At 42.7% G+C, this 557,352-nt stretch overlaps 4 protein-coding genes across 23 annotated transcripts in view; 1 reads left to right on the plus strand and 3 right to left on the minus strand.

Moving 5' to 3' along the window:
* Positions 1–68,876: 68,876 nt before the first annotated feature.
* On the minus strand, positions 68,877–410,479 carry LOC110531730 (adhesion G protein-coupled receptor L3). Of its 13 annotated transcripts, XM_036987556.1 has the most exons (26): positions 409,871–410,475; positions 365,809–365,889; positions 358,848–358,955; positions 295,745–295,943; positions 268,592–268,805; positions 228,697–228,806; positions 214,936–214,950; positions 211,337–212,137; positions 182,864–183,214; positions 177,266–177,369; positions 153,722–153,907; positions 150,097–150,135; positions 140,771–140,954; positions 127,616–127,735; positions 119,446–119,651; positions 116,678–116,854; positions 105,688–105,897; positions 98,616–98,836; positions 92,326–92,392; positions 91,205–91,296; positions 82,209–82,377; positions 81,673–81,798; positions 80,414–80,510; positions 74,549–74,677; positions 73,120–73,137; positions 68,877–71,325 (listed from the first exon to the last, which is right to left on the minus strand). In XM_036987556.1, exons 4-26 carry the CDS (start codon positions 295,797–295,799, stop codon positions 70,301–70,303), a joined length of 4,716 nt encoding a protein of 1,571 aa, XP_036843451.1. In that variant the 5' UTR covers positions 295,800–295,943; positions 358,848–358,955; positions 365,809–365,889; positions 409,871–410,475; the 3' UTR covers positions 68,877–70,300. The 13 variants fall into 13 exon arrangements, with proteins under 13 accessions (XP_036843451.1, XP_021470750.2, XP_021470752.2 ...); XM_021615075.2 differs by lacking the exon at positions 358,848–358,955; XM_021615083.2 differs by lacking the exon at positions 358,848–358,955 and having other exon boundaries at positions 71,121–71,325; positions 73,086–73,137; positions 409,871–410,479.
* Positions 410,480–430,533: 20,054 nt separating this feature from the next.
* LOC110531733 (multiple PDZ domain protein) lies at positions 430,534–493,564 on the plus strand. Of its 8 annotated transcripts, none has more exons than XM_036987557.1 (50): positions 430,534–430,668; positions 433,733–433,818; positions 438,259–438,425; positions 442,773–442,934; positions 443,329–443,468; positions 444,341–444,554; positions 445,087–445,215; positions 445,584–445,667; positions 445,871–445,975; positions 446,560–446,662; positions 446,976–447,064; positions 449,514–449,730; positions 452,164–452,244; positions 454,151–454,230; positions 454,561–454,707; positions 454,979–455,149; positions 458,389–458,565; positions 458,939–459,148; positions 461,111–461,272; positions 462,115–462,465; positions 463,033–463,141; positions 463,489–463,687; positions 467,947–467,988; positions 469,729–469,824; positions 470,041–470,136; positions 471,065–471,242; positions 471,448–471,558; positions 472,741–472,848; positions 473,680–473,742; positions 474,280–474,351; positions 475,075–475,231; positions 476,514–476,710; positions 476,985–477,076; positions 477,742–477,817; positions 478,031–478,111; positions 479,772–479,864; positions 480,199–480,273; positions 481,114–481,270; positions 481,820–481,968; positions 482,798–482,881; positions 484,149–484,342; positions 486,630–486,777; positions 487,049–487,135; positions 487,428–487,521; positions 487,664–487,704; positions 488,608–488,730; positions 490,943–491,047; positions 491,507–491,616; positions 491,694–491,817; positions 491,974–493,564. In XM_036987557.1, the coding sequence occupies exons 2-50, from the start codon at positions 433,803–433,805 to the stop codon at positions 492,118–492,120; spliced, it is 6,213 nt and encodes a 2,070-aa protein (XP_036843452.1). In that variant the 5' UTR covers positions 430,534–430,668; positions 433,733–433,802; the 3' UTR covers positions 492,121–493,564. The 8 variants fall into 8 exon arrangements, with proteins under 8 accessions (XP_036843452.1, XP_036843453.1, XP_036843455.1 ...); XM_036987558.1 differs by having other exon boundaries at positions 454,154–454,230; XM_036987560.1 differs by lacking the exon at positions 474,280–474,351.
* Positions 493,565–543,761: 50,197 nt separating this feature from the next.
* On the minus strand, positions 543,762–552,275 carry LOC110531734 (leucine rich adaptor protein 1-like). Its single transcript, XM_021615089.2, has 2 exons — positions 551,552–552,275; positions 543,762–547,402 (listed from the first exon to the last, which is right to left on the minus strand). The coding sequence occupies exons 1-2, from the start codon at positions 551,759–551,761 to the stop codon at positions 547,004–547,006; spliced, it is 609 nt and encodes a 202-aa protein (XP_021470764.1). The 5' UTR covers positions 551,762–552,275; the 3' UTR covers positions 543,762–547,003.
* Positions 552,276–553,039: 764 nt separating this feature from the next.
* LOC110531735 (5,6-dihydroxyindole-2-carboxylic acid oxidase) overlaps positions 553,040–557,352 on the minus strand; it is a 13,489-nt gene continuing 9,176 nt past the window's right edge. Inside the window, exon 7 of the mRNA XM_021615090.2 lies at positions 553,040–553,829. Within this exon, the coding sequence (XP_021470765.2) occupies positions 553,639–553,829 (191 nt within the window). The 3' untranslated portion in view covers positions 553,040–553,638. The remainder of the gene's footprint in view (positions 553,830–557,352) is intronic.

Consider the following 557,352-nt stretch of genomic DNA (forward strand, 5'->3'; position numbering starts at 1 on the left):
TATTCACACCTATACCGCCCAGGTGAGACCTCCGCTGCCCAAAGTAATTGCTTCAATTAATTAAGTGTTGGGGCTCACAGGCAACCAGCAGACACTGGGGCCCAGCCGATCCCAAGCCAGTTAACCCAGCCTTAAACTGGACATGCGTCCCAAATGAAACCCTATTTTCTTTATAGTGCACAACTATTGGGCCAAAAGTAGAAAAAAAAGAAGGGAAAGGGGGCCATTTGGGACACAACCTGGGTAATAGGTAAAATTCTAATGCATCAAATTCACATTGGCCAGATTACAGATAATTTGGAAAAACTAGATGATTACTTCTTCTAGGATTACTTTTAAATTCAGAAATAATGTTTGCTAACGGTTTTTGACACCTTTCTGCTTTCTCAATGACATTCAAATCAGCATTGATAAAAGGTGCAAGTTTAAGTTTGTTCCACCTGAGTGATTCTGACCGCAAGTCAGAGACCACTATGATGACACACTAAATGTGTTTGATGGATTGCTAGACAAGAGCAGGAATAGGCTTTTGTTGGCTACAGTCCAAGCTATGTCTTCCAATGGTGCGACTGCTGTCGGCATCCAAAGATTATCCAACTTGAATAAACGCTTGGAGGTAAGCACCACATCATTGATGTAGCCTACTGGCGTTACGGATATCTGTACTTTTTTTTACATTTCCACTTAAATGATTGATTTATACATAGCGCATTAACGTGAATTCCTCCCTTCTAAGCTCCTCCGTGGTATTTGTGCTCCATACCGTCAAAAACATATGTAATTTAAAAAGACCACAAGTGAATTATTGCTCAATATAATTCATGCTGATTCCCACAAAAAAATCCATAGGCCTAACGGACACATGCTCAAACTCATGCACCTAATATGAATACACCAAAGCTGAAACCACACAGAGAGATGCCGTCATCAACGGCATCAAAATGTGCGTGCGAGACTAGAGAGTGTCAATTCAGACACAGCGTAGCACGTGCCAACTTAGTTGTCATGAGAATCCATAATAAACAATTGTATTTGTTATGTTCACCATGTTCCCCATTGTGAATTATTGATGCGTGTTCCTTTTGACTCCTACTGGACAGATGCAGTTTATTAAGAATTTAGCTAGTAGTCTCTTTCTGTCTACATAACAGTATTCTCTCTTGAACAGAGTTCCTCAAGTTTCCCACCCGTAGCCTGCCTAGGCTACATGCCTGTGCTGGAAATCAACAAAGCTAGGCATAAATGTTTTGTTTTCTCAAATATGTATTATTGGTTCTGGCATTTAAACTTATCAACACTAAATAGACACATTTGAACCTCTATGGGATTTGGAGTCCCTATACCGGGACGGTTGAGCTAACTTGCGCAAATGTGATTAGTATGATGTAACAGCAAACTTTCCAGGACATATACGTTTCTTATATGGGCAGAAAGCTTAAATTCGTGTTAATCTAACTGCACTGTCCAATTTACAGTAGCTACTACAGTGAAAAATACCATGCTATTGTTTGAGGATAGTGCACAACATCAAAAAAATTATCACGGCAACTGGTTTGATACATTCACGTCTGAAGGTAAATAATGTACTTACATTCAGTAACCTTGCTCTGATTTGTCATCCTGATGGTCCCAGAGATAAAATGTAGCATAGTATTGTTTGATAAAATCTATGTTTATATTCAAATGTTGGAACTGGGTTCTACAGTTTGACTCCACTGCTGTCTCTGGCTCCACACCCACCCCGTCCGGCCATCTAGATGAGTGAAAGTTAGTGTACAAGCTAATGATCCATTATGTATGACATTCCTGGGAGATTGTAAACTAAAATGTTGTATCTCCATATCATTTTTGTATGTTTTCTGTAGTTATATACTTGAAAATGTATCAATTGACCAATTTGGCACATTTGGGCGGACTTGATACAAAATATTGTCCAGTATTGCAACGCTTCACTGGATCAATCTGAAACTTTGCACACACAGTGCTACCATCTAAATGGCCAAAATGTTAATTGCTTCTCAACTGCAATATTATATTGTGGCCTTTCACTTGCATTTTAAAAAAATGATGAAAAAAAGAAATAAATGAAAACGCATGTTTTTTTGTTTGTATCATCTTTTACCAGATCTAATGTGTTATATTCTCCAACAGTAACTTCACATTTCCACAAACTTCAAAGTGTTTCCTTTCAAATGGTGTCAAGAATATGCATATCCTTGCTGCAGGTCCTGAGCTACAGGCAGATTTGGGTATGTCATTTTAGTTGAATTTTATTTTTTAAAGGGTCTGCACTTTGACCTCCCCATACCTCTTTAATGGAGATGGGAGGTGGGTGGGGAGAGCAGTGCTGGATGAAACTGATGCAGCATCAAAATATAGCTAAGATGCCTCAGGATTTACTTTCCTATTAATGAGCAAGCAGCAATCAAGAAGTCAAGCATCAAGTATGAACGCTCTCGTCACCCAGTTGGTTAGTTCTAGTCATTAGCACTACCATTGTTAACTTTTCTCAGGATACTGGCACAGGATGATTGACACTTGTTCTCTCGTCCTTTATGGAATAGGAGAGTGCACAATAGATTCTCAACAGAGTCCTCAAAACCAACCGGCTAACTAGGTAATGAAGTCCCACCTGCCGCTATACCTGTAGGACACCCAATTAACCAGAGATCAAGACAGCGCCTATACGTGGTTCACTCTACCTCAATCACAGAAAGGTATACTAAATGAGTCATGCAAGCTGGAATTTTGCGACAGAATTGGTAATGTAACGTCTAATATTGTTTATCTTATTTAATAGATTGGAATCGTTGGTTAGAATTCATCCTCACATCTGCCACATCGGCCACCATTACACTAATAACACTACAGTGGTTAAACAGTGCAGTCTAAGGCCTGAGTTATACCTTCTGCTTCAATCGAGTTTAGGACAAACTTCATTCTAGAAACATACAGATTATACACAATATTCTCTGTATGTTCCAAGAGCGCATTCCCCCTCACCCTCAAAGATCCAACTGTCAGTGCACACACCTAGCAAAACTCATGTCTAATAACCAGTAGGGAACAACTCCTTCCTCCAGGCAGGTCCACCTGCAGTATATGCGATGTGAGAGAGAAGCCTGGAATTAACCAACACGCAGGAGTGAAGAGTGAGGAGTGTCAAAATGTCAGAAGCCATAGCCGCCAATCAGGATAAGGAGAGCTAGGATGGAAAGCCTGAGGGGCCTGACCTTGAGAGTCAAAGCAAGGCTGTCCGTTTCCTTCTCTTTCTGTGTTGATGGAGTGAGGAGCCTTTCACACAGGTGCTTGTTAGCCGCACTCAACCACAAGAGGAGTGTGGACAGTTGATGGACACTCTGCAGGACATAAATTGAGACTGCAGTAGGCTTTGGGTTACGCCTCACCTTTCAGTACCTGTTCTGTCTTTCTCCCGGGATGGGAAACAAAGACAGAACACAAAAGTTGAAGACAACTTACAAAAGCTTGCCAATGGTTGCAGTGCTTTTCTTGACTGCTGAACAGCGGTACAATGTTATTTGTCTGACCTTTGGAAGATGTTCTCTGCCACAGCAGTGGTGAACCTGATGTGTGTGGGGAGAGAGCAGCCTTTTTCTTATTGGATCATATTGTGATACGTTTCTCTGCAGCACGGTTGCACACTATGGGAGTAGATGGGTATTGTATTCATAATAAAAGGTAAGAAAGCTAAAAAAAAAAAAAAGCCACTGAAGTCTCCAAGAGTTATCCCATTGAATCACCAAGGAGTGATCTATACATTATATGAATGTCTGTAGATAGTCTGTAGAAACAAACTATACCTCTACCAGAAATGCACATGCAAGTCCATTCAACAAACCAACAATTATGATCACACTCTGAAACGCATTTGCACAGACCCACGCACACGCCATATTGTCCAGGTGGATAACTGTACACAAGGGCATGAGCCAGGAGTGACAGCTGCTGATGGACTGGCAGTGGGCAACACCCGGAACATGAAAGCCAAATCCAGCCATTGTCCAGGATATCGACAGGGCCAACATCACTGTAGCACTTGTACCATCTGTAGCGGGTGGAGCAGCTCCAGGAGCCTGGCTGATCAGAAAATAACCTCTTTGATATGAGAGGGTCCATGTTTGAAAGGTGGTGGGGGGGGGGGGGGGGGGGAGTTAACAAGTCTCCTAGGATATTAAATGCTATAGAGTGGGAAAATCTGGGAGAATTATTGAGAGCAGTATTGGTTGAAGATAAATCAGGAATAACATGCCAGGCAGACCTTATTCATATGCTGTCTTTATTCAAACCCCTACTCTGTACTGAGGACCTCTATGAAGTTCAATGAGATAGGTCTATTCATTATTTAATGGGTGCATTTTTCTCTAGATCATTTTGACTTCGACATACTGTAAATACATTGCTATTTCTACAAAACACAGCTACTCCGTGAAGCTAGTCAGAAAACAGCGCAAAGACTTTACTTCCCACAAAGAGACGTGCTTTTGTCCTAAAAGAAATGGAAGGGAAAAATGTATTTTAAAAGCCTTAACAAGAGCAGTGTACTTTGTTTAATTTCTACAAAATACAGCTGCTCCGTTAAGCCTGTCAAACTGTGGAAAAACTTTACTTCCACAAAGAAACATGCCATTGTCCCAAAACATTATAGTAACAAAAAAGGAATTCTAAAATCTTTAACAAGAGCAATGTATTTTGTTTAATTTCTACACACAGCTACTCCGTGAAGTCGGGATATATTTTTTTTATATATATTTTTGACTCCTACTGAGAATAAAAGCTGTGGGGCATAGCCAGTGGTTGACTACTAGGGCAGAGGCATATGCATGCATGCTCCTGATAACAGAAAGACTACAATCAAGAAAATAGACTAACCTATACAATCAGTCCAAGACACAGATTCAAAGTATCTACTCCAAAGTGCGGTATCACGCAGCTTGCAATCCTCCCTTTCAAAGCACAATGTCGTCCTCCATCTGTTTCCTTGATAACAGGCCCAAAGATGAAAACTTTAGATGCCTTCACTTTCATGTAAATAGCTAACCAATTTACTGAAATGTAGTTGCGTGACTACAAGAGCCTAGCCACTGTACGATACAGTGGCATGATATTTAAACTGCCTTGCTTACTCAAGAGAAAAAGAAACCCTTGATGAGCTGTGTGATTACGGCGCTAAGTAGTATACAGTGCCTTCGGAAAGAATTCAGACCCCTTGACTTTTTCCACATTTTATTAGGTTCCATCCTTATTCTAAAATGGATTAAATCACCCCCCCCCCTCATCAGTCTACACACAATACCCGATAAATACAAAGCAAAAACAATTTTTTGCTAATTTATAAAAAATATCACATTTACAAAAGTATTCAGACCCTTTACTCAGTACTTTGTTGAAGCACCTTTGAGGGCGATTAAAACCTGGAGTCTTATTGGGTATGACGCTTCAAGCTTGGTACACCTGTGTTTGGGGAGTATCTCTCATTCTTCTCTGCAGATCTTCTCAAGCTTTCTCAGGTTGGATTGGGAGCATTGCTGCACAGCTATTTTCAGGACTCTCCAGAGATGTTAGATCGGGATCAAGTCCGGTCTCTATCTGGGCTACTCAATGAGATTCAGAGACTTGTCCCGAAGCCACTCCTGCATTGTCTTAGCTGTGTGCTTCGAGTTGCTGTCCTGTTGGAAGGTGAACCTTCACTCCAGTCTGATGTCTTGAGCACTCTGGAGCAGGTTTTCATTAAAGATCTCTCGGTTTCCTCCAGACGTGACACTTGGAATTCAGGCCAAAGAGTTGATCTTTGTTTAATCAGACCAGAGGTGCCTTTTTGCAAATCAGTCCCAGAACAACAGCAAAGGACTTGTGAAGATGCTGGAGGAAACAGGTACAAAAGTATCTATACCCACAGTAAAACAAGTCCTATATCGACATAACCTGAAAGGCCACTCAGCAAAGAAGAAGCCACTGCTCCAAAACCGCCATAAAAAAGCCAGACTACGGTTTGCAACTGCACATGGGGACAAGATAGTACTTTTTGTCCTCTGGTCTGATGAAACAAAAATAGAACTGTTTGGCCATAATGACCATCATCATGTTTGGAGGAAAAAAGGGGAGGCTTGCAAGCTGAAGAACACCATCCCAACCATGAAGCACGGGAGTCGCAGCATCATGTTGTGGGGTGCTTTGCTGCAGGAGGGACTGGTGCACTTCACAAAATAGATGGCTCATGAGGTTGGAAAATTATGTGGATATACTGAAGCAACATCTCAAGACATCAGTCAGGAAGTTAAAGCTTGGTCGCAAATGGGTCTTCCAAATTAACAATGACCCCAAGCATTCTTCCAAAGTTGTGGCAAAATGGCTTAAGGACAACAAAGTCAATGTATTGGAGTGACCATCACAAAGCCCTGACTTCAATCCTATAGAAAATCTGTGGGCAGAACTGAAAAAGCGTGTGCGAGCAAGGAGGCCTACAAACCTGACTCAGTTACACCAGCTCTGTCAGGAAGAATGGGCTGATATTCACCCAACTTATTGTGGGAAGCTTGTTGAATTCTACCCGAAACATTTTACCCAAGTTTAACAATTTAAAGGCAGCGCTACCAAACACTAATTGAGTGTATATAAACTTCTGACCCATTTGGAATGTGATGAAAGAAATGAAAGCTGACATAAATCACTCTACTATTATTCTGACATTTCACATTCTTAAAATCAAGTGGTGATTCTAACTGACGTAAGACATGGAATTTTATTTGGATTAAATGTCAGGAAATGTGAAAAACTGAGTTTAAATGTGTTTGGCTAATGTATTTGACCAAGAAGTAGAGTGATGGAGTGCTGCATCAGAGGACCTGGCCTCCACAATCACCCGACCTCAACCCAATTGAAATGGTTTGGAACGCAGAGGGAAGCAAAAGAAGCCAACAAGTGCTCAGCATATGTGGGAACTCCTTCAAGACTATTGGAAAAGCATTCAAGGTGAAGTTGGTTGAGAGATTACCAAGCGTGCAAAGCTTTCGTCAAGGCAAAGGGTGGCTACTTTAAAAAATCTCAAATATAAAATATTTTTATTTGTTTAACACTTTTTTGGTGACAACATGATTCAATGTGTGTTATTTCTTAGTTGTGACTCTATTATTTTACCATGTAGGAAATAGTAGAAATAAAGAAAAACCCTTGAGTGAGTAGGTGTATTCAAACTGTTGACTGTACTGTATTTTTAATACTTTTGCAAACATTTCTAAAATCCTGTTTTTGCTTTTTTGTTATGGAGTATTTGGTGTAGATTGCTGAGGATAATTTTTTTTAATCCATTTTATAATACGGCTGTAACATAACAAAGTTAATCGGTCTGAATACTTTCCAAAGACACTGTATATAACAAGGTACATCACTGTCTTGGTGGAGCTGAGATTCAAACCTGCGAACTCAACAACACAATGCATTCTTGAAGCTATTGGCTTAACCAATAGCCCAACAAAACCAACGCACTGCACGACTCACAAATGCGACCATCACTGTGCAATGGTAAATTAGCCATTTCGCTACATCTAGATTATTTGAAGAAAAAAAAACTACAAAAACATCAGCATTCAATTAGGATAGTCTAATGTCAGCATGACTGACATACCCAGAGATACTGTATACAACATACGTCACGACTACAGAACAGACAGATCAGAGGCCGTATGTATCAAGTGTCTCTGAGTAGAAGGGCTGAGGATTCATTTGAGCTTTTAGATCACAATGAATAGGATTCCATGAGGACCTCATCCTTGACCAGCACCCCTACTCTGAGATGATTGATACATACGACACCTTGTAATTGTGAACTCAGAGATTACACAAGCCATTCATCTAACAGCGGAACATAAACTAACCTGTCAGACTACATGTCATTGTAATTATACATCGTAATATTTATGCAATTGACTATGCTTGTGAGGGTTACAATACAATGACAAGAACTGTCATGACACAAAACCAACAGGTCCTTATCATTATATTTGAAAGCAGATTGTCTACCTGTCCATCAACCTTAGTACCATTTGAATGCAAACGTCGACCCTGTGTTTATGGTGTCCATATTAGGACAGCCACCATCTCCTGCAGAGACAAAGTATGTCTTTATATGGACACCGTATGTTTAACAAATGACCAGTACATCATATGCCCTTGTGCAAATACTGTACACCAACTGGCCTACACAGCAGCTCAATGTACTTTCTGTTCATGCTCTTAACACAATGTCTTGGAGGCCCTGTCCAAGGTTCTGAATTTTCTTGGCAAATCATATCCAGTCTTCCCCCAGTGAGCTGTCTACTCACAGCAGGTAAAATCTAATAGGCCCATAGTAGACGACAAAGAGAGATGGTGCTAGACATATCTGGATCTGCTTAAAAGAATCATGATGACACATTGTCCATGCAGTTTTAAAGATATAATTTAACAACCCCCTGGTTGTCATGCAACCTAACTCACTTAAATTGAGTTGCCTAATTACCTCAAATTCACTACCCCCGCTGCTTGTTTTCCAATTGGTGCCCATCAAACTGTGATCAACACTTGACGGAACCCAACAGACTTTAAGTTGAGATTGATTCATTTATAATGTGTTTACAAGTATAATACATGTTTATGTTTTTATCAGTGAGTGCTTTTGCTGTCACATCTTCATCCTCTTGGAAGCTGTGTGTGTGTGTGTGTGTGTGTGTGTGTGTGTGTGTGTGTGTGTGTGTGTGTGTGTGTGTGTGTGTGTGTGTGTGTGTGTGTGTGTGTGTGTGTGTGTGGTGTGCGTGTGTGTGTGTGTGTGTGCGTGTTTAATAGATAAATTATAGAAATATATTTTGGAAATACAACTCAAAACATTAGAACCATCATACTGAGCTAGCGCTTATTTGTATAATTATGGACGCAATCCAACACATTGATATTATAAACCTAAAAGCGGTAGACTATGGCTAACATTTGCAACAACTCCTGGCCACAAAACTGCACCCGGGGAGGGGAGTAATAATTTGTCACTAATAGACCCATATATTTGAGCCTCACTGAAAGAAAGCCTTGAATAATAACCAGACCAGGTGTCTCACTCTGATCAACGAGCACATCTCCCAAATAAATCCCATGGACCATCAAGAGGAAACTGGCCAATGGGAAACACATCATCATGGGTCACCAAAGGTGAGTTGGGAGAGATGGATGCTGACTAAAGGAGCAAAATGTCACCTTCGAAATTACAAATCTATATCTAGTGTTCACATTAGGAGACGGAATCAGATAATGGAATCTCACTCTTCTGTTGGTGAAGGACACGCCACAAATCGAGTCGTTCAGGTGTTTTCTCTCTTTCAATTCTTTATCTTATTTTCACCCTTCTATTTTGTTGTGAGTGCCATGGCTCAATATCTAATTATGCTACCTACACTGATAAAAGAGGGGAGTGAACTTGGCATTGAAGACTTGAGAGAAAAAAAGAGGTATGATTGTCATGATTGACGTTTCGAAACAAAATAATTGTACTTTCTCATCCCATATCATATCAAATATTTAAGGAATTGTATTTCCACATCTCTATACCCTTTCCGAATTAATGCAAATGATTCTGTTTGCAATTGCAGACCTTGTACAAGGGAATCTTCAAATGGATTCCACCCCAAAATTAAACATGCAACAAAATGTGATTCATCCAGCAATGTTCCTTGCAAACGCTACTTTGACGTCAAGTGGCTTCACGTACTATATGCATTCTCCCAATATACAGTACTACACATGGATTTATCGTACAGTAAAGCTATCAGGCTGAGTTGGTGATTTAATTTGGTGAGTACAGTACTGTGTCCTTTGTTTATGGTACACATCAAAGGAAATGGCAGCGTGTTAATGGAGGGTCTGTGTTCTCAACGTCGGCACTCGGCGAACTCAGACACAAATGGAAGCGGATTAATGTCAATTAGAATAATTGCTTAATCAATTGTTAGCCCACGTCTTCACGCGTTTCCAAGGCGAGTGCTTATTAGATGGTGATTAGATGGTGCCCTTGATTAATTCAATTGTGCTTTATTTAAAGGAGAACTGTTCACGTTTCAGAGAAATGGTTGACCGTCATCCCGAGTGAACGTGTCTGAAAAGGAGAAATTCAGAACTTGAGGCGAGATCAAAGCAGATGCGGTGCGTGTCATTTCCTCTGCAAAACCTAAAACCACAATGCATGTTCAAAGCTAAGGAACATGACTATTGTCAAAGAACATGACAATAATTTGAATGTAACACCCTGTATTTTTCCAAAACAACCACTCTAACCCCTGACATGTTATGATAAGTTCCTTGGAAAGGTTAAAGGCCAGCTAAACCAAATTAAATCTATAGGGTGCACCGTAACCCTTCCCATGCATACCCTCTTAGCAATGCATTATAAGCACAATCTTAAGGCCTCATGAGCTATACATAAAGTACTATAAAGCACAACATATAACATACCAGCAGCTCAGAAATAGCTATAACTATATGCATTAAACATTATGAGCAGGCGCCATAAGACCTTATGAAGCAAAGTGTTATAATGCATTATACTCTATGAAGAGAGTATTCATAAGAAGTGTTACAGGTGCAGCGGGCATTTTGAGGCTGAACAGGACACACAGAGGCAAAGGAAAGGTGAAAACAAGGATATCCTGTTGTTTCATTTTGAATAAACTTAAGCAAATCGCTGGATGAACAGGCTACACAAAATACAGCTATTACGTCGTTACCTAAAAGGCTCTTCTCTCTTCTGTAAAACAACAGAAGAATGATGCCTGTTCAACGCTAGGAGAACAGAACTGGAATTCTAATTAGAACATCCCACCCATTGTCAAACATAACCACAAGTGCTATGTCGGACCACCTGACCTGCTATGACTCGTTCGCTGGGTGAAACGAGGGCAACTAAACCAAAGGTGTATTAGTGGTTAAGGAATAGATTAATTGCTGAGATGTCTCCTGACAACTGTTCGCTTCTTAAGAACAAAGGTTAAGTGAATGCAATGACGTATACCATGTACAGATTGCTCTATACAAAAACTTTGCACGGCACATAAAATCAATTTGTGGACCGGATTTGGCCCGCATTCCTCCAGTTGAAGACCCCAGACCTAGACTGACTCAACACACACCACCTCTGCAAATAGCACTACATTTCGTTATAGAAGAACAGTGAGTTGAGACGACTGAGGATTGTCACACCATCAGACTCATGTTACAGGGGCCCCAAGAGACTACATGTGATAGGGGTCCTTCAAAAAGAGAAATGTGTGTCAGTTTGATACATGTCTCAGTGACAGCATGGCAATTAGATCTACTGTCATCTGCAATAGTCTTTCTCCTCTTTCAAGGCAACGCACACACACATGCAGAAATGTGTGTAGGCACACACGCACCAAAGGAGGCTGGTGGGAGGAGCTATTGGAGAACGGGCTAATTGTAATGGCTGGGATCTCTATGGAGTAGGCTTTGTACCTGTTGGTATTTGGGGCTTGGTGAGAATGCAAGGCTACTACTGTCTCTGCACAATTCCCAGGCTTTTGTGGTGCAGGTATTAGTGATCTCGCCTTTGCACTGCAGGTTCCATAAATCGATCCCCTGTTACAGTTCACTCTCTTCACATTGGTCTGTATGGGAAAAGTATTGGACAGAAGTCACTCTTCCCCATTATAATGAACAATAGCAACAGTATACGATAGAGCTCACTGCTTTAGCAGTGGGCTGGTATAGAGCTATTATCACTCAATGAGGGATTGTATGGAATAATAGCATGCTATTGATTCACCGGTGAGGTGTAAGAACCAGATGTACTTGTATGTTCTCCCTGCAGTCGCTTCGATACCACCCTGGGAAGCACTTTGATTTCAACAGGTGGCCTCCCATCAAAGCACTAACCAAGCCCACTCTTACACATCTTGCCAAGAGAGCTCCAGCAGGTACCTGGCTCTCTCAGGTGAGTATGAATGCGGGCTAATATTACTTCAATCAGCAACGCAACACTGATAAATCCATGCCTTGCTTTACTGTTGTCCATGTGTAACCCTTGTTAACATGGTGCTTTGAAAGGTACAGTCCGTATCCTTCCGCCCACTCTCTGACCACTGATAGTTATGTACCTAGGTCCTAGGTTATACAAATGAGCTGTGCACGTGTTTTGGGTATGCTGCGGAAACATAGATTTATATCCTTGTTCCTTGCACATTGCCGTCCTTCCAGAGCATAATATTGTGCTGCTGCCCACGTCACCGAGCTGAACTGTTCGTCACCTGTGGCTGCTGGATTCATTGGGAGTCTTCTCACTGTAACAAACTCCTTTCTGTATAGTTGTTGACGTCATTTACTTGTTTTCGAGTTGCTGTGCGTTTTGTTGCCAACCTGTTTTGCTACCTGACAAATTTACGTTTTTTACTTTTTAATTACCGTTTATAATTATTATTTTTTTTCCTCAACTTTTTCACTCCGGACGCTTTATCTGGACACGATTCGTCAGGATCTCCAACAGCCGAAGCTAAGTAGTAACATTAACATGATGCCTTCTAATTGCAGTCGCTGTACTCGCCTTACGGCGAGGATAGCTGTGCTACAAGCCCAGCTTCAGACGCAATCGCTAGGCAAGGGTAATTTCAGTGTAGGAAAGGATGAAACAGCGTCTGTGCCACCAGTAAGTACAGATAGTAGTATAAATCCCTTGGCACAGTCCCCGCAGCCGGACAACTTTCTCACGGTTTCTGGAAGGAAACGCTGTAGGAACGCTCAACCGGTGTAGCTCATTCAGCCGACAGTCTTCTCTGGTCTCTACTTCTCCCGTTACGGGGTCTGAGACGCCGAAGCTTCCCACCATTAGCTCTGACAAATTGAAAACTCTAGTCATTGGCGACTCCATTACCCGCAGTATTAGACTTAAAACGAATCATCCAGCGATCATACACTGTTTACCGGGGGGCCGGGCTACCGACGTTAAGGCTAATCTGAAGATGGTGCTGGCTAAAGCTAAAACTGGCAAGTGTAGAGAGTATAGAGATATTGTTATCCACGTCGGCACCAACGATGTTAGGATGAAACAGTCAGAGATCACCAAGCGCAACATAGCTTCTGCGTGTAAATCAGCTAGAAAGATGTGTCGGCATCGAGTAATTGTCTCTGGCCCCCTCCCAGTTAGGGGGAGTGATGAGCTCTACAGCAGAGTCTCACAACTCAATCGCTGGTTGAAAACTGTTTTCTGCCCCTCCCAAAAGATAGAATTTGTAGATAATTGGCCCTCTTTCTGGGAATCACCCACACACAGGACCAAGCCTGACCTGCTGAGGAGTGACGGACTCCATCCTAGCTGGAGGGGTGCTCTCATTTTATCTACCAACATAGACAGGACTCTAACTCCTCTAGCTCCACAATGAAATAGAGTGCAGGCCAGGCAGCAGGCTGTTAGCCAGCCTGCCAGCATAGTGGAGTCTGCCACTAGCACAGTCAGTGTAGTCAGCTCAGCTATCACCATTGAGACCGTGTCTGTGCCTCGACCTAGGTTGGGCAAAACTAAACATGGCGGTGTTCGCCTTAGCAATCTCACTAGGATAAAGACCACCTCCATTCCTGCCATTATTGAAATAGATCATGATACCCCACATCTCAAAATAGGGCTACTTAATGTTAGATCCTTTACTTCAAAGGCAATTATAGTCAATGAACTAATCACTGATCATAATCTTGATGTGATTGGCCTGACTGAAACATGGCTTAAGCCTGATGAATTTACTGCGTTAAATGAGGCCTCACCTCCTGGCCACACTAGTGACCATATCCCCCGTGCATCCCGCAAAGGCGGAGGTGTTGCTAACATTTACGATAGCAAATTTCAATTTACAAAAAAAAAAAAAATGACGTTTTCGAGAGATTGGAAACCCAAATTGGTCTACACGGACAAGTTCTGGCCTGGTTTAGATCTTATCTGTCGGAAAGATATCAGTTTGTCTCTGTGAATGGTTTGTCCTCTGACAAATCAACTGTAAATTTCGGTGTTCCTCAAGGTTCCGTTTTAGAACCCCTATTGTTTTCACTATATATTTTACCTCTTGGGGATGTTATTCGAAAAAATAATGTTAACTTTCACTGCTATGCGGATGACACACAGCTGTACATTTCAATGAAACATGGTGAAGCCCCAAAATTGCCCTTGCTAGAAGCATGTGTTTCAGACATAAGGAAGTGGATGGCTGCAAACTTTCTACTTTTAAACTCGGACAAAACAGAGATGCTTGTTCTAGGTCCCAAGAAACAATTAATCTTAATGGTTGTACAGTCGTCTCAAATAAAACTGTGAAGGACTTCGGCGTTACTCTGGACCCTGATCTCTCTTTTGAAGAACATATCAAGACCATTTCAAGGACAGCTTTTTTCCATCTACGTAACATTGCAAAAATCAGAAACTTTCTGTCCAAAAATGATGCAGAAAAATGAATCCATGCTTTTGTCACTTCTAGGTTAGACTACTGCAATGCTCTACTTTCCAGCTACCCGGATAAAGCACTAAATAAACTTCAGTTAGTGCTAAATACGGCTGCTAGAATACTGACTAGAACCAAGCAATTTTGATAATATTACTCCAGTGCTAGCCTCTCTACACTGGCTTCCTGTCAAAGCAAGGGCTGATTTCAAGGTTTTACTGCTAACCTACAAAGCATTACATGGCTTGCTCCTACCTATCTCTCTGATTTGGTCCTGCCGTACATACCTGCACGTACGCTACGGTCACAAGACGCAGGCCTCCTAATTGTCCCTAGAATTTCTAAGCAAACAGCTGGAGGCAGGGCTTTCTCCTATAGAGCTCAATTTTTATGGAACGGTCTGCCTACCCATGTCAGAGACGCAAACTCGGTCTCAACCTTTAAGTCTCTACTGAAGACTCATCTCTTCAGTGGGTCATATGATTGAGTGTAGTCTGGCCCAGGAGTGGGAAGGTGAACGGAATAGCTCTGGAGCAATGAACCACCCTTGCAGTCTCTGCCTGGCCGGTTCCCCTCTTTCCACTGGGATTCTCTGCCTCTAACCCTATTACAGGGGCTGAGTCACTGGCTTACTGGGGCTCTCTCATGCCGTCCCTGGAGGGGGTGCGTCACCTGAGTGGGTTGATTCACTGATGTGGTCATCCTGTCTGGGTTGGCGCCCCCCCCCCCCCCCCCCCCCCGTGCCGTGGCGGAGGTCTTTGTGGGCTATACTCAGCCTTGTCTCAGGATGGTAAGTTGGTGGTTGAAGATATCCCTCTAGTGGTGTGGGGGCTGTGCTTTGGCAAAGTGGGTGGGGTTATATCCTTCCTGTTTGGCCCTGTCCGGGGGTGTCCTCGGATGGGGCCACAGTGTCTCCTGACCCCTCCTGTCTCAGCCTCCAGTATTTATGCTGCAGTAGTTTATGTGTCGGGGGGCTAGGGTCAGTTTGTTATATCTGGAGTACTTCTCCTGTCCTATTCGGTGTCCTGTGTGAATCTAAGTGTGCGCTCTCTAATTCTCTCCTTCTCTCTTTCTTTCTCTCTCTCGGAGGACCTGAGCCCTAGGACCATGCCCCAGGACTACCTGACATGATGACTCCTTGCTGTCCCCAGTCCACCTGGCCGTGCTGCTGCTCCAGTTTCAACTGTTCTGCCTTATTATTATTCGACCATGCTGGTCATTTATGAACATTTGAACATCTTGGCCATGTTCTGTTATAATCTCCACCCGGCATAGCCAGAAGAGGACTGGCCACCCCACATAGCCTGGTTCCTCTCTAGGATTCTTCCTAGGTTTTGGCCTTTCTAAGGAGTTTTTCCTAGACACCGTGCTTCTACACCTGCATTGCTTGCTGTTTGGGGTTTAAGGCTGGGTTTCTGTACAGCACTTTGAGATATCAGCTGATGTACGAAGGGCTATATAAATACATTTGATTTGATTGAGCTGACGTATCTGGATGTGATCTGGAAGCTGCATTCTGCTTTGCTCTTTGCCATTGAGCTGAGGACTGAAAGTGACAGACAGTGAATGAACTCTACTCCATCTTAATATCAGCGGGCCCCCGCAAGCTATGTCTAAAGTGGGCACACATTCATTTTTTTTTCTCCTCCATTTTTATTATTTCAACAGTACCAGTACTGCTCAGGGTGATTCACTGTTGAATGAAATGTATGTATTGGATGTTTGGATGTCAATTTTCTAACTCCTATTACTACAGAAAAATTGTCTGCTGAGTGGAGGAATGTGCAGGCCTTATAGTAGGCCTTATAGTAAGAACATCTTTAGGCACTTCATTAAGCTAATTGAAAAGTCACACATTCACTCAGTATTTCTGTGTAATACCACACACACAAGTTGCTTTTGGATGTCGGTAACGGCAATATTTATGTCGAGGTAGTTATCAGTAAAAATAAGAAAAAAGACAACCACAGTAATAAGGAAAAAATATTACGGTGAATAAAGTCAGTGTCTTGAACACTTCTTAAGGCTCTAAGCTCGCTCAATAGCACAGTCCAATACTCAAGTTTTGCAATCCAAATTCAATCCAAATTAGAGTACTTTGAGAGTACGGTGTCCATATTAGGACAGCCTCAGTGTCACAAGGATTAGGGACTACACCAAAAAGACAAGGGCAGTCGACCAACTCTGAGTATTAACTCTCTCGGTCTCTCTCCAGGGGGACTTGTCTTATGTCCTGGTCCATGTTACTTCCCGAGCGTGACATTGTGGGGACGCTGGACTGGGCTGCTCATTGTCATTCCCATCAACCTGATGACGTCAAGCCACAAGCCATGGAGATCGCCACCCCGGAGATCCAGCACTGTCTTTCTTCAGCCGGAGAGAAGACACAAACACACAACTGAGTTATCATCAGTACTTTTGTGAGGGATGAAGACAGGCCCTTTTCCAAAGTTTAGCTGTTCACTCAGACATCTCTGTAGAGACGACACAGCCTGATCCAAATTGCTCCAGATTTAAAGTGTGATTGACATTTCAAAAACAGTCTACCGATTTGCCCAGGCTATTTCCTCTAGCATGACACTCTCTGACCCGTTTTTCCCAGCAGGTAGTCGACCTATGCTACTGTGTAATGGCTGAAAGCCAGGACCCAGTAGAACCATGTTCAAAGCATACCAACACACACTCACAGAGATAGACACACACACACTGCACATCTGAGAGTTAAAATATCATAAAATATGAATAACACCAAAACATTGTGAATACACAGTGAATAGGTTGTAAGTATTGGGTTGTTGGCCAGTATCTGTTTGCCTTGTGTCCTGGGGATGCGCATACACCCGTTTACAACGACTATTCTGAACACCACAAGATCAAGGACAACAAAAAAAAGGTACTCTAAAGCACATTATCTCATACATTTAAATAATTGATTAGCATGAATGTCTAACAATAAGGTACCAAGTTGGCTAACATGTCTACCACATTCACGATAGTACTATTTCAGCCAAGCTGTCTGTCTCCTGTCTAGTTCTTTTGTCTTAAAGGAGGTGAAATAGAATCCTTGATTCATAGTGTCTCTGTTTGCGCTGTATCACACACAGGAGGATCTCGCAGTGAGTAACGACAGTGCGATATCTTCCCATAGCAGAGAATCTGAGCTCTGCTTTAGCTACAAAAAGCCTCAGGTCTGCAGTCTGAGCAGTATCGGTACGCTGTCGCGATCAGACAGAGAGATGTAGAAAAGGTTAGGTATGCATGAAGAAGCCTCATGAATAAAGTGGTGGGATATGCTTTCAGGCCGACCAGACTTTTGTTGGAATGTGTCACATCCGTATATCAAATTGACTTACAAGCTAAAAAAAAACGGTCAAGTATCAGGGTGGACTCCCTGCCACTGGCAAGGTCTTGTGCATGAATTACACATTTTATGATATTTTGTATTGGGTCGCTCCATGAAAAGATGGCCTCTTGCATCCCTTTGATATTTTAAGTAGATATTGTGCATCAATATCACATTTTAAAAGCCTGTTATGTTATCTTATGTGAGCTGAACTCTCACTTTATTATGGTGAAACCATACTTTTTTACATAATTGTTTCTCCAATAGAAACATTGAACATCTAATAGTCAAATCATAGTGTAAAGCAAGGGACTGGTTCTAATCTTTTTGGCCATTTTCTGTTGTTTTTTTCATGGACAATTGACTGGGTCGAGCATAAAACATCAACTGTGTAACCTACAGTTGAAGTCTAAAGTTTACATACACTTAGGTTGGAGTCATTCAAGTTTGTTTCTCAACCACTCCACAAATTTCTGGTTAAAACACTATAGTTTTGGCAAGTCGTTTAGGACATCTACTGTGTGCATGACACAAGTAATTCTTCCAACAATTGTTTACAGACAGATTATTTCACTTATAATTCACTGTATCACAATTCCACTGGGTCTGAAGTTTACATACACTAAGTTGACTGTGCTTTTAAACAGCTTGGAAAATTCCAGAAAATTATGTCATGGCTTTAGAAGCTTCTTATAGGCTAATTGACATCATTTGAGTCAATTGGAGGTGTACCTGTGGATGTATAAACAGTGCATTCGGAAAGTACTCAGACCACTTGATTTTATCCACATTTTGTTTTTCGTTACAGCCTTCTTCTAATATGTATTAAATTGTCTTTTCCCTCATCAATCTACACACAAAATTCCAGAATGACAACGCAAAAACAGGTTTTATTATTTATTTTTGCAAATTTATAAAAAAATGTAATATTACATTTATTTAAGTATTCAAACCCTTTACTCAGTACTTTGTTGAAGTACCTTTGGCAGTGATTACAGCCTTGAGTCTTCTTGGGTATGACACTGCAAGCTTGGCACACCTATATTTGGGGAGTTTCTCACATTCTTCTCCACAGATCCTCTCAAGCTCTGTCAGGTTGGATGGGAAGTGTCGCAGCACAGCAATTTTCAGGTCTCTCCAGAGATTTTCGATCAGGTTTAAGTCTGGGCTCTGGCTGGGCTACTCAAGGACAATCAGAGATTTGTCGCGAAGCCACTCCTGCGTTGTCTTGGTTGTGTGCTTAGGGTCGATATCCTATTGGAAGGTGAACCTTTTCCCCAGTGAGAGGTCCTTAGCTCTCTGTACTTTGCTCCGTTAATATTTCCCTCGATCCTGAATCCCAATCCCTGATGCTGAAAAACATCCCCCCAGCATGATGCTACTACCACCATGCTTCACTGTAGGGATGGTATTGTCAGGTGATGAGTGGTGGCTGGTTTCCTCCAGACGTGACCCCTGGCATTCAGACCAGAGAATCATTAAGTGCCTTTTGGCATTCTCCAAGCGTGCCCTCTCTTACTTTAGAGTGGCTTCATCTGCCACTCTATCATTAAGGCCTGATTGGTGGAGTCCTTCTGGAAGGTTCTACAATCTCAACAGAGGAACTCTAGAGCTCTGTCAGAGTGACCAAGGTCCTTCTCCCCTAATTGCTCTAGGAAGAGTCTTGGTGGTTACAAACTTCTTCCATTTAAGAATGATGAAGGGCACTGTCTTGGGGATCTTCAATGGTACCCTTCCCCAGATCTGTGCCTCAACACAATTCTGTCTCGGAGCTCTATGGACAATTCCTTCAACCTCATGGCTTGGTTTTTGCTCTGACATGCACTGTCAACTGTGGGACCTTATATAGACAGGTGTATGCTTTTTCAAATCATGTCCCATCAGTTGAATTTACCACAGACGCACAATTGGCCCAGCGTCATCCAAGTTAGGGGAGGGTTAGGCCGGCCGGGATGTCCTCCCATCGCACTGTAGCGACTCCTGTGGCAGGCCAGGCGCTGACACGGTCACCAGATGTATGGTGTTTCCTCTTACACAAAATTAATTTTTGTGGATGGGTACAATTTGTATTGTATAAAATGTATAATAGTAATATTTAAAACAACTAAATCTGGTAATGTTGTAGACATTTATTTAAATTTGCATTTGGGCCGCTTCTGGGGGGATTCTGGTAAGATGCCGGAAAAGCCGTCTGAATTGCGGTAGACGGAAACGGCCTGATGTACTTGGGCCGACACTGGGCAGTCATTGATTTTGATTCTGGGCTAAGCCCGGCACCCGATTCCCGGTCCGATTCAATCAGTTCCGGCCACCGGAAGAGGGCCGCTTCTGGGCCGATTCCTCATTGCTAGCTGGGGCCTTTGTTGTCGCCGTCCTAGCGTAGGTAAGGGTAGCCTACGGACGCCTTCGGTTTTAAAAGGATGAAACAGAAAACAAACATTTGTTACAGCAAGATAACTTCTAAATACCAAGGTTCTCATCTCTTTCATCACGGCCATGGATAATTGTAGCCTACATCATGGAGGGGGTTTTATGCACGTCCAAGCATGGCTAAAATCATGTAGGCCTGCCTACAATACATAGATCAAAAGGGAATGTCAGCTCACTATTTTGTTCCTCTCAAACTTGATCTTTTAATAAAGCTTTGGTGATCAAGATTTATTTCCAAGCGGTCTAACAAGCCAAATACTTTATCAAGAGTCTTGACTAGTCTACTTGATTATATTGGAGCAGGACAAAAAGAAAACAGCCTTCATTGAGACAAAGGGATGTCTGGTTATTAATCAAATAAAACGAAAATGGGGAAAAAACATTGGTGTTTTATGTTTCTAAATAGGAAGTATACAGGCACATCTTGTTCCATGTGCAGATGGGCAGTGTGCGTCATGGTTGGACAGGTTCCGTTTCCACCCAAAATTCATGCTGCGTTACCACTAAAACCAGCTTTTGGTTGTTCTTAAAAAGCCCTTCAGTGCTTCCTGAAAATTGCATTTTGGATCGTATTTTTAACAACACAAATATTTCCACCCCGCCCATCTGAGTGCTAGCAAGCTGATATAAGACAGGTGATTTGTTTAGTCTTTGCATGAAGAAATTGCAAACTGACGTGTATTTGACATTATCGCCGCCTTAACGAAAGCTGGAAATGGAGCTCTGGTAGGCCGTCCTTGTAAATATGAATGTTCTTAATTGACATGCTGACTAAATCAAAAACAATGGTCCTTCATCTCTAAGATGCACTTCTATATGTACTTACCATACAGAGGGAATGACCCCCCCCCCCCCCCACCCCCCCCCACCACCAAAAAAACTACCGTATTACCTATAAGTCTGGCTCCAAAAATTGCTGTGTTCAAATCCTGCCTCAAATGAACCCTTCATCTACCTCGCTTCACAGTAAAGCCGCTGGCCTGACAAAAATATTTAGCCCTGCCACTCTTCCGATATTGGATATGTCACCCACTATTGCTTGTGCCATGGGCCACTGTCAAACTCATTTTGCCCATGGTTATTTTCAGTACAACGAACCACACCATGGCTTTGCGATGGATGAAGCAGTTCATGAGAGGAATACTGAGAGGGGTAAATATACGGTGGCTCGAAAGGCTGTGTTTCAGATTAAGAAAAGACAATCTTGGCTCCCGGGAATAAGAGCCACTATGTCCATCTTCTGTGAAGGACATTCTGTGACAAATAAGTAATTGTGTGTAAGCAATTTTGCTGTCCAACATGAACTTATCCTGCCTGCCTTTTGCACGTTTTCACTATCCTATTTATTGCACATTGCACTATTTATTGTCTCTTATGGTCTTGTCTATGTATTATCTTTGTGTCTGTTTGTTGGATGGCTGAAGCACTGCTACTTGCCCCAAAAGGATAAACACAATTGTTTGAATGTAATTGATTTTTTTTATGACATTAAGAATACAGTACGTTACATACATTTTGAACAAACTGACACTGCAAGAATTGCAGCATAGGGATAGCCCTCTCAGAGGGATGACGTTTGTGGGGCTATTCAAACAAAGTTGGAATGACGCCTTAGGTGGCTAAGAGATGACAAACTGAATTGCTTTTATGGAGGACTGGCTTGACAACACAGTATATTTTCATCATGAGCAAAAGTGTTTCGTTTTCTAACTAAAGTTGCAAAGAAAATGTTGTGGTCCATGTGGTCCTTGTGAAACATAAGAGACCAACAAAATGTATAAAATTGTTGGGAAAACTGTCACACTAATTTATGTGGGAAAATGCATAATACTTAAATGGCAAATTTATCTGAACGTGGGGAAAAAACATCACCCCAATTCACTGAGATTACATAATACGTTTAAACCAGCATTTCCCAAACTCGTTCCTAGGGGACCGTTTTGGTTTTGGCTCTAACACTCCACAGACGATTCAAGTTCATCAAAGCTTGATGATAAGTTGACTATTTGAATCAAATACCAAAACGTTGGGTTCCCGGGGACTGAGTTTGGGAAGCCCTGGTATAAACAATACTCCAAGCTTCATGCTACTTGTCAAACATAGAGAACTGATACAGTACACGGGCCGTTAGGGTGGGCTTGGGGTGGGATTTGGAGGGTCTGTGGGTGGCTTCTGACCATTTATTTGGATAATTGTTAAGAAGAGGTTTTGTCCAAATTGGATATTTATTGAATATTACATGAATCCTGTAAATTGCCAAATTGGGTGCAATCGTTATTTTCTAGGAGTTCAAATGATCTTTCAACAAAGTAATGCTCCAGGAATGCTGATCTTAGCTGTTTCTAAATACAGAAACCGTTTCAGAAAAAGCTGAGATAGTGGGGGTGTCAAAATCCTCTTTCTTGTGCCATTTGAGTTGGAACTATTCTTAGTTTTCATAGTACACTATCATTTGAGTCCAGGTATTGTAGGGATCTGACAATCTGTGCAGAATCTGTGTATCTGGAAACGTTCAACTAAAGCTGAATGTTTTTTGACGTTCGAAACCCATTTGATTCTCAGTATTTGGTTTCTGATAAATCCAGGAGCACATGTACGCGGCACAATAGCTGATAAATTCAACTAGGCCAAGACATGATTAAAACAAGTGGTTACTATTGCTTTGTAACTTTGTATTGAGAATTTAACAAAATGATTGCATCTCAAAAGACTACCAAGGATGTACCCCAAGGTTTGGCATTGTCCTTGTTTCTCCATTCCATTTTCCATTATTTTCTCCCAAGGACAAGATACATGTTGAAATGCATTTATTTGAATGCTTAAGGTTAATTGCGTGCCCTTCTCTGTGCACTTAAGTATTTATTCATGCCATGCCTGTAAATGTGTTTTTCTTTTCCGTTTTGATTGCTATCAAAACAATACATTTCCAACCTAGAATATATTTGTTCTATTCTCACATATACAGAGCCTACAAAAGTATTCATAACAGTTGACTTATTCAACCTTTTGTTATTACAGCCTGAATTCAAAATGGATTAAATAGATTTTTTTTCTTAGTCATCTACGCACAATACCCAATAATGACAAAGTGAAAATGTAATTTGAAAAATGTTAGCCAATTTATTGAAAATGAAATAGAGAAATATGTAATTTACAGAAGTATTCACACCACTGAGTCAATACCTTATATTTACAGCTGTGAGTCTTGCTGGGTACGTTAAGAACTTTGCACACCTGGAATCTACAATATTTGCACATTATTATTTTTATAATGCTTCAACTCTGTCGTGTTGGTTGTTGATCATTGCTAGACAGACATTTTATGTCTGCCTTAGATTTTCAAGTGATATTAAGTCCAAACTGTGCCTAGGCCACTCAGGACAATGTGATGTCGTCGTGGTAAGCAACTCCAATGTACATTTGGCCTGTTTTAGGTTATTGTCCAGCTGAATGGTGAATTTGTCTCCCAGTGTCTTTTGGAAAGCAGACTGAACCAGGTTTTCCTCTAGGATTTTGCCTGTGCTTAGATCTATTCAATGTATTTTATTCAACAACAAAAAACTCCCTAGTCCTTGCTAATGACAAGCATACCCATAACATGACGCAGCCACCACCATGCTTGAAAATATGAAGAGTGGTACTCAGTGATGTGTTGTGTTGGATTTAACCCAAACATAACGCTTTGTATTCAGGACATGAAGTTCATTTCTTTTCCACATTTTTTCAGTTTTACTGTAGTGCCTTATTGCAAACAGGATGCATGTTTTGGAATATCTTTATTTAACCAGGTAGGCTATTATATACAGGCTTCCTTCTTTTCAGCCTGTCATTTAGGTTAGTATTGTGGAGTAAGGTCAATGTTGTTGATCCATCCTCAGTTTTCTCCTATCACAGCCATTAAACTCTAAATGTTTTAAAGTCACCATTGGCCTCATGGTGAAGTCCCTGAGTGGTTTCCTTCCTCTCCAGAAACTGAGTTAGAAAGGACGGCTGTATCTTTGTAGTGACTAGGTGTATTGATACACCATCCAAAGTGTAATTAATAACTTCACCATGCTCAAAGGGATATTCAATGTCTGCTTTTTCTCACCCATCTACCAATAGGTGCCCTTCTTCACGAGGCATTTGAAAACCTCCCTGGTCTTTGTGGTTGAATCTGTGTTCGAAATTCACTGCTCAGAGTCCATGGAACTTATTATGTGACTTGTTAAGCACATTTTTACTCCTGAACTTATTTAGGCTTGCCATAACAAAGGGGTTGAATACTTACTGACTGAAGACATTTCAGCTTTTAATTTTTCATTAATTTGTAAACGTTTCTAAAAACATAATTCCACTTTGACATTATGCCGTATTGTGTGGATGCCAGTGACACAAAATCTCAATTGAATCCATTTTAAATTCAGGCTGTAAAATTATTATTTTGTTCATTCTGAAGGCACTGTATATAATGATCCAACCAGGAATTAGTCTTGGCACCACATGGGTGTCACATGGTCAGGATAACCTCAGCGGCCCTAATGTGGATGTTTCATAAAGCTTCTGCAGTCAATAATACACATTCAACAACTGTGCTTTACTGACCATTATCACAGCGTTTTACCAGGGTTTCTCAATTCATTCCTGAGGCACACACAAGGTGGGCACAGTTTTACCCTAGCCCAGTACTAACATCCCCTAATTCAACAGTAAATAAATGAGATGAGAGGAATCAGGTGTTTTAGTGCTGGGTTAGTACAAAAACGTGCAACCCTTTGTGGTCTTTTAGGAATTAATTGAGAAACACTTCCCTATACAGTGAACCCCCATCTAGAGAACAACCAGTCCATTTCCTATATTTATACTTTTATTTCTCTTCAAGGTAGAAGTTCTAATAACAGGTCCCTGTCATCCGGTATATAACAATAATTAATTCACCGCGGCTGTGGTCTGGGTAATTTGTTGTTAAGTTCAGCCGGGAGTTCCGACGAAAGAGACAGAAAAGAAAGCATGCAGCCATTAAAGTGAAGCCGTATTGAGCCCTAATTTGTCATTTCTCCACCAAATGTGACCATTAGAAGAAATGGATAGCTATTTAATTGTCTGGCTGTGGCTATCCTTCACTGAGCCAGCTGACAGGAGTGTCAGTATTAGCTGAAGCCTTGTTGGATTTCCTCCTCTCCAGGTTATTTCAGTTTGACATAAAAAATTGAATTCGTCAGGTTTGTCAAGCTCTCTCTCTATCTAACTCTTAGGATTATGTTTAGAAGCATAATAGCCTGTCTAAGGACAGCCGTTGAAGCAGTTTGTTAGCATGTTTTTTTTTCTGTTTTGTGGACATGATTGGAGGTCCCTATTTTTCTAATGACTCCACTTGCCAATCAAATATTCAAATAATATAATATTCAAACGGAAACAGCAGGGAAGAACGTAATGTATAATCATGTATTATTTGAAGGGTGCATAATTGATGATGTTATATAACATCATAGTGTATTATATAAAACCACCTGTTTTAACCCACCCAGGGACCACAGATGTAAATATCACACCTTACATTTGTGTTGATGTGTAAATTGGCATGTTGGATCATTTGCACTGTGTTCAAATAAGTAAGTCGCATGAATAAATGAAAAACGGAGTAAATGGCAAACGCATAGAATAACAAGTCTCATGTGTGGCGTTACAAGAACAAAACTAGAAGGATATTGGATTATTATTATGTCAGTATTTTAGAAACTGGAGACAAATCGAGTGAGTGATTTCTACCTTCATTTGAAGCAAAAAAAAAAAAAAAAAACATGGATTGAGTGATTTCTATATTAATTTCAAGTTTTTTAAGGTAATGAGTTTCAGGCCAGGTCTGTTAAACAGGCACTCTATGCATCACTTTGCTTTTGAGCAAATATATTGAACATAATACCTAATTTGAATGTTCTACCAGGTAGAACTCGTGTCTTTGTGAAGTTACGAATGCAATCATGACAAACCAGCATGCTCTTAATTATTAAAAAGCACATATTCTTTATTAGCCATAATAATTCTCGCTACCATACAGCCTCGCAGGGTGGTTCTCTCTCCAACACATTGAACCAATGAGCAGTTCATCATGTGGCCCGATCTAGACAAGGAAATAGTGGCTTGATTAATGGGGTCGATATGGCGCTAACGGGGGGTACTAAAACATGTCATGTTAATCATGGCAACCGCTTGTGGGAGAGATGGTGGAAATTATTTCATTACCATTCGAACAATCTAGCCGCACTGCGTAAAACGCCTCAAGCCCTGCAGCTATGCTGCAGACAGACCTCCCAATGCATGGATGCCACAGACGAGAGAGAGAGAGAGAGAGAGAGAGATGGAGAGAGAGAGCGAGCAAATGAATAAAATAATATCTGTCATCGCAGAGGTGTTTTCAGGAGAGATTGGAGGGGAAATGGCAAGAATAGTATTATGTTAAATTGTATATCCAACACAGAGTTGGGTCACGGCCTGTTAACTATGCATGTTTTTGGGGAGTTCAAGGTGTGTGTGTGTGTGTGTGTGTGTGTGTGTGTGTGTGTGTGCGTGCGTGCGTGCGTGCGTGCGTGCGTGCGTGCGTGCGCATCTAGAGAGTTGATCAGGTGAGGTCATGGGTAATATACCCACATTGGAAAAATGTTTTTGTTCATAGGCCGCACCGCATAAATTGCTACCTGTCCAAGCGCTGTTGTATTTGTCACAAGTAATTAATTTCTGTACCATAAAAATGTTAGCCGGCTTGATGGAATAGGTAGGTTCATTAACCCTCTAGCCCAGGCTTTCAGGGCACTTAACAATGTAATGGTAGTTGGCCCCTCAACCACCGTAAGCAGAATATGTGGCAGAATGAAACCTTTGGGATGACTGCTTCACCAGAGGGATAGGCACGGACAACAACAAAAAATAAATGGGAAAAAAAATGTTTGCCTGCTAGGGTCTTGGATTCTCTAAATACTTACCCTCTCTGCTACTACCCCTGCCCAGGCTGCCCAATGAGCACATCTGGAGACGTGTGAACACCCTCTTTTTCCTCTCCTCCTCCCAAACCTATGCCCTCCACCTTTATAAAACAACTCAACGCCACTATTTCCTATCAGCCAGGTCACACATGATATAAGTCAGCATTCAATGTCCACCCATGTCCGAGGATGTTGGGAGATGATTTGGGAACTGGCCACTAGGGGCAACAGTGCTTTAAGTAGGCTTCGATTGCAACAAAGGTTGCAAGTTCAAATCCAGCGATAGAAAGTTGTGTTTGATATTTTTAAGCCTATCCCAAACCGTAACACTTACCTTAACCATTCATGCCTAAAGCTTTAGATTTTTAAGTGAAAGCCTGAACTGAACCCTAACCATACAAATTCAGAGTTAATGCCCGAGCTGAACCGCAACCTTACAAATTCAGAGTTAATGCCCGGACTGAACCCCAACCTTACAAATTCAGAGTTAATGCCTAAACTTAACCTTAAACATCTTAGAAATTTGACGTTTGAGAAACATGGATGAACGTCTAATTCTGGCGTGTGACTGTGAGCCCTGGTAGTTCCCATAGCCTGTAATTGGATATAATTCATTTTTTCATAGTTTACAGATGTAGGATCTTAATTTGAGCCAGTTTGCTACATCGTGAATATAATCCTGCAACAACAGGAAATGTGAATTATAATGTGGATTATAATGAATGGACATTTGTGTAGGGGTTGCTACATTTTTTGTAAGGGAAAATTAAGTCTGCAATTTCGAAGTGGAAATTACAAACTTCAGAAGACTTTTTAAACCTCAAATACAAGTTTAACATTTCTGCAACAGGATGATCAAATTAAGATCCTTCATCAATATTTCAAATTTCATAGACTTTCATCTTCTAGGGAACAATGGCGCATTCCATCACACGGATATATATGAGAAGCTCAGCCCTAGCGAATGTAAGTGAGAGAAGGAATGAAATACATAAATTAATATCTGGGAGTGACCCTGAACGGTGATGATATGGGGGCTACTGCAGCGAGCTGCTCTCACTCGACGGGGTGATTGTCAGTCGCTGTTCCTCCAGCCCCGTGGCTCTAGACTTCCCCCAGCTTTCAGGGACATTACTCACAAAGTGGATGTAGCTCTTAAAAAGAAAAGGCCTCTGGATGTCTTGCGCTGATTGACGTGTGTATGTGCGGAAGTGTGCAGCAGTCTGGGTACCATACCCTCCACTCCCCACGGTGTGCCGTGTGTGGCTCGATCCACTTTGAAGTGCAGCCAGGCTACGGCTAGCTCCATAAGGCAGACATCAACGCCCTTTTCTCATGAGCAATTAGTTACACAAAGGACTTGAACTCCAGTCTCTTCACAAGTCATGGTGCAGCCCTAGGCACCTCCAGGGAGTGATTTGAACGCATCTCCCGCTTCCTAAGCTCTGCTGAAGGGCAACACCGCCATCCCCTGTGATCTATGGTTACCCATGACAACAATTATTGTTGTGATTATCATCGCCAGATGTGTACAATTAGCACCTCAGTGACTAAGAGGAGATATTCCTAAATTGTGATTTGGCTGGCAGATCACTGCTTGTTGTTCAATCACACAGTTGTTTTTCAGTTGCCTGAGGTGCAGGACGTCAGGCGGTTTGCTTACAGCTAATCAACAATGTTATTCGTTTTCCTCAGTATAGACTTCAATCAGGTTTTCTTGATGTTGACTACTCCTGCTGTAGTCATTCCGCTATAATTCATTAAATGTTCATTCTCACCTTTATCAATTGCTTTACTTTGTGAAATCTTAGTTGTATAGTGCTGCACCAGTTACCTGTGGATTTCATTAGTAGAGATATTATTCACCCTACTCATTTTGTTATACCTGTTGTCAAGGGAACTAAGTGAATAGTCAAGTGAATAGGGGCAGCAGGTAGACTAGCAGTTAAGACTGTTGGGCCAGTAACCAAAATATCGCTGGTTCGAATCCCAGAGCCAACTAGGTGAAAAAAATCTGTCGATGCGCTCTTGAGCAAGGCACTTAACCCTAATTGCTCTGGATAAGAGTGTCTACAAAAAATACTATGTTAAATAAAGGCTGAATAAATAAAGTTATTCCTTCTGACAGGCTGTTCATTTCTTTCAGGGTTTTAGTCTTGTACTTTGACAGCATGGTTCATTGCATAATGTTGTCCAGCGATGAGAAATCTGCATAATCTGTCTGATGGTTTATCAGGAAAACAAAACATGAACTTTAAAACCACCTTCTTTGACTGTTTTGCACCAAAGCATCAGTAAGAAACACAAGTTGACTTCACTTGGCCTCAGGAAGATACAAAAAAAGATGAGTAAAACCAGTGGAAATAAAATCTGTCCAATGTATTTTTAATCTACAATGTCAATTAAAAAAATATTAATTAAAAAAACATCATTAGGATATTGTAGGGCAATAAAAAAAAATACCACCAAATTCTGTCTTTGATTTAGATCTTCTGAATGTTAGATTTTTAACGTTTCATGATGGAATGTGTAACTTTAATGAAATGTACATAAACTCCGCAAAAAAATAAACGTCCTCTCACTGTCAACAGCGTTTCTTTTCAGCAAACTTAATATGTGTAAATATTTGTATGAACATAAGATTCAACAACAGACTAAACTGAACAAGTTCAACAGACACGCAACTAACAGAAATTGATTAATGTGTCCCTGAACAAAGGGGGGGTCAAAATCAAAAGTAACAGTCAGTATCTGGTGTGGCCACCAGCTGCATTAAGTACTGCAGTGCATCTACTCCTCATGGGCTGCACCAGATTTGCCAGTTCTTGCTGTGAGATGTTATCCCACTCTTCCACCAAGGCACCTGAAGGTTCCCAGACATTTCTAGGGGGGAATGGCTCTACTCCTCACCCTCCGATCCAATAGGTCCCAGACATGCTCAATGGGATTGAGATCCGGGCTCTTCACTGGCCATGGCAGAACACTAACATTCCTGTCTTGCAGGAAATCACGCACAGAACAAACAGTATGGCTGGTGGCATTGTCTTGCTGGAGGGTCATGTCAGGATGAGCCTGCAGGAAGGGTACCACATGAGGGAGGAGGATGTCTTCCCTGTAACGCACAGCGTTGAGATTGCCTGCAATGACAACAAGCTCAGTCCGATGATGCTGTGACACACCGCCCCAGACCATGACGGACCCTGCACCTCCAAATCGATCCCGCTCCAGAGTACAGGCCTCGGTGTAACGTTCATTCCTTCGACGATAAACGCGAAACTGACTAACACCGCTGGTGAGACAAAACCGCAACTCATCAGTGAAGAGCACTTTTTGCCAGTCCTGTCTGGTCCAGCGACGGTGGGTTTGTGCAACAGGCCTACAGGCCCTCAGTCCAGCCTCTCTCAGCCTATTGTGGACAGTCTGAGCACTGATGGAGGGATTTTGTGTTCCTGGTATAACTCGGGCAGTTGTTGTTGCCATCCTGTACCTGTCCCGCAGGTGTGATGTTTGGATGTACCGATCCTGTGCAGGTGTTGTTACACGTGGTCTGCCACAGCGAGGTCGCATACTGTGCAGCAGGGACCCTGGGCATCTTTCTTTTGATGTTTTTTAGAGTCAGTAGAAAGGCCTCTTTAGTGTCCTAAGTTTTCATTACTTTGACCTTAATTGCCTAACGTCTGTAAGCTGTTAGTGTCTTAACGACCGTTCCACAGGTGCATGTTCATTAACTGTTTATGGTTCATTTAACAAGCATGGGAAACAGTGTTTAAACCCTTTACAATGAAGATCTGTGAAGTTACGAAGTTACGGATTTTTACGAATTATCTTTGAAAGACAGGGTCCTGAAAAAGGGACTGTTCTGTTCTGTTGTTGTTGCTGAGTTTAGTTTGTTTTTAACACCCTGATCCTACATTTCAGAGTTGGAATCCGAGAAGATACAAACTACGTCCTACAATTTGTCCACACAATTGTTCCTCTTGCAAAAAATATTATGCAGGCAGTTTCAAGTAGCACTTTGAGCCTTATGTCTGAGTATTTTGCTCACAATGTTTTTAGTTGGGAGTAACCCATGTATTATTGCCACTTAAATATAGAGTCCTTAATTGAAATAATAACAAAGTGTCCTCCCCTCCCCTGTTTTGATAAAAAAGCTAAGGGATGGGGCAGGAGAAATGTAACCAGTCTTAAATTCATAGACAGAGCAATGGATGCAAGTACTGACCATCCATGTTATCAAATGTATAATTTTAACCATGTTTTGAGGCTGTACATTGTTTGTTTACATTTATTTTCTTTCGAAACATTGAAATAAAACGCGCTTGGGGCGATACTTGCTAACATAAGCCAGCATTTAAAGTTTTAAAGGTTCTCACGCACAAAATGCGTATCAGCCAATGAAAAGCGTTGATTTACCTGCATGTCACAAAACGCTAAATTGTAGCTGGTTCCACCAGATACTGTATCTCCTTCCATTACCTCGTACCCCTGCACATCAACTAGATACTGGGACCCTGTGAATATAGCCAAGTTATCGTCGTTACTCATTGCGTATTTTTTCCTCGTCTTATTTTTTCTTTTTTTTATGTTTCTATTATTTCAATTTTCTTCTCTCTGCATTGTTAGAAAGGGCCCGTAACCTGTTGGTGCCAGGAGTTCCTCTGTAGGAACACCCTCCCCCCCGTTCAGCTCAAACGGTGGCGCATGGAACGCAAAAATATTCTTAAAAATATTTAACCTCCACACATTATTAAGTCCAATAGCTCAAATGAAAGATAAACACCTTGTTCATCTACCCAGCATGTCAGATTTTTAAAATGTTTTACGGCGAAAACACACCACACATTTATATTAGACCACCACCGAAACAAAGACAAGCGGCAGCCATTTTGTCCCAGAAAATATAAAATTATAAAAGCAGGATTAAAAAATAAATCGCTCACTAACCTTTTGAAAATCTTCATCAGATGACAGTGATAGGACATGTTACACAGTACATTTTTTTTTTTTCAATAATATGCCATATATATCCATAAATGTCCATTTACAGTGTACTCATGTTCAGAAATTACTCAAAAATGCCCGCAGGAAACCTAGGTAGCTCGGCAAGATAACGTAAATAGACATCATAAACTTTGGCTAAATATACATGTTCTACATATAGTTAGAAAGATACACTGCTTCTTTATGCAACCGCTGTGTTAGATTTATTTTTAACGTTACAGAAATCGCACACTATTTCATATGCTGAGGCAGCGCTCAGTTCCAAGCTACATTTCCACGTAATGTTGGAGTCAACAGAAACACAGATTTAAGCATAAATATTCCCTTACCTTCGATGGTCTTCGTTCAGAATGTTCTGGAAGGGTTCATACTTACCCAATACATCGTTTGGTTTCAAGTCTTGCGTCTTTGTATTAGCTACTGCTAATAACATCAGCTGAAATGCACCCAAAACGTCCTCCGGTCCGGATAAGTTGCGCATCAAAACTTCAAAATTACACATTATATGTCGACTAAACAGGTCAAACTAAGTGCAGAAGCAAGCTTTATGATGTTTTAGACGTGCAAAACAAACTTCAATTCAACCGGGCATCGTTTGCTCTTCCCAGGAGTGCTGGCACAAAGGAATGGCTGTGACCAATTCGCGCCCTGACGCACAGGTTTTTTTATCGCGACACTTACTCCAACCACTCCTGTAGGGCCAATTCTCGCGCGATTTGAACGATTGAACGCTCCAAAGAAAGAGGACATCTAGTGGAAGAGATGGAAATTGTCCCCAGATCCATAAGTGGTCGGGAAGGGTGGGGGCATGACGTCAAAGTTGCTCCAACTTTCATGGCCACAAAAACTAGTTTGGAAGAATGCATGCCCTGTGAGTTCTGCTATACTTACAGACATAATTCCAACGGTTTTAGAAGCTTTAGAGTGTTTTCTATCCAATAATAATTATTATATGCATATATTAGCAATTTTTAATATTTTTTTTTTTCAGTTTACTAGGGGTACCCAATTTCTCCAAAGGGGGCGTAAATCTGCCTGGCATCAACAGGAAGTAAGCATTTTACTGTTAGTCTGTTGTTTACGAACTATGTAACAAATAACATTTGATTTGAGTGTGACCACGGACGTTTCTCTAATTAATTTTACAGACAAAAAAGAACACACTTTGTCTCTTGTATTTTGTTGACATTTGGAAAGTTCCCATCAGGCCTGTAATTACATGTTTTATCCAACATGTACTTTATTCGCATAAAAAGGTTGGATGGAAACCTGTTTACTGAGGGGAATTTTCCCCCCCATTATGTATAACAATGTTCCTCAACTTCAGATCCTGGAGGGCAAGGAATCATGGAGGTTTCACCAAGTGGCCCTTGAAGAAATTCAAAGGAGAATGAATACTAAGTTCTCCATTGTGATATGACTGCTCGGGGTCTTCAATTTTGCCTTTCTTGAATGCTGTAAGATACAAAGCCATACATCGTTGAATCGTTAACTAGCCAGCTTAAATTTCCAATGAGATGAATGCTTTCCTTATCCTGAAACATGTGAATGACCACCCTTGAGCTGTAACATATTTGGCAACATTATTCTCAGCAAAACAAACAATTCTTCTATCTGTCAGTGATAACCTCAAGTGTCTGAATGTAGCACTCTGCTAGTGTTCAAGGAAGTTGGACTCCAAATCCATACCTATTTGGCACATTTCCACCTTTGGTCATCCAGTAAAATCAATACCAAGGCAGGCTGTGGAAGTGAGCATATACAGTAGCTTGATGTCAGGCATATCAAGACTGTCTGAATGGATCGAATTGTTTCGATTTTACTGTAAGTTTCCGTTATGATATTTGAGTATTTTTTATTGATATGCAGTATGAGGTAGCTATCTTAGTGGAGTTGTTTTCGTTTTTAATCCAGACTTCCCTTCGCATACCATTGGGGGGCACCCGAGTGGCGCAGCGGTCTAAGGCACTGCATCTCACTGCTAGCGGCGTCACTACAGACACACCCTGGTTCGAATCCAGGCTGTACGACAGCCGGCCTTGATTGGGAGTCTCATAGGGCAGCGCACAATTGGCCCAGCGTCGTCCGGGATTGGCCTGGTGTAGGCCAACATTGTAAATAAGAATTTGTTCTGAACTGCCTTGCCTAGTTAAATAACGATTAAATAAAACAATTGTAAATCAAATCTAATAAGCGGAGTGGAGACTGGCTTCAAGGGTTCTCCAATAATACTGTACTTTCTTGGCACATTAGTGGATAACATCACCGAGAGTGAGGTAGGTGTGAGATTTGAACATACAGTATGAGTCGCTGAGGCTTGGCCAGACTACTAGCCGTTCATCTTTCCCTATCACTCAGTCTTCCCAGGGGATTCAGAGAGAGAGAGCAATGCCTCAGGAAGGAAGGCCCAGTATGTGACCATTATCTGAGTCAGTAATGAATCACCTCAACGGCAGACCTGTCAATGTTTGGCTCCTCCCCTTGAAATGTCATATTGAGGTGGGTATGGTGACTGTTGTTTTGCCAAAGTGGCTGTCACTTACTGTGCTGGCCACAGCTTTTTGTTTTGCACAACATTATTTGAACTCTATTTCTAATCTGGACATACATAATCTAACCTAATAATTATATAATCTGCATGTCAAGATTGAAACTGTAGGTGGTAATGTAAAGCAAATGAAAAATAAGAAATGTCATTATTAGTTTTATATTAGGATGTTATTGACACACAGATTTGTATTTTCTGCACCCTGACACACATTACAGTCACACGCAAACGCAAGCGCACACGCACGCGCGCACACACACACACACACACACACACACACACACACACACACACACACACACACACACACACACACACACACACACACACACACACACACACACACACACACACACACACACACCCCTGTATTAGTCTACCTATCATCGGTGCAGACCTACACCCTTACTCTGTAGCTGGCTGGATAAACAACAATACTGTTGATATGGTAAGGAACCACTTGGATAGATACTGCCTGGCAATTGAGAGGAAAGGGATTCGATTCATCTGCTTAAAAAAAGGCTAACTATTCTGTCCTATGGTTGGGTTGTGTACTGTGATTTCTTGGCCGGGCATACCATTACATAATTCTGTTGCCTGAAAATATCCCAGAGCTTTAAGGAGAGGAAATAATCTCGTAGATTTAAATCAGTGCTAATCCTCATCCTAGCTCTCACATCATTCCAAATGACGGTTCTGCTATCTTCATTATAGAAATCGTCATAGAAATGAGTCTCTGCAAATGGAGCGACTTATACTGGGTCGTGTTCATTCGAACACATTTTGCAACAGAACATGAACGTTTCTCATTAAACAAGTCCAGGTAGTCCCTTCCTTTTTTAAATTACTTTCCTTCCATTTGGTGCCTAATAAACATGTATTGCTCAGCCTAATGTCAGAGTTTGTTATGGTTCTTGTCTCAACTGAACCAAGGGCAGTAAGTGAGCGGACAGCATCTAAACTAGACAGCTGTAAACTAAGTCTTCTTCCCCATTGTGATTCCCTGTGTCTAATTGCATTTCAATGGAAAGTGAAATGAATGTAAATTAGTAAATGAGACCCTGTTGAATTACATAAGCAAGGAAAGGAGTAGCGTTTTCGCCAATGTCCAAGAAAACGGGAGCGCCACACATGAGAACAGTTGAAATAACAATGGAATGTGTTGGTGTGGAAGGCTACCTTGGAACTTGTTCACCAGTCTGCCCTACCAAGCAAAAAGGCAGTGCTGATCATAGTGTGGAACTGAGAAAAAAGTGTTTTTATTTACCTTGGTTTCACAGCAACGTTATGCAGTTACTGCTAACATGACCCCCATTTTCTCCAAAACACAATAGAGGGAGGATACTTGTCCACATTATTAAGCATGTATTTAATTGGGCAAAAATGACATTAACACATTTTTGACCAAATGAGCAGTTACTGCCTGTTTGCTTGGTAGGGCAGCAGTGACTAATGAATGTTTAGTATGTCTGCTTTAACCATTAATTCAGTGTTAGCCTATTAGCATAAAATCACTATGAGCTGAGATCCACTACTAATGACAAAACAAGTATGTGGATGATTATATACATTTCTAAATACTTATATGTTACTCATACAGAATAAGTACACATATTGCTATATCATACCACTTCAAGCTGCTCACCAAAGGAAAAGAAGTAGGACTGATTTCCTGCTAATGCCCAAAGGATTCATTATTCTTCTATTGGCTCAGCTTGGCATTAAACAGCTTTTATTTATACGTGTATCCGGCAGACTGGACCCAGTTCAAGGACATCAAATCGAAGAGAAAGGAGCTTCATCTTTCTCAAACCATACCTGAGAGGTGGACTAGCTGGCTCTGCCGTCTAAACGTCCCAGAAAAAAAAAATCACCAGGCTTCTTCTCTGTTTCGCAGTAGTGTGATATGAGACAGGATTTAGAGGTTGGGTTCGAATTAATTAATCCTGTTGACACTGATTATTTGGGAATCTGACTCAGATAAGCCTCCACCTCTGAAGAGCATGGCGACTGAAAGAATAAAACATAAACTAACTAACTATTAGATTGTAACATGCTAATGTGACAATCCATTAGCCATTACAGGACAGGTATTGTTTGAAACATTTTAGAAGATACATTTTTCGCCTAGTTAAGGTTGGTCTAAAAATGTCCATGCTACGCCAAACAGTACCTATCCTGTAATGGCTAATGGAGCATGCACCCAACATTTTTCGATTGAGCGCTAATGGCCAAGTATATTATTTTGTAGCCTCCAAATGGACCACATTGAGTGCCATTTCAGTCTCACTGGGCATGATGCCTCATGCCTCTGTCACTATACATTCATATACAAACCAATGACTCACTGCAATTTGAAGTCATTAGACAGATTACTCTAATGCAATCAGCTATCTTCTTGCATTTCAACACATTTTGCCATGGTGCTAAGAGAAAATGTTGCTGTTTTAAAGTCAACACTTTTTTTCCCCATTACACCTCCAGCTTACCGGACACCCTAGACCCTAGATCCACAGATGATGCAATCACCATCGCATTACACAGTGGCCTATCCCATCTGGACAAGAGGAATGCCTACGTAAGAATGCTGTTCATTGACTATAGCTCAGCCTTCAACAGCATAGTACCCTCCAAGCTCATCATTAAGCTTGGGGTCTGAACTCAGCCCTGTGCAACTTGGTCCTGGACTGGCCGCACCCAGGTGGTTAAGGTAGGAAACAGCACCTCCACTATGCTGATCCTCAACATAGGGGCCCCACAAGGGTGCATGCTTAGCCCCCTCCCTTACTCCCTGTTCACCCATGACTGCGTGGCCACACACACCTCCAACTCAATCATCAAGTTTGCAGATGACACTACTAGTAGGCCTGATTACCAACAATGATGAGACAGCCCACAGGGAGGAGGTAAGGGCCCTGGCGGAGTGGTGCCAGGAAAATAACTTCAGGAGTCAACAAAGAGAGCACGCTCCTATTCACATCGATGGGACTGCAGTGGAGAAGGTGAAAAGCTTCTAGTTCCTCAGCGTACACATCACTGACAATCTAAAATGGTCCACCCACACAGACAGTGTGGTGAAGGCGTCACAGCAGCGCCTCTTCAACCTCAGGAGGCTGAGTAAATTAGTCTTGGCCCCTAAGACCATCACAAACTTTTACAGGTGTACAATTGAGAGCATCTTGTCAGGCTGTATCACTGCCTGGTACGGCAACTGCACCACCCGCAATCGCAGGGCTCTCTAGAGGGTAGAGCGGTCTGCCCAACACATCGCCAGGAGCACACTGCCTGCCCTCCAGGACATCTACAGCACCTGACATCACAGGAAGGGCATAAAGATCATCAAGGACATCAACCACCCGAGCCACAGCCTGTTCACCCCTCTGTCATCCAGAAGGCGAGATCAGTACAGGTGCATCAAAGCTTGGACCAAGAGACAGAAAAACAGCTTCTATCTCAAGGCCATCAGACTGTTAAATAGCCATCACTAGGTGGCTACCACCTGGTTACTCAACCCTGCACCTTAGAGGCTGCTGCCCCATATACATATACATGGAATCACTGGTCACTTTAAATGGAACACTAGTCACTTTAATAATGTTTACATACTGTTTTACTCATTTCATACACAAATACTGTATTCTACTGTATTTTAGTCAATGCCACTCAGACATTGCTCATCCTAAGTTATACATTTCTTAACTCCATTATTTTACGTTTAAATGTGTGTGTATTGTTAGATACTACTGCACTGTTGGAACTAGGAACACAAGTATTTCACTACACCCGCAATAACATCTCCTAAATACTGTATGTGTATGTGACCCAAGAATTTGATTTGATTCAATGTTTTTGCCATGGGGTAGGTAATGTTTTGTAGCTCAACTCATGCTTTTGTTCAAATTTTGCCATGAGGCTGAGAGAAAACGTAGCAATTTTAAAGCTAATTTCCTGCAATTCACATTTTGTTATGCTATATATCAACCGGTGGAAGACCCCCGGGGGACTCATGTGTGTTCTAGCCTTGATAACAGTAGTTGATCCAGATGTGTTAGTGCTTGGCTAAAACAAAAATGTGCAGCCCTTGAATGACTTGAGAAAAATTACTATTTTAGGTAGAATATCATTCCCTACGAAAAACACTATACCCTAATACACAGACTATCATTAGCACAATATTGACAACATCCTCTCTCCAGAGCGTTCGATAGTCCGAATGATTAAGTAAACAAACCAATATTAAGGAGTTATATTTTCTAGCTTCCTCAGGATGCATCCAGACTACACTGATATGCGACAGAGCTGGATGCCAAAGCAGAAAACTAGGTTATATTTTTTTGTTGGCAGTTCATGAAAGAAATTCCACAAAGCAAATCCACAATAATTTAATTACCTTTAAGGTGGTCTATGGGGAGGGCCATTTAATTGAAAATGATAGAGTGTAAATACTAAAAAAGGTGGCATAAATTGCCATTAAAGGGATAGCTCACCCAAATGACACATTGGTTTTCTTACCCTGTAAGCAGTTTATGTACAAGGTATGAAAGAAATTCAAGCTTTGGTTTATTTCTCTGGCAGAGTCTGGCATTGTTTCCCAATGCTAACATTGTAGCATCTGTGGAACAAGTCCAATTCAAGTCATGGGACTGATATTAGCATTTGTTTGCGCAGCATGTTCAAATCCTTAATAAGTGACTTTGGTGAACTTCACAATTCATTTGAGATACTTTCAGATGATTTGGACATGATACGCAAAAAAATATATAATATCGGTCCCGTGACTTGAATGGGATTTGATCCACAAATGCTAAAATATTAGCATTTGGAAACAGTGCCAGGGAAACTAAACCAAATCATGGATCTCTGTCATACTTTGTCCATAGATTGAGTACAATGTAAGGAAACCAATATGTAATTTTGCAATTTCAGCAAACTCTCTCTTTAAAACAAACTTAGTGGGACATGCATAACTAAATAAAAAATGATAGACTAGACAGATGATAGACTAATAGACGAGATGATACGATAGCAGCAGAGGACTTGATTTAATACAGTCACAGATCATCCCACTGGGGTTTGTACAGTACATGAACTGTACATCTTAATACAGGTTAATGGAGACAGAGTTCTGCCATCAGACAGATAAAAGGCCTTGAGTCGCAGAATCTGACTGTGGATTTGCTTCAAAAGGTTGAAAACATCAGATTCAATTTCCTTCTAAATGGATGGAGGGCACACGTAATGTTCTTGATGTGAAGATAGGATGTTATTTTGTAAATGAGGATCCTGAACTAGAAGTCATCGGATCTACTTTGTCCTCTGATGTCTATGTTTTGCGAGGTTACCTTTCCGAGAGATGCTGATCCCCCCCCCCCCCGTCCATTGTCGATTTGTTGCATTGAATTAGTACCGTGACAGTCCATTTTGGTTCAGCCATGTATGAAGTCACAGGAATGGGATGTTGTCAAAGGCTCAAAAACTTGTCTTGGTTAGTATAGTCTGGAACGAGAAGAGCACGTCCATCCTGGAAATCGTTTCTAAATGAATACAAGGCATGTTGAATTGAAAAAATGGCTCCCTGTGAACTTCAGTGCTATCTATTGAGTTTAAAGAGGCGAAACACCTCTGACTGAGAACCATACCTCATGTGTACACTTTCAGACAACGCCGGCAGAGGGATGACACCAATAATGTCGAGAAGAGCAAAAGGAATTGCACTGCAATGATGGAGAGTCCGTGGAGTTTTCATAGCCTAGGTAAGGTGAACCAATACACCATGGATCCCTATTAAATCAAAATCATTAAAATCATTGTTTGAAGGCCCGTACTCTGTGCGTGAACACACTAAATTCTTCAAATGAAGGACTTTGGTGTTCTATGGGTCGGGTGGTTCTGTGTCTTTAAGATAAATAAAGTACTGCGATTAGATAAAACGCTTTGATCTGAATTGTGTTATATAAAGGCTTTTTATCTATTATATTAGGGTTACAGTATTTTTTTTCTCTCACTTGTATGACATGCACCGAGTACATAAACATTAGGAACACCTGCTCTTTCCATGACATTCAGTAGACTGACCAGGTGAAAGCTATGATCCCTTATTGATGCCACCGGTTATATCCACTTCAATAAGTGTAGTGGAAGGGGAGGAAACAGGTTCAAAAATAATCCTTGTTAAGCCTCGAGACATGGATTGTGCATGTGTGCCATTCAGACAAAATATGAAGTGCCTTTGAACCAGGTAAGGCAAAGCAACGTTCAAAAGTCTGATGATTACAACTATTATTTGAACCACTTAAGACTAATGATACTAAAGGTTCTAGTATTCAGTATAATTCACATATTCAGTATAATTCAGTAGCGGAGCATGGGTAAAATCAATGGGGATGTCAAGCCAGGTGAAAAAAGCCATTTTACAACGTATGCGTCACTGGCGTGCATTCATGAATGCCAAGGGAAGCCAGGCTTTCCCAAAAATGGTATCAATAAAAAATACTTTCCCACTCTGTATTTCATAATTGTCCTTCAAATCGCAAGTGGCTGAATGTATCTCACTGGAAAAAAACATCAGTGAGCGAAACAGTGTCTCTCTGTCTCAGCAGGTGATCAAAAAGACATGGTTGCCACCCATAGGGTTGAATTCAATAGCAAGGGAATTATCCACCAGTGGCAATAGCTAGTCACTGGAGGACAACGACACAACGAGCTGCATTAAGGGAGGCCAAATGCTCGCTGGCTTCCCTTGCTATTGAATTCAATCTTCTGGGCGGCAACAATGTCATATTCTTTTTGACCAGACAGCATCATATGGATGGGCTACACCTACTGAAACAGAGTGGTGCTGTTTCGCTCACTGTGACGCTTTCACTGAGGAGATAGAGTACATTCAGCCACTGTGATGCTTTCACTGAGGAGATAGAGTACATTCAGCCACTGGCGAATTGAAGGATCATTATGAAACACAGAGGTGAAATATCAGCTATTTTATTATTATTATGATTATTATTAGTATGTATTTTGTATTTATTCAGGAAGCCTGGATTCCCTTTGCATCCATGAATGCACTGGTATAACTGCTGTTACAATTGACAGTTGCTCAAGTTGATACGTCGTGAATAAAATCAACTATATTACAAACGGGTCTTTCCTTCCCCCCCTCGCCCTTCTCCATGACAGTTAAGTGTCCTGAACAAGGCTTTCATTTGGACCATACTCTATCTATGTAGCATTTAGATCTTGCAAGGTCACCGACGGTGCATGGAAGAAAGAGCCATCCTGCTACGTAGATATTATTCTGCAATGTAATTCTTCTATGATCCCGTTACCCCTGCAGTTCTTGTACTAGGCACAAGAGCAGGGATGGGTAACTGATGGCCCTTTTGTAGGCCCGTGGACCAATAAAAAAAATATAGATATTTAGATTTTGGGGTGGGGAACTCATTCAGGGTCTCAACTTCCTGTTGAGAGTTACAATAATAGAATTCACAAGGTTGCAATTTTGAAATGTGGTTGTGCATCAGCAGTCACTTAGTTAGCCTATGTCAGAAAATGTTTTTTTTTAGCGGCCAGCTATCTGAACTTGTAGTAAGGATGGTCAAATTACCGACTGGGGTGGGGTCCATTGATCATCAGTTATCATATTAAAAACGGCCTCCGGCCTTCTATGGCAAAATGTGTAGGGGGGGGGGGGGGTACCAGTGAGCAGCTTGTATTGACTGCTTGCCTGGAGAGGAGAGCAGGTACACAAACACTTAACCGTGTACATTACAAAAACCATCTACACTACACCTATTTCACTGAAGCAGACAATGCCGAAGCCAGCTTGCCACCCTGCTACTAGCAGTGTTGTTGTATAAACTGCTATAAATTGCTATTCTGTTGACAGCTGCTGCCACTGGATGGCTCTGTGGAGAGGACATGGAACCTAAGAGGACTATTAGAGGGTGATTTTCAGAATTGTTACTCTGTGATGTTATAATAAAGCTTATTGTCAGTGTTCAGATGCATAGTTATCAAATAGTGTTGAGTTCCCAACAATGCCTCCTACAGTCATTGATTGTAGAGTGTTATATAAAAGGTGAACGAATGAAGAGTTTCCTTCCAAAATGCTATTCAACCACTTTCAGAAATGTTGGTAAATTAGCTTATATTGAAATTATGAAAGAGATTGATGTGTTTTTTCACTATCTAACCATTGGATGGAGATGTTCAATGACAGAGATGTATTTGTTTAAAATAAATTAATAATGGTTTAATTTCAGAGTAAAAGCGATCTATCCACCACACTCAGAGAAATATGTAGTACTGCTAGGTTGTACAGTCAAAATTTAAATAACTGCATATTTTATAAAGAAATGCATAAATTATACATTTGTAACATCAATATGATACAGTGGGGCAAAAAAGTATTTAGTCAGCCACCAATTGTGCAAGTTCTCCCACTTAAAAAGATGAGAGAGGCCTGTAATTTTCATCATAGGTACACTTCAACTATGACAGACACAATGAGAAAAACAATCCAGAAAATCACATTGTAGGATTTTTTTTTTATTTATTTGCAAATTATGGTGGAAAATAAGTATTTGGTCACCTACAAACAAGCAAGATTTCTGACTCTCACAGACCTGTAACTTCTTCTTTAAGAGGCTCCTCTGTCCTCCACTCGTTACCTGTATTAATGGCACCTGTTTGAACTTATCAGTATAAAAGACACCTGTCCACAACCTCAAACAGTCACACTCCAAACTCCACTATGGCCAAGACCAAAGAGCTGTCAAAGGACACCAGGAACAAAATTGTAGACCTGCACCAGGCTGGTAAGACTGAATCTGCAATAGGTAAGCAGCTTGGTTTGAAGAAATCGACTGTGGGAGCAATTATTAGGAAATGGAAGACATACAAGACCACTGATAATCTCCCTCGATCTGGGGCTCCATGCAAGATCTAGTGAATGACCTGCAGAGAGCTGGGACCAAAGTAACAAAGCCTACCATCAGTAACACACTACGCCGCCAGGAACTCAAATCCTGCAGTGCCAGACGTGTCTCCCTGCTTAAGCCAGTACATGTCCAGGCCCATCTGAAGTTTGCTAGAGAGCATTTGGATGATCCAGAAGAAGATTAGGACAATGTCATATGTCAGATGAAACCAAAATATAACATTTTGGTAAAAACTCAACTCGTCGTGTTTAGAGGACAAAGAATGCTGAGTTGCATCCAAAGAACACCATACCTACTGTGAAGCATGGGGGTGGAAACATCATGCTTTGGGGCTGTTTTTCTGCAAAGGGACCAGGACGACTGATCCGTGTAAAGGAAAGAATGAATGGGGCCATGTATCGTGAGATTTTGAGTGAAAACCTCCTTCCATCAGCAAGGGCATTGAAGATGAAATGTGACTGGGTCTTTCAGCATGACAATGATCCCAAACACACCGCCCGGGCAATGAAGGAGTGGCTTCGTAAGAAGCATTTCAAGGTCCTGGAGTGGCCTAGCCAGCCTCCAGATCTCAACCCCATAGAAAATCTTTGGAGGGAGTTGAAAGTCCGTGTTGCCCAGCAACAGCCCCAAAACGTCACTGCTCTAGAGGAGATCTGCATAGAGGAATGAGCCAAAATACCAGCAACAGTGTGTGAAAACCTTGTGAAGACTTACGGAAAATGTTTGACCTCTGTCATTGCCAACAAAGGGTATATAACAAAGTATTGAGATAAACTTTTGTTATTGACCAAATACTTATTTTCCACCATAATTTGCAAATAAATTCATTAAAAATCCTACAATGTGATCTTATGGATTTTTTTTAATTTTTGCCTGTTACAGTTGAAGTGTACCTATGATGAAAATTACAGGCCTCTCTCATCTTTTTAAGTGGGAGAACTTGCACAATTGGTGGCTGACTAAATACTTTTTTTGCCCCACTGTATATACATGTAAAACACTTACATTTGAAATTTTAGTCATATCAGATGCTCTCATTCAGAGGGACTTACATTAAGTACATTCGTCTTAATATAGCTAGGTGAGACAACAACATATCACAGTAAAATATATAGGATACAAACATTCCATTCCTGCCAAACAATGGACATATAGTGTTTTGTAAAACACATTTTCATACTCATCAAAATTCTATTAATAAAAAAATCTGAGAACAGTAATATTTTACACACACATGAAGGTATCCATAAGCAATCATTTATGACAAAAAAACACATGAATAATTGGTGGATATAGCATTTTGGAAATTAACTCTTCAAATATCCCTTTTTATTCAATATCAAAAGCAAAACAGGTGTGTAGCAATTCGAAGACTAAAATACTCAAAAGTCGTCCATTGATCAAACAGTCAGAAATTATCAAATGATCATAAATGCAGAGGGCAGTTCATCTTCCTGAATAAACCGTTGTGGTTCAAATTCTATGAAATGTATTTATAAAGCCCTTTTTACATCAGCAGATGTCACAAAGTGCTTATACAGAAACTCAGCCTAAAACCCCAAACAGCAAGCAATGCAGATGTAGAAGCACGGTGGTTAGGAAAAACTCCCTAGAAAGGCCAAAACCTAGGAAGAAACCTAGAGAGGAACCAGGGTATGTGGGGTGGCCAGTCCTCTTCTGACTGTGCTGGGTGGAGATTATAAGAGAACCCATGGCCACTAAGGCCAGATTGTCCTTCAAGATGTTCAAACGTTCATAGATGACCAGCAGGGTCAGATAATAATCACAGTGGTTGTTGAGGGTGCAACAGGTCAGCACCTCGAGAGACACTGTGGCACCGTCCAACGACACCCCTGGACAGGGCCAACCAGGCAGGATATAGCCCCCACATCACTAGAGGGATGTCAATAGACCACAAAGTATTGCCTACCCAGAGACAAGGCTGAGTATAGCCCACAAATATCTCCTCCCCCGCACGAGCCGAGGGGGCGCAAGACCGGACAGAAAGATCACGTTAGTGACTCAACCCACTCAAATCGAGTATAGCACAAAAAAAGCCTGCCATGATGTGACACACCCCTCGTAGGGATGGCATGGAAGAGCTCTAGTAAGCCAGGGACTCAGCCCCCGCAACAGTGTCAGAGGCAGAGAATCCCATTGGAGAGAGGGGACCGTCCAGGCAGAGACAGCTAGAGTGGATCCTCATTCCAGCACCTTCGCACCTCTGGGCCAAACTACACTCAATCATAGGACCTACTGAAGAGATGAGTCTTCAATAAAGACTTAAAGGTTGAGACCGAGTCTGTGTCTCGCACATGGATGGGCACACCATCCCATAAAAATTGAGCTCTATAGGAGAAAGCCCTGCCTCTAGCTGTTTGCTTGGAAATTCTAGTGACAATAAGGAGGCCTGGTTCTTGTGAACGTAGCGTACGTGAAGGTATGTACGGCAGGACCAAATCAGAGAGATAGGTAGGAGCAAGCCCATGTAATGCTTTTTAGGTTAGCAATTAAAACCTTGAAATCATCACATCTTTAACAGGAAGCCAGTGTAGAGGCTAGCACTGGAGTAATATTATCAAATTAGCTGGTTCTAGTCAAGATTATAGGAGCAACATTTAGCACTAACTGAAGTTTATTTAGTGTTTTATCCAGGAAGCCAGATAGTAGAGCATTGCGTTAGTATAATCTAGAAGTGACAAAAGCATGGATGAGCTTTTCTGCATCATTTTTGGGCAAAATGTTTCTGATTTTTGCAATGCTATGCAGATGGAAAAATTATTCTTTGAAATATTCTTGATATGTTTGTCAAAAGAGAGATCAGGGTCCAGAGTAACGCTGAGGTCCTTCACAGTTATATTTGAGATGACTGTACAACCATCAAGATTAATTGTCATATCTAACAGAAGATCTCTTTGTTTCTTAGGACCTAGAACTAGCATCTCTGTTTTGTCCGAGTTTAAAAGTAAAACATTTGCCGCCATCTATTCCTTATGTCTAAAACACAGGCTTCCAGGGTAGGCAATTTTGGGGCTTCACCATGTTTCATCAAAATGTACAGCTGTGTGTCGTCCACATAGCATTGAAAATTGATATTGTGTTTCCGAATGACATCACGAAGAGGTAGAATATATAGTGAAAACATTAGTGGTCTAAAAACGGAACCTTGAGGAACACCAACACTGACAATTGATTTGGCAGAGGTCAAACCATCCACATAGATGAACTGATATATTTCCGACAGATAAGATCTTACCCAGGAAATAACTTTTTCGTGTTGACCAATTAGGGTTTCCAATCTCTCCAAAAGTATGTGGTGATTGATGGTGTCAAAAGCAGCACCAAGGTCAAGGAGTACGAGGACAGATGCAGAGCCCTGGTCTGACACCGTTAAAAGGCAATTGACCACCTTCACGAGTGCAGTCTCAGTACTATGGGGTCTAAAACCAGACTGAAGTGTTTCGTATACATTATTTGTCTTCAGGAAGTTCTTTCAGTTGGAATAGGGTACAGTAGGCAGCTGGAAGGTTTAGAGGACATGATTATTTTTATCATTGTGTCAAGAGATATAGTACTAAAACACTTGAGTGTCTCAATTGATCCTAGGTCCTGGCAGTTCTGAGCAGACTCAGGACAACTGAGATTTGGAGAAATACGCAGATTTAAAGAGGAGTCTGTAATTTGCTTTCTACTAATCATGATCTTTTCGGCGAAGAAGTTCAAACAATTCATCACTGCTGAAGTAAAGGCCATCTTCTTGAAGAATGCTGCTGTTTAGTCAGCAACAGATAAAAAATAAATTTTGGATTGTTCTTATTCTCATCAATTAGGTTGGAAAAGTAGGCTGATCGAGCAGCAGTGAGGGCTCTTCGAAATTGCACGGTACTGTGTTTCCAAGCTAGTCGGAAGACTTCCAGTTTGGTGGAGTGCAATTTCCATTCCAATTTTCTGGAAGCTTGCTTCAGGCCTCAGGTATTTTCTGTGCCAGGGAGCTAATTTCTTGTGATAAATGTTTTTAGTTTTAAGGGGTGCAACTACATTTAGGGTATTACGCAACGTTACATTTAGATCCTCAGGTGGTGAACTGATTTTTGTACTGCAACATCTTTGGGTAGGTGGAGGGAGTCTGGAAGGGCATCTAGGAATCTTTGGGTTGTCAGAGAATTTATAGCTCGGCTTTTGATAATCCTTGGTTGGGGTCTGAGCAGATTATTTGTTGCGATTGCAAACGTAATAAGATCGTGGTCCGATAGTCCAGGATTATGAGGAAAAATATTACCTCCACAATATTTAATCCACTGGACAAAACTATGTCCAGTGTATGACCGTGGCAATGCATACATGTTGGACAAAACCCACTGAGTTGATGATGGCTCCAAAAACCTTTTGGAGTGGGTCTGTGGACATTTCCATGTACATATTGAAGTCACCAACATTTTGAATATTATCTGCCATGACTACAAGGTCCAATAGGAATTCAGGGGACTCAGTGAGGAACGCTTTATACGACCCAAGAGGCTTGTAAAACAGTAGCTATAAAAACTGCATGACTATAAACTCAAAATAAAAAAATGCTGTCATTTTTTCATAATAATTGTTTTCTGTCATGAATGTTCGCAACATCTCCGCCTAACCAGGAGCAGAGGCCTCATTTAACACAGTAAATTCATGAGGCTTGAGCCATTTTTCAGTCAGGCCAACTACATCAAGGTTATGATCAGTGGTTAGTTCATTGACAATGACTGCCTTGGAAGTAAGGGACCTAACTATATGTAGTCCTATTTTGAGGTGTGAGATATTATCAACATTTCTTTCAATAATGACAGGAATGGAGGAGGTCTTTGCTGCTGAAGTACACTTTGACTGCTTTCTGAGTTATTCAGCTTGAATGAATGACTCCCAGATTATATTTTGATGCACAAGTAGGAGAACCAGGGAAGTGACAGATAAACAGATGATCAATCTGTTGTTGTTTTCCAAGACAAAATCAGCAACCATTACAATATCTATTATACATTGATGCAAAGTGGATATTGCTGATTGAGTATATACATTAATTTGAAATAAATAGATTGATTGAAGTTGAACCCCCAGAGAGAGATATTTGAAAAGAAAACTTCAGAGAACAGATTGCCCTGAATCTAGAAATGTAATTATTTCAGGGAGTGTCAAATAAATGTATATACTCAATTCATCAATATGCACGTTGTATCGATCTAAAATAGATATTGTAATGGTTGTTGATTACACTGTCAGGCATCAAATATTCATATTTTACACTTGATGGACACTTAACGACAGGTAAAGCTCTTTACGTGTGTAAAAGTCAATGCAAAAAATGACAATATGTTGTTGGATAAAATTATGTATGCATAATTAATCGGATCATTTACAAAATGTACCAGTCATTCATTTAAAATTTTTTTTGATTCATATATCATATAAAGTACGTGTGAACAATGCAGCAAAAATTCAAGCCAAAATGTGCCATAAACAATTAGCAACTAAGTGTTCATAGTGTTGCATGCGCTTCCATTTTACACATTTGCATTACCTCAAGGTGCAATACCACCACACCGAAATGTGTGGCAGTGGCAGCACACAAGCATGAGGAGCATCAGTTCATTTCACTGTTTGTGTTTTAACCTTAGTTCTACTTTCTCCCAAGTCGAAGAGACAATACTGGCTTCATATTTATTGGAGACATGGCCTGCATCTCCTTCACAGAGAGCTGTTATTGAACAGATCCTGGTTGTCAGGGAGGGCCAAAACCCTCTCCTGTGCACCAGCTAACTGACACTGTGAGGTGATTACTGATGAGGTGCAGGAAGTGTGTCCCTTTGTGCCTGGATGTGTGGTGCTTCAACGGGTAGTCGGGTACAAACCCAGTGGCTTTTCAGTCGAACAGAATTCAAAAGAAATCGCTTGCTTTTCTAGCCTATGCCATTATGTGTCAAAATTCCCCCTTTCTTTTCAGTGTGCAAGGAGCAAGACTGTCACAGTAAGCCTAGCTTTTAGATCAATAGGAAAATGCTACAAAGTATGCTTTTCAGACAGTCACTATGAATGTTGCAGTGTATCCTTAAGAATCCTTTTTGAACTTCCAACTAGTGGCATTTTCCTGACCTTATTCCTAAAAGTGTGTGTCCATTTGTTAATTAGGCATATCACGTTGACAGGCTGCATAATGCACGTGTAGGAATCAGACAGTGGGCAAGCTGTCTAGTTACAGCTGTGTTTGCCTCTGTTTTTGGTTTATATTTGAGGTTATAGACATTTCATTTCACCACATTATCGCATCTAGTAACAGAGGCCAAGCATAAGTAATTGCATAATAATTTTTTTTTAAACATTTATAAATAAATAAATAAGAAGCTACTGAGTGGGAATCCTTCAATAACTGGATATTATGTTAAAACTAATCAGAAACTAGGAGGTTACAACCCTGAATGATGATTGTCTGACAGCCTCGGTATATCAGACTGTATACCACTGGTTTGACAAAACATTTATTTTTACTGATCGAATTACGTTGACAACCAGTCTATAACAGCAATAAGGCAACTCCGTGGTATATTGGCCATATACCACACCGCCTCGGGCCTTATTGCTTAAATACACACCTCTTTGTATAAACACAGTTTCTACCTAATGAATTGGTGCTGCTCCTTAAAAAATAGAATATCTACATTTTTAACATCCAAATAACTTCAAGGACCCACTCATATCTTTGACTACTCTCTGTTGGCTTGAAGAACACCTTGATATTGATATGTGTGATGATTGGTATTATGTAAAGTAACAGAGCTTTGTCTAGCTTTTTCACATTTTTGGTGTGCTGCATGTTTTTTCATTTGCATTTCCACGTAGCTGGAGTAATGATTTGAGGAAACTAGAGAGATGGAAAGAGAAAGAATGATACATTTTCTTCTATATGTCAAGGGTCCGAAAAGCACGACCTGTCTCAAGTTGACCAGGCTTCATAACCTTACAGAAAACATATTCACCTATACCTAATGTGCAGTGGAGAGCAAGGTAGTTGGTCAAAATGACAGAAAGAGTAGGCTTTCCCATTTTCTTTCTTTCTTCCTTCCTCTACATGCAAGCCTACGGTCTCATATCTGACACAATCCAAGATCCTTTCCACATTCATTAATAATGAATAATTCACACCACAGCCTAATATAAGTCTATTCATTGATACATTTTCAACATTTCCTACCACACTCCAAAGGATTTCCAATTGAAATTAATACAATTGAGGTGAAAATTACAAGGACACGCTATAAATGAATAATTGAACTGCACTGTCCAAACGTTGATATTTAGCCTCCTTGCAGATTACTCACTCCGCAAAAACCCTGAACTGAAAAACATGGCACAGTTAATATCCTACACGCCGGACACATCATATTTGAATGGCCTTCATTGAACGTTGAATGGCAATGAAAGTTTGACAAAATTCCACCATCCATTCTGGATTAAGATGAAAATCCCCCAGTGCCTTAGCGATGATTAGATGAAAATGAAAAATACTCACAGTATGACAAATCAATATCATACGATCTCATTTTATTTAACATTATGCTAAACTATGCATTCTGCCCTGGCTATTAAAGGAGATTATCAAACATTTTGAGGGGGCACCGTTCATTTCGGTACAATATCCGATTTAGACGTCAAATATTTTGACAGGAGGAAATGCGAGTTTGCGGTCCCGGGGGATATTATGCAACTAGAGCCTCAGATTTCCCAGAGTGCAACTCTCCTCTTTTCCGAGAGGAAAATTAAATCCAGATTTAAGCAGGCTGCTGAGTGATCCAATTACAAGACATGGCATGGCATGACTTCATCCTCTGTAATAGACTGTGCAGCATGCTAGCATTGGCATCCAGGCATCTCAAGCCCCTGTCACGAAACCAGATGTAGCGTTAGACATTTTACGTTTTCATTTACATTTAGTCATTTAGCAGACGCTCTTATCCAGAGCGATTTACAGGAACAAGTAGGGTAAAGTGCCTGGCTCAAGGACACATCAACAGATTTATCACCTATTCGGCTCGGGAAATCAAACCAGCAACCTTTTAGCGATTATGATCTCTTCAGGAGATCTCATTAAGTCCCGGGATCGCAGGTGTCGACAATCAACAGTGCTCCGTGGAGAGTTACATGAAATGTATAATCTTTGTTATCAATCTGTGTGTGTTTGGAGTAAATATTAACATTTGTTGATATGTTTAGTGGCACATGGGTGGTATCCATTTATATTATGACAGAGGGATGTCTTTGCTGTTGGGGTACGCTCCTAGAACAAAATGTGCTACCTAAAACCAAATAGGGTATCTGGCTGTCCCCATAGGATAACTTTTTGAAGAACTCATTTTGGTTCAAGTTAAAACCCTTTTGGGTTCCAGGTAGAACCCCGTTGGGTTCCATGTAGAACCCCTTCCGCAGAGAGTTCTACCTGTAACTAGAAAGGGTTATCTTATGGGGACAGTCACAGAACCTTTTTGGAATCCTTTTACTAAGAGTGTAGGGGGTAGCTCTCTTGATTTAAGAATGACTCACCATTTGGTGAGGGTGTTAGGCACTTTGATTGTACTGGAAGAGGCAATAGATCTTGAGGGGAGATTGTACCAATAAGGGTGAAAAGCAACTCTTTAGAGTGTCAAAGACAATACCAATGATGCCTACACACAGCTTGTGTCATTACGTTGCCGTACAGGAAAGTGAAGCTATTGTCGAAATCCATGCTCCACATTCACAGTCGACATCACGCAAAAACATGGAGGAGAGCCACATTTTGTTCATGTCTGGGTACCCTGCGATATTCGATACAACTTCTGATGTACAGTGCATTCAGAACGTATTCAGACCGCTCAACTTTATTTAAAAACAAGTTAATTAGTAAAAAACAACAACAGCAGTATCATTTACATAATTATTCTGACCCTTTACTCAGTATTTTGTTGGAGCACCTTTGGCAGTGATTACAGCCTCGAATCTTATTGGGTATGACGCTACAAGCTTGGGGGGTGGGGTGGGGGGGGATATACAGAAAATAGCTCTATTTGGTAAAATACCAAGTCCATATTATGGCAAGAACAGCTCAAATAAGCAAAGAGAAGTGACAGTCCATCATTACTTTAAGACATGAAGGCCAGTCAATGCCGGAAAATTTGAAGAACTTTGAAAGTTTCTTCAAACGCAGTTGCAAAAACCATCAAGCGCTATGATGAAACTGTCTCTCATGAGGACCGGCACAGGAAAGGAAGACCCAGAGTTACCGTTGCTGCAGAGGATAAGTTCATTACAGTTACCAGCCTCAGAAATTGCAGCCCAAATAAATGCTTCACAGAGTTCAAGTAACAGACATCTCAACATCAACTGTTCAGAGGAGACTGCGTGAATCAGGCCTTCATGGTCAAATTTCTGCAAAGAAACCACTACCTAAAGACACAAATAATAAGAAGAGACTTGCTTGGACTAAGAAACACGAGCATTGGACATTAGACTGGTGGAAATCTGTAATTTGGTCTGATGAGTCCAAATTAGAGATATTTGGTTCCAACCGCTGTGTCTTTGTGAGACGCAGAGTAGGTGAACGGATGACCTCCTCATGTGTGGTTCCCACTGTGAAGCATGGAGGAGGAGGTGTTATGGTGCTTTGCTGGTGAGACTGTCAGTGATTTGTTTCGAATTCAAGGCACACTTAACCAGTATGGCTACCACAGCACTCTTCAGCGATACAGCATCCCATCTCGTTTGCACTTAGTGGGACTATGTTTTGTTTTTCAACAGGACAATGACCCAACACACCTCCAGGCTGTGTAAGGGCTATTTGACCAAGTTGAACAGTGATGAGTGGTGCATTAGATGACCTGGCTTCCACAATCACCCGACCTCAACCCAATTGAGAATGGGATGAGTTGGACGGCAGAGTGAAGGAAAAGCAACCAACAAGTGCTCAGCATATGTGGGAACTCCTTCAAGACTGTTGGAAAAGCATTCCAGTTGAAGCTGGTTGAGAGAATGCCAAGAGTGTGCAAAGCTGTCATCAAGGCAAAGAGTGGCTACGTTGAAGAATCTATAATCTGAAATATATTTAGATTAGTTGTACACTTTTTTGGTTACTACCTGATTCCATGTGTGTTATTTCATAGTTTTGATGCCTTAACTACCATTCTAATGTAGACTACAGTAAATATAAAGAAAAACCCTTGAATAAGTAGGTGTGTCCAAACTTTTGACTGGTACTGTATGTACTTGGGGAGTTTTCTCCTATTCCTCTCTACAGATCCTCTCAAGCTCTGTTAGGTTGGATGGGGAGCATCGCTGCACAGCTTTTTTCAGGTCTCTCCAGAGATGTTCCATCGGGTTCAAGTCCGGGCTCTGAATTGGTCACTCAAGGACATTCAGAGACTTGTCCCGAAGACACTCCTGCGTTGTCTTGGCTGTGTGCTTAGAGTTGTTGTCCTGTTGGAAGGTGAACCTTTGGCCCAGTCTGAGGTCCTGAGCGCTCTGGAGCAGGTTTTCATAAAGGATCTCTCTCTACTTTGCTCCGTTCATCTTTCCCTCTATCCTGACTAGTCTCCCAGTCCTTGCCTCTGAAAAACATCCCCACAGCATGATTTTGCCATCGCCATGCTTCACCATAGGGATGGTGCCAGGTTTCCTCCAGACATGACGCTTGACATTCAGGCCAAAGTATCTTGTTTCTCATGGTCTGAGAGTCCTTTAGGTGCCTTTTGTCAAACTCCAAGCAGGCTGTCATATGCCTTTTACTGAGGAGTGGCTTCTGTCTGGCCTCTCTACCGTAAAGGCCTGATTGGTGGAGTGCTGCAGAGATGGTTGTCCATCTGGAAGGTTCTCCCATCTCCACAGAGGAACTCTAAAGCTCTGTCAGAGTGACCATCAGGTTCTTGGTCACCTCTCTGACCAAGGCTCTTCTACCCCGATTGCTCAGCTGGCAGGGCAGCCAGCTCTAGGAAGGGTCTTGTTGGTTCCAAACTTCTTCCATTTAAGAATGATGGAGGCACCTGTGTTCTTGGGGACCTTCAATGCTGCAGAATTATTTGGTACTCTTCCCCAGATCTGTGCCTCATCACAATCCTGTCTGAGCTGTACAGACATTTCCATCGACCTCATGGCTTGGTTTTTGCTCTGACATGCACTGTCAACTGTGGGACTTTATATCGACATGTGTGTGTCTTTCCAAATCATGTCCAAACAATTGCATTTCCACAGGGGGACTCCAATCAAGTTGTTGAAACATCAAGGATGATCAATGGAAACAGGATGCACCTGAGCTCAGTTTCGAGTCTCAGAGCAAAGGGTCTGAATACTTATGTATTTAAGGTATTTCTACAAACCTGATTTTGCGTTGTCTTTGTGGGGTATTGTGAGTAGATTGATGAGTAAAAAACATGTAATCCATTCTAGAATAAGGCAGTAATGTTGCAAAATGTGAAAAAAGAGAAGGGGTCTGACTACTTTCCAAATGCACTGTAGTGTCAAAGTAGCTCAAAAGTAGTAAGGAGTTGCAAAGTAGCTAATTAGTGAAAATGCTAAAGTTACTCAGGCCCAGTTAAATAAAAAATATAATAACAATGCATGATGAGCCTTCAACACAAAACTCGACTATTGTTTCTGTCTTAAGTAATCTACTGTCTTTATCAGGATTGAAATGCACTGTATACAAAATCTTGTACTGCACACTAAGAAAATAAACATTTTCATGTGCCTTTCACAAATGTCTAATAAACAATGTGTCTATTTCACAATAACCTGTGATATTGGGTTGAGTCTTGCATGATGTTAAGTGCACTATACATGCAAAGGATGAATAAGCGACAATCACAGGTATAACTTTAATGGAATATGTGTGCTAATTAGCATTTTCAAATCTAAACGTAAATAGAGACAAAATATTGATTAAAGTTCTTTGTCCGAGAGAGATTGACATGGTAATCAAAATGTCACCTCAGGGTAAGCTTACACGAAAAACAGCCCTGAAAGAGATTCTAAAACCCCCTAAGAGAAAAATTTATGATGGAAAAAAGATTGGAACCATTTCCCTGTTTGACCGCTAGCTTATATAGGTATTATGACACCTCCACTGGGGCTCTATTGTGTATTGTTTCTTCGATTCTCTACTCTATTAAACTGATGATTTTATCTCATTTGTTTTGTATGATCTAGATAAATGTCCTCTCACTAAATCATCACTAACCGTCAGTGGTTTGTTGGTTTTTGTTTGAAAGGTTATTAACAAGGTCAGCACTCAGTTATTTGCAGGGAAATTGTCACTCTGTGTATTCTCAAATTAAAACACTGTATAAATGGGGCTACAACATAATTAGGGTTCAGCCATAACAGGTGATAAACAAATTGTGTAATGAAGTGCTTATATGGAAATTGTATAACACATATCATAGGTGTGGGATTTCATACCTTGCCTCTCTTATATACCTTTGTCAGTGTAGTAGCACTTCAATGACAGGAAATATAGCCTCTAGCAGTGCTTCCAAACCCTCTTGGGCATCACCAGGCTTTTCACATATTTGTTGCAGTCCTAAAGTGGCACGCCTGATTCAATTAGTCAACTATCGCCAAGCTCTTGACTAATTGAATCAGGTGTGCCAGTTCAGGGCTACAGCAAATATGTTTAATGTCTGGTGGTCCCCCAGGAGAGGGTTGGGAGGCATTACCCTACATTGTAATATCTATTTCCTTTCATTGCACTGTTTTTGTAAGTCATTAGTTTATGTGGTGAATAATTTTTACTTTGTAAATAAATCAATGCATACACATAGCATATGGTATAGTGCATTGTAGGTACAGCAAATACTAGCTAAACCAATTTATGTTTTAGAATTAAGTGCACTATTCATGCAAAGGATGAATAAGTGACAATCACAGGTATAACTTTAATGGAATATTTTTGCTAATTTTGTGATACCTGTGGGTGGCTCTTTAAAGAGCCATTTGGATGGCACTGGGGAGGAGGAAGAGGATGGTCATGGATGGATCACACCACCGTGTGCTGTCATGGTACTGCACCAGCTGGAGAGAAGAGGTAGGTGGTCAGGGTATCTATCCCTCACTTGATCAGCTTCCTTGGTGCCATTGTTGGTTCCAGCAATCCGCAGCTTGGAACTCCCACCTCTGTATGTGTCGACCGCCGGGACCCCTGGGATGTTCTGAGGACGTTGTGGAGGATGCAGGTAGCCTTAACACAGACCTCGACATCAGGGCTGGCTCTAAACTTTTGGGGGCCCTAAGCGAGATTTGGCGAAGGAGAGAATAATATAAGTTATAAAGTATATTTTGCCATTGCAGCTTTAAAGCAAGTTTTCTGTAGGTCTACATATTTTACTATGATTTATGCCATGTTAAAGATGTCTGAATGAAAGTGACTAACAAAATCAATGGGGTCCGTTGGAGGTGATTGCCCCTGGGCACGTACCCTGAGTGCCCAGTCAGTATTCAGCAATGATTACCACAAGTTTAGATAAATGTCTTGACAAACTTACCAATCTAAATATTGTTAGCTGAAATTGCTAATTGAATGACTGTCAGTGACTGACAAAAACAAGAGAAAAACTGCTGATGCACAAGCAAATTGTGAAATTGCATCTTGTGTATTTTTACGGACACATCACAGACACACTGACAGTGTGGTGAAGGTGGCGTAACAGCGGCTTTTCAACCTCAGGAGGCTGAATACATTTGGTTTGTCACCTAAAACTGCAAGGCTTTCCAGAGGGTGGTGCGGTCCACAAAACGCATCACTGGGGATAAACTACCTGCCCTCCAGGACACCTAGAGCACCCGATGTCACAGGAATGCCAAAATGATCATCAAGGACAACAACCACCTGAGCCACTGCCTGTTCACCCAGTTACCATCCAGAAGGCGAGGTCAGTACAGGCGCATCAAAGCTGGGACTGAGAGGCTGAAAAACAGCTTCTATCTCAAGGCCATCACAATGTTAAACAGAAATTGTTAGATTACATGTTAGATATTGCTGCACTGTCGGAACTAGAAGCACAAGCATTTCGCTACACTCGCAATAACATCTGCTAACCATGTGTATGTGACCAATACAATTTGATTTGATTTCTACTATTCTAACTCTCAACAGTAAGTTGAGACCCCGACTGATTCCCCCCTCAAAAACATATTATTGGTGGTGGGATCCTCAGAGCTTGATCAAAGGAAGACTCCCAGAAAGTCCCACCATCACTTCCCCTGCCATAGGCGCCGACGTCGATGACTCTGAAGCAGTAGTTTGCATTGACCACTACCGAGAGGATGATGAAATAGGTCCCCTTGTAGTTGTAGAACTGGGACCTAGAGCATGGTGGTGCCTGGATAATCACATGTTTTCCATTGATTGACCAAAGGCAGAGAAAGTTCCACTTCTTGTTGAACTCTTTCACAATGGCCCTTCAGTCTTCCTCCTTGGAGACAGGCATGTACTCTGGTACCAGATCATCCTAGACGGCTTTCGCCACTGTGGTCCAAAAGGTGTCCAAGTTGCAAGGAATCTGCAAAAAAATAAACAAATAAAAGGTTAATATGATTATTTAGCCTACGCCCTGCTACATTAATTACATCTAAACAGTAGGCCTAGTATAAGCACTTGTTTAAATAGCCCTTACGCAGCCGGGAGGTGTGCGGGGTCATTGTCCTGTTGAAAAACAAATGATAGGGCCTCCCGGGTGGCGCAGTGGTTAAGGGCGCTGTACTGCAGCGCCAGCTGTGCCATCAGAGTTCCTGGGTTCGCGCCCAGGCTCTGTCGTAACCGGCCGCGACCGGGAGGTCCGTGGGGCGACGCACAATTGGCCTAGCGTCGCCCGGGTTAGGCCTCCCTCCCTTGGTCGGTAGGGGTGTCCTTGTCTCATCGCGCACCAGTGACTCCTGTGGCGGGCTGGACGCAAGGCTAACCAAGGTGGCCAGGTGCACGGTGTTTCCTCCGGCGCATTGGTGCGGCTGGCTTCCGGGTTGGATGCGTGCTGTGATAAGAAGCAGTGCGGCTTGGGTTGTGTATCGGAGGATGCATGACTTTCAACCTTCGTCTCTTCCGTAGCGATGAGACAAGAGCTACTACAACAATTGGATACCACGAAATTGGGGAGAAAAAGGGGTAAAATTCAAAAAAAAAAAAAAATGATAGTCCCACAAAGGGCATTGCGTATTGTTGCAGAATGATGTGGAAGCTATGCTGGTTAAGTGTGCCTTGAATTCTAAATAAATCACAGACAGAGTCACCATCAAAGCACCATCACACCTGCGCCTCCATGCTTCACTGTGGGAACCACACATGTGCATCTCACAAAGACTCATCAGACCAAAATACAGATTTCCACAGTTCTGCTTGTGTTTCTTGGCCAAGCAAGTCTCTTCTTCTTATTGGTATCCTTTAGTCGTGGTTTCTTTGCAGCAATTCGACAAAGGCCTGATTCACACAGACTCTTCCGAATAGTTGATGTTGAGATTTGTCTGTTACTTGAACTCTGTGAAGCATTTATTTGGACTGCAATCTCAGGTGCAATTAACTCCAATGAACTTATCCTCTGCAGCAGAGGTAACTCTGGGTCTTCCTTTCCTGTGGCGGTCCTCATGCTAGACAGTTTCATGTCTTAAAGTAATGGACTGTCATTTCTCTTTGCATATTTGAGCTGTTCTTGACATAATATGGACTTGGTCTTTTACCAAATAGGGCTATCTTCTGTCGTGTCTTTTCTATGGATTAAATGATATGTGACATGCTATTTTATCAAATCAATTCTCTGTAATTAATATTACCTGATTAAACGAATGACGTAAATGTAATTACCTAGGAAATCGGGGCACCACGGAAGAATGTTCATAGAGTTGTTGTCTTCCGAATAAATAAATAAATAAGATCTGGTAATCCTTTATATCAATAGCAATTGATATATTATTAATCGTCACCTTATTCAGTCTCATCTGAATGTCGTAAAATTCTTGGTTATCTTCACGAACCCGGGCTAACAAGTTGAATCAGCAATACAGCATTTGGTTTAATTATTTATTTACTAAATAATCACACAGAATTACATACACACAGGATGGATCATACATTGATTACTAATCATGTCACAAAAGTAAATGTCCCTAGGGGACAAAACCGATACAATGACTGTTTACACAAAGAAAGGGGGTTGAGTTTGAATGAAAGAGGAGGAAGACTGAGGAACAAAAGGATTGGGTCTGTATCTGACCTTGAGAAGCTATGCTATCGTAAGCACAGAATCTTATACATTCTAAATAACTGCCCATTCAGAAAAGGACAATGCAATAAATATATTTACTCTGAGCTGCGCTTCGATAGATTGGTCGAAGATGGAAGGCTGGTTGCCCAGCAGAGATCGCCCTTGTCCTTGGAAAAATGCTTTGGTCATAGGGTGGATACGTTGTAGTCTGTCATCGTGTGGTAGAACGGATACGTTGTAGTACCTTGTCGTTCTGAAGAGATTCTCTGTCCTTTCCAAGACCACGTACGTTTACAGCTGTTGCTGGTAACTCAACATCTAGGATGTTTCACTTCTTTAGTGAATAAGAGTTCAAAGTTCATACCAAGCTGCCATACTAAGCTCATGCTGTATTCTGGCTGGTGTAGTCAAAATTCCTCCTTCCAGCGAGGCGATCATCTCCTCCACGTTGAAATTAGACCTTTTAAACGTATGAACACTGGCCCTCACATCGTCAGGAACACAAGTTAATTTAGTTAGGTTGTAGTTGACATTAGGCCTTTTAAACATATGGACATCATGGTTGACTTTCGTCAATGGGCTTTTGTAGTGGGGGAGAGAAGGGCATGTTTCATAGTTCTCAACCAATGTCTGTTCACTTGGGCGGGGCCACTGAGTGAGCATAGTTAACTTATGAAAACAATTCTCTCATTTAGAAGTTAAAATTATATTTAATCTTTTCACAAATAGTTTCATATTTAAACATTTAAATTGCACAACAATTCCATGTGAATCTGATAACTAGAATGTGTAGACTTTAATAATGTCTCAGACGATAACTCATCTGACATCATATTCTTTAAGTACCAACGGATGCTTTCACCTGGTTGGATGACCGAAATATTGTTCCGTTCCCAACCTTTTGATGTTACCATCCTCTATGTTAACAAAGGGCTTTCCAAGAGTCCATTCTGTAGAGTAGAGAGAAATTTGGGAAAGGTATTTATGGGTGGTCATATACCTCACCAACAGGGCAACGTCGTGACAATTCTGTATACCACCCCTACCTTGCTACAACACAACTGATTGTCTCAAACACATTAAGAAGGAAAGAAATTCCACAAATTAACTTTTAACAAGGCACACCTGCTAATTGAAATGCATTCCAGGTGACTACCTCATGAAGCTGGTTCAGGGAATGCCAAGAGTGTGCAAAGCTGTCAAGGCAAAGGGTGGCTACTTTGAAGAATCGCAAATATAACATTTTAACACGTAAATATAACACTTTTTTGGTTTCTATATGATCCCATGTGTTATTTCATGGTTTTGATGTCTACACTATTTTCTACATTGTAGAAAACAGTAAAAATAAAGAAAAACCCTGGAATGAGTTGGTGTGCCCAAAAAGTTTGAATGGTACTGTATATATACTGTAGGCATTATTACTCTGTGATTACCATTTTGTCCATTGCTAATTTTAATAACCTTCTAACATTTAAATAATGTGCTACCAATTACATTTTGTATGTATACATGGTACTCCCCGTGCTGCTTTCTGGGCTGCAATGGGTTGACCCAGAAAAACCTTGAGCACCACTGTCCTCTATCAAGGCAAAGAGCAAGAGCTTTCTCAACTTCAGTCTCACTGTAGTAGATTCATGAAACATTTTCAGTGAACTAGCTTATATACAGTTGAAGTCGGAAGTTTACATAAACTTAGGTTGAAGTCATTAAAACTTGTTTGTCAACCACTCCACAAATTTCTTGTTAACAAACTATAGTTTTGGCAAGTCGGTTAGGACATCTACTTTCTACTTAGGACAGATTATTTCACTTATAATTCACTGTTTCACAATTCCAGTGGGTCAGAAGTTTACATAAACTAAATGAACTGTGCCTTTAGACAGCTTGGAAAATTCCAGAAAATGATGTCATGGCTTTAGAAGCTTCTGATAGGCTAATTGACATCATTTGAGTCAATTGGAGGTGTACCTGTGGATGTATTTCAAGGCCTACCTTCAAACTCAGTGCGTCTTTGCTTGACATCATGAGAAAATCAAAAGAAATCAGCCAAGACCTCAGAAAAATAATTGTAGACCTCCACAACTCTGGTTCATCCTTGTGAGCAATTTCCAAACGCCTGAAGGTACCACGTTCATCTGTACAAACAATAGTACGCAAGTATAAACACCAGCAGCCAACATACAAGGGAGCAAGGGAAATGAACATACTTTGGTGCGAAAAGTGCAAATCAATCCCAGAACAACATCAAAGGACATTGTGAAGATGCCGGAGGAAACCGGTTCAAAAGTATCTATATCCACAGTAAAACGAGTCCTATATCGACATAACCTGAAAGGCCGCTCAGCAAGGAAGAATCCACTGCTCCAAAACCTCCATAAAAAAAGCCAGACTACGGTTTGCAACTGCACATGAGGACAAAGATCGTACTTTTTGGAGAAATGTCCTCTGATCTAATGAAACAAAAATATAACTGTTTGGCCATAATGACCATGGAGGAAAAAGGGGGTGGCTTTCAAGCCAAAGAACACAATCCCAACCATGAAGCACGGGGGTGGCTGCATCATGTTGTGGGGTGCTTTGCTGCGGAGGGGCAAATGCTCTTCACAAAATAGATGGCATCATGAGTAAGTAAAATTATGTGGATATATTGAAGCAACATCTCAAGACATCGGTCAGGAAGTTACAGCTTGGTCGCAAATGGGTCTTCCAAATGGACAATGACCCCAAGCATACTTCCAAAGTTGTGGCTAAATGGCTTAAGGACAACAAAGTCAAAGTTTTGGAGTGGCCATCACAAAGCCCTGACCTCAATCCCATAGAAAATGTGTGGGCAGAACTGAAAAAGCTTGTGCGGGCAAGGAGGCCTACAAACATGACTCTGTCAGGCGGAATGGACCAAAATTCACACAACTTATTGTGGGAAGTTTGTGGAAGGCTACCTGAAACCTTTGACCCAAGTTAAACAATTTAAAGGCAATGCTACCAAATATTCATTGAGTGTATGTAAACTTCTGACCCACTGAGAATGTGATGAAAGAAATAAAAGCTGAAATTAAATCATTCTCTCTACGATTATTCTGACATTTCACATTCTTAAAATAAAGTGGTGATCCTAACTAACCTAAGACAGGGAATTGTTACTGGATAAAATGTCAGGAATTGTGAAAAACTGAGTTTAAATGTATTTGGTTAAGGTTTATGTAAACTTCCGACTTCAAATGTCCTGTATAGCACAAACACTTTCCTCCGAAATACACCCTAAAACCGGACACGTTTCACATGCAGATGTCCAATGTGTCCCTTTTTTTCTATATTGTTTCTATCCCATAAACACATAGACGGAAGCTACACATATGCACTTTCTCCTGTGTTTGATCTACTTCAGTTTCTGAGACTGCATGGCAAAGCATAGTACAAGTTCAAAAAACAATGCATGTGACTCCCTTCACACACCACAGCCTTGGTACGGCAGATGTTCATCATATGAGTCGCAGCGGTGTGGATTGTATCCCATTGAAAAGAATGGACTTCCACCGAAAACACACAACTTAACCCTAAACTTAACAGCATATTTTGAGAAATGTGTGCTGTGCAGGAGTGACACATCAAATGCCACCTGGCTACAGTTCTGATCTATATTCTCAATATTCCTTTATATCTAATTTACAGGAAGCTGATCATAATCAAAAAAAGGTCAGCAGATGAATTGATCAGTTAAATGTTTTGTCTTAATTACAACGCTCTTATTAAACTGTGTGCACTTCCATTGCCTAGGTGATCGATTGATCGCTGAAAAAGAACACCGAGAGAACAACCTTTTCCAAACATCCGTCAGATCATCTACAAAATGTGGCCAGTCTGCACGCTGTACATTAGAGGACTTAAAGGACATGGATGAGAGACAGACGGTCCATGTTTCAAGGTTTTAGAACGCTGGCGTGGTGTCTGGGACCCATCGCACCTAGCCCACTGTGACACTATCTACCGATTCAATCTACAATATGCTGATTCTATCATAATAAAGAACATTGGCTAAATCCCTGAGGGGAAAGGTTCTAATAGAAAAATAATTCTGCCCTTGAAACACTCCGGGCCGTCTTCTGATGAGATGATGCTATCTTTGTTTAGACTTCAACATCTAGGGCAGGGCCATGTGTGCTCATATATTTAATTAAAATACCATTGCCCGGTGCAAGCCCCAACAAAGCCTACTTATCATTTGTCAGCGCTCCCTTTCTACTTTAATTCAAAGATTATCGGTGTTGATTGGCACTTTTAAACAGAGTGAGGTGGAACCTAAACCAGTGCTGTAATGTGAAGAATATATCTGCTTGTCAAAGCTCAGGTGTTCAGGGACATCTTTTTTTTCTATTACCTTGACGTAAGGCCAGACACAGGCTGAATACCATCAGGCTAAACATGACTCGCCATGTCACTCTATTCTTCTGATCATCGCACTGGACATGACAAAATAACATGAATGGGTAACAGTTTACAATAAGGCACCCTTTATGAAGAATTGTATTCCAAATAAACTGGCTGTGGCTTCATGCGAATGTCAGACGACCTGTTTGCTTGTGGCATCCGGAGCAATCCAACTCCCAAGTGACTTAGTGCCTCGACGCCGGCATATATTTAAAGGTCTGTCATGATAAGGCATATTTGACATTCTAAGGCATATTTATGAGTGAGATATGTTTTGGGGTGGCTTGGGGTATAGCCAAAGCTACAGGATGATGCATGAGACACAGAGGGACTCGCAACGGAAATTGACGATATGTATGGATGATTTTCTGAATGTTCGATATGAACATGGTAGGTGTATAGTAGGTGTTTGATAGACTTTCAGAATTCAAAGCAGTTTAGTGTAAAATAGCTGACTACAGTAGGGGAGAGTGGGGTAACCTGAGCGATATTTTACTTTCAGCATCTCTCTGTCAAGGGAGAGACAGCCTACAGGGAGTAGGTGAGGGCACTCGGAGTGTGGTGTTAGGAAAACATCCTCTCATTCAACGTCAACAAGACAGAGACAAATGATCGTGGACTTCAGGAAACCGCATAGGGAGAACCCCGCTATCCACATCACCGGGGCAGCAGTGAAGGTGGCTGAAGAAATTTGACTCGTCACCTAAAACCCTTAAACTTTTACAGATGCACAATTGAGAGCATCCTGTCGGGCTGCATCACCGCCTGATACGGCAACTGATCCCCCACAACCGCAAGGCTCTCCAGAGGGTGGTGCAGTCTACACAACGCATCGCCAGGGGCAAACTACCTGCCCTCCAGGACACCTACAGCACCCGATGTCACAGGAAGGCCAAAAATATTATTTATTAACTAGTCAAGTCAGTTAAGAACAAATTCTTATTTAATTCTTATTTACGGCCTACCCAGGCCAAACCTGGACGATGCTGGGCCAATTGTGCGCCATCCTATGGGAATCCCAAATCACGGCCGGATGTGATGCAGCCTGGAATCAAACCAGGTACTGCAGTGACACCTCTTGTACTGAGATGCAGTGTGTTAGACCACTTCACCACTCGGAAGCAAGTATTAGGTAGTTGTAGTTGTTGTGGAATTGTTAGATTACATGTTAGACATTGCTGCACTGTCGGAACTAGAAGCACAATTATTTCACTACACTCGCAATAACATCTGCTAACCATGTGTATGTGACCAATACATTTTGAACATTAATCAATCAGCAGCACTCCTCAAAATCCCCAACTTTTGAAAGCTCTCCACGATAAACCACAGCTTTGGCCATGGCCTTTTACACAATGGACCCCAGGGTAGCAAACATTGACACAATCCCCTCTATCTTAAATCAATGTTATCTCAACAGAAAAGGATAGGGAGGCAGTTTCTTTTATTTGCAAGGACTGTCAGGTCGTCCCAGTACACAAAGCCATGAGATGACATTGATTCACCTTTCATTTGGAATTCTGCGGGGCATTCAACCATTGATTTTACAGGGAGAGCCAGATATGAAATGAGCCATTTTATAGAGGTCCTATCTGACCTACTCTTCCACTGGTATTCATACATGCAATACAAATGTTCCTGAACACACACACACACACACACACACACACGCACACGGCGGTTTTCCAATAAAAAAACATTCTGTTTCTCATCATTTACTATAAATAACTTCACAGCCATATTAACAACGACCCACTGGGCACAGATTCCATTTAAACATCTAGGTTTGATTTACATTTGTTTGAGTTTTCAACTAATGTGAATTCAACATGAAATCAACAGAAAGATTCACCATGTCAGTGGATTTAGGTTAAAATTTGGTATTAAAAATAAGAGGAAAGGCCCTTACTTTGACGACTTTTTGCAAATCCAATCGGTTGTCCACGTTGACTCAATGTCATCACACTGAATTGTGTTGTTGAAATGAGGTGAAAACAACGTTGATTCAACCAGTTTTTGCCCATTGGGTAGACCCACCAGAAAGATCAAATGGTATATTGAAAAACATACAATAAAGTTCCAAATGTTGATACTCTGTCTGTAGAAGTGCCTTCTATATGTTTTCTCTCAAACCAACAGAGGACATCTTCCTTTCAAGCCACAAATTGCAACTGCATGCACAATAACAAAGAGGGGTCCCACTCCCTAAAGAATGTGTCTCAATTGCTGACAGAGCTGTCAGAACAAGCAATGATGAAAAAACACAACTGTATGTTAATTTTGTCCCAGAATGCTTTGTGAACATTCAAATTCTTGTTCTTGATTTTAAAGTTGAGAGTTTATTTTCTCATGGCCGACAGGATGGATGGCATGGACAGGTGGTGGAGAGGAAGGAGGGCTGAGGGGATAGACAATGTCCTTCCCTGTCAGAACCAAGGATAACTCCGGTTGCACGGAATGACTGGGGGATGTGTTGTCAGAAAGGATTTTCTTGGGGAATTTGAAAGTTGAAATGAATAATTGTGTATGTGTGCCCTGTGTACCCATGTGGGGAAAATAAGCTTCATTTTTCTACAAAAGGATAGTTGTGATGCACTGCCCTTTCCTCAGATTTCATTGACTTTTTATGAGAATTAAGTTGAATATGTCATTTGGTAGTGGATGCCTGGTATACTTTTGCTTGCACCGATCATTGTGTTAGGGGAATCTGTACAAGTTTCCATGTACAGTGTGTGCTACAAAAGACAACAGATGATTATTTCTTTCAAACGTCATGTGACCTGTTCCATACATAGCACATTAGGCCCACGCCATCAATTACAACTAGTGAAGACTTGAAGAGAAAGCCTATACCAGTTTGGTTTGTCAACCCTGCAGTCTAGAGCTAAGCCTACTACTATAATACCTGTACACAGTTGTTTAAAGCCTAGGAAACCATTCAAAGCAAATTGATGGATAATGTATTAAAGTTATTGTGTTCATAAATAATACGTGAACCAAAGAGAAACGGAACTCCTCATCTCAACGCCCATGGATAAAAAGGGAAGTTGCTTTGCCTTTTCACATGAGGCCCTTACTGAGATGCCACAGTCTAAACATATATCAAAGCCTTCCCCTCACAGAACTAACACAAATCTACAGATGAAGACTAATTCGACATTTATCACATTTCAAGTGAATGATCTGCTGGCCAAAAAAAGTTAGTGAAACCATCCTTCACACGAGCAAATTATCATGTAGCGCGCGCACACGCACTCGCACTCGCACACACACACAGGTTGTGCAGTTGTGTCAATTCCAGACCTGTGTTTACTCCTGACGGGGCAGTTTTGTGTCGAGTCAGCATGTACACGGAAACGCCGGAGGCGAGGGCCTGCGGGGCCGTTTAGGATTTAGCGTAATGACACATTGATAAGGAGGAAGGAGGCCAGAGTCACTTTTTCAGGACATTTTATTAACTCACCCGCTTTGCAAACGCCAGTCAAACTGACACGCGTCGAGGGCCATAGCTCTTCACTGCTACCGGCGAGAGAACCAAGAGGAGATCCAGCCTCATGCATATCCATGAGAGAGGAAGGAAGCATCGGGCCCGGTCACTCTTTAGACGAGCCTCCCATCTCCTTGTAATTTTTCGCTATGACTCAGCCATCAATCACAACTGCGACCACATGAATATGGGATTGGAAGTGAACATTCTAATTTTCCTACTGCTTTGTATGCAAAGCCATTAAGGAGAGGTGCTGAATTTCAGAGACTGTACATTTGATTGGGGGAAATGTTGATGCTATCGTTTGAAATATGTCAAATGCAACAAAGACAATATTTTATGTTCAGTACAATGCTGGCATAACAATAATTGTCCTATCAAATTTCACCTCACGAAAGGAATCTTGACATAGCTACCGGTTGAACAACGTGATGCTATGTCATATTGGGTCATTACCACCATCACATAGCTGACCATGATCCTGCCACAAAGTATTGGAACAGTGGAACCACTTGGAAAATGCTAAATGTTCAAAGGACAATTCAACCACATTTTGACATATTGGTTTCCTTACCGTATAAGACGTCTACGGAAAGGTAAGACCGAAATCTATTCTCTTGCCCCTAACTGCAGCAGTCTCCATACCCACTCAGTTGAGAAAGTCAATAATCTGATAAAACACCGTAATGAAAGATCTGTAAGTAAAAATCAACGTCAATATTGTAACCAATCAGCACCCCAGGGTTAGACCCATCCATTGTTATAAAGGCCAAAATTCATATGAAAATGAATGATTACTTAGAGTAAATTGATTGACGTTCACTCAGTTGCTTTCCCACATATACAGAGTACATTAAACCAGCAGTGACACATCCTCCTTTATTGTGTTCATGAAATAGCTGAATGTATTGGGATTTCTTCGAAACAGAGCTCAAACAACACTATCTTCACAACCAAGGCCTTGCTTCGCCTTTTGGAGTAACAGCAATGTAAACCCAACAAAAAAAAACACAGAACCTTTGCGATAACTACGTGGTAAATCTTAATCAGTCATTTATTTGTTGGCAAACAAGTTTCACTGTTACAACAAATATTAGTTATGAGGTCATTCAACTTGGAAACCCATACAAAAATGAATAAATAAAAAGCCATAATCATACTCATAATAAAAACTACTCTGTGCTGCTGAATTCTTTACCTCCATTTATCACTGTACTTTGTCATTTGAACAAATAAATAAATATATTTCCAGTTGTTTTTCCTCACTCGAAAACTTTTGCAGTGCCCAGTTACTTATTGATGTTCAATTTGTTCACTTTCTCTCCGAGAAGCACCTGTCTCTTAACTGATGAGGAAAGAAAATAGCTCTCTCTCTCTGCAGGCCAACTCTTGGCTAACTTTTCTGACACTTGTGATTTCGTCCCCTTCTATGGTGGGTGAACCAGAATTCTCTTTCTATCCACACAGTGAAGAAATAACCAAACTGTAAAATAAAATGGTTTAGAAAACATTGGTGGTTACACCGCTATGTACGCTAATAAGTGTTTTGTGATTTTTTTTTTGTCGGTGTTATTTAGTTTTGTTGCTTTGTTTATTGTTTCTTGGGAAAAAAATAGGCAAAATAATGCTCAAGACCAGCACAACAAAAAGGAAATGCTCCGAACCAACTACATTTACAGAGACAAAGGTTTGAGTGGAACAAAAATTATACTATTATGTGCAATGCTAGTATCTGTACATTTACATAGAAATACCTCAGAATTCTCTGTTATTAGTTTTTTCCCTCCATCTTCTTCAACGGTTATTATTGTTACGGCAAAAGGAAGAAAAAAAACAAGAAAAAAAAAATATGCTGTAAAGCACACGTGATTTAAATTCCTTCATTGTTCAAAATCTGTTAATGTCGAACTTGCAGGAACACGTCAGCACAAAATGTACTGCAAAATCACCATAGAGGAAGAACCCCCCTTAAAAAGCCAGTATGGATACAGAAGTATAATAAAATAGTCTTATTCTTGATTTGTTCCGATTTTTAACTCTACACATCAACTAGAGGCAGAATGTATTTTGGGTCCGTTTGTAGTTCCTTTGGACTGTCAAAATACATTTCAGAGCTCGAGATCCAGCTGTCCCGTGTGTTCATCTCCCCTCCCACTGAGAGAAAACACATCAATCCATACAAGGTTCGGCATCTCGCAAAAAAAGTGAAATGCACATCAATAGATTTCTCCAACATCGAACCGAGTCAAGTCGTATTATCCACAAAACATAACAGTTTCAATATTCTGTTTGCTGTCAGTATTGAGACAGGCATCAGTTTCGCTTTTCAAATTCGGGACACGGAGTAAAAAAAAAACAGGGGAACGTGTAGGGCGAAGGGGAGGCAGAAAAAAGCGGGAACCACGGCAATAAGGAATTGGGGCAAATGGGTCAGGGGGGTTGGGTCTGTGGGCCTATAGGCTGGTGACCAGGTGCGAGGGCTCCTGGGGGGCCTCTTCGGGGGGCAGATCCTCCTTGTTGGGGGGCACGATGAACCCGTCACTGCTGCCCCTCCCCAGCTGGTAGTAGGAGTGCAGCTGGTGCAGGTGGTTACGTGAGCCCAGGTTGGGCATGCTCTTGTAGTAGACATCGTCCTGGCTGGCCTCGGGGCTCCTGCCCCCTGCCGGTAGTCCCTCTCCTGCATCTTTATCAGCAAGGGGGGCAGTGGTGGTGCCGTTAGCTGTGGTATCTGGTAGGCCTGCCAGCACGGGCATGCTGGTGTAGAGGGAGTCCCTGTGGTGGTGCGGGTGGTGGGGTTGGGAGCTGGGCAAAGTGGGCTCCACGTCTTGGGTGTTCTCGTTGGTGAGCAGGGGGAAGAAGCTCTCACTGTTTTCCTGCGGGATCCGCCGGCGGGACGAGGACGAGGTGGTGGTGGCCGAGGAGAAGGCTGGGTGGTGGAGGTGGGGGAGCGGAGGCTGATGCGGCAGGCCCTGGTTGTGGAGGTGGTTGTGGTGGAGGTTGTCAACGGGCGGCAGCAACGGTGGTCTCTGGGGCAGAAGAGGGGCGTTGGACTCCTCCCGAATCAACTCCAGGCCCAGACCCTCATCGTGGAGGTGCGGAGGGAAGGAAGACTGATCATCCAAACCCAGCGCCACATTCATCCCCATCCCCCCCATCCCTACACCCATCCCCCCCATCCCTACACCCATACCCCCCAGACTAACATCCTTGCCTCCGTTGCTCACGTTGTTCACCAGCTTGTTCATGAGGTTGCGGTTTTGCTCGTGGTTGTTCAGGTAGGAAGGGATGTAATTGGAGGTCAGCTCTTTCAGGATCTTCTTCTCCAGCGTGGTCTCCTTGTGGTTGTAGCCCCGGTCGATGATCTGGACACAGTCACTGATGTACTCGGCACTGGCGATGCTGTAGCTGTTGCCGTGGTTACCATTCAGTGGTAGAGTATCCATGACACTTGTATCCCGGGCATTGTTCAGGATTCCCTCTGGGGAACAAAGAGGAAAAGAGGAGAGAAGCTCATATGAGAGGGACGGAAGTAGCGGTCGCTCATTAGAATGGCTAAATGTCAGCCGCTTGGACGCGGTCATGCACACATTCGGCTTTCTTTCCGTGTGTTGTGGAACCTTCAGGGTGGCTCACCGATTGTGATATGTTGGCCTATAGGTCAACAATCTTTCACTTGATTTTTGTGTTGTGTACATATGGTATGTTCACAAACTGCAAGATTGTCTCAATGATTCAACGTAGTCAGTCAATACTAGATACACTTACCTTTACTCAAGCAACACACAAGTACTCAAGCAACACACAAGTACTCAAGTACTAGTAATGCAATCTACATTTCTATCGCGATCCTCTCTGTTTGGCTTGTGTTGTGATGTTGTTGGGAATAACTTTGTCCAAACATGAGAACATTTATACGTGTGACAATTGACAACATGTAAGCTTTAGGCACATACACTCAACAACAACAAACCACAGCCATGCATTTCCTTTTAAGAGTGAGATATATTACCTACAGCTCTGTTTATACATTTCGACCCCAGTTCTATTATCCCCGACTTAAAAGGTACATTCAGCAATACGCCATATTCATAAACTGGGGGCTATTTCCTGCCTACAGCCATCGACAAAAACAAAATTGAATATAGGGATGAGCCAAAAGTAGCAGTCATGGCAGATTTGAATTGTGTGTGTTTTTTTTATGCCTGTTAGCATGGTGATGTCATACTGCTGAGTCTACCTTTAAGAAAGCGTAATCTTTAAATGGATTTGTCCATAGACTAATGTAGAAAGAAAGTTAATGGTAAACTTAATGACTCCGCAATGATACATATAGGCCATAGAGGACATGGTGATAAGGGGTCAGCTTTACAGTTATACATTAGGAAAATACTTTCTGTTCTCTCATGCAGAGAAAGTATGGATGTTTTATATTAAAATGTCCACGGTGTCTTATAGGGATGCGTCAATGCAAATGTAGGAAATGTCAGCATTCAGCCTCACACAAGGTCATCAGGATATTTAAAAGGTGTTTGAAAGAGGAATGTCTAAAGTTAAAGCCTCTCCACCTCTTTTTTTTTGTTGTTGCAAAAACTGTATGTAGGTTTGACCTTTGTTTTCTGCAAAGTGCGGCTGAACTTGTTCTAATGTAAAACAGTAACATATGCCGGTGGTGACCAAGTTCCAAGATTGGCATTGGATTTTGATTGGCCAACATTTGAGATGAATTCAATCTCTTAGGACCAGGAGCATGCTGGCTACTTTGGACAATTGAATCTTATATTATGGATTACAATGTCAGCTATACAGGATGACAATATCTTATCAGAGGAGGCTGGTGGGAGGTATAGGAGGAAAGGCTCATTGTAATGACTGGAATAAATGGAACGGTATTAAAAACATCAAACATATGGAAACCACATTTGACTTTGTTCCATTAATTCCATTCCAGCCATTACAATGAGCCTGTCCTCTCATGGCTACTCCCACCAGCCCCCTCTGGATCTTATTATATAAAATGGATGCTCCTTGGGGCTGATCGATTTGCAGAAGACATCAAGTTCTTTCAAGGCATCTCCTTTGTGAATATATTTGATGGACATTCTCCAGAAGTGGGTGATTATTTCAGAGGAGCGTCTGACATTTGGAATAGTTCAGTTCTACTTCCAAATAAGATGACTGTTTTCTCATTCCCCCTTTGTCAGCATAGAGTGAAAAGAAAGTAAAGCTAAGGTCAATTACATTTGGTAAGCAATGTTTAGTTTGACTCCCATACTTGTCTCTCTGTAGGGGTCTTATTGACAGCATGAGGAAAAGGAAAGACAAAGAAAAAACCACAAGTAAGCATAACAGTAACAGGTAGAAGAGACGTTCACACAGGCTTGATGATGCGTTTCCAGAAATGACCTCCCGTTTGTGATGTCACCATGCGTATTTGATAACACTGTCTTAGAAACTATAACCAGAGTATATTCAAGGGGGGAAGATGCGTTTACATATATGACGTACACTATTCATATTGTTATTACATTACATGCTAGTAATCTCCATTGCCAACAAACACTTGTGCACATGCCCCTATCACTCTCCCATCGGTTTTTGGTAAGCGGTGGCTAAAGTTAGCTGACATTTGAAGTGGCTTTTTAGAGAAAACCAAATCATGGATTTCAGTAAGTCATGATAGTACTATTTGGACGGGTTCATCATTGATACAGTAATTGGCTCTGCTGGTGTTACTCCATAAAACTCCTATTTGACAGTTTAGTCTTGAAAGACGAACAACCATTTCAGAAGTATTGATCTGACTAAATACATTTCAGTCACATTTTCAGACACAATTTGCCTGACATGTACTTTCAATATATTGGACAGCTTTGGTAGAAAATTCTCTCGTTTTGTGCATTATTTTTAATGAACTGCAAAACAACAGTATTGTAGTGCATTGATGTTGTTTTTTGCTGGTTGGGAAAACATACTGCTTTACAGATTTTGAGGTTCATAATTACCAATGGGATACTGGCCCTTTACATAATTACCAATGGGATACTGGCCCTTTACATAATTACCAATGGGATACTGGCCCTTTACATAATTAGGAAGGTTCAGGCGGCTTAGTGTCATAAAAATTGCCAACATCATGTTGTCTTATTGGAAAGGAGCCCGGAAGTAGAAAAGTTTTGTTTATGCTACTTCATTAGGAGCTCACCTTCTGTGTTTTTTTTTTAAATATTAGAATCATTGATTGGGAGCACTAACAGAACAAGGATGTTCCTTCAACAATCTACCAGCAACACTTTGAAGTTGCAGTGCACACAGCAAGCTTCATGGACAACCACAGCAAGCTTCACGGACAACCACAGCAAGCTTCACGGACAACAGTGCAGCAAAACATCAAACGACTGGTGGTGTTTTCAGCTCCCAATTGGCGTGCTGACGTCCCTTCCCAATAGTTTGGGTTTGCTGCACCATTTCCCCACACTGAATTATGCATGCCAGGCAAGTGAGGCACATGAATGAGTTTGGAGTGTGACAAAGTGATTAGTGACGGAATGGCATGCCCCAATGGGAAGCCACCATAAACCCCCTCCCGCCAAAAGCCTCCAGCAGGTCTTTTGGGGACAAACGCAGATTTGTGTAGCAAAAAAAGTCATGTCTAGCGGCATTCCAGCGACATTCATGAAGGAATGAAAAGAAGGCTGGCACACCTTGCATGTTGTACATGCCCACTGACGGGTTGTTATAGACGGCCGATTCCCCGAGCAATGTGTTATAGGGATTGTTAGTGCCATGGGGACGGAGGAGAGCGTTAGTTATAAGATGGTTAGCCATTGCCCCTGGAGCAGCCAGATAGAGACAGAGGGAGAGAGAGAGGGAAGTAAGAGGGAGAGAAAAAGAGAGAGAACATATGTATCAGTCAGGCAGACGCAGCCGAGGCAATGACAGCAATACACATTCACATGATCATTAAGGGCGAGTTGTTAAACAGTCGGGCTACAGTCGTAGCAAAGCTTGAAACAGACATGATCATGGTTTATCACGACGGCAGCAGTGAGGTGGGTCAATGATGACTCTGCTTATTCAATGGGATAAACGTCCATTTAGCATTGTTGGAATTGGTGTGCTCACATTCAAGAGGTAGAATTGTAGGGGGGGGCCCAAATTGACCATGTCATTTTACAAATGCTTTTGAGCTGAATGTCATTTCCCCCCCTCCCAATTCCACCCCATGTACAAGGTACAGATGCTCGCTGACAGTGTGCAACAGTACATACATAGACATTGTTTTGAAGCATAGACATACACAAAACGAAGACATAACACTTCAATAACATACCTGGACATAACATGGTCAAATTACCACTCTACAGTATAGAACATGTTCACTCCATTTGATTTGAAGAAGGATGTTATGAAAGCTTTTGGCAGGTAACATTTCCGGGTTACTGTATTACGTTGTGTAAATGGTCTACATCTCCCATATCATTTGTCCAGTAAAATATTGCCTTCACTTCTTGGCATTCATCTTTCCCATAGACAATCCCCTGGCAGAAATACCCTCAAATAAAACATCCTCATGGATGGTAAGTGCCATTACAGTGCTGATTGTTGTCCCTTCGCAGTCCCTTTTCCCTGTACCACGTCTTTCTACTTGACTTCGTTTGAGCAAAAGTGGAGGTTTGTGAAAATAGAGGCTCTGATTCTACTTGTCTAATCGTCACTCCGGACTATGCGGCAGTGACCGATGCCTTTGCCTGTGGGACTCATCTGTTCCCAGATCAGTTCTAAATAAACGTTTAACTTTGAGCAATGTGACTAAATGTATCTAGACTAGAAGATAACACAAATTCTATGAATGAGGAGGTAGTTTGGATGTGGGTTGAATGCCGCACAGCAGTTAGTGAAAAAAAAACAGACTGACTTTTTGGGGAAATTGAAACATTTTGCGAAATCTTGAAATATTGTGAGTTACGGTATCCAGTTGAACATATCTGCAATAAGCTCCTGTTTATATGTTATGTTCAAATTGCCGAAACATCTAAGAGTATGTTTTCTCTCTTCAGATTCAGAGCACATAATATGATATTATTGAGATCCTAACATGCGCTCTATGACATACCCCATTCAAGTGTGCAGTGTGTACCAATGACTGCATAAATATCTCCCCCCCCAAAAAAATTCAGCAGAGGCGGAAATGCATGCCAATTAGTTCTGCCGACGAGGGACACTGTTCTCTCGCAGTGCTCTGAATCTGTCAGAGCCAGGAAAAAAAGAGAGAGAGAGAGAGAGAGAGAGAGAGAGAGAGAGAGAGAGAGAGAGAGAGAGAGAGAGAGAGAGAGAGAGAGAGAGAGAGAGAGAGAGAGAGAGAGAGAGAGAGAGAAACGAAGGAGACAAACTGGTTCTCTAATGACCGATAACTCTGGTCTTGTACATACAGTGCCAGGGAATGTCTAGGTGTCTCAATTCTACGCCTGAACCAATTCTGAAAGGAGAGGTAGAGGACTCAAGGAAATGGCAAGAGTTGGAAGATGTATGACTAATTATGATAGCTAACTTTGAAGATTGTGTACAGCTCCGTTACGCATACTGTACTAAGGGCATAACGCACTGACCTAATGATAACATGTTGGGAATGAGCTAACAGTTACAGTATGTGTAATTTGGCCAGCAAGTACATAATGGGAATGGTACAGAGGGGAATCTTCTGTTATGTGTGACTACAGGCGATATTCTGTAGCTGTGCTATCGTCTTAGAACATGTATTATTGACTAGAATTTGAACCTAAATCAGTTTCCTGTTGGGTTGTCTACTCCTCTGACCACACAGCAAAGCATGAACAAAATGGCCGACATTATAATTGCCCAAAGGACGACAACAAAAAAGATTTAAGTCCAATCAGTTATCCAGTTGAATAACTTCACCAAGTGAGTTTTAAGAGGCATATCATTTTATGAATATTTCATTGCAGGAGTATCTTCAACTCCAACAATCACGTCGATGCATCGGAACAGAATCACAATATCACAATTTACTCAACTAAACTCCTATTTTAGACTTCATTTGCATACATTGTTTGATGTGGCTATTAATATGGATGTATGTATACATTAGGTTATAATTTCCATTTGATATGATCACTATGTACTCATTTATTGTTGCTGTTGCTTCTCTTATTCTGAAGCCTTCCAAAAATACCAGCCTAATTTTAAATTATAAACAGCTCCTCCCCACCCTCTGTTGGTTCCCCCACTTATTGGGTCTGTGTTTGATATATTGGACCATTTCCAAATCATGAATGCGGGGATAAATTAAACAAGTCGAGGCTATCAAGATGATTGCATGCTTCCCTCTCAAGAGGAGAGAAGTATGGAGTCAGCAACAGTTATGCAGAGACTGAGGCAAGGAACTGAATATTGAGTTGAAGAAGGACTAGCAGGGAGAGACGTATTCTCTTCCACACATACTGTAATTCCATAATAACATTGCAGAGAAGAGCAAGGAGAAGGTTTGTGATGTTTATGACGCTTCAGAACATGATGTGTTATCCTGCGCCAGACTGAAAATGCATCTGTGCAGACTTAGTGTTTATTCTCACGCTTTACACATCAGACCTGACGCATTTCAACGCCTTGAGCTGAAAACGTGTTAATTAATTTACTCCCTCTTCCTGGTCTTAGTGATATATCTATGGCAGTGTCTTCTAGGCCTGCCCACTCCACTGAGCTCCACTCCTTTCTCTCTCTCGCTCCCCCAGCTAAGAGCCAACATCTTGGGATGACGCTCGTCGCTGAGTGCCTAATTATTGAGATCTCGACACTTCCTCTCACCGTCGAACATCAATCCATCATCTAAACTGCGTATTAGTGTCCGGGTTGAGAGGGAGAGGGCGAGCGGATTGAGAGAGTGAGGTAGTGGCAGGGACTCAACCCCTCCGTCAAGGGACCCAATGTCTGGAGAGGAGTCGTCCCTGAGAAATGTCAGGGGGGTGGCATCATCATCTAGTGCAGATATGGTCTAGGAGGATTATATAATGCCTCTGACACTCAGACCTCAGAGTCTGCACTAGACGTGTGTATTTATTTGGACCGCTATCCAACGTGCTACTGTGTATTTATTTGGACAGCTATCCAATGCGCTACTGTGTATTTATTTGGACCGCTATCCAACGCGCTACTGTGTATTTATTTGGACAGCTATCCAATGCGCTACTGTGTATTTATTTGGACAGCTATCCAACGTGCTACTGTGTATTTATTTGGACCGCTATCCAACGCGCTACTGTGTATTTATTTGGACCGCTATCCAATGCGCTACTGTGTATTTATTTGGACCGCTATCCAACGCGCTACTGTGTATTTATTTGGACCGCTATCCAACGCGCTACTGTGTATTTATTTGGACCGCTATACAACGCGCTACTGTGTATTTATTTGGACCGCTATCCAACGCGCTACTGTGTATTTATTTGGACCGCTATCCAATGCGCTACAGTGTATTTATTCGGACCGCTATCCAATGCGCTACTGTGTATTTATTTGGACCGCTATCCAATGCGCTACTGTGTATTTATTTGGACCGCTATCCAATACGCTACTGTGTATTTATTTGGACCGCTATCCAACGCGCTACTGTGTATTTATTTGGACCGCTATCGAACGCGCTACTGTGTATTTATTTGGACCGCTATCCAACGCGCTACTGTGTATTTATTTGGACCGCTATCCAACGCGCTACTGTGTATTTATTTGGACCGCTATCCAACGCGCTACTGTGTATTTATTTGGACCGCTATCCAACGCGCTACTGTGTATTTATTTGGACCGCTATCCAACGCGCTACTGTGTATTTATTTGGACCGCTATCCAACGCGCGACTGTGTATTTATTTGGACTGCTATCCAACGCGCTACTGTGTATTTATTTGGACCGCTATCCAACGCGCTACTGTGTATTTATTTGGACCGCTATCCAACGCGCTACTGTGTATTTATTTGGACCGCTATCCAACGCGCGACTGTGTATTTATTTGGACTGCTATCCAACGCGCTACTGTGTATTTATTTGGACCGCTATCCAACGCGCTACTGTGTATTTATTTGGACCGCTATCCAACGCGCTACTGTATATTTATTTGGACCGCTATCCAACGCGCTACTGTGTATTTATTTGGACCGCTATCCAACGCGCTACTGTGTATTTATTTGGACCGCTATCCAACGCGCTACTGTGTATTTATTTGGACCGCTATCCAACGCGCTACTGTGTATTTATTTGGACCGCTATCCAACGCGCTACTGTGCATTTATTTGGACCGCTATCCAACGTGCTACTGTGTATTTATTTGGACCGCTATCCAACGCGCTACTGTGTATTTATTTGGACCGCTATCCAACGTGCTACTGTGTATTTATTTGGACCGCTATCCAACGCCCTACTGTGTATTTATTTGGACCGCTATCCAACGCGCTACAGTGAATTTATTTGGACCGCTATCCAACGTGCTACTGTGTATTTATTTGGACCCCTTATCCAATGCGCTACTGTGTATTTCCATGATTGTTTTGGGAGATAATTGTCATCATATCACGAAATTGGGAGATAATTGTCATCATATAATGAAATTGGGAGATAAGCATTTGTGGATGGTTCAACTTATTTTTAAAGAACAAAGCAATTACCATTACTTTCTTGGTTTTGCACTTTGTTGGTTGACAGCTGTCACGAAGACGGGTATAGCATTTACAAATAGTCCTGCCTCAAATAAATATTTTGCTGTTGTCCAACTGCTTTTTGGTTAGGCAAATGTATTCATGCTTTGTGCAATTCATATTGGCATTTACTTTGGTTCTTGGTTCCATCAGGTGCAAAATCCACCCTTTTGAAAAAAATGAAAAGTTTCTTAATTTGATAAATTAGCACATACACTAACTGCATTATCACATTGAAAAGCTTCATTATTTTACAAAAGTCAAGGTCATTTGGGATGAGTTGCTATTTGAATAAAGTAAGGGATGAATACTTTTTTATTAACAGCAGGACAACTTTCTAAACGAGCAGGTGAGGGGGAGAGGAATGACTCATCTTAAAACACGAAACTAAAACATGTTCATCCAACTCTTCCCCTATTCTAGTTCTGTCACAAGTCACAAAGTGGACCATCTCTTGACAAGTGTGAGAACAACCCATAGACTAATATGCTGACTTGAAGGATCGCATATTTCATAGTCAGGACACTGAATAAGCATAACGCAGGAATCTCCAACTCCAGTCCTAGCGAGCTACTGTGTTTGTGATTTTGGTCCAGCCCAGCACTAACACACCTGCTTCAAACAATCACGGTCCAGACAGACGACCATTATTCGGCAATCATTCCAAACAGGTGTCTTTGTGCGGAAGTGGAACAAAAGCACCCATAAGCTCTTCAGGACCCAACACGAAATCCTTCCGCTTTTGTCACAAAGGATATTTTTTCCCCTTCTTCCTCCACATCACACAACGTTGAAAACCTAAAGGAGAGGCTAGTGGGTTGCGGCGCGTTCAAGCATGGGCGGTGCAAATTGACTGAATATTACCTCTGTTCAACGATGCCGAGCTGTTGATGTCGCCGGTTATGAAAGACGACTCTGACTGTTTCCTGACTGTGTCGTTCCACATCCGACGGATCCGACTCTGCAGAGGGGGAACATTACAACTAACACATCAGTGGGGTTTTGTAACGGTAATGGAATCAGTGCTTAAAGGTGGCTTCCAGTTAGGATGTATACAGTCTGTCTTGGGTGTGTGCAGCAACATTCACCATAAAAACACACCTCAACTCTGTGCTGATACATTCATTCAGACCTCTTGTTGCTGAAGACGTACACAGTACATTACTGTATTCTTTGTTACTGTGTTTTTCTGTAAGGCTTTGTGAAGGTTTGACTTCCACATCTCACAATAGTGTTATCGCACTTGAGGCGTTGCAACTGTTATTGCTACCTCTCGTCGCTGTTATTGCTACCTCTTGTTGCTGTTATTGCTAAGTTTCACTGGTGTTATTGCTACCTCGCATAACTCCACACTGCTGTAAAAGTCAAGGCCATGTTCAAGTGAAAAAGTGCTTGTGGGAGCAGACTTACCTTCAAATAGTATTTACAGTATTCAGATACTTTAATCGTTTGATCGAGCCTGCCTGCAGTAAAAGCATGGGCAGGGTTTGCACTTTTGGGACTATTCCATTGGTTCCATTGAGAGGTACAGGCTCAATCAAGCACAGCTTAAGTCTTTGAGAGAAAAAAATGATAATTCTATTTCAACCCAGCGCTGTGTGGGAGTTGGGTTGATCAGTGTTCATATTTCAAAGGTCTCTTTCTCTGTCCAAGTCTCACTTCCAACTTTCATTTAGAGAGAGAACCCTACCTCCCTAACCACCCAGAGCCCACCGGTTTACGATGTACTTTGCTAATTACACGTTCATTTAAAAGCCTCCGAGTTGCCGATAAATTACAGGGTGTTTACGACCGCTTCCGTTCACATGCGGTTGATGGCGAAAACTCGGCGTAGCGGTTAGCCGTTGTGTCAATGTGCTGCTATATGTAATTAAAGGGTTAATTATGTACGCTGAGACCAGCTTCCGTCGTGACAGGCTGATAGACTATTTGCATGATTCATAAATGTATTGTTAACAACCTATTAATTAACATTGACCAAGTAAATACACTAAATGGGCTACAATGAACTTTCCGGGTCAACATCAGCAGATAGAATGAAGTAAAAATCTATATCAGATATGCTCGTAGTCAACCAAATACATTGCCATTTGAGGTGAGGTGAGAGGAGAGGCGCTACCTACCTGTGAACCGGTGGAATATCTCCCTGGTGGGCGGGATGCTGAGCTCTTCCCAGAGCCAATGGAACTCTCCACACTCTTGCCACTGCAACAGTGGGTACGCAGACACTTTCCGTACTCTTTACGCACCTGTGAACCACACACACACACACACACACACACACATTCCCATTCAGATGCAGAAAACCAAACAACTTTTTGGTGATACTGTGAGAAAATGAATACTGTAGTTAATAACTACATTACACTCTAGCTTGCTACATGGTAATAAGCCATGTCATGTATAATTCTGAGCTAACCACTTTGCATTTCATGTGTGGTTTGAGAAGCTGACTAAAGCTCATACAGCACGCTAATACAGGGGCATATTTATCAAGCTACTCAGAGTCAGAGTGCTGAATTAGGATCAGTTTTGCCTTTAGATCACAAAGAATAAGATTACATGGACAGGACGGGACCTGATCCTAGATCAGCACTCCTTCTCTGAGACGCTTTGTGAATACAGTCCCTGAACCACAAGGTTAGAGTAAAACACACACCTTCTTCTGGAGGACACAGTGGAAGATGAAGATGAACATGCCCTGCAGGGAGTTGAAGATGGTGAAGAGGTAGGCCATGATGACCGTGCTCTCGTTGACGTACATCAGGCCGAAGGCCCATGTCAGGCCCAGCAGACAGAGCAGCGCTATGGCCCCAATCACCCACGATCTGAAAGTAGAAAGAGACAACGTCAACATTCTGGACGTTCTCAGAACTGCTAAAAACTCAACTTGAATACTTGCGAAAAGATCTTCGATTTTTGTAGTCTGTAATTTCCTAAAGAAATGTATGTGAATTATCACAAACTATCACCAGTGATGATTGTGGACTAGGGTCTGTTCACTGAAGCAAAACAAAAAAAACGGCATTTAAAAACGTTTAGCTGTCTTGGTCTGTGAACATACAGATGAACCAAAAAGAGAAGAGAAACGCAGGTAAAAATAAATGTCCACCAGACAGACAAAAGTCCAAATCTAGATGAAGGGAAGGAGGGAGGAGAGAAACGAAGCGGAAAATCGACAGGAGGAGTGGAATTAAATTGAATCGTGTGTTCGCCTGCTCCTTGGGGACACCTATCATTTTTCTCTCGCTCGCCTTCTTTCAAGAGTTGCACACATTATTCATCAATTACATGACAGACCATCAGATAGTGTACTCTTTAAAATTTGAAAATGGGAGAGAGAGACTATTACTGGACCAGGAACAGTGGAAAACTCAAGGTAACTCCCCAATATTAAAATAGTACTTGGTGTATAATTAATACATAGACAATAGGCGATACAGTTTGTATGACCTCGGGGCTAGCAGGTATGGCATAATCACTGGAAGACAAATGAATATGAACACATGTAAACACAGTATTTTGAATGTGCTGCCCGAGGGTTGTCCCAAAAGCCTCGACAAATAACGAAGCTCTGAATAATTATGATAGTATAAACCGAAATACCAGTGCACTTCAAATCAATGAAATGATGAAAACAATTACTTTTTTTCAAAGCTTAAATTGCACAGTGCATGACTACTTCTCCCGTGAGAAACTGGGAGACTTGTTTCAGCGTTCTGAGATGACTTCACCAGAAGCGTACCCATTTGAGCTAATATTGAACAAATGTGAGGTGTGGGTGAATATTCCTTCCCTACGACTTGACGGAGAGCTTCACTAAACATTTACTAAAGGCATGTGGTGGTATAAACATGACTCATTACTTTGTTATGATGAAATGTATGGATAATGAAGATAGTGTGTCATGAATGGATGACCTGTCCATTTTACTCTTACTTGATCTCAGGTTCGTAATCCTCATAGCTGACAGGAAAGAAATGAAAAGCAAAATGAAATCAATAACCAAACAAAACTCCAAAGCAAATAGTCCATTAATATGATTCTGAATGACACAATATAGTAATAGGAGAGGGGGACAGACACGCAGACATAAAGACAAACATGAAATAATAGTCCCCAAAAAATGTCTCATCAAATAAAGTACTATATTGATTACATCCAATAGTCTTGAAGCCAGAATCCTCTTACTCTCACTCACTCACTCGAATTTTGCGAGTCAGTTACAGGTGCTAAACGTAATTATCGTATTCACAAGCGTCTCCACTCCTCAATAAAAACGGGAGGGCCTAGCATTTCGCCTCAATCGTCTGTAATAAATGGGCCAGGTGCGATAGCAAAAATAAATGATTTATGGAATTATTGGGGCCAACCATGAAACATAATATTCCCAGATCTATCTTAATGACCTGTTGGGAGAGGCACTTCATCAAGCTGATTGCCCCCTCAGGTAGATCCAACGAGGGTGGAAAAAAATATAAGAGGGAAATATTGACCTGGAACTAGGGCAATATTGCAGAGGGATGGGCGACAAACAGTGTGTGGGGGTGGGGGGGGGTGTTAGGTAGAGATGCCTAAGGACATAATAGAAGTATCAGGGAGGTCAGGATATGAAGAGGTTATTTTTCATATCTTCCTTGGTTTGTATCTGGTCGCCTTTGCTTTTCACTAAGAATTGAGGATGATAGTTATTTTGCCGTAAGGGCTATCTTGGAAAAATCTGGTTCAAGGTAGCAGATATCCTCAGCAACCATCATTTCCTCCTGTTCTCACTCACTCACTCCGGAAATGTTCAAAATACTGTATGAACTGTATATGAAGAATTTGGACAGGTTTACGTGTCATTTCAAAATGCCTGTCAAAAATGCACAATATACTCCAGAAAAATATAAACATGCAACAATTTCAAAGATTTTACTGAGTTTACAGGTCATATGAAGAAATCAGTAAATTGAAATAAATACATTAGACCCTAATCTATGGATTTTACACGTATGGGAATATAGATATGCGTCTGTTGGACACAGATGCCTTAAAAAAAAATAATGTATTTTTGGGCATTCAAATTTGCTATCGATAATATTTGAGAGAAATAAGCTTTTGTGCATATGGAACATTTCTGGGATCTTTTATTTCAGCTCATGAAACATGGGACCAACACTTTACATTATTATATATATATATATATATATATATATATATATATATATATATATATATATATATATATATATATATTTGTTCAGTGTATATTCCTGCATCAGAATTATATATTTTTTACTAAGTTGAGAAACTCTCCTAATTAACCCCCTACCACTTTCAGTCCTACAGACTTGGGCCCATTTCCCAAAGCTGAAGTGGCTCCCGTAGAGCCGGTGAATACCCTCGCAATGATGCCACTCCAGCGTCACGCTGAATGGTTCCACCACAGCAAAAACAGCACTTGTGCGCTTTCACCGGAAAAAACGAGGGGAAAGTGCTGATTGTGTTAATAGTCGGGTAGAAATATCAAAAATGAAAATAAATTGAGGAGCAAAGTGTTCCAATCCAAAACAACCACATTAAACTGGCACCAATTTCCTTTTTGAAAAGAGACAAATTAGTCAATTCTGAGAGGTGATATGCATTTCAAATGGCTTGAGATCGCATTATAGCTCATTGCAATTGGTCAATTGAGTCGCCTTTCACCTCAGCATAAAGGCGTCTCATTGACTAGTTGAAAGGAAATAGGAAATGCTGTTATCTACTCAGCAGGATGCCAGTGGTTTAACTAAAGTTTTGTGTACAAAGAAATGTCAATGACATCTCGAATCGATCATACCATCTTAATTTGCATATTCCTTTAGGGTCTATTGTAGGGGAATTCTCAATACGTAGATACTTTATTCACCATGAAGCATATACAGGACACGTCTACTCACAGCGATTTCGAAGTTATTAAAGAGACGTGTCTTGAACAATCTTCAGTGCGCATTCCTATGTTTCTCAGCACCTTGTGGACTGCAGTCATTAACGCTCAGCAAGTTCCCAAATATAGGGTTCGACAAAGTTTGGTAAAACGTTTGCGCAAGAGAGGAAAACAACGTCCAATTTGTGCCAAAGGAACAACAAAGCTAAATCCTACAGAGCACAAATGATTATGGGGTCAACTACAACAGGTTACGCCAACGCAGCACTCACAACACACATCGGATGAGGAATTGACACGGGAAAGAGTCTTTGTCTATCGGGAAAGGCAATGGGGACCAAAACAATGTGGCATCTTACCAGTGCCATTCCACAATAAGAATTCCATCATAATAACGATAGCTAACATGAGGAAGAAAATATAAAAGACAAAAGATAAGAGTTAAAAAACAAAAACCTCAATAAGACAAAGCATAGCCTGCGGTGTTATTCAAGAGAAGAGAAACTGAGTGAAATGAAGTCAATGTGCAAAGAGAGAAAAAAAAACATGGAACCTTCATTTAAAAAAAGCAACGTGATGACATCTGAACATAAAGTGAGACATCAAATGATGAACACACCGCCAAATATAAGAAAAAGAGTGAAGAAATGTCCTACTAAATTATGACCTAGCAGGAGTCTGGACATTCTTTACAATCCAGTAGAATGTTTTCTTCAAAATCAAAACGCTCACTGTGTCAGACTTAAAAACAATCCATTATTTTCATCATCAAACAATTTGATTATTAGTAGCAGGCTAAATTGTTAGCAGTAGCCTAAATCATTTAGAACTTTAAGATTTGAAACTGATACAGTCCATTCAAAGCAACTAATAGTGTGGTTAAAATAGCAGTAGGCCTATTCGTTTTGTATCATATTTGTTTTCATTGTCACAGGTGCCATTTTGGACATAGCCATGTGGAATGAGATATTGTACATGCATCTAGAGGTAGGTCTATCAGACGCCAGAGCTGGGAGAGAAGGGGTCATGACCCTTATGTCGTGGTCTGAGAGACAGAGAGGCCGGAGGTGAGGCTTCTGATTGGCCGAGGGAGGCAAGTGTGACAAATCATATGATAGAGAGAACTCTCCACAGAGAAATATATCCTCTCCACAGACAAACAAGGCAATGCATCTCAAAGAAATAATCTCTATAGCTCACTCACAGTATTTTTAGATGACATCTCCCTTGATGAATAGCTAGGGGAAGTTCAAAAACTGTACTTACTATATTTTGAGATGTAAACAATTTGTTACTAGCAACTGATCAAATCATCCAATTATACAAAATGGTGTGCTTACATTTCTCCATAGTTACATTTAAAGCCACTCAGTTGGTGACTATCAACTCAATAACCCGTTCAAAGTCGGGTCGCACTATCAAAAGCTGTGTCAACAGTGTTAGCACTAACACGGATGACACTCACAACCTGGGCTGTTGTGGTGACCCCTGTTACCGCCACACCGGCAGTCATGAGTCATGACCACAGTAAAATCCCACGTGACCGTTGAGTCGCTGTAATAGCGCTTTCTAAGGTGATGACTCATTCAAAACAGCCATACACATAGAGCTTCTGCATAGGCTTTATAAACCCCCCAAATAATAATCATTAGGATTGTGCTATTCAATACATAGCCTAACGCATATAAGGCATGTCAGACAAAAAAACATTAAACAAAACTGATTTAAGATGTCTTTGGTACATAATTGGTCTAGCTTATACTCCAAAATTAAACAAATTAGAGTAATTACCATTGAGTGTGGACTGTATTATCATGCATGCTGGGTGGACTGGTTACCTTATGCTACACTCCAAAATGTATATCAATGTGTCTGAGAGATAATGTACAGCCCTAGGCGATGCTGTTGGTTCATTGATTGTGCAGGGCTGATTACAGTTAGCTATTGTCATAATTAAATGGGTGACACTTTACCTTTAGCTATAGAGAATATCTCACCACCATGCGTTACCCATCGCCTACAGTCTCTCGTTTATTCTTTCCTCGAGCGCGCAGACAGGCTGTCAAAAGTTTAGTGAAACATGTTTATTGTGAAAACATGTCACTATGGATGTTCTTGAACAGATTTCACTGAGTTTCCCAGACTAAGCCCTGGGTAGCTACAGGAACAAGGTTGGAGAGGCCATGGCATACAGAGTTTGGGCTGAATATCACCTGTCGGGAACAGCGAGAACACGCTCCTCAAACATTAGATGAGTGAAATAAGTGTTCTTAAATGTATTTCCCAGCTGTTCATATTCAACTCCTGCTCCTCCACTATAAAACCAAAGTACAGTAGGTGGGAAAGCTACAGTAGCCGCCTCCATCCGCTATTCGAGAGCGTACAGATGACATGTCTTTGTCCCCCTGCCCCTTGTTCCTGCCCATTTGAAAATGAACCTAATTCTAGATATTACACAAGATTACATTGAGAATAGCCTGACGGGTGAAAATATGATCACTTGATAAGAGAACAGCTGTGCAATTTGAGGCAAGGAAAAGAGCGCAAGCTTTTCTTTGCTACTTTCTCAAATGATCAATAGCCTATAGTCGCACCATGCAACTATACAAACCTTAGAATGTCTTAATTACAACATACAGTGCATTTGGAAACTATTCAGACACATTGCCATTTATTATTTTTGAAGCCTGTTTTTGCTTTGTCGTTATGGGGTATTGTGGGTAGATTGATGAGGGAAAACAAACTATTGAATCCATTTGAGAATAAGGCCGTAACGTAACAAAATGTGGAAAAAGACAAGGGGTCTGAATAATTTCCGAATGCACTTTATGTTGTAATTTCTAAGACATTCTAAGGTTTGTATCATTCACAACTACAGTTGCCAAATCATTCTAAATCGAGCATTTAGGACCTGTTTCAAGTGATCACTTTTATGCTCAACATAGCCAGTTCATATGCGCCCTCGCTCTGTAATGGTAAAAAAATATCCTTTCTATTTTATTCAGCTAAGTTCAATTATATTATTCTAACTATAAAATCAGATCAAATAAAATAATGGTACGGGGCTTATAAGCATATCTTGTCAGCTAAATGAACAAGCCTACAGCTTATGGCATGGAGCATAGCCAGATAATATAGGCTTACAGTAGACCAACTCATATTCTGTTCTTCTGAAATACATTTTCTCTCCAAACATAATGCTTCTTTAGACCTGACTAAAATAAATAAAATATTTATTGTGATGGTGACCGCCACAGCCCTATTCACAAATAAACAAAACCAAGCTAAACTTATGGTCACCCTAGCTCCAATCAGAGTCCACAGAGACGCAACAGTACGCACGGCCCATTATAACATATAATCATATTCACAAACCTCATTTTAAAATCGGTTGTTATTGAGTCACTGACAAATGTCACAACAGACTGCGCAGCTCTGGGCTTTGAACTCTGCCGTGCCAACACGTCTCAGACCGCTATCGATACTATCCAAGAGAGTGCTGATGACACTGATACAGACGGCTCTGTCTAGTAGGGTGTTCTGTTGTCTATTAGGAACGGGATACACAGAGCAGGCATCCTCTGGAAAACGAGCCTCGGCACTGCAGGCAATGTGAGTGTGTGCCTGCGTGCGTGAGTAAGAAAGAGTGTCTACTGTATGTGAGAAAGAGTGTGACTGTGTGGGTGTGTGTGGCGGGGTGTATAGTGTGTGTGTGTACTCGCTGACAGAACTAGGCCAGCAGGGTCTCACTCCACTTTGACAAAAGCATTGACAGGCGGCTGGAGATGATGCCTAGCATTACAGCCATTAAACACAGTGATGCTTCTAGAGTGTCTTCGAACTGCCGGACAGGGAAAACACAGAAGCTCTTTATCCATCAGTAGGATATAGGAATGGTAGACAGAGGCAGAAAAACTACTTAAGCCCGGCCACAAAATAAGTCTACCCTGACACCTGGTTGGACTAACACCCCTAAGTGAACCAGAAAAATGCTGTGTCATCGTTTTGGCTGATTCCTTTCGTCTCCTAGAGGCGCAAAGGGCCTCACGGTGTCATTGTGAACTAATGTAGTGTTCCAAGACACCACCGACTCCACTTTGTTCCAAATGACCTTGAATTACTATTTAGTCACTTAACAAACAGATACACATCATGACCAAAAGTATGTGGACACCTGCTCGTTGAACATCTCATTCCAAAATCATGGGCATTGATATGGAGTTGGTCGGCCCTTTGCAGCTACAACAGCCACCACTTTTCTGGGAAGGCTTTCCACAAGATGTTGGAACATTGCTGAAGGGACTTACTTCTATGTGGCTTACCACTTCACGGCTGAGCCGCTGTTGCTCCTAGACATTTCCACTTCACAATAACAGCACGTACAGTTGACCAGGGCAGCTCTAGCAGGGCAGAAATTTGACAAACTGACTTGTTGCAAAGGCCGCATCCTATGACAGTGCCACGTTGAAAGTCACTGAGCTCTTCAGTAGCGCCATTCTCTGCTGCCAGTCTTTGTCTATGGAGATTGCATGGCTGTGTGCTCGATTGTATACACCTGTTAGCAATGGGTGTGGCTGAAATAGGCGAATCCACTTACTTTAAGGGTTGTCCACGTACTTCTTATATATAGTGTACCACAATCATAGCTAGACATGAAATACAAAAATGATTCAAATTTAAATCAATGACCAAACCTTCAACATTTTATCTAATCTCACCATTGAGACCGATTGTTTTGCGGTGATATCACAATAGGTGGTTAATTTGTTTTCACAAAACACAGTGAGCATATTAAACACATTCATACTAATTCCTTCATTGTCACTCAAACTGCAAGCGCCAGTACACTGTGGGGTTTATAATGTCATTCAGAGTTCCATATCCCGAGTGGCAGGGAGCGCACACCCAGATGCACACACCCACACACACTCCCATTTATGAATATTCATCCGTGTGTTAGCGGATGCCGACGGGCCAGGTTCATTCTACCAGATTGTCTCGTGGCCTTTTCCCTCAGCCGACCAGTGTGCTCTTCCGATAATGAAGTACGCCTGCTGGAATACCTGTCCTGTTTTAACCCTTGCCTCCCCACCATGACACAACCTTTGGTGATAATGAGTTATGAACCTGGAGGGCTCTGCTTCCTGCATCTCTGCATGGCCCTTCTCACCCTTCAGATGTGTTTTGAGAGGTTCACAGGTAAAAAAAACGGAATAAGTTATTCTAAGCAGCGACACATGGTATAACGACACAGCTTCCGTATCAAAGTCTAGGTTTAGTACGACGTACATAACATTGATTGTTCAATATAATTTTGCTGTTTCGGCTGCATTTATGCAAAATTGACTTAGTTAACATTTGTTCAGTATATGTGGCCCGTGCCGGGATCGAACCCACAACCCAGTGGTGTATTCATCCAACTGATTCTGTCGCAAAATGGTTCTTAAAACGGAAGCCAATGGCACGAAGCGGGGAGGGAACTCTCTCAATATGTCGGCCCCCCCCCCCCCCCCCCCCCGGGTGCACATTTTTTATTTTTTTATTTTTTGATGATTTGGATCAGTGGTGTAGTGCTAGGGGAAAAAACAAACGTGCACCAAGGGGGGGGCCCCGGGACATAGTTTGGGAAACCCTCCTCTAACACACCGAGCCATCAGAAACTGTTCTGTCATATACCAATGTACTAACTCCCATGTACTAATGTCATGTCTGGAAGGTCTCAATGCCTGAGAGGACGAGTGACTTACTTGATGTTGTCGAGGCAACCCGAGTCGGGTTTGAGGATGGCGGTGTGGTGGAACATCTTGTACAGCGCGATGCCTAGGAATATCACGTTGAGCTGGGAGAGATGGACAAAAGAGAGGAGGGAGCACAGCTGAAATGGAGTTTGTGTGTTTGTTGTTGTTGATGCTTTCATACATTTTTTAAATCGGGGAGACATTGTTACAGTTGAGTTGAGTATGTTGTGTCGAAACCCGATGTGGTTTCCCACTTTGCCAAGTAGAGCACAAAATTATATGAAAATTGTATTACAGTATAACTGCCACATATAGAAGTGCCATGTTGTACTTGACAATGAAGTTGAACTAGTTGGCTCCTGATCAATGCAATGGCTGGAGTCTGTCCAAAATGAATGTACTAAACATGCAGTTAACCATAGGAAGCAAACTACATTTGAGACTGATAGATTTAAGACTGTTTGCAGTTCTCCAAACTGCTCTCATCAGGAGTCATATAATGTCAAACAGAACTGAACATATAGGTTCGGTAGAAATACCACAAGTATAGCCCAATAGAGGAACCAAGTAGTATGGAGCATCAGAATTGTTGCTGTTATCATTTTTTATGCCTCAAACATGAATCAGCTAAAAGCTCAGATGTCATTGTGGACAAGAGGTACAGCTATCTCAAGATGGTAGACGGAGTCCTTGTATTTTTCCCCAGTATATGCTTATGCGGTTTATGAGTGTCTGCTTGTGTGTGCATGTTACTGAGTCTGTGTCCTATCTCTGTGCCTCAAGGTACAAAGTAGCAGCAGAGATAGCGTATGATTCCAGGCGGAAGTTCTGGGCGAAAATCAATCATTATCGTGGAACGGGATCACTCTGAGACTGAATACTGAGCAGTGTTCGTCTCTCCTCTCTCCCTCGCCAAAGACATCTCTGTCGGTTGTGCGGAAAAAGCGACTAACCGGAATAATTCACAATTCACATCCTCATCCATTTCCAGCCATGACACCTGACCAGCAGTGGCTTATATTACAGTGGAAAGTGGATGTTAAGCTCTCTCTGGACCATTTAAGTGGTGCCCTGAGGTGCTAAGTAGGGTTAATGAGATAGTATGGTAGTGGGAAAGTAGGGACGCTTACCATAATTATCAAGGTTGCCGGTCCTATGAAGCTCCAAATGAAGTAGGTGTCCAATCGAAGCCAGCACCTGGAGGGGAGGAACGAGACAGAAGAGAGAGAGAAAGGACGAGCGAAGAGAGAGGAGAGAAAAGAGCGCGATGAGAGAAACGCACAGGACATACATCAACATGGAGGCTGGAGTGACAAAGAGAAATGAGCACTTCAAACACAGTGCCCGCAAGGGGGTAGGAGAGTTATGACCGTTACATGAGGGTTACATGAGGGTTTGGAGGGAGGATTTGGGTGGTTTCAGTGTCATAACTTCTTATTGGCTGTGATGGTCACAACAGTGTTATCAAAAGGACAAAACTCTAATGTGGCTCCGGGCTGAAGTTTCCCCGAAGTAGCCTTGCGGTTAAGAGTGCCGGGCCAGTAAACAACGGTTCACTGGTTTGAACCCCAGAGCCGACTAGGTGAAAAATCTCTCGATGTGCCCTTGAGCAAGGCACTCAACCCTAATTACTCCTGTAAGTCACCCTGGATAAGACCGTCTACTAAGGTACCCAATCCTAACCTTAACCGTTAGTGGAGGAAAAAGCTCAAATACATCAGGATCAGCGTCAACTTCCCCCTACTTCTCTAAAAATGATCCTGTGTGCAGCTGGTATGTTCATTGGGTTAGAGGTTCATTCCATATAAGGAATAGAATAGTAGCACAGAATTGATGCTTCGAAACGTTTGCACAGAAAATAATAGGAAATTCTGAACTTCTTAATGGAATTCCATCCCCTTAATTGAATTCCATTCCCAACACACCTCCTGATTTGACGGACTTTAAATTTAATGGACTTCAACCATACAGACACTAATACCATTTTCACACTATTGTGCCGACCAAACCATACTTTGCTAACTCAGATACATTTTCTTATCACATTTTCATTTCGAGTACAGTTCCAGCAACTAAAGTGGATGTCTTACCAGGCCAGCTCAGAACAACTCGCCTCAGCTCGGGAGTGTGAAAAGCGCCATAGAGACAGATGAACTGTCCAGCCTCGTCGTGTTAACCAATGAACCACTCTCACGGTCACATTACCATATTAACAATGCAACACCGTGTGCTTGCTTGACTTCTCCGTGGCAGTTACTAGACTCTAGTTGGTTGATTGAAAGCGAACGGGCCCAGATATGAGAGCGCATGGGAGCAGATGTGGGATGAAGGTGATACTGGGAAGGCGAACGACAAAAAATGAAGTTGATTCATGACCTTCCGGCTAAATTATTAATAGTTTAATCTCCGGCGCCGCGCGATAGACCTCCATTTTTGGCCATCGGAAATTACAGTTTCCTACTCTGTTGTCATTTGGATGACAAAGAGGCAAAATGGAAGTGGCAGCGAATTAGCCGTAATTCAATAGCATTTTAAGGCAGATTGAAGTGTGAAGAGGAGTGCGCACTTAGCTTCGGACAGCGCAGGCCATACTCAAACACAGGGAGGAAACCCGACAATGCAACTCAAGATTTAATTATAACTTGTCACCTCATATCCCAGACTACGATAGTGAATGTTCAAGAAACACTGAAAAGAGATTCATTTTTCTTACATTCATTTCATGGACATTTTCACACGGCATAGCCCTAATGGAATTTTTCAACGATATAAAGTGTCGGTAGCGTTATTAGACTTGAAGTGAAAAGCTCAAAAGCCTTGGCCAGGTTTTTACTAATACTTCACACACTAACATGCTCGATCACAACCCGATGCCTTGATAAAAGTCAAAATATATATAACCAGAATATACCGAGACAGAAAACAATGCATGCATTCCAAATGGCACCATATGAGCCCTATGGGCCCTGGTCAAAGGTAGTGCACTATATAGGGAATAGGGTGCCATTTGGGTGCCAGTGGGTGTTCATTTTGTATTACTGGGACTTGATACTTCTCCCCCTGGTCAAGAGATGATGTAAACACACACAAGTAGTTAATATAATTTAAAAACATTTTTTTTTACCACGTCTGATCACAGAAAAGCAGATTTATTTAAAAGGCAATGGCTGTCATTTCTGCCTTAGTGCGTGAACCAGCAAGCCTCCCTGCCTCCTGTCCTCTCCAGTCATGACAGAATTCTCTGTTGCCTTTTGAGTCTATCTATTTTCGCTTGTGTCAGGCTGAAGCTGTATTGGTGGCCATCTCCTCAGAATCCTCTTGGTAAAGAAGCTAAGGGAATAGAAACCTGGGAAACCTAGGTTCCCCGATAAGACAGAGTAGCGTTTTCTCTCCCAGCGTCTAGTGTTGGGTACTCACGTCGGTGACACTGATTCACAGCAACTTGACACATTAGTTTAGCTCAAAGAGACACTTTGTAGAGGGGGGAGAGAAAAGCGCTACAAGACAACTGAAAGAGACTTTAAGTTGCGCGTGACGACTTCTCTCTCATGATGGGCTCCAGCTACGCCAAGTTGTTGAAATGCAGTTTGTCTATTGCAAAATGGATAGAGTGGCCCTTAAAGTTTGAACAAACTGTCATTATTAATGTCAGACAAATGACCAAGTAAAGGATTTATGGTGAAATGTGAGCTAGGTGCCTTTTTTGGTTGCAATGTTGTGATTAGTGAATATGAAGTGAGTTAATCTTCTTATGGTATAACATGGTATATGTGCGTGTGTGGTGTGTGTGTGTGTGTGTGTGTGTGTGTGCATGTGGTGTATACAAGCGCACTTGAACATGTCCAGTATGACATGTTTGATGAAACATCTCATGAGCAAACTGCTGATGCTGATGCTGGTTTATATTTTTTCGATCGGCTACAGATTTAGTGAAAGAGGAACGGTGTCTCCGTGTCATTGTTAGGACGGCGGTTCATGTTCCAGAGAGAAGCGCGAGAGCAAATCAAATGAGCATCTCGAACATCTTCTGCGGGGAAACAGAAGAACCGATGAAGACTGCCGTCTCGCCGTCTACCTTTCTCTCTTCGTCTCCGTCTAGCGCCCCCCCCCCCTCTCCCCAATCTCTCCATCTATTGCTCCCTCAGATATTGCTCCCTCCTTCACTGCAGCCGAGGTGAGTAAGACATTTAAACGTGTTAACCCTCGCAAGGCTGCAGGCCCAGACGGCATCCCCAGCCGCGCCCTCAGAGCATGTGCAGACCAGCTGGCCGGTGTGTTTACGGACATATTCAATCAATCCCTATACCAGTCTGCTGTTCCCACATGCTTCAAGAGGGCCACCATTGTTCCTGTTCCCAAAAAAGCTAAGGTAACTGAGCTAAACGACTACCGTCCCGTAGCACTCACTTCCGTCATCATGAAGTGCTTTGAGAGACTAGTCAAGGACCATATCACCTCCACCCTACCTGACACCCTAGACCCACTCCAATTTGCTTACCGCCCAAATAGGTCCACAGACGATGCAATCTCAACCACACTGCCCTAACCCATCTGGACAAGAGGAATACCTATGTGAGAATGCTGTTCATTGACTACAGCTCGGCATTCAACACCATAGTACCCTCCAAGCTCGTCATCAAGCTCGAGACCCTGGGTCTCGACCCCGCCCTGTGCAACTGGGTACTGGACTTCCTGACGGGCCGCCCCCAGGTGGTGAGGGTAGGCAACAACATCTCCTCCCCGCTGATCCTCAACACTGGGGCCCCACAAGGGTGCGTTCTGAGCCCTCTCCTGTACTCCCTGTTCACCCACGACTGAGTGGCCACGCACGCCTCCAACTCAATCATCAAGTTTGCGGACGACACAACAGTGGTAGGCTTGATTACCAACAACGACGAGACGGCCTACAGGGAGGAGGTGAGGGCCCTCGGAGTGTGGTGTCAGGAAAATAACCTCACACTCAACGTCAACAAAACTAAGGAGATGATTGTGGACTTCAGGAAACAGCAGAGGGAACACCCCCCTATCCACATCGATGGAACAGTATTGGAGAGGGTAGTAAGTTTTAAGTTCCTCGGCATACACATCACAGACAAACTGAATTGGTCCACTCACACAGACAGCATTGTGAAGAAGGCGCAGCAGCGCCTCTTCAACCTCAGGAGGCTGAAGAAATTTGGCTCGTCACCAAAAGCACTCACAAACTTCTACAGATGCACAATCGAGAGCATCCTGGCGGGCTGTATCACCGCCTGGTACGGCAACTGCTCCGCCCTCAACCGTAAGGCTCTCCAGAGGGTAGTGAGGTCTGCACAACGCATCACCGGGGGCAAACTACCTGCCCTCCAAGACACCTACACCACCCGATGTCACAGGAAGGCCATAAAGATCATCAAGGACATCAACCACCCGAGCCACTGCCTGTTCACCCCGCTATCATCCAGAAGGCGAGGTCAGTACAGGTGCATCAAAGCTGGGACCGAGAGACTGAAAAACAGCTTCTATCTCAAGGCCATCAGACTGTTAAACAGCCACCACTAACATTGAGTGGCTGCTGCCAACACACTGACACTGACTCAACTCCAGCCACTTTAATAATGGGAATTGATGGGAAATGATGTAAATATATCACTAGCCACTTTAAACAATGCTACCTTATATAATGTTACTTACCCTACATTATTCATCTCATATGCATACGTATATACTGTACTCTATATCATCGACTGTATCCTTATGTAATACATGTATCACTAGCCACTTTAACTATGCCACTTTGTTTACATACTCATCTCATATGTATATACAGTAGATACCATCTACTGTATCTGCCTATGCTGCTCTGTACCATCACTCATTCATATATCCTTATGTACATATTCTTTATCCCCTCACACTGTGTACAAGACAGTAGTTTTGGAATTGTTAGTTAGATTACTTGTTGGTTATTACTGCATTGTCGGAACTAGAAGCACAAGCATTTCGCTACACTCGCATTAACATCTGCTAACCATGTGTATGTGACAAATAAAATTTGATTTGATTTGATAATTGGGAGTCATGTGAACGCTAAAGACGCTAACCACAACGGCTTGACATTCACACGGCTACGGCTAGTGTTTGAGCTTGCATTTTCCACTGTTAAACATTTTGTCAAGTCAGCAGAAGTCCTGTTTGAGAATAACCGCTCAGGTTTTAATGAGCAGAAAACGCTACTCATTATTAAGGGGTGATGAGGAGCATTAGTTATTGCAGCAATGCCAAATATATATCGTTGGAGGCTAACGACTACCACACATTGTTTTTACTCAAAATGAGTCAGCCGAATCAGTATGGCTGTGGGAATGTGTGAGAAGTAAACTGACTAACTAAATGTGCAAATCAAATGTAGTGTCAGGACAGGAGTTTTTCTTGTGTAGGTGACGTGACGAGGAACAACTCTGTGCCCTTTTATAGTCTACAAGATGTTTCTATTTCAGGTCACACGTTCAGGAAACCCCTCATCTGGGAACATATTCATAAAGAGTCTCAGAGTAGCCATTTTTACATCAGTAGATGTCACAAAGTGTTTATACAGAAACTCAGCCTAAAACACCAAAGAGCAAGCAATGCATCCTAGACCAGCACTCCTACTCTGAGACACATTATGAATACAGGCCATGATCTTAAAATGAATAACAATTTCTCTAAAAAAAACAAAAAACAGAATGGCACAGCAGAATGGAACTACATCTCGACAGCCGTTAAACAAACAAACGCCCAGAATAACCTTACTGAACCTATCACAACCATATTGAATAGTTCAGATATGGCCAACAGCCTGGCATTGTGTACCAGTCATGCTGGTCATACAGATGACTTCTTTGAACAAGCCATTATTTAATTTTTTAAAACTTTTTGAATTAAAAAAGTATATGTTATTATAGTATAATACATGCCACTTAGTAGACAGTATTATCCAAAGAAACTTACGTTTTTCATATGGTTGGTGCCAGCAGGAATCAAACCCACAATCCTTTGCATTGCAAGCGCCATGCTCTTCCAATTGAGCCACACAGGACCATATTGGCTATGCCACCAGCAGCCTTGCCTCCAAGTAAGAGCTTGTCTAGAAGTGTTTCCCAAACAGGTCCCAAGACCCCCTGTTGTTTCACACATTTGTTCAATTCGAACCCTAGCACACCAGATTTGACTAATCAAGGGCTTGCTGATTAGTTTGAATGAGGTGTACTGGAAAATATCAAATAGAGGAACACATGGTGCTTGCTGAGAGGTTTAAGCAACACTGCTTTAGAATCTAGACCATAGTAGTTAATGGGTTAATGGTGGGCATGGCATGGTTCTAACGACAGGGTTCCCTACAGCGAGGTTCTAACGATGGGGTTCTAAAGCAGTGGTTCGAGTTCCGGTAAATACTCACACTCGATCCGTGCCGTAGCTCCGGTAGTCGACGGCGGCCGACACAGCCACAACGAGCGCGGGCACGCCGTAGCCCACCAGGTAGAAGTAGCGTTTGCGCGAGTGCTCACTCTCGAACACCTCCACCAGCATAATGTAGAGCTGCACACCCTCCAGGAACATCCAGGTGAAGGCAGCCAGGAAGAAGAAGTGGAGCAGGGCAGCGAACACAGCACAGGCAATCTGAGGAGGGGAGAGGAGACAGTCCGGGTCAAAGGTCAAAGGCTTAAAATCGGACAGAAAACGTGTCGATGTGCAGCTAAGAATTCCAAGAACAATACGGACGACAGGTGTTACTCTCTCATGATTTTATTCATATTATTAAAACATGTATTTTCTATTATTCAAAAGCCCTTTAGGGCGTGAAACGTCAGTCTCATGCATTTGACAAGGTAGTAGACATAAATAAACAAGGAACTAATTACTTTTCAAATGAGCGAGAGTTGCTCCATGCTTCAAATGAAAAAGGGCATGATATCACCAACTGGAATGGACAGGAGCGCCAACACTGTGCATGCACACCCGCGTGCACACACACACACACACACACACACACACAGTGTACTTGCAACGACTGTAATTGATCCGATTATTGGAGCAATTGGTCATACGCGAGGTAATTTGTTCAACGGTCATTGAAATTGGTTTCAATTAAATGACTCTCAGGTTCAGTGGCCATCACCGCAATGAGGAGGAGTGATCTTTAAATTGCCCAGTGAATCAAGACCATCACATCTTATGAAAGGGAAGAGTAGAGGGCAAAAGCACAGCCTGCAAACGTCCATCGTTCAGCAGGGTCCACGTTTATGAGAGCAGGTGTGTGTCTTTCTGTGCCGGTCAATGCACTAATTGTGGAACAGACTTTACATTGCGTACCTCACACACACACACACCCCCTTTCACTGCTCCTCCAACTCCTCTCACCACCCTCCCTACTGCACCCTGTTGATAATGACTTTGCCCTTAGTGCAGAACTCTACCAGATACCTACCACAGCCAGCGACAGTCATTAAAAACAGTCATGGCCTAATCCAGATTATCAGCAGCGTTTAGAGATCAGTCTACTGCTCTACATCATGACGGGAGGTTTAGTGCAGTGGCGGGTGGAAAGGGGGGAAAAGGGAGAGGGTGAGGGGGAGCGTGTGTGTGTGGTCATTTGATAGAAACACAGGAGCTTGAGCTGTGTCAGGTGAAGTAACAGGGTGGAACTGGGAGAACCAGGGGGACTGGGGAGGAACTGGCTGAAGGAGTATTTGGGAGAGATGCTTAGAAAGGTCTAGATGAGGGCAGAGTCAGTGTTGGCTATAGATATCCCATGGTGTTAATTATCATTGTGTGTGTATATATATATATATATATATATACACACACACACAGTACCAGTCAAAAGTTTGGACACCTACTCATTAAAGGGTTTTTCTTTATTTTTACTACTTTCTACATTGTAGAATATTAGTGAAGACATCAAAACTATGAAATAACACTCAAAAAAGTGTTAAAAAAATAAAGAAATATTTGAGATTCTTCAAAGTAGCCACCCTTTGCCTTGATGACAGCTTTGCAGCTCTTGGCATTCTCTCAATCAGCTTCACCTGGAATGTTTTTTCAACAGTATTGAAGGAGTTCCTAAATATTCTGAGCACTTATTCACTGCCTTCCGCCTCTCTGCGGTCCAACTCATCCCAAACCAGCTCAATTGGGTTGAGGTCGGGTGATTGTGGAGGCCAGGTCATCTGATGCAGCACCATCACTCTGCTTATTGGTCAAATAGCCCTTACACAACCTGGAGGTGTGTGGGGTCATTGTCCTGTTGGGAAGAAAATTATAGTCCCACTAAGTGCAAACCAGATGGGATGACGTATCGCTGCAGAATGCAGTGGTAGCCATACTGGTTAAGTGTTCCTTGAATTCTAAATAAATAATTGACAGTGTCACCATCAAAGCACCCATACACCATCACACCTCCTCCTCCATGCTTCACTTGAAAACCACACATGCAGAGAACATCCGTTCACCTACTCTGCATCTCACAAAGACTCAGACCAAAGGACAGATTTTCAACGGTCTAATGTCCATTGCTCCTGTTTCTTGGCCCAAGCAAGTCTCTCCTTATTATTGGTGTCCTTTAGTAGTGGTTTCTTTGCAGCAATTCGACCATAAAAGCCTGATTCATGCAGACTCTTCTGAACAGTTGATGTTGAGATGTGTCTGTTACTTGAATTCTCTGAAGCATTTATTTGGGCTGCAATCTGAGGTGCAGTTAACTCTAATGAATGTATCCTCTGCAGCAGAGGTAACTCTGGGTCTTCCTTTCCTGTGGCGGTCCTCATGAGAGCCAGTTTCATCATAGCACTTGATGGTTTTTGCGACTGCACTTGAAGAAACTTTCAAAGTTCTTGAAATTTTCCAGATTGACTGACCTTCATGTCTTAAATTATTGATGGACTGTCACTTCTCTTTGCTCATTTGAGCTGTTATTGCCGTAATATGGACTTGGTCTTTTACCAAATAGGGATATCTTCTGTATACCACCCCTACCTTGTCACATCACAACTGACTGGCTCAAAAGCAGTAAGATGGAAATAAATTCCACAAATTAAAAAAGGCACACCTGTTAATTGAAATGCATTCCAGGTGACTACCTCATAAAGATGCTTGAGAGAATGCCAAGAGTGTGCAAAGCCATCATCAAGGCAAAGGGTGGCTACTTTGAAGAATGTCAAATATACAATATATTTTGATTTGCATAACACTTTTTTGGTTATTACATGATTCCATATGTGTTATTTCATAGCTTTGAGGTCTTCATTATTATTCTATTCTAATGTAGAAAATAGTAAAAATAAAGAAAAATCCTTGAATGAGTAGGTGTTCTAAAACTTTTGACTGGTAGTGTATATATCATGTCCAAACAATTGCATTTCCACCGGTGGACTCCAATTAAGTTGTAGAAACATTTCAAGGATGATCAATGGGCATAGGATGCATCTGAGCTCAATTTTGAGTCTCATAGCAAAGGGTCTGAACACTTATGCAAATAAGGTATGTGTGAATTTGTCATTATGAGGTCTTGTGTGTAGATTGCTGAGGAATTTTTTATTTACTTTATTTACTGTAACGTAACAAAATGAGAAAAAAGTCGAGGTCGGAATGCTTTCCGACGGCACTGTATATCCTCCAAACACCGGCTTCGAGGGCATTATCACTTTTATGCAACAAGTTACCAACCTATTCAAATAATAATTTACATATTTTCCAAAAAAAAAGGTATTTTGACAAATGTATTCATATTATGTTATCTTTCCACAATATATAGTCCCGACACAAATCTGTGGTTGCCACCCAAGCCGGCTGGTCGTTTGTTCTATCGGTTTGGTTGCTAGAGACGTGACCAAGTCGTTCGGTCTTTTTGTTCTCTATCTATGGACGCGGCCCAGTCGTTCGTTCTAAATGTTCCATTGCCATACAAGTTGGCAACGTTCTTATCCTTTGCTTGCGAGTTAGCAAACTACAGCAAAAACAGTCACGCCAAACAGTGCAGCCAGAATAACAGAAAAGTAGTTGCATTTGTGTTTGTTTAAGCTGTTTTCTAGTGACATTTATTTGGATACATTCATAACAATGAGCTAATGATGCACGATTTCGGCTGGCATGGAAAATGTGCTCTCGCATCAGGACACTGTTGTTCAGAGGAGCTAGCCAACAACACAGCTAAAACAATCACTTCAAACTGAAGCTGGAAAGACCGCAAACTAGCTTCACTTTGTTTCATTTTAACTGTTCTATTGACATTTCTTTGTATAGATCCATAAAAATGTTGCTGATTCATGATTGACTGGCTGAGAAAAGCTGCGTGCATGTCTGTCTCATCCCGACTCCAACACATTCATTGCTATGGTACAGCTGGAGATCGAATTTCAATACTGAAACAATGTTGCAAATGTCAGAGAGACAGACGGAAAGGTCTGTACAAATCTACGCTATTGAAAACCAATTGCTCGTCTAAAAGAAATGGGAGATAATGTCTAGATGCTTGGATTTCAAGTTTATAAATTGTCTGGTTGGGCTGATGACAGTGGATTGCAGTGGATTGCACGTCAAACATTTCAATGTCACAGCCGGTGGTAACTTGTGGAATAGACACCGTCTGGAATGCGGTTTTAACCAAATAAGCATTCAGGATTACACCCACCTGTTGTATAAATTCCAAAAACAAGTTGAGGAACATGATGTACTGTGCTACTCATAACCATGGTTACATACAGCTTCAAAACAGAATAATTTCAAATATATAGCCTAGGCTATGTTCTCATGTTCACTTGAGGTGTCTAAATTAGAACAGACCATTATATTTGTTCTAGAGGAAACACACTCAACCGTTTGCAACATTCACTTATTCCAATTAAGATAGCAGACAGAATTTATATCCATTGTACAACATGTCTTGTTCTTCATCTTTTCGCCCTTCAAAAAACCCAGATGCCCTAGTAAGTGTACACTAAAACCTTGATGTTCCAGTGGACTGCTGAATTGCCTTTTCGAGTGTAACTGGTCGTCAAGAGATGAGAGCTGTAGTGAAGCTCACACTGAATGCTTAAGTACCAGACATCTTTTTTTTAACAAGATCCAGGCAGAAAGTACTGCGTAAAGTCAGGACAGCCAAATAAAAACAATTTAACTGATCAGATTACACTGTAATAGGAAGATGTGCGCATAACGATTCAATAGGGTTAAGGTTCAAGTCTGATGGATTTTTCTCATTTACTAAATTCTTGGCTTAGCCCATGTTTGTTGAGTACTAACCTTTTTAGTGTTTGACCAGGATTTTTGTGTGAACTGAATAACTTTGAAGCAAAAGTTTCACTATAAGGAATGAAAAATGAAACCTGGTTAAAGGTCCTGTGCAGTCAGAAATATGATTTTCCAGTGTTTTATATATTACCACACTATGAGGTTGGAATAAGTGTGAGAATTATGATAATGCCCTTTCAGTTTTGGCCTGCCGGGCGACATCACTATGCGGAAAATGAGCTAATAGACCAATAAGAACACATTCCAAACCTCTCTGCCAATAACAGTGAGTTTCAGTTTCCCCCTCCAAGACAGTTCTAGCAACATTCTTACTTGATAATTTGCTCTTTGCTAATAAGCTACACTACATGACCAAATGTATGCGGACACATGCTTGTTGAATGTCTCATTCCAAAATTAAGGGCATTAATATGGTGTTGGTCCCCCCTTTGAAAGCCTTCCACTCTTCTGGGAAGGCTTTCCACTAGATTTTGGGACATTGCTGCAGGGGCTTGCTTCCATTCTGTCACCAGAGCATTAGTGAGGTCGGGCACTGATGTTGGGCGATTAGGCGTTCATCCCAAAGGTGTTTGATAGGGTTGAGGTCAGGGTTTTGCGCAGGCCAGTCAATTTCTTCCACACAGATCTCGACAAACCATTTCCTTTCTATATGGACCTTGCTTTGTGCTTTGTGCACAGGGGCATTGTCATGCTGAAACAGGAAAGGGCCTTCCCCAAACTGTTGCCACAAAGTTGGAAGCACATAATTGTCTAGAATGTCATTGTATGCTGTAGCATTAAGATTTCCCTTCACTGGAACTAAGGGGCCTAGCCTGAAACATGAAAAACAGCCCCAGACCATTATTCCTCTTCCACCAAACTTTACAGTTGGCACTCTGCATTGGGGCAGGCATCCGCCAAACTCAGATTCATCCGTCGGACTGCCAGATGGTGAAGTGCGCTTCATCAGTCCAGAGAAAGCGTTTCCACTGCTCCAGAGTCCAATGGCGGTGAGCTTTACACCTCTCCAGCCGACGCTTGGCATTGCGCATGGTGATCTTAGGCTTGTGTGCAGCTGCTCGGCCACAGAAACCCATTTCATGAAGCTCCGGACAAACAGTTTTTGTGTTGACGTTGCTTCCAGAGGCAGTTTGGAACTCGATAGTGAGTGTTGCACACGAGGACAGACAATTTTTACGCACTGTGTGCTTCAGCACTCAGCGGTCCCATTCTGTGAGCTTGTGTGGCCTACCACTGCGCGGCTGTGACGTTGTTGCTCCTAGATGTTTCCACTTCACAATAACAGCACATACAGTTGACCAGGGCAGCTCTAGCAGGGCAGAAATTTGACAGACTGACTTGTTGAAAAGGTGACATCCTATGATGGTGCCACATTGAAAGTCACTGAGCTCTTCGGTAAGGCCATTCTACTGCCAATGTTTGTCTATGGAGATCACATGGCTGTGTGCTCAATTGTATACACCTGTCAACAACTGGTGTGGATGAAATATCCGAACCAACTCATATGAAGGGGTGTCCACATACTTTTGTAAACATAGTGTATTTTTTGTCTGTTTTCAACCATTTTAATTGAAACAAATCACAGTAAGGTAAGTAAATGTTACCCAGAAACGATTTGAATCTTGAGATCAAAACAGCTGCATTGGACCTGTATCTACTGTATCTAGCAGGTGGGCCTTGGTGATAATGATGGTATGATAACCTGGTGAGTGTATATACAGAGAACAGAGCCATGTCTGATTCAGACCGGATGAACCAGGTGTGTAGCCTCTCAAGCTGATCAGTAACACTAATGGATCTAATAAGTGCCAGGTTGAAATGAAAACACATGGGCACTGGCCCAAAAAGGACTAGATCTGACACCCTGGATGCGTTTCAATAGTTTAATTTGGCTCCCTCTCCTCCTTTCCTTTATCAGAGAACTGATTTGGGAGACAGGTGTTAGATAAAACATCAGACTTAAATCCCAAACAGACTTCTGACTCGTTGCTTTCACTGTTTCAGATTAGTGCAGAAAAGGAAGACCAGACAAGGATTGGGAGCAACTTTAGACTATTGAGATGAGTCCCCCAGACTGGCTCAAAAGTAGAAACCTCCCCAACTTTTCAGAGAGACAAAGAGACACAACCCTAGGCGCTCCACTAACATACTGCTCTCATTGAAAACCATTGAGTGGGCTGTGTCTTTTGCACATCAATCGTCCGGCTTGGGAATGTTCTTACCGGTTGGTCAGCTCGGTTGATCCCCACCAGGAAGAGGGACTCTGCTATGAAGAGGCTGATGCAGAGGTTCTTGTGAATGGTGTTGCGGTCGCTCTGGAGGCCCCGGAAGAAGCAAAAGGTGAACAAGCTGATGAGCAGGCAGACCAGAGAGAGCAGGATGCCAACCCATGTGATGACGTCCAACAGCATGTCATGGACTGGGTCTGTATTCTGGGAAAGGGTACAAATAAGGAAATGCATTACATGAGATTACTGGATAGGAGTAGAAGACGCTCCACCAACATGAGACGAGGCGCAAGCAAAAAACAGAATGAACATTAGGAAGGAATAGGCGCAACTGTCGCTCACAACCAAAAATCACAGATGAGATTAACATAATTTAACACCTACTCATTCAAGGGTTTTCTTTATTTTTTGTAAAAAAAAAATCTACGTTGTAGAATAATAGTGAAGACATCAAAACTAGGAATTAACACATATGGCATCATATAGTAACCAAAAAAGTGTCATACAAATCAAAATCAATTTTATATTTGAGATTCTTCAAATAGCCACCCTTTGCCTTGACAGCTTTGCACACTCTTGGCATACTCTCAACCAGCTTGAGGTAGTCACCTGGAGTGCATTTCAATTAACAGGTGTGCCTTCTTAAAGTTAATTTCTTCCCCTTTTAATACGTTATACGTTAAAAGGTTGGCTGAAACAAGGTAGGGGTGGTGTACAGAAGATTGCCCTATTTGGTAAAATACCAAGTCCATATTATGGCAAGAACAGCTCAAATACGCAAAGAGAAACGACAGTCCATCATTACTTTAAGACATGAAGATTAGTCAATGCGGAAAATTCCAAGAACTTAGAATGTTTCTTCAAGTGCAGTCGCAAAAACCATCAAGCACAATGATGAAACTGGCTTTCATGAGGACTGCCCCAGGAAAGGAAGACCCAGAGTTACCTCAGATGCAGAGGATAAGTTCATTAGAGTTACCAGCCTCAGAAAAACCAGCCAACAAGTGCTCAGCATATGTGGGAACTCCTTCAAGACTGTTGGATAAGCATTCCAGGTGAAGCTGGTTGAGAGAATGCCAAGTGTGCAAAGCTGTCAAGGCAAAGGGTGGCTATTTGAAGAATCTCAAATACAAAATATATTTTGAATTGTTTAACTGCAGATGTGGCCAGGGCAATAAATTGAAACGTCCATACTGTGAAATGCCTGAGACTACGCTACAGGGAGACAGAACGGACAGCTGATCGTCCTCGCAGTGGCAGACTATGTGTAACAACACCTGCACGGGATCGGTACATCCGAACATCACACATGCGGGACACGTACAGGATGGCAACAACACCTGCCTGAGTTACACCAGAAACACACAATCGCTCCATCAGTGCTCAGACTGTCCACAATAGAATGAGAGAGGCTGGACTGGGGGCTTGTAGGCCTGTTGTAAGGCAGGTCCTCACCAGACATCACCGGCAACATAGTCGCCTATTGGCACAAACCCACCGTCGCTGGACCAGAAAAGACTGGCAAAAAGTGCTCTTCACTGATGAGTCTCGGTTTTGTATCACCAGGGGTGAAGGTCAGATTCGCGTTTATCGTCGAAGGAATAAGCGTTACACCGAGATTGCAGGCAATCTCAACGCTCTGCGTTACAGGGAAGACATCCTCCTCCCTCATGTGGTACCCTTCCTGCAGGCTCATCCTGGCATGACCCTCCAGCATGACAATGCCACCAGCCATACTGCTCGTTCTGTGCGTGATTTCCTGCAAGATAGGAATGTCAGTGTTCTGCCATGGCCAGTGAAGAGCCCGGATCTCAATCCCATTGAGCATGTCTGGGATCTGTTGGATCGGAGGGTGAGAGTTAGGGCCATTTCCCCCAGAAATGTCTGGGCACTTGCAGGTACCTTGGTGGAAGAGGGTAACATCTCATAGTCAGAACTGGCAAATCTGGTACAGTCCATGAGGAGAAGATGCACTGCAGTACTTAATGCAGCTGGTGACCACACCAGATACTGACTGTTACTTTTGATTTTGACCCCTCCCGCCTTTGTTCAGGGACACATTATTACATTTCTGTTAGTCACATGTCTGTGGAACTTGTTCAGTTCATGTCTCAGTTATTGAATCTTGTTATGTTCCTACAAATATTTACACATGTTAATTTTGCTGAAAATAAATGCAGTTGACAGTGAGAGGACGTTTTTTTGTTGTTGCTTAGTTTACATGATTCCATGTGTGTTATTTCATAGTTTTGATGTCTTCACTATTATTCTACAATGTAGAAAATAGTAAAAATAAATAAAAAACCCTTGAATGGTGTTCTAAAACTTTTGACCGGTAGTGTAATTATTGAGGGTATTTGTGTTGTAACATTATAACTACACTACATTGTGTATTGAATCAATCAAATAAATAACTGGCCAAAATGACTGTCGCAGTGTTGACAATCTGATTAACATCTGAGAATAAAGGTATTTTCTTGTTACTGATGTTACACTCAAATGTATATTCACTAATAAACTCAAAACAAGATGAAACTGACTTTTGGTAGGGTCACCATCGACCTCTCCACACAATGACCTAGCTGTCACAGATTGGACCACATGTGGTAAGGTGGAAATGGCATGAAAATGTGTCACCAGTGTGTTCTGGCTAGTTAACAAATTGAGCTACGGAAATGGCCACAGGTGGCTGTGAAAGGCACTATGGGTAATCTATTAAAGGCCCAGTGCAGTCAAAAATGAGATTTTACTGTTTTGTGTACAGCATATACACTGAGTATACAAAAAATTAAGAACACCTGCTCTTTCCATGACAGACTGACCAGGTGAATCCAGGTGAAAGCTATGATCCCTTATTGATGTCACTTGTTAAATCCACTTCAATCAGTGTAAATGAAGGGGAGGAGACAGGTTAAAGAAGGATTTTTTTGCCTTGAGACATGGATTGTGTATGTGTGCCATTCAGAGGGTGACTGGACAAGAAAAAATATTTAAGTGCCTTTGAATGGGGTTTGGTAGTAGGTGCCAGGCACATCGGTTTGTGTCAAGAACTGCAACGCTGCTATGTTTTTCAAGCTCAACAGTTTCTCGTGTGTTTCTCGTGTGCTTCCCACACATCTGTGGGAAGCATTGGCGTCAACATGGGCCAGCTTCCCTGTGGAATGCTTTCGACAACTTGTAAAGCTGTTCTGAGGGCAAAAAAGGGTGTAGAGTGGAGAGTGCAACTCACTAATATAATAACATGTCCCAGGGAAGCGATTGGGGACATTGCCCAGTGTAGGGTGCCGTCTTTCGGATGGGACGTTAAACGGGTGTCCTGAATCTCTGGTTACCAAAGATCCCATGGATCACTTTTCATAAGATTAGGGGTGTTACCCCAGTGTCCCAGCTAAATTCCCTGTCTGACATACCATCATGGCCACCTATTCATCCCCAGCTTCCAATAGGCTCATTCATCCCCCTTCCTCTCCCCTGTAACTATTCTCCAGGTTGTTGCTGCAAATGAGAACGTGTTCTCAGTCAACTTACCTGGTAAAATAAGGGCAAAAAAATGGACTGTTTTTCTTCTCAACAGCCTTCAGCTGTGATGAACATGACAGCAAATTGTATTTACATGGAGTGATCCTGAGGATGTCAGTTTTGTAGAGCAGATATTCAATCACTCAAAATGTGTGTGTGTGTGTGTGTGTGTGCAATCTCAAAGGCCTGTGCTTACACAATAGTCCTCAAGGACAATATCAGTGAGTCACAGCTAGAGAACGCACTCCTCACTGTTTGTTTTACTGGAAGCACACAGTATTAAAGCTGGGACAAAAAGCCAAAAAATACAGACACAGCTTCCGTCTATACATTTCGGTGATTTTGCTACTCAACGTTCCCGTAGAATGCTCAAAAAACATGATTTGGTCAGCAGCAATAGCCTTTGCATTAGGTTGATTCCTGCTACGGAAGTATCTGTCTGTTCCCGTTTCGCAGTCGGTTGTGGACTCTCACTCCGTCTCCCCAGTGTGCGTACGGAGGAGGGAGAAACGCATTGAGAAGCTCAAGCATAGTGTAGGTCAAAATGCTATTGTGGGGGAAAAGACAGCATTTCTCACCTCTTAATATTGAGTTAATGTCACCACTTTACAACCGGAGTAGGCTGCAGTTAGGGTGATTTTGGCGCAGTCTAGGCCTAGCGCTATAGGACACAAGTCTACATTTACCGATAGATTAATCACTTAGCCTACATGGCTATCGAGCAACACTATCATATTTGGAGTTAGCAATCTAGCTAAGTGTTTTGAGCTCCCACTTCCTCAGGGGGTGAATAATACAGCCTATTAGGACAATAGGCCTACGCACGAAGATGTCAGCAAATTCTCTGAAGAGCGCCCCCAATAATGGGATAATTCTGGATCCCATTTGGACAGGTTGTACTTCAAAATATTAATCAATCATGCATTTCCTGGACATGTTAGATGAAATAGCTGTTTGTTTAAAAAAATATATATTTTATTTGAGGCTACCATCTCAGTTGTCTTACTTGGCACTGGAATAAAAAATGTCTAGAGCCCTGCCGGTAATGTTAAGTCACTGTCCATTAAAACATTAAAAACATTTGTTGTTATCAAGCAAAAGAGTTACATTTATCACAATATGACTCAAGCACCTCCTCAAAACCTAATCTACGAGAAAAGGGTCAGATTATTGCAACATTTTATTTCACACATCACCATCATACACAGCATACATTTTTTTCACACAAATGAGCACTTCCTCTGAATCAAACTTCGACCCGAGTCAGCAGTATTAATCTTCACTGGGGGGCAGGGTAAGAGGCTAAAGCATCCAGCTGGGATTTTCTACAGCCTCCATTGTAGTAGGGGATGCTTTACATAAAGGCTTTTTGAACAGGTGCGCGGAGCATGGGCTAACACTAGCGGAGAGAGATGGGAGAACAGACGCTGATCATTAAGGGGCTGCTCTACAATAACAGTCGACGCGCTACCCTGAGTCTGGGGAGAGGCGCTCTTTACATTTTCTTGCCTGATGAGCCGTTGTGTATACATCAGGGGGACAGGGGGATGACACGACTGTGGAGCAGTGTGCCGTAGAGCAGTGTGTGTGTGTTTGTGTGTGTGGCTGTCTCTGGTCCTCCGTACTACAAAGGCATCTCATGCACTGGGTGGTGGCAGATGCAGACTGTTTTGAAAAGGGGGCCTAGGGTGAGTTGAGCTAGCGAGCTGTGCCATGGCTTCAGGCTCTATCCATCACAATCTTTACATTAATGGGGGGGGGGGGGGGGGGGGCTGAGTCAAAACGAGGTGGAGGCGTAGGGTGCATCCACACGTGTGTGATCGATCTACTGCAGTGACATCTCTTTGTTCTGGGAGGGTGGATGATCGCTAAGGTGCCAACGGCCACAACTTTATCACTACGATGAAGACCATTTTCTGGGGGCTCGACCGGGCGTCCGCAGCGGGAATGGGAACGAGGGTCCCGAAAGCAGCGGACCGTAATTCGCTCCAAAATTCAGTCTGTCATGGGAGGCCAAGGAGTCATACCACAGGACATGTTACTTACTGGGGCGGTACGAGCCTTGCGCAGATTCGATTTGTCTTCCCTCCACCCTTTAAACACACATATATTTCATTCTGGTTGGATGCCTTTGGGAGATTGGGTTTGCCCCTGATCTGTTACCACAAGGCACAGAATAGGACCTCAGGTTGATGGGAAGTCAAACGCAGAGGTGTATACATGTCAACTGCATTCCCTGTCACCCTATGCCCTGACCACTCCAATCAAGTCAATCCAATCAGATATCACACGATACCAAATGAATCACCATTGCACCCTTCATCCTAGCAGGGGTGCCTCCACTGTGCTCTGGTCGTGCTCAGATCCACTGGGCCAATGGGAGAGAGAGGAGATGAGCTTCATTCCTTGATATACCTCAAAGAACCACTTGCAGCATGAAGCCAATCCAATTAAATTGAAAAAATCTGCCTGGATGACGCCCAGGGAGAGAAAGAGAAGGAGAGAGAGCTGGAGAGAGCTTTGAGTCATCAAATACGTCAGGGCAGGGCACATGTTGTGGTAAGGGTAGCAGAGGCCCTACCAAGGGGTGTCGAGCGTTGAATTCACGTACAGGCAAGCATTTACGATCTTAAAGAGCCAGGAGGAGGGAGTTTACATTCAGTGCATGTGCCTAATAGAACCGTACAATATTCACAGCGACGATAACCGTGATATACCGTACTGCCAGTGGTGGAGCCTTCTAAAGCGGAATGCGTCCAGATAACAGTCGGAACGTAGATCTTTCCGACGTCATCTTTACTTTTAATAAACGTACAATAAAAGCACATGGATGACTTGCCACGTCATGATATAGATGGATGGAAAGCTACATATGTGGATGGATGGATATATGGAAGAAATAAGTTAGAATTAAGCAATAAGGCCCGAGGAGGAGGGGTATATGGCCAATATACCACAGCTAAGGGATGTTCTTAGCTTAGCTGTGGTATATTGGCCGTATATCACAAACCCCTGAGGTGCCTTATTGCTTTTCTAAACTGGTTACCAACGTAATTAGAACAGTAAAAAGGAATGTTTTGTCATAGCTGTGGTTTAAGGTCTGATATACAACGGCTTTCAGCCAAATCAGCATTCAGGACTCGAACCACCCAGTTTATAATAAGTTATAAGTTAATATAGTGGGAACTGTGCACACTATAACTGTGCCCTCTATACATTTCAAAGCCTGAACGTATCAGGTGAACGTATCATGATTTCAGATAAAGACACCCCACCAGAATACGGATGTATGAGGCCATTGATTTATACACTGGTGGACCCTAGGGAATGGTGCCACTTACAGGTGGCTCAATATTACCCCCAGCCAATCGCGGCATACACACTCAGCACCTAAGTAATGGCTTGTAGGTGGAGGGACAACAGGTCTATCTTTCTAAGTCTCGGCTGGGTCTTCAGATGCAATTTAAACAGTGCCCCCACAAGCCTGGGGCTGTCTTGGAAATGGAAGCTTAAATTCCAATGGTTCGATAAAGAGTAGACTGTTGCTGCCTTGGGTAGCTGGCTGGGTGGGTGTTTGGTGTAATTTTGGGCCATGATATTTAAGGTATTTAAGAAGAACGTCTAAAGCAGGTCTTTCCAAATGTTGGTCCTTTAGTAACACTGGTGTACTTAGTTTTTTAAAAACTCCAATCCCTTTGTTATGTTTGATTAATCTTTTCTATGGGAACTGGAATGCACATGACCTCACCGTGTAGAAAACAAAAAGGCCTTTGAATCTAAAATATTTCATGTAGGTAACATCAAAATAGATGACACCATGTCTCTGTTGTATCAGACAACCGCATATTAAAAAATATCAAGTTGGATATTGATAGGAATGACAACCTGCTAGGACAGGTTGAAGCAATTCTCAAAAGCCATTGGAACCTTCCATTGAAATCACAACCAAATCTTCTCTGAGTAACTTCCAGCTGGAAGTATTATTGTACATTTTTAACATACTATTTCTATGCTTGATGAGAGAGCAGTTGGGAGTTGTATGAAGAGGAGACAGCGTCACGCTCTACTTTGACAGAGCACTTAAGCAATCACTCTCATCCTCACGCGAAACTCCCTCGCAATCACTTCCCTTCCAGGAGACACAAAAGCGACATAATCTCTGACTGACACACGGCTGGTTACAGCCCGTTTGGGTTTATTTTGGTGTACGAGGCCGACTGATGTACTTCAGTGCGGCGGGCAGGAACAGCTGACAAATGGGACGGCTTTCGCCATCAAGCTAGATCATGTTGGTGCACAAAAGTCCACGATCCTTTCCTTACTGTTTGGATGGTAGCTACCTCATCCCCTGTCGTTGACAGACATGGTGTTTGTTTGCTGGATTTGATAGTGAGTCACACTGTCAACTCCCCTCAGGACTGTTGACTTTTTTTGAAAGAGGACAATGCTTCAGCCAGTATAAATAAAAGTACAAATTAAATGTGCTTGACAAAATATACAAAGCACAGATTACTTTGTCATCACAACCCTTCAATAAGTGCTAGTCCACAGAGTATCAACGAGTCAAACGACGTGCCAAGAACCTTGGAACGATGAACTAGACGTGTTTGAGAAAGAAGAAAAAAAAGCTATGTGGAACTTTGTATACTGACATTTCACGGTATACTGCAGTATTCTGGAACCCCATAGGGCTGGGTCCCATAACCCCTATGAATAGCAAAGATGCATATTTGTTCTTCTTCTTTGGCAGTTCAGAAAGGTGATAATTGACCACAAAGACGACCATTGACTAGAAACCTAATTCCTCAGAGAGCCAAAGCCTGTGGATTCTGAATCCATTCATTTACAGTACTGAGCGAACATGATCGTGAGACGGTGGGGTCAGTTATCGTTGAAAGGCACCTCATTAGCTGTTCCATGTTGTATTAATGGCTTGAAACAGCATAGAGAAAAATCACTAAGTTCATGCTTCTGATATGGGTTATTTACTCTAGGTCAGCTTCAGAATGTCCAACAGGTTGAGTTCTGATTGAAAACAGGTCTGTTGGGAAACCACTGCATAGTGTGTATTAACTCCGGAGTACTATATGCCATTTCCTATACATCACAGGCGGCTGGTGGCACCTTAATTGGGAAGGACAGGCTCATACTGTAGGAATGGCTGGAATGGACGGAATATATTGACACATCAAACACATGGTTTCCTTGTGTTTGACACCACTCCATTCCGTCCTGTAAATACTTCATGAACACTACTACGGCCTCAACACCACCACAACATAGTCCAAGATAAAGACATATTACAAATGATTACCAATGTGTGCATAAGATAACGCTGCCACGCTTTCAGCAATACGCATCAACGTATCAAACAGTGCATTATCGTAAAAGCACTTCGAATTTCTTATTGTTATTTTCTGCTGGAGCACCCAGTCTATCTGGCTAAATTACAGCAACATGAAAGATGACGGTGATAGTGGGCCTCTTCCTTCTCAAAGTGAGGATGGCAATTGCAGCGTGACTATCTCTTCTGGCGATGGTGCTAAACAAGACTACAGGATTGTTTTGTCGCCATGGAGACAAAATACGGACATCCCAATTGATGGAATTTTTGTTGTTAACTGACATTTAACGGTTTTCTCCCCCCCCCATTCACTTGGCGCTTCTGGATTGGAATGCCTTGGCAGTTTGTCAAAAGATGCCTGCATTTCCTTGAAATGTCTTCCGATGACACTGCCTTTTCGACCGAGCAGAAACATAGAGTAGATGAATGCAGACATTTTGGAATTGGGATGTAAGAACCATCTACTTTCCCCCTGAATGCAACACCAGCATCCAGCGGTTTCCACACAGTGAATCACATGACAAAGCACTTCCTTCACTCCTATTCTTCACAGCTTCCCTCTGTATTCATGGCCCTGGCTAGAGATCGAGGCTAGAGCACACTAGCTCCCCCAAGCCAAGTGGCTGAGTGACAAACAGTGACTCCTGCTCACTAGGGGTAAACCTCTCTGGACCAGAGTGGCTGGTTGGCTGGGAGTGGGGGCAGACTGTCGCTAAGGGAGGTCCAAGGGCCTGTGGTTATATGGCCTTTGGCCAACTGGGACAGGCATTATAGAGTCCTCTTTCCTCGCTGACTAAAGCTAGCCTTGGGGGTCTTGGGGCCTTCAGCGGCGTGGCCCTCAAACTTGCAGTGACAGAAGTTATCTTTCTCTTTTCTGGCCAACAATCCCTTCCATCTCTCTCTCCCTTGAGAATCGCCGGTAACAGTGCCACTTTCACACCGCCGCACAGCGCAAACTACAGGCCAATCTTTCATGTGACAATCCTACACATCTCACATTATATATCCTCTCACTCTCTCTCCCTACCCACCTCTTTTCTTCTGTCAAACAGTCCCACACATTTTATTATATTTTGACTCTCTAGAACTCTCTCTTTCAACCACAGAGCAATGACAGAACTTACAGATATTATCTCCCATGTAAGAGAGCAGTAAGACGCAATAAGTAAATTAACACTTTCAAAATAAATGCAACCTTTCGCTAAATCTCTCTTTCATAAGAGTCTTTGTTCCCCCCGGAAACTGCAAGGGTTGAGGTTCGGGAATGAGAAGACATTTGAAAATTAGGAACAGCTGAAATATGCCGTGACCCCTGGGTGGCCTCTCACGGTAATGAGATGGTAATGAATTAAAATCTTCCCATAATGTCCAAATTCTTCCTTTAGTATCATGTTTATGGTTTTCATATTTAGCCCTATCCACATAGGCCAATTCCCACGAGTGTAAGGGGTTAAAAAGGAGCGGCAGGTAGCCTAGTGGTTAGAGCTTTGGGCCAGTAATCCCCAGCTGACAAGGAAAGACATCTGAGGTTCTGCCCCTGAACAAGGCAGTTAACCCACTGTTCCTAGGCCATCATTGAAAATAAGAATTTGTTCTTAACTGACTTACCTAGTTAAAAAAAACATTATTTATTTTTAAAGATGTGGATTCTCCTTCAATCCATCAACCTGCGAATATCGGGGTGTTTGGAACATCTAACCATGCATTCAGGTATAGAAAATTATTTTAAGCTAAGTAGGTACGCGGACGACTCAATGAAAGCCTCAACGATCTCTTGAAACCTCAAATGCATTTTCCTCCTGCAAGGGCCATTCTCTCCAACTACTTCACACAAGGCCAAATAGGGAATGGTCCCCACATCGAACACACACTCAACACTAAGGCTGCTTTTGGCACAAAAAAAAGCTCTTAGATTTGGATCTTAACTCAGTGCCACTCAATAGTGGTTCTTTCCTTTCTTGTAGAATGTGCTGCTGTGAAGGTCACAAAATAGAGCTATCCATCTGTAAGGCCACGCTATAACGTATGGTTTCATGGGATTTGTATTGCTTGTACTGGATCTGGGCTGAAACAAAAAATGGCTGAGCATGGATTGGGATGAGATGGTGGAAAAGGCCTTACCTTGACCTCCACATGAGCCATAAGGACGGCAAAGTTGGTCAGGTGGGTACAAGAGCACGTGGTGTGAGTCCGGTTGGTGCCTAGCAACCGGCAATCCTGCGTCGACCAGTACCCCGTCATGGTCCTCTTGGAATAACTCCAGAAAGAACAGTTGGGGTTAAAGCTTTCCTTGGATTGCTGTGGGGGACAAACCACATAACAATTAGCATACGGGCCCCAGCAGCACAATGACGCTAGTGGGAGGAAAAACACAAACACATTGATTGAAGGTTGAGTGATCCATTCTAAAAAGCCAACACTCTGGCTGGGTTAAACAGAAACGCATGGAGCTCATTTCAGGTGAGCCTCCCATAACCTTGACGTGCCACAACAGCATAACTCTACAGTGCTCCATTTCAAGACTAAATATCTCAGAAATAGCTCCTTGATTCCCTTTTCCGGTGGCGGTGCGGGTTTCCCCCCACTGCGGCGGTTGGTTTTAGTTTAATGGCGACGGTGAGCGCCGATGGAGCAGCCTTTCATTGTGTTTTTCGACCTTTCACTTTAACCTTCACTGTGCGACAATAGACTGCCCCGCTGTTTAATGGCCGCCACCGCCGCTCTCTGTCAGGCGGCAGCCTTAACGACTAGCTTCTCCCGCTATCTCGCTGGCCCGTTTTAAAACAGTCACTTTTGAGCTTAATGCAGATAAAGGGGTGAGAGGAGAAATGTGTCAATGCATACAAATGCCCTATATGAATGCCCTATATGAATGCCCTATTAGAAATGCCCTATATGATTGCTGGAAATAGGTCTGGTTTTAAGTTGAACTCATGTGGAAAGCTGCCATCTCTTGCAGCTAGATATTGCCTGACCACTTCAAATTGCACCTTAATGCTGTGTGCGTTTGAGGGGATAGTCCATAGCAGAAGTGTGTAACCCCAATCCTCAATATGCTTCTCACAATGTTGCTAAAGCTGTGACTGTGGAACATAGGCTGTGTCCCAAATGGCACCATATTCCCTATGTAGTGCACTATACTGTATAGGGAACAAGATACCCTTTGAGAAGCATCCATAATCAGCAGATCCTCTCCAGACATACATTTCCCGTCTGATTGAGTTCTCCTCCACACAGCCAACCAATGACTAGTTGGATATAGTGCAGCATGGACTGGAAAAACCAGACGAGGTGACCTTCTGTCCCATTAACCACTTTAATTAGTCCATTAAGTGCGGAGGCAAGAAAGCGAAACAATAACTAGAGGACAGCCACAGTCCTCTGGGACAAGTGATCCAGAACCTCTGATCTAAGGGCTATTAATTGTATAGTGATGGAACTAAACACTAGAGCGAAGAGTAGTATAGCCTGGTCCCAGATCTGTTGGTGCTGTATAGCCAAATACTATGGGGGTGTTTGGTATGACAATGACCACAGTAATCGGCAAAACGGCACAAATAGATCTGGGACCGGGCTATGAGAAGTACTCCTATATATCATTTTTTATTAATTATTTTATTTAACCTTTATTTAACTAGGCAAGTCAGTTTAAGAACAAATTCTTATTTAACTTTTAACCTTTATTTAACTAGGCAAGCTGGCCTCCCCCAGGCAAACCCGGACGACGCTGAGCCAACTGAGCGCCGCCCTATGGGGCTCCCAATCGCAGCCGGATGTGATGCTGCCTGGATTCGAACCAGGTACGGCAGTGTCGCCTCTTGCACTGAGAAGCACTGCGCCACTCTAGTCTCAGCATACCTGCAGTATAAAGAACCATCCTCATATATTTGGTCCATCTTTTTTAGAAGACTTAGAAGACTCTTTTAGAAGACTGAGAAGACTCTTTTAGAAGACTGAGAAGACTCTTTACAAAAGTCTACTGTTTAGAAGACACAGCACAGAGCAGTTCAGAAGACCACATGTTCTGTCACAAGTGCAAGTCTAGGGAACCACATACACTTATATAAGAGCACTGTTTTATTGAGATTAGACCAGTGGGCCGAGAAAAAGGTAGGAACGCGGCAGTGGCCTACATTATCCTCAGACAGTTCTAGCACTGTGTCTTCTGACAAAACTAGGAATTAAGCGAAAGGCGGGTGGTCCCCGGTAATAACTGCATTGACCCCAAGTGTGACATTTTCCAGTTTCATTTTGAAAAAAACATAAGCTCTCTCTCTCTCTCTCTTATATTTTATTTTAGTGTTCCTCTCCCTCTCTTTACCGCTATCGTTCGCTCTCTGATCTTTATTTTTTTTCCTCAAACTCCTTCTCCTCACAAACTGTCCCTCCCACACACTGCACACACACAGTCATCTGCAAGTTACTCTCAAGGTCTTTCAACCTGCCTAATAATGGCTCTGGGCGCTGTTGGGAGTCGTGCGAGGGGAAGATAATGCAGTCGGGGAGGAAGTTAATGCTTCGGCAATGACTAACCAGCCTCCAGGGACGACCAATAGAACGCTAGAACGCTGCTATCACCCTAGCCTTCCAGGTTAGACAGTTCTGTTCTTAAACTAATAGGGAGAAAACTAATGAAAACAAAGTTGTGCATCATCAATATGTTATGATAGATTACTCTTTGTTCTTCATGCTTTCTTCTTGTCAAAGAAATTGAGGTAAAAATTGAAGGGGTAACTTCATTAATTTACAAGTCGAAAATGGATTCCCAAACTGCTCCTTTTAGAAGAAAAAGGTGTGCCCACCAAGGTGTTTAGTAGTGAATTCAATGATAATCCCAAAGTGTGTGTTTTGTGTGCGCTTGCACATGTCCGTGTGTGTGTGTGTCGTACCTGCAGGTGTTTCAAGGTGAATATGACCGGTTCGGACAGGTAGACTTTGTTGCTTTCTTTGTTGATGGCTGCTGTGATGACGGGAGAATTGACAATGACAGAGTAGTTGGTGGCCATGGCTTCCCTGCCCAGTTTCATGCTGGCATTCTCTGTAGACAGGTAGGCTCCGATGTGCTTATACAGGACGAAGGCCATCCGGATCTCTCCTAGGAAATAAAATATGACATCATGGCCTGAAAATCCTCTCCTAATCTCCTCCCCTTTGTTTGCAGTGACAGGTGAAAACAAAAATGGCAGAAGATCATCATTAGGCTGGCTTTCACCTGTTCAGTTCTTTCAGATCAGAGCGATTAAGGCGAGGGAGATCTTTAAGGCAATTGAGACAGCCCCTGCCACCACTGACATAGCCTGAATGTGTGTTATTGAAATGTATTGATCATATTTTACCATAGAATAGAATGCTATTGTATACAGTATGTGACTGAAAAGGGGTTAAAGGTTTATGTTGAGGTTTGAGGTTTAAGTAGCAGGGAAAGTAGTGCCAGAAAACAAAAATAAATCCAAAGGTGAAAAATTGTCTAAATGTTTTGTATTTTTTGTGAATAAAGGGATAGTTTGTAAACCTAGCCTAGACATTGCTAAGGTTTATATGCCTATGAGAAACCCAGTCAACCTTTGGAACCGTTTTGGAAGTGCCTTGCTCAAGGGCGAAACGGCATTGGATGCACTACAGTTTAACTGACAGATTGTCAAATGTTGCGGTTCAACAGAATCAATATGTTTTGAGGTACGGTAACTCATTCCTTTTAGATGTTTGATTCCACAGGATTAGGGAGAGTTGAAACTATTTAGGCCAACTAATATGGAAAATTGTTTAAATGCCTCCGAGCATGTTATCAACGGCAATAAAGGTGTCGAGGCTGAAAAAAACACCACAGTAAGGTACGAGAGGTCATTTTAATTCAACTTCAACGAAACGTCATTATTGCCTACACTGACAAAGGGAACAGTTACTCTTCATTATTTCCTTATCTCTCTCCTGGCGTCCTTCTTTAGGCTTCCGATATGAAAGCACACTCCCCTCCCGCCTCGACTTGGATCACTTACTCGAGATGAAAGGAAAACAATGTGTGCGTGCGCTACCTCTCGATGAACGGGAAAAAGAAACACAGCTCCACATATAATGAAGCACTGCTGGACATAAGCGTATTCATCGAGTGGAGAGTGGTGAGCACGCGGAAAGAGATTAGTTCGTTTGCATGAACAAGTAATAAAGTCCAAAAATTGTCAGCGCCGCTCCCATAGATAGCCCCGTATTGTGTATAATAGCCTCATTACAGCTTAGAAGCAGCTCTTGAACACAACTAATTCCGCAACCGGGGACCCTCCTTTGCCCATTTGAAGTCAGTAAAAAGGCACTATACTTTATCAGACCTTGTGTTAGGGGTGGCAAACCCCCCTCATGGAGGGCTTACCCATCTGCTAGGCTCTCTCTCCAGCCCTTATCTAACACACCTGATTATACTAATTAGCTGCTTTCCATGACCTTGATAGCAGGCAGAATCAGGTGTGTTATAACATGGTTGGAGCAAAATGTAGACCCAGTAGCTCTCAAGGAGGGTTGGTCACCTCTGCCTGAAACCAACACTATTGTGGCACTCTTTCCATTATATTGATGTTATTCAAGGGAAACTATGAACTTACGGTGTAACGGGTATGTAAATTCAACTGGTACTTATACCACTTCTAAGGGTGGATTGAAACCAGACAAACTGATGCGTAAGAAACGCAGCAACTCAATGGTTTTCAGTAAGAGCAGTGCATTGGGGGAGTGCCACGGACATGGGTTTTTCTAGAAACTAGGGTACCAGGGAGGATTTCCTACACCGGATGACTTGTTTTCGCTGTTTATAAGTGATTGATAATAATCTGACAATTTCTTTTCATGTCATTACATTAAGATATAAGAGGGGATCAATACTGTAGCTATATTCAATACAATTCACGAGTTGATTTAAAACCTCTCTCATAGTTGGTGTGTTGACAGATTTTTCACATACTGTAAAACATTACTATTCTGTCCTTGCATTTACGGCAGTGTAAATTGTTGTTATATCATATATGAATCATCTAAATGAATCATTGAACTTGAGCCCTGTAAGAATCCTGGATCTAGCTGTTGGACAGTTTTTTGCGTCGAGATCTCAGAAATGCAGTGTACCCACGTAACATGTTGTGTCAGCTTATGTTACATGGGTGAAAACAGTTCATGGGTACACAAATCCACAAAAATATAAGCGATTGTAAAATCGAATGCTTCTAACCGAAAGAGTCACCTTATTTTGATACCAGTCTTGGTCGTTTTAACTCAAATATAATTACGTCTTAGTCATATTTTTGTCTTTGAATAATGATTTAGTCTAGTTATTGTCAAAATTACAGTGGGCCATTTTAGTTAATTAATCTAATTTTTGCCACATGACATTCGTATTGCCTCAATCTATAGTAAACATATATCACTGACTTCCATGTGAACAAACATACATAGCCTTGTCCTACCAACATATTTTTATGCATAACATCCTATTCTCTTCCCAACAGTAGAAATATGACAAACATGTACACTTCCTTCAGAAAGTATTTACACCCCTTCACTTTTTCCAATGTGGTTGTGTTACAGTCTGAATTGATTCAAATGTAGATGTTCTTGTCACTGGCCTACACACACAATATCCCATACTGTCAACGTGAAATTATATTTTTCAAAACTATTACTAATTCAAAGCTGAAATGTCCTGAGTCAATAAGTATTCAACACATTTATTATGGCAAGCCTAAATAAGTTTTAAAAAATACAACATGTGTTTAACAAGTAAATAACAAATAAAATAAGTTGCAAGGACTCATGCTGTATGCAATAATAATGTTTAACTTCTTTGGGATAGGGCGCAGCATTTTCACTTTTGGATGAATAGCATGCCCAGACTGAACTGCCTCCTACTCAGTCCCAGATGCTAATATATGCATATTATTATTGTTATTGGATAGAAAACACTCTCAAGTTTCTAAAACTGTTTGAATGACATCTGTGAGTGTAACAGAACTCATATGGCAGGCAAAAACCCAAGAAAAAATCCAAACAGGAAGTGGGAAATCTGAGGTTTGTAGTTTTTCAACTCAGCCCCTATCGAATACACAGTGGGATATGGGTCATTTTGCTTCCACTAGATGTCAACCGTCTTTAGAACGTTGTTTCAGGCTTCTACTGTGAAGTGGGAGTGAATGAGAGCTGTTTGACTAAGGGGTCTGGCAGCAGCCTCGTTCTCAGTCACGCGCGTTCACATGAGAGGTATCTCTCGTTCCATTGCTTTTCTACAGACAATGGAATTCTCCGGTTGGAACATTATTGAACAGTTATGATAAAAAGATCCTAAAGATTGATTCTATACTTAGTTTGACAAGTTTCTTCGACCTGTAATATAACTTTTTGAACTTTTCGTCCGACTGGACCTGAACGCACATTTGGATTTACCAAATGCCCTAACAAAAGAAGCTCTTTGGACATAAATTATGGACATTATCGAAACAAAATAAACATTTATTGTGGAACTGCGATTCCTGAATAATATTTATAATGCTATTTCTGACTAATGTTGACTGCGCAACATGGCGGATATTTATTTTGGCTGGTTTGGGCTCTGAGCGCCGTACTCAGATGATGCTTTTTCCGTTAAGTTTTTTTGAAATCTGACACAGCGGTTGCATTAAGGAGAAGTGTATCTAAAGTTCCATGCATAACACTTGAATTTTCATCAACATTTATAATGAGTATTTCTGTGAATTAATGTGGCTCTCTGCAAAATCACAGCATGTTTTTGAACTACTAAACATAACACACCAATGTAAAATTAGACTTTTGGATATAAATGCACTTTATCGAACAAAACATACATGTATTGTGTAACATGAAGTCCTATGAGTGTCATCTGATGAAGATCATCAAAGGTTAGTGATTCATTTTATCTCTATTTGTGCTTTTTGTAACTCCTCTCTTTGGCTGGAAAAATGGCTGGGTTTTTCTGTGGCTTGGTGGTGACCTAACATAATCGTTTGTGGAGCTTTCGCTGTAAATCATTTTTGAAATCAGACACTGTGGCTGGATTAACAGGAATTGTATCTTTAAAATGGTGCCTAATACTTGTATGTTTGAGAAATTTGATTTAGGAGATTTCTGTTGATTTGTATTTGGCGCCCTGCAATTTCATTGGCTGTTGGCAAGGGGTTCCGCTAGCGGAACGGGGTTAGACAGGTTAACATGATTTTTGAATGACTACCTCATCTCTGTATCCCGCACATACAGATAATTGTAAGGTCCTTTGGTCGAGCAGTGAATATCAAACACAGATTCAACCTTAAAGACCAGGAAGATATTCCAATGACTCGCAAAGAAAAGCACCTATTGGTAGACGGGTAAAAAAAATATATAATAATATCCCTTTGAGTATGGTGAAGTTATTAATTACACTTTAGATGGTGTATCAATTCACTCACTTACTACAAAGATACAGGCGTCCTACCTAACTCAGTTGCCGGAAAGGAAGGAAACTGCTCAGGGATTTCACCATGAGGCCAATGGTGACTTTAAAACAGGTAGAGTTTAATGGCTGTTTAATGTTTAATGGCGTTATCAAACGTTGCAGATAGAAATTTCATGAGTAGAGACAACGTTATTTCTTATTTAACATGTCTGAGAGGCATGTTAAAGAGATATCCTACCTCATTTGCACATGCTGTATTTAGATTTTTCTACTGTATTATTGACTGTATGTTTGTTTATTCCATGTGTAACTCTGTGTTGTTGTATGTGTCGAACTGCTTTGCTTTATCTTGGCCAGGTCGCAGTTGCAAATGAGAACTTTTTCTCAACTACTTGGATAAATAAAGATAAAATAAAATGTTGTCTACATAGCACCTGGCTATGCAAAGCAGTGGGGAAAGTGGGAGGGTTGAGTGAGACTACAAATTCAAAGACAGCCTACTTTTCTACTCTCACGGGAAAGAAAAACATAGCTATACTGTTGTTTTACTATTCAACTCATGTATGCTATTGTTTTTAATTTCATAAACCAACTTGTGTTTCTTAACCAGGTGTAGGTTAGCTAACTAGAAGGCTGGTGTGACTAGTTAGCTACGGGGAAGCAAGAGTCACTTGCACAATGTGTATAATTGGAGGAGGAGCCGGAGTGGAGCAGTGGGAAGGACACTCATCTTGTCCCACTGCTGTACAGAACTGTGCTGTGCATCTATGCCTCTAATATGTGGCCCGTTTCAGGAAACTAGGCTATGTCGTGGGTCACTACTTCACAGGAGAGCTGTTTGAATGTTAAAAAAATTCAAATGTGTTTTTTTGGCAGAAATGAACATGTGAACTTTCATGTGTCTTAATAACAATCATATGTGCCATCTGTAAATACCAATAAAATTATGAGCCTAGTTGGTTAAGCCACAGAAAAAGTCAGCAACCTTCCCGCTAACCATGATTGGCTGAGATAATGAGTGGGTTGGACATGCCGAGAGATGAGTTTGGATTGGTCTGCCATATAGCACGCTTCTGTCTATTTGAGGTGGTCAGTATTTCTAGGTAATCTTGTTTAACGAGGCAATTTTTTAAATGTTTTGTGTAGTAAAACTGCATAAGCCTAATGTCAAGTTAAAGTGTACTGTTAGCTAGCTAACATTAGCTGGTTGGCTCACTAGCTAACGTGTATGGATGCCTGAGACACCGAGGTATCTCTCCCCCTTATAATTTGGGATCAAATATGCTCTGAAAGCAAACATGTTGACATGAGTACCCTGATATCGGGGAATTTGTGCCATTCTGAAAAAAATGTTAGATATGCTCTCCACTTTCTGGAGGACCGAGTTTTCAAATCAGTGGAATTTGAGTATGATCGCTAAGGAGATGGAGAAAACACCGGTCTCCGGATTACACCTTCAAACTAAGGGCAACCATGGCATTCGACAGGAGATGCGTCCATCCATGGTGTATACGGACGGGTAAGACAGTTTAGCTAGCTAAATTTCAAATATTACACAATTTTGAGAGATTGTGATTTCATTTCAAGTTAAAGTGTACTGTTAGCTAGCTAATGTTAGCTGGCTGGCTAGCCAGCTAACGTTACATGTATGATCTTATTATTCGTATCTCAGAGCCATTTGCTTGGCTATTTATTGCCTAATGTATGCTAGCTAATATTAAACCTGGTTGGTAAGCTACCTGCAGATTCATGCAGGGTAGTAATGTCATGAGTTGGGATTGTGGTTCATTGTTTAACTAGCTAGGTACATGTCTTAACAAAAAACTAATCTCAGTGTGCCAGAGTGCAGAATAAATGCTGAATTTACAAACGCTCAACACGCGTTGAAAATGGCTGGTGTCAGTAAACGTCAGCAAAAAGCTTAATTAAATTGTTGCCAGCAGCACAGTTACATTCACCAATGCTCTGGATAACATGAAAACAGCCTAACCAGCTCTGCTAGGGCAAGTAAAATGGTCAGAGTGTGGTGTTCTCTCATTATGAGTGGGGTGTTCTCTCATTATGAGTGGGGTGTTCTCTCAGGCTAGCCAATGTTATGCAGTTAGCTTGGTTGCTTAACTGCTGTTGTGAGGTCAAAACGTTTGGATCTTTCCCTACTCATCGGCAAGAGCGTCCAGTGTGCTGTGCGCTCTGAACGCTCAGAGCGAAACACTCTGAATTTAAGAACAGACAATCTGATGACACAGTTGCAGGCACCAACGCTCTGGAGAACATAAAAGCCTAACCAGCTCTGCTAGGGCGAGTAATGTTCAGTGAGCTGTTCTCTCATTTGTGTCTGGAAGCAGCTAGCAAGTTAGCTTGGGTGCTTGACTGCTGTTGTTAGTCCAGAATGCTCGGATCAAACCTTAAAAATATGGGTGGGGCTAAAGCTTAAGAGGATGTGAACGATGTTGAATGGGTGTAGACAAAGAAGGGCTCTCCAGTAGTAGTACTAAAAATTCAAAGGCTATTTTCTCAAAAGTGAGTTTACAAGTTTATCAACTTTTAAAGCAAAATTACTTTCCCATTGTTCCGCAACTGTATGCCATTTTGTAGCTCTGAGTCTCCATTTTTATCCAATGTAAAACATTTAAAAAAACATTTCAAATGTTGCTACATAAGGCCGATTTGAGCCAGTCGGTTACATATTAATTGTGATTGTCACTGAAACGCTCTCAATCTCTTTCAAAAAATTTGACCAGTCCTCTTAGTAGTCAGATTTTAGTCACAGCGATAATTTTGTCTCATCTTTGTCTTGTCTACTGCGCAACACCCAATGCTATTCCTATTATTTATTCTGGACACAATGACAGCCTAGTGGGTTCTCCACAACATGATCTGGTAATGAAAGAAAATCATAAATGCATTGTGTTTTCCATGTTACACCTGCAATTTTATAACAATACAAGAGGCTTGAAGTAGCCAACTTGAATTTGAATTTGGAGCTCAGAAATGGAGGTACTGGGATAGGTCTACCTTGAAAATCGGACATTTCCTCAATTTGGTGTAATTATTGTAGCAAAATTATAAGTTATCTCGTTCCCTTATAATTATTAGTGATTACATTTTTGATCGGCTCTGTGAGAGATGTGGCCACGTTCGTTTGTTTCCTGTCGCTTCAATTGTAGGGTGTTGCACTACTCTGTTGCGGTAAAACCAGGTGCGGTTAATATGAGGATGACAACATCTAATGATGGCTTCAACAAATCCTTCCGTTATAAAAGGAACCAGGTTTTTGTGACTGTGTTGGCAACATAGGCCACAGGAAAATCTACATTTATTTGGTCAGGCAAGTCCACATTATTCTCACATATTTTAGAATATAATATTAATTTGAATATAAATGCATTGGCAAGGCCTATAGAATGTGTTATTCTTAAAAAAGTCTAATACTCCATTACCAGTTTATGTTGCATGCTTTTTGGGGGCGGAGGGCTATATGTACAATTATATAAGCTACAGAGTATGCAGGCTTTCGTTTCAGCCCAGCACCAAGTGACGGAACAAAATACTGCACACCTAAAAGCTGTTCAGGACTGGAGTTGGAGACCCTTGATGTACAGTAAACATTTATTTAAGGCAAAGCCATTTACCATTTCTCCCATGCTGTTTCAAAGTGCTCGCCGACAGGGTGATGGAGTTGCCTTGGCCACTCTGTGGGAATTTCAGGTCGGGCAGATTTCCTTCCGTACTCATCCTGGCCACCTCCAGCTCTGGACAGAGGGAAATGAGAAGAAAATGACCATTTAAATAACCCTATTATGAGGGGTGCAAGTGTTGACAGTTGATGCAAAGAGAATGCCATCTGGGATAACATGAGCATTATGAGTCAAAATCCATGCACCCATCACTATGGTCTGTCAACCTACTAAAACATGTTAGCATTGAACAATAGCTTTACATTGTAATATGAAACTCAGTTCTGCTCTGACTGTGTGCATCACAACACTGCTGTTTCAGTTCAGAAACAAAGCAGACAAGCAGGTAACAGCAACAAAGTAATTAGAACCCCCCCCCCCCCACCCACATCAACGGTCCTTGGGTGTGTTGAATGAAGTATATCGTCTGATTTTGGAAAGCTTTGAAGACTAGCGTCTCGCTGAAGCCTCTGATCAAGGCTGAGCTATACACGTCTCACAAAACTTTCTTCATCGAGTGAGGAGGAGTTCAGGTGTAATCCAGGGAGCCTTGTTGCACACTTCCTCGCTTTGTACGGTTGAAGAATAGTTGAAGCCGTGGAGCGCTTTGGCCCACACTTCAAGGAAGCTATAATTTTTCAGGGTGAGCTGAGTGGAAAGCGATGGGTAGACAAGATAGAGACGGATGGTGAAGACAGCCAGGTTTTGGCGCACTGGCTCAACAGCTGTTGTGTCTGAGGCAAGATCATAATTTGTGGTTCAAAGACTGCGGCATCGTATAGCAGCGGAACAGGAAGCATTTATAGGAGATTGACAAAGAATCCTTTTATTATTTAAAAAATATATATATTTTACCTTTATTTAACCAGGTAGGCAAGTTGAGAACAAGTTCTCATTTACAATTGCGACCTGGCCAAGATAAAGCAAAGCAGTTCGACACATACAACGACACAGAGTTACACATGGAGTAAAACAAACATACAGTCAATAATACAATATAAACAAGTCTATATACGATGTGAGCAAATGAGGTGAGATAAGGGAGGTAAAGGCAAAAAAAGGCCATGGTGGCAAAATAAATACAATATAGCAAGTAAAACACTGGAATGGTAGATTTGCAGTGGAAGAATGTGCAAAGTAGAAATAAAAATAATGGGGTGCAAAGGAGCAAAACAAATAAATAAATAAAATAAATACAGTAGGGAAAGAGGTAGTTGTTTGTGCTAAATTATAGGTGGGCTATGTACAGGTGCAGTAATCTGTGAGCTGCTCTGACAGTTGGTGCTTAAAGCTAGTGAGGGAGATAAGTGTTTCCAGTTATAAGCAATATCGTACTTTTGACGTGCTTGAATTTAGTTTGAGAATACAATTCAAAACACTGACAGAAACCGATCAAAACAACAGTACCTCTATTCTTTTAAAGGCCCAGTGCGGTGACAATTATGTTTGTTCTGTGTTTTGTATCATATTGTACAACAGCTGATGAAACTAACACTTTAAAACATTTGATCAGTGTTATTTCCTGATAGTTGCTGGTCGAAAATACAATCTACAAAGGATCATCTAATCAGCTTGTTTGCATAGGCGCGAGTTTCACCTAGCCTAATGCACATCACCAGGCGATAAATTAATGATTAACCCCTTACTCTGGTGCGATTTGGTATAATTTGGCTCCTGAGTGGAGCAGCGGTCTAAGGCACTGCATCTCAGTGCAAGAGGCGTCACTAGAGACCCTGGTTCGATCCCGGGCTGTATCAAAACCGGCCATGATTGGGAGTCCCATAGGGCGGCGCACAATTGACCCAGCATCATCCGGGTTAGGTTGACCGGGGTAGGTTGTCATTGTAAAATTAGTATTTGTTCTTAACTGGCTTGCCTAGTTAAATAAATAAAAATAAAATGATGGTATAATCAGGACAATCCAAACATTACACTGTTGATTTGATGTGCATTTGACATTTACTGTACTTTTCGCACACATTTGTTGATAACGAAATCTTAAAATATGGGGAAGGTGCAACATAAGACAAAAAAAATCCAAGGGTTTGAGTGAGAGGTGGTGTCTCCAAGTGGCAACACACCTCTCCAGTGTGCACAGTTCATACATCATTTCAATGCATGTTAATGACTCAAAGAAGAGTCTTCAACTATAACGTGCTACTTTGAACTCTCCTAGCTGTGCTGTTGAGGTACAAGAACAAGCACACATGTAGTTGTGTTTGAATCACAATCTGTTCAGGTTAGCATAATTTGAAAGCGTGTTATTTTGCCAACATAGCTAAGTATCTAAGTAACAAAATAAAGTCTTACAGTGTGAGGCTTTCACAAGGCAATTCAGAGAAACCGATCATAACCAGGGGTACGCACAATGCCGTCGGGGGTACGGCAAATAAAAATGTGATTCACGTTTCATGTATTTTATTTTACAATTTCTTCACATTTTCAAACAGTACATTTATATTTTCAAACAGGGCAATACATTTGGGTGAGTTTTTTTTTAGCTTCGTTTCACTGCCAAAAATAAAATGAAACCATCCAGTGTTCAGCGAAATAACAACACAATGTCATATACAGGTAGCCTAGTCAAATAATTAACATCCAATCACATTAACCGTTGAATTTAATCAGAAGCCACTGCCAGATTTCTGGATAGGGCTGCGCTCAGAGTGTCCTGCCTTGGCAAATTGTGCTGTTAAGACACTGATGCCCTTTGCAACCACGTACCTATGTGAGAGTGGATTCTCGGGCCTCACTAGCATGAAAACTAAATGCAGGCACAGACTGTGTGTGGAAAAATATTTAAGACTGACTCTCTCCAATACAACCCAACATTGCAGAGTTATGTGCATCCTTTCAAGCACACCCTTCTCATTAACGAGTGGTGAGTTATTCACCATTTTTGATGAACAAATAAGGTTTTATATGTAAGATGGCTAAATAAAGAGCTAAATTATTTATTTTTATTTGTGCCCTGGTCCTATAAGAGCTCTTTGTCACTTCCCACGAGCCGGGTTGTGGCAAAAACTCACATTTATTAAACATGAGAATGAGTGTATCGTATAGTGTGTGTGTGTGGCAGGCTTATAATGATGGTAAAAAAACAACATTTGAGAGTGTGCTGACCCTGGTGCTAGAGGGGGTACGCAGCTGGAGGTTGAATGTTTGAATGGGTACGGGACTATAAAAAGTTTGGGAACCACTGCAATAGACAAACATCGGCTCCTTTTGTTCAGAACAACCCAGGTTATGACGCCATGTCATCTTGTAACTGCACATCAAGCCTAGTGATCATCAACGTTGACACTGTATATTACAATAGTCTTATGATATGGAAATGTGAAGCGCACGTTTGGACTTACGGGTGTTTGGCTTGATTGTGTGACATCAAAGCGGTGATCATTTTAAAAGGTGATCCTACAGCCTTCTTAGACTCAACAACACTGAAGCAACTATCAGCAGACATAAATAAATAAATCCCTAAAAACAGATCACCCGAGAAGAAATATTAGACACTTAAAACATTCGCGCGGAGAAAAACAACAGGAATGGATCGTTTTCCCATAGAATTCTATTTAACATTTTGGGACAAAGTAGCGTCCCTATTTACACAAATGTGACCCGGTTCAGGAAGATAGGCATATGTCGCACATCACTACTTCACAGGAGAGGCATTTGATTGTCTTAAAAAAATATATCTAAATGCCTTCTGGAGCATGTGAACTTTTTTTTTTTTTTTTTTTTTTTTTTTTTTTTTAACCAGGCAAGTCAGTTAAGAACAAATTCTTATTTTCAATGACGGCCTGGGAACAGTGGGTTAACTGCCTGTTCAGGGGCAGAACGACAGATTTGTACCTTGTCAGCTCGGGGGTTTGAACTCGCAACCTTCCGGTTACTAGTCCAACGCTCTAACCACTAGCTACCCTGCTGCACTTAAATGTGCCTTAATAACAAACTTGTATTTATAATGCCCATTACCCCACTGAAGACATTCTTTAAAAAGGTATTTATGCTTAATCCAGTATCAACTAATCTATAGAATGTACTGTATTACATAGACAAAACTCACAAATTCTACAGCACAATGGAAGAGTCATGTCTTCAGTGTAAAACTAACAATTTCTCAATCAATGCCTTCTGGGAATGTCCAGATGGGCGGAGCTAGAAAGTTGTCTTTCAGAAGTATTACAATGTAAATGTACTTTGAATCCATCAGTCTGCATATTTCAGTTAGATACCCTATAGGTTAGATGATACGAGCACGAGTGTATAGAGCTACAAGCCCAATAAAAAAGAAAAAGAGTTCCAAACCTCTCTGCCAATAACAGCTAGTTTTCCCCTCCCCACATTCTTGCTTGAAATATTTTTTTGCTAAAAAGCTGTTTTTGTCCTTTTAAAAAATATTTTTAGTAAGGTGCTTAATTGATACTCAGAAATGGTTTGATATTGGTATAAAAATGGCTGCATCGGGCCTGCAAATACTACACTTGAATTTGTCGGGCACAATGGTACCAATGGAATATTCCCAAAAGTGCAAACCCTGCCCACCTGTCACTTCAGGCAGGTCCAATCGAATGGCTAAAAGTATTTGAAGGAAAACCAATACTATTTGAACACAGGCCTGGACAGAGATGGGAGAGATGCCATCAAAAGGTCTCAAACTTCTTTTAACGTCTGGCTTGAAGGCCAAGGTTACCTCAAACGCACAAAACAACTACAGAGGAAAGGCATAATCCGTCCTATTGTCGTTACCCTAAAAAAAAAAAAAATTGTTCTCATGCCATGCTTTCACTTTTAAAAAGAACATTAACATTCCGATTCCTTTGGAGATGGCGACATGTATTCCTATTCAACTGGAAAGATACAATGGCAGAGATACCTACTGTAACAATCCCAAAATTCCAGGGCTAACTGAGTCAGTTGGAATGTTTTTCATCCTGGTGGATGAGCGATGACAAAAAAGGCTTAAGACTGGCTTTAGGCATGGGACACAGCCGCAATAGATTCTGTTGTGCACGGGGTAGCATTCAAAGCTGATTTAAATAATATGCTAATCGGCAGAAATCTGCTCATAAGATTAACGATGAGAGGGAGTGATGCACACACGCAAACACACAAAAGGTGTACAGAAGCTTAACATACTGTATATGCAGGCAGGCACGCACACACCACCAACCCCATCCATAGGCGCGCGCTCGCACAGACACACACACTAACAATGTTACTGGGAGCTCGTTTAGTGAGGTGTACATACTACCAGTAACCAGAGCATGAAAACAGGAAACATCTCCTGGATTTTGTATTGCTTGTGAGTACATTAAAATGTATATTTTTCACACAAAGGAGTGGCGTAGAAAGTAATACATTCAGTGGCTTCAGAAGCTATTCATACCCCTTATTCCACACATTTTGTTGTGTTGTACCCTGAAATCAAAATTGATTAAATATACATTTGTTCTCACCCATCTACACACAATACCCCACAATGACAAAGTGAAAGCATGTTTGGAAATGTATTTGAAATGAAATACAGAAATCTCATTTACATAAGCAGCAGTGAGTCGTTGTGGGTAAGTCTAAGAGCTTTGCAAATCTGGATTGTACAATATTTGCACATTATCATTTTTTTTTTAATTCTTCAAGCTCTGTCAAGTTGGTTGTTGATCATTGCTAGACAGCCATTTTCAAGTCTTGCCATAGATTTAAGTCAAAGTTGTAACTAGGCCACTCAGGAACATTCAATGTTGTCTTGGTAAGCAACTCCAGTTTAAATTTGGCCTTGTGTTTTAGGTTGTTGTCCTGCTGAAAGTTGAATTTGTCTCCCAGTGTCTTTTGGAAAGCAGACAACCAGGTTTCCCTTTAGGATTTTCCTGTGCTTAGCTCCCTTCTGTTTATTTTTATCCTAAAAAAAACTCCCTATACCTTGCCCATAACAAGCATACCCATAACATGATGCAGACACCACCATGATTGGAAATATGAACAGTCATCCTCAGTGATGTGTTGTTGGATTTGCCCCAAACGTAATGTTGTATTCAGGAAAATAAGTTCATGTTGTAGCCACATTCTTGCAGTTTTACATAAATGGCTTATTGCAAACAGGATGCATGTTTTGGAATATGTTTTATTATGTACAGGCTTCCTTTTCACTTTGTCAATTAGATTACTATTGTTGAGTAACTGCAATGTTGTTGATCCATCCTCATAAAAATGTCTAAAAACATAATTCCACTTTTGACATTATGGGTTATTGTGTGCAGGCCAGTGACACAAAATCTCAATTTAATCTATACTAAAATATAAATGTAACATGCAACAATTTCAAAAACTTTACTGAGTTACAGCTCATATAATGAAATCAGGTAATTGAAATACATTCCTTGGGCCCTAATCTATGGATTTCACTTGACTGGGAATACAGATATGCATCTGTTAGTTACAGATATCTTTAAAAAAAAAGTGAGGGCGTGGATCAGAAAACCAGTCAGTATCTGGTGTGGCTACCATTTGCCTCATGCAGCGCGACACATCTCCTTTGCAGAGTTGATCAGGCTGTTGATTGTGGCCTGTGGAATGTTGTCCCACTCCTCTTCATTGGCTGTACGAAGTTGCTGGATATTGGCGGGAACTGGAACATGCTGTTGTACACTTCAATCCAGAGCATCCCAAACATGCTCAATGGGTAACATTGTCTAGTGAGTATGCAGGCCATGGAAGAACTGGGACATTTACAGCTTCCAGGAATTGTGTACAGATCATTTTGACATGAGGCTGTGCATTATCACGGTATCTCTGTGCATTCAAATTGCCAACAATAAAGTGTAATTGTGGTTGTTGGTTTATGGTTTATGGTTTATGCCTGCCAATACCATAACCCCACTGCCACCATGGGGCATTCTGTTCATAACGTTGACATCAGCAAACCGCTCGCTCACTTAACGTGAGGCCATTTGGACGTACTGCCAAATTCTTTAAATGACGGAGGCTGCTTTTTGGTAGAAAATTAACATTAAATTCTGGTGGACATTCCTACAGTCAAGCATGCCAATTGCACTCTCCTGTTAAAATTTGAGGCATTGTGTTGTGTGACAAAACTGCACCTTTTAGAGTGGCCTTTTATTGTCCCCAGCACAAGGTGCACCTGTGTCATGATCATGCTATTTAATCAGCTTCTTGATATGCCACACCTGTCAGGTGTATGGATTATCTTGGCAAGAAGAAATGCTCACTAACAGGGATGTAAACAAATTTGTGCACAACATTTGAGAGAAATAAGCTTTTGTGCATATGGAACATTTTTGGGATCTTTTATTTCAGCTCATGGAACATGGCACCAACACTTCACGTTGCGTTTATATTTTTGTTCATTTCTATTTTAAATTGAGGCTGTAACACAACAAAGTATGGAAAAAGTCAAGGGGTGTGAATACCTTCTGAAGGCACTATACATTCTGCATTAATTGCCTTTGAAAGAGCAAACATCAAAGCAGTGGACACACTGCTATGTTGTGGGTCTCTCAATACTAATGTACTTGGAGGGGTGGTCACCTGGGACCGCGGGTAACAAACAAACCTTATTGGCTGGCAAACTAGGCAGAGCAAGGCCTAGTAAATATGTCACTGTGCATGATTAACCTGACTACCTCCATGAAGGATATAAAAACACATCTGCCGAGGGGGTGGGGAGGTAGTTTGCTGTGAGGGGATTGTTTTGTTTCCTTTCAAACGGGGCTAAGATCCCTTAATATCCTGATAAATTGAGTGCCAGAGACAATAAATTCCAATTTTTTTAATTCCCCAATGCTGGCTGCTTCTTTCGACTTGGCAGACCTATATTTTTTAGGTTGCCATGGTAGCAAGAGACTAAAAAAATCCCAAATCCCTTTAAGCTAAGGGAGATATATCATCTTTCCTTAATGCTCAATACACTGGCCGTTTCTTCAGCTCGCAAACATGTTTAATTTACTCGCCTCTGTCCCCTTCCCCCGTTCCTTACAACTGTTTTCAGCCACCGTTTTAAATGTGAACTGCTGATTTGTTTAGTCCACAATTCAACAACTGATGAAGCCAGTTGTTCAAAATGTTTGTGTCATCCAACAGATCTTCCTGTTTCATCTCCCAGGGGCACGGGGAAGAACATTTCTCACAAAAACACACAGCTAAGGGCTTATCGTGGGAGAAGAGTGTCAACATTCCACTTTCACTCAACTGCTATTAGTATATTTCAATCCCCAAAAGATCCACAGGCCTTGACCAGGATGCATAGAACCAGGGTTAACTCAAGTTAAGGAATTTGTACAGATATAAATAGGGTAATTTAAGATAATTAGGTACATTTACAGGTGACCACCAATGGAGGTCAACTACTCCCAACTGGGATGAACTTGCCCCCTAAGAGTCTGGGAATGTTTAGTGGTTGACATTTGATCTCTTTTGGAATTCTCAAGAGCCCATTGGCAGTTATTAGAGCACCCAGGATCAATAGCAAGAAGTAACCTGAACTATGGTTGCGTCCCAAATGGTATCCCATTCCGAATTTTGTGCACTTCTTTTGAACAGGGCCCATAGGGTTCTAGTCATAACTAGTGCACTAAATCGGGAATAGGGTACAGTTTGGTACGCAAACTAATGAGCAGAACCAGAGATGAGACACTTGATATAGCTATACTTAATTGAAAGACAACTTAATCAAATATTCTGGAGAACAACACAATTAAATCAAGTATTTTTTTAAACCAACACTAGAACCACTTAATTTATTACTGACATTTTTTTAAGACATGACCCCATTCATCCTTGACTTTTCCTAAAAAAGTCTATATAACACACTATCAATATTAGAATCGTATTATCACAAACAGATCTGGAGATATAACCCGTTTAAGGAGGGCATGTCATTTTTTTGAATGGTTTTCCCCGTTTACCTCCTTGGCCAGACCTGTTTTTTTTTTTGCAAGTAACTTGTTCGCCAATGCCAGTGAAGTACAGAAATAGTCCTTGGAGACATTGCTCGTCTTGCCAACGTAAGGTTCCACAAGCCTCACCACCACATTCTGCAACACTCGAGCCTGCATGAACAAAGTCAGACTGGAGCTCCCTCCCTCTGTGCAAAATAAGACACCTGAACAGCAGTTGTACTCCACAACAGTGCTGAAGAATGACAAGAGGAAGGGGACCCAGTGAAGAGCGAAACGGAGAATAAGAGAATATTACACACTACAACCAAACAAAGGTATGTCAAAGTGTGTCAAGCAAGTAAAAGCTACGGAAATTGTGTCAACTGTTAGGACAAGGGACAGCAGCTAACTGAAATCCACCTGATGCCATTGTGTGAAGAAGCACATAAGCACGAGCTGACAATAACTTACTTTTTTTTAAACTTCTGTCATATCGACACCTAGTGCTCTATTTTAAGAAACCTAATGCAAAGGTAAATCTAAGCGCAGGATAGATACTGTTCCAGGGATGTGTCTGAAATATTTGAGCAATTTTCACTATTACAATTATCGGAGAACTTGCTGGCGTTGGCACCAAAGGGCTGGGTTTGATGAATAAACATGTTGTGGGTGTGTCGAGGCCCCTCACTGGCCAATCAGAACATTCTCCATGGCTAAATATGTGGTTGCTTCAACTTGTGTATTTACGTTCTTTCATGTGCAGTACTGCCTTGGAATCAACTCCAATTCCAATGTTAGTTCGTTACAGTTCCAAATACCTTCACTTGAAACCATTTGCAGTCTACAAATAATTGCATGGCTTCAATAGCATTCAAAATGATATAGGGGCTAGGCCTACTGTAAATTGCAGTATGGCTGAGCATGGACAGGCCAAAAATGGTCAATAAACAAGATTAAATAAATTATGCATAAGGCCTAAAAAGAGAAGAAATAAGCACAATGAACTTGTTTTAAATAGGCTGTGTCACACTATGACACCATTTCTCCCTGTGGGCAGTTACTATTGAAACAACGCAGACTATGGAGTGTTTAACGCACATCCAAACGTTTCACAGTGGCTGGACAAAGATCCAATAGAAATAGAAAGGGAGAACGTCCACTCACTGTTATACTGCTCCCAAATAGGCTTGCGTTTAATGAACATACACGGAAGCATCTTACAGGTGGCATTCACACATCTCCAGAAGTTGCACTGCAAGCTCGTTGTCGCCATAAAACCAGGAAGGTGTATCATTCTAATAAGTTTGGTTGTAATAAAATGTAACGAAAAACAAGCAATCAGTAAAAAAATAAAAATAATAATAATAATGCCAAATGTAATGATATCATAAAAAATACAAAAAAAGACACGCACTGCTGTTGAACCAGCCTTTGTTATAGTAGGCCAAAGGGAGGGATTGGGTTTTTAACATATGAAACGGAAAGCAAGCAGGTAAACACGAGGTTACACGAGGTTACAGGTAAACACGAGGTTCGCTGGTATTCAGGAGGTTCTCATCTCTTCATTTCACAATGGGCACTTAGCCTACATCATGGAGGCTTTACGCACGTCCAGAACTGGGCCTGCGTGGCTAATATAATGTGGGCCTGCCGACAATGCATAGATACAAAGCTCCCTGTTTTACTCCTCTCAAACCTGATCTTTTAATAAAGCTTTGGCGATTAAGATGTATTTCCAAACGGCCTCAGGAGCAAAACCCTTTATCGTCAGTCTTGACTACTTCGCAATTGTATTGGGCAGATTTTTAAAAAAGAAGGGGGAAAAAAAACATCATTGAGAGGAGGGGATGATGTGCTTGGTTTTGAATAAAATACAACAAAACATTTGTTTTTATGTTTCTAAATACAAAGTATACAGGCACCAAAAGCACATTAGGTTACTCTTGTTCCATGCCCACGGCATTTCGCTACACTCGCATCTGCTAACCATGTGTATGTGACCAATACAATTTGATTTGACTTGATTTGAAATGGGTGGTGCGCATTTCTGCTGTCAAAATTCATGCCATAACCCACTGCGTTACAGCTAAAACCATGTTTTGGTTGGTCTAAGTTTCAGTGCTGCCTGAAATTACCACTTTGGATCATGTATTTAAGGACACACACACACACACACACACACAAATATTTAAACCCTGCCCATCTGAGCACTAGCGAGTTGATGTAAGACAGGTAGTTTGTTGAACCTTTGTCAAACGTGGCGTTATGTGCTGGAAAATGTCAAACTAAAGTGTTTGACACTAGTGCCGCCTTAACGCCAGCTGGAAATGGAGCCCTTACATTCATTATAATGCAATTATTGCTTTTTTTTGCTGAGTTTCACTACTTATCAAGGCCACTTGGCACTAATAATGATGTTTAGGCTACTGAAGCTACTGATGTATTCATAATTTGACTCGCGTCTTGACCGTGCATCTTGGTGGTCGGGGTAGGGTGTTGTTTATTTTGACGTTGTCAAAATAAACTGTTATTGTGTTCCAACACATACGCTTTCTGTTTCAGAGTTAAAATTGATGCATCATGCCATTTGGTCCTCTAAATAGCTCTACAACAGCAATATAGAGTAGTTAAATAGTACTACATCAATATCCATCTTGCCTCCGTTAGGCGTATGGAACAACCAGTGGATAAGTTGTTCTACAGTATTTCCTATTATCACATTCAAGGTTCTGAATGAACTTGAATACAGTCACTTAGAATTGGCCCCCTCATTAAACTAAGCTCAAACAATGATCACTAAGACTGTGGCTGCATCTCCAATGGCATTCCTTGTGTAGTGCACTACTTTTGAAGAGGGCTCATAGGGCTCTGGTCAAAAGAAGTGCACTATATCGGGAATAGCAAAGCCCTCTCGCTTACCCTCTGTTTACCAAGACGCAGCACGATCATACAGGAATTTATTTAGTTTGTCCCAACTGGTTCCCCTTGGACGACCAGAATAATCACATTAGGATTGCTAATGCTAATATTAATGGCAATTGGAGGCGAGGCTGAAAATGTAGTAATCTGTTTAACCAGATGTGATTAGACAACAGCCACTGTTCTTTGAGACGAGACACTTTTCCTGCTGGCTTTGCCTTGAACAATTGTCTAATCTTTTTTTTTAAATAATCAAAAAGCTCTTTGCATATCTTGTAACATTATAATATAATACATGACATTAAGCAGATACTTTTGTCAAAAGTGCGTGCATAAATACATTTTGGTATGGGTGGCCCCAGCGGGAATCAAACCTACAATCACGGAGTTGCAAGGGCCACGCTCCATCTTGCTTTGCGAAATACGCTTTGCTATTCCCGATTAATTCAAAGACTCAATAATGGACACTCTGACAGTTGTGGCTGCTTCGCGTGATGTATTGTTGTCTCTACCTTCTTGCCCTTTGTGCTGTTGTCTGTGCTCAATAATGTTGGTACTATGTTTTGTGCTGCTACCATGTTGTGTGGTACCTGTTGTCATGTGGTGTTGCTACCATGCTGTGTTGTCATGTGTTTCTGACATGCTATATTGCTGTCTTAGGTCTCTCTTTATGTAGTGTTGTCTCTCTTGTCGTGATGTGTGTTTTGTCTTATATTTGTGTTTTTACTCCCAGCCCCCGTCCCCACAGAGGACCTTTTGCCTTCTGGTAGGCCGTCACTGTAAATAAGAATGACTTCTTTAAATGACTCGCCTAGTTAAATAAAGGTTCAATATTTTTGTTGTGCTGAAAATAAGTAAACCAAGTCATATGGGACCAATGTTATATATTCCAGAAGTATATATTCCAGAAGTATATTAGGTATCAAGAGATGAGACAACATCACACTGTCCTACGATGTCTATGAAAAGGTTTGCAAAACATTCAGTATTTCTTACACATCCTAGTAATCATGTTTTGGCAGGTTGACAGATCACCTCGTCTTCACCAGTGTACATATAAGTGCCTGAAGATTTCTGTTTTTACCACACCAATCAGTTATATCGCTGTGTGTATGTATTTATGTATGTGTGTATGTGTGTATGTGTGTGTGTGTGTGTGTGTGTATGTGTGTATGTGTGTGTGTGTGTGTGTGTGTGTGTGTGTGTGTGTGTGTGTGTGTGTGTGTGTGTGTGCGAAGATCTAATTTCATGTTGGTGTCGTGCTAGTGGCTGTGTAGAGCTTTAAGTCTGTACTCACGGATGTTGTTTGTGTTCTCCTGCACGATGTCCGTCTTGAGCAGGTTGTCGGCCAGGATGAAGGCCCCCTGCTCCACCGTATCCAGCAGCATGGTGGCTGCTCTCAGCTGCTCCCCGGTGCTCAGGTCCCTCCACGCCGACTGGGCCTGGGGCTGAAGCAGGTTGTTCACGGTCTCCACCATGGCCTGCACCAGACAACATGGAGAGTTAGCGACATGAAGATAGTGGAGGGGGCTAAGCAACCAGAGCATCAGTATGGAGGTAGCAAGGCAAGGGATCAGTATGGGTTATGGAAGCACTTCAGACTGTACTATCACCAGTGATATTAACAATGGGCCATTTAAAAAAAAGTGGTAGTTAACAGGTTATTAGGGATGTCAATTCAGTTATGCCAGGACTTTTCAGAGGAAGAAATATTACGCAAGGTTAATCACAGATGTTTGCAGGATCTTGGGAGATGTTAGATATTACCAGAGATTTTCGAGAAAGTCATCTCAAATAGGGCATAGCAACATTGCGCTAAGGTGAATATGTGTAGACAAACTGTTACGGTGAGTGAATGAGGACCCAAAAGCGAACTAACTTAAACAGAGCTTCTTTAATAACCAAACATAGGTAGGCTCAGATAGACCGGCAGATTCCGACAGGACAGGACAAGGTTACAGCAAACATGACGATAGTCTGGCTCAGGCATGAAACACAACAAACAAGAATCCGACAAGGACAGGAACAAAAACAGAGAGAGATATAGGGACCTAATCAGAGGGAAAAAGGGAACAGGTGGGAAACGGGGTGAATGGGTAGTTAGGAGGAGACAAGGCACAGCTGGGGGAAAGAGGGGGAGAAAAGGTAACCTAACAACGACCAGCAGAGGGAGACAGGGTGAAGGGAAAGGACAGAAACACACAACATGACAATACATGACACAAACAGGCAATGGTAAATCTTATGTTTCCAAGAGAAACAATGACATTATCTAAATAATTGAACAGGTGAAAGCCAGGCTGTGGCTGATGCATTTCCATGAATGTCCCATGAATGTATTCAGCCCCAATAATCCCCATATTGCTCCATGCTACAGTATCACATGCATACAATTACAGTGAAACAGAATACTTTGAAATATTCCTAATATATTATTCAGTACAGGCAGCCAATAGCGTACAGGTTGTTTTGTTTTCGGCTCCTCAGGACGACCACTCTCTGAGGAACACTATTGTCTATTAATATTGTTTAACCTCAATTATGTTTTCCCTAATCCCACAATAAATTAACAGTCAGAAACCAATAAGCCAGGGTGAAAGAAAAGAGAGCATTCTCCGGAGAAGACGAACAATTTAGAGCAATTAAAGATGTAGAAATGCCGATGGCAAGACATTTGAATAGAATATTAATTGGTCAAGCTGAACCATTCTATCCCTCTGATGCAACAGAAGAAAATGCATAATCATAACTGAAAATAAAACGCTTATCCATGAATGCACAGCATTCACAGTTGCTCTTTCATCTCAAAACATAATAATCCAACATTGACAAGGACTATTGAACAGTGGTTTTCAAAAAAGCACCGAAAAGAGTGGGAACAAAATACGAATTTTAAAGAAATCATCACAGCCTCTTCTGATATCCCACAACTTCAAAGGCCAATTTACTCGTCCTCGTTTGCAAAGATGGAAGCCGCGCTTGATCGTAAATGCACGAGAGTCTGAGGGAGAAACATTAAGCCCTTTAAGAGGAGGGAGAACAATCTCCTCCAACGCCGCATATGGCAATACCTTGGTGTGATCCCCGCGGCCACAGCAGGTTCCGTTTTTGATCAATGGACTATGAAAGAGAATAGGAGTTTTCGAAGATGATATGATAGCACCTGGGGGACGAAACCTCAGGCAATGCAATTCGATAACAGCACATGGGAGCTGCCCTGCAGAATTCAACTGATTACAATGAAGTAATTCTATAAACATTATAGACATTACAATCCACACACACAAGAGTTATCAGCCTCAAACTGTCTCAGTTTTGGACTGAATGGCAGCTAGACTAGAGTATCTCTGGTAGAGGAAGAGTGGTGATCGTATTCAACTCCGTAGCGGGCTGCGATGAAGGGAATATCAAATAGCAGCATCTGGCTTTTCCACACTCCTCAGCGCACAGATGCTGTCATTTTTTAAAGGCTTTTTTTAAAGGCAGGCAGGCACCCAACTTTGATGTAATTATTCATTATCTCCAGCCAATCGCACCTTTTGACATCAACGGAGACGGCGAGGTTGATTCGCTCTCAATTAAGGAGCTCTTTCTCTGCGGCACTGACATATTTTCCCCTTCGTCAGGTCTGGTTTAAATATTGAAAGAATGAATCATCAGTGGCTGTGTGTTAGATGGGTGGATGTGCAGAATTCAGTGTTGGACCATTAAGTGTTGGACCATCCACAAAATGTCGCTTGGACAGTTTCAGGTACAGTACATACAGTCGACGAAAGCCAAGTGATGAATGAAAATCACGTAGAAGAAAGACCGTAGAACGCTCGGAGTATAGGGACATATTTCTAGGATGTTATGAAGTCTATCTAGTATGCACTTTGTCCTTCCAGAGATTACATGCTGGATCCATCAACAACATGATACACTCATCATTTTGTGTTAAGCCACTGAATTAGTTGCAGTCTTTGGGAATAGCACATAATGGGGTAGCATTTGCAAGTCAATGCGACATAAAGTCGTGTTTTGGATAGGGATACTCAGAAATGATAGGGCATTGATTGGAGTGCGGATTCAAGTATAAAGCCCCTAATTTTGAATCGGGAAGTCACATTTTGACAGGGCTTAGCTGCTTAATATGGGGTTATGATGCTTATCTGTGGACATAATAGAGAATCAATCAATTACGAATATAAATCTGGATTACTTGGACGGGTATCGAGTCATAATTATTCAACGTCAACAGTGTATAACACTTCATGAAGAGTGTTTCAAGTAAGTTTAATGATGTTGGGGAATAAATATATACAGGGCCTTCAGAAAGTATTCATAACCCTTGACTTATGTTGCATTTTGTTGTGTTACACCCTGAATTCAAAATGGATGAGATATTATTTTCCCCCCCTCACCCATAAAGTCACAACAGCCCATATTATAGAACACGGAATGAATCCATGCAGCTTAATACGCAATTTGTTAAGCACATTTTAACTCCTGGATTTATTTAGGGGTTGAATACTAGACTGAAAATATTTAATCTTTTCATTTTTTATTAATTTCAAAAATGTTCTACAAACAAAATTCCACTGACTTTATGGAGTACGGTGTCTAGATCAGTGACACAAAATATACATTTAATAAATATTTATTACAAGCTGTAACACAACAAAATGTGGGAAAAGTAAAGGGGTCTGAATACTTTCTGAAGGCACTAAGTTGGAGCAATTACGTTTAGCAGTGAGTTTACCCGTCCAGCCGGGAGCCTTCAGAGACAAATGAGATCGACGGTATATCCCTGGGGATGACACACACAAACTCCTCTAATTCCCAAAGGGGAGAGTGGAGGGGAGTGAAGGAGAGGAGAGAGAGGGATATGCACCCAAGCAGCACAACACACTCGGTGTAGTGGGGTAGAGGAGTGTTGATGCCTTACTGCAGCCAGGCTGCTTCTCCATCTGTCAAAAGCACTGGTTCGGCTCACAGAGCTCCAAACTTTCAACCACTGTTAGGTTTCTGCCCCCCCCCCCCCCCCCCAGTTTCCTCTGCTCTCTTGAAAGATCCAAGCCACCCAGGGAAACCAACACTTTCTGGTTCTTGGCTGGTCTGGAAAGGCTAATCATCAACTTGCTAGCCTCCGCCACCAAATGCTATGGTTGTGACAAGCTGTTGACTGGGCAAGAAAAAGCCCCCATTCCAATACTTGTGAATTACATCCTTCCTTAATCCCCCTCTCCCTTCCTTAAGTAGTTACTGATCTAATTCTACTAGGTTAAAGCACAGGTTCCAATACATAGCTTTCACCAATCCAGATCAATATCAGACCAGTGATAATTCCAAATAAGGGATGAAGGAATGATGCAATCTAGATTTGAACAGGGCCAATGTATCGTGCTGCGGCCATTTATACCAATGAAGGGGGAAGGAAGGGGTGGGTATTAGTATGGGACCTGGAACTGGTCCAAGTCAGCCCGTGTGGTGTGTGTGCTGATTGATGAAATGAACTCGAGGTCGGGGAAATTGATTCTGGCTGAGCTCAAACTCCCGTCACCGGCTTAGCAGAATGGAAGAAGGATGGAGCGCGAGTCAGACTAGTGACCCTCACTTTCTCACTTTCCACTTCCTTATTCCACACGCTTTTCCTCTCACCCCCTATCTTGTTGACTTTTTTCTGCAACATGTTCAGTTGTGATATAGGAGAGGTTGCCGTCTTTCTGAGTTCTGTCTTTCATTTGGTCCTTCTCCATATGTACCCCTCTTTCTCGCCCTCTACAATATAGTATGGTAATAACATAACATACAATGCATGAACATCTCATTCCAAAATAAGGGGCATTAATTGGGAGTTGGTCCCCCCTTTGCTGCTATAACGGGCTCCACTCTTCTGGGAAGGCTTTCCACTAGATGTTGAAACATTGCCGCAGGGACAAGCTTCCAATCAGCCACAAGAGTATTAGTGAGGTCAGGCATGGATGCTGGGCGATTAGGCGTGGCTCGCAGTCGCCGCTCCAATTCATCCCAAAGGTATTTGATGGGGTTGAGGTCAGGGCTCTATGCAGGCCAGTCAAGTTGTCCCACACCAATCCCGACAAACCATTTCTGTATGGACCTCGCTTTGTGCATTGGGGCATTGTCATGCTGAAACAGGAAAGGGCTTTCCCCAAACTGATGCCACAAAGTTGGAAGCACAGAATCGTCTAGAATGTCATTGTATGCTGTAGCATTAAGACTGCCCTTCACTGGAACTAAGGGGCACAAACCATGATAAACAGCCCCAGACAATTATTACTCCTCCACCAAACTTTACAGTTGGCACTATGCATTGGGGCAGGTAGCGTTCTCCTGGCATCCACTAAACCCAGATTTGTCCGTCTGACTGCCAGATGGTGAAGCGTCATTCAGCTACCACTTCGCAGCTGAGCCGTTGTTGCTCCTAGACATTTCCACTTCACAATAACAGCACTTACAGTTGACCGGGGCAGCTCTAGCAAGGCAGAAATTTGACGAACTGACTTGTTGGAAAGGTGGCATCATATGATGGTGCCACGTTGAAAGTCACTACTACTATATCCGCAATCGACAGTTATACTAGTGAATGTGTGGGGCTTTCAAACACACATAACATGAGATAACAGTTAAGATCACAATACAAAGACTAACAGGAAAACACACACTCAAGAAAGGTCATCCAAAGGTGAGTGTCAATATGAACATTGTCTCCCTTGTCAAATAATGTGCAAACAGCACCTCGTCACAAAGTCAACTACGACTTCAAGTCAAGCCTATTCACCCTGCAAATTAACTGAACACAGCAGGAAGACACTTCATGAGCAGTCCAAGGGTCTATAGGTAAATTAACTAAGAATTTACGACTCTGAGACAGAGGTACTTTTACGCTGAATGGCCATGATCTCATCGTATCCCTGTCGGACTCTGACCGTGAACAGACACGGCTCATATAACATAGCGAGGGTCGAGTCGGCAGACAGTAAACTGCAGGACAGAATGGCGGTTGGGGGGTTGGGTAGAGGGGAAACTGTCTTTATGACTATGTGGTCATTCTAACATCATCTTTTAACAAATTGTCCGGCAATAAAAATCGTAGAATCTCATGGACAAGGCAACGCTTCACTTCCGGCCTTTCTAAGGTCGTCTTCTGCAGTGACACGTTCACTAGATTACCCCCCATATACGAGAAATAAGGGGAGAAGGGGTTACGTTGAACAAGGGGTCAGTACCCAATATCCAAACAATATTCCCGGGATTTCTTGGTCTATGATCTTCACTCACGCACGCAAGATACAACTGTCCTCTTTAACGGCGTAGGAAAGTTCTACCATGTGATAAATCCCTTCGCTCCACATACACTTAGCAGAAATTCGTCTCCCTTTGGAAATGTTATGTGTCGGCGGCCATTTTAAAGAGAAGGCGTTTGACCTTAGTTTGAAGCAAAGGGGATGTCATCACAGTAACAACCACAGTGTTTAAGCCACTAAACCAGAGAGTATTTACTACACCAAAGAGGATAGAAAGCTGGGAGCCATTTTGATTGTTTGAAATAAAAGAGCAGAAGCCTTTTACGTATCTGATAGGGACATCATCCTTATCCTTATGGAGAAAACAGATGCTGGGGGGGGGGGGGGGGGGGTTTGCACTGAATGTTTGTAGTAAATCAAGTTAACAAATCATTTTAAAAAGAGACCAAAGAGGACCTACTGACAATACCCATGATGCTCTACACTATATTGACGTAGTCTGCAAAGGCAATTGCTCACAAACTACTAAACGAGAGAGTCAATTAATATGACGCTTTCAAAGATACGTTTTGCTTAAATTGGGATCCAATATCCTCAACCCTTTCCAGTAAGACGTCTCCACAATGTGACATGTTGAATTACAGTATCCATAAATATTGGTCTACTACAGACACCCTTGAATCTCTTTCTAAGGTGCTATTCCGTAATGGTCCCGCATAGACCCGGCGGCATGCGAATGGTGCCGTCATCCGCTCCACATAAAACAAGATGGACTCCCTAAATCAAGATGGTGAACCGGGCTCGTCTCATCTCCATTAGAGAGCAAACACCAGCTCCGTTCTCCCAATCGCCCATTAGCGTGGGGGCTAACGAGCAGTTGGGGGTGCATACCTGATCACCAATCTCAATAACATCCGCGCCCTCCGACGTGCACTGGCAGTCAATTCACCCAAGCCCATCCTTGCACTGCTATAATCTGTTTGTTTGATTTTTTAAAAAGTCTGGTTGAGCATTTAACATAATGTCTTTACCTTATTGAAAACGATCATTGCGCATGGTGTGCTCAGCCTGGTTCCAAAACAGAGGGTGTGTGTGTGTGTGTGTGTGTGTGTGTGTGTGTGTGTGTGTCTATGCATGTGTACATCTCTGTCTGTGCAGGCAGGTGCTGCAGAGAAAGGCATCTACCTTGGTGTCTTTTGTATGCCTTCATTATACCCCTTATGATGACAACCAGGGCTTCTGGTTGGAGAAAACGCCCAATTTCCTCAATCAATGAAAATCCCTCAAAGCCATAGCGCCGCGCAATCAAAGTCTGTGTATACGGAAGACTGGTAGGTGTTCCATTATTCCAGTTCGTCGAGCAAGATTCCTTCCCCTTTTGTTTAACACGGTCAGGAGCACGTTGACGCCATGTACACGGTTCAACAGTTTGCTCACACACACACACACACACACACACACACGTAGATACTAGTGTGCACATAAACATGTGTATACACACACACACACACACTCACTCACAGTATCATCGATAAAGAATGCATTTCCTAGTCAGTGCATGTAAAACAATAAGCAAACGGCAGCTGATACAAATCCGTACACACACACACTTATACATAGCCATACTCTGTGTCACACACACACACACACACACTTATACATAGCCATACTCTGTGTCACACACACACACACACACACTTATACATAGCCATACTCTGTGTCACACACACACACACTTATACATAGCCATACGCTGTGTCACACACACACACACATACACACACACACACACACACACACACACACACACACACACCTACACACCTACTTCATCCGGTGGAAAATGCACAATAAAACCGCCATTACATATTGAAGTGACTTCAGACACAACTCGGAGGATTTGAAACAACCAATGCATGTCGCCTAACAGATGTGACGCCACCGCAGATACGTAGAACATCTGGAAGCTATAGGAACCATCTGTGGGGGGGGGGGAAGCGTGCGTGCATGCCAACTCATTCAGCAGCTCTTTTCAAGGCAGAGCCGATATTCATGTCATTTTACTGACAAGCCTGGATATCAACTCCACACTGGAGCTCAAGAAATAGTCCCTACAAATTGGGACACACATGCATAATGCCTCCCCCCCACTATATGAGTCTTGCCTGTCAGGGAAGTTCTGGTGGAGGGTGGGTTTTGACTCCAGGTTTAAATGAGGTCACTTTCGGCTGTTGACCGTGGAAGTCGGTGGGGGATTTAAATGCCTGGATGTCCTATGGAAAATCTTAAGAGTCAACTTACTTGATGGTAGTGTTGAGCGACTGCATAGCCAGTGAAGGTTATTACAATGTACTAATCGTTTCACAGCTGTGAATATATGCTACCATTACATCATCATGTGATCGTTGGCACACATCTCTGGTGATGTCAGCAAGAATATTGCTGTAGACGACTACAGGATTAAATAGGGTTAATTTTATATCCTCTGAGAGCCTTTTCAAAGTAAAGAAAAAACTCAAATGTGTTGAGTAGATGTTGTTGGTATCGCCAGCTTGACATTTCCTTCAAGCAAAAACATGATATCTTGTTTAACATGCATATCCAGAGCATAACCATCCAACCATGACCAACCAATGTCCATGTGAAATCCATGAGCAACCAATGTCCATGTGAAATCCATGAGCAACCAATGTTCATGTGAAATCCATGAGCAACCAATGTCCATGTGAAATCCATGAGCAACCAATGTCCATGTGAAATCCATGAGCAACCAATGTCCATGTGAAATCCATGAGCAACCAATGTCCATGTGAAATCCATGAGCAACCAATGTTCATGTGAAATCCATGAGCAACCAATGTTCATGTGAAATCCATGAGCAACCAATGTTATTATCACATCATATGCATTACATATGTATATAGTTTCTTTCTTCAAAAGCCATCACAACACCAACACAGGGGTATGAAAACAGCATTAAGAGGCCAAGCATGCTGGGAAGGAGTGTTGAATTGGTTGCAGGGCTGGGGGTTGTCGTTAGAATTAGGGCATCAGGATGTGGGTAAGAAAGTGAGGACCCCAAAATTTGACCTGTGGATCAAAAACGTTAACTAGCAATAGTTGCATCCCGACCAAAACATAGCCTAACTAAGTGTTATAAATGGCTCCAATTTTTTTAAACACAATTTTATGAGGTCAAAGTTTACTTAGCAGACCCAACATTGAGCAACAAATTCCTCCACAGGCAGGAATATTCACTAGCACAAAGCATGACGTTAGGGTGCGACAACAAGTCACAATCATGCTTACACCAAAACAGAAACATTTCAATGGATTGGGTAGGAGGATGCTGGGTGAAAGACAAGAGTCAAAATACCTGCACGTAAATCCTACATGAGCGCTCTCTTTTCTGCAGCTGCAAACCACCAAAACATGTTACAGTTAGCAAAAGGTAGACACATACAACTTCAATTAGCATGGTTTACAGTGTGGATGGAGAGAAAATAAATACATCATTTGATTTGTTTATATGGGTCCCCATTCGCTTTTTCAGATGCAGCAGCTCTTCTTCCTGGGGTCCACAAAAAAACACGACAAGTAACAAAACACTGATGCACGAGGACAGTCACATTAAATGCACAACAATAAACAAACAAACACAACAAATAAATATAATAATACAAACAAAAACAAATAAGGTAATTTTGCTGTTTGCTTGAGTAATTGGTTAAATCAAATAAATTAAATAAACATAAAAAATGTGACCATGTCTCTGTATGATACTCTGCGTTGCCATGAATTTGTTTTGGAATTGGGGTCTGTGAAGAGACCCCTGGTGGCATGTCTTGTGGGGTATGTATGGGTGTCTGAAGAGACCCCTGGTGGCATGTCTTGTGGGGTATGTATGGGTGTCTGAAGAGACTCCTGGTGGTATGTCTTGTGGGGTATGTATGGGTGTCTGAAGAGACCCCTGGTGGCATGTCTTGTGGGGTATGTATGGGTGTCTGAGCTGAATGTTATTTGATTACGCAGATAACCTGGAATTTTATTACAGTAATACCCCTCATAAAAACTAGAAGAGAAGCAGTTCATCTCACGTCAGCCCTCAACCAGGAAAGACTGCCATGTAGGTTGTGTAGGTTAGTTGTGTAGGTGCAGTTAAGGCCGTGCTGCTCTGTATTGAGCCAGCTCCAGCTTTGCTCGGTCTCTCTTTGCTGCACTTGACCATATTACCGGACAGTAATCAAGATGGTCCAAGCCCGAACTAGTACAGTTGATTTGTGTAAAAAAAGAAAAACTGCTGAACAAAATGTCACCTCTCGACTTTGGCTAATTAAGACTTTCTCATTTTATATAAACTGTGTGAAAAAACGGCATGCACATTAATTATTCCCTCTCATAGAAAACATCACAAAGAATCAGTCTTAATTAGCACTGAAACGAGACACACGGTCCAAGTGGGGATTGGGGCTGAGACATAGCTCCGCTTTCAAGTTGGAGTTTCAAGGTTACCACTTGTTCCTGCGAGTAGGTGGAGAGAAAGGAACTAAAGAGGAACTATTTAACCTGGAGACCTCGTCACTGCAGGAGTAGGGCTAAACCTGAAATGTGGCATACCTGGGACTGATGTTAGCGGGTCAATCCAGTAGGTTGAGATTTCAAAGTAGCACTAAAGAACTAACACCTGGCTAGGGTACATGTGTCCCCAATTGGAATTATACCATCTGAAATAAAGGAAGTCTGCTAGTTGCTTGGAGTTGGAGAACACTAGATATAAACAGAGACCTATTCTGTTAGCCTAGCCTAGCGCGTAACACTGGGTTGGGAACAGAATACATAAACAGAGGCCTATTCTGTTAGCCTAGCGCGCAACACTGGGCTGGGAACAGAATACATAAACAGAGGCCTATTCTGTTAGCCTAGCCTAGCACGCAACACTGGGCTGGGAACAGAATACATAAACAGAGACCTAATTCTGTTAGCCTAATGCGCAACACTGGGCTGGGAACAGAATACATAAACAGAGGCCTATTCTGTTAGCCTAGCCTAGCGCGTAACACTGGGCTGGGAACAGAATACATAAACAGATGCCTATTCTGTTAGCCTAGCGCGCAACACTGGGCTGGGAACAGAATACATAAACAGAGACCTATTCTGTTAGCCTAGCCTAGCGCGTAACACTGGGCTGGGAATATAATATATAAACAGAGACCTAATTCTGTTAGCATAGCCTAGCGCGTAGCTTTGAATAAATGCTAATGCACTCCTGATTGTCTGTGGTGAGTGCCGTCTCTAGGACTCTAGCATTACAGTCAGCCCACTTTCCTGGAAGTGGTCCTGTTAGCGCCTTCAACATGGCCCTTCGGTCATGAAAGTGGTACGTATCATGGCGTTTACCAACTCAATCGGCTCTTTGTCTGCCGGCAGAGAGACTTTGTGCTTGCTATCAAAGGAATCTTTCATTGCGTTAGCTCTTAGCAGATTGTGTCAAAAATGATTGAGCTCCGAGGTAAACACACGCGCGTGAGACAGAGAAATGGGAGGGAGGGAGGGATGGAGCACGGCGCTAGGGGCTGCTACAGTAAGTCACCATGGATTAAAGGGGAAATGATGGAGGACAGAGCGGAGAGGACAACCTTGAATAGTACAGAGAGAGTGCTAGGGGAGAATTTAGCAGTTCCTTGATGTACTAGATAGTTAAGAGTATTTATCAGAGCTAAATGTAGCATTTCTTCCCCATTTGACCTGCACTGCTTTTACTAGTATCTTTTTAGGGGTATCGTCATAAAGAGAAGATGCAAGTCTAGGCTATTGTTTGTTTCGAAATATATTCACAGCGCATCGCCCTCAGTTTCAGGATAATGTGACGGCAACAAAACGAAAAGGTTACTCTCCTCTAAAGCGTTACTTGAATTTGACCTGTTCTTCATTTTTTATTTTCAAAAGGTCTACCTCGTAAAAGCCGTCGATGAGGTGACCACAAGTGCAAGACGCCATGTTCTTCTCCTCGGCCCGTTGGCTATCATTATCGTCCTGCTCTCCAATGGAGGGAGCAACACTAAAACCTCAAAGGAGACATCTGGCTGCATGCGGCAATGAAATGAAGTCGGCAAAGAGAAGCTATTGGGAAACAGGTGTTCGTGTTCCACTACAAGTGAAGCTGCTCAAACAAATTAACGGCTGACATTTTGAATTTTACCGATGTTTGCTTTTCCGTTGGTTGCTTCGACAGACATAATGTATTATTTTTATCTCACCTTGCCCGAGTGGCCCTAGGTGTACCCAACTGTGAATTCGGGGAATAATTGTATTAGTTTGAGGCGACAAACAGCAATATCTAATACATTTCCTCTGTCTCGAAGGAAACAAGCGGCATGAGCACCATTTTAGACGTACAACCCCGTAATTTATTTTAATCTTCCTAGTTTGGAATAATCCTATCCATGCGTCTGCCGGTATAATTAGTGATTGCCACAACCGACTTTGGTGTTGTAAAGCAGTACAGCCTACGAGGCAAGGCTTCAAAATACCCCCCCACCCCCACAGTTGGCTGGCTGTTGGTTCTTTTCCTTGAGCAGCAGCAGACTGCTACACGTGAGAAATAATGCAGGTTATCATTCGGTATGGGGCCGGAGCGCAGATCATTAAAACAATGCCTACTGTTCAGGTTTGCCTGGTGTGAAGGCCTTGTCAGGCTGGTGGGGAAATACAAGTTTCAGAGGAAGGAAACACATGCTAACTACAGGTTGAGAAAGTTGAGTGAAGTCAGTTCTTTCTTCGACCTATGAATACATTCTCGTGTATATCCTCCTTCCTTCATCTTGTTATTCTTGGTGACCACTGATCTGAGCAATGTGGATAACCAAGGCAGAAGGCTGGAAAGCCCACTGGTTATGTTGCTTTCACCCGTCAAGATCAGTAGTCACCTAGGGAAGGAGACGAGGAGCCGAAATCAGTAATGAGTATTGGCACACAGCCATTGCTTTTCCCCAGACACATACCTTGTTGAGGCTGCGGGCTGCGCTATCTTTGCCTCCAGGGGTAAGGTTCCTAAGCTGCACGTCGAGTAGGTCCACAAGCTGACCCATGGCCTTGACTGTGTAGGTGATGTCCCCCGCCTGAAGGTTACTCTTGGTTTGCTCCGACAGCTCCCTGGCAATGATGGCTGCAGTCTCTCCGGCTTTGAGCTGGCAAAACCACAATATACACACAAATGAACCATGCATGGTTGCATACAGATACTCATTGACACGCAAATAGCATGCAATTAACAACTGACCATCATGCTATGTGGCTATAGTAGAACCAGAAAAGGACATCGGCTGGTCAAACTTGAGCCCAGTGGGCTTGTCGAGATTGGGGGTTTTGTGCAGAATTATCAATATTTGGCAATGAACTTTTCCCTTGGAGTCCTCAAGGAGAAAAAAATTGTCCAGTGTGTTAGTGTGTTATATGATTGGTTCATTGATATGAGTATTCAATATCCCATCCAATGTTACTGAATGACCAGTGTAAACTCTCTCTCATTATACCTAAAGTAGCTAGAATCAAATCAATTCCAGTCGAACACTGTTACATCAGGAGAGAAGTCATCCGTCTCCCTTCATCCAAACACACACTCAGCCTTGGACTAATCCTTTTCAGCATACACATTTCAACCGTGACAAATGGCATTATACAAACTGTTAGAAAATAATGTTGTTTAGCATGCGCAGATTTTCTGATTAAACCACCAGCGCCTGGAATTTTATAGGTGAATGCACACCGGAACAACAGAGTATCAACAGACTTCTCCCCTGAGAGTCTATCAGCAGCATGAACCTAACTGTCTGACGTGCTGTGCTTTGGCGAGGTCTTTTGGGGGGGGGGGGGGACAGCAATGATCATTCCAGTCTATTTCCCTCCAGCGGTCTGAAGCCATGAAAAATGCATTTTTCCTTTATGGTTTTATATAATTCCATTATCCTCAATAATTCCACCTCCAACTCTCTCTCTCGCATCTCTCACGCCTCTCTCGCACATCTCTCACACCTCTCCCGCGCATCTCTCACGCCTCTCTCGCACATCTCTCACACCTCTCCCGCGCATCTCTCACGCCTCTCCTGCATATCTCTCACGCCTCTCCCGCGCATCTCTCACGCATCTCTCACGCCTCTCCCGCGCATCTCTCACGCCTCTCCCGCGCATATCACGCCTCTCCCGCGCATCTCTCACACATCTCTCACGCCTCTCCCGCATATCTCTCACGCCTCTCCCGCGCATCTCTCACGCCTCTCCCGCGCATCTCTCACGCCTCTCCCGCGCATCTCTCACACATCTCTCACGCCTCTCCCGCATATCTCTCACGCCTCTCCCGCGCATCTCTCACGCCTCTCCCGCGCATCTCTCAGGCCTCTCCCGCGCACCTCTCCCTGGCCTCATGCCTGTCTCGCTCTCACGCCTCTCTCTCTCTCGCGCACTCTCACGCCTCTCATGCCTCTCTCTCACGCCTCTCTCTCTCGTGCCTCTCTCTCTCGCGCTCTCACGCCTCTCGCTCACGCATCTCTCACGCCTCTCTCGCGCATCTCTCACGCCTCTCCCGCGCATCTCTCGCGCGCATCTCTCACGCCTCTCCCTCACCTCATGCCTGTCTCGCTCTCACGCCTCTCTCTCGCGTGCGCTCTCTCTCTCTCACGCCTCTCTCTTTTGCGCTCTCACGCCTCTCTCGCGCTCTCACGCCTCTCTCTCTCGCTCTCACGCCTCTCTCTCTCGCTCTCACGCCTCTCTCTCTCTCTCTCTCTCTCTCTTGCTCATGCCTCTCTCTCTCTCTCTCTCTCTCTCTTATGCCTCTCTCTCTCTTATGCCTCTCTTTCTCGCATGCCTCTCTCTCTTGCATGCCCCTCCCTCCCTCTGGCATGCCCCTCCCTCCCTCTCCCGGTCTTATGCCCCTCCCTCCCTCCCTCTCTCATGCCCCTCCCTCCCTCCCTCTCTCATGCCCTTCTCTCCCCCCCGCATGCCCCTGTCTCCCTCTCGCATGCCCCTCCCTCCCTCCCCCTCTCCCGGTCGTATGCCCCTCCCTCCCTCTCTCATGCCCCTCCCTCTCTTATGCTCCTCTCTCATGCCCTTCCCTCCCTCTCTTATGCCCCTCCCTCCCTCTCTTATGCCCCTCCCTCCCCCTCTCATGCCCCTCCCTCTCTTATGTCCCTCTCTCATGCCCCTCCCTCCCTCTCTCTCTCTCTCTCATGCCCCTCTCTTCCACTCTCATGCCCCTCTCTCCCACTCTCATGCCCCTCTCTCTCGTGCCTCTCGCTCTCTATTTCTCTAGTGCCCCTCATGCCCCTCTCGCCCTCTCTCATATCCCTCTCTCCCGCTCATGCCCCTCCCTCCCTCTCTCATGCCCCTCCCTCCCTCTCTCACGCCCCTCCCTCCCGCCCGCCCCTCCCTCTCTCATGCCCCTCCCTCCCGCCCCTCCCCCCCTCTCTCATGCCCCTCCCTCCCTCCCGCCCCTCCCCCCCTCTCTCATGCCCCTCCCTCCCGCCCCTCCCCCCTCTCTCATGACCCTCCCTCTCTCATGACCCTCCTCCATCCCTCCTCTCTCGCTCATGCCTCTCTCTCTCTCGCTCATGCCTCTCTCTCTCGCTCATGCCTCTCTCTCTTGCTCATGCCTCTCTCTCTCTCTCTCTCTCTCTCATGCCTCTCTCTCTCTCATGCCTCTCTCATTACCCTCACTCCCTCTCATGCCCCTCTCTCTCTCTTATGCTTCTCTCTCTCTTATGCCTCTCTTTCTTGCATGCCTCTCTCTCTTGCATGCCCCTCCCTCCCTCTGGCATGCCCCTCCCTCCCTCTCCCTCCCGGTTTTATGCCCCTCCCTCCCTCTCTCATGCCCCTCCCTCCCTCTCTCATGCCCTTCCCTCCCTCTCTCATGCCCTTCTCTCCCCCTCGCATGCCCCTCCCTCCCTCCCCCTCTCCCGGTCGTATGCCCCTCCCTCTCTCTCTCATGCCCCTGCCTCTCTTATGCCCGTCTCTCATGCCCTTCCCTCCCTCTCTTATGCCCCTCCCTCCCTCTCTTATGCCCCTCCCTCCCCCTCTCATGCCCCTCCCTCTCTTATGTCTCTCTCTCATGCCCCTCTCTCCCACTCTCATGCCCCTCTCTCCCACTCTCATGCCCCTCTCTCTCGTGCCTCTCGCTCTCTATTTCTCTAGTGCCCCTCATGCCCCTCTCGCCCTCTCTCATGTCCCTCTCTCCCGCTCATGCCCCTCCCTCCCTTATGCCCCTCTCTCCCTCTCTCATGCCCCTCCCTCCCTCCCTCCCTCTCTCATGCTCATGTCTCATGCCTCTCTGTCCCTCTCTCATGCCGCTCTCATGCCCCTCCCTCCCTCCCTCCCTCTCTCATGCCCCTCCCTCCCTCCCTCCCTCCCTCTCTCATGCCCCTCCCTCCCTCCCTCTCTCATGCCCCTCCCTCCCTCCCTCTCTCATGCCCCTCCCTCTCTTATGCCCCTCTCTCATGCCCTTCCCTCCCTCTCTTATGCCCCTCCCTCCCTCTCTTATGCCCCTCCCTCCCTCTCTTATGCCCCTCCCTCCCCCTCTCATGCCCCTCCCTCTCATGCCCCTCCCTCTCTCTCTCATGCCCCTCCCTCCCTCTCTCATGCTCCTCTCTCATGCCTCTCTGTCCTTCTCTCATGCCGGTCTCATGCCCCTCCCTCCCTCTCTCCCTCCCTCTCTCATGCCGGTCTCATGCCCCTTCCTCCCTCCCTCTCTCATGCCCCTGCCTCCCTCCCCCTCTCCCAGTCGTATGCCCCTCCCTCCCTCTCTCATGCCCCTCCCTCTCTTATGCCCCTCTCTCATGCCCTTCCCTCCCTCTCTTATGCCCCTCCCTCCCTCTCTTATACCCCTCCCTCCCTCTCTTATGCCCCTCCCTCCCCCTCTCATGCCCCTCCCTCTTATGTCCCTCTCTCATGCCCCTCCCTCCCTCTCTCTCTCTCTCTCATGCCCCTCTCTCCCACTCTCATGCCGCTCTCTCCCTCTCTCATGTCCCTCTCTCTCGTGCCTCTCGCTCTCTCTATCTCTAGTGCCCCTCATGCCCCTCTCGCCCTCTCTCATGCCCCTCTCTCCCTCTCTCATGCCCCTCTCTCCCTCTCTCATACCCCTCTCTCATGCCCATCTCCACCTCTCCCGGTCTCATGCCCCTCCCTCTCTCTCTCATGCCCCTCTCTCATGCCCTTCCCTCCCTCTCTTATGCCCCTCCCTCCCTCTCTTATACCCCTCCCTCCCTCTCTTATGCCCCTCCCTCCCCCTCTCATGCCCCTCCCTCTTATGTCCCTCTCTCATGCCCCTCCCTCCCTCTCTCTCTCATGCCCCTCTCTCCCACTCTCATGCCCCTCTCTCCCTCTCTCATGTCCCTCTCTCTCGTGCCTCTCGCTCTCTCTTTCTCTAGTGCCCCTCATGCCCCTCTCGCCCTCTCTCATGCCCCTCTCTCCCTCTCTCATGCCCCTCTCTCCCTCTCTCATACCCCTCTCTCATGCCCATCTCCACCTCTCCCGGTCTCATGCCCCTCCCTCTCTCTCTCATGCCCCTCACTCCCTCTCTCATACCCCTCTCTCATGCCCATCTCCACCTCTCCAGGTCTCATTCCCCTCCCTCTCTCTCTCATGCCCCTCACTCCCTCTCTCATACCCCTCTCTCATGCCCATCTCCACCTCTCCAGGTCTCATGCCCCTCCCTCTCTCGCTCATGCCCCTCCCTCCCTCCCTCCCTCTCTCATGCCGGTCTCATGCCCCTTCCTCCCTCCCTCCCTCCCTCTCTCTCTCATGCCCCTGCCTCCCTCCCTCTCTCTCTCATGCCCCTCCTCCCTCCCTCCCTCCCTCCCTCCCTCTCTCTCTCATGCCCCTCCATCCCTCTCTCACCCCCCTCCCTCCCTCTCTCATGCCCCTCCCTCCCTCCCTCTCTCTCTCATGCCCCTCCCTCCCTCCCTCTCTCTCTCATGCCCCTCCCTCCCTCTCTCTCTCTCTCATACCCCTCCCTCCCTCCCTCTCTCTCTCTCTCATACCCCTCCCTCCCTCTCTCTCTCTCATACCCCTCCCTCCCTCTCTCTCTCATACCCCTCCCTCCCTCCCTCCCTCTCTCTCTCATGCCCCTCCCTCCCCCCAAGCCCCTCCCTCTCTCATGCCCCTCCCTCCCTCCCTCTCTCATGCCCCTCCCTCCCTCCCTCCCTCCCTCTCTCTCTCTCATGCCCCTCCCTCCCTGTCTCTCATCCCCCTCCCTCCGTCTCTCATGCCCCTCCCTCCGTCTCTCATGCCCCTCCCTCCGTCTCTCATGCCCCTCCCTCCCTCCCAAGCCCCTCCCTCCCTCTCTCATGGCCCTCCCTCCCTTCCTCTCTCTCTCATGCCCCTCCCTCCCTCATGCCCCTCCCTCCCTCTCTCTCTCTCTCATGCCCCTCCCGCCCCTCCCTCCCTCTCTGTCATGCCCCTCCCGCCCCTCCCTCCCTTCCTCTCTCTCATGCCCCTCCCTCCCTCATGCCCCTCCCTCTCTCTCTCATGCCCCTCCCTCCCTCCCTCTCTCTCTCTCATGCCACTCCCTCCCTCTCTCATGCCCCTCCCTCCCTCCCTCTCTCTCTCTCATGCCCCTCCCTCACTCTCTAATGCCCCTCCCTCCCTCTCCCATGCCCCTCCCTCCCTCTCTCATGCCCCTCCCTCCCTCATGCCCCTCCCTCCCTCTCTCATGCCCCTCCCTCCCTCTCATGCCCCTCCCTCCCTCTCTCATGCGGGAACACAAAAAATAACATCTAGATATGAATGAATGAAATATTCTTATTAAATACTTTTTTCTTTACATAGTTGAATGTGCTGACAACAAAATCACACAAAAATGATCAATAGAAATCAAATTTATCAACCCATGGAGGTCTGGATTTGGAGTCACACAAAATTAAAGTGGAAAACCACACTACAGGCTGATCCAACTTTGAATGTAATGTCCTTAAAACAAGTCAAAATGAGGCTCAGTAGTGTGTGTGTGTGGCCTCCACGTGCCTGTATGACCTCCCTACAATGCCTGGGCATGATCCTGATGAGGTGGCGGATGGTCTCCTGAGGGGTCTCCTCCCAGACCTGGACTAAAGCATCCGCCAACTCCTGGACAGTCTGTGGTGCTCAATTGGATTCAGGTCTGGGGAACGGGCGGGCCAGTCCAAAGCATCAATGCCTTCCTCTTGCAGGAACTGCTGACACACTCCAGCCACATGAGGTCTAGCATTGTCTTGCATTAGGAGGAACCCAGGGCCAACCGCACCAGCATATGGTCTCACAAGGGGTCTGAGGATCTCATTGCGGTACCTAATGGTAGTCAGACTACCTCTGGCGAGCACATGGAGGGCTGTGCTGCCCCCCAAAGAAATGCCACCCCACACCATGACTGACCCACCGCCAAAACGGTCATGCTGGAGGATGTTGCAGGCAGCAGAACGTTCTCCACGGCGTCTCCAGACGCTGTCACGTCTGTCACATGTGCTCAGTGTGAACCTGCTTTCATCTGTGAAGAGCACAGGGCGCCAGTGGCGAATTTGCCAATCTTGGTGTTCTCTGGCAAATTCCAAACGTCCTGCACGGTGTTGGGCTGTAAGCACAACCCCCACCCGTGGACGTCGGGCCCTCATACCACCCTCATGGAGTCTGTTTCTGACCGTTTGAGCAGACACATGCACATTTGTGGCCTGCTGGAGGTCATTTTGCAGGGCTCTGGCAGTGCTCCTCCTTGCACAAAGGCAGAGGTAGCGGTCCTGCTGCTGGGTTGTTGCCCTCCTACGGCCTCCTCCACGTCTCCTGATGGACTGACCTGTCTCCTGGTAGCGCCTCCATGCTCTTGACACTACACTGACAGACACAGCAAACCTTCTTGCCACAACTCGCATTGATGTGCCATCCTGGATGAGCTGCACTACCTGAGCCACTTGTGTGGGTTGTAGACTCCGTCTCATGCTACCACTAGAGTGAAAGCACCGCCAGCATTCAAAAGTGACCAAAACATCAGCCAGGAAGCATAGGAACTGAGAAGTAGTCTGTGGTCACCACCTGCAGAACCACTCCTTTATTGGGGGTGTCTTGCTAATTGCCTATAATTTCCACCTGTTGTCTATTCCATTTGCACAACAGCATGTGAAATTTTATAGTCAATCAGTGTTGCTTCCTAAGTGGACAGTTTGATTTCACAGAAGTGTGATTGACTTGGAGTTACATTGTGTTTAAGTGTTCCCTTTATTTTTTTGAGCAGTATATATATATATATATATATATATATATATATATATATATATATATATATATATATATATATATATATATATATATATATACACAGTGCCTTGTATTCGGCCCCCTTGAACCTTGCGACCTTTTGCCACATTCCAGGCTTCAAACATAAAGATATAAAACTGTATTTTTTTGTGAAGAATCAACAACAAGTGGGACACAATCATGAAGTGGAACGACATTTATTGGATATTTCAAACTTTTTTAACAAATCAAAAACTGAAAAATTGGGTGTGCAAAATTATTCAGCCCCTTTACTTTCAGTGCAGCAAACTCTCTCCAGAAGTTCAGTGAGGATCTCTGAATGATCCAATGTTGACCTAAATGACTAATGATGATAAATACAATCCACCTGTGTGTAATCAAGTCTCCGTATAAATGCACCTGCACTGTGATAGTCTCAGAGGTCCGTTAAAAGCGCAGAGAGCATCATGAAGAACAAGGAACACACCATGCAGGTCCGAGATACTGTTGTGAAGAAGTTTAAAGCCGGATTTGGATACAAAAATATTTCCCAAGCTTTAAACATCCCAAGGAGCACTGTGCAAGCGATAATATTGAAATGGAAGGAGTATCAGACCACTGCAAATCTACCAAGACCTGGCCGTCCCTCTAAACTTTCAGCTCATACAAGGAGAAGACTGATCAGAGATGCAGCCAAGAGGCCCATGATCACTCTGGATGAACTGCAGAGATCTACAGCTGAGGTGGGAGACTGTCCATAGGACAACAATCAGTCGTATATTGCACAAATCTGGCCTTTATGGAAGAGTGGCAATAAGAAAGCCATTTCTTAAAGATATCCATAAAAAGTGTTGTTTAAAGTTTGCCACAAGCCACCTGGGAGACACACCAAACATGTGGAAGAATGTGCTCTGGTCAGATGAAACCAAAATTGAACTTTTTGGCAACAATGCAAAACGTTATGTTTGGCGTAAAAGCAACATAGCTGAACACACCATCCCCACTGTCAAACATGGTGGTGGCAGCATCATGGTTTGGGCCTGCTTTTCTTCAGCAGGGACAGGGAAGATGGTTCAAATTGATGGGAAGATGGATGGAGCCAAATACCGGACCATTCTGGAAGAAAACCTGATGGAGTCTGCAAAAGACCTGAGACTGGGACGGAGATTTGTCTTCCAACAAGACAATGATCCAAAACATAAAGCAAAATCTACAATGGAATGGTTCAAAAATAAACATATCCAGGTGTTAGAATGGCCGAGTCAAAGTCCAGACCTGAATCCAATCGAGAATCTGTGGAAAGAACTGAAAACTGCTGTTCACAAATGCTCTCCATCCAACCTCACTGAGCTCGAGCTGTTCCCAATTTTTCAGTTTTTGATTTGTTAAAAAAGTTTGAAATATCCAATAAATGTCGTTCCACTTCATGATTGTGTCCCACTTGTTGATTCTTCACAAAAAATACAGTTTTATATCTTTATGTTTGAAGCCTGAAATGTGGCAAAATTTCGCAAAGTTCAAGGGGGCCGAATACTTTCGCAAGGCACTGTATAAATATATCTAAATGGTGGGACCAACAGCAATAATAATAGTATTAACAACAACTACAACAATATTAATGAGAACAACAATACATTAAAGCAATCATGCCCCAATGTCAACATGAGTGAGAAGACATGAAAGACAAAAAGACTGACTTTCTTAGATTTTTGCAATCATTATCAAACCATTTTTCATGATCTGTTATTTCTGGTTTGCTCTTATGCTTCTTTAAATTAGCCAAGGAGGCTAATTTGCCAAACAAAGTTTCTGTTCCAAACAGCCAAATTTACACCTTCATTGCTGTAGGAGAATGTTAAGGCTAAAAAGTTGTCCAGGAGAGACTGTATTTTTTGGCTGCTAATTGCTTTTTGGTAGATGTCTGTACTGTTTTTACTCCCTCTATAGGCCTGTTTTGTATCATGTAATTTATTGGGCCGTGATGCTTCGTGGTTGGGTTCTGCTCTTCTCAGATACACTGTGATTTTACTGTGGTCTAAGAGAGGTGTTAGTGGGCTGAGTGTGAAGGCTCAGAGACTCTGGGTTTAGGTCGGGGAGGAAGTAGTCTATAGTGCTGCTGCCAAGGGATGAGCTGTAGGTGTACCTACCAAAAGAGTCCCGTCTCAGCCTACCATTGACTATGTACAGACCCAGTGTTCGACAGAGCTTCTCTCTCTCTCTCTCTCTCTCTCTCTCTCTCTCTCTCTCTCTCTCTCTCTCTCTCTCTCTCTCTCTCTCTCTCTCTCTCTCTCTCTCTCTCTCTCTCTCTCTCTCTCTCTCTCTCTCTCTCTCTCTCTCTCGTGCCTCTCTCTCTCTCTCTCGTGCCTCTCTCTCTCTCTCCCGTGCCTCTCTCTCTCTCTCTCCCGTGCCTCTCTCTCTCTCTCTCCCGTGCCTCTCTCTCTCTCTCTCCCGTGCCTCTCTCTCTCTCTCCCGTGCCTCTCTCTCTCTCTCCCGTGCCTCTCTCTCTCTCTCCCGTGCCTCTCTCTCTCTCTCCCGTGCCTCTCTCTCTCTCTCCCGTGCCTCTCTCTCTCTCTCCCGTGCCTCTCTCTCTCTCTCCCCCGTGCCTCTCTCTCTCTCTCTCCCCCGTGCCTCTCTCTCTCTCTCCCGTGCCTCTCTCTCCCGTGCCTCTCTCGTGTCTCTCTCTCTCTCTTTCTCCCGTGCCTCTCTCTCCCGTGCCTCTCTCTCTCTCACTCCCTTGTCTCTCTCTCCCGTGCCTCTCTCTCTCTCTCTCTCTCTCCCGTGTCTCTCTCTCACGTGCCTCTCTCTCTCTCTCTCTCGTGTCTCTCTCTCCCGTGCCTCTCTCTCTCTCTCCCGTGCCTCTCTCTCTCTCACTCCCGTGCCTCTCTCTCTCTCACTCCCGTGTCTCTCTCTCTCGTGCCTCTCTCTCTCTCTCTCTCTCTCTCTCTCTCATGCCTCCCTCTCTCTCATGCCTCCCTCTCTCTCATGCCTCCCTCTCTCTCATGCCTCCCTCTCGCGTGCCCCTCCCTCCCTCTCGCATGCCCCGCCCTCCCTCTCGCATGCCCCGCCCTCCCTCTCGCATGCCCCGCCCTCCCTCTCGCATGCCCCGCCCTCCCTCTCGCATGCCCCTCCCCCCCACTTGCATGCCCCTCCCCCCCACTCGCATGCCCCTCCCACTCTCATGCCCCTCTCTCAAGTCAAGGGTTTTGGGAAACACATGGGAAACACATGTTAAACAAAGTAAAAGTAAACGCTACACTCACAAAAGTTCCAATATATATGGGAGTTTAACAACATTGGATTTTTTGTGGGTCTGTGTAATCTGAGGGAAATATGTGTCTCTAATATGGTCATACATTTGGCAGGAGGTTAGGAAGTGCAGCTCAGTTTCCACCTCATTTTGTGGGCAGTGTGCACATTGCCTGTCTTCTCTTGGGAGCCAGGTCTGCCTACGGTGGCTTTTCTCAATAGCAAGGCAATGCCTCTCTCCCTCCCCCCATCTCTCCCTCCGCCCATCTCTCCCTCACTCCCTCTCTCATGCTGCTCTCCCCCCATCTCACGCCCCTCTCCCCCCATCTCAAGCCCCTCACTCCCTCTCTCATGCCTCTCTCCCCCATCTCACACCCCTCTCTCCCCCATCTCACGCCCCTCTCTCCCCCATCTCACGCCCCTCTCTCCCCCATCTCTCCCCCATCTCACGCCCCTCTCTCCCCCATCTCACGCCCCTCTCTCCCCATCTCACGCCTCTACCCCCAACCCCTCTCCCCCCATCTCACGCCCCTCTCTCCCCCCATCTCACGCCCCTCTCCCCCCATCTCACGCCTCCCTCCCCCCTCTCACGCCTCCCTCCCCCTCTCACGCCTCCCTCCCCCCTCTCACGCCTCCCTCCCCCCATCTCACGCCTCCCTCGCCCCATCTCACACCTCTCTCCCCCCATCTCACGCCCCTCTCCCCCATCTCACGCCCCTCTCCCCCATCTCACGCCCCTCTCCCCCATCTCACGCCCCTCTCCCCCATCTCACGCCCCTCTCCCTCCATCTCACTCCTCTCTCCCTCCATCTCACTCCTCTCTCCCTCCATCTCACTCCTCTCTCCCCCATCTCACGCCTCTCTCTCCCCCCATCTCACGCCCCTCTCCCCCAATCTCTCTCTCTCTCTCTCTCACGCCTCTCTCTCCCTCACGCCTCTCTCTCCCTCACGCCTCTCTCTCCCTCACGCGTCTCTCTCCCTCACTTTTTTGTGGGTCTGTGTAATCTGAGGGAAATATGTGTCTCTAATATGGTCATACATTTGGCAGGAGGTTAGGAAGTGCAGCTCAGTTTCCACCTCATTTTGTGGGCAGTGTGCACATTGCCTGTCTTCTCTTGGGAGCCAGGTCTGCCTACGGTGGCTTTTCTCAATAGCAAGGCAATGCCTCTCTCCCTCCCCCCATCTCTCCCTCCGCCCATCTCTCCCTCACTCCCTCTCTCATGCTGCTCTCCCCCCATCTCACGCCCCTCTCCCCCTCTCACGCCTCCCTCCCCCCTCTCACGCCTCCCTCCCCCATCTCACGCCTCCCTCCCCCATCTCAAGCCTCCCTCCCCCATCTCAAGCCTCTCTCCCCCATCTCAAGCCTCTCTCCCCCCATCTCAAGCCCCTCTCCCCCATCTCACGCCTCTCCCCCATCTCACGCCTCTCCCCCCGTCTCAAGCCTCTCTCCCCCCATCTCACGCCTCTCTCCCCCCATCTCACGCCCCTCTCTCCCCCATCTCTCCCCCATCTCACGCCCCTCTCTCCCCCATCTCACGCCCCTCTCTCCCCATCTCACGCCTCTACCCCCAACCCCTCTCCCCCCATCTCACGCCTCCCTCCCCCCTCTCACGCCTCCCTCCCCCTCTCACGCCTCCCTCCCCCCTCTCACGCCTCCCTCCCCCCATCTCACGCCTCCCTCGCCCCATCTCACACCTCTCTCCCCCCATCTCACGCCCCTCTCCCCCATCTCACGCCCCTCTCCCCCATCTCACGCCCCTCTCCCCCATCTCACGCCCCTCTCCCTCCATCTCACTCCTCTCTCCCTCCATCTCACTCCTCTCTCCCTCCATCTCACTCCTCTCTCCCCCATCTCACGCCTCTCTCTCCCTCACTTTTTTGTGGGTCTGTGTAATCTGAGGGAAATATGTGTCTCTAATATGGTCATACATTTGGCAGGAGGTTAGGAAGTGCAGCTCAGTTTCCACCTCATTTTGTGGGCAGTGTGCACATAGCCTGTCTTCTCTTGGGAGCCAGGTCTGCCTACGGTGGCCTTTCTCAATAGCAAGGCTATGCCTCTCTCCCTCCCCCCATCTCTCCCTCCGCCCATCTCTCCCTCACTCCCTCTCTCATGCTGCTCTCCCCCCATCTCACGCCCCTCTCCCCCCATCTCAAGCCCCTCACACCCTCTCTCATGCCTCTCTCCCCCATCTCACGCCCCTCTCTCCCCCATCTCACTCCCCTCTCTCCCCCATTTCACGCCCCTCTCTCCCCCATCTCACACCCCTCTCTCCCCATCTCACGCCTCTCCCCCCCAACCCCTCTCCCCCATCTCACGCCCCTCTCTCCCCCATCTCACGCCCCTCTCTCCCCCCATCTCACGCCTCCCTCCCCCTCTCACGCCTCCCTCCCCCCTCTCACGCCTCCCTCCCCCATCTCACGCCTCCCTCCCCCATCTCAAGCCTCCCTCCCCCATCTCAAGCCTCTCTCCCCCATCTCAAGCCTCTCTCCCCCCATCTCAAGCCCCTCTCCCCCATCTCACGCCTCTCCCCCATCTCACGCCTCTCCCCCCGTCTCAAGCCTCTCTCCCCCCATCTCACGCCTCTCTCCCCCCATCTCACGCCTCTCTCCCCCCATCTCACGCCTCTCTCCCCCCATCTCACGCCTCTCTCCCCCCATCTCACGCCTCCCTCCCCCCCATCTCACGCCCCTCTCCCCCCATCTCACGCCCCCCCCCCATCTCACGCCCCTCTCCCCCATCTCACGGCCCTCTCCATCTCACGCCCCTCTCCATCTCACTCCCCTCTCCCCCCATCTCACTCCTCTCTCTCCCCCCATCTCACACCTCTCTCTCCCCCCATCTCACTCCTCTCTCTCCCCCCCCATCTCACGCCTCTCTCTCCCCCCATCTCACGCCTCTCTCTCCGCCCCATCTCACGCCTCCTTCCCCCCATCTCACGCCTCTCTCCCCCCATCTCACGCCTCTCTCCCCCCATCTCACGCCCCTCTTCCCCCATCTCACGCCCCTAATCTCCCAACTCACGCCTCCCTCTCCCCATCTCAAGCCCCTCTCCCCCCCATCTCACGCCCCTCTCCCCCAATCTCTCTCTCTCCCTCACGCCTCTTTCTCCCTCACGCCTCTTTCTCCCTCACACCTCTTTCTCCCTCACACCTCTTCTCTCTCGCGCCTCTCTCTCTCACGCGCTTTCCCTCGCCTTTCTCTCTCACGCCTCTCTCTCTCTCACGCCTCTCTCACACATCTCTCTCACGCCTCTCACACCTCTCTCTCTCTCACGCCTCTCACACCTCTCTCTCTCTCACGCCTCTCACATCTCTCTCTCTCTCACGCCTCTCTCACACCTCTCTCTCTCACGCCTCTCTCTCACGCCTCTCTCTCTCACGCCTCTCTCTCTCACGCCCCTCTCTCCCCCCATCTCACGCCTCCCTCCCCCTCTCACGCCTCCCTCCCCCCTCTCACGCCTCCCTCCCCCCTCTCACGCCTCCCTCCCCCCATCTCAAGCCTCCCTCCCCCCATCTCAAGCCTCCCTCCCCCCATCTCAAGCCTCTCTCCCCCCATCTCAAGCCTCTCTCCCCCCATCTCAAGCCTCTCTCCCCCCATCTCAAGCCCCTCTCCCCCATCTCACGCCTCTCCCCCCATCTCAAGCCTCTCTCCCCCCATCTCACGCCCCCTCCCCCCATCTCACGCCTCCCTCTCCCCATCTCACGCCCCTCTCCCCCATCTCACTCCTCTCTCCCCCATCTCACGCCTCTCTCTCCCCCCATCTCACGCCTCTCTCTCCCCCCATCTCACGCCTCTCTCTCCCCCCCATCTCACGCCTCCTTCCCCCCATCTCACGCCTCTCTCCCCCATCTCACTACCCTCTTCCCCCATCTCACGCCTCTAATCCCCCAACTCACGCCTGCCTCTCCCCATCTCAAGCCCCTCTCCCCCCCATCTCACGCCCCTCTCCCCCAATCTCTCTCTCTCTCTCTCCATCACGCCTCTCTCTCCCTCACGCCACTTTCTCCCTCACGCCTCTTTCTCCCTCACGCCTCTTTCTCCCTCACGCCTCTTTCTCCCTCACGCCTCTTTCTCCCTCACGCCTCTTTCTCCCTCACGCCTCTCTCTCACGCGCTTTCCCTTGCCTCTCTCTCTCTCACGCCTCTCTCACACCTCTCTCTCTCTCACGCCTCTCACACCTCTCTCTCTCACGCCGCTCACAACTCTCTCTCTCTCACGCCTCTCACACCTCTCTCTCTCACGCCTCTCTCACACCTCTCTCTCTCACGCCTCTCTCTCACGCCTCTTTCTCCCTCCCACCTCTTTCTCCCTCTCGTGCCTCTCTCCCCCTCTTGCGTGCCCCTCTCCCCCTCTTGCATGCCCCTCTCCCCCTCTTGCGCGCCTCTCTCTCTCTCACGCCACTCTCTCTCATGCCACTCTCTCTCATGCCACTCTCTCTCACGCCTCTTTCTCCTTCACGCCTCTCTCCCCCAATCTCACGCCCCTCTTCCCCCATCTCACGCCCCTCTTCCCCCATCTCACGCCTCCCTCCCCCCATCTCAAGCCCCTCTCCCCCCCATCTCACGCCCCTCTCCCCCAATCTCTCTCTCTCTCTCACGCGCCTCTCTCCCTCACGCCTCTCTCTCCCTCACGCCTCTTTCTCCCTCACACCTCTTTCTCCCTCACACCTCTTTCTCCCTCACGCCTCTTTCTCCCTCACGCCTCTTCTCTCTCGCGCCTCTCTCTCTCACGCGCTTTCCCTCGCCTCTCTCTCACGCCTCTCTCTCTCTCTCTCACGCCTCTCACACCTCTCTCCCTCTCACGCCCCTCACCCCCATCTCATGCCCCTCACCCCCCATCCCACGCCTCTCTCTCCCCCGATCTCACGCCACTCTTCCCCCATCTCACGCCTCCCTCCCCCATCTCACACCCATCTCTCCCCCCATCTCACGCCCATCTCCCCCATCTCACGCCCCTCTCCCCCAATCTCTCTCTCTCACACACGCCTCTTTCTCCCTCACGCCTCTTTCTCCCTCACGCCTCTTTCTCCCTCTCCCTCTCCCTCGCGCCTCTCTCTCTCGCGCCTCTCTCGCGCGCCTCTGTCTCTCTCTCGCGCGCCTCTGTCTCTCTCTCGCGCGCCTCTGTCTCTCTCTCGCGCGCCTCTGTCTCTCTCTCTCGCGCGCCTCTGTCTCTCTCTCGCGCGCCTCTGTCTCTCTCTCGCGCGCCTCTGTCTCTCTCTCGCGCGCCTCTGTCTCTCTCTCGCGCGCCTCTGTCTCTCTCTCGCACGCCTCTGTCTCTCTCTCGCTCGCCCCTCTCTCGCTCTCTCGCACACGCTCTCCCTCGCCTCTCTCCCTCACGCACCTCTCTCCCCCTCGCGCGCCCCTCTCTCCCCCTCGCGCGCCCCTCTCACTCTCGAGCCCCGCTCTCGCTCGCCCCTCTCTCTCTCTAGCTCCCCCTCTCTATCTCTCTCTCTCTCGCCCCTCTCTCTCTCTAGCTCCCCCTCTCTATCTCTCTCTCTCTCGCTCGCCCCCCTCTCTCTCTCCCTCTCGCTGGCGCCTCTCTCCCTCTCTCGCCCCTCTCGCTCGCCCCTCTCTCTCGCTCTCCGCTCTCTCGCTCTCCCCTCTCTCTCGCTCTCCCCTCTCTCTCGCTCTCCCCTCTCTCTCGCTCTCTCGCTCTCCCCTCTCTCGCTCGCCTGCCTCTCTCGCTTGCCTGCCTGCCTCTCTCTCGCTCTCGCTCGCCCCTCTCTCTCTATCGCTCTCGCTCGCCCCTCTCTCTCTCTCGCCCCTCTCGCCCCTCTCTCTCTCGCTCGCCCCTCTCTCTCTCTCGCTCGCCCCTCTCTCTCTCTCGCTCTCGCTCTCCCCTCTCTCTCGCTCGCCCCTCTCTCTCTCGCTCTCGCTCGCCCCTCTCTCTCTCTCTCTCGCTCTCGCTCGCCCCTCTCTCTCTCGCTCTCGCTCGCCCCTCTCTCTCTCGCTCTCGCTCGCCCCTCTCTCTCTCGCTCTCGCTCGCCCCTCTCTCTCTCGCTCTCGCTCGCCCCTCTCTCTCTCGCTCTCGCTCGCCCCTCTCTCGCTCTCGCACGCCCCTCTCTCTCTCCCCCTCGCTCGCCCCTCTCTCGCTCTCGCTCGCCCCTCTCTCTCTCCCCTCTCTCTCTCGCTCGCCACTCTCTCTCGCGCTCACCCCTCTCTCTCTCGCTCGCCCCTCTCTCTCTCGTTCTCGCCCCTCTCTCTCTCGCCCCTCTCTCTCTCGCTCTCCCCTCTTTCTCTCTCTCTCGCTCAACCCTCTTTCTCTCTCTCTCGCTCACCCCTCTTTCTCTCGCTCGCCCCTCTTTCTCTCGCTCACCCCTCTCTCTCTCGCTCTCGCTCGCCCCTCTCTCTCTCGCTCTCGCTCGCCCCTCTCTCTCTCGCTCTCGCTCGCCCCTCTCTCTCTCGCTCTCGCTCGCCCCTCTCTCTCTCGCTCGCCCCTCTTTCTCTTTCTCGCCCCTCTCTCTCTCGCTCTCGCTCGCCCCTCTCTCTCTCGCTCTCGCTCGCCCCTCTCTCTCTCTCGCTCGCCCCTCTCTCTCTCTCGCTCGCCCCTCTCTCTCTCTCGCTCGCCCCTCTCTCTCTCGCTCGCATCTCTCTCTCTCGCTCGCCCCTCTCTCTCTCGCTCTCGCTCGCCCCTCTCTCTCTCTCGCTCGCCCCTCTCTCTCTCTCGCTCTCGCTCGCCCCTCTCTCTCTCGCTCTCGCTCGCCCCTCTCTCTCTCGCTCTCGCTCGCCCCTCTCTCTCTCTTGCTCGCCCCTCTCTCTCTCGCTCGCCCCTCTCTCTCTCTCGCTCTCGCTCGCATCTCTCTCTCTCGCTCGCCCCTCTCTCTCTCGCTCGCCCCTCTCTCTCTCTCGCTCTCGCTCGCCCCTCTCTCTCTCTCTCTCGCTCGCCCCTCTCTCTCTCTCGCTCGCCCCTCTCTCTCTCTCGCTCTCGCTCGCCCCTCTCTCTCTCTCGCTCTCCCTCGCCCCTCTCTCTCTCTCGCTCGCTCTCGCTCGCCCCTCTCTCTCTCTCGCTCGCTCTCGCTCGCCCCTCTCTCTCGCTCTCCCCTCTCTCTCGCGCTCTCGCTCGCCCCTCTCTCTCGCCCCCCTCTCTCGCTCTCTCGCTCGCCCCTCTCTCTCGCTCTCTCGCACGCGCTCTCCCTCTCTCGCACGCGCTCTCCCTCGCCTCTCTCGCTCTCCCGCGCCTCTCTTGCTCTCCCGCGCCTCTCTCGCTCTCCCGCGCCTCTCTCGCTCTCTCGCTCTCTCTCGCTCCTCTCTCTCTCTCGCTCGCCCCTCTCTCTCTCTCGCTCGACCCTCTCTCTCTCTCGCTCGACCCTCTCTCTCTGGCGCTCGCACCTCTCTCACGCGCTCGCACCTCTCTCGCGCTCGCACCTCTCTCGCGCTCGCACCTCTCTCTCTCTCGCGCTCGCACCTCTCTCTCTCTCTCTCTCGCTCGCCCCTCTCTCTCTCGCGCTCGCACCTCTCTCTCTCGCGCTCGCACCTCTCTCTCTCTCTCTCGCTCGCCCCTCTCTCGCTCTCCTTCGCCTATCTCGCTCTCCCTCGCGCTCTCTCGCTCGCCCCTCTCTCTCGCTCTCTCGCCTCTCTCGCGCTCTCTCTCTCTCGCTCGCCCCTCTCTCTCGCTCTCTCTCTCTCGCTCGCCCCTCTCTCTCGCTCACCCCTCTCTCTCGCTCACCCCTCTCTCTCGCTCGCCCCTCTCTCTCGCTCGCTCGCGCCTCTCTCTCTCTCGCGCCCCTCTCTCTCTCTCTCGCCTCTCTCTCTCGCCCCTCTCTCTCTCGCTCGCCCCTCTCTCTCGCTCGCCCCTCTCTCTCTCGCTCACCCCTCTCTCTCTCGCTCGCCCCTCTCTCTCTCGCTCGCCCCTCTCTCTCTCGCTCGCCCCTCTCTCTCTCGCTCGCCCCTCTCTCTCTCGCTCGCCCCTCTCTCTCTCGCTCGCCCCTCTCTCTCTCGCTCGCCCCTCTCTCTCTCGCTCCTCTCTCTCTCGCGCGCCTGCCTCTCTCTCTCGCGCCTCTCTCTCGCGCCTCTCTCTCTCTCGCCTCTCTCTCTCTCGCCTCTCTCTCTCTCTCTCTCGCCTCTCTCTCTCTCGCCTCTCTCTCTCTCTCTCGCCTCTCTCTCTCTCTCTCGACTCTCTCTCGCGCCTCTCTCTCTCGCCCCTCTCTCTCTCGCTCGCCCCTCTCTCTCTCGCTCACCCCTCTCTCTCTCGCTCACCCCTCTCTCTCGCTCGCCTCTCGCCTCTCTCGCGCCTCTCTCTCTCGCTCGCCCCTCTCTCTCTCGCTCGCCCCTCTCTCTCTCTCTCGCCCCTCTCTCTCTCTCTCGCCCCTCTCTCTCTCGCTCGCCCCTCTCTCTCTCGCTCGCCCCTCTCTCTCTCGCTCGCCCCTCTCTCTCTCGCGCGCCTGCCTCTCTCTCTCGCGCCTCTCTCTCTCGCGCCTCTCTCTCTCGCGCCTCTCTCTCTCGCGCCTCTCTCTCTCTCGCCTCTCTCTCTCTCGCCTCTCTCTCTCTCGCCTCTCTCTCTCGCCTCTCTCTCGACTCTCTCGACTCTCTCTCACGCCTCTCTCTCGCCTCTCTCCCTCTCTCACGCCTCTCTCCCTCTCTCACGCCTCTCTCCCTCTCTCACGCCTCTCTCCCGCCGCCTCTCTCCCTCTCTCGCCTCTCTCACGCCTCTCTCGCCTCTCTCACGCCTCTCTCCCTCTCTCACGCCTCTCTCCCTCTCTCACGCCTCTCTCCCCCTCTCACGCCTCTCTCCCCCTCTCACGCCTCTCTCCCTCTCTCACGCCTCTCTCCCTCTCTCACGCCTCTCTCCCTCTCTCACGCCTCTCTCCCTCTCTCACGCCTCTCTCCCTCTCTCACGCCTCTCTCACGCCTCTCTCCCTCTCTCACGCCTCTCTCCCTCTCTCACGCCTCTCTCCCTCTCTCACGCCTCTCTCCCTCTCACGCCTCTCTCCCTCTCTCACGCCTCTCTCCCCCTCTCACGCCTCTCTCCCTCTCACGCCTCTCTCCCTCTCACGCCTCTCTCTCTCTCTCTCACGCCTCTCTCTCTCTCTCTCACGCCTCTCTCTCTCTCTCTCTCACGCCTCTCTCTCTCACGCCTCTTTCTCTCTCACGCCTCTTTCTCTCTCACGCCTCTCTCTCTCTCACGCCTCTCTCTCTCTCACGCCTCTCTCTCTCTCACGCCTCTCTCTCTCTCACGCCTCTCTCTCTCTCTCACGCCTCTCTCTCTCACGCCTCTCTCTCTCACGCCTCTCTCTCACACGCCTCTCTCTCTCTCACGCCTCTCTCTCTCTCTCACGCCTCTCTCTCTCTCTCACGCCTCTCTCTCTCACGCCTCTCTCTCTCTCACGCCACTCTCTCTCTCACGCCTCTCTCTCTCTCTCACGCCTCTCTCTCTCTCTCGCCTCTCTCTCTCTCTCACGCCTCTCTCTCTCACGCCTCTCTCTCTCTCACGCCTCTCTCTCTCTCGCCTCTCTCTCTCTCGCCTCTCTCTCTCTCACATCTCTCTCACGCCTCTCTCTCTCTCGCCTCTCTCTCTCTCGCGCCTCTCTCTCTCTCTCGCGCCTCTCTCTCTCTCTCACGCCTCTCTCTCTCACGCCTCTCTCTCTCTCTCACCTCTCTCTCTCTCTCACCTCTCTCTCTCTCACCTCTCTCTCTCTCACGCCTCTCTCTCTCACGCCTCTCTCCCTCTCACGCCTCTCTCACGCCTCTCTCCCTCTCTCACGCCTCTCTCCCTCTCTCACGCCTCTCTCCCTCTCTCCCTCTCTCACGCCTCTCTCCCTCTCTCACGCCTCTCTCCCTCTCTCACGCCTCTCTCCCTCTCTCACGCCTCTCTCCCTCTCTCACGCCTCTCTCCCTCTCTCTCTCTCACGCCTCTCTCCCTCTCTCACGCCTCTCTCCCTCTCTCACGCCTCTCTCTCTCTCTCACGCCTCTCTCTCACGCCTCTCTCTCTCTCACGCCTCTCTCTCTCTCACGCCTCTCTCTCTCTCACGCCTCTCTCTCTCTCTCACGCCTCTCTCTCTCACGCCTCTCTCTCTCTCACGCCTCCCTCTCTCACGCCTCTCTCCCTCTCTCACGCCTCTCTCCCTCTCTCACGCCTCTCTCCCTCTCTCACGCCTCTCTCTCTCTCACGCCTCTCTCTCTCTCACGCCTCTCTCCCTCTCTCACGCCTCTCTCTCTCTCACGCCTCTCTCTCTCTCACGCCTCTCTCTCTCTCTCACGCCTCTCTCCCGCCTCTCTCTCTCTCACGCCTCTCTCACGCCTCTCTCTCTCTCTCTCACGCCTCTCTCTCTCTCACGCCTCTCTCTCTCACGCCTCTCTCTCTCACGCCTCTCTCTCTCACGCCTCTCTCTCTCACGCCTCTCTCTCTCTCACGCCTCTCTCTCTCTCACGCCTCTCTCTCTCTCACGCCTCTCTCTCTCTCACGCCTCTCTCTCTCTCATTGTATTGTGTGTAGCAGCTCCATCTTTAGACTTGGAGAATCATATTTTCAAAGCACAACCACGAACCCTTAGGGTAAACTCTAAGTGGTGTACTGCCTAAGTGTACACCACTTAGTTGTAGAGTGTACCTATTTTTATTTACCGGGCGAAACAATTCAATAAAAATCCTCCTCAGCCACGGATGAGTCTGTTAATTTGCTAATGAAGAGTCTCCATTTGCCCACATACTAACAACCACTTTGTAGTTTGGGAGTTTCTTGTCTCTTGGCTTTTCAATTACAATGTATAACTCCACCATGCAGAGAGGTATAATGATGTAAAGGAGTCTCGTTTCTAGGCTTTTCATTTATCTTGAATTGGATTATGAAGGAAAATAACGGACTTGTGTGTACTGTAGCTCTCTGTGTTTCTACTACCCGGCCATCCAATTGAAAAGGGCCTTGAAAAAGCACCTGTTCTATTCATCAAATGGGTCATGTTTTCACATGCAGATCACTGGGCTACCGTTCCGAAAACAACATTTACTCAGACTGATCCCAGGGTCAGAATGCTAAAACACAGGCCTCAGAAATAAAACTTCCGGATATATTCAATTGGACAGGGACATTGAAGAGGCGAGGTTGGATCTGTTTTGAAGCGCTTTACAGTACCGGCAGCATATTTGGATCATTTATTTGTATGATTTGTATTCATGCCGCTATTCTTACTAATGTCCTCCCTTTTTGGAATGCTAATAGCTTTGTGCACATTTGATTAGCCTCGGGTTCAGTGAATACCAAGGGACGTAGCATTTGGGCTATGTTTAGGAGTCTAACCCTGCCCGAGGCATCCGTGGAAGTCAGACATCTGTTTGTAGTCCGCTGGGTTCTCGTTCGATCCACTCCTTTCCTCTGATATTTCATACAGAACCGCTGCTGGATTCTAAGTCTGGAACTGCACCCCAAATGGCAACCTACTCCCTATATCGTGCACTACTTTTGACCAGGGCTCAAAGGGCTGTGGTTAAAAGTAGTGCACTTTTAAAGGAATAGGGTGCCATGTGGAACGCAAACCCCCAAAATGTGCATGCGGCGCGATGAGGCCTTCGTCCCGGCGACCTCCAACACATTGTAAATAGACGCATTAGGGGGAGACTACGGTGTCCGTGGCACAGGGCCTCACATGACTTACTTGGCCATCGCTTGCAATCCCTGCCCCTGTGTTTATTAGCAGAACCAATTACACCCGGCTTAATTGGCCTTTCTTCGAGAACCCTCTTCCTGTGTGGACAGTGTGTGGAGCGTAGAGAAGCCTCTTTCTCTTAATGAAAAGAGTTACGGCCACAGTAAGAAAAAGTTAAGTCTGTCAATGTCCCTCTCGCTCTCAATCCTGGTCTCTCTCCCTCTCTCCCTCGCTCTCTCCCCCTCGCTCTCTCCATCTCTCTTCCAGCCTCTCCCTACTTCACTCATAGCCCCCTTTTCGCTTGTCTCCCTCTCTGAGTCTTCCTGTTAATGAGAAGAACCAGGGACAGTGACGTGAAAATAAGGGGCAGACTGAATTCTGGGATGCCTGATCTTCCTTTAAATTCCCCGGTGACAACGAGGGACGACAGGCACATCGCTCATGCCTAATGTGCGTAATAAAGATGAATAACACTTTTGTAAAAAAAATATTTAAAAAATGAAATGCACCCACTTTCCAATAGTCACTCCCACAAGGGGCGAGACTGTGTCAAGCATTGTGCTGCTTTGCGTGTGAGAAAGTTAGGACTTTCTATAAACGGACTATGAGTTTGAGTCAGGAAATAGTGACACTATGGTAAAGGAGAAGATAAAGTGGTATCATCTCCATATCGATTTAAACAGAATGGCACTGAGCTGCAGTTAATAACCAAAACATCAGCCCACGGTTGACATTTATTGCACTCGAAAAAGATAAACGTTGCAACAACAAAAGAATCCACCTGATCTCTCTACCTCTACCCCACACTAGGTTTTTTTTTTTCAACCACCCGTTCTCCATCCAGAACCACAAAGTGCTGTTTGGTTAACGGGCATTTGCCAGTCTGGAGTGGATCATAAGTGTTATTGCTGGCATGCCTCGGGCTCCTGCGAGTTTCAGCGAGTGCATTTTGACATCTGATGCAATTCATAAACAGGGAGAGAGCTGCTACTGCTACTGGTACCTCTACAGTCCCAATAGCCGTCTCCTCTGTCTCGGAGATTCAATTACAGATTTATACACAGAAGGGGAATGAGAGAGACCCCCTCTGGGGCTAAAGAAAATGGAAGAATGGGGGGATAGGGTCATAATTGTGTAGTGGGTGTATCTGGCCACCGTTGTGAACTCGACGCAGTAGGTAGGACAGTACTCTAAGACCTCTGGTTGCAACAGTGGCGACTGCTATTCCCCTTTACCTGGAGCGAGTGGAAGACTTGACATTAATTGACCAATTACGTTCTTCTGAGCAGAGACAAAGGAAACCCGTGGAGCACAATGATCGTAGAGGATGGGTATATTCCCTTAGTCTCAGGGGTTTCCATTGTTGCAAAGTGAACAAGTGTGAATTGCCAAGCGTGAAGTGTGTGTGTGTGTGTGTGTGTGTGTGTGTGAGTGTGAGTCTATGAGTTGGTCCCATTGGGGGGCCCCCTTACCTTCTGGGTGATTACATTGACCCACGGGGACGTACAGTTGCTAAGGTTGGGCCCTTGAGGGTCCCAGTATCCTTCGGGCCCCATACACAGGTACATGGCCACGCCTGTGGAAGAAAACAAGACAGGGATTCATATCTGAAAAGCTATCGCTGCTAACGGTGAGACGCGTGCTTCTAAACAACTTTATTCTCGTCCTCGTACAATCTGTCGGTGTTTGTCTGTGTGAACATATACAGCGCGTCACTATTACTCATATCCGAATTAAACTACCACGTACCTTAAAACCAATTGCCCTTTAAAGTGGAACTGACAGCGTTTTAAACTACTTTGCAGACACGAAACAGACAAGCATAACATCAGTAAAAAAATGGATTGAATTCCCAGCTTGTGCTACAAAAGCAACTTTATAAGACGTTTAGAAAAGAGTTTCTGTTTGGAGATAATTACTATGACGTAGAGTGAGGCATTGTTGGCAGAATAGACGGGTGCCATTCAACGCGTGACTAATATAATTCAACAAGAAAATAACATTCTATTGGACACACACACATATTTAGGAGATGGCATTGCTGGTGTAGCGAAATGCTTGTGTTCCCAGCTCCAACAGTGCAGTAGTATCTAACAATTCACAACAATACACACACATGTAAAAGAATGGAATTAAGAAACATGTACACTACCATTCAAAAGTTTGGGCTCACTTAGAAATGTTCTTGTTTTTGAAAGAAAAGCACCCTTTTTCTCCATCAAATTAACATCAAATTGATCAGAAATACAGTGTAAATGACTATTGCAGCTGGAAACGGCAGATTTTTAATGGAATATCCACATAAGAGTACAGAGGCCCATTATCAGCAACCATCAATCCTATGTTCCAGTGCCACGTTGTGTTAACTAAACCAAGTTTATCATTTTAAAAGGCTCAATGTCAACAGTGAAGAGGCGACTCTGGGATGCTGACCTTCGAGGCAGAGTTGCAAAGAAAAAGCCATATCTCAGACTGGCCAATATAAAGAAAAGATTAAGATGGGCAAAACAACACAGACAGAGGAACTCTGCCTAGAAGGCCAGCACCCGGAGGCGCTTCTTCACTGTTGACATTGAGACTGGTGTTTTGCGGGTACTATTTAACGAAGCTGCCAGCTGAGGACTTGTGAGTCGTCTGTTTCTCAAACTAGACACTGTAATGTACTTGTCCTCTTGCTCAGTTGTGCACCGGGGCCTCCCACTCTTTCTATTCTGGTTAGTTTGCGCTGTTCTGTGAAGGGAAAAGAACAGCGTTGTACCAGATCTTCAATTTTCTTCAGCCTCCTGAGGTTGAAGAGGCGCTGTTGCACCTTCTTCAGCACACTGTCTGTGTGGGTGGACCCTTTCAGAACGTTAGTGATGTGTACGCCGAGGAACTTTAGCTTTCCACCTTCTCCACTGCAGTCCCGTCGATGTGGACAGGGGCGTGCTCCCTCCACAATCAGCCCCTTTGTTTTGTTGACATTGAGTGAGAGGTTATTTTCCTGGAACCACTCTCCCAGGGACCTCACCTCCTCCCTGTAGGCTGTCTTGTCATTGTTAGTAGTCCAACAAATATTGCCATCAGGTTGTAAATCACAGCTGGCCTGGTACATTGTTTGCTGCCTCCATTCGGGATGCACTGATTCAGTTTCAATGTTTCAGTTTCAATGACTCAATATTTTGGTCAAAAACGGACGAATGTAACTAAGGCTGGGAATGTCAATACAATCCCCCCCCCCCCCCCCCCATATATTGTTTTTCTGTGGCTACAGCTAGAGACGCAGGGGTCATCTGGTTAGCTTGCAAGAAATTACAGTAATTACTTTGCTAGCTAGCTATGCTGAGCTTGAACGACTCGTATCCACAGTTAGCATATCTCTGAGTTTTTTCAATCAAATGTATTTGGCATCGGTCAAATGTTCCAAATCAGTCGTCAAAACGTGGGTTGGGACAAGCATGCTTTGGCAGGCAAGATGCAGAAGGGCGAGCAGGCTACTATTCCCTATCCTTTTATCAGTGAAATGTTGATGGCCAATTATAAGCTGAGAAGGTTAATCTACTGTTCCCTCGTCAGATTTGAGCTCATCTCGCTCTGGCTAACAGTATTTTATCTTGTTGTTGATGATGTGCATAGGGAACAGAGAGAGAGATGCTTTCATGATCACATATTTGCAGAAATCCATTCAGGTGCATTTTGTGGCTTTTGGCGAAGGCGTTCTAATAATCTAAAGTCACGCTACTGCCTGTAAACACACAGTCCAGTTCAAAGTTCAATGTGTGTAGACTCCAGTCCTGGACAAGACAGATGTTTTTATGGGGTTTTATTCACTGCGGTGTCTAGCACAGCTGCTTTCCCCCTCTGTATTGCTATAGAATGTTCACCGATGCCTTCCTCTGTCATTCCCAAACATTCTACGAATGTATGAAAACGTGAAAATGACCATGTGTACGCGCTCACTCGTCAGAAAAATGTTTTAAAAAAGAAACTGTCACATTCTTCCTGGGGATGTATATGAACAGATTTGAATAAGATTTCATGTTTCTAAAATGCTGTCAGTTCCACTTTAATAATAACATACAACAAATAAATATAATTGGGATATGACAAAGGAATAGAATCTACTGGTTTCATCTCCGCATGTTAAATGAAGCCCTAATTGTTTTGTGGTAGCACTTCAGGGCCTACAGAGGTATCCTGGATCGTGTGTGTTTCTAGTAATTAAGAGTTGAAGCACCTCTTTATGTGTTAAACGGGTGAGACGGTTGAACTCTGTGCAAAAAATACACCAAACTGTGTTCCAATTAAATCAGATATCCTGGAGTTCGTTACGAAAGGTCAATTAAGGGTGCCTGAGGGAGAGGACTGCTACTGACGGGGATGTGGAGTGACGTGTGTGTGTGTGTGTGTGTCTTTTGGGCCACACAAGGCCAAAAATGGGACTGCGCCCCCACCAGAGCTTCTACTTACTCGGTGTATAAACTGGGATTGTGTCTTTATCATCTAATCAACGACACAATCAGCCAGCCTAAAACAGTACACAGCAGTGTTCCAAATGGCACCCTATTCCTTACATAGTGCACTACTTTTAACAAAGAATCCTATGGGACGGGATTAGGGTGCCATTCCCTTTAGGGTGCCATTCCCTCTATAGTAATGCACTATAAAGGGAATGGGGCGCCATTTGGGATGCATGTTATGGTAAAGGGATACAGAGAGAGAGGAAATTGGGTTCCAAATGTGGGCTATGGCGTTGATAGTGTTTATATTCAATCTGTGTATTTTTATAAACTATTAACTTCAGGACTCTGTCAAGGAAAAATGCCAGTCTTCGATTTGTACACGTTTATGGGCTAGAGGAGGAGGAGACAGACTGATAACATTAACTGATTTAAACTTTGACTGACACATCATTTCCTTCTAGTCCTTCTTGGACTGCATTACGTTTGATGGGTTTATCAGATAGACCTCCACCTGAGGGGAGGGGAGAGAGTATGGGAGAAAGGTGGAGTGAGGATGATTGATAGAGTGAGTGAGAAAAAAAAAGATGGAGAGAGAGGGGAGAGAGAAAATAATGGAGAGAGAGGTGGTAGGGATTTGAGGAACCTCAAAGCCGTCCACGCGTCGGCTAAGTGGTCTGAAGTGTGGTGGGCTTTAAAGATAGACACGCAGAGCGGTGGTGGTTGTGTGTCCCTCATCTTGCTGTACACCGGCCATCGTCGGGATGCTGTCGCCAGTTAAAAGAGGAGAAGGCGGCGAGAGACAAAACGGTCCCCACCTCTGGTTGTAACATTTCTGTGCTCGTATTCAAAAAATGTCTTAAGTGCTGATCTAGGATCAGGTACCCCCTTGTCCATACAAACTTATTCATTATGATCTAAACAGCAAAAATGACCCTATATCAGCACTTTGACTTTATGAGTATGGGACAAGTCACAATGCAAAACTTAAAATATATTGATACGGTTTCTAATGGCAACATTTACAATAATCTATTCCATCTGTCCTTGGTATCACGCTCTAATTTTGGTTTCACTGCATGACCAGAAGTATGTGGACACCTGCTCGTCAAACATCTCATTCTAAAATCATGGGCATTAGTATGGAGTTGGTCCCCCTTTGCTGCTATAACATCAGCCAATCTTTTAGGAAGGCTTTCCACTAGATGTTGGAACATTGCTGCTATAACAGCCTCCACTCTTCTGGGAAGGCTTTCCACTAGATGTTGGAATATTGCAGTAGGGACTTGCTTCCATTCAGCCACAAGAGCATTAGTGAGGTCGGGCACTTATGTTGGGCAATTAGGACTGGCTCACAGTCCGCGTTTCAATTCATCCCAAAGTTGTTCGATGGGGTTGAGGTCAGGGCTTTGTGGAGGCCAGTCAAGTTCTTCCAACCCGATCTTGACAAAGCATTTCTGTGTGGAACTCGCTTTGTGCATGGGGGCATCGTCACACAGGAAAGGGCTTTCCCCAAACTGTTGCCATAAAGTTGGAAGCACAGAACCGTCTAGAATGTCATAGTATGCTGGATCTTAATCTTAATATGTTGGTATCCATTCCTTTTGATCTGTGACAAAGGAGTAGAGAAAGAAACGAGTGAAGTGGCACCTCATGAACACAAAGTGCCTGGCCCTCGTTAAAGAGCACACACACACACAACTGTGTTTAGTGTTAATTAATTAGGCTAATTGTTTCCTGGGAGTGAGGAAGCGGAGGGGAGGATTCCGCCTCGTGGTTCCATATGTGTGGCTATCTTTAGCTCTCCTCTCTCAGCGAGTCTCTCATTAGGCGAGGGGGGAGGGGCGAATGCATACAAACAAAACAACAAACCTGTAAATAACATTCGGCCGTGTCAACCACCACACTTCAATATGCCGTACAGAGTTGGGAAAAGCAACACCAGAATGTGTTTGACGACAGATTTTGGTTGGAAAACTGAAGGGATTAGTTGAGTTCATTGTAAGACTTAAATTCAGAAATTCAGGTCCTGTGAGAAAGTTTTGACTTAATGGTTAAGCTCATCCTTTTCCGATCAGCTCCATTCCCGAGGGAGGCCAATTCAGGAGCGGAGGATTCTGGTTCGTCTGAGGGCCATGGCTGTCAGTGGTCATCATTATGTACAGTTTCTATATTTTCTCGTGTTCTTCTTCTACCTTGTTTTTATTTCTCCTGCTTTTTTTTTCTACCTTGTGTTATTTTTAGCACTACATTGGTATTGATTACTGCATTGTTGGGTTTGGAGCTTGCGAGAACGGCATTTTGCTGCACGCGACACTGAAACTTGAAACTTGTTGGTTCGATTCCTGCAGTGATCACTAATCTATTTTTTGTGATACTTCAGACATTCCGCACATGTACTACGTAGTGCTTTAAGACATCGCTTGAACTCACACCAACATATGTTACACATACAGACATTTAAACCAACATATTTGTTGCTGGTAAGGAAATGTATCACGGACAGCGATTAGCTACATTTGGCTATTACCACAGTGAAGGCCTTTGGTTGACATACATTTACCAGGGCCCAGTGAATGTTCAATTTCAGACGCACGGGAGCCACAGACTTATGTAGAACAAGCCCATTACCTATTGTTCCAGTCGGGCATGGTTGCCTCGCCACCAGTCCCTGTCTCATCTTGGGCCAGGACACGTCCGACATGATCATGGGATTACAGTAGTCAACGCTGACGTTGGGGAGCTTGGAGGACGGGGACGTCCTTGTGTTTCCCCCTGGGATATTGCCGTCCGCTGGCGGAATTAGTGGCGGCAGGGTAGTCGAGGTGGGTCGCGGTCGCTGGGCAACGGGGGTCGTTGCAGAAACCCTGGTGGTCGTAGTGGTACTGGTGGTTGATGTGGTCGTCGTGGAAACCGTCGTCGGTCGAGTTGTAGTCCGTGTTGTCGTGGTATCCATAAATACAATCACAGATGAAGACGATTCTGTATTAGGAGGGAAGAAAGAGTAAAATAAAAAGCCCCGTCTCTCCTGTAGAATTAAGTGAGAAATAACATAGCATTCTAAATGGAATAAGGATAGAGGGATAGCGAAAGAGAGAAAAAAATAGATTTCAGTCACAGTTAATTTATCTCAAGAGGCAAATTTATTTCAGGCCTGGTTGCAAAAATAGGTGTTCCATTTTTCCACCACCCCCCGTCCCGTCGGTTTAAGAGGCGATAGTTCAAACTGGATCAATTGGATCTGGCAGGTGTGGCTTGGATATGTAGGCTAGTTTTCTGCCGAGGAGCTGGCAGACTCCTGCAGCTAGGCAAAGACACACAGGCATCCATTTCCAGCTATGGTTTGTTTGTGTGCGTGTGTGTGTGTGTGTGTGTGCACCAAGTCAATAACAATATTGGAGCTGTATGAAATTCTGGGTGTGGAGGAAGACAATGGTGACGTATAGGACATTGTTTTTCTTTGTCTCCCCACGGATACACATTTATTTATCTTTTACTTAACTAGGCATGTCAGTTAAGATCCAATTCTTATTTACAATGACGGCCTACCCCGGTCAAACCCTAACTCGGACGAATCTGGGAAAATTGTGCACCTCCCTATGGGACTCCCAATCACGTCCAGTTGTGATACAGCCTGGAATTGAACCAGGGTCTGTAGTGACGCCTCTAGCGCTGAGATGCAGTGCCTTAGACCGCTGCGCCACTCGGGGGCCTCCTGATTCTCTCTTATCTTGTTTCCCTGAGGTCTTGAGGAAAGCGCTTACACACACACACACACACACACACACACACACACACACACAATAAGGGCCCAAAATGTATTTAGCAATGAGCATCTTATGAATGTGTGGTCTAGGCTCAGACGCAAAGAAGCCGGGGCCAAGACAGATAGGTCAGGGCTCATAACACTCCAGCAAACAGTGGGAGAGTGAGTGGGCAGGCAAATCAATGAGACAACACACGCACACAAAGTGGAGGGGGGGGGATTCTATAATGGAAAAACAGTCCACTCTCTAACGCCGCAGTGGCCATTATCTTTTCTCTTAGTGGAAGCCAGGATAATTGGAGGTGGGACCATAGTGGAACTTAGCTCTCTAGAGAATGGAGGTTAGTTCCCTTAGCCACTGTGACGCAGCAATCCATTCCAAATGCAATCATGAAACAGACGTTTGGTTTTCTAATAGTTACCTGCAGCATAAGTGACAAGTGTGGTGGATGATAATTCCACTTTTAACATAAATGTGGATAATGCAGGATTCAAGTAATTGGTCTTCGTTAGAGTGCTACAAAAACACCACAGACCATGTGTCGGCCTGTAGATAAAAAAAAATATATACAAAAAGAAATCTTAAGTGAGGCAGTCAGTGGAGGTTGGTGTATTGAGGAAGAGGAGGATGGTTCGCTGTAAAATGTAGAAAAAAAGTAATGAAAAAAAAAGATCCTTGGTACAGTTTAACACTATGCCCCTCCCTGTCTGTTATTATGGGCTAGTACTATAGCAAAACACGTGAGTGCAGCACACTGAAACAACATTTGTTGAGCTGGGGCTATTAGCTTACCGAGACCCCCGGAGGTATACCCTGTGGTAAAACACATTCAAGGACATTCAGCAGCAAACAAAGATGTCCCACCATTTGATTAAATACATGTTCTTTTTTTTGTTTAGTGTGAACACTTTAGACGGATCAAGACTTCATTCTCTCCAACAAAAATAGTGTTTTTAAGATCTCTAGGTATCTGTACTCTGCAATGGAGTCTCCATTGCCTTAACAAGTGTCCTATTTAATCAAAAGGTAAACAACACATAATCAGAGGTAAATAACACCGTTTCACCTCGTTCGTAATGCACATTTCATGACGTTGCTTTCGCCTGCACACAAAGCATTCGTGCACATCAAAGTTAACTAGAGTATATACAGCCATCGTTGATAAAACACAATGTGTACATATGTACACACACAAAATATGCACGCAAGCGTGTAATTCATGCACACATTATACACACACACACACACGCACCCTCATGTACGCACTTACACACAAACACGTCCAAGTGAACACACCACACACACTCTCATCAGCCCTAATGTTTCAAACAACTCTCCTTATACAGGCCAGTCAAAAGTGAATGAACGCAGAAATAGGCGTGTAACATTTCCCCGTGTCAAAGACGTCGCCATCTGCAATGACGGTAATGCACAAACATTCATCTCTGCTACCATGCACAACGAAGACTCCTGCAGAAAGGACCATATGGACATCGACATTAAATCACAGAGCACATCTTTCCATTAACTTATTCATGGTACTTTTCATTTATTCATCCATTTTGGGACGAGTCTCTCTCCTATCACATAGTAACACTTGTGTGGCGAGGCCGGTTTTAATTTCCCTTGAAACGCATTGTGATGGACCTCTCTTGGGCTGAGGGTTCTGTCCCAAATGGCACCCTATTCCCTACGTGGTGCACGACTTTTGACTTGAGCAAGGTGCACAGAGTGGCCAATTGGGATAATGATAAAAGACCGGGCCATGATTGGTATCATGCAGGGTGGCTATTTTGAATTCCCTGGGACCTTGTTAAGTTTGTATTTGTGATACAGTACCATTCCCATTTCTTATGATACAGGCCAATTATTTCCTATTTCAGAGATGTGTTATTCGAAGAGGGAGCAGGCAACCGTGACCTTAAACCAACAATGTTCACCACTGAACACACCATCAAAAAATTGCCTTTTCAAGTTGCAGAATACCACAAGGAGACTATTGCTACAATGACCATATACATTTGACTTCACCACATATCCTACTAACAACGCTCCAATAGCAGATATTCAATCTACATCTACTGTATAGTTCCGGCCGTGAGTTTCTATCGAACAGCAAGTAGACCTAACGCTCTTGCTATGTCAAATAAATGCTCCAAGTTTCCGATTCTACAATCTCGGTGATTGGGTCTTTTTCTTGTAGAAGAGCGTTGCATTAGAAAACCCTTCACGAGAATAGAATAAACCTGAAACTCTATCAACCATTCCGTAAATGATAAAAAGGAAAGGGTTTACCTCCGCGTTTAGAGTATACCTCCAAAGGTTGTGACCTTTCCACTTGTTATAGGGAAATACTGACAACAAAGTCACTACAGTAGATTGTGTGAGAGAAGGCAGTTATGGCTAGAATTAAAACCAGGAGAGTGATACAAATAAAATAAGGGCTACATGATAACCAGTACGCTTTTGAAAAAACACACTGTTTGGCTATTCTAAATAACAACATTGTTAGGGATATGTTTTGCTCTAAAAACCCGTTCCCACAGACTACTACTATAAGAGGCAGAGGAGTTCTGAAAAACAAAGAAAGCTTGACTATGTCCTTGAGCAAAGTTGTGTATTCTGCACAAAGCGATTACAAAAAGGACAAACGGGTCGGTAGACACTCGTGTTTTGGAAAAGTCTCGTCGCACAACCACTACAAGGACATTCTGTTGTGCTCCGTTGGTTCCCTAATTTTACCTGGGAGCAACAAACACGGTTCAGGGTTCAAGTTCAGCGGCTATGTGAATAGAAACTTTGTGTTCACTTTGTATTCTTAGAGAGAGTCATCCTTAACCTTACACGGCAGTTTTAAATGCCTAAAACATGCTGCTTGGTATCGCATTGTTGTGACTCATGTAGAGGGAAGAAAGAAACCAAAAATGGCCTTGGAGATATGATTGTTGTGCAGGGCTTGAGTGACCTGTTTATTTTTGCTTTGTCAGTTTAGTGTTCCTATTTCAAGCTTCACTAGGTTTTGTAGAACCTTGGAATTGTGGGATTCCATCACTTGGAGGAGACATTGTTTTTAAAGGATTCCTAAAGAGGTTAGTTTAAAAAGGAATGTACACAGGCTACTAAGCACATCCAGCAAACCTCCACAGGTGCAGAGTACACATTATGTCAGAGGAAGGAGAGAAAGGGGAAATAAGCACAATACTAAATACTTATCTCGTGGTTTAGTGGCTAAATTGCAGCCACATGAGACGAAAGAAAAAATGGAACCCCCCCCCCCCCCCCCCCCCCCCCCATCAAGACCACAATATTGTGATCACTTCTAACGTTAGAGGTCAATTGTTAAATTCAGCCATACATGCTCTGAAATCCATAACTTCAAACCCCCAAAATGACAAAAATATTATTATTATTATTTTTTTTATAAAATAAAACAACCCTGCAGACTTCTAATCTTAATCTTCAACTCTGAACTGTGAGAAAAGGACCCCTAAATCAGCATTTCACTGTCAGTCTACACCTGTTGTTTACGAAGCATGTGACGCATAAAATGTGATTTTATTTACGTAACATCGCTTCCTCGCAACACGCCACGATACCTGCTAATGTTTCGCCCTCCGACAGAGCTGTGTGCTCCATTTCAAAGCAGTCCTTCCTGCATAATTAGTCGTCCTCCTTTATTCTCCCCAGGCTTTTACGGTAGTTACAATTAGATGAACCTTCCACTCGGTTTCAGGAATGGGCCCGTTATTTTGAAACAAATTTGCTTTTAATGACATCATTTCCTACTGGTGAGATCAAAAGAAGAGAAGTAGGCTTTGGGGGGGAAGGAGAGAGCGTCTCACAGGATAGGGACTGTCAGTGTAAGGTTAAACTCAATTATACATTGTTAATATTTGAACTCTGTTCACAGCTTTCTGCTTGTCTTGAAACTTAAACCTCCACTGGGATTCACCTCAATCAAGTGTAGGCGAGATACTCTAAACCAGAATCAACAAATCCTTATTTTTTTTAAAGGAAGACAATTATGACAAAGTGTGAATTGTGTCATAATATTTTTATTTATTTTTATTTTACCTTTATTTAACCAGGCAAGTCAGTTAAGAACAAATTCTTATTTTCAATGACGGCCTGGGAACAGTGGGTTAACTGCCTGTTCAGGGGCAGAACGACAGATTTGTACCTTGTCAGCTCGGGGGTTTGAACTCGCAACCTTCCGGTTACTAGTCCAACGCTCTAACCACTAGGCTACCCTGCCGCCCAATATCACTTGCATAAAGAAGACAGTGGTGAATAACTGATTGAATTGTTGATGCTTTTATCATTTCATTGTTGGTTGAATTTGTTTTTCATGAACTACATGTTACCTGTTGTTGTACAGGCTCAACATACTAAGGAAGCGAGCGTTCGCTCGTCAAAACACACAGCTCTGTCGGAGGGCGAAACAAGGAAGTGTTGCAAGGAAGCGATGTTACGTAAATAAAATCACATTTTATGCGTCACATGCTTCGTAAACAACAGGTGTAGACTGACAGTGAAATGTTTTATTTGATTTATTTCACCTTTATTTAACCAGGTGGGCTAGTTGAGAACAAGTTCTCATTTACAACTGCGACCTGGCCAAGATAAAGCAAAGCTATATAGGTCTCCAGCTTCAGTGATTTTTGCAATTCGTCCCAGTCATTGGCAGCAGAGAACTGGAAGGAAAGGCAGCCAAAGGAAGTTTTGGCTTTGGGGGTGACCAGTGCAATATACCTGCTGGAGTTCGTGCTACGGGTGGGTGTTGCTATGGTGACCAGAGAGCTGAGATAAGGCGGAGCTTTACCTAGCAAATACTTACAGATGACCTGGAGCCAGTGGGTTTGGCGACGGATATGTAGTTGGGGCCAGCCAACGAGAGCATACAGGTCACAGTGGTGGGTGGTATATGGGGCTTTGGTGAATGCTGACTTAGGGGTCCTTTTCCAACAGTGCAGAGGTTAAAGATTAAGATAAGAAGTCTGCAGGGTTGTGGTTTTTATTTTGAATCATTTTGGGGTTTTGAAGTTATGGATGGGGGGGTTCCATGTATTTTTCTTTCGTCTCATGTGGCTGTAATTTAGCCACTAAACCCTGAGAGAAGTATTTAGTATTGTGCTTATTTCCCCTTTCTCTCCTTCCTCTGACATTCTCTTATAAACCAACTAACCCAATTATGCTGTAGCCATGACAACACCAGTTCATACCAATCGAAGAGCAGTCAATGACACACAACTCAAAACTATTTTCGCTGTCTCAATCCATCCTTTCTCTATAATGATAACGCATTCAGTGGTAAGCCACACATATCCCCCTATTTGTTCTGGTCACCCCCCCCCCCCCCCCCCCCCCCCCACCATGCTGTGCATGTACTGGAGCGGGTAGGTAAATGATGATGAAACTCCTGTCGTTTAATGGGCCTTTTGTGGCAGGCCCACAAATCTGTCAGTGGGGTCCGGTGGTAAATGATGCATGGAAACATCCGGTAATACCCTGATATCATCTGACATCAGGAAGCCATAATGGATGGATGGTGGCCGTTGTTTGGAAACTAATTCCTCATCCCGGCTCCCCGAGACTACAGAGGGCAGCTGTGGCGGTCACTGCGACAGGGCCGAATGCACTGGTACGGGGGAGCATCCTGCCGCTCACTCAGCTTCTTCAATGCGCATACACAAATGGACATGATAGTGTACACACACACAAATACAAATGGAGCTACATGGACGTTCGTGCACACCTGCACGCAAACCTACAGTGTGTGCACACAAACGCACACACAGAAAGAAGCACACATACAGTATAGCACAACCGATGACAACAGGGCCCTGCGAGGCCTGAAATGAGGGACGCTGAGAGCTCTCTAGCTCATTCTCATTTCCAGAGACAGTCAGACGGGCTTCTGAAAAACCTGCACATGTCTAAATAACCGTGGAGAGGTTGAAAGCAGGGAGGGAAGGAGGGGAGTGACAGGGGAAAAGGGGTAGCAGGACACAGTGTCTCGCTCCCGGTCAAAAAGCCTCGAGTCTGGATTTTGAAGCGGGGCCGATTGGATAATACAAAGCCTCTCAGTGACAACTCCAACACTGCTGTTACCAGGGGGATTCTTCACAGGAAACGACAGTGGCCCAGATCCACTCCACTAATAAAAGGAAAACATTTGGGTCCGTTAATAATATTGACAAGACAAACCTGTGCGTCAATCTAAGTAACACAATAAAAAAAATCCCCATCAAAATCCTGCAGCAGCACCCCCCCCCCCCCGCAAAAAAATATTGGTCTTCTCACGAAAACGTCTATCGAAACAAAGGCACAGCGGAGTCAAACCAGTGTCTGCTTCTCTTCTACGCACAATGTGGTTACTGTTTAATTTCTGCATGTGTCAGGGGAGACGGATGGGGTGGTGGTCTGAAGTGAAGGATCACCTGGCGTTCCCTGGAACCGCGCAGATGAGCTGTGTATGATTTCTGGATCAAGGTACAGCCCGTTGTAGAGGATGAATAATGAACCCTCCCGGTTGAGGAAGCAAAACGTGCACCACGTGACGCATAAATGGGACCGCATGTATTTTTGGGGCCCGGGAAGAGTAACCGCTGTGTTCACAGCAGCTAACGGGGATACTAATAACATACTAAATAGTCAAATGGAACGTTTATGCCATGTTTCAAAAGGATGACATAGCAACTCGCCTGCTGTCCGCGGCAAGAACTAAGCTGGTTCGCCGTTCAAATAGATAACGCGATGTTTACTACCCGTGAGGAACTTGGCTACATCTGAAAGCTGCGCAGGACATGGCGTGGATAGGGGAACACCAAGGGACCACATCATCTATAGTAGGTTGTACACTGTATTGGAGTACAGCATGAGCAATACAGCATTTTAAAGCCAAACAAAGAACTCGAAAGCAAGCGACACTGCCATGCGGCAAATCTCAAGCTACATACCTAACACGTTTCCATTGTGTTTCCACTCCCTTGGTTTGGGACAAGCCTGTGTCCATGAGACTAATACACTGCTATTGTAATCCTCAACCCTGGACACAGTTTTGCTGGTGACTCACCCTGGACATGGTTAGCCGACCTCATTGGGAGTACGCCAAGTGTTTAATAAGCATTTAGGCCATGTTGCCAAGCTGACAAGATCATAAAACAGCATGAAAGACAATAAGAATTCAAGAAGCTTTTTCTGAAACAGCATCTGAGGATCTAGATAGTAAGGCAACAATGCATTCATGAATGCATTCCAAGACTTCAGGCGTAGAGCAAATAATAGCACACTTAAGCAGGTAGTAAACACACACACAGAGAGAGGAGGTCAAAGGGCAAAAAGTTGTGTCCTAAGTAACCAGCTGGTTAACAAGGCCAAACAACAGTTGCTCTGTCAGTCTGCATCTACCTGTTAGCCATTCTTATTCAATTAAGAACATCTCTGTTACTACTGACAGGACAAAGACTGTCAGGCCTTGCCCAAAACATGCCAGCCTCAGTATGAAGGTTGATGCCAATGTCTCAGGCACCCTCTGGCACACGCTGGAACTCTGCCCCGGCCAGATGGCAACATGTGGCACGATTACAGCCGGCCCGTCAGACAGTGGAGGGTATCGGTGATGCCAACTGTGTCGCCTGTGCCACAGTACCCGTCATCCGCAGATGGCTTGAGATGACAGAGAAATGTCAGAGGTTTTGCGACCCATGTGGGATATCCGGAGATCAACGGTGCTTGCAGTGAACCAACAAAGCAGATCACATGGAGAGGGATCATTGACTCTAGGGATACATATTAATTTAGAGACATAACACTGGACAACCGTCTACTAAGAGCGTTTGCTAAATGACCTGAATGTAATTAACAAGGCATGGACAGTTCAGAAGGGAAACCTGAGTGTGGTGATGTCAGCGGATATTGCACCAGTTGGATTCACACTAATTACACGTGGTCTACACGTGGTCTAAATAAGTTGACCAGTTCTACACATGCTTCCTCAATGCCCGGATGTCACACGCTCGCATATGCTGGTGTCTCTTGCTACCATGTTGCTGTAACTAGCTGTTCCTTCCGTTTCTGATATCCCATCACCACCCCAGCCCCCAACTGGGTTCGGTGTTTCTTCCTTCAGAGGATAACGATATAGAGTATTGTGCTCACTGCCTGTGGTGATATTATCATAATCCCATGATGCTTCGCTCTGGCAGTGAGCTATCCTGAAGGAGTAGAGACATGCTTTGTTATCTTTTCAATAAATGGTTAAATGTACACGTGGTGTTCTCTTTCTAAAAGGTCCTAATTAAACGAGTCCTCCTTTCAAAAAACACCTTGATAAATATGGACGATTCCATGCCAGGGGAAAATATTTTTGCTATCTCAGATTGTTCTGGAAATGTTCGTATAGAAACTTCACTGGGAGGAAGGACATTTGAAATGCTTTTTTACATTCGTATCACAAACCATTTCTGAGAAAATCATGATGAAAGGCCCTTTTTAGACCTATACATGCCTCTTGCAAGACAGCTATGAGCTCTCTCTCGTACATGCACACAGCACGGACTCCTCCCCCTGCCACCCACATACACCAGGCAGGCAGCAGGCACAAGTGGCAGGTGTCTGAGACAGGACAAATTCTCTCAAGTGAATGCCTGCACTAAGTAGCCTTGGGGACGTTCTTCCTCCTCCACTCACTGTGGCAGAAAGGTCAGCCCGAACGTCCAGCTGAACCCACACTGACTCCATCTTGGTTTCTATTCCACCTTTCGTGATCATTAGATATTTCAAATATGTATGTTAACATTTAGTTCCATGTCTGCTATTTCAAACCTATACATAATGGTCAACATATCCATGGAAATTTACACAAACATTTTAGCAGCAGTATGGCGCCGATAGAGATGGCCGCTTCACATTCTTAGGAAACTGTGCAGTATTTAGTTTGTTTATGTATTATTTCTTACATTGTTACCCCAGGAAATCTTACATCTTATTACATTCAGCCTGGAAGAACTACTGAATATAAGAACAACGTCAACTTACTAACATTACGACCAGGAATACGACTTTCTCGAAGCAGATCCTCCCTTTGGACCAAATCAAATTGATTTGTCACATACACATGGTTAGCAGATGTTAATGCGAGTGTAGTGAAATGCTTGTGCTTCTAGTTACGACAATGCAGTAGTAACCAACGAGTAATCTAACCTAACAATTCCAAAACCACTACCATATACACACAAGTGTAAAGGGATAAAGAATATGTACATAAAGATATGAATGAGTGATGGTACAGAACGGCATAGGCAAGATGCAGTAGATGGTATAGAGTACAGTATATACAGTGGGGAGAACAAGTATTTGATAAACTGCCGATTTTGCAGGTTTCCCTACTTACAAAGCATGTAGAGGTCTGTAATTTTTATCGTAGGTACACTTCAACTGTGAGAGACGGAATCTAAAACAAAAATCCAGCAAATCACATTGTATGATTTAAAAGTAATTAATTTGCATTTTATTGCATGACATAAGTATTTAATACATCAGAAAAGCAGAACTTAATAATTGGTACAGAAACCTTTGTTTGCAATTACAGAGATCTTACGTTTCCTATAGTTCTTGACCAGGTTTGGACACACAGCAGCAGGGATTTTGGCCCACTCCTCCATACAGACCTTCTCCAGATCCTTCAGGTTTCGGGGCTGTCGCTGGGCAATACAGACTTTCAGCTCCCTCCAAAGATTTTCTGTTGGGTTTAGGTCTGGAGACTGGCTAGGCCACTTCAGGACCTTGAGATGCTTCTTACGGAGCCACTCCTTAGTTGCCCTCGTTGTCATGCTGGAATACCAAGCCACGACCCATCTTCAATGCTCTTACTGAGGGAAGGAGATTGTGGGCCAAGATCTCGCGATACATGGCCCCATCCATCCTCCCCTCAATACGGTGCAGTCGTCTTGTCCCCTTTGCAGAAAAGCATCCCCAAAGAATGATGTTTCTACCTCCATACTTCACGGTTGGGATGGTGTTCTTGGGGTTGTACTCCAAACACGGCGAGTGGAGTTTAGACCCACAAGCTCTATTTTTGTCTCATCAGACCACATGACTTCTCCCATTCCTCCTCTGGATCATCCAGATGGTCATTGGCAAACTTCAGACGGGCCTGGACATGCGCTGGCTTGAGCAGGGGGGCCTTGCGTGCGCTGCAGGATCTTAATCCATGACGGCGTAGTGTGTTACTAATGATTTTCTTTGAGAATGTGGTCCCAGCTCTCTTCAGGTCATTGACCAGGTCCTGCCGTGTAGTTCTGGGCTGATCCCTCACCTTCCTCATGATCATTGATGCCCCACGAGGTGAGATCTTGCATGGAGCCCCAGACCGAGGGTGATTGACCGTCATCTTGAATTATTTTCTAATAATTGCGCCAACAGTTGTTGCCTTCTCACCAAGCTGCTTGCCTATTGTCCTGTAGCCCATCCCAGCCTTGTGCAGGTCTACAATTTTAACCCTGATGTCCTTACACAGCTCTCTGGTCTTGGCCATTGTGGAGAGGTTGGAGTCTGTTTGATTGAGTGTGTGGACAGGTGTCTTTTATACAGGTAACGAGTTCAAACAGGTGCAGTTAATACAGGTAATGAGTGGAGAACAGGAGGGCTTCTTAAAGAAAAACTAACAGGTCTGTGAGAGCCAGAACAGACAGAAATAAACACCTCTCTGGGAAGAGGAAGGGCGGGGGTGTATGCTTTATGATTAACAACTCATGGTGCGATCATAACACACAGGAACTCATGTCCTTCTGCTCACCCGACCTAGAGTTCCTTACAATCAAATGCCGGCCATTCTACCTAACAAGAAAATTATTGTCAATTACAGTCACAGCTGTGTACACCCCCCCCCCCCCCCCCCCCCTCCCCTCAAGTGAACACCAAGACGGCCCTCAAGGAACTTCCCTCGACTCCACGTAAACTGGAAACTATATGTACCCGGAGGCTGCACTTACTGAAGCTGGGGATTTTAACAAAGCAAATTTGAGATCAATGTTACCTAAATTGTATCAGCCTATTGATTGCACGACACGTAGGGGTAATACTCTCGACCACTGCTACTCTAACCTCAGCGATGCATAAAAAGTCCTCCCCCGCCGTCCCTTCGGCAAATCCGACCACGACGCCATCTTACTTGTCCCAGCTTATAGGCAGAAACTCAAACAGGATGTACCAGTGATGAGAACCATTCAACGTTGGACTGACCAATTGGAAGGCACGCTCCAAGATTGTTTTGATCACGCAGACTGGAATATGTTCCGGTCAGCCTCAGAGAATGACATTGATCTATACGCTGACTCGGTGAGTGAGTTCATAAATAAGTGCATTGGAGATGTCGTTAACCACTGTGACTATTAAAACCTACCCTAACCAAAAACCATGGATGGATGGTGGCATTCGCAAAAAACTGAAAGCACGATCCACCGCATTTAACCATGGAAAGAGGTCTGGTGATATGGCTGAATATAAAGAGTGTAGTTATTCCCACCGCAAGGCAATCAAACAAGTGAAATTCCGGTACAGGGACAGGGTGGAATCGCAGTTCAACGTCTCAGACACGAGATTTATATAGCAGGGTCTACAGGAAATCATGGACTACAAAAACAGCCATGTCACGGATACTGACGTCACGCTTACAGACAAACTAAACACCTTATTTTAAAAGTCTGCACCCCGCCTCTCCTTCTCAGTGGCTGACGTGATTAAAACCCTCGCTTTGCTGCTGGCCTAGACGGCATCCCTAGCCGCGTCCTCAGAGCATGCGCAGACCAGCTGGCTGGTGTGTTTACGGATATATTTAATCACTCCCTATCCCAGTCTGTTGTCCCCAGATGCTTAAAGATGGCTACCATTGTTCCTGTATCCAAGAAGGCAAAGATAATTGAACTAAATGACTACCGCCTCGTAGCACTCACTTCTGTCATCATGAAGTGCTTTGAGAGGCTAGACAAGGATTATTTCACCACCACCTTACTGGCCACCCTAGATCCACTTCAGTTTGCATACCGCCCCAACAGGTCCACAGATAATGCAATCGCCATCGCACTGCACACTGCCCTATCCCATCTGGGCAAAACGAATACCTATGTAAGAATTCTGTTCATTGACTACAGCTCAGCATTCAACACCATTAGTACCCTCCAAGCTCATCATCAAGCTGGAGGCCCTCGGTCTCAACCCCTCCCTGTGCAACTGGGCCCTGGACTTTCTGACGGGCCACCCCCAGGTGGTGAAGGTAGGAAACAACATCTCCACTTCACTGACCCTCAACCCTGGGGCCCAACAAGGGTGCGTGCTCAGCCCTCTCCTGTTCATCCATGACTGCAACGCCATGCACGCCTCCAACTCAATCCTCAAGTTTCCAGATGACAACAGTAGTGGGCTTGATCACCAACAATGACAAGACAGCCTACAGGGAGGAGGTGAGGGCACTCACCTCATTGTGGTGTCAGGAAAACAGCCTCTCACTCAACGTCAACAAAACAAAGGAGATGATCGTGGACATTAGGAAACAACATAGGGATCACCCCCCTATCCACATTGAAGGGTCAGCAGTGGAGAAGGTGGAAAGTTTTAAATTCCTGGGTGTACACATCACAGACAAACTGAAATGGTCCACCCACACAGACAGTGTGGTGAAGAAGGTGCAACAGCGTCTCTTCAACCTCAGGAGTCTGAAGAAATTTGGCTTGACACCCAAAACCCTGACAAACTTTTACAGATGCACAATCGAGAGCATCCTGTCGGGCTGTATCACAGCCTGGTACGGCAACTGCTCCGCCTACAACCGTAAGGCTCTCCAGAGGGTGGTGCAGTCTGCACAACGCATCACCGGGGGCAAACTACCTGCCCTCCAGGACACCTACACCACCCGATGTCACTGAAAGGCCATAAAGATCATCAAGGATAACAACCACCCGAGCCACTGCCTGTTCACCCCGCTATCATCCAGAAGGTGAGGTCAGTACAGGTGCATCAAAGCAGGAAGCGAGTGACTGAAAAACAGCTTCTATCTCAAGGCCATCAGACTGCTAAACAGCAATCACTATCTCAGAGAGGCTGCTGCCTACATTGAGACCAAATCACTGGACACTTTAATTTAATTAAATCATGTTTGCAAATCTTACATTATATCACATATATACTTTATTTTATACCATCTACTTCACCTTGCCTATACCGCTCGGCCATCACTCATCCATATATTTATATGTACATATTCTCATTCTCCCGTTTAGATTTGAGTGTATTCGGTAGTTGTTGGGGAATTATTAGATTCCTTGTTAGATCTGTGTGTATTAGGTAGTTGTTGGGGAATTGTTAGATTACTTGTTAGATCTGTGTGTATTAGGTAGTTGTTGGGGAATTGTTAGATTACTTGTTAGATCTGTGTGTATTAGGTAGTTGTTGGGGAATTGTTAGATTACTTGTTAGATCTGTGTGTATTAGGTAGTTGTTGGGGAATTGTTAGATTACTTGTTAGATCTGTGTGTATTAGGTAGTTGTTGGGGAATTGTTAGATTACTTGTTAGATCTGTGTGTATTAGGTAGTTGTTGGGGAATTGTTAGATTACTTGTTAGATCTGTGTGTATTAGGTAGTTGTTGGGGAATTGTTAGATTACTTGTTAGATCTGTGTGTATAAGGTAGTTGTTGGGGAACTGTTAGATTACTTGTTAGATCTGTGTGTATTAGGTAGTTGTTGGGGAATTGTTAGATTACTTGTTAGATCTGTGTGTATAAGGTAGTTGTTGGGGAACTGTTAGATTACTTGTTAGATATTACTGCACTGTTGGAACTAGAAGCACAAGCATTACGCTAACACTCGCATTGACATCATGTGTATGTGACCAATACAATTTGACTTGAAGTGTTCCCATGTTACAGTATATTGATCGTTCTGGGGCTGCTTTTCTCCAGCTCTTTTGTCTCAGATTTGTATTCAGCCTTGGTGAAGTGGGCATACAAATATCCTGTCAGAATAAAAAAGACCTTCCTCTTTCTTCCACTTTTTTGATTTCCTCCTATCCCCCCCCCCCCCCCCCCCCCCTGCCACTTTGTAAAGAAGACCGCTTCAATTAATTGTATTTGCGCTCGCACACTATTGAATTTGATTGAAAGAATATGCCAGGAGAGGGCAAGGAGACGTGGGCTTTTAATGTTGTCTGCTTGGAAAACCTGTATTTCGCTTTTTCAATCAAATTCAGTAAATACAATTATCGATAAGTGTTGTCATAGAAACATGCTTTGAATGGAGGTGTCCTTCATCCTCAATTTGTTCTCTGGAGAGATTGAAGTACCTGCTCCAGAAGAGTAATTATGCTCTTGTAAAGAATGGTTGACAATTGTCCCACTGCCTTGCCTACAGACATACAAATGGATGTCCCCTAAGCATCCAAGTATGAAACAAGGGACATGATGAGTTAAGTCTGGCTGCAACATTTCTGCAATATATTTGGACTATTTCCACAACATTAGATGGAATAAACATCATTCATAAAACAGTGGTGGATTAGGTATAGGCGCCATGGGCAACTACCCAGGGTGGCATGGGCAACTACCCAGGGCGACATGGGCAACTACCCAGGGTGGCATGGGCAACTACCCAGGGCGACATGGGCAACTACCCAGGGCGACATGGGCAACTACTCAGGGCGACATGGGCAACTACCCAGGGCGACATGGGCAACTACCCAGGGCGACATGGGCAACTACCCAGGGCGACATGGGCAACTACCCAGGGCGACATGGGGCGCCCGCACCCAGAAACTTGGAATGGTGACATTTGTGCGATCTTTTTTTGCACGTCACATCAATGATATCATGTCACCGTGTGGGACTGTGGGTCAATTAACATTGTCGGAGTGGGCGTCCTGATTCTAGTTTGTGAGCTTGACATGCTACTGCCTGGGAAGGTTTCCCACTCAGAAGTACAAGATGGAGAGGGGGGCGGGGGTAGGTTGACCTCAGTTCTCCCCACTGGAAGCCCGGGGTAGGGGGAGCGGGGGAATCAATCAAATAGCGCACCTCTAACTTTGTACAGTACTAATGCGGTTTTAAAATCAGTCACACTATGAAATGCTACCAAAGGAACCACAATTCATTCATAATACTGTGACAATATAGTTTGACAGAAATATTGTTGCATTTTTCTGGTTTGTGTGAAATGGTTAAGAATAATATAAAACCAGTCTGCACACCACCAAGTGGAATTGGTTTAGTCTTGACTCTTGGTTGACAGTGTTGGGGGATGGGTAATGCAGTCTTTACTCTTGGTCGACAGTGTTGGGGGATGGGTAATGCAGTCTTGACTCTTGGTCGACAATGTTGGGGGATGGGTAATGTAGTCTTGAGTCTTGGTCAACAGTGTTGGGGGATGGGTAATGTAGTCTTGAGTCTTGGTCGACAGTGTTGGGGGATGGGTAATGTAGTCTTGAGTCTTGGTCGACAGTGTTGGGGGATGGGTAATGTAGTCTTGAGTCTTGGTCAACAGTGTTGGGGGATGGGTAATGTAGTCTTGACTCTTGGTCAATGGTGTTGGGGGATGGGTAATGTAGTCTTGGCTCTTGGTCAACGGTGTTGGGGGATGGGTAATGTAGTCTTGACTCTTGGTCAACGGTGTTGCGGGATGGGTAATGTAGTCTTGACTCTTGGTCAACGGTGTTGGGGGATGGGTAATGTAGTCTTGACTCATGGTCAACGGTGTTGGGGGATGGGTAATGTAGTCTTGACTCTTGGTCAACGGTGTTGGGGGATGGGTAATGTAGTCTTGACTCTTGGTCAACAGTGTTGGGGGATGGGTAATGTAGTCTTGACTCTTGGTCAACCGTGTTGGGGGATGGGTAATGTAGTCTTGACTCTTGGTCAACAGTGTTGGGGGATGTGTAATGTAGTCTTGACTCTTGGTCAACGGTGTTGGGGGATGGGTAATGTAGTCTTGACTCTTGGTCAACCGTGTTGGGGGATGGGTAATGTAGTCTTGACTCTTGGTCAACAGTGTTGGGGGATGGGTAATGTAGTCTTGACTCTTGGTCAACCGTGTTGGGGGATGGGTAATGTAGTCTTGACTCTTGGTCAACAGTGTTGGGGGATGGGTAATGTAGTCTTGACTCTTGGTCAACCGTGTTGGGGGATGGGTAATGTAGTCTTGACTCTTGGTCAACAGTGTTGGGGGATGGGTAATGTATTGATGCTCAAGTGCCAAATCAACACAAATGTGTTTATTTTTGCCTTTAGTTCTTTTTGATATTTCTGAGTCTTATTTTTGTATACATTTTTATATTTATATAGTTTTAGATGTTATGATTATTTATTTGTGTTGTTCCAAATGTCTGAGTTGTTCCAAATGCGCTGAAGGGGGGGGGGGGGTTCCGCCCAGGGACTCATTCATACAAGCTAGAACCGCCACTGCATACAGTCTCCACAGCTCTTTCATCATCTTATGTCGCTTTCATACATCAACCAATCAGAAACAAACGCATCACCGTTCAGCATGATAAGACGATGCACCTCCATGATTCCAACCCACCACAAAAGGGAAACAACACACCATTCCAAAAATACATTCCCAGAATCCCATGCAAATCACTTGTGCCCATAGTCACGTGGCATGGCGTGCTGAGCCAAGACCCAGCTGTGGGCATGGACATGGCTCCCCTGCTCCATTGCCCATTTCCCATGCTCCATTGCCATAGCAGCTCGCGTGCCTGTGGGGGAGGTGGAGACACAGGTGGTATCGAGCCTCTGTGGCGAGAATCTTACTAAACATCCCCTCTCCGCTGGCGTTAACCCCTTCATGAGTGGTCTGGTCAGGGAAAGACCATAACCTGTGGATTTCACCTCCATACCTATGCCTTTTCTAATTGTTTCTCGGTTCGCTACAGTGAGGTCCAGGTGAGGTTGACTAGTGGAGATACAGTATGAGTTACATCAACGGTGTTGAGCAACAGCTGTAGCCAAGGCATTTCATGGAAGGTCACAGTCCTGTAGGTTCTATAGCAAATCAACTGAATCCCTTCTTTATACAATACCGAAACTAGAATGATAGCGAACCCATAATATCTACTCCGATCACTTTTTCTTGCCTAATCCTTAATGAAATGAGACATGCAATCTATCTAAAAAAAAGTAAATAATAAAAAAGTAACATCCGAAACCAAACAGTACACGTCAATCCATCTATCGACCAATCTATAGTGCGGCAATCAAGTCAATCATTCACTCCTGATCCGTCTGTTTATCTGGTGCTGTTTGCCTCGGACACAATCTACTTTATCTATCAGTTTACTGCATCCATCTCCTGTGTCTGTCTCTCAATCTCTCTCGCCTCCTTGCTCGCCTGTTTGGAGGTCAGCCCATTCCGCACCAAAGGATACTGAGCTAGTTCTCCCGGAGAAGGAAAGGTTCATTAGCGAGAGAGACAGAGACAGACAGAGAGGCAAGAGAGTGCGAGAAAGACAGAGCGCGGGAGAGGCAGAGCGAGAGCGAGAGAGAAACAGAGCGAGAGCGAGACAGGCAGAGCGCGAGACAGGCAGAGCGCGAGACAGGCAGAGCGCGAGACAGGCAGAGCGCGAGACAGGCAGAGCGCGAGACAGGCAGAGCGCGAGACAGGCAGAGCGCGAGACAGGCAGAGCGCGCGAGAGAGAGACAGGCAGAGCATGCGAGAGAGAGACAGGCAGAGCGCGCAAGAGAGAGACAGGCAGAGCGCGCGAGAGAGAGACAGGCAGAGCGCGCGAGAGAGACAGGCAGAGCGCGCGAGAGAGACAGGCAGAGCGCGCGAGAGAGACAGGCAGAGCGCGCGAGAGAGACAGGCAGAGCGCGCGAGAGAGACAGGCAGAGCGCGCGAGAGAGACAGAGCGAGAGAGAGACTGAGACAGAGCGAGAGAGAGACCGAGACAGAGCGGGAGAGAGACCGAGACAGAGCGAGAGAGAGACCGAGACAGAGCGAGAGAGAGACCGAGACAGAGCGAGAGAGAGACCGAGACAGGCAGAGCGCGAGACAGGCAGAGCGCGAGACAGGCAGAGCGCGAGACAGGCAGAGCGCGCGAGAGAGAGACAGGCAGAGCGCGCGAGAGAGAGACAGGCAGAGCGCGCGAGAGAGACAGGCAGAGCGCGCGAGAGAGACAGGCAGAGCGCGCGAGAGAGACAGGCAGAGCGCGCGAGAGACCGAGACAGAGCGAGAGAGAGACCGAGACAGAGCGAGAGAGAGACCGAGACAGAGCGAGAGAGCGAGCGAGCGAGACAGGCAGAGCGCGAGACAGGCAGAGCGCGAGACAGGCAGAGCGCGAGACAGGCAGAGCGCGAGACAGGCAGAGCGCGAGACAGGCAGAGCGCGAGACAGGCAGAGCGCGAGACAGGCAGAGCGCGAGACAGGCAGAGCGCGAGACAGGCAGAGCGCGAGACAGGCAGAGCGCGCGAGAGAGAGACAGGCAGAGCGCGCGAGAGAGAGACAGGCAGAGCGCGCGAGAGAGAGACAGGCAGAGCGCGCGAGAGAGAGACAGGCAGAGCGCGCGAGAGAGAGACAGGCAGAGCGCGCGAGAGAGAGACAGGCAGAGCGCGCGAGAGAGAGACAGGCAGAGCGCGCGAGAGAGAGACAGGCAGAGCGCGCGAGAGAGACAGACAGAGCGAGAGAGAGCGAGCGAGAGACAGACAGAGCGAGAGAGAGCGAGCGAGAGACAGAGAGAGCGAGCGAGAGACAGAGAGAGCGAGCGAGAGACAGAGAGAGCGAGCGAGAGACAGAGAGAGCGAGCGAGAGACAGAGAGAGCGAGCGAGAGACAGAGAGAGCGAGCGCGAGACAGAGAGAGCGAGCGCGAGACAGAGAGAGCGAGCGCGAGACAGAGAGAGCGAGCGAGAGACAGAGCGCGAGCGACAGAGCGCGAGCGACAGAGCGCGAGCGACAGAGCGCGAGCGAGAGAGAGCGAGCGAGCGAGAGACAGAGCGAGCGAGCGAGCGACAGACAGAGAGAGAGAGCGAGCGAGCGACAGACAGAGAGAGAGCGAGCGAGCGAGACAGAGAGAGCGAGCGAGAGACAGAGAGAGCGAGCGAGAGACAGAGAGAGCGAGCGAGACAGAGAGAGCGAGAGACAGAGAGAGCGAGCGAGAGACAGAGAGAGCGAGCGAGAGACAGAGAGAGCGAGCGAGAGACAGAGAGCGAGTGAGCGAGCGAGAGACAGAGAGACAGAGAGAGCGAGCGAGCGAGCGACAGAGAGAGCGAGCGAGCGAGCGAGCGACAGAGAGAGCGAGCGAGCGACAGACAGAGAGAGACAGAGAGAGCGAGAGACAGAGAGAGCGAGAGACAGAGAGAGCGAGAGACAGAGAGAGCGAGAGACAGAGAGAGCGAGAGAGAGAGAGCGAGAGAGAGAGAGCGAGAGAGAGAGAGCGAGAGAGAGAGAGCGAGAGACAGAGAGAGCGAGAGACAGAGAGAGCGAGAGACAGAGAGAGCGAGACAGAGAGAGCGAGAGACAGAGAGAGCGAGAGACAGAGAGAGAGAGCGAGAGACAGAGAGAGAGAGCGAGAGACAGAGATAGAGAGAGAGCGAGAGAGATAGAGAGAGACAGCGAGACAGAGAGACAGCGAGACAGAGAGAGACAGCGAGACAGAGAGAGACAGCGAGACAGAGAGAGACAGCGAGACAGAGAGAGACAGCGAGACAGAGAGAGACAGCGAGACAGAGAGAGACAGCGAGACAGAGAGAGACAGCGAGAGACAGAGCGAGAGACAGAGCGAGAGACAGAGCGAGAGACAGAGCGAGAGACAGAGCGAGAGACAGAGCGAGAGACAGAGCGAGAGACAGAGCGAGAGGCAGAGCGAGAGGCAGAGCGAGAGACAGAGCGAGAGACAGAGCGAGAGACAGAGCGAGAGACAGAGCGAGAGACAGAGCGAGAGACAGAGCGAGAGACAGAGCGAGACAGAGAGAAACTGGGGCTGACTTCACAAACCTGTTCTACTAACACACTGAAGCCTCAGGAACAGAACATCCAATCAATCAGAATAAACCAAATTACAACACAGTCAAAACAAAACTACATTACCTATTGGGGAAAAAGGCACAAGCACAAAGCAAAACACAGTGCTATCTGGCCCTAAATCGACAGTACACCGTGACTACTTGACCATGATTACTGATCAAAACCTTAAAAAAAAAACATGACAAAGTACAGGCTCAGTGAGCACAGCCTTGCCATTGAGAAGGGTTGACACAGGAAAACTCTCATGGTGGACCTTGCGAGACAGAAACATCATCAAATTCTACATACCAATTAGGATCTGGCTAAAAATGATTGAATCAGTTATAGAACCCATTGCCCTTTATGGTTGTGAGGTCTGGGGTCCGCTCACCAACCAAGAATTCACAAAATGGGACAAACACCAAATTGAGAGACTGCATGCAGAAATATCCTCCCTCGACAATGTAAAACACCAAATAATGCACGAGGAGCAGAATTAGTCCGATACCTGCTAATTATCAAAATCCAGAAAAGAGACGTTAAATTATACAACCACCTAAAAGGAAGTGATTCCCAAACCTTCCATAACAAAGCCATCACCTACAAAAAGATGAACCTGGAGAAGAGTCCCCTAAGCAAGCTGGTCCTGGGGCTCTGTTCACAAACACAAACAGACCCCACAGAGCTCCAGGACAGCAACACAATTAGACCCAGCCAAATCATGAGAAAACAAAGAGAGATTTACTGAGCAAACTAGAATGCTATTTGGCCCTAAACAGAGAGTACACAGTGGCAGAATACCTGACTACTGTGACTGACCCACAATTATTAGAGACACATATTTCCCTCAGATTACACAGACCCACAATTAGAAAAACAAATCCAATGTTGATAAACTCCCATGTCTACTGGGTGAAATACCACAGTGTGCCATCACAGCAGCAAGATGTGTGACCTGTTGCCACAAGAAAATGGCAACCAGTGAAGAACATTGAAATATAACCTATATTTATGTTAATTTATTTTCCCTTTCGTACTTTAACCTTACAACACTGTTTATAGACATAATATGACATTTGAAATGTCTTTATTCTTTTGGAGTGTAACGTTTACTGTTATTTTTTGTTGTTGTTTATTTCACTTTTATTATTTATTTCACTTGCTTTGGCAATGTAAACATGTTTCCCATGCCAATAGAGAGAGCGAGACAGCAGACAGAGCGAGACAGCAGACAGAGCGCGAAAGCAGACAGAGCGCGACAACAGACAGAGCGCGACAGCAGACAGAGCGCGACAGCAGACAGAGCGCGAGAGAGCGAGACACAGCGCGCGACAGCAGACAGAGCGCGACAGCAGACAGAGCGCGACAGCAGACAGAGCGCGACAGCAGACAGAGCGCGACAGCAGACAGAGCGCGACAGCAGACAGAGCGCGAGAGAGCGAGACAGCAGACAGAGCGCGACAGCAGACAGAGCGCGAGAGAGCGCGACAGCAGACAGAGCGAGACAGCAGACAGAGCGAGACAGCAGACAGAGCGAGACAGCAGACCGAGCGAGAGAGCGAGATAGCAGACACAGCGCGAGACAGCAGACAGAGCGCGACAGCAGACAGAGCGCGACAGCAGACAGAGCGCGACAGCAGACAGAGCGCGACAGCAGACAGAGCGAGAGAGCGCGACGGCAGACAAGGCGCGACGGCAGACAGGGCGCGACGGCAGACAGGGCGCGACGGCAGACAGGGCGCGACGGCAGACAGGGCGAGACAGCAGACAGAGCGCGACAGCAGACAGAGCGCGACAGCAGACAGAGCGCGACAGCAGACAGAGCGCGAGAGAGCGAGACAGCAGACAGAGCGCGACAGCAGACAGAGCGCGAGAGCGAGACAGCAGACAGAGTGCGACAGCAGACAGAGCGCGAGAGAGCGAGACGGCAGACAGAGCGCGACGGCAGACAGAGCGCGACGGCAGACAGAGCGCGACGGCAGACAGAGCGCGACGGCAGACAGAGCGACACGGCAGACAGAGCGACACGGCAGACAGAGCGACACGGCAGACAGAGCGACACGGCAGACACAGTGCGAGAGAGCGCGACGGCAGACACGGCGCGACGGCAGACACGGCGCGACGGCAGACAGGGCGCGACGGCAGACAGGGCGCGACGGCAGACAGGGCGCGACGGCAGACAGGGCGCGACGGCAGACAGGGCGCGACGACAGACAGGGCGCGACGACAGACAGGGCGAGCGAGCGAGCCAGACAGAGCGAGCGAGCCAGACAGAGCGAGCGAGCCAGACAGAGCGAGCGAGCCAGACAGAGTGAGCGAGCCAGACAGAGCGAGCGAGCCAGACAGAGCGAGCGAGCCAGACAGAGCGAGCGAGCCAGACAGACAGAGCGAGCCAGACAGACAAACCGGGTGACCCAGATAGAGCGAGCCAGACAGACAGAGCGCGACAGCAGACACAGCACGAGAGAGCGCGACAGCAGGCGCAGCGCGACAGCAGACGCAGCGCGACAGCAGACGCAGTGCGACAGCAGACGCAGCGCGACAGCAGACAGAGCGCGACAGCAGACAGTGCGCGAGAGAGCGTGACAGACAGGGCGTGACAGACAGTACGAGCAAGCCAGACAGAGCGAGCAAGCCAGACAGACCGGGTGACCCAGACAGAGCGAGCGAGCCAGACAGACATACCGGGTGACCCAGACAGAGCGAGCCAGACAGACAGAGCGAGCCAGACAGACAGAGACAGACAGACAGAGCGAGCAAGCCAGACAGAGAGAGAGCAAGCCAGACAGACAGAGCGAACAAGACAGACAGACAGAGCGAACAAGACAGACAGACGGAACGAATGAGCCAGACAGACAAACAGAGCGGGTGACCCAAACAGAGCGAGCGAGCCAGAAAGAGAGGGTGACCCAGACAGACAGAATGAGCGAGCCAGCCAGCCAGAGCGAGCCAGACAGAGCAGGTGGGCGACCCAGCCAGCCAGAGCGAGCCAAACAGTGCAGGTGGGCGACCCAGACAGGCAGAGCGAGCCAGCCAGCCAGCCAGACAGAGCGAGCCAGCCATTCAGCCAGCCAGCGCGAGTGAGCGAGCCAGACAGACCAACCGAGCCAGACAGACAGAGTGAGCCAGACAGACAGATCGAGCCAGACAGACAGACAGACAGATCGAGCCAGACAGACAGAGAGCGAGTGAGCCAGCCAGAGCGAGCCAGCCAGCCAGAGCGAGCGAGCGAGCCAGCCAGAGCGGTTGAGACGGACAGAGCTAGCCAGACAGACAGAGCGGGCGAGCCAGACTGACAGAGCGGGAGACCCAGACAGCCAGAGCCAGCCAGCCAGCCAGAGCGAGCGAGTCAGACAGAGCGAGAGATTCAGACAGAGCGAGCGGGCCAGACAGAGCGGGCCAGACAGAGCGGGCCAGACAGAGCGAGCGGGCCAGACAGAGCGAGCGAGTGGGCCAGACAGAGCGAGCGAGTGGGCCAGACCGAGCGAGCGAGCGGGCCAGACAGAGCGAGCGAGCGGGCCAGACAGAGCGAGCGAGCGGGCCAGACAGAGCGAGCGAGCGGGCCAGACAGAGCGAGCGAACCAGACTTTGCGAGCGAGCGAGCCAGACTGAGCGAGCCAGACTTTGCGACCCAGAGCTGGAGAGCAAGAGAGCGAGAGAGAGCGACAGAGCAAGAGAGAGCAAGAGAGCGACAGAGCAAGAGAGAGAGCGACAGAGCAAGAGAGTCAGAGCAAGAGAGAGAGCGACAGAGCAAGAGAGTCAGAGCAAGAGAGAGAGCGACAGAGCAAGAGAGAGCAAGAGAGAGAGCGACAGAGCAAGAGAGAGAGAGCGACAGAGCAAGAAAGAGAGAGCGACAGAGCAAGAGAGAGAGAGCGACAGAGCAAGAGAGAGAGCGACAGAGCAAGAGAGAGAGAGCGACAGAGCAAGAGAGAGGGAGCGACAGAGCGAGAGAGTCAGAGCGACAGAGCAAGAGAGAGAGAGCGACAGAGCGAGAGCGACAGAGCAAGAGAGAGAGCGACAGAGCAAGAGAGAGAGAGCGACAGAGCAAGAGAGAGAGAGAGCGACAGAGCAAGAGAGAGAGAGCGCGACAGAGCAAGAGAGAGCAAGAGAGAGAGCGACAGAGCAAGAGAGAGAGAGCGACAGAGCGAGAGAGAGAGAGCAACAGAGCGAGAGAGAGAGAGAGCGACAGAGCGAGAGAGAGAGAGCGACAGAGCGAGAGAGAGAGAGCGACAGAGAGAGAGCGACAGAGCGAGAGAGAGAGAGAGCGACAGAGAGAGCGACAGAGAGCGACAGAGAGAGCGACAGAGAGCGCGACAGTCAGAGCGACAGTCAGAGCGACAATCAGAGCGAGAGAGAGAGCGATAGTCAGAGCGAGAGAGAGAGCGACAGTCAGAGCGAGAGAGAGAGCGACAGTCAGAGCGAGAGAGAGAGCGACAGTCAGAGTGAGAGAGAGAGACAGTCAGAGCGAGAGAGAGAGAGTCAGAGCAAGAGAGAGAGAGAGAGCAAGAGAGAGAGAGAGTCAGAGCAAGAGAGAGAGGGCAGAGAGAGCGAGAGAGAGATCACAGCAGCATGATTTGTGACCTGTTGCCACAAGAAAAGGGCAACCAGTGAAGAACAAACACCATTGTAAGTAGAACCCATATTTATGTTTATTTATTTCCCCTTTTGTACTTTAACTATTTGCACATCGCTACAACACTGTACATAGCCATAATATGACATTTGAAATGGCTTTATTCTTTTGGAACTTCAGGGACTAATGTTTACAGCTCATTTTGTTTATTTCACTTGCTTTGGCAATGTTAACATATGTTTCCCATGCCAATAAAGCCCTTGAATTAAATTTTGAGAGAGAGAGAGAGAGAGAGAGAGAGAGAGAGAGAGAGAGAGAGAGAGAGAGAGAGAGAGAGAGAGAGAGAGAGAGAGAGAGAGAGAGAGAGAGAGAGAGAGAGAGAGAGAGAGAGAGAGAGAGAGAGAGAGAGAGAGAGAGAGAGAGAGAGAGAGAGAGAGAGAGAGAGAGAGAGAGAGAGAGAGAGAGAGAGAGAGAGAGAGAGAGAGAGAGAGATCACAGCAGCATGATTTGTGACCTGTTGCCACAAGAAAAGGGCAACCAGTGAAGAACAAACACCATTGTAAGTAGAACCCATATTTATGTTTATTTATTTCCCCTTTTGTACTTTAACTATTTGCACATCGCTACAACACTGTACATAGCCATAATATGACATTTGAAATGGCTTTATTCTTTTGGAACTTCAGGGACTAATGTTTACAGCTCATTTTGTTTATTTCACTTGCTTTGGCAATGTTAACATATGTTTCCCATGCCAATAAAGCCCTTGAATTAAATTTTGAGAGAGAGAGAGAGAGAGAGAGAGAGAGAGAGAGAGAGAGAGAGAGAGAGAGAGAGAGAGAGAGAGAGAGAGAGAGAGAGAGAGAGAGAGAGAGAGAGAGAGAGAGAGAGAGAGAGAGAGAGAGAGAGAGAGAGAGAGAGAGAGAGAGAGAGAGAGAGAGAGAGAGAGAGAGAGAGAGAGAGAGAGAGAGAGAGAGAGAGAGAGAGAGAGAGCAAGTGAGAGAGAGCGAGACAGCGAAAGTTGGCAGAGCGTCGCTAGATAATTTTCTGCAGTATGCCTCCCAAATGCATGTAAAAGCATTGTTTGATACACCTTCATTTAATAAGCACCTTACAAGTTTAGTTTTTGCGTAAGCGACAACAGGGAATCAATTACGTGTAGCCCCTATGCTTGTGGGAAGTGAATACTCTAGGGTCAGGCATTAGTGCAATCACATAACAGAACTCTGAGAACTATTTTGATATTTCACCTCTGAGAATAGCACCCGGCTTCGATGTTATAGACTGGAGGCCTCATGGATATGCATTTCAGCTGAGATTCAGAGAAAAAACTTAATTGAAAAACAGCAGGTAAAAGCTGAAATTTTCACTTGTGACATTTTAAATTAGGCTGTTGATGTCCCGGCCCAAATAATTATCTTAGCGTGCCAAAATTATAATTACTACTTTTAAAGAATGAATATCGTAGGGAATAAATGTAACTTTCGTTAAAAAAAAGAGTTACGGCAAGTTTAATCAGAGCAGTCACATGGCCAGCTCGCAGTTGTAAATGAGAACTTGTTCTCAAGTGGCCTACCTGGATAATTAAAGGTGAAATATATATATATATATTTTTTAAATAAATCTCTGTCTTTACAAAGATGACTGGCACCGTACTGACACCGACTAAGAGCAGACTAAAAAGGCAAATAACTCTTAATGCTATTCACAACTCTTGTCATAGAATTACATAGAAAATAATGTAATATCTAACATAGAGCAGAAACTAGGGATAACAACTGCCCTGAAATACGATCCCCTTGAGAAAAAAATAACCCAATCACGTGAAAGCAAACTATTTTTTTTGTTATTTGATTTTGAAACACAAACCCTTTTTTTTCTTCCACTGACCCGAAAATAGTTGAAATGTCTGGTAAAACAACGTTACTGCAATTATTACATTTTCCCCACAGCTGGTGTGAGGCTGTCTACTTGGTTTCTCTCTCATTTGAGGGGTTTAATTAAAAAGTAAGATGACACATTGAGGCATCATACTCCATAGCTAATTATCACCAACCCACACACTCTCGATGGTGCTAAAATACAACGTAAAACGATGCATATACTTCCTCCTTATTTACTCTGCTCTTTACTCTCCAATTAAAAGACCCCGCCAATTACAGTGTCAAACAATCCAGGAAAAACTTTCAAGTTACTTGCAGGTTGGCATTTCGTTGAACGGTGTGTATCCTGTACATAGGACTAATAAAAAAAACTTGAAACTTGTTCCTAGATTGCTTGACACTAAATTGGTGGGCTCATAGGCCATAATGTGAAAATTATGCCAAATGTTAAGACATATTGCAACACTGAAATGTGATCAAATGAATAAATCTTGAACAGTGTTTCACGGACTAAAAGCAAAGGATACATCTATCCACACACTTTCTCCTCGTCAACAACCTCCTCTTGACTTCTCCTGCTATCAAAACGACTGCCAACGCTCGTAACGTCTACCATTTATACCCATAACAGGTTACATTTTTTGGGGGGGATAGTCCAGACAGTATGACCATCTGTAGAGCATTTACAACTATCTGTTGAGAAGTAAGTGTTTGCTAAGGTTACGCTAGAATCACGGTCAAGGTTAGGGTTACGTTTAGGGTTGGGTTAAGGTTAGGGTTGGGTTAAGGTTATAGAGCTATGATTAGTAGACCGTTAGTTGAAATAACTGAATTACCAACAAGCTAGTGACAGGCAGGAAACAGAACAGATGGAAAAGAGAATAAAATCTGTCCTACCCGGTTTACTGTCCAAGGCGCCAAAGTCCAGTGAGTACTTGACCACGTGGTAATTGTTCCACACGTACAGCAGGTTGTCCCGTGGGTTGTAATCCACGGCGGCGATATACTGGTATGAGTTGGGGAAGGGGATGTCCAGGAAGCCATCTTTACTCAGCTCTGTGTTGTAGATATAGTCGATCTTGTTCCCTGTCGCCTCGTTGTCGTCGTCTTCGTAGACCGACTTCACCACGTATAGAATACCGCAGATCATGAAGGCGTTGGATGCCGAGCGCTTGTCGTAGGCGGTATCCCAGGTTCCTTCTACGCGGAGAGTATATGGGTTCAGTTGGCTGATGACGATGCGCCCGTTATTCTGCTCCGTGGCGTAGATGACCCACAGGCCGTTCTCGTCCACGGCGAGGTCGATGTCCGACTTGCCGCCCCAGCGGTATGGCGAGGTGTCGTGGTAGTTGGCGCTGCCAATGATGGCCTCGCCACTCTTGATGCGTGTGCGCAGGTCGAACTTGACGATGTTGCGCGTGCGCTCCTTGTTGAAGAACAGAGCGCCATCGTACACTACGAAGCCCGTGCCATCGACGCGGTGCGGCAGCTTGTACGTGGTCGTGGGTCGCCCGGCGATGAAGTCCTCTTTGGAGGAGTACTCGGTCAGCGTGTCCGTGCGGTATGGCGTCCAGGGCATGTAGTAGATCTTGTCGGAGGCCTGGAGGGGGTCTTTACACCAGGCACCAGATTGGTGGTCCGACTCAAAGAGGTGTTCGCTCTGGTACACCCCTCGCAGCAAGCCAGGGCACAGGAATACTGAGGAGCCAAAATGGAGGAGACAGACAAAACGCAGAGAGTTACTTTGGCATGAATTAGACTTCATTGTTGGACTACGACAACTAGAAGGAGAAAGGACAAAAGAAGGCTAGTGTAAAAGGAAGTCACTGCTTTTACCTGATGAGGATAACGTTTACAATGCATTAGTTCTTTAATAGTTAATTTATGTAGGCTATACAACAAATACGACAGGAAAAATAGTTGTCAATGTTGCTTAAATATACAATGAACGAGGTATGAGAGTATTATGATTTCAGAGCATGCACGTACGCGTACCCACACTCGGCTAGCTATCCACATATTTACAATAGGCATGTAATCAGTGACATGATCAGTGTAATACAAACATCAATACATTCCATACACTTCTTTCACCCATGCCAACTCCTCAGTGCTACTGGATCTTTGGATAATAAATAACATCTAATAGGGAATGTCTAATGCAAACACATTAAAAGATTATGATAAATAGCTCAAGTATAATTATTGGCATTTGGGGCCCAGGAACACAATAATGACTATCTATATTACTACATGAGAATATTTGTCCATTATTGAGATGTCTTCAGTCTGTGGCATCATGATTTACAATGCCCCTGCATTCTAAATTAATTATACCCTAGCTGGTTTGTACTGAGATCGTATGAAGTAATGCAGCATATGAGTCGATAGCGTGCATCCCTTGCCGAAGGTGATTCTGTTTCCAGATGGATTACACTTTGACCGCCGACTGAGTCAGTTTCAAGTTAGCCGTCGTGATAAAAAGATTACATTTGAATTGAAGTCCTACTCATACGAATTTAACATATGGAGCACGTCATTTATTTGGACCGAGAGACAACAACATACATACATAAGTATCTAAAACGGGATCATCGACTGCGTCTTGAAAAGTAATCTTTTTGTAATGATGTATATTCACTTACGCTCCCTTAAACAGACTCATGTACCGTTTAAAAAAGTAACATTAGCACAGAATCTGTTAAATGTACAGATAACTCAATAATAAATTAGGATTGAAGGAAGGAAGGTTTGAAATACTGTCGGTCTACACTTAATTGTTTTATTTTTATTTGACCATAGCATGAGATGCTAAGAGCAGTGCTATTGTCAAGCGCTAGACGAAAGCAACAAAGAATTAAGACGACCTAACATTTCCACCCAAGTTCGTTATGTTTCAGGGTGCAGCACATGAGCAATAGCAACAAATGGAAAGTGGGCGAAAGCTTCTTAATTTATGACAGGTGAGCGGCCTGACACCCCCGATGACAGGTGCTCCTGGGAACTCAGGCAGAGGTAAAAAGCAGTGTGTTCAGAGAAGAAAAACAACAAGCCTGACTCCCCTGTCATCTCTTAAGATTAAACATGTCTACCTGCATGTGAATAACATACCGTGATGCCTCCTATTGCACACATCTAAACTAACACACAACCAAAATGCTAAGGGGTTCTCTACGGATTAATAAGGCTTTCAGAACCTAGCATGCCCGGTAGGTAGTCCTTTACTGAAAGGAAACTGGGTCTGCATCCTAAATGGCACTTTGTTCCCTATTTAGTGCACTGCTTTTAACCAAGGACTATAGGTCAAAATGTAAAGCACTATATAGGGTAGAGGGTTCATCTGGGACGCAGCCTGCGCTTTGGAGAGTTGATATTTGATCTATGGGTTAAGGTTATATGAGTGCACCCTTAGCTTTAAAACATGACTGTCTCAGGGGCCAGGACCAAAACAACTGCTAGAACAACACTGGGCCCAGGTGCAGTAGTAGGCTATCTTATCATGCACGGTAGTATTCCAATAATATCTGAACATGTGGGTGTCTTTGTGCATTCTGCCATATCGACTGGGAGTCCCTGAAGGTTATAACATCATCATGTTAGGCCTATATATAATCTGGAATGCTGACAGTTTATTGAGCGAGGCTATTGATTGGTGTCCACGCCTCTCGCCTTTAAAATGATGCTGCTGGCAAACATGAACAGAATAACTTTCAATTACCTGGGAAAGAAAATGTTCTGGATAGATGCATATAGTGGAAGAAAGATACGGCGTGTATTACTGCAGTCAGATGACAGATAGCTATGCCTCTGACTATATACGAACCGCCGATGTTCAACGTAGTTTTTATTTTCAGGTGAATGGTGACAAACATTTACATCACTTCGACCATCTAAAAGCAGTGCTACTGTTGAAACACTTGACACGACATTTGCTATTTCCCCAAAATCTAAAACACTAAAAAAATGTGTGTCTGTACTGTTGAAATAACCTTTGCCTCGCGTGAACGTCTTAAGAGTTTCGTCATAGGTTCTGTATTCTAACGTTTTTTTTGGTTGGCAGTGTTTGGGTCTAGATTGACACTAGCACTTTGTACATTGTCAAAAACGGGACTGCTATTTACATGACCCATGATGTCACTCGATGTGGAACACAGTCGTTATTGTATGTCCCTCTCCCATGAATCCGATGATCATGACAATGAGTTTGGTTTCCATGCAAAACATGCTGAAAGGCTGCACTTAAAACGCATTGTGATTCGGTTTTAATGCTTAGTAAGACTTTTCAAAAGGCATGTAATGACCTCCTACTAATGTCTTATGGCGTCTTACCGACATGTCCTACTACTAGGGCACACATTGAATTAGCAGACAGTGGAAGGTCAATAAAGAGCAGATGACGTAAGAGAATAACTGCTATGGCTATGGCAACCCCCATCACCAAGCAAAGCATGAACCCCAATGAAGTCTCGAAAATAAAGGAGTGGGCAATTAGTTACCTTTTTGTTCCACTTCTATTTTAGGCATGAGAAGGAGAGAAAAGAAGAGAGAGATACAGAATAGATTAATGATGCGATAACTGGCAAAAGAGTCAAGTTTACTTCAGCAGGTCAAAACACATTGGAACATTAGCACTGTGGATGATGAGGCTGCTTCGTGGTGGAGTAGTTGAAACAAAACATTCCATCGCAAAGCGTTGGGAAGGAAACGTGTCGCTTGTCACACACAGCCTGTGGGGGAAGAGAGAGATTAAATCATATCTTTAGACATGTGAATCGTGTGAATGCGGCTTTGAAGTGACGACAACTCCAAGATAGGGGGAGAGCGAGAGAGAACGGTAATTAACTTGATCAGAAGTCAACTCCAGATGTGTTCATTAAAAACAGTGGAACATCTGGTTGCGCACTGTACAGACTCCTTCAGGAGTCACACGAGGGGGAAACAAGAGCGCCACGTGCAGATCGGAAGACAGAAACTCCACAGCAGCACATCTTCTATTTTGAAATTGATAATTGGTGATTTATCACCTGTGGGTTGATAAAGGCTATAACAATTAGCATATGGCCATCTCCATTCTAGTGATATCAGGAAAGAGACACAAAATTCAATCATTTTGTTCACATGGCAAATTCCCCTGGTACGTGCAAAGATGTCGACAACCATCACAAGAGTAATTGGTCAATCAATCATAACGACATGGAAGAAGCGCATGTGCAAACCTGTACCCATCTATGCTAGGGAAGGCAGTCAGACCGACTGACGTTTCTGTGCCATTAACTTGTATTACGTACAGATTTATGTTGCCACTCAACCTCATCGCTTATTTAAGGTCTTCTGGTGAAGAGTGGCAGGACTTTAAAGCCAAGTGTCATGTAGCCTTGTTAGCCAGCCATGCGTGTCAAAGACTGTCGAGCGAGACCAAGTGTAATATTATTGTATGGTTTGAATTTTGAACTTGATTCAGTATTGGCATTGTCACACATCAGCCACCTACTGCTACTCGCCTTGCCGCAGACCCTTATTCTTCGGTAATACTCTATCGCAAACTGATTGCAAGCAATTGGAATCCATGATTGTGTGGACATGTCCTGTTGTTGATGCCTGTGGATGCTGGTCTGAAAGGGCTTGATGACTGATCTAAGAATGGCAAACAAGTCTAAATGTAATATCAATACTGTATATAGCAAAGTGATTGCAGCAATTGCTGTACTTAAAAATGACATGATTGTCTGGACATGTCTTGGCTGTAAATCCTTGTTGTCTCTGCCTATAAGGTCCTACTCCAGTTTTGAAGTTTCCCCTAGGTCCAGGATCAGCTTTCCCCCCAATCCAAACATTAACTATTAGTGGGGAAACTACCAAACTGACCCAATACCAGCGTCTAGAGGCAACTTCACCATACTCCATAAGGTTCTAGTCTACAAGAGTCTGGTTCCCTGGTGGGGTTAACGGCAGGACATGCATCTGCCCCCATGCGACTGCTCCCCTCCTCTAATCCTGGATCTAATAAAACCGGATTAACCCCAGGGCTTATGCAGTAACTCCTCAAAACGGAGAGGAAGAGAGAGGGAGGCACAGAGAGAGGGAGAGGAAATGGGAGAGAGGGAGGCACAGGGAGAGGGAGAGGAAATGGGAGAGAGGGAGGCACAGGGAGAGGGAGAGGAAATGGGAGAGAGCGAGAAGGAAAGAGAACCACAGAAAAAGAAAAGTGAGGCATAAAGGAAGAAATAAGGAGACGAAGAAGATGATGACGAAGAGATGAGCGAAGGGAGGGGGGAGATTGAGAGAATATTTAATTCCATTTTCAAAAGACATACTGTGTGTCTGACCACGCACGGCTGATATGGCCGCTCAGCATAGATATTCTGATGCCTTTTTGTTGTTTGGGATTGATCTTCAGGAAGTGTTAGGAATGATCAATTCAGCCATATTTCAGATACAGTATATCAATGATAACAACAGCCTGAAGCGGTCAATGGATGCAAACAGCACACCAACAACACCGCACGTTTCAGGGCATTAGTTTGATCAAGGCGAGGCGCAGACTAATCTTGATTGTTGAGCGTCTGTTTCCGGACACAGATTCTATCTAGTCGTCGACTAAAAACCATGCTCAATGGAGAATCTCCATCGAAAATGATTTGTTGTTTGTGATGCGAGGGCATTTCTAGATCGGTGATTCTGTGCAGTCCGACTGCAATGTAGCCTCAAACACATGCGTTATCTCACGCCACAGGTCACAAACTGAATCTAGGTAAACACAAAACCTCTCACACTGAACTCGTCTAATCTATTACCAGATCATTGGCTCCCACACAACAGTACTGAAGGGTGTTACTGTATTTGATTGAGTGATCGCTAGCGGTTGTGAGGGAGGGTAATGATCTGTAGCAAAAACCATTAGCTCTTTTAAGAGATGGCGGGATTGCGAAGAGATGGGCGAGCAAGTAGCCGTGGGACGCGCCCGGTGTCCTTGTCACAAGACGCCGCCACTTCCGTGGTTACACGTTCCGCATGTTCCCTGTCATCTTCCGTGTACGTCCCCAAGGTAAAATCACTCTGGCTGTTTGCAATTATTTATCTAGAAAAGGCGTGGCCGGGCTGCTAGCGACGTACCCAGGATAGGTTAGTTCAGTGGCACTAAGATTAAAGGAAAAAGGATGGAGAAACAAGATAATTGATTCATATGAAATGCGCCTTTTCCCCATTGTGACCTTAATACGATTTTGGTCATGGTTGTCACAGAGTCATTAGAAGTCTGCCTGTCTGAGTGTACTAAGTGTATACTGGCTCAGCCAAGCAATCTTCTCAAAGCAGAATGGTTATGAATATATCCTCTCCAAATCAAACTACTCACATTTCACGGGTTGAAATGCATTTGGACAGTTCAAAGAGAGTATCAGAGAGAAATGCCACTTGAACAACGTTTAGCCAAGAGACGGTCGTGGATATGGTCTACACAACCTGTTGGTATACTAGGGGAAGAAGGTCCACGGGCCGTATGACCTTCCGGCACAGTGAAGTGAATGTAAAATGGCTTCCAGGCCAAACAGAGTCTCTGCTGTACTAGAGTAGATATAGTCAATGTCTATTTTCATATTTGGCCAAGGGCAGAAACAGCAATATCTTTCCTGCCATCTGCTGATGCATAGGTCGTATAAAATTATCCAAGAAATAGATACCTACTTGCTATTCCTGTAAATATACAGAATAAACATTTTGTCGATGGCTGTGATGATGATGACGGCAATTAGGGTTAATTTATCTTTTGTTTGGTCATCACCACTCACCGACTTTGATGTGTACTATTCAACAGGTTTGGACACGCCTCTAACCGCACTTCCAAGTGTTGGCAGCCAATAGCATTTCACCACGCAATGGATCTAACCGGCTAAGCTACCCTATCAAATCAAATAAGCTGCATGGTCATCCTATCCATCCATATGAGGAAACTGACGTTGATATTTTCAAACAGAATACGTTGCTTTTTATACATGTTCACATCTAGGCATTTAGCTGAATTTCAGCAGTATGGACAACCTAAATAAACTTCTCCTGAACTCTTCCGTTTGTGAAGATATGGTGTTTCAAACATCATATGTGACACGTATGAATATAATCTACCTCTCAAACCTCCCAACTTCAAAACAGTCTTAATTCAACTACTTGTGTCACATATCAAGCGCTGTGTCACACCATATCTACATATTTGACATACATGTTGTCACGCCTGCCTCCGCTCTCCCTCTCTGGCGGTCGAGGGCTGTCCTGTTTGTTCCCTGTGTCTGCATTAATGTTATGTGTTCACGTCCAGACGCTGTACTGTCCCATGTCCGTCGCCATTAAATGTTCACTCTCTGTACCTGCTTCTTGTCTCTACCAGCGTCGACCCTTACACATGTACATATGGCTGCGTTCATACAGGCAGCACAATTCTGATATTTTTACCAATCACAGATCTTTTCACATCAGGTCTTTTTCCGAGCTGATCTGATTGGTCCAAAGACCAATTAGTGAACACAAGATCAGAATAGGAGCCTATTGGACCTCAAAATTCACATCACCATACTTAAATGTCTAAAGAACGCCAATTCCTTATTCAAGGCATACAGCTATCTGCAAATACTAAAAGGCCTGACTGACACTAAGCCTCGCTAGCCCTGCCCACGTAAATGACAGCTGTATAGGTGTGCATTTCAATAATTAACGCTTCCCAATGGCGGTGAGGTGGCTGAATGGTATCATTAGAAGCTAATAGAGATTCATGGTTGAACGGAGGCCATTTTGGTTATATTTCGCCCCCTTTCCTCTCCTCCCCTCCTCCTCTTCCTGTGCTCTGAACCTAGGAGGGAGGGCACGGTGACTATTCCATTTCTTAATTAATGACAGAAATTAGATGCTTTCAATAGCATGTGGGAGGTCACGGGTACAATTTTGCCCTATTTTTTTCTCTCTCCCTCCATCCATCCATCCATCCTTCATCCCTCTCTCTTAACCTCTTGCTCAGTCTATTCCTTTTCCTTCCCTCTTTCTCCATGCCCCCTGTCCCTCTCGTATTCTCCCCCGCTTCTCTCCTCCTCTGTCCTCCATTTTTCTCGCTCCCTCCCGCCGACACTCCTATCCTCTTTCTCTCCTTTCCCCCTCGGTCGCTCTCCCACCCTGGGAGTGGTAGCTGTGCTCTTTCATAACCTTGACGATGCAGGAACCCGCCAGTGTGTGTGTGTGTATGTATATGTTCAGTATGTGTGTGTGTGTGTGTGTGTGTGTGTGTGTGTGTGTGTGTGTGTGTGTGTGTGTGTGTGCGCGTTTGCGTGTGAGAAAGGTGCAAGGACTTGGCGCACGGTCAATCAGTCATGCACCGGGGAGAGGCAGCCGACAGACCGATACAGGGGAAAACACAAGCAAGAGAAGAAAAAAAACATGAAATACATTTTCAGGAACATGAACCGGAATTGGAGCAGAAGTAACTTAATTGCACTTCCTAAAGATGCCTTGATTCCAGAGACCTTGATATTTCAGAAAGGGCAGCAAGAGAAAGCATGCAGAGATGACATAAGGAGAAAGCTTTTAGTCTGGTGGTAAAGAGGGTTTGGTGAAAGACCACAGAAGAAAGAGGGTGCTTCATTACATGAGTCACAATGTCGGAACTTTGATTAGCAGGGCAATATCACAAAGAGAGACTCTAAAGAGGCCAATCTCCAATTAGAGTGATAGCCATGGCACCGAGCCGCCCTTGTGCTTTGGTTTCTCTTTTCTCTGAACTTAGAACCCGTTTCAAAAAGTGTTTGTGTGTGTGTTAATGCCTGGATCGGCTTTTTGTGTTTGTGTTTGTGTGTGCGCATGAAGGACAAAAAGAGAACACCCAGAACGAGAACCTGATAGATTACACCAGGCCCACATGGCTATTACGGGGGGGAAAGCATTCACGCCGACATTCATCCACATTGGTAATCGCACCCTTCCTGGGCAATTACTGACCCACTCTACTGGAAAAATGCAGGAAAATACAAGCATTAATGTCTATTTCCAGAAGTGTGTTGCCTCTCCATGTATCTCCTATGATAATCTAGCTTCACTCTGTATTCTTCTGGAAGTAAGAAGTAGGTCCATTGACCAATGTATTATTATGTATTCCTCTTACACTGAACAAAAATATAAAACCCAACATGTAAAGCGTTGGTCCCATGTTCCATGAGCTGAAATTAAAGATCCCAGAAATGCCCCCTACGCACAAACATAATATTTTTCTCAAATTTGTTTACATCCCTGTTAGTGAGCATTTATCCTTTGCCAAGATAATCCATCCACCTGACAGGCGTGGCATAAAGAAGGTGATTAAAAAGTATGATCATTAAACAGGTGCACCTTGTGCTGGGGCAATAAAAGGCTGCTCTAAAATGCACCGTTTTTGCACATAACAATGCCACATAACAAGTTTTGTGGGTGCATGCAATTGGCATGCTGACTGCAGAAATGTATCCAGAGAATTGAATGTTCTCTACCATAAGCCACCTCCAAAGTTGTTTTACAAAATTCTGCAGTAGATACAACCAGCCTCACAACCGCAGACCACATGTAACCACGCCAGCCCAGGACCTCCATATCTGGCTTCTTCGCCTGCGGGATCATCTGAGACCAGCCATCCGGACAGCTGATGAAACTGTGGGTCATTTTCCCAATGAAGTAACCGACTGGAGAAGTGTGCGCTTCACAGATTAATCGTGGCTTCAACTGTACTGGGCAGATGTCAGACAGCGTTTCTGGCGTCATGTGGGCGTTTGGTTTGCTGATGTCAACGTTGTGAACAGAGTGCCACATTCTGTCAGTGGGGTTATGGTATGGGCAGGTATAAGCTACGGACAACAAACACAATTGCATTTTATCAATGGCAATTTGAATGCACAGAGATACCTTGATGAGATCCTGAGGCCCATTGTCGTGCCATTCATCCGCCGCTAATCACATCATGTTTCAGCATGATAACGCACAGCCCCATGGCGCAAGGATCTGTACACAATTCCTGGAAGCTGAAAGTGTTCCAGTTCCCGCCAATATCCAGCAACTTCACACAGCCATTAAAGAGGAGTGGGACAACATTGCTTGCGTAGGCCACAATCAACATCCTATTCAACTCTACACGAAGGAGATGGCAAATGGTGGTCACACCAGACACTGACTGGTTTTCTGATCCACACCCCTACCTTTTTTTAAGGTATCTGTGACCAACAGATGCATATCTCTATTCCCAGTCATGTGAAATCCATAGATTAGGGCCTAATGAATGTATTTCAATTATCTGATTTCCTTCTCTGAACTGTAGCTCAGTAAAATCATTGACATTTTTGCATGTTGCGTTTATATTTTTGTTCAGTGTAGTAAGTAGCCTTTGCCTGCTCACAGTTGGTTAAAATCACCTGGCCCACACCAGATGTCATCAGTGTCTCTAGATCGGGAAAACATATCTATTTTTTTGCAGACAAAACCTAGAAACCCTGCGTCTTTACATAGCGCTGGAGATAATGAATTTGATGTTGAAATAGAGTGAATGTTGCCTTTAATCAATCCGTGACAAAACACAATATGACTGTGGATGTGAGGGCCTACCAGTTAAAACCATGGACATACAATCAGTTTCCAGATCAGTGTTAAAACCAATGACTGTGGATGTGGGGGCCTACCAGTTAAAACCATGGACATACAATCAGTTTCCAGATCAGTGTTAAAACCAATGACTGTGGATGTGGGGGCCTACCAGTTAAAACCATGGACATACAATCAGTTTCCAGATCAGTGTTAAAACCAATGACTGTGGATGTGGGGGCCTACCAGTTAAAACCATGGACATACAATCAGTTTCCAGATCAGTGTTAAAACCAATGACTGTGGATGTGGGGGCCTACCAGTTAAAACCATGGACATACAATCAGTTTCCAGATCAGTGTTAAAACCAATGGCTGTGGATGTGGGGGCCTACCAGTTAAAACTATGGACATACAATCAGTTTCCAGATCAGTGTTAAAACCAATGACTGTGGATGTGGGGGCCTACCAGTTAAAACCATGGACATACAATCAGTTTCCAGATCAGTGTTAAAACCAAACGACTGTGATATTCGAGATACAGGTCATGGATTTGTCTTCCCTCTCACATTTGCACACACACTGTGTGAGATCAGAAGCCATCATCATAAGCCTTTCCCAGTTACAGGGTGATCAGCTGTCACTAAACGATGTGACAGCACTGCAATCTCCCTTCACACATGAGGAGACATAGACCTAGTCATTCAGGTGAGGGGAGACTCTCCGTCAGTGAGTAGGATAGACGAGCACATTAGGTCAATCAAGTAGGACGAGAGAAAGAGTGAGTGGCGAATTTGTACCTGGTGTGTGAATGCACAAAAAACACAACTAATGGCTAATGGCTGACTGACTGAGCCAGTTATATGTATACAATCGGCGTGATCATCTTTGATGTGATACAGATAAATACAGCAATCCAATTCTAGCAGCATCATAGGCTAGATGTTGATGCTATTAGTGACTGTGTGAATGACAAACGGCCACACCGGCACAGACAAAGTATTTTCCTCTTAAGCATCTAGATTCAAACTTATATCCTCGCTAATTTTTAATTCATATATCATACATTTTCATAACAATAACAAATCCAATTTGAATCAACCTCAGCAAGCACAATGGAGTATGACAAAGCGTCTTGTCAGCCAAACAGTCACACAGGTGCTGTTTACTAAAGGCGCGACTGTGGCGGTGCCCATAATGACAACATTGAGCAGGGGCGGAATTGTAAAAAGACACCCACGCGCCGAGGCCGCATTGATTTCACAGTTTTCATCTGCCTTCCAGCTTTGGTCAATGCCGACCGATGGGCGATGACTGCGGCAGGTGCTGAGCGTTGTGCCAAAAGAATCCGACGCTTGATTCGATTAGGCCGCCGAACCTGTTGCTGCTTATTAACGACTGATTGCTTGTCCATGCGGAATGAATTATAAGCAAATTAAGGCCAGGCACCACACCTTAAAAAGATCCTTCTTTTCCCTTAATCACATCACAATCAACTTTTGCCAGATGAATGTAGATGCAAATATAACTTTTTTCAGAGATATTGTATTAAAATATGCAAATGGGAAATGTACAGTGCCTTGCGAAAGTATTCGGCCCCCTTGAACTTTGCGACCTTTTGCCACATTTCAGTCTTCAAACATAAAGATATAAAACTGTATTTTTTGTGAGGAATCAACAACAAGTGGGACACAATCATGAAGTGGAACGACATTTATTGGATATTTCAAACTTTTTTAACAAATCAAAAACTGAAAAATTGGGCGTGCAAAATTATTCAGCCCCTTTACTTTCAGTGCAGCAAACTCTCTCCAGAAGTTCAGTGAGGATCTCTGAATGATCCAATGTTGACCTAAATGACTAATGATGATAAATACAATCCACCTGTGTGTAATCAAGTCTCCGTATAAATGCACCTGCACTGTGATAGTCTCAGAGGTCCGTTAAAAGCGCAGAGAGCATCATGAAGAACAAGGAACACACCAGGCAGGTCCGAGATACTGTTGTGAAGAAGTTTAAAGCCGGATTTGGATACAAAAAGATTTCCCAAGCTTTAAACATCCCAAGGAGCACTGTGCAAGCGATAATATTGAAATGGAAGGAGTATCAGACCACTGAAAATCTACCAAGACCTGGCCGTCCATCTAAACTTTCAGCTCATACAAGGAGAAGACTGATCAGAGATGCAGCCAAGAGGCCCATGATCACTCTGGATGAACTGCAGAGATCTACTGCTGAGGTGGGAGACGCTGTCCATAGGACAACAATCAGTCGTATATTGCACAAATCTGGCCTTTATGGAATAGTGGCAAGAAGAAAGCCATTTCTTAAAGATATCCATAAAAAGTGTCGTTTAAAGTTTGTCACAAGCCACCTGGGAGACACACTAAACATTTGGAAGAAGGTGCTCTGGTCAGATGAAACCAAAATTGAACTTTTTGGCAACAATGCAAAACGTTATGTTTGGCGTAAAAGCAACACAGCTGAACACACCATCCCCACTGTCAAACATGGTGGTGGCAGCATCATGGTTTGGGCCTGCTTTTCTTCAGCAGGGACAGGGAAGATGGTTAAAATTGATGGGAAGATAGATGGAGCCAAATACAGGAACATTCTGGAAGAAAACCTGATGGAGTCTGCAAAAGACCTGAGACTGGGACGGAGATTTGTCTTCCAACAAGACAATGATCCAAAACATAAAGCAAAATCTACAATGGAATGGTTCAAAAATAAACATATCCAGGTGTTAGAATGGCCAAGTCAAAGTCCAGACCTGAATCCAATCGAGAATCTGTGGAAAGAACTGAAAACTGCTGTTCACAAATGCTCTCCATCCAACCTCACTGAGCTCGAGCTGTTTTGCAAGGAGGAATGGGAAAAAATTTCAGTCTCTCGATGTGCAAAACTGATAGAGACATACCCCAAGCGACTTACAGCTGTAATCGCAGCAAAAGGTGGCGCTACAAAGTATTAACTTAAGGGGGCTGAATAATTTTGCACACCCAATTTTTCAGTTTTTGATTTGTTAAAAAAGTTTGAAATATCCAATAAATGTCGTTCCACTTCATGATTGTGTCCCACTTGTTGTTGATTCTTCACAAAAAATACAGTTTTATATCTTTATGTTTGAAGCCTGAAATGTGGCAAAAGGTCGCAAAGTTCAAGGGGGCCGAATACTTTCGCAAGGCACTGTATGTGTGGAGTCTTGCTTTTTAGTTTTTTTAATCCTAATATTGTTGGACGAAATACCATGAAACAAAAAAATTGCTAAGTAGAAGCAAAAATGTCATTTCAGCCTGACCGGGTGTGCCAGGCCTTAGACATATAGCTGCGGATATCCTTATTTGAGATGAATCAAGCCTTGAATTACACATCTTGGCTTAGCTAGCACACACAGGCTGTTTTGGGGGCTGGCATTGTGGGGGTTGTACATTGTCTTTATTACTGTGGAAGAACAGGGAAGCTCTGGAGATTGTTTAGCTATGGACATTCTCCCTCTCTCTCCGGCTCGCTCTCACAGATGTATCCATTTTGCATTTTGGAGCAGAAACAAAAAACTTCCTTAAAGTGAGTGCTATAATTACACTGTTCTCGTGTCAGGATTTATTTTCCAAAATCAAGGTCAGTACATTCGCCATGGTAACAGCACACAATTAGAGATGTAATTAGTCATAATAGGGAAAGAGAGAGGAAAGGGAGGTAGAGGTTGGGAGAGGCCATGCCAGGACGAAACACTGGTGGTGGTTGGTGAAACATTCCACAAGGGACATAGGCCATTTCACCCGGGGATGTGTTTTCTTTCATGACCCTGCAGGGGTCTCGGGAGCTCTCTGTTATGAGTAATGGGTGATTCATTAAAGCTGGGAAAGAGTGGGGGCAGAGGGTACTGTGAAACAGTGTTGACCTCTAAAGAAATACAACCTCTGAGGTCGGAACCTGGCCGTTGAAAGGAGTGCGTTACAGAGCCAGGTTGAGGGGACGGGGACGGACGAGACAGGCATCTTTCTGAATCAATTTGTAGGAATCCTCTTAAAATGCATCCTTCATTCCTAACTTCCTTCGAGGTAACCACCGATTTGACATGATGAGATTGGTGGAAGCAATGCAGTGACAAGCTTTCACTGAACAATCCATCCACGTTACATCAGTGATTATTTCAGGGATGAAGGAAGAGAGTCAAGGTTTGAAGGCGGACCCGGCGAGAGACGTTGACATATCGGCCATCTGATCCCTGTCTTGCTTATGTCATCCTCACAACGGGTGCATCACTCATTCCAAAGGGTAGCCGTGGTAATCCTCAGAGTGTATGGCAGAGCACGTCTAAACACTAGGAGTACATTGGACAAACACCAGTCCATGCTGACACGAACGCAAAGATGGCTTTTTTTTATACTAATTTACCCACAAGGATGGATCCATGACACACATAGGCTCAGGGGCAGCATGGTTGCCTCAATGCTGCTGCGTTCTTGTTGTATTGTATTGGACCAAATAGAAAAAGGAAGCTAGTGATTATTCCAAAATGACAGGCTGAGTAAGAGCTTGGTCTGCATTGCCCCACATCATAGGAAAACACTGGTGTGGCTGGCTCCCAGAATATCCGCCATTGCATTTCCATTACGATTCATGGCTCGAATCGAATCACCAATTAATAAAATCAATATCATATCGCATCAGCGTGAAGCTCTCTGCAGCGTATCATTCCCTATTATTACAGGTGTGGGTCTGATGGAGCCATTCTCCTCTGCTGATGGAAGATGGAGAGAGGAGCTGTAACTTATACTGACAGTGCCTGCTTTCAGCACCGGAATACTGATGAAAACGTCCTGCACAGGAAGAGAGAGAGATTGAGGGATATAGATATAGGCAGAGAGAGAGGGTGAAAGAGAGTGATGGGGGGGAGGGGGGGGTAGAAAGAGAGAGAGAGGATAAAGAAAAAATACTACGCGCTTAATATGAGTTGTCAATAAGACAGCGGTGGAAACAACCAGGTATGGTTATTTGGCTCAATGAACCAAGCTAAATATGTCAAATATGGTGCATATTCTCAATAAGATGAGAACGATTTGTTAATATAGCAAATATAGATTAAAGCACCTCAAAATGAAATGATAAGATCTGATGTGTGACATTTGTTTCATTTGATGCCAAGCAAGCAGCAATCCATTCTTCAAAGGCAACAAGCTGGATGGAAGCAAATATAATTGACTTTAAACGTCACTTCAAGTTCATTCCAAATTACAGTAGTTAATAAATCCCATTTGGTTAGACACCTTCGGTTCCACAGTAAACGACTTTCTCTTTTCGAGGTTCAGCGAATAACAATGTGGGACGTCACACGATAATGTCTGTGCACTTCCTGTGACCTCATCCTCTCTTCCTGTTCGTCTGTTTACTCCCGTCTGCACGCTGAGTATTCTATTCAAACCTCAAACAATTTCCATTTCCAATTCAGTCATGGATACCTTTGGGGTTCTTAGGCCATGCTATGATGCCACCGTGGCTGAAAGGCATGCTGTTTTTTAGGTTTTGAAGGTTCAGGCCTAGGTCTCTCATCTCTTAAAGGAAGTGTGCGTGAAAAATGGACTGGCTAGAATCTAAGCGAACACAACTGCATTTTGAATCAAGCTAAACTGCCTTTGATGCTAATGCTCTAACTTGACAGTTGGTAATAGCTCTAACAGAAGCGTGAATAGTTAGAGCAGAAGGTGAACACTCAGAAAATAATCGGTTGATGATGCAATATTTTCGTTTAGGTGTGTGAGCAAATTGATTAACCAATTCCAGAGCATCTGGTTTTGTTTCATCATCAATTAGGGCTAGCTTTGTGGTTTTATATTTACAATGACCTCTACTGACAGAAATCAGTCAGTCTTGTCAGTTTTCTGAAAACGCTGTCAAGAATTTGTGGAAGATGAATGACATCAACATCAAAATGTCAATACTGATTTCCTTATGGATGATAGCTCTTTGGTAATACATTGAAGACTAATTCTACATTAAATCTGAATCTACCTTGAATCCAACGTCTCACTTTAACATCAAACCCCCAAAGCAATCAATACCGTCAACATCAGAAATCCACTAACAGATATTTATTATAAGCCCAACATGGCCGGTGCTAGAATATCATTGACACTGTTATTCATACGTGAACATTTTAAATGATGAGTTGGATAGAAGAGAAATAGATCTGACATTCAAACAGACATATGAGACAAAGTACCTTGGTTTTGAATGAAGGTAACCATATTGTCCTGCGTAACATTCATTTTCCACGTTTGCATACATTGAGAGGTACCAGAGTCAGTTAGTGACATTTTCCAGTGCCAGAGTTGCTACCGTACCTTCCTATATACTGTAGCAGCTTACTTAAAAGGGACCACATTAACTTCAACATAAAGACATGTTAAGGACACAATCATACATTTTTGTATGTGACAGAGTGAAGTGGCATTGCTGTTACATGGAATTAAGCAAGACGAAGAAGAGCATTACAATACAACATGTATCATGCACTATGTCATGGGCTTCATCCCAAATGGCACCCTATTCTCTTTATAGTGCACTACTGACCAGAGCCACATACAGTAGGTAGTGCACTATATAGGAAATAGAGTGCAATTTTGAAAGTATCCATGAACTGTTTAGAAGAACACAAGAGAATGAAGAAATACGTACTGTAGGGTACACATTCGTACTGGACCTCAAGGTACTTATAGGTTCCGGGGCAAGGGTCAGGAAATACATCTAGTCCAGCCACTACAGCACACTGGGTCCGATTATTACATCTGAAAAGGAAGGAAAAAGGTCAGCTTAAAAGGTTAAAAGGGGCAATCTGGGATTCAAACAACAACAAATCAGTCATTCTGAAAGTGTTTTTGGTCACCAGATAAGGGATGGCGATAGAGAAATGTAACACTTTATAGACAGCTATGGATGCAAGGACCAACTATCCAGGACATCAAAATGAACGTTTTAACCATGTGTTGGACCGTTACATGGGTGTGTTTGTGAATTCAGATATACTGATAATAGAACCATTACAGTCAATATCCAGAGGTACCACAATAAAACGCTGATGTTGCTATGATAAACATTTAGCGAGTGGCTAATGAACTAGAATGAATTCCCATTTCATTTTGCTGCTCAGACTGAGGAATTGATGCATTGCGGGTTCAGTGAACATTGACTGCCAAGCCGCCAACGGTAAAATCATCCATTTGGCGAGAAGAAGAAGGTTGGACTCGGGCTAAAACAATGTCTGTGTCCTAAACGACACCTTATTTCCTTTATAGTGCACTGCTTTTGACCAGAGCCCTTTGAGACCTGGTCAGAAGTCGTGCATTATGTAGTAAATAGGGTGCCATTTGGGATGCACTCATTTTCTCTGCCGTGATATGAATTTAGACCGCGTGCAGACTCATATTCAGGGCATGACGGATTGGGAGAGGACACAGTCGGCCGAGTGCAAAATCGGCTCAGACGCGAAAGAGCTTTCACCTCGGCTTTCATTATTAACACAATTACTTGGCTGGCAGTGTCTTAAGTCTGCCATTTTACTTTAGGCAGTCATCAATCAAAGCTCGATCCCACCACACTTACTGCACGACATTAACTATCACATGCTTAAACGAGTGTATCGATTGATCTGAATAAATCATCTGTGCACATCAGTAGACCAACAGGAGGCAAAGGTCAATGTCACCACTAGAGGAGTTGGTGGTCACATGCCCCCGGCACGTGAACCTCAGCTTCATGTAAAAATCCATAAAATCATACAACCAAATTGGCACATTTACTTTTTCTCTTCTTTCTATCTTCTTAATATATTTTTTGAGGGGACAGATCAGCTTTAATAGTGCAGATAGATTGTGGCTTCCGTCAATGAAATTGTCTGCATCCCCCATATATATTTTTTGTATACATACAGTACCAAAAGTTTGGACACACCTACTCATTGAAGGGTTTTTCTTTATTTTATTTTTTTTCAACATTGTAGAATAATAGTGAAGACATCAAGACTATGAAATAAAACATACGGAATCATGTAGTAACCAAAAAAGTGTTAAACAAATCAAAATACATTTTATATTTTATACGGCTGGTAGGTATACAGAAGAGAGCCCTTTTTGTTAAAGTACCAAGTCCTTATTATGTCAAGAACAATTCAAATAAGCAAAGAAAAACGACAGTCCATTACTTTAAGACATGAAGATCAGTCAATCTGGAAAATTTTAAGAACTGCAGTCGCAAAATCCATGAGGATCAGTTCATTAGCGTTAACTAAATCAGTGATTTATTTAGAATTCAAGGCACACTTAACAAGCTTGGCTACCACAGCATTCTGCAGTGATAGGCCATCCAATTTGTTTTGCGCTTAGTGAGACTATCATTTGTTTTTCAACAGGACAATGACCCAACACACCTCCAGGCTGTGTAAGGGCTATTTGACCAAGAAGGAGAGTGATGGAGTGCTGCATCAGATTACCTGGCCTCCACAATCACCCTACCACAACCCAATTGAGATGGTTTGGGATGAGTTGAACTGCAGAGTGAAGGAAAATCAGCCAACAAGTGCCTGGCATATGTGGGAACTCCTTCAAGACTGTTGCAAAAACATTCCAGGTGAAGCTGGTTGAGAAGATGCCAAGAGTGTGCAAAGCTGTCATCAAGCAAAGGGTGGCTACTTTGAAGAATCTCAAATATAAAATATATTTTGATTTGTTAAATACTTTTTTGGTTACTACATGATTCCATATGTTTTATTTCATAGTTTTGATGTCTTCACTATTATTCTACAATGTAGAAAAAAGTTAAAAATAAAGAAAAACCCTTGAATGAGTAGGTGTGTCCAAACTTTTGACTGGCACTGTATATAACATTCTATTGGTTGCAAGAATTGGTATACATTTTTATTTATCCCAATTTCTTTTAACACATTTTGGTTAATAACAGACAAGTTCCCTACTTTTCCCCCCTTCCACTTGCGGTAATGCTGCTATGAGTTGGTTGTAATTTTGAGTAGAGGAGACATTTCCATATATTTTTCCACCAGTCCTACTTACCATATTATTTACAAAGTGTATACAGGTCTTCCTACTTACAAAGCATGTAGAGGTCTGTCATTTTTTATCATAGGTACACTTCAACTGTGGGAGACGGAATCTAAAACAAAAATCCAGAAAATCACATTGTATGATTTTTAAGTAATTCATTTGCATTTCATTGCATGACATAAGTGTTTGATCTACTACCAAACAGTAAGAATTCCAGCTCTCACAGACCTGTTAATTTTTCATTAAGAAACCCTCCTGTTCTCCACTCATTACCTGTATTAACTGCACTTGTTTGAACTCGTTACCTGTATAAAAGACACCTGTCCACACACTCAATCAGACAGACTCCAACCTCTCCACAATGGCCAAGATCAGAGAGGTGTGTAAGAACATCAGGGATAAAATTGTAGACCTGCACAAGGCTGGGATGGGCTACAGGACAATAGGCAAGCAGCTTGGTGAGAAGGCAACAACTGTTGGCGCAATTATTAGAAAATGGAAGAAGTTCAAGATGACGGTCAATCACCCAATGATCACGAGGAAGGTGAGGGATCAGCCCAGAACTACACGGCAATACCTGGTCAATGACCTGAAGAGAGCTGGGACCACAGTCTCAAAGAAAACCATTAGTAACACACTACGCCGTCATGGATTAAAATCCTGCAGCACACGCAAGGTCCCCCTGCTCAAGCCAGCGCATGTCCAGGCCCGTCTGAAGTTTGCCAATGACCATCTGGATGATCCTGAGGAGGAATGGGAGAAGGTCATGTGGTCTGATGAGACAAAAATAGAGCTTTTTGGTCTAAACTCCACTCGCCGTGTTTGGAGGAAGAAGAAGGATGAGTACAACCCCAAGAACACCATCCCAACCGTGAAGCATGGAGGTGGAAACATCATTCTTTGGGGATGCTTTTCTGCAAAGGGGACAAGACGACTGCACCGTATTGAGGGGAGGATGGATGGGGCCATGTATCGCGAGATCTTGGCCAACAACCTCCTTCCCTCAGTAAGAGCATTGAAGATGGGTCGTGGCTGGGTCTTCCAGCATGAAAATGACCCGAAACACACAGCCAGGGCAACTAAGGAGTGGCTCCGTAGAAGCATCTCAAGGTCCTGGAGTGGCCAAGCCAGTCTCCAGACTTGAACCCAATAGAAAATCTTTGGAGGGAGCTGAAAGTCTGTATTGCCCAGCGACAGCCCCAAAACCCCGGTCTGTATGGAGGAGTGGGCCAAAACCCTGCCTCAAAACCTGGTCAAGAACTACAGGAAACATATGATCTCTGTATTTGCAAACAAAGGTTTTGTACCAAATATTAAGTTCTGCTTTTCTGATGTATCAAATACTTATGTCATGCAATAAAATGCAAATTAATTACTTAAAAATCATACAATGTGATTTTCTGGATTTTTCTGGATTCCATCTCTCACAGTTGAAGTGTACCTATGATAAAAATGACAGACCTCTACATGCTTTGTAAGTAAGAAAACCTGTAAAATCGGCAGTGTATCAAATACTTGTTCTCCTCACTGTGTATATATATATTAATTATATATATAAAATCATTTTCAACATTTTTGAAAATGTGTTGTATTATTTGCCTTTTCTGGGGGATTAAACTGAAATTGCAACCAACTTTCTGTGGCTTGTTTTAAAATAAAATGTTGGAGATGATTTCATTTTAAAATAACCAAAAGTGAGAGGTTGTAATCTGAATAAAGGGAAAATATTGAATTTCTGCCCTCCGAATTCATTTTCATTACATAAATAGTCATATTTAATTTTGTCTGGCTTGCCTTTCCAAATAAAATTTGATTTATTTTGCAAATATAATTCAAAAAACAGTTCGGTATGTGTAGGCAAGACCAAAAATAAATAGTTCAACTGGGAAATTACTAAAGAGTTAATCAAGGTGATTTTTCCCACAAATAGACAAGTATTTTCCTTTCCATGGTGGCAAGATATCTATTTTTGCTATTTTTTTCTATTAAAATGTTTTATAGTGTGATTATTTCTTTCTTAAGGGATATATGTACCAAGTATGTCCACATCACCGCCAGAACGTTTTATTGGTTAACTACACAGTAATGTAAAAGTTTTATTTGTTTTGTGATCCAATACGTAATATTGGATTTGAATATCATAATTTGGATTTGAATATCATAATTTCGTTGTAATCGAGAGAGGTTAGAACAATTATCTAGATCCACTGAGGATGTGGAGGGATCCAAATTGTGGATGTAAAAAAAAGCATGAATCCTCAGCGTACAATGACACCTTTATTTTTAAGCCCTTGATTTCTAACCCATTGATATTATTGTTGGATCAGATTTTATTAGCTAACTTTTCGATGGCCATAATAAATAGATATGCTGATAGTGGACAACCTTGTTTTACTCCTCGTGACAGTTTTATACTTTCAGAGAAGTAGCCATTATTGACTATTTTACACCTAGGATTACTATACATGACTTTAATCCACTTTATAAGAGATTTGTCCATGTAAAAAAACAGTCTGATTAGCAAGAAAAAATATCCAACAATACCTTTTTAATTCTATGCGCGATGCATTTTACTAGAATTTTTGCATCAGAACACTAAAGTGTAAGGGGCCTCCAATTTCTTTAGATGGACTGGATCTTTACCTATGTTTCAGTAATAATGAAAGCAGACCTTTTTGTTGAGCATCTGATAATCTACCAGGTTTGGAGTTCCCGGACTTAAATGCTTTAATTGCATCAAGAAGTTCCTCCTCTGTAATTTGGCACATCTACTAGCATTACCTGGATTATCTAAATTATATTTACTACCAAAACTATTATTCTATCTATTAGGTTAATCTGACAAGATCTCAAATGCATTTACAGTGCTTCTCACGAGAGCCATTCACAATATACTGTATTGACCTATGCATGTGAACCTATACTCTTGGTCATCCCTTGACAAGTGACAAATAAATCTAAAACTCCTATAACAAAATCTTCTCTGATATCTACTATGCTCACCTGGCAATATCTGGAATGTATTTTCTTCGCACGAGGAGCTGTTCGTCACAATGTAAGCCAGAGAAGGTCAAGGCGCTAGCTGACACAATGATTCATATAGCACAATTAAAGGGTTCCCTTACACCTTAATTAACATTGATTGGCCCTGGACAAATCAATCGCTCCAGTGAGGGGAGAGAGTGAAGACCGTGCCCCTTTAATGAGATATGGTCCGGAGCTCCAACACCCATCCTGGCTTTATGGGGTCATGACCCCTCGCCGTCACTCACTCACACCCCAGGTTACGGGGCGAGGGGGAAAAGAGCCTCTGTCAGACACACATCTGGAGAACTGTTTGTTCATTTGAAGAGTTAATTTCAAAGGCTGTAAACGTCACTCAAATAAATAAGGGTCAGGCTGATGAAAAGGGAAAACAATTATAGTGGCCTTCCTCATCACCGGGCAGGTTTCTCTATCCTCTCTTGGTTTACTATCAAGGAATAATTGTCGAGGGTGATGGGGTGGGAAGGTGTAAGCGATTGGATGTCAGATGGAGTTAGAAAGGCAAGGTAAATTGGACAGGCAGCTCTTCAAAACATGCACATACACACAAACACACACACACACACACACACACACACACACACAGTACATCGTCTTAAATACATTTGTCAAGAAACAGCAATCATGTAATCTCTCGTGTTTATCATGATTAAATAGATTTAAATATACATTTTTGGATATTCAAAGAGAGCTCTCTTTGTAGGAGGGTTATTTTACAAAGCCAATACCATCCTCTATAGAACATTATCTTTTTGATTAAAACATGTTGACAAACAAACAGTTCCACTCAATGCCCTGTCATATTCAGCAACTTTAATCATGGTTTGTAAAACATTTCCTCTGGGGTGGATTAAAAAATATAATACTCCATGATGTAGATTGCACACTTAATCCCGGTCTTTACATCTGTCTTGACCCATATTCCAATTCCCACAAGGCATTGTGGCACATATCATTCAGCGCACAGCCTAAAATTTAACCTCTCTATCACCCTGCATCCCAAATGGCATCCTATTACCAATTTATAGCACTACTTTTTACCAAGGCCGTATTTGGTGCACTACTTTTGACCAGGGCCAATATAGCTCTGATCAAAAGTAGTGAACCATGTATGGAATAGGGTGCAATTTGGGACAAATACCTCAGTCTCATGTCAACTGAGAACTGACTTCCTGAAGGCACATACAGTTAGGCCCTATAATACTCCAGATGAAAAATAAAATTAAACACATTAAGTGCAAATCAATAGCAGAGTGGGAAGGAATCGATGGAAGGGGCCGCATGCCGTACCACGTGGCGCTATGACTTCACAATGACCAATTAGGAGGATAATCAGGGTTTCATCAGACTCTTGGCTCAGACGCAGCCCCTTTGAACTAGCAGATTGAGCCAACAGATTCTCAGGACGTTGAATGATTCAAACATGGAAATTAATAATACGATCACATATATCCCTCAGACGCTGATCTTGGGCCAGTGTTTCATTAGGTTAGAATTGGGGAAGGGGAAGCTGATCCTAGATCAGTACCTAGGGGGAACTTCACCCTCGAGAAATGTGCGTTGGAGTGCTTCCCTTCTAGGGAAGGTTAAGAATGACATCAATGGCGTTGTGTTTAGTAAGTGTAAGAGTTAAATAGAAATACATTTGAGTGAATTGTTTTTTCTGGGTGAACAAAAATTGTGTTCAAAACATTGATTTGAGAAGCCAAGTTATAATGGCTTATGTCATGTGTATGCTGCAAACTTGGCAGACCCTTGATTACTGCAGCAGATCCTAGATTACTGCAAAAAAAAGCATCAAGGACAAAGGATAACATCATTTAGAAAAACATTCAGCATCTGCAGTAGGCATTCCAGCAAAACATGAAGTAAATAATTAACTGTTTCACTGCAGCATATTCGGCCTCCTGTTCGCTTGTCATCGCCATGGCATTTGAATAAAGACTATTTCACGTCGACAAACGAGCACCACTAACATGCGTACTCTCAGAACATAGGCAGGAAGACAAAAGATGATCATATTCAATTAAGGAGATACATTTTTTTTTTAAAAAGATGTTGACATTAACAGCCTGTTTCAGGCAAATAACCATCTGTCGACGTTAGTATTCAACGCCATCTCAGAGCTTGTTGGGGGGGAGAACCTTTGCTCGTAATTTTTCAATTTGGCCATAAACCGCCCCTACAGCAGCCCCCGGCCAAGCCGTCCCTCCCTACACTTCGCTGCCTGCTCCCTCACCATTTGTTACAGTGGCCAGATTAGGGCTCAGACAGCACAGCTGATGACAGTGGATGCGGCACAAAGCACAGAGCACCATGTAAGCACAAACCGTAAACGCTATAATCGCTGCTTGATCCCACCACTGCCACCAAAGTGACAATGAACGGGTTCAGTCATCACAGCCTCCCCCTCATCCGAACACAGACAGCACTATGGTGTCTGTCCAATACTGGGGCTGTGCAGTCCACCTCAGATGACACATTAGTCAGCATCTGAGAACTAAAACACGGGAAAGCGTCTAGCAATATCCTCCTTCAGCTGCCAATAGACTGATATACTGATTGAAATCTGGTCAAAAAGATACAGACGAGTCCAATAAACTGCTTATGACAGAACAATATTTATGGATTTCAGATAATAGTGACCCGTAGCATTAGCTGCACGGAATTGCTACATAAGCAATTTGTACAAGAATATTGTAGAAACATTTCCCAAAACAGCCAGAATATGGTGCACTGACTGCAAAGAAGTCCACCAACAGGGACTGAGTTCTTCCACAGTTCAGTATCTTTGAGGAATAAACATGTCAAAAAAGAAACAAACACTTCCATTTAACTTTTACTTATTCTGAGAAAACGATTCCCTGGTGTGTCCCCTTCATGTCTGTTTGAGTGTGCTAGCAAGGGGACAAGCATCACAGTGCTACAGTCAGGCTGACAAAGTATCTGTTATTAGTCTGCCACCAGTGGCAACAAGAAAAAAAGAATGTGCCCTACTCTTTAGAGAGTGAAAGTGGAGACCGAGGAGACCGGAGCTAGCAGTCTCATCCGACCTGGTCTGGACAGGTCTGAAATGAGTTTGGAGAAGTGAGAGAAAGAGAGGGAGTTAGAAACAAGAGCAAGAGACAGCGAGAGAAAGAGGAGAGGCAGAGGAGACGAGAGAAGAGAGCGAGAGAGTGAAGAATGGGTCAACATCCTGGGCCCTCTGTAGGGACCCATTATGCTTTAGTGATGGTCCTCCTGCCTACAGTACACTTCATTCATTGTCTGTCCCAGCTGAGCGCCACAGCATCCATCTCTTTTTCCTCCAGCCTGTCAGAAAACTGCATGTCTTATCTCTCTCTCTTATCCCCACACTACAGCGACATGTCCTTCTCCAGTGCCAGACTGTTTTTAAAACGAGATTCAAGGATGTTGTAGAGAGCCATGTGTACTGTGTTTGTGTGTTCATTGGGTGTGCCTTTTGACGCCCTTCACTCAGTCCCCTTCGGTGTGCAAGACATATTGAGTGCGCCACACAAAGGCATGATATCTATCTGTGGACTGAAGTCTAATCTTTTGAATTCGTATTAAAACTGCATTAGCCTTGACAGTGGCATGGATCAAAACGACCTTAGCAAAAGCTCATATTATGAAGCTGTGCCCACACGTACATGGAACGCATCGGCAAGGTTAAACAGATCTCGCAGGGCACAATACACCAACCTACACAGACACGCATGCCGTGGACGCATAGAGCGAGCTAGCGTCCCATGTCTTGGCTCACTCGCACACCGCAAACTTGATAAATCATCTATTATGGCATCACTGAATACATGTATCACACAAATCCAGAGACTTCTTCATTCCACAGTCGGCAGTTCTATATTTTATATCCATTTGTCATGTTTCCGTCCTCCGACGCCACAACCCATGCTGAATGGAGATTAACATAAACAGTACATACAAGGGAAGGCGTGTGGGAGGGGGATTTAATGCCCAGCGCTGACGGGGACCCCCATTTTAAACCGCTCAAGCCCAGCGGTGTATTCTAAGCTCCATGGAGCATCACGACAAGCCATCAAGACAATCATAACGTAAAGGAGATACAATAAAGCCCCTTGCTGTGGCTTACGTCAACTCAAATGTTTACAGAAGTGGATGTTCAGTTAGCATTAGTGGATCATCAAATAACATTTTGTTGGTACACGTATTTAGCAGATGTTATTGGGGGGTGTAGCAAAATGCTTGTTTTTCCTAGGTCCAACAGTGCTATAATATCTAACCATTCTCAACACTACACGCAAACCTAAAAGTAAAGTAACGAAATTAAGAAATATATAAATATTAGGACTGGTTGGAGAGGAGAGAAGAGCTGTGTGCCTGTCTTTTGATGAAGCACTCTGGGCGACAAACCTGATCCCCTTTCTATAGTTCCACAGGATTAGTTACGTGGAACTAAGCAGACGCACAAAAGTGACTGCTCAATCAAACGACTAACTTGTAATGTATTTAGAAGCTATTCTCCGGGCCCTGAATGAATGGAGTTGAATTACCCGTGGGGATATGAGTTGTGGGGGAATTGTGAAGACATTGAAAGGTTCTAGGTTGATTGAATCTGGATCATTGTGGTTTGATTTTGGAACGGAGGGGAGAGCACTTCTCCAAATATGAGCAGCTTGGGACTTTTTCCTCCCTGACAAACATAATCCTACTCAGACATTGCAATAGTTTAGTGGCTTTTCATATAGTGAGTTTTGGCTACTCACAATTCCCACTCTCCTATATTGTATATCTGAAATAAGTCCCCATTCATCCTGTAGGAATAGTGTCCACAAAGAAGTAGGCACCAAATCATAAAATGGACTCTCTCTCTCTCCTCCCTCACCATTTATGGACAAGAACCCAGACTGCTGCAGAGCTTGTGGGCATAAGCGGTCGCTTAGGGCCCACAACAAAAACATTTTTTTAAGGAACTCAGTCGGGGTCTCAACTTACTATTGAGAGTAAGAATAGTAATACACAACCCTAAGGTAGAATAGGTAGAATTGTTCAACCCTATGGTAGAATGAATAGAATTGTTCAACCCTATGGTAGAATAGGTAGAATTGTTCAACCCTATGGTAGAATGAATAGAATTGTTCAACCCTATGGTAGAATGAATAGAATTGTTCAACCCTATGGTAGAATAGGTAGAATTGTTCAACCCTATGGTAGAATGAATATAATTGTTCAAAACTATGGTAGAATAGGTAGAATTGTTCAACCCTATGGTAGAATAGGTAGAATTGTTCAACCCTATGGTAGAATGGGTAGAATTGTTCAACCCTATGGTAGAATGAATAGAATTGTTCAACGCTATGGTAGAATGAATAGAATTGTTCAACGCTATGGTAGAATGAATAGAATTGTTCAACCCTATGGTAGAATGAATAGAATTGTTCAACCCTATGGTAGAATGAATAGAAATGTTCAACCCTATGGTAGAATAGGTATAATTGTTCAACCCTATGGTAGAATGGATAGAATTGTTCAACCCTATGGTATAATGAATAGAATTGTTCAACCCTATGGTAGAATGAATAGAATTGTTCAACCCTATGGTAGAATGAATAGAAATGTTCAACCCTATGGTAGAATAGGTATAATTGTTCAACCCTATGGTAGAATGGATAGAATTGTTCAACCCTATGGTGGAATGAATAGAATTGTTCAACCCTATGGTAGAATAGGTATAATTGTTCAACCCTATGGTAGAATGGATAGAATTGTTCAACCCTATGGTAGAATGAATATAATTGTTCAACCCTATGGTAGAATGAATAGAAATGTTCAACCCTATGGTAGAATAGGTAGAATTGTTCAACCCTATGGTAGAATGGATAGAATTGTTCAACGCTATGGTAGAAGGAATATAATTGTTCAACCCTATGGTAGAATGAATAGAATTGTTCAACGCTATGGTAGAATGAATAGAATTGTTCAACCCTATGGTAGAATGAATAGAATTGTACAACCCTATGGTAGAATAGGTAGAATTGTTCAACCCTATGGTAGAATGGATAGAATTGTTCAACCCTATGGTATAATGAATAGAAATGTTCAACCCTATGGTAGAATAGGTAGAATTGTTCAACCCTATGGTATAATGAATAGAATTGTTCAACCCTATGGTATAATGAATAGAAATGTTCAACCCTATGGTAGAATAGGTAGAATTGTTCAACCCTATGGTAGAATGGATATAATTGTTCAACCCTATGGTAGAATGAATAGAATTGTTCAACGCTATGGTATAATGAATAGAATTGTTCAACCCTATGGTATAATGAATAGAATTGTTCAACCCTATGGTATAATGGATAGAATTGCTCAACCCTATGGTATAATGAATAGAAATGTTCAACCCTATGGTATAATGAATAGAAATGTTCAACCCTATGGTATAATGGATAGAATTGCTCAACCCTATGGTATAATGAATAGAATTGTTCAACCCTATGGTGGAATGAATAGAATTGTTCAACCTTATGGTAGAATGACTAGAATTGCAGAAAACATACCTAAAAAATACATTTCTTTCTCCACCATCAAGACGGAGGCCACCTGAATGTTTTGCTGTGAGGTGGGGGATCCCCCAACCAAAGATCGCATAGGGCCCCCAAAAGGCTAGGGCCGGCCCTGCTTGTGGGTTATTGTATTTTGACTTGTATATCATACTAAAACACACCATAGGATTCGAGTACAGCAGCTTTATCCCTCTAGCACTTTGGCAGAAATCCAAGAAACTGTAAGCTCAATGCTCAGAGTCCGTGATAAACATATGCAATTCCTAGTACTGTATAGTGGTGTGTGTTTAAAAGAATGGGTGCTTTCTCAGGGTGGATGACTGAAACCACATTTCGGAGTGTAAGGGTCTCTCGGTTGGTTTACAGGTCACGATGATTGATGAGACAAATATAACCAAACGCTCCAAACATTCCCTCTTGCTGATTTTTCGATTTTCTACACTTATTGACTCAGAAAAGAAGTGTCTTGGCATAAATGACTATTCTCTTGAATTTGTATAAATCTCTAGCTAAATCAAGGTCTCTGAAGTGCTTAACATAAAAATACTTTGCCCCTCACTAGCCAAGGTTGACCAGCTTTGAGTTCTCAATCTGGCCATAGTGTCGACAAACCTATTTGGCAGTGCCAAATTGGCACACACAGTACTAACCTGAACCACAAGAACAGGGCTTGTGTTACAGGCTAGCCGCCTTGACACTTGCTTCTTTCCCTGTTACTCACGCTGAAATGACTAAGGCTACAGATGATCGGGCGGCAGGTAGACTAGCGGCTAAGAGCGTTGGGCCAGTAAGCGAAAGGTTGCTGATTCGAATCCATGAGCCGACTAGGTGAAAAATCTATCGATGTTCCCTGAGCAAGGCACTTAACCCTAATTGTTCCTGTAAGTTTCTCTGGATAAGAGCATCTGCTAAATGACTTAAATGTAAATGTAAAATTATGAGTAAGCGTACATAGTGCACCCCATGAGTAACCCAACTAACCTCAAGTGGCCCAGACCCTCAGATGTCACGGTTGGTGCACCCCAAGATATGGGGTGAGGAGAAGATATCGAAAGGTTAGGGCCCCCAGGGAATACAATCTGCTTAAACTCGATGGGGTCACTACACACAGTATGACTCATGGTAGTGGAGGAAGGTGGATGGAGGGTGTAGCATGAGGCAATATAGCAACACGAGGACAGACATGTTTTGTAAGCGATGAGTCATGAGTATAACACATAATAGTTAGTATGATATTAACCCTGGTTTAGTCTTAACATTCTGTATACTCCTCTTGTCCTCAGGGTAAAAATTACCCGCCTTCAATAAACCCCTAAAATAAAGCAGCTTAATTGAATTTTAAACCTCAAATCTATTTTGCATGAAGAAACAACCTGTCATTCATCACAAACGTCAGGAAAATATGGGTTTTCCCTCTTCACAATGCAGGAAGACAGCATTCAGTGGACACCACTCGTTGTTATTACAACACACCTGCCATAATTGTTTTCTTTACTAAAGTAGAGGTTTATTATTATTATTATTGCTAAATGTACTGCATAGGTGTAACATGAATTCTTTAGCAAGAGATCGCACTTGTACAGCCTAAGAAAGTAGCAGAAATGTGCAGAAAGTAGTTTTGAATGCATTTTATTGAAGGGAAACAATAACAGTCTTGAACGTTTTTGGCAACAGTGATATATTCGTACATACCGTACAATGAAGAATTCAACTACAAAATACTAGTCTTCTTCCATTTTTTTAACCATTGCCCCCACCCACAAGGTGTATAAACAACAATAAATAAGAATTAGATAGATACAAAAAATGTGAAGAACATAAATCAAATCAACTCTAATTTGCACATGTAGGACAGTATGCAAGTGTGTGTGCATGGACTTTGCAGATGTATTTCTCACGTGCAGCACATAGTATTTATTTTACAGTCCTTCTTTGGGGGCAGAATTGGCATCTCCTCCTCTTGCCTGCCCCAGCGGCAGCCTCAGGTGGATCAGGACAAGATTCAGCCCCCTGAACAGCTTTCACAAGCGCTACAGAGGTTGCTGTGTGGGGGAGGAGCTCCCTTCTTTGAATGTGAGGGGTTACAAGGGCCTTTCCCAGCTGCTCCAGGAACACCCTCTTGTTCTGCTTATCAGGCATCCAGGTAGAGTTGATCATGTTCCATATCACGAAGGCATTGTATGAGGACACATCAATGATGTTATGGAAGATGACCAGGGGCCAGTGGGCAGTCATCCTCCTGCAGCTGTAAGTTCCAATCATCTTGTCCAGGTTGTCCAAGCCTCCTTTATTGTGGTTGTAGTCCAGGATGATGGCTCTTTCAGTCCTCACGGTCACCGACCTCAACTGTTTTGTGCAGTGTGCTCAGGAGGACCACATTATTGTTCCTCTTTGGGAGGTAAGAAGCTAGAGTGGTGGTGGGGGTGAAGGCAAACTTTAATGTGAAGGCCTCTCTCCCCCTTGTTGCGATGAATGCAGGGGGGGGCTCAGACTTGTTCTTTCTAACTGCGCCAACCATGGTGATCTTCCTCTTCAAGAGCTGCTGGCTGAGTTCATAAGAGGTGAAGAAAATGTCACACGTGACATTGTGCCCCCTCAGCATCTGTCACATCAAGCCCAACCCGCGTCCCCTGGTTCTTCCCCGGGCCTCCACTGGTCGGCTTCCCTGTGTAGACTTGCATCTTCCATGTGTAGCTGGATTGTGCGTCACGGGGGGGGGGGGGGGGGGGGGGGGGGTCTTGACAGAGAATATTTGGTCAAAGCCCTCTTCAGTGTGTATATTAGATGACTCACCCCTACCAATGACATTGGAGCTACTGCTACTGGTCTCATTCCACATCTGCCAAAAGTACATTCACTTAATCCACATTTTGTGTTACAATCTGAATTGAAAATGTATAAAATAATTTCTTTCTCACCCATCTACACAATACCCCATAATGAAAAAGTGTAAACAGGTTTTTAGAAATTTTTGCACATTGTTGTTGAGAATGAAATACAGATGTACAGTCTCTAATTAACATAAGTATTCACACGGAGTCTATACTGAATCACCTTTGGCAGAGACTACAGCTGTGAGTCTTTCTGGATAAGTCTCCAACATGCGGACCACACTGCTCGCATAGCAAAATAAAATGTACACATACATGCTATTCAATCATTGCACCCATGTTGCTCGCGAGTGTTTGCGTGGCCAGGCGCTAAAATATAAATTGGTTCTATTATTTGTGATGCTCAACGTGCTGCGAGTCCGGCCTCTCTCATCTCCTGATTGGTTTTTAGGAGTATATACCCATGTGGGTGATTGAAAGATGAACTGAGGTCCACACTCCAGTCGGTTGTAGTAATGCACCGTAAAGTTGGTTGCCAACCACCATATAAAGTCCAAAGAAGAAAAAGAAGCCTCAAGGAAGGAGTGATGATGAAAAACAAATTTGGTTGTTTTATCTGTATTAATTGTCAGAGTAGTGGATCTTGAGCATTTCAGATAAATTAACAACTCATTGTTTATATCCCAGGACAAATTGGGAAGCTAGCTAAATGGCCATAAAGGTTTCATTCTTTTTGACCGGTCCCCAAATTAATATAAATGGTTCAGATTTTGTTTTCATATTTCAACCTGCGTGTCCTGATCGCTTCTGGTGTGGGTAAACAAAATCAACGTGCACGTGATGACGCACGAGCGTCCCAGGTTTGGTCAGAATGTAAGCGTTTTGCACACCTGGATTGTACAATATTTGCACATTATTCTTGAAAAGAACTATTCAAACTCTGTCAAGTTGATTATTGCTAGACAGCCATTTTCAAGTCTTGACATAGATTTTCAAGCCGATTTAAGTCAAAACTGACTTGGCCACTCAGGAACTTTCTTGGTAAACAACACCAGCGTACACTGAGTGTACAAAACATGAAGGACACCTTCCTAATATTAAGTTGTGCAGCCCCTCCTCCTGCCCTCTTTTTGACCTCAGAACAGCCTCAATTCGTCGCATGGACTCTACAAGGTGTCGAAAGCAATTCAATGCTTCCCACAGTTGTGTCAAGTTGGCTGGATGTACTATGGGTGGTGAACCATTCTCGATACACACTGGAAACAGCTGAGCGTGAAAAACCAAGCAGCGTTGCAGTGCTTAACACAAACCGGTGCACCTGGCACCTACTACCATACCCCATTCAAAGACACTTAAATATATTGTATTTCCCATTCACCCCATTCACAATCCATGTCTCAAGGCTTAACAATCCTGTGTGACATCAATAAGGTCATAGCTTGGATTCAACTGGTCAGTCTATGTCATGGAAAATGCAGGTGGCATTCATGTTTTGTACACTCAGTGTATATTTGGCCTTGCGTTTTAGGTTATTGTCCTGCTGAAGATGAATTTGTCTCCCAGTGTCTGCTGGAAAGCAGACAACCAGGTTTTCCTCTAGGATTTTGCCTGTGCTTCGCTCTTTTCGGTTTATTTTTATCCCCAAAAAACCTCCCTTGTCTTTGCTGATGACACTCATACTCATAACATGATGCAGCCACCACCATGCTTGAAAATATGAGGAGTGGGACTCAGTGATGTGTTGTGCTGGATTTGCCCCAAACATAACACTTTGTATTCAAGATATGAAGTTCATTTCTTTGCCACATTTGAGGTTTTAATTTAGTGCCTTTTTACAAACAGGATGGATGTTTTGGAATATTTTTACTCAGTACATGCTTCCTTCTTTTCACTCTGTCATTTAAGTTAGTACAATGTTGATCCAGCCTCAGTGTTCTACTATCACAGCCATTACACTCTTTTTAACTTATATAGTTAAACAAAGGTTAAATAAAACATTTAATTAAATAAAAAGTAACCAATGGCCTCATGATGAAATCCCTGAGCTGTTTCCTTCCTCTCTGGCAACTGAGTGAAATTAATAACTTAACCAAAGGTATATACAGTATTGCAAAAAAGTATTTAGTCAGCCACCAATTGTGCAAGTTCTCCCACTTAAAAAGATGAGAGAGGCCTGTAATTTTCATAATTTTCATCAAAAAATCCAGAAAATCACATTGTAGGATTTTTAATTAATTTATTTGCACATTATGGTGGAAAATAAGTATTTGGTCACCTACAAACAAACAAGATTTCTGGCTCTCACAGACCTGTAACTTCTTCTTTAAGAGGCTCCTCTGTCCTCCACTCGTTACCTATATTAATGGCACCTGTTTGAACTTATCAGTATAAAAGACACCTGTCCACAACCTCAAACAAACAGTCACACTCCAAACTCCACTATGGCCAAGACCAAAGAGCTGTCAAAGGACACCAGAAACAAAATTGTAGACCTGCACCAGGCTGGGAAGACTGAATCTGCAATAGGTAAGCAGCTTGGTTTGAATAAATCAACTGTGGGAGTAATTATTAGGAAATGGAAGACATACAAGATCCCTCGATCTGGGGTTCCACGCAAGATCTCACCCCCGGGGGTCAAAATGATCACAAGAACGGTGAGCAAAAATCCCAGAACCACACGGGGTGACCTAGTGAATGACCTGCAGAGAGCTGGGACCAAAGTAACAAAGCCTACCATCAGTAACACACTACGCCGCCAGGGACTCAAATCCTGCAGTGCCAGACGTGTCCTCCTGCTTAAGCCAGTACATGTCCAGGCCCGTCTGAAGTTTGCTATCATTTGGATGATCCAGAAGAAGATTGGGAGAATGTCATATGGTCAGATGAAACCAAAATATAACTTTTTGGTAAAAACTCAACTCGTCGTGTTTTTAGGACAAAGAATGCTGAGTTGCATCCAAAGAACACCATGGGGCTGGAAACATCATGCTTTGGAGCTGTTTTTCTGCAAAGGGACCAGGACGACTGATACGTGTAAAGGAAAGAATGAATGGGGCCATGTATCGTGAGATTTTGAGTGAAAACCTCCTTCCATCAGCAAGGGCATTGAAGATGAAACGTGGCTGGGTCTTTCAGCATGACAATGATCCCAAACACACCGCCCGGGCAACGAAGGAGTTGCTTCGTAAGAAGCATTTCAAGGTCCTGGAGTGACCTAGCCAGTCTCCAGATCTCAACCCCATAGAAAATCTTTGGAGGGAGTTGAAAGTCCGTGTGATTTTCTGGATTTTTTTTTCTCATTTTGTCTGTCATAGTTGAAGTGTACCTATGATGAAAATTACAGACCTCTCATCTTTTTAAGTGGGAGAACTTGCACAATTGGTGGCTGACTAAATACTTTTTTGCCCCACTGTACATGACTGCTTTTGTTTTTAACCATCTACCAATAGGTGCCCTTCTTTGCAAGGCATTAGAAAACCTCTATGGTATTTGTGGTAGAATCTGTTTGAAATTCACTGTTCAACTGAGGGACCTTACAGATGTGTGATTGGTGTACAGAGAAGAGTCCATGATGTATTATTGCACACAGAGTCCGCACAAATCATTGTGACTTGTTAACTTTAGCACATTATTACTCCTGAATTGATTTAGACTTGTCATGATAAAGGGGTTGAATACTTATTGACTCAAGACATTACAGCTTTTCATTTTGAATTGATTTGTAAAAAAATAAAAATAATAAATAAACAATTCCAATTTGACATTATGGGTTATTGTATGTAAACCAGCGCCAAAAATGTAATCCATTTTAAATATAGGCTATAACACAACATAAAAGTCAAGGGGTGTGAATACATTCTGAAGGCGGAGACAACAAGCCGACTTCAAGTAGTGTTTCTAGGAAAGACCATGACCTTTCATTCTCCTAATAGCTACCATCTCTCAATCCCATTACTATAACTGACTGTGTGGAGTTCCTATTCTCACAGTTCATATTCCTTTTGATCTTCCAAAACATGAACCATCTTTTTTTATGGAATAACTCTTTGATGTAGCCATGAATACTCTAGACATGATTATTTCATTGCTTAGATTTGAAGATACGGCATCCCCCTTTGAACATGACCATTCGTTTACAAGTAACTGCAATGGAGGTATGAAACGCAGAAAATTCTTGGGGACTTTCCAACCCTTCATAAATATGCTGTATTACTTTACTGTCTTTCTCAGATATGAAAAAAGGCAAGAATCTTATTGCATTGCTAATATTGTTTTTAAGGGTGTTTCCTCGCAGCAATTCTCAAACCAGACCCAATCAGATCATCTGGTTTTGAACACAGCCCTGGAGACAAACTCCAAATCCCATAATGCACGTGTAGTATCCCAATTCCCCAGTTAATACCATCCTGTATTCACCCTCACACTGAACCGAGACATTACTCAAATCACCTGTACCTTTTGATTACTCAAATCACCTGTACCTTTTGTTTACTCAAATCACCTGTACCTTTTGTTTACTCAAATCACCTGTACCTTTTGTTTACTCAAATCACCTGTACCTTTTGTTTACTCAAATCACCTGTACCTTTTGTTTACTCAAATCACCTGTAGCTTTTGTTTACTCAAAGCACCTGTAGCTTTTGTTTACTCAAATCACCTGTACCTTTTGTTTACTCAAATCACCTGTAGCTTTTGTTTACTCAAATCACCTGTAGCTTTTGTTTACTCAAATCACCTGTAGCTTTTGTTTACTCAAATCACCTGTACCTTTTGTTTACTCAAATCACCTGTACCTTTTGTTTACTCAAATCACCTGTAGCTTTTGTTTACTCAAATCACCTGTAGCTTTTGTTTACTCAAATCACCTGTAGCTTTTGTTTACTCAAATCACCTGTAGCTTTTGTTTACTCAAATCACCTGTAGCTTTTGTTTACTCAAATCACCTGTAGCTTTTGTTTACTCAAATCACCTGTAGCTTTTGTTTACTCAAATCACCTGTAGCTTTTGTTTACTCAAATCACCTGTAGCTTTTGCTCAAATCACCTGTAGCTTTTACTCAAATCACCTGTAGCTTTTGCTCAAATCACCTGTAGCTTTTGCTCAAATTACCTGTAGCTTTTGCTCAAATTACCTGTAGCTTTTGCTCAAATCACCTGTAGCTTTTGCTCAAATCACCTGTAGCTTTTGCTCAAATCACCTGTAGCTTTTGCTCAAATCACCTGTAGCTTTTGCTCAAATCACCTGTAGCTTTTGCTCAAATCACCTGTACCTTTTACTCAAATCACCTGTACCTTTTAAATTCAACTGAATACCATAATTTCCATCCACGCACGTCATCAAAATAAAGTAGAAACAGAGAGTCCTATGTAAATCATGCTGTCATACAGTTAAACACCGGCTTACTTAATAAGATGATATAATGTACATGGTAAAAGCAATAGATTACACCAATTAAAATGACAGGCGCCACAGAGCTCGTCAATGCATTTCCTGCTTCTACTCTCTCCAAATATGATTCAGAAATAGTCATTCAAAACCAAAGCAACCTTGAGACAACTCCTTGGGGCGCACGTCTAAATATCACGCCCAAGTGTTGTCAAGGGAATCCCCCCCACGCTTTTGCTCAACAGTCAAGATTTATTGAGCAATGATGTCCCCCGTTTCCCTGAATTCTGATGGGTGATGAATGTGTCAATCGTCTGTTGGGAGGTTGTTAATCTCTATTGGTCTGTTGGTTGGAGACAAAACAGACACTTTTGGGCCTGGGTCATTAGATCTCATTGATTCAAACTTGGGAAGTGATGAATTTGATGCATTCTCATCCCCTAAACTTAGGAGGGAAATGTTTAATAATAACACTGCACTGCTAAATATTCTATCAACACAAGTAAACAAGGTGTTAAGGGTAGAGGGACTTGCTTCTTCTGTATCTCCAGTGGACAATAGAGGAGGTCTTGAGCCTCTGCTTCCAAGAATTCCTCTCGAATGTCTCTGTCAATCTAATAAGAAAGAGGCGGTCCTTATCTACAATAGGATTTAGTCACCCACACAAGCATCATATCAAGTAGATTAGAACGGAACCAATAAGGGGGGAACATACTGTAGGGGGCCTATAGAAATAAGGTGTTCCATTTTTGCATGGCGTGATGCACACACACACACATCCCAATTCATCACTTATGTATACCAAAAAGCCGTTTTAACATATTTCTCCAATAAAAGAGAAATGTGTAAATATCCCATCCACTTTAATTACATTTTTAATCTCTGTGTTTGTATGTAAATGCTCTCGCTCACAAAGGGTCTAGGGTGCGCTTGAGAGATTGGAGGATTGAAATAAGCAATAACCTCCGTGAATCGATTTGTCTGGTGGGGGAGGTTATCTACCGGAGTCTACTTCAACAGATGATTTATTGTTTCCAGAATGAATTTTTCTATTCTTGCCAATAAATGGTGCGGCTCCCCTCCCATCTTAGGTGGTGAGGCTTGATTTATCTTTCAGGCAAAAGCTTGTAGGATTCAGAGCCAGTCGCCTGAGTTAAAGTAAGCCCCAATCCGAGAGCTGCGGGATTGGGCTGTATGTTTTTATAGGGGTCAGGTGGATATTAGCATGTCAGCTTGTTGTGAATAATGATCATTTGGCATGGGAATGCATAAAGTGAGATTTGTATGCCCACGTGCGTCTGTGTTTGAGTGAGTTTCTGTCCTAAAGTGTGTAAATCGAAGTGTGCATGTTTATACATTTCTACTAGAGTGTGTATGTCTCCACACACATACAGGGTACACTGAGTGTACAAACCATTAAGAACATATTCCTAATATTGAGTTTTACCCTCAAAACAGCCTCAATTCATCGGGGCATGGACTCTACAAGGTGTCGAAAGCATTCCACAGGGATGCTGGCCATTGTTGACTCCAATGCTTCCCACAGTTGTGTCAAGTTGGCTGGATGTCCTTTGGGTAGTGGACCATTCTTGATACGCACGAGAAACTGTTGAGCGTGAAAAACCCAGCAGTGTTGCTGTTTTTGACACAAACCGGTGCGCCTGTTACCCTACCTCATTCACTTACATTTCTTGTCTTGCCCGTTCACCCTCTGAATGGCATACATATAAATCCTTCTTTAACCGCTCTCCTCCCCTTCATCTACACTGATTGAAGTGGATTTAACAAGTGACATCAATAAGGGCTCGTATCTTTCACCTGGATTCGCCTGGTCAGTCCATGTCGTGAAAAGAGCAGTGTACATGCTTTCAGTTTCCGCTCCACCATGAAGTGCTTTATTTTTCATTTTTATTTTACCTTTAACTAGGCATGTAAGTTAAGTTAAAAAAAATCTTATTTTCAATGACTTCCTAGGAACAGTGGATTAATGACAGATTATACACCTTGTCAGCTCTGGGATTCGATCTTGCAACCTTCCGGATGCAAGTCCAACGACTAGGCTACCTGCCGCCCCCATCCACTCTATTGACCGTCTCTAGGGACGCTGATCCACTGACCGACGCTAGCCTCTGGAAACAGTCCTGCTGATATCCTTAACCTTCCTCAAGAGCTCCCCACCAGATTGCCATCCCTTGGCCAGATACCTAACGGTACCACTGCTGTGTGGGTAGCTTTAGAAGGAGACGGGAAGATATGAGGAGAAAAAAGAGGGAGAAGAAAAATGCCATTGGCTTGCCTGGATCAGATTTTCAAAGCATCAAGTCCTGTTTGTTTCGCACAAAGAGCGATGACTGCACCCGTGAGGAGTCAGAAGGGGTGCTTAAAAAGCTTATAGCGGCCACATGCACTGCATAGCAACAACAAAAAGATTCTAATCCCAGTCTCCAACACGACCGCTGTTCAGTGGCCTATCACGTCTTGGAAATCTTTGAAGAAATCTGACAGAGGCTCATCTGCACGGCTGAAATGCATACCAAAGCACACGAAAGCACTCTCACACAGGCCTTAAAGCTTCTTTTTTTTGCCGTTTCCATGGTAACCCCTAATGTCCAACTCCAGCTAGTGTGTGCTTCCAGCACTTTCTCTTCTCAACACCACCCAGACCACAACACACTGTATTCCTCCGCTAAAGTCACCCAAAGCCTGGCTTCTAGTGATCTTAAACAGCTAATTACCCACTCCAACAAAGGAAGAAGGAGGGATGAAAGCGCCACACCGACTAACAACCCTCCCTGTCTGCTCAGCTACCGCCGCAGTGTTTCTCAACAAACATTATCTCCGGGACAACCTGCAAACCTCGAGAAACACAAATGAGCAGGTGAGCCGGGACTGTGCATGTAGACATGTATACATCTAGCCCCTCCAAAAGACAAACAAACAAATCTATGTTCGGGAGTGCAACACTCTTGATATAACAAAATGTTGTGTTGAAGGCCGGCCTGAGACAATCAAATATGCCACGTTGACAGATCTTTCCCTATTCACTTCACAATAACAAAAGACAGAGATGGGGCTATAAGGAACCGTCTAATTCAATAGAGAGAGGTCAGCCATCGATATGGCAAGACGAGGGCCCCTTCGACTGCTTCATGCATTGGCATGCTAGAAATCATTGCGGGTCTTAAGGAACTGTCTGGCTGGATTTATGGGTGGGATTAAAAGCTCTGGGTCGGATTGAGCTCTCCTGTCTCCTCCATCCACGTCAATACACCCAAGGTCCCTTGGCTTGGCACTGCGCAACTTTGGTGTGAGGGGAAAGTAATTTACTGAGCGTTAAGGTCTTAATTCGCTGGGATGACACATACCTCTTCCTCTGACATAGGGGAGGACGAGTGTCGGAAATAGAAGGAAGTGGACGCGAAGAGCTCATCTCCAGTGAAATCTTCAGTAAACAAGCAATTCAGTGTTTTTATGAAACTGACATTTTGATATGAACTGCCAAATGTGTCTCTCCTTTGCCTTTTGAGAAATGTTACATCCTGTACTGCATACTTAGCATGGTGTTTACTCACCAGACAATAATAGAATGAGCAGGGGCCTCCAACATCCTGTCACCGAGAGGCAGTGGGTGTGCAGGCTTTTGCTCATCCCCAGCAACAAACCTCTCATTTCCAACTATGGTCTTTAGTCTGAACCTTGATGATCTTCTTATGGCTGGGGGGCAGTATTGAGTAGCTTGGATGAATAAGGTGCCCAGAGTAAACTGCCTGCTCCTCAGTGCCAGTTGAAAACACTCTGAAGTTTCTAAAACTGTTTGAATGATGTCTGTGAGTATAACAGAACTGATATGCCAAGCAAAAACCTGAGAAGAAATCCAACCAGGAACTGGGAAATCTGAGGTTGGTCGATATTCAACTCAGCCCCTCTTGAAGTTACAGTGGGACATTGGTCATCTTGCAATTCCTAAGGCTTCCACTAGATGTCAACCGTCTTTAGAAACTTGTTTGAGGCTTCTACTGTAATGTGGGGGCGAATGAGAGGGGAATGAGTCAGAGGTCTGGCAGCAGTCACGCTCTGGTCATGCGCATTTCACATGAGAGGAATTCTCCGGTTGGAATATTATTGAAGATTTATGTTAGAAACATCCTAAAGATTGAATCCATACATCATTTGACAAGTTTCTACAGTCTGTAACGGAACTTTGACATTTCGTCTGCAACTAGTGAACGCGCTTCGTGAGTTTTGATTTGTTTACCAAACGCGCGAACAAAAGTAGCTATTTGAACCTAAATGATGGACATTATCGAACAAATCAAACATTTATTGTGGACCTGGGATTCCTGGGAGTGCATTCTGATGAAGTTCATCAACGGTAGGTGAATATTTATAATGTTACTGACTTCTGTTGACTCCAACATGGAGGATATATGCATTTGTTCTCTGAGCCCTGTTCTCAGATTATTGCATCGTTTGCTTTTTCGAAATCTGACACAGCGGATGCATTAAGGAGAAGTATATATTTAATTCCATGTATAACACTTGTATTTTCATCACCATTTATGATGAGTATTTCTGTAAATTGATGTGGCTCTATTTATCTCTATTTGTGCTTTTTGTGACTCCTCTCTTTGGCTGGAAAAATGGCTGTGTTTTTCTGTGGCTTGGCTCTGACCTAACAATTGTTTGTGGTGCTTTCGCTGTAAAGCCTATTTGAAATGGACACTGGTGGGATTAACAACAAGATTACCTTTAAAATTGTATAAAATAGGCCTCCCGGGTGGCGCAGTGGTTATTGTATTGCAATACAGCTGTGCCATCAGAGTCCCTGGGTTCGCGCCCAAGCTCTGTCGTAACCGGCCGCGACCGGGAGGTCCGTGGGGCGACGCACAATTGGCCTAGCGTCGTCCGGGTTAGGTCGGTAGGGGTGTCCTTGTCCTCATCGCGTACCAGCGACTCCTGTGGCGGGCCGGGCGCAGTGCGCGCTAACCAAGGTGGCCAGGTACACGGTGTTTCCTCCGACACATGGCTTCCGGGTTGGATGCGCACTGTGTTAAGAAGCAGTGCGGCTTGATTGGGTTGTGTATCGGAGGACGCATGACTTTCAACCTTCGTTTTCTGTTGTTTTGAATTTGGCGCCCTGCACTTTCACTGGCTGTTCGATCCCGTTAACGGGATTTCAGCCCTAAGAAGTTATTTGAATCCGGTATGTTCATGATGGGTTGAAGAAAAAAACGGACAGCCAGATGGAGAGGATTGTAGATCACTGATTAAGAGCCTTTAGACAACGTACAGTTTAATGTATCTCTCCTCTTACTAAATAAAAATATCAAACCTTCGAGAAAAACTGGACCCATACGATGTGGCCAAAGATTTTTAGACAGCATTTCCTTGACAAACTGGCTTTGAGCTGAGGTGAGTGGACAAGGCAGATAGTTTTGTTTGTGTGTGTGTGTGTGTGTGTGTGTGTGTGTGTGTGTGTGTGTGTGTGTGTGTGTGTGTGTGTGTGTGTGTGTGTGTGTGTGTGTCTGTCTGCAAGGAGAGGTGACAGAGTGTCTTTTGAACCAGACCCCATGTGGCGGCAGTGTCCTGTCGAATTTGTCGAGCACAGCTGAGACGTTTGACTCTCTTAACGTTTTCCATTCCAACTGGTCTCCTGAGATAGCAAGAGGGGGAGACTACCTCATCCCCAAAAGCTACTGCAGGGTGTTTGTTTGTCTGTGCCATTGGTCTCAGCGCTAGTTTGGATGTGCATGCAGATCATTGTCAGATGTGCCTACAGTAACTACAGGGTAAGGCAGTGTAATAGCAGTGTAATAGCATTTGCTGCTCGAGTCATAATAATTACTCATTCTTTTTTGGTCCATTTCATCATTTTAAATGATATCTGTCAGGGTAATTGAACAGAGCTAACACTGCTATGGTAACACCTCTCAGGCAACACACACAACAGAGCAGATTGGATTCTGGAGCACCTGCTGTAGAATCAGCCCCCCCCCCCCCCCCCAATCCTAAACTTTACCAACAGTGGGGGAAAATGCCAAAATGACCCAAGATCAGCGTCTAGAGGCAACTTCACCCTACACCCTGTCTTGAAGAGCGGGGCTGACAGTCGTACTGTCAGAGTGCTGCAGAGCATCTGCCCCACACTGAACTCTGGCGCAATGCAGTGTGGACCACAAGCAGGGGTGTTCGGCAAGATTGGATGCCTTTGCGGCATCTAAGCCAAAACAGATTGGAGTAGCAGTGGTGCCAGTGTGAACTGCTGGGCGTGTGGATGAGCCAAGCAGTGCTCACTTCGGGTTCAATCTCTGTAGAACCACCAGTTACCATCAATGCTAATAGGGCCCATGCTGCCAAAAGGAAAGGCCTTGATTAATGAATAGTAATTGAAACAGCCAATATCATATTTGTATCTATGGACGCCACCACAGAAACAGACTAGAATGTTATTTGTTATAATATCATGGCAGTTGTCAAGAAATCTGTTGACTCCTGTAGAGCAGCCCCATAGACCCTGCACAATAAGAATAAAGTGAACCTTAAAAAAAAAGGCCATTTTGTATTAACAAAAATAACTAATATATGCCATTTAGTAAGATAGCACATAGAAGACCCAATATCAAATGGGTAACTGTTTTTATCAAAACACCAAAAAACAGGCAATACAACAGCCATTGCCGCCAATGGAGGTGTGCACGCAAAACTGCTACATGATGTCACCGAGGCTCCTTCGCATTCTGTTTAACATTCTGGCCTCGTAACTAATCAAAACCCAGCAGATGTTGTCCCTGCTGACAGTGAGGTAAACAACAATATTAGGAAACTGTGGACAGCGTCAATTCCGCCGACTTCCCAAGGTGACACAGCCGAAAATCTGATTGAGTGGCGACAGCATCTCCGGGGAAAATAAAAAGGATGTCGGGAGCACCGGCAGGTCACACAACCACCTCTTTCTTTCCATCCTTCCTCACAATAACTCTTTCCCTTTCTTTTGTTCTTCATAGAACGTTTCTCTTCAGCCTTCTCTCTCTCCTCTCTTTCCCCCCTCTATATGTCACTTACCCTCGTTCTTTCCCACTCCATAATCTCTCTCTCTCTTTACCCTCCTCCTTTCAGCTGGTCGCTATTTCAACGGTAAAAGGCAGTGTCCAAACAATACACAACTGTGAGACAAATTCGTTTTTTGTTTTTTTTACCATTCCGAGAGGCACAGAGGCAAGCAACAAACATATCCCCAATAAGGCTCTCATTTCTCATTGGCCAGTGTCTGCTGCGGGGGCCATTGACAGAATTAAGGCTCATGAATAACAATGTGGCACTGTGGACCGAGAGCTACTGAGAGCTTCCCCACTGTGTCATATTGACATGCTCCCAGTCAGAAAATAACCTGGTATAATTAGCTTTCACAAGCAGGTATGGCAGCATGAGAGGCCGCTCTCCAGGCCAATATAAACCTTGAGGGAACATTGCATTGAATTTGTTCTCAGATGAGGAAAGGATAATGAGGAAAAGCAGCTATTGGCAAGAAGTAAGCTTTTTTTTGAATAACACATAGGTCGGTATTGCAAAATGAATAACAGTGACACGAAATCATGTTTGCATTGACTCCGTGACTTAACGTAATCCGTATCTTAGCTTTTTGCGAATAACATTCGGCTCCTTCTGTACAGGTGAACCTATTGCAAAACATGCAGATATTTTGAAGTGACATCATCCAAGTATCCATGATGCATTCATTATATCATGGACTGGAAGTGAAATGGTCAAAGATATGCATTTTTTCATTTAGGAAATCAGTCTTTACCATAAATGCAGATATGGCGTGGAGTGTGCTACGGCGTCATCATAATTATCCAAATAAGCTGATGGGTGGGGACACATGAAAGGTAAACGTCACATCCACGTAGCCACACACACACACACACACACACACACACAAGGTTTATTGTGGCTAGGTCACCATTTTAATGCAATTTAAATGTAAAGACAGTTCTCAAAAGCTCCCAGGACTTCAGTCATACATGATACTTGACTGTAGTATGCCTTCACTAAGTATATATTTTAGGGTTGTGGGGTACAAACTGATAGAATATTCAACGCCATGTCTGACCTCGGATCAAAGTGAATTGCGCAGTATCCGGTATGAAACATTGTTTTAGGGGGATTGTTTCATAAATGTTCCAGATGAAAAATGGATAGTTGACACCTCATGCAGCCCCTTTTCCTATAATTTCATATTATTCATATTAATCCCATAGATTGTGAAGTGGAGACCCGTGGGAAGTCTAATTGCGACCATCGGCACAGAAGTTGTGGCAGCATCCAAAACAACAGAAGCGTCACCCCATGTTATAATAGTCAAACACATTTGAATCTAGACATCCTAAAAAAGACTTGAATAAAGACACAAAGCCCAGAGACTGTAACAACCATCAGAAGGCCCCTATACAAACGTATTTGGAAAGTGTTGGGGGAATGCCCTGCTGTTGAAACCTGAGACAATTATGAACGAACGACCGGATGGATGCTGCCAAAAAGATGGACACAGTAGGTGGGGTGACTCGGGATGAGCGAGGGAAGCCTGGTAGAAACAGGTCTCCACAGGGGGATGCTGCGCTCCTGAGAGAGGAAAACGTGGGAGAGAAGGGGCGTCTCGCTCCCTCGCCTCGACTGTGGAAGCAGGTGGCACCGCCGGCGCCAACTCTTTTTCTGCCCCAGAGTGCTGCACCCATAGAAGTTGTCCCGTGGCCACCCATTCATGTCCAGCTTAGGCCCACTGAGGGAGGAGCAAGTGTGTGCGTGTGTGTATGTGTGTGCGTGTGTGTATGCGTATGTGTGTGTGTGTGTGTGTGTGGTTGTGTGTGTGTGTTTGTGACAGAGGGAGAGACAGAGAAAATGAAAGGGAGCAAAAGAGAGAGACTGAGAGAGAAATATATATGCATAATATGGAGTAAGAGAGTACATTGGAAACTGGGAGAAGGACAAAGTCTCCCATAACGTCGGAGTTGAGTGCCCAAAAAGCTCATCACTAAGCTAAGGACCGTGGGACTAAACACCTCCCTCTGCAACTGGATCCTGGATTTCCTGAAGGACCGCCCCCAGATGGTAAGGGTAGGCAACAACACATCTCCCACGCTGATCCTCAACACAGGGGCCCCTCAGGGGTGCATGCTTAGTCCCCTCCTGTACTCCCTGTTCACTCATGACTGCACGGCCAGGAACGACTCCAACACCATCATTAAGTTTGCTGATGACAACGGTTGTCATCGGTGTCAGAGGAAGGGCCAAAAATGTTAAAGACTCCAGCCACCCAAGTCATAGACTGTTCTCTCTGCTACCGCATGGCAAGCGGTACCGGAGCACCAAGTCTAGGTCCAAAAGGCTCCTTAACAGTTTCTATCCCCAAGCCATAAGACTGCTGAACAATAAATCAAATGTCTATCCAAACAACTTGCATAGACCCCCCCCCCCTTTTTTTTTTTTTACACTGCTGCTACTTGCTGTTTATTATCTATGCATAGCCAAGTTACCCCGACCTACATGTACATATTACCTCAACTAACCTGTACCCCACATATACCCACTGTATATAGCCTCGTTGTTGTTATTTTATTGTCTTACTTTTTTTACTTTAGTTTATTTAGTAACTCTTATTTTCTTAAAACTGTATTGTTGGTTAAGGGCTTGTAAGTAAGCATTTCACGGGAAGGTTTACACCTGTTGTATTCGGCGCATGTGATAAATACATTTGATTTGAGCTCCGACTGGATGCCGTCCCAGACAAACAGCTTGAGTCACCGTTTGACTGAGGACCAGGGCACCTCGTTTGGGCTCGGCTCTACAAGATGAGCCCACACTCTCTCCCCATCGTCTGAGTCCACAGTGCCGCCTGGCCAATCCAGCTGACACATTTAAACACACATACAGCACTCCGACAAATGCAGTAAATCCACAGCTGTAAAAACACTGGGAGAAAACCAGAGAGAGCGTCATCGACTCGACAACTAGTGGGGCTGGCAGTGGCACAACGGAGCTAAATCAGACTCAAATCCCGACAAACAAACTCCAAGATGAGCCCCTGTTCTCATGAATGATTCAATTTCACTGCATCACTTGGACTAGCAGTGAGAGAACGGGGTAAATTAGATAAATAATCATAAACCAAGCTAATGACTTCCTAGACTCCCAGATGAAAATAATGTATCTTGTTTATTTGGAGCTAATGGACACTCCAGAAACGTGACACTAGGGCGATGTCATTATTTTCTTTCCCAGACGACGGCAGTGTTATTTTCAGGACTAAAGTACACAGAAGTATGGCTAAGTGTGCTCCGTTACCGTCGAGGTCATTCCCAAGGAAATGAAGGAGCTCGGCCCTCTGACCTCCCTCCCCCAAGTCTACCTAGTTCTCTATTGATGATGTATTAGGAGTGGAACAATATGGTACAAACAAGGAAAGGCTTTCATTACCAAGCTAATTTAGGCTGGTGTAAATCACCTGGGTTGTGGTGAAATGAAACATGGAGCCTGGGCTGACACGTGGAGCCTGATTCATAGGGGCACGGACATTCAGGTGAATTGTACCATTCTACCATTCGCACATCAATTTAAATTAAATAGCCCTTAGCGCAAGTGATTGGTGCAGGAATTTATATCAGGGGAAAGTTCTTTCGAGGGGCAGGGTGCACGGAAGGGAGTAGAAGATTCCTAGGAGGACTGGTAATGATGTAGACATGAGACATAAATCAGAAAAGCATGAAGATGTTTCATCTTCGAGGCGAGGATGGCTCAACGCAAAGTTACCCAAAGGTTAAGCGAAGTCGGCCGCCTACTCCTACATAAGACGACACAATCGAGAAATTGCCACCTTAGACGCTTTCACTTTGAGTCGGCTTACTGGAGGAAGCGCTGAGCTATAGTAGACATCAAATGGGTGTCTACTCCAAGCTGCCAATTAAAAGAGGAACGGAGGACGAGGGAGGACAGAGGGATTTCTAAGGAGGAAAACATCAGCTGGGAACGAGGTCGGTGTGCTTCAAGTGTTCCGTTTAACCAACTGCCCCTGTCAGAACCCTTTTTTTTACTGTTCTGATGTATCCAAACTAAACCCACTCCCACAGCTAACAAATTCACTGAGACCTCCTCCTCCCGACCATTTACTTTCATTACGACACATGTTTAACCAGTGACCGCACCGCGCGAGGCTATTCCTCTGGCATTGTATCACATTAGGCCCGAGATATGTCAGGGTTTCCTGAGGAGAACAGTTCAAAGTTGAAAAGTCACATGTCAAATTCACACACTTTTTTTACTTCTTCAACTTGTGGGGGGGCATAAGGAAACCCAAAGGGATTCTCAAACCGCCCGGCTACTGGATTCATTCCTTCTTCTTTTTCGTCCTCTATACCTTGAGAGTTATCAATCCGCTCCCCATGGGGAAACCTCCCAAAAACATTTTCCACTGCCAGTTTAGGCATTTTTTTATTAATCACTGTTGAGTCTGGTCTAAGATCCAGGCTTGCCCGTTGGCTGGAAGGTTAGACTGTCAGGCTGAATTTACTATATCTAATTGGCCAAATGGAAATACAGCAGGTTCTAATCAAGCCGGGTGGAGAGAAAGGAGGCAGGCAGGGCTGAACAACTATATCAGGTGACATAAAAAAAGGGGGGGGATTGTACTTTTTTTTCTGTGAAAAGCACAGTATGGAATAGAGGGTTAGATGAATGAGGAAGGCAAACATGAACAGATTGGAATTGGGTTCATATTCCTAAAGTAATCATCAGACTGGATTGAATTTTATTGCTTGCATGTTCTGTGTATTCCATGGGGGGGACATTACTTTTTCTGTCAGAGCTCTCTTCTCTATTACCCTTTCTACATATTTCTGTTTGTATTGTCGGCAAACCTCCCTCGGCTTTATTTAATTGTGGCACATTTTGTTTCGATATTCACAACACACCATTGTCTCATGCTGTGGTTGACGGATTCTATTACTGGCAGGTGCTCAACGCGACCATAGTTTGAGGGAAATAGCTTGATTCATAGTTAGTCGGCACTGCACCCCTTGCACCTCATGTATAAGTTAGGACAGATGGGTCAGAAAATTGCAGAAGCAAAATGCTCTGCCTTATAAACAATAGTGCTGGTCTCATTCAGACCTCATACAGCACACAATGTTATCAATGGAAAGTAGATAGACTAAACACAAACTCAGCATATTGGAGGCTGGAGATTCATTTCTAAAAAAATAAACCCGCATCCAATAACTTGGGTGTGTGCGAGAAGCACGCGTATGATAGTTGTGATTCAGAGATGAGATTCATGCTTAAATTCATATGACATCGCTTTGTTTGACGAGTTAAAATGCTAATGCGGGCCTTGACTTTAAACAACGGGGGGGGGGGGGGGGGGGGACACCCGAGGGAGGGCTTTGCAGGTCACGCATGGCCAATGATCGCACTACTTGCTCATCCGCTTGGCATGGTAAGCTCCCTTTTCATTTCGGAGGTGGGTAGTTCTCCTTCTCATCAGTCTTCATAATCTCTATCCTACCTCATGCTCAGCCAAGGAATTTACTCTCAAATTTTGATTTATATGGGAAGTTCAACACCAAGCCAGAATACATATCTTATAATAAACCCCCCCCCCCCCCCCCCACACACACACAATGAGCATATATCTGTAATAATTATAAACACTAAATGAAGTTATTTATTGCCTGACTGAGTATTCAACCAACATTACATATGGTTGTTGCATCTATGGGTCAAATATTTAAGATGCAAACATGTAATTTATGTACTATAAACCAAACAGTGCATTGTCATGCATGAACTGGGATACCCCCCCCCCCTTTAAAAAACATACAGTGCTTTCAGAAAGTATTCACACCCCTTGACTTTTTCCACATTGTTGTGTTACAGCCTGAATTTAAAATGAATTAAATTGAGATGTGTTACTGGCCTACACACAATATCATATAATGTCAAAGTGTTTTTATACATTTTTACAAGTTCATTAAAAATGTAAAGCTGAAATGTCTTGAGTTAATAAGTATTCAACCCCTTTGTCATGGCAAGCCTAAATAAGTTCAGGAGTAAGAACTTGCTTAATAATTAATAAGTCTTGCTTAATAATAACTTGCTTAACTCACTGTGTGCTATAGTGTATAACATTATTTTTTTTAAATTACTACCTAATCTCAGTAGCCGACTCATGCAATTATTTGTAAGGTCCCATAATCGAGCGTTGAATTTTAAACACAGATTCAACCACAAAGACCAGGGAGGTTTTCCAATGCCTCGCTAAAAAGGGCTCCTATTTGTAGATTGGTAAAAAAATAAATACATTTAAAAAAAGACCTTGAATATCCCTTTGAGCACGGTGAAGTTGTAAATGACACTTTGGAAGTTGTATTAATTCATCCAGTCACTACAAAGACACAGGCCTCCTACTTCAGTTTCCAGAGGAGGAGGAACCCGCTCAGGGATTTAACCATGAGGCCAATGGTGATTTTAAAACAGTTGCAGAGTTTAATGGCTGTGATCGTAGATAACTGAGGATGGATCAACAACATTGTAGTTACTTCCGCAATACTAACATTAAGTGACAAATACAAATATACCACAATATGCATCGTGTTTGCAATAATGCAAAAAAGTAATACAGAAAAAAAAATACAAAGTTATGTTTGGGGCAAATCCAACACAACCCATCACTGAGTACAAGTGTTGATATTGTCAAGCATGGTGTCCGTCGTCGTGGTATGCCGTCGTCGTGGTATGCCGTCGTCGTGGTATGCCGTCATCATGGTATGCCGTCGTCGGCAAAGACTAGGAAAATGCATGTTCCAGCAGGACAAAATGAGATATTTCTGTATTTCATTTTCAGTGAATTTGCCAAAATTCCTAAAAACATGTTTTCACTTTGTCATTATTGGGTATTGTGGGTAGATGGATGAAATAAAAAATGGATTTAATAAATTCAGGCTGTAACACAACAAAACGTGTAAGTCACGAGGTACGAATACTTTCTGAAGGCACTAAAGGCTGGCAAAACGCCCAAAGCCTTTTTTTACGGAGGTGACTTTTTGTCAGAGACAGCCAATTGATCTTCGATGAGACATTATCCCGCTTCAGCTCGGCGAACTCCTGTTACACCATGCTCGCTCGTCTACTCCATATCGCCAAGTCATCAAATGGCCAAACTTGAATTGGCATTAAAAAAAAAAAATGTGGAGAAGAGCAAAAATAAATGTTCGGCAAACTTCTATGATTTAAAGGGTTGAGAGAGAAAAGGGCAAGCTACAGAATATGTGGCCGGATTAATACGCAATGGGGTATAAAGTAGAGAGAGGACTGCAGAGTCATTTGTCGGGGCCATCTAAGGCTGATCGACCCCTCTGTGTAAGGACATTCCATTTGGTTTGTGCTTCAGTGCTGTGAACATTCTCTCAAAATATTACTAGCATTTCACCAGTGATTGTAAATAAATAAAGACTCTGAATACCCCTCTAGCTTGTACTAATAGTCAATTGTATACAGTCACATGCCATGTGCTCCATAAGCATTTGCTGAAACAATGAAAAATGCATAGATCAAGGAACAAATGCACAAGAATGTGCATCAACAAATTTGACTTGAGAAACAGAATTGCCAAAACGAATGATGATAATGATGAAAACAACAGAATATCCACTTGGTTGGATATTTGGCAGTGTTGAAAGAGAGTCTGCCTATCCCGCCAGTGAAATGTTCGCTTACGACATCCCAACAGTTAAGTCTGAGGATTTGAAAGAGGAAGGGCATAGGAACGGAAGGGAATCTTAAAATAATCGTTTCTTTCTAATATAAATATCTCAACAAATCCTTAAACCCTGAAGTAGGTCTAATGCCAAGAATGACGGAAACTTGACCGGATTGCAAGCTCAATGGTGAGGGAGTAAGATTCTTCCCTATGCTTGCTTTCTCTCCCCCACTTCTCTGTCTTTGATGAGGAATTTTTACTTTTAATTATGTTTTGCTTGTTTCATACATTCTAGCCTGCATTTGACAAAGTGAATAAAGCCCCCAAAAACTACGATATTGTACTTGTAAAAAAAGTTACCTATTGACCTGCTGTTGCTTCAAATCCCCAGTGGTATATAATGCAATACTCAACACTCAACCTGATGGTAAATATCCATCTGAATTACTGGGAACTAGTGTAAAATCAAAACACACGAGTCAATTTAGTTAAAAGAAAAAAAAAGCAGCTAGCACAAAAGCACATTTTCCTTATTACAACACGGTACTTCTTTCACATTTTCAGAGTGTTTGTCTCAACGAGGGGGGTCAAACACGAAACAGCACTTGGCTGATGAGAGGCGAGACCCTTTCCTGTGTAGAGACAGAATCGGCAGAAGATAACCAATCAAGGCCCAAAAGCGATGGTGGAGATGAAAATTTCAGAGAAAAAGGGATAGAAATGAGGGGGGGAAGAGGGGAGTGGAGGAGTCTCCTTTATGACCCTCTTCTCCTACAAGGGGGATCATACACAGGCGTGACACAATGCTATCAGCCTATCAGGCGTTCCCTTAAGGTCTGCAGAGATGCCGGGTGATATATGACTTTGATATCGCCGGTAATTACTGGCCGTGAAGGCCACAACGCCTCAGGGGAAAGAAAGGGAGAACACAAAAGAGGAAAGGCGCTGGGTCGCTGATGAGAAAACGGCAGAGGCTGTTGTTGTTCGATATCGTCGCCGTTTGTTTTTGAAGTACTGCGGGTCGCCTGCACGTTGTCGAGATAGAGCCTGATTGATATGAGAGCACCCTGCTGCAGGCGGAAGCACTTCTGATGAATAATCTAGCCTCACTGCAGAGTTTATTGAGGAGAGATTTCCAGAGGCCCCCAAAAAATAAACCCTGTGTAGATTTTTTTTTTTTTTAATAATAATTTTAAAAAACTCGATATACTGGTCTAGTTGACAGCGTACTTTCATTGGGAAGGGTAGGGGGACTAAAATGTGGTAATTGGCACCAATTACATCAAATTAGTCCCGGTTGCATTGGTTGAATTACAATATCATTAGCCACCTTCCAGTCGCAACCCGGCCCCACACACAGGTGACACGTCTTTGAGTGGCTGTGATTTTCCAGACACGTAATGGCCACCGCATGCGGGAGCATCAGTAATGACTCAGAGCCATTCATCCTGTCGGGGGCATGGTGGGGAGACAGCTTTCATTTTGAGATGCATTACAGCACTCACTGGCGCGGCGGCATGCTATCACTCAGGCATAAGCTATTAGACCTCGCTTAAAAGACTGTAATGGAACCAAACACCTTGCTAGAAGAGACTCTGTACGCTGGTGGGATTTTTAGTAAGCAACCCGTCTTTCCATGGGGGGAGGGGGGTTCATTCCATTCTTCCGAAGGGAGGAAAAGTACGTTGAGCTAGCTAAATGTGTATTGACGGATAGCGGGCTTGGTGACATGGATGGGTATTTTTCTGATGATGGATGCTAGCCTGTGGCTTAGAGTTTGAGCTTGCAGCCTGGTTCGTTCTATTAACTGGCTGTGAATGATACCCAGACCATGCCCGTCAAAATGACTTAGCCAGTGCCAGCATGGAAGACAGGTGGCTCATGGGCTGGAAAAAAAAGAGAAAGAAATCCCAAAGGAGGAACATTCCATTAAGTGGGAGGCGGGAGAGGGAGGCACAGGCAAAACAGGGTAGGATATCAAATACCAGGGAAGTGTGCCTCAGTCGCTGGTCTGTATGCCAGTGCGAAATGCCCATTTAGTTTGGAGGACATTGTGTACAGAAGCCAGCAGCTAACAACGTGAAGGAAACCAATATCCTTTTCATGGATAGACCTAAAGAAATATATGAAAACAATCACTGGGGGAAAAAAATATTAGTGAGAGTTTGCCTGCTATTTTCTATTTGTTGTAGCATATATACCTAGTCTGAACACTATGCTAATGCATTTTGTTATGTGATAATCTGATCAAAGCCAGTCAATTGTAATCAGGAAAAAAGCGCAGCAAAGAATAATTACTGTGATTTGCTTTGAAGTATGTAAAAGTCTGCAACGGTGTGATGAGCGGTCCATTCTTCTTCTGCATGTATTTCACCCCACATTATCCATTCAGGGAAATCAGAGGAATCCAACAAACAAATGCAGAGCGAGCAATTTTCGGGCCTGCTTTTCATCTCGTGCCAGCTTCTGCATTATCCCTCACCTTTGAATGTACTTTTTTCAGAGTTTTTGTTTCTGTTTAGTTTCTGTTTGTTTTGTTTTATTATGAGCTTAGCTACTGGTTTCCTAGCAACAGCTATGGGAGCTTGGATGCACCCGGGAGTGCCGCCCGTCCATTGCGCTTTCCTGCACGCTAACCCCTCGCACAGGCCTCTTCACATGCTAATGTGTTAGCCATGTTGCTAGTATTACAAATATCTCAGGACTCTACCCTCCCCGAGCCCCCCTCACCACCCACAACCTTTATCCACTTGCCAAATTTGCCTCAAATACAATAAGCGCTCGCTCTGAATCAGGTTTCACTTGTCGTTTAGCTTTTGTGAGTTGCTCTCCGCCAGCTCTGTGATGGTAAAGAGAGGTGCACTTCCCTGCTGCCGTCCATTTTTTTTCTGGTTGTCTTTTTTGTTGTTCTGTTTCTTCCTCATCTCCAGTTCGATTCATTCCGCCAGGGATTACTGTTCTGAGTGGGCGGTGCAGGAGGGATGACAAGGGAGATGCTATGGGGCGGATCAATTATCTGACAGTGGTGTTTGGACCTACCTTTTTATCCCTACTTCTCAACACCAGAGAGTATCTCATCTTTGTCGTGCATTACACTCAAAGTGGAGGGAAAGGCAGTTAGGTAATGTGCAGAACTCCATTAGAATTCTCAAAGCAGCACATGGAACGCTGGGTCTGGAAAACGAGGACGTGTCAACACTGAATAGCAATTTAGATAAACCTTATCTCGGTGGAGTGCTCGTAACATACAGTATTCATGAGGACGTGATCATGACAAGCGCTACAAATCCTGGTACACGTCTGCAGCTTTTAAAGGGGGCTTGAAGCAAATCATGCGGTGTATCTATGGAAAATGGTTTGACAGACAACCTCGGTCGACCATCTCTCCTTACTAGTACTGAGTTACTCAACACAGGGCTATAAGAACTGTGCATAAGGATCATCATACCACAGCCAAGAAAACAACGATGAATGTGCTTACTTTCCTTAAATCGAACACATTGGCTGCATGTACAGTATGCTCAAAGCCTGTGTGGTCTGTGTACATTTGCTTAATGTAGATCCTCAAATTATGTTTACAATCTCTTTAAATCACTGTCAAAGTGCTGTATACTCTTTGTCTGCACTGACAAATCGGCCTCCATTTCCTGGTATCCCCACAATGTAGCCGTAACTTTGAACAAAGCGCTTAGGCCTGGCAGGGGAGCTCACCAAGAAAATATTTATGTCGAAAAATAAGAGATAATATATTCAAATCAACAATCATTTCTATCACAGGTCAAATGTATTTGTGGTATGAATTTACAGCCAAGACAGGGATTTATAGTGTTCAATCGGAGAATATTACAGAATTCTTGACCGCTTCCACTCCAAACATTGGATTTCTTCAAAAATTTGGATCCATATTCAGATTTGAAAAATACTCCAACAGGCTCTGGATTCAGAGTAGCAAGTACTCCTGCTGCACTGTTCAATTATTTAGCCATTTAAACATGTATTTTTTGAAGAAAACATTCCGTTTTTGCCATAGCCCTTACTGGCTTTCATGCAATTTAAACGTGAGCTTGTCTGAGGTGTTGGACTTGACAGCAGTTGCTATCCATTGGAGCGCTGCAATTGGTTGCCCAACATTCTGGGGCGGGGCTTAGTGAAGGGTCAATTTAATCTCCAATTAAACTCAATTCAGAAATGTAAATGGAACACAAATTATCAACATTGGAGAACTGTGTATTATTTTCAATGAGTACGTGTTCCCCTGAATGGACAAAGTTAGTTCATGATATCCCCCCCACTCTGCCCTGCAAACCCCAGACTAAAGGCTCAATAAAAGGTAACCAAAATTGCAACGGCAGCACTTGGGGCTCCCCTGTTAATCTCCCCTGTTATTGTAATGGTGAGAGGTTAGCATGTTTTTGGGGTTTGATGTGTGTCTAACTTTCTCAATCATCATAATTCACAATTAATTCAGGATTATCCGTAGTCATGATAGCATCCACATTAATGTAGAAGCGTTTAGAAACATATTATATTCTTATTTACAATAAAAGTGACTCCAAAATGACAATACATTATTTACCATTCTATAGTAATAATAATCTGAAACACAACCGTAACAAACAGAAAATTAGTCCAACAAATGTTTGGAGTCACAAGCTTGGATGTAGTCATTGCGTGCTATGAATATGGGACTACATGTTTTACTTTTTACTACTTTAATGCATAAGTGAATTTGTCCCAAAACTTTTGGTCCCCTAAAATGCGGGGACTATGTACAAAAAGACTTGCAATTTCTAAACTGTTCACCCGATATGGATGAAAATACCCTCAAATTAAAGCTGCAATTTAACCTCGGTCATAGTATCATTTAAAAAATTCAATGTGCTGGAGTACATAGCCAACAACAAATGGGTCACTGTCCCAATATTTTTGGAGCTCATTGTATATAGAGGTCTGGATTCTTACCTCTGGGACATGATCTTGTAGGCATCGGGAAGGTAGCAGCGTGTATTCTCCATCTGCGCTGGGTCGGCGTCACAGATCTTGTCGTCGGTGCGGCCATAGTTGGCACTCTCAATCATGATGACGTCGGTGCCCGGGCAGCGCAGCTCGATGGGGTAGCTCTCACACGACAGCTCCCTCCTCACCACCGCCATGGGGATGGGAGCTCGACTGAAGGCTGTGGGTACATAGAGAGAAAATAACCTCAGCAAAACCTGCGTAACACTGGGGATATTTTCCATGCGGGAATTGAACCTGTGTCTCCCACTTGCCAACCTAATATCTTAACCAATAGAGCAAGATAAACAGAGCAAAAGATGAAGAGAGGGTGAGGATAGAGCAAAGGTCCAAGATCAGACATTGGGACGGAGGGAGTGGGGCTGACAGGGCCTTTGTTGGGCATGGGAGGAAAAATAACATGGCTGTAGGTTGTGTGGAAGAGAGATATGGTGAAATGTCAATAGTTCAAAACGAAGGAGTATGTGGGGAGCATGTTAGTTGTGTTCATGATGACAATCCTACCAGTAAGACCAATACAGAAAAAAAAGGAACGAGAGAGAGAATGATAAACATCCATCATCCTCAACGCAGGTGATCAATTAACGCATTAATCATGATGTCGTTATTCAATTAGAGCTGAGAGAGGTGGCCACGCCCACTTAACAGGGAAAGGTGACGGTTGGGTCAAAGAGGGGTTAACTGTTAGCGCTCTGGCAGTATTGTCATTGTTTACCGCAGGCAGCCAAATGGCAGGAGACCAGGAGACCAGAGCCTGCGGTCTGTCATGGCGTTTCTGCTTCGCCTCTTGCCAGAGGAACAGAGGAAGCTCCAGTGGTTTGGTGTTTACAGTGGGAATGAAAAAATGAGTGGGAAATGTAAACATTGGGCTGAGAGATCGCAGGGGACCGTGACAATTTGAGATTTTCATAAACACCCCTTAACAGAAGTGTCTGTGTTGCAGCGCCAACACTGGACAATGGGTCCCGACTGCAAGCATTTATCATGGGCTGGAAGGGGGCTAGACAGTCTGGAAGTGTGAGAGCAATTTACCTGTGTGTGTTTTGCCTGTGTGAAGCTCTCTCCCCCTCCAGTAAATTCCACTACAATATGAGCCGTTATGAACAATCTAAAAGTTTTCAACCCCCCCCCCCCCCCTCCCCCTCCCCCTCCCATAACGTCAACTGGCTTCTAGCAACTAAGGCACTGATACAGACTGGATTCCAAATGGCACCCTATTTCCTACATAGTGCACTACTATTGACAAGAGCCAATAGTGGTCTGGGAAAATGTAGTGAACTATGTAGGGTATAGGGTGCCATTTGGAATGCAAGTCTGTATCAGTGGAAGTGCCTTAGTTGCTAGAAGCCAGTTGTCATTATAACAGAAATCAGACTTTTGAATAAATTTCCTCCGGTTTAAGGAATGAAACATATCAATTATCTCCTACTTAATGGAAGTCTCTCTCTCTCAAAACAAGTGATCCAGATCTTATTAGATTTCTACTTTTAATCAAGGGAGAGAAGAAGAAAAATAGCATCCATGGTGCCCGCTTGTCAAACACTTGATATAAATACAATGAAATGTGTTGAAAATCTATAAAGAATGACACAAATATTAATTTACAAAGTTTGCTGCTTCAGTGTCTTGAGATATTTTTGTCAGATGTTACTATGGAATGCTGAAGTATAATTACAAGCATTTTGTAAGAGTCAAAGGCTTTTATTGACAGTTACATGAAGTTGATGCAAGTCAATATTTGCAGTGTTGACCCTTCTTTTTCAGGACCTCTGCAATCCGCGCTGGCATGCTGTCAATTAACTTCTGGGCCACATCCTGACTGATGGCAGCCCATTCTTGCATAATCAATGCTTGGAGATTGTCAGAATTTGTGGGGTTTTGTTTGTCCACCCGCCTCTTGAGGATTGACCACAAGTTCTCAATGGGATTAAGGTCTGGGGAGTTTCTGGCCATGGACCCAAAATATTGATATTTTGTTCCCTGAGCCACTTAGTTATCACTTTTGCCTTTTGGCAAGGTGCTCCATCATGCTGGAAAAGGCATTGTTCATCACCAAACTGTTCCTGGATGGTTGGGAGAAGTTGCTCTCGGGGATGTGTTGGTATCATTCTTTATTCATGGCTGTGTTCTTCGGCAAAATTGTGAGTGAGCCCACTCCCTTGGCTGAGAAGCAACCCCACACATGAATGGTCTCAGGATTATTTACTGTTGGCATGACACAGGACTGATGGTACTGCTCACCTGGTCTTCTCCGGACAAGCTTTTTTCCGGATGCCCCAAACAATCAGAAAGGGGATTCATCAGAGAAAATGACATTAACCCAGTCTTCAGCAGTCCAATCCCTGTACCTTTTGCAGAATATCAGTCTGTCCCTGATGTTTTTCCTAGAGAGAAGTGGCTTCTTTGCAGCCCTTCTTGACACCAGGCCATCCTCCAAAGGTCTTCGCCTCACTGTGCGTGCAGATGCACTCACACCAGCCTGCTGCCATTCCTCAGCAAGCTCTGTACTGGTAGTGCCCCGATCCCACAGTTGAATCAACTTTAGGGGACGGTCCTGGCGCCTGCTGGCTTTCTTGGGCGCCCTGAAGCCTTCTTCAAAACAATTGAACCGCTCTCCTTGAAGTTCTTGATGATTTGATAAATGGTTGATTTAGGTGCAATCTTACTGGCAACAATATCCTTGCCTGTGAAGCCCTTCTTGTGCAAAGCAATGATGACGGCACATGTTTCCTTGCAGATAACCATGATTGACAGAGGAAGAACAATGATTCCAAGCACCACCCTCCTTTTGAAGCTTCCAGTCTGTCATTTGAACTCAATCAGCATGGACAGAGTGATCTCCAGCCTTATCCTCGTCAACACTCACACCTGTGTTAACGAGAGAATCACTGACATGATGTCAGCTGGTCCATTTGTGGCAGGGCTGAAATGCAGTGGAAATGTTTTTGGGGGATTCAGTTCATTTGCATGGCAAAGAGGGACTTTGCAATTAATTGCAATTCACCTGATCACTCTTCATAACATTCTGAAGTATATGCAAATTGCCATCATACAAACTGAGGCAGACTTTGCAAAAATGTATATGTCTCATTCTCAAAACTTTTGGCCACGACTTTACACTGAACAAATATATAAACGCATAATGTAAAGTTTTGATCCCACGTTTCATGAGATGGAAGAAAAGATCCCAGAAATGTTCCATATGCACAAAATGCTTATTTTTCTCAAATTTTGTGCACGTTTCTTTTTTTTTTTATCCCTGTTAGTGAGCATTTCTCCTTTGCCAAGATAATCCATCCACCTGACAGGTGTGGCAACAAGCTGATTTAACAGCATGATCATTACACAGGTGCACCTTGTGCTGGGGACATTAAAAGGCCACTCTGAAATGTGCTGTTTTGTCACAACACAATGGCACAGATGTCTCAAGTTGAGGGAGCATGCAATTTGCATGCAGGAATGTCCACCAGAGCTGTTGCCAGAGAAGTGAATGTTAATTTCTCTACCATAAACTGACTCCAACGTCGTTTTAGAGAATTTAGCCGAACGTCCAACTGGCCTCACAACCGCAGACCACGGTTATGGTGTTGTGTGGGCGAGCAGTTTGCTGATGCCAACGTTGTGAACAGAGTGCCCCATGGTGGCAGTGGGCTTATGGTATGGGCAGACATAAACAACGGATAATGAAGACAATTACATTTTATCGATGGCAATTTGAATGAACAGAAATACTGTGATGAGATCCTGAAGCCCATTGTGAGGCCCATTTTTAAGAGATATCTGTGACCAACAGATGCATCTGTATTCCCAGTTATGTGAAATCCATAGATTATGTCCTGATTTATTTATTTCAATTGACTGATTTCCTCATATGAACTGTAACTCAGTAAAATCGTTGAAATTGTTGCATTTACATTTGGTCAGTATAAAATACTTGTAGCACGCACCACAATACAACAAGCGTCATTTATATGGAGAGGATGATGCCATCCATATAGTAAAACAATGAATGCAGCAAAATGTGGCCCAAAATCCAGATGGCTATGTTTTTACAGTTCTATCCAAAGGCACATGCACAGCCCATTGCATGGGATGGTTACCATAGAAACGTTGCACTGAGAATTGCAAAATACTTACCACCCCTTTATGATAAAGTACCAAACTGAATTTAAAAAAGCCATTTTGTCTCCACGATCCCTGAAATCAATAAATGATTTCATTCTTATCTCATTTATTCCACATTCTGTTTCATATTAGTCTCTTGCTATGGAGTAGCTCATTCTCAAACGCGACGCCACATCAATTTATAAGCAGATTTGAGTTCTATTGAACTGTGCTTTGCTGAATAGCTCTCCTAAACATGAGTTTGCTCTCTGAGTATTACTGATCTATTTCAATTCACTGGGCAGTGGGCAAAGTGCCGTAGTTATTCTATAAGGATCAAATTCATCTTTGTGCCATTTTAAGCAACACAGTGTGCCATCCTAGGTTGTTTGAAATCACAGCATTCATAGGATATTAACATTTTTTCACAAGTTATGGTATTAACGTGTGCTTCACTGGTAACACTTCGATATATGGTGTATACACACACACACCTACTCATTCCAGGGTTTTTCTTTATTTTTTACTATTTTCTACATGGTAGAAGTGAAGACATCAAAACTATAAAATAATACATATGGATTTATGTCGTAACCAAAAGAGTGTGAAACAAATCAAAATATATTTCATATGTGAGATTCTTCAAAGTAGCCACCCTTTGCCTTGATGACAGCTTTGAAAAACCCATGAATGAGTAAGTGTGTCCTAACTTGACTGGTAGTGTACGCAGCTTCAAACGTAGGCCAGATTAAATGGGCAACAGGCATATTACATCTAAGGTATGTTAGACCGACATTGAGAGAAATTAACTGTATAAGGGTTCCCATGTTATTCTCAAAGATGGGCGTCGAAACTATAATAGCTTTCTATAGCCTATGCTATCTATGCTATGCAAACTATGCTATGCTAACTCAACATGAAAGGATACAAAAAAGGTACGAGCATACATTTGAAAGTCTATATATTTGATTGAATTATTCGGTTTGAATAGGTCTGAATAAGATGTTGGGATATTTATTTTTGCACACTGTTTAACCAGGGTGAAAGTAGATTTCATTTCTTCCCGGTACGGAACCTCCACATTTTTTTTTACAATTCTAATCATAGAATTACATACAGAATCCCAATGAATTTTTATGTCTTCATCTGATCTGACAATCACGCCAAAAGGCACCCTACGCATGTTCGTCCACTCAGTTCGTCCACTCTATAATAATTCCCACGTCCATATAGTGCGCTACACCCACCATTTGAGAAATGGAAATCTCTTACAAAGCACCAAAAAGTGTAATGATGACATTCGGCAATTGTGAAATAGGCCGACACTTGAAACCTGAATTGATGCATCCACTGCTGTCCTCGCGTCTCTGTCTTGGCAAAATGTCACTGTTATTGTCATACCACACCACATTTTGGACCGTACTTCCACATGGTTTCAAGTCCATTTGCTAATATTTTATGAGGTCATGATAAATAATAGTGTAATTAGCTTTCAGTTTTCTTGGCTTCTTTGTTTTAAATAATTGTGATAGGCTTATGTTTTACCAATACAGCATACCACCACCCCTCCCTCCCGGCTCATTTTCACCACTGCTTTAGAATAAATCAGATGTACTACCCTGACTGTACATTGACAACTGATTGGGCTATTAGCATGACCTCAACATCCCTTGAAGTTCTTAAAAATGGACTCTCACTATAACCTATTTTCAGTTCAAGCTCTCAGAATGTTCGTCAAGCGATATCTTCCACCCAAATATTAAAAAGCAATTCAGGAGCCAGAATCCCTAATCGACTAATGTAAGCATGTAACCAAATGCCCAAAATAGACTTGAATTACCGGAGTAGTCAACAATTCTATGTAATTACATTTGTACCCGGAAGTGGCGATGGATAGGGCTCAGATTCCCTGGCTACCAACACCAGCATCCTGCCTGTGTGCCCGTATCACCATCTAAGGCCAGACACCCACTTATAGCTAAAAAGCAAGATGGAGTCTCATTGAGAGTCCTTACTGATATCTAAGCTCTCAGTTCTATTCTGTTCCACCTTCTCTTTCTGTAATCCTTGAGGAATATTCTTCTGTAGTTTTGTTCCTGCTCCTGAGAATTTCTCAGGATAGGTCTCATGACGAGCGCTCTGCTGAATACACAGAATTGTGGGAGAACTTGCTTGATAAAAACTTTGAAGTCAAATCACCTTTTAGGCTAAAGTGAAGAATGATATCTTTACTTCAACTTTTCTTCAACTTGTCTAAAAGTGTTAATTCACACAGTGAATCTACAAAGAGCGAGTCATTTCTACAGACATGACACAATTCACAAATGAATATTTAAAAATGCAATTACTCACCAAAAAGGGAATTCTAAAGGTCATTGGAAATAATGGTTGAGAGGAAAATGTCGCTCTTCCCAAGGTTTCTAATCACTCGGAGAGGCAGCAAATTGAAAACCAAAAGATGAGTTTGATTGCGGGTCTTGAATGCGGATTTCCTTAAGTAATGGGGGTAAATTGCATGTCCTCAAGAGGGCTTGCATGTAGAGCGGCACTGAGGCCCTGGGGTCATTGAAGAACAGCCCAGACGCGCTTACCTCCTTCCCGAGACACCGGGCACTTTGGGTCAGACAGAGCTAACTAGCAATGACATTTAAAAGTCATAATTAATACCAAAACAGGCCCTCAGGGTAGGCATTTCAGTTAATCTCCCAAGAAACTGAAAAATTGTCAGATTGAAGGTGGCCCAACGACTGCAGACATTATGATTAGAGAGCTTGTTTGTGTAAATGTCTGTCATAATGGAGATCAACACATGTCTGGTACGATTTCGAAGGGTCCCTTTACGGACTTGTGCAATTATTCAACTTTTCCAATCTCAACCGGTTTCCGACAGCATCAGCTCCAACACAGTCAGTGATGATTTGAGATAAACCTGCCATCTCAAATTAAGCCCGGATTGGGAAATACACCAAATCAAAACTTCAGTATGAAAAGTTTAGCTAATATTATGAAGGGGTAGAGTATTTCATCCCAGGAGGCAGCTCGTTTCCTGCTGCAAACAACACATACCAAAACAGAGGGCGGACAATTCAAATGAGCTCTTATTGAAATGCATTAATGATGGATGGAGAGATGGAGGAAGGGAGAGATGTAGGGACAGAAGGGCTGATTCAACACATCAAACGTCTGTCTCTCTTCCCCACGTAGCTGAATCTGCTCGGCCCACAAAACAGGTGATTAATTAGCGCATGAATCATAATGTCGTTATTCGATTAGAGCAGAGGGAGGCAGCCACACCCACTTGCGCTTTATGGTGAAGGAGATTGTGTCACCTGTGGCAAGCCGAGACGGTTTGTGGAAATGGAGGGTAGACCTACTTAAAAAATTGCTCTTAACGGTAACCATTTTTCCATAAAGAACAAAGAATTGTTCATTTTTAAGTGAGAAACTAGCATAATGAGTAAATTAAGTTTAGATATATCCCCAGGCAATCCAAATCTAAGGGTCTCTACTCAATCGAAAAGGATAAGGAGACTACCGTAAAACAAGACAATGTGTTAGCTGTGCTTTTGAATGAGTGTAGTCAATAAAAACATTTGACTCAGACATGTAGACATTAATCAAACACACTTTGCAATGCAGAAAAATGTAATTGTTTAAAAAAAATAATAATATTCAATAGAACCCTTGATGTGTCTGCAGAAAAAAAAAACGCATGAAATGCCTGTCATCGAAGACTGCACACCCAACAAAACACAGAGAGCTATCCAGTTCCAGGTGTTCTTCAGTGGATCCTAGATTGACAGGCCCTTCAAAATCACACCAATTGTTGGCTTTTGGCGCCTCAACCGGCACTGTGGTTTTAGTGTAATTAGCAATTAGCATGAGTCAGTCTAATGGGGAGAAAGCATGGTCTGAAGACACGTTCTGCTTGCCAGTGGAAACAGGCCATTTGTTTTGTTCCCACTCCTCTTCATCGACACACATCTTCCAACGCCTGGCAACACACCAAGCTCGCCAGTATAGGGGAGGCGAGTTATGCTTGACAGAGCTAGTGACAAACTAACACACGTGCCTCACCTGTCAATCTAGCAGTCAGCCATGCCGAGGGAGGAAATCAGCTCTATTTACGTCAGTGAAATACTGAATTAGCCCCAAGGTGAGATACAGGAGAACAAAATCAGCTATGTCAATTAGAGGCTACATCAACTGCCTGAGTAACACCTTAACCTCACTAGACCGCTAGTTCTTGTCTGAAACTTGTAATCCATCCGTTATTTTACCAGGTAAGTTGACTGAGAACACGTTCTCATTTGCAGCAACGACCTGGGGAATAGTTACAGGGGAGAGGAGGGGTATGAATTGTAAACTGGGGATTATTAGGTGACCGTGATGGTTTGAGGGCCAGATTGGGAATTTAGCCAGGACACCGGGGTTAACACCCCTACTCTTACAATAAGTGCCATGGGATCTTTAATGACTTCAGAGAGTCAGGACACCCGTTTAACGTCCCATCCGAAAGACGGCACCCTACACAGGGCAGTGTCCCCAATCACTGCCCTGGGGCATTGGGATATTTTTTTTAGACCAGAGGAAAGAGTGCCTCCTACTGGCCCCCCAACACCTAATGTTTGATGCTTGCTGTTAATGGGGGTGGGAGGGGGGCAGATACGGTCTAATAGAGCTATATTTCTATATTTACTGTGACAAAAATCAACGTTTTTGTCTGTTCCATTATGAAAAAAGGAGTCCCTACGCTGATTGCTATAAGTATGTACAGTTTTAAAGGTGGGATGTTGAAGTGGATGCTAAACGTGAGGCTAAAGGGGCCATTCAGTTTTTTACTTCAAATTAATGATCCCATTTCACATACAGTACTAGTCAAAAGGTTGGACACCTACTCATTCAAGGGTTTTTCTTTATTTTTTACATTGTAGAATAATAGTGAAGACAGACATCAAAACAATGAATTAACACATGGAATCATGTAGTAACCAAAAAAGTGTTAAACAAACTAAAATATATTTTATATTTGAGATTCTTCAAAGTAGCCAACCCTTTGCCTCGATGACAGCTTTGCACACTCTTGGCATTCTCTCAACCAGCTTCACTTGGAATGCTTTTCCAACAGTCTTGAAAGAGTTCCCACATTTGCTGAGGACTAGTTAGCAGCTTTTTCTTCACTCAGTTGTCCAACTCATTCCAAACCATCTCAATTGGGTTGAGGTCGGGTGATTGTGGAGGCCAGGTCATCTGATGCAGCACTCCATCACTCTCCTTATTGGTCAAATAGCCCTTACACAGCCTGGGGGTGTGTTGGGTCATTGGCCTGTTGAAAGACAATTGATAGTACCACTAAGTGCAAACCAGATGGATGGAGTATCATCACAGAATGCTGTGGTAGCCATGTTGGTTAAGTGTGCCTTGCATTCTAAAGAAATCACCAACAGTGTCACCAGCAAAGAACCCCCTGAGCATCACACCTCCTCCTCCATACTTCACAGTGGGAACCACACATGTGGAGATCATCCGTTCACCTACTCTGCGTCTCACAAAGACATGGCGGTTGGAACCAAAAATCTCAAATTTGGACTCATCAGACCAAAGGACAGATTTCCACCGGTCTAATGTCCATTGCTCATGTTTCTTCTCATGTTTCTTGGCCCAAGTAAGTCTCTTCTTATTATTTGTATCCTTTAGTAGTGGTTTCTTTACAGGTCTTCCTTTCCTATGGCGGTCCTCATGAGAGCCAGTTTCATCATAGCCCTGGATGGTTTTTGCGACTGAAATGTTACACATTGACTGACCTTCATTTATTAAAGTAATGATGGACTCTTGTTTCTCTTTGCTTATTTGAGCTGTTCTCTTCTCTATACCACCAGTACCATTTCACAGCACAACTGATGGGCTCAAACGCATTAAAATGAACTTTTAACAAGGCACACCTGTTAATTGAAATGCATTCCAGGTGACTACCTCATGGAGCTGGTTGAGAGAATGCCAAGAGTGTGCAAAGCTGTCATCAAGCAATTTTGAAGAACCTCAAATAAAGTATATTTTTATTTGCTTACAACTTTCTTTGGTTACTACATGATTCCATGTGTGTTACTTCATAGTTTAGATGTCTCCACTATTATTCTACAATGTAGAAAATAGTAAAAAGAAAGTAAAACCCTGGAATGAGTAGGTGTGTCCTATCTTTTGACTGGTACTGTATGTACTGTAGACACTGGTAGAGTGGTGGCCTGCCCATTATGGCGTTAGCGGCGGCACCCCACCTGTGATTGGTGATGATTTTTAGACCAGACCTGCACTGGTACAGGTGCTGTAGATTATGAATATGAGGCTAGAAAGCGGTGAATTGCGCATTTAAATGAATGCCAACAAGGGCTTAATTTAATCAAACACTATTAAGTGCTGAGCTGTAGCAGACCAAAAAAATAAGCAGATGACAAAAGGAGGATGATGCTCTTCCGGGTGTTCAGAGATTGATACTCCACTTTAAAAATCAAATTATAGTTAACTACGTGGAGGTCAATTTCTCTTCAGCTCAAGGAATTTCTGGGATAATTCAGAGTGCGGTTCAATGACTTCATTAATTCTTGTTGAATATACACGAGTTGAAGTCCATTTGACTAATTTCTTGTCGAAGTGAAAAAGGGCCCCATCACAAATCCATTGAAACGAACACTTTATGAACATTTGAATATCCCAAAATATTGACGACTGAAAAAATATATATATTTCCATTTCTATTCTCGACATGGTAAATAAGTTGAATAATATGTCCGGCTTCACATCTGCGAAGCGCAGACTTTGTCAGTCCCGGGGCAGCCTAGGGAGTTGGCGGCTACTGCTATAGTGGCGGCTCGCAAGAGAGAGCGAGAGAAAGTTGGGCTTTGTTCTGCTACTCGTCACATTGACATCGTTTGTCTATTTCTTCTCTTGTCATCTCCCCCGTCTTCCCCTGGCTCCAACCATCCCCTCAGGCTTCTGTGTCGCTCTGGGGACATTATGGGCCAAAACGAACACCACCTCGTTCCCCTCAAACCACCCAGACACACACCCACACTAATTGACACAGACACACACACAGAAACATAACTCAACTTGCCCTGGCCGCGACACAAAGTATAACGGAGGTCAAAAAAAGAAACAAAAAGATGCTTTCCTTGCGTGAGGTGGAGAAGAACCTGCCTTTCTCACATGGACCATTGGCGCAGTGCAGACATCGGCAGGTTAGAGAGGTTAGAGCGTTGGGCCAGTAAGCAAAATGTCACTTTTTTGAATCTCTGAGCCGACAAGGTGAAGAAAAAAATACATCTGCAGATGTGCTCTAGAGCGAGGCACTTAACCCTAATTGCTCCAGGGTCGCCGTTGATAACAGCAGACCCTGGTCATGACCCCATTCTCCGAGAAGGTTCTCAGGGGTAGTTGGAATATGTGAATTTCCAATTCATATGCGAACACATTTCCAATTCACACGTGTATTAACACGCGCTTGTATATGTGTGAAATAGGACAAATATAAGCACTCACCAAATTATTATTATCGAACAGCAACACCTGACAGCGCAAAGGAACTACATGGAACTACATTTAGCCATGTGAAATGAGACAGCAAGACACACCACACAGTGTCTCATTTTTTTTCTCCTGCAATATAAGACTTTAGATTTTCAGATAAGAAAGCTACGTTGTCTGTATCAATCTACTGTGAAAGATCCATGACCGAATGACTAAGGGAAGTCACGCTAAATACCATTCAGCCTGACCCTAGACCTGTTATATACAAGTCGAGCCTTAGGCCTATCCTAACCCTGAAAAGTTCTGGGAGTATATTTTACTGAGTTTTTCCTATGACAAAGCGTTCACGAAAATCCACTGTATGTTGTAGTGAATAGGAAAATCCGGCAATGTTCCAGTCTGAAAGGCATCTAAGCCTCATGTTAATTGCATCAACTGTGCTTTTGTGAGCATAGACAGCGTAAACAAAGTATAATGCACGCCAATACTGACAATCACCATGGATAATAGTCTCTTTAGCCACAATATGATGTGGATTGCCATTGCAGTGTATTTGAGACAACACTGGTGTGTGAGGATCCCATCGGGTCATGTTTGTCAATGGAAACCACGACCTCATAAACTGACAGTGGAAAGCACTTAATCTGTTCTGACCTCAATCAGTCGACACTGAGAATAAACTACCCTATGCTCGCTCACACCGACGACATCCCAAATGGCGCCCTATTAATATGTAGTGCCCATAGGGCTCTGGTCAAACGTAGTGCACTATATAGGGAATAGGGTGTCATTTAGGATGCAGCTCTTTCACTCTCCCTCACACGGATTGTATATTCAACAGCAGCAGCCATGGAGAAGACATGGATGGGGAGAAAGGAGTACTTTTCAGCAGCTAAAGGAATAATAACGGATAATGCATTTGACACAAAGCCCATATTGGCTCGGGTTGAGAAACTCGTTGCGTTTGTTATGAACTTGAAGACACTGTATGTGTATGAGAAATGTGGCAATATCTTTGTTTTCGAGTTTGAGGGAACGCTAAGAAAAATAGGAATCTTTCATTTTGGCTTGCTCTGCTGCTTATAGCATGAAAAGTCACAGAGGCAACAAAGAGAAGTTCACAACTGATGTATCCTCATAGAAACTCATTTGACTTCAGATTCAGCAGGCTTCTTCCCTTGAGATATAAACATACTTTATTGGAGCTTCCTGCAAATAACGTACAGTAGCCTCCATTGTAAGCTTAGGTCATTTATGTATTCCACATTCTTCCTGTCTAACGCGATTTTTGCTGCAGTTTATTAGCCGAGGGGTAAAAAGCATGAATTAATACCAATTATGGCTCCAAGCAGTTATGTTTACTTGCATAATGAAAAACACAAATTATTCAAATGCATAAATTAAAATGGGAATTCATGCATATGCCCTAATTTACTAACTAAGGCACATAGCAACATTTATATCATATCTAAATAGGTAACTGTATCAGATGCAACTGGATTAGCAAACTGCTGAACTGTTAAGAGATTGAGGGTACGCAATGATGCACAATAACGTATTGTGTGACGAAATGGGTCCTACAGAGGCAAAACATTAAGAGACAGTTCGAAATTTACTGGGGTGGTCCAAAATAGGTTGTCTAACAAAACATTTTTGTTTTGAGGAAGTTTGTGTGATTTTTAAATTGGGCAAAGTGAATTTTTTCCTTGGTTTACATTACATTCTACCGGTTTTACTATATAATTTATTTCATATAGCCGCAATTCCTCATCTGCTTGCATGCTCCTCCCCTATCAGGTGTTTGGGTACTTCCCTTATGCGCTATTTTCTGCCCACTTACTATACAGTCAACTCTATCCTGCCCTCTATCAACAGTGGCAATAGCGGAAGGTGGATCGTTTGTCCAGATCTGCAATAGGTTAACTAGCAATCATACCATACATAAAATAATTATAATCTGCACTAATTGTCTACATAAATCCACAAGAACATGGAATAGCTGATTGGCAGCGGAGGCCAGGTGCGTCATTGCGAAATAACAGTCAAGGCATGAGACGCAGCTCAAAAAGTTCCCCTATCGATGTTGTTTGAGCCATACACATTTTATTTACTATATAATCGGATGCCCATCTCAAAATAGTCAAAACATTTATAAAATATGTAAAACAATTATTTTTAATCCATTTTTTTTACCAATTGAATGACACGTTTCGCCATTGTAATGTGGTAGTTGGTGTTCGGTTAAAGCTCTGTGAATCAAATTATGGGAATCAAAATAAGTATTTCTGAATCGCAAAAAGTAAAAAAATGTATTTTTGCTGTAGACTTCCTTTTGAATTGTGTTGGTGCAAAACTTATTTTATACATACGTTGATTTGAATGTTCAATTTATGGGACATTGCAACTCAACAGATGCTAGTAGTCAGCCTGAAGAATACACTTCTAAAAGTAATAAATATAGCCAATCGGTGCTATAAAATCCACGATGCATGCTGAAACAATCATTCAACATTTTTCCCCAAAAACCTTCCCAATTAAATGTTGACTTCAAAGTAGGCCTATCTGGCAGAATGATTTTATGATGATTTATCAACTGGGTGCAATACTTTGACATCACATGTGCAGTACAAAAACATTGCTACCCTAACACAAATCTACTGTGACTAAATCTCGGCTTGGACATGCTTTCAAATAGTGCTCTCCAACACCTGACACAAATAGTGGGTTAGGGGGATACCCTGACTGGGTCTCAAGCACTGGTCCTTTTGACTGTCATTACAAAACCATTATACTGTCACAATCCTTGCTACATTATACATGATACAATTCCCACCAAGTGGGTTAACCCTATTGGCACAATGCATAAGGTATTTGCCTTTCAAATGACCCGGTTTCACTTCCTTGTCCTGCCGTTTGCTACACTGGTGTCAGAAGTGGGATGGCGGCCATGCAGCCATCAGAACGCATGGCTCGGACATGCTAGGGGGCTGATTAGTCGAAGGAGGGGGCTGTGTAGTAAACCTTGCTATATAAACCACGTTACAATTCCCAGCAAGTAGATTAACCCTATTGACACGAAGCGTAGCTTGTTTTCTTTCACTCCAGCAACCTGAGTTGTTTTCCCTGCGCCATAGTTTGCTACAATACCGAAAAGCTAAAATCTCTCAGTGAGGTCACTAGCTGTTGTACAAAAGGTTGTTTAGTATTATTACAACAGGTATAACTTTTGTTAAGTAAAAAAAGTGTTTGTTTTTTTGTTTCCCCTTAATTTATTTAAAAAAATAATAATTATCCACTACATAGCTCATTAAATTTGTACGGCCTGAAAGTCAATAACATTATCCTACCTAGACTAGCCTACACCACCACAATGCAATGAAAATGTGAATTATTGTGAGTACAATTATTGTACAAGACTGTAAACTGCAGTTTTGTACAATTTCATTTGAATGATGTTGCAAAAGCCCTGTTATTCGAATGTTTCATTCTATTAATTTCATTTGGATCAGTTGTGAGTCAACTCGACAGATTAAAAAGTCTGCAAAGTCACAGTAGCAGGACAGTCTGGCTGTATTTTTACCTCTGATACGGATGTGCTGCTGTCTGTTGCCGATCCTCATTCTCACATGTTGTCCTATATAGTGTAGGCACATAGGCCTATGCTACCAGCAGGCCCAGTTATTCAGAAAAGCTTAACACGCTTGACTCCTTTCCAATCGGAGTGGTTGTTCCTTGACCTAGAACCTAACGCTTAAATATCGCCGAAATATTTGTCGTTTAACTTTTGATATGTATTACCTTATGTATGCAATAAACACAACCACTCACATTTGAGTTTGATTAGGCTACTTCAAAGATCTTCTGTAGGCTACCTGCACACATTCGAAAGAGATATCGAAAAGAGATATCCGTCACACAAAAAAAACGAAGCCTTCAATGACATTCGGAGATTGTCAAGCCAATCCTTCGACAAGGAGTAGGAATGGATGTATTTTCTGTTTGTTGAGATAGACAATGTCTATTTGATTGGGGTGTTGAAAACGTAAACCATGATGAAGCGCTCAAAGTCATCGGTATGTAGTTATGCCTGGACTATTGGTTATATGTAGTGCTTTGGCACAGATACCTTTTGGTGGAATATTGTTGCATATATTTTATATAAATTATAAATAGAGCATAAAAATGTTTCAAATCTGATTTCCCCCTAGCTGATCATTGTCTAAAGGCGGCTCTGGTCTTAGTGTAATGACACAAGCAGGGAGAGTTAGCTCAGCTAATCCTCAACCTTCTGTTCCATAGCTCTGCTTGGACTGCCACAAAAGCATGCTGAAGTTGTCAAATCGATATCCATGTTTATATACACAGGGTTGATCCAGTTAATGTTATTTGTGGTGGTAATCAAGGGGAGGGTCATGTGAAAATATTTTAGGGAGGGGGGTGCATTTTATTGAAGCCTGGGTGTTGTAGTAATGGGGGTAGGATGGGATACCCGTATACTACATGGAAGATGCTAGCGTAGCTTTCAGACAGTAGGCTATGTACAGAGTGGCACCATTCATTGTCTCCCTCCCCTCCCTTTCGTCTATCCCTCTGGGTCAATGAATGACCATGGAGGGGGGTTGAGGACACACCTCCTTCCCCCAAGGGAGGCTTTCTAGGACATTTCCCCCAAACATACATGCATGGTGGCCCCATTTAGCCTAGATTTACAAAAGGTCTTCATTCGCCCGTCTATATCCAGGACGATGAGGGCAGTGCTAATCTAGAGTCTCTCTAGGTTACTGTAGTCTACAATGGCGCTAGCTAGCTAGCATAAGATAGTGTAGCTACAGCATGTGTAGCGTAACATCTAAAACATGTGCTGGGTGACAAAAAGCTCCTGTTCTGTCGGTGCGCCGAGAGATCACAGCAGCGTGAGCAGTTAATTGAATCGCATGGCGGAGCCCTCCGCGAGATTATTATTAACAAGAACCTGCCAGTCATACAGCGACACGCTAAAGGAGAGAGAGATGGAAGATAAAAGAGGTGAGGAGAGTTGAAAAAAGATGAGGAGAGAAACAGGAGGGGAGAGGGTGGCGGAGGCGACAACTCGTCGATACCTAGCTCTTTGACCTCCCACAGAGAGCAGGTCATCTTATTGAGCGCGCATGCCACGGTGCACGCAAATGGTGTGGCATTGCTTCCATCAACCTGTGTTGCTATGCTACATCTGCAATAGCAACAGCACTCAGTGAACCCTCTGATTCCTTTTGGTTTCCAATGTTTAAAATGAAAGCTAAAATCACACACACAAGGCTATTATGTGAAGACAAGAGGCGGGACTTTGAATATGCATGGAAAGGGATGGTCGCCCTCCACGTGTGTTAATAAATGAACTGCAACGTGAAATGGGAAGACGTGTCAAAAGTTTGGAATTCTGGACGACCGTCAGACGTACACAGTACTGTGGGCATGCAGTTCACTTGAGAAGTATAAACATGAGGTGAAAACGTTTCACGCTCATACCTATGATTCTGGGTACAATACTTGAACCTAAATATGCATATAATATTGTAAAGAAAAACACGGCAATGAGCATCAACCCACTAAAAAGGTCTGCACACTTAATATGAGCCCTTACTCAACAATGAGCAGAGTACACACAGTCTACAGTGTGTCCCTTCCAGAGGGCCTATAGAGACATCTCGTGCCAAAACGCTTGATGCTGCACTGCAGAGTGACATCCTTCTCTACCGTTTCCACTGCTCTCTCCAGCCCATGTCACGAAGCAGAAAGCACTGCATTATCACAGTGAAAAAGAATCCCCTTCAAGTCCCCTATGCCACTGAACAAGGGCCAGTGATCGGGGTGTGTGTGTGTGTGTGTGTGTGTGTGTGTGTGTGTGTGTGTGTGTGTGTGTGTGTGTGTGTGTGTGGGAGAGGGGAGGGCAACACTGGGGAATGTGCACCTGCAATGTTTCTCACTTGACACAGTCAGTCTTTTGTGGGATCCCTCCATGTCACATTTATCTCCAGGGAAATCTTAGTGGTTTTCCACGGTTAAAATAAATGACAGAACCCCTAAAAGCCAGCTCTTAACTATTGACTTCTCTCAGTTTGGACTATCCGGATATTCAAGAGACAACATAATACAGGGGCTATATTTATCAAGCTTCTCAGAGTAGTAGTACTGATCTAGGTTCAGTTTAGCCTTTAGATCCTAAAGAATCCGTGTATTATTGACAAGGATAAAGACGGGCCAAGATTATTTTCTGGGGATGCAGTAAGAGGGAGGTTGTTTACACATCAAACATAGCACACACAAAAATACAATAAAAAACGACTACAACTGACACCTTAAACTTCTTCAGGAACATCTCCAAAGTAAATACAGAAATATGATGCCTTAACGAAAGATACCGGACGTCTGAGCACTTCATTTATTGTCGTCTCATCTTCCTTGACGTGTACTGTACTGTGACCAGGTGTGTGCAGTAAAAGGTGGGAGGTGAGGGTCGGTGGGGGAGGAGACCATTCCTTCCTACTCCAACAAACATGCAGCCAACAGCCTTAAGATGGGCCCTGGGTGGACTTAGGGGAGGACAGTGGGACGTGACTTCACAGGGGGATCCATCAATGGCTAAATTGACAATCTCTCCAGGGGCCTGACAACTCCGTATGGGATTGAGGGCAAGCTGTGACCTCAAAGACTTATGGGGGAGTTTGTGATGTTTGTGATGTCGAGGAAGTGTGTGCCTTTCTTAGATCCCTTTCAAGGTACCACTCGTCCATTCAAGAAGTACATATATCCTCAAATCGGCTTGACCCTGACATTGTTTCAAACAAAATGTGGAGGGAGAAGGGCCTCCTTTGAGAGAAAGCTGTGTATATCTTTGTCGCTATCCTCCCTCTCCCTTTTTTCCTCAGGCACAATTAATAAGGAAATAGAAAGGCCGGGCCAGCTTCCCAAAGGAGGCCGCAGCTTCTCTCTATAATACAGCTCTTCTTTTGTCAATGGGTTGTATTGAATTCCCTCCAAGGCTACTGTGCCACATTGAAGGCCATCTCCAGTATCCCTCCTTCCCTCTCTCCCTCTCTCATTCTCTTATCATCAAGGGTCTACAGGGGCTAATCTGTCTCACTGTAACATTTGATCCCAGTCTTCGGTCCCAATGCCCGACTTTACAATACTTCATATATTGATTCACCCATTGCTTTCTACTAAGCTAAGAGTAGAGAGAGAGAGGAAAGAGAGGAGAGCGAGATGGGGAGGGGGGGGGGGTGAAAGAGGGTGAGATGGGGAGAAAGAGAGAGAGGTAGGGAGCGAGACGGAGAGATCGTATAAGCGTCTCACTTCGTAATTGGACCACGTTCTTTTTCCCCCCGCTTTGAACTTTAGTTTCAGGCAAATGTAATTATATACCTTGTATTCTCGGTTTTGAAGGAAAAAAAAGCTCAAATTCTCCCTCGATGGTGAAGTGGTAAAGTGCCATGTAAAAATGAGAGAGCTGGGGAAAGCAGTTTGGATTGACTGATTGGTTGGCATTGTCCTCTGAGCTCCATTAGGAAGACATTATCATTGTCCTCTTCAGTGGACCAATTGCCCCCAGGTGGGATAATACAACCAGCTAACAATACCGGACTCAAATCAATGCTCACATATACTGTAGAACAATAGCAAGGATTTGATTAATGATATGCTAAATGTGGAATCTTAATGTACTGTGCCTTTTGTGGCTATTTAGCTGATATGGTCATATTATGCTGTTCGGTCGACACTTGGACGGAAAAAAGCACACCCTTAAAACAAATAGGCCAAGGACAAATTGTGTCCTTGAGTTGATGTTCCTTCGTTCTCAGTGGACATAGGGGAACCTGTTCAGCAGGCCATCATAGCAGTTGTATCACGTTGGCGCTTAAGTGTCCCATGTCTCTTACCAACACCACAGACCAATCAATGATGATTGGCTAACATCAACATGGGATCCAGGAAGTAAAAATGCACCTCTGTACAAAAAAAAGAAAAAAAAGTTCCCAATCTACAGTAGCCTATGCTCTTATGAAACCAGATTCATCGAGATTCAAATGAAAAAGCCCATGCAAAGTGCACAAGGTCTAACCCCATATCCAATTTGCATGAGAAGTGCCTAACTGCAGATAATCCCCGTAATTAGGCAAGCATACTGTATGACCATCAGAGGTGGATATAAATTATTGTTGCCGTGGTGACATATAGTCAGGAAAGGGGATGGAGGACAGCCTTGCCTTTTTTCCCCACCCACATCGTGCCTGTCTGTGAATATGGTGTGTGGCACTGGAAGAGTTTACAGGGCCAATCATATAAAGCTTTGGGAGATTTGTATAACTATGAGCGGTATGAATATCAGGCTTCTCCTGTTTGATCGTAACACCTACCGTATCCTATCCTAGCCTTTCCATTGCATGCAAATCAGCCAGATAAGTAAAGGGTTGTCAGTGTTTTATAGCTTCATGCTGTTGCTAGTATTGGCTTAAGCATCTGGCGTGGGGTTGATACACAGATCTATCTGCCGAGCTAAATACTTCATTATGCAAATTGATAAAGTGACACGCTCTCTCGTTCTCAATGCGTCGTCTCTGCTTGGCGTATGTTTGTCCCCACCCACCTGCTCACTTGCCAATTTTCACCCAACCCCTGGTGGTTTGGGCAGGAAACCCTGTAGAAGAGCCTTTTTGCGCCTTGTGCTCGTTTGAAGGATCACTCTGTAATATTTATCTTCCCAGTCCGCCAGTCGCCACACATTACTCCACCTAATGTAAATCAACATCCTCCGCCACTTGACCCTGCTGTCAATATCCGTCCTCATTAAACACTATTCCATCCACCACAAGCCATTTTAAAATGGCATCACCCGATGCTTACCGAATTATGCAGAGGGAGCCGCAATGGGAGGATTCCTAATTCATTTGGGGGGGGGTTAACCCTGCGAGCTCAAATGCCCAGCATTGCTTAATGTTAACGTCATTTGTTTCACTCGGGTTCTGAGCTCTGACAGCACTTTGGCAATGACGAGAACATGGAAGCCCCTTTCTACTCAAGGATGAGTAGGAACCAGGTAATGGCTCCTACTCAACATTTAGGTATGGTAGACAAGGAAAAAATATCTCCTGAGCCTGATACCAAAATGCCAGGCAGTTAGAAAATGGCGCCGGAGGGGATGGCTGGCGTTTTATGGGCTCCTAACCAACTGTGCTATTTTGTCTGTTTTTCCCCATTGTTTGTAACTTATTATGTACATAATGTTGTTGCTACCATCTCTTATGACCGAAAAAATCTTCTGGATATCAGAACAGCGATTTACTCATCTTGAACTGGAAGAATATGTTTCTTTAATGAGTCCAACGCGAAGGACATAATGCTTCTCCGAGACCAGGCCCAAATCCTTGTCATTCGCATGAAGATGGATATACAGAGGGTGGAGATCGGGGTGCCTTGTGAGAATTTGTCGGCGAGTGGGTCACCCGCTTCTACCTCCGTTCTATTGGCCAACGTGCAATCACTGGAAAATAAACTGGATGATCTCGGCTTGAGACTATCCTACCAACGGAACATTAAAAACTGTAATATCTTATGTTTCACCGTGTCGTGGCTGAACGACAACACAGATAATATACAGTTGTCTGTGTTTTCTGTGCATCGGCAGGACAGAACAGCTACATCTGGTAAGACGAGGGGTGGTGGTGTGTGTCTATTTATCGATAACAGCTGGTGCGCGATGTCTAATATTAACAGTCTCGAGGTATTGCTCGCCTGAGGTAGAGTACCTCATAATAAACTGTAGACCACACTATCTAACAAGAGAGTTTATCTATATTTTTCGTAGCTATCTATTTACCACCACAAACTGATGCTGGCACTAAAACCACACTCAACAAGCTGTATAAGGCCATAAGCAAACAAGAAAATGCTCACCCAGAAGCGGCACTCCTAGTGGCCGGGGACTTTAATGCAGGTAAATTTAAATCCATTTTACCTAATTTCTACCAGCTTGTGTAATCAGAGAAGAAGAAAAACTCTAGACCACCTTTACTCCACACACACAGAGAAGCATACAAAGCTCTTCCTCGCCATCCATTTGGCAAATCTGACCATAATTCTATCCTCCTGATTCCTGCTTACACGCAGAAACTAAAGCAGGAAGTACCAGTGACTCGCTCAATACTGAAGTGGTCAGATGACGCGGATGCTATGCTACAGAACTGTTTTGCTAGCACAGACTGGAATATATTCCGGGATTCATCCAATGGCATTGAGGAGTATACTGCATCAGTGACTGGCTTCATCAATAAGTGCATCGACGAAGTCATCCCCAAATTGTACAGACAGATCCCAACCAGAAGTCATGGATTACAGGCAACATCCACACTGAGCTAAAGACTAGAGCTGCCACTTTCAAGAAGCCGCCCACTACTCCAGGCGCTTATGAGAAATTCCGCTATGCCCTCAGACAAACCATCAAACAGGCAAACCATCAATACAGGACTGAGATTGAATCCTACTACACTGGCTCTGACGCTCGTTGGATGTGGCAGGGCTTGAAAACTATTACGAACTACAAAGGGGGAAAAAGCCGCGAGCAGCCCAGTGACACAATCCTACCAGATGAGCTAAATGCATGAGAATACCAGCTGTTCCGGACGACTGTGGATCACACTCACCGTAGCCGATGTGAGCAAGACCTTTAGACAGGACAACATTCACAAGGCCACGGGGCAAGACGGATTACCAGGACGTGTACTCAGAGCATGCACGGACCAACTGACAAGTGTCTTCCCTGACACTTTCAACCTCTTGCTGATCGAGACTGTAATACCTACATCCTTCAAGTAGACCATCATAGTCCCTGTGCCCAAGAACACCAAGGTAACCTGCCTAAATGGCTACCGCCCTGTAGCACTCACGTCGATAGCCATGAAGTGCTTTGAAAGGCTGGTGACGGCTCACAACACCATCATCCCCGAAACCCTAGACCCACACCAACAGATCCACAGATGATGCAATTTCAATTGCACTCCACACTGCCCTTTCCCACCTGGACAAAAGGAACACCTATGGGAGAATGCTGTTCATTGACTACAGCTCAGTGTTCAACACCATAGTGCCTTCAAAGCTCATCAATGAGCTAAGGACCCTGGGACTAAACACCTCCATCTGCAACTGGATCCTGGACTTCCTGACGGACCACCCCCAGGTGGTAAGGGTAGGCAACAACACATCTGCCCCACTGATTCTCAACACGGGGGCCCATCAGGGGTGCATGCTTAATCCCCTCCTGTACTCCCTGTTCACCCACAACTGCTTTGCCATGCACAAATCTAACAGCATCATTAGGTTTGCTGATGACACAAAAATGGTAGGCCTGATCACCGACAACGATGAGCCAGCCCATAGGGAGGAGATAAGAGACAACAACCTCTCCCTTAATGTGAGGAAAAAAAGGAGATGATCGTGGACTACAGGAAAAGGAGGGGTGAACACGCTCCCATTCACATCAACGGGGCCGTTGTAGAGCGGATCAAGAGTATCAAGTTCCTTGGTGTCCACATCACCAACAAACTATCATGGTCCAAACACACCAAGACAGTCGTGAAGAGGGCACAACACGTTTTCTCCATCATGAGACTGAAAAGATTTGGCATGGGTCCCCAGATCCTCAAAGAAAGTCTACAGGTGCACCGTCGAGAGCATCCTGACCCGTTGCATCACTACCTGGTATGGCAACTGCTCGGCATCCAACTAAGGCGCCACAGAGGGTAGTATGAATGGCCCAGTACATCACTGGGGCCAAGTTTCCTGTCATCCAGGACCTATTTACTAGGCGGTGTCAGAGGAAGGCCCAAAATTGTCAAAGACTCCAGTCACCCAAGTCAGACTGTTCTCTCTGCTACCGCACGGCAAGCGGTACCGGCGCGCAAAGTCTAGGTCCAATAGGCTCCATAACAGCTTCTACCCTCAAGCCACAAGAATGCTGAATATCTAATCAAATGGCCACCCAGACAATTTACATTGACACCCACCCACTAATGTTTTAACACTGCTGCTACTCGCTGTTTATTATCTATGTATAGTCTCTTTACCCCTACCTACATGAACAAATTACCTCGACTAACCTGTACCCCAACACATTGACTCGGTATCGGTACCCCCTGTATATAGCCTCTATTTGATTTTTTACTTTCAAATATTTTCTTTACTATTACTTGAACTGCATTGTTTGTTACGGGCTTGAAAGTAAGCATTTCGGCGCATGTGACAAATAAAATTTGATTTGATATATTGCCGGAATTACAACATTTTGAAAATGTAATTAGAATACAGTACAAAGAGACCAGGATCATGCATATTTAGTTTATCCAAAAACAAATAATTATTTGGAAATGAGACACCTATGAGTTGACAATAGGTGAAACGAACCAGAAAGACTGACACAGCAAAGGAACACTGCATTCAGTCAACAGAGATATGGATTAAGCTGGTATCAAATTGACAACTGTTTTGTCAACCTGAAGGAAGCTCTGGTGTACTGAGACACAAATGTGACCATCCGTGCAATTTCAAAATAATAATAATTCAAAATAATGGTTAGAGTATGTTGAGAGCAATTCACCAAGTTATTTGGCCCATGAATACCAATGTGCCGGAACTGTAGGTTATATCCTATTCATTGTGTAAAAAATAAAAAATAAACACAATCAGGTAAAAGTCTGAAAGTCACTTAAACCTCAAAGGAGTCCAAGTATTTCCTTAAAACATGCAGCGTTTCACTCTTGCTCTTAGCACTTACATACCAATTATAGTCAAAGTAAAGTTCACTTCCAACTTTAAATCTAATGACCTTCAATTCTCTTTGGCTTAAGATGCTAGCGCTATCTTTGTTCTTTTTGTTGACATTCGCATCACGTTCTCGGGGATACAAGAAAAGGGAGAACTAAAACAACTACTAGTGTGAACTCGTACAATTCAGACACCAATAGAGGTTCTACAACGACAGTAAGCCCACTCGCTCAGAGCAGACCTATTACATTACACGCTTCACAAACGCTTCATATTCACAACAAAACTGAACATGCCCGAGTAGGCTCTGTTGAAGTTTCCCATTTCAAATATGAGTGCGGAAAGTAATTTGTTTAATTAGGCAAACGCAGGGATGCCCTGGTGTACAGCACTGAATGCCCTGGCAAAAGGAGATTAATTAAGGGATGTCTGGCTTGGACACATTGAAATTGACACAAAACTATTTTTGATGGGGTTTGTATTGATCCAATGGGATCGGATTAGCATTATCACATTTCTGATGGATAGCCGTGGCCGGGGATGCTGGGATATCCTCAGGTGACATTTCACTTCGGCTGCGGGGAGTGTTCCGAATTACCATACAATATGCAGATGGTGAGAGTTGTAAATACCGTGTAGATGGAACTGTGTGAATGAGTCAGATAGTGTGTGTACCATGAATAGGCTTACAGTGTATAAGATGTGTGTGGGTGTATGTCTGTAGAAAGCCTCGGGCATAACTGCCAGGATGGTCAATTACCTTCTATAGCTCCCAGCTGAACAATATTCTCTCACACACACACACACACACACACGCACACACGCACGCACGCACGCACACACACACGCACACACACGCACGCACGCACACACACGCGCACGCACACACGCACGCACGCGGCAGCTGTGAGCAGGGGAGGCCGAGGTTGCGTCCCAAATGGCAGAGCTCTGGTCAAAAGTATTGCAATAGATAAGGAATAGGGTGCCATTTGGGGATGCAGATAATATGTGGGTGTGATTGGAGCATATTGGGCTAGGTCGGAAAACACACTGGGAGTGTGTGTGTGTGTGTGTGTGTGTGTGTGTGTGTGTGTGGGGGGGGGGGTAACTGGATTACCATCCCAAAGTAGGGCAGTGCCCCCCAGAGTACCCATCTCCATCACCCCCCTGGGGTAGGAAGAGAGACTGTGGAGAGAAAAGAAACCCCTACGTGAGCATTAAAACCAGCCCCTAAATAGAAGCATTCCAAAACATCTGGGACTAGTCTGCTGACAGCATCTAGTAATGCATGATCTTTTCCCCACCTCAAAGAATAAACACTAAGCCAATTCAAGGATAACAAAAGAATACAATTCTCCTACCTTGGCCTTGATAAAAATACCGGGGAGTTATACTTCGTGTATCTGTATCTCTATTTTCCATTGTGGAGAGAGAATTATGGCATCACAGCAGTCACAGCGTTTAATATGCAACCTATTGTCCAACACAGTTTATCTTCCGGGCTCTTTTGTCAGGTCGGCAGTAAATTAACGGCTTCATAATGCCTCTATTCCCTTCGGATCAATAGAGCAATACACAGACAGGTGCGTGACACGTCGAAGTCACGTGACTCCACTCCCAATGAACATTTTTGCAAAACAAACTATGCTGGAGAGCTAGTTTTGATTAGCGTGCTGCTAAAAGCGAGCTGCAGCCCAGCCCAAAGATAAGGCACCAAAGCAATTCAATTTGCTTTGAATCTCCCGTTAATGGTTTCACCGTAGCAAATTAGCATGTTTATGGACCATGGCATAATGCCTCCCCCCGTTCCCAAACCCTAGTTTAAGCTGAATTTAAATTACTTAATTTTACTTTCCACTGAAACAATTGTCAGAAGCCAAAAGGAAAACGGTCAAATCTGAGGTGATTGCAATTTGTTCAGAGGGATAAAAAAAAAATGCCTGCGAAGTGATCTCAATAATGAGGAGACCAGTGTATTGGTCATTTCTTTCTTTCGCACACATTTTACTATCTTTCCTACACGCACTATGCAAAGGCTTTGATAAATGACTCCTAGAAAGACATTTCCATTTCTATTGTCCAGAGAGTGAGAAAAACAGTGAGATAAAGTCAGAGAGACTAAAAGATACATAGAAACAGAAAAAGAGAGATGAGAGAGAAAGAGGTAAAGGAGAGAGGTAAAGGAGAGAGGTAAAAGAGAAAGAGAGATAAGGAGAGAGGTAAAAGAGAGAGAAAGAGAGAGGTAAAAGAGAGAGAAAGAGAGAGGTAAAAGAGAGAGAAAGAGAGAGGTAAAAGAGAGAGAAAGAGAGAGGTAAAAGAGAGAGGTAAACGAGAGAGAAAGAGAGAGGTAAACGAGAGAGAAAGAGAGAGGTAAACGAGAGAGAAAGAGAGAGGTAAAAGAGAGAGAAAGAGAGAGGTAAAAGAGAGAAAGAGAAGTAAAAGAGAGAGAAAGAGAGAGGTTAAAGAGGTAAAAAGAGATGGAAAGAAAGCCAGAGACAGAGGGATACATCGGGATCAGAGGAGAGAGGGAAGAAAGAGACATCGGAAAAGCATGAAACTTGGGAAAAATATTTAGCAAATATAAATAGTGAGACGAAAAATGTTTAGCAAATATAAATAGTGAGACAGACACTGAAACAAACAGTCACATGAAATGGGGCAACGGCGTCCCGGGCTTACCCAGAGCTGCTGGCGCAAACAGGCTGGCGAAGAGGAGCAGGCGTGCAGACCACATGGCCCCTCCGCCTGGCTGTCGATCCGCCCAATGGAAGGGTCAGGCCTTCCCTGGTGAGCCCAAAGCGAGCGCTCCGTCTGTTAGGTTCCTTCCGCTGAACTGCAGTCCTGTTATGGTCCGGTTTTACGGTTCTCAAAGCCTATCCTGAAAAGAACGTGCAAAAGAGAAAGAGAGAGAGCAATGTGTTATAGAAAGTACTAAATTAATAGTTTCATTCAAGTTGTGAATCTTATCTGGTGTACAAAGACAAAGTGTCAAGGAATATTCCCTACATGGCAATGTTTTGTGTAATAAGATTACCTTTTAGTTTGTACAGTAAAGACTCTAGCAAGCCTCAGGCTACGAGTCACGTATTCTTCCAACTGTCAGCCAATGAAAGGTGAAGGGGGATACCTAGTCAGTTGTACAACTGAATGCCTTCAACTGAAATGTGTCTTCAGCATTTAACTCAACCCCTGAATCAGAGAGGTGCAGGGAGGCTGCCTTAATTGAGATCCAGCTAGTTGCTTAACATGACAGTGTTAGGGACTGCTCAACCGTACAACACTATAACAGATACTTTTGGATTGACTGCTGGTTAACCATGTTGTGTCAACCAGACGCAGTTACTCCCACAGAGAGTACAGTACTCTCTCACCAACAAAAATGATTCCAGTCAGTGTCTGAGTGGATTTTTGGACATCTGATGATAATTGCAACCAGAAAAGTGTGTGACATATTTTTCCTTTCCTGTGGGTGTGAGCAGTATCTTCACAGTTTGAGATTTGCCAGCGGCAGAGAATGTGTAGTACAGTGCGTCACGCAATAGCCATTGTGGTCTAGCTGCCTTTTCCCATCGCCAGGAAACAAAATGGCCAACTGTATTGAGCAGCATGGAGTCGTAGTGACCATTTGACCTGTGGTAAGTGCACAGGAGTGCAGTCACTCGTGAACTTGTGACACTGGCGGATGACATCAGGATGAAGCTCTTGCCTGTTAGCATACAATGGGTTGGTCATGAACAGGAAATACTGTGTGTTGATTAGGACTTGTCAAACAAAGGTAGCATGTCAATTGTGACAAGTTAGTGAATATCATACGCATATCCTCTGCTATTCACCATTTCATGATGTATAGTTGGATAGGATTCAGAATAATATCAGGATCAAAGGCTTCATTAAAAATATCAAGGTTAAAACAGATTTAGTGAATATTAAATGATGTATTATCATTTATTCTACTGTATCGGCTATTACAAAATATAATACCAAATTATAATCTAGGTCTATTTAATCCAAAGAGGGCAGACAATGTTTATACCTTCTAAAATCGTATTATTGTTGCAGATTAGGCCGTTATGCTGCTCTTAATAAAATAAAAATAAAAAAATGTCTGAAACCATGTCGGTTTCCAAAGACACAATTGGCACGACTGACTTCTAAAGGTGAAATCATAGTTTAGAGAGCAGAACACACAACCAGGCAAACCAGAATGGCTTTACTCCGTACTTCCATCCATCCTGTACTCAATCTCAATTCCCATCCATGCTGTCTCCTCTGGTTGCGCTCTCTCTCTCTCTCTCGATAATCTGCATTCCTCTGTTGCATGACATTTTCAGATCAAATGTAGCAGGAACTCAATCTCTCCCAAAATCCAGACTAGATAAAGAATAATCCGATTTCGGGGATAGCTATTGGAGTTTAAAAAACGGAGAGGGGTGCAGCCCATCAAGAGTGACCCATTCCATACAATGGGATTTTGTAGAGTGCATTAATATAGGGTTATAGGTCATTGTACTGTAGTTATCAGTAGTTGTATGCCCTAGTCACAGGGGTGGGCAACTCCAGTCCTCGGGGGCCTGATTGCTGATTAATCCAATTTCATTCTAAACTGAAGATCATGATTAGGTGATTATTGGAGTCCGGTGTGTTAGCTGGGTCTTAACTGTGACACCAATCAGGCCCCCAAGGACTGGAATTGCCCAAGCACATTAAAACTCCCTGAAAAACACATTGAAATAATAAAATAATGCAACTATCTTGAATCTATGACCGTAAAAAAATTGCCTAAATAAAAAGTTGGTGTTCTGTCTGTGGCTATACCTCCTACTTTGTAGCTTACTTTGTTTAACATAGCTCAAACGTTTCTGGTAGCCTTCCACAAGTTTCCCACAGTGAGTTGGGTGATTTTGGCCCATTCCTCCTGACAGAGCTGGTGTAACTGAGTCAGGTTTGTAGGCCTCCTTGTTTGCACACGCTAGGATTGAGGTCAGGGCTTTGTGATGGCCACTCCAATACCTTGTCTTGGTTGTCCTTAAGCCATTTTGCCACAACTTTGGAAGTATGCTTGGGGTAAATGTCCATTTAGAAGACCCATTTGCGACCAAGCTTTAACTTCCTGACTGATGTCGTGAGATGTTGCTTCAATATATCCACATAATTACCCACAAAATTTTCCTACCTCATGATGCCATCCATTTTGTGAAGTTCACCAGTCCCTCCTGCAGCAAAGCACCCCCACAACATGATGCTGCCACCCCCGTGCTTCACGGTTGGGATGATGTTCTTCGGCTTGCAAGCCTCTCCCTTTTTCCTCCAAACATAACAATGGTCATTATGGCCAAACAGTTCTATTTTTGTTTCAACAGACCAGATTTCTCCAAAAAGTACAATCTTTGTCACCATGTGCAGTTGCAAACCATAGTCTGGCTTTTTAATGGTGGTTTTGGAGCAGTGGCTTCTTCCTTGCTGAGCGGCATTTCAGGATATGTCGATATAGGACTCGTTTTACTGTGGATATAGATACTTTTGTACCTGTTTCCTCCAGCATCTTCACAAGGTCCTTTGCTGCTGTTCTAGGATTTATTTGCACTTTTCGCACCAAAGTACGTACACCTCTAGGAGACAGAATGCATCTCCTTCCTGAGTGGTATGACAGCTGCGTGGTCCCATGGTGTTTATACTTGCATACTATTGTTTGTAGATGAAGAGGTAACCTCAGGCATTTGGAAATTGCTCCCAAGGATGAACCAGACTTGTGGAGGTCTACAATAATTTTTTCTGAGGTCTTGGCTGATTTCTTTAGATTTTCCCCATGATGTCAAGCAAAGAGGCATTGAGTTTGAAGGTAGGCCTTGAAATACATCCACAGGTACACCTCCAACCTCCAACTCAAATGATGTCAAATAGCCTATCAGAAGCTTCTAAAGCCATGACTTCATTTTCTGGAATTTTCCAAACTGTTTAAAGGCACAGTCAACTTAGTGTATGTAACTCCTGACCCACTGGAATTGTGATTCAGGGATTTATAAGTGAAATAATCTGCCTGTAAAGAATTCTTGGAAAATGACTTGTGTCATGCACAAATTAGAAGTCCTAACCAACTTCAAAAACAACTATTTGTTAACAAGACATTTGTGGAGTGGTGTATGTAAACTTCAGACTTCAACTGTATGTACATGGGCTGTATTGAGGATAATGCAGAGCCTGTGCTGAACCCAAACAATGGTGGTCTAGTGAGGGCAACTGGTCTAGACCATAACTCATTAGTTTTGTAGACAGGGTTTAAGGCCTGTGCACGAGGTACTGTGGAATGGCATCCCATTATGAAGCAATACAGAGACCTTGCATATGAGTTAATCATTTTTATTTTTCTACTGGGGGAGGTAAGAAAAATAAGATCTCAGGCAGGATACGATTGATACAGGAAATTTGAAGCCTGAAATGTCGGTCCCTGAACTGGGTGATGCACAGTGAAGAAAGTGTAATGTCAACATGCTACCAGGCAAGGGCCAAACGGAAGAAATCAGACAGAGAGGGACAACCTGTATTTGTCCAATAAGAAACATTCCATTTCATATACTTTGAACAGGACCTAACTAGTTGGAGACATTCCCCCCAAAAATTGAAAAACAAAACAAGATGAAAAGAAAGATCGCTGGCAACATGAACAAAGATGAAGGATTTGAGGGGACACCATCACGGATTCCTCAGTTGTCGTCTTCAGCAGTGTCCTCTTTATTTAGTTTTTTTATTTTACCGAAACTGTCAGAAAAATACATGAGGCTAGTCACCAGAATGACAGGGGCTGCTGCTACTGACAAGGGACAATGAGAAATCAAGACAGCCAATCACCATGGACATAAGTGTCGCTTTCACTCTATATCTGTGTGTGTGTGTGTGGCAAAAAAAAAAGAGTGAATGTATTTCTCAATTTTCATATTCACATCTCACTATGAAAGGAATATGAAAGCAGCTCCTAACATGAGTGTTACTTGGAATTAACTCATTACATTAAGCACATTACATGCTTTTAGAAGTCTAGTGATCACAATCATTAACATGCTCCCTCTACAAAAAAAAAGAAGTATGAGCGTAAGTAGGAAAAGAAAGCCACTGAGGAACACATCTGAAAATACATATTGATGACATAAGGGGCTGGACCGGGTTCAATCCAAAAAAAAAGTACAAGACAGACTCCGTTGAAAACCTACACTAGGTTGCCAACTCCTTTTGTATTCAGAGGAGCCTTGTGATACTTTATAGTGGCAGGCTTTTGAAAGGTACTTGTTCAGTTTTAAGAGAACTCCCTTTAGATGAGGCTTCCAAACTCACTGCAATGATGCCGGTTAAATCCACTTCAATTAAACCACTTCATTACGGACTCAGTCTCAGACAGCAAACTTTTTCATCCGTGTTGTTTTGCTGTTATTTTAGCATTCCGCCAGTGCCAAAGGGCCTAGATGGGTCCTGACGGCTTTAATTAACTGTTTTTCCACGGTCTATCTGGTTAAAACAACGGGGAAAATAAGGTGGATGAAGATAGGAGGAGGAAGTGTGTGTGTGTGTGTGTGTGTCCCATGTTGACTAACAATGCACTCATTAATTAAAAAGACAAGATGCAAAGACAGTGGAAACATATATAATATATGGGAGAAACAAAAAAAGGTACTGTAAATCATTTGGCTGGCCAAATGAGCAAATGTAAAAAAAAAAATTTTTAAAAAGGTCCCTGATTCAGTTCAGATGAGTTCTAGGGAACATGGAGCTACAAGGATGGCTTACCCTTCAGATGTAATGGAAAGTATTGATCCACGCAAAAGCAATATCTAGTGTTCTCTTCACAAACCGTCATCCAGATTCATCATCGAATACCTTTTGTCTTTGATTTTAGAATATATTTATATATATTTTTTACAAATAAAACAGTGTTGGAAAGGTGATGTTTATGTATTGGTTAAAATTAACTACCTAGATGGTGCCATGCAAATGTTTCCTTGCTAAATAATGACTAGTAAGTACATTAGCTATCAGACTACTTGCTCATCAATTCCATTTCAGTCCCTTAAAGGGGAAATCAGCAGTTTCTACATACATTTTTGGACTTATAAATTCATGATATTTATCCATTGGTTCACGCCTGCCTCTTTGCAAACGAATGGAATCATGAACAGTCTTTTTTTATGTGTCGCCTGCATCCCCCAGATTTGCCTTTTTAGCAGCGCAAATTCACCAGTCTCTAAAACGGCTCACTCCACTTTCTCACAGCACCTCTTTACCTCACAGATTGGAAACATTTCTTAAGGTATTGTGTAGAAAGATGTGACTTCAAATTTAAAACTACTGAGCATTTAGGAATTCAGTGTATTGTTAGTTGGATATAGTCTAGGCCTATACATGTATGACCAGGACAACTTTCTAAGTAAGAGAACTTTAAACATTTAAAGGTGTGGGGGGGGGGGGGGATTGATCTGAGGGCCTTCAAAAGGGGGGTTGCCCACACCAGTTGCCCATCCCTGTTCTTAGTCCACAACATTTGTATTTTTGGGTGTAGGTACCCTTTAATTAATGTGCCGCCTAGCAAGAGGCTGTTGTTTAGCTGGATTTTTATAGCGCACGTGAATAGAGTGAAAAATAAAAAATAAAAACACTGGATTGATGAAAATAATGATGATATCATTCTGCCAGAATGAAGCACAGGTTACTTTGTATTTAACATTTTATTGAGAAGATTTTGGGTTAAGTCTTTCCATCTACCAGAATACTGTTTTAATTAGCATCGTCGCTAATGGCACACAAAGTGGTAGACACGTGCTCTGCACACACGGGCATTCTCATTGCCTCTTCAGAAAGTTGCAGGAAATAAGAATCACTGATGCATTCTGTTCATGTCTTTATGATAAACTTTGGCAATTGAATACATTTTTTTTTAATACATTTAGTTGATTCCCTACTGGATTTCGACTCATCGTTAGCACTTACATTATATGAGACATGCAAATTCACAAGCATCAATCTGTCCACAACGCACCAACATTGTACTGGGAGGCGGGACAGACTCCCAGGCTGCGTTACACTGTCATCCCTCCCTTTGTGACTGACAGGCACCTATCCTATCAATAGATCACTAGAATATGCATTTTGTTCATTCTGGCAGGAGATGGCTCAACGAACTAGCGAATTGAAACTTTTCAAATGAAAAGTAGACCTAGTTAATATGAAGTGGAAAAAGTAGCCGGCTGAAAATTTGTGTTCAACCGGCTGATTAGCTGACGCTAATGGAAAACACTGATTAATACAGAATCATAAGTAATATTAGAATAAATCATGTGAATGTGATAATACGATCATCTGCATGCTCCATTGATGTTGTTGGTGCGGAGCTTGATTAGTAATGCCTAGGAATAAAATGTGAACACTAATTGAGAAGTCTATGTAAAGGTGTGACGATTTTATGCACTTCATTAAGTGTGACTGAACAGTCGCTGACACTTCAGTGTGAATCATTTCTTATATTTACCCCCTTTCAAGGGTATAACATTACAACTGTATAGCCAATAGCCTGTGTCTGCAGATCGAATGAGGTGAATGAACCTACAGCAGCCAAGGTGATAATGGCTGGGGTCATTTTTGCAAATTTTTGCTGTTCTCCAAATCGCTTCTTAATTTATTTATTTTTGTATATATGAGCTTCAACTCATTTTCCCCCCCTTGCGGACCTCACTAAAACTCAAACACTGGTTACGGACCTGAAATCTAGCTAGCTGCTAACAAACTTGCTAGTCGACAAGCTTATCAGTTGCATTTGAATTTCAGGGCCTTTAGTGTAAAAACACCTTCCGTTTACCTGACAGTTATAACCTCTTCATGGCTGACAAGTATTGAGATTTTAAGAACAGTAGAGTTGACTGTTCGACAATTAGGCTTCCAAACACCTGCTGTCTTCAGTATCAAAACAGCATGAAAACACTGGTCTTTCTCAAGGGACACGACGGAAAAGCTAAATAAATAGCAGTCAAACACAAAACAACGTTATCCCCCACAATGCACCTGGCGGCTGTTTGTGTGTATGTGTGTGTGTGGTTAGATCAAAATGTGCGTAGAGATGCCTTGAGTATATTCAGCTTCATAGATCCAACAGCAGGGGCCTCCAACCACCTCAGGCTCCAGCAGAGCTACCTGATGTGCAGGCTTGTTCCAGCCCAACACCAACACTCACCCCAGATGGAATAACAGGTGGATTATTTGGTGTGTTACAGTAGGGCTGAAACAAAAGCCTGCACTCACAGAAGCTGTGAAGCCTGTCCTACAGGATTCCTGACATTAAATAAATGATATAATCCAATGGCATGACTTTGTGATATCATCCCAAATACCATGATTATGCTTAGTGAACCGGTTGAGAGCTCTCGCTGCATGTGTGATATAACATTGTGAGAGTGTCAATTTATTTCCCTGAACTGGTTAGAGAAGTCGGCAAGTCAAATAACTTCAGCATGCAAAGCAGTCAGTACGCTAGTCTGTGACCCTGCTTTTTCCATCGGATGATACTGCAATCAGTTGGCACTATGAAACTAGTATCACCATTCAATCTCTCGCTGCACTGCTTCTCACTCTGAATACGTTCCAGGATCCATCAGTAATCAGGTACGGCAAACCGCTTCACAAATTTGGACACGCGACCAACCGCTCGTTTGCATATCATGGTCTTCTAAAGCGTGATTGCCACAAGCTCCATGATTGAACACACACTTGTTCAGACAAAAATCCACTACTTGCATAATTCGAACAAGTGATGTATTGCTTTGAATGCTAACGCTTCAAACCTCTCAACACACACTTCGACAGCTATATTTTATAAATATAACTAATTTACTCCATGGGAGTGCGACTTTTTCAAGCTTCCAAGGTTTACTCGTCAACATGATTTGGGTTATCATATACAACACCTGTTTAGAAACGTGGGTAGCTAGGCCTATATAGGTATGAAAACGATTGGAGTAAATGTACTGTACGTCACCACCTATAATTAGTTCAGGTCCCTCAACAGTTTCTCCCAGATACGTTTTCATTAGCTTGGAATGAGCCTATGCATTCATACAATATGAGCAGCAACAAAGTGCAACCCGATCCTCAATGTTATCTGATGGGAGCATGCTAAATATGATGTCACCATGTCATGCCTGCTTGAATCACTCCCACATACACTATTTAATTAAGAATAGTATTTTAGGGTTAAATGCCAGCCCAGTAGATGTCTACATCAGCCAGTAGCCTATTGGCCCTTCTACAAAGATTATTGAAGGCAAAAAAAAGCCTGACACTGTGTGGAGTAGGTAACCCCACAAATTGGCAATATTATTTCCAACACTTTGTGGGCCCTCCCCTTGATAGGATAATGGCACAGAGGCTTTTTCTAAAATATTTTATGATATTGAAGAACACATTGGGAGTGATCTTAGACCGTTCCTCCATACAGAATCTTTCCACATCCTGTTTATCCTTTGTGCTCATGGACTCCCCTCTTCAATTCAAACCACAGGTTTTCAATGGGGTCCAAGTCCGGAGACGGAGATGGCCATTGAAAAATATTGAACGTGTGGTTAATTAACAATTTGGATTTTGATGTGAGCTTGCTTGGCATCACTGTGCAATCGTGGCCAAGTTTTAGCCTCCTGGCAGAGGGAACCAAAAAGATCCTGGTACTTGGTAAAGGTCATGATGCCGTTGACTTATTCATTTATTAGTCACAGGCATAATTGCAGGGTACAGTGACATTCTTAAGATCCGAGCTCCAACAGTCAATGAGTATTCATCCCATTTGTTATGCCAAGGATAAATAAGTACAGGAGTAAAAATGTAGATAATGAGTTGCAGGTCACGCATGGCCAACGATGACACTACTTGGTCATCCACTTGGCATGGTAAGCTCCCTTTTCATTTCAGTGGTGGATAGTTCTCACTCGTTAGTCTTCATAATCTCTATCCTACCTCGTGCTTAGACGAAGAATTTACTCTCAAGTTGTGATTTATATGAGAAGTTCAACACCAAGCCAAAATACATATCTTATATTACCCCCCTTGATGAGCATATACTATAGCTGCAATAACTAAAAACACTAAATCAAGTGAGAATCAACAAAAATCACATATTGCTGTTGTATCCATCCATGAGTCATATATTTAAAATGCAAACATGTCAATGATGTACTATAAAACAAACAGTGCATTGTCATGCATGAACTGGGTTACCCCCCTTTAAAAAAACATAGTTTCTTCCAAAAGTATTCACACCCCTTGACTTTTTCCACATTGTTGTATAACAGCCTGAATTTAAAATGGATAAAATGGAGATGTGTCACTGGCCTACACACAATATCACATAATGTCAAAGTATTAAATAAAAAGCTGAAATATCTTGAGTCAATTCTTCAACCCCATTGTTACGGCAAGCCTAGATACGTTATGGAGTAATGAGTTGCATGGACTCACTGTGGGTGCAATAACAATGTTTAACATTATTTTTTTGAATGACTACCTCATCTCTGTACCCCACTCATACAATCATTTAAGGTCCCTCAGTCGAGCAGTGAATTTTAAACACAGATTCAAAATCGCAAAGACCAGGGAGGTTTTTCAATGCCATGCAAAGTAGAAGAATTATGTTTTTATACATCAAATCAAATCAAATTTTATTTGTCACATACACATGGTTAGCAGATGTTAATGCGAGTGTAGCGAAATGCTTGTGCTTCTAGTTCCGACAATGCAGTAATAACAAGTAATCTAACTAACAATTCCAAAACTACTGTCTTGTACACAGTGTAAGGGGATAAAGAATATGTACATAAGGATATATGAATGAGTGATGGTACAGAGCAGCATAGGCAAGATACAGTAGATGGTATCGAGTACAGTATATACATATGAGATGAGTATGTAAACAAAGTGGCATAGTTAAAGTGGCTAGTGATACATGTATTACATAAGGATACAGTCGATGATATAGAGTACAGTATATACGTATGCATATGAGATGAATAATGTAGGGTAAGTAACATTATATAAGGTAGCATTGTTTAAAGTGGCTAGTGATATATTTACATCATTTCCCATCAATTCCCATTATTAAAGTGGCTGGAGTTGAGTCAGTCAGTGTCAGTGTGTTGGCAGCAGCCACTCAATGTTAGTGGTGGCTGTTTAACAGTCTGATGGCCTTGAGATAGAAGCTGTTTTTCAGTCTCTCGGTCCCAGCTTTGATGCACCTGTACTGACCTCGCCTTCTGGATGATAGCGGGGTGAACAGGCAGTGGCTCGGGTGGTTGATGTCCTTGATGATCTTTATGGCCTTCCTGTGACATCGGGTGGTGTAGGTGTCCTGGAGGGCAGGTAGTTTGCCCCCGGTGATGCGTTGTGCAGACCTCACTACCCTCTGGAGAGCCTTACGGTTGAGGGCGGAGCAGTTGCCGTACCAGGCGGTGATACAGCCCGCCAGGATGCTCTCGATTGTGCATCTGTAGAAGTTTGTGAGTGGTTTTGGTGACAAGCCAAATTTCTTCAGCCTCCTGAGGTTGAAGAGGCGCTGCTGCGCCTTCTTCACAATGCTGTCTGTGTGAGTGGACCAATTCAGTTTGTCTGTGATGTGTATGCCGAGGAACTTAAAACTTGCTACCCTCTCCACTACTGTTCCATAGATGTGGATAGGGGGGTGTTCCCTCTGCTGTTTCCTGAAGTCCACAATCATCTCCTTAGTTTTGTTGACGTTGAGTGTGAGGTTATTTTCCTGACACCACACTCCGAGGGCCCTCACCTCCTCCCTGAAGGCCGTCTCGTCGTTGTTGGTAATCAAGCCTACCACTGTTGTGTCGTCCGCAAACTTGATGATTGAGTTGGAGGCGTGCGTGGCCACACAGTCGTGGGTGAACAGGGAGTACAGGAGAGGGCTGAGAACGCACCCTTGTGGGGCCCCAGTGTTGAGGATCAGCGGGGAGAAGATGTTGTTGCCTACCCTCACCACCTGGGGGCGGCCCGTCAGGAAGTCCAGTACCCAGTTGCACAGGGCGGGGTCGAGACCCAGGGTCTCGAGCTTGATGACGAGCTTGGAGGGTACTATGGTGTTGAATGCCGAGCTGTAGTCAATGAACAGCATTCTCACATAGGTATTCCTCTTGTCAAGATGGGTTAGGGCAGTGTGCAGTGTGGATGAGATTGCATCGTCTGTGGACCTATTTGGGCGGTAAGCAAATTGGAGTGGGTCTAGGGTGTCAGGTAGGGTGGAGGTGATATGGTCCTTGACTAGTCTCTCAAAGCACTTCATGATGACGGAAGTGAGTGCTACGGGGCGGTAGTCGTTTAGCTCAGTTACCTTAGCTTTCTTGGGAACAGGAACAATGGTGGCCCTCTTGAAGCATGTGGGAACAGCAGACTGGTATAGGGATTGATTGAATATGTCCGTAAACACACCGGCCAGCTGGTCTGTGCATGCTCTGAGGGCACGGCTGGGGATGCCGTCTGGGCCTGCAGCCTTGCGAGGGTTAACACGTTTAAATGTCTTACTCACCTCGGCTGCAGTGAAGGAGAGGCCGCATGTTTTCGTTGCAGGCCGTGTCAGTGGCACTGTATTGTCCTCAAAGCGGGCAAAAAAGTTAGTCTGCCTGGGAGCAGGACATCCTGGTCCGTGACTGGGCTGGATTTCTTCCTGTAGTCCGTGATTGACTGTAGACCCTGCCACATGCCTCTTGTGTCTGAGCCGTTGAATTGAGATTCTACTTTGTCTCTGTACTGACGCTTAGCTTGTTTGATAGCCTTGCGGAGAGAATAGCTGCACTGTTTGTATTCGGTCATGTTACCAGACACCTTGCCCTGATTAAATGCAGTGGTTCGCGCTTTCAGTTTCACGCGAATGCTGTCATCAATCCACGGTTTCTGGTTAGGGAATGTTTTAATCGTTGCTATGGGAACGACATCTTCAACGCACGTTCTAATGAACTCGCACACCGAATCAGCGTATTCGTCAATGTTGTTGTCTGACGCAATACGAAACATGTCCCAGTCCACGTGATGGAAGCAGTCTTGGAGTGTGGAGTCAGCTTGGTCGGACCAGCGTTGGACAGACCTCAGCGTGGGAGCCTCTTGTTTTAGTTTCTGTCTGTAGGCAGGGATCAACAAAATGGAGTCGTGGTCAGCTTTTCCGAAAGGGGGGCGGGGCACGGCCTTATATGCATCGCGGAAGTTAGAGTAACAATGATCCAAGGTCTTTCCACCCCTGGTTGCGCAATCGATATGCTGATAAAATTTAGGGAGTCTTGTTTTCAGATTAGCCTTGTTAAAATCCCCAGCTACAATGAATGTAGCCTCCGGATAAATGGTTTCCAGTTTGCAAAGAGTCAAATAAAGTTCATTCAGAGCCATCGATGTGTCTGCTTGGGGGGGGATATATACGGCTGTGATTATAATCGAAGAGAATTCTCTTGGTAGATAATGCGGTCTACATTTGATTGTGAGGAATTCTAAATCAGGTGAACAGAAGGATTTGAGTTCCTGTATGTTTCTTTCATCACACCATGTCACGTTAGCCATTAGGCATACGCCCCCGCCCCTCTTCTTACCAGAAAGATGTTTGTTTCTGTCTGCGCGATGCGTGGAGAAACCCGTTGGCTGCACCGCCTCGGATAGCGTCTCTCCAGTGAGCCACGTTTCGGTGAAGCAAAGAACGTTACAGTCTCTGATGTCCCTCTGGAATGCTACCCTTGCTCGGATTTCATCAACCTTGTTGTCAAGAGACTGGACATTGTCAAGAAGAATGCTAGGGAGTGGTGCACGGTGTGCCCGTCTCCAGAGTCTGACCAGAAGACCGCCTCGTTTCCCTCTTTTTCGGAGTCGTTTTTGGGTCGCTGCATGGGATCTGCTCCGTTGTCCTGTTTGTAAGGCAGAACACAGGATCCGCGTCGCGAAAAACATATTCTTGGTCGTACTGATGGTGAGTTGACGCTGATCTTATATTCAGTAGTTCTTCTCGACTGTATGTAATGAAACCTAAGATGACCTGGGGTACTAATGTAGGAAATAACACGTAAAAAAACAAAAAACTGCATAGTTTCCTAGGAACGCGAAGCGAGGCGGCCATCTCTGTCGGCGCCGGAAATAGATTTTTAGAAATTAAATAATACATTTGCAAAAATGTCAAAAAACCTGTTTTCGCTTCTCATTATGGGTTATTGTGTGTAGATTGATGAGGGAAAACATTAATTAAATAAATGTTATAGTAAAGCTGTAACGTAACGAAATGTGGAACAAGTAAAGGGGTCTGAATACTTTCTGAATGCACTGTATATAAACACTTGAATGAAAACAGTGTAGGTAAAAAGCTACAGTATCTCGGTGTCTACATCAATGTTTTTTGTGAAATATTTGCTTGACCTTGAAGGACTTGATGGACAATGGGGTTTCCTTAAGTGAGGAAAACGTCTGTTGCTAAATAAGGTCACTGCCCCATAAAACAAGTATACAACTCGTACCAAACTGGCCTCTCAGTCATACTCTGAGAAAAAAGTAATAACCACTAAGAACACAAAGAAGGCTCCTCGTGCTGGTAAGATTGACTGATTTTTTTAAGCATCACAACATAGATGTGCAGTGTATGTCATTTATACCAGGACCTGTATTTATCAAGCATATTCGAGTAGGAGAAGGGTAAACAATTTGAATTCAATCACTTTTTAATAGCACGCCTTTTGATTACATCCAAACTTTCCATGCATGTTTGCTAAAAGATTCAGGAGATAAATGGTGCTAAGTTGACCCCCATCATATCATGAGACATCCATGTCTTCATCACTGGAAAAGATACAAGTTTGAGTTTGATATCATTTAAAAGCTTACAAACAAGTGTTGTCAAACAATTGCATATTTTCTTTGCCCCCCCCAAAAATAGCATTTTAATTTTTAAACTAATCTGTTAATTATCTTAAAACTAGTAAACTCATATTTGTTTTCATATCCGCATGTTGTAGCTTCAAACCTTTTTGAAATCTGAGGTTGTGCTGTGACCTCCATCGGTTGAGATACAACATGCTCTTGAATATTTCAATTTACAAGAACAACAACGTTTTCGTCTTTTGAGCTTCTAGTCAAATCTATGCAGCCTACTCAATCACTTTTTATAGCTACTGTTTACAGGCCTTCTGGGCCATATACAGCGTTCCTCACTGAGTTCCCTGAATTTCATTGCAGATAATATTCTAATTTTTGGTGACTTTAATATTCACGTGGAGAAGTCCACAGATCCAAAAGGCTTTCGGAGCCATCATCGACTCAGTGGGTTTAGTCCAACATGTCTCCGGAACTACTCACTGCCACAGTCATACTCTGGACCTAGTTTTGTCCCGTGGAATAAATGTTGTGGATCTTAATGTTTTTCCTCAAAAAGGACCACCTTTTTTATTACATTTGCAATCGCAACAAATAATCTGCTCAGACCCAACCAACCAAGGACCATCAAAAGTTGTGCTATAGGCCCTCCCGGGTGGCACAGTGGTTAAGGGCACTGTACTGCAGCGCCAGCTTTGCCACCAGAGACTCTGGGTTCATGCCCAGGCTCTGTCGTAACCGGCCGCGACCGGGAGGTCCGTAGGGCAACACAGAATTGGCCTAGCGTCGTCCGGGTTAGGGAGGGTTTGGCCGGTAGGGATATCCTTGTCTCATCGCGCACCAGCAACTCCTGTGACGGGCCGGGCACAGTGCACACTAGCCAAGGTTTCCAGGTGCACAGTGTTTCCTCCAACACATTGGTGTGGCTGGCTTGGATGCGCGCTGTGTTAAGAAGCAGTGCGGCTTGGTTGGGTTGTGTATCGGAGGACGCATGACTTTCAACCTTCATCTCTCCCGAGCCCGTACAGTACAGAGTTGTAGCGATGAGACAAGATAGTAGCTACTAACAATTGGATACTGTGAAATTGGGGAGAAAAAGGGGTAATGAAAAAAAAGTTATGCTATAAATTCAGACAACCCAAAGATTCCTTGATGCCCTTCCAGACTCCCTCTGCCTACCCAAGGACGTCAGAGGACAAAAATCAGTTATCCACCTAACTGAGGAACTCAATTTAACCTTGCGCAATACCCTAGATGCAGTTGCCCCCTAAAAACATTTGTCATAAGAAACTATGCAGAAAATACCCGAGCCCTGAAGCAAGCTTCCAGAAAATTGGAACGGAAATGGCACCACACCAAACTGGAAGTCTTCCGACTAGCTTGGTAAGCCCTCAACGCTGCTCGATCATCCTATATTTAAACTTAATTGAGGAAAATAAGAATACAAAATTTATTTTTGATACTGTCGCAAAGCTAACTAAAAAGCTGCATTTCCCATTCACTTCAGCGGTAATAAATTCATGAACTTCTTTGAGGAAAAGATCAAGATCATTAAAAAGCAAATTACGGACTCCTCTAGAAATCTGCGTACTCCTCCAAAGCTCAGTTGTCCTGAGTCTGCACAACACTGCCTGGACCTAGGATCAAGGGAGACACTCAAGTGTTTTTGTACTATATCTCTTGACACAATGATGGAAAAAATAATGCCCTGCATACTGGACATATTTCCTGCATATTTGTCCAAAAATGATGCAGAAAAATGAATCCATGCTTTTGTTACTTCTAGGTTAGACTACTGCAATGCTCTACTTTCCGGCTACCCGGATAAAGCACTAAATAAACTTCGCAGTTAGTGCTAAATACGGCTGCTAGAATCCTGACTAGAACCAACATTTTTAATCATATTACTCCAGTGCTAGCCTCCCTACACTGGCTTCCTGTTAAGGCAAGGGCTGATTTCAAGGTTTTACTGCTAACCTACAAAGCATTACATGGGCTGCTCCTACCTATCTTTCCGATTTGGTCCTGCTGTACATACCTACACGTACGCTAGGGTCACAAGACACAGGCCTCCTAATTGTCCCTAGAATTTCTAAGCAAACAGATGGAGGCAGGGACTTCTCCTACAGAGCTCCATTTCTATGGAATGGTCTGCCTACCCATGTGAGAGACGCAGACTCGGTCTCAGCCTTTAAGTCTTTATTGAAGACTCATCTCTTCAGTAGGTCCTATGATTGAGTGTAGTCTGGCCCAGGAGTGTGAAGGTGAACGGAAAGGCTCTGGAGCAACGAACTGCCCTTGCTTTCTCTGCCTGGCCGGTTCCCCTCTCTCCAATGGGATTCTCTGCCTCTAACCCATTACAAGGGCCGAGTCACAGGGTTACTGGTGCTCTTCCATGCCGTCACTTGAGTGGGTTGAGTCACTGACGTGGTCTTCCTGTCTGGGTTGGCACCTCCCCTTGGGTTGTGCCGTGGCGGAAATCTTTGTGGGCTATACTCGGCTTTGTCTCAGGATGGTAAGTTGGTGGTTGAAGATATCACTCTAGTGGTGTGGGGGCTGTGCTTTGGCAAAGTGGGTGGGGTTATATCCTGCCTGTTTGGCCCTGTCCGGGGGGTATCATCGGATGGGGCCACAGTGTCTCCTGACCCCTCCTGTCTCAGCCTCCAGTATTTATGCTGCAGTAGTTTGTGTCGGGGGGCTAGTGTCAGTCTGTTATATCTGGAGTACTTCTCCTGTCTTATCTGGTGTCCTGTGTGAATTTAAGTATGCTCTTTCTAATTCTCTCTTTCTTTCTTTATTTCTTGCTCTCTCGGAGGACCTGAGCCCTAGGACCATGCCTCAGGACTACCTGGCATGATGTCTCCTTTCTGTCCCCAGTCCACCTGGCCGTGCTGCTGCTCCAGTTTCAACTGTTCTGCCTGCGGCTATGGAACCCTGACCTGTTCACCGGACGTGCTACCTGTCCCAGACCTGCTGTTTTCAACTCTCTAGATCATGAGCGCTAGAGATACTCTCAATGATCGGCTATGAAAAGCCAACTGACATTTACTACTGGAGGTGCTGACTTGTTGCACCCTCGACAACCACTGTGATTATTATTATTTGACCATGCTGGTAATTTATGAACATTTGAACATCTTGGCCATGTTCTGTTATAATCTCCACCCGGCACAACCAGAAGAGGACTGGCCAACCCACATAGCCTGGTTCCTCTCTAGGTTTCTTCCTAGGTTTTGGCCTTTCTAGGGGGTTATTCCTAGCCACCGTGCTTCTACACCTGCATTGCTTGCTGTTTGGGGTTTTAAGCTGGGTTTCTGTACAGCACTTTGATATATCAGCTGATGTAAGAAGGGCTATATAAATACATTTGATTTGAATACAGGGTGGGTGTCATTTCAATAATATAATTAATAGAATGGACCAATCCCTTCAGACCACAGCAATTTATCTGGTGCACCATTGACATTTAATTGACATTTTAACTTTTAATTACTACCACAAAGATGACCGCCGGTTCACTCACCATTGAATGTCAATAAAATGGACTTAACTTAAATGGTCACCTATATTCCTATGTTTTCAGTAAGTTTCCTATGGAGGACTTACAGTATAATTTAAAACAGATATTTCCATTCAAATCGATATTCTCTGATGTGTGGACCTCCAACCATCTTTGTGTATCATTGGAAAGTTTAAATTCACAATTTAATTTCCATTTTAGTACATTTATCAGCAAAAAAAAAAAATAGGGACTAAACTACAACATATGAAGATTATGCCTTTTTAAATAATTTATGTTAAAGACATTAAGTACCCTATTTGGGGAACTTTGAGCGGTTCTGGACTGGTCCCGACTAACATTTGTGTGTTTAAAGCGCTCTGTGAACGTCGTAGAGTCCCGCGTCTTATAGTGCAAGAAAGCCCCATCTCTCTCCTCTCTCTCTGAGCTCATTTGAAATGTTAGGTTTCAGATGCCACATTTTGCATAGGGAGCGAAGTGTCCCATTTTCTGGCCTAACCAGTCAAAGGCATGATTTCCGATGTCTTTCAAACTCAAAGCTGCGATTGCAATAGCACATATGAAACGGGAGAATCTAGCACATGCAACAATAGCAGTTTCATCTCACTGTGGTATTCTCAGCTGGATTTAGAGCTCTCCACATGAAAGAATACAAAATCACTTCATAGAATTCAACTAAGACCACGTTCTCTTGATCACAGACAGACAAAATCCCTTTGTGCTTACCACTAAAGTCGCAACGTGTCTGCATAGATTCAAATTGTGTCTCTGTGATGCTCAGTGGACGTTTAGGAAACATTCGCTGTTGACAGTTATATGAGATAGAGACAATATTGTCTCTAAGTAATATATTTAATTATTTTACAGTTATGCGAAATCCTATAGTAAGCAGTTTATAATTTGATTGTTACTGTATTTAGAAAGCATTTCAGTCATTTATCTTGGCCAGGTAGCAATTGTAAATGAGAACTTGTTCTCAACTTGCGTACCTGGTTAAATAAAGGTGAAATTAAAAAAAATTTAAAAAAAGGTCAAGCCCTATTATCCCACTTCTGTTGAATAGGAAAAAAAAAACTTTGATTTTGTTATATTTGTGCAATGTACTTGAGCTTGTGTCCTCAAAAGTGAGTGCACTTCAGTTATTTATAGCTATTTTTACCAGAAAGGTGATATTTTAGTATTTCTTGGAGTATGCAGCATTACTAGTAATTGTTTATGGCCCTCATAATAAATTATCCATTTTTGGTATGTTAAAGTAGAAATCTACATTTTTACCTAATGGCCAAGCGGGTTATTCATTTTCATCGAAAAAAGAAAAAAAAAACTACCTTCCAGAATTTATAAAATAGTTTGACAACACTGTTTGTAAGCTTTTTTATGATATAAATCTCTTTTTTTTTTTTTTCCTTGATGAAGGTGATAGGTACGGACAATTATGGGGTACGCAAAATGGGTCAAATTTGAGCACCTTTATCTCTTACCATTCATCCATTTTCTGAGCACTTCTACAAAATCGGTAAATATGTATAGAAGGTTTTGTTCAAATCAAAAAGGGGTGCTGTCAAAAAGTGAATGAATACAAATGCTTTTACCCAGTACTAATCTAGGATCTGGTCCCCACTGTCAATACTAATCATATTCATTATGAACTCAGAGGCAATGTTACCACGCTGCTGAAACATGATTGACAACAGTTAAAACAGGACAAACATTTTGAAATACTGTTCAGTTTGCTGGTAGCCTACACTAAATGCAACAATATTTAACTCTGAGTTAAGCCTAACAAAAATTGCTGTCATTTGTATTTGCACATAACTATTTCCAAATGGGTAACATTCATATTTTCAGTTTCCTGATCAAGAAATTCAGTCACACTTGTATGACTAAGAATGTAGTTACGTAGTAATACCGACTCAGTAATAACTGTAGAAACATAGGTATTAAAATGTAATTACATATCCACTCGCTGAACGTTAATCCACATGTGTAATTACTAATGCTACTACACATTTCTGTTCCACTATTGTAACTGTTTTGTAAGTACGTGTTTGAAAGTCACCTGTGATTTACCATGTTAATAACACCAACCCAATAACCTTGGATCTGAGTCACCACTCCCTTGTCAACACTTACATGTACAGGGTGTGGTTACAATCAAATCCACAGGTAATACCAGGGATGCTACCATCTTGATCTAATGAAGTAAATAGGCTAGGACCTGATAGCAACAATTGTAACAAGGCACACACACCATGCCATTAACAACAGATTATTTTCAGTAGTTTATTTCCATGTTATAGCCTGCCCAAATGGGCAATGTTACAAAGGATGCTTGGCAATTATAATATACCTACTCAGGAAGCAAATTCATGGAAAGTTAAATGTATTAATTGCCATGTAGTTACAATGTAGCAAGCTTTGCAGTCAATAGGGTAATCATGAGAAAGTAGGAAGCAGGAGAATATTAAGTATTACCCTTTTAGTTACATTGGGGGTGGGGGTCTCTATTTTGGTGGGGGTCTCTATTTTTGTCTGGGACAATCTAATGCCTTGATTCCATCCGAAATACACAGCTAAACTACTGAATCCTTTAACCACTGTACATCCCAGATTAGTACAATGAATCGTGGTATTGAGTAGAAAGACAGGACTTTACAATTAAAAATCACTGAAAATGTATGAATGTTGTTTGTTCTTCAAATGATGTATTTCATTGCCTCTGCTGCTGTGGACACTTAGGGAAAGGAAACCAATTTGAACCCCTGTCAGATTTTGTAAAAGTGGGGGTGCACAAAGTTAGGCAGGCATGAATAGACTATCAGGTAAGATAGAAGAATGAAGCAGGTTAACAAGGGCTTTGCAACACAGAAAGCAGCAGCTGACCACTCCCTTGTCAACACTTTGATTAAATCAATTGACCTATATCAATATCTTTTAAAATACCATATAAAGTATCATTAGCTTGAAAAACTATTCAAAATCGGTTTTCTTTTAACATATTTTGGACGAGAATGAGGCTCTCTCCACTACCTGTTGTTCCTGCAGTAACGATTCAACATTTTCAAAATGTACCTGCAGATTATCGCCAAAATGCAGTAGTAGCCTACCAGTATCCAAATTAGAGTTCCAAATGAACGGCTCTATGAAACCGAATGACATCGATGAATCACACAAAAAATCAGTTCAAAAGGAGTTGCTTGTTCGCAAACAAACCATCACGAGGCCACAATGACGAGTCACTTCAGCAGTCCCTGGTAAGTCTCGACATGTGCTTCCAGTCCTAGGAAAATACAAACAAGAGCTTTTGTATACTTGTCCCAATGCGATACCATGGACATTTGAGCACGTTTCAACAACAAAGGGACATAGGAGATTGACTTTATTCAGTCAGTTCGGCACCTTTCATAAACACAAGCTGTATTCGTATCAAATAATATATTTTCCCAATTTTCTTGGCGCATACAATATAGGTCAGTATTTTAACTATTTATTTTATACACAGTCACTTATCAAGGGTGTCAATAATTTCAGACCCCTCAGTATACTATCATTACACTTAAACACACTTTTTGGCAAATGCCAAACCAAGATTTGTCCGTCTGACTGCCAGATTGTGAAGCGCGATTCATCACACCAGAGAACGCGTTCCCACTGCTCCAGATTCAATGGCGGCGAGCTTTACACTGCTCCAGCCGACGCTTGGAATAGCAAATGGTGATCTTAGGCTTGTGTGCAGCTGCTCGGCCATGGAAACCCATTTCATGAAGCTCCCGACGAACAGTTCTTGTGCTGATGTTGCTTCTAGAGGCAGTTAGGAACTCGGTAGTCAGTGTTGCACAGATGACTTTGCACGAAGACAGATGATTTTACATTCTGTGAGCTGGTATGACATACCACTTTGGGGCTGAGCCGTTGTTGCACCTAGATGTTTCCACTTCACAACAACAGCACTCACAACAACAGCACTCACAACAACAGCACTCACAACAACAGCACTCACAACAACAGCACTCACAACAACAGCACTCAGAGCAGCTCTAGCAGGGCAGAAATTTGGTTAACTGACTTGTTAATCAGTGCCACGTTGAAAGTGACTGAGCTCTTTAGTAAGGCCATTCTACGGACAATGTTTGTCTATGGAGATTGCATGGCTGTGTGTTCGATTTTATACACCTGGCAGCAACGGGCGCGTCTGAAATATCCAAATCTACTAATTTGAAGGGGGGGTCCACATACTTTTGTATATATGGTGTATTTCAATATATTACTGAAGTATGTATGATTTAAGCAGTACGTGACATTTGGGGGGGGGGGGAGGGGGGGTCTCGAATGCGGGCCTAAAAGGCCTAATAGTAAAGAAAATATATATTTTTTACGATTATTATCTTTTAACGCATGAGTTCCAAAAATCGCTAACGGTCGCCCCAGTGTGAATTTGTTTATGCACGTGATGTCAGAATGCAATCACTGTTCCAAAATGTGATTGCTCTGCAATAGGACAGTTCATCCGCGCTGCCCTCAAACCAAGGCACGCTTCCTGCTAATTATCTATTGGTTATGTTTGTCAATTACAAATGATTTCCTAACAAGTTTTATTTTCTAACAACCGTTTGAATGGAGGTGTGTTCCGCCTCCTCATTAATTTATATAAGAAGTAGCCCATTTCACTGTTGTGGACAATTTATGTTCAAGGCTTTACTGAGCTGGACAAAGGAATCTATTTGACGAGAGCCCAAGCACTTCCCCAGATCAAGTATGAAGACATTTAAGCATCTCTAGTCAGAGAAAGTCTTGAACTTTTTCCCCATGTGTGCATCCCTATCAAAGTAAGTGCCGTATTTTCTGTATATAGTGTTGTCGTTTCTACTATAGCATAACATATTTTTATGGATTTGATTGAACCTTTATTTAGCTAGACAATTCAATTAAGAACAATTTCTTAATTACAATGACGGTCTACCAGAAGGCAAAAGACCTCCTGCGGGGACGGGGGCTGGGAGTAAAAAAAATAAATAATAATAAATCGGACAAAACACACATGACAAGAGCCACCATAACACTACATACAGAGAGACACAAGACAACAACATAGCATGGCAGCAACACATGAAAACACAGCATGGTAGCAAGACATGACAGCATGGTAGCAACACGACATGGGAGCAGCACAAAACATGGTACAAACATTATTGGGCACAGACAACAGCAAAGGGCAAGAAGGTAGAGACGACAATACATCACGCGAAGCAACCACAACTGTCAGTAAGAGTGTCCATGGTTGAGTCTTTGAATGAAGAGATGGCGATAACTGTTCAGTTTGAGTGTTTTTTGTAGCTTTTTCCAGTGGCTAGCTGCAGCGAACTAAAAATAGGAGCGACCCACGGATGTGTGTGCTTTGGGGTCCTTTAACAAAATGTGACTGGTAGAACAGGTGTTGTATATGGAGGATGAGGCCTGCAGTAGGTATCTCAGATAGGGGGGAGTGAGGTCTACGAGGGCCTTATAAATAAGCATCAACCAATGGGTCTTGCGAAGTGTATACAGAGATGACCAGTTTACAGAGGAGTATAGGAGTGCAATGATGTGTTCTTAAAGGAGCATAGGTGGCAAATCTGATGGCCAAATGGAGCACGAGAGCACCCTTACCTGTCAATCTATAAATTATGTCTGTGTAATCTAGCATGGGTAGGATGGTCATCTGAATCATGGTTAGTTTGGCAACTGTGGTGAAAGAGAAGCGATTACGATAGAGGAAACCAAGTCCAGATTAAACATTAGCCTGCAGCTTTAATATGTGCAGAGAGAAGGACAGTGTACCGTCTAGCCATACTCCCAAGTCCTTGGATGAGGTGACTACCTCAAGCTCTAAACCCTCAGGGGTAGTAATCACACCGGTGGGGAGAGGGGCATTCTTCTTACCAAACCACATATCCTTGTTCGGAACACCTCCAAAACAAAGGTAAAGGGCAGAGAAAGCTTGTTGGACATTAAGCTTTGTTGTAGAGCGTTTACCACAATATCCAGGGAGGGGCCAGCTGAGTAGAAGACTGTCATCTGCATATAAATGGATGAGAGAGCGTCCTACTGCTTGAGCTATGTTGTTGATGTAAATTGAGAAGAGCGTGGGGCCTAAGATCAAGCCTTGGGGCACTCCCTTGATGACAGGCAGTGACTGAGACAGCAGATGCTCTGACTTCATACACTGCACTCTTTGAGAGAGGAAGTTAGCAAACCAGGCGAAAGACCCCTCAGGGACACCAATACTCCTTAGCCGGCCCACAAGATTGGCATGGTCTACCATATAAAAAGCCTTAGCCAAGTCAATAAAAATAGCAGCACAACATTGCTTAGAATCAAGGGCAATGGTGATATCATTTAGGACCTTAAAGGTTGCAGCGACACATTCATAACTTGAGCGGAAACCAGATGCCATACCAGAGATTGCTATAGATATCAAGAAAGTCGGTCAGTTGATTATTAAGTTTCCAACACTTCTGATAAATAGGGCAATATAGAAATTGGCCTATAACAGTTAGGATCAGCTTTATCTCCCCTTTAAATAAAGGATGCACCGTGGCTGCCTTCCAAGAAATGGGAACCTCCCCAGAGTGGAGAAACTGGTTAAAAAGGTCACGATGATAGGGGGAGAAATCTTAACTTCTTAAGGTATATGGGGCAGCATTTTCACTTTTGGATAAATAGCGTGCCCAATTTCAACTTCCTGCTACTCATGCCAAGAATATAAGATATGCATATTAGTAGTAGTCTAGTGTCTGTGAGTATAACAGAACTTATGTAGCAGGCAAAACCCAGAGGACTACCCGTTCAGAATTGTTTTTTTGAGGTCTCTGTTCATTGAGTTCTCATTGGGAAACGATATTTCTTAGGAACTTGTTTTCAGTTCCTACCGCTTCCACTGGATGTCACCAGTCTTTGGAATTTGGTTGAGGTTATTCCTTTGTGCAATGAAGAAGTACGGCCATCTAGGAACTGCGTAACACTGTTGAGAGTTGCGCAAGACTTTAAAAGTAGCTTGGTTTGTTGTCTTCCTGTATTGAACACAGATAGACCCGTCTTCAATTTGATAGATTATTAACGGTTAAAAATACCTCAAGTTGTATTACAAAAGTAGTTTGAAATGTTTTGGCAAAGTTTACAGGCAACTTTTGAAATATTTTGTAGAGACGTTGCGCAATTTGGAAGCTGTTTTTTTCTGGATCAAACGCGCCAAATAAATGGACATTTTGGATATATATGGACGGAATTAATCAAACAAAAAGGACCAATTGTGATGTTTATGGGACATATTAGAGTGCCAACAAAAGAAGCTCGTCAAAGGTAAGGCATGTTTTATATTTTATTTCTGCGTTTTGTGTAGTGCCTGTAGGGTTGAAATATGCGGGGTGGGAGATGAGGAAATGTTGGATGTATTTATGGAGCATAATGCATTTACTGTTTTAGTCACATTTTCAAGTACTGGTGACACACCATGCATTCCGATTCTTGCATAGATTGTAATGCACACATGTAAAATACCACTGTAGCAGTACAAATAGCATTTTAAACAAATAAAGAATGGTTCAATTTGCATTATTTAGAGAATTGCCCAAAGTTTGACTTTGTTGCATTTAGGGGTACTCTAATTCAGGTTGTCTGAGACCCCCATGGGCCCCCCTGTAATTCACATTCTGGATTTTAATTTATTTAAATAATTGTCTTCATTCTTGGTGAGGCCCTAGCCTATTTACATCATTAGATCAGAAAGGTATCAACCCTGGCATTACCTGTGCATTTGATAGTAGTGGCATTGTGTAGTTACATGTAACAAAGTCACAATTTGGTTGGTGTTATTAACATCTTAATTCACAGGTGACTAACTTTCAAACATGTAATTACAATACAGTAGTTATACAATGGAACAATAAAATGTGTAATCACAGCAGTAATTACACATGTGGAATTACCTTCAGCATGTGTTTGTGTAATTAGAGAGTCTTTGTTCCAATTGTGTAGCAACTGATACCGCTAATCCCTATTACCATGTAATACCTATGTAACAACTTGTTACTATGTCGTTACGACAGTTAAGTGTAGTTACATAGTAAAGGTGCAACTTAATGTAAAGCGATACATCAGTAAGAGAGCAAAATTAGTTATTATTATTATTCTGCTTCTTGCTAAAATGGGTCAGTTATTCCCTTGGTCAGATCCACAGATTAGAAATTATAATTTTTAGCGTGGCTCAATCATTTTCAAACAGTCTAACAGTGTATCGTTTTAAAATCATTATTTTAAAGCTTATCGAGTTCGCTCTGTTTTTCCCTTCCCACAGAAACACTGTCATGTGTACCACAAAGACCTTAATCACTGTGCTCTATCTACTCCTATACAGCTGCTTTTCTCAAGCTAACATTATTATGGAATGTAAGGACAGGACAGAGCCAACATGCCCAGAAATAATGTCCATGAATTTGAAGGTGGAGCTATTCCCACAGCCATCATGGACATAAAGCTACTTCCAAACCCACAGGCATAAGGAGACAGAACAAGTCAGTAAAACCCTGACCAAGGTCCTGACAGTGATGAATACTCTGTCCGAAGTTGCATCTTGTTTCAGTTTTGTTGGCTCAATAATTGGTTTGGCTTTGGCCTTCATTCCACAAACTGATCCGAATGTGGAGTTCATGACAGAGCAGTTTTCAGAGATCAACAGAAAACTGGATTCAATCTCGCTTCAAATCAACTCCCGAAAAGATGAGCTTGACTGGGTGACCTATACGAGCATGTATGACAGAGACGAGAGTAAATTCTTGGAACACGCTCCTTTGGTCGAGGAACAACAAAACAAGTTTTGAATCCAGTTACTATGACAACAGTGGAACACGTAACAGTGTATCTAACTTTTACCGGTGCCTAACTGAGGAAAACAAAACAAGTCTCAACAAGAATCTACTGCAACTTGTCATTCAGAAGTCGCATGCTGACATCAAGATCCTGCAGATATATTCTGGCTACTTTTTGAGTCTCATGGTTAAAGGTTTGCAATTGAATGTGTATAATGACATAATGAAGGGCTATGCAGCTGCTCCTGGAGTGAAATAGAGTGTTGAAAGGTTAACCTCCCGACTGACAGCAATGAAGAATGCTCCGATTGAGTGTGCAGACAATTCCATGATATGACCCTTAAAAGATGCAAATAAAATCGGGGACGAAATATTCAAATAATTTCAAGCTAGCCAATGACATTAAGACAAAATTGGACCCGAAGTTTCCCTGGTACAAATGGACAGTTATAGTGCATGACGAAGAAGATAAACATGAGATAACCATCGGCAAGACTCAAAATAGTTTAGTCCAAAAAGCAAGAATTCACCTCATCCATCTAGAGAAAGGGTTTCATGTTAATGATGGTATTAAAAGGACAATAGAAGGGCAAATTCGACCTGACCTGCTAGGTAACTTGTGTTTAAAAACAAAATATTTTTAACGACAAGATTATGAAAAATGTAGAATAGATCTACAGCATTAGTAAAGGTTCAACTTTTCCTTAAACAGCTACTTTAGGCTTTGTAGATTAAGTGTTTAATACATTATGGAAGCAACATATTGCTGTTATTTGAGAATACTATATTACTCTAGAGTCAGGATGTTGTCGAACAAGACCCTTGCTCCAAAGACATTGAAAAAATGATGGAAAATGCAAGCCACTCAGACACAACAGCTGTCTTTATGTGAATGCCCCAGAATGTTTGTTGGTCCAGAATGCAAGGAAAGTGTTGAACATTTGATTGAATTTGCAGCTATAGATGCCCAACTCAACGGCATTGCATTTAAGCCTGTCCCAGATATGACTTTTATATATTACAGTTGCAAATATTGCAAATATTCGCAATGATATAGATTGGACTCAAATATTTGTCAGGTACAACGTCATAGAGAAATCCCGTTACATAAAAGCAAAACAGTTTGAACTTCAAGCTGAAAATGTAACCCAAAGCCAGTTCCCATCCGAAGTTGGAGACGTGCGTTTCAAAAAGGTGAAACATACCTCTACATTGCTCAGCAAAGTCAATAACTTGATGTTGGGCCAAAGGTTCATGGAGGTGAGGACAATCCTGGCGATTGTTTCGAGACATGCTTCTGATGAACAATGACAAAGACAATCCAATGCTCTGAAGCATACGGAGTTAAATTCCATTTTTAATTTGTACACTACAGATTTGCCCTTGAGAAGGAAGCAGTCTCAGCCTGGTCAAATGATCTGGTGATCACTGGCCAACAAGATCGAATAGATAGTCAGTAGAACATTTACAAGCTACATGTTTGCAGCCCACTTAAGGCTCAACAACTGTCTAATAGTTACTGTGAGAAGCCTTACCACAGCACTAAACAGCAGCAGGTACGTGTCAAATGTGCCGATGGCTACAAGCCTTATCCAAAGACTTACATGCTCTAACGGGCAATGCAGTCACTTGCCGCTATGTCACACTGACCTGACTGGAAAGGAGACCATGGAATGCAAATCTGAAGGGGGCGCTACAGACAGCACAGCATCCTGTTCAAAATCACGGACCTTCCAAGATGGCAGCATGAGTTTGAGCTATAGATGCACAGAGCAGTCTTGTGAGAATGCATTCATTCTCGTCAGCAGCTGTGACAGGTGCACGAGTGACGTCTCTTGTAGGGATAGTGAAGTGTGTAGAGAAGGGTCAACGCATGGATGCATGCATTGTCTATTCCTGCAGAAACAACACTGAATGCACAACCAGCAATCATGACTACAAATGTACGTGTGTGAGTCCTTGGGTCGGGGACCTTATCCAAGGCCGGGGGTGCCGTGAACAGGCTCTATATGTTGGGAGACCTCTACAGTATTACCACGGAGTATGTAACAAACCTTATTCTACAAGAGTTCAGAAAATAAGTGAATCTTTCCCATCTATCCTTCACTGTCTTAAATAAAATAAAAAGGTGTGAGACTCAAATAAATATAACAGATGTCCTTCGTTACGGATGCTGTCAAATAGCGCCTGATATAGGTATAGGTATAGCGCCTGATATATGTATAGCGCCTGATATATGTATAGGTATAGCGCCTGATATATGTATAGGTATAGCGCCTGATATATGTATAGCGTCTGATATATGTATAGCGCCTGATATATGTATAGGTATAGCGCCTGATATATGTATAGGTATAGCGCCTGATATATGTATAGGTATAGCGCCTGATATATGTATAGGTATAGCGCCTGATATATGTATAGGTATAGCGCCTGATATATGTATAGGTATAGCGCCTGATATATGTATAGCGCCTGATATATGTATAGCGCCTGATATATGTATAGGTATAGCGCCTGATATATGTATAGGTATAGCGCCTGATATATGTATAGGTATAGCGCCTGATATATGTATAGGTATAGCGCCTGATATATGTATAGGTATAGCGCCTGATATATGTATAGCGCCTGATATATGTATAGCGCCTGATATATGTATAGCGCCTGATATATGTATAGGTATAGCGCCTGATATATGTATAGGTATAGCGCCTGATATATGTATAGGTATAGCGCCTGATATATGTATAGCGCCTGATATATGTATAGGTATAGCGCCTGATATATGTATAGGTATAGCGCCTGATATATGTATAGGTATAGCGCCTGATATAGGTATAGGTATAGCGCCTGATATAGGTATAGGTATAGCGCCTGATATAGGTATAGGTATAGCGCCTGATATAGGTATAGCGCCTGATATAGGTATAGGTATAGCGCCTGATATATGTATAGGTATAGCGCCTGATATAGGTATAGGTATAGCGCCTGATATAGGTATAGCGCCTGATATAGGTATAGGTATAGCGCCTGATATATGTATAGGTATAGCGCCTGATATAGGTATAGCGCCTGATATAGGTATAGCGCCTGATATATGTCTAGGTATAGCGCCTGATATATGTATAGGTATAGCGCCTGATATATGCATAGCGCCTGATATATGCATAGCGCCTGATATAGGTATAGGTATAGCGCCTGATATAGGTATAGGTATAGCGCCTGATATATGTATAGGTATAGCGCCTGATATATGTATAGGTATAGCGCCTGATATATGTATAGGTATAGCACCTGATATATGCATAGCGCCTGATATATGCATAGCGCCTGATATATGTATAGGGATAGCGCCTGATATAGGTATAGCGCCTGATATATGTATAGGTATAGCGCCTGATATATGTATAGGTTTAGCGCCTGATATAGGTACAGCGCCTGATATGGGTTTAGCGCCTGATATAGGTACAGCGCCTGATATAGGTACAGCGCCTGATATAGGTATAGGTATAGCGCCTGATATAGGTATAGGTATAGCGCCTGATATAGGTATAGGTATAGCGCCTGATATAGGTATAGGTATAGCGCCTGATATATGTATAGGTATAGCGCCTGATATATGTATAGGTATAGCGCCTGATATAGGTATAGGTATAGCGCCTGATATAGGTATAGGTATAGCGCCTGATATATGTATAGCGCCTGATATATGTATAGGTATAGCGCCTGATATATGTATAGGTATAGCGCCTGATATATGTATAGGTATAGCGCCTGATATAGGTATAGGTATAGCGCCTGATATAGGTATAGGTATAGCGCCTGATATAGGTATAGGTATAGCGCCTGATATAGGTATAGCGCCTGATATAGGTATAGGTATAGCGCCTGATATATGTATAGGTATAGCGCCTGATATAGGTATAGGTATAGCGCCTGATATAGGTATAGCGCCTGATATAGGTATAGGTATAGCGCCTGATATATGTATAGGTATAGCGCCTGATATAGGTATAGCGCCTGATATAGGTATAGCGCCTGATATATGTCTAGGTATAGCGCCTGATATATGTATAGGTATAGCGCCTGATATATGCATAGCGCCTGATATATGCATAGCGCCTGATATAGGTATAGGTATAGCGCCTGATATAGGTATAGGTATAGCGCCTGATATATGTATAGGTATAGCGCCTGATATATGTATAGGTATAGCGCCTGATATATGTATAGGTATAGCACCTGATATATGCATAGCGCCTGATATATGCATAGCGCCTGATATATGTATAGGGATAGCGCCTGATATAGGTATAGCGCCTGATATATGTATAGGTATAGCGCCTGATATATGTATAGGTTTAGCGCCTGATATAGGTACAGCGCCTGATATGGGTTTAGCGCCTGATATAGGTACAGCGCCTGATATAGGTACAGCGCCTGATATAGGTATAGGTATAGCGCCTGATATAGGTATAGGTATAGCGCCTGATATAGGTATAGGTATAGCGCCTGATATAGGTATAGGTATAGCGCCTGATATATGTATAGGTATAGCGCCTGATATATGTATAGGTATAGCGCCTGATATATGTATAGGTATAGCGCCTGATATATGTATAGGTATAGCGCCTGATATATGTATAGGTTTAGCGCCTGATATATGCATAGGTAAAGCGCCTGATATATGTATAGGTATATAGCGCCTGATATATGCATAGCGCCTGATATATGTATAGGTATAGCGCCTGATATATGTATAGGTATAGCGCCTGATATATGCATAGCGCCTGATATATGTATAGCGCCTGATATATGTATAGGTTTAGCGCCTGATATATGAATAGGTATAGCGCCTGATATGTATAGGTATAGCGCCTGATATACAGTGCCTTGCGAAAGTATTCGGCCCCCTTGAACTTTGCGACCTTTTGCCACATTTCAGGTTTCAAACATAAATATATAAAACTGTATTTTTTTGTGAAGAATCAACAACAAGTGGGACACAATCATGAAGTGGATCGACATTTATTGGATATTTCAAACTTTTTTAACAAATCAAAAACTGAAAAATTGGGCGTGCAAAATTATTCAGCCCCTTTACTTTCAGTGCAGCAAACTCTCTCCAGAAGTTCAGTGAGGATCTCTGAATGATCCAATGTTGACCTAAATGACTAATTATGATAAATACAATCCACCTGTGTGTAATCAAGTCTCCGTATAAATGCACCTGCACTGTGATAGTCTCAGAGGTCCGTTAAAAGCGCAGAGAGCATCATGAAGAACAAGGAACACACCAGGCAGGTCCGAGATACTGTTGTGAAGAAAATTTAAAGCCGGATTTGGATACAAAAAGATTTCCCAAGCTTTAAACATCCCAAGGAGCACTGTGCAAGCGATAATATTGAAATGGAAGGAGTATCAGACCACTGCAAATCTACCAAGACCTGGCCGTCCCTCTAAACTTTCAGCTCATACAAGGAGAAGACTGATCAGAGATGCAGCCAAGAGGCCCATGATCACTCTGGATGAACTGCAGAGATCTACAGCTGAGGTGGGAGACTCTGTCCATAGGACAACAATCAGTCGTATATTGCACAAATCTGGCCTTTATGGAAGAGTGGCAAGAAGAAAGCCATTTCTTAAAGATATCCATAAAAATTGTTGTTTAAAGTTTGCCACAAGCCACCTGGGAGACACACCAAACATGTGGAAGAAGGTGCTCTGGTCAGATGAAACCAAAATTGAACTTTTTGGCAACAATGCAAGACGTTATGTTTGGCGTAAAAGCAACACAGCTCATCACCCTGAACACACCATCCCCACTGTCAAACATGGTGGTGGCAGCATCATGGTTTGGGCCTGCTTTTCTTCAGCAGGGACAGGGAAGATGGTTAAAATTGATGGGAAGATGGATGGAGCCAAATACAGGACCATTCTGGAAGAAAACCTGATGGAGTCTGCAAAAGACCTGAGACTGGGACGGAGATTTGTCTTCCAACAAGACAATGATCCAAAACATAAAGCAAAATCTACAATGGAATGGTTCAATAATAAACATATCCAGGTGTTAGAATGGCCAAGTCAAAGTCCAGACCTGAATCCAATCGAGAATCTGTGGAAAGAACTGAAAACTGCTGTTCACAAATGCTCTCCATCCAACCTCACTGAGCTCGAGCTGTTTTGCAAGGAGGAATGGGAAAAAAAATTCAGTCTCTCGATGTGCAAAACTGATAGAAACATACCCCAAGCGACTTACAGCTGTAATCGCAGCAAAAGGTGGCGCTACAAAGTATTAACTTAAGGGGGTTGAATAATTTTGCACGCCCAATTTTTCAGTTTTTCATTTGTTAAAAAAGTTTGAAATATCCAATAAATGTCGTTCCACTTCATGATTGTGTCCCACTTGTTGTTGATTCTTCACAAAAAAATACTGTTTTATATCTTTATGTTTGAAGCCTGAAATGTGGCAAAAGGTCGCAAAGTTCAAGGGGGCCGATTATTGTATAGGTATAGCGCCTGATATGTATAGGTATAGCGCCTGATATAGGTATAGGTATAGCGCCTGATATATGTATAGGTATAGCGCCTGATATATGTATAGGTATAGCGCCTGATATATGCATAGCGCCTGATATATGTATAGGGATAGCGCCCGATATAGGTATAGCGCCTGATATATGTATAGGTATAGCGCCTGATATATGTATAGGTATAGCGCCTGATATATGTATAGGTATAGCGCCTGATATATGCATAGTGCCTGATATATGTATAGCGCCTGATATATGTATAGGTATAGCGCCTGATATATGTATAGGTATAGCGCCTGATATATGCATAGCGCCTGATATATGTATAGGTATAGCGGCTGATATATGTATAGGTATAGCGCCTGATATATGTATAGGTATTGCGCCTGATATATGTATAGGTATTGCGCCTGATATATGTATAGGTATAGCGCCTGATATAGGTATAGGCATAGCGCCTGATATAGGTATAGGCATAGCGCCTGATATAGGTATAGGCATAGAGCCTGATATAGGCACAGCGCCTGATATAGGCACAGCGCCTGATATAGGCACAGCGCCTGATATAGGCATAGCGCCTGATATAGGTACAGCGCCTGATATAGGTATAGCGCCTGATATAGGTATAGGTATAGCGCCTGATATAGGTATAGGTATAGCGCCTGATGGTCACTATCATGGATGATGGATTTACTACCTTGATCGATACTCACACTGTAATTTTGAGTATGATTCCAGTGAGCACTATGTTCGGTCCAACCAGTTAAGGTGTATAACTCAGACATATTGTTAGAATGAAATGGGGCCCTACGGCAATACTCAAAAAACAAAATATAGCTATTGACAGACTTAACAATATCCAGGCAAATTCCATTTAAATTCCAGTCAATTCAGAAAGTCAACCAAATTCCAATTCAAAAAGGTTCCTCATTGAAAAGCATTGAAGATAATTTGGAATTGGAATTTCAGTTTACTTCCTAAATTGACTGGAATTGAAACGAGATGGACCCCAACCTTGATAGACACAACCAAGTTGAGCCCATGTGGCATACCGAGCTCCATGAAATAACTCCCCCACAATGAACTAAAAAAAATATATATATATATATATAAAAACACAGGAGGCTGCTGAAGGGAGGACAGCTCATAACAATGTCAACATGGGAACCATGTATTTGATACCATTCCATTGCTTCTGGTTCAGCCATTACTATGAGTCCATTCTCCCCAATGAAGGTGCCAGCAGCCACTTTTGTTATTTTGATGGGGGATTTGTTTCATGGGGCTCAGAATTCCACATGGGCACAACCTGGTGGTGTCTATCTGGTGGTGTCTATGGTGGCACATATACTATATCTGTCTAAATATAAAATAGTCCCAAAACGGATGTCATGAGTATTTGTTTTCTGCAGGTTCTTGTGGATTCTTGTGCTGGGAGTTGAGTGGAATGGGTCACAGTGGTGCCAACAGCAAATCAGTGCAGATCAGAACCTCTGCACGTTTTCCAGAACGTAATGATGTATGTGAGCAGGTTAGTACTTTATCAAGTCCATTATTTCTGCATACACCATGTTGAAAATAAATACAGCATTCCTCCATTTATGTTTAGGTCTCTTCAGGTCTCTGTGTTTACAGCTGCATTTTAGACTAATCAGATCAGCTCTGAAAAAGATCTGATGTGATCGGTCAAAAGACTGATTAGTGAAAATTAGATCAGATTTGGGCCGCATGTGTAAACGCAGCCGTCCACTACAAGTGTGAAGCGCTTTGATGCTCAAATCCGTTGCAGTGTAAAATACTGTTTATACCACTCAGTGGGCAACTTTCTCGTGATGCAAAATATTTCAAATTTATAACACACATTGTTACATTTAAAAACTGTCAAGTAAAAGCACACTTCAAGATTATAATGACTCACAGTATTGTAGCGCAGATTTTAAATATTGTGTTCCATGAAAATGTCAGCCGGTATGTCGTACTGTTACATAATGTAACATTTTAATGTATGGTCATGTTTTTCCCCGTACTGTTATGAATTTTACCTGTTTAGTTTCCATATACTCCCTTTCTGACCTCTAGTGACCCCAATGGTATTAAGGGAAAACTGTTAAATACACCACAAGGCTGGCAGTGTCACATAGGGTTTCAAGGGAAGGCGTGGCTTAACGAGGTCTTCACCATTCTGCAACATAAGAAATGCTATTAAGGCATCTACAATAATTGTCTCACTGCAAACCCCCATTGTCTTTCAATAATTACATAGTTAAGCAATAAGGCCCGAGGGGGTGGGGATATATGGCTAATATATCATGGCGAAGGGCTGTTCTTACGCACAACGGGGCGTGCCAGGACACAGCCCTTCGCCATGGTGTATTGGCCATAAAACAAACCCCAAGGAGCCTTATTGCTATTATAAACTGATAACCAGAGCAGTAAAAATAACTTAATGCCAGAGAAGCCGGTGTTTGGAGGATATATTGGCACGGGTGTTGCTAAACTGTGCCAATATATCCTCCAAAACACTGTCTTCGAGGGCATTATCACTTTTATACAACGGATTACCAACATACTCAAATAATGGTTGACAGATTTGAATTAAAAATGTTAATTTATACCTTTCATCCTTCCAAAAGATACAAATCTAGGGTTGCTACCCAAGATGGCTGGTCGTTTGTTCGTTCTATTTTGGTTTCGGTTGCCAGAGACACGACTCAGTTTTTTTGTTCTGTATGTATGGACGCGACCCAGTCGTTCGTTCGAAATATTCCATTGCCATACTGGCTGGAAATGTTCTTATCCCTTGTTTGCTAGCTAGCCAACTACGGCTAACTTACAGTCACATCAAACAGTGCAGACAGAAGACCACAGTAGCTGCATTTGCTTAAAGCTGTTTTCTAGTGACATTTATTTGGATACATCCATAACAATGAGCTGAGGCACAACTTGGCCTGGCATAGAAAATGTGCTTTCTCGTTAGGACACTGTTGTTCAGAGGAGCTAGTCAACAACACAGCTAACACGACTTCAAACTGAAGCTGAAAAGACTGCAAACTAGCTTTGTTTGACGTTTTTCCCAATTGACAATTCTTTGTATATATCTATAAAAATGATTCCAGGTGATTCATGATCTCGACTGGCTGAGAAACACGGCCTGCCTCTCTTGTCCCGACCCCTACACGTTCATTACTTTAGGAAAGTTGGAGATCGAATTTGAATATTGAAACAATGTTGTAAATGTCAGTGAGACATACAGCAAGGTTTATACAAATCTCCGCTGTTCAAAACTAAATGTTAGTCTAAAAGAAATGTGAGAATGTCTAGATGCTTTTTATAGACCCACACGTTGTATAAGGTCTGATATACCGCGGATGTTAGTCAAATCAGCATTCAGGGCTCGAACCACCCAGTTTATAATTAATAATATAAATACTCATTAATACCCGATTTAGAAACTATTGATGAGTAAATGAGTTTCCTTAATTGTAAATATTTGTCATTATACTGTAGTTTTGTGCTTTTGCTCATAACGCAAATGGAAAAAATTGGAACCCTGATCTCATTGTGAATATAGTGTAAAGACACCTGAAACATCGTAGGGACTTTTGTAATAAAATGTACTTCGTACAGAAGATCATTTCACACGTGAATTGAAGAGGATCAGAAACTTTGTTAGAATGCTTGCTCATTTGCATAACATTGATTGCATATACTGTATGTTACATTAAGCACTCCCAAATCAACAAATCAAACCATTTATTTCTGTTTTAAATCAAATAAAAAGCTTCAACATCATTGCAATTGTTTAACATTTGTCTGGTCTTGGGATGTGCATGGATATTAGAATATCCAAACTATTAGTTTTCAAATACTTGTGAGTATTCATTTTTGTGAGAAAAAAAAGTATAACCTAATGTAGGCCTATTTCAACTGAAATGGTTTTTTTCCTAAATTGAATTAAAATAGCCATGTAACATACCATGACATTTCAAATGCTTAATCAAAATAAACTATTCAAAGTAGTTTATGACATGCATGTTGCGCTCCATAAAAAGACCGGTAGTCGACCGGCAGCCTTCGTGCGTGTAGCTTGTTGTTTATGTTGGCCAATAAAAGTGGCAAAGGGGCTGTGAAGCAAGTGGAGTGAGAGTTCTCGAATTCAATGCAAGATGGAATAAAATTACAGTCTTAAACTTAGCAAAATGAGAAGTAGGCTTCAATGAGCAACCAACAGGTATGCTGTTTTTTTATCAGAATGGGGGTTGGGGAGAAAGCGCAGAATGGGGCCTCAATTAGCCAGCTATATTTCTAGCTAGGTTATCTTAGCTAGCTATATATCTAGCTAGGTTATCTTAGCTAGCTATCTTCTCCAGGCTATTCCAGTCAAAACAGGCACTGTAAAGTATTCAGACCCCTTGAATTTCTTCACATTTTATTGACAGAGTGTTTTGTTTACATTGTTGACAAAAAAACAAAACAATTACATCCATTTTAATCCCACTTTGTAACAAAATGTGAAGAAATCAATGGGGTCTGAAGGCACTGTATGGGATGATAAATAACATTGTGGCTGCTACAAGTTACCTAGTCTTGGATGTAGCAGAGTTGCCTTGGCGTCTCGCTCTTTGTCCAGCAGTCTGCTTGCTACACACACCGCCCCATATAACCTCTGCCCCAGCAGCAGCAATAGAGTGCCGCCCAAAATGTATTTTTTAATATGAGGATAGCGGACAAAAATGAATGATACTGTGAAATGATTTCAAACCCCCACCCATACGCTTGTCTTACTAGTACTCATTCTGCTGATAGCTGCTTAATTAAAGAACGCTTTTACTTGCAGTGTAATGACTGTGATATGTGGTTATTTATCTACCTTGATTGGATGCACTGACTAAGTCTCTCTGTATAAAATCCTCTTAAGGATCGTACCCCTTTCCCTAAAATAACATACCCAAATCGAACTGCCTGTAGATCAGGACCTGAAGGATGGAAATGCATTTTCTTGATGCCATTTGAAACACTGAAGTTTGTGGAAATGTGAAATGAATGTAGGAGAATATAACACATCAGATTTGGTAAAATATCATTTAAAAAAGCATGCTTTTTCTTTCTTTCATCATCTTTGAAGTGCAAGAGAAAGGCCACAACGTAATATTCCAGGGAAGGTGCTATTTAAACTTTGGCCACTAGATGGCAACAGTGCATGTACAAAGTGTTAGACTGATCCAATGAACCACTGCATTACTGTTAAAAAACCATCATGTCTGCCCAAAATGTGTCTAATCGGTTTATTGATACATTTTCAAGTTCATAACAGGGCACTCTCCTCAAACAATAGCATGGTATTATTTCACTGTAATAACTTCTGTAAATTGGACAGTGCAGTTATACTAACAAGAATTTAAGCTTTCTGCCCATATCAGATATGACTATTTCCTGGGAAATGTCTTGTTACTTACAACCTCATGCTAATGACATTAGCGCACGTTAGCTCAACCGTCTCGCGGGGGGAACACCGATCCTGTAGAGAATAAGTGTGTCTGATAAACGACCAAAATGTAAATATAAAAGTAATGTGAATGCCAAAGAATAGTGGACAGCAAATGAAAAGCTTTCATGATCACACAGCTTGTACTGCACAATACATACAGTAATTTTATGGCAGGGGATATTCAACTCTTACTCCACGATGTCCAGAGCCTGCTGGTCTTCTGTTCTACCTGATCATTAATTGCACCCACCTTTTGTCCCTGATTAGAGGGGAACAATGAAAGAAGCCAGTTCCACAGCGTTTTATTAAGGTCCGCGTTGAGTTTGAGGGGTCTATGGTATGAGGGCCAATACAATCTCACTTGGTAGCCTGATAACACATATGAACTTAAACCCGTTGCAGGTCAAAAATATTGTCCGGAATACGTGTAGCAAAAGCCATGGTTACTTATGAGTATACAATAGACTGCAAGGTTTCTTCTATTTGCTTTGCACATGTATTCCCAAGAGTAAAATAATAGAGTTAACTTTAGCCTAGGCAGTTACTGTGTGGGGGCACTTACGAGAGACCTGTCCGTGTGAGTGATGGCCAAGGCATTTATCGGCAAAGATAATGTTAGCCTAACCACATACAGTACATGCTCACAAACACAAATGCATGCACACGCACATTCTTCCACTTTGACGTCACACACAGTGAGAAAGAGCTTTGATTGAATTAAATAGCACTATATTATCAGTAGGCTTGTGTTAATAATAATAAATAATAATAACAACAACCATGACCACATCACCTGTTTGCGATAAATTGCCCTCCACGGGCGAACCAGGACCGCGAGCCAAAACCCTGAGATGTTGTACTTTGCCAAAACTTCATACTGAAATACTGGAACACGTTATAATCTATCTAGCCTACATGCTGAGGGTTTTCTTTCTCTTTTTTTAAACCAAGACTTCTAAAATGGCGGGAGTCAATTCTCGAAGGGAAAGGAGGATGGCTATTGGCAGAACAATGCATGGAATGTATGACGCCACAAACACATGACCTGTCCCTGAGCCTGTCTGACATAACCCCAGCTGATTGGATGGACCATTCCTGTATTGGGATCCTTTCGGTCTCTGGCAAGCGGCCAGAGAATGCGGTCGAGAAAGCCCCAGGTAACCACTAAATTGCTCAACAAGACACACAACATGAGGGTCCCCCTCTATGGAACTTTAGACAAACCACGTAACTAAATCACTTATGCAATGAATTATGGCATTTTGGCAGGTTTCCTATTGACCTCAAAGCTAAACGTCGTCAGTGTGAGCTCTCCAGTTCCTCTGCGTTTTCTCGGTTTGACTGGGTGAGGTCTCAATCACCATTTTGTCTCGGAAATATTCCCTCCGCCTCAATTTGAATAATTCTCCATTCAAACCAGACTGCCTCGCCTGCAACCAAGTCAAATTGACTCCTTAAGTCACAGAACCATTAAACTAACAAAGGGCTGCCTTTCAGCAGACACTTCACTCAGAGCCCGTAACGTGGAGAGAAACAAACAAATAAAAACAGTCATTTTAGATGACGGGTGAATAGGAAACAGATATTTTCGCCATGAATAACCATGATCCCATTGGTGCATGTATCTCAATGTGATTATCTGATGTTAGCCTAGTGCATGTGCAGGAGAATTCGTACAAATGTTATCGAGTCAAGTTGTTGTTGTTTTTTTGTGCGTGCAATGCATATAATTCTCTCCATCTTACTGAATAAGTTACAAATCAGAGGGGAATATGTTGTAAATGGTCTGGCAATCGGAGGTGCGTCTACCCTCTGTGTTCTGAGTAACGGCCGTGGTTACAACCACAGAGAATTCAAATGGTTTCCACCTGGCCTTCTCTGCAGCCAAATATGAGTGCGAGAGAGTGAGAGAGAAATAGAGAAAGAAATTAAGAGAGTGGGTTGGTGATGGTGTGTTTGTGAATGTGTGAGCATGCACTCGTTCCTGTACAGCGTGCTTGTACGTATAAGTGTGTGTGCGTGCGTGCGTGCGTATGCATGTGTGTGTATATAAATCATGCAGGACTGAAGTACTGGCTTTCATAGGATCCACCTCAGGACCCAATGACCTCCAGTTCCAACTGACTTCCTTCTGCGTCATTCATTCCTTGTCACTATAAACTCCACCATCAGAGCAGGAAATGGGAAACAAAGAATGCTTGGACCGGCCAAACCTAATTGGATGCCTCTATGGCCCGTGATTGGCCACTCCATAGGGTTGGGTTAGGCCAGACAACCTTAGTCCCCTAGCATCTGGTGGTCTGGCGATACGTGCCCTACTGACAAACATGGCTGACACACAGGTCAAAGGTCAAATTGGTGAATATGGCATAGAGCTTTGCGTTGGTGCTGTCTAACAGCCCTGGGCAGTATTGTTTGACATGTCTGAATGACACACACAGAGTGTTGCTCTTGTTTTTCAAGACCTTAATGACCAGGCTGTCGTAGAGAGAAACATGCACGTTTATGGTTTGAAAGCGACAACTGTACAGTACTGTAGCTTCCACTCAACTTTACAAAGCCTTGGAGTTTCACTGTTGAGATGGAGGCATCATGGAATTCAGTGGAAAACTGATTGGCAAAAGTTCTATACAGGTTGGTTCAAATGGTATTTGTTTTACTACGGATGCGCTTGTTTGTGCAAACCAGGCCTTATGTCACTAATACACTGCTTGCATATACCAATATATAACACTTTCTTAGACACTGTGGTCAGCAGTCCTTGATCTAATATACAATTCCAGACACATTACCGTTCAAATCACACCCCGAACGATCCACTATCCCTCCCTCCTAGCGTCCCGAATCCAACTAATCACAAAAATTCACTGAGATAATCATCTATAATTGGAAAATGTTGTTCTTCGCTGCCGGAGGCGTAGAAGAGTGGTGTCTGGAGTAGTTTGAGTGAGGCTGAGAGGCAGGCTATCAAGCTCCCCACGTCTTCAGATGCAAATGGAGTTTGATGGAAGTTTGATTGAGCTGACGGAACATGTTCGCAGGGGGGTGTTTTGTCTCTGGTCATCAAGAGAGCAATACTTAGTCAGGGTCAAGTCAGGGAAAATGCACTCAGACCTGACAAATCACAAGAGGCTTACTTGGGCTGTGGTGCTTCAAGGCACTCTGGGAAAATAAAAGCAGATGCTGAACATGTAAAACCAGGGGGTGAGAATCATGTGTCAGACTCATTTGAATATTCGCCCACCTTGGGTATCAATTCAGATATATTTCAGTCCAAATTAGCCACTAGTTTTTCATGAAGGTGTTCACTTCCTGGATTGAGCTCAAACCCAGCTAGCAACCCTTGTACATACACTTATATGTACCTCCTCTGCATGTAAAGTGCAGTCGCTCGATTACTAAAGACACTGCCCAACAACAACTGCAAAAACATTTAGGATGTTCTTGTTTAAAGCAGCAATCAGCTGCTGAAACAATAACGTGTTTTCCCTGCCCCTGTTTCAAAATCATTGACAACGCTACGGATGCAAGGACTGCCCATCCATGATATCATAAGTATAGTTTTAACCATGTTTTGGAGGCATTATAGTGTTTGTTTACATTTACTTTGCTTACAAACATTGGTGTAAAACAAGCTTATCATTTCGTTTCTGATTTGGTACAACAGCTGTACTAAGCTCATGAGGCATCTTCAAGAATGAATGGGTACATATAATTAATGTCAAAGTCCAAAAATGGAGGTAGCAACTGCAGATTGCCCCTTTAATTCAATCCAATATCGACTAGAGTCTAATTAAGTCATTAACAGCACACTCTAAAAGCACAAATCTGCAAATGCAAGGAGTTTGGAGGAATTGAACTGGAGACCCCTGACATTGAGAATTACATCAGCCTGCAGTCTCCAACCATTAAGCCATCACCGTGGAGATAGGGCACCATTCTGCTTGGAAACAGTGTGTACTTTGGGGAGTGGTATGAACTGATATAGACACCGATGAACACACACACACACACACACCTAGTGGTTAGGATTCAGCACTCTCACCGCCGCGGCCCAGGGTCGATTCCCGGTCAGGGAACTACACTTTGCGGCGGCAGGTAGCCTAGCGGATAGAGCGATGAGCCAGTAACCGAAAGGTCGATAGTTAGAATCCACGAGCCGACAAGGTGAAAAATCTGTCAATGTGCCCTTCAGCAAGGCACTTCACCTTAATTGCTCCAGAGTCTCTGTTGATAATGGCAGGGAGTGCCAGAGATAGGCGGGCCCCTCTTTCTACAAGACCTGTCACATTGTAGTAGGTACTCTCACAAATAAGCACACTACTACTAGTACTACTACTACACACTCTGTGGATTAGGGTGTGATACAGCCACAGCTCTTGGCTGAAAAGAAGAATGCATTTGGATTTGGAGATTTCAACCTATTAAAAAGTGGTGACCAGCAGTAGCCCTGGGGGGAGGCAACCGCAGACGGACCGAGGCAGTAGAGGAAGTCTGTGCAAAGAGACTGTAAACCGCTGGGTTTAACTGCCTGGTGATTAGCACTGCGGAGTGACAGCTTACTACACCAGGCATCGCACGCTGATCTAATAGGCCTTTAGCCAAAAGATTTAAAAGGCACAATGCAGATTCAAATAGGGAAGAGGATATATTCAGGGAGGACTACTAACCATAGCTGCATGGGCAGTGAAATTAACAAGCAATTGGGAGGGGGGCTCAGACAGTAGATCATGATGAACCTAGACAAAAGTAATTGAGATAGATATACTATACTATGGGTGTGGGGGGGGGGGGGGGGGGAGCTGACACATTGGAAATAGTCTGACACACTTTTCAATACACACATACACTCAACACACACACCTCAATCATATTCCTCTAAGTCATTTGGCCTTGTGAACCCGAGCCCCAATCTCTAATTGCCCCAATGTGTAGCGATGACACTCGTCCACTTACTGCCGCAGCACTCTTGCCCCCCCCCGCCCCCCCCCCCCCCCCCCCCCCCCCCCTTCGCCATTTTATCAAACCGGACTAAAGAGTCAATGATTGCTTTTGACTTCTAGACCACACCGGACTCGCACATGTGAGAAAGTTTTTCTTGGACGCTTAAAGAGGAGCCCTTTTTAAAGAGATTGCCTGCCACTTGATGCCGACAGGATCACAGAAGGCTCTCGGTTGATAGCATTGGCCACCCAGATCAATATTGTGCTAAGGCGCAGACCCATTGGCAGGGGTGGGGAGTTGCAGAGAGCAACCTGTATTTAATTTTGTCAAAGAGACCAGGGCCTGGAGTGTGTTAGAAGCCAGCTCCAAGGCTAGGCTACTTCCTTTCCCCTTCTAACGCAATATGATATCATTACCTCAAACAACTCTTGGTTCAAGAGAACTGCGATAGCTACAATGCTAACGCTAACACAGAAAGGATAGGAGTGTGGCAACTTTCTCACTTGCAATATACTGGGCTGTTCTATATACAGCGAAGGCTAGTGAAATCTCCCTGAATACAGTAGCAGCCAATTCAATGCCATAAGGCTCAGTCACCTTCCCCTACAGTGCCTTTTCAGTCCTGTCTTGGATAGAAACTCAGCCCTTCAGTGAAAAAGCGTTGGTGTCAAAATATCTTGCCACTAAACCCAGAGTGTAGCCCCCTCTTCGTCTTTGATCCCCCCAACCCACCCGGCACACCCCCATCCCCTCTGAGCACTCCCCCACCCCTGGAGCAACAATATGGTCCTCTTCCTTTGGAGTCCCATTGGCTTGCTGTGTTCCTGTCAATACCGGGGACCTCAAAGCTCAGATGAGGGGCGCTTTTCTTCTTACCTCCCTCCCCTCCTTTTCTCGTTTTCCTCTACTTCTCATTTCTTTTTGAGCTCAATCTGACAAACTATATTACTTCGCCTTCACGACGGGGGCCATCAGGAGTGGGATAATCTTTAAAGCAAACTCGGAAACTTTACCCCTCCCTCCCCCTCTTCAATCCTCCACCCCTCTCCTTCCACGTTGAAGAGGGGCCAAGAAGGAGAAATTCATTTGGGATGCAGGGTGTGGGTATGGTATGGTGAATTCCAGAGGGTAGTAGTCTATCGTGGTGCCAGAGTTCCTCTGTTGACTTCTTGGCAGCTGACTGTGGGACAACTCTGGAAGTCTGGCATGCCTTTTCCTGGACCAGTTGGTTTCGGCATAGGGGGAGTTGGGAGGGGAGGACGGGGGTAGGGAAGGGCTTTCTGACAGACGCCCAACACACACATACCTCTGGCTGGCAAGTCTAATAACATCATCTGTGCAAGACATTACTCGAGGATTTAACATTTATTGCCCAATATGTCTCGGTTATGAGAAAATATTACTGCATGCCCCCCAACCCCCAATAGTCATGTCAAGAATTCGGATAGAAGTCAGCATCCATTTTGGCAACACTGCAGCTATGGCCCAGTGGCAACCTCAGTAAGGATTTGACAGTATATTAAGACCATTTTATAAAATATTATTAGAGAAAGTTGATGAATGAGTACAAAACCATCTGTTCCGATTGATACCCAAGTAATCATTCACTTAGTGTTAACACATTTAACACTGCGTTAAATGTTAAATGCTGCACCATTTACTTTTATTCAGCTATGTTAAGCTAGAGGCTGCAACGAATTCCGTGCATACTTCCAAACATGAGCTGTGTCATTCTACAGATATAGGTTATCATATTACTCTGCACATCATTTCCTAAACAACATTGCCCAAGTGGCCTAAAAGCTGTCTAGGCACAGCTACATAGATTGAGTGCCTTTCGGTGATATGCCCGACTAAGTTTAATACTTCTGAATGTATGCAGCACATAGTCTGGAGAATCACACAGTGTGTCCCTGTTCCTCTGGGGCATTGTCATTAGTCCAAGGCAAATTTGTGTAATTCAGTGCAAACATTCAGACTCAGCATCATTAAAATAATAAATAGCAGCTGTGGAAAAATGGGCCTACAATGCTAAGCAAGACCGTGATCGGAATGAGACAATCAGGAAATTACCATTTCAGAATAAATATATTCGCCAGCACCGTGATGGGCCTAGGAGATTAGGATTTTTTTTCCCTTGTTGGATTCAGTTGGACGGTGAATTCCCCTTCCGAACGTTATCCGATGTTGCTTCTCGGAGAACTGAACCCATAATGGTGCCGTCATCTCATTGGGATTCGGGAATCAAAGATTTCATGCTTTGTCGCACAGAAGTTACTGTGTTGCCATGGGTGATTGATGATGGTAACATTCAGACTTTCTATTCACCTCCTCCATCTTTCACGGGGAGGTTTTAAATGGGGATATCAATTCTGAGAGAGGGGGCCCAAAAGCCAATGTTCGTCTTCTCCAGTTGTCAGTGTCAAAACTAACCTATCTAGCCTTTCCCCTCCCATATGGAGGATGGACCATTTGCTATAAACTCTTTTGTTGTACCAGGCAGCAGAGAAATTGCTAAGTAATCATTTTTCTTCATGCATTGCTCGCCATTGTCCATGATTGCCTTAGCGAGATGTCTCAAACAAATAAACATTTAAAATAAAAAAATTCAACAGCCTTCCTTATGCCAGTGTTTAATACAATTTGTGACATTGGGATGTTTGCTCAAGTTGGATATTTGGATGGAGGTGGGCTAGATAGAGGACTGTGGCTAAAACACTATTGTTTCCATGTCTTGTGGATTTAAGTGACTTGTCAATAACTTGCTATTATTGAAAGTAAATAATTACGGCAACAATTTCACTTTATCTTGAATTCAAATTCGACGAGGAAATATGGTTGAGCATTCACCATCTTCCATCACTGTCTTGGCATTTGCTCTATGGACTGTAACAAATACTTTAGCTCAAAGCTGACAACACAATGGATGGCATGGAGTTCACGGGATAACAAAAACACACACAAGACCAAACATTATTTTCCATGAATATCTAAGTGGGGAGAATTTTTTCGCTGAAATAGCATATACTTTTTTTTTTCGACCAAAAACTCCTGGCGACAGTGGTTGTCAAAGACAATCACAAGTAATACATCACATGGAACTAAGTCTATGATGTTGTTCTGAATCTGTGGCTATTCAGAAAACAGTAAAGAAGTGCATTGCCCTGTTTCTGCAGCGTTTCTACTACATTTCCTTCTCAAGGTTTGGTCTGCATAGCAAAAACAGCCATAGGGCCCCTACAATGCAACACCGTTCCTATCCAATCAGAGCTCGATACTCAAATGTATTTCAATCTCAAGTTAGGGTCAACAGAACAGTAGTCAAGCAATGTCCTAAACCCTCTTGGTAAAATGTCCCACTTTCTGATGCTCCATAGGCCTACATTTTCTTCCCAGACTGAGCAAAAGGTTACCATGCAAATAAGTCTCTCTGGGTAGTGTATTGATCTGTTTCACTGTGGTGAACAGCGGGGTCTAAATGGGAATGCTTGAGCTGCATGGAGCGAGAACAGATCTGATATGATGAGCTCCGTATGAATGGGAATGATTGCAGATGGGAACGCAAAGGGGAAACTACTTTGGAATTAGGACACGTGCATAAACAAATCAAGCAATCAATTATGAGTATGTTAGTGTTGCTAGTATCAGCTTTGTAATGCAACTAGGTACTACTTAGCTAGAAGTATTAACACTTTTAAAGTGTCATTTTTTTATTTTAAAGTGTAACACCAACACGATGTTACCGGGGAAAATGTAAAAAGCATGTTGATTGATGATATTTCATTGCAAATGGTTTATAATCAGGCCGATGAAGTCTGCTTACCAGACTTTTCTCACATTCTTCAACTCCGTATTTCATCACCGTGTTCCGTTAGATAAACCACGTAAGAGAGCAGCAGAAGGGTTCTGGAAACCTTGGTTTACAACCGGTCTCAAAAAATACTCTTGTTAAAAAAAAGTTGTAGAAAACATTTCTCAAATCCCTCTCCCCTGAATTCTGCGAATTACAAAAAGTATAAGAACAAATTAACTACTTCGGATCTCCCCCAAAAATATATTTTACTAACAAATTCCAAGAATCATTAAATAATATAAAGTCAACAGGGAATGTTTTATTTAATTGAAATGTTATTTCACCTTTATTTAACCAGGTAGGCCAGTTGAGAACAAGTTCTCATTTACAACTGCAACCTGGTCAAGATAAAGCAAAGCAGTGCGACAAAAACAACACAGAATTACACATGGAATAAACAAAAGTACAGTCAATACCGCAATAGAAAAATCTACATATAGTGTGTGCAAATGGAGGAGGTAAGGGAATAAATAGGCCATAGTAGCAAAGTAACTACAATTTAGCAAATTAACACGGATGTGATAGATGTGCAGATGATGATGTGCAAGTAGAAATACTGGTGTGCAAAAGAGCAAAACAGTAAAGACAATATGGGGATGAGGTAGGTAGTTGGGTGGGCTATTTACAGATGGGCTATGTACAGCTGCAGCGATCGGTAAGCAGCTCAGATAGCTGATGCTTAAAGTTAGTGAGAGATATGAGTCTCCAACTTCAGTGATTTTTGCAATTCGTTACAGTCATTGGCAGCAGAGAACTGGAAGGAAAGGCGGCCAAAGTGGGTGTTGGCTTCTTGGATGACCAGTGAGATATACCTGCTGGAGCGCGTGAGATGGGTGGGTGTTGTTATGCTGACCAGTGAGTTGAGATAAGGTGGAGCATTACCTAGCAAAAACGTATAGATTACCTGGAGCCAGTGGGGCTGACGATGAATATGTGGTGAGGGCCAGCCAACGAGAGCATACAGGTCACAGTGGTGGGTAGTATATGGGGCTTTGGTGACAAAACTGATGGCACTGTTATAGACTGCATCCAGTTTGCTCAGTAGAGTTTGAGGCTATTTTGTAAATGACATCGCCGAAGTCAAGGATCGGTAGGATTGTCAGTTTTACGAGGGTATGTTTGGCAGCATGAGTGAAGGATGCTTTGTTGCGAAATAGGAAGCCGATTCTAGATTACATTTTGGATTGGAGATGCTTAATGTGAGTCTGTAAGGAGAGTTTACAGCCTAACCAGACACCTAGGTATTTGTAGTTGTCCACATATTCTAAGTCAGAACCGTCCAGAGTAGTGATGCTAGCAGGACAGGAGGGTGCGGGCAGCAATTGGTTGGAGAGCATGCACTTAGTTTTACTAGCATTTAAAAGCAGTTGGAGGCCACGGAAGGAGTGTCCAAAGTAGGGCCAGAAGTATACAGAATGGTGTCGTCTGCGTTGAGGTGGATCAGAGAATCACCAGCAGCAAGAGCAAAATCATTGATATATACAGAGAAAATAGTCGGACCAGAGAATTGAACCCTGTGGTATCCCCATAGAGACTGCCAGAGGTCCGGACAACAGGCCCTCCGATTTGACACACTGAACTATATCAGAGAAGCAGTTGGTGAATCAGGCAAGGCAGTCATTTGAGAAGCCAAGGCTATTGAGTCTGCCGATAAGAATGTTGTGATTGACAGAGTCGAAAGCCTTGGCCAGGTCAATGAAGACTTCTGCACAGTACTGTCTTTTATTGATGGCGGTTATGATATCGTTTAGGACCTTGAGCGTGGCTGAGGTGCACCCATGACCAGCAGGGAAACCAGATTGCATAGTGGAGACGGTACAGTGGGATTCGAAATGGTCAGTGATCTGTTTGTTAACTTGGCATTTGAAGATTTTAGAAAGGCAGGGCCGGATAGATATAGGTCTACAACAGTTTGGGTCTAGAGAGTCTCCCCCTTTGAACAGGGGGATGACCGCAGCAGCTTTACAATCTTTGGGGATCTCAGATGATACGAAAGAGAGGTTGAACAAGCTAGTAATAGGGGTTGCAACAATTTTGGCGAATAATTTTAGAAAGACAGGGTCCAAATTGTCTGACGCAGCCGATGTATAGGGATCCAGATGTTGCAGCTCTTTCAGAACATCAGCTGTTTGGATTTGGGTGAAGGAGAAGTGGGGGGGCTTGGGCAAGTAGCTGCAGGGGGTGCTGAGATGTTGGCCGGGGTAGGGGTAGCCAGGTGGAAAGCATGGCCAGCCGTAGAAAAATGCTTATTGAAATTCTCGATTATCGTGGATTTATCGGTGGTGACAGTGTTTCCTAGCCTCAGTGCAGTTGGCAGCTGGGAGGAGGTGCTCTTATTCTCCATGGACTTTACAGTGTCCCAAAACTTTTGGGAGTTAGAGCTACAGGATGCAAATGGTGAGGAAAGCACTTTTAAAGAACAACCAGGCATCCTCAACTGAGGGGATGAGGTCAATATCCTTCCAGGATACCCAGACCAGGTCGATTAGAAAGGCCTGCTCGCAGAAGTGTTTTAGGGAGCGTTTGACAGTGATGAGGGGTGACCGTTTGACCGCGCACCCATAACGGATGCAGGCAATGAGGCAGTGATCGCTAAGATCCTGATTTGGAGGGCAAGTTGGTCAGGATAATATCTGAGGGTGCCGATGTTTACTGATTTAGGGTTGAACCTGGTGGGTTCCTTGAGGATTTCTGTGAGATTGAGGGCATCTAGCTTAGATTGTAGGAAGGCCGGGGTGTTAAGCATATCCCAGTTTAAATCACCTAACAGAACGAACTCTTAAGATAGATGGGGGGGGGCAATCAATTCACATATGGTGTCCAGGGCACAGCTGGGAGCTGAGGGGGGGGGGGGGGGGGGGGGGGTCTATAACAGGCGGCAACAGTGAGAGACTTATTTCTGGAGAGATTCATTTTTAAAATTAGAAGCTCGAACTGTTTGGGCATAGACTTGGAAAATATGAAAGAACTCTGCAGGCCATCGCTACAGTAGATTGCAACTCCTCCCCCTTTGGCAGTTCTATCATGTCGGAAAATCATCAATTGAATAAGAAAAAGGCATCTACAACGACCCACTCTTAAATGTATTGTTGGAAATAAGACTTATTGTGATCCTGATGTTATTTCATGCTAATTTAACCTTTTTGGGATAGGGGGCAGCATTTTCACTTTGGATGAATAGCGTGCCCAGACTGAACTGCCTCCTACTCTGTCCCAGTACATGCATATTATTATTAGTATTGGATAGAAAACACTCTGAAGTTTCTAAAACTGTTTGAATGAGTGGCAGGCAAAAACCTGAGAAGAAATCCAAACAGGAAGTGAGAAATCGATTTTCAAAACAGTGCCTATTGAAATCCCAGTGAGATATGAATGAGGATGCACTTCCTAGGGCTTCCACTAGATGTCTAGTCTATGTCTTTAGAAACTGGTTTGAGGATTCTACTATAAAGGAGGAGCTCATAATAGCTCTTTGAGTGAGTGGTCTGGCAGAGTGCTTCGGTCTCATGACGCGCGCTCCCGACAGAGTTTGCTCTCGTTCCAATGCTTTTCTTCAGACAATGAAATTCTCCGGTTGGAACCTTATTGAAGATTTATGTTAAAAACATCCTAAAGATTGATTGCATACATCATTTGACTTGTTTCTACGGACTGTAACGGAACTTTTCGAGTTTTTGTCTGGAGGAAGTGCTCGCGCCTCATGAAGAGGGATTACTGGCATGAACACGCTAACAACAAGTGGCTAAATGATGGGCTTTATGGAACAAATCAGTCATTTATTGTCGAACTGGGATTCCTGGGAGTGCCTTCAATGAAGATCATCAAAGGTAAGTGAACATTTAGTGTTTTTCTAGCTTCTGTTCATGCCAAAATGGCGGATATTCCTCTGGCTGTTTTGGGTTCTGGAGCCGTTCTCAGATTCTGCTTTTTCCGTAAAGTTTTTTTGAAATCTGACACAGCGGTTGAATATAGGATAAGTCAATCTTTAATTCTGTGAATAACACTTGCATCTTTTATCAATGTTTATTATGAGTATTTCTGCAAAATCACCAGATGTTTTGGAATCAAAACATTACTGCACGTAACGCGCCAATGTAAACTGAGATTTATGGATATAAATATGCACAGTATCGAACAAAACATACATGTATTGTGTAACATGATGTCCTATGAGTGTCATCTGATGAAGCTCAAAGGTTAGTGATTAATTTTATCTATATTTCTGCTTTTTGTGACTTCTATCTTTTTCTGGAAAATGGCTGTGTGTGTTTTTGTGACTTGACTCCAACCTATCATAATCATATGTTGTGCTTTAGCAGTAAAGCATTTTTGAAATCGGACACGATGGGTAGATTAACAAGATGTTTATCTTTCATTTGCTGTATTGGACTTGTTAATGTGTGAAAGTTACATATTTCTAAAAAATATTTTAGAATTTTACGCACTGCCTTTTCAGCAGAATGGTTGTCGAGGCCCTGTCCTAGAAAGGTTAATAACTTTTTTGTGAATGTGGATTCCTCTCTGTCAAAGAAAATGTAGATAACTTATGGATATCCCTTGCATTATACTAAGGGACATTTCCCTTCTCTGCTTCAGTTTGATCCTCCTGATGTACTGGAAGTGATGGAGGTAATGGGCAACATAAAGATATCAGCACCAGGTCATGATGAGATTGGTGCCTCTAGTGAAATCGATCACGGAGCCTCTAACATAGATCTTCACCATCTATGCAAATGGGTATTGTTCCCAAAGATTTGAAAATTGCCAAAGTTATCCCCATCTATAAAATCAGGGGATCCTAAAACTTTTACAAATTAAAAAAAAAAAAAATCGGCCAATATCTGTACTGCCATGTTTTTATAAAATCCTAGAACAATTGCAGTATAAGAGAACAAAAAATGTAAATCAACACTATTCTATATGAGCACCAATATGGGTTTCTTAAAAACTACTCCACAGATATGGCTCTTTTACAACCTGTGGATCAAATATTTACAGCCCTTACCAATAAATACCCTCTTGGCATCTTTTTAGATTTATCCAAAGCATTTGACACGGTTGATCATGAAATTCTACTTTCGATATTTCATTATTTCGGTTTTCATAATTACACAAAAAGTATAATTAGTTATACAGTTATGTTGATGATAGAAAACAATATGTTTATGCAAATGGCTGTGCATCTACCAGGGCCAAGATATCCTGTGGCGTCCCACAGGGTTGATAATTGGACCTTTGTTATTCCTAATCTAAATCAATGACCTTGCTGTTGTGTGTCTTCTACCGTACTTCCTATTCTCTTTGCTGGTGACACCAATTTGATCTCAAAATGAATTTTGATTCACTAATTCATGAAGCCAACTCAGGCATGGTCAAATTTTCTGAATGGTTCCAGATAAACAAATTATCTTTCAATGTAAAAGAAATCCAACTTTATTGTATTCACTAGTAAGAATAAGAAATAGTCACATAGAACTCTGAGGATTCTAGGCTAATGAATGAAAAGTTAACCTTGAAAGATCCTATTGAATGTCTGTTTGTATCATCAGAGAGATGAGTGGTTTGGTTCATCAGGCTTGCTTCGTAACTCTTTACTATAGCTTAATTTACCCATATCTTCTTTACTATAATATTGTCTGGGCCAGTACAAACATCTACCTACACAAATGACTCATTTACAAGACTAGCCACCTCAGCTATTTACCTGGCTCCATCTGCACCTTTAAGACACTAAATAGCTTATCCATTTACGACATCACTGTACACCAATTATGCATTATTATCTACAAATACTCATATCTCCCAGACAGTTTACCTAAACCCTTCAATGGATTCTTCCTGGTTAATTCTGAAATCCATCTATATAACACAAGACACTGCGATAACCTTCACCCCTCCCCACTGCCTCACCTCACATAGTCAATTCTATATCAGATAGAGATACCACCCTACTCTGGAATTCTTATCTTCACATAGCCAAGTGAAGACTGGGGGTCAGCCTGATGAACCAAACTACTCCTCCATATATCCCAACTCTCACATACTCACATTTAAACAAAACATACACTGTTCATTATTGTGTGATTGATCAGTTCATTTGTACATTTATGATTAGTGGAGTTTGCAATATGTTTTAACAAACCTTATTTATTTTTGTACATATATATTGTATATTGTGGTGTGGTTTTTATAATGAGCCCTTGGGCATCCAACCACACTTGCAAACCTTATTATTTTATTTGTATTATTGTTTATCACTTATTTTATTTGGTGCAAATAAATTAAAACTAAACAAAAGTAAAAAGGCATCTCCATTGGAGTAGTTTAACGTGGCTCAGCTCATAAATGGACTGGAAGACAAAATCAGGAAATTACATCCCCGAACTGAAATGTTGAGCAAACTGATTAAATAGCATCTCTTACACATTATTCTTTAAAAGAAAGTCCCATTTTCAGCTAATGTAACCAAATAAAACTTTTTTTTTAAAAGATAAAAACAAATGGGGGTTGGCAGCGGAATGTAATTCCACATCTGGTTTCATAATAGAAAAGTTCTCATTTGTTTTACGCTCCTCGCTAACAAACATAATACCGGAGACAGAGTGAGATAGAGAGGAGCCAAAAGTAAATTAGTGGGACTTGTCGTTTACCTCTGGAGTGGGAGTGTATTTGTGAAATGTTCCCCCTGTCCATTAAATCCACTCTGTTTAGAAATGGAAGAGAGCTGCCAATATTCATGGGTTTCAGTACACTCTGCAGTGTGGTCAGACAAAGTCAAACTGACTTGCCCTTTCCTGTTTCTGGCACCGAAAAGCACATTGCAATGGTCTGGCAGTCGCACACGGCTTGGTGTGTGATATCCACACTGATGGACAATGCAGTGGGGGAAAAAAACAGGTTTATTACTTGGAATATCACGGGAGTGGAATGCAAAGTGAAAAAGACCACACAGCTCTCGTTGGACGTGGTTAGCTAATAAAGAGAAGCTATTTACATCTCATTTTCTTCATTAAGGTTGGTATAAATAGCCCGGCAACATCCTGGGATACAGGACAATAAGAGCAGCCCCCTCCTTTTGTTCTCTGAGGACATTTTCCTTTGAGCACTGCACTGAAAATACCTTCCAAGTCCCAGAACAAAAGCCCTGAAGACTGCTGTACGGGAAGACTGCTGTACGGGAAGACTGCTGTACGGGAAGACTGCTGTACGGGAAGACTGCTGTACGGGAAGACTGCTGTACGGGAAGACTGCTGTACCTTAACACGCCTACCTCATCTTCAACAACAGCATACCTGGGAATGTATTTATCCCCTTCAAAATAAGCTTAATGCTTTAAAACCTTCATCCCTGTGTCTCTTTGTAGATTTGCAGTATCATACCAGGCTATGCAAATGTATGCACATAAATACAATTTATACGAGTTGGCCACTTATGGAACGTAATATATAAGCTGAACACTGGTTCAAAGTTTAGATAAAGATATAAATAAAGTTCTTTCTTTCCTCCGCCTGCGTTTTATGTCCGAACAGAGCTTGTCTATTTAGTTAAAAGCAAAAGAACGTGTCTGAGGCCGTTTAAAAAAATTATGACGGCCTTGCATAAATTATGCAAAGTTTTGTCCTTGTGCCAAGCAATGCATCCACTGAATAATAATTATGAGAGGGACTTAGGGATATGAGTATGCAGGATATGAGGAGAATGCCAACATCCCTTTCCTACTGTGACCAAACACGACCAAGTGAGAGAGGGGGAGGGGGCTGTCTTGTCATATCTGGTCATTATTTCTCTTGTGCAAATTGGACGGTTAAGAATTTATATCATAATGCATGAGTGTTAACCAGCTCATAGTCCAAGATTTACAGTATATTCTGAGAGTTGATATCAATATTTACTCAATGTTTGGAAAAAAAAGTTCATATTTCATATTCAAATGTACAGATGGGATTGGCATTACCCTATTGTCATATTTAGTGGCTTACACCTCCCCCCTCAAAAAAAAGTGCTTTATGAATAAATACATTCCTAATTCAATGAGCATTTACTAAATTAAAGCACATTCACATCATAACATCATTTTGGAAGTGGAGTAGAGTATTGGAAGCTATTTTGTAGATGACATCGCCGAAGTCGAGGATCGGTAGGATAGTCAGTTTTACTAGGGTAAGTTTTGCGGCGTGAGTGAAGGAGGCTTTGTTGCGAAATAGAAAGCCGACTCTAGATTTGATTTTGGATTGGAGATGTTTGATATGAGTCTGGAAGGAGAGTTTCCAGTCTAGCCAGACACCTAGGTACTTATAGATGTCCACATATTCTAGGTCGGAACCATCCAGGGTGGTGATGCTAGTCGGGCGCGGGCAGCGAACGGTTGAAAAGCATGCATTTGGTTTTACTAGCGTTTAAGAGCAGTTGGAGGCCACGGAAGGAGTGTTGTATGGCATTGAAGCTCGTTTGGAGGTTAGATAGCACAGTGTCCAAGGAAGGGCCAGAAGTATACAGAATGGTGTCGTCTGCGTAGAGATGGATCAGGGAATCGCCCGCAGCAAGAGCAACATCATTGATATATACAGAGAAAAGAGTCGGCCCGAGAATTGAACCCTGTGGTAGCCCCATAGAGACTGCCAGAGGCCCGGACAACATGCCCTCCGATTTGACACACTGAAATCTGTCTGCAAAGTAGTTGGTGAACCAGGCAAGGCAGTCATTAGAAAAATCTATAAGAATATGGTGATTGACAGAGTCGAAAGCCTTGGCCAGGTCGATGAAGACGGCTGCACAGTACTGTCTTTTATCGATGGAAATAATTAATACTCTTGTCAATAACAATTAAAACAGAAAGGGTGATGAAACTAAATGGAAAACCAGGCATAGCCACAGTCAGGTTAGTTGTTGGTCATTTGACATGCAAAAGAAATGTCCTTATTACCTAAATCTGGTGCCATCCCTCCAGTAAGACAATGGGGTAGGATTTCAGGTTGCTCCTATCACCTTTAGATCTGTGAGTAAAGAGATCCAGGTGTGAGTAAAGAGATCCAGGTGTGAGTAAAGAGATCCCGGTGTGAGTAAAGAGATCCCGGTGTGAGTAAAGAGATCCCGGTGTGAGTAAAGAGATCCCGGTGTGAGTAAAGAGATCCCGGTGTGAGTAAAGAGATCCCGGTGTGAGTAAAGAGATCCCGGTGTGAGTAAAGAGATCCCGGTGTGAGTAAAGAGATCCCGGTGTGAGTAAAGAGATCCCGGTGTGAGTAAAGAGATCCCGGTGTGAGTAAAGAGATCCAGGTGTAAGTAAAGAGATCCAGGTAATGTGATGAATGAGACCATTCATCACATTATCTCTTACACATAGCCCTTTCTGGTTCGGCGCAGTTCGGGCAAGGAGGGTGGAAGACAAGGGACGCTTGGTCCTCGTTGTTTTCCCTCAGAAATTCTACCTTTTCTTCAACCTACTTTTGTTTGGACATTTCCCGTAAAAAAAAAATAATAAAGTGTCAAACATAGCTAGATGGGGCTGGAAAACAGACTGATAATTTCAGAGTCCGTATGGAATGTCTGCTCACTGGTAATTTTCAAAGCATGTCCTCTAGTGTTACATTACTCATGCATGTACACAAACATACTTCAAATATAGAGACGTACATAATTATACAACCACACAGGACACACACACACACATCTGATCGTCACCGAGCCTGTTGGAAGGAGTCACATTCACTGGCCTGTTCCCTATAGTGGGCAGATGGTGTGGCACAATTAGGACCTCTGGTTCTCTCAATCCAACTCCTGTACATTGTATAAAGAGCTGAACACTCAATCGCACAGCTCTCTCGCTCTCTCAGTTGTTCTCTCTCAGAATCAAACTCTCTGCAACACCTGTACACTGTTGCTTTCTCTGGACCCCCCTTTTTTCTCTAAGACAACTTACTTCTGTCCATGTATAATTAGTCAATTTCCCTCCTCTGTCCACATGGTAGTCAGCCTTCTGATAATCACTATCTGCTATTTTCACCATCTCAACCCCGAATTCCCCTTTGTCACCACATACTCACTCATTTTCCTCCCTTCCCCTTCCTACTCTCTCTTTACTAGTGTGGCCCGGGTGTGGTCTGAACACATTTCAGAATCAGATACCGAGACAATAGGAAAGCGAGTGTTGCTTTCACACCCCAATTACCGTGGAAGGAATCGTGCCGAGCCACACAGCGAAGGGAACGTCACAGAGGAACACGACATCCCCTCGTATTCGCCTTCCATCCCACGTCCCGTAGCGAAAGGCGGAGGAAAACAATCCGCTGTATCCGACACTGGGCGAGGGCCATTCGTGGAGAATGGTTAAATAAGGATACCGTGAACCGGAGTGGCCAATGCCAATGCCTAGTCCAACGCTCTTACCACTAGGCTACCTTGCCGCTCCGCAAGCACACACAGACATTGGAAATAAAATGTACTTCCCGGTCTACTGTCTCATATGTCTTGACCATACATAGACAGCATTTGGTATTTCCACAGCTTCACCTACAAGTCAATGTTTTCCTCTTCTTTCTCCATCGATTGCTCCATGTCTTTATCCCCCCCGTCACATAAACACTGAATTTCCATCAGATCCAAACCCCTTGCTGAGCACTAGGCCATGAGCCGCCTTCAGACTGCCAGTAGCACAGTATTTCCCCCACCTGTGACGGCGGGGGGGGGGGGGTGATTCACCGGGGCCTGCCACACTGCATCGTCATACGAGGTCTGTGGACTAGAGCGTTCTCAACACGAAAGCAACCCAGAGAACTAACCTGACTGTCAGTTGCACTGTGACCTGCAAGAGTAGAGTACAAACTGTACAGTATGCTTATAAGCAGGTATCTCACATTACACCCAGAGGGAAAACTTCAATGAGCAAAATGCAATTCAAGTCAGTTATTGAATTAAGTAAACGCAATTAGGGCCTCACAATCCAAGTTAGCATACCGGTATAAAAATACAGCACAGAAATAGAGTTCCACAGAGTTGAAGGGTTGGCAACACAATGCATAAAATATGTCAAATGCATATTGTAGCTTTAATATGCACTACACTTCCGCTCTGTCTTTACCTCATCCTTCTTATTCTTTCCATTCTTTCCAGGTGTTCATTATTCCACCCATGGAGCACATCCTCAGGGTCGCATGGCGTTCTAATTTGTAATTAACTGTGGGGCACAAAGTTCATTGCCGGTTGTGACCCTATTCTTGTGAACAGGCCCAGTCATGGTCTCAGGGCGGTACTGGTAGCCTACTCTGGTATGCAACCGCTTCTACTCAATAAATCCCATCACAAAAAGACTGAAACTAGACCGCCGTTAGCGTCAGCACCACCGACACGAATACTGGAAGCTTTGCTTTTAGGCACAGTAGTGTGGTTTGCAAGACCTGTCCTGTCTGCTAAATTGGAGAATTTGTTTTGAGAATCTGGGGTATTTCCCATACACGCTAGCTACACATCTGTCTATCAGGAACGGTGAGTGGGAAAACAACATGTGAGTAATACCTGGACTTCACAGTTAACCTCATCCAAAGCTGCGTACCCGACAACTGTGCGTTTTACAACGGTTGAAGGATTAGCCGTGTGTACGCTAGCCGTATTGGGTATTACCACCATTCAGGTACACAAAAGCGAGGGCGGGTGAGTAAACGTCTGTGCTTGCTTAGTGGAGAGCTGCTGTGTGGCCGCAACATTGCAACACGAGTCCACCTGTGGCCTAGCAAATAGGATTCTGGGTATTTTGGGGAATTAGAGGATCATGATGAAAGGAAGAACAGACATGAGTAACCCCAGCCTCAATACTTCTCTATATGCTTGCGTTACACAAAGGACTCAGATAAGCGCGGACAAGTTCAGAGGGGAAGGAAAATGAGCCTAGGAAGCGGGTCAAGATGTAGGGGAGGGTAGTCAGTTGTGACAGATTCCGGATGCTTTGAATCGCCCGAGAACAGTTAACCATTGACTAGGGGCTGGCAGCGTAGCATTCTTGACCATCTAACTCACAAGTCTGTAAACACAAAGCATTAAGTCATTATTGGAGTCTCTACCTGCCCTGAGAAGTGAACGCAACACTAATGAATGAGAATAGAAGGTGTGTCAGAGAACAGAGGGGGGGGGGGGGGGCTGTGTGTGGGTTACGGCTGGGCAATGTATCAAATTAATTCAATTCATTTGAATGTATGTTTCAGCGCTAACAGAATGGTTCATATGGACGCTGAAAAACACAGACATTTTACAATGTAGAACACTGCAGACCCTACTAAAACGGGAGTATCAACAGACATGATTATAGAAAATGGATGCTGAGTTTGTCACATGCGGCATTGGGGTAACCAGTCGTGTAAAGTACTTAAGTAAAAAATGTTTCAAGTACTACTTAAGTCGTTTTTGGGAGTATTTGTAATTTATTACAATATATTTATATTGTTGACAACTTTTACGTTTACTTCACTACACTCCTAAAGAAAATGATGTACTTTTTACTCCATACATTTTCCCTGACACCCAAAAGTACTCATTACATTTTGAATGCTTAGCAGGACAGGAAAAATGGTCCAATTCACACACTTATCAAGAGAACATCCCTGGTCATCTCTACTGCCACTGATCTGGCGGACTCACTAAACACAAATTATGTAAATTGTGTAAATGATGAAAATTGTGCCGTATGTGTTGCTTATGTGTATATATTTTAAATATGTACGGACAGCCAAGGGGCACACCAACATTCAGACATCATTTACAAACTAATCATATGTTTATTTATTTCATACTTTTACTTTTGATACTTGTGTATATTTTAGCAATGACATTTACTTTTGGTACTTAAAGTATATTTAAAACCAAATACTTTTAGACATTTACTCAAGTAGTATTTTGCTGGGTGACCCAAAAAAAGGTATCTTTACTTTTACTCAAGTATGACAATTGGGTACTTTTTCCACCACTGGCAGTGCTACTTATCGCTAGCAGCATTTTAGCCATGGACTGTAATGTGCTAGCTGTTTTTATAAATGTGCAATGACCATAAAAAGATGCATTCACATAAGGAATTGGCAACTCATTCTGAGAACATGTTCTTACCCAGGTAGGCCACTTGATTTCAACATCTTAAAGGGAACAGGCTATGTTGTCCAAACTGTTGGGAGCCGGACAGGATGGTGTATTCATAACAGTACAATTGTTCATGTTAGCAACCTTGTTAGCAAGCGAATAGATCCAAGTTGGCTAGACTTGAAATATAAATATTAGCTGGCTACTCAATAGCACATGGGCTTATGCTGGAGAGATTGTTTATGAGACCTGTGTTAATTTTCTATAAAGCCTGCTACCAGAAGTTGGTCATTATTAGTGGATGTGCATGGTTCTGGCTAAATGTGCAATAAAAACAGGTTTTCCATAGATTTGAATGACATTTATTATTGCAAAAAAAAGCAGGTTAAACTATTTTGATAATGGGTTTTATGATTGTGGAAGATAGGGATTGTAAAATTATACCTAGGCTGAAATCATTAGATCAATTCCTGGCTGTTTGAAATGCAGTATTGACCATTAATTGTGCAACAAATTGAAACGTATATAATTTGTGTGTGTGTACCACATTTTCATATTCATTAGTGAGTCGTGTGAAAGGCAGTCTATATAACGTGCAACAATCTTGGGGACTTTGTACGCATACCTTCTGACATAGCCATAAATGTTCTGATAGAGCTTCTTTTGTTATTCCTTTGCTGATTAAATCTGCAAAGCAGAGACAATGGGAAGCTCAATGGCCTCTCAGGGCTTCTCTCAGACTCCCTCACCGCCTCACTCCATCTGATTGAGTCATGTTGTCATCGACTCGCCAGGTGTTGCACACATGGGATTTACTGTCACCTCTTATCTTACAACTTTCCCAAAGATATCATTCCTAGTTTTGCAGCACACACACCAAAAGGCGATATGACATTTCTTTGTGCTATTCTCAGAGTTCTCGATGCAAATATTTATAGAGAAAAGAGAAGTTGTATATTAAAAAGGGAAAATCATTCCGTAAATGGTAAATCCGCATGGCAACAGTACTTGCCTTTCCATAAACAAACACAACCTTCACACCTGAACTTGTAACCAGCACAGCACCACACACCTAAAGCGGGATTGAAAACCTTGCTATAGGTGTCATTGTCAACACTCCCAGACATCATTGTGCTTAGATTGCCCCCTAAAACAACATGGCAATATACTCTGGCATATATTTGATTGAGACTCCATGAGAATATGAATCCTGTAAATGTGGTTCCTGTATCCTGGATGTGACATGAATAAGTCAATGTTTCGAGAACTAAAAATAGTAAAGTAATAAACTATTTGGTAGACCTAGCAGTGAATTTGGACAAATATTGACTCTATCGTTGCCCTCGGGTCAAAATTACTCTGGGTTATCATTTGATATTCAACCTAAAGCTTTATAAAAGCAGCCATGTATTTTCTATATTCAATCCAACTATGTGTATTGTGTGAAACGAGAAGACAAAATTAACTCAAATGATATATAAACTTAATTAAACCATGCTTTCTCACAACAAATTAGAAATTGAATATAAATCGTCTAAGCGGTCTTAAGTGAACGCGCTTACAGTTTCCTAGTTTTCCTCTCTACCTTAGCTTACAGAGAGAGAGAGAGATTTATACAATACCCACTTGAGTTTCATTCCTCTCTCGATCTGTTAAGTTCATATTCATTAAAACCCACCTCCAGCTTTCCCGCTATTCAATCCTATACAACAGCAATAAACAGCACAGTGGGGCTCGCTCAGGTAAAATCATTATTTGGGTAAATACAGAGTGACGAGGGAGCCTGATTCAATCTGGAGAAAATACTATCTGTTCGAAGATGTTGGCAGATTGTCGAGAGAGACAGAGGGAGAGAGAGAGAAATACAGAAAAGGTGGAAAACAAAAAAGAGATTGAGAGCACAGTTTCCTTGCTCCGCAAACAACATATTTCTCTGAAAGACAGTGTTAAGTTAGGTTACTCTGTGAGCTGTCAATAGTGTTGTCTGTCATCCTGTCCGGACACAGTCTATATATTGATTAAGCTGTATATCACTTCAATTCTACAATACATTATTTCTAATTAAAAAGTATGACATAAATTCTGGATTTTATAGGGGCTGTGGCTGTAAATAAATCCCAGGAATGGCTGAAACTGATTGCGGCGGTGCTCTGTGTCCGTCTGCGGTTTAGAACCACCCATTCAAGGGTGGACTCGTACGATGGGCCCCCAAAGGGCCTCCTCCTGTATGCCAGGATCTTTCATTTGTCTCCAGAAAAGTAAGACACACATCCAGAATTTGTCAGCCCTAATCTGTTAAAGGTGGCACATTTTTCACTTTCCCTCGGAGTGAGACCGAGCATTATCATATAGCAGGAAAAAAATTGATGAATTAATCTTCACAAGTCGTCGTAGTCTTGGAAGCACAGAAAAGGGACATTATTTGTGTTACTCAAAGTCATCCGGAATCTTTCTGAGAGAAATTGGGTTAGTTTAGGCTGTGACTGACAAGATGGCGCCACTTTGCTTTCTTGTTGGGGTCCATTTTTCTTCACTTACATGTGTTTTGCTTTTAGGTCCTCATATTGATACTGGGCTCATGTCCACTGTACCCCATGCTCAAATTAGACCAGCAAGGAGACTGGAGAGAATTGCCTCTCAAAACGCAGCCCAAGCCCTTTCCATTTGACAGTTTCTGATTACCTCCGGGTGCGCGCTGGTTGTCAAGGCAGAGACTCCGGAGACCCGGTCGCTGAGTGTCGTTTATTTTTTAGACGGGCACAAAGGGACACCTAACTTCACAGGTGGGAGCTAGAGGTACGGAATGAGAAGAAGAAAAAAAAAAGAAAGGAAGAAAATAACATTACATGGTATCAACGACAACCTGCATGACAACAAAGGAGGGCATGTGCATTGGCTCTTTCACTCTCCTGTACCTCCATTTGCATACCTGCCAGAACGAGACCGACTACGACCACACTAAAGCCCCTTGAGCCAATGAAAACATCATTAACCACAGGGTGGGGTTGGTTGAGATTCCTCAGTCATATTATATGATATCCACTGGTATGACTGTCAGTTCCCTTTAAATCTGCATCAGCACATTCTATTCTAGCTGTTAGTTTACATTAGAATACATTATTGAGGCTCTGCAAGAGGAAGAAGCCCTTGGGATGTCACAATACAATTGAAGTTGGAAGTTTACATACAGCTTAGCCAAATACATTTAAACTCAGTTTTTCACAATTCCTGACATTTAATTCTAGTAAAAATTCCCCGGCTTAGGTCAGTTAGGATCACCACTTTATTTTAAGAATGTGAAATGTCAGAATAATAGTAGAGAGAATGATACATTTCAGCTTTTATTTATTTCATCACATTCCCAATGCGTCAGAAGTTTACATACACCCAATTAGTATTTGGTAGCATTGCCTTAAAAAATGGTTTAACTTGGGTCAAAAGTTACGGGTAGCCTTCCACAAGCTTCTCACAATAAGTTGGGTGAATTTTGTCCCATTCCTCCTGACAGAGCTGGTGTAACTGAGTCAGGTTCGTAGGCCTCCTTGCTCGCACACGCTTTTTCAGTTATGCACACATATTTTCTATAGGATTGAGGTCAGGGCTTTGTGATGGCCACTCCAATACCTTGACTTTGTGGTCCTTAAGCCATTTTGCCAGAACTTTGGAAGTGTGCTTGGGGTCATTGCTCATTTGGAAGACCCATTTGTGACCAAGCTTTAACTTCCTGACTGATGTCTTGAGATGTTTCTTCAATATATCCACATAATTCTCCTTTCTCATGATGCCATCTATTTTGTGAAGTGCACCAGTCCCTCCTGCAGCAAAGCACCCCCACAACATGATGCTACCACCCCTGTGCTTCACGTTTGGGATGGTGCTCTTCGGCTTGTAAGCCTCTCCCTTTATCCTCCAAACATGACGATGGTCATTATGGCCAAACAGTTCTATTTTTGTATCATCAGACCAGAGGACATTTTTCCAAAAAGTACGATCTTTGTACCCATGTGCAGTTGCAAACCGCAGTCTGGATTTTTTATGGTGGTTTTGGAGCAGTGGCTTTTTCCTTGCTGAGCGGCTTTTCAGGTTATGTTGATATATGACTCGTTTTACTGTGGATATAGATGCTTTTGTACCGGTTTCCTCCAGCATCGTCACAAGGTCCTTTGCTGTTGTTCTGGGATTGATTTGCACTTTTTGCACCAAAGTACGTTCATCTCTAGGAACGGGTCTCCTTCCTGAGCGGTATGACGACTGCGTGGTCCCATGGTGTTTATACTTGGGTACTATTGTTTGTACAGATGATAGTGGTACCTTCAGGCATTTGCAAATCGCTCCCAAGGATGAACCAGACTTGTGGAGGTCTACAATTCTTTTTCTGAAGTCTTGCCTGATTTTCCCATGATGTCAAGCAAATGTTTGAAGGTAGGCCTTGAAATACATCCACAAGTACACCTCCAATTGACTCAAATGTCAATTAGCCTATCAGAAGCTTCTAAAACCATGACATCATTTTCTGGAATTTTCCAAGCTGTTTAAAAGCACAGTTAACTTAGTGTGTGTAAACTTCTGACCCACTGGAATTGTGATACAGTGAATTATAAGTGAAATAATCTGTCTGTAAACAATTGTTGGAAGAATTACTTGTGTCATGCACGAAGTAGATGTCCTAACCGACTTGCCAAAACAAGTCGGAGTGTGGAGTGGTTGAAAAACAAGTTTTAATGACTCCAATCTAAGTGTATATAAACTTTCGACTTCAAATGTCTATCGCGAGCCCATAATGTACTGTTATTACGTCCATGTGAGCTCCTCTTTAAGGCCATACTGTCTGGAGTAAAAGATAAAAACATTTTTGGTGAACTATCCCTTTAAGACTACGTGAGCTCCCCATTAAGGCCATACTGTAACTCTACTGTTATTAAGATCTGAAACTTGTCAGGGTGCATGTCAGAGGAGCAGTGGGGCACACGACATCGAACTTCCCCAGACCGCATTGACTTAATCAGACTTGACTTTGTCAGATTTGTTCCCTCCCTCCTGAGGTGGTGCCGGGGGGGGGGGGGGGGGGGGGGGGGGCTGCTTCTGAACAGCCTCATCAAGCCAAGTGGAACCTTCCTCACACAGCACAGCCCTCTGGGAAAGAACAGGCAGTGTGTGACAGAGGGTGGGGGGGGGGGGGGTGGGGGGGTGTAGTCAACGCTTCTTGAACACATCTCCAGGCTTATGACTCCATTTTGGTTCATTTCAGAGATGGGCCTCACGATTCAACCATGAAAGTCCCATTAATTATCTTCTAAACAGGTTATATTGTTATCACAGCCGTGGTATCAATCAATATGGTCCATACGGTGAAAGTGGACTAATTGCAAGCAGTTGCTGACTGATCTTTAGTGTGAGATGATCTGAACTGGTGATGATTGCAAAATCTTTTAAGGTTCTCAAAAAGATATCACCCAATGATTGCACAATATAAAAGCAGGGGTTGTGATTCACAATGAATTACAAACATACAACCTCGGCAGCTTCAGCAATGGAAAAAGGTTATACCAACAGTGATAAATATTCATAACACAAATAACATATTCAGAACCAATTCACAAACAGAACTAGCCGAGGTCCCACCACCTCATGCGCCATCATTATAACATGACAATGTGCCACGGATGGGCCACTGAATACATCCATACTGTATGAGTTGGTTATGTAAACCAGTGAGGGGAATAAGCTGTGATTCCCTCGTCTCAGCAGCAGCCGTAACAGCACGGCAAACAGCACGGCATGTATATTTAGAGCAAAGCAACTAAGGCCAGGGGGGACATAGGTAGAAACACAGAGCCAGGCTATGAGCTGAGCAAGCAGCAAGCATGACTGGGGGGAGAGAGGGGGCGGAGGGGGAGGGCGGGGGCGGGGATAGAGAGGAAGAAGAACAATAAATACAGAGGCGGAGAAAACGAGGGAAGGGAGAGAGAAAAAGAAAAATTATGGAAGAGGGTGAAAGACAGAGGGAGATATAAGGGGGTGAGGGAGGGAGAGAGATAAGGGGGTGATGGAGGGAGAGAGATAAGGGGGTGATGGAGGGAGAGAGATAAGGGGGTGATGGAGGGAGAGAGAAAGCAGTGTGGGGCAAGTAGAGCATCACGTATGCAGAGAGCATGTTGTTTGGGAGGTGCTTCAATTCATACCAAACAATGAATTCAAGCAAGGACAAGACATGTACACATTCTGTACATTAACACATTGGAAGCGTCCAAAATAGCACCCTATATTGTGTCCTATTCCCATTATACAGTACCCCATCGGGCTCTGGTCAAAATGGGAAGTGTACTGTATCACAACCTGCAAGGACCTTTCCACCTGCTATGGCAGAGGTGACTGTAAACATGCCTCACACTTCCATGGCGCCACAGATAACAACGTTCTATGTGGCAGAGTGTCAACAAATTCTCCACTAGAGATATCAAAAGTTCATCAAATGACTTTTTCAGTCATTTTAGGTCAAACACCAACGTGATCTTCCTTTGTGACATTGAGTCATTTTTTTTGACAAAGCACCAGCAAGACCTGTAAAGTCAACTGTCCTCGGGTTGAATTAAAATTTGAGGACGCTGCTGACTTTGCTCAAAATGATTCCTCTCACGTCTACTCGAACTCCATTTAAATGACTTTGCATCGTTATAGAGAGACCTAGACAGCATGACTGTCGACTCAAACTAACAAAACAAAGGACACTGCTTTAAGATAACTAAAACAAAACCTAGGAGTACATGTGACCAGAACCCATTGTGGCCAAATAGACCTTACACTGCTGTCACTAGGGCAACCTAGGTGGGTATGCAAAGTTCTCTGGGAAAGATGTATTGGTTGTAAAGTTTTACTGCTAGCCGGGATTCTTAGTGCTATCCATCCCTACCCTAAATCCTAACCCCTACCCTAAGCCTATCCGTAACATAACCCTTACCTTAACTGTGTTAAATTTCAACTTCAAATGGGGTGACGTCAGATTTGGGACTTCCCAAGGATCCCATTCAGAGGCTCCCCCAACGTTCCACCGGCATAGTCTCCTTCCGCCCGATTGGACGTAAATCAAAGTGACCGCACATTAGGCAAAAGAAGGTGCATCAAATGAAGGTCTTAATTCCATGTCGGGAATTATTAAGATGATTTGTAATGAAAGTAGACTACGGATATGAATTCATTTGACACCTTTCAACACTAATAGAGTAGCAAACTTCTACTATTGCATGAGATCCGAGCAGCAAGCTGTTGGGGTTGAAGACCCAGAGATCTATAAAAATGGGGCTGCATCTCAATTGTTTATACTTGATTCTTCATGCCCTCTCTCATAGCCTCCTTCTCAAAAGACAATGGAGGAAAAGATTGGAGGGGAGGAACATAAGGGCGACAGGTAGCCTAGCGGTTAAGAATGTTGGGTCAGTAACCAGTGACTTTTCGGTTCGAACCCCCTAGCTGACTATGTGAAAAACCCTAATTGCCCCTGTAAGTCACTCTGGAGAAGAGAGTCTGCTAAATTATGTCAATATAATCAAGAAAAAACAATTGAGACTCGCTCTGTACATGGATAAGATGCATTAAATGTGCTAGCTTTCAGCTATAAACCCGCACAACTACCCCTCACTGTTGCCCCATGTTATTCAAATGCACAACAGCGTCCTTGTCACTTTGTGACTAATATGCCAATTACATTTGACTCTGCAGCTTCTCGTCCTTGCTTCAGTTCATACTGTGCAGAGGGAAGGACTAGCTGGGACATTAATGCATATTTATTTTACAATAAACATGGGATTACACTTAGATTAATTTTAGCCAGAACGTCCATGCTGTTTTCTGTATTATCCAGCAGAGGAGGAAATGCCATTCAAATCCCCTCGACGCCAAGTAACATGAATTGCAAAATCTCCCAGTGTCATTCCGTGTGGCGTTATTGGAAAGGGTGACATCGCACCTTACGCTGAATTTATTAACCTCTGCCACTAATAACGTGCACCATATTCAGACCGCCGACTGACGGATCCTGCGGTTTAAGATTAAGTCACTCCTGCAGCTGCGGACGATATGTCAGGCGTCCGAGAACTGTTTTTTTCAGCGAGCCAATATCTTCTCCTCAATCTCTGAGTGGCAAAGAGAAGAAACATCCGGAGTGGGGTGGCATTTACTGAAAAAAACAGCCTGCAGTAAGGAGAGGGGAAGGGTGATGGGGGAGGGGGGTATTAGTGTGGGTAAGCTCGTCAAAACCCACAGGTGGGGGGTGGGGGGGGGGCATGTGCATGACTGCATCCGATTTGGAGAGGGAGAGATGAAAGGTGCACAAGAAAACAATGAGAAATTCGAAAGCAAGATGGGGAGTGAATATGAGATGGATCAGAAGGACAGGGTTGAGAGGTAGGGGGAGGGTTAGCATGAGGCGGGTAGAGACTTGAGGCACAGCCAAATGGAAGCCAGCTGCACTTTTGCATGATTACACAGAAAACATCATTTGCATCGGGGAGCGCAATCCAAACATGCTTGGTGGATGGGTGTGGTTACTGACCAGAAAAACCTCCTGTCGCTGAGGGGGGATATTAGTGGTTTAACAGTGCTGTCCTGGAGATTTGCATATGTTAATGACCACCTAGCATTTCCCTAACCATCAACTCATCAAAAATCACGAGAGGAAACAAGTGAAATAGGAGGACCACATGAATGCTCATCATTAGAATGCGGTGTAGGAGATTAAATAGACATGCAATCTTGCCCTGTTGCATATTCATGGTTTCGAAGGAAACTTCTTTGAATTTGTGATTAGTTTCAGGAAACTAGGCGCATGTCGCGCATCACTACCTCACAGGGGAGCCAGTTCAACGTAAACTTTTTTTTATTTTTTTTATAATTTTTGGGAAATCATTCTAGCAAGCTTACCAAAGTCAGCCAGGTCTTGACTGCTGTTGTAAGGTCAGAACGCTCGGATCAAACCTACTCCTCGGCCAGAGTGTCAAGTGGGCGCTCTGAACGCTCCGAGAGTGAAACGATCTGAATTCATGAACAGACAATCTGATATCGCTTTGATTGCGCACTCTGAGCACACACTGCCACTCCAGATTGAATTTACGAACACACCTGTAGTAGAAACCAGCCTTTAGTCTTGAAATCTTTGATTGTTTAGTACATGGCCTCACATGTGAATCCTCAAAGATGGGTGGGGCTAAGGCTTAACAGGGTGTGAACGATGTTGAACGGGTGTAGACAAAGATGAGCTTTCCAGTAGATGTACAAAAACATACAAGGGCCATTTTCTCAAAAGTGAGGTTACAAGTGTATTTACTTTCCCATTGTTCCTCAACTACAGTGTATGATATACCATTTTCTAGCTCGGAGTTAGAAATGGTACAAAAATACACCATTTCAAATGTTTCTACATAAGACCGAATCGAGCCGGTAGGTCACATTTATGCCAGGTCGGTTGTATCACTAGAAGAGGGGAACTTGATAGCAAGCTGAAAAATGTTGTTGGAATCTCCTGAATAAAATGTGTTCATGATTTTCTGTGTTTTGGGGGTGAGTTTGAAGAAACAGTGCAGGGAATAGTCTTGTCATGATATTAGCAGCTGTTTGATCTGATGAGGAAGTGGATTGACTTGTCACATACCTGTGAGTGGTTCTTCTCTCGTCAAAACTCCTTACAAATCCAGTACATCACATCTCAGAGACTAGAACCATATATCCCATCCTAGAACAGAGAAAGACACCGGTTTTTGATTAGTAAACAAAAAAAAATAAAAAGATATTCACAACATAGTTAAACGATTGAATCCATGACAATGTGGATGGTTAGGTTTATTTTGAAAATGCCATCATTGTGATCCTCACAGTCCTTACGATTATGCACATGAACATTTGCATGTATACGAGCCGTTTGTGTCTCTTCAGCTGGCCATTAGAAGTTATTTCAAGTGTCTGAAGAGCTATCCAGGCAGAGAGGAAGAGGAAGAGAGGCCCAATTCAGTGGAAAATCTGTCATCCTACAAGCAGTTGACATTTTGTTGTTTCGCCCACCAAACAAGGAATTTTTGTATGGAAATCAATGAGTTGCAAATTTGGTCAAAAAAAATAAAAAATCTATGGCTTATTCGCTATGTGAGGTTTATATGATCAAATATAAGTTGTTACGAGTGTACTGATACTGAGACGTGACACTTTATATCAGAGTTGTTGAGAACACGATGCATATCGATGGCATGAGGCTAGTAGCTTCTCTCTCTCCATTGAATACAGGCGGTTGACGTCAACAACCCTCACCGAATATTCAAAAAAAGGATTACAATAATGATATGTATCCACCAATCCAAAGAAAGGAAAGGCAGGAGCTAGACAGCCAGCCGTGCTGCATTATGGACAACGACTCACATTGTTAGGGCGGAGAGACGTATCTTGTCAGTATATCCATAATCTTTGATTCAGGTCACATCAGCTTTTAATGACTGATTTATTAGGACTCAACAGGTCCCTTCTGATGGGAGCCGGACAACAATCCTGATTTAGAATTGCATTAACACTGCAGTAAATATACATATAAGACATAAGAATTTTGATGACTGCTTTTCATTTTCACAGAATCTCTTACTCTTGCTCCATTTTAGCAGTCTCTCTCTCTCCCACTGTGTGTATCGCGGTCTCTATTTCTCTTATTGTCTCTAGAAATGCATCTAGGTTTGTCATTCTCTTCCTCTTCTTCGCTCTCTATCAATCTCGCTCTCTGCATCCCCTTATTTGAAAAGGCTTCAGCTGTGAAAAGGTTGACCTTAATCACAGACAAATGATCATTTAGACAATTTATGATTATGACAATTCCTCTCGAATTAGTACTTCCGAAATGTGCATAATTGAAACAGAAATACACACCAATGACTTCTTTGTGTGTGTGCAACAGAAGAACGGGACAAAACATGTGGTCATCCTCTCCCTGGAATGATGGCTTGCTTTTTGCATTTACAGGGGCTGTGAAATGGATTCCCTTTAAAATGATCTTGATTAAATTTCATCCATCACAAACACAGCCAAGACACAAATGTCTGCAGATTGAGGCGACTGAAGTCCACACATCTGATTAGAATCGTAAATCATACAAACAGTGTTTTGCACTAGCGCCGGCTATAAAGCCGATTACAGAGTAATTTTCAGCCGGGTACTTTCCCAACTCAAATAAACTTGGTTACCTTTCGATTCGCTAGTCAGAAAAAAAGTCTGCGGATCCCGCGAGAATTAACAATATGTATCTTCTAGCAATCAATTGATAGAGGCGTTTGTCAATCACAAAGTGAGCGATGGCAGGGAAACTGCTGGTATGACTGTAGTGATGGGTCTTTTCGGTGAACCGACTCATTTGGCTCCGTTCACGTAAAATAGTAGGCTCATTTGGCTACCAAACAGCTCTTATGTCAAAATGCTTATGTCGACCTACAACCATGACATAATTGCAAATCCCCATATAGAAAGGTCAAAAAGGTAGGCTACCACTATGTCATATCGTTAAATTAATGTAAAAAAAAAAAATCATAATTTAAGCACCGGTAAAAAAAAATAAAAAATCAGCGTGGACCAGATTGATGCGCTCTCCCCACTATTTATTGTTTCTACAAATTAGGATTAACCTTCTTTAAATAATGATTTTGTAATTCATCTGCAGAAAAACGTTTTTTCTTTCTTTCTGACTTTCAAAAAATAAGTAGTGGTAGTAGTATGCAAATCAGGGAGACAAATGAACGGTTCTTTCACCGACGTTAACCAAAAATATCTCTTAGAAAAGTGCTGTTCGTTCACAAACGGCCCATCGCTAGTCTGCTGTCGGTCCCGCCCGCCTCTCGGTACCTGGGTGTGTGCGCGCAGTGGTTGCAGTTGAATTTCCATGTGAGTGAATTTGCACTTCCCATATAACGTTAATGTGGTAACGATTAGTCGAAATCCACTAAATCTATTGTTTTCTGGCACATTCATTTATGTTATTTTGCATGCCATTAGTCCGACATTAACCATGGTCTGTTGGCCCTGGGTCAGTAAATATATATCAGTACAGTGGCTCATGTCGGGCCAGTAAGTATACTTTCAGTGCATTTTTGCATTCCATTTCAATATTTCCCTGCTCTGTCGCAGTCAACAATTGAAGAGTACAAGCGTATGTTAAAAATCATGCTATCTGTACTTGACCATTATGATTGACCATTCATTTTTAAGCACCACCATGTTCCCGCAAGTCAACTTTTTCATTGAGAAAAAGTTCATGTTGGACCCTGGCGTTTCATATGCAGTCACGGAGTGGTGGCTCATAGGCTATTTACTGTGCTTTAATTGACGAACAGCAAGCTTGACTGATTTATATAAAAGGTGTCAATCTCATACAGTGCCTTCAGAAAGTATTAACACCCCTCGACTTTTTCCACATTTTGATGTGTTACAGCCTGAATGTAAAATATTAAATTGAGATTTTGTGCCAATGATCTCCACACAATACCCCACAATGCCAAAGTGGAATTGAGTTTTTATACATTTGTATTAATTAATACAAAAATGTAAAGCTGAAATGTATTGTCATTAAATATTCAACCACTTTGTAATGGCAAGCATCAAAACGTTCAGGATTAAAAATGAGCTTAATAAATCACATAAATTGCATGGACTCACTGTGTGTGCAATAGTGTTTAACATGATTTTTGAATCACTACCTCATCTCTGTAGCCCACACAAACAATTATCTGTAATGTCCCTCAGTCGAGCAGTGAATTTCAAGAACAGATTCAACCACAAAGACCAGGTTTTTTTTCAATCCTCGCAAAGAAGGGCATCCATTGGTAGATGGCAAAACATTTTTACAAATAAAAATAAAATGACACTGAATATCCCTTTGAGCATGGTGAAATGTTTAACTACGCTTTGGATGGTGTATCAATGCACCCAGTGATTAAAGATACAGGTGTCCTTCCTAACTCAGTTTGCCCTGGGAAGAAGGAAACTGCTCAGGGATCATTTCACCATGATGTGATTTTTAAACCGATTCAGTTTGATGGCTGTGATCAGAGAAAATGTAGTATAAATCAAAACATTGTAGTTACTCCACAATACTAACCTAAATGACAAGAGTGAAAAGAAGGAAGCCTGTACAGAATAAAGATATTCCAAAACATGCATCCGGTTTGCAACAATGCTCTTAAGTAATACTCAAAAAAATGTGTCAAAGAAATGTACTTTTTCGTCCTGAATACAAAGCATTATGTTTGGGACAAATTAAACATCACTGAGTACCACTTCATATTTTCAAGCATGGTGGTGGCTGCATCATGTTATGGATCGACAAGGACTAAAGAGGGGGGGTTAGGATAAAAATAAAACAGAATAGAGCTAAGCACGGGCAAAATCCTAGAGGAAAACATGGTTCATTCTGCTTTCCGACAGACACTGGGAGTCAAATTCACCCAAATTCTAGACGATTCTATGCTTCCAACTTTGTGGTAGGCCCTTTCCTGTTTCAGCATGACAATGCCACCATGCACAAAGCGAGGTCCATACAGAAATTTTTTGTCGAAATTGGTGTGGAAGAACTTGACTGGCCTGCACAGAGCCCTGACTTCAACCCCATCGAACACCTTTGGGATGAACTGGAACGCTGACTGCGAGCCAGGCCTAATCGCCCAACATCAGTGCCCAACCTCACTAATGCTCGTGACAATGTAATAAAGTCCCGCAAGCAATACTCCAACATCTAGTGGAAAGTTGTCCCCGTAGTAGAGGCTGTGAAAGCATCAAAATGGAGGACCAACTCCATATTGTTGCCCATGATTTTGGAATGAGATTTTTGATGAGCAGGTTTACATACTTTTGGTCATGTAGTGTACACTGGAGTTCTTTACCAAGCTGACATTACAGTTTTGACTTAAAATTGGCTTGAAAATCTATAGCAAGACTTAAATGGCTGTCGAGCAATGATCAACAACCAACTTAACAAAGCTTGAAGATTAAAAAAAAAAAGAACAAAATGGGCAAATATTGTACAATCTAGTTGTGCAAAGCTCTTAGAGACTAAATGCTGTAATCGCTGCCAAAAGTGATTCTAACATGTATTGACTCGGGGTTTGAATAGTATTTTGTACGCATCAAAAACATTTTTCAAATTTTTCTACTTTGAAAGTATTTTGTGTAGAACGTTGCAAATTTTTTATTCATCCATTTTAATCCCGATTTGTAACAAATTGTGGGAAAAGTAAAAGGGGTGTGAATACCTTGAAGGAACTGGATATCATTGCCATTCATAAACTCATACAACAGTTATATGTCTGTGGTAGCGCATCCAGACAACTAAAGATCTAATTTATGTTTTCTATATGAAGTTCATCAGGACGTGCCAGACAATGACAAAGTGAGTGACTCATCAGGAGCCTACTGAAATGCATCGGTTAGAGAGCTGTTGATTTGGTTCCCCTAATTTGCATACTGGTAGTCTTTTTGGCTTTGATCTGCAGATACATTTTGAAAACTGTCGATGAAGATGGTGAATCCTCCTCACTGCAGGAACAATAGGTAGGCTAGCGGGGTAATAGCCTCGCTCTCGTCCAAAATATATATAAGAAAACAGATTTGAATAGTTAAAAAAAAAAGATACTTGTGGTATTTTCAAAGATATTGATTTAATCAAAGTGTTGACAAAGGAGTGGGCAACTGCTGCTTTCTGTGTAGCAAAGCCCATGTTAACCTGCTTCATTCTTCTATCTTACCTGTATAGCTGAGAAAATGGCTCTTTAAAAGGAAGCTAGAAGCCTTTGGATGTCAGCAGACTCTTACGGGATTCTTTAAAGGCCCAGTGCAGTCAAAATTAAGTTGTTTGTGTGTGTTATATCATATTGTACAGCAGTTGATGAAACTAGCACTGTAAACATTTTATTTCCTTTATTTGCTGCTTGAAAATACAATATAGCATTAGAATGTACAATAGGCCACCAAATTAGGGTTGTTCGGGCAAAAAAAATGTCTTCACACAATCTGACCCAGCGTTGTTTCCTAACGTTGGATCAAGTCTCGTCATTACGTCCAAGCGGGGGTTGTTGTTCGATTGGCAGACGCCATAGCTCAATCTGGAGAACTAGGCTGGTGGTCAGACAGACATAGCATCTGTCAGTTATTTGAAGGCCCAGGGGGGTTTGGAAAAGCTTTGCCATATTACACCAATCCCCTCCAGAATGAGTTTTGCACAATGGGAACAAGCTGAATTTACAAAGCATTATGTTTACATTGGAGTTAACATCAATTGAAAATGGTATAACAAGTCCAGTATTTGACATTTACATTTGTTATTTATCCAGAGCCACTTACAGTAGTGCACTTTTTCATACTGGTTCCCCATGGGAATCAAACCCACCACTCTGAAGTTGCAACATGGGACCCGGACCTGGTTCACCTGAACTATGAAACTCCAGCACACTGGTGATCTTGATGCTCCATATGCAGATGTAATGGATTCTCATACAAATGTTTGTCTCAGACATGAATCTGTTTTTTTTTTCTTCTTTAGAACCCTTCTTCCATGCCTCTCTTTTTCTTATAATTCTGTATCTCAGCTACACATTCTGAGCGGAGGTGTTTTCACAGATAAATGTTGGATTTGTTCCACTACTTTCAGTGGGGCAGAAGTGGTGGTGGCCACTGGGGATAAGAGCTTCCAAAACCTCTTCAATGGGTTGTGAAACAGAGGCCTTTCATTACTGACTAACAGGTGTTTGAGATGATGTTGTTGCCTTACTGTGGGGCGTTTTCACTGGAGAACACACATTCATCTCATTGTCGTTCTGACTAAAGTGTATCGCCCTAGCCTGCTGGAAAGACACGTTTTTGCTGAAAAGACAAAACGAAGGAAAACATTTGAAGATCACTGGGTACTCCAAACCAGAGGGTGCTGTGGGAGAATGTAGCCCCACCCTGTGCCCGAGCCACTATTCATCTGGGTTACTCACGGTTCAAATCAACGTCAACCAAAATAAACCTCATTAGCTTTAACTTCGCGTTCTTTCAAAACTCTACCGTTTGTTGTCATTGAATCAGCTTCAGTGCATTGAAGGTAGAGCAAGTGCATCAGCAAATGTACGGACATTGAATGTGGCTTCAAGTGTGCATCATACCACGATTGCATCCAAGTCACAGCCATTGTACAACACAAGGGGTCATCACATCAACATTCTTCATAGGCCACTATACCGTCGACTAAATAGAAGTGAAAAGAAAAACATAAGAGAGCGATGTTTACCGCTAGATTAATGCAGGGCGACGGCCTGTGGCGTAGCCGCCACAAGTGAGAACACAAAAGGGACGGCCCTTGCGGTCCCTGGAGTGTATGAAAGAACAACTTACTTTATTAGCGAAGTGAAAAATGTGAGGGGTTGGACAGGAAGTCACTAATCTATTGTTGCCCGCCGCTGACCCAAACACCCATGTTACTAGTGTGGTGTTACTAGCGACACATTAGCAACAAAAAGCGGTAATGGCTAAACCTCATCTCTCGACTCATGACCCAGGGGTTATTACAGGCCAGAAAACAGCCAGAGGCTATGTGGAGGAGGTTAATGTAGACTAAATGTGATTGAAGTGTCTTGTTTATGAATAGGACCATCTTGGATAGTACTCAACTGATATTGTGTATACTATGAAGTAGAGAAGCCATGGCAGTTTTGTTCATAATTTAAATAAATACTAGCCATTTATTCATACAACATTACTGTTGCCAAAAACGAGTCTGCAAACATTACTCATAGTAGCCTATATCACAACAGGCATGCAATTACTGTCAACCCTAACACACAGCAATACTACCACAAATATATACGAATACACTGAGTGTACAAAATATTAGTAACACCTACTGACCAGGAGAATCAAGGTGAAAGCTGTGATTCCTTATTGATGAACACCTGTTAAAGCCACTTCAAATCAGTGTAGATGAAGGGGAGGAGACAGGTTAAAGCAGGATTTGTAAGCCTTGAGACATGAATTATGTATGTGTGCCATTCAGAGGGTGAATGGACAAAATATTTAAGTTGTTTTGAACAGGGTATGGTAGTAGGTGCCAGGCGCACCAGTTTGAGTGTGTCAAGAACTGCAACGCTGCTGGGTTTTTCACACTCAACAGTTTCCTGTGTGTTTCAAGAATGGTCCATCACCCAAAGGACATACAGCCAACTTGACAACTTTGGGAAGCATTTGAGTCACAATGGGCAAGGATCCCTGGTCTAAAGAAACATGATATGAAGAAAATGTAGTCTACTTCAGAAGAACAGAATAGTATACTCAGAGTTGTCCTTATGTTAGGACCTGATCTGGCTATGCCAAATGGCTGTGGGCTACACTAGTTCATTTAGCAGACAATAATTGCTTAGAAATCCGTAGCATTATTTTATAGTATGAAGAATACAATTGAACATAGCTGAATAAAATAGAAAGGATATTTTCTCCAAACTATTTGAGGGATTGCGCACATGCGTATATTCTGTGTTGAGCAGTTTTTAAAAAAAAGGTACTCCTACATGCTTAATTTAGAGTTATTAATGTAACTTTAGTTGTTCTACAAACGTTGGGCTATATGTTTTGATTTTTAATACATTGTAAGCCTGCATGATGCCACTAATGATGATTTGAAAGAAGTAGCTTGAAAAGGCATGAGCTCTGTTTAGTTTTTTTGCGCAGGCTGTACACACTTCATCAGTTACTCATTCACAATTTGACAAGCACTTGATAAATGTCCTAATTTCACGGCGGCATCCCCTTTTGAAAAAAAAAAATCCATGCCTTTTGCAGCTAGTGGCCGTTGTGCCCTTCTCCCTGACTGATGCACGCTCCATCACGTGATCGGGTCTTTCTCATAGGCTAGAAGTGAAGACACCCACATCAGGGATGTAGGGTTAGGGTTAACCCTAACCCTTATCCAATTCCGAGGTGCATATTGAAGATATTGGAAGAACTGTTCACATTTACTTTTTGTCAGACAACAAGATGCGTATGCGTAACGAACAGCAAAAGCACTAGCCTATGTCGATTTACTATCCTCCATAGTACAAAGGTAGACCTATTCGATTCTGTGAGAGAAATAATTATTCAAAATATAGTCTGGGACAGTTGTGGGATGGGATTTTTTTTTATACTCAATGTGGCTGATGGAACAGATTAGAACGTTTAGATTAAAATGTTGATAAACTATTAGGCTATTTCTTCACATTATAAGAGCAGCAATGCACATGTGGTAGTAGCCTATAAGCGTGAATGTTCCATTAGTGGGAAATCACCATTTTCAAAGCAGATGCGATTATGCATGTAATGCTTTTATTATTAAAAGGTGCATTTTTATGATGAAAATTATCTTCCCCAAACTTGAAACTCACACACTGCTTATCTATGCCAGTTAGGCTCTACATCCCTTGTAAAGCGGATTCATGTGCGTAATTTTAAGAAATTATTTGGCCAATTTATTTGTGATACCAACCTTATTAAGAGTTCAAATCCCCGAGCTGACAAGGTACAAATCTGTCGTTCTGCCCCTGAACAGGCAGTTAACCCACTGTTCCTAGGCAGTCATTGAAAATAAGAATTTGTTCTTAACTGACTTGCCTAGTTAAATAAAGGCAAAATAAAAAAATCAAATATAGGCCTATGGGCTAGGCTACATGAGGTGTGCAACTATGATTTTTTTTAAATGGCTTTGTTTCTTATGCTGGGCATCATCCAGTGATAGGCTAATATTTTCACCCATCTGCCTATTCTTGATTTAATCTAATCTTTACATGTACTAAATAATATAGGTGTGAAAAACATCCTTTCACTGTCAACTGCATTTATTTTCAGCAGACTTAACATGTGTACATATTTGTATGAACATAAGATTCAACAACTGAGACGTAAACTGAACAAGTTCCACAGACATGTGACTAACATAAATGGAATAATGGGTCCCTGAACAAAGGGGGGGCAAATTCTAAAGTAACCCGTCAGTATCTGGTGTGGCCACCAGCTGCATTAAGTACTGCAGTGCATCTCCTCCTCATGGACAGCACCAGATTTGCCAGTTCTTGCTGTGAGATGCTACCCCACTCTTCCACCAAGGCACCTGCAAGTTCCCGGACATATCTGGGGGGGAATGGCCCTGGCCCTAGCCCTCACCTCACAGATTGATATCTGGGCTCTTCTCTGGCCATGGCAGAACACTGACATTCCTGTCTACCGGGAAATCATGCACAGAACGAGCAGTATGGCTCGTGGCATTATCATGCTGGAGGGTCATGTCAGGATGAACCTGCAGAAAGGGTACCACATGAAGGAGGAGGATGTCTTCCCCGTAACGCAGAGCGTTGAGATTGCCTGCAATGACAACAAGCTCAGTCCGATGATGCTGTGACACACCGCCCCAGACCATAATGGACCCTCCACCTCCAAATCAATCCCGCTCCAGAGTAAAGGCCTCGGTGTAACGCTCATTCCTTTGATGATAAACGGGAATCCAACCATCACCCCATGTAAGACAAAACTGCCACTCGTTAGTGAAGAGCACTTTTTGCCAGTCCTGTCTGGTCCAGCGACGGTGGGTTTGTGCCCATAGGCAACGTTGTTTCCGGTGATGTCTGATGAGGACCTGCCTTACAACAGGCCTACAAGCCCTCAGTCCAGCCTCTCTCAGCCTATTGCGGACAGTCTGAGCACTGATGGAGGGATTGTGCATTCCTGGTGTAACTCGGGCAGTTGTTGCCATCCTGTATCTGTCCCATAGGTGTGATGTTCGGATGTACCGATCCTGTGCAGGTGTTGTTACACGTGGTCTGCCACTGCGAGGACGATCAGCTCTCCGTCCTGTCTCCCTGTAGCGCTGACTTAGGCGTCTCACAGTACTGACATTGCAATTTATTGCCCTTGCCACATCTGCAGTCCTCATGCCTCCTTGTAGCATGCCTAAGGCACGTTCACACAGATGAGCAGGGACCCTGGGCATCTTTCTTTTGGTGTTTTTCAGAGTCGGTAGAAAGGCCTCTTTAGTGTCCTAAGTTTTCATAACTGTGACCTTAATTGCCTACCGTGTGTAAGCTGTTAGTGTCTTAACGACCGTTCCACAAGTGCATGTTCATTAATTGTTTATGGTTCATTGAACAAGCATGGGAAACAGTGTTTAAACCCTTTAAAATTTAGATCTGTGAAGTTATTTGGATTTTTACAAATTATCTTTGAAAGACAGGGTCCTGAAAAAGGGACGTTTCTTTTTTTGCTGAGTTTATATTTAGAATGGACAATTAATCATGCAACTGTCTCGAAACAGTGGCAGCGGGGGAAAAATACATGTCATCTATTCACTTAAATAGCTAATGGAGGTCGCTTTTCCCCATGGTTTATTTTCATGCCAGCCAGGTAGGCTATACTCTTGTTGTAAATATAAGCAATGTGCTTAATATTAGGGAAGTTGAGAAATAAATATCTTAGGCCTAGCCTATAGAAAGCTGATCCTCCTCTTTTTAATAGAGGCCATCACTCTGTTCTCTCGTGCAATTGCATAGCCTATTGAAATGTTAGGCAACATGAGCTCATGGACACTCACAAAGTGTTTGATTAGATTTTCAAATAAATTTGCCTTTAAAACATAGTGATTAGAGGGACAATTGAGTCCTGAGTACCAGGTAGTTACCAAGTTTGGTAGGCTACTAATGACCATCTGCAGCATCAGAGCTTGGAGAAGCCTAATTACAGTGACTAAACAATCACGTGGAATTTGACTGCCTTCATGACCACCGGTGTGGCTGTAATACGGTCACCGCAACAGCCCTAGTCCACCCTCGACGAATTGAGGCTATCCAGGTCTGTGCCCAAACAATTCGAGCTACTATTTTTAAAAATCCACATTTCCAGAAACAAGTCTCTCACCATTGTCGCTTGTTATAAACCCCCTTCAGCCCCCAGCTGTGCCCTGGACACCATATGTGAATTGATTGCCCCCCCATGTATCTTCAGAGTTCGTACTGTTAGGTGACCTATACTGGGACATGCTTAACACCCCAGCCATCCTAAAAATCGAAGCTAGATGCCCTCAATCTCACACAAATTATCAAGGAAGCTACCAGGTACAAACCTAAATCCGTGACCATGGGCACCCTCTTAGATATCATCCCAACTTGCCCTCTAAATATGCCTCTGCTGTCTTCAACTAGGATCTCAGATATCACTGCCTCATTGCCTGCGTGCATAATGGGTCCGCGGTGAAACGACCACCCCTCATCACTGTCAAACGCTCCCTAAGCACTTCAGTGAACAGGCATGGACCGGGTATCCTTGAAGGATATTGACCTCATCCCGTCAGTTGAGGATGCCTGGTTGCTCTTTTAAAAGTGCTTTCCTCACCATCTTAAATAAGCATGCTCCATTCAAAAAATGTAGAACTAAGAACAGATATAGCCCTTGGTTCACCCCAGATTTGACTGCCCTTGACCTTGTCTTTCTAAAATTATTCGCCAAAATTGTTGCAACCCCTATTACTAGCCTGTTCATCCTCTCTTTCGTATCAACTGAGATCCCCAAGGATTGTAAAGCTGCCTCTTCATAGGGGGAGACTCTCTAGACCCAAACTGTTGTAGACCTATATCCATCCTGCCCTGCCTTTCTAAAATCTTCAAATGCCAAGTTAACAAACAGATCACTGACCATTTCGAATCCCACTGTACCGTCTCCACTATGCAATCTGGTTTCCGAGCTGGTCATGCGTGCACCTCAGCCACGCACAAGGTCCTAAACGATATCATAACCGCCATCAATAAAAGACAGTACTGTGCAGAAGTCTTCATTGACCTGGTCAAGGCTTTCGACTCTGTCAATCACGACATTCTTATCGGCAGACTCAATAGCCTTGGCTTCTCAAATGACTGCCTCGCCTGATTCACCAACTGCTTCTCTGATATAGTTCAGTGTGTCAAATCGGAGGGCCTGTTGTCCGGACCTCTGGCAGTCTCTATGGGGATACCACAGGGTTCAATTCTCTGGTCCGACTATTTTCTCTGTATATATCAATGATTTTGCTCTTGCTGCTGGTGATTCTCTGATCCACCTCTACGGAGACGACACCATTCTGTATACTTCCGGCCCTTCAACTGCTTTCAAACGCTAGTAAAACTAAGTGCATGCTCTTCAACCAATTGCTGCCCGCACCCTCCCGCCCCGGCTAGCATCACTACTCTGGACGGTTCTGACTTAGAATATGTGGACAACTACAAATACCTAGGTGTAAATCACACCCAAACTACCTCCATCCCCATATTGTTACTTATCCTCTTGCTCTTTTACACCAAAGTATCTCTACTTCCACATCATCATCTGCACATCTATCACTCCAGTGTTAATGCCAAATTGTAATTATTTTGTCTCTATGGCCTATTTATTGCCTTACCTGCCTACTCTTCTACATTTGCACACACTGTACATAGATTTGTCTATTTTTTCTGTTTTTCTTTTCTTTTGTGTTATTGACTGTATGTTTGTTTATGTGTAACTCTGTTTTTATCACACTGCTTTTCTTTATTTTGGCCAGGTCTCAGTTGTAAATGAGAACTTGTTCTCAACTGGCCTACCTGGTTAAATAAAAGACGAAATAAAAAATAAAATAATTTTAAATTAAAACAATTATTTTAAAAAAAGAGGCTGTTCTGAAGGCCAAAAGGGGGTGCAACTCAATATTAGGAAGGTGTTTGTAATGTTTTGTACACAGTGTATATTCCAGTGCAAAATGTTATTCCAGTCATCCTCAGCAGATCAAAGATTTTGTGCTGAGTCAGTCTAGGGGTGTTAGCAGAGGCTATCATTAGGAGTCAATGGAGGAGGACACACACACTATGCATGAGGAGCATCTGGACCCAAGGGTCAAATTAAATGCAGGCAAGCTGATAAATGACTGGGACTGTTTGATGACCCAGACCAGAGGAAGTGCAGGCAGGTTATGTATTTAAATGTGCTTTCTTGCCTTCCTTTGTGCACCCTTGTTCTCTTCCTCACTCACTCCATCTTTCTCTCCCCTTCAACTGCATAATCTTATCACACCTTTCTCTCCATCCCTCCCTTCTCTCTATCCTCCCTCTGCATTTTCCCATCTTTATTTCTCTCTAGCGTCAACCGCTCAATCGCTCTCCCTCCCTCCCTCAATTCTCTCTCTCTGAGTCCCATCTTCATCCTCTTATTCTCTCCCTTCTGTCTCACGGTCTCCATGACAATGAGGGGAGGTGGAGAAGGGTGTACATCTAACACCTCCAACCTTTTAACTACTCTGCTGGAGGCTTCCACATGCCTGTGCTCTAATTGGCCTTATTAGCGAACTAAGGAACCTTGAGCTATGTGATGTGTGTGTGTGTGTGTGTGTATGACAGAAAGCAAGAGAGCGAGCTTGGGTTAAAAATGAGTAGGCACGTGTGCATCCAGTGTTTAGAAATGCCGGGGTGCAGACTCCGGTCCCCTGTGGGTCCCATCGCTGATCGATAAAGCATTGAGGCAAGGAGGAGGCGTCCTCATTTCCCTGCTATGGGTGGGAAATCTGGATTGTGTGAAATGTCTTCTTGCTGAAGACACATTTTCGAGCATGTGTCAAGGTTCAAGCATCAACCCCACAATGTATGTGTGGAACACCGTCTTGTGGAAGATACCTTTAAAAAATGGACGCCTTTGTGCGTGTCAAATTATAGCATCCATATAAAACCTTGTTGTAGACACCATTGTAAATGACATGCGCACAAAAGGTGGTCAAGGTGAACTAGCGTCAACCCCACAATTTACAGTAAGTGTGCATAACAATGGAAGATATCTTTCAAAGACGGCCGCCTTTCTTCACGTAAAGGCGAACTAGTGTCAAGGCAACCCCCACAATTTTGCCCTCTCCCAACGCTTCAGAGGCATGGTGTGGGCAAGAAAGCGGTGTTTATCTTTGAGATCAAATATCATTATGGTAATGAGGCTATTCTTTATTTGGAATACATACTCTTGCCGGGATGACCAACCTTGCGGCAGAACATAAAAGTCAATAGAGGAGAAAATTGTATGGGTGACGTTAGTGGGACTTGACACCGTAAGTGCTTCAGAGGGCTATGGCATTGTGTGCATTAACAATCAGCAATATAGCTTTTTTTCCCCACTCTCATGATAACGTCACTTAGCATCATGTTTACAGTGCAGGGTGGTATTGTCGGGCAATGAGATGTGATCAAGATCAATGCTGAATGTAAGAGCATGATACTGTTGAATGCAAATGCCCATCCACAGAAAATGATCTAAATAAATTACTTGAAAAAATATGTATTGGCAGGTCTGTTACAGATACAGATATCCTGTGTGTGTATGTATCCTGTGTTCTTTTCTCTCCTTCTCCCCTCACAGGTGAAAATCATCACTCCCCAATCAATAATCAATCAGAAGACACACCTCCTCCTGTTTCCTACCCAATCACAGTTCCTTTCCCTTGGTTTAAAAACCCTGTCAGTTGTTTGCTCTAGAGCTCAATCTCTCTGTAAATGCCATGTCTGTAGATCTCTCTGTTTCACTCTCTATGTATTGAGCTCTCTTTTGTTTGTGCACCTCCATATCACTTTGTCCTCACCTGTGAGTATTGTTTTTGGTTGGTTATGGTGTTTGTGTTTGTTTGCTGGTGGGAAAAGGGGAAAACAAGACAAGTTGCCCATGGGCATACACTACCCGTAGGTAAACTTTGTTAAAAACACTTTTTGTTTAGTTCGTTAGCTGTTGTTGAAATAGGCTAGTCTAGCTTAGGGGTGTTTTGTATGCTTATTGTTTCTTTCCTTGGGTCCAGCTCAGCCCCTTTTTCTGCCCCCCCCCCCCCCCCCCCCCCCAATTACCATGTGTTTTCTAATAAACCATGTGTTTGACGGTAATTTAGTTGTCTGTGGTTATTTCGTTCTCACTTTTACTTTTTCACTATTATAATGTGCATGAGTTATGTTACGGGTCTCGGTACCATCTCCCCTAGACTGTCGGGCCAAAAGGGATTCGTAACAAGGTCTCTGAACATTTCACTTGACATTCAGTTGTTTTAAATTTTTCTATTATGTTTGAGTGGGGGCATGGAAGAAGAATTTTCTGGTACCAAACTCAACGTGTCTGCAAAAGCACTGCAACACAAAAACAGTGTTTGGGCATTGTGAATGGGATACCAAAAAATCTGCAACTGATTGAAAATGGGAATTGAGTTACTGGCAAGGTACATCAAGAGTCCCGTTTCCATGTGTAAGTGTGTGTGCTCTGACTAACCTTCACCATCCCTCGCCTTCAACCCCCTCCCCCCAACTCCCACTTTCCAAAATGGAACTTGACCCCCTCAGAAGAGGGCGACCCCAGCATTGAATACAACCTTGATATAAGTGAGGGGGCCAATGTGTGCTTTCAATAAAACACCAAGACTTTGTGTGTGTCTGTGTGTGCACGTGTGTGCCTGTGTAGTGGGGTTCTGGAGTCTGTCAGTGCCGGAGGCGCTGCCGACATGGTTTGACAGGTGTGCTGGACCCAAACAGGCACCCGGGGGGGGGGGGGGGGGGGGGGGGGGGTCGGTCAGTCACACACAATGTTCCCATTCAGGCTTTGTGGGAGACCGTAGAGATATGCCAGGACCCCTGTAACAAGGAGTTGGGTGCCCATTTCTCCATGAGGTGACGAACAACGTCAACGCTATTCTGTACTACTACTACACACAGCTAGTGTCCCAAATGGCAACCTATTCCCTAGACAGAGTACTCCTTTTGACCCGGGTCCAGGGCTCAAGTCAAAAGTAATGCACTATATTGGGAATAGGGTTTCATTTGGGACACAGAGAACAGACCTGACTGTACCTGTATAAACATCTTAAATGGGTAGCCTGACCTCGTTTTGACTTACCATCATAACAAAGGGGAACTTGTCACTCTTTCATATCACATTGTGGACATCTGTATAGGTCCCATTGCCATAACGTTGATTGGCCTGTCCAGATGAAGAATGACATTGAGAAGAGAGGGTTCTGGGTGTCTAAATGACACTCCGCTACATATTGGAAGTCTCCACCTATGATCGGACTGCCATTTTGTCTTTCATTCGTTAGGATACACTAAATATGCAGCTAATACAACCAATGACCTTCAGTGGACAACATCCTGGCTTCATCACAGGCCTATTTGAATAATTTCACATTTTCAATTATCAACTCACTATGTATCATCTCTGGGAAAGCAGCTAGAGAGGAAAAGCCTTCCTCCAAAAAAATAACACAGAAAGGTGTCAGTCGTAATTGACTCGACAACTCCCTCATTTCCCAGTTTGGGATTCATTCCCATTTGCAAAAACACGAGACATGAACTTTGACCTTGAGGTAGTTCTAATTTGACTAGCTCCATAATGAATAATGACGTGGGAAAACAGGAAAGGTATTCCGGTAGAGTATATTTGAGCACTGTGCATGCACAGACACCACACGCACGCATGCACTAATACACACCACACACACACACCTTGGACAACAAACACTCACGGAAATTATGTAAAACAATCTTAGCAATGCACAAGCTGCTGGTGGGCTTTGACAGAAATAGTCACCGTGTGCAGGAATTACACAAGAATTACACACGGGCAGCACTGATATACATCCTAAAATGTACATCTGACAGAGGCTTTTAAAACATAGCCGACACTGGCAGAACGGCCATTCATGCGTAAAATTGGACAGCCATCCTTCAGCCCAGGCATAAATCTATGGGTGGCTTTAGATGGGGAGAAGCACTATAGAACGAGTTTCTAATCATTATTTTTTTTTTTACTCATTTCAATCAAATCAAATGTTATTTGTCACATGCTTAGACCAACACTGAAATGCTTACTTACTAGCCCTTCACAACAATGCAGAGAGCAAAAAAATAAAGAAAAATGGCTATGTACACGGGGTACCAGTACCAAGTCAATGTGCAGGGGTACATGGTAATTGAGGTAGATCTGTACATATACTGTAAGTAGGGATAAAGTGACTAGGCAAGATAATAGATAAACAGTTGCAGCAGCATATGTAATTAGTCAAAAGATTTAGTGCAAAGTGTGTCAATGCAGATCATTAAATAGTTATCCAATAGCTACCCGGACTAACTATTTAGCAGTCTTATGGCTTGGGGGGGTAGAAGCCGTTCAGAGTCCTTTGGCTCCAGACTTGGTGCATTGGTACCGCTTGCCGTGTGGTAGCAGAGATAACAGTCTATGACTTGGGTGGCTGGAGTCTGACCATTTTTAAGTCCTTCATGGCAGGGAGCTCGGCCCAAGTAATGTAGTGGCATGTGTTGCCGTGCCATTTTCACAACTGTGTTGGTGTGTGTGGACAATGATAATTCCTTAGTAATGTGGACACCACTCCACCACAGCCCCATCAATGTGGATGGGGGCGTGCCCAGCACTCAGTTTCCTGTAGTCCAGAATTTAAAAATCGGGGATTAATACAGATATAGCTGGATTACAGTTACAGAAACATGGCCATGTGAACTAACTGACTGACTGACTTGTTGGTTCTTCTCACTAAATGTATGAAAGTGGGCACTTTAAAATGGTCGAATCGCAGATGCACCTTTAAGTAATTACATAAATGTCTGGTTGTATAAATGCTGGAATATTAATTTCTTAATACTGACGATAGTTATAAAAGTGTTAGATATTATAGAGCCTATTCTAACAATACAAGTGGACAGTCAAAGTGATGTCAAAAATAGTAAGCAATTTAAAAAAAAATGACTGACCAAAGAGATTCTAAATGGTGCATTGAAAAGTCATAGGGTAAGATGCCAGAAACAACTACGATTGTGAAAGGAGTTAAGCATATGATGTTACTGACAAGGCCTATACCTCGAGTAGCCATCCATACTGCTATATTAAAGGCATCAACCACTATGTACAGAAAAAGGGTCAATCACTGAATCCACAGGTTATCAATGCAGTAAATCACATTTCTATTGCCTAGTTTACATTAAACATGAAGGCAACAAAACAATAAACACGGGCTAGAGCCGGTGGCTTACACGATAAGAACCGACAGTCGACTCCTGTAAAGTGACATTGTGCCTCGGCTAATGTGTTCACGTCTTCACAGGGATAGGGAGAAATAAGGGTCGTGTCCTCATTGGGGCATCTGCAGTGAGGGAAGTCTTGCGCCGCAACGGCTAAAATAAAACATGCTAGACTAATAAACACTCTAGCTTCCCCTTGCTAATGTTTAGCCTGGGAGGAATACAGTCAAAGCTGGCAAGAGAGTCAATAGCGGTGTTGGTGGTAAACATTTGCCTTTCAGATGAAAACGATGAAAAAGAGTGTTGGGCGTCTTCGAGAAAGCTAAGTCCTCCGATAAATCGCCTTCACTGCGTTGCCAAGGGTGACATTGTGATGAATGGAATCGCTCAAGTACAGTCAGGATTCCAGTTATCATTAACTATCCAGATAAACTTGGGCAGGATGTTGTCACAAAAATAGAGAACAGTCATTTCAAGCTGAAAGAAAAAATGACTGCTGTCCTAGCACACAAACATGGCATAAGTAATCATTATGGCAGGCATTGTGTTGTGGGTAGCAGTTCTCTATGCTTGACTGAGGAAGAGAGGGCTGCATACTAATGCTGCTGGGACTCTTTGAAGCAGATTGCGAGCTCTCGCTATCTCACTGTTGGCCGCTTTCTAATTGGGCATGTTGCAAGCAAAACATCAGACAAAACAAATGGGTAAGTCTCTATATTGCTTATGTGGTGTCTGACTGCATTTTTCTCACGTCAATGTGCACTTCCCTTTTCAAATCCTCCTCACTTCCAGAATAGCCCCTCATTTTATTGTCAGGCCACGGAGTGGTAAGAGTGATCTGTCTGACCTCTTTGCTATTTGTTAGTCGTACAGCTACATGCTGGGATGGTGCTGCCACTGCTGTTGTTGTTGTTAGGGTTTCTTTAAGGTCAAAGGAGGTTCAACTTTTAATTTAGCCCAGCAACATAATTCAACCCAGCAGTCTTGTGGGGTAACAGTATAGCATAGTTAAGCAATGGCAGACCTACTCAATAGTTATGGAACCCTCAGTAGAGATTGTTCTGGTTTCTGTTACTCTGGTCAGATATAGGTCGGGGAATGCAATTTTTTTCCAAATGAGGTGCGAGGACCATGAGATTGGATGGCGTGTCTAGCAAGCCATTAAACTTGTATACAGCGCTTGGCGCTAACAAAACAAACTGCAGGCGCATGGTAACAGACACAGGGAGACAGATGGCTGTCGGAGTGGGGTTTCTTATGCATGAGGACTCGCTGCATCTGCTGGTGTGTTACTGCAGATTTCCTGGCCAGGGTGAAGCTCAAAGAACCAGCAGGAAAGTACTCTTCATTAGGAAGCAAAACAAAAGCTGAACGCTGTTATGTGTTAAAAGAAAATCCATGTATTTTAAATTTGGGGAGAGCCAACTTGGAGCCACAATCCTATTTAGGGGGCCTTAAAAAAAGCAATCAAGGACCCAGTCAGTCTCTTAACACCCAGGTGGGCAGACAGCCTTGAAAGAAAAAACAGCAGGTTACTGCAACCCCTCCAGGGTTGGCCACCCTTGTCATGCTAGAGACAACAGTATGGGAACTGGGGTTGGCCACCTTTGTCATCTGTCAAAACAGATCCAAACATCATAAAATAAGACTGTGTGAAAGTGGTTGTATGGCCACAGTGCAGGCTGACTGTCTGTCTGTACAACTTTCAGAGACCTGCTCTAATTGGACATGGATGATAGCTTGAGAGGGGCTTTCTTACCCTGTGTGCTTTTTCCCTTTTATTAGAAAAGAAAGAAGGATGCGGTTGCTCAATTTGCATTCAGCCAGGCGATAGAGAAGGTTACAATTGTCTTCATCTCCCTTTGTCTCGGCAGAGACCAGAGCAAGATCGATGCACCAAAAGCACTTGATTCCTGCTCAATTTCATCCTTTACTGCCGGTAGAATTAAAACTGCTCTCGACAGACTTTCCAATCCAAATTTCCCCCTAAGCCAAGACAGGCCCCGTTCAAAGTCATCAATCGAACGCGGGCGAAAAGTATTCTCCTGGGAGCTGCCGTGGCCTCACGTATCCCACACTCCCACTGATTATACGGAAGCCCAAGTTATTGACCACATCGGGATGGAGGATTCATTGGACATAGGGCTGTACTCTATTTGTAGCCAATGATGAATTCTACACGGCCACGAGCAGCCAATCTAATGCCAAGCACTGGGTGGCTAAAGGTGGTTAGCTCTTCTGGTAGAGGTTTTGGCTGATTAGGTAAAAACAAAGCGACTGACTGTTGTATTGTACAGAATACTAGGCCTTCATGTCAAGGGATTGTATAATGAGTGGGAGTGGGGATGACAGAGCATCAGGTGAGAGGACAAATAGTTGTTTTACATACAGGTTTGTCAGTTCAAGTCTAATTTCAGATTGTACTAGGGAGTCATGGAAAGATTGGATAATTTAGTAATCTGTTAAATAAAATGCATCCATCTCACTGTTACCATTATAAATGAAATGTCAGGTTGATAAATTGTCAGTGCTTTTGTAACTAATACAAAAATTTGCTCGCCATCGCAACATTTCCAACGCTTCAGCATTTCGAATATCACATTTCAGTTTGAGCGCCACAGTCTTATATTATTAGCTAATGTACTGTAAGCCAACGTCACATCAGTTTATCATCATCCAGGCGCATGTACACAGTCACATTCCTTTCATTTGAATTAAAAGTGGCCTGAATATTACAATGCATTATGTGACACATTTGTTCTGAAACCTGCGTAACCCACATTGCAGCCCTGGCCAAGCCAACAGATAGAAATCTGTAAATGACCTGGGTGTAGTGGCTGCATCCAAGCTGCTGCCCCAATTATTTCTGCTCAGCTGCAATTATACGAGGTTACCCAGCTGTGTTTGACACAAAGCTGGCTTACAGAGAGAGGGCTTACAACCACCAAAAGCATAAACAAGATTAGAGACGGTGACGTTTCACATCGACTCCTGTGTGACAGTGGAGCCACTAAGTGGACCTTTGGTTTCTCTGGCCGCACCGCCAACAAAAGCCATAAAAAAAAAGATTCACCGAAGTGAGGTGCTTAAAATGTCTTACGGCAAGGGGCTGAAAGAGGAACAAATCCCAAATGTGCCTCCCCGAATCAGACAAGTTTTGCCCGGCACAAAAGAATCTTACATTTTTCATCTCAATCAATTATTGATGGTAATTGTTCATTAGGGGGAAGTTGTAGCCACAGGAAAGGCACAGAAATATCCCGGCTGATAACACATGAAAGTTAAAGCCACAGGTGCAGGAATAAAGACGTCACAGGAGTCTGGCAGATTAAGAGCGATTTAGGCTGCATCCCAAATGGCTCCCCATTCATTCTATGTCCTCTGGTCAAAAGTAGTGCACGACATAGGGAACAGGGTGCCATTTGGGACACTCCGCCTTAGACTGCAGGATTCAGTTCATGATTAACATCATCACTGCCAGTGTCTATTAATCAGTATGGGTGTTAGTTTCACTGCGAGGGATCAAACTTGAGCTCATAGTCTAGCTACATAATGTGGTCTCACAATGTCACAGTATGATAAGCATGCTCATAAATTATTTCATCAGTCTAGATATGAGCTGATATGCAGTCGTCCATTTGTCATGTACAGCACTGGAAGGTAACAGTTCATCTTGAAAGAAAGTATTGTGTGTGTGGTCATTTATGTGACTATTGCCTTTGAGTTAGCCAAGTTAACCAATTACAACAGTATGAGCAGGTAGGTGTTAACCAGTTGAGGTCAAACTTTGCCATCAGCTCAAGTCTTCAAGTCTCAGCCAAGGTCACTCAACACCCAAGCGTGGTTCACTGAACCAAATCGCCAACAAGTAGCACCTAAATAAAGCGATATAAGCAACAACAAAATATCCTAACAATTTTTGTAGAGCAAATTTCCCTCCAACCATTGTTACCGTTGGAAAGAATACTCCCAAAAGGGAACACAGACCTTTCCTTTGTATTATGGATGTGGACATGTGTAGAATGTGGGTAGCCACGAGTTATAGACAAGGCAATCACTGCGGATGGAGTGAGCCTTGTTGAACAAAAGTAGAAGTCAAATGTCTGGTGAAGAGAATCTGACGTTGCGAGCGCTCTGTCGTACCGGTGATAAATGGATGTAATATGGCACCAGTCACCCAGCAGAACCAGTCAATACTACTGAGCTGTGGAATGCTAGAGGGACAATGGGAGACTTTGAACCTTGTTATGGAATGACAAAAATCTAGGAGGAGGAGGATTCGGAGGGTGGTGGGGAGACAATTTAATACACGTTCCAACAGCCAGCATTATCGGTTATCTCACACATGGCATCCTTTTTCCCCCTACATAGTGCACTACTGTGGACCAGAGCCCTTATAGGCCCCGGTCAAAAGTAGTGCACTATATAGGGAATATATATATGCCAGTTGGGTGCATCGTCTGGTTTAAGAATGATGGCGGAAAGCTGCCACTTGATACGCAGATTTAAAGTTGCATATTTGGCAAACGCTTTGAAAGTTCCAATTTTATGGTTAAATGATCATCAGGTTCACCCAATGTTCTGGAATACTAGTAAATGTAGGCTTCTACACCAGTGTCAACCTTAGGTATGCATTTTATGATCCATAACACTTGGTTTCTGAACCTCAATATCACGCGTATAGCTCTATTAAGGGGATATTGAATTCAGACCAAGACAGACCGAACAGAGAGACACACACACATTCCATGTTAGCCACAGCCAGCAGAGTGCGTGTCCCTCTGACCGTGAGGTTGGCAAAAGGTGAGTGAGGCTGCTGGGGGTCTATGAAAGTCTACTCCAGCACTTGACTGTAGGCGATATCTTTGTGTACACCCACGAGTGGAAAAGGCTCCATTTTCCAGCTCCTCACCCTGCGGGGCCCCTGGCTGCGCGGCAGCACCGTTATCTGCTGCTTATTATTTGGCTGAATGAGCCGGAGCGGGGCTCCCAGGGCCGCTGCTGACATAATGACTGATTACAGTCTGCCGCTCCCGCGAAATCCCACCGCTGCCACCAGCTGCAGTTTGGCACCGCAGGAGAGGTCGGGAGGAGCGGCGACAGCCTAACTGAGCTGCCTCTCTACCTGTCACGGCTGACAGAGACTCAGCTGGACACCTGGGTACTCTGTGCCCATCACCGCTCGCCTCGTCACAAACCCACTACCTCTAACGATGTGGGTCATGTTGAATGGGAGAAGTATGATAGACTATGGTAGAATGCAGGAAATGGTCATTGGAGAGGCTGTGGTGTATGACATTGCTTCCTCGTGTCTGTGAATGTTTCATTTAAATGTTTAGCCGCTAACTTCCTGAAGAGAGTTGTGATACACAATCTAATGCAGACATGATTTGATTGGCATGACATGCATGATCCCTCTCTACCCGCCTTTCAAGTTCCTCCACTCAATTAGGAGTTTGACATATACAGTGCCTTCAGAAAGTATTCACACCCATTGACTTAATCCAAATGTTGTTGCAGCCTTTTTTTTTTTTTTTACATCTCACCCATGTACACACAATACCCCAGTGGAAATATGTTTTTAGAAAAGTTAGGAAATGTTTTGAAAATTAAAGAGAAATCTCATTTACACAAGTATTTATATCCGAATACTTTGTAGAAGCAACTTTGACAGCAATTATTACAGTTGAGTGGTCTTGGGTATGTCTGTATCAGCTTTGCACATGGGATTTTCTCCCATTCTTTGCAGATTTTCTCAACCTCTTAAGTTCGATGGGGAGCGGCAGTGAACAGCAATCTTGAAGTCTTTTCCACAGATTTTCAAATGGGATTCAAGTCTGGGCTTTTTGCTGTGCCACTCAAGGACTTTCACATTTTTGTTCTGAAGCCATTCCAGCATTTCTTTGGCTGTATTCTTGGGGTCATTGTCCTGGCGGAATGTAAATCTTTGCCTCAGTCTAAAGTCGTTTTCACTCTGAAGCAGGTTCTCATTAAGGATTTGCCTATATTTGGCTCCGTTCATTGTTCCCTCTAACCTTACCAGTCTCCCCGTCCCTACCACTGAAAAGCATCCCCATAGCATAGCTGCTACCACCATGTTTTACAGTAGGGATGGTGTTAGTTGGGTGAAGAGCTGTGCCTCGTTTTCTCTAGACATAGCTCTTTACATTCAGGCCAAATAGTAAAATTGTCTCAGACCACAGAATCTTTTGCCTTATGCTCGCAGTCTTTCACGTGCCATTTAGCAAACTCCAAGTGTGCTGTCATGTGCCTTTTTAGATTCTGTCTGGCCACTCTCTCATAAGCTCAGATTGATGAAGTGCTGTAAAGAATTGTCCTTCTGACAGTTTCTCCCATCTCAGCCAAGGAACTCTGTAGTTCTAACGGAGTGGTCATTGGGTTCTTGGACACGTCTCTAACCAAGATGTTTCTTGCCTAGTTGCTTAGTTTGGCCGGACGGCCAGCTCTAGGCAGTTCCACATTTTTTCCATTTACCAATGATGGAGACCACTGTGCTCTTGGAAATGTTCAACACAAGAAATTGTTTTATACCCTTCCCCAGATATAAGCCTGAGCACAATTCATCACAATCTCGGACAGTTCTTTGGACTACATGTGATAGGTTCTGCTCTGACATGCACTGTCAACTGTGGGACATTATATAGACCGGTGTGTTTCTTTCTAAATCATGTTCAAACAATTGAATTAGCCACAGGTGGACTCCAATCAAGTTGTAGTGACATCTCAAGGATGATTTAAAGGAAATTGGAAATCGTGTCAATTCAACCCATTTTGAAATCAGGTTTGTAACACAATGTGGAATAAGTCAAGGGGTATGAATACTTTCTGAAGGTATAGAATGTGCACGCGATTGTCACAATCCATATGTAAAGGGCACGGCAGGGGGGTCTGCGATGTCGATGTCAACAGCTACCCTTTTCAAAATGTCAGGAAGAAGTAGTACCCTCCTTCAGCACTTTTCAGAGGACGTCAGCTTTCAGGCAGTCAATTAAGTTCAAGGTGAGACAAAAAACGTGTCATTTGCTTTTTGAACGGTTTTACTCCAGTGGGCCCCTGCATCAATCCGGGCATTTCCGCCTCAAATTTGTCAAAAGTCTGGCAGGCAAGATTATTTTGCCAGTTGTCTCCGCAGCACCACAGATTGAAACTGAGTGTCCTTATATACCATCAAGGGTCATTTTCAAAAAGGCACCAAATGGAAGAAAATGGACTGAAACAGGGAGGGTCAACCAGAACCTGTCCAACAAGAAAGCACATTTTTGTTTTCTGTTGCAAGATGTTTTGCTACGGTTTGCACTAATGACTACAACCCTGGTACGAGGCACGATTGAAGGTACACAGTGCTTGTGTCTCGAATAGCCTGCGTCACTCCAAATGGGGCAATCACATGCTTCAATGTGAGCAAGTGACTGCTGCAAGGAGCCTCCTGGATAAGGCAGTCCGTCCCCCTCAGTTTAAATCCTATAGCTATTGATTAGAGAAATCAATTTGGGCTCAATCACAGGCGCAGTGAGATGCTGAAATAGATTTTAATAAGACACAATCTAAATCAGATTCTGATCAAGCAAATGGATTGAGCCCCCTTGATTATATTACAAATGTGACCCACCACCTGGATTCAGTCCTATGTAGCGACATTTGAAATTGTATTTTTTACTTTGGATAAAAGTAGAGACTCAGCTAGAAAATGGTATATCATACACTGCAGTTGAGGAACAAATGGGAAAGTAATTATGCTTTGAAAGTTGATAAACTTGTAAACCCACTTGTGAGAAAAAGACCCAAGAATGATTTTTTTCACCTACTGGAGAGCTCTTCTTGGTCTCCACCCATTCAGCATCGTTCACACCCTCTTAAGCCTTAGCCCCACCCATCTCTTTAAGGAGTCACATGTGAGGCCATGTGCTAAACAGAATGAGTGGTGTAGTAAACAAACACAGGAACTAGCTATTGGCCGTCTCTGGTAAACACACACTATATCAAATTAAACGTAATGTTTATTTGTCACATGTACAGGATACAGACTGTGAAAATGGAACAATGAAATGGTTACTTGCATATTTGCATAGTAGCAATATCAAGAACAGAAAGTGTCCAGATAATTATAAGATGATGCTTCTGCAGACACTAAGTGGATGGGTCACGTGAAAGAAATTCTACAACCAGACATCTACACATGTTCATGAAATACTTTATATGGTCGTAATCACCCCCAGACACACCTGGCTAATTTGATAGGTCATGTAATCACCAGGCGAAGTGGAGTCTTTTGTTTACACATGTAGCTAGTTAGCTAAACAATGAACCCGCATAATCTCAACTCGTACTACTACCAAAGTGATCGTCATAGCTGTAGTATGAATCTGCAGGTAGCTAAAGCTAACCAACTAGGTTCAATGTTAGCTAGCAATGGATTTCTGATTTAAATAATAGTACAACACTGATCATACACGTAACATTAGCTAGTGAGACAGCAAACTAACATTTGTTAGCAAGCTAACAGTATGCTTTAACTTGCAATGAATACGACATTCTAGGAAAATTGGAAACCTATAGTATCTGAATATGTAGCTAGACTCTTACCCGTATACATGGATGAACGCTTCACGCCAGTCTGGAACCATTTATCACCATTTTGGTTTGTAGCTGCATCTTGTTTGGCCAGCGTTGTCAAGTCACTACGGTTCACACTGACCGTGGCGTGTGCAGAAAGTAGCCCATCACAACTTTTTTCAACTGATCTGTCGAGAGCGCCTGCTAAATTTAGGGCATCAATGTTGTTGAGAAAAGCAGCAAAACTTTTGTAGTTCTCAATGGCTAAATCAGCAGTAGAAAGGATTATCAACACATACTGAGAGCAGCTCACGTTATAGACAGAAGCATGCTACATGGCAGACCAATCCAAATTCATCTCCTGGCATGTCCAACCCATTGATTATCTCAGCCAATCATGGCTAATGGGAAGGTTCCTGGCTCTCTCTGTGGCTAAACCAACCAGGCTCATAATTTAACCATTTTATACATATTTACAAATGGAATACAAGTTCGTTATTAACGCACATGAACGTTCACATGTTCCAGAAGGCTTTTATGCCAAAAAACGTATTTTGATAAAGAATAACAAAAAAAAGATTATTAAATGCCTCCACTGTGAAGTAGTGACATGCGACATACGCCTAGCTTCCTGAAACGGGTCACAAATTTGCATTTTTCTAATTAAAAAATAAGCCTTCCACTCAATGATGGAGGCATAATTCAAAACATTTCAAACATGAATGGTACTAGGGCCTATTGGGCTTGATAGAAATGCTTATATGTAATATTACCTTTCAGGCATTATTACTATTATTACTACATTGTTATCCCCTCTAAATGGACTGACACTGGCAAAACATACAGTCCCCTATGGCACACTTCAGTGTAACTTGCTCCATCCTTATCAGTTGACGCCAACATACATTTTGAGCTCTATAGATATTTGAAGAGAGATTTGCTTCAGAACTATGTATAACTTATGTATCAGCTCTCTAAATTGAGCTCAGCTGTTCAGAAAAAAAAAAATCACCTCTGAAGTTTGTCAGTTTTGACCGCAACGCTGTTTGCCTACTGCACGTCGCAACTCAAGTGCTACTGTAGAAGACATGTCTGTTATTTGGCTAAACGTGTAGCTCGCTTGCTCATTTAACAGGATAATGTACTAGCTAGCGGATTAATGTACCCAAAAAATGTGGGGGTGTCTTTAGCTTGTCAGCTGACTGAACATTAGCTAGCCAAGGACTCATTTTTAAAGTTTACCTACACTTTTGATTTTGACATTCTAATTGGGTTGGCTAGAAAACAAATAGCATTGTTCAGAGCATATCAATACTTTTGATGAAATGTTCATGTTTCTATGCTAATTAGCTTGCACGACAAGCGACTGATTTTGATAGAGCATGTCACAAATGTGCATTTTGTAACATTTCCCTGAGGAGAGAAGAGAGAAAACAATCCAAGTGGAAGTTGTGTTAGCACTGCTCTTAACCATTAAAAAAGGGTTTTATAAAATTGATTGATGTTAGAGGATTGATCATTTATTCATCACTAACTAAGAAACTGATACACAAGTTCCCAATCCGACTGACAACTTAATTACATTCTCTCTCTATGCTATACACATGCACTACATCAGGGATGGGCAACTTTGATGGGAGTGTGGCCACCAAAAAAATTGAACTCACGAGGGGCCACAGTGGCTCACAGGTCTGCCCACATATGCATTCAGAGCCGGCCCTAGCCTTTTAGGAGCCCTAAGTAAAATTAGACTAACTTATCTAAAAAATGTTAGCTGACATGAGAAAATATGCTGATGCACAATAACATTTCTAAATTGAACCTTGTGTATTCAACTGTTCTAACTCTCAACAGTAAGTTGAGACTGACTGAGCCCCCCCCCCCCCCCCCCCCCCCAAAAAAGAAAACAATTTGCGTGCCTACAAAAGCAAGCCGCCATCCCTGCACTACATACTTAGGTTGGTATAACATTACATGAACTTTACACATGACATTTACTTGACCATTTGGTATTTCGCAGTCTTCGTCAGTGTCCCAAATGGTACCCTATTCCCAAAATAGTGCACTACCAGAACCCTATGGGCCCTGGCCAAAAGCAGTGCACGATGAAAGAAAAAGGGTGACATTTTGGACGCAATTATGACCTTAATCCTCTAAACACCTTAGTGATAACTTGAAGGCTGCCATCTGTATTCCTTAGGCATGTGACACATTTAGCATTGTACAGTAAGTATAGGAATAATTGTACATTGATATTTATGATAAAAACTAAAAACCCATCTTCCCCCTCTTTGATCTGCAATTATTGGTCAGATCAGGAGGTCTCCATGGTTCGGGAGGCATAAATGCTAACCGTCATCCATTCATTTGTATGCGGCTGCAGCTGCACTCGCTCATTATGGATTCAGGCCCAAACTTGCCTTCCAAACAGGCCATAAATTAACTCCCAAGTTTCTCCATTTAGCAGGAAAAGCACTGTTTTTGTTTGAGTCCCCACCACATCCTGTCTAGTAAAAAAAAATATATACAAAATAAAATAAATGCAGCAAAGCTTCAATATCAATCTTCTCCTCCGAAAACGTGTCACATTGTTAAATGCATGTAGACAAATGCATCACAATTTACAGAGTATTAAATAGGTTGATATACTGCGGCTTCGTTGGACAATGTCAGTTTGATAGCTTCTGGGTACCTTTTAGGAACACCAGGAGGGTCATAAGAAAAGATAGGATTCCTTCAAATGCTAAATCCACATTTCAGGTATTACACTTGCAGCCAGCGCTGCGGCAGCATATAAATGAATTCACATCAATCTTTTTTCACACTCACACCTCCGGTCAGGTTTCACATACAAAGACTTCTGTTTTGATTCATTCCTGGTGTGGGAGGAATAGGTGGACTGATTTTAATAAACCAATGCAACTGGCAAGTTTAATATAATGTGATCACACAACTACCATGCCTTATATAATAGTTCCACACATAGTTTAACATTATCATACAATAAGTTTTAACTGGTGAGAAAAAAAGTTACCCGTGTACACGTCCTTGTAAGTCGTTTTTACTCTTTGGTAATAAGCATGTGATTACGCTGAATGACACCATTACTTCAGGTGAGTTGAATTCATCCAGGTACTTCAAGAGTGCTACAGGGTTGGGGTCAATTCCATTTCAACTCAAGAAGTACAATTCATTCAAATTCTCTTCAATACTTTTCAACAAGGAAAATTGTAAATTTAAATTAGTGTTTGGTTCAATTTGAGTTCACTGGAATTATATACAGTACCAGTAAATTTTGGACACCTACTCCTTCAAGGGTTTTTCTTTATTTGTACTATTTTCTACATTATATAATAATAGTGAAGACATCAAAACTGTGAAATAACACATATGGAATCATGTAGTAACCAAAACAGTGTTAAACAAATCAAAATGTATTTTATATTTGAGATTCTTCAAAGTAGCCACCCTTTGGCTTGATGACAGCTTTGCACACTCTTGGCATTCTCTCAACCAGCTTCACCTGGAATGCTTTTCCTGTAGTCTTGAAGGAGTTCCCACAATGCTGAGCACTTGTTGGCTGCTTTTCCTTCACCCTGCGGTCCAACTCATCCCAAACTATCTAAATTGGGTTGAGGTCGGGTGATTGTGGAGGCCAGGTCATCTGATGCAGCACTCCATCACTCTCCTTCTTGGTCAACTAGCCCTTACACAGCCTGGAGGTGTGATGGGCCATTGTCCTGTTGAAAAACTAATGATAGTTGGACTAAGCACAAACCAGATGGGATGGTGTATCACTGGAAAATGCTGTGGTAGCCATGCTGGTTAAGTATGGACTGACGTCCATTGCTCGTGTTTCTTGGCCCAGCATGTCTCTTCTTCTTATTGGTGTCCTTTAGTACTGGGTAGCTACTTTGAAGAACTTCACATATAAAATATATTTTGTTTCATTTAACACTTTTTTGGTTACTACATGATTCCATATGTGTTATTTCATAGTTTTGATGATGTCTTGCCTATTATTCTACAATGTAGAAAATAGTAGAAAGAAAGAAAGAAAAAACCTTGAATGAGTAGGTGTCCAAACTTTTGACTGGCAGTGTGTGTGTGATGTATATGCCATTACATGCTTTCATCCAAAGCGACAGTCATGCATGCATACATTTTATATATGGGTGGTCCTGGGAATCGAGCCCACTACCCTGGCATTACAAGCTCCATCCTCTACCAACTGAGCTACCAAGGACCAATTGAATTGGAATAGACCCCAGCCCTGGGGTGCAATAGAAATCCCACCAAAGGTAACCCTATTTCATCAGTAGGAGGGCCATTCTAAGACACTAGATAAAAGGCAACGCCCAATCAATCTACAACACTCATCACATTTGATGAAAAGGACAAGGCTTCTATCCCTATAGATCTCTCAATCCATTTCTGCTGTTGTCATTAGTAGTAGGCCTTTGAGCAACAATTAAATAGATGACTTATACATATGAAGTGATTAAGGAGGCAAGTCCATTTGTGAATGCTGCAGCACTCACATCTACAAAGCAAAGACATATTTAGAGAGTCAGGTATTTGGTGTGCGGTTTGAGAGTTTGACATTTTAACACTGCTTGGTTCAGGGAAAATCGACGAGCAAAGAAATTTGACGACTGGGAGGGGGGGGGACGGCGTTGGTCATGCTGGCTGGTGCTGAGCGCACGCCACACGATTGAGCTCTACTCTCGCCACCCTCACAGGCTTTTATTCAAATTGAATGCATATATTACTTGAATTAATGTGACGTGGCACTGGAACTCGGGTAAGAGGGCGGACAGGCTCTTTTTATGTGTATTGTTTCCCGTGTTTACCGGATGGACCACAAGAGCATAGCAGGTTTCATTGTAAGAGTCATCTAATCAATGGGGGTCAAGTTGATTTAGAGTGATTTTATGGTCCATGGTGGTCACATTCCCTACTTTCCCAGAGTGGAAGGGGGCAGTTTCTCACTCTCTCTCTCTCTCTCACTCGAACCCATACGTTTCCAACACATTGTCTGGTTGACAAGCCTATTGGAAGCGGCTATGACTCTTCCATGACTTCAGCTTCTCACAAGCTGCTCTTTTCAAAACACCGCAGTCTCATTGGATGGGCACGAAATCCCCCACAATTCCATCCCGCTGAAAAGCGTTCCATTAGCCCCTAGCCTCGCTCCCCTTTTCCCGACCGCATTTAGGGGCAAACTCTGCAAAGAGAAAGTAGCTGGAATTAATTTGATAATCCCCATCATTATGAGGAGGAATAATGGGGCTATTAGAGGAAACAATGGATGGGTTAGCGAATGAGTGGGACGGCGGGATGAATGTACGTCTTCACCCACACCCTCCCACCCGGCTCACACACATTCCTGTCATTGTGTGTGTGGCAAATTCTCCTCCCTGTCTGACAATGAGCGCTACATAGAAGATTAAAATACATTTAAGAAACACTACATGCCTCACAGGGCAGCTCATGAGTGAGTGTGTGTGATTGTCTGTCTGTGTGTGCTTTAAAAAAATAATTAAAAGCTCAAAACCTTTAAAAGCTCAATCTTTTCAGTTCAATATTTTGTACGGAGCCAACCATTGATGCAGAAGCACTTAACTTGTTAACTTGTACCACAATAACCCCGGTCATCTCACTACTGTGACCTTGCAATTGCCAGCCTTCTATATACAGCCGCGGCTACAAGAGTCAAATATGCCTTGTGTCACTTTCTGAAAGCAAACCTTGGGCCTTAAATGGCTCTTATGTTTTGTATCACGTAGCGTCCATCAATACGGACTAATTTGCTCTGTTGTTGAAAAGCTTTTCGCCACAACCTCTCTGCCCTAGCTCTTTGTAGCCCTGGAGACCGAAAGTGTTGAGTGAGGCGTGCCACAAGGACCTTTACTTTCCACAGCCGTGATTCTTTCATTTTCAGCCTTTCTTTTCTTCTTTTGACACATTCCTACCACAGACGGCCCTGGCAGACCAGCCTGTCTAATCTTAACAGTGTGACGACCCTCCCACTCAGGCTGCCGAATTCTCTTTTTGCACTCGTTTTCCTTAATAATGGGGAAGACGGTGGGCGGAGCTGGGAGGGTCGTCAGTAAAATGGGACACACCTGGGGGGCGTTTTTGTTTGCTTGCTTTGGCACCTTTCAACACTTCTCATTATCACCTCTATACCCGCAACCACTCACTTACACTACACACACACCATTGTTAATTGTATATAGGTTACCTCAGTTAAGGAATGACAAAAATATGTATTATTCCTTATCGCCACATTCGCTCCCTCTTTGTTACGGGTTACGAGCCTGTTCGTGACAACAGCATAATCACTCCTCTCCTGGAGAGCTAGAAAGCCAAGGCCCTCACACTGACAGCAGGGTCTTTTTTGGTGTGTGTGTGTGTGTGTGTGTGTGTGTATGTACAGTACCAGTCAAAAGGTTGGACACCTACTCATTCAAGGTTTTTTTTTTTACAGAATGTTTTTGTAGAATAATAGGGAAGACATCAAAACTATGAAATAACACATATGGAATCCTGTAGTAATCAAAAAAGTATGAAACAAATCAAAATATTTTATATTTGACATTCTTCAAAGTAGCCACCCTTTGCCTTGACAGCTTTGCACACTCTTGGCATTCTCTCAACCAGCTTTACCTGGAATGCTTTTCCAACAGTCTTGAAGGAGTTCCCACATATGCTGAGCACTTGTTTCCTTCACTCTGTGGTCCAACTCATCCCATGCTGGTTAGGTGTGCCTTGAATTCTAAATAAATCACATACATTGTCACCAGCAAAGCACCCCCACACCATCACACCTCCTCCTCAATGGTTCACGGTGGAAACCACACATGCAGAGGTCATCCATTCACATACTCTGCATCTCACAAAGACATTCCGGTTGAAACCAAAAATCTCAAATTTGGACTCATCAGACCAAAAGGACAGATTTCTACCAGTCTAATGTCCATAGCTCATGTTTCTTGGCCCAAGCAAGTCTCTTCTTCTTATTGGTGTCCTTTAGTTGTGGTTTCTTTGCAGGAATTTGACCGTGAAAGCCTGATTCACACAGTCTCTTCTGAACAGTTGATGTTGAGATGTCTATTACTTGAACTCTGAAGCATGTATTTGGTCTGCAATTTCTGAGGCTGGTAACTCTTATCCTCTGCAGTAGAGGTAAATCTGGGTCTTCCTTTCCTGTGGCGGTCCTCATGAGAGCCAGTTTCATCATAGCGCTTGATGGTTTTTGCGACTGCACTTGAATAAACTTTTTGATAATTTCCAAATTGACTGACCTTAATGGACTGTCATTTTTCTTTGCTTATTTGAGCTGTTCTTGCCATAATATGGACTTGGTCTTTTTCCAAATAGGGCTCTCTTCTGTGTACCCCCCTGCCTTGCCTTGTCCTTTCTAGCAATGTCCTCAAAACAATCCCATACAGGGCTTTAACTTTTGCTGCCGCCATTGTTCACGCCTATAGACAGGTTAGCTGACAACGCCACAAAAACGATGCACGCGATTCAATGGGGCAGAAGGCTATCGTTGTGATTCTGGATGGCCAGATAGCTAGCAACAATTACTAGATGCTGCCATGTCGGGAATCGTAAATTGATCATTTCAGCTAGTTTTATCTTGTCCTTGATAATGTTTTGTAGTGAGGTGTAGACTCATGTAATTTCTTTGCTAATAAGGGAAAAATTTCCTAGCTCGCTAACTTACAACTGTAACAATGTACAGAATTTGAGACGACAAGTGCTCATAGTGCAAACGCATTTGTTTTCAAGAAACATTAGAGATTAAATGTAGTTCACGTTCTCTAAACTGAATCTAAGCCAACCCCGTCTGTTTTGCCCCATAGTTGCGCACGTGTCGGTTTTATTGCTAAACAACCCACCAGTATATGGTTCACACTTGCCCTCGGATTTCTTCCCTATTAGCTACTGATAGTGATGCACAAGCTAGGCCTATTTAAAACGTTGCCATCTACTGGCAGCATTCACCCACCAGATTCAGAAGCTCAAAAACCCCATGAGAAAAAAGCTTTATAAAAGAACCCATTTGATTTTTGCCCAAAAACAAAACAAAAACTTTTATTTGAGTTAGTTTTGCAGTCAAAGAAACTATGCTGAAGCCTGTTATCCTTCATTTAACTAGTTTCAGTTTTTGTTTACTATAATAGTGAGTGTCAGTGCAAGTAGTCTAACTGTTGTTTCCTTGACATCTGTAATTCTGTCATATTCTACTTGATGGTATGCAAGGATTTAGCCAAACATGGCTATTTGTATCCAGAAAATATATGATTGATGCTACACTACCATTTCTAAAGCCTTTTATTCTAAGTAGAATCACATATCTCCAACAATGCAAACGGCAGCCGCATACAATCTGTAGGGATGCAAGGCCAATTTTTATATGCCCAAGTCATCAATCATTCATTTAGCCCCTCAAGCCATCCAGCAACCCAAAAATCTATTCCAACACCAACTTTGGCAACGACAAAATTGGCTGAAAATTCCAACCAAATTTGGTGTGACATAAGTGTTATTTTGGTTTGTCTGGAAAGCGTTTGAAAGGGAGGGGGTAAAAAAAACACAATTACCAGGTGCTGCTGGCTTCTCCTCCCTTCCTGTAATTGTTTTTCTGGATTCGATAAAGAAACTAATTTCCCCTCATTAAACACAATGTACATGGAGACAGAAGGCAGTCGGTACAGAAGCCACAATGAACAAATGGCTTTTGATTCCAGAACAGATGACTGTACACGCAGGCGTCAAAATTAATATTAATTTCACCCCCGAATCCAATTTGTATATGTACCTGAGTAATACGCTGCACATAGTGTTACATGAGCTATGTTCAGCACCCACACAGGCAAGGGGAAATAAATTGGGTAGATATTCCACCAGTTACTGATAAGCCCAGTTCAAGGTTCAACCTACTTAATAGCTTACCTGACTGTAAAAGGAAAGTTGTACATCTGAATGCGTTCAACCGAAATGCATCTTCCACATTTAACCCAAGCCCTCTGTACTTCAAGCAGCAACATTGTTTTAGCGTTGAATGTGATGTATAGAAAGCTTCCATTGTCTTAGTTCGAAGACTACTCCTATTTAGATAAATCTTCTCGCCCTAAAGCTATCGACTCATTGGAGATCTGAAAAGCAGGAAGGCCTAGCCTGTAGCAAGGGGAAGATAAGTGCATGTTTCAAGTTTTTTTGTCACGTGCACAAGTACACTGAAATGCCATTCTTGCAAGCTCCAAACCCCAAAATGCAGTAATCAATATAAAATGTAGCATTAAAATAACATAAGGTACAACAACAAAAAATATGAACACAAGAAAGTTCAGGGTCAGTTCCAATACCATATTTACAATGTGCAGGGACACTGGAGTGATAAAGGTAGATATGTATAGGAGTAAGGTGACTCGTCATTAGCAGCATAAATAAAGATTGTATGCGTGTGTGTAGACTTATGTGTGTTGGAGTGTCAGTTAAACAAAACAATCCGCTAACTTGGAAATACCACACAAGCTTATCGCTTTTACACACTCTGGAAATACCAAACTCCGAAACCAAATTTCAAGTAATTAAACAAAATTAAACAAAACAATCCGCTAACTTGGAAATACCACACAAGCTTATCGCTTTTACACACTCTGGAAATACCAAACTCCGAAACCAAATTTCAAGTAATTTCATCAGCTTAATTATAAAGTCAGTGAGCGTGAGTGTGTAAACTCTTGTGAGTGTGCATAAAGACAGTGCAAAAATAGATATAAAATACAAAAATAAACTCAGTCTGTGTAGCCATTCTGTTAGCTATTTAGCAGTATTCTGGCTTGGGGATAGAAGCTGTTCAGGAGCCTGTTGGTGTCAGACATGATGCACCGATTCCGCTTGCAGAAAGAATAGTCTATGGCTTGGATGGCTGAAGTCTAATGATTATCCGGGCCTTTCTTTCACACTGCCTGATTTAAAGGTCCTGGATGGCAGGGAGCTCGGCCCCAGTGATGTACTGGGCTGTCCGCACCACCCTCTGTAGCACCATGTGATCAAGGGAGGTGTTTAAATACCAAGCAGTGATGCAGCCAGTCACGATGCTCTCAGTGGTGCAGCTGTAGAACTTTGAGGATTTGTGGGTCCATGCCAAACCTTTTCAACCTCCTGGGGGGGAGAGGCGCTGTCGTGCTTTTTTCACAACTGTGTGTGTGACTGGACCATTTTTAAGTCCGTAGTGATTTGGGAATTGACCGCCGATTTCATGTAGTCCAAGATCAGCTCCTTGGTCTTACTGACATTGGAGGGAGAGGTTGTTGTCCCGTCACCACACGGCCAGGTCACTGACCTCCTCCCTGTGGTTGTCTCATCGTCGCCGGTGATCAGGCCTACCCCTGGCATGTTGTCAGCAAATGTCACAATGGCGTTGGAGTCGTGTGTGGCCACGCAATCTCGGGTGAACAGGGACTGTTGAGGGTCAGCATGGCAGAGGTAATGTTGCCTACCCTCATGACCTGGGGTCGGCCCCTCAGGAAGTCCAGGATCCAGTAGCAGAGGGAGGTGTTCAGTCCCAGGGTCCTAAGGTTGGTGACGAGCATGGTGGGGACATTGGATGTTGAATGCTGAGCTGGTGCCTACTCACATAGATATTATTCTTATCTAGGTGGGTGAGGACAGAGTAGAGTGCAATTGAGATTGCATCGTCTATGAATCGGTCGGGGCTGTATGCAAATTGTAGTGGGTCTACGGTGTCTGGAATGATGGCGATGTGGGCCATTACCAGCCTTTCAAAGCACTTCATGATTACAGATGTGAGCACCACAGGGCGGTAGTCATTGGCATGAAGAGTTCTTGGGAACAGGAATTATTAGTCATTTTAAAACATGGGGATTACAGACTTGGCCAAGGAGAGGTTGAAAATGACTGAATATGCCAGCCAGCTGATCTGCGCATGCTCTGAGAACAGACCCTAGAACAGCCTCGGAGAGCAAAAATCACCCAGTCCTCTGGATCGGTGGGGTCCCACACACACACACAATGTTATTGTCGAAGCGTGCAATAAATGCATCGAGTTAATTTGGAAGAGAGGCATCGTTGGGCAGATAATGGCTGGGTCTTCTGGACTGTAGCCTCTGCCACATGCGGCGGAGCCTGTGTAGTATGATTCCACCTTATTCCTAGATTGTCCTTTTGCTCGTATCATCACTGTGGAGGTTGTAGCGGAACTTTGTGTACTTGTTCCTGTCCTCGGGCGTAGCCTCAGCTTTGTCTGCGGTAGCTCTGTCTTAGTTTCAAATCAAATCAGATGTTATTAGTCACATGTACCGAATACAACAGGTTGACCTTACAGTGAAATGCTTACTTACGAGCCCCAAACCAACAATGCAGTTTAAATAAAATACAGATTATAAATAAAAGTAACAAGTAATTAAAGAGCAGCAGTAAAATAAGAAAGAGACTATATAGAGTGGGGGTCCTGGTACAGAGTCAATGTGCGGGGGCACCGGTTAATTGAGGTGATATGTACATGTAGGTAGTGTTATTAAAGTGACTAGGCATAGATGATAACAACAGAGAGTAGCAGCTGTGTAAAAGGGGGGGGCAATGCAAATAGTCTGCAAGTAGCCATTTGATTAGGTGTTCAGGAGTCTTATGGCTTGGGGATAGAAGCTGTTTAGAAGCCTTTTGTACCTAAACTATGACTAGGGTGGCTGGAGTCTGACAATTTTTAGGGCCTTCCTCCGACACCGCCTGGTATAGAGGTCCTGGATGGCAGGAATCTTGGCCCCAGTGATGGACTGGGCCGGTCGCACTACCCTCTGTAGTGCCTTGCGATCGGAGGTCGAGAAGTTGCCATACCAAGCAGTGATGCAACCAATCAGGATGCTCTCGATGGTGCAGCTGTAGAATCTATTGAGGATCTGAGGACCCATGCCAAATAGTTTCTCCTGAGGGAGAATAGGTTTTGTCGTGCCCTTTTCGACTCCCTTGGTGTGCTTGGACTATGTTAGTTTGTTGGTGATGTGGACACCAAGGAACTTGAAGCTCTCAACCTGCTCCACTGCAGCTCTGACGATGATAATGGGGGCGTGCCCGGTCCTCTGTTTCATATCATATAATAAATGCGGCGCCTGTTAATTTATGCAACGCAGGACAAGCTAGTTAACCTAGTAATATCGTCAACCATGTGTAGTTAACTAGTGATTATGTGAAGATTGATTGTTTTTTTATAAGATACATTTAATGCTAGCTAGCAACTTACCTTGGCTCCTTGCTGCACAAGCGTAACAGGTGGTCAAGCCTGCCATGCAGTTTCCTTGTGGATTGCACTGTAAACGGCCATAATCGGCATCCAAAAATGCCGATTACCGATTGTTATGAAAACTTGAAATCGCCCCTAATTAACTGGCCATGCCGATTAAAATCGGTCGACCTCAATCGTACACAGTTAACCTGATTAAGGGAATTGAAGAGATCATGACGAGTCATACTGTACTGGCAAATTTGATACCAATGTCCAAAAAGCTCAATCAAATCGACTTTAGGGAAACAAAAAAATAATAATAAAACGGAAAAACTAAAACAGCACAGCCTCTGAGAATGAAATGGTGGCCTTTATGGAAGTAGTTAGGATTGGTTTTGATGAAACCAGTGTTTTTACTGAGGGCACCAAATTATCCCGTATCATAAAACATTTACGCCATTAGCTGGAATGTGGGGTAGCGTGTAGAAGGGATGGCTTAAATCATGAGAGTAATATACACACACACACACACAGAGAGTCATTATACAGAGAGACAATGCTGAATAAAGACCTCCACATTTCACTACCCCACAGCTCAAGTGGAGCTGGCAGGAGCCATTCATAGTTTGCACCTCTGTCACTCAGTCGCGTCATGCCATTGTTATGAACGTTCTCAAGCCGCCCTCTGCCGGCGGCGTCATAGTGGTGCCCAAAAGTCGTGATAAGCCCAATCATTCTGGACGGAGGCTAACAACTGTTTAGTCTAAATTACACAACAGTGTCCTGGAAATATGAGGACATCTCTAAAGTAGGCAAATATTTAGTTGGAAACAACTTTGCCATCATTATCATGTCGTCAAATTCCAAGTTTAGACAGATGGAAATGTCGTCATTAGCTAGCAAAATTCATCAAAAATAGCAAGCAATGCTAACGTGCATTGCAAGCAATGCTAACATGCTAACGGTCTCCCCTCAATCTTAGCTAGCTAGACAATGTTACACTGCATCTAAAGTCAATCTGGCGACATCAAAACGACAAAAGGTTTTTCCTACTAACCATTTGCCTCCTTTCAAAAATGGCATTTATTTCCAAGCCACTATAATATATTTGGTCAAATATTCATAGCACTACATCAAGCTTGTGACAAATTTGTTGGATGCATTTGCTGTTTGTTTTGGTTGCGTTTCCAATTATTTTGTTCCCATTAGAAATGAATGGTAAATAATCTATCTGCATCATTTAAAATACAAAGTGAAGGACTACAGAGCCAAAGCACTTGTCACTGTCGTAATTCTTTTGGAGCTCACTATGTCAGCCAGGTTAAGAAATATTACCATTTGTTATGCTTTTGTCAGAGAAACGTCTCAGGAAAAACATATTTGTCAAGACAACAAAACAATAGAGGGAAAGAAACCTTGAAGAAAAAAAAAAGTGACAAGAACACAATACACATTCATTTTACAGATCGACAACGAATGTAACTAGGTGAAAACTATGTACTCAAACATCTCCCAGCTACGAAACAGACTGGAGGTATAAGGGAGTGTTGTGTGCCTTCACAAACCCTTTACAAGGACCTCTATAATGCTTCACGAACCATTCATAAGCAAATGCCATGCTAAAACAGTAAAAAAGGTATTCAACGTTGGCAATGCACCAGATTAAAAGCTATCTGCCTGGCTTGTAAACACAGGTGGGACCACCTTGCAAGAATTAAACATTGATAACCATCCACCGTGTCATTGATTCAAACAACTGCTTATTAAACCAAATTAAATCATTTGTTCCACTTGATCATTTAGGCCTAGATATCTAAAACAATAAGCAGTTTGATTTGATCAGAACATTCATCTATACGTACAGTATGGCCCAGTTTGATTGAATTCCAGCCCACAACGAATAAAGTGTGATTTCATGAGAAGAAAAAACACCTACTAGACTTTAGAACACCTAAAGCAGTAATGACTGTAGGGTAAGGTTACCACTGATTGTTTTCACAAGCCAGATGGCACACAGGTAGATCCCTGCACCAGCTATGAGGTGCTATATACACCTCCCTCTTCATCATCTACCCTCTCCTTTTTCTTGATATTCTGGCAGTAAAAGGTCGTTTCCAGAGAGAGCAACTCTTGCTACCAGGATTATCAATTTTCCAGACATTCACTTTACTGCATAAGCGGTTGGCTAAAACAAATTAGGCCAGCCCTCCAGAATGCACTGCAATGGTACTGCACCACAACAAGAGGAAAGGTGAGGTCAGCATCTAGCAATATAGTCAAAAGTGATATCTGTCAGACATACACCGTTGGGACACTGCCCACAGCTGTGGAGCAAATATTATGAAGAACGACGTGGCATTGGATGAGCAAAGACAAGATGCACTGAAAGTAAACTACAGGTTGACATCCAATTAGACAAAAAAAGCAAAGCATGAACTGTCCTCTCGTTATTCCTCTAGTGGGAGGATGTCAAGGTCTTCACCGTCTGAGGTAGATGGCTCGTTTAGGTTTTGTTATGGGCATGTTTACCGTACATCCACCACATTGAAGATATGGCTGTAATCACGTGTCACCACCTTGAGAGCACTTCACAGAGGATGAGATGGAAAGTCAGAGACAAACAAGTGTTAGGTAGTAAGCCTGCTAAACCTTGGTGAGGAACTGACCAGAAGGATTCAAAACTTTGACAAATAAATGAATGTTGCAGACTCTGATCCTATTTGGAATGTTTTATGTCACACACACACACACACACACACACACACACACGTCACTCATGTTAGTCCATTCCCTTTCATATCTAAAATGGCATTGAGGACAAAATAGCAGATGTATATTGAAATGTGACAGAAGAGAAGTTGAAAAGTTCTGATAAATTCAAATGTATCGTACAAATTATTTATCAATACACCCAGTCACTACAAAAGATACAGGCCACTCAGGGATTTCATCATGAGGTCAATGGTAGAGTTTAATGGCTGTGATGGGAGAAAACTGATGGAACATTGTAATTACTTCAGAATACTAACCTAAATGACAGAGTAAAAAGAATGAAGCCTGTAGAAAATCAGAATATTGCAAAACACTCACCCTGTTTGCAATAAAGTAATTCTGCAAAAAATGTGGCAAAGCAATTCACTCTTTGTCCTGAATACAAAGTGTTGTATTGGATTTGCCCCAAACGTATTACTTAGTATCACTCTCCATATTTTCAAGCATAGTGGTGGTGGAATCATGTTATGTGTATGCTTGTATTTGTTAAGAACTGGGGAGTTTTTCAGGATAAAAAGTACAACGGAATGGAACTAAGCAAAGGCAAAATCCTAAAAGAAAACCTAGTTCTGTCTGCCTTCCACCAGACACTGGGAGATTAATTCACCTTTCAGCAAGACAACCTAAAACACAACGCAAAATCTACACTAGAGTTGCTTACCAATAACATAGTGAATGTTCCTGAGTAGCCGAGTTACAGTTTTGACTTAAATCTGCTTGAGAATCTATGGCAAGACCTGAAAATGGTTGTCAAGCAATGATAAACAATCAACTTGACAGAGCTTGAAGAATTTGTAAAATAATAATGGGCAAATGTTACACAAGTCAGATGTGGAAAGCTCTTCAAGACTCACCCACAAAGACATGCAGCTGTAATTGCCGCCAAAGGTGATTCTAACATGTATTGATTCCGGGGGTTGAATACTTATCTAATCAAGATAGTGTTGTATTTTTCATGATTTTTTTTTTATTTTTACAAAGGTTAGATTTTTTCTTCGACTTTGATATCAGAGTACATTGTGTAGAATCGTTGACAAAAATAAATGACAATTAAATCCATTTTAATCCAACTTTGTAAAACAACAAAATGCGGAATAAGTCAAGGGGTGTGAATACTTTATGAAAAAAACTGTATATAGATAGCAAAATGAGTAAATAAGTGTGAACGCGTATGGCCTACGTCAGTGGACTACTGGGGTGTCGCAGATATGGCAGTCTTGTGTGCAAAGGAATGAGATTAAAACATACAACTAACCAATTCTGGTGGCTCATGCTAGCCTATATTTAATTTATCGTGCGATGCAGATGGTCCCCTCAGGTCTGTTAGTGCGTCCGTTTTCCCATAACTTGCATGGTGGCACTCAAAATTGACAACATTATACATGTGGAAAAACATCAATTTTCATTCTATTCCAGATATTGCCGTTCATCCGTGACTCTATACACAGTTTTCCCTTGAACATCCTATTGTATACAACCACTGTTTCAAGCACCCATTGTAAAACGGACTGTGAACTGTTTAAGGGTACCCTACATAAACTTCATTCATCACCAACTTAATACTGGATTATGTAACGCATTATTTTCACATCTTCTGAAAGCTGGGTTGTGAATAGAGAAACGGACAAACGCACGTTGCCGGTGCATAGTGCCTACCATTCCCTTTATAATAAACCATACAACAAACTATTTGAAATGTGCACATTGGTTCCCTAATTTGGATAGAGCAGCAAGGACGCGCTCATTAAGTGACGCTCTTTAAATCACCGCAACTGACACCAGAAACTATTGATATCTTGACAAAGCAATTAATTGCAAACTGCGTAACCAATGAATACCAACCGTGACACACCGTCGCCAAGTTTACTTAAAAATGAAGTCTTAAATATAACAACGTATAACTCATTAGCCTACACATTACATCCACAGGCAAATAGTGTATATACGAGAAACTGCAGGTAGGCTAATTGAAGTGCATATACGAACCAAAATCTAGATGAAGATGCAGGCAAAATCGTATAGCCTACGAATTAGCATAATATTCTTACCGTGTTTTAGAAGACACTGGTGAAACGGTTATACCCTTCAAATAGTCCTCCCATTGAAAGTGTGAGTAATAAAATTGTTCACACTTATTTTCTTAACACAATTGATATCGTCCTTGCGCACAGATCAGTCTCCTCAGAGGGTCGAGGGAAAAGAAGGGAGATTCCAAATAATAATTTCGAATAACTCCGCTTATATTTTCTCAGAAGTCCGATAGTAGGCTAGAAGAGCTGGACATGTCTATATGATCCGTGTACTGTCGATATTGCTGGAGAAAGAACGGTCTCCTTGTGTATCCAGATGACAGTCCCTCAAAAGAAGTGGCGCACAACACGTCCTCTTGTGCAGTAACTACTACATCACGTCCGAAAGTAAAAGCTCAAAGGCAAAACACATTAGCGCAAAAGAAGAGTAGGCTATGCCAAATAAATGTGTCTTGTTTGAAAATCTCCACCGCAAAGAACTCGATATATTTTTTGCTTCCAAAGCTTTGCTCTCTGCGCATATGACAAACCAATTTCGGAGCACTGCCTGGGAGAAATGCGGTCTTTGACTCAAGGTAGAATGCGAGAACGGCGAGACGCAAAACTCGGATCTGGATTGTCGCTCACACAATATACTCGGGCTCCACCTAGCAGTAAACATGGGATAAAAATGCAACTAACTACCTACGCCTCTACCTGTGTCATGCGTGTTTGACTGTCAAGTGAAAGTCATATTACATTTGGTTAAGTAATATAGGTCTGTGCTTGTAGGCCTGAATCGAAATATTTATGAGTAACATACCTCTCAATAATTGCTTGGTAAGGCTGTGGACATGAGAAAATGAATTAACTGTCAGCTGCTAGCAACACTGTATATAAGTGTACCACTTTCATTCAAGTACCAAATAATTGACAGCTGTGCCATATAGATTGAAAAATAGTTGGGAAGAGATTTTCGATGTACTGATTCCATGGTTTGTGAACTGATACGCAAAACGACTCCGGATTCAAACCGTATAATTTTTCCATTTATAATGTTATATATATATATATATATATATATATATATATATATATATATATATATATATATATATATATGTATGGGGGATACAACCTTCCCAGCTCTGCAGGTTTTCCTGCAAAGAGACAGTCATTAGATCATTTCTTTTGGTACTTTCCATATGTAGCTTGTTTTTGGTCAAAGGTCCAAGAATGGCTAATACTGCAGATAGCACTACTGGGTGGTTTGAAAAGTCATAGTCAATCGATCAATAATATAATAATACTTTTAGCAACAGAAAAAAATATTTCATTTACCATCTGTAGAAACTATGAGAATGGAAAGGTTCAGAGCTTTTGTCACACATCACAGCACAGTTTAAAAACATATGGCAAATAGAAGAGATAGATGGGAGGGGTTGAATGGAGCTAAAAGGTGGGACTAATAGCAACAAGATAACTCATGTAAAATATACTGTGTCTGTAAAATGTATATACTGTAGGTTCAGAACTTTTGTGAAACAGCACAGTTAAAAATGTATGGCAAATAGAAACTGGATGGACATCAGAAATAGATGAGAGAGGTTGAGGAAGGACATCAGAAATAGATGAGAGAGGTTGAGGGTAGAGGAAGGACATCAGAAATAGATGAGAGAGGTTGAGGGTAGAGGAAGGACATCAGAAATAGATGAGAGGTTGAGGGTAGAGGAAGGACATCAGAAATAGATGAGAGAGGTTGAGGGTAGAGGAAGGACATCAGAAATAGATGAGAGGTTGAGGGTAGAGGAAGGACATCAGAAATAGATGAGAGAGGTTGAGGGTAGAGGAAGGACATCAGAAATAGATGAGAGAGGTTGAGGGTAGAGGAAGGACATCAGAAATAGATGAGAGACGTTGAGGGTAGAGGAAGGACATCAGAAATAGATGAGAGAGGTTGAGGGTAGAGGAAGGACATCAGAAATAGATGAGAGAGGTTGAGGGTAGAGGAAGGACATCAGAAATAGATGAGAGAGGTTGAGGAAGAGCATCAGAAATAGATGAGAGAGGTTGAGGAAGAACATCAGAAATAGATGAGAGAGGTTGAGGGTAGAGGAAGGACAGGTCGAAAAACAAACAAAATAGAACTATTGTAAAATAGATTGTGTTCGTAAAATGTATATAGTATGCATAAGCTGGAAGTAGAAGCCTAAGTGTTGTTTTTCATTAGTTTACACCAATTAGGGGAGGGGTGGTAGGGTTAGGGGGAAATAATAAAGGAAAATGTATTTTTTTTAAGAAATATGTATGTAGATATATAAATACCAGTCAAAAGTTTGGACACACCTACTCATTCAAGGGTTTTTCTTTATTTTTACTATTTTCTGCATTGTAGAATAATAGTGAAGACATCAAAACTATGAAGTAACACATATGGAATCATGTAGTTACCAAAAAAGTGTTAAACAAATCAAAATATATTTTATGTTTGAGATTCTTCAAAGTAGTCACCTTTGGCCTTGATGACAGCGTTGCACACTCTTGGTATTCTCTCAACCAGCTTCACCTGGAATGCTTTTCCAACAGTCTTGAAGGAATTCCCACATATGCTGAGCACTTGTTGGCTGCTTTTCCTTCACTCTGCGGTCCAACTCATCCCAAACCATCTCAATTTGGTTGAGGTCGGGGGATTGGGGAGGCCAAGTCATCTGATGCAGCACTCCATCACTCTCCTTCTTGGCCATCTAGCCTTTACACAGCCTGGAGGTGTGTTGGGTCATTGTCCCGTTGAAAAACAAATGATAGTCCCACTAAGCGCTTACCAGATGGGCTGCAATATATGAGGCTGGCAACTCTAATGAACGTATCCTCTGCAGCAGAGGTAACTCTACAATCGATCTGCAACATTAAAGCTGATCTCCCACTCCTCCCCAAATAATAATAAACATACATAAGGTATAAGCTTAGTTAAAATGATTCGTTTTCACCTTATAAAGCTCTGGGCTAATAAATAGTTGATGTTTGATTGAGAATGTTTTCAAACTGGAAAATGTACTGACACAGATTATGAATTAATTAAATAATGTATCAATTATTAAATTAATGAATGTATGTTAAATGACAGGTCTGCATATCTTAAATGTTATACTGAATGTTTAGGACTAAATACATGTAAATATGTATTTTTTTAAAGTATTGTTTCAAAATCAATCACCAAAAGCGCTCTATATCACATACAAATGTTTGAATATCGTGTTGTGTAGACCTTGATAGTGAAGCACATTCCTTTTAAGTATACTGGGACACCTTGATCTAGTGCACTGCAGGCAGGCAGTGGTTCATTTTTCAACGGGGCTTCCATTTGAAAAGATGAAGTGTTATCTCTAGCCAGCACTGCTTGCAATGCACCCCCGATGCAAATGGATTTCTGCAGGAAGTGCACTGACCAAAGCTGCATGTCATTACTGTACCAGTGCTTGAGAACCCTGGTAGCTAGCTAGGTTCTGTATGGCTATATACTGTATATAATATACTGCTGCCATCTTGACTGCATTAAACAGTACATGAAAACTGCCACCACAACAACATATTCCAAGCACAATTATGTGAATATCATACCATTTATGGAAATAACCACAGTCTGAGATCTTGCATTATCACACATGTCAGAGACACAAATTAGACCAAGACAGTTTAATAGTATAGGTTGCATGTTACACCATAGCATATAAGTCTGCGTCCCAAATGGTGCCTTATATTCTATAGTACACTACTATTGAACAGAGACCTATGGGCACTGGTCAGAAGTGGTGCAGTAAATAGGGATTAGGGTGTCAATTGCAGGAGAGATTGAGAGGGACAGAGAGGCATGCGTCCTGCATCATGTAACTAACTCAGTCCGCCTCCGGCACACTTGCAGCCTTATGTGTTATGGTGATTCTATGGAGCTTCAGTGACTCGATTCACAATAGTGAGATACATTGGTGGAGGATACCATTATTGAGTCATTATTGAATAGACAGAGGCACATTTCAATTTCTTATTACTTGTAAACACGGCCATTGAGTTACTGGACAATGTATAATTCTCTGTGTGTGTGTGTGTGTGTGTGTGTGTGTGTGTGTGTGTGTGTGTGTGTGTGTGTGTGTGTGTTACTGACAAATACAGCTGCCAACAGTGGGGTTTACCCAACACAGACAGTTAAGCACCTGAGACATACTGTAGTCATAATAATTGAACATCATAAAGTGATACATGGAACCATAAAAGCTCAATGCACAAACTCAACATGCCGCTGAGAAACTATGCCAAATATAAAGCTGTTTAGGAAAATTAAAGCTTATGGGGACATGAAGCAAATCAAGTAAAGTAGCAGACATTCCCATTCATTCATGCTTGCAAGCAAGCAAGCAGAGGATTTTATTTCATCGTGGAATGTTGACACTTTAATAGTGCTGAATGCTTAAAGTGCTGAAGCAACTTAAAGCTTAGTTGTCCTCTGCTTGTTGTGTTAAAATGTGTGAATGTGCAATTGTTTTGCATTATTTACAAAGGGTTGTTTGATTTCTTGATTTTCAACATCAGTGTCAAGATAGTGAACATAGTTGTAATTGTTAGGCCATTGTGCCACTCCCTTGGGTAACCTTCTCACTACTTGATAGTAGGCTTTTGAGCAATAGCAATCGAACCTTGTATAATTATCAAGTTTGCTTAGCCCTACTTTCTGATGGTCTCACGTATGTTTAGGCCTACCGACAACCATACTGTTATCCAACAGGTAGCCAGTCTACTTTACTTGCATAACAATGGTTGAATGGAAACATGGTTAGTGTTAGATTGTCAGTGTGGCCGAGAGCTGTGACACGCTGGTCTGGACCGGAGCCAGTATGTTGGTGCAATATATTCGCTGAAAAATTTGCTTAAGCTTTGATTGTTTCTCTTAAACGTTATTTTTTTCCTGCGGGGTTGAGAACTCTCCTTCTTTGGATTTGAAAATCCAACAGTTGTGTTGGAAGGGGGCTGTATGTGGCTGTCCATGGGGCTGTTTGAGTGAGACAGAGAAGAACCAAATCAGTAAAAAAAAGCACTGCCCCCTTTATTATCAAAGCTTCAAACCTAAAACATCAAGTTGCCTTTTCAGACTCTGAAGTCAGGAAGACTTCGAGTTTGCAGTCAGCCAGACTAAACAGTCCGTGGTTTCACATGCAAAACGCTTCAGCTTTATCATATCGTGCCGATTGTCAAAGGTTTGGGTATTGAGTTTGCTATTTCTAGATTTAGAAATGGTTAGAAATCACCTTTGAATCCTCATGATTGACTAGGTGAAAGGTTTGTTGTTTCTGCTGTGTCAACCAGAGCAATGTTTGGGAACGCCAATTATCCTGTGTTTTTGGGTAGGCCTAATGTAATGTTACTAAATCCCAAGGGGGAGAGTAGGGTTTGCCGGTCTATTACATGTTCTATGCATAGTTAAACACTACTATTGAAATGCAGGCTATATACAGTATTTAGTCATTGAGATTGTATTACCTGAATGTGTGAATGGGGATTTCATGCCTACAGAAGACTATTAATTGATGATTGGTCTAAAATGGAATAGTCCATGTTGAGGGTATCCCAGGTATCCTTTTTAAAGCCTGTAATTCCTCTGCATGAGAGAGGGGGGTGTACGGTTGTTATACTGGATGCTCTAGCAGGTGTGATTGAGGCTTGATTGTTCATCCATTTATCTGAGAATGTTTTCCTGTTTGTTATTTTTGTTGTAAATATGTGTTACATAGTATATAGGTAAGTGTGGCGCCATTAGCTTCTCCACTAATAAAAGCCCTCACTCAAGGCATTACACTTCACAAACATCATAATACCTGCCTCCTCACTGCAACACCCACCCTAACACTGGAAGGCCAGCATAACACCACGCGGACAGATCAATTTACGCCTGTGTTCTCAGTGAGTCAGAATTTCATAATCAATTTGCAATGTGGTGTATCACTTGAAATGGCACGTCCTTGTTTAAAGCTGAATGTCAACTCAATGAATGTCAGAGGGAGATATGACATTGTTGAATATCAAACAGGCCAGTAATATTGACAGCAGGGTTGGGGTCAATCCCTTTTTAATTCCAGTTCATTCAGAAAGTAAACCAAATTCCAATTCCAAAAATGTTCTCATTGAAAAGCATTGAATACTCTTTACAATAGAAAAATAAAACCCATAAAGAAAGAGAAATACTACAACAGAAAATCCAGAAAAACACAGTTTAAATAGAACCACTAACACCCTTCAACAGTTGAAGCTTGAATATAACACAATAAACACCTGATCTGCATGAAATCAGATTTCTGCCATGAAATCCAAGCAACAATATGTTGAGAAAGGTGAAAGTGCAGGGAAAATGGGCAAATTAAGAAAGAGGAAGAGGAACGTACCATCCATAGCATTCAAACCCCAATTGATACATAACAATGGATCCTTCTGAAATCAACTCTGTCTTAACATTTTTTATCACAAACTGTATCAATCCGAAAACAAAAGTTTAAAGGAAGATACAGACAATTTCCTTTCAGATCATTTTACACATTTTTAAGTAATCCAAAATAAATACACTTGGATATTAACATAACCTCAGGTGAATTGTTGGAGGACATCAATAATCTACAAAACGGGACATCGTCCCAAATTACCAAAGTCTATGTTAATTATGATCACAGCAGCTCTAGAGAAAAATGTACTTCCCCGGTCATTCTGTTTGGCTACAATCACCCTACTTAAAAAGAAAGAGAAGGATCCATTGTCATGTGGATCCTTCTGCCCAGTATCACTCTTGAATGTGGATTATAAAATCATTGCTAAACTATTGGCTTTTCTCATAGAAACAGTAATACAAAAGTTGATTCACTCAGATCAAACAGGGTTTATACAGAACAGGATGTCTTTAGATAATCTCTACCGTTTTTGTTTTTCCTCAATATAAGAACTTGAATGCTCCCATGGTGACAGTATCAACAGATGCTGAAAAAGCATTCGATAGGGTGGAATGGCATATTTGGTGGCTGTTTTAAAAAGTTTGGTTTAGGTCTGGTATATTTTTCCTGGATTAAGCTGTTGTACAAAGATGCACCAAAGCATCTTTACAAACAAATGGACAGATCTCTGAATCATTGAAGTTATCAAGAGGGACAAAACAGGGACCTTTGTCTAGTTATTTATTTTCAGCAGCCACAGAACCCCTAGCCTCAATAATTAGAACTCACGGTTCAATCCGGGGCATAGAGATTGGTGGAGATCAACATGTGATATAATTTTATGCAGATGACATTTTAATGTTTTTCTCTGAACCAGAACATTCTCTATAATTTATTTTACTAGTATTGGACACATGATGCTGTAGAATTCATCATTTCATTCTGTCTAGGAACTGACATACATCCATCTCCATGATTATGTCTGTTGGGGAATGTAAACATTGTTGATCAATATCAGAGAACGTTTTGTAATCTAGGTCTAATTAGTGCAAATAAATATAAACTCAGCAAAAAAAAGAAACGTCCTCACTGTCAACGGCGTTTATTCTCAGCAGACTTAACATGTGTACATGTTTGTATGAACATAAGATTCAACAACAGCCTTAAACTGAACAAGTTCCACAGACATGTGACTAACAGAAATGGAATCATGTGTCCCTGAACAAAGGGGGGGTGGGGGGTCAAAATCTAAGGTAACAATCAGTATCTGGTGTGGCCACCAGCTGCATTAAGTACTGTAGTGCCTCTCCTCCTCATGGACTGCACCAGATTTGCCAGTTCTTACTGTGAGATGCTACCCCACTCTTCCACCAAGGCACCTGCAAGTTCTTGGACATTTCTGTGGGGAAGGGCCCTAGCCCTCACCCTCTGAGCCAACAGGTCCCAGACGTGCTCAATGGGATTGAGATCCGGGCTCTTTGCTGGCCATGGCAGAACACTGACATTCTTGTCTTGCAGAAAATCACACACAGAACAAGCAGTTTGGCTGGTTGCATTGTCATGCTGGAGGGTCATGTCAGGATGAGCCTGCAGGAAGGGTACCACATGAGGGAGGAGGATGTCTTCCCTGTAACACACAGCGTTGAGATTGCCTGCAATGACAACAAGCTCTGTCCGATGATGCTGTGACACACCGCCCCAGACCATGACGGACCCTCCACATCCAAATGGATCCCGCTCCAGAGTACAGGCCTTGGTGTAACGCTCATTCCTTCGGCGATAAATGCAAATCCGATCATCACCCCATGTAAGACAAAACCGCGACTCAGTCCTGTCTGGTCCTGCGATGGTGGGTTTGTGCCCATAGGCGACGTTGTTGCCGGTGATGTCTGGTGAGGACCTGCCTTACAACAGGCCTACAAGCCCTCAGTCCAGCCTCTCTCAGCCTATTGCGGACAGTCTGAGCACTGATGGAGGGATTGTGCATTCCTGGTGTAACTCGGGCAGTTGTTGCCATCCTGTACCTGTCCCGCAGGTGTGATGTTCGGATGTACATATCCTGTGCAGGTGTTGTTACATGTGGTCTGCCATTGAGAGGACGATCAGCTGTCCATCCTGTCTCCCTGTAGCACTGTCTTAGGCGTCTCACAGTACGGACATTGCAATATATTGCCCTGGCCACATCTGCAGTCCTCATGCCTCCTTGCAGCATGCCTAAGGCACGTTCACGCAGATGAGCATGGACCCTGGGCATCTTTCTTTTGGTGTTTTTCAGAGTCAGTAGAAAGGCCCTTCAATGTACTAAGCTTTCATAACTGTGACCTTAATTGCCTACCGTCTGTAAGCTGTTAGTGTCTTAACGACCGTTCCACAGGTGCATGTTCATTAATTGTTTATGGGTCATTGAGCAAGCATGGGAAACAGTGTTTAAACACTTTGCAATGAAGATCTGTGAAGTTATTTGGATTTTTACAAATTATCTTTGAAAGACAGGGTCCTGAAAAAGTTTATTTTTTTGCTGAGATTATATCAATCAATTGGAAAGCTGTCAGGATGGTGTATTGGAGGCGAAGTCAAGTGCAGGAGAGCAGATATCAATGAACAGGCGCACTTTATTATAGTTCCAAAGACGAGAGCACTACATGAAAAAAACGCAGTCAAAAAACGGAACATAAAAGTAGAGCGCATAAACTAACACCACCTAACATGAGAACAATTACACACAACACATGATGGGAAACAGAGGGTTAAATACAAGTGGCTTCATTGGGGAAATGTAAACCAGGTGTGTATAGAAACCAGACAAGACAAATGGATATACGAAAAATCGAGCAGAGATGGCTAGAAATCCGGTGACGTCGATCTCCGAACGCTGCCCGAACAAGGAGAGGGGCTGACTTCGGCAGAAGTCGTAACAAAAGCCTCATAATCACCCTCAATAACAAACTGGAGGAATGAACTATCTAGCTACATCCCATTAGATGTTGCATATTACAAAGTTTAAAAAAAAAACTGAAAAATTCAAAGTGTTTTACGAAATTTGGAAACCATGTTGATCACCTTGGGGAATGTGTTGTATAGTGTCTGTTTTTGTTTTGTTTCTGTTGTTTGTGGGGTGCTGTGGCAATTCAATAAAACAAAACATTCAAAAAACATTGGAATTGGAATTTCAGTTTACTTCCTTAATTGTCTGGAATTTAAATGGAATTGACCGCAGCCCTGATTGACAGGAATATTTATGTAAGGACCGATGATGGAGATGAGAAGCAGGTATGAGTAATCAACATTTAATTTTGACCGGACATAGAACAGAACAGGAACAGCGTCAGCATCGGGTAACATAAGGACATACAACAATTAATGCAGCAGCGGGGAACTGAATGAACAGGTGATTGAGTCCAATAATACGCTGATGGCATGACAGGGAAAGGCAGGTGTGCATACTGATGGTGGCAGTAGTGCGTACTGCTGGGGAGCTGTCACGCCCTGGCCATAGAGAGGCTTTTATTCTCTATTTTGGTAAGGCCAGGGTGTGACTAGGGTGGGCATTCTAGTTTCTTTATTTCAATGTTTTGAGAACCGGGTATGGTTCTCAATCAGGGACAGCTGTCTATCGTTGTCTCTGATTGGGAATCATACCTAGGCAGCCTTTTTCCCCACCTGTGTTTTGTGGGTAGTTGTTTTCTGTATAGTTTATGCACCTTACAGAACTGTTTCGGTTTTCGCGCTTGTTGAGTTTGTTCGAGTGTTTTGTGATCAAATAAAATCATGGACACGTACCACGCTGCGCTTTGGTCTGATCCTCATTACGATGAGAGCCGTGACAGGAGCCTGGTGCCTTCAAGCGCAGGGGAGGGGGAGCGGGATTAGGCGTGACAATTTATGTACTACAGTCTTTTTATTAAATTCAACAGAAAAATCTCACTCACATTTGCCCTCAAAAAAACATAAGTTATAGATATAGCTTTAGTGCAGTTTGAACTGTGAAGGTTGAAATTAAGTTTAGTACCCCACATAGACACATTTAACAAGCTCCCTAAAGAAGATAAAAACTTAGCAACAAGTCATCAAGAAAATGCACATTATAACATAGCCCTACAGAGATCTGTCACGTATACAGCTAATAACAGTAAGTACAGTTATTTTAACAGTAATGTTCCGTTTTAGCGCATAACATTGGAAATTGTATGCGCTAATTTGTTGCGGAACAAGCAGTGGCACTGGTGGGCAAATAACTGGCAAGGTGGGTATCTATCTATACGGAACAAAAATATAAACGCAACATACAACAATTTCAAAGATGTTACTGAGTTACAGTTCATATAAGAAAATCAGTCAATTTAAATAAATAAATTAGGCCCTAATCTATGGATTTCAAATGACTGGGAATACAGATATGTATCTGTGTCACAGATACCTTACAATAAATGTAAGGGCCTGGATCAGAAAACCAGTCATCGCACTGCATTTGCCTCATGCAGCACGACACATTTCCTTCGCATATACTGTAGTTGATCAGGCTCCTGATTGTCACCTGTGGAATATTGTCCCACTCCTCTTCAATGGCTGTGCGAAGTTGCAGGATATTTGCAGGAACTGGAACACGCTGTCGTACGTGTCGATCCAGAACATCCCAAACATGCTCAATGGGTGACATGTCTGGTGAGTATGCAGGCCATAGAAGAACTGGGACCTTTACAGTTTCCAAGAATTGTGTACAGATCCTTGTGACATGGGGCCGTGCGTTATCATGCTGAAACATGAATTGATGGCGGCAGATGTACGGCAGGACAATGGGCCTTAAGATCTTGTATCTCTGTTCATTCAAATGGCCATCAATAAAATGCAATTGTGTCTGTTGTATGTAGCTTATGCCCGCCGATACATTAACATCACCGCCACCATGGGTCACTCTGTTCACAACATTGATGTCAGCAAACTGCTTGCCCACACAACCCCATACATGTGGTTTGCGGTTGTGAGTCCAGTTGGACATACTGCCAAATTCTCTGAAACAACGTTGGAGGCGGCTTATGGTAGAGAAATTAACATAACATTCTTTGGCAACAGCTCTGGTGGACATTCCTGCAGTTAGCATGCCAATTGCACGCTCCCTCAACTTGAGACATCTGTGGCATTGTGTTGTGTGACAAAACTCCACATTTTAGATTGGCATTTTATTGTCCACAGCACAAGGTGCACCTGTGTAATGATCATGCTGTTTAATCAGCTTCTTGATATGCCACTCCTGCCAGGTGGATGGATCATCTTGGCAAAAGAGAAATGCTCACTAAGGGATTTAAAAACATTTTAGAGAAATAAGCTTTTTGTTCGTATGGAACATTTCTGGGATCTTTTATTTCAGCTCATGGAAACATGAGGACTAACACTTTACATGTTTAGTTTATATTTTTGTTCAGTGTATACATTGTACGGTATAGATGCTACACAAATAATTTATACACAAAGTCACTCCTTGAAGGGTGATATAAAAGGTCATAACATATGGTTTGCCAAACCGTTTTGCGACCCTTTATATGATACAGTTGCTCATTTTTCAAGTGTGATTCAGATCATTTTGGGACACTTTTTGCTAAATCTCTTTTCCCACCCATGCTGCTTTTAAAACAGGATGTTCTTGTTCAGTCGTGCATTTTAGATTCCTAGACAGTTTATTGTATCAACCTATGGGACCACCACTGAGCTAAAGCCTAGGCATTACCTCTGAGACCTGACACACGTGTTCAGTATCTATCTCAAATTCAACCATGCTATCTAGTTGAGCTTTGCTGCTCTGATCAGTGGGACGACAGTACACAAACACCTCCCCTAATCTTAGAACGTGTACAAGTCTACAATTGTATTGCTACATTTCAATGAGTGGGAATGCAGGATTTTAGTTCAAATTCAAGTTGTATTGATACCCACATGAATTAATGGATAGAGGAGGAACTTTCTTCATTAACTTCCTTCATGTTACCACAACGAAACCAAAACCAAACTGTTACATCGCTGTTCGCTTCTTCAAGGATAAAACCACAACAGGAACACAAGCATTTCACTATATCCGCAATAACAGCTGCTAAATATGTGTATGTGACCAATAAAATGTGATTTGATTTTGATTAGATTTTATCCCCAGGTCAGATTTGCTGCTGAATCACAATTTAACAGATAAAAAGGAAGTTTGTCCCCACAGGCATTTGATACATTTAACTTTGAGTAACAGCTCTCTCTCATATCAAAATTTTATAAGCTTTGCACATCTGGGTCTGAAATGGAGCACATGATCCTATAAACAGGAAATAGACAGAAAATCTTAGTTTGAATAGCATGTCATGTCCTTTCCAAGGTGAACCTAAAGGCATTCTATTTAAATGTTTTCCACATCATGATCACATAATGCTTCATACATTTTCATGCTCATCTGCACCTGGCTAATACATGCTGTGTGTATTTTGGTCACACATCCCTGCAATTGGTATTTGTGTGTGTGTGTAGTTTTGATTTTACTATCCTTGTGGGGACCAGAACTCCTCAGAAGGATAGTAAAACAAGAAACATCTAGACAAGTGGGAACAATTCGCCAGTCCCCACACGCCTAAGGGGTAAGGTTAAGGGTGAGGGTTACAATTAGTGTTACGGTTAGAATTAGGGTTAGGTATTAGGTTTTAGGGTTAGGGGTCAGTGGTTAAGTTTAGGGCTAGTTTAAGGGTTACGGATAGGGAAAGTATGATTTTGAATGGGAGTCAATTGTTTGGTCCCCACAAGGATTGTAAAGAAAATAGTGTGCGTGTGAGACAGATATTTCCTACAGATTACAGACCCACAAAGAATTTGAAAACAAATCAAGCATTGATAAACTCCCATATTTACAAGCATTTCGCTGCACCTGCGATAACATCTACAAAATATGTGTACGACCATTGCAATTTGATTTGATATCTGTTAGCCGAAATAGCGCAATGTTTTTTTCCACTTGCTTTGGTAATGTAAACATATGTTTCCCATGCCGATAAAGCCCCGATGCCGATAAATTGTGTGTGTATATATATATATATATATATATATATATTGATTTGTTTATATTTAATATTTGAGATTCTTCAAAGTAGCCACCCTTTGCCAGCTTTGCACACTCATGGCATTCTCTCAACCAGCTTCTCCTGGAATGCTTGAAGGAGTTCCCACAATGCTGAGCACTTGATGGTTGCTTTTCCTTCTCCCTACGGTCCAACTCATTCCAAACCATCTCAATTGAATTGAGGTTGGGTGACTGTGGAGGCCAGGTCATCTGATGTAGCAAGATGGCGCCGATAGAGATGGCAACTTCGCTTCTAGTCCTTAGGAAACTGTGCACCTCCCAGGGCATTTGAAGGCCGACCCAAAACAACGCCTCCAGAGAAGAGGGTGCCGGAGCGGTCTTCTGGTGAGGCTTCGGATGCGCACACACCACCCACCACTTCCGAGTATATTACTCGCTAATGTCCAGTCCCTAGTTGACAAAGTTGACGAAATCAGGACAAGAGTTGCTTTCCAAAGAGAGTTCTGGGATTGTAGCATACTCTGTTTCACGGAAACATGGCCAGCTGGGGACATGCTGTCAGAGTCCATACAGCCAACAGGATTTTCAGTGCATCGCAGCGACAGGAATAGACGTCTCTCCCGTAAGAAAAAGGGCGGGGATGTATGTTTTATGATTAACTACTCATGGTGTAATTGTAACAACATACAGGAACTCAAGTCCTTTTGTTCACCTTACCTAGAATTCCTCACAATCAAATGCCGACCGTATTATCTCCTCGGTTATCGTCCCAGCCGTGCAGTGGCAGTCCCCCCCACCAACAAAAAAAAGCACCATTCTGCGATAACTGTAATTTTTATTCAGACTTTTGGAACAACACAAAATAAATAATCATAACATTTAAAACTATATAAATATAAAAATATATACAAAGACAAGACTCAAATATCAAAAAGAAGTGTCAAATACCAAAATAAACACATTTGTGTTGATTTGGCACTCGAGCATCAATACATTGCCCATCCCCCAACACTGTCAACCAAGAGTCAAGACTAAACCAATTCACCTTGGTGGTGTGCAGACTGGTTTTATATTATTCTTAACGATTTCGCACAAACCAGAAAAAATGCAACAATATGTCTGTCAAACTATATTTTCACAGTATTATGAATGAATTGTGGTTCATTTGGTAGCATTTCATAGTGTGACTGATTTTAAAACCGCATTAGTACTGTACAAAGTTAGAGGTGCACTATTTGATTGATTCCCCCGCTCCCCCTACCTCGGGCATCCAGTGGGGAGAACTGAGGTCAACCTACCCCCGCCCCCCTCTCCATCTTGTACTTCTGAGTGGGAAACCTTCCCAGGCAGTAGCCTGCCAAGCTCACAAACTAGAATCAAGGCTCCCACTCCGACAAGGTTAATTGACCCACAGTCCCACACGGTGACATGATATCATTGATGTGACGTGCAAATGAGAGATAGAAAACTGATCTCGCAAATGTCACCATTAAAATGTTTTGGTGCGGTCGCCCCGTGCCGCCCCCATGTCGCCTATACCTAAATCCACAACTGCAGCCGTGTATATCCCCCCGCAAGAGGATACCTACCTATACTTCACTGGACTTTATGTAAACTGGAAACCATATATCCTAAGGCTGCATTTATTGTAGCTGGGGATTTTAACAAGGCTAATTTGAGAAAAAGGCTCCCTAAATTCTATCAGCATATCGATTGCTAAACACGAGCGAGTAGCATGCTCGACCATTGCTACTCTAACTTCCGTGATGCATACAAGGCCCTCCCTCGCCCTCCTTTGGAAAATCTGACCATGACTCCATCTTGTTGCTCCCCTCCTATAGGCAGAAACTAAAACAGGAAGACCCCCTGCTTAGGTCTATCCAACGCTGGTCTGACCAATCAGATTCCACACTTCAAGATTGCTTCAATCACGTGGACTGGGATATGTTCCGGGTAGCCTCAAATAATAACATTGACATATACACTGACTTGGTGAGTGAGTTTATAAGGAAGTGTATGGGAGATGTTGTACCCACTGAGACTATTAAAACTTTCCCTAACCAGAAACCATGGATTAATGGCAGCATTCGCGCCAAACTGGAAGCACATACCACCGCATTTAATCATGGCAAGGCGAATGGAAATATGGCCAAATACAAACAGTGTAGTTATTCCCACCGTAAGGCAATCAAACAAGCAAAGTGTCAGTATAGAGACAAAGTTGAGTCGCAATTCAATGGCCCAAACACGAGATGTATGTGGCAGGGTCTACAGACAATCACGGATTACAAAAAGAAAACCAGCACCATCGCGGACATCGATGTCTTGCTTCCAGACAACTTCTTTGCGTGCTTTGAGAACTAAACAGTGCCACCGACGCTGCCCACTACCAAAGACTGTGGGCTCTCCTCCTCTGTGGCCAACGTGAGTAAAACATTTAAACGTGTTAACCCTCGCAAGGCTGCCAGCCCAGACGGCATCCCTAGCCTCGTCCTCAGAGATGCGCAGACCAGCTGGCTGGTGTGTTTACGGACATATTTAATCAATCCCAATCGCAGTCTGCTGTCCCCACATGCTTCAAGATGGCCACCATTGTTTCTGTTCCCAAGAAAGCTAAGATAACTGAACTAAGTGACTATTGCCCCGTAGCACTCACTTCTGTCATCATGAAGTGCTTTGAGAGACTAGTCAAGGATCATATAACCTTCACCCTACCTGTCACCCTAGACCCACTTCAATTTGGGTATAGCGTCACACAAGGGTAAGTTCTCAGCCTCCTGTACTCCCTGTTCACCCACAACTGCGTGGCCATGCACGCCTCCAATTCCATCATCAAGTTTGCAGACGACACAACAGTGGTAGGCTTGATTACCAACAACGACGAGACAGCCTACAGGGAGGAGGGGAGGCACCTTGGGGTGTGGTGTCTGAAAAATAACCTCTCACCCAATGTCAGAAAAACAAACTAGATGATCGTGTATTTCAGAAAACAGAAAAGGGAACACCCCCCTGTCCACATCGACGGGACAGCAGTGGAGAAGGTGGAAAGTTAAGTTACTCGGTGTACATATCGCAGACAAACTGAAATGGTCCACGCACACAGACATTGTGGTGAAGAAGGGCAACAGCGCCTCTTCAACCTCAGGTGGCTGAAATAAATGTGGCTTGTCACCTAAAACCCTCAATAACTTTTACAGGTGCACAACTGAGAGCATCCTGTCGGGCTGCATCACCGCTTGGTATGGCAACTGCATCGCCCACAACTGCAAGGCTCTCCAGAGGGTGGTGCGGTCTGCACAACGCATCACTGGGGCAAACTAGCTGCCCTCCAGGACACCTACAACACCCGTTGTCACAGGAAGGCAAAAAAGATAATCAAGGACAATAACCACCCGAGCCACTACCTGTTCACCGGGCTTCCATCCAGAAGGTGAGGTCAGTACAGGTGCATCAAAGCTGGGACAGAGAGACTGACAAACAGCTTCTATCTCAAGGCCATCAGATTGTTAAACAGCCACCACTAGCACAGAGAAGTGACTGCCAACTTACAGACTTGATATCATTGGCCACTTTAATAAATGGAACACTAGACACTTTAATCATGTTTACATATCTCGCATTACTCATCTCATATGTATATAATGTATCCTTCACTATCTATTCTTTATTATCTATTGCATCTGTAATGAAAAGGGGGTCGAAAAAAGTGTAGATTCACGCGCCGAGCGCAGCAGATGTTTATTAAGCCAGGAATTGTGGTCACAGGCAGGCAATGGTCAAACACAGGTAGGCATTCAAAAACAAACAATACCTCACAACCAAACAAACAGAAAGAATTTAACTAAATAGGGAGCTGATGAGAAACCAACACAGGTGAAATCAATGAACAAAAAGGAAAGACACGGCTATGTTCCAGAACACAAAGAAACAGGGCTACGTTCAAGAACACAAAGAAAAAGAACACAAGGTTGACTAAGAAAATAAAAGCAGAACCTTACAGCCTCTTAACCGCTCTGTCACTGCTCATCCATATACAGTATGTGAACCCTTTGGAAATACCTGGAATTCTGCATAAATTGGTCATACAATTTGATCTGATCTTCATCTAGGTCACAACAATAGACAAACACAGTACGCTTGAAGTAATAACACACAAACAATTATACGTTTTCATGTCTTTATTGAACACACCGTGTAAACATTCAGTGCCGGGTGGAAAAAGTATGTGAACCCTTAGATTTAATAACTGGTTGACCCTACTTTGGCAGCAATAATCTCAACCAAATGTTTTCTCTGGTTGCGGATCAGACCTACACAACGGTCAGGAGGAATTTTGGACCATTCCTCTTTACAAAACTGTTTCAGTTCAGCAATATTCTTGGGATGTCTGGTGTGAACTGCTCTCTTGAGGTCATGCCACAACATCTCAATCGGGTTGAGGTCGGGACTCTGACTGGGCCACTCCAGAAGGCGCATTTTCTTCTGTTGAAGCCATTCTATTGTTAATTTACTTCTGTGTTTTGGGTCATTGTCCAGTTGCATCACTCAACTATTGTTGAGCTTCAATTGGCGGACAGAGAGCCTTACATTCTCCTGCAAAACGTCTTGATAAACTTGGGAATTCATTTTTCCGTCGATGACAGCAAGCTGTCCAGGCCCTGAGGCAGCAAAGCAGCCACAAACCATGATACTCCCTCCACCATACTTTACAGTTGGGATGAGGATTTGATGTTGGTGTGCTATGCCTTTTTTTCTCCGCCAGTAGTGCTGTGGAACATTCAGGTGCACTTTTGCAAACTTGAGATGTGCAGCAATGTTTTTTGGGGGGAGAGCAGTGGCTTCTTCCGTGGTGTCCTCTTGTTTAGTGTTTTACGTATCGTAGACTCATCAACAGAGATGCTAGCATGTTCCAGAGATTTCTGAATGTCTTTAGCTGACACTCTAGAATTCTTCTTAACCTCATTGAGCATTCTGTGCTGTGCTCTTGTAGTCATGTTTGCAGGACAGATCCTAGGGAGACTAGCAACAGTGCTGAACTTTCTTACCATGGACTGATGAACATCATGGCTTTTAGAGATACTTTTGTAACCCTTTCCAGCTACACTGTGAATGTTTCAATGATGTGTTCAATACAGACAAGAAAAATACAATAATTTGTGTGTTATTAGTTTTAAGAACACTATGTTTATCTATTGTTGTGACTTAGATGACGATCAGATCAAATTTGATGCCCAATCGAAAGGGTTCACATACTTTTTCTAGACACTGTATTTTATACTTATATATTCATATCCCATTCCTTAACTAGATTGGGTGTATTAGGTTTTGTTGTGGAATTTGTTAGATATTATGTTTTGTTGTGGAATTGTTGGATGTTACCTGTTAGATACTGCTGCACTGTCGAATCTAGAAGCATACGCATTTCACTACACTCGCAATAACAATAACCAACCATGTGTATGTGACCAATAAAATTGTATTTTATTTGATTCCTCACACTCAGTCTTGGTCAAATTGCCCTTACACAGCCTGGAGGTGTGTTGGGTCATTGTCCTGTTGAAAAACAATGATGGTCCCACTAAGTGCAAACCAGATGGTTTCACAGACAGGGTCACCAGCAAAGCACCCCACCAACATCACACATCTTCCTCCATGCTTCACGGTGGGAAGCACACATGCAGAGATCATCCGTTCACCTACTCTGCGTCTCACAAAGACACGGTGGTTGGAACCAAAAATCTGATATTTGGACTCATCAGACCAAAGGACAGAATTACACCGGTCTAATGTCCATTGCTCATGTTTCTTGGCCCAAGCAAGTCTCTTCTTCTTATTGGTGTTCTTTAGTTGTGGTTTCTTTGCAGCAATTCAACCATGAAGGCCTGATTCATGCAGTCTCCTCTGAACAGTTGATGTTGAGCAGTGTCTGTTACTTGAACTCTGTGAAGCTTTTATTTGGGCTGCAATTTCTGAGGCTGGTAACTCTAATGAACTTATCCTCTGCAGCAGAGGTAACTCTGGGTCTTCCTTTCCTATGGCGGTCCTCATGAGAGACAGTTTCATCATAGCGCTCAATGGTTTTTGCGACTGAAATGTTCCACATTGACTGATCTTCATGTATTAAAGTAATGATGGACTCTCGTTTCTCTTTGCTTATTTTAGCTGTTCTCTTCTGTATACCACCCCTACCATGTAGCAGCACAACTGATTGGCTCAAACGCATTAAAATGAACTTTTAACAAGGCACACCTGTTAATTGAAATGCATTCCAGGTGACTACCTCATGAAGCTGGTTGAGAGAATGCCAAGAGTGTGCAAAGCTGTCATCAAGGCAAAGGGTGGCTACTTTGAAGAATCTCAAATATAAAACATGTTTTGGTTACTACATCATTCCATATGTGTCATTTCATAGTTTTGATGTCTTCACTATTATTATTCAATGTAAAAAATAAAGAAAAACCCTTGAATGAGTAGGTGTGTTCGAACTTTGACTGGTACTCTATATCATTAATGTATTCGTCCAAAAATGACTGTAGCATCAGCGGATTTCCCCTTTAAGGAGTTATTTCTTAATGATTGAGATCACTGACTTTATTGATAGGCATACATACTGAAGTATATTGAGAAACAATTCTGCATCAGCTTGAATAGGTTTCAGGACCCCTACGCTGTGAGTAATCAGAATAACACAGGACATCAGAACTTCACAATGCGAAGGACAGATGGAAAGATAAAGATGTGTTATCTATGTTTTGACAAATAGATAAGACTGGGGGTACAAGTCTTATCTATTGTTTATCATTCTCATTCTTGCCAGGGAACATTTCTTCAAGCATTGATGTTACCTGCAACATTGTGAAAGTCTGTGTTATTAAGTTACATTGCATTGCATGTTCTGCCTACGCCCGCCCCCATTATACTTTTTATGCATGGTGTTTGAATGTATGCAATAGCAGACATGCCTTTTGCAATACCCATGATTATAAAAATAGACCCCCTTATAAAATTGCCCAATGCATATGAAATAAATCACAAATCAAGTCTGTCTGAGTGCAATACTTGAGATGATTGAGATGCAGAACAGCAGGCTGCACTTTAGGCCTAGTTGTCATGGTATCCACCAAGCGGCGCTTGTGACCTCCCAATAAACTTCCACCGTCTCTCCCATAGCTGGTCTCGATCTCAGCTCTCGGTGACGCTGTTGCTGCAAATGTCTATAGAATATCGAGTTACAATACGCCCCATCTTTAAGCCCAGTCTATGCGCCGTTAGCCGGAGTACAACAGGACACGTCCTGTGTAAGCCGCCAGCCAAGGGTCAACGCCTGTGTAAGTTTCCTTCGTTCCTATAATAGTCCTTTCAATGCATTTGGCAAGATAAAAGTTAATAAGCTTTTCCGATACATACGTAACGCTGAATTCCGAGTTTGGATTTTGAGCAACAGTGTTGCTATTGTAAAGGCTACGTTTTCTGACGCTGGCGCGGTTAATGTTTCCAACGACATCTGCATTTTCTCTCCCATAGTCTATATTAAATGTTTATAGTTTTGTCTGAATGTTTCAAGCACTTGGGCGGTTTCATTACGTTGTCACAACGTTATACAACTTCTTTGGCGTCTCTGATAATGTCGAATACCTGTTGATTCAGTATCCTGAAGAAGAGATGGAGAAGGAGGGGGAGTTGAGAAAAGCGGATTGTATTCATTGCCTTCTGTTGCCGAGGCGAGGCTAGATTTAAAATAATACTATGGAAACGTATAAACAGACCGTGCCGACACTTGTACAAACACATTTCAGTTTGTTAAATATGCCTTGAGTGAGCGGTGAACGAAAACTATGCCATAGTGGTGTTATGGATCCATAGGTAGAACTATCCCAGCTAGCACATAACGTTTCTTAGAGCCAGTGGCGTGTATTGATGGAGGCCATGGGAAGCCATGCTTCCCCCAAAAAAATTACCAAGAAAAAAAAGATATACAATTTATATTTCAGCTCTGTGTTTTCATAATTGTCCTTAAATTCACAAGAGGCTGAATGTATCTCTCCAGAGAAAGCATCTGAGCGAGCGAAACAGCGCCTCTCTGTCTCTGTATGTGTAGTCCATGAGATTGTTGCAGCCTGTAGCATTGCATGCAGGGAAGCCAGAGAGCATTTGTCCACCCTTGATTAAAAAAAATATATAATATAATAGCCAATCAGCTTTGAGCTAAACTGAGTGAGCTCAACTGTGAATGGTCCTGGCACACCAAAAAAAAAGTGGCAATGGAAGCCTGTTTTGAATTTGGCTTCGGCTTCACACTAATCACATCACATCTAGAGCAAAACATCAAATGATATTCAACAAATCTAGTTTTTTTTCTCTTGTTGTGTTGTTTTCCTTTGGTGGATAGCTAGCTAAAATAGGCTCTTTCCTAAATTAGCCATGGATGGAGTTAGGGATTTTGACTTGTGGATTTTACTTAATTCTCCGTACTGGCCAATGATTATAACGCCAATTCTGACCCAACCATAAATTCATACTTTGTTCCCCTGAAAGGATGTAAATTCAGTATGCAGCTAGATGTAGTAGGCTAATGTTGACCCAGCTCATCGTTGCCCATGTATTTTAACCAGGTAGACAACAAAAACTGACTGAGTCATAGACCATTTCGTACAACTAGGGTGAGGGTCAATCATTACTTTAACAGAACCTTAATAAACAATGTTCATCTGTGGGAATTTCAATACTTCAGCATCACATTTTCTGCAGGTTTCCTCATGGTTATATTTAGTCATGATCTGAGAACATTAAGAAAACGTTACATAAAAACCATAAGAAAACATTAGTAACGTTGTAAGAATGTTATTTAAAAACCGATACATTCCGTTCTCAGCGTCAACAAAACTCTATTCTCGATCTTGTTAAGTGTGTTCAGGTGTGTTGGCCACTCCCACTAATTTGCCACACCTTATCTTAATGAGTGCTTGTTTCCATTGAAATTTTCGCTTAAGTTCTCAGAACGTTACCGTTTTTCCGGTCAGGAAACATATGGCTTCGTTCCCAGAACCAATTGGAAACCAAAAACGTATGTTCCCACAACTACAAAGACCAAATTTTCTAGCTGGGATCCCTAGAAAAAAAACTTCAAGAAACCATTATCCTATTGACTAGTAAATCTGTTTGTCCAAACCAAGTGATAGGCCCAAAATAAAGCTTGAAGTTGTTTCTATTTTGGTTTCAAACTCGTTTTTATAATGGGTGACAAAAATGGCTATTGTCTGTAAGTTTATAGACATTTGCTGTAAATATAGCCTACTGATAGGCATATAGGCTATTCTATGGCTGATAATGCCATGAGAATCGGCTCTTCAGCATGTGCACCTGCACCTAATGATTGAGCTAATAGAAGATTTAAGAAAATTAAATAATTAAGATCCTCCCCATACCACTTCTCATTGATAATGGATATATGCAATTAAAGAAACCGTTTTCTATCAATGCTTGCGTGGTTTGACTGGAGTGGGTATGACAAGGTTACAAAGCAGTTAGTAAGATGATTTACTGTACTCCAACTAAATATGCAATATTTAACTTCCAGGTATTTGTATATCGATGTACCTTTTGATGTATAAAAAATGTCCCAATATAAAAGGAAGACATTTCATTCACATTAGAACATGGACTTCATCTGCATCACTTAACCTTTCAGTTTTAAAAGCATCACTGTGCCTTGTTATAGTAACACACAACTCATTTCTTAATGTATTAGTGGATACTTGATTTACAGTAACTGAGATGTGATATGGCTATTGATTCGGCTACTGAGCATAGAAGCAGAACACCTGCCTGTTTGGCCTAACATGCATAGTAAATGACTTTGCCAAGGCCACACAGATGACTGGCGGTGACATACATGTCACAAAGCCATTGCCAATGTCAGTTAAGGCCCCAGGAATGGCAATTGACAGATGTTAATCCCTGAATAAGAGCATTAGTCAAATACAAAGGCCCCATCAACCTGCATGTGCCTAGTAAATACCTACTTCTTCTAGTAGTATTGTAGCACCTGCACGAAACCTTTGTTCTGTAGTGTAGCAGCTCTCATCTTTAGCATAAAAAAATGATTCAGCATAAAAAGGTGTATTTTATATGATGTCCTGTGAAGTATGACAATTCAGAGAGTAGGCTGCTGAGATGTTTTAATGGTCTGTCAGCCTTTAAGAACACACTGGTCAGAGTGTACATGGATATAAACACCGAATGACTTAAGTAGCCTATGTGATAATGATTGACAAAAGTAGCATTGCAACAACACTCGTAATGGTTTCATGTTGATGTCATATTCATGTGGAAAAAGGTCAAATAGGGGGTGCTTATATGGAGGGTGTGTAACACATATGTCTTTTTTTGCAGGCCATGACTACGTGAAGTGTAGCACTCATCGGTTGATAGGCAGCTATCACATCTACCAGGAATAAAATAAATGATTGAGACAATGGGTAAGTGATCAGTCAATGTGTGTTAGAAAAGTGTTGATTGCTAGTGTTGTCCAAGGTCTCACAACAAGAAAACAGGGAGAGGTGATAATGTTTTGATGAAGAGAGTGAATTAAATTGATGTTATTATTTATTTAGATAATGTTGCTCCCCATCTCCCATAAAAAAAATCCAGACTAGGCCTCAGTTATTGTAAAATCACCCTATTTCTCTAACAAACACAGACCCTGAGGAGAATCCTTGTTATGCACGCCCGAACACTCCTCTACGAAAACAACAACAAAGTACCCCAGAAGGTACATGCCGTTAACAGAGAAATGTGTCTGTCGAGACTCTCGTGTTATTGGTTTGTTTACTGTCTCTGCACAAAGAGGTGGGCTAGCTCTCAGAACGAACAGTGCTTTGGAACTCGTGCACGCCCTATTAGGTGTTAGTCACAGTCCACGGGCTTTGGAAATTGCCCCGTCCTCCTCGACCGGAGGACGTCAAACCCATCCTTGGCTAACAAGCCGCTTTGAGGAGGCGAGGAGAGCTTATGCAGGGTCGAGCAAGCAAACTGTGGAGGACCTTTTTTCTCCGGTTGCCCAGTCCGGACCTGTGCGTCTCTCGGCCGAGCCAAAGCTAACAGCAAATCATTGTTATTCTGAAAGAGAACATCATGTTGAATGGAAGTTAAGCTAAGCCTCAGGGTGGTCTCTCTCTCTCGCTCCCCCCATGAATCATTCACATAGTGCTTCACACATTAGAAAGCACGTTTGGTTCCGTGTGTCAACAGGAGCATGTGTTACTTACAGTAGATAAGACTTTTGAAGTCAATTGTATAATAGACATTCCTTCAACACTCATTCCTTCAACACTCTGCCCCTCAGGGTTGTATTCTTAGTCACCTCCTGTACTCCCTTTCACCCATGAATGCGTGGCCCGCACACGATTCCAACACCATCAAGTTTGCTGACGACAATGGTAATGAGACAGCCTACATGGAGGAGGTCAGAGACTTAGCAGTGTGGTGCCTTGACAACAACCTCTCCCTCAACATCAGTAAGACCAAGGAGCTGATTGTGGACTACAGGAGAAAGAGGGGAGAGCACGCTCCCATCTACATCGCTGTCGTGGAGCTGGTCGAGAGCTGCACATTCGTTGGCCTCCACATCACTAAGGACTTAACATGGTTTTACACGCACCCTCACATTAGTGAAGAGGGCACAGCAGCCACTCTTCCCCCTCAGGCGACTGAAACGATCCTCGGATCCTCCAGAACGTTATACAGCTGCACAATCGAGAGCATCTTGACTGGCTGTATCACCGCTTGGTATTGCAAATGCACCACCCTGGACCGCAAAGCGCTACAGAGAGTGGTGCAGACAGTCTAGTACAGGCTGAGCTCTTTGCCATCCAGGACCTCTATATCAGGTGGTGTCAGGGGAAGGCCAGAAAAATTGCCCAAAAATCCACCCACCCTAGCCATAGACTGTTCACTCTGCTGCCGTTTGGCAGATGGTACTGAAGCATTGGCTCTCGGAACAACAGGCTCTCGGAAACAACAGGCTCTGAGACAGCTTCTACCGCCAAGCCATAAAACTGCTAAATAGCCAGACTGCTAAATAGTCAATGAATGGTACCCAAACTGCTAAATAGTCAATGAATGGTACCCAAACTATCTTGCACTGACCCTACGCACACTCACTAGACTATATATACACACCATTGATGTATTATTTCATAGTTTTGTTGTCTTCACTATTATTCTACATTGTAGAAAATAGTAAAAATAAAGAAAAACCCTTGAATGAGAAGGTGTGTCCAAACTTTTGACTGGTACTGTACATTTTCAAACTCATCCTATGCTGCCTGCTGCTACTCTGTTCTCTATTTATTCGTATTATTGTCTATCCTGATGCTTAGTCACTTTACCCTGCCTTCATGTACTTTTCTACCTCAAATACCTTGTACCCCTTCACATTGAGCTGGTACTGGTACTGAAGCATTGGCTCTCGGAACAACAGGCGAAAAATAAATGTGTATTTTATTAAATTGTGTTACAAATTTGTATTATTATTGTTTATTGCATATTTGGTAAGCAGTGGAGGCTGCTGAGGGGAGGTGGCTCATAATAATGGCTGGAATGAGGCAAATGGAATGGCATCAAAACACATAGAAACTAGAGGTAGACCGATTATGATTTTTCAACGCCGATACCGATTATTGGAGGACCAAAAAAGTCGATACCGACTAATCGGCCGATTAAAAAAATACAAATAATAATTAATAAATAAATAATAATAATAATTTTATTTGTAATAATGACAATTACAACAATACTGAATGAACACTTATTATAACTATATATATATATATATATATATATATATATATATATATATATATATATATATATATATATATATATATATATATATATAATACATCAATAAAAATCTATTTAGCCTCAAATAAATAATGAAAAATGTTCAATTTGGTTTAAATAATGCAAAAACAAAGTGTTGCAGAAGAAATTAAAAGTGCAGTGTGTGCCATGTAAAAAAAGCTAACATTTAAGTTCCTTGCTCAGAACATGAGAACATATGGAAGTTGGTGGTTCCTTTTAACATGAGACTCCAATATTCCAAGGTAAGAGGTTTTAGGTTGTAGTTAATATAGTATTTATAGGACTATTTCTCTCTATACCATTTTGTATTTCATATACCTTTGACTATTGGATGTTCTTATAGGCACTGCCAGTGTAACAGTATAGCTTCCGTCCCTCTCCTCGCCCCTACCTGGGCTCGAACCAGGAACACATCGACAACAGCCACCCTCGAAACATCGTTACCCATCGCTCCGCAAAAGCCGCGGCACTTGCAGAGCAAGGGGAATAACTACTCCAAGTCTCAGAGCGAGTGATGTTTGAAAGGCTATTAGCGTGCACCCCGCTAACTAGCTAGCCATTTCACATCGTTTACACCAGCCTAATCTCGGGAGTTGATAGGCTTGAAGTCATAAACAGCTCAATGCTTGAAGCACAGCAACGAGCTGCTGGCAAGACGCACAAAAGTTCTGTTTGAATGAATGCTTACGAGTCTGCTGGTGCCTACCATCGCTCAGTCAGACTGCTCTATCAAATCATAGACTTAATTATAACATAATAACACACAGAAATACGAGCCTTAGGTCATTAATATGGTCGAATCCGGAAACTATCATTTTGAAAACAAAACGTTTATTATTTCAGTGAAATACTGAACCGTTCGGTATTTTATCTAAACGGGTGGCATCCCTAAGTCTAAATATTCCTGTTACATTGTACAACCTTCAATGTTATGTCATAAATACGTAAAATTCTAGCTAATTAGTTCGCAACGAGCCAGGCTGCCCAAACTGTTGCATATACCCTGACTCTCCATGCAATGAACGCAAGAGAAGTGACACAATTTCACCTGGTTAATATTGCCTGGATTTCTTTTAGCTAAATATGCAGGTTTTAAAATATATACTTCTGTGTATTGATTTTAAGAAAGGCATGGGTGTTTATGGTTAGGTACAGTTGTGCAACGATTGTGCTTTTTTCGCAAATGCGCTTTTGTTAAATCATCCCCCTGCGTTGCATCGATTATATGCAACGCAGGACACGCTAGATAAACTAGTAATATCATCACCCATGTGTAGTTAACTAGTGATTATGATTGATTGTTTTTTTACAAGATAAGTTTAATGCTAGCTAGCAAGGCAGGCTCCTCGTGGAGTGCAATGAGAGGCAGGTGGTTAGAGCGTTGGACTAGTTAACTGTAAGGTCGCAAGATTGAATCCCGGAGCTGACAAGGTAAAAATCTGTCGTTCTGCCCCTGAACAAGGCAGTTAACCCACCGTTCCTAGGCCGCCATTGAAAATAAGAATGTGTTCTTAACGGACTTGCCTCGTTAAATAAAGGCATAAAAAAATATATTTTAAAAATCGGCCAAATCGGTGTCCAAAAATACAGATTTCCGATTGTTATGAAAACTTGAAATCGGCCCTAATTAATCGGTCGACCTCTAATAGCAAACATGTGTTTAATGTATTTGATACCATTCTGCTCTGGCCATTACTACAGGTCCGTCCTCCCCAATTAAGGTACCACCAACCTCCTGTGTTGGGAAGGGCTCGTAAACAAGCATTTCACAGTAAAGTCTACACCTGTTGTATTCAGTGCATGTGAAATAAATACGTTTTGATATCTCAGCAATCCATCCTAAATAAACACTGCCAACAAAATAGGAACACTTGGATGTTTAATTACAGGATGTTTTAGAGATGTCAAAGGGGGCTGTACTCAACTTCTAAACAATTTCAAAACACTTGCGTTGATCACCCTGCAAGTTCATATTGATAGCTATCCCTCTCTTCCACTTTTCTCCACGCGGCTGCCTCCCCATGCGGTCACTGGACTATGCAACACTTTTGCAGATACCCAGCGTGCCTTGCAGGCAGTGGAGCGTCTCCAGGCCAAGCTGAAGGACCGGGGGGAGGTCCCCACCGAGGAGAAGCTCAGCCTGCTCAAGTCAGTTCTCCAGAGCCCCCTGTTCCACCAGATTCTTGCCCTGCAGAAGTCTGTCCAGCTCCTCAAAGACCAGGTGGGTAAGATCAGGTTTTTCTTGGGTGTTGGGATGTAGGATCACTAAGTTAGTCAGCTAACTTTGATGAACAATATCAAATATATACAGTGCCTTCAGAAAGTATTCACACCCCTTGACTTTTTCCACATTTTGTTGCATTACAGCCTGAATATAAAATACACTGAACAAAAATATGAATGCAACATGTTGGTCCCATATTTCATGAACTGAAATAACATTTTCCATAGGCTCAAAAAGCCTATTTCTCTTACATTTTGTGCACACATGTGTTTTCATCCCTGTTAGTATTTATCCTTTGCTAAGATAATCCATCCACCTGACAGGTGTGGCATGTCAAGAAGCTGATAAAATAGCATGATCATTACACAGGTGCACCTTGTCCTGGGGACAATAAAAGGCTGCTCTATAATGTGCAGTTTTGTCACACAATGCAATGCCACAGATGTCTCAAGTTTTGAGGGAGCGTGCAATTGGCATACTGACTGCAGGAATGTCCACCACACCTGTTGCCAGAGAATTTAATGTTAATTTCTCTACCATAAACCGCCTTAGAGAATTTGGCAGTATGTCCAACCGCAGACCACATGTAACCACGCCAGCCCAGGATCTCCACATCCAACTTCTTCACCTGCGGGATCGTCTGAGAGCAGTCACCTGGACAGCTGATGAAACTGAGGAGTATTTCTGTCTGTAATATAGCCCTTTTGTGGGGTAAAACAAATTTTGTTTGGCCTGGCTCCCCAGTGGGTGGGCCTATGCCATCCCAGGCCCATCCATGTGAAATCCATAGATTAGGTGCTAATATATATATTTCAATTGACTGATTTCCTTAAAATAACTGTAACTCAGTAATATCATTAAAACTATTGCTTATTGCGTTTGTTTTTGTTCAGTATAGTTTAATTTGAGATTTTTTGTCGCTGGCCTACACACAATACCCCATAATGTCACAGTTGAAGCCTAAATATGTTCAGGAGTAAACATGTGCTTAACAATTCACATAATAAGTTGCATGGACTCACTCTGTGTGCATTAATTGTGTTTAACATACTTTTTGAATGACTACCTCATCTCTGTACCTCACACATACAATTATCTGTAATGTCCCTCAGTTGAGTAGTGAATTTCAAGAACAGATTCAACCACAAAGTCCAGGGAGGTTTTCCAATGCCTCACAAAGAAGGGCCCCTATTGGTAGATGGGTAAAATAAAAGCAGACATTGAATATCCCTTTTGAGCTTGGTGAAGTTGTTAATTACACTTTGGATGGTGTATCAATACACCCAGTCACTACAAAGATACAGGCGTCGTTCCTAACTCTGCCGGAGAGGAAGGAAACTGCTCAGAGATTTCACCATGAGGCCAATGGTGACTGTAAAATAGCTACAGAGTGTAATGGCTGTAATAGGAGAAAACTGAGGATGGATCAACTACATTGTAGTTATCCCACAATACTAATCTAATTGACAGAGTGAAAAGTGTAGCAAAAAATCAGGCACAGCAATTTACTTTTTCGGTTCAGCCTGCTTTCCATCAAACGCTGGGAGATGAATTCACCTTTCAGCAGGACAATAAGCTAAAACACAAGGCAAACTTTGCTGGAGTTGTTAGCTGGCTAATTGTTTTCCTCTTGGATGTTTTGTTTACTATTGCAACCTTTTGATGGCAAATGTATTTTACAATTCAACATAGGCTAGCTAGTTGCTAAGGGTCGACTTTTCCAGGAATGTTTTTGCACTGCAAGAATGCGATCAAGCAGATAACGGCACTGTTCTTGCACCGCAGTATATTGTCTAGCTATGTAAATTAGAATGTAGTTTTACTGCTGTTACGTTCATAGCTGACTTGTAAATTGTTGTTTTATTATACAGCAGCCTACATACTTTTTGTAACTAAAATAGGGCTACTGGTTGATATGGATCATAGGGCCCTGCAGATGCTTATGAACTCTCAGATAGCCTAGAATCTAGAGCATGTTATGATGTCTTGCCTCGTTTTGGTTTGTTGACCCGACAAAACAAAATGTAACATTTAAACAAAAGGACAAAACTGGCACTTACTGAGTCTGCCATTAACCTCTAAGCAGTCTATGGACAAGGTATGACAGCAATCCATGCTTTGGTTGTTTTTGTACTTTGAGTAAACTATCCCTTTCAGAATGAGGGTTAGGATTGGCATCACTCTAACCTTTACAGGGGGTCATAAACATGACCCAATAAAGTAAACATAGACTTAACCTCAACCCATCTCTGGTTCCAACTCCCTAACTTGTCTTTAAGTTTTTGTCCACATTGTAGATAAATGTGTTAATGGCATAGCTTCAGACTCAGGATTGACCATGCATGGTCTTTGCTACGACGGTATTATTATGTCTGGTAGTTAGAATGAAAGAAATGACTGCTACCTATTTCAATCTTGATTTGGTCTGCATTGAATCCAATTGAATTATTAGGGCTCCAGACAGATTTAGCTTGTTTTCTTCTCCAATCATGTATTACTGTGCTCATATTGCAGTCCGAGCTCATCTGGGCACTTTTAATAAGGTTCCATAAGCAGACAATACCAGGAAAAGCCAAAAGGCCTCCTCGGCTTATCCAGGGCCCATGAGAAATGTAGATTTGTTTTTTGCCCAAGAAAGAGCTCTGGTTAGGTCACTGTGGGAAGGGGCCAGGGTGAGTGCTTGAGACAGAAAATATGTGAGCTATGCAGTGGGAGGCAGGGGGGGCTGCTACATCTTTTTTTTTTTTCAACCCTGAAGGAATTCAGATTATAAAATCCTTGCAGGCATTTTTTTGTGCGCCAGTGCTTTATAGCTTATTTCAGCAGTGTCACATTCCTTAGCACAATGTAGCAATCCAGTCCACACCGTATAGCATGGGTAACTGTGTGTGTGTCATGCTAAACTATTGCTCTTCCAACCTAATGTTTTCAAGCTAAAATACATGAGTAATGGAGTCTATGTTTATAGATAAAGTGAATCAAAGAAGACATTAAATAATGTCAATTCAATTTAGAGGAACAGAGATTAAGCTGAGATTTTGCAATACAAATAGACTTTCTGGCTTCCTTAGGCGAAACCAATTTGTAGGAAAGCTGTAGTTGGTGTTTTTGTTGTCAGTCAATGCCTAGACCCACACATAGTCTGTCTGTCTACTCCTGCCAGTAGCGCCTAGCACTGTCAGTGTCGCTATGGCGACGGGGCCTGCTCGCAGAAGAGAGAGGCTGCCGCCGTGTGAAGTGGGGCAGAAACAATTTCTTAAATGTGCAAGAACCAAACTGGAACTTTAATCCTCTTAGCCCGGCTGGCTAACAAAGCTTGTGTATGGGACAGCAACTTGAGCGCTACGCTAAGTTAGCCGAGCCTGCAGGGTTTTTCTCTTTACAAAGGCTAAAACCTCACCAAAGGCTACTGGCTGGATGATATGTCAGCTAGTGTCAAAAATGCTTCTTCAATATGCTAAGCACACAAGCACAATTTCAAAAGGGCAACCGAAGCCGAGGATGCTATATTTCAAACAAAGTGCTCATGAAGCAATGCGCTAGTCCTTTTGGATCACATTCAAACGAATCATAAACAAACATTAGAGCCAATAAGCAAATGAGATTCAAAAACATAGTTTTACACATTGTCTAATTCATGTAATCCATTAGTCACAAAACCACAGTGGTTGCAGCCCAGTTATTGACTAGCATATCAAGGCATCCAGATGGCTATGATGGAAATATTACATTGGTGGCAGAGTCATTGTTGGATCAGCTGAAAGGCTATTATCTCTGAAGGATTAGACTGCTATAGATCCAGCTAATCACGGTTGGGTAACGAGCTGGCCTGCCTCCCCCGCTCCTAGACTTAGTTTGATTTAGGGAATTCACAAAATTAGCCTTTGTTTATTTTAACAGCAGTGATGGCAGGTTTTTGGTTAGAACTTGATTGGATCGGCTTGTGTGGCCTTATTTGGGATATTAGTGATACTCACTCAATGCATGTGCGTAACAATGTGACAAGTAAACATGGTTTGTGTTGATATATTCAAAAATAAAGCTGTAATTTTGTGGATTAAGTCTGTTTCTTGCTAGATGTATAATTCCTATCATCACAACATTGAATACATTTGATTTCAAATAATTGGTTATAGTGTTTGTGATCATGTCTCTCTAACTTCAATCGAACAACTGCAACAAATTCAGTAAACAGCACTTCAAACTATAACAGCCAACAGCTTTTAGCAGCTGCTCTTTCTTATAAACAATACTGAGTTTACACAGTACACAATATATCAATATGTTGCGAAACCTAGAATTCTTGAATGCAACACTTGACTGTATTTCCATTGATGGTTTCAGGGTGGTGTCACATCAACACTTAGCGATGACCTGAGTGAATGCTACACATCAGCCCAGGCCAATGGTGGCCATCTTGCCTACCCAGAAGCCTCCACTAGTACACAGGTCAATGGGAAGCAATCGCCTGAGGATTTTGAGCACATCATTCGCTCCATGGCTCAGGTAAAGACATGTTCGGATAAAACGCAAGCATTTCATACATTTTGAGTTATTTCATCACAACAAGTAACTTTCTTATAGATTCACATATTAAGAGGTACATATTTCATTATATAGTTGATTGTTTTTGTTTCATATGTTGTTGGTGGTACTATTTCCCTACATCCCTAGACTGTAAAAAAATCTCCAGAAATGTATCTTGATAATCACAAGTAAGTCTGGTTACACTCCCGGTCAATCTAGCTAAATATTCAAAGACAAGTGCGCACTACACTACACTGTGTTCAGTGTACACTCTTGAGGGGGGGGGTAAGAAGGAGGGCTAACGTGGAGAGTGTGTGATGTGTATGGGTACATTTGTGTGTGTGTGTGTGTGTGTGCGTGCGTGTGTCTCTAGGGGCGCTACGTGACGCGCATGGAGCTGGTGAAGCCACTGTCTGGGGGTCTGGGCTTCAGCGTGGTTGGCCTGAGGAGCGAGAACCGCGGGGAGCTGGGCATCTTCGTCCAGGAGATCCAGCCCGGGAGCGTGGCCCACTGGTATGGGAAAGTTAACAAGGGTCATCCCCAGCAGATAAATCTGGTTGAAATGACATCATTATAACCAGAAAGCCAGTTTTGCCTACTGGGTCAACCGTTGATTATCTAATGTGTTAGTGATGGGCTGGAACAAAATGCATGCCCGCCCTGTGCTGGGCAAATCTGGTTGTAATGAAGTCATTAAAACCAGAAACCCAGTTTTTGCACATTCCAGCTGAATCAACAGTTGATTATCTGATGTGTTAGTACTGGTCTGGAACAAAAACCTGCCCACCCTGCATCTCCCCAAGACTACTGTCTTTTTCGACCTGCATCTTTTCAACAGTGAGATTATCCTCAGTTCTAAGCCTTACAGCCCATAGATAATCAACTATTCAATAATGAATTTAGTTGCACTGAAGCCGCATCCTAATGAACTATGTTTGACCTCGAGTCATCAATGAAAACTTAACAATATAAGTCTTTAAAGGGATAGTTCACCCAAAATTACATATTGGACAAAACTACTAAAACGTTACCACTTACAGCTGCAATATGTAACTTTTTGGGCGACCTGACCTAATTCACTTAGAAATGTGTGTTATAGATCTCTCATTCTCATTGAAAGAAAGTTTAAGAAGCAGTAGATCTGTTCTATCTGTGCTATATCTATGCTTCAATATTTGTGATTATGGAAAATATATTTCACAGCAGTTTAGATGCTACAATAATTCTCTACACTATACTTGCTTGTTTTGTCACATAAACTGAAATTAAGTGAACTATTAGAATTTTAGCAACCAGGATGCCATACTGTAATTTTGGTGAACTATCCCTTTAGTTGATGTCTTGTTGGAATATTTTTTATCATGAGAATCCTCCTGTTCCCACAGCGATGGGAAGCTGAAGGAGTCAGACCAGATCTTGGCCATCAACGGTCAACCCCTGGACCAGACAGTGACCCACCAGCAGGCCATAGGCATCCTGCAGAGAGCATCTGAGTGCGTGCAGCTCACTATAGCCAGAGGACCCATTCCTCAGCTGGCCAGCCCCGTGGTGTCCCGTACCCCCTCCGCTGCCAGCACCCTGTCTGCCCACTCCAGTGCGGTGAGGGGAGTGCACACACAGAAGCTTGTGGAAGCATACACGTATATAAACACATTAGCACACACATGCACACTCACATTCTGTATACACACACACACACACACAGACTATAGTGTCTCACATTCCTGGGGGAGCTAGCATAATGCCTGACCTCTCTAGCGTGATGAGGAACACAGACACAAAAGCACCCCTTATACACAGACGGTTGTATAACGTTAATTCACTGGGGCACACACACAGCAATATTCAAATTCCTTCTTTGAGCACTTAACATATTCCTTCTCGCTCCTTGTGGCACAAAGAGCCTCAACGATGTATCTCTATCACCCTGTTCTGTGTAGTTTTCTTGACATCCTCCCAGGTGGTTCCTGGAATGATGTTTCTTCATTTCCTCTTCATTAGTCCTAGTTGTTCTCCTTGGACGGCATACCTCTCTTTTACCCTGAGGGCTACACCCTATATATAGTAACCGTCCTGTAGTGAATGTTTTGAGATGCGTATCTGACGCTGTGCTCTCTGTGTCCCTCCTTAGGCCCACTGGAATCATGTGGAGACCATGGAGCTGGTCAACGACGGGACGGGCCTGGGCTTTGGCATTGTGGGAGGAAAGACCACCGGTGTCATTGTCAAAACCATCCTGCCTGGAGGCATCGCTGATCAGGTGACTTCAATGTCATGGGTGCACCACACATTGGTATTTAGAAGTTTTGCAAGCAGGAACCAACTGGGCAAAAATGGTTTGAATCAATGTTTTTTTTACACGTTATTTCAACAACAACAACAACAAATCCATGTGATGATGTTGAATTAACGTGGAAAACTGATTGGATTTGCAAAAAGTCCTCAACATAAGGATTTCCCTAAATCCAATGTCAGGGTGACATGTTTGGTTGAATTCACGTTAGTTGACATCTCAACCAAATTTTTATAAAAAATAAATGTTGAACTGGCATCTGTGCCCAGTGGGGAAGCTTGGTTTTTGTAAGCCATACCTAATAGTAATAACCAACTTTCCTACCTTGTACTTAGGATGGGCATCTGCGCAGTGGGGACCACATCCTCAAGATTGGGGACACTGACCTATATGGCATGGGAAGTGAGCAGGTGGCTCAGGTACTGAGTTTTGTATTGAATTGACTACTGATAATGAGACTTGTCTGAGACTTTTAGACATACAACATTGAGACTTGACAAAAACTTCTCAATTGTATCCCCATTGTCCTGCTTTTTCTATGGTTCTATAAAGTATAGCCCTAAGTGACAAGTACAGTATTTAGTGTGTAATGCTGGTCTCAGTTGTTTTGTGATTGGTCCAGGTCCTGAGGCAGTGTGGTAACCGAGTGAAGTTGGTCATCACCAGAGGCCCTCCAGAGGAAACCGCCATCGTCCCAATGGTGTTGCCCACGGTCACAGAGCAACAGGTACGACAAGACAATCGTGTGGGTGGATGGGTAGGGGGGGGGAAGGGGGAAGATGAGGTGGTTTTATTAGGTTTGTTTCCTTAAAATTTTATATTTACTAATGACTAGGATAAAGGGCACGTGGTTCTGTCTCTCTTTTGTTCCAGCTCTCTTCCCCTCAGAGATGGGTATCCAATGAGAATAATTTGTGACACGTAACATCATCTGTGACTCAGCCTCAGAGGTCACAATGTTCCAAAAGGCTAACAACTGGAATTCGCTGTCCATTATCAAGCAGTATTAACCATGAACCTTATCAACATTCCATGACTCACACTCCCAAACTAGATTGTATATTCTTCTCTGTACACAGTCTCAGTACCCCATTGCTTAATGAATTTTTAGTTGACATTCATCAAATAAATAACATAACTCATCTGGCTGACAGAGTTGATGCATAGGTGAGGAATGCTTCTTGGTAAATTGGTAACAGCACGTGGAATTGGGGGAATTCGGCACCCGCGACTCGCCCCCTCCACTGTGCTCTCTGTCTGCCATTTTGTAGAATGTAGAAGCTGACTCACTCTTCCTCTGTCTCTTCACAGGGATACGAGGAAGAGGAGGCCGAAGCGTTCGACGTTGGGCTGACCAAGAACGCCCAGGGTCTGGGAATCACCATCGCCGGCTATGTGGGGGACAAAAATTCTGGTAAGACTTGGTAGCATTGTTTACTACTGGAAATAGTTTGGTTTTATTTATTTTCTAACTTATTCACTCTGCTTTGGATGGAATGAAACCACTTGGGAAGGAATTTACTTTAAAGAGTCCGATAGAATGTCTGGAGCAAAGAGCTATGTAGTGACACTGCCTCTTCTAGGGAAATTGTGAGTGTTTCTGACTTCTCTAGAACACTCAAACTGCAGATACAGTTAAAGGGCGTCTCTTGTACTGTATAAAGGATACTGCTTGTTTTAAGAACTTTATCCACACATGGTCATTGTGTCTATTTTGCCATTTTCAGAGCCCTCTGGTATTTTCGTGAAAAGTATAACTAAGGACAGTGCGGTAGAGCAAGACGGCCGGATCCATGTTGGGGACCAGATCATAGCTGTAAGTGTCTTAGACCATCCTCAACTTTTTATTTTGTTTTTTTATTGTAAATTTTAAAAATATATTTTCACTCTGACGTGAACAGATAGAGTGATGGAGGATGACAGTGGGGAGAGATGGATAGAGATTGTGAAGTCAGCCAGATTTGAACCTATGCCAACACTAGTGGCCCTAAGCGCTAGACCACATCAAGCCACACCCTTCAGATTTTTTTATCGGCTGTTATGTCAATTTAAATTCCATGCCAAAGTATAAAATAAAGTGTGCAAGGATATTTGTCTCTCATTTTGAATAATATGGAGCTTTATCTATAGATAATGTGGGGAGAGAATAATCTCCCATATTTGAATAATTTATCTTCAGCTGAGATTTATACACACTGTTCCAAGGCCGTTACGGTGACCGTATTACCGCCACACCGGCGGTCATGGCGGCAGTCAAATTCCATGTGACCATTTAGTCACGGTAATTAGGCTTCTCCAAGCTCTGATGCTGCTGATGGTCATTAGTAGTCTACCAAACTTGTTAACTGCCTGGTACTCAACACTCTATTGTCCCTCTAATCACTCTGACATCAATGCAAATGTAATCAAAAATCGAATCAAATACTTAATGAGAGCCCATTAGCTCATGTTGCGCAACATTTCTATAGGCTATGCAATTGAGTGAGAGAACAGAGTGATGGCCTCTATTAAAAATAGTATTATTTTAATGAATAGTATTATCAGCTTTCTATAGGCTGGGCCTACTGTATTTCTTTTTCAACTTTTCTAATATTAAGCACATTGCTTCTCTTTATAACAGGAGTATAGCCTACCTGGCTGGCATTGAAAATGAACCACGGGAAAAGCGTCCTCCATTCGCTATTTTCGAGACAGGTGCATGAAAACGGTCCATTCTAAATCAAAACAAATTTCACACATACAGTACCAGTCAAAAGATTGGGCACACCTACTCATTCCAGGGTTTTTCTTTATTTAAAAAAATGTCTACATTGTAGAATAATAGTGAAGACATCAACACTATGAAATAACACATATGGAATCATGTAGTAACCAAAAAAGTGTAAAACAAATCAATATATATTTTATATTTAAAATTCTTCAAGGTAGCCACCCTTTGCCTTGATGACAACTTTGCACACTCTTGGCATTCTCTCAACCAGCTTCGTGAGGTAGTTGCATCCTGGATTTGGTCGGTCTTCAGTTGTAGCCTGTGTGAAAGACCCGATCACGTGACTGCATTGGCTATTAAGAATTTAGCTATCCTAGACAGCCATGTGAGTTAGAGGTGCTTCGGAGCACGTATGCGGGAAAAGGTAATTATTATATTCAACCCAGGGGCACAACGGCCACTGGATTTTTTTTTAGGGGGCATTACAAAGGGGATGCCGCCCGGAAATTGCTTGTCAAATTGTGAATGAGAGACTGATGAAATGTGTGCTGCCTGCGCAAGAAACCAAGCAGAGTTCATGCTTTTACATGCAACTTTTTCAAATCATCATTAGTCGCATAATGCAGCCTTAGAATGTGTAAAAAATACAAACGTTGGGCTATATGTTTTGATCACAACTAAAGCATAAATAACTATAAATTAATTATATAGCAAGACCTGTTTCTTTGTTAACTTCTCAAGACAGAATAGCCACATGTGCGCACTCCCTCAAATCTTTTGGAGAATTTATTTTATTTTATTCAGCTATGTTCAATTGTATTCTTCATACTATAAATTAATGCCACGGAATTCTAAGCAAATCTTGTCTGTTAAATGAACTAGTGTAGCCCACAGCCATATGGCATAGCCAGATCAGGTCCTAACATAAGGACAACTCCGAGTATACTATTCTGTTCTTCTTTATATCATTTATTGGGATGGTATAGGCTATATTACATTGATTTATTATACTTTTTAAAAATGTAGATGTTCCAAAGGTAAGAATGAGTGGCTTGTAGACAGGAAATGCAAAAAAAATAAATCAAAATTCATTAACAGTCAATTACCGTGAGACCGGCAGTTATTTTCTTGACAATCACCGGCTGACATAATGTCATGACCGTCACAACTCTAGTCATGACCCTAAATTGAGCATTTACTATTAATGCAAAACCCTTTCTGTGTTACATCCTGAATAAATTAATGGATTTGAAGCATGAGCAAATCTTCCATCATGATTTATTTTCTTGTTGTGATGTAGGTTTGTCTATTGGGTGGTACTATTTCTGTGTGTATGGGTGTGCCTGGTATGGGTGTGCTTGTGAGCTTGCTTTCCTATTTGTGTGTTGTCCTGAGAATGTATCCCATAGATTTGGATAGACGACTCACGTGCCACAAAGGCTGTTTAAGTATGGAGAAAGATCTCATTGACGCTTTCCATGCTGTCACAGAAGCCAACATGACAAAGATGCAAAGAGCACTCTAAGCACTCTATTCAAGTCCATGATGTATCCAGGTGGACGGTAATAACATCCAGGGCTACACCAACCAGCAGGCCGTGGAGGTGCTGAGACACACGAGCCAGACAGTTCACCTGAAGCTGATCAGGCGAGGCTTCCGTCCAGAGGATATCCCACCCGCTGTGGTGCCCAGTGTGCTCGTAGTCTCACCAACCCCAGGGGGCAGAGACACGACACTGGAGAGGACGGATGTTGTGGACGCCACCACTCAAGGTACCTGTAGTTCATTAGGGGCGGCTGGGTAGCCTAGTGGTTAGAGCGTTGGACTAGTAACCTGAAGGTTGGAAGTTCAAATCCCAGAGCTGTCCTCTTGCTCCCCCCCGAGCTGACAAGGTACAAATCTGTCGTTCTGCCCCTGAACAGACTGTTCCTAGGCCGTCGTTGAAAATAAGAATTTGTTCTTAACTGACTTGCCTAGTTAAATAAAGGTAAAATAAAAAAATTTGGCAGGAAATGGAAGAAAACTGACAGGGAGGGACTACCTGGATTTGTCCAATTAAAAAACACACTCTATTGGGTTTTCCGCTGCAAAGCGTTTTAACATGTTTTCAATGGCGTGCCCTTATGAACATGACCATGACAACTGCATATTTGATTGAGAGTCACATATACAGTGGGGCAAAAAAGTATTTAGTCAGGCACCAATTGTGCAAGTTCTCCCACTTAAAAAGATGAGAGAGGCCTGTAATTCTCATCATAATTATTTTCAACTATGACGGACCAAATGAGAAAATAAATCCAGAAAATCACATTGTAGGATTTTTAATGATTTTTTTTGCAAATTATGGTGGAAAATAATTATTGGGTCAATAACAAAATACTTTGTCATTGCTCACAAAGGGTATATAACAGAGGTCAAACGTTTTCTGTAAGTCTTCACAAGGGTTTCACACACTGTTGCTGGTATTTTGGCCCATTCCTCCATGCAGATCTCCTCTAGAGCAGTGATGTTTTGGGGCTGTTGCTGGGCAACACGGACTTTCAACTCCCTACAAAGATTTTCTATGGGGTTGAGATCTGGAGACTGGCTAGGCCACTCCAGGACCTTGAAATGCTTCTTACGAAGCCACTCCTTCGTTGCCCGGGCAGAGGCAAAACACAGTGCATATATACACTACCGTTCAAAAGTTTTGGCTCACTTAGAAATGTCCTTGTTTTTTAAAATAACATCAAATTGATCAGAAAAACAATGTAGACATTGTTAATGTTGTAAATTACTATTGTAGCTGGAAACAGCAGATTTTTTATGGATCATCTACATAGGCGTACAGAGGCCCATTATCAGCAACCATCACTCCTGTGTTCCAATGGCACGTTGTACTAGCTAATCCAAGTTTATCACTTTAAAAGGCTAACTGATCATTAGAAAACCCTTTTGCAATTATGTTATCACAGCTGAAAACTGTTGTTCTGATTATAGAAGCAATAAAACGGCCCTTCTTTAGACTAGTTAAGTATCTGGAGCATCAGCATTTGTGAGTTCGATTACAGGCTCAAAATGGCCAGAAACAAAGACATTTCTTCTGAAACTCGTCAGTCTGTTATTGTTCTGATAAATGAAGGCGATTTTATGCAAGAAATTGCCAAGAAATTGAAGATCTCGTACAACACAACGCTGTGTACTACTCCCTTCACAGAACAGTGCAAACGGGCTTTAACCAGAATAGAAAGGAGTGGGAGGCCCCGGTGTACAACTGAGCAAGAGGACAAGTACATTAGTGTCTAGTTTGAGAAACAGACACCTCACAAGTCCTCAACTGGCAGCTTCATTAAATAGTACCTGCAAAACACCAGTCTCAACGTCAACTGTGAAGAGGCGACTCCAGAATGCTGGCCTTCTAGGCAGAGTTGCAAAGTAAAAGCCATATCTCAGACAGGCCAATAAAAATAAAAGATTAAGATTGGCAAAAGAACACAGACTCTGGACAGAGGAACTGATTTTAGATCAGTACTGCTATTCTGAGAAGCTTGAAACGTACAGCCCGTGATCACATCCCTGGTGACGCTGCAGGGCTATGCCTACTTGAGGACAGTACACATAACCACAACATTGCCCTAACTTTAATTGCCTCTATCTACGTAAGGATGGTGAAGCTTCTCTCTACTTGCATCTTCTCACCACAACCACAGCTCCAGATTTAGAAGGCTGCGCGCTCCGCCCTGCGCGCTCCGCCCTGCTTTAGGAAACCCTGAACTCCTTTAACCTGTAATTGGGCCTGCCTCATACGAACCCCAGTAAACATACGCATAGGAAAATGCATGGCAAAATCAAGTCACATTTTATTGGTCGCATACACATATTTAGCAGATGTTATTGCGGGTGTAGTGAAATAACACAAAAATACACATAAATCTAAAAGTACAAACGCACATGTGCATGCTCACACACACACACTCTTGCGCACACTCACACACACTACCCATAAAAGCACAACCCGTGACGACATAGCCAGCATGTTCGGAGCTGGAACCAGGACTAACTAAAGCAGACCTCTGATGTGTTTGTGTCTTTACCATACAAGACACGATGCACAACCCATGCCATCATAACCACCATGTTTGGGCTGGGAGCAAGATGACTTAACCAAGAGCTCTGCAAGTGTGTATGTGTGTATTGATGTGTATATATTGTGTACCCCGGTGCAGGTAAGAAACAGTGCCAGGCATTGAGTGAGGAATCTGATGTCACCAACGTGAAGGATCAGTTAACTGAGAAGACCAGAGACGGTAAGTGAATCCACTCCCCTGTTATCTGGGGTCCTTTACTAAGTATAGCTAATGGATTGGAATCTGTTTAAAGTATGCTATTGTTGTGAGGACTGGTTTTAGGCTACTGTGCATTTCAAAAGAATTGAACCAATGCATCTGTAGATGCTCAACAAACTATTAATGCATGTCTATAGATGTTTCCCCTGTTGTAATTCAGCAAAAATGTTGTTGACGCGGGTTTGATCGCCTGTTGATAGTTTGTTGAGCATCTACAGATGGACTATCCAAATGAAGTGTTACATATATATATATATATATATATATATATATATATATATATATATATATATATATATATAGAAGTGGTTCTTAAAGTAAGGCCTAAACTCTTTCAAGTAGTGCGTTTGGAGTTGTCCAACTGTAGCCTACCGCTGTGACTCATTGAGTCTGAATCAATCAGATGGGACATAGTAGTTGGTTGAATGTACTTTATACGTCATTCTATTTAAGTCTACACTGAGTGTACAAAACATTAGGAACACCTTCCTAATATTAAGTTGCACTCCCTTTTGCCCTCAGAATAGCATCAATTCCACAGGGAAAGCTTTTGACACCTTGACTCCAATGCTTCCCACAGTTGTGTCAAGTTGGCTGGAAATCTTTTATCTTGCCCATTCACCCTCTGAAAGGAACACATACACTACTGTACAAAAGTTTGGGGTCACTTAGAATTGTCCTTGTTTTTGAAAGATAATCACTTTTTTTCTCCATTAAAATAACATCAAATTGATCAGAAATACAGTGTAGACATTGTTAATGTTGGAATTGACTATTGTAACTGGAAATGGCTGCTTTATTTTGAATGGAATATCTACATTATCAGAAACCATCACTCCTGTGTTGGTATGGCACGTTGTGTTAGCTAATCCAAGTTTAGCATTTTAAAAGGCTAATTGATCATTAGAAAACCCTTTTGCAAATGTGTTAGCACAGCTGAAAACTGTTGTCTGATTAAAGAAGCAATACAACTGGCCTTCTTTAGACTAGTTGAGTATTTGTAGCATCAGCATTTGTGGGTTCGATTACAGGCTCAAAATGGCCAGAAACAAAGACCTTTCTTCTGAAACTCGTCAGTCTATTGTTCTGAGAAATTAAGGCTATTTCATGCGAGAAATTTCCAAGAAATTGAAGATCTCGTACAACGCTGTGTACTACTCCCTTCACAGTACAGCGCAAACTGGCTTTAACCAGAATAGAAAGAGGAGTGGGAGGCCCCGGTGCACAACTGAGCAAGTGGACAAGTACAATTTCTCAACTGGCAGCTTCATTAAATAGTACCCGCAAAACACCAGTCTCAAAGTCAACATTGAAGAGACGACTCCGGGATGCTGGCCTTCTAGGCAGAGTTCCTCTGTCCAGTGTCTGTGTTCTTTTGCCCATCTTAATCTTTTATTTTTATTGACCAGTCTGAGATATGGCTTATTCTTTGCAACTCTGCCTTAAAGGCCAGCATCCCGGAGTCACCTCTTCACTGTTGACGTTGAGACTGGTGTATTGCAGGTACTATTTAATGAAGCTGCCAGTTGAGGACATTGGAGTCATCTGTTTCTCAAACTAGACACACTAATGTACTTGTCCTCTTGCTCAGTTGTGCAACGGGGCCTCCCACTTTCAAATACAAGGACATTTCTAAGTGACCCCAAAACTTTGAACGGTAGGGTACATCTGAATTGTATCAATGCTTAAAAATACTAATTTAACCGCTCTCCTTCCCTTCATCTACACTGATTGAAGTGGATTTAACAGGTGACATCAATAAGGGATCAAAGGTTTCACCTGAATTCACCTGGTCAGTCTGTACTGGAAAGAGCTAGTGTTCTTAATGTTTTTTACACTCATTGTATGGTATGTTGATGTTTTTAAGAAGCAAAGCTAACAGAGGATGAGGAGTTAGAGCTGAAGAAGAAGTGGCAGGAGACTCTCGGCCCCAGCAAGGAAGTAGTGGTGAGTTAACAGAAGTAACATCCACCCAAACAGCCTGTCTCAACCATGTATCTTTTAGTAGTACATTTTGCTGTTTTACACATTATATTGCAATTGTATAGATGGAAAAGCACTGGTTGCAGAATAAAAACATTATTGTATGTGTTGTAAATAAAAAATATTGTTAGTTAAAAAAAAATACTATATTGCCACACTTGGTAAATTGAATGCTGATCATTATAGGACAATTTCATAAGATGTGCAAAAGCATCTTTTTTTTTTTTACTGTGAAAAAGCTTCATAGTATTTTTGTGCCAACTGAGTTGTGCCCACCTGTTGTGCCCATGACAGGTTGCCCAAGTGGAGAAGTTCAGTGAGAGCAGTGGTCTGGGAATCAGTCTGGATGCCAACAGCGGGCACCACTACATCCGCTCCGTCCTGCTGGAGGGGCCAGTGGGACGCTGTGGGAAACTCTTCAGTGGGGACGAACTGCTCGAAGTAAGGGACACCGCCAATAGTGAGAACATGATGAACAACCGTTAGCCTGGAACTTACTTAGTGCACAAATTCTTCAACCACTGATATCAAATTGGAAAGTGCCTAAATTCCTTGGATATATGTAGAGTTTACCGTGAATAGGATCTCTGCGAGCGTGGGAACATTGCCTTTAAAAACAGCAATGCCCTATAACCTTTAATCGGATTGAATCCTGGCATGAGTGACTCAAGATAAGTGTTGACCATTGGAGGTGTGTGCCCACCCCTCTCAGGTTAATGGAATATCCCTGATTGGTGAGACCCACAAGGAAGTGGTGAGCATTCTGAAGGAGCTGCCTGTCTGTGTCTACATGGCCTGCTGTAGGCCCGCCCCTCTCCTGAAGAGTGACAGGGATTCTGGCCAACTGGGGTTGGATGAATTTGCTACTGAACCTATAATGAAGGTACTTCCCCACTCTGCTTTGATGTTCTTGATCATAAGTTGTTAGTGAAAAAACTCACCTGCTATGGATTTACATTATTTGCCATCGCATGGTTGGAGAGTTATTTATCCAGTAGAACCCAGAGAGTGTTCTTCAATGGAAGCTTTTCTAACATCAGATATGTACAGTGTGATGTCCCTCAGGGCAGTTGCCTTGGGCCTTTCACTCTTTTATATTTTTACAAATAATTTGCCACTGGTCTTACATGAAGCTGGAATTAATATGTATGCTTATGATTCCACACTCTACATGACAGCACCCAAAGGGAGTGAGCTCACTGACATTCTAAATAGGAAGTTATGGTCAGTATCAGAATGGGTCATTAATAGCAAACTGGTCTTAATTACATCTAAAACTAAAAGCATTGTATATGGTTCAAAACTTTCTCTACGACCTAAACCTCAACTGGAGTTGTGCATAAAGGGTGTGACCATTGAGCAAGTTGAGGAAGCTACACTCCTAGGTATAACATTGAATGGTCAATTATCATGGTCAAGTCATTTTACTTTACTGTACTAGTTATTCAGGCTCTGGTCTTGTCCCATCTTGATTACTGTCCAGTAATATAGTAAAGTGCAGCAAAGAAAGACCTAGCAAAGCTGTAGCTGGCTCCAAGCAGAGCAGCACGCTTTCCCCTTAACTGCTCATACAGAACTAACAATAACAACATACATGGCAGTCTTTCCTGGTTGAGTGTTGACGAGAGATTAACTGCAGACAATTCCAGATTGTTTGCATAATCAAATAACCTACAGCTCAGACACCCATACAGTTGAAGTCGGAAATTTACATACACTTAGGTTGGAGTCATTTGAAACTTGTTTTTCAACCTCTCAACAAAACTATAGTTTGCAACTGCACATGGGGACAAAAATTTTACTTTTTGGAGAAATGTCCTCTGGTCTGATAAAACAAAAATATAACTGTTTAGCCATAATGACCATCGTTATGTTTGGAGGAAAAAGGGGGAAGCCTGCAATCCCAACTGTGAAGCACGGGGGTGGCAGCATCATTTTGTGGGGGTGCTTTGCTGCAGAAGGGACTGATGCACTTCACAAAATAGATGGCATCACGAGGAAGGAAGATTATGTGGATATATTGAAGCAACATATCAAGACATCATCAGGAAGTTAAAGCTTGGTCGCAAATGGGTCTTCTAAATGGACAATGTCCCCAAGCATACTTCCAAACTTATGGCTTAAGGACAACAAAGTCAAGGAATTGGAGTGGCCATCACAAAGCCCTGACCTCAATCGCATAGAAAATGTGTGGGCAGAACTGAAAAAGCGTGTGCTAGCAAGGAGGCCTACAAACCTGACTCAGTTACACCAGCTCTGTCAGGAGGAATGGGCCAAAATTCACCCAACTTATTGTGGGAAGCTTGTGGAAGGCTACCTGAAATGTTTGACCCAAGTTAAACAATTTAAAGGCAATGCTACCAAAATACTAATTTGAGTGTATGTAAACTTCTGACCCACTGGGAATGTGATGAAAGAAATAAAAGCTGAAATCTTTCTCTCTACTATTAATCTGTCATTTCACATTCTTAAAATAAATTGGTGATCCTAACTGACCGAAGACAGGGATTTTTTACTAGGATTAAATGCCAGGAATGGTGAAAAACTGAGTTTAAATGTATTTGGCTGGGCCTCCCGGGTGGTGCAGTGGTCTAAGGCACTGCAGTGTTAGCTGTGCCACCAGAGACTCTGGGTTCGAGCTCAGGCTCTGTCGCAGCCGGCCGCGACCGGGAGGCCCATGGTAAAAAAGAAAAGCCATATGACTCCTGAAAAGCCATATGACTCCTGAAAAGGGAATCAAATGGCTACCCGGACTATTTGCATTCACCCCCCAGCCGCGTTTTCACGCTGCTGCTCCTCTTGGTTTATTATCTATGCACAGTCACTTTACCTCTACCTCAATGTACATATTACCTCAATTACCTCAACTAACCTTTGCCCCCACACATTGACTCTGTACCGGCACCCCCTGTATATAGCCTCGCTACTGTCATGTTATTGTTGCTCTTTAATTACTTATTTTTTGTATATTTATTTTCTACGTTCAATTTATTTGAGTAAATACTTTCTTAGCACTTATTTTTCTTAAAACTGCATTGTTGGTTAATAGCTTGTAAGTAAGCATTTCACTGTAAGGTCTACTACACCTGTTGTATTTGGCGCATGTGACAAATACAATTTGATTTGACACTTTAAACCCCCTATGCAGCTTTGAGACCATTCATTCAAAGTCATTGAGATCTCTTCTTCTAGCCAAGGTAGCCAAAATAATGGGCAACTGGGCATTTGTATATATGACCCTGATCCTGATGGGATGTTTTAATTGCTCAGTTAAATCAGGAACCACACTTGTGTGGAAGCACCTGCTTTAAATATACTTTCTATCCCTCATTTACTCAGGTGTTTTCTTTGTTTATGTTTTCTTTATTTTAGATGCTGTTGACATTACCATTATTACATACTGTATTTTTTAAACTGTCAGTGTTCCAGTAACTGTCATAGCATAGTCAATGCTTACTAGCCTAAACATAATGCAATATAAAATGCATGTTTGGGGTCAATACAGATTTCAATTCAGTCATATATTTTGTTCATTTTAGCAAGTGAAATGTTTAGGAAGTGATTTGAAAACTGAAGATAAAGCCAGAAAGTCCTTCACAAAATGGTAGGTGTTGGACATACAGTAGCATACAGTAAACACTTTTTTTCCCCCCACCCCTTGATATTGAATGGCTGTTTTGGGAATCGACATCAGTAAGTCCTCCTACTTCACTCCTCCACCCTCATCCATTAGTTTAACACAGTCTGTCCAATGCTCTGCCGGGCCTCCAGATTGGCAATGATGACGGATTAAGATTTAGGATTAGGGAGGACGCTGACTCTTTATTAACACCAATCCATGTAAAGTAATATCTCCGGTACTGTGACAATACATGAGATAAGGCAATTAGTAGCCAGGGACACAAAGGAAACCTGCATTTGAATTCTCCTCAGCTCATCAGATGCCTCAGTTCAGGGGAAAAAAATAAAACATACAGCACTTCTGCTTAGCATCCAAAGATTCCCTTTAATGTGCTGCCAAAGATCTTATGAAAAGGTACTCGTGGAATACCAGCAGCCTATGGGCTCGGAGTTGGTGAGGAATGCGTGCACTGGGATGATATCGAGGGTTTATCTCTGCAGATACAGGGAGACCTCGGCAGTTTCCTGGTTTTCGAAGGTTCCGAGGGGGTGGCGACGAGGGAAAATGTAACGGATGAGACACTCGGAGCTCCTTTGGCCATGTGGGAGACAGAGATACAGGACATTGAGCTGGAGAAGGGTGAGAGCGGACTGGGATTCAGCATCTTGGACTACCAGGTGAGATTTCTGATTTGGAATTCTGGGAATGATTATCATAGGAATGATACGCTTTTGTTGTGGGTCGTTCCTGTCTTCTTACTTTGGGAGGAAGTGGTCACGTGAGCTTTAGGGCCGTTGCCCACCTGGAAATGAAGTTCAACAAATAGCATAAGTGACTAAATATACTGCAGTGCGCTGTTTTTTTCCATGTAGATTGAAACTAAGTTGCTTACTCTTGTTTTTGTTAAAAGTAATAACTTGTGATTTACAGAACATTCAGAATAAACAAATCCTCCAAATAAAAGTGAATGATACATTTTCATCCTTGTTGGTATAATGGATTATCTGTTGAGTGCATCCATTGACATCACTGACACAGATCTTGTCGTAGGACCCAATGGATCCTGCCAAGACTGTGATTGTGATTCGCTCTCTGGTGTCTGAAGGAGTGGCAGAACAGGATGGCAGGCTATTGCCAGGTGACCGGCTCATGTTCGTCAACAGCACCAACCTGGACAACGCCAGTCTGGAGGACGCTGTCCAGGCATTGAAGGGGGCTAACATCGGCACGGTCCACATTGGGGTGGCCAAACCACTACCTGTAAGGAAACCCTATTGTGAGGTCTGTCCTATGGAGAGACTAGTGAGGTGTGTGTGTGTGTGCGTGCGTCCGTGTTTTATATGTACAGTGAGCTCCAGAAGTATTGGGACAGTGACCGTTCTTGTTTTGGCTATGTATTTGAAATGATGCAATGACTACGAGGTTAAAGTGCAGACTGTCAGATTTAATTTTTCCATATCATGTGTACCGTTTAAAATTACATCACTTTTTGTACATAGTCCCTTCATTTTAGGGGACCGAAAGTCATTATTGCGTGCCAGGAATGTGGGACCAAATACTACACTTCTTGACTACTTTAATACACACAAGTGAATTAGTCCCAATACTTTTGGTCCCCTAAAATGGGGGGAACATGTACACAAAGTGCTGTAGTTTCTAAACCGTTCACCTGATATGGATGAAAATACCCTCAAATTAAAGTTGACAGTCTGCACTTTAACCTCATAGACTTTGTATCATTTCAAATCCAAAGTGCTGGAGTACAGCGTCACAACAACAAAACATGTCACTGTCCCAATACTTTTGGAGCTCACTGTATATGAGCGTTTGTGTGTGTGTGTGGGCACTCAGCATTTGTGTGCGTTTTCTCTCCGGTGTGTGGCCACCCAATAATGAGGGCTCATCTTACAGATGTCTTGAATTTTTCATGCTGAGACAGTAGAGTTAGGCTACATGCTAATGCTGACATATTCACCTCTAAGCTCCCTGGCAACAGCATAGGGCAGCACAAATATCTCTGCCTTTTGTGTCATATTGCTTTATTATTGCATTTTGAGCCACCTTGGAGTCCGTGTACATAAATGCATTGAGGCAGCTGTCAAAATAAGGGTTTTCCCACAAACATATTCACCACCTGAGGGATTGCTTGTCTAGTCTTTCTGTGAAAATTGGTTGCATTCTTTCAGCTTCAGAGTTATATTTCTCTATTGGGCTTGCCATTAGATTATGATGAGAACATACAGTAAGTTCTGGCTCTGATGTCAAGGTTGTTGCATGTCCAGTGGATTACGTTGTTTTTGTGAAGCCTCTGGAGTTATCGAGCTTTCCTGCAGCTCCTGGAATGTGTTTTTTTTTTTTTTGAGGGAGGGGGGGTGTTATTTTTGTTGTATTGCTTCTCAAAATTGAGTTTGACTGGTATAAGCCTCTAATAGCTTCTCCAATCTTTCTCTCTTTTCTCTATATCTCTCGCTCGCCGGGCATTGCGCTAGATACAATCAAGATTAAACAGCCCATTTAAAGCAATCTGTGGCAAAACTCCAAGAAATTATCTCGTTTGAAGTCCTTTGGAAATCAAATAACCAAGTACAACTTGTCACCAAACTATTACAAAAGTAGAGACCAAACCATGGAGACCAAATCAAGCCAATAAAACTCACACTCCTTTCGCTACTAACAACCTCAACAAAACATTTTAACAACTCCAATCAAATTTGGCTTGGAATTTGTAGACAATGATTGGAATTTCCTATGTGTTTGGATATTTTCCATTTACAGCCCTGTCTCCACAGCCATACAATGAAGAGGGCACTCCGTCGTCATTCTCGGGAATCTGTTCTTTTATATTCAATGCTCTGCTGGTTAAAGAGAGAGAGGAGGAGCCAGCAGAGGGCCACCGTTTCTGGGCAGAGCCTGCATTGGTTAGTTGCCGTTGGGGACAAGTCAAACGAATCAATGAAATTGAGGGACAAGGAAAAAACCAACCAATCAAAATTAGACACATGGTAACCATTGTGACTTCTAAAATGCGTCCTTTAAAATATTCTATCAAGGGAATTTAATTTAATTTGTAACTCTAATCAAATTTGAGCAACAAAAAACAATATATCCTTTTGAAATGGCTCTGATGGCACCCACACAGCTATCTGTGATTGGATAGCTCATCCATGGCATAGAGAGACATATTCCCCATCCAATTCACTACATTGACATTCTTTAATGCAGATTGACTCCAATGAGGTAGACCTGACCGACGAGAGGGTGTTGGCGCATCGCTTCTCTGGCGAGGAGGATGACACCTTCCAGGCATCCATGATTGCCCTCCATGGCAGCAACTGCAGCGCTGACCTGTCCTACCAGATGATCTTGCAGTCCTCCACACCCAAGGTAGGCCAACAAACTTGCACTGTGGCTAGCTAAGTCAATTTTAAAGCCATTACAGTCAGCAATTTTAGAAAGCTTGTTTCAAAGCAAAAGCAGTATCGGTATGGTCATGTCATTTATTTGAATTTCATTGGAGCAATTGGAAGCTGCTGCCTTTTTCACTAAGAAAACTCACGTAATCAAAATAAGTTAGCACAGTACTTCTAATGTACTTCTATCTATAGTTGTTTACCTTCTTCAAAATGGCGGCTATATTGAAGTGATACAAAGTTTATTTGGTTGTTAACCCCTTTGCATGTACTGTATGTTGCCTGTTTTTGTTGTTGAGCTTTGTCATGGAGTACTGGCCCCAGACTCCTTATGGATGAATGGTTGAGTGTTTTTTAGATTAGTATCTACCTATATACTGCACTGAACCGTAACAAGATATGACTACCCTATTAGAATTAAATGGTCTGTTGCGTGCTTCAGTCCTGCTCTCAGCATTTCTGCTTGTTACAGTTCTTCCAAATAGTTTGTTCTCCCAGGGATTTCTTTTTCCAAGTTTTATATTGCCATCTCAGATGCTTAAGGAATCGCTGAAGAGATTCATTGCAGCACAGTCCGGGCCTCATGAAATATATCTAGGATGATAATAAAGAGATATTTGGTGCATCGCACACTCTAAAACAGGATCATCTGTAATTATCGCTATTCCCCATCTGTCACTGATGGCTTTTCAATGGCTCATTACGAGGAGTGCAGAACGGCGACCGAGGTAGACGAAAACCCCCCAGTTGGGTGATTGTGAAACTAACGAGGTGTAACCTCCATTTTGGCTCGTCTGGTTTGTTTTACCTACATAGCGGAGTGCTCGTCTGGACTTGTTGACCGAACATCCCTTCGTGACGTTGTCCTGCCTCGCAGACGACACTGAACCCTTTTCCCCGGAGGAGAAGCCCATCGCTTTCCCCCTGCCCAGGAGTATTGGAAGTCACACCCTAATGATTGACAACAACACACTAGCTATCTCCGATCAGTACCTGGCGCATCAATTAACCCAATTGGAGCCGTCAGATCTGTCGAACTCGTGCAGTCCGTACACTGACCCCGAGCCCGGTTTGAATGATTTGGGGGAGCCAATGCAGTCTCTTCGTTTTCCGGTGGAGCCCACCATGGCCGTTGCAGACATAGGGGAGATGGAATGCTTAATGAAGGTAAACCAGCCTTCATCTAAAGAGCTGTGCCATCTGTCGGTTTGCCATCAAATGTCATTAAGTGTGCCTCATAATCAAACAATCATGTGTAAATTGGTCATCAGGAACTTGAAATGCAACAAGTTACGTTTAACAAATGTTGAAATGCTGTACGACTCTTCACAGGCCAATGTGAAATTAATTGGATTTACGAGAATAATGGCTAGTATGTTTTGTCTAACCAGTTTTAAACATTCAACTTTTTACTAGAATTGAATTTCTAGGTATTACATGCCGAAGGTAATGGCATAACAGAAAAAAAATTCAGATAAATCCCTTCCTTACCTTGTATGTTTGATTCCCTGGCCTTTACTAATCGTTCCCACGTAACCTCCCTGGTAGTTTAGATTAGCTCTATTTCATTCTGTCACAATTATTTTATTTACATTTTGTACCAAAACTTCCTCCATAGAAAATATTTTATAATTTAAACTCAATGTCATTCTGTCACCATTTGGATTTTGTACCATTAGAAAATATAAAGAAATGTGATTAATGAATACTTTTTATTGAATCGTCATTCTCAAGGGGGATGAGCCATCTGTAAAGCAGTCCAAAGAGGAAGGGGACAAGATTAGAACCACTGGGAGTAATTTTGAAAGGACAATCACTGTTGTCAAGGGCAACTCCAGTCTCGGTTTGTATTAATACTTTGGCAATATGCTGTATATTCCTATATTTCTTTTTCTAAATGTCAGCCTTGATGAGAAATTGCTGTTAAGAGAACAGCGTTCACTTTTTAATAAATCATTCCTCTTTACAACAAAAAATTTTATGTAAATAATGCAATATCTGTTGCATTATGGTCTTTCTGTCTGTTAAGGTTGTTGGATATTAACTATGATATTATCTATGTGGATCTCCAGCGCATCAACATTATTAACACATGATTAAAGATTGAACACATTGCACATAAATGTGGGGGAATGTATTACGTATAGGTTCCAGGTCTTTGAGAATGTTGTCTTTGTGTCTACCTTACAGGAATGACGGTGAGCGCCGTCAAGGATGGCTTGGGGATGCACATCCGCAGCATCATCCACGGAGGCTCCATCAGCCGAGACGGCCGTCTGGGGGTGGGGGACCTCATCCTGGCCATCAACGGCGAGCCCACGGCCAACCTGACCAATACACAGGCCCGCGCCATGCTCCGGAGACACTCCCTCATCGGGCCAGACATGGGGTAAGGACCCGGGCTATGCACTATGTTCAGTGTTTTGGAACCTTGTCCTTGGAAACCTGTTATATATGGTTTCACTATAGGCCTTTGTTAAAATATCCCAACTACAGCATATACAGTTGAAGTCAGAAATGTACATACACTTACACTCGTTTTTCAACCTCTCCACAAATTTCTTGTTAAAAAGTCACAGTTTTGGCAAGTCGGTTAGGACTTCTACTTTGTGCATGACACAAGTAATTTTACCAACAATTGTTTACAGGCAGATTATTTCACTTATAATTCACTGTATCACAATTCCAGTGGGTCAGTAGTTTACATACACTAAGTTGACTGTGCCTTTAAACAGCTCGGAAAATTCCAGAAAATGATGTCATGGCTTTAGAAGCTTCTGATAGGCTAATTGACATAATATGAGTCAATTGGAGGTGTACCTGTGAATGTATCTCAAGGCCTACCTTCAAACTCAGTGCCTCTTTGCTTGACAAAAATATAAAGAAATTAGCCAAGACATCAGAAAAAATTATTGTAGACCTCCACAAGTCTGGTTCATCCTTGGGAGCAATTTCCAAACGCCTGAAGGTACCACGTTCATCTGTACAAACAATAGTACGCAAGTATAAACACCATGGGACCACACAGCCGTCATACCACTCAGGAAGGAGATGCGTTCGTTCTGGTGAAAAGTGCAAATCAATCCCAGAACAACTGCAAAGGACCTTGTGAAGATGTTGGAGGAAACGGGTACACAAGTATCTATATCCACAGTAAAACTAGTCCTCTAGCGACATAACCTGAAAGGCCACTCAGCAAGGAAGAAGTCATAAAAAAGCCAGACTACAGTTTGCAACTGCACATGGGAAAAAATATTGTACTTTTTGGAGAAATGTCCTCTGGTCTGATGAAACAAAAATAGAACTGTTTGGCCATAATGACCATCGTTATGTTTGCAGGCAAAAGGGGGGAGCTTGCAGGCCGAAGAACACCATCACAACCGTGAAGCACGGGGGTGGCAGCATCATGTTGTGGGGGTGCTTTGCTGCAGGAGGGATTGGTGCACTTCACAAAATAGATGTCATCATGAGGAAGGAGAATTATGTGGATATATTGAAGCAACATCTCAAGACATCAGTCAGGAAGTTAAAGCTTGGTTGCAAATGGGTCTTCCAAATGGACAATGTCCCCAAGCATAATTCCAAAGTTGTTACAAAATGGCTTAAGGACAACAAAGTCAAGGAATTGGAGTGGCCATCACAAAGCCCTGACCTCAATCCCATAGAAAATTTGTGGGCAGATCTGAAAACGTGTGTGCGAGCAAGGAGGCCTACAAACCTGACTCAGTTACACCAGCTCTGTCAGGAGGAATGGGCCATAAATTCACCCAACTTATTGTGGGAAGCTTGTAGAAGTCTACCCAAAATGTTTGTCCTAAGTTAAACAGTTTAAAGGCAATGCTACCAAAATACTAATTGGGTGTATGTAAACTTCTGACCCACTGGGAATGTGATGAAAGAAATAAAAGCTGAAATAAATCTTTCTCTCTACTATTATTCTGTCATTTCACATTCTTAAAATAAAGTGGTGATCCTAACTGACCAAAGACATGGATTTTTTACTAGGATTAAATGTCAGGAATTGTGAAAAACTGAATTTACATTTATTTGGCTAAGGTGTATGTAAACTTACGACTTCAACTGTACACACATGGCAGATTTCACCTCAAATGTATTATCTCTAGATTCCCTACACATGTACACACACTTTTTTTTATGTTACAATGTAAAAGTCAGAGGATTTTTACATAGACACACTATTATACAATCAGATAAATGGTGCCTGACATCACACTAAATGCCTCTCGATCAAATGTGGAATTTACATTTTTTGTTATGTAAATGATTTGGTGGCTTTTTCTACAGCCTATGTGTACAATTATGATCAAGTCAAGCATTGAGTTAAGCTTCGTAGTGTTTTGCATTTGAGTGAATTGTGCCAAATGATCCCATTAATGTAATTTGTTCTGCACCTCTCGTAGAAATATTATCTTCTCCTAGTACATCTCCCACACAACAGCTATCCAAAGCCATTCAAATACACATTTAATTGAACTGAATTGAGATGCATACCTCAGAAACAACACCTGACAATGAATGTGTAGTAAACATTATAATGCAGTAGAGTCGTTGAGGAGCTCAGTTTAATTTTAACAATGCACTTATTGTCGATAGTAGGAAAGGTCATTGTAATCCAGTGTTGTGAGTCATAGACCACCTTAATATCACTAAAAGTTGTGCAATGCAAAGCATGATAGAATGTTCATATGTAGGATCTTAATTTGAGCCAGTTTGCTACAGCAGGGAAATACTCCTGCAGCTACAGGAAATTAATTATTATGTGGATTGTAATTAATGGACATTTTTGCAGGGGTTGATACATTTCTCGTGAGGGAAAATCAACTCTGAAATTTCAAAGTTGAAATTGCAAACTTCAGAAACCCTTTTAAACCTCAAGTAAACTACAAGTTTGACATGTTCTGCCTTGCAGAAAAGTTCTCCTGCAACAGGGTGATCAAATTAAGATCCTACATCTGTATACAGTACCAGTAAAAAGTTTGGAGACACCTACTCATTCAAGGGGTTTTCTTTATTTTTTACTGTTTTCTACATTGTAGCATAATAGTGAAGACATCAAAACTATGAAATAACACATGGAATCATGTCGTAACCAAAAAAGTGTTAAACAAATCAATATACACTACCGTTCAAAAGTTTGGGGTCACTTAGAAATGTTCTTGTTTTTGAAAGAAAATCACATTTTTGTCCGTTTAAAATAACATAAAATTGATCAGAAATGCAGTGTAGACATTGTTAATGTTGTAAATGACTATTGTGGCTGGAAACGGCAGATTTCTTTTAATGGAGTATCTACATAGGCGTACAGAGGCCCATTAATCAGCAACCATCACTCCTGTGTTCCAATGGCATGTTAGCTAATCCAAGTTTATAATTTTAAAAGGCTAATTGATCATTAGAATACCCTTTTGCAATTATGTTAGCACAGCTGTAAACTTTTGTGCTTATTAAAGAAGCAATACAACTGGCCTTCTTTAGACTAGTTGAGTGTCTGGAGAATCATCGTTTGATTACAGACTCAAAATGGCCAGAAACAAAGACATTTCTTCTGAAACTCGTCAAGACTATTCTTGTTCTGAGAAATGAAGGCTATTCCATGCGAGAAATTTCCAAGAAACAGAAGATCTCGTACAATTCTGTGTACTACTTCCTTCACAGAACAGTGCAAACTGGCTCTAACCAGAATAGAAAGAGGGGTTGGAGGCCCCGGTGCACAACTGAGCAAGAGGACAAGTACATTGAAGTGTCTAGTTTGAGAAACAGACGCATCACAAGTCCTCAACTGGCAGCTTCATTAAATAGTACTCACAAAACACCAGTTTCAACGTCAACAGTGAAGAGGCGACTCCGGGATGCTGGCCTTCTAGGCAGAGTTGCAAAGTAAAAGCCATATCTCAGACTGGCCAATAAAAAGAAAAGATTAAGATGGGCAAAATAACACACACACTGGACAGATGAACTCTACCTAGAAGGCCAGCATCCCGGAGTCGCCTCTTCACCGTTGACGTTGAGACTGGTGTCTCAGCATATGTGAGAACTCCTTCAAGACTGTTGGAAAAGCATTCCAGGTGAAGCTGGTTGAGAGAATGCCGAGAGTGTGCAAAGCTGTCATCAAGGCAAAGAGTGGCTACTTTGAAGAATCTAAAATATGAAATATATTTTGATTTGTTTAAAACTTTTTTTGGTTACTACATGATTCTATATATGTTATTGCATAGTTGTGATGTCTTTACTATTATTCTACAATGTAGAAAATAGTAAAAATACAGAAAAAACAAATAAGTAGGTGAATAAGTAGGTGTGTCCAAACTTTGGTCTGGTACTGTACATTTAATATTTCTGACGAACACCAATTGAATTATGTAGGCTACATTAAGGTAGGATTTTCAGTACTATAGAAATGCTTTTGGACTACAGCATCTGGACTGTCCTAGCATAGATGCTCAATGGTGAAATTTGAACAACTCGCTAATGCCCTTCACTTTTCTAAATTGTATTTTCTCCATGTATTCGAGGGAAGCTACATTAAAGTGTGGGGCACCATTATTTTCATTATCTCAAGTCCTGCTTGCTCTACTCTAAACTTCTCAGTACAGTATGTTAGCCCATAAAATCCTCTTCACCTTCTAGATCTGCTTGTGCACCAGAGGACGATCTGTGCCCCTTTTATGTGTGAGTATTGCTAACTCCCACGCTGACGGGTGTGCAACCATAATCTGCCATTTTAATTTGTTTCCTCACTGTCCACTCTACCTCACCATTCTCATATGGGCCTCTTCGCCTGTCCATGGTTGGAAGTTTTATCCAGATCTAGAAGTTAAAACACATACAGTATATCAACCATACTGTATATCTACTTGCACAAACCTTATCTCAGCCATACAGTGTATCTACCATACACAAACCTTAAATCAACCATACAGTGTATCTACCATACACAAACCTTATATCTACATACACAAACCTTAAATCAACCATACAGTATATCTACCATACACAAACCTTATATCTACCATACACAACCCTTATATCTACCATACACAAACCTTAGTCTGACCAGTTAAATTTTTAAAAGGATCAAACTATTCAAATTCACTGTTACTTCTTACTCATTAATAATAGAAACTATTGTAAAATGATGTTGAAATCTGTGGCCATTAAAATTCTCCAGATCAGATAATCTTATTGGCGACATACAGCAAAGTGACTGAAGCTAATCACCGCTTTGCAGATAAAAAATAAATAAAATACATTATTTTTTATATTGTCAAATACCAACACGGATATATCTCCAAACCTTTTTCTTTGGTGTGGCAGCTAAGCTTCTATTGGTGTCCATGCGCACAGATAGTCAAGTTAACGCAGGCCTAACACACAGTCAACGTATCTGGATAAATCTCTCACTGGACTGGACTGCACCACTAACCATTAAAACGTCACCCTTAACACTCCATTGACCTTCTTTTCTGGGACTATGGGGCTTGCAGGTCCATTTGTGTGGCGATAACAATTCATTTGGCACTTTTTGAACTTTTGCTCTATCACACACTAATCCACTTGTTCCTCCCATCTGTTTTTGGACTGCTGTTTGAATGAACAGGGATTCAAGTACCTCAGTGTCTGCATGTCCTAATGTTGAAGTACGAATTAAGCCGTCGTTGTTAGATCTGTCATCTTCACTCAAATGTGTAAGTGTGTGTGCTTTAGAATCAACTCATCACGATGAATTACTTGAAACTGGGCCTACCAAAGCAAATATGCTCTTTGCTACTTCCCTTTCGTTAAATTCTTAATATTTTGGAAAGTTGTTCTTCTATTCCTGTAAATTTGGTGTTCCGATTGATGTTCCCTTCAAACCTCCATGACATATTTTGGAAAGAATTCTGCCACTCAATTCGAGCCAACTTTATTGGCCCAGACAATTATGAACGACGGAAACATCTGTTTTGGATAGCTATGTGGGGACGTCTGCTACATTATTCATTGACGGCTCACCTTGGGCTCATGATCGGCAGAATGCATTGCCAGAGAAATGTAGAGTTAATTCCTTCCCCTCCTGCAATCTTGTGCCGCACAGTTAATTTGGACGGGGAGAAAAACAGGTGCGCTCCTGCATGTAGATTAGACGTCTATGAATAAATAAAAGTCCTTTTGTAAAAGTGCCCTTTCTGTCATACCAGGTGGCGTATGAATGCAGGCACTTCCACACTAATGCTTTGTTAAACGTTCATGTCATTCCTAATGATGAATATTGACATGCTTGCACACAAGGTTGAACTCTCGTGTCATATGTTTATGTGTAGGTTCTATATTTGGGGGTATTTGCAGTGATGATGACAAATCTTGGTCAGGTTGTTATCAGGAGTGTGCTGAGGCTCATTGGTGTGTGTGTGTGTCTGTGTGTGTTATCAGCATCACCTATGTTCCCATGGAGTATCTGGAGGAGTACAAGGCCAGCCTGGAGCAGCCTAAAGATGACATCTTCTCTGATGCTCCTCAGGCCCCAAAGTAAGCTCAAGCGTTATACAACTTTATAGAAGTAATACATTATAGAAAGGTATTTTCATGACGATGCCCTCACTAAACTCGTGCTTTTGATTTCAAGCATAGACTAACTTTCGCAATATTATTTTGTTGTACTCCAGACAGTACTAAAACAAGTCGATTACTGTCAGACCAGCTATGGTTTACAAAGGCGGCTGTTTTCTGTTTGTCTCTTTGCAGAAGAGAAATCCCAGAACTCCCAGAGAGGGAGGAAGGAGAGGGAGAGGAGAGCGAGCTACAGAGTGCCACCTTCAGTAACTGGAACCAGCCCAGGAAGTGAGTAGGAAGTTTGTCTTTGGCTTGGTCCAGAACATAGAGTTGGATAGAGGGTGACCTTTCCACAAAGCCTGTTTTAGCATGGGCAGCGCCATTGAAGGCTTTCACTATTTTAAAGTAGTCAACTGGATGTGACTTCCTAAGAGCTAATTTTAAGCATTTATCATGGCAAAGATAGGGGACATACCCTCTTTCCATCTCTAATGTTAAGGAAACAACATCTTATTAGGTAAATAAGCAATAAGCACGGATTTGGACATCAAGCCAAGGTTTATGGCATTAGTTATACCACTTTGGAACTGGGCTAGACCCTGCACACATATTACCCACTGTCTGTGTTCTGCTTTGTGATTGTAATATTGTTCAAAACCGGTGTCCTCACCTCCTGTCCTCGAGAGGTGCTCTGCACTGTCTGCTGATTCTAATCAGTGACTGATTTAGGCGAGGGAACGCAAGTGTGTGTGACACTCTCCGTCCAATCAATGACAATCAAGAGGAAATCAGCAAACACTGTGGCCCTCCAGGATTATTAATAGCTGTGGCTAATTCAATGGGCTGCAACATTTAGAATGTCACAAATAGAAATGGAGCCACCTGACACAGTTCCCTAATCTAAAAGACAGAGAATCATATCAGGTCTACCTAATTTACCGACCCAACACAATGCCCCGTTTATTTTATGCAACAGATAATCATTTACAATCTAAATGGTTCAACCTTCTGTAACGTTGCTCTCTCCGGAATTTGTATTCAATAGGTTCTTACACAAGCCATTTCCTTCCTTCAATGTCACATCTTATTTTTACTTTGTGTACAAATAAATCAAATTAGAACCCCAGAACAGGAGTTGGCCAGCTGTGTCCCAAGAAGTGGTACAATAAAGAACCCCCTTTTTAAAATATATTTTCTAATGCATGTCGTCTCTCAGGGTGGAGCTCAAAAAAGAAGCTGGCAAGTCCCTTGGCATCAGCATCGTGGGGGGCAGAGGAATGGGCAGTCGCCTCAGCAACGGCGAGGTGATGCGGGGCATCTTCATCAAACACATCCTGGAGGACAGCCCCGCCGGCCGCGACGGAACCCTGAAGACAGGAGACAGGGTTGTTGAGGTACACCCATCAATATTAGGGCTCCCGAGTGGCGCAGCAGTCTAAGGAACTGCATCTCAGTGCATGAGGCATCACTACAGTCCCTGGTTCGATTCCAGGCTGTATCACTTCTGTCCAGTAGAATGTATTTACTTTGACATGGCAAAATGGTTATTGCACAGTAAAAAACTATGAATTACTTGTTTGTTTCTTTGGAATGTATCAGGTGGATGGCGTGGACTTGAGAGATGCCAGTCACGAGCAGGCTGTGGAGGCCATCCGCAGGGCAGGAAACCCTGTCGTGTTCCTCGTGCAGAGTATCGTCCACAGGCCCAGGGTGAGCCTTCTAGCTCTCTGTGTTGGCACGCTAGCTCTCTGTGTTGGCACGCTAGCTCTCTGTGTTGGCACGCTAGCTCTCTGTGTTGGCACGCTAGCTCTCTGTGTTGGCACGCTAGCTCCCTGTGTTGGCACGCTAGCTAAGTGGCTAATGTCTTTCAACAACAATACTTTATTTCCTCATCTCAAACCATTAATTATCCTGCATTTCTGCATAATCTTCATTGGTTTGGAAGCGCCATTAGGCTCCAAAAGCATGACAAAACTAACATCCTACTGAAATTGCAACCAGCTTTGCAATAGCCAACATATCTTGATGTCCGACTTACAATCATTCATTTTCATGCATGGTTGAAGCTTTCCAGACATTTTCCGTAACCTTCCACTAACCTTCCACTAACCAGTCCAGCATGCACCTCTTCCTCAGCCCGAGTCCCACTGTAGCCCTGCTTCGTCACCAGTCATAAAGAAATACAGAACCGCTTTAAAATGCGTGCCTTATCACGTGCCAGGTAATCTCTTGCTCTGTCTCGCTCTCTCTGTTTATTTGTATTACTTTCTTCCTCTCTCTATCTCTGCTCTATGCCCGTCAGTAGAGTCTATGTTGCTTTATCTCTCCATCCAGAAGTTTTCAGACTCTCTAATAGGCTACTGTATGTGCATGCAACAGAAACGTGCAAAAAGAGACCCAAATAAAAATTGGAATCTGAGTGCATCCAGGGGGAAAAAGAGATCAAACGTTATATGCTACAAAGGTTAACTGCTACGGGCAGGTATGTATTGCTCTTGCTCTTTTAAATGGTGCCACTGGGACCTACCTACAGATCGTAATGATGCTTCCTAGCAGTTCCCCTTTAAGGCCTTCTACTCTTCTGTGTCAGTAGTGAATAATCCAAAAGCAGCCTTGAGGATTCTCTAAAACATTTATTGTTTGGTTCTAAGAAAGAGCACCACTTTGATTTTCTTGAAGTAAAAAAATGGGTCACCTCGAGGACATTCATTACCAGTCACTCATTTTTGAATAATTTGACTCCAGAGGTGTTTTTCCTTTTGAACATTTTCTTGTCTATTCCCTTGTTTCCTGGACACCTGGTAACATGTTTGTCAGGGCTCTGCCGCCACACTTCATTTCCTTCAACTTCTGTATCCTTGACTTGCTGTTGATCCCCCGTGTTGCTTTTAGAAGGCGCCCCTACCCTTTCTTCTGCGGCTAAACACCCACCCCGGATCCAACCCACGACCCACTAATCAAACCTCTGCCGGCTTATTATTTCCTGCCTCTCCGCTTCAGGTTAGAGTGTGCGTGTGTGCGCGTGTGTGCGCGTGTGCGCGTGTGTGTGTGTGTGTGACCCAGTGTCCAATCTTCCTTCATGTAGACTGCTTTCTTTTGCTGCTCAATGTTTGCTTAATGTGGCGTGTTCAATCCTACAGTGTATAATGTACTCTTTGTATAGAATATTATCTCTTTGGCCCAGTTTCCCAGACCCAGATTAATTCTACTAATGAACTCAAGAGCATGCTCAGTGGAGAATCTCCATTGAACGTGCATTTGAGTCCAGGAATAGATTGTGTTTGCCTGGGATACCAGCTCATAACGTTTTGTGAACTGAGGAAGAGTCAAGGAACAGGAAAAACTAAAATAGCACAATAGCTCATATGTCACGTACCCCAAACCACAAGGTTCACTGCATGCTGCTGTGGTGGTTTCTAGTTGGCAGGCAGAATATATTAAATCAGCTCCTGGGTGAGAGGTGGTCAGGCCTGGGTGGAATATTGATAACGGGCTGCCTACTCACTGAACACATCATCATTTTAGTTTCCCCAATGTGTATACAGTACCCACATTGACCAAGGGCAATCCATAATCTGTTGTAGCCAACACAACCACAACTCATGAAGAAAAACAATAGCAATTGAAGTTTCGCTCAGGCTACTTTTTCTGTTATGTTCAAACAAACGTTTTTAATATATTTGGATGCTTTTACTTGTCCCATGCAAGCCTCACCAATTAAACACAGTATGATGCCTCACCGTTGTAAATTCAGCCTTTGCTGATTATGACATTTGATGGCAATGCCTAGCAGTGTATTTTTCCTGTTTCCATCCCTCTTGTACACGACAGTCCTCAACCACGGACACCAACGAGGAGAGAGCGGCGGCCATGGCACGGCGCAATAGTGACAAGGTCAGTGTCTCTATGCAACCTTTAGACCTATGTCAAATACTTTAGGTGCACTGGATTTAGCACAGCGTTTGCACTTTTGGGACTATTTCATTGGTTCCACTGTACTGAAACCAAAGGAAAGTATTTTGAAGTGTTTGGGCCCTGGTTTTGTAACCTTAGGGGACAATGCCTGTAACTTGATGTTGTATTGTCGTGGAAGTCTCAACCCAAATTCCCGCAGGGTTTTGTGTACACCTTTTTCATGCCAAAATGATTTACATCCATGTACGTTATACTATTCACCTGTCAAGTTCATGTCCCATCATGACCAGCAAATGTGTGACTGAATAAACATGACCCTTCAGGAATCGAGTTTGAGACACCTGGGATAAATCTTATTTAGTTTATCAAATGAGGATTTTTAGTAGACCTAGCACTTCACTCACACTCTCCATCATAGCGGTAGAGTGAAGTTTCTGCCCTTAGTTTCACAATGTTGTCCTAGTCCTTTGTTGTCTGTCTCACTGAAAGTCTCTGACTCTTCTCTGTTCCCTGTAGGAGGTTGAGAGTCACAGTAGACTATTCCTACGCCTCTCCCCAACTAACCCTTTCACTCCTACTCCGTTTAAGGTTTGTGGGTCTTTGTGTTGTCGTGCTTTTCCCCCTTCTATTTCCGTGTATGCTCGTACGGTTGTGTTCTGGAATATATGTGGAGACTCATATATTGGACAGGCCTTACACGCATACATGATGCCCTAACACATTTCCACTAAACCTATCTGAGTATTTACTTTCTCTTTTTTGTGTTTTGTTGGTTACAAATAGAACATTGAAATGACGAAATTGAAACTTGCCCATTTTAATCTCATGCAAAAATATGCAATGTTTTGATTCTGAATCAAAATGCATTTTAATTTGCCTAAATGTATCAACATTTTGAAATTGTGTTTCACTTGCTCCATAAGGTAAGTGTCCATTTGAATGTGTTATCAGATGGACAATGGTTGAATTGAATTCTATCAGTAAGGAACATTTTGTTATTAAACTTAGTCTTGAATATTGAGGTAATCTAAAAATACACTACTTCTGACTTGAATCAATGGAATGCTTTGCTTACAGCAGTTTAGTCAAATAACAGTTTAGTCATATGAACTAAAAATACATGCCTAAAAAGTTGGGTGACGCCATTTTGAAATGTCCACCTGCAGATGAGTGACTAAAACGTACTTTACCGACTCAACAGTACGGCTTTTGGGTTGTGGTCAGCTAAACCTGCTACGCTGAAACAAAATGATTATCTGCCATTTTGCCTCACTACAAATCTATTGTACTGATACTTCTGTGATGTGGCAGCCACTAAAGAGGGAAGCGGGAAAGACATCGTCCACCACTCCTCACCTCTCGCTTCCCGTGGTTCCCCACGTCGGAGAGACCGACACCGATACCCTGACAGAGATTCCCGACAGACAGGCCCAGGCGGAAGACGAGGATGAGTTTGGCTACAGCTGGAGTGAGTTTGACTCTATGAACAGATCTAGGGACAGTTACCCTCCCCTTAATCCTAAACATTGCCCGCAATAGGCAGGGGCACTCAAAACTGACCAATAAGGGCAACTTCCTCCTTCTTCATGAAAGGTCACTCATTAGACCGAAGTTGACTACCTAATTATGTTATCTGGGTTCTCATATTGTTATTATGGATCATTATACAATGAACAAGACCATGGATGGACCCAGTGCAGAAACAACTCCTAGCCCCTACTCCCTAGGCACTTGAATAGAACTGAATATATATGATAGGTGAAAGTCTTACAAATTCATCATGAGCAATGTGCAGCTACTACCATATTGTTTATACCTATCAAATCCTTTCAGATTAACATGAAGTACCACTGCCTAGTGGGTAGGCACTAGGGTTTGTTTCCATGGATTCAGCCAACTTTGCTTGCCTACTCCCATGTGCTACCACCTAGCGGCCACTAGAGGGCCTCCACGTTGCATTTTGAACATGACCTGATCTGTGCAATCGTTGTCTTGCCAGTGCATGAATTGGGCCGGAACACACCGACACACCCAAAATAGGTACAGGCACCTATTTCAGTCTACTTCAAGCACTAAGTCTTGCTGCTAGGCTCCCAAGGCAAGTGAACTAGGCTAGCACAATCATAGAATACCTATCCAATTATTCAAAATGCAGTGCCTAGGGGATAGGGCATGGGGTGATTTCTGGATGGGGCCTCAGGCACTTCTGATTATGGACAGTATAGTCCCTGCTGGGCCCCTGGTGTGTGTGTGTGTGTGCCCTGTGGGGGATCAGATTGATGAGGTGAGTCAGGGAGATTAGTACAGGAGTGATGGTACAGTGCAGTCCGTGGCACACAGCCCAGAACAACATGGTCTCTGAATACTAGTTATTCCACTGAGAGATAGAGAGAGAGGCCTGTCTGTCTGTCAGGATCAATACAAACCTAGGTTTGGCAGTGTCTTTGTAAGTTGAAATGATGACATATTTGACTCTCTTGTGAGATGTGTTGAGTATGACTTTGCATTTTGATGTGATCTTTTAGTTTAGAACCACTGACTATGATTTATGTTAAAAGTTGTTTAATTTCAGTTGTTTCCATTCATGCCTTGGTTGTATGAGTATAGCAAGTCAAGAAAAGCTATCCAGCTCAAATCTATGCCATACACTACATAGAAAGCTATTCAGTTATAAAGTCAATCATTTCACATTCATCAGTATGATGTTTCAGTGGTTCGACTAATTTCAATCTATCCACTATTCTCTACAGAGAGCATCATTCAGCGCTACGGCAGCCTTCCGGGGCTGCTGCACATGATTGAGCTGGAGAAGGGGAAGACCGGCCTGGGCCTTAGTCTGGCTGGCAACCGCGACCGCTCTCGCCTGAGCGTGTTTGTGGTCGGGATCGACCCCTGTGGCGCCGCCGTCAAAGATGGTCGCATTGTGGTTGGGGATGAACTGTTGGAGGTAAGGAGCTTGGATTATTACTTAGTGGTCACCGACACTATAGATGGGTGGTTTTTAACCAGGAGTTGGTGCCTAGTGGGTATTACTGGGTTATGTACTAAATCACATTATGTCTCGATTTAGCTATTCCTCTCTGATTTGATATCCAATCTCCACAATATGATCTCAGGTTTGCAAGAAGGAAGCAAAACGAATGCCAGATGCTGAATTGAATAATGTGGTATGTTAGACAGTAGTAACAAATTCCATATTGTTCATTTCTGCACCCTATCAGATCAACGGGCAGATTCTGTATGGGCGGAGTCACCAGAATGCCTCCTCCATCATCAAAAGCGCTCCGTCGAAGGTCAAGATCATTTTCATCAGGTAGTGTAGTAGAAGAAGGAAATATATCACCAGTCTTTATTCCCATCCCCCACCAATTATATTTTCAACTGAACCACCAAGTTCAACTCATTTCGGCCTTGCATAAATCAATATAATCACTCATCCCAACTCTTTACAATGACAAAGAAAATGTACAGATTCTGTAGCTGAGCCCCTTCAATAGCAGAGGACTATTTTAAGCCTAATAACATCACCATACAAAGCCCAGTAGAGGGAGCTGTGGTGTTACAAAAGACTGATCTAAATTGATATCAGTGCAGACAGGCAACGCGATACTCCAAGATGTCTCCTTCCATTGTATCCTGCGTTATTCCTGGTAAGGTCACATGATCATGGAAAACCAATGGTCCAGCTACTCATGACAGGCCAAAAGAAATCTGACCAAAATAAGGCGGGCAGGAAAACACTCTACTTAACTCAACTGACAGCCTCAATTAGACTGTGTGGTTCACAGACTCGGGATACGTCCCAAAATGGCACCCTATTCCCTACATTGTTCACTATTTCTGACCAAGGTAGTGCACTGTATAGGGAATAGGGTTCCATTTGCGACCCACTCATGAGCTATGGGTCTCAGGCAGACAGAGAGATGTGTCCTGAAGCAGTGACTAGTGATTTACTCTTGAGTTATGACTGGTGGACAGGAACACAGATGCTCTGAACCAGATGGCTGTAGGACCAGTGAGGGAACATGGAGACACCCTGGAGCCCCAGACGGAGGTAAACATGTCACATGCATACATACACACATGATATGTCCCTTCTCACACAGGAACACGGACAGACACATATTCACACACGGTCTCCCTGTCATCCTGTCTATGTGTAGCTAGTTTCTCTGATTGAAAAAGGCCTTAGGGTATGAAGCAGCTCAATGACTGAAAAGGCTCTATGTTCTACTCTTTCAATCTCTTATTAATCATTTTCTCACAGCTGGAAACATGTACTTCCATTGCACCCTCGGCGATCGATGTCGACATGTTCAAGTATGTGCAGCACGTCATTCTGCCGAAGGTGAGTTACCTTGAGACTCACATGCTGCTCTGCTATTAGTTAACATAGGCTCAGACCTCTTCGTGGGGAGAGGGAGGGAAAGAGGGAGAAAAGGAGTCTATTCTCTATTCTAATTGACTCGGCTGCTACAAGAGGGAGGGAAGAAAATGAGAGAGGGAGGACAGTAATATACCCTAGGAACTGAGAGAGAGCAGGATGGACAGAGAGACTAAAGAGGATGTGAACCTATTCTAGTTTAATGGGTCTTCTGACAAGCCAAACACCTGGTTGGGAGTCTCAACCTAGCTGTCTGTCCACATGGTTTATTAAATAATAGTCTATTAGAGGATCACGGTGTGAAGTCAACATCTGGTATGGGCACATACCAGACACATACTTTTCTGTTACATCCTCTCAGTCCCCAGGAACAAATGATCATGCCGTTTCAAGATGCTGAGTAGAACTGGGCCGTGTTCATTAGGGCACACCCTAGCAAACCGTTTTGCAATGGAAAACTAAAATGAGTGTTTCTTATTGGTCAAGTTCAGGTAGTACCACCCTGTTTCTATATTGCCCCGGGGGCCGCATTCGGTCTTCAATGAGGTCCGGCGGGACGTAATGAAAATTGATTATATTTCCTTGCCATCAAAATGAGCAAAATATAGTCCCCTGGCCATTGTTTTTTTCCCGATGTTCACCAACTGTCTAGCTTTAATTTAAGTGATTATTAGCAAGCTGGACACAGTCATGAAACTGTATGAATGTAGGTCCATTATGATCTCTACACAATTTCGATTTTGTTTTAGTCATTTTAAGTGTGTGTGTGTGTGTGTGTGTGTGTGTGTGTGTGTGTGTGTGTGTGAGAGAGAGATGCTGTGACTCACCGCCCCAAGCCATGACGGACCCTCCACCTCCAAATCTATCCCGGCTCCAGAGTACAGACCTCGGTGTAACTCGGGCAGTTGTTGTTGCCATGCTGTACTTGTGATGTACCTGTGATGTGATGTTCGGGTGTACCGATCCCGTGCAGGTGTTGTTACACATAGTCTGCCACTGCGAGGACGATCAGCTGTCCGTCCTGTCTCCCTGTAGCGCTGTCTTAGGCGTCTCACAGTACGGACATTCAAATGTATTGCCCTGGCCACATCTGCATGCCTCCTTGCAGCATGCCTAAGGCACGTTCATGCAGATGAGCAGGGACCCTGGGCATCTTTCTTTGGTGTTTTTCAGAGTCAGTAGAAAGGCCTCTTTAGTGTTCTAAGTTTTCATAACTGTGACCTTAATTGCCTACCGTCTGTAAGCTGTTAGTGTCTTAACGACCGTTCCACAGGTGCATGTTCATTAATTGTTTATGGTTCATTGAAGAAGCATGGGAAACAGTGTTTAAACCCTTTACAATGAAGATCTGTGAAGATATTTGGATTTTTACGAATTATCTTTGATAGACAGGGTCCTGAAAAAGGGACGTTTCTTTTTTTTAGCTGAGTTTAGAACCATAATGTTCCAAACTGCCTCACAATTTACAAAACAAACCGTTCTTGCATTGGGACGTTTCGGGTTATCAATGGCTCGAGTTGTTCATGTTTAATGTGTCATTGTGCATGATTCACTGTGTCTATAATTATGGTTGACAGGGAGGTATTGAAGAAAATTCAAGTACATTATCTCTTTTGAACTCAAGGAGGAGGGTGGATTCGGCATCACTTTCAGTGAGGAAGACCCCACGAACGGGGTGGTGATTCAGAGTATAACTGAAAAAGGACCAGCCGGAAAGGTATGTCACTCTGTCTTACTCTCCTGGTTGAAACAGGTGTCCTGTATAGCACTCTTCTTCATCCTGGTCCTGGGGACCCACAAGGTGAGCAGACTTTTGTTCCAGCCTAGTGCTAACACACCTGATTTAAACTAAGAGGACCTTGATTAGTTCAATCAATAAAGTGCTGGGTTGGAACAAAAGCATGCACACCCTGTAGCTGTCCAGGAGCAGTTTTAAAGAACAATGCTGGACAGAAAATAATATTGGACATCCTACATGTCATGCTAATTGGATGGATATATTTTAAGATGAAAAACATTCTCTAACACCAGTCCTGTATTACTCTATGCAGGACGGCAGCATCAAATCTGGAGATAAACTCCTGGCTGTGGAGGATGAACCAGTGGTGGGCTACACTGTGGAGAGGGTAAGATCTGCCTCTGCAGCACATTTTAGACACACCCTACGGCCAGGGTTAATGGAGGGTAATTTGATTAGTTTGTTGAGTGTTTATTAAATTAGTTTATTTTTTACTTTTTTGTTGTTGTAACATATACATACATTTTTACATAGTTTGTTGTGTGTTAATTTGACATTTATAGACCACAGGGATGGGCAAAATGTACTGAATACATATGCAAAATACCATAAAGATCAATATATCAAAATTAACTTGTATTAAAATACAAGAATACATTTGTAGCTGGCCCGAACAGCAACACCATTCTCAGTAACGGTTACAAAAACATGTTACTCGCTCTGACTGTTGTGTGTTGTGTTTAACTACCTTGGCTAAGCAAGTCATTCTGTGTGTGCTAAATGACCTAAATGTATATGTGAAAATGAACATGCCAAAATTAACTGCAAAGCACACTGGGTATTGTTTTGGGGCTGAGCTCATTAGAATAATACTCAGCATGCTTTGCAATTGTTTACATATATATTAATGTTTACTTCATTTAGCAGACTCTTTTATCACACCATAGTGTGATCAGACTTCTGATACCAATGCAGGGGTTAAAGGGTAGCCTCAAACTGTAAACCGCTATATAAAAAATCATTTTAAAAAATGGTATAGAAAAGTATTTTGTGTTTTGAAAATACAAAATGCATTGGAGTATATTCAGCCCAGTGTAATTCAAATGACAAAATATTCAGGAGTAATTTAAATACGTATCTGAAATACATGTAACAGAAGTTCTGCCCATCTCTGATAGACCATCTGTTGGGGACTATGATATTGTGTATTTTTTATCCTACGTTTCAGGTCCACTCTCTACTGGGGAACGCCAAAGGCTCCGTGAAGTTGACAATCTGCGCGAATGAGTCATTGCCCCTCCCCCCCTACTATACCGATCAGGCCACCAGCATCCCTAGCATCTACATGGCTAACCTGGGCCAGCCTGAGTCAGAGCCAATCAGGAGTGAGTAAACAGCTTGTCATGTGTTGACAGGAGGACATGCCAGACATTATTAGCATTTTGGTTTATTGAACGTAAACAACTTAGCTGAAGATTTTTTTTACATAACTTAAATACTGGTGCTTAGTTATAACTCAAAATCTGAACGAAGCATGATTCACTCCGTTAGATAGAGCAGAGTGATATGCTTATAGGGCAAGTGCCCCCAACTTCAATACCAATCACTTGGCAAACCAATCACGTCTGTGATTGTTAGTCAATAAGTTTATGCTGATTTACACAATGAAGAATGAAACAGATACAGTATACAAATATAGTATTAATATAGCCTCTAGTTGTACAGTGACTTAATATATTCAAGTCTGATTTTAGCCTGCCGTCAAATTAATAGGTGCTTTAGCCAACTCCTCTGAATATTTTTTGTCATTGCCTTATTGAATAGCATGCCAATAATAATCTGAGGAATTGGCTAAAAGCACAAAGATCTGGGACCAGGCTAGAATGAAAACATTTCTTCGATATTTTCATCTCAATTTCCCACTCTCTCATCAGGCTCAAGTCGCTCGTCCACCCCTGGCACTCTGGCCTCCTCTGACCCTGTGACCTGTCCCATCATCCCCGGCTGTGAGACCACCATAGACATCTCCAAAGGCCACACGGGCCTGGGCCTCAGCATCGTGGGGGGCTGTGACACTCTATTGGTAGGTTAGAGTGCCAGGGGTAGCTGTGGGTTTTTGAAGTGTCCCCTTGTATTGTAGAATAATAACAACATTTGTATTTTTGAATAATCTATGACAGAACGGTTGTTGGATCCCAATTAACAGATTCCAAAATGACATGTACTGACAAAGAATCTGGGTTAGTTTTCCATAGATTTATCTGAAGCTTTAAATCAGAATTTACACTGGGTTTTTGTCCAATTCTATATTTTAAAACAATACATAAAACAATTAAGTTCAACCACTAACATGAGAAGTCCAATTCCCACTACTACTTACACAATTATACAAACTTAAAAGATATGCCACCCACTTAGAAGTCTTTGGTTCTGTGTGCTTTTAGAGCTGGCAGTATTATCCCAGGTCTGAAATAGCTGTGGAGGCAGTGGAATGGCAAAGGACTATAGGAAATAATGAAGTCTGTCACACACGCACACACCCCGCTCCTCCTCTCCCCCCATGTGCTCAGTCAGTCCTCAACCACAGGAGACAATATCCTGGAATGTGACCCTTGACCTGAGAATGAGCCCCCCCCCCCCATAGACACCTACACACACAGACTCTAGCTAGTGTCAACCTGTTCCACTCTGTCTCTAATCTCTCATGTATTCCTGAACTCCTTCACGTTGTCATTTTATTCTCTTCATTACTCTATTTGACTATATCTCTGTTTCACCTTGGTTCCTCCCTCCGTCTTCTATTTTTCCTTCTCTCTTTTCCTTGTTCCCTCCTACCGTGCCACACACCTCTTGTATTTTAGCACTTGTTTTTCCCCCTTTCTCACACTCTTCTTTCTCTTCTCTTTCTCCAGGGGACCATTATCATTCACGAGGTCTATGAGGAGGGAGCTGCCTCCAAGGATGGGAGACTTTGGGCTGGGGACCAGATCCTGGAGGTAATGGAATGTAACAGGGCCTGCATTCATCATTTAGGATCAGTTCCACCCTCCTCCTATCCCTGTAACCATATTCCTCATGATATAAAAGGCTAAACTGATCCTAGATCATATAGACCCGTATTTCACACTCTAGTATAACACTGCATTCATATCACTGTGACTCTTAAGATAGGATTTGGTTCATAGAATCTGAAGAATAATTTTTCAAATGTTACATCTAAAATTATATAAATATAGATAACGAATGGTATATATAGTCATTATATGTATAGATGACGTCATATAGAATGACATCTTAATAGCCAGCCTAGCTCTCCACCCTTTTGCCCTTTGCTTTGTTATAGACTAGGGGTGTGACTGGGGCCGTTAGTCATGGCAACTCAGTCAATGGGGCTGGAAGCACCTCACTCACCCCCTTTCAATACATGCACGCACACACACACCAACACATATACACATAACCTTAAGACTTAATTGCCCCACCTCAGTAATTCACTTTGGGCCCCCAGCTAAGCCGTAGTATTCATACTGCTCATGATAGGGTCAGGGGGAGGGTGAGAGAGTGGCCACCCATTCTGTGGCTCAAGCAGAACCAACGTCATTAGCGACCCATTTCAGTCTGCTATGAGAAAAGCCATACATGGCTATGCCAGCGCTAATGGGCTATTTCCCGTTGATATGGACCCTTAGAGGTTGAACGGGATCTTAAGCACTTACAAATTCTGAACATATTGTACAAATTGGAATTCGTAACATATCATACGAATTGCAGGTTTAAAAAAAAGAATAACTTGCAGGACGTAGCATATAATACGACTGGATGACGTTGTGCACAGTCTTCGGGGACCCGTTTTGGCTCGTGTGTGCTACTTTCAACACTACTGGCTGAAATTGTACAAAACCTCTAGCATCACTTTAAAATAGGTTGCAGGTCTCAGCTCTAAACTAAGTACATTGTGGTGTTATTATTAGAAAAGGTTTTCAAAATACAAGTATAATTATACTAAAGTATAGGCCTACCCTCAAACATGTATGCTAGCTGTTGACCCTGTATGTTACATTATTCACATTCTTCACTAATATTCATGTTTGTCCGTGTGTTTGGGCCTACAGTGTTTCTATAAATAGGAACAATATAACATGCTATCCATTGTACCCTTGCTGCCACATTTTATATTGGCAGATCTGTTTGTTTCTCTCTCACTATCCCTTCCTCTTTCATCTCTCCCTCCCCTCTAATCCCTCTCCCTTCCCATCTCCGTAGGTGAATGGCATTGACCTGCGCGTGGCCACTCACGACGAAGCTATCAACGTGCTACGGCAGACCCCTCAGCGGGTGCGTCTGAGCGTGTTCAGGGATGAGGCCCAGTACAAGGAGGAGGACCTGTGGGATGCCTTTACCGTGGAGCTGAACAAGAAGCCCGGCCAGGGCCTGGGCCTCAGCATCGTGGGGAGAAGGTACTCGAACCTATAAGTCTTATAGGGACGTTTGACTGAAAACATTTAAGGGATGGCCTAAAAATGTACACAGTAAATTTGGATGTCCTCAAATGTACATTGTAAACAGGGATGTCCTAAAATGTACACCGTACATTTGGATGTCCTCAAATGTACACCGTACATTTGGATGTCCTCAAATGTACACCATAAACAGGGATGTCCTAAAATGTACACCGTACATTTGGATGTCCTCAAATGTACACCATAAACAGGGATGTCCTAAAATGTACACCGTGCATTTGGATGTCCTCAAATGTACACCATAAACAGGGATGTCCTAAAATGTACACCGTACATTTGGATGTCCTCAAATGTACATTGTAAACAGGGATGTCCTAAAATGTACACCGTAAAGATGTTGGAGAGAAGCTCTCTTTTTCTAGGATGATTAGATGAGTTTATTTGTCACATGCACAGGGTTGCAGATGTAATTGCAGGGTACAGTGACATTCTTAAGCTTGGAGCTCCAACAGTGCAGGTCAAAAAGTGTCACGTTCGTTATAATGAGTGGACCAAAGCGCAGCGTGAGTAGAGTTCCACATATTTATTGAGGTGAAACTTCAAACAAATAAATAAACTAAAGTACAGTTCGTAGCGCACATAACACTAAACACAAACAATATCCCACATCGCAGGTGGGAAAAGGGCCACACTAAGTATGATCCCCAATTAGAGGCAACGATATTCAGCTGCCTCCAATTGGAACCATACAAACACACCAACATAGAACTAAAATAACTAGAAAAGCCCCCTAGTCACGCTCTGACCTATTACACCATAGAGGACCCCGAGGGCTCTCTATGGTCAGGGCGTGACAAAAAGAGAAGTGAATGAAACTATTAAAGAAAATAATGCTAATAATATATACATATTTACAACTGTAACAATGATAAATGTCCATTGGGGGTGGGATCAGGGTAAATATCCATGCAGGGGGAGAATGTCCCCGAGTGGATGTCCATAGGAGGAGCAGCAACCCATCAGAGATGAACTACGACCCTACTAGCGCGCAATGGTTCTTAGTCCCATTCACAGAGGGGGGCACATTTTTGTTCCAGCCCAGCACTAATACACTTGTTTCAAGTAATCAACTTATCTTTTTATTTTTTTTATTTAGACCACAATTAGATTATTGGACATAGTTTAAATAATGTGTTGACTCATTCAGAGTCACATAAGGGCATGCTGAGCCATCCTCAGTGTGTTATCCCAGTAGATAACAACACGCGCCTTCGGGGTCTCTCAACACATGGTGTCAGAGGTGTGTGACCTCTAGCCCCTAACTCACTGGAGATAGACAGCACAGGAATGGCCCCAGCAGAGAAACCTCAGGCAACCACCAGTGTGTGTGTGTGTGTGTGTGTGTGTGTGTGAAACATGCTTCTCCTGTTTGCCTGAACCAATTAGACATTTGAGGAGTCAGGCCTGCAGTGATGACGGGGATTGTTTGGTGTGTGTGTGCATGCCACAGGTTATTTAGCATTGGGGGTCAAGGTGTTTGACCTTTCCCATCTCAGTGATTTAACATTGGTCATTGTATTGACTAGTTGCTATACTTGCTAAGAAACTAGTTAAATCAATGGTGACAGGGGGGAGCCAACACTTGTTTTAATATACACTTGTTCTAGTAAGAAAATGAAGAGAATATAATGAGGAAGATTAGGCATTTAAAGATGTAAATGTGTTCTTCATTCAACATAGGAAACGAAAAAGGAAACCTTCTAGAACCGGTACCGAATTGAAGAGTCTGAGCGGGAACTGGTATCGGAAAAGAAACAAATCCCAAAGATACCCAGCCCTTGCCCTAGTAGATAGATGTATAGATAAGTCCCACATACACCAAGGTAGATATACCCTGGATTTTTTTTACCTGGGTCTACCTTCAGTGTATTTCGGTCATCCTACCTGCTTTGGAACCTGCTTTTCCTTAACATATCTATAGATCCTGAACCGCCACACTTGAACCACAGCAGGAGGCAGGCATTTGATTAGCATTTTTACCTAATAGATTGTTAGATAGATTGATAGATACCTTATTGTCCTCAGAGAGAGCCTATTAGTTAAATACAACGTTTTAGAACAACACAAAAAAAGATCCACTTAAATACGTTATTTGATTTGCTATCGAATCCTAACTGCAAAATGCTCACACACAAATGACAGACACATGCACAGAGACCAAGCACTCACACTAACGCAACATAAACCCCGCAACCAACTCGTGTGTTGTTTCTATCCACAACAGGAACGACACAGGGGTGTTTGTGTCGGACATAGTGAAAGGGGGCGTGGTGGAGAGTGACGGGAGGCTGATGCAGGGAGACCAGATCCTGTCCGTCAACAAGGAGGATGTCAGAAACGCCACCCAGGAGTCAGTGGCAGCACTGCTGAAGGTGAACCATGGGAAGCAGGGTCAAATAAAGCCTGGTCCCAGATCTATTGGTGCCGTCTTGATATATTTGGGACTAGGCTGGATTTTTGTTGTCTCAAATTAAAATTGTTGATATGGATAGATAATTTATGTATTTAAAAAGGAAATGTATAATGAGTGCTGTATTGGCTCTTTTCCGACCGGTTGGTGTGGAATACATCACTAGCATCTCTTCTTTGGATGGTTTGTTTAGTTGAAAAGCTATTTATATGTTTACATGTTTGTGTTTGCAGTGTGGTGTGGGACCCATAGTGATGGAGGTGGGCAGATTTAAAGCCGGACCCTTCCACTCTGAGAGAAGGTTCTCACAGAGCAGTCAGGTATGCTGCCATTTTGTTTTCTGAATCTTAATTATATCCTGGGGCCTGTTCAGGTGAGCAATGTTACAGAATGTTCAGATAGAAATGCATCTAACAGATAGGACCCATGTAGACACCTTGTAAGCTCTATTCATTACAGTTCTATCTGAATATATTTCAGCTCACTGAATACTCCCTAGATCTCTTCCTTCCTCTATATCCTATTGGTAGTCCTTAGTCCTAAAATATAGTTCAGATAAAGGAAAGCAATTTGTCATTCATTTCACGTTTCTTTTTCCTTGTGTTTGGGTAGATAAGTGAAACGGGCAGCTGCAAGGTGACCCCTCACTCGCTGTCAGCCTCCTCTGGTAGCCTCCAGATGGACTGTGACAGCGTACAACATACAAGTCAGGAGTCTTAAGACCTTTTTTAGTTGATAAACATCTAGCTGTTTGGAAAGCTAAAGCTAGCCGTCATGTCGTGGTCTCATTTGAGTCGATTCATTTTGGCTGTTTACTCTTGTTTTCTCTTGTTTACTCTTTTATAAAGCACTGGACCACCAGGAGATCAGAATTGTTGAATTCACAAAGGTCAGCTTTCTTTTATAACATTTATAATTATATCGAAAAACAAATCTGTTTTAAGCTTGTCCTTGTATTAAGATTGATGCAACATGCCGATTTGTGTCAATCTAAGTCACATAATAAAAAAATACCCATCAAAATCTGTCAGTTTAAGCTAGAGGAATCTGTTTTTGCATTGGATGCGTCTCGATACGCCGATATCGCACTTCCGCATCTGCAGAGCTAAAGCGCTGTTTGTCAGACATCCCGAAAATCGGTCTTCTCTCGAACATCTGTAGCTTCCGAACAGTTTGACCTACAAACTATTATGACCACTATGGAAAGGGGAGACTCAGAACAGGTGGTCTCCATTTTGCACTATGACCGCCACAAGTGTCCGGGGACTCGTCTGAAGGTAACCAGCACCTGTTTACAAAAATGAATAAAAATACAGTTTGAAGGTAGTTTTGTGCCTACCCAAAAAAGGGTTAAATAATGTGTAAAAAACACAACATATTTCCTGAGCTTTCTTATATCTCATAGATAGGACAAACACGTCAAAACTTTGTTTCTTATGATTTATTTTTTTACTCTTTTTTTGGCATTTATGAATGTTGTATTCGGTGTGTTTCCCAGGGCTATAGTAGTAAAGGCCAAATTCAATACTTTATCGAATAATTATTTCTATTGATTTGATACCTAAAGGGGTAACAAAATTCCAAATCAAATAGTGAAATTATCCATAGCATGACCATTTTATAATAATCCCATATGTCAGCTTAGAATCCCCCCCCCCCCCCCCCCCCCCCCACGGCTCCAACTACTTTACACTATTTAAATATGTATTTTATTTGTCTTTGTGAGGTAACTTACTACAACTGATTATAGTGATTTTGAAGTACTTTTGTAATTGGTTGTCTTTCCTCATAGGGTCTCACTGATTCGTTGGGCATCAGTATTGCGGGTGGAGTGGGCAGTCCCCTGGGCGATGTGCCCATCTTCATCGCCATGATGAACCCTACCGGCCTCGCTGCCCAGACACACAAACTCAAGGTGGGTTGGTACAGCAGCAGCCGTAGGGACCTGATCAAGAGAATATGGGTTATGTGGGCTATGTTGTTTGTTGACTTCAAGGACCCTCAAGGAAAGTCAGACTCCGCTAATCACATGGAATCTATTCACTAAATGTTCACCCAAACGAGAGAAAGAGATTTGTTTTGAGCTACAAATAATCAAACAGCAAGGAGTTTTATCATATCGATGAAAGTTCATACAAACGTCAGGTTTAAGTCAACTTTAGAATATTTACACTTACAGTAAGTGTATGCCTCCTTTATTTGTGTTTGGTTCATTTTGGACAGTGGGCTATTCAGATTTGTGCATGTAACTCTGGTCAATCTTTGCGTGAACATTTTATCTCAAGTCTAAATACTGCCTGTAGTCAGTCTCAAGTCATCACGTAGGTTGGTTCTATTAGTGTCGAGGGCCTTTACAGCTGAAAGCAATGGCCTCCTGCAGAAGGACAGACAAACTGACCATTGTAGCCCCCACAGACAGGCTGGCAGCAGACAATAGTAGAGCAGTAAGCCATAGGAGACCATAAATCTAGTTATACTGCACTGAGCCCATAAAATGTAACAGAATAGAGGGACTGTGTGGATGTCTTGAATAGAATATCTATGTTGGTATCCCTTCAAAAGAACAAGAAGAATGGGTGAACTAAAACCGGCGAAACACAAAGCAGTGGTTTAGAAATACTGGATATGGTTTGCTTGCGGTAGATTTAGCCTACATTAACTTTATCAGTAGTTTTCTTATTTTATCATTACTAAGTCAGTATTATTATAATAAATTGCTTTATGATTCCTGGCTGAAGGCCAGCTGATGAGCGGTAATGCATGATCAATATTCTCTATCAGCACAAACCACTATCTTCCTTCCGCTAACCCCTTCAAATCTACTTTTAGGTGTGGACTAACAGTGAAATGCTTACTCAAGGGCCCTGCCCAGCAATGCAGAGAGAAAGAAAATGGAGAAATAATGTAAAAGTAAAACACATAGTAGTAGTAATAATAATAGCTAGTGGCATACACTACAATGCATTAAATATGTCTTTGTTAATTTACACTACAATGCCTTAAATATGTCTCTGTTAGTTTACACTACAATGCCTTAAATACGTCTGTTAGTTTAAACTACAATGCCTTAAATATGTCTCTGTTAGTTTACACTACAATGCCTTAAATATGTCTGTTAGTTTACACTACAATGCCTTAAATATGTCTGTTAGTTTACACTACAATGCCTTAAATATGTCTCTGTTAGTTTACACTACAATGCCTTAAATATGTCTCTGTTAGTTTACACTACAATGCCTTAAATATGTCTGTTAGTTTACACTACAATGCCTTAAATATGTCTGTTAGTTTACACTACAATGCCTTAAATATGTCTGTTAGTTTAAACTACAATGCCTTAAATATGTCTCTGTTAGTTTACACTACAATGCCTTAAATACGTCTGTTAGTTTAAACTACAATGCCTTAAATATGTCTCTGTTAGTTTACACTACAATGCCTTAAATATGTCTGTTAGTTTAAACTACAATGCCTTAAATATGTCTGTTAGTTTACACTACAATGCCTTAAATACGTCTGTTAGTTTAAACTACAATGCCTTAAATATGTCTCTGTTAGTTTACACTACAATGCCTTAAATACGTCTGTTAGTTTAAACTACAATGCCTTAAATATGTCTGTTAGTTTAAACTACAATGCCTTAAATATGTCTGTTAGTTTACACTACAATGCCTTAAATATGTCTGTTAGTTTACACTACAATGCCTTAAATATGTCTCTGTTAGTTTACACTACAATGCCTTAAATATGTCTGTTAGTTTAAACTACAATGCCTTAAATATGTCTCTGTTAGTTTACACTACAATGCCTTAAATATGTCTCTGTTAGTTTAAACTACAATGCCTTAAATACGTCTTTGTTAGTTTACACTACAATGCCTTAAATATGTCTCTGTTAGTTTACACTACAATGCCTTAAATATGTCTCTGTTAGTTTACACTACAATGCCTTAAATACGTCTTTGTTACATTATTCCTAGGAGGTATGGGGTTTGGGAACGATTAAGGGATTGATTTAGTATTAGTTGCTGTCTCTAACCCATATGTACCGGTATTACAAACATTGTGACCAAGGGGTTAGCACATGCTGTAACCTCTAACCCTGTGACCTCTCTGTGACCCCTCCAGATCGGTGACATGATCGTCAGTATCTGTGGGACCGCTACTGAGGGTATGAGCCACAGCCAGGCCGTCACCCTGCTGAAGAATGCCACCGGCACCATCGAGCTGCAGGTCAGTGAAAGACTAATTAACGTCATTCTCCCAACTACAGTAAGATTGTACTGGTATTTTAGCAGTAATGCATTTACAGTACAACGCATATCTGAAAACCTCTACTTCATCAGTGATAACTGTGAATACAGGTATACTGATGAAGTAGAGGTTTTCATATATACGTTGTATATGCATTGTTGCTAAAAGATCAGTATAGTCTTGTATCCAAGGGTGCGTACTGTGGAGATTGAGATACCCTTAATTGATATATTATCCATTATCGGTAGCTTGAGCATGTACAGTATAAAGCTCTGTTTTGTTTTATGTGCTTGCTGTCATCTACGTCAAGTTGTCTGTAAATGTTGATGATGAAATTGTTCTATATTGCAGTGCTCGAAAATGAGCTGATGAACTGAACAAACTAAACTAAATGACCTTTTCATGTATCATTTGTCTTGCAACAACAAAACCCAACAGGTGGTAGCAGGGCGTGATACCACAGTGACCGGCCCGTCTCAGGAGCAGACAGCTGCCGGACTCTCAGTCTCCAGCCTTACTGCTACTAGCATCTTCCACGACGACCTGGGGTATGTATGCGCACACACACCTGTTGTTTCTGTCAAACCCTTACAAGGCCTGAGAAACATTTCTCTCTGTTCTACAGACCTCCTCAATATAAGACCATTACCCTGGCCAGGGGCCCAGATGGCCTGGGCTTCAGCATTGTTGGTGGCTTTGGAAGCCCACATGGAGACCTGCCCATTTATGTGAAAACCGTGTTTGGGAAGGTTAGGGGAAATCTAATTTTCTTCGCTAACTGATGTTTCATAGAGCAAGTCAGTATTAGTATGTTATATCAATGAAATATATTCCTTTTGAATGCACATTTATGACAGTTGTAATTGTGGTAACCTGTGTGGTAACCTGGCGTGTCTGTTCTCCAGGGGGCAGCGTCAGAGGACGGGCGTCTGAAGCGGGGGGATCAGATTATGGCTGTTAACGGACAGAGTCTGGAGGGGGTCACCCACGAAGAGGCCGTGGGCATCCTGAAGAGGACCAAGGGAACAATTGCCCTCACTGTGCTCTCTTAGACACACACACACCTCACCCTACACGCATAGACAAAGACTCATACCTTGGTGTAGACACACACACACCCTAATATACGGTATATGTATTGTAATGTGAACACACCCATTCCTAAACTCTAACATGCTGACCAAACCGGACGAGCGCAAGTTGATTTTGTTCACCCACACCAGAAGCGATCAGGACACACAGGTTGAAATATCAAAACAAACTCTGAACCAATTATATTCATTTGTGGACAGGTCGAATAGCATTAAACATTTATGGCAATTTAGCTAGCTAGCTTGGTGGGTGCATTAATTGAATAACAGGTATGTGTACATTTATTTTGCAACCTTCGCAAGAAGGTTACAAGAAGCTACTGCAGGTAGACTGAAATATTCACTGGACAATGTGGCTCAGATCTTTTATACTCTAGTTTTCTATGCTCAGACATGGACTGTGTTATTATGATATTTAGGGTTAAGGGCCCTTTTTAAGCAATAACTGAAAAATATTGGTAGAATAAGACCATTATTTAAAGCTTATGCTACTGTAAACTGCTGTCCATCCTCTTCTATAGTGAAGTCACTGTCGTATTTAAGTCTAGACTCTAGACTGAATAACATTTGAATAACGTTTTGTTTGTGACGCAAACCACCTTTTCAGGAGTGAAATGATCTTAAAGCTTTGGTTTCTTGGTCAGAAGTTCTACAGACCAAGTATCTAAGGGTGTGTACATGGTCACACACTCAGGGAAAGGAGAGGGTGCGTATGAGACGTAGTGTAGTTTTACTAATGCAGATGTGAAGTATTGTTTCACAGTATTTTACCGTTCAAGTATTACCTATTTTTATGGTCATACTTTATCATAATATGATAGTAGGTGAAGGAAACCAGTTTATATGGTCCATCTCAGCTGTCTCCAACCTGGAGAGTTATTGCAGCCTTTTACTCAAACCTAGCACTAGCACAGCTGTTTCACATAATCAACCGTTGACAGTTTTCAATATGGACAACAATTAGCCGAATCAATTGTGTTGGGCTGGAACAAAAGCCTGTACACCCGGTCACTCTCCAGGAAGTTGGAGCTTCCTAATTCATTTCAAACCATTAGCTAGATACCCCATGTTCTAGTTTCACAACAATGAATCCCCTTTTTAACATGGCGTCAATCACTCTTACAGATGTAGGGTCTTAATTTGAGCCAGTTTGCGACAGCAGGAAAATAATCCTGCAGCAACAGGAAATGTGAATTATTATGTGGGATTATAATTATGGACATTTTTGTAGGGGATTCCAAGTGGAAATAACAAACTTCAGAAGCCTTTTTAAACCTGGTTCTCCAGCAACAGGGTGATCAAATTAAGATCCTATATTACAATATATGTGTACCTAGTTAAGTACATCCAGCACAGTATTGAGTTGTTCAGAGGCTGAATTAATAAAAGTTACCTTCAAGCCCCAGTTATTGATTGGTTTTATTTGAGTAATGTCATAGAGTCCATGGGCTTTTCATTACTGTGTCTAACTGTTTTTGTAACAGTTAACAGGCAATTCTATTGAGAATATCCACCAAGCGGTGGTTGTTATTGGAGGCTTACGGCGTCACACAAGACCTGCACATCTGACTAATATATCATGTGGATTCAGGATTTATGAGGATGTGAGGTGCGAATGTGGCTTATGCAGCTGATATATTATTAGCTAGAGGCTATACCTACTGTAAGATTAAAAGGAATGGCTCCAAACCCACACATCTAAGCAGAAAATACAGTATATAAAAGTATATAAAATCTGATACTTTCTTAGATATCTAAAGGATAGTAATGTCATACATAATACAGTTACTTCATCCTTAGTCATGTTCTTTAGGCACCAAATGGAAGAAAATTCACCACCTAGACCTTTCCAATGTGAAACGAATGTTCCTTTTCTGTTACAAAATGTAAAGATTTTTGGATGAGAGCCCAAATGAACAAACCCAGGTTGTTCTATGGAGCTTTTTCAGTGAGAGTAGAGAAAGGATCTCTGTTTAGATTTACTGTAGGATGTCCACACAGACAGCTGTTTCACAGTATAGCATGTGGTCTGTGTGAGGTCCTCCTACACATGAAATCCTTTTCTTAAGCTACAGTAGTTTTAAAGAAAAAAAACCAAAGTGTTCAATTACCATGGGAAGTCAAGCGGACCGATTGAAAGGGTGAAACCCAGGGCAGCATCTTTCACTGGGGATGGGAGAGATGTGACCCCCCCTCCATGTTCTGAAATTGCATTTTTGTCCACCCAAGTTTCATAATTACACTGTGATACAAAAAGAGGCTTTTGGACCATGCGGACGCCTCAGAGCGGTCAGGTAGGCTGTTTGGTGTAATGAGCTGGCTGGATTTAGGAACACACGTACACCTGCACAGAGCGTACAAGTTGTAAAAGCAACTCGTTTTCACCAGTTGGTGTACCATTAGCTCTAGCCAAAAGTTGGCTAACATTAGTGAGCTTTAGCCATTAGTTTTGCCTCAATCACAGTAGATCTGAATCAAACAATGAAATTGAATACTGATATTCTGATGTTTTTATTAGAGTCAGTATAGCAATATAAAGTTATTGCGCTTTCAGTTTCACTAGCTAATTCCCTACTTTTCACACTGACAAGGTATAAACAGCTCTACAGGCTTCACTGTCATGGTGCACAGTCGGTACACAACACTATGCTCATCATGTCTTCGCAGGATCCGATTGTGACCAGTGTCCCAGCAGGGTCAGACAGCCAAGGAAGACCAGTCTACGGAGCTCAGGTGAATTTTGCAGTATATTATAACAACCAGTGAATGGATACAAAGTTCCCTCTTGAGTTGATGGGTGGGCTACAGTTTGGGATCTGGGAATAATGGTCATTTCAATTATTGAACCATTAATGTTATTCTTGGATCATTTACTGTTTAAATGTACACCAAGGTAATTCTTTGTCATGCCTCATCTGAGCAGGATCAGATGGTAGCAGGCATCTCAGCAGGGTCAGGCAACCAGGGAAGACCAGTCTGTTATGGCGCTACGGTGAACATTTGCAGATGCAACCCTATTATTTCTGTGCGGCAAACACTGGACAAGCCAGAAGCGTCCAAGATTGAAACTACTGTACTTTATTAAGGCAGTCTGACAAACCTCTAAAGTTGATTTCCAAACTGTATCAAGGGTTGGAGGCTTTTCCTGATGACACAACATGTAAAACAACAACGTGACCTGAGAGACTATTGATGATGATGATGATGAATTGATACAGATATATTAGAATGCCCAGTCACGTTCATATCATCTCAGACATAAATTACTGCAGTTTAAGACCATCCATAGAACGTACTATAATGCCAGTCAAACTGAATATCAGGCACTCAGAAATGTTATTCCTCTGCTGGAGGTGTAAAACACAAAAGGGGACATATTTTCATTTGTTATGCTCTTGTAAAGGCTGGATGAATTCTGGCAAAGAGTATGCTATTTTATCTCAGCATGTCTACAGATTCTCCCTTCTCCCTGTTTTTCTTTGCTTGGAAATGTTGATACTGGAGACTTATCAGAAAAAACTGTGTAACCTAGCATTTATAGCAGCTAAGAAATGCATTGCCATTAATTGGAGGGGTTGGTTATCCTCCCACGTCAAAATTGATGTCAGAAATGACAAGTTATGTATCACAAAATTGTATTTATTGCAAGATTAAAAGTGGACTGTGCAACTTTCATATGGTCTGGGTGCCTTATATGGAATGCTGTACGACAAATGGAGTTTGTATTGAAGTCACGCTCATGTCAGGAAATATACATATTTAGGCAATCTCTAGCTGCTGGGCTGCTCAGTCCTGGCCCTGGGAGTCTGCTGTACTGTTGGTTGTCACTCTGGCCATGGCCTAACACACCTGAAACCAATAATGAATGTTTCACTAAGATCCTAAAGATGAGTGAGGTGTGTTGGGTTGGGGCGCTGCAGGGCGGTGGACCCCTAGGGGCAGGATGGGGCAATCCAGCTATATTGTGTGCAACTAAAAATATCTCTACATTGCTATTAAGCCTATGATAGGAATTACAGTGTCCTCTTTAATTCTTCGGTCAGTGAAGCATTTTTTTCTTCTTTTGCCCCTATACTCAAAGTTTGGATTTGAAATCAAACAATGAGTATGAAGTTAAAGTGCAGACAGTCAGCTTTAATTTGAACGTATTTTTATCCATATTGGAGGAACCGTTTAGAATTTTAGAGCACTTTTTGTACATACCCCCCCCCCCCCCCCCCATTTTAGGGGAGCAAAAGTATTGGGACAAATTCACTTGTATGTGTATTAGAGTAGTAAAAAGTTAAGTATTTGGTCCCACATTCATAGCACGCAATGACTCCATCAAGATTGTGACTCTATACATTTTGTGGGTGCATTTGCTGTCTGTTTTGGTTGTGTTTCAGATTATTTTGCCCAATAAAAATGCATGGTAAATAAAGTGTCATTTAGGAATCACTTTTATTGTAAATAAGAATAGAATATGTTTCTAAACACTTACAGATAATCCTGAATAAATCGTGAATGATGATGAGTGAGAAAGTTAGATTGACAAATATCACACCCCCAAGACATGCTAACATAGCACCATTACAATAACAGGGGAGGTTAGTATTTTTGGGGAAGGTATATGTGTGCGTCTATAACTTTTTCACTCATTGTTATTCACAATCCATAATCATGGTAGCATCCACATGCATGTAGAAGTGTTTAGAAACGTATTATATTCTTATTTATAATAAGTGACCCAAAATTGACCCCAAACAGGTCATTAGATTGTTAGAATTCCAAAATTCTGAGGGAGGACCCCCAGACTGCCTGCCAAGTTATGTCCCCCCCCACTTCTAAAACCAAATTTTCGCCCCTGATGAAACCGTTGTAAGAGGTCTCTGGCTGGGTTTTTCTCTTCACAGTGTTGGAGTGTCAAAAAGTGTGACTTGTTACTGTGGCTAGAGCTATGGGATGTGTGTGGATGTTGATATCTGTGTGTGTGTGTTGTTTGCTGTCATGCTATTGATAAGCTAAGGAATTGTCTGTGCTTACTGACTCAGAATTCAATGGGAGAACCACCCCAAGACACCCAGAACTAAGTAATCTCCTACAAAACCAAGTGACATGTTTCCTTTTTCAAAACAGCCAAATGTAAACAAATACTCCAATCACCAATTGCCTCTATCCAAGTGGGAAAACTTCCCTTTTTTTGCTATCCAAATCATTTTATTGTCAATTTTGTTCTTCTGTATCTTGGAATCATAAACAAAGATAGCACCATAAAAAAGAACAATGCTGCCTTAAAATTCCATCAGAAATTCTGGAATATGAGGTTCTGACTGGAAGTAATGACTTGTGTCATTTCATCACTGACATTTCACATTTTCAACCTAAAGATAAATCAAAGCCATTTTTGACCATGTCAAACTTTAACCTTGTGGATATATAGTATGTAGCTGGTTTGACCAATTGTCAACATTAGCAGACTATTGGTCCGAGGAACATTTGAAGGCCTCAACAATCGCCTTTACCACCACACAAACGTGCAATACATCACATTGACTTTACAATAGTCAAAGCGACAATAGTGTAAACGTATGAATTTGCAGCATGATTAGGACCTTTCCTCGCTGTATTGCTAGCTAGTATTGTAGTCTACAGCTGTTAGCCCTGTGCCACAACTCAAGCACCCGACACATGCAATAGACAGCTGAGCTATCCCAAGCACCTGCTGTTTTAATTGCCTGTGGGGTTGTGTGTTAGTTACCTAACTGCTCCAGACTCAAGAAACATGAGCTGGCTGATGAGAGGAGAGGCTTGTCTGGGCTAGTTCCTGAGAAGTGAGATCAGATGCGGGCGACCAGGTTACGCTTAGCTGAGAAAGGTCAGATTTCATTAGTTAGTTCTGTCAGGTGTTTTCAGACCTCTAATCTTGAGGAGTACAAGCCCTGTGCTATCTTTTGTGTAGATCCAGTGTCATCAAGAAGTGAATAGGGAGGATTAGACAATGTGAAAATTAAGCTAGACTTATCTCGACATGAGACCACTTATGATCCAGAAAAGTCAGACAAAGTTTGAATTTGGAATGAAGTTAGAAGGGTACAATAGGGTCAAAACTATAAATAAGACGTGTTTTGACAACAATAGTCACTTCCACATATCCCCCAACAGAGAATCGTCAACCCCTGACTAATGCTTCCACCCCTGGGCTTTAGTCTTTGGTTGTGAAGCCAGGATTTGCCAGTTGTTCAAACACCTACTACAGCATCATGTTGTGGTGTGACTATGCGTTGGCCATTGAGAGGTTAAGCAAACAGAAACCAGCAGCCACAGCCAACAAGTGGTTCATGATGACTCAACTAACATGCCAAGGTAGGGTATCTCACGCTACATCACCCCTCATGACATTTCAGTTTATTGCCACTTAATGAGTATTTCCTTGCATAGCTGGAATACCGAGGGCATGCGGTGGGATGGTGGAATGGATAGAGAACAAAGAACCATGCTTTCCATTGTTACAGCAGTTTGGTTATGGAATTCAATCATTTCATGGGAACCCTGTAGCTGAAGGGTGCCTTCACATAAGGTTGTCAGGAGCATTAACATAATGATAGAATATTTTTGTCATGACACAGTAGTCATTCATGTAGCAAGTATTGACCTATGACATACACGTCGTCTTATTGACTGCAAAGACATACTGTTCCGTTTTCAAATCTGTTTTCACACTTTTCACACCCTGTGTTTTAGTCTTATGAAAAACTATCCTTATAGATGTTAGTGGCTAAATGCAATGTTTGGAAAGGCTACATTAAATCAAGATCAGCAGTGTGCAGTCAGCATGTCAACAAACATAGCAAGAATTATGTTTGTTTTGTCCTGTTTGAGAGCAAAATATATAATTCCGAAATATAAAACGGCATAACATTTGATCTGGTTAACCAATAAGTGGATGGGGTAGACAGTGGATCAGCACAGTCTATGCTGACAAGCAGCCAAAGTTTTTAATTGATAGCATTTAGTTGTTGAAGAAGCCAGTACAGACAATGAATCAAGAGGGCAATTAACTTTAGCTCCATAACAAATGGTGTCTCTACCGTTTCCTGTAGTGTAGGCATTTCCTCACTTTAAAATGTTGTCTTCATAATGGTATTCTGGAAACACTATACTTGAAGGTTGTTAGGAATCATCCTGCAACACTCGCTGGTTCCCTAAAGGAACTTATACCATGCTTCAAGTAAAGTGCTACTTGCCTGCTACAATAGACAAATAACTTTTGCAGAGCGTGAGACACTAATTTCATTGAAACCTGAGCGTAAGTGTGCTGGCTCCCTAGTCACTACTCTGATACAAAGCACATTTTCATGTCTGCACGATCTCAAAAATGTCGTAACGTATAAAAAAAAACCTGCCACTCAGAACACTGATACATGTTTGCACACAGGGACATGGATGATTGAACAAATGCCTAAACATGATGTGAAAAGATAAAACGATGGGCGCACTCATGCACAAGGAAGCGATTTCTGTCTTGTGCATGGATCTGACTTCTACATTACATAAAAGGCCTTATTGTGTAGGCTACACCAAGGGAGACAGTCTACCAACCGGTTGATCAAGTTACACCTTCCTGGGTTGACACTTTCAAAGGGTCAAAGGTCATCGCTTACTGAGCCATAGTTCATTCTAATATATGAACAGACAAACTAACGAACATATACATAAAAAATATATAAACGCAATATGTAAGGTTTTGGTCTCATGTCTCATGAGCTAAAATAAACGATTCCGGAAATGTTCCATATATACAAAAAGCGTTTTTGTCTTTTGAGCTTCTAGTCATGAAATCTATGCAGCCTACTCAATCACTTTTATAGCTACTGTTTACAGGCCTCCTGTGCCATATACAGCATTCCTCACGGAGTTCCCTGAATTCCTATCGGACCTTGTAGTCATAGCAGATAATATTCACATTTTTGGGGACTTTAATATTCACATGGAAAAGTCCACAGATGGAGGCATCATCGACTCAGTGGGTTTTGTCCAACATGTCTCCGGACCTACTCACTGCCACAGTCATACTCTGGACCTAGTTTTGTCCCGTGGAATAAATGTTGTGGATCTTAATGTTTTTCCTCATAATCTTGGACTATCGGACCACCATTTTATTACGTTTGCAATTGCAACAAATAATCTGCTCAGACCCCAACCAAGGACCATCAAAAGGCGTGCTATAAATTCTCGGACAACCCAAAGATTCCTAGATGCCCTTCCAGACTCCCTCCACCTACACAAGGAAGTCAGAGTATAAAAATCGGTTAACCACCAAACTGAGGAACTCAATTTAACCTTGCGTAATACCCTAGATGCAGTCGCACCCTTGAAAACCAAAAAAGATTTGTCATAAGAAACTAGCTCCCTGGTATACAGAAAATACCAGAGCCCTGTAGCAAGCTTCCAGAAAACTGGAAATGGTGCTACACCAAACTGAAAGTTTTCTGACTAGCTTGGAAAGACACTACCGTGCAGTATCGAAGAGCCTTCACTGCTGCTCAATCATCCTATTTTTCCACATTTATATCATGATCATTAGAAAGCAAATTACGGTCTCTTTAAATCTGCGTATTTCTCCAAAGCTCAATTGTCCTGAGTCTGGACAACACTGCCAGGACCTAGTATCAAGGGAGATACTCAAGTTTTTTAACACTATATCTCTTGACACATTGATGAAAATAGTCATGGGCTCTAAGCTTCAAGCTGCATACTTGACCCTATTCCAACTAAACTACTGAAAGAGCTGCTTAATGTGCTTGGCCCTCCTATTTTGAACATAATAAATGGCTCCCTATCCACCGGATGTGTACCAAACTCACTAATGTGGCAGTAATAAAGCCTCTCTTGAAAAAGCCAAACCTTGACCCAGAAAACATAAAAAACTATCGGCCAATATCGAATCTCCCATTCCTCTCAAAATGTTTTTAAAAAGCTGTTGCGCAGCAACTCACAGACTTCCTGAAGACAAACAATGTATACGAAATGCTTCAGTTTGGTTTTAGACGTCATCATAGCACTGAGACTGCAATCGTGAAGGTGGTAAATTACCTTTTAATGGCGTCAGACCAAGGCTCTGCATCTGTCCTCATGCTCCAAGACCTTAGTGCTGCTTTTGATACCATCGATCACCACATTCTTTTGGAGAGATTGGAAACACAAATTGGTCTACACGGACAAGTTCTGGCCTGGTTTAGATATTTTCTGTCGGAAAGATATCAGTTTGTCTCTGTGGATGGTTTGTCCTCCTGTAAATTTTGGTGTTCCTCAAGGTTCCGTTTTAGGACCACTATTGTTTTCACTATATATTTTACCTCTTGGTGATTTCATTTAGAAACATAATGTTAACTTTCACTGCTATGCAGACAATACACAGCTGTACATTTCGATGAAACATGGCGAAGCCCCAAAATTGCCCTCCCATGAAGCCTGGGTTTCAGACATAAGGAAGTGGATGGTGTCACATTTTTTACTTTTAAACTCGGACAAAACAGAGATACTAGTTCTAGGTCCCAAGAAACAAAGAGATCTTCAGTTGGATCTGACAATTAGTTTTGATGGTTGTACAGTCGTCTCAAATAAAACTGTGAAGGACCTCGGCGTTACTCTGGACCCTGATCTCACTTTTGAGGAACATATCAAGACTGTTTCAAGGACAGCTTTTTTCCATCTACGTAATATTGCAAAAATCTGAAACTTTCTGTCCAAAAACGATGCAGAAAAATATATGCATGCTTTTGTCACTTCTAGGTGAGACAACTGCAATGCTCTACTTTCCGGCTACCCAGATAAAGCACTAAATTAACTCCAGTTAGTGCTAAACACGGCTGCTAGAATCTTGACTAGAACCAAAAAAATGTGATCATATTACTTCAGTGCTAGCCTCTCTACACTGGCTTCCTGTTAAGGCTAGGGCTGATTTCAAGGTTTTACTGCTAACCTACAAAGCATTACATCGGCTTGCTCCTACCTATCTTTCCGATTTGGTCCTGCCTTACATAACTACGTGTACGCTATGGTCACAAGACACAGGCCTCCTTATTGTTCCTATAAATTTTAAGCAAACAGCTGGAGTCAGGGCTTTCTCCTATAAAGATCCATTTTTATGGAATGGTCTCCCTATCCATGCGAGAGACGCAGTTTCGTTCTCGACCTTTAAGTCTTTATTGAAGACTTATCTCTTCAGTAGGTTCTATGATTGAGTGTAGTCTGGCCCAGGGATGTGAAGGTGAACGGAAAGGCGACGAACCACCCTTGCTGTCTCTGCCTGGCCAGTTCCTCTCTCTCCACTGGGATTCTCTGCCTCTAACCCTATTACGGGGGCTGAGTCACTGGCTTACTGGTGCTCTTCCATGCCATCCCTAGGAGGGGTGCATCACTTGAGTGGGTTGAGTCACTGACGTGGTCTTCCTGTCCGGGTTGGCGCCCCCCTCGGGTTTATGCCGTGTGGGAGATCTTTGTGGGCTATACTCGGCCTTGTCTCAGGGTAGTAAGTTCGTGGTTTGAAGACATCCCTCTAGTGGTGTGGGGGCTGTGCTTTGGCAAATTGGGTGGGGTTATATCCTTTCTGGTTGGCCAAGTATGCCAAGTAAGTATGCTCTCTCTTTCTCTCTCTCTCTCTCTCTCTCTCTCTCTCTCTCTCTCTCTCTGTTCTCTCTCTCTCGCTGTCTCTGTCTCCCTGTCTCTGTCTCTTCTCTCAGAGGACCTGAGCCCTAGGACCTGAGCCCTAGGACCATGCCTCGGGACTACCTGGCCTGATGACTCCTTGCTGTCCCCAGTCCACCTGGTCGTGCTGCTGCTCCAGTTTCAACTGTTCTGCCTGCGGCTATGGAACCCTGATCTGTTCACCGGACGTACTACCTTGTCCCAGACCTGGTGCTTTTCGACTCTCTACCGCACTTGCTGTCTCTAACTCTCAATGATCGGCTATGAAAAGCCAACTGACATTTACTCCTGAGGTGCTGACCTGTTGCACCCTCTACAACCACTATGATTATTATTATTTTACCTTGCTAGTCATCTATGAACGTTTGAACATCTTGGCCATGTACTGTTATAATCTCCACCCGGAACAGCCATAAGAGGACTGGCCACTCCTCAGAGCCTTGTTCCTCTCTAGGTTTCTTCCTAGGTTCCAGCCTTTCTAGGGAGTTTTTTTTACGTCTGCATTGCTTGCTGTTTGGGGTTTTAGGCTGTTTTATGAATAAATTTGATTTGATTTTTATTTGATTATTTCTCTTAAATGTTATGCACAAATTGGTTTACATTCCTGTTAGTGAGCATTGCTCCTTTGCCAAGATAATCCATCCACCTGACAACTCTGGCATATCAAGAACCTGATTTAACATTATGACCATTACACAGGTGCACCTTGTGCTGGGGACAATAAAAGGCCACTCCAAAATGTGCAGTTTTGTCACACAACACAATGTCACAGATGTCTCAAGTTTTGAGGGAGCGTGCAATTGGCATGCTGACTGCAGAAATGTCCACCAGTGCTGTTGCCGGACAATTTAATGTTAATTTCTTTACTATAAGCTGTCTCTAACGTCGCTTTAGAGAATTTGGCACTACATCCAATCGGCCTCACAACAGCAGACCAAATGTAAGCAAGCCAGCCCAGGACCTCCACATCTGATTTACTCGCCTTCATCGGAGACCAACTACCCAGACAGATGATGAAATTGAGGAGTATTTATGTCACATGTATGACATCGGATGGTAGAGTGGTTTGCTGATGTCAACCTTTTGAACAGAGTGCCCCATGGTTGCAGTGGAGTTATGGTATGGGCAGGCATAAGCTACGGACAACAAACACAATTTAATTTTATCGATGGCAATTTGAATGCACGGAGATACAACAATGAGGCCCATTGTCGTGGCATTCATCCACCGCCATCACCTCATGTTTCAGCATGATAATGCATGGCCCCATGTCGCAAGGATCGGTACATGATTCCTGGAAGCTGAAAATGTCCCAGTTCATGTTCATTGAACAACCGTCCTGTCTGGTGAAGCAATCGTTTGTCCTTCCTACGCGGTGCCTATATATTGCCTGTGGGTTTATTACTCAGTGCTCTTAATGAAGTACCATCTCAGAGATTAGTGGAGGCACGTGCTTGCACAATCCTTCGTATTGTTGAAGTCGGCATACATTTTTTAATCTAACAGGTCTTGCTCACTCAACACAAAGGACTAACTGTGTACAGTTCAGGTGACGACTGTTGACATATGATGCATGAACCTAGTCATTTTGGATGACATACGTACCTATTACACCATGCTTTGATAAGCTTTTGACAAGGTAAGTATCAACATTGTTTAATGAATGTATTCAATGACTAATAAAGTCGACAATGAGGATTTATGAGTACTTATCATTTCTGTTGCCTACATTGACTGTCATTGGTAAACAAGTTGGCGGTTTCTAACAACTTCTTCAGTACAAAATCCTCAGCAGTACACTGAACCCCATTACACTGGCTAAATAACATTACATGACAGTACACCTGCAAAACAGTTCTTTATGGGTTCATGTCCTCATTTTCCCACCCCGGTGTCACATTTCGACCCAGACAGAGCAAAGAAAGAAGAGGAGTAAAATACACTTTCTTTGTGTCCTAATTTTATATTCTAATAACATAGATGATATAATATGTTTCAGGCTCAGTGAGGCATCATCATAAACAAACACAGTTGTGAAAGCCATACTTGACAAGGACATTAAATGCTATGATTCATGATTTTACAAAAGCTTATTCCTACTTGTGATATGGTTTAAAGGGGTGATCTGGGATTGGTACATACATTTTTTGACTTTTATATACAGAATAGCCATTGATTCTTGAAAAATGTCCTTATAATTTGATTAGCTTGTTTGAATCCCAGATTCCCCCTTTCAGCTCTGCTAGATGTATGTCTCTTGCCTGTTAAATAGAGATGGGAGGTAACCAAATGAACCACAACATCACTGAGTGGCCTTGTCCCCTAACCTATGTTTACTAAACATAGCGGGTTGGAGGAAATTTGTTTAGAAAGACAAAGCCCTCCCAAGCCCTCCCATGTGTACTAATATATTTTTTCTTATATAATACAATGCTAAGGGTTGTGTGTGTGTGTGTGTGTGTGTGTGTGTGTGTGTGTGTGTGTGTGCGTGCGTGCGTGCGTGCGTGCGTGCGTGCGTGCGTGCGTGCGTGCGTGCGTGTGTGCGTGTGCGCATGTGTGTCAAAGATTGAGTTGTCTGGGCAGGTTCTGTTTGAGATGGTTAGTGTTTCATTAAGGTGTTGACAAAGCATTATGTTGCAACAGGACCAATGTTTGCATGAAATCTCTGTCTTCAACATGAATAGTATTTCAATCTGGATTTCTACCTATAAAATAATCTTCAAACATACCATGTGTACAACATATATATTACACATCAAAGTGGGTTTGTTTAAAAATGGGAAACATGCACAGGCCTATGCGGGTGCTTATTGGGTAAAAACAATAAACCTTTAACACAACACAAACAGGTAATACGATTAACAAGTGAGCTCGTTGTTAGTAATGACACTGATTCAGATGAGACCGTGTTAATAGTATGACCATCTGTGGAGCATCTACAGATGGACTATTCAAATAAAGTGTGACCTTACTTCATCCCAAACTATCTGTTGATTAGCACTTGCTTGCTAAGGTTACGGTTAAGGTTAGGTTTAAAATAAGAGTTAGGGTAAGGGTTAAGGTTAGGGCTAGGATTAGGATAAGAGTTCAATCAAATTAAATGTTATTTGTCACATACACATGGTTAGCAGATGTTAATGCGAGTGTAGCGAAATGCTTTTGCTTCTAGTTCCGACCATGCAGTAACATCTAACAAGTAATCTAACAATTTCACAACAACTACCTTAAACACACAAGGGTAAAGGAATTAATAAGAATATGTACATTAAAAATATATATGGTTCAGCGATGGCCGAACGGCATAGGCAAGATGCAGTTGATGGTATAGAGTACAGTATATACATATGAGATGAGTAATGTAAGGTATGTAAACATTATTTAAAGTGGCATAGTTTAAAGTAACTAGTGATACATGTATTACATCAAGATGCAGTAGATGGTATAGAGTACAGTATATACATATGAGATGAGTAATGTAGGGTATGTAAACATTATATAAAGTGGCATAGTTTAAAGTGACTAGTGATACATTTATTACATCCAATGTTTTATTATTAAAGTGGTTAGAGATTGAGTCAGTATGTTGGCAGCAGCCACTCAATGTTAGTGGTGGCTGTTTAACAGTCTGATGGCCTTGAGATAGAAGCTGTTTTTCAGTCTCTCGGTCCCTGCTTTGATGCACCTGTACTGACCTCGCCTTCTGGATGATAGCGGGGTGAACAGGCAGTGGCTCAGGTGGTTGTTGTCCTTGATTATCTTTTTGGCCTTCCTGTGACATCGGGTGGTGTAGGTGTCCTGGAGAGCAGGTAGTTTGCCCCTCACTACCCTCTGGAGAGCCTTACGGTTGTGGGAGGAGCAGTTGCCTTGCCAGGCGGTGATACAGTCCGACAGGATCCTCTCAATTGTGCATCTGTAAAAGTTTGTGAGTGTTTTTGGTGACAAGCCAAATTTCTTCAGCCTCCTGAGGTTGAAGAGGCGCTGTTGCGAAATATTACTAATAGTCTGTAGATAGTCTGTAGAGCATCTACCAAAGGACTATCCAAATAAAGTGTTAGATAAAATGGCAATCAGTTGCCCCCATCACAGTAAAACCACCTTAGGCCCAAAATCTGTTTGAAGTACAAACGTGTTTTATTGCTCAAACTCTAGGCAGCAAAGGTAGCCATTTTTTAGAACATATGTACTCTCATTGATGGGGGGTCTATCAACAAGAAGACAGAAGAAAAAAGAAAAAAAAAATAGACAGGTGGCTTTAGAAAACAGAAGCTGAGTTACAAAAATGTAGCATGTGTGTCAGGGAAGGTGGGGTGTAAGAGACAGTGTAATGTTGTGCTCAACATACAGTGCCTTGCGAAAGTATTCGGCCCCCTTGAACTTTGCGACCTTTTGCCACATTTCAGGCTTCAAACATAAAGATATAAAACTGTATTTTTTTGTGAAGAATCAACAACAAGTGGGACACAATCATGAAGTTGAACGACATTTATTGGATATTTCAAACTTTTTTAACAAATCAAAAACTGAAAAATTGGGCGTGCAAAATTATTCAGCCCCCTTAAGTTAATACTTTGTATCGCCACCTTTTGCTGCGATTACAGCTGTAAGTCGCTTGGGGTATGTCTCTATCAGTTTTGCACATCGAGAGACTGACATTTTTTCCCATTCCTCCTTGCAAAACAGCTCGAGCTCAGTGAGGTTGGATGGAGAGCATTTGTGAACAGCAGTTTTCAGTTCTTTCCACAGATTCTCGATTGGATTCAGGTCTGGACTTTGACTTGGCCATTCTAACACCTGGATATGTTTATTATTGAACCATTCTATTGTAGATTTTGCTTTATGTTTTGGATCATTGTCTTGTTGGAAGACAAATCTCCGTCCCAGTCTCCGGTCTTTTGCAGACTCCATCATGTTTTCTTCCAGAATGGTCCTGTATTTGGCTCCATCCATCTTTCCATCAATATTAACCATCTTCCCTGTCCCTGCTGAAGAAAAGCAGGCCCAAACCATGATGCTGCCACCACCATGTTTGACAGTGGGGATGGTGTGTTCAGCTGTGTTGCTTTTACGCCAAACATAACGTTTTGCATTGTTGCCAAAAAGTTCAATTTTGGTTTCATCTGACCAGAGCACCTTCTTCCACATGTTTGGTGTGTCTCGCATGTGGCTTGTGGCAAACTTTAAACAACACTTTTTATGGATATCTTTAAGAAATGGCTTTCTTCTTGCCACTCTTCCATAAAGGCCAGATTTGTGCAATATACTTGTTGTCCTATGGACAGAGTCTCCCACCTCAGCTGTAGATCTCTGCAGTTCATCCAGAGTGATCATGGGCCTCTTGGCTGCATCTCTGATCAGTCTTCTCCTTGTATGAGCTGAAAGTTTAGAGGGACGGCCAGGTCTTGGTAGATTTGCAGTGGTCTGATACTCCTTCCATTTCAATATTATCGCTTGCACAGTGCTCCTTGGGATGTTTAAAGCTTGGGAAATCTTTTTGTATCCAAATCCGGCTTTAAACTTCTTCACAACAGTATCTCGGACCTGCCTGGTGTGTTCCTTGTTCTTCATGATGCTCTCTGCGCTTTTAACGGACCTCTGAGACTATCACAGTGCAGGTGCATTTATACGGAGACTTGATTACACACAGGTGGATTGTATTTATCATCATTAGTCATTTAGGTCAACATTGGATCATTCAGAGATCCTCACTGAACTTCTGGAGAGAGTTTGCTGCACTGAAAGTAAAGGGGCTGAATAATTTTGCACGCCCAATTTTTCAGTTTTTGATTTGTTAAAAAAGTTTGAAATATCCAATAAATGTCGTTCCACTTCATGATTGTGTCCCACTTGTTGTTGATTCTTCACAAAAAAATACAGTTTTATATCTTTATGTTTGAAGCCTGAAATGTGGCAAAAGGTCGCAAAGTTCAAGGGGGCCGAATACTTTCGCAAGGCACTGTAAATAACACACACTTGTACCTTGTTATTATCTCATGTTTCTTAAGGATATATACTTTATATATCAAGCAGTGCTTTATATTTTTGAATGTGTCATACATACACATTTAGTCAGTTAAGGAAATAGACAGGCGATGGAAAAATGTGTTTGTTTCTCTGCCAACTTTCATAAGATACAATCTCCCTTTTCGGTTTGTGCTATTGAAAAATAGTTATCCACCAGGATGATCTCAAATGACACATCCATTCAGTCAGTAATGGTTCACTGTTTTAGCAAGATGTCTGAAGATCATATTACGTACAGCAACACATCCCTTCCTGTGCCAAGAAGACTGGACAAGTTGTGGAGTGATACATTGTGACAGGTTGAAAACCCCTCTCTACATATTGGAATAGTCTAAATACAGTTGGCAACCTATTAGTTACAGTACAGAGATATGGAGTAAATAGAGACTTGACAAACTGGATTGTTATCTATTGTACGACTGTGATTTATATTTCAATGAATTGGCAAATGTGGAATATATATTTGAATCATTCCTATGGTAAAGAATCATCCATAAATCCTATTTATTTTTGATGACACACCCCTTGCTTCAGTTAAACATGTACAGCTTTGGTTCATATACAAGAAAATTCAATTTCTTAATACAAATTCACAAGGATTACATTCAGATTCAATTTCTGTTGGTACTAATATCACTCCATCCCCATGTAGCTGCAGTCTCCCATTCCCATGGGCCCCTCATTTCACAAGTGATAACTGTCAGGTCAGCCTGGTTTCATAGACTAAACGTAGCATAGTAAACAAAAATCCGTAATGCTGTAATTAGTATGATATGTTACTGTCACGTTCGTCATAGTGAGGAGACCAAGGCGCAGCGTGATATGAAAACATCTTCTTTAATTAACGAAGAACACTAAACAAACTAACAAAATAACAAAACGAATGTGAAGCTAATACAACGAGTGCTGACACATAGACAATAACCCACCAAACCATAAAAGGACCAAGCAGCGTATTAACTTCTTATGGCTGCAGGGGCAGTATTGAGTAGTTTGGATGAAAAGATGCCCATTGTAAATGGCCAGCTCCTGAGTCATAGTTGCTAATATTAGCATATTATTATTAGTATTGGATAGAAAACACTCTGAAGTTTCTAAAACTGTTTGAATTATGTCTGTGAGTATAACAGAACTCATATAGCAGGCAAAAACCTGAGAAAATCCACTTCCTGTTTTTTTTCTGAGGTGGCAGATTTTCAACCAAGCTCTCATTGAAATTACAGCGAGATATGGATGAGTTTGAAGGGGGGTCGAATGACACAGGAAATAGTCACCACTGCCACGATTTGACCATGTATTCACTAAGCGCGTTCACAGGGGAACGACTTGCATTCCACCGCTCATCTGAAGTCATTCTAATTCTCCGGTTGGAACGTTATTCAAGATATATGTAAACAACATTCTAAAGATTGATTCAGTACATCGTTTGACATGTTTCTACTGACTGTTACGGAACTTTTGGACATTTCGTCACGTTATAGTGGACGCGCTTTGTGACTTTGTAATTGTTTACCAAACGCGCTAACCAAAGTAACTAATTGGACATAAATAACAGACATTTTCGAACAAATCAAGCATTTATTGTGGACCTGGGATTCCTAGGACTGCATTCTGATGAAGTTCATCAAAGGTAAGGAAACATTTATCATGTATCATGGTTTCTGTTGACTCCAACATGTCGGCTAATTTGGCTCCTGTTCTGAGCGCGGTCTCAGATTATGTGTTGCTTTTTCCGTAAACTTTTTAAAAAATCTGACACAGCGGTTGCTGGAAAATGGCTGTGCTTATTGTGGTTTGGTGGAGACCTAACATAATTGTTTGTAGTGCTTTCGCTGAAAAGCCTATTTGAAATCGGACACTTTGGTGGGATTAAAAACAAGATTACCTTTAAAATGATATAAAACACATGTATGTTTTAGGAATTGTAATTATGAGATTTCTGTGGTTTGAATTTGGTAGTTGTCTGGTAGTTCACTGGTAGTTGTCATATCGATCCCGGTATTGGGATTGCAGCCATAACAAGTTACGGAGGAATGGACCGTGGCAGAAATTTTGGACGGAGCAGGACCCTGGACGCAGGCTGAGGAGTCGCCTAGGAGCAAGAGAGGACAGCAACGTCGTCGGGGAGGTAGGCCACAGGGGGGAGGCACATGGAGCAGTCGGCGAAGTTGAGGGGTGAGTCAGAGATTGTCGAGGAGTTATTGGACAGATTGGAGGAGAGTGAACGGAGGGGAGATTATGAGACCTTCGAGGAGTTGTTGATTAAATTGGTGGAGAGTGAAGAGAGAGAGCTGATGGTTTGGCGTAGTATGCACGGCATTCGCCCTGAGGAGCGTGTTAGCTGTCCGATGCCACCTGTGTCAGTTCCTCGTACTCATCCTGAAATGTGTTAAATTTTCGGAAAAATTTATGCCGGCTATACACACCAGGTCTCCAGTGTACTTTCACAACCCGGTGTGTCCAGTTTCTCCTTCCCGCACTCACCCTGAGGTGCGTGTCCCCAGCCCGGTACCACCAGTTCCAGGCCCACGCACAAGGCCTCCAGTGCGCCTCCAGGGTCCAGTACGCACTGTTCCTGCTCCTCGCACTCGCCCTGAGGTGCGTGTCCCCAGCCCGGTACCACCAGTGCTGGCACCACGCACCAGACCTCCAGTGCGCCTTGGCAGTCCAGAGCGTCCGGCGATAGTACCCAGTCCAAAGCGTCCAGCGACGGTCCCCAGCCCGGGGTCTCCGGCGACGGTCCCCAGCTCGGGGGTCTCCAGTGACGGTCCCCAGCCCAGGGGTCTCCGGCGATGGTCCCCAGCCTGGGGGTCTCCGTCAATGGTCCCCAGACCGGGGTCTCCGGCGATGATCCACAGTCCAGAGCCTCTGGCGATGAGCCACGGTTCAGCTCAACAAAGGCGGAGGGACCAGTGTAAAGATGGGGGGCGGAATCCAGAACCAGAGCCGCCACCGAGGGTAGATGCCCACCCGGAACCTCCCCTAAATGTTCAGGTTTGCGGTCAGGAGTCCGCACCTTTGGGGGGGGGGGGGGGGGGGGGGGGGGGTACTGTCACGCCCTGACCTTAGTTTTCTATGTTTTATGTATTATTTTGGTCAGGTCAGGGTGTGACGAGGGTGGGTATGCTTGTTTGTCCTGTCTAGGGTTTTTTGTATATCTATGGGTGTTTGTTAGTCTAGGTTTATTATAGGTCTATGGTGGCCTGAATTGGTTCCCAATCAGAGACAGCTGTTTATCGTTGTCTCTGATTGGGGGATCCTATTTAGGTTGCCATTTTCCATTTTGGTTTTGTGGGTTATTGTCTATGTGTAGTTCCATGTCGATGCGCGACTACAGGATCAAAGGAAGGAGAGGAGATTCGATTTCACTCGCCCGTCCAAGGATTCCACCTGCCGGCTTCGTTGCCAAGAAGAACCCAAGTTTCCCCGAGAGTCTCCCAAGGCTGCCGATTCACCTCTTCCTGAGCCCATGCAACTAGGCAGAGCTAGGCTGTCTCCAATCGCATCCCTTTTTATGCCATGTTGCTGTCAAAATCTCTCCGGGTCCTCATCGACTCTGGGGCCAATGAGAGCTTTATGGATGCTACCCTGGCTTCCGAGCTGGATATCCCCACTCAGCCCCTCTCCATTCCCATCGACGTTGGAGCACTGGATGGGTGCTCTATCGGCTGGGTCACCCACAATACCACCCCCATCCACCTACGTGTGTCAGGGAACCACAGCGAGATGATCCAATTCCTGCTCATTAAGTCTCCTCAGGTTCCTGTAGTATTGGGATTCTCCTGGCTCCAGCGACACAATCCCCTCATTGACTGGTCTGCCGGTGGCACCATGGGCTGGAGTCCGTTCTGCCACGCACATTGCCTGAAGTCAGCGCAGCCTGTCCCGGGATGTCTTCCTGGGGCCTCGGAAGTTGCCCCGGACCTCTGTGCCATTCTCGCGGAGTACCAGGACCTCCGGGAGGTGTTCAGTAAGGCTGGGCCACTTTGTTGCCACCGCACCGACCATATGACTGTGGGATTGATCTTCTCCCAGGCACCACTCCGTCCCGGGGACGACTGTACTCTCTGTCGGGTCCTTAGACCAAGGCTATGGAGACCTACATTGAGGACTCCCTAGCTGCTGGGTTCATCCTTCCTTCTGCCTCCACCGCCAATGCATCGACTACCGAGGTCTCAATGACATCACGGTGAAGAACCGCTACCTCATTTCCTCGGCTTTCAAGCCACCCCAGTGTTCTTTAAGCTGGACCTACGGAACTTCTACCACCTGGTGCGGATACGGAAAGGGGACGAGTAGAAGACTGCCTTCAACGAGTACCTGGTCATGCCCTTTGGCCTTACCAACGCCTTACATCTGCCCCTCCGGGTGGAATCCCACAAACTCTCTCCCCGGTTTACCTGCCTGTTTCCCATCTCCAAAATCATTAGCCCCTCTGCTGTTCGTCTTCTGTTGCCCTGTAGCCTTCGTGTACATCCCACCTCTCATGTGTCCAGAGTTAAACCCATGTCTCACAGCCCTTTGTCTCCTGTAACCAATTTGAATTCCTTGCAATAAAACGGGGACGATGGCCAAATACCAAGTATCCTGTTTCAGGCTCAATGTATAGACAATTCGGACCAATGAGAACTTGCCACATGTAGCTATGAGTCCCGGACTGAAATTCCTCCTGTGTCTCTGACCCATTAATCATTAATTTCCCATTATAATAAGTATTTCTTATAGCCCAACTATTTTCTTTCTTTTACAATTTAAACACATTCAGCATAGACAATGTAATTGTTGTGGTCATCTTAGGCAACCCATCTTTGTTATCACAGTAGTATCACTTAGACCTTCTGGGAGAAAAGTACTGTATCTGGCATTGAACTTGGTGGTAGTAGTTGTGTGTATGTTTGATGTGAAGGATCCCATTATTCTCTGCTTCCAGACATTTCAGCACAAGGCATGTACAAAATCTAGATCATGTACATCCAATACATTTGTCTACCGGTATCGTTTTAAAATTGAGAACATATTGTTTAAATATTATTCAACTATGTGTGAGTTAAGCTATTATCTGCTTCAGATGCACAATGTCAAGGGGTGCATTGCAAATGCCCATAAGGCTAGTGCTGTCATACTGTAGGCTAATGGTTCCCAACTCTGGTCCTCGAGTACCCCCAACAGTACAGTTTATTGTTGCCCCGGACAAACACACCTATTTCAACTCGTCAACCAATCATCAGACCCTTTGAGTTGAATCAGGTGTGTTTGTCCGGTGCTACAGCAGAATTCTGTGCTGTTTGGGGGTATTCATGGGGCTGGGAACCATGGCTGTAGGCATATGGCTGCATTGGCATTGCATGTAATTATCAGCTGCAAAATTGGGTTTACATTGCTGATATCCTGAAGGAATTATGACAATCAAATAAAACTAATTGGAGAGCTTATGACTGAACAAACAGGTTATGTTAATTTGAGAATACGACACAAAAAAACAGACAAATTAGAGACAGATTTCCTTCCCCTCTTTATTGCAGGATTGTGATCTGTGATTAATCAACATCGACAGTAGTTCATAGTTAGTTTAAATTAAGTTTAAACACTTAATTTCAAAGAATCAACACTTATGTGGGGGGGTTCCAGGGAAACAGTAACCCGGCTGCTACCAGCCGGGTTACTGTGGGGCTGGGAGGTTGCCATCGTGGTAGGCTGCTTAGTAGGCAATCCACGAATTTGCTTCCCAGAATGCGTCCAATGCTAGGTTGTGACGTTAATCCATGGCCTGGAACCCTTCCATCAGACCGCGAAGCAACTCCTCGTGCCTACCAATGGTGGCACCTCGGTATGGGATGGCGTTGCGGAGCTGGTACAAGTCTGCTGGGTCAGTCATGGCCAGTTCATCCTATCACGGTTCAGGTAAGACCCAGATGCAGACTGTGTTGAAGTAACAATGTTTATTACAGCAACAGGGGCAGGCAAACAACAGGTCAAGGCGGGCAGGGGTCGATAATCCAGAGTACTGGGGAAAAGGTACAGGATGGCAGGCTCAGGGTGAGGTCAAGCAGAGATCGGTAACCCAGAGTAGGGGGGCAAAGGTATAAGACGGCAGGCAGGCTCAGGGTCAGGGGGGGCAGAAATGGTCAATACCGGGAAAAGACAGGAACAAACAAGAGACAGGAACAGAGGGGAAAATGCTGGAAGACTTGATGAAACAAGACAGACAGACAAACAGAGAACACATGTATAAGTTCCCAGGGGATAATGGGGAAGATGTCCAACACCTGAAGGGGGGTGGAGACAAGCACACGACAGGTGAAACAGATCAGGGCATGACATTCTAATTTACTTTTTTAAGTGTATTTATAGTACTACTGATTTGATTACTACATTATTGGGAAAGAGCAAGCAGTAAAACCATTTCACGGCACATGACAATAAAAACTTGAAACTTGAATTGCAATTTGTAACATATCATATGAAATATAATTTGTAACGTCATATGAAATGGATGATGGAAATCCACAAATGAATACATACCATACCAAACATAACCTATCATACTAAATGGAGTGTCACTGATTTTCATATACTATGTGTCCCTGATTTTCATGAGTGTAGGTTTGTCAGGTCCTTGGAAGGGAGGGTTTATCTTTAAATACACACATTGTATGCTGCTTTTGGTACAGTATGTTTTCTTTCTAACTAGAGTTTCCAACTTATTTTGTCAACCTTTTATGATCCCTGTGCAAAGAGACGCAAAGACACAGCGAGTGCCGGTATGTTTGCAGAGCTGAAGTTAGGGAAACCACAAGGCTAAGCACAATATCGACATGTGCTGCTTAACCTTGGTAAAGGACCATTTTTCAACCTGACAGGGTTTAGCCGATACGTTGAGATAGGATACCTGGGATATTGGAACGAATTAAGAACAAATGGTGGTCCAAGCAACATTTTTTAGAAAGAGAGCCTTTTGAGGATCCTTTTCAATTCAATTGGATGAAAAAGTGCATTCCGACTCTCAAATTCAGAGACAGAGCTGTGGATGCAAGGACTGACCATCGCTGACATCAAAATGGTAGTTTTAACCATGTTTGGAAGCTATACAATGTTTGGTTACAATTACATTGTTTGCAAACAATGTAGGGAAAAATATATATTTTGGGTTCTGACGGCGTAAGACACCATTATTGATATACACTAGATGACTGATAATAGCACCGTGTTGAGTCCATCGTGCCTTCCATCTTGGCACTCCTCCACCATTGTAAAACATATTTTGGAAGCTATAGAAATGCATTTATTAATGTCTACATTGGTTTCTGCCACATTTATTACATTACAGACACCCTTAATGCATACTTTTTAATTATATTATGTGAGCTAAATAAAATGAAAAAATGTCTGAAAATATTTTTTTCCTAAAAGTATAACTTTTGGAGATTACTCATCTTACTGTCCCCACTACAACAACAAAATATTTAAATACATGTAATTTTGTCCTTGAAACATTTGATTGAAATACTGTTGAATTCCATTGAAGGACTGCTCCTACTGTGGAGGTCCAATATGGCTGACAGGCGGCTTCAAGGCCTGTCAATGGCCAATGCGTAGCATCAGCATTCCAGGGTTTATATACATCATTGGTCAAACAGTTGAACTAAGCTCATGAGGCATTTATAACTTACACTCTTTAACAATCAATGGCTAAATGTCATTAATTAGTGGCAGTGGCTAGGTAAATAAAATACATCCGTAGATTGCAGTCTCTCCTGGTTCATATACTGTGAAATGCGTATTAGGCAAGTAACCACATACATAATGGTGTAATTTGGGTGAGCTATCCCTTTATCAAAGATAGAACATTGTGTTACATAAGGGACCTAACTTAGTGACGCAAGCTTCTCCAATATTAGGGTCTATCATATGTTTGTGTTTCAGATTGCTAATAGACTTACTGCATTATTTACTGACATGTCTCTGCCATGGATGTAAAAAAAAAATCTAGTCCATTGATTGAGTGAGGAATAGGCTTGGTTTTAACAAGCTATGCATGTTTTGAACCATTTCATAAAAATGCACTCGGATTCAGATTAGGTCCTACAATATGTATCGTCATCAAGTACGATATATCTTCTGAGGAATATGTCACGCAAGGAGTCAAGGAGGTTTCTTCAAGCTTTGATCTAAATGTCTATCCATATCTGTTCAGGTATAGCTTGGGGAGGCTTCTTTGTAAATATGTAAACACTCAAATCCCTTACATAAAGAAGTGTGAACCAACCCTAACAGTATAGACAAATAGGTTTTTTAGGGTTAGTAACTTCAAGTATTAAAACTACATATAACCATTGCCGTTCCATGTTATTGTCAGTCATTGCAAGGGCATTTGTCAACGGCAGTCAAAACAGCCATTGTCTTTCATCTTGTAATGAGGTTCAATTACAGTACCAGTCAAAAGTTTGGACACACCTACTCATTCTCTTTATTTTTTTACTATTTTCTACATTGTGGCATAATAGTGAAGACATCAAAACCATGAAATAACACATGGAATCATGTAGTAACCAAAAAAGTGTTAAACATCAAAATATATTTTATATTTGAGTTTCTTCAAAGTAGCCACCTTGATGACAGCTTTGCACACTCTTGGCACTCTCTCAACCAGCTTCACCTGGAATGTTTTTACAACAGTCTTGAAGGAGTTCCCAGATGAAACATATGGTGTAATATGTTATAATTGCGTCATCATAACAATAGCTTGATCCAAGAGTCCTAAAAATCTGTCTCTCTAATGTTGCTTCCCAGACAAAACCCCTCATTAGCTTTTTTACAGCGTTTCCGGCATGCTATTATTGTCTTATCAGCCGAGCAGTGTTCCAGTGGTGGTTATAAGAAGTTAAAGAGAGAAAATTGGTGAGGTGTCACACTGGAATTCCAGGACATTCTTGAAAGGTTGGGCACTCAGAAGGACCTATAAAACGTAAAAACAACCCACAACAGACTGGTTCCCACACTCCAAAGGAGCAGCTATACCTGTTATTGAAATATACGTATGTCTCTCTAAGTTCAAAGGTGTTGCACATGTTCAATTCACTCTGGCTTTACGTTATATTCCAATGAGATTTAAGAAATATGATAACACAGATGTAATGGAGGCCACAGAAATGAATGCCATTGTCATAAATTGTGTCAAACCACAGGGACATTTTTGCTAACAATAGTCTACTGTATCCTAATGCTGCACTGTGTATTGGCGTACGATGACCTTCCAGCGTTTCATAGTAGCTGTGCGTGTGCAGTGCTTTAAATTCAGTTTTCCCCATTTGACTTACGAGCTTATCCTGGAGGGGTAGCAGTAGCGTTATGTCCCAAATGGCACCCTTTTCCATTCTTAGAACTACTGAGGTAATAGAAATGCACTATGTAGAGAATAGGGTGCCATTTAGGACGCATACTAGTAAGAGCTGCCATATGCCTTTAAAACAGAGGTGACGTGCAATATAACCTCCTCAACGGGGCATTAAAATGTGTTTACACTCCCATTGCCAGATGAGCGTTAACTCCCTATCAAATTCCGTTAAATATGTAGCCCCATAAACCTTGGCTGCTACTTGGCTTTGATGACTCACTGGTATTGACAGTGTTTTGGTTGTTGTATTATTGTGCAGAGGGTTGTGGGTTATGTCCAGTATGAGACAGAATATGTACTGTTTTACTTTGCCACTTGTAGAATCTGCGTTGCGGAGAACGTGGGCGGATGGAATCACGGAATCCAGCCATTCAAATAGAATTCAACATTATAATTGTTTCATAGTACTTAGTAGGAAATCAAGTAAATGTAGTGCTCTTATTCGAAAAATGCATTCATTTCCTTAAGATTATCATAACATGTTAACAAAATGCATTCATTTCCTTAAGATTATCATAACATGTTAACAAAATGCATTCATTTCCTTAAGATTATCATAACATGTTAACAAAATGCATCAGTGGTTTGCATTTTCCTTCAACTTTCTGGAGAGGCAACAGCACAGGAATGCCCCTGTCTGTGTGTGCATGTTTGTCTTCCACTTTGTGTATCCATTACCGATGATGCTAACGTAATGAAAACAGTTTTCTGGTAGATGGAAAGACTTTCCCCAAAACCTTCTCACTTAAATGTTAAATACAAGTAGGCTGTGCATTCGTTGCAAAGTAGCTAAAACACAGTAAGTAGTTGAAAATTTGTTAAAATTGTCCAAGATGAGATTTGAACACACAACTTTCAAGTTGGTAGACATTCATATATGCCCACCCATCCTCCTTGACCAACCTCCTGTCGATGGTTTCTGTCTTAAGTAACCTACTGCCTATATCTGTGATTGAAATGCACTATGTACAAAATCATGTACCGCACACAAAAAGTGTAAATGTTTTTGTGCGCCTGTCACAAATTTCCAAGAGGCAATTCATGTCTATTTCACAACAATCTGTAATAATGGGTTGCTCTGGCTGTTGCACAGTTGAATTAAAGGGTAACTATACCCAAATATAGAAATTGTATAGATTTTTCCCGGACGTCAAAAGTGGTCTCCTGATGTGGTTTAAGCATTGTTGTGTACTAAGAACATTTAATTGTATTATTTTTCTATTATTAAAAAATTTTGATTTTGAAAGAAAAAAAACGGAAGATTTTTTGTTGTTGAAAAAAACAAAACCTGGAGAAACAAAACGGAGAAATGGAATTTGGGAAAAAACAACATGGTATCATGTAAAAAAACTATGACAGATTTTATAGAGCCCTAGCCACTGTACCAATCTATTATGTACTTAGCCAAATATAGAAGTAAACATTGAAGGTATAGGTTACATACTGCTATTGATTAAGAATAGCATACTCTGTTGATCTCTTTTTGGAAGTGGATTTCCTGGTGGCCATTTTGTGACACAAATGCTGTCTTTCACCTTTGCACCGTGGAGAGAGGAATGTCGCCCGGTGTCGTTGCATGTCTCCAGGCGATAATTACCGCAGAAATATGTTCACGCCGTGCGTGGATCCCTTAGTCTGTTTTAGATCATGCCATGGTGCTAGAGGCTAAAGGGTTTGAACAAGCATGTGAGACACGCCACAAACCTCGCAATTGGCCACAGAAAATGTCCAGTTTGGTGCGTCAAAAAACATGGATATAATTAATGGCACATTAAAGCACATAACATAGACAAAACTCAGACAAACGTCTGTTTAAAGTACAGATCATTACTCGTTGAGGCAAAGGTCTTCAGATTTTGAAGTGTGGTCAGTTCAGTACTTTCAAAATATTGCACTTATGCCACTATAGGGCCAACCCGGACTGTAATGTGCTGGTTCTTATACAGCTTGTCCTGGCTTGGCTAGGTTTGACCCTATAGTTTGATTTTGAACCAGAAAATGAAAGATAGCTCAGGGAGTATATCAAAACCTTTCTTGCCATTTGGTACCTACTGAACAAGACACTGGTTTGCAATGCCCCAACTGTGGTAATCGTTTTCGATAGGTCTTTCTTGGCTGCATTAAGCATCCGACACTGCTGAGGGAGCGTCTTCATTCACTGGAATGTTCTTCATTTTTCCATCAAACATGTATGAACCTGTTCATTGGAACGACAGCTTTGACATGTGCTCATACCTCATGTTAACTACTGTCCTACAGGCAATTATCAAAGAAAGAATGATAGATGATAATTCACAAGCATATTATATATTACATATCTATTTTATAGCCAGATTAGATTCCGTAGAAGATCTGACAGGTCTACATGGGTTTCTGAGCTCTCACTTAAACACCATTATTACCCAAGTGTCCCTGTTGTGAAATCTGCAGAGTCAGCACATTGTGTGGTGACATGCATAGACAGTGAACTGTTGACAGACATCCCCGCACGGCTATGCTAACACACAGTATCGATACGATATGCTTTCTCATGATCTTAGCACTACCCACATTTGTCTACATGTGTCTACTCCAAGGCTTTTGTTTTGAAATTTGAGAGCGTTGAAAACCAAGTGCCCAGACCCAAGTATTTTTTTGGTGCACTTCACAGAACATCACAGCATGCCACACTTGCCTAGATCAAACTCTGTACGTACAAAATAATCACCAATGTGGTTCATGATTAATGGTGATGTGATTCAATTAACGGGTAATCCTCCCATGTGTTGTTTTCTGTGAATGGAAGTGCGTCCGCTCACTCTGCTGCGCAGAAGTACTGCAGCTCAGAAGAAATGCCATGCTGCGCAGAGATACATGACTGGGCAGGTTTAGTAGCAAGCGGTAAATTGCCGTGTGCGGCTTAGGCCGCCCATTGTGACTCGCTCGTGGGCGTGCTGGCAGCATATGGCAGGATGTTCGATTGTGCATCAAGAATTCAACATAGAAAGTTTGTATGAAGGTCTGGTTATTAAATTGGTAAACAGTTCAATAGTAATATGCTCTAAAACGCTCTGGTGGGATAACCTATTCAAGTCAGAAAAAATACATTTGGATAATGTTTTTTTTTTTAAAGGTATTATTAGCTAGCGAGCTACAGTGCAGTCTAACTCAAATTAGCTGCTAAATGAGCAAGCTAGTTGGGTAGCTAGCTATCTAGCCAACTTTACATAATGTATCGATAGCTAGCTAAGTGAATTAAGTATCACCAGCTACCTAAGTGAATTAAGTATTAAGTACCTAACTTAATTTTAGCTAGCTATCTTGATGTATTCATCACTGTAAAAAACAAACTCCAAATGCATTTGTAGGTAGCTAGCTGACAACCATGGAGGAGAGTGAAAGGAGAGCAGCCCCAACTGTCAAAGTGAGAGAGTAGGCTTATCACGACACAAGGCGAGACCCAGATGCAGGTTGTTTGAGTTTTGGTATTTATTATAATCCAAGGGATAGACAAAAGCCAGGTCGGGACAGGCAAGCATTCATAGCCAGGGCAGAATCCAAAACGGTACAGGGCGGCTCGAGGTCAGGGACAGGCAGAGTGGTCAAGCAGGCGGGCTCAGAGTCAGGACAGACAAGGGTCAAAACCAGGATGATGAGAAAAATAGAGACTGGAAAAACAGGAGCTGAGAGAAAACCGCTGGTTGACTTCGCAAACAAGACGAACTGCCACAGACAGACAGAAAACACAGGTATAAATACCCAGGGGATAAGTGGGGAAGATGGGCGACACCTGGAGAGGGGTGGAGACAAGCACAAGGACAGGTGAAACAGATCAGGGTGTGACAAGGCTATTCTGGATAGGTCAGGTACTTGTGTAGTTCCAGTCCCTAGAAGTGAGGACGGAGATAATAGTAACATAATATTCAGTGCGGTGTAATTTGAGTATATTGAGGTCTGTTTCTTGTAAGGTTTTCTGTCATATAAAGAGAGCTGCGAAAGAATGTCTACATATGAGCTCCCAATGAAGAGCAGTGGTTCTCAGTCCTGGTCCTGGGGGCTTAAAGGGGTGCACTTTTCTTTTGTTTGCTGACACAAATGATCAACTCATCATCAAGATTCAAGTGGTATTTATGTATTCATTTGTGATGCTATCCTTGATATGATAATGTTGTCACATGCTACACATGCACATGTGTGTGCACATGCATCTATCAATCCAATGTTATCATGATTTGTTATACGGGATATTATACTTAGGTAATCCACAATGACCTGGTGATGTAAAAGTCTAATAATGACATTAATCTTCCATATTCCTACAGATACCTTGTAACTGGAGATTCTTTCAAAACGATTGCTTACAGTTGGTGTAGGGCACTGCAAGGTTGGGTGACCAGAGCCATCTGGGACTGCCTCCTGGAGGAATTCAGGTGTGTGAAGGCTACCTGTGTCCTGCATAACTTCATGAGAATGGACACGAGGACCAGGAGGGGATCTGCAGCTTGCCGCCGTGTGCCAGAGGAATAGTCTGCTGCTCTGCAAGATGTTTCAAGGATGGGGTCCAACAATGCAGCAAGAGAGGCAATCCTTGTGCAGGAGATCTTCACCTCCTACTTCTTTGAAGAAAATGTTATGGGATTCACGCCATTGGTTTTGTTGGTAGTCTCTTTTGGCTACTGTCTAAAACTGTAAAGGTACAATGTCAGCGTTGACTGTAAACGCGTGCCGGAAGTTGCACAAAATTATCATACTGTTCAAGTTTCTGCTCACAAGACCTAAAATTTGCTCAGTGCCCCACAACAAGTAGAGGGAACATTGCTTGGGGGCTAGGTCTGTTTGCATTTTAATAGCTGTCATTCCAATGCCATTTCAATCCACTTAGGTGAAACAGCCTGATACAATAGGAGAACATGTCCCTTTCAGTCAGCTCTTTTGAACGTGTGACTTCCAAACTTGAAATTTGATGGTTATCAATCACCAACCATCTACCTTAATGTTCCAGTTTTGCTAATAGGCTGGTTGGTATATCTGGTTTGCATAGAGTGCCTTCGGAAAGTATTCAGACCCCTTGACTGTTTTACACATTTTGTTAAATTACAGCCTTATTCTAAAATACAAAATAAAAATTAAAAATGTCAGCAATCTACATACAATACCCCGTAATGACGAAGCAAAAATAGTTTTTTTTAGAAATTTTGCAAATGTGTTAAAAATAAAAACAGAAATATCTTATTTACATAAGTATTCAGACCCGTTGTTATGAGACTCGAAATTGAGCTCAAGTGCATCCTGTTTGCATTGATCATCCTTGAGCTGTTTCTCCAACATGATTGGAGTCTGCCTTTGGTAAATTCAATTGATTGGACATGATTTGGAAAGGTACACACCTATATATATTTCATACATTTTAGAATAAGGCTGTCACGTAAAAATGGGGGTCTGGATACTTTCTGAAGGCACTGTATCTGCCCTGCTCTGTACATTAGACATTAGTCCTTAGTGGCAAATATCCATGAGAAAAATATTGAGGTTGAAAATATAACTGTGTATTCCACTAAAATGCTAAATGCTTAAATTTGAATAAGTAAAGGCTAACACAGTAAATGCTAATATTTTAGCCAGAATGCTACCGACAATAGCCCTTTCTGACCACAAACAGGTCCCTCAGCCAACCAGTTAGTTATTGGAATCTATCCTACTGTTTTCACTGGTGGGATTTAGAGGAATTCCTGCCACGTGACTACGCTAGCCAAGATTCAGAGATTTCCCATGCATTTTTTTCCTTCAGTCATCACCAGCAAATGGCTACTGTCAGCTACTAATATGTGCTTATGCCAGAATTACTTTTATTTGTACAAACATTTACTCTGCTACAGACGGGAAGACTTTCGGCACCATTTGAAAAACCTCCATATCCACAGAGAATGAGCAGCATTCTTCATTATTTCGTCAGGCAATAGAAGGCTTCCTTTTTCAGAGTAACACTAAGGGAATATCTTAGTGTGATTTCTGACATCCCATTCTGGCTATTCTTTTGGGATAGTCTCTGAAGACTCTAAAAAGATATGTTTTAAAGAGATCATTTAAACGAGTAAATACAGTGAAAGCTATGAGAGAGCTACTTTCAAATTGTTTTTCACCAACGTTAAATAAACTTCTACAAGGTTCAATTGGGACAACGTGCCATTGATTTCAGCGCCAGTGTATACTTAACAGACTTTGACTCTGAGGACAGGAGAGAAATTTACAAATGATAGACCTACACAAGAATGTACGCATTCACACATCAATGACCATTGTCATATCTGACAACTAATTTGTCTTTATCAGTCTTCGCAGGTGCACAATGTGTCTCTCTATCCAATGACAACAGTAAATGAGGACTGTGGCAAGGGTTAGACATCAATCTCAATGAACAGACAAGCTCCCTGTCAGTGAGTGGCCCACCAGTGGGATGCATAATGATTAGCCTGCCTAGAGATAATCATTAACAGTCACTGCTGATTGCCTGACTGCAATTACCTCACCTGTTGGTCGCTGCAATGCACAGCCAGCTAGGTCAGCATGTAATTAATAGCAATGACTGTGTCCCGAATGGCACTCCATTCCCTATATAGTGCACTTTGTAGGGAATAGGGTGCCATTCGGGAAGCAAACATTGTCTATCTGGCGTGCATTTCAGATGACGTCATTGTAAATTGGCATAGAGCTTGGTCAGTGTCCTCAGGTAATAAGAAATCAAACACATTTACAATGTGTTGTATAAAATGTTAAAGTTGCAATTGTCCAATCTGGCCTTGTGGTAAGGACCAAAGACAAATAGGTCAAGGCAGTGTAAGGATGTAGGTTGAAGTGCAGCTACTTTATGTGTCTGGTAAAGTAATCAGGCATAGGGGAGGTTCAATGGCTTTAACTGCAAGTGATTCAAATGACTCCTGGCTCTTTAACCTCAGTTCACCGTTATTTATAAATGTAGAAATTCATTAAAGTGGAACTAAGTAGCAATGATAGCTAAGCAAGAGCAACTAAGAGCAACTTCAATTCCCTAATGCATTGCCCCCTGAAAAGCATGTATTTGTTAAGTAAAAACCAAACCATAGAAACTCACGACAGCAGATTGAACAAACGGCGTTGTACTTCCTCTTTGAACAGAAGAGGCCCTCTGAGTCCTATCAGTAACAGGCTGCTAAGAGGATTTTATCTTCAGCACAAAGAGCTTTCTGTTAGGCCGTGGGGATCCTGGGATCCCTGGAGTCAACTGGGACAGGTGGCTATCCCCACGGGGAGTGTATGTGGGGGCTGGGAGGGTGGTTGATGGGCGGCTGTTAGTGTAATCAGAGACCAGCCTGAGACATAAGCACTGTGGTGGTGTCGGCTGGTGTGTGGTGTGTTTCTTGAACGATTTCTAAATGTTGAACAACATATTTACCATGGTTGGGTCAAAGGTGTTCTGTTCACGAACACCCACTCAACCAGAGAGGAAGTGTGTATATTAGCAGTAATAAACATTGGGACAGTTCAAAATGGCCGCTAAGAGAAGGTGGTTGGTTACAAGGTTAAAGAAGGGTTAAAGAGGTCAAATGTTTTTTCCATGCTTAATTGCTTCCCTCAACAGTAGGCAATGACTTATGGCCACTTAATAGGAGAAGATTTAAAGTAGTTATAACCGACTTGATTTGCACAAATCCGCTTAGTTATCTATCAGGCTCGAGTATCATGGTGCATATGTACAACTCATTTGAAATATAGTTCTTCTTGGAAAAACAGAAGCCAAGTAACATGAGAGTCTACAATTCAAAGTCTCAGTGTTCTTTTGAGATCTGACCCTACTGGGGTCCCACTCCACAGAGGTCGTAGATGGGTCGTTGGTAGGTATTTGAACCTACAGACATTACGCTGCTTCTGAGGTGGACACTCCAAATCCCCTTCAAGTGGAAACAATCTTTTTCTTTCTTTTTGAAGTGTCCCATTTGAATGAGGGGGCTTTAGACCGTGCCAAATAACCATTGCAAGTATCAAGGCCTAATCTGTAAGGACATTAGAGGTTCCTTACCTCTTGAACCAAAGCATTCGAGAAGAAATAGCAAAGGTCCTGTTACACATAGAGCTTCTTAATGGTTGAGTGAGGATCAGAACTGGGTTGAAATAATACTTGAAATCATTTAAAATACTTTATTTGTGCTTTATTGAACTTGTCTGGCTTAATGGACCAATATAATAGTCTCAAAACAGTAAACCCTGCCCATCTGGCACTCTAAGCAGGCTAGAGCAAACATTCAAAGTATTTGAAAGATTCCAAATAGCATTTGAACCCAGTCCTGGTGAGGATTGGACGCCAGGGTAGCTTTTTTTTATATACTACATCTGTCAGAAATGTCTAGCGATAGAAGGGGATTTTGTTGCAATCTAGCCTCAAATTTGATGAGTGAATTCCTATTTTTGGCACCCTAAGCCACACCAGGGGCAGCGGGATGGACAATCAGACCTTTGTCTGTTTCGCGGCGTCACATCATCAGACAGTAACAACTGGAGGTCTATGAAAGAGGAAGACATATACTAATCCGATGGAGTTAGTTACACGATCACACCAAAACCACTCAGCCAGTAGTGCTAAGAGGATTTAAAACTTAAAGACACTTATATTGCCTCCTAGCCCTAAAACAAACCAGCTCCCATCTGATATGATTGGGAACAACTGTGGTGATGTAATGATTGCAAACACAGAAAAATGTACAATCCACAATTTACACTACATCACCAAACAGATCTGAATATGTGTAAAATGTTCGTACTGTCCATACAACTAAGGTGAAATGATATCAGAGGTATCAGCCATCGGTTGGAAGAAAATCCTGAAACACATCCTGTGATCGAGATCAGAGGGAGGGATCTTGTTGGGAAAGACAGTGAGGGGGAGTGTAGTTTGTGCATCTTCCCAAGGGGATCATATCCCGCCAAGCGCTGTCAAAACGTTCCCAGGCAGGAAGATGCTTTTATGAGGTAGTGCAGACAGACAGCTTGAAACAGAGGATGATGGGCGCCCCATAATGACCTACCTGGAAATCTTTCAAATACATTTAGTGTTTGGTATAGCCTGCCTACAGTGCCAGATTGGTGGGCTTTGCACTTTTCCAACAATTCTATTGGTTCCATTGTGCAAGGCAAGCTCAATCAAGCCCAGCACAAGTACACTGAAGAAAAATGTAAATGCAACATGTAAAGTGTTGGTCCCATGTTTCATAACCTGAAATAAAAGATCCCAGAAATTTTCCATATGCACAAAAAGCTTATTTCTCTAAAATGTTGTGCACACATTTGTTTACATCGTTGTTCGTGAGTATTTCTCCTTTGCCAAGATAATCCACCCACCTGAGAGGTGTGGCATATCAAGAAGCTGATTAAACAGCATTATTATTACACAGGTTCCCCTTGTGCTGGGGACAATAAAAAGGCCACTCTAAAATGTGCAGTTTTTTCACACAACACAATGCCACAGATATCTCAAGTTTTGAGGGAGAATTTGGCAGAACGTCCAAGCGGCCTCACAACCGCAGACCACTTGTATGGCATCGTATGGATGAGCGGTTTGCTGATGTCAACGTTGTGAACAGAGTGCCCCATGGTGGCGGTGGGGTTACGGTATGGGCAGGCATAAGCTACGGTAAATGAACACAATTGCATTTTATCAATATCAATTTGAATGCACAGAGATACCACGAATGAAGAGATCCTGAGGCCCAATGTGAGGCCCATTTTTTTCAAGGTGTCTTTGACCAACAGATGCATATCTGCATTCCCAGTCATGTGAAATTCATAGATTAGGGCCTAATGAATTCATTTTAATTGACCGATTGCCTCATATGAACTGTAACTCAGTAAACTCTTTGAAATTGTTGCGTTTATATTTATGTGCAGTATATTTCAATCGATTTCAAATCGTATTTGAACCCATTTCTAAGTGACAATAAGAAGACTTGATCTCCTAGTCCGAATGAACACATTAATACAACAGCACTTACACAAGCCCAAAAGAGTGACAGAACTAAAATGAGGTTGTGCAGTCTTAAACTGCATATTGTTCTTTCCACCATGCAGAGACAAGAGCCACAAAATGACAGTACAATATATAGTTTAATGAGAAGCATTACTGTAATGAAAATTCCAGATTCTCTGCATAATCAAAGAACATTCAGCTCAGACACCCATACATACACCACAAGACATGCCACCAGGGGTCTCTTTAGTCCCCAAGTCCAAAACTATGTCACGATCGTTATACGGAGTGGACCAAGATGCAGAGTGGTATGTTTCCATCCTTTATTGTGGAATAGAAAACTTGAAAGAACAAAACAACAAAAACAAACCGTGATGCTACTATAATGCTCACAGGCAACTAACATATGTAGACAAGATCCCACAAAGCACAATGGGAAAATGGCTACCTAAATATGTTCCCCAATCAGAGACAACGATAAACAGCTGCCTCTGATTTGGAACCATACTTGGCCAACGTAGAAATATAATTCACCTAGATAACCCACCCTTAAATCACACCCCGACCTAACCAACATAGAGAATAAAAGCTCTCTATGGTCAGGGCGTGACAAACTAATTCATGGCAACGCAGAGTCATGATAACATGGAACTCCCTTCCATCTCCAATTACTTAAGAAAACAGAAAAATGACCTTAAAAAAAAAGATTAAACAACATCTCATGGAACGGCATGGACTGTGAGGAGACACACAAAGAAACACACACACCCAGACACACATCATTTTTGTTTGTTTTATTATTAGCATTATATTTTTGTTGTTGTATTGTTTGTGTATTGTTGTATTTTAAATTTGTGTTACTGTCCTTGTCTATCAGTGTATGAGTGTTTTGTTACTTGTCATGTTTTGTGTTTTTTGTGGACTCCAGGAAGAATAGTTGCTGCCTCTGAGAAAGCTAATGGGTATACATACGCATAAACAAACATGGCGTTCTGGAGGAATTCTCTGATGGAATGAAATAAATCAAAAAATACACAAATGCAATGAAGGTATGTTGAATTAGAAACACATAACATTTCATATTTGTATGTCTAATGCGTTTGCCACACGGGAACACAGGAACATTCTAGAGTTAAATATAATTTATTTACCATATCAGTACAGTCACAAGTGCAAGTCCCTTGTGATTCAGAGGGGTGGTCATCTTCTACAGATGTAGCATCTTAATTTGAGCCAGTTTGCTAAAGCAGAAAACAATCCTGCAGCAACAGGCAATGTGAACAATTATGTGGATTATAGACATTTGTTGTAGGGGTTAATACATTTTTCGTTAGTGCAAATCAAGTCGTACATTATAAAGTGAAAATTACAAACTTTAGCAGCCTTTTTAAACCTCAAATACACACAAGTTTGCAAGAACATTTTCATCGACAAAATAGTGATCCAATAAAGATCCTACATCTTTATAGTGCAGGAGAGATGACTCAATTGAGTTCACCCTGGAACCTGTCGAAAACCTGATCAAATTCACTTGATCTGTGTAAGCCTGTCATTTTTTTTTGTGGTGTCTGGCCTAATTTCACCTTAGGTTCAAAGGTCAGTGTCTGTGGTGTTGGGTGGAATCCCCAGCTCTTTACACTAATGAAGCTACACCTGTCTGCATTTGTCGTACTGGGCATGAGAACATTTCCAAGATTGTGGAAATAATTGGCAGAAATTAGATGTGAAGTAGGTCTAAACCATCTTCAAGTTCTTCAAAGTAAACAAACATCCCCCATCCCTTCTCTGCAATCTATTCCTACTCATGACACAAGTTAGCTTTCAAAGAACAGACAGCAAAGTCTAAAGATCTGAAGGGGCTAAAATCCTTGAAACAGAGTCTTTGATTCCGAATATAGCCATGTAAAGGTTTCCGGGCCTCATATTTTTTTTTAAAGATCAAATGCAACCGGGAGTTTGTTTTGTTCTCTATATTTTTGACAGTTGAAGCATCCTGGCTGATGTCCCACTATGTTAAATCTACACAGTTCAGTGGATTGATCCTCTGGCTGTGTACTAAATGGCAGTCTTTTCCCTTTAGAGTACCGTTCTTTTGACCAGGGCCCATAGGCCTGTGGTCCAAAGTAGTGCACTTTATAGGGAATAGACTGCCACTTGGAACAGAGCCTCAGTACAGCGTGGTAGAGGAGAGAGTGCATCTATCCCAGACAGAGTTCAAACAGGACAGACACAGAGGGTGTTGGGAGGTGACCTGACAAACATCAAGGTGAAAGAGGTAGGAGAGAGGGTCGGGAGGGATAAAGGGGTGGGGGTGAGAGAGGCAGAGCGATAGGGAGAGGGTGAGTTGAGGGAGAGGGAGAGAAGGGTGATGAAGGAGGGGTTAGGGAAAGAGGAAGAGGGGAGAAAAGAGGATGAGAGAGGGAGGAATAAGACTATATGATAGAGATAAGGGAATGAGAGAGGGAGAGAGGATGAGATTCTCTGAAAAAAAGAGAGAAAATGGGAGCGAGAAATAGAGTGGGAGGAATAAAACTACACAAGAGTGAAAGACAGGGGGAAGGCCATGTTATCATTGATCTTCTTTACCTTGACAGAGATCTATCACAACATATTCCATACTGACTCAATCAGACGGAGATTACCTCTTTGTCCGATATTTCTGACTGTCAGTCCACTTCAGTGCACTTTGGGGTTGGGGACATATAGATTTTAATCAAATGGATGAGTACTTCAGATGACCAGGGGCGCAACTTTGGTTTTAGAAGTGGGAGGACATAATGATAAACTCAGCAAAAAAATTAATGTCCTTTCACTGTCAACTGCGTTTATTTTCAGCAAACTTAACATGTGTGAATATTTGTATGAACATAACAAGATTCAACAACTGAGACAAACTGAACAAGTTCAAAAGACATGTGACTAACAGAAATTGAATAATGTGTCCCTGAACAAAGGGAAATCAAAAGTAACAGTCAGTTTCTGGTGTGGCCACAAGCTGAATTAAGTACCGCAGTGCATTTCCTCCTCGTGGACTGCACCAGATTTGCCAGCTCTTGCTGTGAGATGTCACCCCACTCTTCCACCAAGGCACCTGCAAGTTCCCAGACATTTCTAGGGGGAAGGGCCCTAGCCCTCACCCTCCGATCCAATAGGTCCCAGACGTGCTGAACGGGATTGAGATCCGGGCTCTTCTCTGGCCATGGCAGAACACTGACATTCCTGTCTTGCAGGAAATCACACACAGAACAAGCAGTATGGCTGGTGGCATTGTCATGCTGGAGGGTCATGTCAGGATGAGCCTGCAGGAAGGGTACCACATAAGGGAGGAGCATGTCTTCCCTGTAACGCATAGCGTTGAGATTGCCTGCAATTTCAACAAGCTCAGTCCGATGATGCTGTGACACACCGCCCCAAACCATGACAGACCTTCCAACTCCAAATCGATCCCGTTCCAGAGTACAGGCCTCGGTGTAACGCTCATTCCTTCGACGATAAACTCTAATCTGACCATCACCCCTGGTGAGACAAAACTACGACTCGTCAGTGAAGAGCACTTTTTGCCAGTCCTGTATGGTTCAGCGACGGTGGGTTTGTGCCCATAGGCGACGTTGTTGCCGGTGATGTCTGGTGAGGACCTGCCTTACAACAGGCCTACAAGCTCTCAGTCCAGCCTCTCTCAGCCTATTCTGGACAGTCTGAGCACTGATAGAGAGATTGTGCGTTCCTGGTGTAACTCGGGCAGTTGTTGTTGCCATGCTGTACCTGTCCCATAGGTGTGATGTTTGAATGTACTGATCCTGTGCAGGTGTTGTTACACATGATCTGCCACTACGAGGACGATCAGCTGTCCGTCCTGTAGCGCTGTCTTTGGTGTCTCATAGTACAGACATTGCAATTTATTGCCCTGGCCACATCTGCAGTCCTCATGCCTCCTTGCAGCATGCATCACACAGATGAGCAGGGACACTGGGCATCTTTCTTTTGGTGTTTTTCAGAGTCAGTAGAAAGGCCTCTTTAGTGTCCTAAGTTTTCATAACTGTGACCTTAATTGCCTACCGTCTGTAAGCTGTTTAAAATATATATATATATATATATATATATATATATATTTATCCATTATTTTACCAGGTAAGTTGACTGAGAACACGTTCTCATTTGCAGCAACGACCTGGGGAATAGTTACAGGGGACAGGAGGGGGATGAATGAGCCAATTGTAAACTGGGGATTATTAGGTGACCGTGATGATTTGAGGGCCAGATTGGGAATTTAGCCAGAACACCGGGGTTAACACCCCTACTCTTACAATAAGTGCCATGGGATCTTTAATGACTTCAGAGAGTCAGGACACCCGTTTAACGTCCCATCCGAAAGACGGCACCCTACACAGGGCAGTGTCCCCAATCACTGCCCTGGAGCATTTGGATAAAAAAAAAAATTTGACCAGAGGAAAGAGTGCCTCCTACTGGCCCTCCAACACCACTTCCAACAGCATCAGGTGTCCCATCCAGGAACAGACCAGGACCAACCCTGCTTAGCTTCAGCAGCAAGCCAGCAGTGGTATGCACGGTGGTATGCTGCTGGCTAATGTCTGTTAGTGTCTTAACGATCGTTCCACAGGTGCATGTTCATTATATGTTTATGGTTCATTGAACAAGCATGGGAACAGTGTTTAAACCCTTTACAATGAAGATCTGTGAAGTTAATTTGATTTTTACAAATTATTTATAAAAAAGACAGGGTCCTGAAAAAGGGACGATTATTTTTTTGCTGAGTTTGTACAGTACCAGTCAAATGTTTGGACACACCTTCTCATTCAAGGGTTTTTCTTTGTTTGTACTATTTTCTACATTGTAGAATAATAGCGAAGACATCAAAACTATGAAATAACACATATAGTATAGTATGGTATAGTATAGTATAGTATAGTAACACATATAGTATAGTATAGTATAGTATAGGAATCATGTAGTAACCAAAAAAGTTTTAAACAAATCAAAATATATATATTTTTTGAGATTCTTCAAAGTAGCAACCCTTTGCCTTGATGACAGCTTTGCCCACTCTTGGCATTCTCTCAACCAGCTTCATGGGGAATGCTTTTCCAACAGTCTTGAAGGAGTTCCCACTTATGCTGAACACTTGTTGGCTGCTATTCCTTCGCTCTGCGGTCCAACTATTCCCAAACCATCTCAATTGGGTTGAGGTTGGGTGATTGTGGAGGCCAGATCATCTGATGCAGCACCATCACTCTCCTTCTTGGTCAAATAGCCCTTACACTTCCTAGAGGTGTGTGTTTTGTGTCATTGTCTTGTTGAAAAACAAATGATAGTCCCACGAAGCGAAAACCAGATGGGATAGCGTATCGCTGCAGAATGCTGTGGTAGCCATGCTGGTTAAGTGTGCCTTGAATTCCAAATAAAGCTTAGTGGTTTTTGCGACTGACCTTCATGTCTTAAAGTAATGGACTATCGTTTGTCTTTGTTTATTTGAGCTGTTCTTGCCATAATATGGACTTTTACCAAATAACCCAAATAGGGCTATCTTCTGTATACCACCCCTCCCTTGTCATAACACAACTGATAGGCTCAAACACATTTATGAAGAAAATAAATTCCACAAATTAACTTTAAACCAAGCACACCTGTTAATTTAAATGCATTCCAGGTGACTACCTCATGAAGCTGTTTGAGAGAATGCCAAGAGTGTGCAAAGCTGTCATCAAGGTGGCTACTTTGAAGAATCTCAAATATTAAATATATTTTGATTTGTTTATCACTTTTTGGTTATTACATGATTCCATATGTGTTATTTGGTAGTTTTGATGACTTCACTATTATTCTACAAGTAGAAAATAGTACAAATAAAGAAAAACCCTTGAATGAGTAGGTGTGTTCAAACTTTTGACTGGTACTGTACATTTTTTTATCCAGTTGGAAAAACACTCCAAACAGCCTACCCGACCTCTCTGAGGCGTCCGCATGGTCCTAAAGCACACCCCACCCCGTTTTGGCCGAGCTAAACCCGAATCAGAGTTTTTTCGGCTGTTTAACTCCTATATCATCTCCACATAGAATCGAAATATGAAATTACAAATTCTGAAAAGTTTATGGAAGTATTGCTGGCTATTTTCAATGCAGAAGGCCTTATTGCATATAATTTTAAATATGTTTATGATTCATGTTGCTGCTACTCTAATGCATTACTAATCAAAGCCATGCATTACTAATCAACACTTTCAACCAATGCTTGAGACGGGCTTTGCTTGTGCTGGGCTTGTGCATATTCATGTGGTTTCTGTATATTCATGTGCTACTGCTTGCTAAACTGCAGATAGGTCTAGGGCACAGATTAATTATAACACAGTATCTGGTCTTAAATGTTTACCTTCTATGTGTTTACGTTGCATGAAGGGAGACGATATTTAAACCCAACGCTCCTATGGTGATGACACATCTGACATTCACACATGGCCATTGTCAATTCAAATCTGGATAACCACATCATTATGGCATACAGTAAAGTCACCTTCAGGGCCACGTAGCCAAACATTGTTCAACACTGCAGATAGAAATGTCACGAAGAGCCGACATTTTTCATTATTCTACATGTCAGAGAGGCAAGTTTTTTTCTACATAGCATGTTTCTATCTGAACATTCCAAATCATTGAGTCCTGCTGTACGTGCCCCAGATTATAGTTTAAAAAGAGTCAGCTGTCTATATCTATTGGCCAGAGTTCACATCCTAGGCCTAAATTGTGTGACTAATACTGACAAATTAGCCCATCCCTAGTCCCATAGAAACGTACCAGAACGGCTATGTCTCCCCAGAAATGTTCACTTTACTTTATGTCATACACTGGTTCTCCAGCTGAGGATGGAGTGAGTAGGCACATCAGAACCTGGATTTTACATGTGTGTCTTGCGTAATAGTAAACATGATAAACTAGCAGTGGGGGAAAAATGCCTATCATCAATTATATTTCCTGCATAGTTTAATGTCACATTTGATCCGTACAAGTGTATTGTCACGAACCGGCTCAAAGCCCGTAACAAAGGGAGACAACGTGGAGATAAGGAGTAACAAAATATATATTTATTAACTAAAGCAACTAAGGAAAATATACAAAGCAAACAAACAAAAGGCCACCAAGAACCACAACACAATCTACAAAGGTGTCTGCATGGAGAGAGTCTCCTCCATGAATGTGGAAGAGGTCTATTTATCCCGGGAGACACCTGGCCCAGGTGTTTCCCATGAAGCTGACGACCCTCCCAACTCCGCCCACCGGCATCCTAATAAGGAAACAAGAACAAAGACAGAATACGGCAGACATAGTGGGAGGGTCGTCACAGTATAATTAGGTTGAAATGATAAATGACTGTCACTGTGAAATATCCAATATGCTGCTGATTAAATTCCTATCTATTTCTCGCTGCATGCTACATTACTACTATTGTTATGCAGCACCATATCCCACACTATTTGTAATGAGCACAAATTGCACACAGTAAATGAGGCAAGCACTACTGATCATGTTAATGACAAAGTAAATGGGTGAATAAGTAAATAAATATACTTAACAACTCTCAACTAGAGACCTTAAGTTAACCTTAAATACCAGAGGGGAAGAATTGACCTTTAGCATTTCCTATGTCCTTCCCTTGGGAATGTCTGTAGTACTCAAGCGAAAATTACCCACTCTAAAATCTGATAAATATCTGCTTGTATTTTTTTGAAATAGTCTCACAGAAAATGACTGTGTCCGGAATTCACCACGGCAGATTTGAGGGTAGTATGTTCTCAGGGTGGTGTGCACTTGTATACTTGAGCTTCTCATAACTTTACACAATCTTGTTTACAAAAACGTACCAATGGGAATTGTAGTAAACCTCAAAGAATTTATGGTCCGAGTCTCAGACCCCCATTGTTAGTCTCACTTGTATTGCAAAAGGGCTATGGATGACTATACAAGAAAGTATTTTGAGACGATTTCTGCCATGCTTGGTGAGACAGTTCCCCAGACGGAGTAATGGGACTACAGCTTGGACAGTGTCCAAATGCTTGTGGGCTTGTGGGCACCACAGTTTAGAGTTTTCCAGATATGTAAGGGGAGTAATCTAATTGGTCTGAAATATTCAGCTTGGCTGTAAAGTTGACTGGTATCGCCGGGCAGAAAATTACATGACAAACATAACACTGTGAAGTGTGGTTAACCTTGACATTCAGTAAGTATTTTTCCAAGTAAGAAATAAGATATTATTGGTAAAAGACATACCACAGCTTGATACATCTCCCAACATGCACTCCTTTATGTCTGGGAAAGCAGAATGGTTGACACGGTGGATCCGATTCACTGCGAGGATCGCGGTTGCGAAAGAATTAGCCAAACCAAGACCTGCGGAATAAAATGTGTTTGAGCTAGGCATTGACACTAATACCTTGTTCAGATATTACAAATATTCATCCAGAAATACATTTTCTACCACTTTCAAAAGTCTCTCAATGCTGGGATAACATTGCCCCATTGATGTAGCAGAGCATACTGACAGGCACCTAATTAAATGACTTCTAAATTGACTTTGGATTCTTGTTTGAGTAGTTTATATCTGTGCCTTCCTTCCTGTTTTCAGGGGCCCGTACCTTTGCTGTATGGAAACCCTTGTCCTGTTGATCCCCATACTCCACTAACCCATATCATGTTGATCCCCCTACTCCACTAACAAATTTCCTGTTGATCCCTACTCCACTAACTCATATCCTGTTGATCCCCCTATTCCACTAACCCACATCCTGTTGATCCCCCTACTCCACTAACTAATTTCCTGTTGATCCAACTACTCCACTAACTAATTGCCTGTTGATCCCTACTCCACTAACTAATTTCCTGTTGATCCCTACTCCACTAACTCATATCATGTTGATCCCCCTACTCCACTAACTAATTTCCTGTTGATCCCTACTCCACTAACTTATATCCTGTTGATGCCCCTACTCCACTAACCCATATCCTGTTGATCCCCATATTCCACTAACCCACATCCTGTTGATCCCCCTACTCCACTTACTAATTTCCTGTTGATCCCTACTCCACTAACTCATATTCTGTTGATCCCCCTACTCAACTAACCCACACCCTGTTGATACCCCATACTCCACTAACCCACATCCTGTTGATCCCCCTACTCAACTAACCCATGTCCTGTTGATCCCCCTACTCCACTAACCCACATCCTGTTGATCCCTACACTAACTCATATCCTGTTGATCCCCCTACTCCACTAACCCACATTCTGTTGATCCCCCTACTCCACTAACCCACATCCTGTTGATCCCCCTACTCCACTAACCCACATCCTGTTGATCCCCCTACTCCACTAACCCACATCCTGTTGATATCCCCTACTACACTAACTCTTGTCCTGTTGATCCCCCTACTCCACTAACCCACATCCTGTTGATCCCCATACTCCACTAACCCATATCCTGTTGATCCCCCTACTCCACTAACCCCATATCCTTTTGATCCCCCTACTCCACTAACCCATATCCTGTTGATCCCCATAATCCACTAACCCATATCCTGTTGATCCCCCTATTCCACTAACCCACATCCTGTTGATCCCCCTACTCCACTAACTAATTTCCTGTTGATCCAACTACTCCACTAACTAATTTCCTGTTGATCCCTACTCCACTAACTAATTTCCTGTTGATCCCTACTCCACTAACTCATATCATGTTGATCCCCCTACTCCACTAACTAATTTCCTGTTGATCCCTACTCCACTAACTCATATCCTGTTGATGCCCCTACTCCACTAACCCATATCCTGTTGATCCCCATACTCCACTAACCCACATCCTGTTGATCCCCCTACTCCACTTACTAATTTCCTGTTGATCCCTACTCCACTAACTCATATTCTGTTGATCCCCCTACTCAACTAACCCACATCCTGTTGATACCCCATACTCCACTAACCCACATCCTGTTGATCCCCCTACTCAACTAACCCATGTCCTGTTGATCCCCCTACTCCACTAACCCACATCCTGTTGATCCCCCTACTCCACTAACCCACATCCTGTTGATATCCCCTACTACACTAACTCTTGTCCTGTTGATCCCCCTACTCCACTAACCCACATCCTGTTGATCCCCCTACTCCACTAACCCACATCCTGTTGATATCCCCTACTACACTAACTCTTGTCCTGTTGATCCCCCTACTCCACTAACCCACATCCTGTTGATCCCCATACTCCACTAACCCATATCCTGTTGATCCCCCTACTCCACTAACCCCATATCCTTTTGATCCCCCTACTCCACTAACCCATATCCTGTTGATCCCCATAATCCACTAACCCATATCCTGTTGATCCCCCTATTCCACTAACCCACATCCTGTTGATACCCCTACTCCACTAACTAATTTCCTGTTGATCCAACTACTCCACTAACTAATTTCCTGTTGATCCCTACTCCACTAACTAATTTCCTGTTGATCCCTACTCCACTAACTCATATCATGTTGATCCCCCTACTCCACTAACTAATTTCCTGTTGATCCCTACTCCACTAACTCATATCCTGTTGATGTCCCTACTCCACTAACCCATATCCTGTTGATCCCCATACTCCACTAACCCACATTCTGTTGATCCCTACTCCACTAACTCATATCCTGTTGATCCCCCTACTCCACTTACTAATTTCCTGTTGATCCCTACACTAACTCATATCCTGTTGATCCCCCTACTCCACTAACCCACATTCTGTTGATCCCCCTACTCCACTAACCCACATCCTGTTGATACCCCATACTCCACTAACCCACATCCTGTTGATCCCCCTACTCAACTAACCCATGTCCTGTTGATCCCCCTACTCCACTAACCCACATCCTGTTGATCCCCCTACTCCACTAACCCACATCCTGTTGATATCCCCTACTACACTAACTCTTGTCCTGTTGATCCCCCTACTCCACTAACCCACATCCTGTTGATCCCCCTACTCCACTAACCCACATCCTGTTGATCCCCCTACTCCACTAACCCACATCCTGTTGATCCCCCTACTCCACTAACCCACATCCTGTTGATATCCCCTACTACACTAACTCTTGTCCTGTTGATCCCCCTACTCCACTAACCCACATCCTGTTGATCCCCATACTCCACTAACCCATATCCTGTTGATCCCCCTACTCCACTAACCCCATATCCTTTTGATCCCCCTACTCCACTAACCCATATCCTGTTGATCCCCATAATCCACTAACCCATATCCTGTTGATCCCCCTATTCCACTAACCCACATCCTGTTGATCCCCCTACTCCACTAACTAATTTCCTGTTGATCCAACTACTCCACTAACTAATTTCCTGTTGATCCCTACTCCACTAACTAATTTCCTGTTGATCCCTACTCCACTAACTCATATCATGTTGATCCCCCTACTCCACTAACTAATTTCCTGTTGATCCCTACTCCACTAACTCATATCCTGTTGATGCCCCTACTCCACTAACCCATATCCTGTTGATCCCCATACTCCACTAACCCACATCCTGTTGATCCCCCTACTCCACTTACTAATTTCCTGTTGATCCCTACTCCACTAACTCATATTCTGTTGATCCCCCTACTCAACTAACCCACATCCTGTTGATACCCCATACTCCACTAACCCACATCCTGTTGATCCCCCTACTCAACTAACCCATGTCCTGTTGATCCCCCTACTCCACTAACCCACATCCTGTTGATCCCCCTACTCCACTAACCCACATCCTGTTGATATCCCCTACTACACTAACTCTTGTCCTGTTGATCCCCCTACTCCACTAACCCACATCCTGTTGATCCCCCTACTCCACTAACCCACATCCTGTTGATATCCCCTACTACACTAACTCTTGTCCTGTTGATCCCCCTACTCCACTAACCCACATCCTGTTGATCCCCATACTCCACTAACCCATATCCTGTTGATCCCCCTACTCCACTAACCCCATATCCTTTTGATCCCCCTACTCCACTAACCCATATCCTGTTGATCCCCATAATCCACTAACCCATATCCTGTTGATCCCCCTATTCCACTAACCCACATCCTGTTGATACCCCTACTCCACTAACTAATTTCCTGTTGATCCAACTACTCCACTAACTAATTTCCTGTTGATCCCTACTCCACTAACTAATTTCCTGTTGATCCCTACTCCACTAACTCATATCATGTTGATCCCCCTACTCCACTAACTAATTTCCTGTTGATCCCTACTCCACTAACTCATATCCTGTTGATGTCCCTACTCCACTAACCCATATCCTGTTGATCCCCATACTCCACTAACCCACATTCTGTTGATCCCTACTCCACTAACTCATATCCTGTTGATCCCCCTACTCCACTTACTAATTTCCTGTTGATCCCTACACTAACTCATATCCTGTTGATCCCCCTACTCCACTAACCCACATTCTGTTGATCCCCCTACTCCACTAACCCACATCCTGTTGATACCCCATACTCCACTAACCCACATCCTGTTGATCCCCCTACTCAACTAACCCATGTCCTGTTGATCCCCCTACTCCACTAACCCACATCCTTTTGATCCCCCTACTCCACTAACCCACATCCTGTTGATATCCCCTACTACACTAACTCTTGTCCTGTTGATCCCCCTACTCCACTAACCCACATCCTGTTGATCCCCCTACTCCACTAACCCACATCCTGTTGATCCCCATACTCCACTAACCCATATCCTGTTGATCCCCCTACTCCACTAACCCATATCCTTTTGATCCCCCTACTCCACTAACCCATATCCTGTTGATCCCCATAATCCACTAACCCATATCCTGTTGATTCCCCTACTCCACTAATCCATAACCTGTTGATCCCCATACTCCACTTACCCATATCCTGTTGATCCCCCTACTCCACTAACCCACACCCTGTTGATCCTTACTCCACTAACCCATATCCTGTTGATCCCCATACTCCACTAACTCATATCCTGTTGATCCCCCTACTCCACTAACACATATCCTGTTGATCCCAATAATCCACTAACCCACATCCTGTTGATCCCCATACTCCACTAACCCATATCCTGTTGATCCCCCTACTCCACTAACCCACATCCTGTTGATCCCCCTACTCTACTAACAAACATCCTGTTGATCCCCCTACTCCACTAACCCATATCCTGTTGATCCCCCTACTCCACTAATCCATATCCTGTTGACCCCCCCCCTACTCCACTAACCCATATCCTGTGATCCCCATACTCCACTAGCCCATATCCTGTTGCCCCCATACTCCACTAACCCATAGCCTGTTGATCCTCATACTCCGCCAACCCATATCCTGTTGATCCCCACTAACCCATATCTTGTGTGTCCAGTTTCCCATATACCACATGCACAATACCGTGTCTAATTCGCTAATGGATCTCCTCTGGAAGCCATTTTTCTTAGACGCATGTCGGTGTTATTAATTGCTCCAGAGGAAAGTAATTGGGACTACGCCAACTTAAATGAGTAAATAATTATATTGGACTTGTGTGATCTTTTTGACTTGGGAAATGGCTAGGCCCCCTGTGTTTGCTTCCCACGCGTATCGTTCACGTTCGGATGTAGTTCAGACAATGGCATGACTTTGCTCTTATGGGTTCATTCCATGTGAAACTGGAACTGAAATGCCCTATGAAATTGTGTATTTTTCTTCAGTACAAATATGTATTTTGGAGGAAGGATCTTTGACATATACTTGGCATTTCAATTCAAAATTATTATGGAGACATACACTAACGGTCAAAAGTTTTAAAACACCTACTCATTCAAGGGTTTTCCTTTATTACATACTATTTAATACATTATAGAATATTAGTGAAGACATCAAAACTATGAAATAACACATATGGAATCATGTAGTAACCAAAAATGTGTTAAACAAATAGCAAAATCTATTTTATATTAGTGATCCAAGTTAGGATATCCCAGAAAAAGTGGCCTTACCAAAGCCTTAAAAAAATGAATACGGAATGATTCTTTGCCAAACAGGTCAGATTTATGACTTGTAGCATCCAAAACAATACTAACTTATCTACGATCTGACTGACCGCATGGTAATCATACCATTGTATGGCATGAAGAGGAAAAACAGTACATAATACAACAGTCATGACATGACAGCACTGAAGGGAGATGATTATTAGGATAGTCTATTCAACCCCCTGGCTAGTTATAATGTGGTTCTTTAAGAACTCTGGCCTACAGTTTGAGCTGAATAACACATTATTGATAGAACCAAATACTCAAGATTACAGAGCAGAGGTGCCAAGAAAAAAGGTTCTGCACTTGTCAGTCGTTCTTAGCTCAAGGTTCGAGGGGAATTTATTAAGGAAGCCTTTATAAACCATATTCAGTACTGACTTTCTTGAAATATAAATTCATTCTGTGTTTACAATCTTTAAAACAATATTTTATATCCTACAGGCCTTTTTACACAAACACAATATACCAAGTAAGATATGCCTTTCTTTGACATCAACTTTTCTGTTCACATCAAGTTTTGCTCAAATAGAAGGGGCATATGTCCCTTGTGATTCATTGGGTTGGCGTGCCTCTGCTGAAGGTTTACACTTAATTAACAAACTGGATATAAACTGCCACGCCCCACTCTGTGTCAAAGAAAGCCCTCTGTCTTTGCATTGTTTACATGAGCAACCAAGACGATGTTTAGCTGAGTCAGTATTTAAAGAGAGACTTGACTTGGTGAATGATTACGTAAAAGAGAGAGCTTTGGAATATTTTGCCACAAAGGTGCTTAAGGAATATGAGCACATGGAGAGAAAGTAAGCCTTTAGTCGTCGTCTTGGAAAGAAAAATAGCAATGACTGTACATGGGTATTATACCCTGTCCTTTTCTCAGAAAATCCAACACATAGAAGGTTTATTAGCAAATCAACCTGTTCTTGTTTATTGACATCTTCCAATTACGTTATGGGCCAATAGGTCTAGTCATTTATTTTTCCTGAAGGGGATAGTCAAAGAATTGCCAATGTCGACACAGTTAAGCTTGTTCGACAGGAAATGATGAGCAAATGATATCTGTTTTAATGGAAGATAGTCAACCAGAAGTCACACTGTCATTCAACACTGTCATTCAAGGCTTTCTGGCGTGGTTATTTTGGCTTTGTTTAGTCTTGACAGGTGGCTTAAGTGTGCCAAAGGCACTAAGAAGGTGAATTATACCTAATTCACATAGCATATTTGGTGTGTTGCCTGAAAAGATTATTGGGCATAATTGGTCCCCTTAGAGATGTTTTTTTTTACCACAATCTTGTCAGCATTCATCTTTTATAGAGACCTTTAAAGATGCACTAAATCACTCTGCCATTTTCTGATTGCTAAAATTATACGACAAAACAAGCAGTCATTGTGTCATTTATTCCTCTTATGGTGAATAAAAAGTTGGCTACAATTAAACTCAAACTGTTGTCAGATAGGTTCTGGTAATTTTATTGGAATACTGCAATACCTTTCAGATTTAAAGAAAAGTTGACAAAAAGCTGGTGGGATGCTAAAGTTGGCGGGAAAACGTCTTGGTTTGAAAGGTATATTAGCTAAGGAAATTAGTTGGAAAATGAGTTAGTTAGGGGAATCAGCAGTATTCTCAATTTGACCCTTTCTTAACGCAAGTACAGTGTGGTTTCAGAAAATAAGGTGTGAGGCTGAAAAAGATGAAAGACCTATATTAAGTGATAAACAGTATGTGACCAATACGTTTGACACCCAACAATTTAGTACACAAGGCATTTACTTTACTGCGGTATTGACTGAGATATAATGTAATTCATACACTTTCATCCCAATCCGTATGCAGTGATTAATAACAATTCTATGCATTTCCTATTTCAGTTTATATGGTGAATCTCTGCACCTTCAATGCTAAGGAAAACATGTCATTAGAACCAGGAAACTATATCATGCCCCGTGCAAGGGTATTTGTTTTTATTTTGCATGCTAACCATCCTTAGAATCATCTATGCCTCAGAGGCATTAGTGACTACAATGGCTGGCATTGTAGTTTGTCATTTATGCAAAAATAAAGGGAGAAGTGTCATAGTATGCAGAGTTAAATAGAGTACTGGAGAGGAATGTCCTGGGGCTGCTCATTGTACCACAAGGGCCTCTCCTTTCCAGTCTTGAAATGCACTTATCCCTGTAGAAAAGCAACAAGCTAGTGAGAATAATTAAAATGGACATAAAAAAGCACTGTGGTTAGCATTCCTTTTCTGTTTCCGTCTTCTCTCTGGCGTACATTTGTTTTGATTTACATAATCCGGCTATAATATTTTGTGATGAATACTCCCAAGGTTTATGTATAGTAACGTGATGCCTCGTCCATGAGAAGTTAAGTCATGTCAATCTTGAGTGTAATCCAAAATGGGTTTCCTTCCACTAATAGTCCAAATGTTTTAAAAAAGAAAATGTACTTTAATTTCATGAATTGAGAAGATGTAATAGCCCTCTTTGCTTTGTGTTTTTTCCAAGAGAGGCCTAGATTTAATCCGATCAAGCGTTAACCGGCAATAGCATGATGTTTTGACGGTGTCGGAGGTGTTCCTGCGTTGGAGCTATCCAATCGGTGAGCAGCTGCTCTTGTGATCATTGTTACAAAGCCACACCCACCCCACTTGCATTAGAAGTTTAGAACGATAAAGAGTAGGCTATATAGAAATAATGATGCTCAAATTGAAAATCATTCAGCGAAATAAGGGGGATTTATATCAGCCTAATCGGGGTGTAGATTATGTCTCACATTCCAGAGTTTAAACTTGTAAACAAGGCTGCATGGGATTTCTCTTAATGCGATTGCGTGCAGCAAAGCTTTAGGTATAATGCTGGGAGACGCTTGTAGCTCTAACACAGTTCCACCGCCGACATGTAAAATCAACCACTATACGGGTGTCAGCTAGTGCGAATCTGATAGAATCTAGCCCAAACTGAGCACAATTTTCCATTGTACATTTTTCAAACTACCACGTTGGAACTTCACTAGTCTGACAAAAATGGAGCAAGACTGTCTCAGCATAAAAATGTGCATATGAGCGCTTCTGTGGTCTTACTAAATAATCCAAAATGGAGTCAATTTCTCTCCACTAATTGCATGTTACCACAAATAGACCATTAGCTGGCAATCATACGAACCAGTGTGTGTGTGTGTGTGTTAGCGTGTATGTAGATTAAACTAAACAGTACACAGAAACTGAGAAAGAAGAAAATCACAATATATTACTTTCCCCAACAGACTTTTCAACACCAATAAAAACAATAAGTTACAATGTTAAAAAGTAGGCAACATGAAGAGCACAACACACACAGGTCATGTGAAGACACAGAAAGTGGAATTTAAAACAAAATCATCTTTGTACAGAAATGAATGGCCTTACTTTTGTACTTAACCTTGTCAGTTACCAGTCATGAAAGTGTTGACTAGCTCAAAAATTAAGTTATTAAACGTAACCAAAAAATACCATCTAGTAATTCAATTAATTAAGTGTTGTGAACTTCAAGATTTCCGCTTTGGAACTTCTTTGCAATTAATCTCTTGTGGTAAAACAAAACAAAAATAAATTGTTGACCTGGGCATGGCAATGTTGACTGCAATCTGTCTAAATAAAAAAAGTAAGAAAGAGCAAAGTACCTGTCCAATGTTTAGCATGTAAGCACATAGCTGTCAAAATCATTTTTTTATTTCAAATTGCACTTGGATGCTATAGCCTGAAGGAAATGTAGTATTTTTGCCCCACTAAACCACTCCAGCCGATGTCTCAGCATGGAACCGCTAATGCTCCAAATTACCACTAATTCCTTATATACTACATTACCTTAGTTCTGATGGATGAATGGCTAACCAAAGACATGGTATCTAAGTGAAAAGGGAAACAAGACACAGAGGTATCAGATTTTTCGGAGTACAGTCAGTGTGCACTGAAAGAAAATTGTGAAAAATTCATCTAACGTTTGCCAAGTGAGCTGTGTCAATAAAAATAAACAGCAAAATTATTATTAAGCAATTTTGTAAGTTCGATTTTCTGTAAAAAAAAAGTGGACAACGCTCCTGGAGAGCACTGCAAGCAACCACCAAGAATGAGGAGGAAGAGGGTGCACTACTTAGCATTATTTTGTATTTGTTTTAGGTTGATTGTGGTTGCAGTTCCTCTTGTTGGGACAGATAACTTACAAATTGCACTTTTAACCTCCTATCAGTATAACAATTCAATCCCTAATTATGTTTAAAGCTCATCACTTGTTTTTGTGAAGGGACAAGTAGCTAAGGTTTAGTGAGATGTACATGCATTAGACCAAAAATGAATTTGGTTTTAAGATACAAAATAGCACAACTGTGAATAGTTGCCCTTTGTAAAACCACTTAAATGTCACTGTGACATCACTATAGAACACTTAGCAGCAGGAAAAGAATGTAGGTCATCAAGGGAACAAATCCATGTTCTATATTTCACACAGTAACTCAATGAACAAGCCACCTTATGAAACATTTCTAAACTACTCAAATTTCAACCAGTTGAAGTCCTAGTTCATAATTTAAAAATGTTATCAAAGTTACCATGCCAACTGTATTTGATTTGATATGAATTTGAAATCTTGACAACGCTAGGCAAAAATAACCCTCTGGTCTTTGTCTGCGTTTGTATTAGCCTCGTAGCCACGCAGAGCTATCCAAAGCAGTAGTACTCATCGGAGTCCACTCTGAGTCGCATTGTTGGCTTGCTGAAAGTCTCGTCCTCTATAACAGGTTTATCAGAGAATAGATCAAGGTCCGTCGGAGAAGTGTGTTCCGAAAGGTCTTCGGCTAACTCATCCAACGTATCCAGATAACTGCCCACGGATATCCCGTCCAATCCATCGCTGTGTCCGTCGTGCAGACTGGTGAAGCTGCCGCGTGAAGAGGTGTCATCTTGGCTGTCCAATAGGCTGTACAGGCTGCCTGTCAGGCTGCTTTCACGACTGGCTAGGCCCTCCTTGTCCTCCATCACCCATTTGATGGATTCGATGCCGTCGTTGATGGATATTAGCTGCTGCATCAGCTTGACATCGATGGCACGGAGGTGGGCCTGCGTTTGGTGTGAGAAGGAGATACATTTAAGGCCTTTATCATTATAGATTTGGACTAGAAACTGGACAACTTGAAACCCACATGTATTATAAAGTCACACAATAACACACTTCCAACAAGTAGGCTTACAATATTGTTTTTTTATATATATTGCTTTCCTATTCCATTTTTGTGAGATGCCAACACCAGCATGTCTTTTGGTAATGGTGAAAAGCAAATTGCCCCTGGGGGATAGTAAAGACACCACTCTACTCTTTGGAAATGACATGTAGACAAAGACAAACAGAACAGGATGCCACAGGAAATCCTTCCATCCTTGGCATGTAACAGTAGGGCCTGTGACTGCATAGAAGGACATTCTCGCCCAGATGCCTATACAGTACCACCATTGATTTACCACCGCAGCATGACAATCCCCATAGAGTCGGGGTGGGGGGAGGTTGCCTATGGTCTCATTCTGAAAGATTCTCCCAGGCTACCAGCGACAAATAGCCAGCCATTTACGCCAATGGATAGTTAGTGGCAGCAGTCAAAAAGTATTACGCCTGATGTCTGATACAATGTTCCCGAACAACTGGCTTTATAAAAAAGAGCCCTTTCTTGGGAGTGGATCGTGACAGGCCCCGTTTAGCTCATAATTCTGCAAGTGTTTGCTTTGCCGATATAACCCGTTCTCTATGTGTGCACACATGTTGAGCTAGAGCATAGTGGAATTTTACAACAGTATTAGCAGTGTCAATTAAAGTTGGTTCGAATGGGGTATTGAATCACAAGATAGGTCTAGCTAATGTGATTTACTGCTGCTTGCTTTTTAGTTTGTTAGTCATTATTAAACTTGATTGATTTAGCCACCCTCCAACAATACTTACAAGCGTTAAGTTTAAGATATTTTCTGAACTTCGCTTAAAACAAGTTTCATTATTCTGGGCTTTTGTCTAAAACGGGGCTAGAGGCAATTTTTTTTCAACAAAATGTTTTTATCCCTATGTTATAACAATATACATTATTTTAATGCAATATTTATTGACGAATACACAAGATTTACATGGATACAGACAACTTGTTGAATACCACCATATGAGTCATAAAACCCGGAAAAGCTTCCAATTGTTTTTTTTTACCATTCATTTTTTCATGTGGGCCCGCTTCATATAAGCATATAAGGTCTGTGTTTAGTGTAGGCTCACCCTGGCGTGACCTTTTGATAAATGCGCAAATCTCTCTCGGACAAGGTAACTTTTATCAATAATTAGCATTGGGTCTTTTTTGGAGTAAATTGAGGCAAATATATTGATAAAACTCACCTTGTCCGAGAGAGAATGACATGGCTATCATAACGCCACGCTAAGGTAAGCCTACACCGAATAAACAATTAATTTGAATATTTTGTAAAATTCACAATGTGAAAAATGAATGGCTGAAAAACCATTGGAACCATTTCTGTGTTTTTATGGATATTATGATGTGTCCACTGTGGTGGACTATTGTGAAGTGAAACAGCCAGCTGGCCAGGAGAAAAGCAGCCTGATTGGATTAAGGAATAAATTGAGATTGTAAGAGGTGACAACAGCACAAAAGCCTTAGATGGCCCAAATGGGGCATTCACTATAGTAGGGAGGGAACACAGCAGAGTACTCTTGTTGTCTTACAGTGCAATTAGAAAGTATTCAGAATCCTTGACTTTTTCCACATTTTGTTATGTTACAGCCTTATTCTAAAACTGATTAAAATATCCCTTTTCTCGTCAATCTACACACAATTCCCCATAATGACAAAGCAAAAATAGGTTTTAATCAATTTTAGCAAAAGAAAACTGAAATATCACATTTACATAAGACCCTTTACTCAGTACTTTGTTGAAGCACCTTTGGCAGCGACTACAGCGTTGAGCCTTCTTGGGTAAGACAGGTGTGTGCCTATAGACAGGTGTGTGCCTTTCCAAATCATGTCCAATCATTTGAATTTACCACTGGTGGACTCCAATCAAGTTGTAGAAACATCTCAAGGATGATCAATGAAAACAGGATGCAGCACGTGAGCTCAATTTTAAGTCTCATTACAAAGGGTTTGAATACTTATGGAAATAAGGTATTTCTGTTTTTTATTTTTAATACATTTGCCAATATTTCTAAAAACCTGTTTACATTTGTCATTATGGGGTGTCGATTGATGAGGAACATTTTTTATTTCATGCATTTTAAATAAGGCTGTAACGTAACAAAATGTGGAAAAAGGGGAAGGGGTCTGAATACTTTTCGAATGCACTGTATATATATATATTTCCTGCTGATATGAAAGATATGTTCCTTTCCAGAACCGTACCGCAAGCGATGCGTGTTAACATTTATAGCAAGTGTCAGGGCTCTTAACAAATCTCCCCCAGCCAGAAGATACTACCATCAAAAGGTGCTAAAGGTAGTTAGCATCTATGAATGGGCTAACATGCGATCACATTATAAGTAATCCATAAACTTCTGAGAAGACAAAAGTATAGCCTATGAACACAAGGGCAATAAAGTTGGATTGCCATCAGGCGTCTGGAAGTTATTGCATAACATGCTGAGTTAAGATGTCACAGGTTAGTGAACGTTCAATATTGCCTAAAGCAAACAGCTGCAATAACCTTGGACAACAACCAGACTACTGCAGCTAAAAGCTCTTTTGTTAGCTTGGGTAAATTCATATACATTAAAACCAGTAGACAGTGAAAGCCCTGACAAATCCACGTATTCCTCTGGAAAACTCACGATGGCGCATGAAAACCGGTAGTATTTGAATTTGAAGCACGCCATATTGTTGAATGGCAAACATTTGCAAAGGTGGCTGTAACTAGGAAAGGATCATGGTCGATGTAGTCATTTTCATCCTGCTTAGAGATGCTAGATAAAACAAACAAAAAACTAAATAAATTATTAGAGCTGCTAGATGCAAATCCCTTAGGTGCACGTGCAATGAATGTGACTGGTCTGTGTCAGCACATGGTCCTGTGTGACGTCAAATGTAGTAGTATAATGGATCACTATTTCATTAAATATCTTCATTTGTTGTGAAATAATTCACTGCGAGGATAGAACTTGATCATAATAAACTAATTTTAGAGCCCAAAGTGGCCATCTATTATTTATATATATATATATATATATACACCTTTCTAGCGATCCTAATTTACATATTATTTCTAGGAAGACCAGGGTTTTTGGCACCACTCCGTTGCAACCTATAATTTATATACACACTAGATGACTATTTGGGAGTGCTGTGTTGAAGCCACCATGCCTCCATCTTGGCACTCCCTCACCGGTGTTAAAAATATTTTGGAAGCTATAGAAATGCATTTACATTCTACATTTGTTTTTGCCTAATTTATTTTACTACAGACACCTTAATGCATATTATGTGCGCTAAACATACAAATAAAAAATGAAATAATATATTTTAACAAATGTCCTTAAAGTATAATTATTTTAGATTACTAATGTTACTCTCTCCACTACACCAACAAAATGCTTAAATACATGTTAACTTAGTCTTTAATTGAAATACTGTTTAATTTCTTTCATTCCTATGGAGGACTGCTCCTACTGGGGAGTGCCAATATGGCTGACAAGCGGTTCAAAGCCTCTCAATGGCCAACACATCTCATCCGAAATCCAGGGTTTATATATATCATTGGTTGCTATGCAGTAGCCGATTAGCAGAGACTTCACGCTCCAGACCAGACACTGGGGGGCTGGTGTAAATTGCACTTAATGCAATGCATCACTGAATATAAAGAAAGGTTTTGAAAATGCAGTGAACTGACTTGAAAAAGCCTGGTCGAATTGCAACAGTACCTGTTTTGGATGTCTGCTTCGGTAGTCAAAAAACTTTATCAAATGCTTACTGTATGAAGCACAGGAGGCTGGTGAGGGGAGGATGTTTCATAATAAATGCTGGAACGGAGCCAATGGAATGGCACATGAAAAATATGTGTTTGATGTGTTTGAAACCATTCCACTAATTCCGCTCCAGCCATTACCACGAGCCAGTCCTCCTCAATTAAGGTGCCACCAACCTCCTGTGGTATGAAGCAACTCACTGATCCAAACCGACAGGGACAGACTGAATTAAATATATTTGGAGACGCATCTTTGGGACAATCACTTACCATTTCCTGTCTCAAAAATAACATCTTGCTCTCCAGTCGTTTCAAATCAGCAGAGTTCGACTGGTTTTTCGGTGTCGCCAATTTTGTATCCTCATGTTTGTCATGATGATTATTTCCTCCTGCAAGGGAACGAATGAGACTTTCAGGAACTTTGCGACCCAACTTCGTCTCAATATCTTTAAAATCGCGTAAGACGTGTTCCCCGTCCATTGTAGAATTACAGTAAGACTAGGCCTATAAACGAAAAAAAAAAAATATATATATGCTACGTTTTTCAAAATGTGCAATAGGAACAACCGAGAGAGCAAATTATAGGGTTCCGTGGCTTGAGGACTCGCGCTGACTTCACGTTCAAAGAAAATAAAAGGTCATAGCCTTGATGGTTTTAAACTTTCGAAAAGCCTTCTTATCCGTATGCGTCTATGAATGTTTTAGGATGGTCTGAGATCCGAGGTTGAAAGCGACTTCTATATATCTATAGGCACACAGTTGCAGAGAAAAGTAATTCAAAAACAAAGTTGCCCCATCCGATTATTCTCACCAATTCAAAATATAGTGTGCAATCCACAACAAAATATATACATATCCCGTTATGATGCCTACTGCAAAGCCACTACACTCATTCGTGAAAATTGTAGTTTTGGAAGTCCCGTCCGCCGGTGTCAGTCGTGTCCACTGAAACAACAGTCGAACAGCACAGTTGGATAACAGCCACAGAGACACCCATATGGAGCTTATGAACCCAGACAGGTGGGACTTTGAAACCACGCCTGTTTGCTGTAATCGTAAGGCAACTGTCACAGCATATGTTTTGGTTTATTGTGCACAAAATACATCCATATGGTAACCTACAGTAATTTACTAATCATCACTTCAATCATACAAACGACTAAATTGACATTTTATGCTAGCAAAGTAGGTTACAGTAAGCGGTCTTTCGTGCTGTATGTATTTGAATTCAAACCAATAGGCCTGTAGCCTATTTGCATAGTTGTATGCTACATCGTTATTAGGCTACATTTTATTATACCAGCATAATAAAATCAATACATTTTAAAAGCTATCTTTTAAAAGCAAACTAATTAACCTAAGCTTGATCTACGAAAAAAGTATTAAAATGTTTGCACTCGTTACTGTAAGTCACTCTGCATAACAGCGTCTGCTAACTGACTAAAATGTGAATGTAAAATCTAATTCATGATCATATGTGTATTCAAAGCAACACATTTAGCCTTGATTGACAGTCCTTTCCCTCACTACTCTGTTCAAGTTGTATTCAACTTCACTTCTACCACCTTGTGGCAATTCATGGAAATTTACATGACTTACACCAGAGTGGGAAACTAGGCTATTCAACTTTTTAGATATGACCCTGTTGTTTTTCTATTCTTTAAATTATATTTAAGGAGAGTGCTTATGTATGAATTATGACATTACACTCCACATGTGTTGCAGAAATTATAATAATACAAGAAAAAATCTTAATCTTTTATTTTCTTTAATCAACTCATATTTTCAATGGAATTAAAAATGTTCCATTTTGAACCAAAATGATTCAAATAAAATGAAATATGTTTACACATTTACAGAAAATCATTGTTATCCTCAGAATCTATAGTTATACAGGTCAAAGCATTCCGAAATAGTAATAGTAGAATGAGTGACAGGGTCGATTAGATTCCATATTATGAGTAATACATTCAATTAGATTCCATTTTATGGACTACAACAGTTGTGGTCAAACTTGGCCATGAGAGGACGGGCCGCCGTGTGCAGGTTTTTGTTCCCGACCAGCATTAACGCACCTAATTCTACCCACACTGCCACCCTCCATTGCCAACATTTGACCACTCCCGGAATATAGTTTGTGACGCATATTATACGGCATTTGAAATGATAAAAACATGAATTTGTAATCTAATTACATAACTGCAAACAATACAAAAGTATGTAAATATGTGACATTCCACTAAGCCTGAATCAAGTTCATTAGTCAATAAACAAAAGAAAATCGGACAAAAACAGGGAACGACTACACATTTTCTGTTGTGCCCTAATGAGCATGACCCTGTAGTTTCACATTCAGCTCAGACCACGGATTGGCTTTTGTCGTCATCATAGCGTTGGTACTGTTCACCCAGCAGGGGCTGGCGGCCCTCCAGTTTGCTGTAGGAGCGGGCGCGCACAACACATGTGGTGGCAGCAAAGATTACAGCCACGATGACCAGGGCCGCCACCATGGCAATGGTGATGATCTCGGTCAAAGTGAAAGGAGCAGCTATAGTGAGGAGACAAGAGTTATAACAGTTAAATTTGTAATTGTATGGAATGTGACACTAGCAAAGAGTCACAGATTGACTCTAACCATGGTAAAAAAAAAATATATATATATATACAGTGCCTTGCGAAAGTATTCGGCCCCCTTGAACTTTGCGACCTTTTGCCACATTTCAGGCTTCAAACATAAAGATATAAAACTGTATTTTTTTGTGAAGAATCAACAACAAGTGGGACACAATCATGAAGTGGAACGACATTTATTGGATATTTCAAACTTTATTAACATATCAAAAACTGAAAAATTGGGCGTGCAAAATTATTCAGCCCCCTTAAGTTAATACTTTGTAGCGCCACCTTTTGCTGCGATTACAGCTGTAAGTCGCTTGGGGTATGTCTCTATCAGTTTTGCACATCGCGAGACTGAATTTTTTTCCCATTCCTCCTTGCAAAACAGCTCGAGCTCAGTGAGGTTGGATGGAGAGCATTTGTGAACAGCAGTTTTCAGTTCTTTCCACAGATTCTCGATTGGATTCAGGTCTGGACTTTGACTTGGCCATTCTAACACCTGGATATGTTTATTTTTGAACCATTCCATTGTAGATTTTGCTTTATGTTTTGGATCATTGTCTTGTTGGAAGACAAATCTCCGTCCCAGTCTCAGGTCTTTTGCAGACTCCATCAGGTTTTCTTCCAGAATGGTCCTGTATTTGGCTCCATCCATCTTCCCATCAATTTTAACCATCTTCCCTGTCCCTGCTGAAGAAAAGCAGGCCCAAACCATGATGCTGCCACCACCATGTTTGACAGTGGGGATGGTGTGTTCAGCTGTGTTGCTTTTACGCCAAACATAACGTTTTGCATTGTTGCCAAAAAGTTCAATTTTGGTTTCATCTGACCAGAGCACCTTCTTCCACATGTTTGGTGTGTCTCCCATGTGGCTTGTGGCAAACTTTAAACGACACTTTTTATGGATATCTTTAAGAAATGTCTTTCTTCTTGCCACTCTTCCATAAAGGCCAGATTTGTGCAATATACAAGATTGTTGTCCTATGGACAGAGTCTCCCACCTCAGCTGTAGATCTCTGCAGTTCATCCAGAGTGATCATGGGCCTCTTGGCTGCATCTCTGATCAGTCTTCTCCTTGTATGAGCTGAAAGTTTAGAGGGACGGCCAGGTCTTGGTAGATTTGCAGTGGTCTGATTCTCCTTCCATTTCAATATTATCGCTTGCACAGTGCTCCTTGGGATGTTTAAAGCTTGGGAAATATTTTTGTATCCAAATCCGGCTTTAAACTTCTTCACAACAGTATCTCGGACCTGCCTGGTGTGTTCCTTGTTCTTCATGATGCTCTCTGCGCTTTTGACGGACCTCTGAGACTATCACAGTGCAGGTGCATTTATACGGAGACTTGATTACACACAGGTGGATTGTATTTATCATCATTAGTCATTTAGGTCAACATTGGATCATTCAGAGATCCTCACTGAACTTCTGGAGAGAGTTTGCTGCACTGAAAGTAAAGGGGCTGAATAATTTTGCACGCCCAATTTCTCAGTTTTTGATTTGTTAAACATTTTTGAAATATCCAATAAATGTCGTTCCACTTCATGATTGTGTCCCACTTGTTGTTGATTCTTCACAAAAAATACAGTTTTATATCTTTATGTTTGAAGCCTGAAATGTGGCAAAAGGTCGCAAAGTTCAAGGGGGCCGAATACTTTCGCAAGGCACTGTGTATATATATATATATATATATATATGTGTACCAGTCAAACGTTTGGACACACCTACTCATTCAAGGGTTTTTCTTTATTTGTACTATTTTCTACATTGTAGAATAATAGTGAAGACATCAAAACTATGAAATAACACATATGGAATCATGTAGTAACCAAAAAAGTGTTAAACAAATCTAAATATATTTTAGAGTTTAGATTCTTCAAAGCCACCTTTTGCCTTGATGACAGCTTTAGACATTCTTGGCATTCTCTCAATCAGCTTCACCTAGAATGTTTTTCCAACAGTTTTGAAAGAGTTCCCACATATGCTGAGCACTTGTTGGCTGCTTTTCCTTCACTCTGCGGTCCAACTCATCCCAAACCATCTCAATTGAGTTGAGGTTGGGTGATTGTGCTGGCCAGGTCATCTGATGCAGCACTCCATCATTCTCCTTCTTGATCAAATAGCCCTTACACAGCCTGGGGTGTGTTGGGTCATTGTCCTGTTGAAAAACAAACGACTGTCCCACTAAGCACAAACCAGATGGGATGGTGTGTCGTGTAGAATGCTGTGGTAGCCATGCTGGTTAAGTGTGCCTTGAATTCTAAATAAATCACAGTGTCACCAGCAAAGCACCCCCACACCATCACACCTCTTCCTTCATGCTTCAAGTTGGGAACCACACATGCAGAGATCATCCGTTCACCTAATCTGCGTCTCACAAAGACACGGCGGTTGGAACCAAAAATATCCCATTTGGACCAAAGGATAGATTTCCACCGCTATAATGTCCATTGCTCACTTTTCTTGGCCCAAGCAAGTCTCTTCTTCCTATCGGTGTCCTTTAGTAGTGGTTTATTTGCAGCAATTCACCCTGAAGGCCTGATTCACATAGTCTCCTCTGAAAAGTTGATGTTGAGATGTGTCTGTTTCTTGAAGTCTGTGAAGCATGTATTTGGGCTGCAATTTCTGAGGCTGGTAACTCTAATGAACTTATCCTCTGCAGCAGAGGTAACTCTGGGTCTTCCTTTCCTGTGGCAGTCATCATGAGAGCCAGTTTCATCATAGCGCTTGATGGTTTTTGCGGCTGCACTTGAAGAAACTTTCAAAGTTCTTGAAATGTCCGCATTGACTGACCTTCATGTCTTAAAGTAATGATGAACTGTCGTTTCTCTTCGCTTATTTGAGCTGTTCTTGCCATAATATGGACTTAGTCTTTTACCAAATAGGACTATCTTCTGTATACCACCCCTACCTTATTGCCACACAACTGATTGGCTCAAACGCATTAACAAAAAAATTGTCATCAAGGCAAAGGGCGGCTACTTTTAAGAATCTCAAATATAAAATATTGTTTAACACTTTTTTGGTTACTACATGATTCCATATGTGTTGTTTGATACTTTTGATGTTTTCTACAATGTAGGAAATAGTACAAATAAAGAAAAATCCTGGAATGGTGGACCATAGTGGAGGTGTCCAAACTTTTGTCTGGTACTGTTTAACACGTGGACCACATTGTTATATACATAGTAGATAGGACAAATATCCATAATGAATTTATATTGACAATACACATCTGGCCATCCAGCCTGTATTTATATTGGCAATACACATCTGGCCATCCAGCCTGTATTTATATTGGCAATAGACATCTGGCCATCCAGCCTGTATTTATATTGGCAATACACATCTGGCCATCCAGCCTGTATTTATATTGGCAATACACGTCTGGCCATTCAGCATGTATTTATATTGGCAATACACATCTGTCCATTCAGCCTGTATGTATATTGACAATA

Source organism: Oncorhynchus mykiss, chromosome 9 (assembly GCF_013265735.2).
Source record: "Oncorhynchus mykiss isolate Arlee chromosome 9, USDA_OmykA_1.1, whole genome shotgun sequence".
Lineage (NCBI taxonomy): Eukaryota > Metazoa > Chordata > Actinopteri > Salmoniformes > Salmonidae > Oncorhynchus > Oncorhynchus mykiss.

Bases quoted from the DNA above. Each gene is read 5' to 3' on its own strand.
- LOC110531730 (XM_021615075.2), bottom strand. From the start codon at position 295,799: ATGTGGTCTGCACGCCTGCTCCTCTTCGCCAGCCTGTTTGCGCCAGCA. The intron at 153,908-177,265 runs GTAAGGGGGCCC...TGGTTTTGCCAG, and splicing joins TCAATGTAATCACCCAGAAG to CTCAAAGCCGGAGAGACTGC. The intron at 116,855-119,445 runs GTACGACACACA...TGTCCCCCACAG, and splicing joins TCACCTTGAAACACCTGCAG to CAATCCAAGGAAAGCTTTAA.
- LOC110531733 (XM_036987557.1), top strand. The intron at 472,849-473,679 runs GTTAGAGTGTGC...TGTACACGACAG, and splicing joins TTCCTGCCTCTCCGCTTCAG to TCCTCAACCACGGACACCAA. The intron at 481,271-481,819 runs GTGAGTAAACAG...CTCTCTCATCAG, and splicing joins TGAGTCAGAGCCAATCAGGA to GCTCAAGTCGCTCGTCCACC.
- LOC110531734 (XM_021615089.2), bottom strand. From the start codon at position 551,761: ATGGACGGGGAACACGTCTTACGCGATTTTAAAGATATTGAGACGAAG. The intron at 547,403-551,551 runs GTAAGTGATTGT...CACCAAACGCAG, and splicing joins TATTTTTGAGACAGGAAATG to GCCCACCTCCGTGCCATCGA.